We start from the raw sequence: 540,318 nt of genomic DNA on the forward strand, positions 1-540,318 counted from the left end.
GTGGTGTGGAGAGCCCTGTGTCTGTGGAGAGCTCTGTGGCAAGTAGAGTTCTGTAGTTTGAAGAGCTTTGTGTATGTTGAGAGCTGTGTGGTGTGAAGAGCTCTGTTGTGTGGAGAGCGAGTTCTGTGTCTATGGAGAACTCTGGTGTGGAGAGCTCTGTGTATGTGAAGAGCAGTGTGTATGTGAAGAGCTCTGTGGTACGAAGAGCTCTGTGTCTGTGGAGATTTCTGTGGTGTGGAGGGTTCTGTGTCAGTAAAGAGCTCTGTGGTGTGGAGCCCTCTGTGTATGTGGAGAGCTCTGTGGTGTGAAGAGATCTGTGGTGTGGACACCCCTGTGTCTGTGGAGAGCCCTGTGGTGAGGAGAGTGCTGTGGTGTGCAGAGCTCTCTGGTGTGGAGAGTTCTGTGATGTGGGAAGCTCTATGTATTTGGAGAATTCTGTGGTCTGCAGAACTCTGTATTGTAGAGAGCTCTGTGTCTGTGGAGAGCTAAGTGGTGTGCAGAGCTCTGTGATGTAGAGAGTTCTGTGTATGTGGAGAATTCCGTGATGTGGGGAGTTCTGTGGTCTGGAGAGCTCTGTGTATGTTGAGAGTTCTGTGCTGTGAAGAGCTCTGAGGCATGAAGAACTTCCTATGTGGAGAGCTCTGTGGTGTGGAGAACTCTGTGATGTGGGGAGCTCTCTTTATGTGGAGAACTCTGTGGTGTGGAGAGCTCTGTGGTGTGAAAAGCTCTGTGGTGTTCAGAGTTCTGGGGTGTGAAGAGCTCTGTGTATGTGGAGAGTTCTGTGGTGTGGAGAGCTCCGTGTATGTGAAGAGGTTTGTGTCTGTAGAGAGATGTGTGTCTGTAGAGAGTTCTGCGTCTGTGGAGAGCTCTGTGGTGTGCAGAACTGTGTGTCTTTGGAGAGCTTTGTGGTGTGGAGAGCTGTGTGGTGTGGAGATCTGTGTCTGTAAATAGATCCGCGTCAGTGAAGAGCTCTGTGTTGAGGAGATCTCAGTGTCTGTGTAGAGCCCTGTGGTATGAAGAGCTCTGTGTCTGTGGAGAGCTCTCTGTCTGTGGAGAGCTCTGTGGTGTGAAGAACTCTGTGGTGTGAAGAGCTTTGTGGTGTGGAGAGGTCTATGATGCAGAAACCTCTGTGTCTGTGGAGAGTCCCATGTCTGTGGAGAGTTCTGTGTCTGTGAAGAGTTCAGTGTTGTGGAGACCTCTGTGTCTGTGAAGAGTTCTGTGTCTGTGGAGAGCCCAGTGGTACGTAGAGCCCTGTGTCTGTGAAGAGCTGTGTATCTGAAGAGCTCTGCGGTGGGGAGAGCTCCGTAGTGTGGATAACTATGTGGTGTGGGGATCTCTGTGCCTGTGGAGAGCTCTGTGGTGAGGAGAGCTCTGTGTCTGTGGAGTGTTTTGTGGTGTGAAGAGTTCTGTGTTGTAGAGAGCTCTATGATGTGAAGAGCTCCGTGGTGTGAAGAACTCTGTATGTGAAGAATTCTATGTATGTGGAGGGCTCTCTGTATGTGGAGAACTATGTGGTGTGGAGATCTCTGTGGTGTGAAGAACTCTCTATGTGGAGAGCTCTGTGGTGTGAAGAGCTCCATGGTTTGAAGAGCTCAGTGGTGTGGAGACCTCTGTGTCTATAGACAGTCCTGTGTCTGTGGAGAGCTCTTTGTCTGTGAAGAGCTCTGTGGTGTGGAGAGCTCTGTAGTGTGGATAACTATGGGGTGTTGGGATCTCTGTGCCTGTGAATAATTCTGAGTCTGTGGAAAGTTCTGTGTCTGTGGAGAGGTGTGTGGTATGAAGAGCTCTGTGGTGGGGAGAGCTCTGTATCTGTGGAGAGCCCAGAGGTGTGGATATCCCTGTGTCTGTGAAGAGCTCTGTGTCTGTGGAGAGTCCTGTGTCTGTGGGGAGTTTTGTGTCTGTGGGGAGCTCTATGTCTGTGGAGAGCCCAGTGGTGTGGAGAGCCCTGTGTCTGTGGAGAGCTCTGTGCTGTGGGGATCTCTGTTTCTGTGGAGAGTTCTGTGGTGTGGCAAGCTCTGTGTCTGTGGAGATCTCTGTTGTATGAAGAGTTCTGTGTCTGGAGAGCTCTGTGTCGGTGGAGAGGTGAGTGAATGTGGCAAGCTCTGTAGTGTAGAGAGTTATGTGGTGTGGGTAGCTCTGTGACTGAGGAGAGTTCTGTGGGGTGGATATTTCTGCGTCTGTTGAGAGTTATGTGGTGTGGAGAGCTCTGTGTCTGTGGAGAACTCTGTAGTGTGGAGAGTTCTGTGTCTGTGGAGAACTCTGTAGTGTGGAGAGCTCTGTGTCTGTGGAGAACTCTGGTCTGGTGAGCTCTGTAGTATAGAGAGCTCTGCGGTGTGGAGAGTCTTGTGTGGAGATCTCTGTCTATAAATACATCTGTGTCAGTAGAGAGCTCTGTGTTGAGGAGAGCTCAGTGTCTGTGGAGGGATCTGTGGTGTGGAGACCTCTGTGTATGTGGAGAGCTCTTTGGTTTGGAAAGCTCTGTGGTGAGGAGATTTCTCTGTCTGTAGAGAGCTCTGCGGTTTGTGGAGCTCTGTGGCTTGTCGAGCTCTGTTGTGTGTAGCGGTCTGTGTCCGTTCAGAGCTCAATGTCTGTGGAGATGTTTGTGGAGGCACTGACCCTTTCACAGCACCAGGGCTTACTCCTGAATATGTGGGTATTGGGTCCAGCTCATGGCCTTCTCTCGCTGTCTTGCGTTCTTCCATATCTTGTGGCTCAGCAGCCCACAAATGGACTTCTTGGAGAGAAGAATGCAGCCTCCACCAGGCCTCTCTCGCCTTCAAATCACGTGTGGCCTAAAGTTGCCTCCTTGTGTATTTTAATTTCGACCTAAAGGTTTCTGTGTACATCATGAACAATAACCTAAATGGAACTGTAAACAGACTGTAGCCTACTCTTGTGCCAATCACTGAGTTTTGGCCAGTCTAAGGTCGCCAGCTCTCTGACCATGTTCAAATACTGCAAACCCCAAGCTTAGCTAATCTGGCTGTTTCTGTACCTCATTTCCATTTTCTGTACATCTCTTTCTTTTTGCAATCTTACATTTTCTTCCACCACATGGCTGCGCTGGAGTCTCTGAGTCCGTTCTCTGTTGGGAGGCTGCCTGATTTGTGAATCATTCTTTGCTCAGTTAAACTCCTTTAAATTAGCTAATTGGTTTTACTTTTTTTTTTTAGGTGGAGTTTCACTCTTGTTGCCCAAGATGGAGTGCAATGGCCTGATATTGGTTCACCACAACCTCCACCTCCTGGGTTCAAGCGATTCTCCTGTCTCAGCCTCCGAGTAGCTGGGATTACAGGCATGCGCCACCACACTCAGCTAATTTTTTGTATTTTTAGTAGAGATGGGGTTTCTCCGTGTTGGTCAGGCTAGTCTTGAACTCCCAACCTCAGATGATCCACCCGCCTCAGCCTCCCAAAGTGCTGGGATTACAGGCATGAGCCACTGCGCCCGACCCCGTTTTACTTTTAACAAGCGTGAATGCATCTGTTTCTGAGCTATGTGGGCAACATGCTTGTGAGGTGCGGACCTGCCCTCCAGGACGTGCAGCTTGGTGAGTCGAGAAGAAATTTTACCCAAGGGCAAGTAGCGAGAACACAGCAAACCGACGCACGCAGAGGGAGATCCAGCAGTCAGACCGGGCGGGTGGAAACAGCTGAGCGTCTTCAGTGGCTCGTGATGGGACAGACGGCCTAGTCTGAGAAACTGAGGCAGGAGGGACTGCCCAGCTTCAGGAGGGAGAGTAGGAGCCTATCCCAGGCCCAGCCACTTTGGCGACAGCAAATTACAGAGCTACCAGAAGGAGGAGAGGCCCAGGCTGTCAGGGAGCACTACCGGCTGCCGAGAGGGTAGGGGGCCCTGGGCCCGCCCTGCAGAGGTTCCTGCTCAGGTTCTCCGGAGCCTGGGTGGAGCAGAGTAGAGTCATGACCTGTGTGGACCCTGCAGTGCCCAGATTTAGAATTCTGCCAACCTCCAAGCTCACCATCAGCCTCCTGCGGCCCCACTTGTTGCTGGGGCAGCTACTGTACCCCGACCCCATCGTCCCCACGCAGAGGGTCCCAGCCGCAGGTCCGTGGGGGCTAGTGTCTGGCCTCCCTCCTTCTGACTGGCTGAGCAAAGTATCCGCAGGGCACAGAGCAGGTCACAGGGATGCCAATTAGAAAGGATAAAGCTTTTGCGGCCTAAGGCAGTTGTGGGGTTCACTTCCAGTCTTTGAGAACACAGGAGACTATCTGTTTTGAAATTAACATAGAGGTTCCCCAAATCAGTACAGTTTCCCCTCCTTTGGGGCTATGACAGTGACTTTTCCATCTGAAGACAGCAAAGCAAGTGAGTCGGTGGCCGGGTCTGCTCTCCGCCCGCGTGCAAGTGTGGGAGCAAAGAGGCACCCAGAGAAGCCCCCGTGGCCTGGGGCTCTTTGTAAAAAAGACAAGGCCCTGAGCAACATACTGGCTCCTGCTGCTCAGGACGACAACCATGCTTGGCTGCTCAGCGGGTCCGCACCGCCTGCCGCTCCGGTGTCCTGTCCACTCCACAGCAACCCCAAGCTCTACCTCCTGTCCACGCGTGTGTCTGTGCACACAGCGTGTTGCGGTCAGTGAATGGCCTCCTGCTTCTCGAGCGCCATGAGGCTGGCTTTTGTTTGTGTTTTTCTTACCTAGGACTGGGACAAAAGATGGCCTGATGCCAGGAGGTGCCGCCCACTAGTGGGGCTAGGCTGGGAGAGCTACTTTCTCCCCACCAGAGCCACCTCTGCTGTCAGTCCTAGGCTGCAACCTCCTGGCCTTTCTGGGCCACACTGGGACCATTCTCTTGGCAAAATCTGAGTGAAGTGAGGAAACCGGGGGCTCTTATGAAATGGACAGAGCACAGGGTGGGCATCGGCTGGGCTACGTCCCTGGCCGGAGCTGTCCGCCAAGTTGGAGGACAGAAGAGCGTGCTGGGAGGGAAACATGGATTCACCGCAGTGCTCAGGCCACCAAGCACACCACCCCCCAGACACCAGGGAAACCCAAGCATCTGCACAGGAGTGAGATTGTGCTAGATTTTGCTAGAATCAGGCCCTGCCAGTTGAGGAGCAGCTGGTGGGAGGTGGGAGATGTGCAGGCTGAGCACAAGCTCATGGTGTGTGATGACTCAGGCCCCTCACTGGAGACACCAGGTGAGAGGAGAGACTGCAGGGCCTGGCACACACAGGCCCACTCTTCCTGCTGCCGGCCAGAAGGAGCTGTGTACACAGCAAGGCGGAGAGAGAAACATTAACCAAATTGCAAGTTTCGGATCATTTGTCTTATTGTGGCTTCAGGAAAAGTTTATCTTTCAAGCAGGCCCACCTGTTCTTGTAAAACCTTATCTGGGCTATTAGGGGGCGAGTCATCAGTGCTTGTTCAAACATTCCACTGAAGAGGGGAGCGGAAAGGAGAGGAGGTGCGAAGGTCACTTTCAAATTTGGAAACCTCTCTTCCCTTGCTTAAAGAAAGAGAGATCTGCACTGAACGCGTTTGCCCCTCACATTTCCCTCTGATCTTTCAGGGAGCCCAGGCCGGTTCGGGGTGCAGCTGCACCCATTTGTGGGCACACGCCAGTCAGAAAAGTTGTGTTAATTTGCAGTGAATGTTTTCAAACTCCTTTCTCAAAGATGAAAGTGTTGCCACCTTGTCTTGGCTCCTGCCAGGTTGTGTGGCAAGCGTGTGTGTGAGTGCAGTGTCCTGATTCCCGGAGATGCTGAATGAAAGCCCAACTCTGCATGATTCCCTGGCCCACACCTCCGAGCCTTCCCTGCTGGGAGGAGCACCTGGTGTGCACAGGCCCTTGGATCAGGGATGTGTGCGCCTATCTAAGATTATGCTACAGGAATTCAGGCCAAAGACAATGACTTAGATTTTTGGCAGACTTAGATTTTTGGCTAAAATTTCACATCACAGTGCTCTAATTGTAATTAATTATGGTGCTGCGTTTCTTTACAAGGTTGTAAAACGCAAAAGCTGAAGTTGCAGGATGGTCTTGAATGATTGACTAAAATTGTCTGCTTCTCTAATGCTAGGCAGAACATATAAAAAGATAAATCCTATTAAAACCCCTCCTTCCAGAGAGCAGAAAATAAAGGGACTCAAAGTCCATCACTCTCGTGTGCTGCCCAGGGCAGCACTGGGGCCACAGACACTCTTGCCGATGGCTATTTTGTGTGTGCTGCAGGCTTCCTAACAGAAAGGAGGCTTTGTAAGAGCACAGAAACATGCCCATGCTTCTTGGATGTGCCCTGGGACAGAGCTGAGCAAACCACGTGAAAGCAATATGTGGTATTGATTACTCAGCAAATATAAACAATCCCATACTCTTCACAGCTATGCCTTTATTCTTTATTCAGCATATTTCAACCTTTAAAAGACTTGAAGTCATTCTACTTTGCTGCCTCTCTCCTTTGCTCAACTACCTTCTGCCTAGAGCAGGCCACATCCTACTGGGGCAGGGAGCTTTGTACTCAGCTCACTGGCCTCCAAGGCCTCACATCCTACTGGGGCAGGGAGCTTTGTACTCAGCTCACTGGCCTTTGTACTCACTTCACTGGAAGGAGGTCCACTCTCCTGCTGTTGCCACCTCCTGGTTGAGCAGCACCTTGTCTACGACTGCCTCGTCTTCATTCTCATTGTATTTATTTCTGGTTTTCTGCTGTGCTGCTTTTATCTCATGCATATATGAAAGCCTTTAAGAAACATCAGAGAGTAATGGAGACGGAGGTGCCGAGAATCAGCAACTGCAGAAGCCCTGGGCTCTCTTCCCCAGTGCTGTTGTATTAAAGGATTTTGTTATTGTCCGTGGTGGTTTGCCCTTTTTGAAAAATGGAAGCATCAAAGTTTTAAACTCATGTCATCATTAAAATAACAACATTCATTGTTTGAAACAAAAATTAACTGTGAAGTGAGAGTTTGAGAAGTCTTAGTCAGAACGCAGTGCTGACCTTCATCTGCATTTTGGAGCCACCACATCCAATCCATCACCCGCTGGTTGTAGCAGCAGAGAGAAGGACGCAACCCCTGACCTGCTGTTGTTTTATGGCTGATGATTCAGAAAGACAGAAAAAATGCCCTCATTTTAGCAGCTTTCATTTGATCATTCTCTCCCACCTTCCCCAGCCTCTAGGAGATGCGTTTATTGCCAGCTTCACTGCAGAGGAGACAAATAAGTAACCCAGATGTTGGCATTTGTGGCACATTTGCAGACGCCTCCATGACACATGTCATATCATACACCACGTATTGGATGTAATGTGAGCAATTTATGAGTCCAGATGCATCAACTGCTCTCCTTGTGCCCCTGCTGACATTCCCTGGAGATCAATATCCTGTAAAAAGCCTGAAGATTACTTCCTTTCAATGGTGAGTGCCTGCTCCATGCCTTGGAGATAAGACATTTCTACTCCTGGTCCTTAGTCACCATAAAATCATAATGTGATTCTGTAGAATTGAAAGGTGATAAATAAGCTTAGGAAATGATGGTGTTTCGGGGAAAAAAGTGGACTCACTGCCGCGTCTCCTCAGTCCTTCCTTCCGACACTCCTCTGTTTCCATGGAGACAGTGCTCCAGCAGGACCACCTGAACAGGCTGACACCAGTGGGCTCGGATTTCTTACTTCTCATTATTTTATTTCAGAGAGAGTTTTAAAGTGTGCATCATGTCCATTTAATTTTATTGACAATGTTTATCTAATCTATCTGCCTGCCAATCTACTCATCTATCCACACACACCTACTATATTCAAGAAAGAATTTAAGGTGCTTTCTTCACTAGAAAAGGTATCTATTATTTTTCAAGCTCAGAGAAAAATGTTAGCTTTTAAATAATGACACAACTGTATTAAGTTGTTTCTTCTATAACATTTTGTTAAATGAATTCAAGATGCTGTGGAACTCTAAATGCTTAGGAAAACATGGCATCCTTATGGGAAATTGTGTTTTGAATGACACATGCTGTAAAGGACAACCAAACACATTTGTATGTAAAAATAAAATTCAAAAACTTTAAAAAATGTTTGCAAACAGATCCAAGATTTAAAAAAATAAGATAATCTATACAGAAGCTGCATTTCGTATTTGATGAAATTTAGTGTTAAAAAACTTAATAAAATAGGATTTGATAAGTATTTTCATAACATGGTAAGATACACCTATCTCAAACCAAAAGACAATATCAAGTTAATTTCTTCAACAAATAATAAGAAAATTAGTAAGATGTAGGGATAAAATTGATGTACAGAAACCAATAGCTTTGGATGATATAGCACAAGAAATTACTCCCATTTAATTAGCAAGAAAAAGTTCCTAGGAATAAACTTAACAAGAAAGTTAAGATCTATATGAGATATGTTTTTATCCACTCTCAAAAGTTTATAAAAGAAAACTTGAACAAATAGAAAGACTTATGATGTTCCCGACTAGGAAGACTCAACATCATAAAATACCAACTTTCCCAAACTTACTATGCAAATTAATGCACCTAAATAAAAATAGACTGAAGTTTTTCTGGATCTTTGTATTTCATTTATTTATTTATGTATTTTACTGTGAGGTGAGAACTAGACAATCTGATTCTAGCAATAAAATAGAAAAAGAAGCAAATAAAAATAGGAAAATCCAGAAAAAAAAAAAAAAAGAGTAAAGAGAAAGAATTAGCCTTACCAGTTCTTAGATCATATAATAATTTTAATAACTAAAACACTGTTGTACTGGGTCATGACCAAACACACAGAACAACAGAAAAGCACAGGAAATGCAGATAGACACAAAAATAGGAGGGAAATTAGTAAGTCATAAAAGTGACATCTAAAATTGTTAGTGAAAAAAAACTATGTGATAAATGGCATTAGGACAACTGAGTAGCATTCAGCAAAATAAATAATAAAAGATGAAACTTGCACCCATGTCTCACAATGTATATAAAAATAAATTTCAAAAAGATAAAATATTTAAATGTTATAAGTAAAGCCATAAAAGTACTAACAGAAATCATGGACAAATTCCATGATTTTTTAAACTAAAACTGAAAAATACAAATGCAGTAAAAGAATTTATAAGTTAAACTATATAAAAATAGGAATTTCTGCATGAAAAACTACCATCAACGAATTAAGAAATCAAGACAGACACTGAGGGAAAGAATGTATTTTCACCTCTTGTCACAACTTACATCCTTAATATATTAAAAGTTCCAAAAAATCAATAAGAAAGAAAAAGATAAAAAACTCAATAGATCCATAGACAAAAAACTTTGATGGAATGGTCCAGTGAAAATAAGCTAAATAGATGGTCAGCCTTACTAATAATAGAATAGGAAACCTATTCAATCAGCAAATGTCAGAAGACATCCAGATGTGCAGGTAAGGAGCCGTGGAGAGACAGTGGTCTTCATGCCTGGGAAGAGCGAATCGCATGACCACAGGCAGGATAATTTGGCAACACCTAGAGAATTACAAAGATGTGTGTCCTCTGACCCAGCAATTTCACGACAGATTCTAAAGACAAATGCAAAATGGTATATTAGCAAGAGAACAGCATTATCTGTTATAACAAAAGATTTGAAAGAATCTGTGTCTATCAACACCAACCATCCATCCAGTGTGGTATTGAAATACTTCACAGCTGTAAGAAAATGGAATGCTACTTGTACTCATACGGGGGATTATTCAATTTATAAGAGCAAGGTGTAGTAAAGTGCATGCAATCTGCCACCATTTGTGTAAAACACAGAGAAGATGAAGATGAAGGTGAGCACTCACATTCCTGTGTGTTTGCATCTGCATCAGGAAGCTCTAAGGATGCACAAGAAGTTAATCATAACTCATGCCCTTAGTGCCACATATAAAGAGTTCCTAGAAATCAATAAGAAAGACTTTGTTACACAGAAGACTGTAATGAAACCAGGCAGAGGAGGATGTGGATGGAGAACAAACTATACTGAATGCTTTTCATGTTTTTTGTTTCTGAGCCATGGGAGTTATCTCCCAATCAATAATTTAAAATTTAAATTTTAGAAAGTGAAATTATTTTTCAAGCATGATATCTTCAAGATATAGGCTGTTTTGTTCAGTTTATGATGCATCTTTTTTATTTCTATAAATGTGGGGGGTACAGGTGTAATTCTGTTACATGGATATGTTGCACAGTGCTGAAGTCTGAGCTGTTAGTGTTCACCCAAAAGATGAGTATTGTACCCATTAAGTAATTTCCCATTGTCCACTCACCTCCATGCTCACACCCCATCTTTTTATTTAAACAACACTTTCTTTGATGTTTGGGGCCTCAAAGAATAAATACTACTATTTTTCAACTAGACAGACTCTCACTGGCTTCACAGGCCAATTATTTTGGCACTATAGACAACAATTAAAAAGCAAATGTTAAGTGGTTTGTATTTATTAATGGGTTAATTTAACAAGAACAGCCTTTTCAAACACTGCAAAGCGTATTTTCTACAATAAGATTTTCTATTTTTTCTTTTGCCTTTGTTTCCAGCTTACTAAGTACAGATTCTGCAAAACTTTTTCATAAGCCAGTTCTGTGGAACCCCTTTCTGGCCATTTCCTGAAGCAACTTTCTTTCCTAATCATCCCCACAACACGAAGGCCAGGTTCTGCAAGTAAAACGGTGGTGAGGCAATTCTGGACTCATTTAAGTGGCAAGCCCAGGAGGGTGGGTCTCAGAGAACACGTAGAGGGGAGTGGAGGCTCGCGCAGTGTGGAAATACTGACCAGATGGAATTAACCACCTTCCCGGAAGCAGGACTGGAGAGCGCTGTGGAGCTTGCCACAGGTTCTGCTGGATAGGAAAGTGTGTCTCCTCCACCTGCTGTCTGCTTCTGTCCTGTCTTAGCCCAGCAGAGCTGTTTTAATGCAGACATTTGCAGCCTGCCCAGAACTCTCCTGGAACCAGTAAGTCGCCAGTTAGGAAAAAGATCAGCACCGACCAAACAGAGATGTTGGAAACCTGCATTAATCCCCAGTGGAGGCAGAGGCTCTGAATGCTGAAGCCACAGCTGTGACATGGCCACACTCTGCACATGGCCCCAGGCACTCAGATTTCTGCACCCTCAGGGTGACTCACAGGCTCCAGAGCCAGGGTTCAGGCCCTGCTGACCACAGTCAAGTGTCCCCTGCTGCCTCAGACCAGGGCCGAATTCCTGGTGTGCTTCCCTCCTGCACCCACTCAATGGCTCTGTGGCCTTTGCAAGCACCTGCCTGGCAGGGCTATGACAATGTGTGGAGTCAGACGATGGTGCCAAGTTCGGAGAGGACTTACAGTGAGACAGTGTAGATAAAGCCTGGGGCCCAGCTCCCCAGCAGCACCTGCTCCTGCACTGTGGCCACTGTGGCAATGTGGCTGCTTCTATTTCCTTGAGCACCATTGCCATTTTATCCCAGGCAGGGCCCCTTCGCCCCCTGCACCTGCCACCATCTGTCCTCGCCCCTGACTCCCAAGCCTCCTATCAGTCCTGGTCTTGGGAGGGAAAGAACCCCTGGCTTGGGGAACCTGCCAGTCCTGAGGTGGCCACCTGCCAAGGCCCTGGCATTCCCCCATCCTGGGGCTCCTGCCCCACCGCTGAGCTCTCCCTCTCACTCCCATCCCCTTAGCCTCTCCTGGCTGGGGCCTTGCTGTCTGTCACCTCTGAACAGAGCTGACGCTGACACCGCGGAACGGCAGGGACCTGGAACTGTTCCACTCACCTGCTTCAGCCAGCACCTTGAGGACAGATCTTCACCTGCACTTGGAGCGTTTAGTTGAAATACAGTGTTGATAATAATGTAACTGTGTGCAAATACTAGAGCAGGTGACTCTGGTGTGAAAGGGTGAATACTTGGGAAGTGTGTAATTTTTGTCTGATAAGTTTAGTCAGCAAGCAGCTAATTCATGGCAACATAAAGAAAGTTGATATGAAAACTGCCTTTCCCCTACATCCCTAAGGAGACTGCCAAGAAGACCAGGACATGCTACTACGTATGTTCAAGAAATGATGAAGGGGAGCACTGAGGAGCTAAGATACACGGGTTTAATCTCAGATTCACTTCCGATGCACCGCCCGAGTGTCTGGAGAGGAGAATCTGGACTCCTTCCTGCATCCGCTTTGAGAGGCGTTTTGGGAAGCCTTTGCGGTGGCAAAAGTCATGGAATTAGGTGGCAACACCTTAGGACCGTCAAAAGGGAGAGGGTTGTCTTGGGAATGAAGGCTTGGTGTGAACAGATTTGGCTTGTTGGGTCTAAAGAACAACAAAGTATTTCTCCCTGGCTCTTGGAATTCAAGGTCCTGAGCTCTTCAGTCCTGGGCAATTTCACATTTGCTCATTTCGCACAAGCAGGAGGCAGGGAGAGTTGTTGGGATTCGTGCCAGGCAGAGCCAATCACATCAGGGGCCCTGGGTAAAAGGGGGTGGGGATAGCGCAGGCACCAAAGGTCTCCGCATAGGGTTGCCAGCCACCAGTGGACACCAGATGGGAAGGGAAACTGCATGCCCACCATTTGCCTCTGCCTGTGGGGTGCTGCCCCCACAGTGCCTCTCAGGCGTCTGCAGCCTCACATCTTGTTTCTCACCCTCAATGTGGATCACAGCCACTGCAAGTCTCCGTAAGCACCACAAGGCCAGCGGCCTCCCCTCGGGCTCACAGGATGAACTCCCCTCCATGGATGTGAGCCCCATTAGTTTTTCCCCCATTTAGAGGCAATGGAAGGCCAAACCCCCTTAGAGAAAGAACAAGAAACTGGGGTGAGCCGCCTCATGTGTTGAGATGTAGAAAAGTGAGATTTATTTGCAGAGTAAAGAACCAGGCTCCACTGTCCTGAGGGTGCCTCTGGTCTCTCACAGCTGGATCCCCTCATGTTTCCCAAACCCATGTCCAGATCTCCCCCTCCCCACCCTATCTCTTCACTCCTCGAAAACCAGCTCCCCTAGCTTTGCCCAGACCATGCAGCGACACACGTCAGGTAAATCTTTCTTCTTTACAGTAGACTCTGAAATTCGCCCTATGTTCCCCACTCCCCTCTTCATCAATGAAAAGGAGCAGCTTGTGGTTTCCAGCACCAGGTGCTTCCTGTCTGCGGCCCCTCCAGGACATGGGCTATAAAGTTTCTCTTCCTTCAGACGCCTTCGTGCACCAGCCTGCACCGACCGTCCGGACCTCAGCCCACCTTTTCTCCATCCTGAGCCACAGCACATGTCCCCTAGGAATCTGTGGCTCTGACCACCTCTGATGATTTACTCCCCCGTCAGTCCCCTGGGACAGTTCACCCTGAGCCCCTGGCCTTCTGGGCCTCCCCAGCTGTGTTTCTGGTCATTCCTTTCCTTGAGTCCCTCCACCCTGGATACCCAGGGCACAACCCTGGCCTCCCCTACACGCTGGCTTGGTTCTTCTCAACCATTGCCATTGGCTTGGTTTCTGTTGTATTTGGTTTTTAGGGGTCAGACTGCCGAGTGCTGTTCTTCTCCCGGGCTCTGTCCTCCTCTCTCTCCTTGGGTTGCAGCATCCAGGTCTGATCCAACAACTCCACAGCACACAATGTGGCCCAGGCCATGCACGGAGGAAGACAGCAGAGCAGCCGCGAGGCTCCCAAACGGAGCCAGGGCCCAGGCCCAGCACACCCTGCCCTCAGTCCCCTGCATCCACTGCCCCTCCTGCACCCGGCACTGGGCAGCGTGGGCTGTGTCAGCGGTGTCCGTCCTCCCTTCTCAATATGTTGTGAGCTCCACTAGGCCAGGACTGGTCCTTGGAAGCTGTGGGATCCTCAGCTTCCCTAGTAAAATGTCTCCCACATAGCGGTGGCTCCACAAAATATTTATTTCCTATTATGTCCATTTATTTTATAAATTTCATGCAGGCCAGAGAGATTGGAATTATCAATTACTTTAAAAAATAAAAGGATAAAGCAAGACCTGGAAATACGAACCCAGCAGCACTGGAATGCACCAACTAAGGCAGAGAGACCCCTTGAGATTCCGCGACTGCTGGACCGTTTAAGGCAACATCATATCTCAAGCGGACAGGGAGAGAATCCGCCCGTCTCGGGGGGTGGGGTTTTTAAGTGGATTTAAGTGGATTTAGTGGATTTAATCATGGTCTGGACTTGCCCAATTTTCTGTGCTATGCTGTGGGAAGGGACAAGGTCCTAAACTACGCTCACAGGACTTAAATCAAACAAACAACACACACAGGTGGGTGGGAAGGCAGGCAGATGACTCAATTCTGTGCCCACCACCCACGGCCCCTGATGGGCCATGCCTTCTGCTTAGACAACAGCCTCCTGGAGCCCACAGATGGGGGCAATGGCATAAACTCAGACCTGCAGCTGAGGCCTGACTCGCCGCAATGGCCCTGTCCCCCATCGCCAGTGGCAGACCTGTCACTTTCTCACTGATCCTTCATTTTCCTATGCAATGGGGCTAATATTGTCTCTTTCTAAGGTTGCTATGAGGATTAATTTTTGAGATAATAGACATTGAGATAACAAACCTGCCAAGTGCTACATTGATGTGATTATCCTGAGATTGAGAGGAAATGTCAATGCGGCACTAGATGGTGGCATGACCGTGAGTGGGAGAGAGAGTGTGGATGTTCCGGATGTCCCTGGATCTCTACCAAACAGAAGATGCAGCGAAAGGACAGCCAGTGTTGCCAGTGTCTCCTTTTCCCCTCAGGGCAATGAATTACGGGTTTTCGGTGCCTTAGTTTTCTTCCTTTCAAATGGAGTTAATAATACTGTCTATTCACAGACGTGAACAATTAATGATTGCAAAGGCTCATCTGAAAATAAATGAGCTTACTCATAATGGTGGTGCTTGATATTTATAATAATAAGCCTGTGCTGCTGGCTTCACAAACTATATTCATTGGTACAGGGCTTAGTTTTATGACTGGCTTTTTCAAACTTAACATAAAATACTCTTATTTTAAAGTAATCAAATGACCTTCCTGCATTTATCCAGGGTCTTATTTGGAAAAACTTAAAATTTGATCACAGATCTATTTTAAACAGTGCCAAGTTAACTGACATTGATGCCATCGTATCTGGGGTCCCTAGAAATCCAGAAGGGGACAGTGAATGGTAGGAAGACTCGGACTCAGGTCTGCCTGTAACACTCGGAGCCTGCAAGGCAACACAGTTAACTGAGTTGTATTAAAATGACTTGGTGTGGCTATAAACCAAACCACACCCCTCTAGCCGACGCGAAGAGCTTCCCGTACAAGCAGTGCGGTGGGAGGGCCTCTCCTGTCTCCTCTGCCAGCAGGCAGACATGGATGACACCGAGGTGTGAATTCAGCCTGCACCTCCTACAGATGAGCTGTTGAAGGCGATGGCCACAGCAAGTCCGCACCAAGTGCTCTTTAAACTCAGCAAACTACCCAAAGAACAGAAAACCAAACAGCGCATATTCTCATTCATAGGTGGGAGCTGAACCATGAGATCACTTGGACCCAGGAAGGGGAACATCACACACGGGGGCCTGTTGTGGGGTGGGGGATGGGAGAGGGAGAGCATTAGGAGATATACCTATTGTAAATGACGAGTTAACAGGTGCAGCACACCAACATGGCACATGTGTACATATGTAACAAACCTGCACGTTGTGCACATGTACCCTAGAACTTAAATAAAAAATAAAAAATAAAAAATAAATGAATATTTCTTTAAACAAAGAACCTTCCCGGCATTGCCTCCCGAGGTATGATTAATGAGGCCCGGCACCTCCTTCCTCACTCAGCGATCACTTCTCTGCAGCGCCTTCCCAGACGCAGGTTCCCTCACGGAGGCGGGAAGATTTCAGGCGATGTCTGTTCTTGTCTTTTGTCAACACAGAGAAGGATGGAGACCCCACTGGTCAGGCGAGCCCCGCGGTCCCTGTTCCTCATTTCACCGCCTGGGGAAGCCTGGTCCCCATCGATTCGCCAAGGAACAAGGAAACAGCACGTCTTACCTGGATGGTGGGTCCCCCTCACGGTGGCCTTAGATCTGGCTTCAGCCGGAGAGGCAGCGCCTCGCTCACGGCTCCGCCGGCCGCTGCCTTACCCGGGAGCGCCACCCCGTGCCCCGCCAGAGGAAGTGCAAGTACCCCCGCAACACGGGCCGAAAGCCACACTGTGGACCCGCAGCGCAGCTCCAAGAAATCCCAAGTCCATTCACCAGAGGAGCTTCTCCACCAAATCATCGAAAACTGAAACGACAAATGAGTCTCCACGGGTATCCCCTTGAGTAGGCTGTACGGAAAATGCAACCTGGTCAGCTGCATTTCTGCTGCCAGCCCTCCTCCAGGCAAGCACTGGCCTCGAGAAGGGCAAAGGGCAGGTAGCAGCTTCGACGCAGGCGGCCACGGCGTGGGGTCACAGTTCAGAGGCCTTCTCAGCTGAACCTGATGTTAGTCTAAGCTCGGGCCCCAGAGTGAGGACACGCGGTGAGGCATCCGATTCCCCATCAGCTCCTTTACCTAAAGCTGTGCAGAGAATCCGAAGCTATGAGTGGGGGTGGGGGAAAGATGTACAGGGGATGCTTTGGTTTCACTCCTGAGATACCAGAACGTCCTCTGAACACACATGCAGATAGCTGGACTTCTAGACAGACGAAATCCAAATCGTTTCTTTCCTCCCAGCATAAGGGAACGATCCGGTAAAAGCTGGTGTTCATCGATGCTACTTGTCCAGAATGGGCTCAGCACCCACCTCACTGTATCCTAACATCTGTCTAATAAGGCAGGGAATGTCACTGTCACACTCAGCAGACGAGGAAGCCAAGCTGTCAGCAGGTCCACATCTTGCCACAAAACCAGTAACCTGTGGTGCTGAGATCGCACACCAGTCGTCCACTGCCACCTCCGTGGCCTCCTTCTCTGGGGTTTGCCTGCCTCCTGATGGCCGCCATGCCTCTGTCCCATCGCAGGGGCTGGCTCTTCCAGTGGTCAGTACTTTTTGGCTGCAAGCAGCAGAGATTCCCTCGAGGGCTTGTTGAAAGCACTCACGTCAACGGGGCCTCAGAAAGGGAGCTGAGACCATGCATGGGGCTGCAGTTTCTCCTCACGCTTTGCATCCCTGGCCTAACTCTCCCTCGACAGGTCCTGCTATCTCCACAAGGCGGCCAGCCCAGCCCTGTCCTCCTCACCTTCCAGCTCCAGCCGAGCAGCCCTCCCCGCATCACCTCCAGCTGCTGCCCAGGCTGTGTGGAGCAGGTGTCCAGCGCCCATCCAGCCACTTTCTAGAGGGCAGAGCAACTGGCTGGGACCATGACAACACCTGGCCCCGCCCACACGCCCTGCAGTAATGCACTGAGGAGTGCATGGCAGCACATATGTGCCTCATGTGTCCTGCTGTGATGCACTGAGTGGCACACAGCATTATTGTGTCAATCATGTGTCTTGATGTGATGCACTGGTTCAGACAATATCATGGAGGCAGTGTTTCTCTAAAACTGTCAAATTTGAGGAAACAATCTAACAAAAGCCACTTGATCAACATTCTGTAAAGGTGACATAAATACTTCAAAAATGTCTCTGATATAGAAAGAAAAAAACAAAAAGTGAGCTAGTCCAGATTTTAAAAATAAAAGATATAGTAACTAAAAGCAGTTGTGGTGCTTGGATAAAAACAAACAACAGAAGGTATAAATGACATTAGTAGACACACTGGGAAAAACTTTATATGGACTATATATTCAATAATGGTGCTGTGTTATTGTTAAATTTCCTTCGTGTGGTAACTGAAGGGGAATGATTTTGTTCTCAATGGATAATGCTCAAGTATTTGGGGGCAAAATATCACAATGACTAACTTTCAAAATGGTTTAGTCAGAAGAATGACAAATGTACACTTAAAAGGGGAAAATAAGTGTGGCAAAATGCCAACGACAGTTGAATTGTCATGTGGGAACCCACTGGACTATTCTAGAAACATTTCTGTAGCTTTAAGATTATTTAAAACAAATGTTGTGGGGGAAAGAGCACACATTTAAGGTAGTAAAAATATTCAGGACACACAAAGAGGGGATGCAAACAGGTAAAACGGCAGGGTTTCTCACCTCAGAGAGCTTCCTGAAGCTGTGCACATGCCTGTCAGGAAGGCGGTGGAATGAGCAGAGCTTCGAGGGGCAGGTCATGTCTCTACTGAGTGAAGCAGATGATGGGGTGTCTGCAAACAGTGAATTTTAAGCCATTTGTTTAGTCCACATTACAGTGAATCCAAATAAGAGTTTGGAAAGCCAGTCACACCAGACTATCTTCACTTTGTTTAATGATAGACACAGGCAGGGACAGGGAATGGATGTCCCAAATGGATTCTCAGCCACATGCTTGGAGACCCAGAGGAACGAGCATAGGAGACAGCAGCAAGTATTTGGAACAGGCCAGGCTATTCCATCATTTAATTTAAAAGGGGAGGTGGCTCCTGTTCACTCAGGAAAAAGTCAGGGGCAGGGCAGGTGCCAAATATACTAAGGTGATGCATTCTTCTAATATTGTTCAGAACACGTCTTCACATCTCATCAAAACAGCTTACGAAAGCAGAATATTCATCCTGTAGCTAAATTCCATATCCGTGCACTCAGGACCATGCACAACTACCTTAACTCTCCAATATGGCCTGTCGGATGAACACTTGTGAATTTGGACCAATATTTGCTGTTGCTCTTTGAAAAGAAGCATTTTCATCATTGCTTTTGATGGAAAACAAATTTAGCTAATCTTCCATTTTTTCCTTGCCTCCAGTAATTCTGGTCTGCTCAAGGTATTCAGCCAACCAGCAGAGGTAGAAAATAAAGGCCAGGCACAGTGGTTCATGCATGTAATCCCAGCACTTTGGGAAGCTAAAGTGGGTAGATCACTTGAGGTAGAAGTTCAAGACCGGCCTGACCAACATGGTGAAACGCCATCTCTACTAAAAATACAAAATTAGCTGGGTGTGATGGCACATGCCTGTAATCCCAGCTACTCAGGAGACTGAGGCAGGAGAATTGCTTGAACCCGGGAGGCAGAGGTTGCAGTGAGCCAAGATCGCACCACTGCACTCTAACCTGGGCAACAAGAGCAAAACTCTGTCTCAAAAAAAAAAAAAAAAAAAAAAAAAAAAAAGGAAAGAGAGAGAGAAAGGAAGAAAAAGCATGGGAGCCCACCAGTTGGAGACTGGAGTGAGGTATGATTGTGTCACTGCGCACCAGCCTAGGTGATGAAGGGAAGGGGAGGGGGAGAGAAAGGAAAAAAGAGAGAGAGAGAAAGAGGAAGAGGAAGAAAGGAAGGAAGGAGAGGAAAAAGGAGAGGAAGGAAGGGAAAGAAAGAAGAAAAAAGGGCAGAAAGAAAAGAACAAGCATGCAGGAGAATTTGAAGCAGCTTTGCCACAGAGTTCCTGGGTTCCCCGAGTCACGCTACACCGTGGACCATCAGCCAGCAGAAATCCGTTCTTGTTACACCTGTGACCCCTGCTAGCAAGATGGTCAATGTGGCGGGATCCCTCAGGAAGGTGAAAACAGAGGACATTTGCCTCTTAAGGGTTAAACTCTAAGTTACTTCAATTGTGAGCAGAGACATGTAACACTGTTTAAGGAAAAACAACAAATTGCAGCTATATACGTTGTGACTGTAACCTGAATGGACATATATTGCAACTGACCAAGGAAGTGTCCCTCAGAAGCAGGATGGGCAACTGGGGAAAGAATACCAAAGGAAGGTGAGGTAGCCCAGCAGCATGGCTGCCCACGCACCTGCAGGGAACAGAGCCACCGCTCAAGACAGCAGAGCCTCCCAGGGACACAAGACCCCGGCCCAGGAGCCTGAGCATCTGCTACTTCAGATGTGGTCTCTTTATTGGAACAAATCAAGATAGTCCCAGATCTCTGGTCTGCAGCCACTGATCTGGCAGATGATTTTTCACTATACCTACTGATATAGGTTGAGGTTTTGTCTCCTGCAATCTCATGTCCAGAAGCTGTCTTGTTCTCATCTGGCAGGGACAGCAGCAGCCTTGGTGGGAGTGCATCAGGGCTGTGCTACCTCTCCACTTCCTCCATGCAACCTAGAGCTCAGGGCTGCTGGCTGTCTTGCCATTCCACAGGACGCCACCATGGCCCATCACATTAGTGATGTGGACAGGAAACAAGACACCCCACTGTTTTGGTGAAATTATGACCACCTGGGCTGGGATGTAACTCTCGTAAGAATGCACAGGGCTGCTGCTTTGAAGCTTCTGGGGCCCGTGATCTAGGAAGGTATGGATGCACTCTGTGAGGGGGAGGACAGGGTGCTGTGCCCACGTCCACCGGCACTAGAGACGGGCAGGCACTCTGAGTCTCTCTGAAGCTCTGCAAGCAACATCTACCAGGCCACACATGCTACTCTGCTCACTTTCCAATTAACCTACAAACTGCCAGTTCCACATGAGGCCTAGAAAGAGCAAAGCCTCCAGAGCAGGTAGATGTAAAAGCTGGTCTCCCCGTTGGGCCACGGTGGCAATTAGATCCCATGATGCATGGCAGAGTCACAGACAGGCCCAGAGCACAGACCCCTAGGGTTCTGGGACAAAACCACACCCTCCTCTGCAGATAATTGCTCTTCTGAGAACCAGCTCTCAGCTTGTCCTCTAGGCCCTGATGGATACTGAACATCTATACTTCACCATGGCACAGCTAGTGACAGCTAGCTGGAACTTGAGCGGACCACCAAAGACTGCGTTTTCTGACCTGTCACATCACCAGGTGAGTCAACTGCGGGAGCATGTCATCATTACATTCAGGCAAGATGTGTATATGTATATATATATATATATATATATATTTTTTTTTTTTTTTTTTTTTTTTTTTTTTGAGTCTCGCTGTGTCACCCAGGCTGGAGTGCAGTGGCGCGATCTCGGCTCACTGCAAGCTCCGCCTCCCGGGTTTACGCCATTCTCCTGCCTCAGCCTCCGAGTAGCTGGGACTACAGGCGCCCGCCACCACGCCCGGCTAGTTTTTTTTTTGTATTTTTAGTAGAGACGGGGTTTCACCATGTTAGCCAGGATGGTCTCGATCTCCTGACCTCGTGATCCACCCGCCTCGGCCTCCCAAAGTGCTGGGATTACAGGGAGGCAAGATGTATATATTTAATAGGTATATAGGTGTACACACACACACAAGCATGCATGCACACGCACACACACACAGGTTAGGCTTTGGCATGTTCTGGAGCACAAGATACACAAGCAAGTGGTTCCGACGCTCTTCGAGCCCACAGCTGCATGGACGGCACCCCTCACCATGCACCTATTGGCCCCACGGGGACTTCCCTAGGACCACTCACCCGAATTAAAAGTTGGATTTGATTTCTGCAAAAGATGCTGACAGCTGACACCACTTGAAGGTGAAAGTTGGCAACGTTCTAACCCATTTGAGTGGCCCTAAAGAACAGCAGGGGAGGGGGCCCATGCTCTCAGTAGGCAGGTGGCACGATGGCTGCCTCATGCATGTTAGCCTTTCTCTCCAGCCACCCAGCCTTGCTCGATGTTCTCATCAACAAAGTGGCCATGGAGGCAGTGAAGGATGTTGTCAATGGCTTCAACCACATGGGTGTCCTCACTCCAAGGCTAGTCTGGCTAAGGTCCACTGCTAAATGTATAAATCTGCTAATGGGAGACACCAACACAATTCCTAGTATGAAAAACTCAACTGGAAAGAAGAGCCAGCCCCCAAGTACATCGGGCCATGTGTTCTGGGAGGGACAGAGACGCCTCTTGGCCACTGCACCTGGCTCACAGAAGCCTCATCTGCTGCACGAGTTGCTTCCAGTACTGCTTCCAGGAGACCTGTCTGACAGCAGAGCTCAGCAGTGAGGCCTGTGACAATCGTGATCCCGGCGCACACCCCACTACCTCGGGGAGCCTCCCAAGCACCAGGCAGTGCTGGCTGTGATAAGGCCCCCCTTGAGGGCTGCTGGGTTGCCCAAGACGTGCCCTGCACTCCGAGCCATCAGTCAACAAGTGGTATGGATTCTCCCATGGCCAGAAAACATGGGTAGAGGCACACGTGGAACGGGAATGGCTCCTCTCATTACGCCCCCACACAACTAGCAAGGTTTTGGATTCTCCACTCACAATTCTGGACTCTGCTGGTTTGGGTGTCTTCATTCCTCAGATGCTTCCACAGATGGACACGAGGTGCCCACTGCCCTGCAGGTGGAGGCTGCCACCCAGCCGCACTGGATGCCTTGTGCCAATGAGTCAGAAGAGTTTACTGCTATGGCGAGGGGACTGTTCTCAATTGTCTTGGGGAAATACAGCTCCCACCACAGATTGGGGGGCTGGGAGGAGGGTCTAGAATTTAGGAGATTATCTAGGGAACCTCTTAGTATTCCTAAGTCCAGGGACAAGTCAATGGAAACCTACAGCTACCCAAAACAAGAAAGATTTCTAATGGGAAAGACCTTTCAGGAATGAGGGCTGGGTTAACTCCGCAGGTGAAAAACCACCACCTAGAGAGGCAAAGGAAAGGAACATGGAACAGTGGCGGAAAGGAATTTTCAAACACAAACTTCTGCCAGATCATCAGGTTGCAAAAACAGGGCATGCAGCAGCTCTGTGTGGTCTCCTCACTGCTTTGGTAAGATACACTGGTATCTACGAGCTAACTCTACCAGTCAGTTCTTTCTTTCCCTTTTCCCATCCCAGCACCACCATTAGCTGGATAGTCAACCCTATAGTCACCCTACATGCAAGTGTATCAGAGAAAGGTGTGACGGCTCTATAAAAGAACAGTCCCAGAGTGGGAATACTGACACATGGGATTTATGCTTTGTGTCTCCACTTTTGGGAAGAGGAGGAACCGTCTTCAATTGCACAAGAGAGAGTTGTATCACATTAGCCAGAAGCATCACGCTTCCCCAGAGGTGTTGTTTACAAGGGGCCGGAGCTGAGCCGGCAGAGGACAAACAGCATGTGTTCAGCTCTGCTGCCACCCATGGCCCCCAGGTCTCCTCAGCTGAAGCAGCCTCAGAATGCCAGTCCTTCGATGGCTGCCAGCTGCACCCTGTCAAGGTCTGGAAGGTGGAAAAAGAGAAGCAGTGATTCACGGAGGGTGGGGCAGGGTGGCCCATGCCCAAGCAGACATGAGGTCAGGGTGGCCGCCCAGAGGCTTCCGCAGAGCCCCAGCTTTGCAGCTGCCAACTCAGACAGTGGGGGCTCTCAGGCACCCTCGAGAGCTGCAGCGGCTGCAGGAACCCTCGAGCCAGAGACTTGGGTTCGTCAAGCAGGGCCTGTGAAGAGCAGCTTCCCTAATCTCCTTTCCCCCAGCTCTCCCAGACCCTGGGATGTGAAACCCCCACATCTAAAAACAGGGAAGGGCTTCTGCTAGTTTTGCCAAACGCTGGCCAGGAGGCCTGCTGTCCAGCACCCATGCCTGCCCACCTCCCCTTTCAGGAGCTGGTCTCCAGCACTGACCTGGGAAGCTTAAATTTATCGGTTCTCTCCTCAGTCCCAGGGCCTCACCCTCCCTGCCCTGATGGCTGGTCCGGGAGTCAACGTCTCCCAAGGCCTGGCTGGTGAATGCAGGGGAAGGTCTCAGCCACAGCAATCGTTCTCAAGAGTAGGCATGTGGCCAGTAACAATGGAACTACACATTTCTGAGTAACAGTTGGGTGAAAGCAGCTCTCCCTTCTTCCTCTGGACAGTGTGTTATGGAGAGATGGATCCAAAAACTACAGCAGCCATTTGGTTACCACAAAGGAAGCCAGACTGAGACTCACATTGACCACTTGGAAAGGGTAAATCAGAACACTGCAGAGAAACAGAACCTGGACCCTGGTCAAGCAGACCCCCAACTCCACCCTACCTCTTTGGGTTTTCAATTTGCACACTGTTAAAATCTGTTAAAATTAAAGGCATCCTGACTTATAGGTTTTCATGAGTACTTTACTTGTGGATTTCTTGGCTAAATGTATTAGCATTTGTTTCTTCTCACTAAAAGTCCAAATTTTCAATAAAACTGTATGTGTAAGATTGATAGTTTCATTCCACTTGTTCTTTTCGTAACTGGTGTAAGCCACCAGGTTCTCAGTGTACTGCAAGATCGACTTTACAAACCTGTAAAAAAAAAAAATTAATTTCTTTATCCATTCCACTATAAAATCAAACAATGAATTAAATGTCTTCTCTTCATTCTTAGAATTATTCCTAAATTGCACTTAATTTATGTCTGAGGATTCAAGAAAAATAAATCCAATAAAACAAAAATAAGAGAATACAAATGAGAGGAAAGAGAAAAATACTGAAACGTAAATGCTACTGGACACTTGGACAGGCTCCAACACAAGCATCTTTTCAGACATTCTTCTCCAGCCCGGACATGACGGCCGTCATTCCAGGAAGGAACTTAAGGGTCATCTGCACCAAACTGACACTTAACACATAATAAACACACAACACAAAATAAACACACAACACACAGTCATCCATTGGATACCAAAATCCAAGCATACTCAAGTCCAGCGTGAAAAATCAGCTCCCTGAACATGCGGGTTTCACCATGAGATTTTTGTGTTCTGTTTTTTTCCCACATTGATGTTTGCAACCAAGACCACAGCAATTTCAATCTGTGCTTGCATGGAACGCAGAGCCTGCTGATACAGAGGACCAACTGTATTTACTGAAAAAGCTTCCTGGACAAGTGGACCTGGGCAGTGCACCCCTGCATTGTTCAGGGGTCGGCTGCAATGACAAGCAGACCTTTTAACCTGCGTTGTTCAGGGGTCGGCTGCAATGATAAGCAGGCCTTTTAACCTGCGTTGTTCAGGGGTCGGCTGCAATGACAAGCAGGCCTTTTAGCCCTGTCAGGAGCCTCTTGGGCAGCGTGCCCTCCCCCTCCTCACACATCCAGCTTCCATCCCCCATGATGGAGGGGCTGGCTCAGAGGAGATGCGTGCCACTGAGACAGCTGTTGCTGTTAAAGAGATTTTACTTAAGATATTTGTCAAAATGTTAACAGTGGGGTCACTCTGACTGATGACAATAAATGTCATCTTTACTTTTTCCATGATTGCCAGGTAGTTTCACCAACATTTTATCTTGAAAATATTCAAACTTAAAGAGAAGTTAAAAGGATAATATAATGAAAAGCCACAGAACACTTTGTCTAGAGGAGGGTTCTCTACTGGGGTGATTTTGTCCCCCAGGGGATATCTGGCAATGTCTAGGGCACTTTTGACTGTCATGCGGAGGGTAGGGGTGCCATTGGTATTTTGTGGGTAGAGGCAGGGCTGCTACTGAACGTCCTACAATGAGCAGGGCAGTCCTGCACCAGCCCCACAATACCAGCAGTGCCAAGCATGGGGCACACTGAGCTGGAGTCCTCAGCTGCTAACAGTCTGCATGTTTGCTCCCCTCACTCTCAGCAGGAGTCTATGCTTCTTTCCACAAGACACCCCAGTTGTATTTTCACGTTCACTGAAATGTGTACTGAGGTGCCTGGCACCTGCAAAACTCTGGCTTAAAACCAACAAGATACCCAGAACTTCCTGGCAGCCAAGGGAGGCTGGAGCCGGAGCTGCACTCAAGCCCAGATGACAGCTTGTGTCACCGCTGCCCAGAAGCCTCCTTGGTTTGGAATCTCTGGATGTAAAGTGGGTCACACAAGTGTCACACTACTTCAGACTCCCAGATCGGGATGGTCTTAACAGTGGACTTCCCGAATTTGAAACTATTAGTTACATACGCGGATTTGGTTTTCGGCTGGGCACAGTGGCTTTTACACCTCTAATCCCAGCACTTTGGGAGGCCAAGGTGGGATGATCCCTGAAGGGCAACACAGTGAGACTTCATCTCTACAAAATCATTCAAAAATTAGCCAGGTACAGTGGCATGGCTGTGTTCCCAGCTACTCAGGGGCTGGGGTGGGGGGATCACCTGAGCCTGGGAGGTCGATGCTGCAGTGAGCCGTGATTATGCCACTGCACTCCAGCCTGGGCAACAGAACAAGACTCTGTCTCCGAAAAACAAACAAACAAACAAAACGTGGTTTTGAGACATTTGGATGTGGGAGTTCTTGCAGGCCAGATGTCAGACCCTTGCCTGAGACGGCGGTGGGGCCACCAAGGAGATGGTGGCCTTCATGCTGCCCCAGTCTCACTCCTATAGGCTCACCCCCAATCTGGCCCACGATGCAATGTGACTACAGAGAAGTGGGACATACTCACTTTAGGTACTGCTGATACTCATGCGCATTCTTCCCACAAACAGCATGAACATTGACCAACTCCAGCGTAATGAGGAACAGGATAAGGCTGAGCACAGGGGACAGTAGTCTGATACTAAAAACAGATGAAAGTAAATTCAAACGTGAGGAACGTTGGTACTTTCCACCTTCATCAGGAAAAAGATGTTTCACCTAATCAATATCCTTAAGTCCCAACTTCTCAAAAAATAATTTTCCTAATCCTCAGAGCCCAATGCCTGCTTCTAGCCCCCAGGCCCGTGGCTGGCGGGAGTGCCCAGTGTAGCCCTTGCTCCCGGCCCATCCTGCACGTCCGCATTCCTTGCTCTCAGTCATCATCTGAGACTCTCAGACATCTGACGGTCAGAGCTGCCAGGGGCTCTGCACGCCCACAGGGCACCAGGCAGGCCCAGTCGGCACCAAGCAGCTCCCCGGCTCCCTGCCCTCTGACATCTAGGGAGGAACTCTCACCAGAGGAAAACAAATGGCCTCAATACGAAAGCAGGCTCAATGCCACTAGATTAAAGAAATCCCGGCCGGGCACGGTGGCTCAAGCCTGTAATCCCAGCACTTTGGGAGGCCGAGATGGGCGGATCACGAGGTCAGGAGATCGAGACCATCCTGGCTAACACGGTGAAACCCCGTCTCTACTAAAAAATACAAAAAACTAGCCAGGCGAGGTGGCGGGCACCTGTAGTCCCAGCTACTCGGGAGGCTGAGGCAGGAGAATGGCGTAAACCCGGGAGGCGGAGCTTGCAGTGAGCTGAGATCTGGCCACTGCACTCCAGCCTGGGCGACAGAACGAGACTCCGTCTCAAAAAAAAAAAAAAAAAAAAAAAAAAGAAATCCCAACTAAAGTAAGATCTTATTTTTCCCATGAAACTAGTTGAGACATTTAAAAATATTCTGGTTTTGGAGAGTGTTAATAAGAGAATGACCTTGTCTTATAAACTGCTGGTAAGAGTGTAAATTGAGTAGCACCTTTCTAGAGGGGAATCCAGCCATATCTATTTAAAGCTTTAAAAACACAGATACCACTCAACCCAAAAGTTCTAGAAATGTATCCCAAATGGTCATTTCTTAAGGATGTAGCACATTCTAAAATATACACTGTAAGTGAAGAAACCATAATGCTGTTAATCTGCTATTAAGTTAATCTGCTGTTATATTTTAAATCCAAATCCAGTTAATCTGCTGTTATACTTTAAATCCAAATATTCATTTAGGTAGATAGAACCCACATTTCCACAGGCCCAAATTACAAACACTATTTAAAATAGTATGTACTATAACTTTCTATGAAAATCAGCATGGGAAGTCCTCACAGTCCTCAGGTAACATCATTTCATTCAACACCGTTTCATCACAACATCAGTGAGAAAAGAAATCGATACACCGTGAGGGCCATGGTCTGTGTGGAGAAGCACGTTCTGCATGGGTTTTCTCCCATCCCCCAGTTTCCTCCCACATCCCAGAGCCGTGCACATTAGGTGAACTGGCGCATCTCCATGGTCCCAGAGTGAGTGTGGGTGTGTGACTGGCCCTGCGAAGGAACCACGTCCTGTCCAGGGTGGGTCCTGCCTTGTACCCGGAGCTGCTGGGATAGGCTCCAGTCACCCACAACTCTGAACAACTCTGAACTGGAATAAGCAGGTTGGAAAATGAATGAATGAATGAATACAAATTATAAGAACTTGTAAAGTCTACCATCATCATACAAGTGCTCGACAGTGCGTGCCGGTACAAAAGTGCTCAGTGACCCACGTTTGTTCCTGTTGGTGCTGGAGCTGTGGGTGGGGGGAAGGGGGCGGGCCTGGGGAGGTCTCGCTCTGCAAACATTTACTGCCTCATTTAACCACCACAGGACTGCCGTCACTCACTGCCTCGCCAAACAGTGAGTAGTTCTCACTTGTTTTTATTCATCTTTCTTAAATGTCCATAGAGCTCATATGTGCCTCAATGTTTAACACTGTAAGTGTTTTGGGTCTTTCTTTAGAAGTTTGGTAATATTTTTATGACCAGAAACATGCTGTGGGAACTTAACTTTTGTTTCCATCGTGCAAGGAAAATAAATCTCAGGACCCCAAACTCACTAAGCCAAAGGGAAAAGTCAAGCTGGGAACTGCCTCAGGCAAACCTGCCTCCCATTTTATTCCTAAATAAGGTGGCTAGGAAGAGAAAAAAGCTCCGTACATACCTCCCTCACAGTTTGTCCACAAGGAAATGCCTCGTGGGCCTCAAGATCTCTACACGGAAAGACTTCTGCTGAATTTCACCCTGGCAATGCAGTTGCCAGCTGATCTTCCCAGGTGTGGGACAGGGTGTCATCCCTCAGCTCACCTGAGACAAATACCTATATGATTGCTTCCTCTGCCCTGTGTAAAATGCAGCTTCACTGAGCCACACTAAGGTGTAAGTCACTATTCCTCTACCCCCACTCACAAGTCAATTGTGTATTCACCAAAAGCCTCATCAAAGACTCAAAACAATGGAATCCTTTGTCTCTTGTCCACCTATAACCTGGAAGGCCCCCACCTGCCTTTCCAGATGGAACCAATGTACACCTCACACCTACTGACTGACGTCTTATGTCTAATTAAAATGTATAAAAATGTATAAAAGCAAGCTGCATCCCAAGTACCTGGGGCAGATGCCATCAGGACCTCCTGAGGCTATCACAGCACGTCCTTAACCCTGGGAAAGTAAACTTTCTAAAAGGATTGAGACCTGTCTCAGATATGTTGGGTTCACACTATCAATTGTGAACTAAAAGTATATCAACACCTGTCAATGGGGTTCAGTGAGGGGCCTACTGTGTCTTCAGTAGGGACTGGAACTGCATCTGTGACAACTTCCTGCCCCACAGTGCCCCTCCAAAACAGGAAAGTGAGCGCGCACCTACTCCACATACGCAGGTAGTTCTGCCGCTGGCGAGACCGCAGCGTCCTCTCCACCCACTGCCTGTGTCTCAGCTCCGAGGCAATGGTGACCTGGCCAGACACGCGGTGGCACTGCTTGCCGATGCTTCGGAGCACAACCAGCACTTCCAGCACGATCCTGGGGCAGAACAGGGTACGAACAGGTGTGCTGCAGAGCTCACGGAGCAGCTGGGGCCACCTGCAAATAGAGCCAGACTTGGAGCAGGCATTGTGATCCTCACCTGTACCTCACTCTCCTTCTGTACCTGCAAGGCTGCGGCTTTCTGGGAGCCAGGGCTAGCTGCGTATCACTGGTGGGTCTGCAGGGACAACCGTGACATGCGGCAAGTGTTAATTAAATACACTGAATTGTGGCAAACAGAATGTGACATTCACAGCCTCATCAGATGTGCCACGCTTGCACAGAGATTGTCAAAACTGATCTTATAATTCCTCTTGAAGTAGTAACAGTGGGATTCTAAGACTACTTTATAAAATCTAAAACAGAAAATGTCTAAGTTTGCTATGCTAATCTGCAAAATCAATGTTTCAACAGTTGTCAGGATGTCCTGGAACTTACGTCTCAGTAGGAAGATGATCCAAGTCCTTTAAAACACAATGATCCTCAGGCATATGGTGATACAGCTCATCCGTCATTTTTGTAATTAAAGAGTGGCAGGCATTTGTTTCAGAATTATCTTCTAATCTGAAAAATAGAAAATATTTAAAGATACATGACAATTAAAATGCCCACATTAGTGCCCATGCGCAATAATGTTTAATGGTTCACTGAGCAGCAACCTGACTGTGAATCTTAGTTTCCCCAAATATAAAATGTAAAAAGCCACCATCACGGGACAGTGGAGAAAGAAACGATGCCCTAAGCCAAAAGCAAAGTCCAATGATGACTGATGACGAGACGACGAACCACCTGCATATTCCTCCTGCTGAACAAGTATGTCTGCTGTTGTCTACGATTCCAGAGTGCATGCCTCCATCCCCACTTCTCTCCTGAGCTTCAGACCCATCTTTCTTTCTGCCTACTCAGTAGTTCTCATGGACGCCATTGTCTACCCACAAAACCTGCCTCTCGTTCCATGTTCAGTCTCCACCAGGGCCCCAGGCCAGCTGGAAGATCGCGTTCAGCATCACTTGTAGCTCCTCACAGCCACCAAGGCCCAGAAATTCCTCCTTCCCCTTTTATCTTCCAACAGCCTCGCTAAAGAAGAAATGCTGCTGAAACTAACAGTACCAGACAAGCTTGAGGTCAGCCAGGCCCCAGGATGCCACGTACCTGACTGCTTCCCAAGTGAGTTCTTTGGGGAAAGGCAGCAGAGCCCAAACCCTGATACTCTCCTCACAGCTCAGCACCTGCGATGAAATGTTTTATTGACTTTGTAGATTTCACGGTAACTTCCTAGAAAATCTGTTTTTAGATTGTTATGGATGTTACATCACTCTCTAGAAAATACGTATCTATAAAATTATTACAAATTCTAAACATTTTAAAACCAGAGGGCGGGTGTCAGTTCTTCAGTACATTCAGATGGGGGAAGGCTGGGGAAACTACCAGGGGATTGGTAGGGAGTGAACGTCTGGGGTGGCTATGACCATATCCACAGGTTCTTTCGACACCTGCCATTGAGAGGGAGGACCCCACCAAATCTGCATGAACTCTGGTGACTGGCCTGGAACCAACAGAACACAGCAGGTGTGAAGATGCTGCGTGTTATCCAAAGCCATGTCAGAGGTGCAGGTGCCTCTTCGGTTCAGGCTGCACTCGGGGTGCAGCCGCTGTCACCTTGGGACTGTCCCTGCAGGACCCCCATGAGGCCTCTGGCCAACTTCCAGTCTTCTCAGATGCGACACCCACGAAGCCCTGGGGCACCACCGCCGTCCACACTGAGGCCAGGCCACAGGACAAATCCCTCAGCAGATGCTCCCCATTTCTCACCCACTAGCATATGAGCAAGTCAAACGGTGGCTGCTGACACCACGGAGTGTGAGTGGTCTCAACAGCAGGAATAACCAAAGCCCAGGATGCAAAGCTGCCTGAATACCTGTGAGATGCCAGGAGGGGGACAGGAAGCGGTAAGGACCCAAAATAGCCACCGTGGGGCACGGGAGAGGATGGTCTGGAGCCTCAGCAGCTGTGGTTGGAAGACAAAGGCTGCCTTCTTGAAGCTCCTCTTCCTTCCTAAATCTTCCCTTCTCCCTACCTGCCCACCTCTACCTTCCTAAGGGCTTGCACTTGGAAAGCACAGCAATCCCCACTGGTAAAGCTGATCTGCAGTGCCAACGGGGAATGGCATCCGACCAGTGCAGCCCGATGCTCTGCCTCCAAGCCACACCTCCAGGAGGCTGTTTTCCCAACTTCACTGCTGACAGCCCCCTTCTGACAGTATTTTCCTGAAGGCATTCTCAAGGAGGCCTCCGACTTCTCAAGGCACCATTTCTTTAAAGCACCTTTGCAAATCTCTCCTGACCCGCTGTATGTTGATTTTACAGCTTCCTTTTAGAGGTAGTCTCATTTATGCATTTTCACCTGCACAGCTGTCACGATGCTTATATTCTTGGGGACTGTCTCTTTCATCCCCTTGCACTACCCTTGTATCCTCCCGTATGCAGAATAAAGCACCTTCGCTGATTGCCAAATTGGAACTTCCTGGCAGAAATGCTTAAAAAATTGTTTGTTTCAGTAAGTTAACAAAAGCTAGTCCGTGTAGGAGAAGAAAAACTGACATTACTCACCACTGACAAATAAAAACTGCTCCCAGCTCTGCGTTACTGCCTACAGCAATAAAAGCCTGCCAGGGGATTCAGCAAAAACACTTCCCAGTGCTCATCCATTTAACACTAAAAACCTCAGTGCCATCAGCAGCACTGCATTACTTTCAACTGCTAGACACGGAACTTGAGGCTCAGAAGACTGAGCAACCAGGCCAGGGCCACAGCAAGCACCACGCCGGATAGAAAGCTGGATCTGCCCAACTCAAATTCTGCCTTAGCAGACAAACTGCACCCTTCCAGCATCTCTGCAAAAGACAGGTGGTTTCAGAGACGTACACACCCCTCCCAGCACCCTGCATTCGGCATACCTGTTTCTTAAGCTGAAAAACTGGATGGCAGCGAGAACTATAGCCTTCCGCAAGACTAATCAACAATTCTACTGATGCTTTTTCCTAGTTTAGAGAAAATAGTGGTTACAATTGTATTTGGGTAGGCTCTTAGCTTTCTTCTATTGAACTGTAGGCCACTTAGAGTCCCCATTTCTCATTGTCTTTCTTCAAATAATTCCATGCAGCTTGAAAAGCAAAGGCTTCATTAAAATAGGATTGACATGGCAGGCAAATCACAGCCAATAAAATGATTTTAAATGGAGGCCATTAACAATAACAGATCACAAATGCCACACCCACCCTCTATGCACAAAACTGGAGATGAATAAGAAAAAAAGATTCCAAACAATTGGAAATTTAACTAAGAAATAGTTACTTAAACACTAAAAATCAATATAACTATAAAAAGATCACATAATCATTTAATTGCTAAGCATACACATATTTCTAAAAGCATAAAAATTACATTATTTGAAGTTGATATAACCATATAACTTAAAAATCCAAGTCAGTCAACTAAAACCTACGAGAAAGAAAGTCAGTGAATTGACAGTTGACAAATTAAAAAATCTGTAACTACCTACAATTCTTTTTTCTTTCCTTTTTTTTTTTTTTGAGACAGAGTCTTACTCTTTTTACCCAGGTTGGAGTGCACTGGTGTGATCTCGGCTTACTGCACCCTCTGCCTCCCAGGTTCAAGCGATTCTCCAGCCTCAGCTTCCTGAGTAGCTGGGATTACAGGCACCCACCACCACGTCCGGCTAATTTTTTTGTATTTTTATTAGAGACAGGGTTTCATCATATTTGGCCACACTGGTCTCAAACTCCAGACCTCAGGTAACCCACCTGCCTTGGCCTCCCAAAGTGCTGGGATTACAGGTGTGAGCCACTGCACCCGGCCCACTACCTACAATTCTTAAAAGCACAAAACAAGCAACTCAAGTAGCTAGATGTTAACTACAGAAGAAATGTGCTGGCCTTCCCTTCACTCAGATGTGTGAGAGCCTGGAGTGCACCAGGGAGTGTGCTGGGCGGAACATGGGAGGCACACACATGTGCCTGCACGGGTGACGTCCCCACAGGGCAGACCCACACGCAGCATATGTGTGCCACTACAGAGCAGCATATGTATCCCACTACAGAGCAGCATATGTGTGCCACTGCAGAGCAGCATATGTATCCCACTACAGAGCGGTGTATCTGTGCCACTGCAGAGCACCTGGCTTCTGTTCCAAGATGTGAACCCACCCAACGGCTTCTGAGGAGACGATGACATGTTGGGAAAAGGATCAGTCTGGCTGCTGTGTTATGACAAAGTGAAGGGTTCGCAGAAGTCGGTGGGCAGACCAGTCAGTGCCTGCGACATTCCAGGGAGGGGCCAAGGTGGTGTGGCCAGGTGGTGGCACAGGAGGGACAGGGAGTAGCAGATGTGGAACATATTTCTTTTTTGTTTTTTCCCTTTTTTTATTTTTCTGAGACAGAGTCTTACTATGTCATTCAGGCTGGAGTGCAGTGGCACAATCTCGGCTCACTACAACATCTACTTTCCATGTTCAAGCTATTCTCAGGACTACAGGCGCCTGCCACCACGTCCAGCTAATTTTTGAATTTTTAGTATAGACAGGGTTTCACCATGTTGGCCAGGCTGGTCTCGAACTTCTGATCTCAGGTGATCTGCCCGCCTCAGCCTCCCAAAGTGCTGGGATTACAGGCGTAAGCCACTGCGCCCAGACTGTGGAACATATTTGTAAGACCTGTTCCAAGGACTGAGTATGAAGAGAGGAGAGGAATCTGAGGCTTCCAGCCTGAGCAGCCACCTGGGAGGCTGGAGGTGCCGCATAGGTGGGAGGACTTGAGGAATGAAGATGGGGAGACACTGTGTCCCTGAATAAGCTTCAATATTGTGAAAAATGTCAATTATCCCTAACTCAATCCATGAGGTGCTCATTCTTATTTGTTTTTGGGGTTTTATGTTTGTCCAAGTTTACACAGAATAATAACTATTAATTCTTTTTAAAGTAAAGCTAGACTCTGTACCTTACTCTCAAGATGAAATAAATTCCAATTGGATCAAAAGATGTAAATGGAAAATAAAGAAAAAATAGGTAGGGCGCGGTGGTTCATGCCTGTAATCCCAGCACTTTGGGAGGCCGAGGCAGGTGGATCACAAGGTCAGGAGTTCAAGACTAGTCTGGCCAACATGATAAAACCCCGCCTCTAATAAAAATACAAAAAATTTAGCCGGGAGTGGTGGTGGGCACCTGTCATCCCAGCTACTCGGGAGGCTGAGGCAGAGAACTGCTTGAACCCGGGAGGCAGAGGTTGCAGTGAGCTGAGATCGCGCTACTGCACTCCAGCCTGGGTGACAGAGCAAGACTTCGTCTCGAAAAAAAAAGAAAGAAAAGAAAAAAGAAAAAATAGAAGTACCAGAGAAAATGTATACATATATTTTTAATTTTGAAAAGCAAAGATTCTTTTCAGAATGACTCCAAATGTGAAGCCAAAGAGAAAAAAAAATCAAAACCTATGAACAAATAACAAAGCAATATGTACACAAAGAAGGTTAATGGACCAATGGGAAAAATAAAACTGAAATAAATGGAGAAAATACATTAATAAGCAATTAATGAGAGAATTATAAACATCTAGTAAACACAAAAAAAGAAATGAAAATAAAAACATAATCTTGGCTGGATATGATGGCTTGTGCCTGTGGTCCCAGCTACTCAGGAGGCTGAGGTAAGAGGATGGCTTGAGCCCAGGAGGTCGAGACTGCCATGGGCCATGAGTCATGATTGCACCACTGCCACTCCAGCCTGGGCGACAGAGTGAGACCCTGTCTCATAAAAAATAAATAAATAAATAAAATAAAAGAATTTTTAAAAAAAATCCTTACTGGTATCTTTTGTCTTAGAACTTTACTTTCTAAGATATTTACATAAGTGCCCAAATGAACAAAGATGTTCATTTCAGCATAATAATTAGGAATTTTCTACATCAGGGAATATTACAACTCATCCATCAATGAAGGACTGCTTAGGTAAATAATAACATATTGATAAAATGGAATATCAAACAGCTGACAAAAAGAATAAGGCAGAACAAAGATGCCAAAAACACATTGTTAATGAAAAATGCTAGCTATAAAACATAATGTACCTTCCTACGAACTCACTTTGGTACAGTCATAGCAAAAATGTGGTAGCAACACTACCTAATTATTAATAGTAGTTATTTCTGGGAGATGGAATTCCTGAGGGCTATTACTTTTCACATTAATTTTTCTATTTCCAGTAATTTTTCGAACATTTAAAAAATTTTTAAAATAACTGTCACATGTATAATCTGAAAAAAAGATTAAAATATCAATAACAAATGTTCTAACCTAAATTACTTTGAAATAATAAAAGAATTAGTTTATTGATGCAAATATCCTACCCTATCGATTTAGCAAGCATCTGTAAAAATTTCCTAATATTTGGTTAATCCTGTTTTATAATTTGTTCTTTCATTTTCAATACTTAGCTACTGTTACATACAAAAGCAAATGTGTTTTTAAGAAACAAGTTAAATTATTTTAGCTGAGATTAATATTGATTGATCTGTGATACAGAATATAAACATACATGTAATCCAATCACTTTTTTCTCTGATGGAGGATACGGTAACTCAGATATATTAAAAGATGATTAATAGTTAATTACATTTGAAAAATAAACTATATTCTTTCATAGCTGAATGAGTTAATCTAATTAATGATTTTCTTCCCTATAAATTACCTTAAAAACTGATAGCAGACCTTCATCAACGAATCTGAGTAACAGCACAACAGAAAATGCAAGCAACTGATTAGTTGTTTCTTTTGAAAATTCATGTAAGTTGATCTCCCCGTGGCTTAAATGATCTCTTATGCGGGGACCCTCCTGATGGTTCAGGAAATCCCAGAGAAATTCCTTTCAGAAATTAAACAGAGAAAATATTTTGTTAGTATCCGCAGCAGAGAGCCATGCCTGGTGTTGCTAACAGAAAGAAAGAGTGAATCCATCAAGTCCTCTGAAGCCCTGGGTGGGACCCTGCTGGGGAAAGCTGTTCTCCTACACCCACGGGACAGAGCAGGGAGCTGGAGAGGCTGTGGGGAAAGGCAGAGCTGCCCAGGTGGTACTGGAGTCTCATCAAATTCTAGTCTTTCTTGTTTTCACCTTCCTCCAAGGAAGGGAACTGAGTGTGAACATCTGCAAATGAGCTTTTCCAAGGCAATAAAAGAAATCATGGCTCTTGCTTGTGTGAGTACAGCCCCCGCACTTTCTCATCTGCTCTTTCACCTTCGAAAGCCTATTGCTTCTTACGACACAAGTCCAGGGCCTCTCCCACAGGTTATAGGGAAAAGAGGTCAGAAAACTGCTGCCCTTGGCAAACTGCCACTGGTCAGAAGAGTCACAGAGACTCAAGGTGGAAAGAACATTAAACTAGTTCAATCGTCTCACTTTTTGATGGCAGAAATGGACGTCCACAGAGCACAGAGTCTAAAGTCACAGACCACGAGCATGATCCTAGGTGGCCTGACTGTTAGAAGGAATGGATGTCAAACACCTATTGTAATCCAAATTAGTCACTGAAATATCTTCATAAAATATATAAAAAAAAGGATAGATGGCCTTAAACAATTAATCATTCTCTTTTCATCCAATACTCAATCTTATTACTCACATTTGACTGTTGCTTTTTTTTGATATGGAGTCTTGCTCTGTTACCCAGGCTAGAGTGCAGTGGCGCAATCTCAGCTCACTGCAACCTCCGCCTCCTGGGTTCAAGCCATTCTCCTTGCCTCAGTCTTCTGAGTAGCTGGGACTATAGGTGCCCGCCACCGCACCCAGCTAATTTTTGTATTTTTAGTAGAGACAGGGTTTCAACATATTGGCCAGACTGGTCTCAAACTCCTGATCTTGTGATCTGCCCGCCTTGGCCTCCAAAAGTGCTGGGATTACAAGCGTGAGCCTGTACTCCCGGCCTAACGGTTGCATTTAACAAGGCACAAATACATGTCCGTTCTACAGCACAAATACATGTAAAAAACAAATTCAAATTTTGCTTAGGGACAGGGCACCTAAATTATCAGGCCTTTAAAAAAGACATTTAAGGAGTGACAGCTTGGCAAACATCAGCTGATTGGTGGCTGAAGCTGAGAGCACAGGAATGGTTCAGAAGTGTTTTTCTTGAGCAAACCACAAGCCAAAATTAATTTCATTTTAGAGAAGTGCTGATGACATCCATAAATACAAGAATATTAGCCTGGAAAATACCTAATACTTACCATAGCAGGCTCTCCAAGGAAAAGAGGAAGCTGATTGATTTTACCATCATTCAAGTGTTTTGCCAATATCTAAAACATCAAAAATAACTACATTGATTAACTGGTCTCCATACATAAACATATAGCACTTTCAGAGTTGATGGATATAGTACTTTTAGTGTAACTTGTTATCTAAGGTCTAAGCAAAATCAAATGGCATGAGGACAGTCTTTAAAACTCAGCAAACAGGTGTTCAGGAAATATTTTCTTAACCAACATAATGACTTTAAGAATATACTATTAATTGTATACACGTGTGTTTGTGTATGTGACTGTGAATATGTGTGGTGTATATATGTGTATGTGCATATGTGGTGTGAGGGTGTGTACATTTGTGTGTTTATATGCAACTGTGCCTGTGTGTGTGTGTGTGTGTGTGTGTGTGTAGTATATATGCCTGCATATGTGGTGTGGGGGTGTGTGTGCCTGTGTGTGTGTATGTGGCATGGAGGTATGTGCTCATGTGTGTATGTATGTGTGGTGTGTGCATGTGTGTTGTGTACATATTACAGTGTGTATAGGCCTGTGTGTGTATATGCAGCATGGATGTATGTGTTCATGTGTGTGTGTGCATGTATGTGTGGTGTGTGCATGTGTGTTGTTTGTGTACACATTAGAGTCACTTCCAAAGTCACTTCTTAACTTACCATGGACTTTGCCCAACCACCCCAACCAATCCCACAGACCTGATCCTCTAGAGACTGGACTGCACTATCTAATAGATTCCTCACATTACCAAAGGTCTTATACATTAAAATAACAGCAGATTATTCACCTAATGGAAGAAGCTCTGCAAGTAAGCAGGCACATTTTTAACTCACCCACCACACACTCACTTAGGAATCTTACAGTTGTCTTAAAGGCAAAACCGAATGTCCAGACCTCTACAGGTGGCCCTTCCCTTAGTTTCCTATAGACTGTCACACTTCAGGTGCACACGAATGCTATCCGCGATTACACATACAAGTGCCTACACTCTATGGATAATAAAAGGCATTTTCAACTGTGGTTTTTTCACTATTCACACCCCCAATATGCAGATTAAATGAATCAATATATACTACACACTCATAACAGGAGTTGGGGAATATTTCTTGTACAAAAAATGTTACCCCTAAATCTAAAATGCAAGCCTCTAAATAATTATAGCTAATCATGTTAGATCCCTTGATATTTTCCAACTTTGAGCTTTGTATAGCTTTGGGAGCTATATTGGTAATATTGGGCCTCAAAATTAACCAGAAATATCAATTATAAGCTTTTTTTGGTTTATATTACTATGGACATTTTCCTGTAAGCATATGATTTATGGCTGATCTTTAATTTTGCGTTTTAATTTGTATTTTAAAAGAAGACAGTGTTCTGTTTGTTTCAAATTACCTTACAAGTGTACTTACTTCATCAAAGGTAGTATAAAGAGCTGTTGACTTCAGAAAAGGAAAGAAATGAAAATAAACAATTAAAGCAAAATACAAATACAGTAACACTATACAAAATAAGAAAAAATTCTGCTACATGGCCACACATCCCAGTTTTTTGTTAAAACAAACATTCATCTAGAAACACTATGAGAGAAATGTCACTGACCAAATGAACACATTACAAATATGCAAAAACACAGCGCAGCTGGCCATGAAGCCGCATTAGGACACTGCCCTCAACAGAGCTTTAGCCCAGTCATCTCTAAAATGTACGATCCCAGGTCCTCACAAATCGCTGCTCATACAACAGAATACTTCTCCTGACAACTGGTATTCATGCACAAGTGAGCACAGCTGCCTATTTTCTCCAGTGAACAGCCTTGTCTGTTTTTATTTTATTTCATGCACGCTGCTTCTCAGCATCACCAGCACGGCCTACAGACATGGGCTGTCCTGAGTTCTGATCCCAAATTCAACATTTTCTAGACATGAAACCTACAGGCAACTGATTGAACGCCACAGATGCAGGTTTTCTCGGCAAAAGAAGAAGTGAAGAATGCCTATCTTGAAAGGCTTCTGGGGACTTCAGTGAGATCTGACAGACAGCGTGACGAAATCACTTCAATGAGATTTGACAGACAGCATGATGAAATCACTTCAGTGAGATTTGACAGTGTGATGAAATCGCTTCACTGAGATTTGACAGACAGCGTGACGAAATCACTTCAGTGAGATCTGACACGCAGTGTGACGAAATCACTTCAGTGAGATTTGACAGACAGCGTGATGAAATCACTTCACTGAGATTTGACAGACAGCGTGACGAAATCACTTCAGTGAGATCTGACACGCAGTGTGACGAAATCACTTCAATGAGATTTGACAGACAGCGTGATGAAATCACTTCAGTGAGATTTGACAGACAGTATGATGAAATCAGGATTTTGTGTAAGCTAGCTCTCAAGAAATGTTTTTTGATCTATTAATGTTTTATAACCTATTTTAAACTTCATATTGCCAATATTCTTCAACATTACTACACAGATGACTCTAAAATCTGTATCTTTAGCTCTCAAATCTGTATTGCTAGCCCTAAAATTCCCTCTGAGTTCTAAATATCCAATTGTCTACCACACATTCCCACTTTCTCCAAAAAGCGGAATTTTTCATTTACCTCCATCAACTACATGCATTAGCTTCTATTTTGTTTTACAGAGTTAGTATAAATGCCTTCTCACTCTCCCGTGATAAATAAGCTTCTGAAGTCAGAAAATCTCACTCATATTCATATCTTCCACTGGCCCTGAAGAGACCTCATGACACAAAAGTAATCAGTAAATAATAATAGTATCTGCAGAGTCTTATTAAGTTTTATAAAATATCTTCATATATATATATTGCCTTAAAAACTGATCCTGTTTATTCTGGATAAAAGCCTGGGCTAAAACTTAATATAGTCTTTGATAGATTATATCCTCTGTGGAAACAGTCATGTTATTTATTTATGAAGTCAAATGACAAGTAAATATCCAAATATCCAAATTTATTTGCACTACATGGCCCTAGAGTGATGGAGCGTGACACCATGCAGCCAGTCCCCATGCAGGTATCATGAAGCAAGGGCTCTAATGGGTGGGGACCATCTCTTTCCTGAAGCTACGCTCCACATAGCACTGAGTGGCCTACATGGAAGGCACTGGGTGTGGGCACCAGGCGACGGCAACGTGAAGGCCTGCCTCAGAGAACCTGCAGAGAGACCTCTGCAGAAACGCACGAGTAGGGCAAAGCAGGACTGCCTCCAAGATGAGACAGAAACAGAACACAGAGAAAAAAGCAGCCTCAACCTTTGAGTAGATGAGCCTCCAGGAGGTCGCTCTTGTGGTCAGAGCCCCTGATCTGGAGCGGTAAGTCTGGGGGTGAGGAACAAAGTAAGAAGAAAGACAAGCAAGTTCTGGAGCTGACAAGAAGCCTAAATTTCACTGAGGGACCCAAACAGGGAACACACCAAAGAGGAGGGCAGGGTTAGCACCCGAGGCCTTGCTGCCATGTGAAGAGGATGAACTCCATCTGGCCAGGCAGCAGGACATCATCAAGGAGGTTAAACGAATGAAGAAAACCATAAATAACTTAACAATATCAGTTTAGAAAATAATCAGTGGGGCCAGGTACAGTGGCTCACACCTGTAATCCCAAAACTTTGGAGGGCCGAGGCAGAAGGATGACTTATGCCCAGGAGTTCCAGATCAGCCCGGTCAACATGGCAAGACTCTGTCTCTACAAGAAAAAAAAAAAAATGTAACAAGGAGCCAGGTGTAGTAGCACACACCTGTGGTCCCAGCTACTTAGTGGGGCTGAGGTGGGAGAATCGCTTGAGCCTGGGGATTGAGGCTGCAGTGAGCTATGATCGCACCACTGCACTCCAGCCTGGGCAACAGAGAGAGACCCTGTCTCAAAAAAAAAAAAAAAAAAACTAAAAAAAAGAATCTGCAGGACTGTGAGAGTGAAATTTGAGAAGGAGGAAGAATCGTGAGATGAGCTCGGGTGGGCCGAGGAGCCAGGCGGGGCTTCTCAGTTTGGACAGGAAGAGCACGAGGTCAGCTGGCTGGAAACCACCAGCCGTGCTGGCCACTGAGTGGACATGGGAGGTGTGGGGGAAACACGAGATGCTGTTGGAGTCTGCAGTTGGTGAGGCTGAGATGACAGAGGGAGCGTCAGAGGACAAATCTGTGGGAAACAATGCCTTTCTGAAATAAGATAAACGTGAGGTGCTGAGGAAAACTCACATGAAGATATTCAGCGAACACGAGCAGATCTAACTGCAGAGATCAGATGGGGGTCAGTGAGAAGCAACGCTGGGGAGCCCAGCTCCTGGGCCGTGAGCTCTCGCAGCACTGCTTTCGCTGGGTTCAAAACTTCTCATAGGTTGGGTTTTGTTTTCATTGAGTTCAAAGTATTTTCTAATTGTTGTTCCCCCAGAGATGAAAATGTAAGGCACAGAATTGCATAAGATGTCCCAGGGAGAGGAAACATAGGATAGGGTTGAGAGCAGAGCACTGATGAATGCCTACGAAGAGGGGCAAAAAGCAAAAGCCAAGCTAGAGAAGGAGATGAGAATCCGAGGTGTGGAGCGGCTGTGCCTGTCCTCCCTCCACAACAGATCGTCCCGTGGGAAGCTGGGCACTTGGCCACCCAGGAACGCTTCCATGCCTCCCTGGTAGCAAGTGCGACTGAGCTCTGGCCCACAGCCTGTGCTACCTCCAGGAAGTGTCCTTAGAGAGGGGCGTGCACCAATCTTTGCTTTTCCTGCTGGCTGGAAAGCAGATGTGATGGCTGACGCAGCCGGCTGGAGCCAGGAAGAAGTAGTCTCCATGAGGAAGGCCTGGCCCTCATCAGTGGAAGACGACACAGAAGGTCTGAGTGATGATGGGGGTGCTGCCATCTCCGCGGGAGCTACTCACATTTGGGAAAGGCAGAAATGCACTTCTAGCCTATTTCAGTCACTGCAGCCATATTATTTCGAGATCTCTGTCACTAAGCAGCAGGATCTTATCATAACTACCAAAAGGAGCAGAAATGAGAAATTCTAGGAGCCAGAGGAGGTAGGCTGGAAACTCAGAGACGCTTGCCTCAGACAGGGCAACCGGGGGTCAGTGTTGTGCCTCAGCCTCCCAAGTATGAGGGACTGCAGGCATGCATGCACCACCACACCGGGCTGATTTTTGTATTTTTAGTAGAGACTGGGTTTGTTGGTGTGGTCAGTTCCCACACACAGTGGGAACTCTGAGGCCACTGTGTGTGCATGTGTGTGTACACACATGGAGGGGCTCAAGAAACTGTGAGACAAAGGCTTCCACGATCTGCTACAGGGTTGGCACTAACCAAGTCACCTCCAAATCCCACATCTTCCATTTGGAAGATGGAGAAAGTCAAGCTCAGGTTTCAATTAGTTTCCCAAGGTCAGGATCAACCACTGGTCGCCTCAGTCTCCTGGCTAGACCCCAGCCATCTCACGCGGTTACAGTGACACACCATCAACACGGCTAGAGAGAGAATCAGTGCCTACTACATTCGTGGCATCGTTAAGTTTAAAAGACTGTTTGGAAATATTTCAGAAATATCAAAAACAATCATAAACAACAAATATAAATCCTAAAAAATGACAGTGAAGACTTCCACAGTTCTTAGCTAAAAAATGCATTTTAATGTTAAACAGAATAAAATTTTTAAAAACTTTTCATTGGTAACAGAAAACTGTTAATACAGCAACAGTCATCACAATCAGTAATAAAAACAAGTTTACCTCAGCAGTCAGGAGTCTTTGTGGACACCTGTTAAGTGTCGCAAAAACATTCCTAAGTCCAGTTTCTAGTTGTGTCAGCAACAATATGGCACAGTCAGCAAACCTATGAAATTGAAGGGAAAATAGGTAAAATTCCATGTTTTGAAAGTAAGTATTAGGCCAGGTGCAGTGGCTCACGCCTGCAATCCCAGCATTTTGGGAAGCCAAGGTGGGAGGATCGCTTGAGGCCAAGAGTTCAAGACCAGCCTGGGAAACCCCATCTCTACAAAAAATTTAGAAATTAGCAGAGTGCAGTGGCACTGTCTGTAGTCCTAGCTACTCAGGAGGCTGAGGCGGGAGGACTGCTTGAACCCACGAGTTCAAGGTTGCAATGAGCTATGATTGTGCTACTCTAGCTTGAGTGACAGAGTAAGACCGTCTCTAAGTAAAAAACAAACAAGCAAAAAACAACAATAATATTGACACCAACATCACAATAACTGCTGCAGTCTACATATCAAAGGCAAAGAGAAATTATAATACCTGATAATATGAGAAGCAAAACAGAACCAGCTGGGCGCAGTGGCTCAAGCCTGCAATTCCAGCATTTTGGGAGGCTCAGGTGGGCGGATTACGTGAGGCTAAGACTTTGAGACCAACCTGACCAACGTGACGAAACCCAGTCTCTACTAAAAATACAAAAATTAGCCCAGTGTGGTGGTGCATGCATGCCTGCAGTCCCTCATACTTGGGAGGCTGAGGCACAAGAACAGCTTGAAACTAGGAGGCAGAGGATACAGTGAGCTGAGATTACACCACTGCACTCCAGCCTGGGTGACACAGTGAGACTCTGTCTCAAAAAAAAAAAAAAAAAAAAAAAAAACCACACACACATAGAACCAAAGTTTCATTAAGTAGTGATTTTAAAAAAACCTTCCAGTGTTTTAATTTTTGATGAACCATTTTTTGTAGGTTCTATAGAACAAAATGTCATCAAAGAACTGTCTAACTCATTTCATTGCTTCTAGAAAATACTGAGGCTGGGCGCAGTGGCTCACTCCTGTAATCCTAGCACTTTGGGAGGCTGAGTCAGGAGGATCACTGAGCCCAGGAGTTCAAGACCAGCCTGGGCAATGGACTGAGACCTCATCTCTAGAGAAAGTACAAAAATTAGCCAGGCATGGTAGTACACACTTACAGTCCTAGCTACTCAGGAGGCTGAGGTGGGAGGACTGCTTGAGCCCAGGAGTTCAAGGCTGCAGTAAGCCAAGATGGTTCCAATGCACTTCAGCCTGGGTGACAGGGTGAGACCCAGTCTCAAAAAGAAAAAACAAAAAAGCACATACCAGGATTTCAGTGGGTTCTCAAGGCATAAAAATGAATGAATTAGGGTAATATCCTTTAAGGAACTAAAGACCAGCTCACCAGACCTTCTGGTGGCGACCATACACGTGTTTGCTCCTGAGGAAACAGAAACAGAATGTAAGGACAAAGCTGGCTTATCTCTGTTTCATGGTTCTGAACATGTTTTGCTCATTCTAAGAATTCCAGAAAATATTAAAAAGTGGATCCTAAAAAACAATTCTATCAACTGCACCAAAAGGCCAGCACAAAATGTTTAAGATACAATCACAGTCTGTCCTTGAAGCAACTCTATGAAGGTGTTTTATTTTCAGGTCTGCTCAAGTCAGTCCAGCTTCTCTTCACTCCTACTCCAACAGCAAAAAGCATCGAAAGTGAAGGGCATCAAGAAAGACTGGCCTCCAACCACTGCAAACCACTCTGCCATGCACCCTTCAGTTACCTGTGTGACTTGAACTTGACCAGTGCAACTTCCCAATATGGTAACATGATTTTTAATATAAAAGCAGATTTCGTCATCGCTTCTTCTAATACTGAGAGCACCTCATAAGTAACATCTGTAAAATAACATACAGTTTTAAACACAATCATAATGATCAACTGGAAAAAGACAGAAACACGCTGGAGGAGTGACGCCAATGAGCCAACCGCTTTAGGTGGCTGAACCGTGACCCCTGCAGCAGGGGACTTGTTAGAGAGTAGGATTGCCCTGACCAAGGGCCTGAGGTGCAGGTGACCCTTGGAAAGTGGGGCATGGACAGCTCTTCAGTGATTTAGGCAACAGTTCAGGGTGGACCAACTGAGCACAATGACCAAGAGAAGTAAAATACATTTTCAGAAGGTGTAAAAGACCCTTGATACTACTATAAGTATTTCTGGTATAACAATCATGAGTACAAAAATACAAGAGATAAAAGGAGGAGAAAATGTACATCATCCAACAGCCTGAGACCACTGCTGCGCATAGTGCATCTGAGGAAGAAAGAGCTTGACTCACACAGCTGCACTTCCTGTGACCCCCACAACCACCCCAGGGCATGGTAGGAGGAGGCAGGGGTTTGGGTGGCAAAATGTAGGAGGTTCTTCAAGCAACTCTGAAAGCCATCCGACTACTGAAGAATAACTACTTCACCCCACCTCAAGAGTGCACCTCTTAATGCTGTTTACTGACTTTGCAAATATCTACGCAGAGCTACATTAAGGAAGAAATGTGAAACGTAGTACTTACCAGGAAAAACAATCAAATCCTCAAGGTTTGTAGGAGTTATGAAAGAGCGATGTGCCAATGTAAGTTTAGTTTTTTGAAGGTAACTCTTCAGTAACTGACCCAATCCTGCTGTCAACAGCATCATCATTGAACAGTATCTAGGGGAAATACCATAGAGATCTGTTACAAAAATGTACTCAATCATGCCTATAAAAAGCTTCACTGTGAAAAATATAAATTTAAAATTAAGAAAGCAAAGCACCATTAAATTGCATGAAACTGGCTGAGCACGGTGGCTCATGCCTGTAATCCCAGTACTTTGGGAGGCCGAGGCAGACAGATCACTTGAGTTCAGGAGTCTGAGACCAGTCTGGGCAAAAAGGTGAAATCCTATCTCTACAAAACATACAAAAAAGTTATGTGGGCATAGTGGCGTGTGCCCATAGTCCCAGCTACTGAGGAGGCTGAGGCAGGGGGATCACTTAAGCCTGGGAGAGGAGGTGGCAGTAAGCTGAGAATGCACCATGGCACTCCAGTCTGGGTGACAGAGTGACACTCTATCTCAAAAAAAAAAAAATTGCCCAAAATTCTCTAGATGTAGGAATTAGGCTGTGCAAGAGTTGGGAGGCACAGTAACACCACAGAAACTCTGATGAAGACCCTAATGAAACCTCAGGGTCTTCCACCCACCCAGGACGTGAATGGCATAACATCCTTCTGGTGTCGCCCCTGAACTGCCTTTGGGGTGTAAGTCACTGAAACCATAACCCGGTCATCACTCTGGTGACTACACTAGTAATACTCAATTCATCTTCAAAATCCTATCTCAAAACTCACTCATGTTTCACAAAATCTATTTCTTTCTCATGAAATTCAGAATTTAAAAAACTCTTTGGTAGATCCAGAAAAGGAAGAAAATTCCTTCACTTGAAACTTACTTTGGAGGAACTTCTTCAGGGGACGCAAACCCATGCCATAAGACGTTACGCAGGTTGAGACCACACGGAGAGCCAATGAAGACTTTTAGCACATTCATCTAATCCGGTTAAGGACAGCAAATCATTACATAGTTAATTATTATTGAATTATTGAATAAACCAATATAATATGAAGATAATATTTCTGCTCTTTTTAACTGACAGAGCCAACAGTTTTGGCTAGTATATAGCAGTAATAATAATAAAACCAACATTGAGTGTTTAATATGTGCTAGACACATTTTATATGTATTCATCAGCTCACTCATCCTAAGAACAACCTACGAGGAAGGTACTACTATTATCCCCAGCATCTAGGTGAAATAAATACAAGCATGGAAAGGTGAAACCAAGGTCTCAAAGGCTACAAAATCAATATGGGGGATAAGATCCAACCCAGGTTATCCTGCTTTAATAAAGTGCTTCAAATGTGCCTAACATCTAAATAAAATTTAAAAAGACAATGATATGACAAGCAGAAACATATCACTGTATTAAGCAGCATGCGACTGTATGGTTAAGCAGAGGCGGCAGGGGATGCCCGAGCAGCATGACTCCAGGCTTGAGCCTCCACTTCCTAGCTGTCTGACGTGAAGCCCATCACTGATCCACCCCACCATCTATTTACAGAGTGAAGAAAACACCCAACCAGGGGTCCTACTTAATGGACTACAATCATGCCACGCCCAGAGAACTGCTTTGGGTTTGAGGCACCATACTTAGAAGAAACTCAGAAAATAACAGAAGATGTTCAAAGACGAAAAGAACTTAAAACCCTGTCATAGGAGAAAGAATAGTTGAGCCTCCAGAAGACTCGAGAAGGAAGTGAACACTGTATTCATGCATGTGAAAGATGGCTGCTGAGAAGGGAATGTGGATGCATTCTGAACTTCCCTCAGAGGGGAGACCCAAAACCAGGAGGTGGAAATGATCAAGAGCAGTTCTACTGAACGTAGGAACGTTTAACAAGCAGTTCTTCTATGCAGCTTCAGGAGACCTTTTTGCTCTACCAATAATTTATGAAATATTCATGGTTCACACTATCTGGTCAATCAGATGTATAAATGGCAGTGACCAAGTAAAAGTACCTGGCAGCTGAAGGGGCCACAAGTGGGCAGAAGGCCAATCACATATAAGCAAGTACCAAAGAACAGATCAAAGAAACAAAATGTATTTAAGAATTCAGTGTAACAGCCGGGCGCAGTGGCTCAAGCCTGTAATCCCAGCACTCTGGGAGGCCGAGGCGGGCGGATCACGAGGTCAGGAGATTGAGACCATCCTGGCTAACATGGTGAAACCCCGTCTCCACTAAAAAATACGAAAAACAAACAAACAAACAACTAGCCGGGCGAGGTGGCGGGCCCAGATACTTGGGAGGCTGAGGCAGGAGAACGGCGTAAACCCGGGAGGCGGAGCCTGCAGTGAGCCGAGATCCGGCCACCGCACTCCAGCCTGGGCGACAGAGCGAGACTCTGTCTCAAAAAAAAAAAAAAAAAAAAGAAAAAGAAAAAAAAAAAAGAATTCAGTGTAACAACAAAAGGTTTGCACTTTTTATCTTCATTCCAAGCTCTCCACAAAAGAAAATGATCTTTAAGCCGACAAGCAGTAAAGACCCACGGAAATGAATGGAAAAGCTCCACTGAAGACAGATTTCTTTACTCCAAAAATCATCTGGCAGCTTCCTGGCTTGGCAAGCGCAGCTTCCACATAAGGCTCTCCTGGGTTTCTTCATCTTGACCCTGCCTCACTCAGTTGCATAAGGATATTCATTAGTCTTAAGTCTCTTGATCATGTGCCCTTTAGGAAATTTTAATATAGTATGTAACTGCATGATTTTTTTAACATCTGAATTTTTTTTCCACTGTAAGTTTAAATGGTTGCAAAAGGCATAATTTCACGTTAAAATTTTCAAATAAAACCACATTATCACTCATTTAAAGGGTTAAAGTTGTATTCTGGATTATTATAGTTAATAATATGTAATTGATCGAGGCAACATGCTTCACACTGGCCCTGTGGTGCTCCGGAGTTATTCACACTTGGGATAGGAAAGCTTTCTACGAGCTGGAGGAGGGGCAATTTTGAAAGGGAAGGTGGGAAGGAAGAATATGCTTGAATCACTGATACAATTTTTTTCTAAAGCATCATCAATTTGGGAAGAACAAAAGCATAGCATATGTGAATTGTTGTTTTGCACTTATTCCATGATATGGTTTGGCTGTGTCCCCACCCAAATATCAACTTGAATTGTATCTTCCAGAATTGGAAGATACAAGTTGTGGGAGGGACGCAGGCGGAGGTAGCTGAGTCATGGGGACCAGTCTTTCCTGTGCTATTCTCGTGATAGTGAGTAAGTCTCATGAGATCTGATGGAGTTTATCAGGGGTTTCCACTTTTGCTTCTTCCTCATTTTTCTCTTGCTGCTGCCATATACGAAGTGCCTTTATCTTCCTACCATGATTCTGAGGCCTCCTCAGCCATGTGAACCTGTAAGTCCAATTAAACCTGTTTCTCTTCCCAGTCTCGGGTACGTCTTAATCAGCAGCATGAAAACGGACTAATACACTCCCCATGAGTTTAGATGAACAAGCTTACCACAGACTGCCCGAAGACTTGAGCAAGTTCCTCAGATGCAAGCAGATCTCTTAAAAGAAAGGGGCATTCTTTCCCAATCAGTAAAAATACCTAAAATTCAAACAAAAATTGTGCAACAGTTGCATTATGAGTCAATAAACATTAAAAACATTATCCATGAAACAACTGTTTGTACAAATGAAGGGTGAAAAGTACTTAGACACCAATCCTTTGATTTCATCATCATTCAAAAGGGAAATATTAAAAATGTATACCAAATGATTTTATGTTATAGGAAAATAAAAAATCTGAGGACAACTGTAAAATAGCTTAATGTTCATTCAGACAATTTAATGGGCCAATAATGGAAGAGTTCTCGCACTTACATCACCCAAGGCTCGTTCCAGACATGATGTCAGTTTCATTAAGCTAAGAGAAATAGCGGGAGATTGTAGACTTTCCAAGGCATCAAATATTTCAGGAAATAACTATTTAGAATAAAACATATATTAGGATGTACACTCCAAAACTACTTCTCAAAGTAACATTATTTATTGAAATTCAAACCTCGAGAGATTTCAACTGCTATATTTTGTTATTTTCAGCGAATAAGTAAACATTTTCTGTATAATTATATTGCTTAAAGAATCAATAAAAATATTTTAATAGCTAAAGAATTCCTTGAAAGTTCTTTATTTAAACATTTATTGAAAGCAACAAATCTGGCATAATTTAAGTGGAAAAGTCAAGCATTTCGACCTCCATCGTGTTTCTCCTTTTGATTTGGCTGAGTCCTCAAACAGATACACACAAGGCAGCTCATCCTGCCACTTAAAAGCGCTAGTACAAGGGGGACATGATGATTCCTTCACTCCAAATTCAAAGCAGAATTAGACTTGTTACAGTTACTGCTTTACTGTGGTCATTTAGTGTGCCAAACAAAATGAAGAAAAACTGACCAAAAAAACAAACCAAAACAAGATTTTGGGTTGGGGCCCAAATTACCCATATTCCCTTCAGTTCCCCATTAACAAACCAAGTATCCCAGCTCTGGTCTCCAGGCCCGGCTGTCTTAGAACACCTCAATACCTCTCCACAGGGCCTCTTATTCTGGAGTGGTCAATTTTTCTTCTATCCCTGGACGAGCACTATGTGCCAAATGTTAGCTCTCCAACCCCTAATCCTGTGATAATGAATTCAAAACCTTTCTGTGTTCCAAAGGGCATGTGTCTCAGCTCAGGGTTTGGAGACCTGGCATAACAGCCCAGGGTTTTCTTGCAACCCTCGACACTTCTTCACAGCTGGAGGGCCTGGAGATGAAGGAAGCCCCTTTAAAATTGGCAAATAATAAGTCCTCTAAGTAGTATTTGCACAGTCTTTTATTTCTAAAGGTTGTTCAAAAGCCAAACCTCTGGAAAACTTGTCCACTGGAACCACGGTGCATATCGAATTTCAAATTGCCCCTTGGTCAAAGATAAGAAATGTGAATGGACAGCCTCACACACAGGGCCAAGCAGCCTCACGCTTCCCCAGTAATCCAGACCCTGATCTTAAAGGATAAGAAAACAAATTTCAGCACCATAGCTCCATATCATGTGATATAAAATATCTATATCATCACAGAAAAAATGCTTTAATTACAAAATTTCCAGAAAATCAACAATTAGCTTATCATTGAACATATGATATACTTTTACATTGCTGGAAATAAATCACATAATGCTTAGGTTATGAAAGAAAACTATACTATCAGCAGAGAATTTGGAAAATACAAAAAGTTTCAAACAAGAGAAAACTATTTTTGTCAATGTCTTTACCTGTACTTAAGAATACAGAAAACCAGGCTCACATTGTATATACAATTTTGTAACCTGGTTTTTTTTTTTAAGTTAAACCAGGCTCACACTGTATACACAACTTTGTAACCTGATTTTTTTAAGTTAATGTTATTAGACTGAGATTTCTAATGGCAATGAATTGTTTTAAATGTATTTATCATATGAAGTTTTTAATTTTTTTTTTGATAAGTTTGGCATTAACCATCCGCTTGGTTCATCATCAATAAATACCAAAGGGTAATTACAAATACAAGCCCGTCCTATTTTTTTTCCAACTTAGCTCAGAGACTTTTGTATCAGATGAGCCTCCTCACTCTTTTGTACCACTGCATAATATTCCATTATATAAATTTATCATAATTTACTGAACCAATCCCCTACTGCTTGATGTTTGGCTGTTTATTTATTTAGCTGTTACAAACAATGCTGCAAGGAATAACCTTGCACAATCACACTTTCATATCTGTATCTGTCTTAAAGATTCCTGAAAATGGACTGCTAGGCCAGAGTATGTTCATTTGTAATTTTTATAACTATTATTAAATTTCCGCATCTATATCTCTGCTCCAAAGTGTGCAAGAATGCCTAGAAGACATTTAAAATAACTGTATAATCTATTACTGGTCATTTTCTACCTTTAATTTATATGACTCCTATGGAGAATCATCTCAAGGCCCTGAGATCTACATCATCAACAGTCCACCAGCCCCTCTCTGCCTCCTGACACCTCCTCTGTAGAGGAGGTTTTCTTAGCCCAGCTTTCCATTAATTTCTCCATGCTTCTCTGTACTCATCCCTTCTCTTTTCACATTAATTTCTGTTCTCCTTTGGAGTGAGGCCTGTATTATAACATTATCTAACAAAAGGAACCAGTGGTCAGAAAGGGGAATTTTACAGGTCAAGACCTTTTCAATGGAACAGTTATGAAAGTTTGGAGTACAAACACAGCACAAACCTGACTCTGTGTAGCTCACACAGTCTGTGATTGTTTTCCAGCATACTTCACCATTCTGAGTAACAATGCTATTGATATCACAATTTTCTCTGAGTTGAAACCCAAGATTACAAATTATATCATACACCGAGGGAGAAAGACATGTGGTAATAGGGTCCCCTATTAATACCTAAAAAAAATAAAATAAAAGGCACTGCTTAACTGAAAGAAAAACAGAGTATTATATATTTAAGTCACAAGAAAATTCTCTAAGAACTGAGTGCACTCAGGTATAGTTGCTGTTAACATGCTTTCTGGATATCATGAAAGTTGTATGATTAAAACATTGTGATTAAATATTAAGGATAATTTGGCCGGGCGCAGTGGCTCAAGCCTGTAATCCCAGCACTTTGGAAGGTCGAGGCGGGTGGATCACGAGGTCAGGAGATCTAGACCATCCTGGTTAACACCGTGAAACCGTGTCTCTACTAAAAATACAAAAAAATTAGCCAGGCGAGGTGGCGAGCACCTGTAGTCCCGGCTGCTTGGAAGGTTGACGCAGGAGAATGGCATGAACCCGGGGGGCGGAGCTTGCAGTGAGCCAAGATCGCGCCACTGCACTCCAGCCTGGGCGACAGAGCCAGACTCCGTCTCAAATAAATAAATAAATAAATAAAATTTACATAAATGTTCTCAAATATGATAAAGGTTTAAAGACTTAAAATGATCAATCATAATATTTGCAAACTGCTCTGCCTATGGGGTAGCCATTCTTTACTCCTTTACTTTCTTAATAAACTTGCTTTCACTAAAAAAAAAAAGAAAAAAAGACATGAGTTCATGGAAGCTGAATGTATTTTACCAACAGAGCATTATTCCTCTCAGCATTCCTTCACTATCCTAGAGTTATCAAAATAAGCAGTTTTTTAAAATGGGGAATGGGAGAGCAGAAACCAAGTATAATGAACAAGAAGGAAAAAGAACCCCGCGTACCTCTGACTCCCTAAACGGTGTTGGAGAAAACCACAATGTCATCCCAAAACATGCCTCTTTGATATAAAAACAACAACAAATTGGAGCTGAAGAGAAGAGGCAGCAAATGAAGGAAAAGCTCTCTCTCCTCCCCCCCTTCCACCCAAACACAGGATATATATTCTTTACTGGGGATAACTTTAGACTCTTACCAGACCAGAGAAGGTACCAGAGGAATGTGCAAACAATTTTTACTCCATCAGTTTTCAAATATGTATCGACTTTCCCAGTTTCTTGCCCTTTGAAGCCTGAAACTGCTCTCCTGTGTCATTTCTCTGCAAATCTATAGTTCTTTGTTGAAGATGGTATACAAATGTAGTTCTAAGCCACCATTTCAAGTTACTTTTCATTGAGGTTTATCCCTTGTGATGTGTACTCTGTACATTAATAAACCTTTTTCTTATTAACCTTTCATTTGTTAAAGGGGTCACTCTGAACTAACATGGGCAGAGGTAAAGTTTAGCCTTCCCTGCCATGTAAAAAGTAGCAAACCGTACTGGTTTTCCATGGAGAATCAAATAAAATCAAAATCCTTACGACTATCCCACATGACACTAAGACCATCTATAATCCTGCAAAGAAGTCAAATTCAGGATCCAAAGCTGAACCGAGGCTCTTTATTTTGGTGTGTCGAGTTAAGGAGTGGCTGTGTTGTGAAAGTCACAATTAACTCTGGGCAGCTTTGTAAAGTGGAAACTGATCAGTCTGAGTTCCCTGGTCCTGCTCAGTATCAGTTGCCCTGTTTGCTCCTCCTGTCCCCAGAAGTTGCACTTTCCACTCTCAGCCCTACTTTTTGAACAATCCCAGTAGGCGCTAACAATTAAGTCATCACTAAAGAAATCGGCATGAACTATTTTTGAATGGCGATTGTCACTCGCATCCTCCATTGGGCTCTATGGGGCTGGAACTCTGCAGACTACACTAGGCCGGTGCTTTGGGGCTGGACTTAAATTTGAATCATTCCTCAGTCTCTGACTACCTCTTGCCTTGGAAAACTTACTTTATCCGAATCTCAGTTCTAAGTGAAATAAAACGGTGCCAGGCTGCACCTTGTAGGGCTGCAGTCATCAGATTATACATGAAAAGCATCTAGCACATAGTACTCAAAAATGGTAGTTATCGTTATCATTATTTTGGGAATGGGGTCTCGCTGTCGCCCAGACAGGGGTGCAGTGGCGCGATATCGGCTCACCGCAGCCTCCACCTCCTCGGCTAAAGCGATCCTTCCACCTCAGCCTACGGAGTAGCTGGGACCACAGGCGCCACCACGCCCGGCTCCGCTGTCGTTACTGCTGATGATAGGTGTTTGATATTTAATTGCCTCAGGGAGGAAAAATAAATAAATGTTTATTACGAGGCAACCAGATCTCCTGACACGAGGTCGGTGAGGCCGTCGTGATGAGTTTCATAGTGACTCAAACGGTCTAAAAGCGATGAAAACAAATTTACTGTCCGAGTGTGGACCCTACAGGCAACGACTACGAAACTGCGCTTCTAGGAACGAGGCCACGGTCAGGTGAGAGTCCGACCTGCGGCTTTCCGCCCCCGCGCCACCGTGCACAGCCCTCCCTGACCGTCCGCCGCGTTCCAGTTGAGGGTCAAGAGGCGACGGAGAAACCAAGCCCGGCCCCGGGACGCCGGCAGGGCCCGCCAGGCGTCTTGCAAGGCCGAGCGTCCGATACCGCCACAGAGGCCAGGGCCGCGACGGCGCCAGCGCCCTCCAGCGCGGGACCGCCGGTCACCGCAGGCGCGTGCTCGCCCACCCACTCCGCGTAGCCGAACACCACCCAGCCTGGCGCTGACTCCCTGCCTAGCTCGGGATCGAACCGGCCCCTGCGCCCGCCCTACCTCCATAACTTCCGGTGCCCCGCTGCGGCGCGCATGAATGACGCAGGCACCTGCGCGCCCCGCCTCCAGGCGCCTTGGAGCCCTAGCGGGCACTTCCGACCGTTCCAGGCGCAGGCGGGAGACTTCCGCCCTTGCGGGAGCTGCTGAGGCGTTTGACGGTCGGCGGAGGAGAGGCAGTGGGAGTCTTGGGGAGCAGAGCGAGATGGAGAAGAGAGGCCGAGGCGTGAAGTCGAGCCTCATCCAGACCCCGAACCAGAGCTCTCAGCAGGCGCCGGTGACGCCTAGGAAAGAGAGGAGGCCTAGCATGTTCGAGAAGGAGGCAGTGAGTGCGGAGACTGCTAGGGACCCGAGACGGCTTTGTCCGACCCTTTAATTGAAATCGCTCCTCAGTGGGCCCCGCTCCCGTCACCACCCCCAGAGCCAAGAAGGCAGCATTTCCCTTTTGTGTTTCTTTTTTCCCAGGTGCAAAATTGAAGCCTGAGACTGAGTTGGGCAGTCCCCTTTGGACTTGAGTGCTAAAGTTTTCTCGCTTTTTAATTAGGGCCGTAGAACCCTACTAAGTCGATTGGAAGGGTGGTTACAAGATCTTCTTTTCAGATTTACTCAGCTTGCGGATTTCCTGAGAGTACTCTGAGTATTAATTATTGCTTCGTACTAAAACACAGTATGTTAGTGTATTTAGTGCCATTATAAGCAGTTTGGCTAGCGAAAAATGAGTGTATGCTGTATTAAAAATATTTTGATAAACCAGGCAGAATAGTGCCGTGGTTTGGGTTTTTAAAACATCAGCAGTCTGGATCTTTGAAGAATGTACAGGAGAAAAAAACTTAAGTTGAAAATATTCTGTCCAAAACTTGTTGTCTGATATTGATGGAAAGGGTCGTTATTCAGTTGTATTGGTGGTATAACACAGGTCTTTCTATATGATTAGGCTTTGAAAACCGTTAATGTATTAAAGACTCTATCTTTTATTGATACTAGTTTGCCCAAGGATACAAAGCTGTAATGATAGAGCTGGGACCAGAACCTGTGTGCTGGTACTCGGTCCACTTGGCCTGTATTGGTTTCTCTTCATACTTACTTCATGGACCTATAATAGGATGAAGTCAGAGATGACAGGCAAAACAGTTTTTTGAAGACCCTAAAACATTTTAAGATTACTCTCAAAAAGAGAATTCTCAAAATAAGTAATGGCGAAATTTCAGGTTCTAATAATGTTTCCTTGGTAACTACATTTTACAGAGGAGAGAACGAACTAAAGGAGGAAAAGTAAACAGGCCAAGTTTACACAGCTAAGAAAAAGAGCAGAGCAAGGCTAGAAACCTAAATCGATTGGACTTAAAACTTCACACTCCCAAACACTATGCTGTTCGCTTGGCAATGAGTCTGAATAACAGATAGGTCACCAACAGTAAAGAAAAATTTCTATATATTGAGGCAGACAAGGGTTTCTTTTATAAACTTACTGCCTATTTGAGGTCTGAAGTGGTCTTTAAAATTCAATGAGCCTGAACTCCATGAGGGGACACATAAGTGCACCTGGTATATAGGTTAAAATCTGGGAGTGAGGGGACATGGACCAAAGTAATTATTGCTTATTTGATATGGATGTCATCAATTATAGCTATCTTTAAAGTTGAGTCTTTTAGAGGTGAGAAATTTGAATAGAACAATAATTGGGAAGACATTGAGGACTCTACAAATGCTTACTAAATGTACGTGAGGAAACTGTGCACTTAGTCATTTCCAATTTAAGGTAGCTGTTAATTTCCCTATTTTGGAGCACAGGAAAATTTAAGACATACTGTTTAATCAATATGACCATCTCTTGATTTTATCTGTCTTGCCTCCATTTCCTTTTTTCTAGTGGTAGCATCTCAGTTAACTTTTAGAGAATTAACTCATCTGCAATTGCATAGAGCTTTGGTGAGATTGTCAGCTACTTTCCTTAACTTTTTAGTGAGGATGAGACCCAAACTAAGCTAATTAGATGAATTATTTGAAATAATGCAAATACAATGATTGAGGTTTATTCACATTGAAGATGAGAAGCTAAAGTGCTCCATGTGTCTTTATGAATCTGGTTCATCAGCCTTCTTTGCTGTTATGTAAACTGTATCTTTCCAATAAATTATACTTCGGCTTAACAAGAATGAGTTCCTGTTGTTGAGATCAAAGGTTAACAAAATGCGAAGTAGATTACTAAAAATGGAAAGCTTAACTGTTCTCACCTGTGCACATGCATTTGAAAATCTTAAATACAACCGGGCACAGTGGCCCATGCCTGTAATCCCACCACTTTGGGAGGCCAAGGCAGGTGGATCACCTGAGGTCAGGAGTTCGAAACCAGCCTGGCCAAGAGGCCAAAACCCCATCTCTACTAAAAATACAAAAATTAGCCAGTGTGGTGGTGGGTGCCTGTAATCCCAGCTACTCAGGGAGGCTGAGGCACAAGAATTGCTTGAACCCGGGAGGAGGAAGTTGCAGTGAGCTGAGATCATGCCACTGCACTCCAGCCTGGGCGAGACTCCATCTCAGAAAAAAAAAAAAAAAATCTTAAACACTAGCATGTGGCATTTAGAAATAAAAGTAATATCTCATGCCCAAGCTCATTTTATTTTAGGGCTATATATAGGCTCAATATAAGGAAATGCTACATCAGTAGAAACTCAGGTATTATTAGATGCCAAAAAGTTGATCATATTTAAAGCCTATTCCCAATTTAAAAAAGATTGTAAAGATTCTTAATAAAAGGAATAAAATATTCTTAATAAGTATAGCTTAATAAGTATATTATTATACTTAATAAGTATAGTCAGACAGCCAATACAATATTATACACAAAGGAGAAATTGTACAGATGTAAATTTTCAGCTTATTAGAAGCATTAATGGCTATTTTCAGGCCACACATGAATGCCCCATTTCCTTAAGAATCATTGCAGTTGAAAGCTGCTGTTAATGATACTATGTAGTTGCATCCCTTGAGTATACTGTAGAGGAAAGGAAGGTCCCAATCACTGCCCTAGAGAAGCATTCTCTTAATAAACCAAAACAAAATAATTTTGTTTTTGAGAGGTTTATGGAGTTAATAATGCTGCTTCTGCAATTAAGAGACAGAAGCCTGACAGATGATCACAACAGGAGATTTATTTCTGGTGAGGGACTTTTACTCTCAGCCAATATGGAGTAATTCTTACCAGAAACTACTTAAAGTAACACACAAAAATGTATGGAGCGGTTGTTTCCATTGATTTGGGTGTCAAACAGGACAAGAGTGATCTCCAAGAGATGAGAAACAGGTAAGGTAAGCCCCAATATTGCCCCTACCTTAATTGCCTGGTGAGACTTTCCAGGCCACAACACAAGGAAAGGCCTCCTTTAGTTCAAAAGGAGTTGGGAGCCTGGGAAGCCAAGATAGCATGAGACTGAAGAGCAGAGTATTAGGACAGGGCTGCCCTAAAGACCTACAGAGCGTTTCTCAGGGTATTCAGCTTAGTGCAGCAGTGCATCTGGTGAGGAAAGTTCTCACCAAAGGTGGAGAGTGGAGGTGGAGAAAGAATCACCCAAAAGGAATAAAAATATCCTTGGGCGTGTTCCCACCAGAAAAAGTGGAAAACCATGACAAATATAGGGCTTTGGTTAGCGTGCTAAGAAGTGCATTGCCTTAGTAGTGGGAAAAATAGAGAATGAGTTCTTTGATCTGGCTTATCAAGGTTAAGAAGCAAGGCTCAAGAGGATTAAACCGTTTCCAAATGTCTTTGTTCTAGAAGAAAGCTCAGGAGTCTTAGGAATACAAAAATATCCAACCTGTAAGAAGGTAAAATTCACACTGTCTGGTCTCTAAATATTAATAGACCTACATAGAAGCAGGAAAATAAAGTTCAAAATTGAAGAAACAGTAATATCAGCCCAGAAATTACACAAAATAGAATTAATATAAACAGACATTAAAGTAGTTAAGAGAGTTATTAGTTTTCATCAAAGTAAATCATATGAAGTTATTATAATTACATTCCATATATTTAAGAGTGTAGAGAAAGACTGAGCATGTTAAATTCAACTCAGACTTCTGTAGATGAAAAATACTATGTCAGGAATGAAAATACACTAAATGACAGCAGCAGATTCAGTGCAGAAGAAAGGACATTTAGAGACACAAATTGGGGAAGGATGCTGAAAAAATATTACAAGATGTCAATGAGCTTTGGCAGAACTTAAAGTAGCCTAATGTTCTTGTAATTTGAGTCCCCAAATGAGGTGAGAGAGGACAGACAAAAAGTATTTGAAGAAATAAGGAATGAGAAATTTCCAAATTTGTTGAAAACTGTAAACCCACAAATCTGAGGCTCAGTGAACTCCAAGCACAAGACACGCGAAAAAAATTACGCCAAGACATGCAAAATAAAATTGCTTGAAACCAGTGATTTAAAATTTAAAGGCAACTAGAACAAAGGAATGTTACATACATAGAAACAGACAAAATGACAGCGTACTTCTCAGAAACAATGCAAGACAGAAGACATTGAAGCATCATCTTTAAGGACTCAAAATAACTATCAACCTAGAATTCTATACTCAGCTAAAATATCATTCAAAAAACAAAGGTAAGACTTCCAGCTTCTTGTTCTACATGTGAGGGGCTTAAAGTCCCTACTATGTCCTAACAAGTAAAAAGCTGAACAAACCGAAAAAATTAACTCTTCTTAGATCCATAAGAGAAGTGAGGTCACAGGATAAACAGCTGCCCCCAAAAGTAGAGTGACAAGCAGCAGTTTGCTCTGTGACCTCACTCCAGCCCTCCTTAGCCATCCTGTGTGACTTAAGCAAGTAGGGGAAAAAACAGAAAACTCAGAAACATTTGTGAAGTTCACAATCCAGAAGCACAGGTTCACTAAAATACCTAGTCCTACAACTATGGAATGCTTCCTCTCCACAAATACATTACAAGCACAATACTAGAGGCCTCGTTACAGCAGTGTTTTTTTTTTTAAATTTTTTATTATACTTTAAGTTCTAGGGTATATGTGCACAATGTGCAGGTTTGTTACATATGTATACATGTGCCATGTTGGTGTGCTGCACCTATTAACTCGTCATTTACATTAGGTATATCTCCTAATGCTATCCCTCCCCCTCCCCCCACCCCACAACAAACCCCAGTGTGTGATGTTCCCCTTGCTGTGTCCAGGTGTTCTCATTGTTCAGTTCCAACCTATGAGTGAGAACATGAGGTGTTCAGTTTTCTGTTCTTGTGATAGTTTGCTGACAATGATGGTTTCCAGCTGCATCCATGTCCCAACAAAGAACATGAACTCATCCTTTTTTATGACTGCATAGTATTCCATGGTGTATATGTGCCACATTTTCTTAATCCAGTCTGTCATTGATGGACATTTGGGTTGGTTCCAAGTCTTTGCTATTGTGAATAGTGCCATAATAAACATACATGTGCATGTGTCTTTATAGCAGCATGATTTATAATCTTTTGGGTATATAACCAGTAATGGGATGGCTGGGTCAAATGGTATTTCTAGTTCTAGATCCTTGAGGAATCGCCACACTGTCTTCCACAATGGTTGAACTAGTTTACAGTCCCACCAACTGTAAAAATGTTCCTATTTCTCCACATCCTCTCCAGAACCTGTTGTTTCCTGACTTTTTAATGATCGCCATTCTAACTGGTGTGAGATGGTATCTCATTGTGGTTTTGATTTGCGTTTCTCTGATGGCAAGTGATGATGAGCATTTTTTCATGTGTCTGTTGGCTGCATTAAATGTCTTCTTTTGAGAAATGTCTGTTCATATCCTTTGCCCACTTTTTGATGGGGTTGTTTTTTTCTTATAAATTTATTTGAGTTCTTTGTAGGTTCTGGATATTAGCCCTTTGCCAGATGAGTAGATTGCAAAAATTTTCTCCTATTCTGTAGGTTGCCCGTTCACTCTGTTGGTAGTTTCTTTTGCTTACATCAGTTTCTTTACCTGGCGAATCATGTCTGTCTTTCAAGAAAAAAATTAGGCATACTAAAAACAACAACAAACACAGAGTGAGCAGCAGAACCAGACATGGCAGGGATTTTGGAATTATCAGAATTTAAGTAACTATGATTAATATGTTAAAGGGCTGTAGTTGATAAAATAGCATACAAGAACAGATGAGCAATGTAAGCATAGAAATGGAAATCCTAAGAAAGAACTAGAAAGAAATGCTAGACATCAAAAAACACTAACAAAAGAAGAAACCTCAAAAGAAATTTAAAAAATACTTTGAGCTAAATAAAAATGAAAACATATCAAAATTTGTAGAATGCAGCAAAAACAGGGCTTGGAAGGAAATGTATAGTATTGAATGTGTGCATATATTAGAAAAGAAGAAAGAGCTAAAATAAGCCTCAAATAAACTATAAAAGAAGAACAAATTAAATCCAAGAAGAAAAGAAATAATAAAAATTATAGCAGAAATTGATGAAATTGAAATCAGGTACCAACAAAACTGAAAGCTTTTTCTTTGAAAAGATCAATAAAACCTATAAGCCTCTATCCAGGCTAACTAAGAAAGAGAGGACACAAATTACTAATAGCAGAAATGCAAGTCAGGATATTGCTAGAAATTTCATGAACACCATAAATATAATAAAAGAATATTATGAACAATTCTGTGCTCAGAAATTTGATAACCTAGAAGAAATTGACCAATTCCTTGAAAGATGCAATTTCCCAAAACTCATACAAAAAGAAATAGATAATCTGAATAAGCATATATCTGTTTTTAAAAATTGAATCAATAACAACCTTCCAAAGCAGAAATCACCAGGTTCAGGTGATTTCGTTGGTGAATTCTACCAAGCATTTAAGGAAAAAGTTATATCAATTATTACAATCTCTTTGAGAAGATAAAAGCAGAGAGAATACTGTCTAACTCATTCTAAGAAGTCAGCATTACCCTAATACCAAAGGCAGACAAAGACGCTACAAGAAAAGCAAACTACAGACATGTATCATATATTAACACTGATGCAAAAATTCTCAACAAAATACTAGCAAACTGAATTCAGCATTTTATTTAAAGGATTTGACACCACGACCAAGTGAAATTTGTTCCTGGAATGCAAGGATGATCCAGCATATGAAAATCGATCAAGGTAATACACCACATTAACTAAATGAAATAAACCACATGATAAATCTCAATTGATGAAGAAAAAGCATATGTCAAATTCAACACTCTTTTATTATAAAAACACCCCAAAAACTAGAAATAGGAGGAAACTACTTCAACCTAATTAAAGCTCTGTATGAAAACTGCACAGCAAATGCCAGGCGTGGTGGCTCACACCTGTAATACTAGCATTTTGGGAGGCTGAGGTGGGCAGATCACGAGGTCAGGAGATCAAGACCATCCTGGCTAACAGTGAAACCCCATCTCTACTAAAAATACAAAAAAAAAAAAAAAAAAAAAATTAGTTGGGCATGGTGGCATGCGCCTGTAGTCCCAGCTACTCAGGAGGCTGAGGCAGGAGAATCGCTTGAACTTGGGAGGCAGAGGTTGCAGTGAGCCAAGATCATGCCACTGTACTCCAGCCTGGGTGACAGAGCAATACTCTGTTTCAAAACAACAACAACAACAAAGTGCACAGCAAACATCATACTCGATGGGGAAAGACTGAAAGCTTTTCCTGTAATATTAGTAACAAAGCAAGGATGTCCACTTTTGCCACTTCTTTTCAACATAGAATTGGAAGTTCTAGCCAAGCAATTAGGCAAGAAAAAGAAATTCCTGGCTATTAATAAAATGAAGCTCACTGCTTTAATTTAAGAGGCTAGAGCATTTATCTGGGACATATTGGATACTATGCAAATATTTCATTAATGCATATTGGATGTCACAGAATGAATGTTTCATGTCAAAAGCATGAACTGATAAATATCAAATCAATGCTCTTTTGGTATCTTTTCAGCTTAAGACTTATGAATGTGCTACCTAAATAATTATATTATTTAAAAATGAGTAAATGAAGTAAAATAAAATTTTAAGATAATGAAGGATAATATTTTCATAATCTCAGGGTAGGGAGGAAGAAAGGTTTTCCCTGTATCTCCATCCCATAGCCACTCAGTTGCTCTCCCTGGAGGCCACTCTTGTTTCTAGTCCCTGTGGATCATCCATGGATATTCTAAATAAATGCATGCAATTTGTGTGTATATGTTTGTGAGTATAGATAAAAGGATAAATAGTATTCCTTTTTTTTTTTTTTTTTTTTTTTGCCAAATTGATAGCCAGGAGCAAATCTAGGATTTAGCAACCACATTATTGTAGAAGTCTGTTTAACAAATTTCCAAGCTTTGTGTGAGCCCTGTCCCATTGTACAGGGTTTTTTAATCTGAAAAATCATTTTACAATTTAAAAAGTAATCTTTCTCCCTTTCTCTCTTCCCCTCTCTCTTTCTCCTCCAGTATGCACAGATTTTAAGAGAAAGACTGAGAGAGTCAGTTCACGATGTTCAGTATGTAGAGCCTCCTTTTGATGACTCAATTGCTGATATAGGTAAAGAATGGAAGAGTGCCCTGGCAAAATTAAAGTTTGCTAATTCATATAGAATGGAGCCACTGAAGAAATTTCAAGCTCATTCAGTACAAACTAAAATCCAGCAGATACTAACAGTAGGTCGATAAATATATATGATAGCAGTATTGTATGAGGGTTCTACAGAGAAACAGAGAATATATATACAAAGAATTTCATTCCAGGAATTGGCTCATGCAGTTGTCACTAGAACCAGAAGGCATTGTGTGTCATTGGTGCAGGCACAACAAGTCAGTTAATCAGAGATGTGTAGTCTGTCTGCTAGGTGTCCAGTTCTGCTCCTGGTTTGTAAAAAAGAGTAATGCTTTATAGCCCACAAGCCATGTCCATTTCCTTCAAGTTATACATTAATTTATTAATAAACATGGTTAGAAATCTTTGAGTTCACTTTCCTGGAGGCCAGAGAAAAATCAGTGGAGTGAGAGGCTACAGAGGAGGGTTGGAAAGAAGTAGTTTTAATGTGAGCCCACTGAGCAGGGCAGTGACATGGTACAGGTTCTGAGTCCAAGTAATCTTCACTATAAGAAAACCAAAATCTGAATTTTAATACATGTATAAATTTTAAAAGGTTTCTTTCCTTTACCTAAGAATTTCTAGAAGTCTTCTTTGGAAAATCTCCTGTGTCGGAAAATCTCCTGTGTCTTTCTATTAACTGTTTGGCAGAGTAGTCTAGTAAATTACAACTTATAGCTTGTGTCGATAATGAAAAGTAATTGAATATAATTTGAAAACCCCAATAAATATTCCTCAAAATTGTTACAGAAATAGGTAAGCATAAAATGTATTTAATATTATTTAGTTAGGAATATATTTATTTTTAAACAGTTATATATATTATTTAGATATGTTTTCTACTTGAATTTTTATATAGAAAATATTTGGTTTGAAAATAAAAGTATTTTTCTTAAATTTTCTTAAAGGAAAGTCTTAAAGATGTCAAATACGATGATAAAGTATTCTCTCACTTGTCACTTGAATTGGCAGACCGCATACTGTTAGCAGTCAAAGAATTTGGGTACCACCGTTATAAGTTCATTATAAAAGTATTATTTATTCAAAAGACTGGCCAAGCAATAAATGTAAGTACCCCATTGATACAGGATCTAGCAATTAGAACTATAAATCATCTCCTCTCTAGTGATTTGATTTTTAATTGTGATGACTCAAGGGCACTCCATAGATTCTGAGGTACCTTTCAAAAGAAAGTATCATGTTGTTAAATGTATTTATTTCACTGTCAATTATTTGAGAAGTACAAACCAGCCGGGTGCATTGGCTCATGCCTGTAATCCCAGCACTTTGGGAGGCTGAGGTGGGTGGATCACCTGAGGTCAGGAGTTTCAGACCAGCCTGGCCAACATGGTGAAACCCCATCTCTACTAAAAATACAAAAATTAGCTGGGCATGATGGTGGGCCCCTGTATTCCCAGCTACTCGGGAAGATAAGGCAGGAGACTCTCTTGAAACTGGGAGGCGGAGGTTGTAGTGGCCCGAGATGGCTCTACTGCACTCCAGCCTGGGCAATAGAGCAAGACTCCATCTAGAAAGAAAGAAAGAAAGAGAGAAAGAGAGAAAGAGAGAGAGAGAGAGGAAAGAAAGAAAGAAGAAGGAAAGAAGGAAGGAAGGAAGGAAGGAAGGAAGGAAAGGAAGGAAGGAAGGAAGGAGAAAGAAAGAACCTAGAAGTAGCAATTTGATACTAATAATTTATTAAAGTGCATTGCTATTCTCTTCCTTAAGCATATCAATTTTGACAGTTAATGTAATTTAAGTTAATTAATTAACCAGTAAATTTATTTTGGGCACTAGTGGGTGTTAGGTACTAAGGAAAAGACAAGGAATGATAAAACGTGGACCATGATTCTCAAGGAGATTTTACTGTAGTTAAGGAGATAATGCAGCACAATTTAGAATTTAAGGAAATAAAACGATAGGAATAACGTAAACAGCCTGGGTTTTGGAGTCAGATCACCTCTGCAACATTTGCTGGCTGTGGCCTTGGCACAGTTTCTTCATCTATAAAATGGTGATGATAAAACTGGCTTCCTAGAGCTGTTGTGAAGATGAAATGAAATTATCTATATTAAAATCCTTAACATAATCACCAGCACAGAGCCCTCAATAAACAGCAAGGTAATTATTAAATTATTTATTAACAAAGAGATAATATCACTAGGATGTGTAATTATCTAAGGAGTTGATACGGAATATGTGGGAGTTGGAGAGAAAAGAGAGAAAAAATTGCATTTGGAAGAATCTGTAGAGGTTCCATTTAGGAGTGGACTGCATGATGAAGCATGGGGAGGGGGACCTGGACTGGCAGAGGGGTACTTGAGAGAACAATCAGCAAGAAAGAACCGTCCTGGCTCCCATGGAGAAGAGAAGCTGCACCACATATGACATACAGATTTAAGAAATAGGGATGTTCTAGATGGTCAGTGCTACAAAGAGAACATTAAGGTAGGGATATGATAGAGTAGCAGAGTGGCTACTTGGGATTGTTTAGAGAAGGGAGAACCCTCTGACATCCAGATAAGAAGGAACCAGCCGTACCAAAGAGGAGGGAGGATGTTCCAAGCAGAGAAAACTTCAAGTGCGAAGATCCTGAGGCAGGGATGACTTCGTGTGCTTGATATGTAACAAGTAGGTAGTAGAGAGTGGCATGATGCGCAGTGGGGGAATGTTTCAGCTTATATGATTGCACAACAAACCACCCCAGAACTTAGTATCTTATAACAACAGCCATGTATTTGCTTACTTTCTGTGAGTCAGCTACTTGGCTTTTCTGCTGGTCTCACCGATGCACTTGTAGCCATGTAATGACTTACCTGGGCCTGCAGGTCCAAGATGGCTTCTGTCACTTGTCTGACTGTTGGGCTAGCTGTGGCCTGGGCCCCTGGGTTCTCCTGCATGTGAGCCAGCATCCTCCAGTAGGTTGAGTGGGCTTTCATAACATGGGGGTCTCAGCATAGTGTTCCACGAGCATGAGAGCGGCAGCCACAAGACCTCTGAAGGACTTGCTTGGAAGTTTCACAGTGTCATGTTTTACAACTCATAGCAAGTCACAAGGCCAAGTCTTATTCACAGGGTGGGGACATAAAGTCAACTTCCTAATAGGAGAAGCCATAAAGAATTTTTCGGCCGGACGTGGTAGCTCATGCCTGTAATTCCAGCACTTTGGGAGGCCAAGGTGGGTGGATCACCTGAGGTCAGGAGTTCAAGACCAGCTTGGTCAACATGGTAAAACCCCATCTCTACTAAAAATAGAAAAATTAGCTGGATGTGGTAGCAGGCACCTGTAATCCCATCTACTCTGGAGGCTGAAGCAGGAGACTCACTTGAACTCAGGAGGTGGAGGTTGCAATGAGCTGAGATCACGCCATTGCACTACAGCCTGGGAAACAAGAGTGAAACTATGCCTCAAAAAAAAAAAAAAAAAAGAATTTGGGCCATTTTAGATCCTCCACGAAGAAGTGGTCTGAAATCAGATCACATATGGATTTGTACACAGAGAAAAGGAGTTAGAATTGTCCATATCAGCCTACTTGTATAGTCAATGCCATTTCTTCATTTCAAGGCAAGGCCCAGACAAACTTTTTGGCTGAAAATCTTTAAAGGGTGGGAAGACTTCCTTGTCAGGGATTACATGGCAGAGTCATACTGTATGCAGAGCCACTACATCCCCATTCCCAGGGGCCTTCTGCTCCTGGCCCTGGAAACACAGCTAAGGGAGCCTCTCTCTGTTTTAGAGAAAGGCCAGCCTCCATTAAAGAAGAAGGATGGGCTGGGGCAGTGTCATTCTCCAGGCTTTTTATGAAAGGGAAAACCAGACAAATTATGTCTTAAAAATAATTTCTGAGATACTGATGCATTCATTTTTTAAAAACTAGTGTAGATTTGAAAATTACTTCTTAATATGTTCAATCTAAAGTTGGTCTTTACAAAATTTCTCTCACAGATTGCCAGCAGATGGATCTGGGACGTTGCATGGGACAGCTGGGTCGCAGCTAAACACGAAGCAGAATCCTACGTGGCACTGGCCTTGGTGTTTGCCCTTTATTATGAATAGCTCATTACAGGTACTAAGGACTGTTTACTGCTGAGCTTTTCAAAAATAAATGAAATTTACGTATTTGTGAACCTCATAATATTTCTGATTTGCTATATTCTTATTCTCATTTGAGGACTTTCAGTTGTATTATTTTAACAACAAAGTAGAAGCCAGATTTTTACATTTATACTTACTATTATATTAACTAACAATATTATGCCAAAGTAGTATAAAAGGTGTATGCATGTGTGTCTGGGTGTGTATGTATGTATGTGTATACAAATTCTTATAGTAGAATATAGGTAAAAGATCATTTTTGTAAGATTTAAGAAAATTATAATTTGCTACAGGAAATTAAAATGCAACTGTGTAAAGTATCAAATTCAGTAGATGTTAAGATAGATTTTGGATATTTCCAATGATATTTTAATACTTTGTATTCATTGTTTTGAAAGGAATTACCAAGTTCGAAAGAAAGATGTTATTATATTTCATAATTCCCTAATGTCCTCTCGCTCCAGCCAAACTGCTTACAAGTGTGTAGTCAATTTACTAATATATTAGGCTCTATTAGGCTCTGTGAGCCTTCTAGGATCTTTTTTTCCGATATGGGAACTGAAAACTCAATTGTTTAAAGAAATGAGGAAAATTTTATTTCCCAGGGATTTGATCAAGGATCCAGGTTCTTTCCAACTTCCCACTCTCCCCACAGACTTCCACGTACATTCATTTTGCTTGACAGAATTTAATCATGTTCCTATGACTAGACCAGTTGTAATTTCCTCCTTAAAGTTGGGGCTGGAGCCTACCTTTTCCAAGCACGAGATCATGTGAAAAGTGTGGATATTGGCCAGGCACAGTGGCTCGCTCCTGTAATCCCAGCACATGGGAAGGCCAAGGTGGGAGGATTGCTCTAGCCCAGGAATTTGAGACCAGCCTGAGCAACATGGCAAGACTCCATCACCTAAAAAAAAAAAAAAAAAATGGAGAAAATTGTGCATCCAGTGTACAAACTGGGATTTTTCTAGCAGAGAGGCAGGGTGTGCACTTGTGGGAGGCAAGCAATACCTGTGATAATCAGTATGATTTTCGTCATTACAACCAAAACTGAAAACAACCATGTCAACATTGACCAGTAAAAATGCCTCTTAGTTGAATTATCTATAATCAACAAGATAAAAATGATAGAGGAGGGTTTTTGTTTTTTTTTTTCACTTAGGTTTTATAATGAGTTAGTGTCAGTTTCCACTTATGAGAGTTAAGGAGCTGAACTAAGATTCCTGCCTGAATAGATCCAAATGGAGTTTGGGTGAGGGAGTGCATGAAAGTTTGGCCAGAATTACTCTTAGAAAATCACCTCAGGCCGGGCGTGGTGGCTCACGCCTGTAATCCCAGCACTTTGGGAGACCGAGGCAGGCGGATCACCAGGTCAGGAAATCGAGACCATCCTGGCTAACACAGTGAAACCCCGTCTCTACCAAAAATACAAAAAATTAGCCGGGTGGTGGCAGGGGCCTGTGGTCCCAGCTACTCGGGAGGCTGAGGCAGGAGAATGGCGTGAACCCGGGAGGCGGAGCTTGCAGTGAGCCGAGATCGCGCCAGTGCACTCCAGGCTGGGCGACAGAGTGAGACTGCGTTTCCAAAAAAAAAAAGAAAAAAGAAAGAAAATCACTCCAGCTCCCTCCTGCTGCCTGGTGAAGAAGGTGCGTTGCTTTCCCTTTGCCTTGCGCCATGATTGTAAGTTTCCTGAGGCCTCCCACCTACGCGAAACTAGGGGTGGAGCCAAGACTGCCAACCAGAAGCAGCACCGTATGGGAGGCTCCTATGGGAAAAAAACATAAGCATGTGGATCCTTCACCAGCAACCAAGGTATCCAGGTTCTCTCATCAAAATTGACTAGAAGGCTGGCATGACCCATGGAGAGAAGGAAGAGCAGTGTGGTGCGGCAGCGCACCTGAGAGCCACATGGGGAAGAGGAACCCCCTTCCCCCAAGCCAAGGGAGGTGGTGAGTAAGCTGCTACCCAGACAGGGAAACTGTGCTTTTTCCACAGAACTGTGCAACCCACAGATCGGAAGATTCCACTTGCAAACCCACGCCACTGGGGCTTAGCATCACAACCCTGGAACGTGCAGATTCTTACAGCCTCTCAATTGGAGTCTGCTTAAGCTTACCAAACTCCCATGGGGAAGGGTGGCCAGCACTGGCTGCGGCTGCCTGATGTCTAAGCAATTTGAGCTCCTTGTGAGAGGGGCAGCAGCCAGCACTGGGACTTGCAACTGCCTAACATGCTAAGCCCCCAGGGTAGGGGAAGGGTGGCACCCATTTCTATAGTTCCAGGCTGCGCTTTTCCCCTGCTGGAGCCAGGCAGGCTAGACAGCTTGGTCCCAAGACTTGTCCCCACAGCCCAACACACCAGTTGTGGCAGTCTGTAGCCAGAGTGCCTCTTCAGGTCTAACTCTGACCCATCCTTCCTCAGTGGGCGGGGCTTTCCTGCAGGATCTCCAATAACTTCAGCCAGAGGCTCAGGGACAGAATTTGGATCTCCCTGGGCCTGAGCCCCTAGTGGGAGGGGTGGCTGTAGTCTCTGTGGACCAGCAGGCTTAGCCTCTCCTCCTGGTAGTTCTGAGTAATCCAGGCAGCCCAGACAAGTGGGTTCCCCCCAGTAAAACACACCCTTCTACCAAGGGACAAATTGCTTCATTAAATGGGTCCTGCTCCCCATGCCACCCAACTGGGTGAGACCCTCCAACAGGGGTTGTCAGATACCCTATACAGGAGTGATCCTACTGGCATCAGGTTGGGCCCCTCAAGGTCAGAGGTCCCAGAAAAAGGAGCAGGCAGGCATCTTTGCTGCTCTCCAGCTTCCTTGAGAGACATCTCCAGGCATAAGAGCAAATCAGATGAGTAGGTCCTGAAGTTCACCCCAACAAACTGCAGCAGCCCTACAGAAGAGGGGTCTGACTATTTAAAGAGAAACAAGCAGAAAACGACAACAACAGCATCAACAACAACAACAAAAGCCCCCCACAAAAACCCCATCTAAGGGTCAGCAGCCTCAAAGACCAAAATTATACAAACTCATGAAGATGAGAAAGAATCAGTGAAAAAATGCTGAAAACCCGAAAGGCCAGAGTGCCTCTTTTCCTCCAAATGATCACGGTGTCTCTCCATCAAGGGCACAGAACTGGACGGAGGATCAGATGGACGAATTGATAGAAGTAGACTTCAGAAGATGTGTAATAAAAAATGATGATGAGCTAAAGGAGCATATTCTAACACAATGGAAAGAAGCTAAGAACCTTGATAAAAAGTTAGAGGAATTGCCGACTAGAGTAACCAGCTTAGAGAAGAACATAAACAACCTGATAGAACTGAAAAAAACAGCATGAGAACTTCCTGAAGCATATACAAGTAGCAACAGCTGAATCGACCAAGCGGAAGAAAGGATATCAGAGTTTGAAGACCACCTTACTGAAATAAGATATACAGACAAGAATAGAGAAAAAAGAATGAAAAGGAATGAGCAAAGCCTCCAAGAAATATGGGACTTCATAAAGAGACCAAACCTACAATTGATTGGAGTACCAGAAGGAGATGGAGAGAATGGAAACAAGCTGGAAAACACACTTCAGAATATTATCCAGGAGAACTTCCCCAACCTAGCAAGACAGGCCAATATGTAAATTCGGGAAATACAGACAACACCATTAAGATACTCCATGAGAAGATCAACCTCAAGACACATAATCGTTAGATTCTCCAAGGTCAAAATGAAGGAAGACCTGTTAAGGGCAGCCAGAGAGAAAGGCCAGGTCACATACAAAGGGTAGCCCATCAGACTAACAGCAGACATCTCAGCAGAAACTCTATAAGCCAGAAGAGATTGGGGGTCAATATTCAACATTCTTAAAGAAGATAATTTTCAACCAGAATTTCATATCCAGCCAAACTAAGCTTCATAAGCGAAGGAGAAATAAAATCCTTTCCAGACAAGCAAATGCCGAGGGATTTTGTTACCACCAGGCCTGCTCTGCAAGAGCTCCTGAAAGAAGCACTAAATATGGAAAGGAAAAGCTGGTAGCAGCCACCTCAAAAACATGCCAAAATATAAAGACCAATGACACTATGAAGAAACTGGATCAACTAGTGTGCAAAATAATCAAATAGCATCATGATGACAGGATCAAATTCACACGTAACAATACTAACCTTAAATGTAAATGGGCTAAATGCCACCAATTAAAAGACACAGACTGGCAAATTGGATAAGGAGTCAACACCTGTCAGTGTGCTGTATTCAGGAGACCCATCTTACATGCAAAGATACACAGGCTCAAAATAAAGGGATGGAGGAAAATTTACCAAGCAAATGGAAAGCCGCCCCCCGCCAAAAAAAAAAGCAAAACAAACAAACAAAAAAACCAGGGGTTGCAATCTTAGTCTATGTCAAAACAGACTTTAAACCAACAAAGATCAAAAAAGGGCACTACGTAATGGTAAAGGGAACAATTCAACGACAAGAGCTAACTATTCTGAATATATATGCACCCAATATAGGAGCATTCAAATTCATAAAACAAATTCTTAGAGACCTACAAAGAGGCTTAGACTCCCACACAGTAATAGTGGGAGACCTTCACACCCCACTGTCAGTATTAGACAGATCAATGAGACAGAAAATTAACAAGGATATTCAGGACTTGAACTCAGCTCTGGATCAAGTGGACCTACTAGACGTCTACAGATCTTTCTACTCCAAATCAACAGAATATACATTCTTTCCAGTGCCATATGGCACTTATTCTAAAATCAACCATATAATTGGAAGTAAAGCACTCCTCAGCAAACGCAAAAGAACTGAAATCATAACAAACAGTCTTTCAGACCACATTGCAATCAAATTAGAACTCAGGATTAAGAAATTCACTCAGAACCACACAATTTCATGGAAGTTGAACAACCTGCTCCTGAATGACTCCTGGGTAAATAATGAAATTAAGGCAGAAATCAAGAAGTTATTTGAAACCAATGAGAACAAAGAGATAATGTACCTGAATCTCTGGGACACAGCTAAAGAGGGAAATTTATAGCACTAAATGCCCACATGAGAAAGCTAGAAAGATCTCAAATAAACACCCTAACATCACAATGAAAAGAGCTACAGAGGCAAGAGCAAACTAATCCAAAAGCTAGCAGAAGACCAGAAATAACTAAGATCAGAGAAGAATTGAAGGAGATAGAGACACAATAAACCCTCCAAAAAATCAATGAATCCAGGAGCTGGTTTTTTGGAAAAAAAAAAAAAAATTTAACAAAATAGAAAGACCGCTAGCTAGACTAAGAAGAAGAGAGAAGAATCACGTAGACACAATAAAAAGTGACAAAGGGATATCACCACCGATCCCACAGAAATACAAACTATCATTAGAGAATGTTATAAACACCTCTACACAAATAAACTAGAAAATCTAGAAGAAATGGATAAATTCCTGAATGCATACACCCTACCAGGACTAAACCAGGAAGAAGTTGAATCCCTGAATAGACCAATAACAAGCTCTGAAACTGAGGCAGTAATTAATAGCCTACCGACCAAAAAAAGCCCAGGACCAGAAGGATTCACAGCTGAATTCTACCAGAAATATAAAGAGGAGCTAGTACCATTCCTTCTGCAACTATTCCAAACAATTGAAAAGGAGGGAATCCTCCCTAACTCATTTTATGAAGCCAGCATCGTCCTGATACCAAAATCGGGAAGAGACACAACAAAAAAAGGAAAACTTCAGGCCAATATCCCTGATGAACATCAATGTGAAAATTCTCAATAAAATACTGGCAAACTGAATCCGGCATCACATCAAAAAACTTATCTACCATGATTAAGTCGGCTTCATCCCTGGGATGCAAGGCTGGTTCAACATATGCAAATCAATAAACATAATCCATCTCATAAACAGAACCAAAGACAAAAATCACATGATTATCTCAATAGATGCAGATTGATAGGGTTGATAAACTTCAACATCCCTTCATGTTAAAAACTCTCAATAAACTAGGTATTGATGGAACATATCTCAAAATAATAAGAGCTATTTATGACAAACCCACAGCCAGTATCTTATTGAATGGGCAAAAACTGGAAGCATTCCCTTGGAAAACAAGGATGCCCTCTCTCACCATTTCAACATAATATTGGAAGTTCTGGCCAGAGCAATCAGACAAGAGAAAGAAATAAAAGGTATTCAAATAGGAGGAGCAGAAGTCAAGTTGTCTCTGTTTGCAGATGACATTATTTTATATTTAGAAAACCATATCATCTCAGCCCCAAAACTTCTGGAACTGATAAGCAACTTCAGCAAAATCTGAGGATACAAAATCAATGTGCAAAAATCACAAGCTTTCCTTTACACCAACAATAGGTAAGCAGAGAGCCAAATCATGAATAAACTCCCATTCACACTCACTACAAAGAGAATAAAATACCTAGGAATAGAGATAACAAGGGATGTGAAGGACCTCTTCAAAAACTACAAACCACTGCTCAAGGAAATAAGAGAGGACACAAATGAATGGAAAAACATTCCATCCTCATGGATAGGAAGAATTAATATCATGAAAATGGCCACACTGCCCAAAGTAATTTATAGATTCAATGTTATTCCCATCAAACTACCATTGATATTTTTCACAGAATTAGAAAAAACTATTTTAAATTTCATATGGAATCAAAGAAGACCGCATATAGCCAAGACAATCCTAAGCAAAAAGAACAAAGCTGGAGGCATCATGCTACATAACTTCAGACTATGCTACAAGGCTACAGTAACCAAAGCAGCATGGTACTGGTACCAAAACAGACATATAGACCAATGGAGCAGAACAGAGGCCTCAGAAATAACACCACACATCTACAACCATCTGACCTTCGACAAACCTGATAAAATTAAGCAATGAGAAAAGGATCTCCTATTCAGTAAATGGTGTTGGGAAAACTGGCTAGCCATATGCAGAAAACTGAAACTGGACCCCTTCCTTATACCTTGTACAAAAAGTAACTTAAGATGGATTAAAGACTTAAATGTAAAACCCAAAACCATAAAAACTCTAGAAGAAAATCTAGGCAATACCATTCAGGACACAGGCATGGGCAAAGACTTCATGACAAAAATGCCAAAAGCAATTGTGACAAAAGCCAAAATTGACAAATGGAATGTAGTTAAACTAAAGCGCTTCTGCGCAGCAAAAGAAACTATCATCAGAGTGAACAGGCAACCTATAGAATGGGAGAAAATTTTTGCAATCTACCCATCTGACATAAGTCTAATCTCCATAATTTGCAAGGTACTTAAACGTATTTACAAAGAAAAAATACCCATCAAAAAGTGGGCAAAGGATATGAACAGACGCTTCTCAAAAGAAGACATTTACGTGGACAACAAACATCTGAAAAAAAGCTCAACATCACTGATCATCAGAGAAATGCAAATCAAAACCACAATGAGATACTATCTCATGCCAGTCAGAATGGTGATTATTAAAAAGTCCGGAAACAATGGATGCTGGCGAGACTGTAGAGAAATAGAAACACTTTTACACTGTTGGTAAGAATGTAAGTTAGTTCAACCACTGTGAAAGACAGTATGGGAATTCCTCCAGGATCTAGAACCAGAAATACTATTTGACCCAGCAATTCCATTACTGGGTATATACCCGAAGGAATATAAATCATTCTACTATGAAGACACACACACATGTATGTTTATTTCAGCACTATTTACAGTAGCAAAGACATGGAACTAACCTAAATGCCCATCAATGATAGACTGGATTAAAAAAATGTGGTACATATACACCATGGTATACTATGCAGCCATGAAAAGGAATGAGATCATGTCCTTTGCAGGGACATGGATGAAGCTGGAAGCCATCATCCTCAGCAAACTGACACAGGAGTTAAAACCAAACCCCACATGTTCTCACTCATAAGTTGGAGTTGAACATTGAGAACACATGGACACAGAGAGGGGAACAACACACACCAGGGCCTGTTAGGGGTGAGAGTGGAGGGGAGGGAACTTAGAGGATGGGTCAACAGATGCAACAAACCACCATGGCACATGTTTACCTATGTAACAAACCTGGACGTTCTGCACATGTATCCCATTTTTTTAAAGAAGAAATAAAGAAAAAAATTTTGATCATTTTCTTACAATTTTTTTTTTTTTTTTTTTTTTTTTGAGACAGAGTCTCGCTCTGTCGCCCAGGCTGGAGTGCAGTGGCCGGATCTCAGCTCACTGCAAGCTCCGCTTCCCGGGTTCACGCCATTCTCCTGCCTCAGCCTCCCGAGTAGCTGGGACTACAGGCGCCCGCCACCTGGCTCGGCTAGTTTTTTGTATTTTTTAATAGAGATGGGGTTTCACCTGGTTAGCCAGGATGGTCTCGATCTCCTGACCTTGTGATCCGCCCGTCTCGGCCTCCCAAAGTGCTGGGATTACAGGCTTGAGCCACCGCGCCCGGCCTTTTCTTACAATTTCTACTGATTCTATTAGTAAACTAAAATTATCTGAGAGTTTCCTTCTGGCAACTATATATCACAACAACTGTTCTTTCATAATAAAATAAAAATATGCTTGGTGAAAAAAATCACTCCACCATCATACAGAGCATACACATGATAGTTGTAGCCAAAAATATCTCGTAAAAAGGAGCTATTGATGCTAATCTTGACCACAGAAAAAATTAGTAATAACAAACGTATGAAATATGTCATATCACGCAATGTGCCTTCCTGATGAACTTGTCAGGATGAATTAATTGCAAAATATACTACCTGGTAATTGAATTGACTGCCTCATAGATAGACTTGTTTGTAAAATGAGAATTACACCTTTTTCCTAAGGTTTACATGTGAATTAAATAATATACAATCAAGTACTTATGCACACTTATTTTTATTAGGTTTGACACCTCCAAATTACCTTTAGCTCTGTTTTCTTTCCCTTCTCTAAACCCCCATATATAATTAGTTGTTAAATTCTATAGATTTTAACTTTTTGAAGTGGCTCAAAATAGCTTCAATTTTCCATTTCTGTTGTATCTCTAGCCTAGGTACTCACTTCCCTCAAATCCGTTTCAATAGCTCCTTTCTTTCATTGATTCATTTATTATTTTTTTGTTCAACAGAATCATGCATCTACTATGTTCTAGGCACTGTGTGAGATGCAGATTGTATTGTGGTGAAAAAAACAGACAAGGCCCTTGACCTCACTGAACTTCTTTTGTATTGGGGTGCTGGTATTCAGCAACTACACCTCTAGTAAATGCTTCCAAGAATGAGGCAGGGAGAAAACCCAATGGGCCTATTTTCTTTGCCTTAAGTCTCATCTCCATACCTTACACATCAAACCGATGGAGTTTTCATCTTGGAAGCATAACTTTATATCACTCCTTGCCTCAAAACCCCTCAGTGGCTCTTGATTGCCTTGTGAGTGAATACCAACTCTTCTGCCTACTCTTAAGGTTCTCGATTGTCCATAATATAATACTCGGCTATTTTCTGAAGTTAAGTGGATTCCAGGTGCCTCATAAAGATCTCAGATCCTAGCAACACTTCTCACTGCCAATCCAACGTCTCTCTCACTGCTTCTCCAGATTGGGTGAGATACCCTCCTTTGTCCTCTCATAATATCTTGTATTATTGCCTTTCCTCTAACATAAAACTCCTTTCCTCCTCTTCTTCCCCAATAAGCTGTGTTGAGACCTGTACCAAGAAAACCTCTGCCCTGCTATCATCAGCCTCTTTCCCCACTCCACCTAGACTGTACTTCACCATGATCCTATAAAAGAGTGGAATCACCTGACCCCACCAGACTACCGTGCTAAATATTCAGGTACATATACATAACTTTTGAACCACTTGCCCACTGTGAAGATCACTCACATAAAATAACACATAAACAATTCCATCAGTCAAATCTGAACATCCACTCATCTGACTCCTTGCTTCTCTAAGCTTTTCAGGTGGGTTACAGAACTTTCTTTTTTTTTTCTTTGAGATGGAGTCTCGCTCTGTCGCCCAGGTTGGAGTGCAGTGGTGTGATCTCCGCTGGCTGCAAGCTCCGCCTCCTGGATTCACGCCATTCTCCTGCCTCAGCCTCCCGAGTAGCTGGGACTACAGGCGCCTGCCACCACGCCCAGCTAATTTTTTGTATTTTTAGTACAGACAGGGTTTCACCATGTTAACCAGGATGGTCTCGATCTCCTGACCTCATGATCTGCCTGCCTCGGCTTCCCAAAGTGCTGGAATTGCAGGCCTGAGCCACCGCAGCCTGTGGGAACTTTCTTTGTAGGGTTCATCAGGTTCCTCTGTATTCCCAACCGCTCCTCCACATGCATTTTGAGTTCCTTTCCTTAAAAGCAATCTGACTTTTCCCTGAAGAGGAATGCCACTACAGCCCTCTCAAATGAAGGCTGTTTTTTGCCTCTCAACCCTTGATGACTTACAGCCAGGAGTTAGGGTAGGTAAGCCCTTTGACCTTAAAAAAAATTCTGTCTCCTGAAAATTTATGCTATCTGGATATATAATATTTTACCTGTTGATTTCTGCTGCCTGTAGTCCCTGGCTTATTCCTCCCCATCACTTGAAGACTTGAGCTACATCCCCACCCAACTCCTGTCATCTTTCCTTGGGACTTCAACATCCACATAGATGAGCCATCCAACAACGTAGTCCTCACTTTGCATGGTTCTAGTATGCACTGTGCAATTTTCACCGTGAGAATATTCAAGCCAAATTTCATTTACTGTGGTTTAGTTAAATAATACCAGTTCCCCAACAACGTGGTCCACATTTCAATTATGATGGCATATTAACTTTATGTGAGGAATTGCATAAAGAACAAAAATCACAGCTAGCTCTTCAGTTCACAGATCACTATGTAAATAACAGATGGGCATTGTCTTAGCTTGGGCTGATATAATGAAATGCTTTAGACTGGGTTGCTTAAACAACAAATATTTTTTATTAAGGTTCTAGAGGCTGAAAGTCTGAGATCAGGGTGCCAGCGTGGTGGGGTTCTTGGTGAGGGCCCTCTTCCTGGTTATGTCCTTACATGGTCTTTCCTTGGTGGGGGTGGGGGCAGGGGAGAGAGAGAGAAGGAATATGAATCTTGGGTCTCTTCTTTTTGAAAGGATATTAATCCCCATCGTGGGAACTCTACTCTCATGAACGCATCTAAATCTAATCACCTCCCAAAGTTCTCACTTCCAAATACCATCACACTGGGAATTAGGGCTTCAATTTATGAATTTGCGGGTGAGGCACAAACATTCAGTCCATAGCAGATATCACAATCCTTCTTTCAGAGTCTGTCAGTTATTGGTCACTGCACGACCGTTACTCAGTTTTTCAGTTTATAAACAGCAAAGCATGTAGTTGTATAGCTTCCTTGTTTCCCAGTGATAAACTAACATGATATTTTACAAAAATGGATAATTAAAAGGGAATTGGACAAGAAAGATGAAAGTACAGCAAATAAAAAAAATGCTGAAATGAAATTAGACGTGATTAGGGAATTTGAAAATGACAAAAGCAAAGCAAAGATAGGATGAGACCTCAGCCTACGCAAAACGCACCATAGACACCACGGAGAAAATGTTCAGTGAGTAGAAAAAAGAAGGTAAAGTTGCTTCAGGATCTTTTAGTTTAAATTGCACTAGAAAGAGAATGCAAATTATGGCTGATATAAAGACTTGTTCCTGCTTTTGATTGAAGACTGTAATACATTTAAATTTATTCCCAATCAGTCTGGCTAGCATTCGGGCGAAGTGTTGAAGTTGGTTGTCTTGCTGAAAGAAAATGATAATTACAAAGAGACTAAATAAAAACCTTTTTCAGCCAGTAAATTCTGGTTTCATCATTTTATGAATTGATTAATGTTAAGAGAGTAAAGTGGCTGTGACAAAAGGGTGAAGAGGCCCACAGGAAGTGTTGCTGATACACTTTGTATTTAAGAATTCCTGAGAATAGTTCACAAGATTGAAAATGCAAAGACAAAATGTTGGAAGCTAATCTAAACTTAGAATGCAGAATGACAATTTATGAAGACAGAAGATTAATCATATGAGAAGAGGCAAACACAGTTCACACCACTATTGGTAAGTTTTTTTGTTTTCTTTTGTTTTTTACAAAGAATAAAGACTGATTCTCCATGTTTCTCATGTTTTAAATTATGGCATACTAAATAAATTAGTTTTACAATTTAAAAAAATTCCTGATATATGTCTACCTAGCAGTAAGAGAGTTTTTGATGTTTCAACAAAAGTTCTTAAGTGTCACAGAACAATTTAATTTTTCTCTTTGATTATTAAGATCACTTTGCACAATTTCAACTTCCATGGTCATTTTTATAGTCATATTCTACTATGCCACGCTAGGACTGTCTGTATGCTACTTTCTAATTCCTTAACCAACTCACATTCAGTTGCCTTTTACTCCTCTAGACCTTGCTCTTGCCAATATTAGTATGACTTCTGAAATCTTTATTTCAAGCAAGTTATTCTCATTCAATCATTTCCTGTCCTTCCAGCTCACCACCTCTAGTACCCTGAAGACAGCCACTCTCCAATCTCCAGTTCATTGACTTTTTTCACCACTTACAGCCCTCAAATTTCCTGCCTTGTCCAGCTTAGATTTCATGGCTCATCATTATAATAACTCCTTTACAAACACACTTCTCCTTTAGGAGAGGTGACCAGTCCCTCTTTTTAAAACACTCTCTTCTTTCAGTTTACAGCACTTTACACTTAGTTTTCTTCTTTTTCCTTCTCTATCTTACTTCCACAAGTTGAGTACCTTTGGACTTCTTGGTCTTGGGCCTTATTTTCACCTATATCTGCATAATCTAAGTGGTCTCATACAGTTTCATGCTTTTTTTCCCCCTTATTACCGTATTTCCAGGGCCTAACTCAGTAAACGGTAAGGCAGTATTTGATGAATGAATGAATAAATGGTTTTTTATATCTTCATCATTGAACATAGTTCTTAGTTAATACTTGGCTTTCCATAAAATATTTGTGGAATAATTGGACATTATTGTTATACAAATGAGGAAATGGAGGGTCAGAGAGATTAACTAATTTACCTTTGATCACATAGCTAATAAGTGGCACTGCTGGGATTCAAACCAAAGTCTTAACTCTAAATCTTTGTTCTCTCCATTACCTCATAGTACCTCCCTACATATTTCATCCTTAACTCTTAGAATCCATCTTCATTTACCTTATTCTTATGCCAAACTGGAATGATTAATGTACCTGAGTATGTCTATTTTACCACCCCTGGGCCAGTTTGGGGCTTGAAACCCAATGCCTACTTCCATTGCACATCTACCTGTATCTTTCCTACCTGTCTTTAAAGCAGTTTTCAAATTCTATGTCAACCTTGAAACCTCCACTTTTTTAGTTGGTAGTAAACTCCATTTTTTTTTTTTTTAGTTGCTAGTTGTTTTCCCACCTACGCTGCCTTAAAGTACAATTGTATATTCGTACCATATTGTATTAGTGTTGAAGCTGCCTATAGGCAGGGATCTAATCTATACAGTGCCTCCTTAATATTCTTCCTTGCCTTGCACATTGGAAGACTGAATCAGTATTTGTTGACTCCGGAATAAATTTGCATTTGAATTTGTCAACCTAAATAAGAGGCAGGTTTGCCAAACATGACAAATTTATTTGAGAGTGGGCATTGCAATGTAGAATATGGTGTTAAACTATAGGTGTATTCAGGGAGGTAAAGGAAGACAAAGGGTTTAAAAAGGAAAAACGAGGAGGATCACGTAAGTTGTTTTGAAACAATTATCCTTGGCTACAAAGATAAGTAACAAAGGGGATGGCCAGTCCAAGGTTGGACAGGCAGTTGCAGTGCAAATGTCCTTGAAGCATTTTTTTGTGTAGTTTTGTGGCCTTTGTGCAAGGTTGTGGTTTTGGCAGTCTTTTGTGCCAATTATTTATATCAGGCAGTTATTAGTGAGAACCTTCCCATCATGGCTTTCCCTGACTCCATCTTCTGCCAGCTTTCACAATCCAGAGACAGAATCCCGGAGGGAAAGGAGTACCAAATAGCTGAAGATTTAAAACAAAAAAACAAAAAAAAAACCAAAACGCTAAACTCTATCTAGAGAATCTGACTGGAGGGCCCTTATCAGTGAAAAGTATTTAGTTGAAAGATGCAGTTTCTTCTGGGCAGATTGAGACAAGGAGTGCAGCGGAAGCTTACACCTGCGCGTGTTGAGGCGAGGGCAGTAGGGCTGGTCTGGCTGCGGCGGAGAGAACGAAGCTGGATTAGGGGTGGCTTGAAGTCCGGGCGTTGTCAGTGGTGACCTCTCCGACCTGAGGCAAGTGGGCCAGGCTGGACCGGGCGTGTTAACGTCGGTGTTTGTCAATGTGATGCGCTAGAAATAATCCCCTCATCTTTCCCAACTTTTGTTTGCTGAGTGTAGGCAACACCAATGAATGGAAAGGAGACAGGATTGTACTTTAAATCCGAGAGCATTTTTTACTCTCCAGAACAAGTCATCTGGAGACGCAGGCCAGCTGTATGGCGGGCCGCCCCGGACCCAGGCTCGGCTCCTCACTTCCCGCTGTTTTCAGTGCGGTCCTAGAAGTGCCCTGATGCAGCCCGACATCAGTAATAAATGCATCTGAAACCCACCGGCTCCCACGTTCTCGCGGGGGTACCTGCCAGGCCGGCGTCCAGGCTCCTCCCCGGCTCCCGGCCGACCGCGTTCTCGGCGGAGGCATCAACCACGCGGGAACGCAAAGCCGCGAGGGCCAAATCTCAGCGACTTCTTCCCGCCGTGCCTCCCGCACGCTCCGGCGCGGGCGTCGACAGCCCGCGGGGACAGCTTTGGATGCTCGGGGAAGCGCGGCCCTGGCAGGTGGCTCCGCGGCTCTCTCGGAGCGTCGCCAGCGAGAGGGGCGGTCCGAGAACAAAGGCGGGCGAGGAGCGACGACTGCGAGCGCACGGAGGCGGAGGCCGCGCAGTCTCCGCGCGGCTGCTCCGAGCAGGGCGACCCCCGGCAGGGAGGGGGTGGGGCGGGGACCCCCGGAGGGGCGGGGCAGGGCAGGGCAGGGAGGGCGCCACCGGGAGAGAGGAAGGGAGCGAGGGTGACGCGTGGAGGGGCCGGGCCGGGGGCCGCGGGGAGGGGGCGGCTGCGAGCGCGCCAAGTGGCGACGAGCCGGGCCGGGGCGGGCCGGAGGGCGGGCGGGAGGTGGGGCGCGCCGCGAGCTGGGGGGAGCCGCGGTCGAGTACAGCGCCGGGCCGTGGGGAGTCAGGCGGCGGCGGGGCTGAGGCGGCCGCGGGGCTGAGGGGAGCAGGGGGGCTGAGGCGGCTGTGGGGTTGAGGGGAGCGGCGGGGCTGAGGCGGCGGTGGCGCTGAGGCGAGCGAGCGGCGGGGCTGAAGGGAGCCGCGGCGGCGCTGTGGGGGGGGCGGCGGCGCTTAGGCCATCGGCGGAGCTGTGGGGGGCGGCGGTGCTGAGGCGGCGGCCGCGGCCGGGCGGGTTGGGCTGACGAGAGAAGCGCCGCCGCCGCCTGGCCTCCTCCATTCCGGCCCGCAGCCCCGCGCCCTTCCAGCCTCTGGCGCCCTCCCGCGCGGGCAGCGCGCTGGCGGCGGCCATGGCGGTGGCGGCGGCGCTGGCGGGCCGCGGGGCGCGCGGCGGCAGGGGCCGGCCCCCGGGCGGGCGGGCGGAGGGGGCGGGGCCGGGGCGGCGGGGGGCCCGCGCGGCGGCGGCGGCGGCGGCGGCAGCGGCGGCGGCGGCGGCCGGGACGAGGCGGAGGCGACGGCGTCGGCGGCGGCGCGGGGCGCTCGGGCTGATGGCGGCGGCGGCCGGGCCCGGGGCTGCGCTGTCCCCGCGGCCGTGCGACAGCGACCCAGCTACCCCCGGAGCGCAGTCCCCGAAGGTGAGGAAGCGGCCGGTGCGACCCGACCCTGACCCCGTCCGGGGCCCGTGTGCCGGGGCCTCGGCCCAGTCCCACCGGCGGCCGCCTAGCGTCTCGGGGGCGTGGGCCCCAGGCCGGGCTCCGCGCCTGAAACTGGGGGTGGTCGGCCAGGCGGGGCCCCGAGGGGAGCCCGCGGCCTCTAGCGAGCAACAAGTGCGGGCGGGCGGGGGACGCGGCGCGGCTTCCCCGAAGTTGGCGGCCGGCCCCGCTTGACAAGCTTGTCCCCAAAACGCCTCTTCCGGGGCTAGCCGCGGAACGGAACGCGTCCGGGGCCGAAAGAGTTGGCCTCGGAGGGGCCTGCAGAAGCGCGCTAGTTCGCTCAGTCTTCATTCCGCGCATAGTTTGCTGAAGTGTTTGAAAGCTTACTGCAAAAAACCGAGTGGCCAACGATATGGAAAATCAGCACACTCAGTTGGTGAACTTAGTGTAATAACTAAGTAAATACGCAAGCGTCCGGATGTTTTCAGCGGAAGTCTTTTTTTTTTTAAACTTGTTACTGCGTGAGGAGGTGAAAAATTGGTGTTTGTGGAGAAAATGGAGATGAGCAGTAGTCACGCATCAAAACGTTTTGGTTCCAAAGTTAGGCTAGCAGTTTGTGACAGAAGGTTGGAAGGGAGGAATGATGTTTTAAAAGCCTCGAAACTTGAAATTGGGTTGAAATTAGAAGGCGGCGGGAACTGAAATGCTTCAGAGCCAGCCAGCCTTCGTACGGTGTGCGGTGTGCGGTGTGCGGTGTGCGCGTTGGCAGGGGAAGCCATCCTGTGGCAGCCTAGCGGGGCTGCGCCTGCCCGGGAGCTTTTCCCGTTGCGCACGTCTGTCGTGCCGTAAGAGAAAGACTTGTTTTGAAGGTTCCTCAAAGGCCCTCGCCAATGGAAGTAACTAGATTGTAAGACTCTGAATGCACATCCTTGCACTTCCAGTGTTTGACGTCTGGCCCGGCACCTGGAGGGCACTGAGCTAGTGCCCACTGAGTGCATTCTTGACCCCAGAGCCTTAAGAAGGACGTGATGCATAGAAATTCATCTGATCCGTAGGTGGAAACCACCTATAACTCTGGAAGGCACATCTCTGATTTAGTACATTTGGGAGTCTTTGAAAACATGGGCCTGGATTACACGGAAATTCTTACCTTATTCCGTCGTGTATTGGGAACAATATTGCTGTTACTACCTCTCTCTAGAAAAAGGCTCTCTGCCCAGATGCTCACTTTGTATAATAATGCCCTTGCCTAGAATTTGTACTAGTAATTTAAAACACTTTTTGAAATTGTAGTCTCAGCTTTTTTGAGCACTTTGCGTTTTTAACTATTTTTGTATATTTTTGAGTGTCTCAATTTTTTAGCTAAAGGGAAATATACTTAAGTTTAAGGACATAAAAATCCTTAAAATGCTCACAAATAAAATAGAAAAAAAATACTGGAATGTTTAAAATGAGTTATGTTAAAAGTATTGAATATGAAATGTTGCAGTTGTGATACTTATGCAAATTTTCAGAGAGTAGATTTAGACTCTGCAGAGCTCTTTAATGAAATGCTAATTTTATAAGGACTGAAAAAGATTATATATTTTACTATTTGGAAAGGAACCAGTAAATTCCTAGGAGCTAGGGACATTTGAAACTTTATTATCATAATCATCATTTTAACTAGTATTTGTCGGATAATTCGCTAGTCCTTGTTCTAAGTACTTTTAATATAGTAGCTCATTTAATCATTGAATTAGCCATGTAATAGGGGCTCTGTTATAATCTCAAATTTTCAGATAAGGAGATGCTTACAGAGAGTAACTTACTCAGCTAGTAAGGGACGGTGCCCAGTGAGAACCTAGGCCGTCCAGCTCTGGCATGCCTGGCCACTATACCATATTGCCACTTTATATTCTTTTGTAGGATTCCTTTCATTTTAATATGTAGCAAGAAGACCATGATATTTAGCAAAATTGGATTAGCGTTAAAAGCTATATTACATTTTAAAAATTATGATTTTTTTAGACCTTAAACTTTGGCTGATAAGTAAATAAATCAATTTCCTAACATCTGATACATTTTCTGAGTGCAGTGTTTGAATTTATAACCTTGATGTTCTTGCCACATAATGTATTACATTAAAAATATATAAGCCTCTTCCTTAAAAAAAAAAATTCCCCTCCCCCTCTCAAGGTTCTTTTTTTGAAGTGTGTGTTGCTATATTATAGATTGATGACCCTTACTAGGGTATATTTTTGCTAACCTTTAGCAATGTAAGAGGAAGAGTGAATAGTTAGAATTGTTTTCAGTCTTGTATGTCCCCTTTTCATGGGGACATAAATGCCTAGTCAATTAAAATAGTCCTATGAACCGACTCCAAGTTGAACTGGGAACTGTAAATGATCCATACATTTTTTCCCCCCTGGGCTTGGGTAAGAGAGTTTGCTTTAATCCTAGAGTGATGCAGCAGTTTTATGTGTTTATGAAGAGCAGAAAGCATTTTAACCTCAGTTGGCAAGAAAGCAAAAGCAGATTTACATTTACGGGTTAATTGAAAATACTCTTATTTTGATTGGATTGAAGATCAGTTTTAAATTTTATTCCAGGTCTTGCTCATGCCAAACTCTTGGTCCCTTTTAATTATAATATGAAGTTAATGCTTGTATGACTATGTGTCCTTAGACAGTCCTTCACTTATTGAGACTTACTGTTCTTTTATTCTTTCTCTAATTATTATTTTTGAATCTTTTAAATGTATAGGATGATAATGAAGATAATTCAAATGATGGGACCCAGCCATCCAAAAGGAGGCGAATGGGCTCAGGAGATAGTTCTAGGAGTTGTGAAACTTCAAGTCAAGATCTTGGGTACTGTCATTTTACCGGTTATTAATATTTTTTGTGATGTTTCTCTTTGCCTTAACATCCTCTCCCCTTTCCCCCAGCTCTGGCAAAGGCAATTATTAAAAATTGTAGAATATTTTTTCCTATTCTATAATGTGCCACCAAAGTTGGTCTTGTTACTAAGTGTAATTAAAAAACAATTTTATGATAGTAAAATACATACATACATAAAATTGGTCATTTGAACAATTTTTAAGTGTGAAATTCATTGGCATCAGTTACATTCACAGTGTTGTACAGCCATTACCACCATAAATTTACAAAACTTTTTCACTACCCCAAACTTTATAACCATTAAGCAATAACTTCCCTTTCTCCCTCTACCTAGCCCCTTGCAACCATCATTCTACTTTCTATTTTCATGAATACGACTACTTAGTTACTTCATATAAGTGGAACCATAAAATATTTGTCCTTTTGTGGCTGGCTTATTTCTCTTAGAACTTTGAGTATCTTCAAGGTTCATCCTTGTAGCATATGTCAGACTTTTGTTCTGTTTTTAAGGCTGAATACTCCGTTTTATGTATATACTGCATTTTGTTGATCCATTCAGATGTTGTTGGGCATTTGGGTTTCCACCTTCTGGCCAAGGTAAATAATGCTGCTGTGAGCATTGGTGTTCAGAGTTTGTGTTTTCAGTTTTTTTTGATGCTTATCTAGGAATAGAGTAGATGGATTGTATGGTAATCCTATGTTTAATTTTTTGAGAAGCTGCCAAACTGTTTTCCATAGGGGCTGCACCAATTTACATTCCTACCAGCAATTCACAGTTTCCAGTTTCTTCATATTTCTCACCAATTTGTTATTTTTCATTTTTTTAAAATAATAGTTATCCTAAAGGGTGTGGAGTGATATTTTATTGTGATTTTTGATTTGCATTTTCATAATAGCTAGTGATATTGAACGTCTTTTCATCTGCTTCTTGGCCATTGTATAGCTTCTTTGGAGACGTGTCTATTCAAGTTCTTTGTCCATTTTGTGTTTGTTTTTTTTGTTGTTGTTGTAGGAGTTTTTAAAATATATTTTATGTATTAATACCTTATCAAAAACATGATTTACACATATTTTCTCCTATGGGTTGTCTTTTGACTGCCTTGATAGTGTCTGTGCGCAAAATTTTTAATTGTAATGAAGCCCAAATTTTTCATCTATTTTTTCTTTTGTTGCTTGTGCTTTTGGTGTCATATGTAATGCCAAATCCAAGGTTGTGAAAGATTTCTATGTTTTCTTCTAAGAGTTTTCTAGTTAGCTCTTATATTTAGGTTGTTGATCCATTTTGAGATAAAGGTCCAATTTTATGCTTTTGCATGTGGATACCCAGTTTCCCAGCACCATTTTTGAGAACACCGTTCTTTTTGCAGGTTACTTTTAAAATAGATGGATGCATAACATAGTGTCACTTTCCTGTGTCTGATTTAGAGGTTGAATTGGCCCAGATCCTGAAATCTGTGCTCTGTTACTCAGGATGGAGATTGACTGTGATACCCTGGCACCTTCAAACTAGGTCTATTCTTTGCTTCTGGGTTTGTGGAGTATCTGAGAACAAACAGTTATGGTTTATGATATGATGCACTGAGATACAGGTTTTTAAGAGTTCTGTTTTCTCAGCTATTTATGACTCACTGAACAGTAGACAAGAGACAGAAGTTGATTATTCCTTGGGTGGATGAAATACTGGCTATGCATTTTAAGCCCAAGAGAAAGAATTCAGAGCTGGTATCATCATCACCTTGCTTTGCCCTCATAGGTCCCTTAAACTAAAAATGCCTTCATTCTTAGCAATTGTGATTCTAGATTTTTTCTAGTGTATAAAAGATGTTATTTTCAATGTACCTTTTTGACTTGGTAGACCACATAATTATTTCTATTCCTTGTACCTGTTTTGTAATTTTCTTTGATACACAGGAAGTCAAGTCATAGGAGGCAAATAATTTAAATACTTAAAATAGTTTTCAAAATATCCTCAATAAAAGTGATTAAAAATTAATGAAAGCCACATTTAATGCATAATATATATTTCTGTACTTAGCTTTAGTTACTATCCAGCAGAAAATTTGATAGAGTACAAATGGCCACCGGATGAAACAGGAGAATACTATATGCTTCAAGAACAAGTCAGTGAATATTTGGGTGTGACCTCCTTTAAAAGGAAATATCCAGGTACTAGTTTATATAATAGATTAATTTATAATTGATAGTAATTCTTTATGATACACTGTCAGCTTCTGAATTTTTCTGTAGATTATAATGTATTTTATATTCTTGTGCTTGCTGTTTTTCTTTTCTTTTTTTTTTTTTTTTTTTTTTAAGACTAAGGGTCTCATTCTGTCACCCAGACTAGAGTGCAGTGGTGCAATTATAGCTGACTGCAGCCTTGCACTCCTGGGCTAGCTGTCCCCCTGCCTCAGCCTTCCAAGTGTCTGGGACTACAGGTGTGCACCACTACGTGTGGCAAATTTTTTTAATTTTTATTTTTTTAGAGATGCGAAGTCTTGCTATGTTGCCCTGTGTGGTCTCAAACTTGTGACTTCAAGCTGTCCTGCCTCAGCCTCCTGAATTGCTAGGATTACAGGTGTCAGCCACCACGCCTGGCTGTTTTTCATTTACTACTATCATTCAGCATCTCTCTTTGTTATTGATAGTTTCTGTGGCTCATAAACTGATTTAAAAGCAAAACGGGAAAGGTGAATTTCCTGGGGAAAATTTTAGAACAAATCATTTTATAGTCAAGTTTGGGATTTTTACCATTGTCCCTTGATCTAAGGAATAGAGTTAGCTATATGAGCCATATCTGAATTTGAGAAAGGCTATTCCTCATGAACTAGTTTAGTATAGTTATGTATATGATCTTCTTACTTTGGATTATTCTATTTTCTATTTTATTCTAACTTTTGTATCTTGCTGAGTTTTAGTTCTTGAATTTGTAATATTTTTTGTTGCCCCTTTAATAATATTTGGAATATGTAATATGAATATTTTAAAAAATCAAGCTTTTTAAGCTTTTAAAAGGTTTACAAATGCATAAGGTTTTGCTGTTTTTAATAGTCTTTTGATCTTTTTTTTGGAGATTTAGAGCGACGAGATTTGTCTCACAAGGAGAAACTCTACCTGAGAGAACTAAATGTCATTACTGAAACTCAGTGCACTCTAGGTAAGAATAGCTTTTAATGTGAATTTTTCAAGCTGAACATTTATGAGATGATATTGGATAAGTATGTTCTTTCCTAAAATATTTTACAAAATTAATAAAATAAATTGAACTATTTAAATGCTACATTATTTACTTCATTTTTTATTATTGTTAAAATGCACAGGAGATTAAAGCTTGAACGTTCACACATGTGATTCCTGACTTATGGTTCAGCTTCATGATGGTGTGAAAGTAATGCATATTCAGTAGAAACCATACTTCAAGTGTCTATACAACCATTCTTCTTTTCATTTCAGTATAATATGTAACAAATCACATGACATATTCAACACTTTATAGTAAAATTTGTGTTAGATGATTTTGCCCAGCTGTAGGCTAATGTAAGTCTTCTGAGCAGGTTTAAGGTAGGCTAGGGTAAGCAAAGATGTGTGGTAGGTTAGGTGTATTAAATGCTTTTTCTTTTTAGGATAGTTTCAACTTAGGATGGGTTTATCATATGTAACCCCATTGCAAGTCAAGGATCAACCTCTATTCTATAACAGAGTATAATTGTCTAATTTTTTTGACACAGAGTCTTGCTCTGTTCCCCAGGTTGGAGTGCAGTGGCGCGATCTCAGCTCACCGCAATGCTCCATCTCCCGGGTTCAAGGAATTCTCCTCCCTCAGCCTACCTAGTAGCTGGGACTACAGGCGCACGCCATCACACCCGGCTAATTTTTGTATTTTTATTAGAGACAAGGTTTCACCATATTGGCCAGGCTGGTCTTGAACTCCTGACCTTGCGATCCACCCGCCTTGGTCTCCCAAAGTGCTGGGATTACAGGCATGAGCCACCACGCCCAGCCCTTGTCAAATAATTTTTACAGAGTTTTCAGAGTGTTTGTATTTTGTGTGCAAAGCTTGTACAATTTTCTTTTTTAAGTCGTAGGTTCTTTGCTGAGTGCATGGTGTGTGTCTGTAGTCCCAGCTACTTGGGAGGCAGAGGGAGGAGGATCACTGCAACACAGGAGTTTGGGGTTGTAGTGTGCTGTGATCATGTCTGTGAATAGCCACTGCACTCCAGCTGGGCAAGATGACGAGATCACATCTCTAAAATGCAAAAAGGCAAATTTTGTTCAGTTGTTAGTTCTGTATAATTATGTCCGTGCTTTATTTGTAATCTTTCTTTCACAAACATTTTAATGCAACGAATTTTTTTCTTTTATTCATCCAGTATTCTGTAGTACTTGTTAATAGTGCATTTCATTATTTAACAGTTGTTTCTAACTAAAGGGATATATGTTCAAAGCACAAAAAATCTTAAAAATAAAATTGTTTGATTGAAAAATTGATATATTTGCCTTTTGCAAGATAATCTTTTAATTGCTTGAGTTTATATTATTAATATTAAGTTTAATTATTTTCCAATGTACTAAGATATTTTGCTTTGGCTATTTGAAAACCATTAAAATGTGGAGCGGTTTGAAGAAGTAAGTTTTGAAGAGTGCTTTTGTTCACTTATCCTTAAAAGAGCTTCTTTATTTTTTTATTTTTTGGTCTAAAATAGGTTTAACAGCATTGCGCAGTGATGAAGTGATTGATTTAATGATAAAAGAATATCCAGCCAAACATGCTGAGTATTCTGTTATTCTACAAGAAAAAGAACGTCAACGAATTACAGACCATTATAAAGAGTATTCTGTAAGTAATTGAGGTGACTGGCATTTTTTATTTGGGTTGGGGAGAATGACATTTTATAAAGTTGTATGTGACTTCCAACTGTATATTTTTTTTTCCAGCAAATGCAACAACAGAATACTCAGAAAGTTGAAGCCAGTAAAGTGCCTGAGTATATTAAGAAAGCTGCCAAAAAGGCAGCTGAATTTAATAGCAACTTAAACCGGGAACGCATGGAAGAAAGAAGAGCTTATTTTGACTTGCAGACACATGTAGGATAACTTAAATTTAGTACCCCTGAACTTAGTTTATTACTTGTTATTGCAGAGTGCCGATTACCCCCTTTATCATTATTTTTTGTACCACCTTTTTTTTTTTTTTTTTTTTGGCGGAGTCTCACTCTGTAGCCCAGGCTGGAGTTCAGTGGCGTGATCTTGACTTGCTGCAACCTCCACCTCCCGGGTTCAGGCGATGTTCCTGCCTCAGCCTCCCCAGTAGCTGGGATTACAGGCGCCTGCCACCACACCCAGCTAATTTTTTGTATTTTTAGTAGAGATGGGGTTTTACCATGTTGGCCATGTGTTTTTTTCCTCCTCGGAAGTTGAGATACTAGTTTTAATGCTGTGCTTAATAATACTCAATTTACATTTTTTTGTGAGATGTCTTTTGCTTTATGGTTGATAGTTCTACTAAATGAGACTAATAATTGCTACATATCATACTTGCTATGTGTCCCAAGAGTTTTTAAAAGAGATTTGCATGTTAATTCTCACAGTAACCATGTGAGGTTGGAACTAGGATTACTTCCATTTCATAAAGAAATTGAGCTACAGAGAGGTCGTATAAGCTACCTAGATCACTCTGCTGTTAAGTAGCGAGCAAGAGATCCATTGCCATTCCTCAGGAGAATAGGCCTCTGAAACGATAATATATAGAATTGAAAGCACCAACTGTCCTCTTAGGTTATAGCTCCCAATATCTCTTAAAATTCTAGCTTTTCTAGGGAGAAGTGGGCGTGCAGTGGAGAGCATGTGGGGACTCTTCCTAAAACCTTGATTCTTAGCATGGAATCAGTTTTGTGTTTCTCTTTATGTTAACATAGGTTATCCAGGTGCCTCAAGGGAAGTACAAAGTTTTGCCAACAGAGCGAACGAAGGTCAGTTCTTACCCAGTGGCTCTCATCCCCGGACAGTTCCAGGAATATTATAAAAGGTATTTAGTAGTTTTAGTTACACTTGGTATTGGCTATTGGTAAGGGGTTTCAGAGCCTTTTGTACTTGCCTCCTAACAATTATGGGGTCTATAGATATCACCATAAGATACTATATAGGATTTGTGTTGCTGTTCTTCTCTGGTTCTGTGGTAAACAACACCCTGTAGTCAGAATTTGAATATATGCTGATGAAATCTGGATGCCTCTGTCTCTGCCTATTTTGTTTGGGTTTGTCAGAGACAGATGCTGGGAGTTCTATAGCACCTCACTGCTCAGGGTATGTTCTGTGGTCCAGAGCACTATTATTGCTCAGAAGCTTGTTGGAAATGCAGAATCTCAGGCCCAATTCTAGACCTGTGACTCAAAGTCTGCATTTTAACAGATGTCTGTATAATTCACGTGCAGGTTAGAGTTTGAGAAACACTGACTTTTACTGCAGAGAAGATGAGAGAAGGAGCAGAGGGGCAGGCACGGGCACCTAGGTGCCTCAGCCACATTGCTGACCTGGCCTGGCTGCTGCTCCAATCTGGCCCCTAAATGCTACTTATCTCCTATTCCCAAACTGAATGTAACTGAAAAAAAACAGGGCTAACAGATTTTTTTTTTTTGAGACAGAGTCTCACTCTGTTGCCAGGCTGGAGTGCAGTAGCGCGATCTTGGCTCACTGCAACCTCTGCCTCTTGTGTTCAAGCGATTCTCCTGCCTCAGCCCCCCGAATAGCTCGGACTACAGGCACATGCCACCACGCCCAGCTAATTATTTGTATTTTTGGTAGAGGTGGAGTTTCACCATGTTGGCCAGGATGGTCTCGATCTCTTGACTTTGTGATCCGCCTACCTCGGCCTCCCAAAGTACTGGGATTAAAGGCCTGAGCCACTGCACCCAGCCCATTTTGTTTTAAAGTCTCAGCTTTTACTTCAACCTTAAGCCTTACTCTGGAACCGTATGTTTTTCATAATAGACTATTTTTTTAGAGAATAGAATTTAAAGTATAGTATCATAACTCACACCATTTGAAAGTCACATCTTGGGCAGAAATTTTTTAAATTAAAAAGGTTTTTTAATTCAAATTTAAATCATGGGCAGCAGTTTTTTTAAAAGTTTTTCTTCAATTTTTTTTTTTTTGAGATGGAGTCTCATGCTGTCGCCCAGGCTGGAGTTCAGTGGCACGATCTCGGCTCACTGCAACCTCCACCTCCCGGGTTCAAGTGATTCTCCTGCTTCAACCGCCCAAGTAGCTGGGATTACAGGTGCTCACCACCTCGCCCGGCTAATTTTTTGTATTTTTAGTAGAGACAGATTTTCACTCTGTTGGCCAGCTGGTCTCGAACTCCTGACCTCTGGTGATCTGCCCACCTTGACCTCCCGCAGTGCTGGGATTACAGGCGTGAGCCACTGCACTCGGCCTTAAATTTTTAAAAATTTTATTCTGGTGTCAGCAAATTATTAAAAGTCATATGCAAGTATACCAACTCCTTTGCTTTTTGGTGTGTTGTCTTAGTTGGAGAAGTCCTGATCCAGGGTCGCTTCCTGAATGAGGACTACTGAGGGTGAGAATGGAGGTGGCACAAAGCATTGCTGTCTGACCTAGGGGAAGAGATTGCCAATCTAGTTTCAGAAAAAATAGTTGATTAGATTTTTTAGAATACATGCTTCCCAAATTTGTTTACAATAATTTGTTACTAAAAATTTTGCTTTCTATATTAATATTAAGTAATATCATGTACCATGCACTGGTGTATGAGGTAGATGCTATTATTAGGCCTGTTTTACAAGTGGAGTGATAGCACAGAGAAGTAGCAAAGACCTGGAACAGTGGTGGACGTGGATGTGAGCTGGCAGTCAGACTTGGGGCTACTGACATTTTATTTACTGTTTTGTTTTTTTGGGTTGAGGGCAAAGAGGAGAGGCGCATTATCTCTTAGTGAGAATCAAATGCATATTTTACATAAGTCTAGTGAAAAGATGTTCAGGCTTTTTATTAACCCTACTTGATGACAAAAATTAAAAATTAATACTCTATTTTTCGGAAGTCTTTGGAGTTACTCAAGAAGTTTAAGGCTCTCTTCATAGGTCAACGATGAGTCTATTTATATTTAATAATAAAGGGAAACCAAAAATAAACGCTCTGAACTTCAGGTACTCACCAGATGAGCTGCGGTATCTGCCATTAAACACAGCCCTATATGAGCCCCCTCTGGATCCTGAGCTCCCTGCTCTAGACAGTGACGGTGATTCAGATGATGGCGAAGATGGTCGAGGTGACGAGAAACGGAAAAATAAAGGCACTTCGGTGAGAACATTTCTCTCTAGTGGGAAGCGTTTCCTTTCTCTTTGAATTTTTGCTAATTGCTTTCCTGGAATGTTACATTGAACTTCTGTCATCACCCTCTCTTTGAAAAAGGATGGTTGCATGTAATTTCCAGAAGGTATTCATCAAGAAAAGTTATTTATAGTATGTTTTGATAAAAAACAAGCCGTGTGTGGCCTTTGGTAAGATTTATACTTAAAATCGCCCCTTTGTAGTTACCATGAGCAATTTAGGCAAGGATATTGGAAAATTAGCTTACAGTCATTTATTCAACTTGTTGTCTCTTTAGCTTAAAATATTGAACAAAACAGAATTTGATCTCTTGACACAGAAATGTAGTTTTCTTAGTTTAGGGGAGTGCATTAACTTAGGTTTCTTTTGCTTAATCTTAGGCTTCCTATAGGAAAATATTGTGTTTAGTAATATGTTGTGCAATTTGTTGGGTTTTCCTGTATGACTCTTTTTTTGTAGCAAAATGCGCTTGCAAGACAATGGGCAGCTGGTGAATTCTGTGGATCTGAAGGAGAACAGAATCCCCTTGATGGTTTAGGGCTTTGATCACAGTGATGACATTGGGCTTTGAATTTCTTTAGCATTGTGTTTTAAGTAACTGGCTATTTCAGACTTTTCATTGAAGCCAATCTAAATGTGAGGTTGTGCTACCATTGAATGGACATTATTTCCTTGTCCCCAGCAGCTTCTAAAACATCTTTAATAATACATATTATGCAAAATAAGATGCTGTTCAAGTATTAAAGTGGTGATACAACTTTTCTCCTGTTATGTTGCTAAAAGGGGAGCTATGGCTTGCAAAGGGGGATGAAGCTGACTTCCTTTCATACTGCTAGGAAAAGTGGAAACTAATCCAACATTATGGGAAAGCGTTTTGACAGTCTTACCAATTTAAGTTCCACAGAATTTGACCTCGCAAATCCACTAGTAGAATTTATCCTAAGGATTTAATCAGATGCTGAAAAAAATTTAATTAGAATAAAAAGGTCTGTTTGAGTGTTTACAGTATTTTTTATCCTGGAAGTTACAAATTTTAATGCCCACAGTGGGTAATATTATATTACATTTATAGGATAGAAGTGCAGTTCAAAGAATATTTAATGATTGTGAGAACATGCACATAATGCTTTTAAAAAAATACCAAAACACACACATGCATACACACGCAGTGTAATCCGGTTTTGTGTTTTAAAAAATGAGGGCACAATGAGGTTAGGGGGTATGTGTGAGTCTCGGTATCTTTATGTATATAAGTGGACACCCAGAAAAAAGATGAAGTGGATATATTCATGTTTCTAGTCAGTGTGTGTTTATCAGGGAGGCTCTAGATAATCTAATTTTTTCATTTATAATTTTCATAATTTATATGAAAGTTCTAATTAGAAAATTTTAAATTATAAAATGAAGAATTAAATCATTAGATATTGAGGTCTTAAACCTTGAATATATGCAATCTTTCACATCCTGTTGTAGATAGTTGAGGGATTGGCTCTGCATGGTTTAACATTATGAAAACACAAATGTGTACTCGAAGGAATTTTTTTTTTTTTTTTTTTTTAACTGCAGCACTTCATTTTTCCTGAAGGACCTTCTTAATGACTTTTAGTACTCAATGAAAATACCCACACTTATTTGTAACAATATATTTTTGTGTGAAACAAATATGTTCCCTTGTGACATGGAAAATGATGTTGAAGCTGTGTGCCGTATAATAGTAGCTGAAGCGGATAATTGCATTTTTGTGACTTAGGTCAGAAAACAAAGTTGATGAAGGCACTGATATGAATGCAATCAGTTTTATACCATATCATACTTAGAAGAAAGATGAATGATTTTTAACATAAGTTACTTTAGTCTCCACTGGAAAAAACTTTCTTACATTTAGAATGATCTTTTATTTTTAAATTGATAAGGCTTTAAAACTTTTTTTGAGTATTTTCCATAGTTTTCAAAATCCAGACTCAATTCCAAAGAATCTTTGTTTTTGCCTTTTAAACTCCAGGACAGCTCCTCTGGCAATGTATCTGAAGGAGAAAGCGCTCCTGACAGCCAGGAGGACTCTTTCCAGGGAAGACAGAAATCAAAAGACAAAGCTGCCACTCCAAGAAAAGATGGTCCCAAACGTTCTGTACTGTCCAAGTCAGTTCCTGGGTACAAGGTAGAAGAAAAAAGCCCCTGACTCAGCTTCTTTACTGACCAGCCTCTCTCCCTGAAATGTTTTCACTTGACTTTCACGATTGTGGAGCTTCTGCCTGCTGTACTTCACTAGCTGTTCTTCTATGGTGTGCCCTCTGTCTGCTGCTTTCTTTTGTGCTTTATTTCCTTGGTGGCTTTTCTGTCACTTTTGGCTATGGTTTAGCTTCTGTTTTCTGTATATGTACAATTTATAAGTCTTTTTTTTTCTTTGAAATAATAACCAGGCAAGTATGGGTTTTTAAAACATTATTTCATAGGCAGAAGTTTATATTTTCTTTCCTTGGAGTAAAGATCATAATTATTTGGCATTTTAAATGCCCCAGCATTTAGTGTAGCTAAAGCTGCTGAGCTGAAGTATGAGTGGGTATACTGTTAGACTAAGTTGCATTTTTTAGTGCCTTTCATTAAGAAAGATCTGGTTTTAATCTAAGGATTACTTGATCCATATGCTAAATTTAGCTAACTCTGGGATAGAAAATAATAAAACCTGTTATTTACATTGTGTGATTTTTAGCATAACCTTGGTAAAGAGCCTATATGATTCTATGACAAGAATTAAAACATACTTGTTAACTTGTTGATGTGATTATCCTCAGAGTAAAGTTGTAGGTTGTCAGCAACTATTATTATATTTTGAACGTTTCCTCCCTCTGTCTGCCCCTCCCTTTTCTTTTGAAGAAAAGGTGAGGTGAGAGGTGTGTAGCCTTATTTGCATATAGGGATTTAAGAATATCATAAAAGGAAGAATTAGCTGTACAGTTTCATATTTGGGATGGTGGTAGTAAAATATACTACCTTTTGATTCTTTGGTCTGAAATGTATTAGAACATGCTTTTATTGCACTTATGAAGGTGTATTGAAGGAAAATTTTAGAGTAAGCTGATGAGGAAGTTTTTCCAAGTGAAATTGTTAAACACCTTGTATGTCAGAACTGTGATTGTGATAAATAATTCACAAGAACAGGCTGAAGTTAGTCACCTTTCCGTCAAACTAACTAGAACACGTTCTAACATGTTCATTTACCTTTCTTCAGGTAAAAAAAGTGACCTATTAGTGTATTTCATGTTTTATTAGAAAATGCTTTTATGTAAATAACTTAAATTTTTTTTTTTTTTTTGTAGCCTGTAGCAAGCAAATTTTAAGCTTAATTGAGCAAAGGTTGGCTTCCAAGGGTGGCTGCAATAGGCTGCAGCTATGTGATTTTTGTACTTGTTTTTACATATAAAGCTTATCTAATTTCTTTAAATATATAAATTAATGCTTAATAACTGAAAGCAAGTGAGCTCCAAAGATGAAATTTCAGAAACAGTGTACATGAATGAGTGTGTTCTACTGGTCTGCTAAGAGCTTTAAATGGAAGTGGCCGCTCAAAGCACAGTGTCCTGTTAACTCTTGAGTGCTAAGTAGATCTTTCCAACAGTAAGCTTGATTGATCATGGGTTAAAAAGAGAGAATATTGAAATAGATGTTTTAATACAGGCTGGAAATGAACTATTTAACACTATCATTGATTTACTATACAAGAAATCATATAGATTAACTGAACCTAATAGTACTCAAGTAGGATATGCAAAATTTATATTTTACATAATCTGTGAACATTTTTAGTACCTAAAAATGTTTCAGGTATTTCAAAGATGGGAACAACCAGTATCTAGTCATACATTAATGTGAACAGGTTTATTAAAAGTTAACCTCTTTATAAAAAGTATTAATAAACCAAGATGTGCCTAAATATTAGGGTACTTCAAGCTAAAGGTCATGTTTTATATATATATTTATATATATATATATAAAATATGAGATTCAAGAAAGTAATGTATCTGTCGGGTTGCTTAATAAGATTCACTAGTGCTTGCCCTTAATTCGTAGGACCGTATTGTTTAGGTTACATTAACCTGAAATTTAAAGCATAATTATTAGGATTCCAGCCTATAAATATATAATTAAAATCTATACTATATTATTGCTACCATGAAAGTCTTATCTTTGGCTGTTTTTCAAGTAGAAAAGTAAGTGTACTGTGAGCCTTTTATTTGAGATGCTGAGAGCTATTAGGATGAGTATTTCAATTTTCTTGTCAGTAGTGAAACTGATGATGTTGCAGTTATTTGAAGTAGAACTGATTGTCTCAACCAGACACACATGGGAGTGTGTTCCATTGGCCTTGGGGAGAGTGCTGCACATTAACCCCTCCCTCAACTGTGCAATCCACTGAGACTGGCTTCTCTAAGCCATGGTTGTTATCTGCTGTGTGAAGTCCTGGATGCCAGCACTGTGGCTTCTTAGAGAGGGCAGATGCTTTGTATATTGAGCTGCAGCATTCATCACAGAAAATGCTACAAAGCTGTCTCTCTTCCCCTTCTCTCATGTTGCCCTGTTTTCCTCAAGATGAAGACTGTTGGGTAAGAAAAACTAAGTGATTTAACAAAGCATTATGATTTAAACTTAGAAATAAACCTAGAATTTTTTGGTGTCCCTTTATCATAGGTGTTTAATGTATATTTTAATGATTGTAGAACTTGAATTGCTCTAGAATGTGAATGACTACCCTTGTGTTTTATTCCTTTTGGCTTTTGTTTTGTAAAGAATCTCCTATGTGGAGTTCTGTTTTTAGAATTTAATATTGTTTGGTTACTTCCCTGACTTTAGTGAAAGATATTAGAGTATTTACTATGCCAGTATCTAACTTAAACTATGAGTATTAAATAAGTATATCTTTTACATTTAGTACAGGTACCATAACCAAAAGAGATTTCTTAGTTTTGATGGATTAAGAGATAGCATTCTGCTGTATATTATGGCAGGTACAGATATGATTACAAAACTGAACCAGAATTTGGATTATAGAAGTGCACTTCCTAGCTGTTTTTTATTTAGGTATAGGAACACACAATGAGAACCTTATGATTAGAATGTAGCAGTAACAACAGAGGGTAACTACACTGCAAGACTTAAATGGTTTGAGCATGTGACACTATCCTATTGTTGGGGGGAGCAGGGTATAAAAATATACATACAGGAAATTAGTTTAATAGTAAAGTTTTATATGTATGTTTAACTTCCATGATATTTATTATTTTGTAGAGACATTTGTGATTGTTTAGAGTTCTTGTTTTTATTATATTTATGTATAAGGTTGACTTTTTTTAAATAAATAAGCCAAAAATTCTTTTTGAATGCCTCTGTCATCTTTTGCAAAGAAAGATAATTTAAAAAGTACAAAACTTAAAATAATTAAGAACAAATTGTTTAGGTCTAACAGGTTACGAAGGTGGCAGTGAGACATTTCAAAGCTGGAATATGTACAAAGTTTGAGTTTTGTTTAGGTTCCTTTTTGGTTCAGTAAATTAGGAAAGGGATGCATTTGGCAGGGTGGGAATGAAGCAGAAATGAAACAATTCTAATTAAAATAATTATTTTTCCAGTTCATCTATGTGTGTGTGCGTGTGTGTGTGTACGTGTGTGTGTATGTATGTCCCCTTACCCCATTTCATTCTTGGCCCATGCTTGCTTTTACTTTTTTACCACTGTTATTTACTTATTCCTATAGCATGAGTGAACGTCATTTCATAACAGTCAAGGCCGTGACGTTCGGATGCCTTCCCTCCCCTGGTAATTTTAAGTGCAGTGAACCCTTTTTCCTTTGTCATTTCCATGGGTTACCAAATATGTCTAAAATTCAAACACTTTCACTGGACCATGCATGTTTTTAATCTGAAAGATGAGTAGTACTCAGAGGGTCTGTGTATTTTTTAAGTGACTACAGTTTTTTTTTGCTTGTCTGAAAACTTACTTTTCCCTTTTATAATTTTACGTTATTTTATAGTAAATGCTTCTAAGTATAGCTTCTTTTATTAGACATGCAAAGAGAATAATCACACAACTAAGTTTTCAACAAACATTTATGTACATGCCAATGTATGCATGAGACATCTTTCAATTAAAAATGTTTAAACTGATTTTTTAAAAAGTACCACTATACCAATGAAGATAAACTGATTTTTTAACTTATATTTTATAGATCTAGTTTTACAGTTTTGGAAAAGAGCAGTTTTTAAAATTAATACATAAGCTGTTTAAAATGGTCTTCTCTTTAGAGTAAGTCTCACATTTAATGGTCATTTGCTACTTGGATTTTCTTGTCCAATTAATAGTGACATTTGGCATTGTATTTCGTCTTTCCTTCCATTCATTAAACAGATCTTACTGTGCATGTAGGGAGTATAGAATTCTACATTTAATCTTATGAGATCATGCTGTTTACAAAATTTTATGATGAAATTAATGCTTTCTTCAGTAAGCAATCTTACATTGCAGGCAGATTCCTGTCAAGTTTTTTCTTTCAAAATGGTCATTAGCAAGTTATCAAAAGTAATAATAGGGCAATAAAGTAACAGAATTCCTTTTAAACCCATAGTAAGCTCTTCTGGCATGAATTTATAGCCCTCTTCTACCCTTCCAGCCAAAGGTCATTCCAAATGCTATATGTGGAATTTGTCTGAAGGGTAAGGAGTCCAACAAGAAAGGAAAGGCTGAATCACTTATACACTGCTCCCAATGTGAGAATAGTGGTAAGTATTGAAATGTCTTTTTAAAATTTTAACCACTGTATTTGTTGGTTCAAAAACTAGAATTTATAGTTTCAGGTAGATTTCAACCAGAGTCATCAAATAAATACACAGGGTAGATTGTGAGGCAGACACAGTCCATGTGTTTTCTTCTACATTGTATTTTCATTTCTCTTTGGTGATTTGACATTATAGCTATTCTCTGAAAGTCCTAAAGCAAACTAGCATTTTATGTGCCATATTAAGTTAAAAATTCTTATGTGAGATACTACTAATACTGGTTTTGATTTAGGCCATCCTTCTTGCCTGGATATGACAGTGGAGCTTGTTTCTATGATTAAGACCTACCCATGGCAGTGTATGGAATGTAAAACATGCATTATATGTGGACAACCCCACCATGAAGAAGAAATGATGTTCTGTGATGTGTGTGACAGAGGTTATCATACTTTTTGTGTGGGCCTTGGTGCTATTCCATCAGGTAAAGATTAAAAAAAGAACAAACTATCTTTGGGTGATAAGACTCTCCCAGCACTGCACTCCAAAAGGCTGCATAAACGTTATCATGACATGCAGAGCTTGTGGACTCCTATGTGCAAATATGACCAAAGCTATGATTATATGGGTCATGTCCACCAGCTTTTCATTCCCAGACAATTCCAACTAAAGGATAAATGAGAGGCCAGAATGCCCAGACTAAGTTTTGGAAGTACAGTTCTATATAATGAGCTGGTGTTTTTCTACTGAAATACTTAAGTAACAGCATCATCTTGTTTCAAAGCCTTTATTTTTATGTTATCTATTTAGAAACTTAACAAAATGACTACGTCTTTATACATTTCTATAGAAATCGATTACAGATTTCTGTAAATTGAGGCAGCATGACAATTCCAGGTAACTTTAGAACAGAGTTGAATAAATCACAGTAATTGGACTAAAACATTACACAGATAATTGTGTAATTTTAGAACTTACTTGCATAGTTAACACTGTATAATACTCTTATATATGCCTACAACGAAGTTTCCTGGGAATCATTAAGCAAGCAACATAATTATTTTTCTGTAGTAATTCAGATCAAGTATGTAGTACAATTTATCATTATGCTGTTAGAAACTTAGAAGTTTTAAAGTGCTGTCAGCAGAGTACACCAGCACTTGAAAGAATGCTGTTAAGACACACAGCTGCCAGTGAGCAGGAGAGAAAAAGGCTTAAAAAAGCCAAATTCCAGAATGGGTTTTGAACTTTTGAAGTATGTATTGAACTTTAGAAGTATGATAGTGTTTGAATTTCAGGAAATACTGTACTTTTTTAAAGGACCGTATCACTGTATGGCATTGCATCTCTCCCATCCCCCTTGACTTGCAATGAATTTTGCATGGCATTGATTACAAGTTTATATTTTTCTCCTTAAATTCAGGAACTCATAGTGCCCTTCTCACCACAAAATCCACAGAGGAATATCATTAGTGATAGCTAAGGAAGAAGAGTTTAGATGGGCTTAAAATTCAGTCCTGTAAAGATAATTTTTCATTCCATATTAACAATTTTTTTCCTAGGTCGCTGGATTTGTGACTGTTGTCAGCGGGCCCCCCCAACACCCAGGAAAGTGGGCAGAAGGGGGAAAAACAGCAAAGAGGGATAAAATAGTTTTTGACTCTAATACTGTGTATGCATTTAAGTGGAATATTTGGTGCCAATTTATTTACAACATTTTCATTTTTATGCCAATAAAAGATTTTTTTTTTTTGCAAATTATGAGCTTAAAATCTGCAGTTGATTTATTTCTGTTAAAAGCTACTCTTACCCTCCAAACTAATTCCAGGTAGAGAAATCATCTTCCGAAGTATTTTATAGTAACCCTGGCTCACTCCAAAAATTCAGTGGAAATGTTTAGCAACTTAAGATACTTAACTATTTCTCCATAGCCCCAAAAGTTAATTTTCATGAAACTTCCTAATCTACATTGTTTCTGGCCTACCATAGGTAGCATTAACAAAGTTATTTAATAACTAAAGAATTTTCATAGGTATGACAAATGGCCTAATAAGATTTGGTGCAGCTGGATTTAGAGTTGTCATTATTGGACTGGTACAGGAACACAGTTTGTAAATACCTGCCTGCCAGGAAATCACTTTTGTATAGAAAAGTACCATCCCTACTTGGGGTACAGGCATGAGGCTTTAGTCCAGGCTCAGGGAATTGTACATAAATCATTTCCAACTTGATTTTAGTAACTCTTGAAAACGTACACCTTGAACTTCGCTTAGAATCTCCAGAGTAAAATTACAAAGTATCAACCTTTGATCTGTGTCACAGCATGAAAGGTTGCTCTAATTTTTTTTATATATATAAACCTAAGTTACTGCAATCATTTTTAGTCAACCTGCCTAATGAAAATGGAGTCTAAACACTTTATTGTGCACAGTCCTTTTACAGGAATTTTGATATTTAAAAGAAAATACTGTGCTTGCTGCTTTTCCTATTTTTGGGGGTAACTGAGGTAACAAAACTGTGTATGGCTTTATTTTTCCATCCCTTGACTAGAAAAAGGTAACTAGAACTTCAACCAAGTACAAGTACCAAGGTTCACAGCAAACTGCAATCAGCTTCACAGACGGAGGGTTTTATACCCCAGAGCGTGGTCAATGACTCAAAAGAGAATTTCAAGTACCAGTTTCAAAATGCTAATTAATATCGTCCAGAGAACAGATTCCTCCTCTTGCGAGGCGTCTTCCGGGGCACGAGCGTGCTTCTGGCCGGCATCTGCACCGTCGGCGGGGTAGGCGGCCTCGCCGAACGGGTGCTGCTCGACTGTGCCGTCGTAGTACACCTTCATCTCGAACTCGCTCTCCAGGTGGGATGGGTGTCCGTAGACGCCGATGCCCACTGGGCGCCGGAAGTGCGCGGGGATGGACACAGCGTCCGGGCCGCAGGTGGCCGACTGCAGCTCGTAGTCGTCGAAGCTGGGGTGCAGGCTGCTGGCCGAGACGTACAGGTCCGCATCGCCCTTGAGGCTGCGCATCCTGAGGACTATCTTGCCCTCGTGGTTCAGCCGCAAGTAGCTGTAATTCCCGGCGCCTATCTGGCCTTGGACGACGTGCAGGAGCACCCACTCCTCGGGGACCTCCTCCTCGTCCGCGCAGCTCCCCGGGGACAGGATCTGCGAGGTCAGGAGCAGCAGCAGGGCCGTCGTCCAGGGCGCGGCCCTCCCGCGGGGAGCGGCCATGGCTGGCGGCTCAGCTCCGAGGTCTGCAAGTGGGTCAGTGCTGCTGGGGACACGGGAGGCGCTCAGTACCGGAGCCCGTCCCCGTCGTCCGCCCGCGGGGCCACGGCACGTCCAGGCGCCGGGTCTGTCGCTGGGACTGTCCCTTCCCACCCGCGTGAGGCCCCGGGGAGGAGGGGGTGGGCTAACCCCTCCCCCTAGCGCGGCGCCCACCAGGGGCAGGGGCAGGGCCGCTATGGCACTCTCGGACTCACCACCGCTCCCCACAAGGGGCCGAACCTTAAGCATCCGGACCCGAGGCCGGAGCCTCGCCAGGGAGGCGGAAGTGACGCTAGGCCCGGAAGTGAGCAGGCCGGAAGCGAGGACTCGCCTGCTGCCGCGAGATAGTGAAAGGGGCGTGGGCGCTGGGGGCTGCAGGCTAGTAACCATAGCGGCGCGCGTGAGTCGGCGGGCTAGTAACCATAGCGGCGGGCGTGGGGCGGAGCGTCGCTCGCTAGTTCCCTGCGTGCCCTCTTGGGAGCTGGGTGCAGTGAGTCCTCTCCAGCGGGCTGCTCTCGGCGCGGAACCCGAGCTGCTGCTCTGGGACGTGTGCCTAGGGCGCGGGGCTGGAGCGCGGGGGCTGCGCGGGTGCTCGCGGCTCCGCTGAGGTCTCTATGAAAGGGGGCGATTTGAGGGTCCCGCCGTGACCGCTCCCAGCGGCGGAGACGCGCGCTCTGGACCAGAGCCGTTGCCCGCTGTCTCGTCACCCCAAGCCTCCTCCTGACGCCGTGCTGGTGCGAGGGTCTCCAGGGGAATTCGGGGCACAAATCGGGCCCGAGCGTCCAGGCTGTCGTGGCACGAAGGCGCAGGATCGGCGCTTTGAGAACTGAGCGCCTGTGGAGTTCGGAGGAAAAGGGCGCAGGTGGTTATTTTAATTAAAGCAGCTATGTATAAAGCGAACTCAGACCTCTTTAAAAGATTCAGTAGTTTAGGAACGAACCAGGGCTGTGGAAATGCCCGTCATCCCGCACCACCCATCGGTTCTGTGCTCCGAGGGTGGGAGCGTGGACTCTGAGGGCTCCCGAATTATGCCCCACTGGCCTTTCACCCTGCGTGGTAACTACCAGGCTAGGTTTTCCTAACTCGAGCCAAACAGCAAGTTTCTGGCTTGCTTAGTCACTAAAAGAAAAAAATTTCGATCTTTTCTAATCAGAAGGGAGTAATTTTCTCTTTCTAAAAATCCTGGGCAGAAGGAAATGCCCAGGATTTTATCAGTGGTACTCCTTGAGTAGTAGAGAGTTCATCTTTTTATGTATTTCTAAATTTTCTACAATTTACACACACTGTACCAGTAAAGGGGTATTAAGTCTACAGCTTCCAGTTTATCTGGAATTACTGCGTTGTGTTTACTGACTTAACTTTAAGACAATGGTTTCTTTAACAGTCACTTGCCACTGCTTTTTCCTGAAGTGCTTACCTAGTCTTAGGTGCACTAGAATCTCACTAAAATAATAAATTTAGTTTATTTTCCCTGACTTGTTCTGTGCACATGCGTACACGGATATCGCTGGGGATATCCTATAACATTGATTATCCCCTAGGGTTGGCACAGCAGGGAGAGGAGGTGGGGATAGTCCAATTCCGTGTGTTGGCTGCTAATGCTTATTCTTTGCAATAATTTACTGTAGGGCTGCAGGATGAGTAAGCCTGTGGTCAGTTTTCCACATTATTACAGGTTATTGCAGTTGAACTGTTTGTCACTGCCTAAGGTGAGTCTTGAGCTTTTACCCTCCTGAGTTTGTTTCTGTGTTCCATCAGTCACTCAGCAACATCCTACAGTGTCACTGAAGCATCCTGCTTCAAGGTACCCACATCAGTCAAGGTAGGCTGACAGAAGGGACCTCAGCTTCATGGAATAAATGTTTCTCTCTTGCTTACACAGCAGTCCAGCCTGGTGTCCTGGTCACCCTTTAGTGGGAGCAGCACAGGCCGCCAGGTGCCACCACCGTGGCCCCTCTTCTTAGCCTTTGGAGCCCTCCACCGCCAGCATGAAGGGCTGTGCACGGGCTATGACAGGACCTAGCCTGTGCATGCGTGGTGTGTTTTCCAGAACAGAAATTTTGGTGCACAGCTACTCTCGACTCCAGAGAGGCTGGAAATGTGGTCCTGCCATGTTCTTAGTGGCTCCAGGGAGGAAGCAGAAAGAGCTTGCAAAAACTGCCAGACCACAGAAATAGAAAAATGAATATTTTAACAGAAAAATAACTTTCTATGGAAATGATATTAGGGGCCATCTGACCTCTGTTCAGTGAGAGGATAGGTTGGGGTTCATTTAGCTGCCCTGGATTCATGTCCTGGACACAGATATGTATGTGTATGTGTGTGTGTGTGTCAGTGTGTCCCTGACTATGATTCTGCCTGCACCAGACACTCCTTCATCCCCGTCTGCACCACCCTGCCATGGAGCAGGAGAGGCAGGAGAGGTAGGCATTGAAGCCGAGTACACTGAGGCAGAGGTAGGCATTGAAGCCGAGAACACTGAGGAACGAGGAGAGGTAGGCATTGAAACCGAGAACACAGGAATGGGCAGAGGTAGACATTGAAGCTGAGAACACTGAGGCAGAAGTAGGCATTGAAACGGAGAACACTGAGGAGCGGAGGTGTTGGGCAGCTGGAGAGGTGGGACGTCAGCTCGTGCACACTGGGGCCAGACTGACCCAGAGGTTCTGAGCGCAGGCTAGTGCTTCCTCCTGAAGGTGGCTTATGTTTCCTGACGAGGCTTCTTCCCTCTTTGGCTTCACACCATTGTTTTCTGTGAACTCTTCACACTAGTGAGTCATGGTGTTATTTCTTTACTATGCACACATCAGGAAATGCAAGCACATTCATATTCTGTCTTTATTTTGGAAATAATTCCAGCGATGTCAGACGGGTGTCAGGAGATCGTTTTTTGTTGTTTCTGCTTTTGTTTGTTTGTTTGTTTTTGAGACAGGGTCTCACTCTGTTGCCCAGGCTGGAGTGCAGTGGCACAATCTTGGCTCACCACAACCTCTGCCTCCTGGGTTCAAATGATTCTCCCGCCTCAGCCTTCCAGGTAGCTGGGACTACAGACACGCGCCACCACGCCCGGCTAATTTTTGTATTTTTAGTAGAGACGGGGCTTCACTACTTTGGCCAGGCTGGTCTTGAACTCCTGACCTTGTGATCCACCCGCTTCAGCCTCCCAAAGTGCTGGGAATACAGGCATAAGCCACTGTGCCTGGTGTCTGCTTTTGTTTTTAAGACATGAAGGGGTCCTGTGCTTCAGGCATGGAAGAGGTCTTCAGGTCTTCAGATTGCCTTTCTCCTATGACCCTGGGCTCTCTGACCCCACACCTTTCACCAAACCCGTTTAGATCAGACAGCTTTTTATATGTGTGCATGTTTGGGTGCATGCGTGGGATTCTGTGTGTGCATATGTGTATACAGGTGTGAGATTTTGTGTGTGTGTATGCATGTGTGTATGTGATCTCTTGATCTCTTGCTTCACAGCTGCCCATACCTTAACTTCTTCCTTGTAAGCTTCATTGCACCATTCTTCCCAAGATCTCCTAGCACCATCTCAACCGTTGGGTCACCCTAGACTCTTGCTGTCGATTGCTTGTTCTAGTCTTACTTCAGGGTTCAGTCCCGATAGGACACACACAGATCAGTGTGTAGACGTATGCTGGGTATTGTCATTTCATTTGTACAGTTTTCATTTTGTAGGCAGTTTTATTCGTTTGTTAATACTGCAATGACAAACTAATGCAGCTTTGGTGGTTTAAAACAGCACAAATGGATTATCTTACAGTTCTGGAGGTCACAAATCCAAAATGGGTTTCAAACTGTGCTAAAATCAGGGTGGCATTGGGGCTGGCTCCTTCCAGAGTCTTCGGGTGAAAACTCTTCTCCGTGCCTTTTCCGGCTTCTAGAGGCCACCACAGGCCTCAGCTCCTGGCTCCTTTTTCTGTCTTAAGAACGGTAACCACAGCAGGTTGAGTCCTTCTCATGGTGCATCATCATCCCAGCTTTTCTCTCTCTAGCTTAGTTAAAGAAAGTATTTAAATTGAACATACCCAGATAATCCAGGATAATCTCTCTTCTGAAGCCCATCTGATTAGTAACCTTGAGTCCCTTGGCTGTGTAACCTAATGTTTGCAGAGGTTCTAGGGATGAGCCTGTGGACATCTTAGGGAGAGTGTTACTCTGCCCCCAGTGTGCCCTGGGGTATTTAGACTCCTCACCATTCAGCTAACAGGTACTATTTTATGTAATTGGTGCAAAAGGACAATGCTAGGCGCTCTGTAATCATTTAGAAATGAGAGAAACAAGATGACTTTTTGAGTGTTATCCTCTAAAATGGACACACTGGATTAGAGAAGAGATGTCTGTTTCTTCCACAGTTACTCGAAAGAAATTTTGGTGCAATGCCTAGAGGAAGTTACAACTGATGTTTCAGCATTTGACATAATGTATCCAAAGCAGTATCTATGCTTCTCCCCTGCGGGAACCTGTTCTCTCCCAGCTCAGAAAGTGACGTATCTTGTCGTTCAGGCCAGAAAGCTAGGAGCCTCTCCTGATTCCTCAAATTCCTCTTCAGCAACCAACCCGTACTGGCTTCCATCAGTCCTAGCTCAGAAATAACGTGTGGTGTCCATTTGCTTAAACCCTGCTCTTAGGCTCCAGCACCAATGATCTTTTGAAAAATAGAAGTTTTAAATTTGTAAATATTTCGTTAAAGTTTTTGTTCATCCTTCTTGATATTTTTATATATCTAAGCATTACTATTTTTGTTGTCTCAGCATCCACCTCCTCTTGGCAAAAAAATCCTCTAGTCCCTGGATTTCCTCTGGACTACCACCCTTCTCCCTCTGCTGACCAGGACTCAATAGAGAGGTCTGTGTCCCAGGCCTGACTTCTTGGCATCATTTTATCCTTCTGATTACATGATTAATTCAAACATGGAAAGTGTCTCAGACAGGCCCAAACTCATGAGAAATGTTCAAGGATCAATGGAAAGAGATGCTTTCTTCCCCAGCACTCTGCAATGTGAGAGGCCGCGCTCGGGCGCTGTTGGCCGTCTTTTTGCCACCGCATAGGAACAGACAATGAGCAGCAACTAGACAGGTGGAGCTGAGGGTTGGGGAGACAAGGGGGCTGTCCTGACGGTGTTGATGAAGCTGCTGTAACCTTTTAATTACACATTAAACTCTTTCTTTCCATCAGATTAGGTCGAGCTTGCTTTCTGAGACACGAAGTAGACATTTTTCAATGTCATTTTTAAAAACATGTGCATTGTATTCCACTCAACGTAAGAACCGTTGCTATATTTCATATTATAATCAATGTTACGATGGACAGCCTTGAAGAAATAAATTTTGGAAAAGGTAGAATGATTTACTTGTTATAAATTTATAAAAGTAGAATTTTTGATTGCCAGATAAGTTTATGTCAATTCTCTTACCAGCAGTGTATGTGGAAATGTTTCTGTGTGTGTGCGTTCATGATTTATTTATTTGTTTATTTTTTTGGGACGGAGTTTCGCTCTTGTCGCCCAGGCTGGAGTGCAATGGCGCAATTTCGACTCACTGCATCCTCAGCCTCCCAAGTTCAAGCGATGATTCTCCTGCCTCAGCCTCCCGAGTAGCTGGGATTACAGGTGCATGGCACTATGCCCGGCTAATTTTTGTATTTTTAGTAGAGAAGGGGTTTCACCATGTTGGTCAGGATGGTCTCAAAGTCCTGACCTTGTGATCCGCCCACCTCAGCCTCCCAAAGTGCTGGGATTACAGGTGTGAGCCACTGCGCCTGGCCTGACTGTTGCATTTAACAAGGCACAAATTCATGTTAATTTTATTCTGTGGTGTAGTTTAAGTCCATTCTTTCTTTGTTGACTTTCTGTCTTGATGACCTTTCTAGTGCTGTCAGTGGAATATTGAAATTCCCCAGTATTACTGTGTTGCTATGTCATTTCTTAGGTCTAGTCATAATTGTTTTATGAATTTGGGAGCTTCTGTGTTAAGTGTGTATGTATTTAGGATTGTGATATTTTTCTATTGACTAATCCTTTTATCATTATATAATGTCCCTCTTTGTCCTTTTTTTTTTTTTTTAACTGTTGTTACTTTCAAGTCTATTTATGTTGTTTTATGTAAGAATAGCTTCTCCTGCTTGCTTTTTGTTTCCATTTGTGTGGAATATCTTTTTCCTCTCCTTTACCTTAAGTTTATGTGAGTTCCTATGTGTTACATGAGTCTCTTGAAGACACCAGATACTTGATTGGTGTATTTTTATCCATTCTGCCATTTTGTATCTTTCGAGTGGAGCACTGAGACCATTTACATTCAACGTTAGTATTGAGATGTGGGGTAGTGCTCTATTTATTATGCTAGTTCTTGCCTAAATATCCTTTTTTCGTTGTGTTATTGTTTATAGGGCCTGTGAGATTTGTGTTTTAAGGAGGTTCTTTTGGTGTATTTCAAGGTTTTGTTTCAAGATTTAGAACTTCTTTTACCACTTCTTGTAGTCCTAGCTTGGTAGTGGCAGATTCTCTCAGCATTTGTTTGTCTAAAAAAGACTATCTTTCCTTTGTTTGTGAAGCATAGTTTTGCCGGATACAGAATTCTTAGCTGACAATCATTTTGTTTAAGGGGGCTAAAGATATGACCCCAATCCCTTCTGGCTTGTAAATTTTCTGCTGAGAAGTCAGCTGTTAATCTGATAGGTTTTCCTTTATAGGTTACCTGATGCTTTTCTCTCACAGCTCTAAAGATTCTTTCATTTTTCCCGACTTTAAATAACCAGATGACTGTACCTGGGTCATGATCCTTTGTGATGAATTTCTCAGGAGTTCTTTAAGAGAGTATCAGTTGCTATGTTAGAAGGGGTATATACAGTTTCCCTAAGTTGGTCCAGGGGAGGCATCCTGGTTTCTCAGGTGATGGGCAGGGCCATAGTGTTCCCAAGAGTTTATGTCTTTTGTGTTTGGCTACCAGGGTGGGTAGAGAAAAACCATCAGGTGGGGACAGGGTTAAGGGGATCTGGGCTCAGACTCTCCCTGGGCAGGGCTTGCTGCAGCTGCTGTGGGAGATGTGGGAGTGGTTCTTGAGCCAATGGAGATATGTTCCAGAAGGGATTATGGCTGTGTCTGCTGCATCACATAGGTTGCCAGGGAAGTGGGGGAAAGCTGGCAGTGGAAGACCTCACCCAGCTCCCACGCAGTTTGTGAGGCTGGTCTTGCTCCCACAGTGCCCAGCTAACAGCGCCAGGTTTAGATGCAGACAGCCTGTATGTGGGACTCAGTCCCAGCCCAGGCCATAAGCTTCCGCGCTGAGAAAGCAAGCATGGCTGGCTTTCAGGTCTTGCCCTCCCCATCTGCCCACAATGTTGGCAGCTCCTGTGCTCATATCTGTAGCAGTTCCCTTTTACCCACTCCTGATTCTGCTCAAGGAAGTTCGTGCCCAGTCTAAATTATCACAGAATTCAGTTGGAAGCTTCTTTCACCCTTTGACCTCTCCCTAATTCCGCTGGCTGTCTTTTCTGAGGGAGGACCTCTGTGAGAAACAGTCAGGGATGGCTTCCCTGGACTAGAGCTGGAGACTGGGAATGCCTACAAGGCTCTTCTCACTGCTGCTTCTACTTTATATTTCGCTTGGCTGCCTAAATATGCTTCAGCTCTAGGTAAGGTTACGTCCTTCTCCTGTGATACGGATTTTTAGATTCCCCAGTGGGGATGTGTGTTTGGAGGCAGTTTTTTTCCTCTCACATTTTGGGAACTCACAGTTTTTTGCCTGTCTCATGGAATTTGCAGTGGCCTGCTGCTTCTTTCAAAGGATCTGTGAATTCTTTCAGTTTTTTTGGTACATTCCTGCAGTGGTTCTTGGAACAGAACTTCACAGTATGAGTCTCCACATGCCTTCAGTCCATCCTGGTGGGAGACGCACATTATCCTTGCCTCCTGTCTGCCATCTTCTTGCCTAACTGCTTTAAAGGGTTATTGTAAGAATGATATAATCTATGTACTCATATATACAAACCTGCTTATTAATGTCTACAAAAGTGGTCTGTAAATTGCAAATTGGCATGCAAATACTATTATTTGTAAAATGTGCTGCTGAATTCTATGGGAATTACAGAAGAGAATTAAGATAATGATACTGCAACAAAAGTTTACGTTGAAGAAAAAGGTGAAACTCAGTCACAATTTGAAGAGTGTATTATTAACATTTTTGAAACAACTATAATGTTTTGTGTATTCTTTGTCTGTCTCCCAAGATGTTTTATGCTTTGGGAAGCAGTGGATCTGGTGACAGCAGCTTCATATTGTCCCCTCAGGACACATCTGCCCAGCACCTACTGCCATGCTCAAGTTACAGAGTCTACAGAGTAACCATGGTAGCTTTGGAAGGTGTAGCTATTTTCATATGATGCTCAAAGTATCTTTGCAAATATTAAAAAAAAGTGAGATAAAAATTGTGAATTGGAGACAAATGTGCCTTAAAATAACGTACACATGCTTTTATTTTGTTTTTCTCCAAATATTGAGACTTTTCAAGCCTTTAAAAATCACCTTTTATTTATTTTATTTTATTTTATTTTATTTTATTTATTATTTTTTTGAGACGGAGTCTCACTCTGTCGCCCAGGCTGGAGTGCAGTGGCGTGATCTCAGCTCATTGCAAGCTCTGCCTCCCGGGTTCACGCTATTGTCCTGCCTCAGCCTCCTGAGAAGCTGGGACCACAGGTGCCTGTCACCACACCCGGCTAATTTTTTGTATTTTTAGTAGAGACGGGGTTTCACCGTGTTAGCCGGGATAGTCTTGATCTCCTGACCTCGTGATCCGCCTGCCTTGGCCTCCCAAAGTGCTAGGATTACAGGCGTGAACCACTGCACCCGGCCAAAAATCCCCTTTTATTTATTATAACACAGAGCATTTGTTGTAAGGGCAATCATAGAGTATAAGGCCTCTAATTGTATTTTGAGAACATTTGTCAATTACATTATCACCTTCCTGGTACCTTGGCCTTATGAATATTAAAACAAGGGTTTCTAATCGAGACCTGTATTGAAAATGTTTGCTGGCTTCTTTTGAAGTGTTTTCCAAAGATGATCTGAAGTCCATTTTCCTTTGCCTCTTTTCTCTTGTGAAATTCTGCTCCCCACCTGCACACAGGAAATTGTTATTGCTGCCCCGCCCACAGCACAGAAGTGGTGCTGAGGGTTCACAGTCTGTACTGGAATGTCCGATTTCTCAAATCACGGGGCCAGGAGGCAGGCAGGGAAAGGTCCTGCTGATGAGTGGCACCCCACAGTTCTCTTTCTTTCTTTGCAATTCCTGTCTGACCAAGGGTCCTTCAGACAGAGGATTCCATCCTAGCAGTCTGGCCATGGATCCATGTCCCGCTGCCTCCTGAGGTCAAAATAGTTTAGATGGTGTGAAGTGCTGGGAAGGAGGTGGATGGGGTGGGGGGCAGGGATGGGAGCCAGCTCTCAGAGGCCTCTGCTGAGACCTGGGAAATGGGAAGAGCCCCCAAGTTGCAGAGAGGAGGAGGAATGGAGCATGAAGATAAAGTTTGCGTCCTGAGGCAATCAAAGCCCTGCTGTGTTGTAAGAGCTGGAAGAAAGGGTAAATAGAAAGAGGAGCAGTGGAGGGAGGAGGCAGTGAAGAGGAAGAGAGGCAGAGGTTGGGTTAGCAGAATCCCTCAGGGCCAGCATGAGGAGCACAGGGGTGGATTTTTCGAATCCACATGGCCAGCATGAGGACTGCACGGGTGGGGCTTTGAATACCCACAGCCTGCATGACCCCGCTGGATGTTTGGGTGCTTGCCCATCACTTTCTAAGCAGGTCTGTTGTCTCTGCCTTTAAGTGCATTGATTGCTGGCCTGCAGTGGGTTGTGGGATACAACAGAATCAAGGATGACCCCAGAGCCATTCCCGCATGTTTCCGAAGTGATTATGCTGTGAAGTTAAGTGTAAAGTTGGATGAAGATCTGAAATGTTTTATTGTCAGTGTTTCATTAGTTTATGCTCTATGAAACATAGCCAGTGAATCACTGATTATAGAACCTGTGGTAGCTTAACTGTAATTACATAGGGTGTTGTGAAATTGTTCAGTAAAGCCCAGGTTAGCTATGGGAGATGTGGGTTCCAATTGCAGTTCCCTAACAACTGATTTGCTGTGGTCAATTCAGAAAATAACTTTGTGTCTTAGTCATTTCAGTAATCAACGTTTAGAATGCTAAGTGCCAGCGCTGCCCCGATGCCATATGGATCATTGTTTAGTCTTTGCCTCTCAGTAACTGTTCTCGTTTTACAGTTGTGGAAGCTGATTGAGAAAGCCTAAGCAAGGTCTGTTAAGTGGGAATAGTGGAATTTGAGTCAAGGTTTGCTTAATTGGAAAGCCCATGAGAGGAATGGAGCAGTTGTGAATGTGGAACCTCCAGAGTTTTCAGCGATTTCTCTTGTTTTTTCTTGGGGTGAGGAGAGGTGAATAAATACGTATGATGTGGTATGTGTGTGTGGTCAAACTAGTAACTATCAATAGGTAATAGACTTTTTTCCTATATTAAGTATAATACCTATAGTCATCTTATATGTACTTTTTGTTTTCAGATTGAAGATGGAAAATCCCCAGGACATTTTCTCAAGTAATGGTGGCTGTCTAAGTGATATAGTTATAGAAAAATATCTGGTTGAATCCAAGGAGTCTGTGTCTCATGTTCAGCTTGCTTGTAGCATGCAGGACTGTGCTTTCCCTTTGGATGGGACTGAACTTTGTATATGGAACACGAAGAGTCCTTCTCATCAGGTATTGAACAAGTTCTAAGTCCAGTGTCATGAAGGCCTTGCCCTTGTCTCTCCATGTCTTTGATGCTCTTTGGACAGCATTACCCTCTGTGGATGCAGCTACCAACTATGGGAGAAAAATATCGATAAAAACATTATATTATTTTATTTTAAAATTTATTTTTATTTTACAATATTTTTATGTTTAGAACCCAAGTGATCTGGAATTTAAAAGTTTCTTCAGTTAGAAGCTGATCAAGAAAAGATTCATCTTAACATAATCAAGTCTCCTACATTTGAATATTTAGATTGACCTCACTCTTTCAGTGAAGTATAAACTACTTAGGAAAAAAAAAAGTTCCACGTAATAAGTGCATGTTGTGATGACTATAACTCAATGAATATGCCCAGGTAACCACCCCTAGGTCATACCTTGTCTCCATCAATGCCCACTTCTCTCCTGCCCAAAAGGCAACACTAATTTGACTTCTAATACCATAGGTTAGTTTTGCTTATGATGAACTTTACATAAATGTGATTATACGTTACGTACTTTTTTGTGCTGGTTTCTTTAATAGCATTATTTTATGAGATTCATTCATGTTGTTCGTTTTCATTGCTACAGAATATTAGGATTTATTAGGTACCACTATGCCCTTTTTGAAAGGCTAAACTAAAAATACATTTTTATTATAGAGTAATAAGTAGAATTACATTCTACTTATGTAAAGACTATACTTTATCCATTTTTGTTGTAGAATAGTAAGTAGAATTACATTCTACTTATGTAAATAGACCCCACTTTATCCATGCTTGTGTTGGTAGACATTTGTTGTATTTCAGTTTTTTTGGCTGCTGGATTCTTTCATATGTCTTTTGGTGCAGACACATATAATTACTGAATTATAAAGGATACATAAGCAGTTGACTCTTGAACAACGTGGGTTTGAACTGTGCTAGTTTACTTATACACGGATTTTCTTCATCCCAATGTGGGTCAAAACTATAGAATTTTCAGGATATGAGAACTGTATATTTGGAGGGGCACATTTCCATATATGTGGAGTCCACACAGCCAACTGTGGGATGTGGGTATACACAGATTTTGGTTTATGTGGGATTCCTGGAATGAATCCTTCATAATAGTGAGGGATGTCTGTATTCAGTAGATAATGCCAAGCAGATTTCCAAATTGGTTGTACCAATCTGTAGTTCTTCTAATGGTGTTTGACTTTCAGTTGAACCATATCTTCACCTAAACTTGTTTATTTTTATTTTAGCCTTTCAAAAAGGGCCTAGTGGTACCTAATTATGATTAGTAATTCCGTGATTATTAATGATGTTTAGCACATTTTTGCACATTTATTGGCCATTTAGATATTCTTTTTTGTGATATATGTTTTCAAATCTCCTGCCATTTTTTTCTATTGGATTATCTTTTTTCTATTGATTTGAAGGAGTTCTTTATATTATAAATATAAGCTTTCTGTTGTCCATTTAGATTAGTTTGCATTTTCTAGAGTTTTATGTAAATTGAATCATATGGCAATTTAATTTTGTGTTGACATGTAATACTTGTACATATTTTGGGGCTATATGTAATATTTTGATACAAGTATACAATGTGTTATGATCAAATCAGGGTAATTGGGATGGCCATCACCTCAAACATTTATCTTTTTATTGTGTTGGTAACATTATAGTTTTTTTCTTCTGGCTGTTTTGAATTATATAATAAGTTAATATGAACTCTGATTTTCCTCCTGTGCTATTGAGTACCAGAACTTATTATCTAACTGTATTTTTTTTATTCCTTCTCCCACTTCTTTTCATTCTCTCCACTTCCCTTCCCAGCCTCTTTTAACCACCGTTCTACACCCCTCTTCCACGAGATCCACTTTTTAAGTTTCCATATATGAGTGAGAACATGTGATATTTGTCTTTATGTGCCTGGCTTATTTAATTTAACATAATGACCTCCAGTTCCATCCATGTTGCTGCAAATGACAGGATTTCAGTCTTTTTTATGGCAGAATAGTATTCCATTGTGTGTATGTACCGTATTCATTTATCCATTTATCTGTGGCTGGACACTTAGGTTGATTCCATATCTTGGCTGTTGTGATAGTGCTGCAATAAATATGGGAGTGCATTATCATATAATGTAATTATTTGTCTCTTTGTACAACTTTTAACTTGATGTCTGCTTTATCTGATGTAAGTATAGCTACTCTTGCTTGCTTTTGGTTTCCATTTGCATGAAATATATTTTTCCATCCCTTCACTTTAATACTATGTATGTCTTTATTGGTGAGATGAGTTTCTTGTAGTCCACATATAGTTGGGTCATCTTTTTCTTTTTATTCAGCCAGTCTATATCTTTTTAGTAGGGAATGTTATTTATTTACATTCAGGGTTATTGATAGGTAAGGACTAATTCCTGTCATTTTATTGATTGTTTTCTAGTTGTATATCTTTTGTTCCTTACTTCTTACTGTTTATTTTTTCACTTGGGTGGTTTTCTGTAGATTTGATTCCTTTGTTTTTCTCCTTTGTGTGTTGGTTCTACCAGGGAGTTTTACAGTTTTCCAGGTTTTCATGATGGTGGATATCATCATACTATTTCCAGATATAAGACTCCCGTGAGCATTTCTTGTAAGACTAGTTTAGTGGTGATGAATTCTTTGAGTTTTGTCTCTGAAGATTTATATTTGTCCTTCATTTCTGAAAAATAGCTTTGCTGGGTATAATATTCTTGGCTGGAAGTTTATCTATTTTCAGTACTTTGAATGTAGCATCCAATTCTCTCCTGAAATGTAAGGTTTCTGCTGAAAAATACACTGTTAGTAAAATAGAGATTCCCTTATATGTGACTTGATGCTTTACTCTTGCTGCTTTGATTTTTTCTTTGTCTATGGATTTTGACAGTTTGACTATAATGTACCTCTGAGAGGACCTATTTGGATTGAAACTATTTGGTTATTCGACCTTCCTGGACCTGGATTTCCATCTCTTTCCCAAGACTTGAGGCATTCTCTGCTATGATTTATTAAATAGTTTTCCTCACCTTCTCCCTTATCTTCTTCTGCTAGAATGCCCGTATTATGAATATTTATTTGCTTAATGATATCTCATAACTCACATAGGCTTTATTCTTTTTTATTCTTTATTCTTTTTTTGTCTGCTGGTATTATTTCAAAAGTCCTGTCTTCAAGTTCAGAAATTCTTTCTTCAGCTTGATCAAGCCTAGTTGCTTAATCTAGTTGTTAAACCTCTCAATTATGTTTTTAAATTTTATTCATTGAATTCTTTAACTCTAGGATTTATCTTTGGTCCTTTGAGCTGCTCAGCTCACCTGGTGGTATGCCCCCAAAGGCAACCCGTGGGTCTTTTTCTTGAGTCTGAGACATGGGCACATAGCTGCTTGTTGGGCCTGGGAGCATGCTTACCATGGTCAGCCTGCGAGACTGTTTCTCAGGCGTTTTTGGAGACTTGGGGACATTGGGCAGCCTAGAAGTATTTCTTCTTGTGGCAGGGGTGCCATAGGGGTGTTTCCCAGGTCCTGAGCACAGGTGTTTAGCAACTCTGCTGGCCCGGGGTGAATCAGCTGTTAGGAGGCTCAGGAGCCTCTCCTGCTTTGGGGAGGGTGTGTAATGGTTTGGCTAAATCAAGGGCAGGTTTGTCCTGGGCAGGACTGCTGGGCTGTTTCTCTGGCTGGAAGTGCAGTGGCGAAGGTTGGTTTCTCTGTTGTGCAGGGCCAGACTCACAGCGGATCCTGGTCCCAGGCTTCATGCAACTGGGGTTGTGACATTCAGCCACCCATGTAGGCTTGGTGTAGTAAAGATGGAGCCCCAGGGCTGGAGAATGGCAGTGACTTCTGGCCCCCAGAGCAGGGCATGCTCCAGAGGCAGCTCTGATCTCAAGATGGTGCTGTGCTACAGCAGCTTTGGCTCACAGGGTGGGTGGGGAGTGAGGAGTGCACACTTCGTGCTCCTAATCTGGGGTAATGCAGCAGCCTGAATTTCCAGCAGCTCCCAAACTGGGCTCAGGGCTTGCAGGGACTGTGGGATTCTCCTGTTGTAAAGACTTCAGGTGTTTGTGGTGGTGATGTGGGTGATTGGGAATCTCTTGCTTACCTTTTCCTTGCAAGGGGAAGTCCCTTCTGACTCTGGGCAGATTTGACCCAGGCGGGGGAGGTGGGACCACAGAGGCCAGGCACCTCCATGCTGCTCTCCTGGACTTCCAGTCACCACAGGTGCATCTTCAGTTCCTCTGCTGTGTTGCAGTGCTCTTCCTTCCACACTCTAGTGAGATCTTAGCTGTTTATTTATTGCCTTTTTTTTTTTTTTCTTTTGGAGGGGGACAAGTGCCAGGTGTCTCTAGTCAGCTATCTTGCTAATATCTCTCAGTCTAGTTGTCAGTTTCTCCAGGTACAGTATGCTTGATTGGCATTTTTTCTTTCTTTCCCTGAATATATCACGACCTCACCTCACTTCTATCGTATAAGGTTTTTGCTGAATGGTCTGCTGCCAGGCATATTGGGTCTCCCTTATGTGTTATTTACTTATTTTATCTCAGTGCTTTCAAGATCCTCTCTTTGTCTTTGACCTTTGAAAGTTTGATTATAGTATGTCTTTGGGTATTCTTATTTGGGTTGAATCTTATTGGTAACTTTTGACCTTCCGGTATGTATTTATATCTCCAGGTTTGGAAAGTTTTCTATTATTTCTTTGAATAACCTTCTACCACTTTGTCTTCCTCAGTTCCTTCTTGAACTCTACTAACCTGAATATTTGCTCTTTTGTTGTCTCATAGCTCCCGTAAGCTTCTTCATTCCTTTTCATTTTCTTTTTTCTCCTCTGACTGTGTATTTTCAAGTACTGTGTCTTTGAGCTCACTGGTTATTTCTTCTGTTTGCTGAATTCTGTGGTTGATGCTATCTATTGCATTTTTCATTTCACTAATTGTATTTTTTAGCTCCAAAATTTTTGATGTTTTTTTAAATTAACAATCTCTGTTAAGTTTCTTTGGTGATTTCAGAGTTGATTCTCTGGTTTTCTAAATTTTCTTGAGATTCCTTAAAACAGCTATTTTGAATGATTTGTCTAGGGATCACCTATATTCATTATTTTAGGGTCAGTCTGTTGCACCTTATTTTGTCTGTTTGATGGGGTCGTATTTTCCTGAGCATTGCTGATGCTTGTGGACATGTGGTTACGTCTGTGCACTGAGGGATTAGGTATTTATTTAAGTCTTCGTAAGTCTGGCTTTGTTTGTGCCTGTCCTTCTTCAGCAGGCCTTCCAGGGATTCTACATAGGCTGACTGTTGAGTTCCCTGAGCCCATGACCGCTGTAGCCATCTCAGCATTAGAGGATGCTCTAAGCACAGGATTGCTGGGAGTCTTGCAAGAACTCTGAGATTGATACAGCTTTCTGGCCCAGATGGACCTGGGTAGGACTCAGCGTGGGTACTGGGGCTCTGTGGGAATGCTGACCAGGCATCTGAGTCCAGAATGCTGTCCTAGTGGCCCAGACAGGTGTGTCACCCAGCAGGTCTCTGCACAGGTGAGGAATGGGAGTTGAGATTGGGAGTCCATGGATAGTTTTCTAACAGCAGTGAGAGGGGCCAGAACTGAGACTGGGTCCCCTCAAGATCTGCTGTGGGATGGAGGTTGGAGAGCTGATTTTGTTGGCTCAGAGGATCATGTGTCTACCAGGGGGACCCTGCACCAATAAGATAGTTTCCCAACTACAGCAGGATGGGCTTGGAGCTGAGACTAGGCCCCTCTGGGATCTGCTGTGGGACAGAGGCTGGAGAGCCTGGTCACATTGATTCAGAGGGTTGCGTGTCTCTGAGGAAGTTCCTGCAGAGATGAGATAGTTCCCTAATTTCAACAGGAGGAGTTGGACCTGGAACTGGGCCCCCTTATGGTCTGCTATGGGTGGGAGACTGGAGAGGTCAGTCTAGTTGGCACAGAGGAGCATGCATCTCCCAGCAGGTCTCAGCACAGCTGGGATAGTTCCCTGATAGCAGCAGAAGAGCCCAGAGCTGAGACTGGGTACCCTCAGGATTGGTCATGGGAGGAAGTGTGGCAGGCCTGTCAGGGAGGCTGAGACTCCCAGGTTGCAAGATATGGGCGAGTCTCCCTGTGAGTCTTTGTGTAAGCAGCTCTTACCTGGGACCTCAGATGAGGGAATTAGAGCCAAGCCACAGGGCAGCTTTCAGGTTCATTGCCTAGACCAATGTCAACAGGCAGATGAGCCCTTCTGTCAGTTAGTAGAGTGTGTGATTCCTGCCAGACTCTTTGGCTGGTGGTTTTGTTTGCAGGCTCAAGGCCATATGAGGTGGTAGCCAAGCCCCTTGGAGGACTGAGCCATTTCTGGGCTTGAAGCTAAGAGCATGCTTAGTGAATCAGCCACCTAGGTGTGGGTCTGAACTCTCGAAATGACCTTCTAAGATCTTGACTCCACTGGGGTTTCACAACTTCAACGTGAATTCTGAGGCTCCTGTAGAGAGACTTTTGACCATGGATGGGTATAGAATTTTTCTTATTGTCGGAGGATATGAGTGGGTTAGCTTCTATTTCACCAGCTTGGTGATATCTGATATTTACTCATTTTGTCTGGCTTTCTTCACTCAGGATAATTGAGATCCATGTTGTTGCATTCAGTAGTTCATTCTTCTTTATTATTGAGTAATATTCATTGTATGGATATACTGTACTTTATGCATTCTCCTATTGGTCGGAATTTAGGTTATTTTTAGTTTTTGACTATTGCAAGTAACACTATTAGGAACATTTTGTTTGTGTCTTTTGTTTTATAAATGTCAGGTCAAAGTGGCTAATAGTCTTCAAGTCTTCTATATTCTGTTGATTTCATGTCCAGTTGTTCAGTCAGTTATTGAAAGAGACATATTAAAATCTGTGACTCTAATTGCAAACTTATCTGTCTTCCATTAGTTTTTACTTTGTGTATTTTGAAACTCTGTTATTAAGCACATTTGTGTTTTATATTTTTTATGTCTTCTTGAAATCACTTCATTTATTATAAAGTGACATTGTTTTTTGATCCCTGGTAATATTTCTTGCTCAGAAATCTTTGGCTACTTTCTATTTTCATTAATGTTAGTATTGTATATCTTTCATTTCCTCTCCACAACCTTTATGTTTTTGTTGTCATGCATTTTACTTTTACGTATGCTACAAACCTGACAATCCATTATTACTTTTGTTAAACATTCAGGGATCTTTTAAAGATATTTAAACAATAAGAAAAATACCTTCATTTTTCTTTTTTAATTTTTTTTTTTTTTTGAGATGGAGTCTCGCCTTGTCACCCAGGCTGGAGTGCAGTGGCACAATCTCGGCTCACTGCAACCTCCTCCTCCCAGATTCAAGTGATTCTCCTGCCTCAGCCTCCCGAGTAGCTGGGACTACAGGTGCGCACCACCATGCCTGGTAATTTTTTTTGTTTTGTTTTGTTTTGTAGTTTTAGTAGATACAGGGTTTCACCATGTTTGCCAGGATGGTCTTGATCTCGTGACCTTGTTATCCGCCTGCCTCAGCCTCCCAACGTACTTGGATTACAGGCGTGATCCACTGCGCTCGGCCTTTTCTTTTTTAATTTTAAGGCTCTTAAATTTAAGAAAGAAAAATATCTTACACATCTACCCACGTAATTATATTTTTGGTGCTCTTCATTCCTTTGTGTATATGCATGTTTCCGTCTGGTAGCATTTTCCTTCTGCCTGAAGTATTTTATTTAACATATGTTTCAGTGCAAGTATGGTGATAAATTATTTCAGCCTTTGTGTGTTTAAAAGTGTTTTTATTTTGCCTTGTTTTTGAAAGGCATTTATATTGAGTAGAGAATTCTAGTTTGACAGATTTTTCTTCAGGTTTTTAATATGTTGCTCTTCTATCATTTCAGTGAGGATTCTATTATTATCTTTATGTTTGTTCCCATGTATACAGTGGGTTATTTTTGTCTGGCTGCCTTTAAAACTTTCTATATTACCAATTTTGAACAATTTGTTCATCCTATGTTTTGGTGTATTTTTCTTCATATTTCTTATTTTTGTATGTATTAGGCCATTTTTGCATTGCTATAAAGAAATAACTGAGACTGGGTAATTTATAAAGAAAAGAGATTTAATTGGCTCATGGTTCTGCAGACTGTACAAGCGTGGCACCAACATCTGCTTTGCTTTTAATTAGGACCGCAGGAACCTAACAGTCATGGCAGTAGGCGAAGGGGGAGCAGGTACTTCACAGGGTGAAAACAGGAACAAGTGGTCAGGAGGAGGTGCCATACGCTTTTAAATGACCAGATTTCATGAGAACTCACTCACTGTGGTGAGGACAGCGTTAAGCCATGAGGGATGAGCCGGCATGACCCAAAAACCTCCCATCAGGCCCCACCTCCAACACCGGGGATTACATCTCCACATGGGATTTGTAGGGGACATGCAAACTATATAATTCCACCCCTGTTCCCCTAAATCTCATGTCCTTCTCACATTGCAAAATACAATCATGTCTTTCCAACAGTCCCCCAAAGTCTTGTCGATAAAAGAGTCAAACTCTGTAAAATATTTTAAGAGATTTATTTTGAGCCAAATATGAGTGACCATGGCCCCTGACACAGCCCTCAGGAGGTCCTGAGAACATGTGCCCAAGGTGGTCGGGGCACAGCTTCATTTTATATATTTCAGGGAGACATGAGACATCAATCAAATAGACTTAAGAAATACATTGGTTTCATTCAGAAAGGCAGGACAACTCAAAGCGGGGGCTTCCAGGCTATAGGTAAATTTAAACATTTTCTGGTTGAAAATTGGTTGAGTTTGTCTAAAGATCTGAGATCGATAGAAAGGAATGTTCAGGTTAAGGTAAAGGATTGTGGAGACCAAGTTTTACTGTGCAGAGTCAGCTCTCAGACAGCAGACTTCAGAGACAGCAGGTTGTAAATCATTTCTTCTTGGTCTTAAAAGGGTGCCTGGCTCTTAGTTGATTATCTCTTGGATCTGGAAAGGAAAGAAGGAAAACAAAGGGGGAAGGGGTTTCTCTATAGGATATGGATTTTTCTCACAAGAGACTTTGCGGGGCAATTTCAAGGTATGGCAAGGAAATATATTTTGAGGTAAAACATTTTGATTTTCTTCCTTGTTATGCCAGAGTCAGATTGGAAAGTAAGCCACAATATAAAGGGTCAAATAAAACTGATCTTATGAGAATTTATGGTTTGTAGGGCCTGACTCCCTAGACCCCTTAGAAAAGAATTTGGGCAAGATAAAAAAAAAAAATCAGAGCTTAGTCCTCAGCCTTAACTTGTTCCAGCATCAACTCAAAAGTCCCAGGTCCTAAGTCCAAAGTTTCATCTGAGACAAGGCAAGTTCCTTCCACCTATGAGCCTGTAAAATAAAAAACAAGTTATTTACTCCCAAGATACAAAGGGATTGTAGGCATTGGGTAAACATTCCCATTTCCAAAGGAAGAAATTGGCCAAAAGAGAGGGGCTGTGTAGGCCCCGTGCAAGTCTGAAACCAAGCAGGACAGTCATTAAATTATAAAGCTCCAAAATGATCTCCATTGACTCTGTGTCCCACATCCAGGGCACACTGGTGCAAGGGGTAGCTTCCAAGGCCTGGGGCAGCTCTGTCCCTGTGACTTTGCAAGGTTCAGCCCTTGTGGCTGCTTTCACTGGTTATTGAGTGCCTGCAGCTTTGCTAGGAGCAGGTGCAAGCTGCTGGAATATCTGCCATTATGGGATCTGGATGATGGTGCCCTTCTTCTCATAGCTCTAGTAGGCAGTGCCTCAGTGGGAACTCTGGCGGGTGCTCCAACTCCACATTTCCCCTTGGCACTGCCCTAGTAGAAGCTCGCTGTGAAGGCTCCACTCCTGCAGCAGGCTTCTGCCTTGGCACCCAGGCATTCTCACAAATCCTCTGAAACCTAGCTGGAGGCTGCTGAGCCTCCTTTACTCTTGTACACTGTGTACCCGCAGGCTTAATACCACATAGAAACCACCAAGGCCTGTGGCTTGCACCCTCTGAAACAGCAGCCCAAGCTGTATCTGGGGTCCTCTGAGCTGAGGCCAGAGCTGGAGAGGGGAGCAGTGTCCTGAGGCTGTGTGGGGCAGCAGGCCCTGACCTCCAAAACCATTCTTTCCTCCTAGGCTTCAGGGCCTATAATGGGAGGGACTGCCTTCGAGATATCTGGAATGTTTTGGAGACCTTTTTCCCGTTGCCTTGGCTATCAGCCTTTGGTTCTCTTTTTAGTTAGGCAAATATCTTAAGTAAATGGTTGTTCCACAGCCTGCTTGAATTCCTCTCACCAAAAACACTGTTTATTTTTGCCACATGGCTGGGCTGCAAATTTTCTGAACTTTTATGCTCTGCTTTCCTTTTAAATATGAATTCCAGCTTTATGACATTTCTTTGCTCCCATATATGGTTGTAGGTTGTTAGAAGCAGCCAGGAGACATCTTAAATGCTTTGCTGATTAGAAATGTCTTCCTTCAGGTACCCTAGGCCATCACTCTCAAGTTTAAGCTTCCACAGAGCCTTAGGGCATGAACAGAATGCAGCCACGCTCTTTGCTGTGGCATAACAAGAGTGAGCTTTGCTCCAGTTCCCAGTAAGTTCATTTCCATCTGAGACTTCCTCAGCCTAGACTTCACTGTCCTTATCACTATCACTGTTTTTGGTCACAGCCATTTAACCAGTCTCTAAGAAGTTCCAAACTTTCCCTCATCTTCTTGTCTTCTTCTGAGCCCTCCAAACTCTTCCAACTTCTGCTGGTTACTCAGGTCCAAAGCCACTTCCACATTTTTAGGTATCTTTATAGCAATGCCTCACTTCTTGGTACCAATTTTCTGTATTAGGCCGTTCATGAATTGCTATGTCAATGAAAGAGTCAAAGTCTGTAAAATATTTGAAGAGATTTATTCTGAGTCAAATACGAGTGATCAGTGGCCCGAGGCACAGTCTTGAGGTCCTGAGAACATGTGCCTAATGGTCAGGCTGCAGCTTGCATTTTTACAATTTAGGGAGACATAAGACATCAATCAATACATGTAATATATACATTGCTTAGGTCCCAAAAGGTGGGACAATTCAAAGTGGGGGCTTCCAGGGCATAGGTGGATTCAATAATTTTCTAAATTGCAATTGGTTGAAAGTGTTAAGTTATTGTCTGAAGACCTAGACTCAATAGAAGGAATGTCTGGGTTAAGATAAGGGATCGTGGAGACCAAGGTCCCCACTATACATAAGAAGCCTCCAGGTGGCAGGCTTCCGAGAGAATAGATTGTAAATATCTATTAGACTTTTAAAAAATGCCAGAGTCTTAGTGGCCTACAGAGGGAAGGGAATCTTCTGCAGAATGTAGATTTTCCCCGTAAGAGACAGCTTCGCAGGCCTATGTCAAGATATAGTAAAGAAACATAATTGGAGTTAACATATTTTAATTCCCTTCTTTATCTATCATGTGATGTTATACCAGAGTTAGGTTGGAAAGTAAGCCACGTTATATAGGGTTAAACAAAACCTCTCAGAGGAGACTTTATGGTTTTTAGGATGTGAATCCTTAAGCCCCTTGGATAGGAATTTGGGCAGGAGAAGAAAAAAGTCAGAGTTTAGTTATAACAAAATACCTGAGACTGGGTAATTTATAAAGAAAAGAGATTTAATTGACTCATGGCTCTGCGGGCTGTACAAGTGAGGACTAAACTCTGATTTTTCATCTTGCCCAAATTCCTACCTAAGGGGCCTAGGGAGTCATGCCCTACAAGCCACAAATTATCATTAGATGGGTTTTATTTGACCCTATATATCATGACTGACTTTTCTGTCTGACTCTGGCATAACATTATGAGATAAGGAAAAAATATTCAACCCCAAAATGTATTTCCTTGCCATACCTTGAAATTGCCCTGCAAAGTCTCTTGTGGGAAAAATCCATATTCTCTAGAGAATCCCCTTTCCCCTTTGTTTTCCTTCATTCCTTCCCAGATCCAGGAGATAATCAAGTAAGAGCCGGGTACCCTTTTAAGTCCGATAAGAAAAATTTTACAGCCTGCTCTCTCTGAAGTCTGCAGTGAGCTTCCTCTGCACAATAAAACATGGTCTCCACAATCCTTTATCTTAACCTGAACATTCCTTTCTATTGATCTCAGATCTTTAGATAAACTCAACCAATCGTCAACTAGAAAATGTTTAAATTTACCTATAGCCTGGAAGCCCCAGCTTTTGAGTTGTCCCGCCTTTCTGAATGAAACCAATGTATTTCTTAAGTGTATTTAATGAAACCAATGTATTTCTTAAGTGTATTTGATTGCTGTCTCATGCCTCCCTAAAATACATAAAACCAAGCTGTACCCCAACCACGCTGGGCACATATTCTCAGGACCTCCTGAGGGTTGTGTCATGTGCCATAGTCACTCATATTTGGCTCAAAATAAATCTCTTAAATATTTTACAGAGTTTGATTCTTTTGTTGACACAAGCATGGCACCAACAAATGCTTGGCTTCTGGTGAGGGCCTCGGGAACCTTACAATCATGGCGGAAGGCCAAGGAAACAGGCATGGCATATGGCAAAAACAGGAGCAAGGGGTGGGGGGAGGTACCACACACTTTGAAATGACCAGATCTTGTGAGAACTCACCACGATGAGGATGGCACCATGCCATGAGGGATCTGCCCCCATGACCCATACACCTCCCTGTAGGCCCTACCTCCAACACTGGGTATTACATCTCAACATGGGATTTGGAGGGGACATCCAAACTTTATCATTGAGGTTCTATAGGTGTATAGTTTTCATCAAATTTGGAAAATTTTCAGCCATTATTTCTTCAAATATTCCCCTCATCCCAAACGTTGTGGACTCTGTTTACTTGTATGTCAGATCATGTGAAGTTTCCCACAGCTCACTGATTCTCTTTCATGTTTATTAATGTATTTTTTCTCTCTTTCATTTGTATATATTTTCTATTGCTTTATCTTTAAATTTACCAGTCTTTTCCTCAGCAACGTCTAATATGTGGTTAATCCTACTAAATGTTTTTTGAAATGGTATCTAATTCTAGTTTTCATCTCCAGAAATTAGGTTTGGGACTTTTAAATATCTTCTATGCCTCAACTTTTGAATGTATGGAAAAACTTTTAATAATGGTTTGAATGTTCTTGTCTAGTAATTCTAACATTTGGATCAGTTTTAGTTTGGTTTCAAGTCTATCTGGATGACTTGTAGGCATTGCATTTCTCTATTCCTTATTTTTCTTTGTTTTTGACTAAATGGTCTTGTCTCCTTGAATCCCTGGTTATTTTTTAGGTTGCTGGACTTTATATATGAAAAAAAAGTATAGCTGATTTGATACTCTGGATTATCTTACATTTTTCCAGATCAAATTTATGTTAGCTTCTGGTCACTGGTCATGTTTAGGGCACTGGCAGTCCTGGATTACCCTGAACTAGTCAGGTATTAAGACAATTCATAGCTGGGTGTCAGTTCTTATGAAGGTTGTTTTATTGACAGTTATCTTTACTCCTTGGATTTTGTCTTTTTTGGGGTTCCCATTCTAAGCCGAGGGGGTTTAGCAGCATGCCCATCCCTCTCACCTTAGTAGATTGTATTCTAGGCAGACATTTACTAAAATCCATTCATATTTCTTTACAGGAAGAAATATAGAGTTCTCAACATTAAGGCAGTCAGCTGTCTCTCAAAATTACTTTGTAAGGTGACAGAAATCTTTGCCCATCTCCCAATATGATAGTTCTGTTTGTGTCCCTGAAGATGACTCATTTGATTATACCGTTTTTGTGCCCTTAGCCCCTTGAATCTCAGCTCCTCAACTGCCTTGGGGGAATTGTCAGAAGACTCTCTTTATAGTAGATATCTTTATGGGACAAGTGACCCCAGATGCTGGGGTCACTTCCCTCATTTTTTTTCTTCCCTGTAATCTTGTTATCATAATTCTTCATGACTTGGTTGCTTTCTGATGCCTTCAAAATGTGTGTCTCTGTGTGTGTATATGTGTGTGTGTGTGTGTATATATATATATTTAATTTTGTCCAGTTTTTCTTGTAATTCTCATCAGTAGGGTTGGTACTGATGAGGTGATGTATCCTGCCTTTACTAGAAGTGGAATTCTCCAGTGATATCTCTCATATCAAGCTGCCCGTTGTCTATTTAACATCACCTTATAAGCATCTCAACTTACTATGGACCAAATGGACCATGATTTACCCTAGTCCCATCCCATTTTCCCTTTGTATTTTGTTCTTGAGGCATCATTCACCCAGGATTTTAACCGCAAACCCTATCCCTTTGCTTTTGTTTTTCCCTCCATCCCTCCATATCCATTGGTCACGGAATCTTCAGTCATCATCTTCTCTCCATCTCCATTGTCACTATCTTAGTCCAGGTCTCTACTGGATTTCCCTTGAGTGTTTTCATGCATTCCCATCTGTCTCTCCGGCCCAGTGCACCCCCAACACTCGTCTGCTCCATACTTTTAGGAATGTTTTGTTCCTGGAAAACAAATCTAGTCACTTTATTATTCTGATTGTGCATTTTTTTGCTGGATTTTAATTTCCTAGAGTGCTATCAACACTCCTTGTGTAGCTGCCAAGGTCCCCACACCTGGGCCTCACCTTTCTCCAGCCTCTTCTCACTCCTTTCCTTGTCTCAGCAGTTTCTTACCCCATGCCTTGTTTTCCCTGGGACCTCATTGCTCCCCTCCTTTTGTCAACCCCTCATTCCTCTCCTTATTCTTCAGTTTTCAGCTCAGCTGTTACCTCTTCTGGCATGTAGTGGAGACATATTCTATATTTGGTTAACTAACAAGTTATAAAGAAATGGAAGAACGAGGTAACCGGTATCTTTTTATTAGTGTGCGTCACAGTGAATAGCAGTGAAATGGTTGAAAGAATAATTTAGTAGTACATAGCAGAGATTTTAACAAATGAATTAACAATGAATATGTAAAATGAATGTATTTGAAAAACTCAATCTTTTAATTTCTTAGGTTTGAGGTTATGTTGTTATACTCTTATTTTTAAATATTGTCTGTAATCTGTGTTTTATTTTTGTTAATTTTCTCAGCTTCTAATCTTACAAGGACACCATCAGCCAATTACTGCTATAGCTTTTGGAAATAAAGTGAACCCACTTCTAATCTGCTCAGCATCGCTGGATTACGTTATAATGTGGAACCTGGATGAATGTAGAGAGAAAGTACTTCAAGGTAAATGAAAATCTAAAACTTGTTTTTAAAAACCTACAAAAGGAATAACTCATCCTTCAGTATACTTGGTACCACCCAAGGGTGTTTCTCTTGGGTAGCACCAATCCCTCGGGGATTTGGGATAATTTTGTATTCCCTTTACCTTGAAACCAGGCATGCAAGCAGGGTGCTTTATATGGGAAGGGCACCAGGCCATTCAGACTCACTGACCTTTGCTGCGTGTTATGCTGATCTTACAGGCTCATTGGTTTTGATCTTATGTCCCTTTTTATTTTAAGAACTGTCAATTTTGTATCAACCTGAAAACATGTAGGAAAGTTGAAATATTCTTTTCTTGCACAGCAAGGTTTCTTGAGCACCTGTAATATTTCAGGCTGGAGACCAGTAGTGAATAGGAAGGGCTTGATCCCAAATCCTGTGGAAGTCACAGCTCAGAGTTTGAGAGAGACCCTGTGTAAGCCAGCGACCGAGTGGTTATGAATTGTGAGTGTGCAGTGGAGAAGGCAGATGAGGCCAGGGCAGCACGCACATACATGGGGGTACTTTGAGATACAGGATCTCAGGGAGGGGCATGTGGGCTGAGGGTGAGAAGGGATGGGATAGGCGACTGTGCTTTTGGCAGATGGACCCAAATGTGCCAAGGCCCTGGGAAGAGTGAGAACCTGCCTCTGTGCTTGGAGCGTGCTGATGTTAGGAGAGTCTCATCTGAGAAAGTTGAAAAGTTAGGTAGGGACCACATTAAGGAATTTGAGTTTTACGGAATTATATAGAGAAGTTAGAGGATTACGTTAAAACATAAATGCAAAGAGACTATAAACCTATGTATTCTATGTAGGGACATGAGCACGTATCTCTTTCTAGACTGGGTGGCTGTGTGACATGAACATATGTGTCTCTCTAGGCTCTGGGTGGCTGTGGGACATGAGCACATGTTTCTCTGTAGACTTGGTGGCTGTGGGACATGTGCACATGTGTCTCTGCCAGGCTCTGGGTGGAGTATATCTGCATTTTGCTGGTGATAGGTCCGTGGTGCACACTAGGACCAGATGACCTTGCCCGCCATTTTTTCCTTCACCTTTGTGGATTTGCATGACGGACTATGCATCAGGCTGCAGCTGCTGCACTTGTTGTCCGGGTCGTGGGAACCTCCTGGCTGCTTGTGGGTGTCCTGCCATTGCTTAGTCCCTGGAGGCCTCGGTTGGATAGGCTTCTACTCCCTTCCTTCCAACTGATGTTAGCTGAACCTGGACATGAGGGTGGACGTGGGGTTGGATGTGGGTGAGAAGCATCGAAACACGCAGTTTGATGTGTGTGACCCTCACTGCGCGGGTACCGCAGCCTCCAGGGGAAGGGCGTCTTCCTGTTTTGATGTTGAGGGATTCTCTGCAGGGAAGTGCTGCATTCCCCAGGTTTTCAGAAGACTTCTCTATATCCGGTATTTTTTATGTTCTTAGAGAATCAAAATCACATCAAAGGCTCATTGGCATTCTCTCAGTAATTTTAGAATAGGGGGTTACATTCTCAGTATTTTTCTCGGATTAATGTAATGCTGAATGCATTTGGTGAACTGGCACTAACGGTGAAACTCACTCTAGGGCTGGTCCCTCGAGGGACTGTCGTGGGCTCGCTTTTGGGAAAGGTGCTGTGTTTACAGTTGAGCCCGGATGATCATGTTGTTGCCGTATGTGCTGGAAACAAAGTATTCACACTGGATATTGAGGTAAGATTGAAATTCACACGTGAATTTCATTTCACGGAAGGGTTTAGCTGATGGGGCCTCCCAGGTTCTAGGACCTTGCCCAGCTGTCTTTTCTTTTTTTCTGTACTCCTTTTTTTTTAAAACCTGTATCTTAAATTTAGTTTACTTTTATAAAATCATATCTTTATGTTGCAGTTGGAAAACCACTGGTGTCAGATAGTAATATTTATATAAATATTAAAACTCCCTATGGAATATGGGTATCAGGCATGACTTTAGAGAAACATGTTCTACAAAACTTTTATTTCTCAGATATTCCCTGATTGTAGGCATCCTTCCTAGCATAGCGCTTTTGTTTATATCTTTTATCAAAATGTTCTTTTCATCAAGAATCAGACTTTCGCAGCCATTTCATCACCAGGGTTAGTTTAAGGAAACGTGTCACCTCTTCCTGCCTGTGTGATTTCAACCTCGGGTGTGACTGGAACAGTCAGCTGCCCCATTGCAATGTTGAAAGCAGTGTTAGCAATCAGGAAGTGGGAATCTAAGGGAACACGAAGGAAGACTCGGTTCCTCTGAATTGTTGCTCTGCCCAAGCCTGATTTTGGAGATGACCACAGGCCTGGGGTCGTTTTTGTGGCTTTGATTTGCCAAGTCAACATGGCCAACAAAGCTGTTTGCCTGCGTAGCTTTTCCTGTGATAGCCACTTAATAAACGTAGGCGAGGGAGGATGATAGCCATGGAATAGTAATTGGTTCTTATGGGCCTCATGTGTAATAGGCATTTTGGGAGAGAAGACATTTATGTCTTCGGACTATTTTTGGACTAATTATGAAATTAAGGCTCATAAATTTTAAAAGTTTACATCATGAGTTAAGCCACAGAGAGATAGATGATGGGAAGTATCTAGGAGTTAGGTAAAGGGCTTTACCTAGTCTGTCTGTGAAAGCTTTCTGGATATGTTGGTTTTTCAGTTGTAAGTATGTCTTTTTTTTTTTTTGAGACGGAGTCTCGCTCTGTCGCCCAGGCTGGAGTGCAGTGGCCGGATCTCGGCTCACTGCAAGCTCCGCCTCCTGGGTTCACGCCATCCTCCTGCCTCAGCCTCCCGAGTAGCTGGGACTACAGGTGCCCGCCACCTCGCCTGGCGAGTTTTTTGTATTTTTTTAGTAGAGATGGGGTTTCACCGTGTTAGCCAGGATGGTCTCGATCTCCTGACCTTGTGATCCACCCGTCTCGGCCTCCCAAAGTGCTGGGATTGCAGGCTTGAGCCACCGCGCCCGGCCAAGTTGTAAGTATTTCATGTTTTGTTGTAAACATCCTGTGATAGATAGATTAACATTAGGCCACCCCACCATTTATGACAAAACTACCATTAACGTGCAAAGATTTAACATTGTTGTGTCAGGAAAAGGAAAACCAAAGTGGATTAGGAAGAAGCGTAAAACTGTTAGTGTTTGAAGGAAGATACTGGGTCCCAGATGGAGAGAACAGTGAGCCTGGGGTCAGGTTGGAGCCACACCCCTGAATCGGGCACATAGCAGGTGAGTAAGCAGGTGCCTGCTACAGATGCGTGTGCAGCCCATGGGATGCTCCCCAGGCTTCCTTAGCAGCAGGCGTGTCAATTGAAAGACGCTTCACTTGGGGAGAATGACTTTCAGACGTGGGGAATGGCTGTCACATGAGTCCATGAAGAGCTCACATTCTTTTAACAGCATACTCAGCAAGTCAACAGTTTATGCTATTTGATTTGAAAGACTTCAAATGAGTACTGAGCACTTTCTGGTAAAAGGCACTTTTTAATCAACATAAAATGTCAAGAAGAAATAACTTAAATATTTTTCAGGCTATAATGTTATTCATATCATAGACAGTGGACTAGCTTTATTTTATAGAAATTGGAGAAAATGGAAATGTGTATTTCATAACACTCAGTCTCATAACTCCCTATTCCTACACAGGTTATAGTCTTGCCTTTTATTTTTAACAATCTGATGGTAACTGGCATAATATACTCAGTATTCTAAGTTGTATTTGCTGATGACCATATGTTATATTACTAAAGAAGGTCTTCCAGAGTTAAATGTCTATTTGTAAGTTAAGTCACCATATATACATGTTTATTTTTTCTGCATGTATGCTAAGGGATATTTGTCTTATTTAAATGGAGTGCTGTAAAATTCAAGAACAGTACCCCAGCACTTGTGCCTGGAATCCCCTGGGGATACTCTCAGGGCGATGACTGTGACCCTTAGGAATCCCCGAGGCTCTGACTACTCCATTCCTCAGTCATGCTGTTCAAGCCTGATTTCCATATAAACACGAAGCCCTGTGCGTCTCCAGCTTGAGACGCTGACTTCTGGGGTGCTCTCTTGGCTGTGGGAGGTTTTAGGGACTTCAGGAGGAAAGGATAACTCATGAGCACCTACTGCTGTGCCATCTTGTCTTGTTGTAGGAAGTCCCGGGTGGAGAACAGATGCTGAGGGATTGGGAACACAGAGCAGTGGGTTCTGAGTCACAGGCAGGGAGCCTCAGGGCGGATGCATGGGGCAGCCAGTGGGGAGACAGGATTCCTGAGGGGACGCCAGCTTCCTAATTCGCTCAGGGTCAGCTCTGGTTAGTGTCATCTTTTAACACTGCTGAGACTGTGCCTGTGGCCTGAGCTTTCCTCTTAGCTCAGACATCTGACTTTTCACCCTTGGTTTATATACAGAGAGTTCCAACTTGAAAAGAGGAATAATACGGGCTTTATTTTGTAACAGCTATTTTCTGTGACATACATAGAACATCCTGATGTTAATAACCACCACAAAGTTCCATCACTGACCTTCCTGCACACATTTCTCTCAGACGCAGGCTGTCCAGGCCGAGCTGCAGGGCCACCTGGGCCCAGTGACTGCGGTGGAGTTCTGTCCCTGGCAAGCAGGCACCCTCATCTCGGTGTCCGAGGACAGAGGCTTTAAGGTGAGGGATAGACGATGGACTGCGTGCCCACGTGGCATGCGCTATGGAAAGACCTGTGGTGAGAGCGGAGCTGTGCGGTGGCTTCGCGGCCACTGCCGCCTGAGTGATGTTTCTACCCCACTTCCGCAAGGCTACCGCTGTCCTGATATCCATGGAAACACCAAGCCGGACGTTTTGCCAGGGTCGCTGACTGGGCTTGGATTCCTGACAGGACGGCTCTGCGGCCCTGGATTTCCCACAACTGCATCCAGGGCCTGGGAGAGCCCAAGCACAAATTCTTCTCCACGGCATTTCCCAGGCCCAGAGCAGAAGAGCCAGTTCCAGGGTGGAGGGCTCAGTAGGCATGAAATGAGGATCTGGAAGAAAATGAAATGCGAATTCAGTTTTTATCCAGCTGACACCAGTGTGCACCTGATAGTGTAGCCCTGACCCGCGAGTGTGCACCTGACAGGGTGTAGACCTGACCCGCGAGTGTGCACCTGACAGGGTGTAGACCTGACCCGCGAGTGTGCACCTGACAGGGTGTAGACCTCACCCGCGAGTGTGCACCTGACAGGGTGTAGACCGGTACAGTTTCCCGCTTGGTTCTCCTATTTTGGCAGCGTTGACTAATACCTGGGAACTGTTTTTAACCTTGTTTCGTGTTTGTTTCCAATTCTTCAAATCCACCAGGGGTTTATTTATGGAAGTGACGTTAATTTTTTCTTTTTGATTCTGACATCTTTTATTGTGTTTCTACATTGTTATTATTTTTGTGCTCGTTTTATTGTTTTCTGTTTTAGATAATCATTTATGTTGACTAATCTGATACTGGATAGTACTGTTAGCTTAACCTGTTGCAAAAATGGCAACATTGTTACCTCTTCTAAAGAACCCTCTGTTTGCCCAAAGGTCTGGGACCATTGTACGGGATCATTAATATACAGTTCATCTGTGTTATCAGGTAAATTTAAAACTCTCATGTTTCCTGTAAATAGGCTGTGTGTAACCCACTGTTTCTAGAGCACGTCTCAGGGCATAAGATGGAGCCATGACATTCAAGTGGATCTGAATGAGGCAATCTCAGACTTACAGCCCTTCACTCTCGTCCACACAGGGAGAGGATTCACTTAACAGTGAATGTCCTTGACGTTTTTCACTTAAAATTAAATGTATGCGTGGAGTCTGGGCCTTTTTGTTTTGGAAGAGTGAAGCACGTTTGCTGTCAGATAAAATGCCTGAGCCCCCATGGAAGGCGAGCCCTCTGCTCTCTGTAGAAACAAGTCCCAGAACCAGCGGTGTTTAGGGCCAGGACTGCCCCGCCCATCCAGCATGTGCGTGGGCGTGCACCACACCCCGGCCTCGGCCTCGTGGTCAGGTACTGAGCACGTGTGCAGCTCGTGAATGCCGGGGTCCTTGCGTTCTTCCCTCAGATGGCTTTTTGTTGGCAAATGAAGCTGGCACACGGCCACACAGACGCAGCATTGATGGTGCAGGTGTCCGTGGAGCATGGCACAAGGAGCGGCCTGTGACGCCCCCGCACCTCTCCCGTGCAGCCCCTGTGCTTGTCCTCCTGGCGCCTCAGGGCACTGGTTTCCTGCATTCGCTTTGCTCCTCTTTTGCATGTTCTGTCTTTCCGGAAGAAGAGAGTTAGGGAATTAAAAGGAGAGCATTCTTTCGTGGGATAAGTGACATGAAAATGCCACTTAAAGCATATACGTATACTTTGGTGACCTGGTAGAGTTATCGTTATATCTTCTCAAAGATTTAACATTCTTTCTGAGGTTAGTGTATCCACGTGTAGACTGTGGTGCTGTAATGACTTGAAAACATTGCTTTCTTTCAGGGTGAAGTGCATTTCTTGGAAGTACGTTGGAATCTTTTTTCTGAAATTAATTATACAGAATTACTATTTGGTTGCCAAGAACAGTGATACACTTGATCTTTGATTTCGTTCATAGTTTGATTAGGATGTGTAGCATTTTTCAATATTCATTTATCTAATTCTCCTAAAGTATTGACAGTTTAGAGTAAATTTTCGATGAAACGACATCCTAGGCAACAATTTTTTTTTTTCCAAGAAAACAAGGCATCCATTTGATTGCTATTTTCATCACTAAGTCTGTAATTTTATTATTTCCGGGTAACTCAGGAATCGTTCTGCCCCAGGTGCAATGTTGATTGAACACCAGTGCTGCCCTCCCTCTAGGCTATAAAGCAGCCAGAGCTGGGCCGTGGTTTAAGCCCACCAGGCCTTCTGTCGGGCAGGCGGGATGGGATTCCTTGGGACCCATCTGAGGCGGACTCCCCAGGCGTCCTTTTGGGGTGACATCCCCAGCCTTCCTTGTGCTCATGGGGTTTTCAACATTTGTATTCACGTGCAATTTTTGCTTTTTGATGAAGAAATTATTTTGGAATAGTTCAAACTTGACTAACAGAAATACTGTAAGTAAATATTATGTGTAGAGAGATAACTAAAACTGATCGTTCTCGGCTTACCTGGTACCAGGCACTTATAAAGCTAAATTTTCCAATGTTGCTTTCACCAGCATATCCTCTTCTCAGCTTGTTCATTGATGCAGAAAGCAGGCAGCTGGTCACTGGGTGTGCTGACGGCCAGGTGAGACAGCCAGAGTGAAGTTCCAGTTCCCACACATTCCTGTACGTGAGCATGTACACAGGGCTCTTTGTCTTCATGCTGCTTTGTATTTTCCTGTGATTTGAAAAAAACCTGTCCACCTCAGTGCTGAGAATGTGACCTTCTGTGGGTCTCAGCATCACTGCGGGTTCAGTATGGCCCTGGGCCCCCTGGTCTGTGGAGGAGCTGGCTCTGCACGTCCCAGAGCTCCATACATGGTTCTGGAGTGCCGCTAAAGTGAGGGCCACTCACGGGACCTTTAAAACCTGATGAGAAGAGGGCTGTGAGCAGACATCCCACGCACACTGCCTGCGCCCTGGAGAGGCTCCCTGGATGGCTCCTCTGGTGGCATCCCCAGTGCTCCTTGTGCTCCTCTTTCCTGTCAGCTTTACACACTGTTGAAAAACCTGAAGATATTGGTCTTTTTCAAAACATTTTTTTAGGTGAGCATTTTAAGTTCATTTCATATGAAGACTTAAATTTTTTTTTTTTCCTTTTGACAAAGTTAACCACTGTTGCCCTTGTCTTCTCACCCAGGGCATGTGGGACGTGCTCTTGGCTGTGAAGCTGTGGGGTATGTGCAGAGAGCCTGGCGCCCGGGGGTCCCGGAGGAGCTGTAGGGTGTGTGCAGAGAGCCTGGCGCCCGGGGGTCCCGGAGGAGCTGTAGGGTGTGTGCAGAGAGCCTGGCGCCCGGGGGTCCCGGAGGAGCATCTTGGGGAGGCCTGCACAATAGGATCCTGCCTGTGTACTCTGAGCTGATGTGCCAGCCGTGCGAAAGTGCTCTGACACCGTGGGCGTGGGCTATAAGGAGGGCCTCCAGGGTGGATGTTGAGGGCAGGAGAGAGCTGTGCTGGGAGCCTCTGCAGGCTGTGGAGGGAATTTCCTGTGACGTGTCTGTCCTCTCTGCTCCTCCTCTGGTGTTGCTGCTTCTGCGTAAGGACCTTTGCTGCAGCGCTGTGTCTGCATGTTCTTTGCTTTTGTAGCTTTGGATCTTCAGTTTGATGGATGGACACCACTATCGTCGTGTGGCACGGGTTGACCTAAGGAAGAAGACAGAGACTTTCTCCACGAGAAGGCTTAAGTCTGGGCTGTGCAGTCAGCCAGGTGGGTTGCTCAGACCTTCCCTCAGGCCTCCCACTTGGCCCAGTCTTTTCACCAGGCGCCGTGTCGAGGGCCCTAGGTCACACAGAGGGGAGAGAGAGGTGCCAGTGTAGGAGAAGCCGACGGCCGCAACTTCAGAAAACCACCGAGGCCCTGCAGGTCATGTGAGGGGTGGGCCATCAGCAGACGGAGGCACCTGGTGTGTGTGGGGACAAGGGTGAGGGGCTTTGGTGAACAGAAGAGCAGAGGCCCCGTGGCAGCAGCTGCGCGGCTGTGGGTTGCTTTCCTGCAGTGGGCGACCAAGGAGGGAAGGTCATGCTGATCAGAAAAGTACACTGCATGACCCAGATGCCACCTGCACCTGCCCAGCACCCTCCACGTCCCCACCTGGCCTGTGAATCTCAGATGCCACCTGCACCCACCCCGCACCCTCGTCCTCACCTCATCTCCTGCTGTCCAGAGTTGCTTCCTGTTGACCACAGCTCACTTCTGTGTGCTTTTTATCTCCTGTACTGTCACAAAGGAGCTGACCCTCTCCTGGAAGAAAACGTTGATTTTCCTTTTCAGTCCAGGGGCCACCTCTTTCATTGGTGTGTGCAGCCGACATTTCGTATTGCAGTAGTCATCCCTGTGCTCACAGCCTACACACTCTTCCTCACTCTGGTTACTCATTCTTTCTTTTAGGTTGTGTTTTTTTGTAGATGACTTTAAGCTATTTTTTTCATATTAGGTCTGAAATTACCTTTATCCAGTACATCAATTTTTTCCTAACGTTTTAAACCTTCATTTTTGTTATTTATTTGATAAATAATTATCTACTACTGAAGCAAATCTTAAGCTTAGTTTTAGCAAATATGAAGTTAAATTCTTTCAGTTAATCATCTCCTCTTTCCCACTCCCTTACTCTGGTTCTGTACTTGAAGTCGCATCGCTCCCAGGCAGCATGCTGCTGGGTGTTACCCTCGTGCTTTCCTCGACACGTGATCCCCACACGTCGTGCTGGGTGTTACCCTAGTGCTTTCCTCGACACGTGATCCGAGTGACTCCGCGGTGTACACACCTCGTGCTGGGTGTTACCCTAGTGCTTTCCTCGACACGTGATCCGAGTGACTCCACGGTGCACACGCGTCGTGCTGGGTGTTACCTTAGTGCTTTCCTCGACGCGTGATCCGAGTGACTCCGCGGTGCACACACGTCATGCTGGGTGTTACCTTAGTGCTTTCCTCGACGCGTGATCCGAGTGACTCTGCGGTGCACACGTGCCGTGCCGGGTGTTACCCTAGTGCTTTCCTCGACACGTGATCCGAGTGACTCCGCGGTGCACACGCCTCGTGCTGGGTGTTACCTTAGTGCTTTTCTTGACACGTGATCCGAGTGTCTCCGTGGTTCACACGCGTCGTGCTGGGTGTTACCCTAGTGCTTTCCTCGACATGTGATCCGAGTGACTCCGTGGTGCACACGTGTCGTGCTGGGTGTTACCTTAGTGCTTTCCTCGACGTGTGATCCGAGTGACTCCACGGCGCACACACGTCGTGCTGGGTGTTACCTTAGTGCTTTCCTCGACACGTGATCCGAGTGACTCCGCGGTGCACATGTGTCGTGCTGGGTGTTACCTTAGTGCTTTCCTCGACGTGTGATCCGAGTGACTCCGCGGTGCACATGTGTCGTGCTGGGTGTTACCCTAGTGCTTTCCTCGACACGTGATCCGAGTGACTCCGCGGTGCACACGCGTCGTGCTGGGTGTTACCTTAGTGCTTTCCTCGACGTGTGATCCGAGTGTCTCCGTGGTGCACATGTGTCGTGCTGGGTGTTACCCTCGTGCTTTCCTCGACACGTGATCCCCACGCGTCATGCTGGGTGTTATGCTGGGTGTTACCCTGGTGCTTTCCTCGATGCGTGATCTGAGTGACTCCGCGGTGCACATTCACTGCAGCGTCTCTGTGTGGCAGTCCTCAGCCTTTAAACCTGACGAATGCGTTGAAGTTCACTTCTCAGATTGTCAATGATTCTGTTCCCTAGAAGAAAGCCAGCTTCCATCTACAAGTGTTCTGGGAAAAGGAGAGCAGGTTGAAGTAACATTTCCTATACTGAGACTTGCACCCTGCGATCTCTCACTCATCCCAAATTCTGCATGTGGATGGTAAGCATCAAAAACTTGGCCTATGCCATATAAAGGAAACTCTTAAATTCCTTAGAGGAATGTTAAGTTCATTTTCTAAGAATGACTGAAATAAAACCGAATTATTTTTGTCTCTGACTATTACTAACCTCATTCTTGGGATTGCATGTTTTAAATCTTAAAGTTGGTAAATTTGGGCAATGATATGTAAGTATCTTTAATAAAAGGAATTGGAGAGGATTTTTAAGCTTATTACCAAAGTCTAGGCAGATCTTTGCCTCTGTGATACAACTTTTTCTTTAGAAAGGGGAAGTGGTGATCGGAATGGCCTAGACTTTCCCATCTACCACTGTGCTGTACTTTACACATTTAAAGTTAACCTCAGACAGATTTTATTTATTTCTGTGCTCAGTAGAAATATTATACATATTTGGCAACGTAGGGAAGTACTGTTTAACTGTGATTAAAGAATGTATTACAATTACGTTTACCTCTCCTCTCCAAAATGCTTGAGATTAGGGGGCAACCTTGCTTTGAATGGCCTTGGCCATTGCTTGTCTGTGTCTCTGTGCAGAGCAGCCCCTGGAGCAGAATATTCCCTGCTTGGTCCAAACCACAGAGAGGAAGCAGGGTGGGCGTGGAGGCTGGATGCTGTGCTCCCGGCAGGTGCATGGACCTGAGGCACTTTGAGGCTTCCCTGTCTTACCTAGAGCAGAGGGATCCCTCAGAGCTAACCCGGAGCCACACGACGCATTCTGTTGATGATAGTCATTGGGTGAACCGTGGACTGGTGCTGGTGGATGCCCAGGAGGTGTCCAGGGCGCTGCCTGGGGCAGAGCTGGAGAGGGGGAGGTCTGGAAAACAGGTTCCAGCTGGGTGCCTCTACCAAGTCCACGTCCAGCCTCTCTGGAGGTGGCTTCTCAGTGCATTAACAGACCCCGTTGGCAGTGGTATTAACTCTGCCGCCTCGGGCCAGCTACTTTCCTCCTGGAGTTGGTTCCTCATTCCCAGGGGTGGGCAGCTTGCGTGGCCTTCAAGTCTAGTCACTCAGAGGCTACCTGAGCAGTGGCCTTGGCCCAGGCACTGGCGCCAACATTTTCTGAAACCTTAGAAGAAAATAGAAACCACAGAGGTCAGAGTGAGCATCTTCACAGACATTAGCAGGTGCCCAGGGGACCCACCACAGGCTGAAATGCCAGCCTGGCACAGATGTGGTTCTCACTGGCAAGAACCGGCCCCGGCCCACGCTCCCCACTCCTGCGGAGAGCTCACAGCCAGGCGAGGGGGCGGGTGTGGGGCCCAGCCTTCAGGAATAAGATTAGTGTGTATTCTTTTCTTTTTTTCCTTAAATCAATCTTTCTTCTGAGAACACCTAATTATTCTTTTCTTTTTTTCCTTAAATCAGTCTTTCTTCTGAGAACACGCAATGCATGTGGATTGGAAGTTCGGTGGGCTTATTCATATTTAACCTGGCAAACCTGGAAGTGGAAGCTGCTTTATATTACAGGGGTAAGATCTTTGGTGTAAATGCCACGTAACTGTAATGTTTTCCTTTGACTGGTATGTGGGGTGGTGAAAATGTTTGTGGAGAAGGCATCGCCGTGTGAATCTGAGGATGAGATGCTTCAGTCACAACTCAGCATTGGGGATGTGAGGACCTCTGTGCTGCTGTAACTGAAGGACGAGGGCCCTTCCTGGACCCTTGGGCACTCAGCCCTGGAGCCACTCCTTCCCTCCATCCACCAGGCCCTCGCTTGGCACTCCCGGCTGCCCGGGCTTCAGCAGCGTGGTACACCCACAGGAACACCCTTGGGAAACCCCTGGATTCTCCACCATTCCTAGAGAACCTCCCGGAGCCCCAGGCTCGTACAGCATAAACCTGGCCGAGGCACTCCCCTCTCCAACCCTGGTTCCCTTCTCCAGTTTCCGCCACCCCCAGAAATGTAGGAATAGTCACCTCTACCCCCATCCCCCACCAGAAATGTAGGAACAGTCACCTCCACCCCCACCTCCATCCCTCACCTTATCCCCCTCCCCCAAGACCCCCATCTCATCCCCTGACCCCAGTGGTTCCCACCTGTCCTCTCCTGGTTCTGTGGCTGCCACCAGCTGCACCCTTTCTGCTCAGGAGCCCAGGCGACTTCTGAAAAGCAGGCTGGATTCTGTCCCTCTCCTCCGCTGCAGCAGGGCCTCCTCAGTGGCCTCCCAGGCACTGCTCCTCTCAGTGCCTCCTTTCCAGCCCTGAATGCTCAGACCTCTGTGGGGCTGCGGGATCCATCTGTCTTCATGCGCCCCCTTCCGTTCAGACGCCCATCCTTGCCCCTTCTCAGCTCAGCCAGGCATGGCTTCTCCTTGAAAACTCAGCCTTTCCTTCCCCCAAATGGTCACAGCTCTCATGACACATTTCCTTTCTGATCTGGTGCTGGACGTGTGGCTTCTCCAGGAGGCTGAGCTGCAGGTCCCAGTCCGAGTCACGGCCCGGCCTCAGAGTGGGGCCTGGCATGTGTGAGGCTCAGGGCCTGGTGTGTGTGTGGTCTGTGCTCTGGTGTGTGTGTGGCCTGGGGCCTTGTATGTGTGAATATGTGGTGCCCAGCCTGCAATGTGTGTGGCGGGGCCTGGACAGTGACTCCGTGTGTGTGTGCTCCCTCCCTCCCTCCCCATCATGTTCTTCCTGGTCTTTGCTGAACTGAAGATTTCCAGAGCCTCAGCATCCCACTGGCCGGATCGTGTGCCCTGAGGAACCGCACCGCAGATCGCAAGGTCAGTCCTGAGATGCGGCCTTCCCTGTCTGTGAGACGTGCTGATCTGTGCCTCCAATTTCTCCTTTCTTTGGAGTGATCCTGTAACGACTGGCTGAGTAAATGGGGTTTTGTGTGTGAAAACGTTTTAGGAGTGGCGGGGCGATGTTGCTGCTGTGAGAATGAAGCAGAAGTTAGGATATGTGTGCAGATGCTCTTTTAGTCTTCTTTTACTGGACAGTGTCGCTGACGATGTTGAAACTATGTCCCTGCAGACGCTGTGCTTGCTGGCCTCCCTCTTTGGCGGGAAGATTGCCGTGTTGGAGATCGACCCGGCCATGCTGGTCAGGGCTCAGCAGTGCCCCGGCCTGAGGCAGAGCCTCTCGGTGCCAGCCAGGTAGAGTGTCTTCAAGTGTGGAGTGTGTGTGCGTGTTCACCAAGTAAGCGGCATTTGGATTTCTTTCTATGTTCAGAAATAAAGTTTAGGAAACTCTGAGGTCTACCAACACTGTTTGGAAGAAACATTTTTTCATGCTGTTGCTTCTGTCTTGTTGAAAGAGTTGATAGTTTATTTTAATTGAAACACTATTTTACTTCAGAACAGGATGTACATTATAAAGCAGCACTTTTATTAAGAATATATTAATTTTTTCCTACAAGGATAAGAATACGCTTGACAGTTTTCATTTTCAAATACTGTTATGTCCGTAGCTGCGTGAATTAGTCATTTGTAACTGTCTTTAAAGTGTGTATGTCACTGAAACATTTCTATCATATTGTTGTTTGCGCTCCTAGTTTCATGTGGCTTGTATCTGTTTCAGCTCCTGTGTCCTACCGACCTCTCCACTGTATCTGGGAATTGCCAAGGAGAAGAGCACCAAGGCTGCTAGTGGACGGCGATGTGGTCAGTATGGGGTGCTATGAAATCTAAGAATACAAGGCTGATGCGTTCTCATTGTGGTTAGGGCTGCTGCATTGTTTTGCGAATTCCTGTTTGTTAAAATACGCATTCCGTACTTCCTTCCATCCTTCCCTCCTTCGTGGCTCTGCCTCTTACGTGTTTGTTCCGTGTCAGCTGTGGTGGGGAACATGCTGGGTGCTTCCCCTCCTGAACTGGCCGTCACTCATGGGATTCGGCAACATGCCCAAGACTGACCGCTGTTCCTCTGGTGCCTGGTGCAGTGGGGGTGCAGAGTGGACCCTTCAACAATGACTGACCGTGAGAACATTTGTTCCCCTTTTTTCTCTGCTGAGGAATTTGAAAGCAAATCCTGAGCGTGTGATTGTACGCCTGCGCACTTCAGTGTGCCTTTCTGGAACACGTATGTTTTTACGTAGCCACCAGGACATTATATCGAAACAGGTAATTTTTTGGAATCTTGTATTAGCAAGGCCATAATAAATTATTCTTGATTGCCTTGACAATATTTTCTGTTGGTTTGTTCTGAGCAGCAGCCAAACAAATCCACATGTTGCATCTCTCAAACTTTTAGATGGTAAACTTCATTATGTTCCATTTATTTCAAGGCTCACTGATAATTACTTCTTTTTTCCCTTCAGTGACCAGTCTAACCCTTTAATCTATCTTGTGAAACCTCCTACTGGACCTCATTCGAAAAACGAAGGCATTCCCGCAACCCCCTTTCACCTTCTGCCTTGTAGCTCCCTGACTGCTGGGCCTCACCTCCCAGAAGGGCGCTCTCCCCAGCCAGCGACCTGGCAGCCCCACCCTCGGGCCTCTCCCCAGGCTGGGCTGGGCTAGGCTGGGCTAGGGTTCCTCTCCCCGGCCTGTGCTGGGCTGTGACCCCACCCTCGGCTCTCTCCCAGGCTGTGCTAGGCTAGGCTGGGCTGGGCTGGGCTGGGCTGGGCTAGGCTAGGCTAGGGTTCCTCTCCCCGGGCTGGGCCGGGCTGGGCCGGGCTTCCTGCATCAGACATGTCTGGACCTCCCGTGGAGACCGTCCTCAGACACGGGCTGTGTCCTTCATACTCCCACGTGGCCCCTGAGCTTGACTTCTGGGAATTCTGGCCTCTCTGTCCCTTCCCTACCAGACTTTCTGAAGTCAGGCCTTGAACACCTTCTGTGCCATTCCTAGGTCTCACTGACTGTGTGGTTCTGACCCGCCTTGCGGATCAGAGAGGGCCATTTTCAGGTGGAAGTCTGGGACTCAGAACTGAGCCTGGGGCTGGAGCTGTTTGCTTGTTCCGTCCTGTCATGGGGGTCCCTGCTGCTGGGGGTTTCCGACGGGTCCCCCATTCCTCGGCCCTATTTCCACAAAAGACCCACTGTCAGGGTTAAGTGTCCATCTCTTGCAGGTTTATGCTTTATGCTCTGCTGCCGTCCCATCACCATGGGGACAGTTCTGAGAAATTGTGAGAATGAAGGCCTGGGGAAGGCGACCAGGCATTGCAGCCTCTGGGCCAAGCTGACTCCTCGCCTGGGAGTGGCCTCTGACCTCCTTCCTCCTCATTAAGTCATGGCACTTCTGCCTTGTAAGGAGGTGCTAATTATTCACCATTGAAAAGGCATCTTAACTTGCAAAAAAACACTACAGCAGAGAAGACAGCAGCAGGTGGGTGTGAAGATGGCTGAGAAGAGAATGCCCCTGGGCTGCTGTGGGCCTAAGGTTTGCCCGAGCTGTCTCCTCCTCCTGGGCCCTCCTGGCCTCCTTGTTGCCCTTCTTAGCCTTCCTGTCCTCCTTCATCCTGGGCCCTCCTGACCTCCTCCTTGCCCTCCTGGGCCCTCCAGGCCTCCTCACACAGTCCCTTCCGGCCTCCTCGTTCTCAGCCCTCCCCGAACCTCCTCGTCTTCCTGGACCCCGCAAGCCTCCTCACATGCTTTCCCCCCACCCCTCCTGGTCTATCTTGGCCCTGTCAGTCTTGCCTCCTGCCATTCATCCTTAACAATTGACAGCAGCAGGAGTCAGATAAATCCCCAAGCAGACACAGTCCCCAGGGAAACCCGACCTCCAAACCAAAGACAGGTTCACGTCTGAAAGCCGAACTACATGTCTCAGGTAAATCCACAGACCGGATTGAGAACCTCTTTTCCTGTTTGGCGCGCTTTCCTCTGATTGGCCCTATTTTACATATACCCACTCTTCCCTAATTGGTTTTTGACACTGCTGTGCCCATCTTTGAGTCATGCCTTTTTTTTTTTAGCCTTTTTTGCATAGTCACAAACCAATCAACATGCACTCCCCCATTCTGAATCCACAAAAGCCCCAAACTCAGCCACACTGGGGGACCACCTGACTGAGGGTGGGGGCCATGACTGAGGGTAGGGGCTGCCCTCTCCAGGTCCCCTCTCTGCTGAGAGTTGTCACTCAATAAAACTCACCAGCCGGGCACGGTGGCTCACGCCTGTAATCCCAGCACTTTGGGAGGCTGAGGTGGGTGGTCCACAAGGTCAAGAGATGGAGACTAGCCTGGCCAACATAGTGAAACCCCATCTCTACTAAAGATATAAAAATTAGCTGAGCATGGTGCCACGCACCTATAGTCCCAGCTACTCAGGAGGCTGAGGCCGAGAATTGCTTGAACCCCGGAGGTGGAGATTGCAGTGAGCTGAGATTGTGCCATTGCACTCCAGCCTGGGCGACAGAGCAAGACTCTGTCTCAAACAAAACAAAACAAAACTCTGCCCTGCTCACCCTTCAGTTGTCAGGGTAACCTATTTTTCTTGGATGCAGGACAGGGACTCAGGAGTCACCAAATGCGGGTATGAAAAATGCTGTAATGCGGTAGCCCTCCACCTTCCTCCCTTAGCCAGCGCTAGGCAGCCGCCACACGTGACAGGAAACAGCAGTGGGGCCGGGCCAGCCCCAGAGGTGCAGGGCAGGGCAATGGGACCGAGAGCCTCACACAAGCGGGCCAAGTAGGCAGGTACCTCCTGCAGAGAGCCGGGGTCAAGGGAGGCCCCGGCAGGGGCATCGCCAGCCTTGGGGGTCTCCAGCTGGCAAAGAGGCACCGAGAAATCCATCATCACAATGAATCCTCTCACATGTCTCATCTGGGGCTGTTGATATGTAGAGTAATATTCTTTCTTAAGTGCATTCTTTTGTGATTTGTTTTTTTCACTTCGTGTCTGTGAGATTTGTTTCCATTGCTGTACAGCATTTTGTTGCCTGGATATACTGCGGTTTATGTACCCACAATTTATTCAGTATTAACAGCCGTTTGGCTTATCCCAGGCTGTTGCTGTTGTGAGCAATCTTTGCAGCACCTGCTGCACCTGCTGTACCTGCTGCACCTTCTGCACCTGCTGTACCCTGCTGTACCTTACTGCACCCTGCCGTACCCTGCTGCACCTGCCGCACCGTGCCGCACCTGCCGTACCCTGCCGCACCTGCCGTACCCTGCCGCACCTGCCGTACCCTGCCGCACCCTGCTGCACCTGCCGTACCCTGCCGCACCTGCCGTACCCTGCCGCACCTGCCGTACCCTGCCGCACCCTGCTGCACCTGCCGTACCCTGCCGCACCTGCCGTACCCTGCCGTACCCTGCTGCACCTGCTGCACCCTGCTGCACCCTGCCGTACCCTGCTGCACCTGCCGTACCCTGCCGCACCTGCCGTACCCTGCCGTACCCTGCTGCACCTGCTGTACCCTGGAGCCGGGAGGGCTGCCCTGATGTCTGTGGGGGCAGCTGCTGGGCTCGGGGTGAAGGTTCCCCACATGGCAGGTCGACGGCAGACGATGGTGAAGGCCTTCCCAGGTGGCTGGCCAGCGGCTACTCCAGCTACTCTCTCGCCCCGAGTTCTTGCCATGGCTGCATGTTACTGGACGCTGGAATTTCTGCTCACCCAGTGTGCGACAAGAATAGCACTGGGTGGTCGCAGGAGGACGGAAAACCCAGGCAACAGCGAAGACAGGAATGTGGCAAAGTAACCACAGGATGGCAGAAAACCCAAAGCAAGGGAGGGAGAGAGAAGAGAAGGCAAACCCACCAGCGTGATGTGTCCTCTGTTCTCCCGGGAAAACGCGAGTAAGGGAGAACGAGGCTGTGGTGGGGGATTACTTAAAATCCCCTCCTTTCCCAGAATACCTGATGATGATCCTGCCCTCTCATGAAAGAAACCCGCAAAATGAGGAACACAAACTCCTCTGCACACCTCCCTCTGAGTGTGCCTCCTGAGCTTGCCTCCTTCTCCTGAGCGGGCCTCCTCCTGAGTGTGCCTCCTTCTCTTGAGCTCACCTGGCTTCTCACTTAGGCACGTGCTTTCACTTTGCAGCAAAAGCTGCTGCTTTTCCCATCTAAATTTTTGCTCTGAAGTGCCAAGATCCTGGAAACTGGCTGGGGGTGGTGTCTCACCAGCATTTGGAGACCCTCCTGAGTCGTCTGGCAACCAGTGACAATACAGAGGTGTCTTTTGATTTTGTTTGCGTTTTCCTGGTTAAACATGAGGTGGTTATTGCGTGTGTTTAATCAGCTACGTTTTGCTGTCATAAACCTAATTAGCATTTATTATCTCTTCGCTATTATTTTGTACAGGATCCTTTGGATTCATGTTCTCACGTGATTGATTTCTCAGGAACTTCCTGAGTTTGGTTTTGGTGTGCCAGCTCCACAGATGAGCTGGGAGGAGCTTTCTCTGTGTCTGTACCTGAATGGTTGGTGTAGAATTTTAAATTAGATGTATGATTGATTTTGAGTATAAAACCAGCCTGGTGTGTCAGGGATAAATCCCAGGATGTGTAGTCTTCTTGTTGTGTTGTTGAATGCGGTTTGCTAATATTTTGTTGAGGATTTTGGCATCAATTTTCACTAGAGAAATGGGCCTTTAGTTTTCTGTGTGTTTTTTTCTGTTTTGTTTGCTTTTGTATTTGTTTTTCGGAACTGAATGAAGTGCAGTGTGTTCCCCCAAAGGAGATTTGCGTTGCTTTCTAGGGGTTTGGGTTGCACAAATCCACAGCTTCCGGCCTTTCAAGCCACTTGTCAAGGTCACTCTGACTGCAGGGTCATCAACCTGGGACTAGTACAGCCCATCACGGCACAGGGTTCCTGGGCCAGTTGGAGAAGGTGAAGCTCGCATAGTGGCCGAGGGCTTGGCCTTTCTGCCCTCACCTCCCTGAGGCCATACAAATCCTCAGCCTGTGTGGCTGGAGTTGAAGCCATCCACAGCTCACCTCAGTTTCGATATCTTGTCCCCATTTTCTTTCCCCTTTTAACAAAATGAAGCACATATTTCTTCTGGCATTTGTGGTTTTTCTCTGTGGGAGAGGCCATCTGAATACCTAACCAGTGTGCTATACAGATAACGAAAGTCGGCATTCACCTTTTAAATAGCAGCACCCTCAAAAATTGGAAAAGGCCTGTAGTAATGATGCTAATGAGGAATTGAAAGTGTTTATTAGGTAAATAGTACAGTTTTATACATTATTTATGTGGTAAAGAGTCTGTTTTTCGTAGTCTTTTAAAAGACTTTCTGTTCATTTCCTTTTTTTCATTTAAGATATATATAAAATAAAACATCATTTTAACCATTTTTAGGTGTATGGTTCAGTGGCATTCCTTACCTTTTCATTGTTGTGCAATGTAAAAAAACCTTTTTGAACCATTTGCTTAATTAATAACAGGAATTTTATACGTATATGTATATTTCTAGTAAAAAATGTTTGGAAAAACTTGACTAACCAATATTAATTAAAATGGCTAATAGTTGGAATCATACTAGACCGTTCAGGTGGTTTCCCAAAGCTCTGACTGTTTCCATGGAAAGAAACTCCCCTATGAGAGTGGGCTCCACACTGAGTGGCGAGCAGTGCCTCCTGCGTGTCCATCACACGGGGTCCGTCACACGGGGTCCGTCACATGGGTCCGTCACACAGGGTCCGTCACATGGGTCCATCACACAGGGTCCGTCACACGGGATCTGCTTGTCAAGTCTGCCGCCCTGGACGGCTGTGCGTTTGGGAAGTGAGATCTGTGCACACAGTCTGTTGTGAAGGAGACACGAGTCTCGTGATTTCACCTTTAAACTTACCGTGTTTGTTTCCTTAGCTTTTCTTCTTACCTACGCTTCATTTAGATCACTCCTTAAAAGTGGAATTTTTAGACTTTTTGTCAACATGGGTCATCTTGTTTCAGACGAGCATATGTGATGTACTATGGTTCGCAACTAACGACAGCATTTACAGTTTAGAACAAAACCTTCAGTAAGAACAATTATATAAATAGTTTTAATACAGAGATAACTTTTCTGTAGCAAGAAAGTGATGAAATTTTAACATGCTGACGTTTTGTGTGTAATTTAGAAAATATTCCCATGGAAAATTAATGGATATGTTTCATTTACAGTAATGCTGTAATCCCAAAATTTGCCTTCCTCTACTTACAACACTATAACAGAGATAATATAAACAGAACATATGTGGTAGATGAGGAACTATTATATTTTAATGCTTAGAGCATTTGTAAAACTAATATGCAGTTACGTATTTATAAACCTTATTCTAGGACTTTTAAGACTTTCGCATAATGAAGTGTACTACTAATGTGCCCGTAACTTTATCATTTTATCCTGAAATGGTTTTCCTTCCGGTGATATTTGATTATTTTCTGGAGAAGGTTTTTTCTCCTCTCCTGACTGTGGATTGGACAGTGCAGTTTCCTGGCTTCTCCTGGGAGCAGTTACTTTTCTAGCGCCCTTGCCCTCTGAGGGTTCCTTTGGGGTCCCAGCTGTGTGTGGTGTCTTCCTTTCCCTTGGAAACCTCTTCCCCTCCAGGTCTGGCTTCGCTCTGCAAGCCTGTGAGGTCGGTGGAGCCCAGGCCCAGGGAGGAGACCTGGCTTACAGATTCCTGGTCACCTCCTGGACTCTGATTTGCACAGTGAGACGTCCACAATATTAAGTTAATATTCTCTTAGGGCCACTTGATTCTTAATGGGAATGTGATTAGGTTTTCCTGTATGAAATAGTGCCAGAAACAGAACTGAATTTCTTTGTTTTTTAAAAAATAACTATTTTTAGAATTTTTCAGTATCATGCAAATATCCATTTTTCTAAAGCTATTTTATAATATTGTACAGACTATTCATATTGAACACCAACTATTAAATTTATGCAAAAATAAATAGTTCTGGCAAAACTATATTTTGTCTGAAAACATTTTTTTGATTTGTAAATATTTGTGGTAAGTTCACGTGATGTCAGAGTTTTTGTCAACTGGTAGTGCTATGCAAAATGTAAAATAGGCTAGGCCGCGCGCAGTGGCTCACGCCTGTAGCCCCAGCACTTTGGGAGGCCGAGGCGGGCGGATCATGAGGCCAGGAGATCAAGACCATCCTTACCAACATGGTGAAACCCCCTCTCTACTACAAATGCAAAAATTAGCCGGGTGTGGTGGCGGACACCTCTAATCCCAGCTACTCGGGAGACTGAGGCAGGAGAATCGCTTGAACATGGGAGGTGGAGGTTTCGGTGAGCCGAGCTCGCACCACTGCACTCCAGCCTGAGCGATAAAGCAAGACTCCATCTCCAAAAAAAAACAAAAAACAAAAAACAAAAACAAAAACAAAATGCAACAACAAAAAAACAACCAACTTGGGCTGTTTTCTTATCCTTGATTTAATCTTTTGCTGATGATGGTTGGTGTGACTTCAGATATGACACCTCTTACATTTATGGTCAGAAATTCATTCTGTTTTGAAGAAACTCTGTTCTTCTCATGTCCATCCTGAGATGCTAATTTTAAGTGTTTGTTTCTTCTTTAAAATTGCCTTTCCACAGCTGCACGGAACGTCACGAAGGACCAGCGCCTGGTTTTCCACAGTAAAGTCAGATCATCTGGTTATGCGTCAGCACCACAGTAAGTAAACTCATGTCGGTGAGAGACAGAAATGCACCTGCGTCACAGATGCAGGACTTTAACACAGTAGGGACACACATATGTCCCTGAGGTTCACAGCATGGAGAGAGGACACAGCAATAGAAACAGAAGTTAAAATGTGGTGGGTTGGACCCCAGCATGCCAGTTAGCAGCAGCTGCAGCAGCAAATGTTTCCTGGGCACTAACTGTGTGCTGGGCCTCAGAGCAGCCCTCCGCATCCTTTTCTGATAACGTGGTGGTCCCAGGAGATGAGAGGAAGCTGGTGGGCTCTGGGGCTGGGAGAGCGGGACGATGCTGTAAATAAACACGGCCCATCAAGGCCAGACACAATGTTCTTCTTAGAACATAACTTTGCTGTAACATCAGAGCACGATAACAGAGTGCATTTAGGCCCTGAGTTAGCAAGACTGCTGCAAGGCAAGGAGATACAAAGCAGCCAAGAAACCACAGGGTGGCCTTGAGATTTCCTAAACCTTCACAAGCCCACTCCTGAAAGGCAAATGTGACTTTTCTAAAGGAAATGCAGACATATACCCTGCCTCCTACCTCACCTCTTGACCTTTTATGTCTCTTAACATGGTGGCCAAAATGACTCTGTTACCTGGAGTCCCTGTCCTCAGTGCACACACTCATCTCCCTGGTTGGCGCTCACCTCTACCAAGCTCCCCGCTTCATGTTCCCCTGGCCACTCCCCGACTCCCACCCTGCCCCCTGGGACTGCTGTGCTCCAGGCAGAAATCCCAGGCCACTGTGTAAACACAGCCTCCAACCTTCCAAGCCCTTCCCCGCTCTGCTTGTTCTCTTTGGCTTGAACAATGGTGACTGTGTCTTCTTAGCTGTTCTTTAAATCCCTGTGTCTGGGACAGCACTCAGCACCCTGGACCCTCATAAGGCACTTCTGGAGGGATGGATGGATGGAGAGATGGACAGAAGGGGATGGAGGGATGAGAGATGGATGCATATGTGCATGGGTGGTGGGGATTTGGGATGGAGAGATGAGAGGTGGATAAGGGGGGGGGATGGATGGAGGGGATGGAGGGATAGAGAGACAGATGGATGAGTGGGTGGATGGATGGAGGGGATGGAGGGATGAGAGATGGATAAGTGGGGATGGATGGAGGGATAAGAAATGGATGGAGGGGATGGAGGAATGGAGAGATGAGGGATGGATGAGTGGGTGGGTGGATGGAGGGATGGAGGGGTACAGAGATGAAAGATGGATGAGTGGGTAGATGGATGATGAAGATGGAGGGATAAGAGATGGATGAGTAGGTGCACGGATGGAGGGGATGGAGGGATGGGGAGATGAGCGATGGATGAATGGGTACATGGATGGAGGGGATGAAGGAATAGAGGGGTGAGATGGATGAGTGGGTAGATGTAGGGGAATGGAGAGATGGAGAGATGAGGGATGGATGAGTGAGTGGATAGATGAAGGGACGGAAGGATGACAGATGGATGAGTGGGTAGACAGATGGAGGGGATGGAGGGATGCAGAGATGAGAGATGGATGAGTGGGTGGGTGGATGGAGGGGATGGAAGGTTGGAGAGATGAGGGATGAGTGGGTGGATAGATGAGGTGATGGAAGGATGGAGAGATGAGGGATGGATGAGTGGGTGGGTAGATGGAGGGGATGGAAGGATGGAGAGATGAGGGATGGATGAGTAGGTGCATGGATGGTGGGAGATGGAGGGATGGAGAGATGAGAGACGAATAAGTGGAGGGATGGATGGAGGGGATGGAGAGGATGAGTGAGTGGATGGATGGAGGGGAAGGAGGGATGCAGAGATGAGAGATGGATGAGTAGATGGAGGTGATGGAGGGATGGGGAGATGAGGAATTGATGTGTGGGTGGATGGATGGAGGGGGGATGGAGGGATGAGAGATGGGGGTGTGGGTGCATGGATGGTGGGGGATGGAGGGATGGAGAGATGAGGGATGGCTGCATGGGTGGCTGAATGGAGGGGATGAAGGAATGGAGAGATGAGGGATGGATGTATGGGTGGATGGATGGCGGGGGATGGAGGGATGCAGAGATGAGGGATGGATGTGTGGGTGGATGGATGGAGGGATGAGAGATGGATGAGTGGGTGGATGGATGGCAGGGATGGAGGGATGCAGAGATGAGATATGGATAAGTGGCTCAATTGATGGAGGGGGGATGGATGGAGAGAGATGAGAGATGGATGTGTGGGTGAATGGATGGAGGGGATGGAGGGATGAGTGAATGGATGGATGATGATTGGATGGATAAATTCTGCTCCAGTGGCATCTGCAGCTTTGTATGGATTCCCCAGTTCTGCCATATTAAGGCATGTTGTGAGTGTCAGGCTTTGTGTGGGAGCCCCAGGGAATGAGGGGTTAACGGACATTGGTGGCCTTGAGTGCCAGTCTGAGGCTTTGGACTTAAAGGAAAAGCCCAGCATCAGGATCCCATTATAGGATTTTAAAGGAGTCACAGGACGATGTGTAGCAGGACAACATCTCTGAGGCAGCGTGAGAGACACAGGAGGGGACGAGGTGACTTGAGGGCTGGAGCACAGGTGGGAGGGGCCCAAAAGCATTTATGCAGACGTCTGTATCTACGTATATAATTTTTTTCACTGTAAAATATGAATCTCTTAAGAACCTTCGAGCTCTTAATATTTGAGAGAGATATAAGAGTTTTCTTTCCACAGTGTGACTATGTTTTCACCAAAGACCAACATCAAGAGTGAGGGGAAAGGATCTTCAAGACGCAGGAGCAGCTGTGGATGGTGTGTGGTGTCGCGCACATTCCAAGTACATTTGAAATAACCTAGACCTTTCCAATGCTTTAACGGGTTCTTTTCCAAAAAGGTATAAGACCTTATATGTGTACATGTGTTTACGTACATATGTACACAGATATGTATATGAATATTATTTATATATTTTTTTAGCCAAATTTAATTCTTTCCTGTTAATTTTTCAGACATGGTCTGTTCTTACCACCCTAACAATTTTGAAATATTAAATTTTTGTTAAAATTTGGTTTAGAAAATGCCATAGCCAGTGCTCCTCCCTGTCATGCACGTGGATTGGGTGAAAACACTGGGGCCGTTATAGTGCCAGGTGCTCATTCTGAGTGGCCGTGGCCCGCGCCACTGGGGAGAACGCCTGTCCACGGGACTGGCTTCACACTGGCTGCGGCTCTGACTGTGGGCATGTCCTACAGACACCTGGGCCCCTTGTGACTGGACAGGGAAGAGCTTGGGGGACGTCTAGGGTCCCTCCCAGTCCTGGATTTAAGATTACATTGAGGAGAGATACGGGCGCGTTCACTGCGTTTTTCTGCAGCCTTGCTGCTGTTCCTGCCACGCTCTGCTTGATATTACACTTATGCTTGCAGCAAAATGCATCCAGGCCTTATGCAGATGAAGTGTGGCATCAGAGTTCCATTCAGCTCTGATTCTGTTGGTAATTTTTTCTGTGAGGGCCCCGCTTTCCAGACAGAGCGCGCTGCCTCTTCTGCATTTGGCTCTCGTGGGCCATCTGCTGAGAGCTGCTGGGCAGCAGTGGTGGCGAGGCCTCCAAATGCCACGCAGGGCCCAGGCGTGTTTATGGAAGGCATTGACATGTACCCAGAAGGCATCTGTGGATGTTGCCACCCACAGCGGCGTGAGACTGGAAAGCGAAATTTGTTTTCTGTTAGTGAGAACCCTCACCCCCAAATCGTCACAGTACTCACATCAGTTTATGTGAAACGCAAGAAATCCTTGCTGTTTTATATGTAAAATACATGTCTTTTTTGGCAATATGGAATGTAAGTCTATTTAAAAGATTTATTTCATGATTTTGAATGTAAGAGTCCAAATATAGACATATATAGATAAATTTTCAAGTTTACTGGAATACAATTATACATGTCGATGGGGGGAAGCCCACTTCATTTCCTGCTATGTTTTACTTCTGATCTCACTTTGAATGTCTCCCAATCGCTGTTACCTCTGGCCTTCCCTCAGGGAGCCGTACCCCGTGGAGTGCGCTGTGCCCACCAAGCCCGGCCCCCAGGTTGCCGCCGCCCCCACCTGCACACGCGTGTGCTGCCTCCAGTACTCAGGTGCGCCACGTCCCGCGGGAGCTGGGTAGCATTTCATTTGTAAGTCTTTTATTCTGTCCACTGTAAACGTTTTTCTATTGTATCATAATTGTAAATATATTTTTTAAAACGTTGGTTACTTGAAGTTGCATGGCATGGTTTGTGTCTGGATAAAAACTGAGACTCCGTTTCACTCGACTGTAGTGAGGGTGATCACTGGGCATCTTGCCCCTGCGTTGGCACAGAGACTGGCACTCACTCACTAGCAGCGAACTTGCTGTTCTGTGTCCAGCTCCTCCGGATTTTGCTCTCTGTGTGTCTGATCCCTCCTACAGAAGTGTTAAGGTGGGCCTGGTGGGAGGGCTTTGGCAGGCCGAGATGCTAACAGAGCAGTCGCTGCTTCCCTCTGGAGATGCGGTCTCTGCTCATGGGTAGGCTGGAGACGCCAGGCTGGGGATGACACTGCGCAGGCTGTGCACAGGATTCCTTCCTTACCAGACCCTCAGCCGGGCCCTTTTCCTGCAGGGCTGAGTGTGTCTCGGCTTCCGTGACAGTCGCCCTGTATCTCATGTATGTCCTGATAATGCCTTCATCAGGCTTCTCTTGGATCTCAGCAATTTTTTCTAAATAATGTTTGACAGAAGAGAGGAGCAGCTTGTGAGAGTGCCCTTGGCCTCTGCTAGGTAGTTCCAGCACTTGAACGCTTCTCAGAAGTGAGGTTTCCTTGCAGGTGAGCTGTGCCCTTGCCTGGGGCTGGACAGAAAGTCCTGTCTGGGCTGGTATCTTGTCCCACCCTCATGCCATCTGTCCAGAGGGTTGAGTCGCATAAGGGTTACCATTTACTACTCTGCTGAATTCCCTTTATTTTATTATATAATTGTAGCCAAAGAAGTTTTAAAATCATTTTCGGAAATTAGATAGGTAGTATTATCAGTAAATGTCCTTTTGATCTTTGATAGACTAGAACATTCCTTCAGTGTTATCGGCCTTCAAGTTTGAATATTGTGAGTGACATCTATAATTCCTTCCTTCCTTCCTTCCTTCCTTCCTTCCTTCCTTCCTTCCTTTCTTCCTTCCTTTCTTCCTTCCTTTCCTTCCTTCCTTCCTTCCTTTCCTTCCTTCCCTTCCCTCCCTCCCTCCCTCCCTCCCTCCCTTCCTTCCCTTCCCTCCCTCCCTCCCTCCCTCCCTTCCTTCCTTCCTTCCTTCCTCCCTCCCTCCCTCCCTCCCTCCCTCCCTCCCTCCCTCCCTCCCTCGGAGTCCCACTCTGTTGCCCAGGCTGGAGTGCAGTGGCACAATCTTGGCTCACTGCAATCTCCACCTCCTGGGTTCAAGCGATTCTCCTGCCTCAGCCTCCCGAGTAGCTGGGATTACAGGCATGCAGCACCATGCCCCGCTAATTTTTGTATTTTTCGTAGAGACGGGGTTTCGCCATGTTGGCCAGGCTGGTCTCAAACTCCTGACCTCAGGTGATCTTCCTGCCTCAGCCCCCCAAAGTGCTGGGATTACAGGCGTGAGCCACTGCACCCAGCTCTATCATTTATTTCTACCCTGTTTTCGGAAAATGTTTCAATGTAACTGCTTAGCTGAGTATGCCTCTGGACACTCTGCTGATTTGAGGCAGGCCCCGGGCCGTGTTTCAGGGGGTGTCCTGTCCTGAGTGAAGGGGCCTTTTGGGTACAGCTTTTCCTGTTCACAACCTCGTACAGCAGCCACACTCTCTCATCCTGCTGCTCATCCTGCTGTTCCTCTTCTGTTAAGAAAGGACGGCAAGGATAACAAAGGCAGCACCTTACAAAGTTGTTGGGTAGAGGATATGAGAAAGGATTAACACAGGGGCTGGCGCTGCAGACCCCCATGTCGATGTTAGTGTTTGTGTTTTAGAACCAGGTCAACTAGAAGTTCTCCTCTTGCCTGTGGTCAGTGTGACTCCTATGAATTAGGCTTTTCTACAGTGTGACTCCTGTGAACTAGGCTTTTGTGCAGTGTGACCCTGTGAACTAGGGTTTTCTACAGTGTGACCCTGTGAACTAGGCTTTTCTACAGTGTGACCCTGTGAACTCGGCTTTTCTACAGTGTCACCCTGTGAACTAGGCTTTTCTACAGTGTGACCCTATGAACTAGGGTTTTCTACAGTGTGACCCTATGAACTAGGGTTTTCTACAGCGTGACCCTGTGAACTCGGCTTTTCTACAGTGTGACCCTGTGAACTAGGGTTTTCTACAGTGTGACCCTGTGAACTAGGGTTTTCTACAGTGTGACCCTGTGAACTAGGCTTTTCTACAGTGTGACTCCTGTGAACTAGGCTTTTCTACAGTGTGACCCTGTGAACTAGGCTTTTCTACAGTGTGACCCTGTGAACTAGGCTTTTCTACAGTGTGACCCTGTGAACTCGCCTTTTCTACAGTGTGACCCTGTGAACTCGCCTTTTCTACAGTGTGACCCTATGAACTAGGCTTTTCTACAGTGTGACCCTGTGAACTAGGGTTTTCTACAGTGTGACCCTGTGAACTCGGCTTTTCTCCAGTGTGACCCTATGAACTAGGGTTTTCTGCAGTGTGACCCTGTGAACTAGGGTTTTCTGCAGTGTGACCCTGTGAACTAGGCTTTTCTACAGTGTGACCCTGTGAACTAGGCTTTTCTACAGTGTGACCCTGTGAACTAGGGTTTTCTACAGTGTGACCCTGTGAACTAGGGTTTTCTACAGTGTGACCCTGTGAACTAGGCTTTTCTACAGTGTGACCCTGTGAACTAGGCTTTTCTACAGTGTGACCCTGTGAACTAGGCTTTTCTACAGTGTGACCCTGTGAACTCGGCTTTTCTCCAGTGTGACCCTGTGAACTAGGCTTTTCTACAGTGTGACCCTATGAACTAGGCTTTTCTACAGTGTGACCCTGTGAACTAGGCTTTTCTACAGTGTGACCCTATGAACTAGGGTTTTCTACAGTGTGACCCTGTGAACTCACCTTTTCTACAGTGTGACCCTATGAACTAGGGTTTTCTACAGTGTGACCCTGTGAACTAGGGTTTTCTACAGTGTGACCCTGTGAACTAGGCTTTTCTACAGTGTGACCCTGTGAACTAGGCTTTTCTACAGTGTGACCCTGTGAACTAGGCTTTTCTACAGTGTGACCCTGTGAACTAGGCTTTTCTACAGTGTGACCCTGTGAACTCGCCTTTTCCACAGTGTGACCCTGTGAAGTAGCCTTTTCTACAGTGTGACCCTGTGAACTAGGCTTTTCTACAGTGTGACCCTGTGAACTAGGGTTTTCTACAGTGTGACCCTGTGAACTAGGCTTTTCTACAGTGTGACCCTATGAACTAGGGTTTTCTACAGTGTGACCCTATGAACTCGCCTTTTCTACAGTGTGACCCTGTGAACTCGCCTTTTCTACAGTGTGACCCTGTGAACTCGGCTTTTCTACAGTGTGACCCTGTGAACTAGGGTTTTCTACAGTGTGACCCTGTGAACTAGGGTTTTCTACAGTGTGACCCTGTGAACTAGGGTTTTCTACAGTGTGACCCTGTGAACTAGGCTTTTCTACAGTGTGACCCTGTGAACTAGGCTTTTCTACAGTGTGACCCTGTGAACTAGGCTTTTCTACAGTGTGACCCTGTGAACTAGGCTTTTCTACAGTGTGACCCTGTGAACTAGGGTTTTCTACAGTGTGACCCTGTGAACTAGGCTTTTCTACAGTGTGACCCTATGAACTAGGGTTTTCTACAGTGTGACCCTATGAACTCGCCTTTTCTACAGTGTGACCCTGTGAACTCGCCTTTTCTACAGTGTGACCCTGTGAACTAGGGTTTTCTACAGTGTGACCCTGTGAACTAGGGTTTTCTACAGTGTGACCCTGTGAACTCGCCTTTTCTACAGTGTGACCCTGTGAACTCGCCTTTTCTACAGTGTGACCCTATGAACTAGGGTTTTCTACAGTGTGACCCTGTGAACTAGGGTTTTCTACAGTGTGACCCTGTGAACTCGGCTTTTCTCCAGTGTGACCCTATGAACTAGGGTTTTCTGCAGTGTGACCCTGTGAACTAGGGTTTTCTACAGTGTGACCCTGTGAACTAGGCTTTCTACAGTATGACCCTGTGAACTAGGCTTTTCTACAGTGTGACCCTGTGAACTAGGCTTTTCTACCTGTGACTCCTGTGAACTCGGCTTTTCTACAGTGTGACCCTGTGAACTAGGCTTTTCTACAGTGTGACCCTGTGAACTAGGCTTTTCTACAGTGTGACCCTGTGAACTAGGGTTTTCTACAGTGTGACTCTGTGAACTAGGCTTTTCTACAGTGTGACCCTGTGAATTCGCCTTTTCTACAGTGTGACCCTGTGAACTCGCCTTTTCTACAGTGTGACCCTGTGAACTAGGCTTTTCTACAGTGTGACCCTGTGAATTCGCCTTTTCTACAGTGTGACCCTGTGAACTCGCCTTTTCTACAGTGTGACCCTGTGAACTAGGCTTTTCTACAGTGTGACCCTGTGAACTAGGCTTTTCTACATTGTGACCCTGTGAACTTGGCTTTTCTACAGTGTGACTCCTACGTATTAGGCTTTTCTAAGAGGTCTTTTTTTTTTATTCTTTTAACAGGAGATGGGCAGTGGCTGGCCTGTGGGTTGTCCAACCATCTGTCACTCGTTTTTGGTGCCAGCCTGACTGGGACACCTGCTGTGTTTTCAGGTAAAACATGTCTTAATTTCCGTCGGTATGAACTTAAGGATGGGTCTCACTTGGATCCTGGTTGTCAGTTGCTAAAGGACACTTGTTTCCTTCAGGACATCAGCAGAACAAAACCACAGCTTGAATTGGGGTCTAAACTGGATTCACTGAGATCTTAAACCAAACAGGGTAAACATTACTCATGAGAACAGCGTGGCAGCACTTCCGTGGCTGGTGCCCTGGAGGGCAAGAGCCAATCATCTGTAGAGTTTTAGGGGAGTGAGTGAAGTTGAATCTTAAATAATTTAAATATATTTAATTAATGTAATCAAAAGGCATACAGTTGAAATACATTTTGAAATTTAATAGGGTTTGTACATAGGGATTTTTATAAATGTAACAAAGCAAACTATTTTCCTTTAAAAGTAGATCTGAGAGAAACAGTATTAAAATTATGACCGTTTCAACTCATAACTGGGACATATATTTGATTCCTAATTCTAATTCCATAAAACCTGATAGCTGTTCGTTAGGGTCCTGATACTGCTTGCCTCAGAACTTACACTTGGTAGATATTTTAACCAAAGCACAGAAACAACAAAAAATATCTCACTAGTCCTTCTGTTTTATACAGGTTTAGCATCCCTAATCCAAAATTCTGAAATCCAAATACCCCGAAATCCAGAACGCTCTGAGTGCCGACATAATACCGAGGAGATGCCCGTTGAAGCATCTCAGATTTCGGATTTTCGGGTTAGGGTTGCTTACCTGCCCTAATGCAAATATTCCACAATCGGAAAGAATGGGAAATCCAAAACACCTCTAATCCCACGCATTGTGAATATGGGACACTCAGCCCGTCGTGTGACCACCCCAAGGGCAGTCGTTAGGAAACACGGAGGTGGGGCCGAGTGGGGCTGAGATGGGGACAGAGGCAGCAGGAGCCAGGCCGAGGTAAGGCCACATCTGGGAGCAGATGAGCGCCCCCAGTGACTCCGGCCTCACGCCCTCTGCTTGCTAATGCCTGGGGCCAGGTCTCGGAGGCCCCCAAGGGCAGGCAGAGCTGGACTCGGCTCCTGCATGAGCAAAGCTGCCGCCCCTGCATGGTCTAGGCAGAGCACAGTTCTCCGGTCTTGGCCTGGATGCCACCCTTGCCCTTCAAGCCCCTTGCTCCTGGTCCCACCCCGCATCTATCCGGCAGCCTCAGAATCTTCACCATGCGCCCGGGAGCCCTGAGCCGCCTGTTTCGTTGATTGATAGGAGTGGTTGTTCTGTTGACCGTGGATGTTTCCCTGTGTATTTTATTGTTGGAAAAAGGGCTTCTCACTGAACTAAGAAAATGCAGTGGTTTTTCAAATTCATCTTTACAAAAACTTGCTCTGTTTCTGTGTGGGGGAAAAGTGCCACATTTACCCATCTCAACTGCACAGGCCACATCGTTTCACTGTGGGTGTGTAAGGTTTAATAGTGACATCGCTCAGTGTTGAAAATGTGACTGGTCTCTCAGCACCTGCTCAGAACACAGAAAAATGAGTGTCTTCATTTCCATTATGATCTGGGACAAATAAGTATAAATTCAAATTTCCTCCTGGAGAGTTCAGGGGCCTCTGAGCACAGAGTCAGGTAGCACATCCTATCCTGAAAACCATTGAGAGCAACCGTATTTAATTTAATAAAGGAGTTATGTGTTTCTGCTTTAGATTATAGAATTTTTCCTATCAAAAATTGTGTCTAGTCCAAAGACAGGTACTTGAGTCCCAGGCCTTCCGCCAAGCATGTGCCTGGCACAGAGTAGATTCTCAGCGATACGGGATGGCGGGTTCTGAGCGCGCCGCGCAGGAGAGCTGCATCGTCTGTACGCGCCCTGGAGCCAGTGGTGATCGTTGTGAAGTTCTGGGGTCAGGCATTTCGGAAGATTAAATCTAAAACTGCATTACAGATAGTGGAGTTGTATAAAAACGAAATCTTTGTCAAAGTATGAAGTGAAGATCTGTGTCTCTCCTGTTCCTGAGCTTTTGGTTTGGCTCGAGCTGTGCCGAGTGGTTTCTGCTCTTCTCTGAGCGGAGACTGCACACGCTGGCCTCCGTGCTGCTTATGTCCCTGAGCGGAGACTGCACACGCTGGCCTCCATGCTGCTTATGTCCCCACACTCTTGACTGCTTCCCCAACACAGGGCTGCATCCAAAGGAAGTCTAGGTCCAGAGGTCTCAAGCTCTGACATAGGCCATGCATGGTGGCTCACGCCTGTAATCCCAGCACTTTGGGAGGCTGAGGTGGATGAATCACTTGAGGTCAGGAGTTCGAGACCAGCCTGGCCAACATGGCAAAACTCTTTCTCTGCTAAAAAATACAAAAATTAGCTGGGCATGGTGGAGGGCGCCTGTAATCCCAGCTACTCAGGGGGCTGACGCACGAGAATCGCTTGAACCCAGGAAAATCGCTTGAACCGCAGAGGTTGCAGTGAGCCGAGATGGCACCACTGCACTATAGCCTGGGTGACAGAGCAAAACTCTGTCTCAAACAAACAAACAAACAAAATCCTGACCTAGACAGGGTTTTAGAATCCTTTTCACTGTGTTTCTGAAGCTCCTCATCTCATCACACACACCACAGGGGAAACTGGTCAATTGAAAAGAGGAGGGAGGCCTTCCGTACAGTGAGGAGGTGGTGGGGAGAGAGAGGAAGAGGCACCCGTGTGGTCCCCCAGGGGCACGTTGCTTCGTGGGGATGGGCCTTGCCTGCGGTGATTCGTCTTCGATGCACCCTGTGGCCACAGCACTTCACGCATGTGTCTGGGGCTGGAGCGTGGGAGAGAAGGGGGATCCCACCTTTGGCAAGTTCTAAGGAATTGCCGTTGTTTTCATCCTGGGAGTGGAAGTCCGTCCCTGACACTTGAGATGAAGGACCAGGCCAATTTGTCAGGACTGAGCAGAAGGTGGCACTTTGCAATCCCTGTATTGCCGGTGCCTCTGCTGGCCTTGGTGGCTTAGTGGACCACTGGGCCCCCAGCAGATGCTGTGCTCATAGGAGGAGGTGGGAAGGACGAGAAAAACATTCTCTGTCTCACGAAGAAGGAAGAGCGTGGGTCGCGGTAACTTCACCCTCCCTCCTGTGTGACCTCCTGCGGCCTCTTGCAGCCTGTGGGTCAGGCAGTGGAGGCTGTTCTGAGCTTGATATTGGAAGAGAGTGGGCCACACGGCTGGTAATGGAGTGACTTCTGAGGTCAGTCACTGGGCAGAAGCGTCAGGCCCTTCTCACTGGGAGGACGCCCTTATGGCCCAGGCTGCCTGGACCAGGCCCTGCAGCAGGTGTCTGAACCTGTGATATTCTCGGATGGTGCGGAGCTGTGGACGCCACTGGTGTTCAGTACGAGCAGCATGGGTGGCATCTGTTAATGGCAGTCATGAACTGGACTTTCCTTTGAGTCTTGTGGCTGCTGTTAGCTGAGCAGCAGTGAGGAGTGTTTGGAGCTTTCCTTAACCAGCCTCTGTACTTTTGCTAAAACTGCCAGAACTCTACACGTGAGGGCAGCAAAGCTATTTCACGTTTTTCTGCGCTGTAAATTTCTGCTCTGCGTTTCCTGGCGTCCTGTTGCAGAACTGAGTTATGTTCTTAAAATTACATCTTTCCTGGTGTTCCCGTCTTTTTACGCTGGTTCCCTGACAGATGTGATGTAGTGAGATAGCAGTTCCTTGTCCGGTCTACAAATTGTGATGCGTGATTCACGTGCTGAGGCCCGCAGGAAGGGGCCTTCTGCTCCATGGGAAGATCCCGGCTACAGCAGGAATTTTCTCGGGAGTTGTAGTTACCCATCCCCTGTGATTTTAATCACAAAGTGCTTAGCTATGGAGGTGAAATGGGGTCGCTGAGCAGGTCTGGGGTCATTTGTTGTCAGGAAGCAGGAGTGAGGCTGCCCTCAGTTTTCTCCTTGCCGTCCCAGCCCGGGTCCTCCGGGGTGGGGGGAGTCAGAGGCTGCAGGGCTGGGCGTGGCCTCTCCTTGTCCTCACCTCCCCACCTCCTCCCCTCTCGCCCTCCTCACCGTGACGCCTGGCTTTCGCTCCAGGGTCGACCTCTGAGGAGAAGCACATCCCTGGTCATCTTCGCTTTCTCCTTTCCTCTGCGTCCGCCGCTTGTTAGAACCGTCAGGTGGTGGCAGCTGAGAGACTGTTTGAAGACGCCTCCCGGCCTGACAGCCGTTCTAGGGGTTATGAGGCAAGACAGGTCCAGAAACCAGCACGGGCTCAGGGCCTGGGCCCCAGGGTTAGGCTGGGGGTAGGATGAGGTGGGGTGTAGGATGAGGTGGGGAGTAGGATGAGGTGGGGGGTAGGATGAGGTGGGGAGTAGGATGAGGTAGGGGGACAGAAAAGCTCTTACAGGTGTATGAAATAAAGGCTGTTTGCCTCGTCGCCTACCTTAGTTTCATATCAGAGCAGCACACACTGCCGACATTCAGACGCCTGAAGACCAGCATCGGCGCTCTCAGAAATCAGCATCCAAGCAGCCATTGTGAGTTTAGACAAAACTTTTCAAATCTGTCAGAACAAATGATCGACTTATATGTGTGTGCTCAGGGATTTTTTTTTCACTTTTTTCTTCAGTGTTGATGGCAGTTCTTTAAAATCCGGATGCATTATCATGGAGTCCACAGATTTCTATACTGTAGTTTATAATACTAACTGTTATCATGTTCTTCTCTGATAACATACACTCACAGATGCACACATGATGTTGAACTTCTTAGTTTAAGAAATGCGAGGTTTTACACTGCCTGGCCGAGGCATTCAATCACACTCCAAACCTCAGCACCACACAATACACGCTCCTAACAAACCCACACCTGCACCTCCTGAATCTAAAATAAAAGTTGAACAAAATGGAACATGAGTCTTTAGAGCAGCTGCCTTCAGAAGCCACATTGAGTCTCTACTGAAGGGAGATGGTGTACCTGGCCTCAGGCTCTGCGGCCTCACTGTGGCCAGGAGAAGCCTCCTGGCGCGCCCCTTATTACTTGACAAATGCTGTTCCGGTTGTGTTGTATGAAAGTACCAGATAAGCAGCACTCAGTCAAAACTGATACTAACAGTAGAAATAGTCACCCTCTCTGGTCATTCCTGTTAGGTCACGACGGGGCGGTGAACACCGTGTGCTGGAGCCAGGACCGGAGGTGGCTGCTCTCTGCGGCCCAGGATGGGACCCTGCGGGTGTGGTCAGCTCGTGGGGCAGAGCTGGCACTGCTTCTGGTAATGGACGGTCACCTCTGCCATGGGCAGTCATTTCCGAAGGAGCTGAGAGCTTCTCAAAAGTCTCATTTTACCTTAACAGGAGATGAGGAAAGGGACATAAGCCAAGAGTTTGCTTTAGAAAAGTTATTGATTAAAAGTTATTGCTTCAATGCAATAAACATTATTGATTAGTTTTTTAAATGTGTGTCTACATGTATATATTCACACGCACTCAATAGGCACATGCATATAGATGCATACACATATGCACACTTACTTGCCACATATTCACATGCATGCAGTAGGCACACGCATATAGATGCATATGCATGTGCACACTTACATGTTTGCCACATATTCACACACGTGCAATAAGCACATATGATATAGATGCATACACATGCATGCACTTACATACTTACCACATATTCAGATGCACACAATAGGCACACGCATGTAGATGCATACTCATGCGCACACTTACATACTTGCCACATATCCACATGCACACAGTAGGCACACACGCATATAGATGCATGCACACGCGCACACTTACATACTTGTCACGTGCGCGCATACATTCATATGCTTAAATCTATCCTTATGTTTGTGATGGTCTGCGAATGCCACATGATTAATACTGAAACATTTGAAGAATTTAAAATATTGATTCAATGTGATTTCGTAGACCAGAAGCAAAATGGCCAAGGGGCTATTATGTGGGGGAAGTATATTTTAGGAAGAAGAGTGACTTGTTTTGATGAACTTACATGAGATCATTTGGGAGCGGAACAGGAAAGGAGACACAGGAAGATGATAACCTTATGACTAGGACAGGGAAAGAAAAGGAAATGGTAGGAAACTCACCTTCAAATCATGAAATTATGAGCAGGTGACTTGCGAAGAAGGTAACATAAAAAGCAGTCGCATTTTCAAAGATGTTGGCATTTATTTTCTATGGGTGTTTTATAGAAAGGGGATTGAAGATGAGAAAGACAAGAAAGGCAGTGTCAGTTAAGGAACACCCAGGGCCTCTCTGAAGGTGAAGCATTTGGCAGCAGCTTCAGGAAGTAGTTTGCTGAGAGCTGTGGATGCCGTCCGCTTGCTCTGTGTCATAACATGTTTGCTTGTGAGGTCTAAATTTGAGAGCAGACACCTCAGAACTACATTTTAAAACAGTTTAAATTTCAGCTTTAATAAAATCCTTGCTACTTAGTATGTTTACTGCTGAGTTTCAATTCTAAAGTTGTTAAATGGCTGGAATTCAAAGCATTCATTACAGTGAAATTTTAATCATATAATACCTTTCAGAAGTAGTAGGCAGAAACAAAAATTGTAGATCGGGTCTAACAAAGTATATGTACGCATTTAGAATAAATAGATGTTGGGTTTTAAGAAGAAATAATTTTATGTTTAGAGCAGTAGTGTTTTTGTTAACATTTATCGTATTGACAGTAATTACTGGTTTGCATTACAGGGCAGAGACATGTCTTCTAAACCGATACAGTCTGCACAGTTTTATTATATAGATGCCTTTATATTGTTATCGTCTGGCCCTGAATTTCAGCTACTGAAGTATCATATTGACACTTGCAAAGATGAGATGAAGAGGTAGGCACCCCTCCACCCTGTGCATTAGTTTTAGATCAGAGGAAGCCGTTTCAATAATGTGATGTTGAAAAGGTATTTACATTTTAAAAAGTTGCCCCAAATTTAATAATGACCTCATATCACTAAACTGCTGATGAGAGGGAATTACCCAGATCCTACGCATTTTAAACCTTCCTTTGTATTACTACGTGGGGGGCCTTTGGCATGACAGAATGCGAGAATCTGGGGGATTTGAGAAACCTCAGTTATCATCTCGGCTCTGCAGCTATTGAAGTGATGTTATGTGGAACAAATACTATTGATAATACAAAGTTAAATTATGAACTATTTCAAATATATACATATATATGGGGAATAATAAATATCTCCTTAGCTACACTTAGCTTGGACAAGTATTAACATTTCACTGTCTTTGTTTTCCAGAATTTTTAAAGAAATAAAATATTACAGAGGGAATTAGGAACCCGTCTGCCAGTCCTGTCTGCTTCCCTTTTCTTTCCTTTTGAGATTGGCGTATTTGCTTCTTGGTCGTAGTTTTATATTTTTGCTGTATCTCTATGTATTCATGTCATTTTTTTTTTTTTTTTTGAGTGTAACATAAGCGCACCTTTCTTAATCAAAGTTATGTTTCTGAGATGTGTGACTTCAGTTTGTTAATTGGGGCGAGTGCCCTGCGGGCAGAATGGGCACCGCGTCTGCCTGCTTCTCCCATGGAGGGACGTCGGGTTGGGACCTGCAAAGGGTTGGGTCTCCCAGCCAATAGACGGGCTTGCAGGGAATCCCTGGTCTCAATGAGAGCGTCCCCACTCTCATCTGTCCCGTGTCACAGCTTCCCAGGAGTGACTTCTGGCCTGTGCTGGGGCAGGTTGTACACAGAGGAAGGGCTCCAGGACCCAGCAGCTCCCTCCTGTGGCCCCTCCCTCAGCCTTGTCTTCAGAGATGCCTGGGACTTTCAGTCCTAAAGTTTGTTCGTTTGTTTGTTTGTTTGTTTTTGAGATGGAGTCTCGCTCTGTCGCCAGGCTGAAATGCAGTGGTGAGATCTTGGCTCACCACAACCTCCGCCTCCCAGGTTCAAGTGATTGTCCTGCCTCAGCCTCCCGAGTAGCTGGGATTACAGGCGCCCCCCACCACACCTGGCTAATTTTTGTACTTTTAGTAGAGACAAGGTTTCACTATGTTGGTCAGGCTGGTCTCGAACTTCTGACCTCATGATCTGTGTGCCTCGGCCTCTCAAAGTGCTGGGATTACAGGTGTGAGCCACCACACCTGGCCTGAAGTTTATTTTTACTTACCGGGAGGGAGCTTCATAGGTCAGCTCATGTCACAGGCTTCCTGTCTCAGCTGGCACAGCCCTTTACCCCTGAGAGTTGGCAGCTTCTCTTCTTGTTCTCGCCTCCTCTTTCTGATCTTGTGGAACTTTCTCTTAGAGATCACTTTGCAGCCACTTCAGCTGGGTTTCGGGAGGTAGCGAAGCTGAAGCATGTGTTCAGTTACATGTAGCGGGAGATGGGTAGGTTTTTCTAAGGCATACACGGAAACACCCTATACTAAAAGGCTGGTGCATTTGACCACAGGCTGAAGAAGGAGGAGGAGGTGGGGGATCTTTCATATGTCAGAAATCACCACAAATAATTAGATGTTAATAGAAAAACAGGTTTTTCCCCTAAAGAAAAATCAAGGTAGCTAATTCACTTTTTCCCTCAGTATCATAAAATGTGACTTTTAAAGTGATATGAAAACTTTCTTTTCATGTTTAATGTTTTTAAACATAAGATATTTAGTGTAGTGGAAGGAAAGCAAGAAGATTGATCATCTTGATTTTCTCTTCCAGATATAAACAGAAGAGCAAGTCCAAGCTGATTTGCAGGCTCTCCACGACGGGTGCAGTAGACGTGACCAGTCTATCGGCAGTCAACGACTTTTATTCCCGTATCCTTTCTCCCAGATCCCGGTAGGGTTTTACGCCCTGAGTGTCATTCCTCTGGCAGAGGTGTGTGCTGAGCATCTCATGAGTGTCAGGCATTGTGTGAGGCTCCGGGAATACACGGACCCTTCTCATGGAGCTCGCTGTCCTTGTGTTAATTGTACGTGTTAATAATGCATCTCAATATTCAGAAAGGGCCTCAAGGGAAGAAGAAACCTGAGTGCCGCATAGCTCATGCCGTCCAGCAGGTGGGCTGACCTGGTACTTCTGCTCTGGACTTTGTTGACTAATGTCTAGTAATTTAGTTATTCTATCTCATCTGCAGAGCTGGCAAAAATCATAGCAGTTGCTGTTCAAAATAATATGAAATGGAATCCAGAACTTTAATTTTTGAGATTTTTATGGCTAACACCATTGCTTTTAATTTTCAAAGTTGATTTTAATTTATTTAGGGGAAAAGCTCCAGATCTTTAGGAATTCATTGTATAAAGTTTTAATTTACTCAAAGTTCAGTCTAAGTTGAACTCTATTGGAGGGTTTTATAGTTGAACTAAAAGTGGTAGGAGGTTGTAGTATGTTTTAGTTAGAAATGTGGTAATTTCATGCTAGAATTGGTGCTAAAATACCTAGCAGAAATAAGAAAGATGTCATTAGGATTACTTTAGCTTAAATGATGGTTTCTGGAATACAAGGATACTAGAGTCAAGAGTAATCCAGCGCTAACACCAGCATTACGGGTCTCTTGACTCCAGTGCACCTGTGTTCCCACCACATATGCTCATTACTGCAGCATTCGGGGCTGAGCACTGAGGCCTGGGGGGTGCTGGTGGTCACACGAGCCCTAAATGTATACATTGCTCCTCATAGGTCAAGTTTATGAAGCATGTCACGGTCACCTGCCAACATGGCACTGTCTGGGCTGTGTCTCCCCTCGTGAGACCTGCCCCAGGTGCTGTCACCCACTCTGTGGGTCTGTCTAATCTTAGTTCAGTCCTTTCTTCTGAGTGCAGTGTCTACATATTCAATTATTTGACATCTGATTTGGGTGTTTCATGGGCATCTCAAATACCACGTATCTAAAGCTGGAACTCCCACTTCAAAACAGGCACTGTGGTGGTCTCCCTTTCCCTAAGCAGCCCCCCACCTCCGCCCACCTGCTCTTGCCAATGCCTGGGGCCAGATGGGGTGGCGCTGGAGTGGGCTCAGGACGTTTCAGGCGGAACTTCAGAAATTCTTAACTAGTCATCCATTCTTGAGTCTTCTAATATTCCGAAGTTTTTATTAGTAAAAGAGATGGACTGTCCCTTCCCCATGGGTATGAGTGTGGAGAGGAGCTCCCTAACTGGATTATCGCAGACATCGTTCTCGCAGCTGGCCGGAACAGGACCGTGGAAGTATTCGACCTCAACGCCGGCTGCAGTGCAGCGGTGATAGCAGAAGCCCACTCACGGCCTGTCCATCAAATCTGCCAAAATAAAGTGAGTCAGTTTTTGGATAATATACGTCATCTGTACAACTGTGTGTTTAAAGCATTTCACAGATACAAATGTATGATGCCATTTTAGCAGTGTTTGCTACCAAATTCAATGTTAATGTTTATTGATCATTAGATTATTCGAAGCCTTGATGTTTGGCCCTAGGACATACTTTAGTATCATGTTGAATGTTAAGTTTTGTACTTTTGTGTTTGACTATTTTATGGGCTCATACTAAGATTTTACTAGGAAAACATTCTCACATAAAACTTGATAGGGTTGCATATTTTCAGCAATAGTGGATTGCATAGTAGACACATTGGTTCTATGGCCTGTGGGGCAGCCTTGCTAAATCAATAGCTTTTTTTGAAGGTGGAGGCTGTTGGATACAGCCAGTCCATTTTGACAGAGACAAAGTTTACAAATATCCACAGCGATGGGTTCAAGGGTTGGCATTACAGGGCAGCCATTTGATGAGTTCATTGTCTGATAGCTGCATGGTTCAAAAGACACTTGGTTACTCAAGAGGGGGTCTAAGTCTTGGGAACAAAACTACATTTCTTAGGACTAAAACTGTTATTTTGGTTGTTGATATGCCCAGAAAGGTTTTCCAAGTCAGGGATTTAACTTACAATGCATCTGGCATTTATATTACGATTGAGGGTATCATTTTGCTAAGTGAAGTATTGCAATGTTGGTTAAACAGACTTTGTTGTCCACAGGTTAACATATTTTGCATCTTTTTTTTTTTTTTTTTTTTTGAGACAAAGTCTCTGTCACCCAGGCAGAAGTGCAGTGGCACTATGTTGGCTCACTGCAACCTCTGCTTCCTGGGTTCAAGCGATTCTCCTGCCTCAGCCTCCTGAGTAGCTGGGATTACAGGCATGAACCACCATGCCCGGCTAATTTTTTTTTTGTATTTTTAGTAGAGACGGGATTTCATCATGTTGGCCAGGCTGGTCTCAAACTCCTGACCTCGTGATCAGCCTGCCCCAGCCTCCCAAAGTGCAGGGATTACAGGCGTGAACCACCATGCCTGGCCCACATTTTGAGTCTTTAAATTTCTGTTTAACAGGACAGGTATGGTCTGATTATCTATAAAGTTTGGTAATCAGTTCAAATTAGAAAGAGCAAAGATTCTAGGCTGTTAAGTTAAATTACATTGAAGCAGATTTGTTCCTGCATCTCTTCTGGATAAAGGGGAGATGGAGGTGTCAGGGCCACAGGAAGACTTTGTTAATGGGTGCGGCATGAGAGACCCCGGGATTCAGAGGCTCCGTGTCCAGGAAGATGGTCTCCCTACCTGTCGGTCTGGATGGCTCTTCAGAGAGGCAGATCCAGGGACTTGGCAGTGTGGGGTAGTCAGAGCTTTGGAGGTCAGGAAGACGCCTGGAGAGGCTGCCTGCGGAGGCGAAGCCGACCTTCGTGCCCTCCCTGTGGGGCAGCCTTGGTTTAAAGGCTCCGATAGGCATTTTTATCTTGCCTTCATTTTAATCTTCCACCCCTCCACCACCCAGTTCATCAACAGGACATTTCAAATTTCTTTTTTTTTTTTTTTTTGAGACGGAGTCTCACGCTGTTGCCCAGGCTGGAGTGCAGTGGCGCGATCTCGGCTCACTGCAAGCTCCGCCTCCCGGGTTCACGCCATTCTCCTGCCTCAGCCTCCTGAGTAGCTGGGACTACAGGCGCCCGCCACCGCGCCCGGCTAATTTTTTGTATTTTTAGTAGAGACGGGGTTTCACTGTGGTCTCGATCTCCTGACCTTGTGATCCGCCCGCCTCGGCCTCCCAAAGTGCTGGGATTACAGGCGTGAGCCACCGCGCCCGGCCTGACATTTCAAATTTCAATAGGAGAAGGCTTTTCTGGTTGAATAACACCATGGAAATACCAGCTTGCGGAGAGTTGTTGGAGAAAAGATTATTCTGCATTTTCTCTTTTTGTTTAGACGCTTCCTGCATATAAACCAGAGCAAACATGTTTTTAAACACTGTGCAGTGGGTCTGTCAGATGAATGAAGGAATCCCTTTGAAGAATTCTGTAACTTCTTTATGAGGCTATTAAAATGGCACACTCCTCAAACCAAGTGCGAATTAGTTGAATCAGTGCTGTGTGTAATACTCCAGGTTTCTATGTTTTCTGGGAAAGCTGTGAAGGAAAAAGAAGTCAGTTTGGTAATTTACAATGAGAATAGGCAGCACTGTTGGTATTTGAGAGCCGTGATCTGATGCTACTAATTTCACAGTAAGATCTGTCAAGATTAGGCAAAGGTTTGATTATTAGATTTTATATATTTCTGGGCTTTTAAATGAATTTAATAATTGAGTTATTAACTTTTAAAATGATTGTTAGCCTAATACCCATCTTATTTATTTTTTCTTCTTTCTTCTTCTTCTTTTTTTTTTTTTTTTTTTTTTGAGATGGAGTCTTGCTCTGTCACCCTGGCTGGAGTGCAGTGCCTGATTTCAGCTCACTGCAACCTCCACCTCCCGGGTTCCAACGATTCTCCTGCCTCAGGCTCCCAAGTAGCTAGGTTTACAGGCGCGTGCCGCCACGCCTGGCTAATTTTTGTACTTTTAGTAGAGATGGAGTTTCACCATGTTGGCCTTGATCCGCCCTTGAACTCCTGACCTCGTGATCCGCCCGCCTCGGCCTCCCAGAGTGCTGGGATTACAGGCGTGAGCCACTGTGCCCAGCCAACCCGTCTCATTTTTTAGGTATTATGATTCCTTTTAAATTCAAGTGCAGCTTCATGTGATATCAATAGCTAATATTTGGATGTAGAATGTTAAAGTATAAGTCTGACCTACTAAATTTATTTAGTGAAACTTCTACGCAAAGACATTTGACTTTAAGATACCCGAGTGCAGACGAGGGTTTGCACCGTCTTTGTGTCTGATCTTGGTAGTACCTAGACCCTGGAATCTGCTCACTTGACATGCGCCGAATTGAACTGTGACTTGCTGTTACCAACAGAAAGCAAAGGATTCGATTCTTTGTACAAGAAAGTAGATGTAAATCTAGAGAAGAAATGGTTTCATAAAAAGACTCGGCCAGGCGCGGTGGCTCACGCCTGTAATCCCAGCACTTTGGGAGGCCGAGGCGGGCGGATCACAAGGTCAGGAGATCGAGACCACAGTGAAACCCCGTCTCTACTAAAAATACAAAAAATTAGCTGGGCGCGGTGGCGGGCGCCTGTAGTCCCAGCTACTCAGGAAGCTGAGGAAGGAGAATGGCAGGAACCCGGGAGGCAGAGCTTGCAGTGAGCCGAGATCGCGCCACTGCACTCCAGCCTGGGCAACAGCGTGAGACTCCGTCTCAAAACAAAACAAAAAAAAGACTCGTCAGCATGTAGATTGCAGAGGTTAAAGTTTGACAAATAGTATTTAAAATTTGTTGATGCATTATTCTCAAAATGCAGTGTATAAAAATGTATCTAAAGATACAGATTGCTGACAAGAAAAGTCTCTCCAGAGATGTTATGTACTTGTCTGTCTGGTCAGTTTTTCTAAAGTCTGTGAGTCTTTACAGTTAAGTGAGAATTGGCTAAATTTCCCAAATGTCGTCATTCTTGAGTTTAAAAATTTCAGTTGTGAAGATAAATGAATCTTATACGTGAAATTTCTTTCATGTTGTAAATTTTACATTTTTTTTTTTTTGAGGTGCGGTCTCGCTCTCGTCGCCCAGGCTGGAGTGCACTTGCGTGATCTTGGCTCACTGCAACCTTCGCCTCCTGGGTTCAAGCGATTCTCCTTCCTCAGCCTCCCAAGTAGCTGGGATTACAGGCACGTGCCCCCATGCCTGGCTAAATTTTGTAGTTTTAATAGAGAGGGGATTTCACCATGTTGGCCAGGCTGGTCTCAAACTCCTCACCTCAGGTGATCTGCCTGCCTTGGCCTCCCAAAGTGCTGGGATTACAAGCATGAGCCACTGCTCCTAGCCAATTTTACATTTAAAACGTATTTCTTACCATGCTTTTTGACACTTGCTGCTTCTTGTCTCAAACATTGTCAATTATTAGAAAAAGTATTTCCTAGTTCATTTAATTTTTGTATTGGTTGTGCATGACTCTTATTAAAGGTGGTCATTGCAAAGCCAATTATAATTTATTTTTGGTGTTTGGAAAATGGTCTGTCAGCATTTCCATTGTAAATCCCTATTTTCTTTCTCTTTTTGTTCTTTTCTTTATGGGGTTTATGACAGAGCCATGAAACTTGGTCTAGATTAAAACTTGGCCTATTAGAGCTCAGTCTGAGATTTTTTTCAATTTAGTTCCCAAATTTGTTTTAAATTGTTTCAGATGTTTAGGTTGCAAATGCAAAATATAATTTCAAAGTTTTCAATGCTTTCTAATTTATAACAAAAAATAACATACGAGGTTTAAGATAATGGTAAAGATAATTCTTTTAACTTTAGCTAACCAATTTTCTAATATTTTCAAGAGAATTATTTTGGAAAATGATATGATGCTATTTGGTGTGATCTTGCAATTTTGTTTCCTTTCCTGTCTGTTCCCATTTCATAATAGAAGAGTTTCTAACCTTTTGCATATATAAAGCTTTTCTCTGTTAAAGGGTTAAATGTATGTAAATCTCTTAGCATGTGCTAAGTGCACCTGCCTGGTCACTGTGGAGGCTCCCCGTGCACACCGCCAAGGGAGGAGGACGGAGGCGCTGGGCCTGGCTCACCTCGGGAGCCTCTGGACAGCAGGCATAGTGAATTCCACAGTCTGATACCTGTTTTTCCTCTCTTCCTCTAGTGCTAATTTCATTTTGGCTTCTTTTGGGTATTATCTTTTATTTCAATAATTGAGGAGACTTGAGGAGCCAGATGAGACTGTGTTTATATTTAACTTTTTTCTGACTTTTAAAATATGTTGTATTGGAAGCAGCATATTAGATTTTTTAGAATACTTCAAGCCCTAAAATAGTATTGACTTGGAGAATGAAGATACAGGAAGTGAATTGGTAGCATAATTAAGATTTGTTTTTAGAAAGGTCTTTATATTTTGTTGGCTTGATTGTAATACATTTATTTTCAAGACTTAAAGCGTCAAATTTCATTATTGTCCCATTTAATTTACTGTAATGAACATTGTTGGTTCTAAATATATGTTAGAAATCAGCAATGATGATGGTGAGGAGTTAACGAGGAAATTGTGGAGGACTGTTACGAATTACAGCCACGTTGGAGGACCGGTCATGAATGACAGCAGCTGTGGCCTTTCAAATCAGAACTCTGCTCTTATGAGGAAATGAGAAATGTGCCGTCAGGAGAAGGGCAGCTGCTGATGTGTTACAGTGAGGACTCTTTAGAGTCCAGGTTTGCAACTCCTCGGAGGCACAGGCACTGCCCAGGGGTGCCGTTGGCGTCCACAGCAGAGCATCCTTATGCCCAGTCCACCGGGAGACTCTTCTGCCTTTATCTGTGTGACACATTGGACGACCGCACGGCTTCTTGAAGGGCTGGTTCTGTGTGTCTAAAACCACCGCAGTAAAGGGCGACCGTTTCGGCACGCAAGCGCCCTATTGTGGGGCAACGGCCTCATCTGCTCACTCACGGATGTGGAGTGAGTGCGTTCTGAGCTTCACGGTGCGGACTCGTGCGGAAAGCATCGCGATGTCGTCCTCAGGATCACCTTCTGGGTCAGAGGCAGGAGGTGTATTCAGTTTACCAAGTGGTCTGTGGGGCCTCTGAACAAGCGGGGGGCAGGGAAGATGTTCCCCAGGAGGTGGTCCTGGGCTGAGCCTTGAAGGAGGAGGGGACAGCTGTACCAGCTGGAGGGGCCTGGGCCTGACCCCCCACTGCCCACTCTGTGGCCCAGAGAAGGCAGCAGGAGCCCGGCACAGCCTGCTGTGTTTTGCACCCAGTCCCACAGGCAATGCAGCACCCCTCGGCTGGTGCCTCTGCACCCACCCTGCTTAACACAGCACAGCCCCTCTGTCACTCTCTGTGGGTGTGCAGACCTCAGGAAGGTGACACTGCACCCGCATAGGTGCAGGTGTGGGAGGCCTAGCGCTGCCATCTTCTGTCCCACCTGCAGCCTGCAGTTGCTCCCCAGCAACTGTCCCCACAGCTTGTCTCCGCCCATCACCACCCACTGTTGACCTGTGCCTTCAGAACCCCATCCGGGTCATTTTTATCTTCACTGTCAGTTCTTCAGAGGCCCCAGCAGTTTTTAGGATAAAAGCCCGAGGCTGCATGCAGACCCTGTGCCGCCTTCTCGTGCCTTGATCCCGTCAGTGTCCTTGGTGATGCCTCAGACCCAGTCTCAAGCTGTGGGCCCACATGAAGCCCAGGTTGCTGGGCTGGGCGATTCTCTCAGGCCCCAGTCGGCTTCTGTGGTGGCCTGGACAGTCACAGGAGGGCATCGGGGCCTGCTCCTGTGTGACACACGTGCTCTACCTGCCAAGAAGAGGCCTGCTCTGTCCTCAGAGTCGCAGCATCATGAACGTGGAGCGTGGGGCATCCTCATCCCCCCAGAGCCCCAGACGGAGTGGCGGTGCTGGCGTGAGATCTGAGCAGGCACCACTGGCACCTAAGCTCTGACCCCACAGAGCAGCTGAGGCTCCACACTGGCTTCGCGACTACACCTGCCTGACAATGAGCCCAGTGAACGGGGCTGACTCTGAGACACAGGATTGACCCCTTCAGGCCTGGTCCCCGGCACTTCAGCCCAGGGCTCTCAGAAGGTGGAGCTGAGCGTCCGCCAGCTGCACTCTGTGCTTCTGCTCTGTGGCCTGCGTCACAGGCAGACCCAACTGTCCAGGCTCAGCCTCCACCACCTCCCCAGGAGGCCTCCCTGGCCTCTCAGTAGTCGGACTCGGCCCCTTACTTGGTCTTGTGCCTACACTGCTGTTCCAGGGCTCATCAGTGCATTTAGAATGACGTATGGTTAATCCTCTCTCCTGTGAGATTCTCACCTTGAGGTCAGAGCCATCCCTTACTAGCATACAGTCGGTGCTCAAAAATTGCTTGCTTAGTCCAAGCCCAATCCTGGCAGTTTTAACGGGCCTGTTTGAGTTACAACCATTGGATCTGCCTTCCTTTTTCAGTTGGGCCATCATTTACCCACAAGAGCTCCATGACCTGCTGCTGGCGTGAGCACTCCAGGGCTCAACCTTTGGCTTTCCCTGGTGGTGACGTGAGAGAAGCAGCTACATATGTGTTTATTCCAGATGCCAAGTGAAGCCTCGAACAAGAGTTTCATCTTGCACCAGAAATCAGCAGATGTTGGCGAGGATGTGGAAAAAAGGGAACACTTAGACACTGTGGGTGGGAGTCTAACTTAGTACAAATTAGAACTAATTTTTTTTATGGAAACCAGTATGGAGATTTCTCAAAGAACTAAAAATAGAACTACCATTGGATCCAGAAATCCCACGACAGGGCACCGACCCATAGGAAAAGAAATCGTTACATAAAAAAGGCGCCTGCAGTGTGGTATGTTTATTGCAGCACGATTCACATCCCAAAGTTGTGGAATCAAACTAAGTGTCTGTCAACAGAGGAATGCATAAAGAGCATGTGATACAGACACATGGTGGAACACTACTCAGCCATAACAAGAATGAAATCCGGTCTTATGCAGCTCTAGTGGTTGGAACTGGAGGCCACTGTCTTAAACCACTCAGAAACAGAAAGTTAAATCCCATGTTCTCACTTACAGGTGGGGTAAATATTGTGCACACGTGGACTCGGTGGGATAAAAGACACTGGAGACTCGGAGGGTGAGAGGGTGGGAGGGAGGTGAGGGATGAGAAATTAAGGGGTACAGTGTACAATATTCGGGTGATGGCTACACTGAAGCCCAGGCTTCTCCACTACACAATGTATCTGTTGACAAAAAGAGCCAAACTCTGTAAAATATTCGAAGACATTTATTCTGAGCCAAATATGAGTGAGCATGGCCCGTGACACAGCCCCCAGGAGGTCCTGAGAACGTGTGCCAAGGTGGTCGGGGCGCAGCTTGGTTTTATACATTTTAGAGAGGCAGGAGACATCAATCAAATACATTTCAGAAATACACGAGTTTGGTCCAGAAAGGGGGAACAACTCAAAGCTGGTGGGTGTGTCGGGGGGCCTCCAGGCTCTAGGTAAATGCAAACATTTTCTGGTTGACAATTGGTTGAGTTTCTCTGAAGACCTGGGATCAGTAGAAAGGAAATGTTCAGGTTAAGATACAAGATTGTGGAGACCAATATTCTTTTGAAGTCTCACAGTGGCTGCTCTTAGAGACAATAGGTGACAAATGTTTCCTAGTCAGACCTTTAAAAGGTGCTAGAGTCTTAATCTCTTTAGGATTGGGGGAGCTTGGAAGAAAGAAATCTAGCTACGTGAACAGAGATTCTTCCCAGATGCACATTTTCCCCCACAAAGGACAGCTTTGCAGAGCCGTTTCAAGATACGGCAAAGAAACATATTTTAGGGTAAAATATTTGGATTTTCTTCCTTGTCTCATAGTATTATGCCAGAGTCAGGTTGGAAAGTCAGTCATCATGATATATAGGGTTAAGTAAAACCCATCTGGTGAGAATTGATGGTTTGTAGAGCATGACTCCCCAGATTTGGGCAAGATAAAAAAAAATCAGAGTGGACCGGGCACGATGGCTCACGCCTGCAATCCCAGCACTTTGGGAGGCCGAGGCGGATGGATCATGAGGTCAGGAGTTTGAGATCAGCCTGACCAACATAGTGAACCCTGTCTCTACTAAAAATACAGAAATTAGCCAGGCGTGGTGGTGTGCACCTGTAATCCCAGCTACTTGGGAAGCTGAGGCAAGAGAATCGCTTGAACCTGGGAGACAGAGGTTGCAGTGAGCTGAGATCACGCCATTGCACTCCAGCCTGGGTGACAGACCCTGACTCTGTCTCAAAAATAAAAAAATAAAAAAATAAAAAACTGAGAGGAAAACTTTAACCAGCATTTGAAGGAGGAGGATGTGCTTTCTGTAAATAGTAGGAGATAATTCATAGAAAGCATCTGTAGGTACTGTCACACACTTACTCATTGGAGCATCAGATGGCTTTTTATTTTCCTACATTCTTGACTCAAAAAACCCTTTAAAACTATTATTACTAAATAAACTTTAGACTGGTAAGTGCTGTTTCGGTATTTCCGGTAAACCACTAGACACGGCAGCGGGAAAGTCATCCCGGCCTGACGGCCTCGTTGTTCTGGAGCCACTGAAAGGGCGTGAACCCCACACTTCACCCTGCTCTTGGGCAAGTGTTTCCAAACCCGCTGCTCCACTGTGTCAGGGACAAGAAAACTTCAGTGAGCTAACCGAGACCATCCTTATTTATGTATTAATATTCCATTGGTCTCATTAGATGTTAAAAGTCAGAATGAGTTTCGTTTTTGTGGAAATTCTTTTTTTTTTTTTTTTTTTTTTTTTTGAGACGGAGTCTGGCTCTGTCGCCCAGGCTGGAGTGCAGTGGCGCGATCTCGGCTCACTGCAAGCTCCACCTCCCGGGTTCACGCCATTCTCCTGCCTCAGCCTCCCGAGTAGCTGGGACTACAGGCGCCCACAACCGCGCCCGGCTAATTTTTTGTATTTTTAGTAGAGACGGGGTTTCACCGTGGTCTCGATCTCCTGACCTTGTGATCCGCCCGCCTCGGCCTCCCAAAGTGCTGGGATTACAGGCGTGAGCCACCGCGCCCGGCCGTTTTTGTGGAAATTCTATGAATTGGCTCTACAGCCTGTGTGTTCAGCCTTCAGTTGTCGACAGGCTCTGGGCCCCCTGCTTGTAGGGTCTCCTGCTAACTCTAGGCTGAACCATCAGGGCCTCTAAAGTCAGTCCCCCCGGGAAGGAAGGACAAGGAAGCAGGCGTGGACTTGTGGCGGTCTCTGCTCAGGCAGATCTCCTCCCCGAGGCCCGCGGCAGTCAGGAGTTGCGTCTGAATGAGAACCCCATGCTCACCCTCCGTAAGGACGGTCCCTGCCCCGTTACCTGGTGACAGGTCCCCTCGGTGGATGGGCCGGGCCCTGAGGGTGAAGGCTGCTACCGTTGGCCGCCCAGCCAGGATGTGGGACGGCTGCTCTTGTACTCCCCGTGCTCTGACTTGGTGGAACTCGTGTTCCTGGCCTCATGCCATCTACCTGGGGCTGCATGGACACACGTCTCGAGTTTTTCATCCCATGAGGTTCCATGGCCGTGGCTCACATGTGTAGTGGGTCAGGCATCCGTCACAGGCCACAGCCAGGGCTCTGTAGTTGACGGTCGGCTGAGCTCTCTTCTTGGTGGTTGTCAGACTCTCATGGGAAAGTTAGTTAATTAAATTGGTTACTTTATCCTTTTTATTTCTAATCAAATTAGTGAAATTTTCTTTAGTTATTAGAGAACTTGGCAGGTCACCTGGCTCCCTGGAAATGGTCGGTGGCCGTTTTCGATTTAGGTCCTGTATGTCCCTGGCTGGGCTGAGGGGGATGGGGGATGGCGCCAGGGCACAGCCCAGCCTCCCTCCGGCTGCCTAAGGAGTTCTGAGTGGACCCGAGCGTTTCATTCGCTAAGTCCCTCGAGCTTGAGAGAGGCGCGTGAGGGGCTGCACTGTGGTGAGCTTCAAATCTCCTTTTGCACATCTGGAAGGTTCTTGTGGGTGTTCTTTGTCCTCAGATCCAGAGCGCACCTGACGCCACACACCACACACCTGACGCCGCACACCTGACGCCACACACCTGACGCCACACACCTGACACTGCACACGTGACGCCACACACCACACACCTGATGCCGCACACCTGACGCCACACGCCGCACACCTGACGCCGCACACCTGACGCCACACACCTGACACTGCACACCTGACGCCACACGCCGCACACCTGACGCCGTGCACCTGACTCTGCACACCTGATGCAGCAGACCTGACGCCGCACACCTGACGCCGCACACCTGACGCCACACACCTGACGCCGCACACCTGACGCCACACACCTGACGCCACACACCTGACACTGCACACGTGACGCCACACATCTGATGCCACATACCTGACACTGCACACCTGACGCCACACACCTGACACTGCGCACCTGACGCCACACGCCGCACACCTGACGCCACACACCTGACACTGCACACCTGATGCAGCAGACCTGACGCCACACGCCTGACGCCGCACACCTGACGCCACACGCCTGACACTGCACACGTGATGCCACACATCTGATGCCACATACCTGACACTGCACACCTGACGCCACACGCCTGATGCCGCACACCTGATGCCACATGCCTGACGCTGCACACTTGATGCCACACGCCTGATGCTGCACACCTGATGCCACACACCTGATGCCTCACACCTGAGGCCACATGCTGCACGTGGTGTCTCCAGGGCCCCTTGTCCGCGATCCTCTGTGTCTGGTGCTCACCACACCTTGTGGGTGGGTGCCTGTTTGCTGTTTTTGCTGTTTGTGTTTACTTTCTTTTTGCTCAGGCTGTGGCACTCATAGGCTCATTTACGATGACCTAGAGAAGCATGCCCTCAGCCAGTGTGAGGAAACCCAGGCCGAGGTTGGCACTGAGTAGCCATTGGGAGGAGTTTTCAATGTGCTGAATCCCACGATTGGGGCCTCACACGTGTGTGTGTATCAAAACACCACGCTGTACCCCCAAAATATGTGCAGTTATTATGGGTCAATTAAAATAAGTAAATGACCAGTTTTTCTTCGAAGTGGTTCAGAATAATTCATCCCAGATGTGGGTTGTTGATCCTCCCCCAGCATGGTTCTCTCTGGCGCCCCGGCTGGACCCTCACTGTCTCTGCATGTGAGTGGGTGTGCAGGCTGTGACTTCTGCATGGAGCCTGCGGGCCCTGTGAGTGATGCCGTCACCGGCTGAGTGCCACAGCCGAGCCACTGGGGTAACTGCCCAACGGTTCACCTTGTCTGCTGCCTAGATAGAGCCAGTTGATCAAGACAGGGGAATTGAAATAGAGAAAGGGTACTTCACACAGAGCCGGCTGTGTGGGACATGGAGTTTTATTAGTACTCCAATCAGTCTCCCCAAGAATCTGGGGATGGGAGTTTTTTAGGATAATTTGGTGGGCGGGTGGGGTCAGTGAATCACGAGTTCTGATTGGTAAGGTCAGAGGTGAGATCATCAGGAGTCGAAGCTGTCCTCTTGTGCTGAGTCAGTTCCTGGGTGGGGGCCGCAGGACCAGCTGAACCAGTTTATTGATGGGGTGGGGTACCAGCTGATCCCTTCAGTGCAGGGTCTGCAAAATATCGGAAGCACTGATCTTAGCTTTTACAATAGTGATGTTATCCCCAGGAACAATTTTGGGTGGTGGGGAGGGGAGTGGTCAGAATCTTGTAGCCTCCAGCTACATTACTCCTAAACCATAATTTCTAGTCTTTGAGCTAATTTGTAGGTCTTACAAAGGCAGTCTAGTCCCCAGGCAAGAAGGGGCTTTGTTTTGGGAAAGGGTTGTTACCATCTTTGTTTCAAAGTTGAACTATAAACTTAAGTTTCTCCCAAAGTTAGTTTGTCCTCAGCCCAGGAATGAAAAGGACAGCTTGGAGGTTAGAAGCAAGATAGAGTTGGTTAGGCTAGGTTTCTTTCACTGTCTCAGTTATAATTTTGCAACGGCTGTTTCATCGGGATATTTCTCCCGTGTCAAAACCCTACAGTGCTCTCTTGAGGAGGGACATGGTAAAAATGTTACTTCTTTAAAAAATTTCCTGTTTTTATAGCTCTGGTAAAAATAATGAATAATAGATTTTATGTTAAACTTTGTTTTCAGTCATTTCTTCCTCTCTTTGTGGAGATTGTTTTATTCATATTGTTTTCCAAGTGGTTCTCTTTTTTCTATAAACATTCAGTGAAATGGCCACAAAGAGTAAAGTGTTAACAGTCTGGCTTTGGGCTGAACTCTTAATTCAATACCTGTTCCTAATAACAGTTAAATGTATCACGGCTCATTTCCTCCCACCTTGAATTTGGTTTGTATGTGCGTGTGTGTGAACCCCAAACATCTGAGGCAGGTCTCAGTTAATTTAGAAAGTTTATTTTGCGCAGGTTGAGAACGGGCGCCGTGATGACATGTGCCTGAGGTGGTCGGAGCCCAGTTTGGTTTTATACATTCTAGGGAGACATGAGACATCAATCGACATACATGAGATGAACATCGCTTCGTCTGGAAAGGTGGGACAACTCGAAGCAAAGGCGGGAAGACACAAATCAGGGAGGGGACCTCCAGGTCCTGGGCAGATAAGGGACAAATGGTTACATTCTTTTGAGTTTCTGATGAGCCTCTGCAAAGGAGACAATCAGATATGCATTTCTCTCAGTGAGCAGAGGGGTGACTTTGAATAGGATGGGAGGCAGGTTGGCCCTAAGCAGTTACCAGCTTGACTTTTCCCTTTAGTTTATGATGTGGGGGCCTGGAGATTTATTTTCCTTTCATGATGTGTATGTATGTTCATGTGTATGTTCCTGTGTGTGAATGCCTGTGTGTGTGCATATGTATGTATGTGAATACCTGTGTGTGTATATGCATGAATGCATGTGTGGGAATGTATATGCATGCATGCATGTGTGTGTATGTATATATATGTGCATGTGTGTGTATGTATATGTGTGAATATGTGTGTATGTATATACATGAATGCATGTGTGGGTATGTATATGCATATGTGCATGTGTGTGCGTATGTATATATGTGTGTGTGTATGTATATGTGTGAATATGTGTATGTATATGCGTGAATGCATGTGTGTGCATATGTATATGCATGAATGTGTGTGGGTATATGCGTGCATGCATGTGTATGTATATGTGTGAATGCGTGTGTGGGTATGTGTGTGTGTGTGCATGTGTATGTGTATGCGTGAATGTGTGTGGGTATGTATATGCGTGCGTGCATGTGTGCGTGTGTATATGCATGAATGCATGTGTGCGGATGTATATCCGTGCATGCATGTGTGCGGATGTATATGCGTGAATGCGTGTGAGTATATGCGGGCGTGCATGTGTGCATATGTATATGTGTTAATGCGTGTGTGGTATGTATATGCACGCATGCATGTGTGCGTATGTATATGCGTCTGTGGGTATTTATATGCGTGCGTACGTGTGTGTATGCGTGAATGCACGTGTGTGCATATGTATATGCATACGTGCATTTGTATGCGTATGTATAATGGTGAGTGCACGTGTGTGCAAATGTATATGCGTGCATACATTGTGTATATGCATGAATGCATATATGGGTATGTATGTGCGTGCATGTGTGTATATGTATATGCGAGCATGCATGGGTGTACATATGTATATGTGTGCATGAATGTGTATGCATATGTATATGTGCTTTTAATTATAGTATTCATTAAAGTGCTATTAATTAGTACATTTAAAATATCTATTAGCTGCTACTGTGCGCTCGGCAGTGTCCCGTGAATGAAGAGTTAGATGAATGAAGAGAGGGCAAGTCCTTGTGCTGGAGGAATGTATTTTCTTACAAAGGAACAAGTGTATTACACAAGGTCGGGTGCTCTGTGCTGACTGGGTAACTGGAGCAATAGGTTCATGACACAGGGAAGGGCACCAGGTCTATGTCTGGAGGAGCAGAGTGCAGGAGGTGGGCTGTGTAGTGAAACCAGTGGAGCAGTGGACCTCGAGGCTCTTGTTAACTCAAAATATATAAGGTTTCAGTCAGTTCAGAAAGTTTATTTCACCAAGGATAAGGATGCACCCAGGACATAGCATCAGGAGGTCCTGACGATGCTGGTCGGGGCACTGCTTGGTTTTATACATTTTAGGGAGACATGAGACATCAATCAATATGTGTAACATGTACCTTGGTTCAGTCAGGTAAAGTGGGATTTGAGGCCAGGGCTTCCAGTTCGTGAGTAGATAAGAGGCAAAAGGTTACATTATTTTGAGTCCCTGATCAGTCTTCCACTGAATACACAATTTAGTCTGGCTCAGTGAATCATCATTTTTACATAAACAATAGGGGAGGGGAAGCAATCAGATCTGCATTTGTCTCAGGGAAGCCTCAGAGGGATGTCTGAGTTCTGTCTGTCCTTTACCCACAAGGAATTTCCTGGTGGGCAAATTGTGAGGGAGGTCTGTAGCTTCTTATCTTTGTAGCTATCTTATTTAGGAATAGAATGGGAGGCAGGTTTCCCTGAGGCAGTTCTCAGCTTGACTTTTCCCTTGGCTTAGTGATTTCGGGGTCCCAAGATTCATTTTCTTGTCCCATTCCTGATGGACATCTGGACAAACTGGCTGCCTGAGACAGCATCCCTGCAGGTAAGCTGTGTCCTAAAAGGGTGAGGACTAAGCTCTGATTAAGGGGTCTGGGGAGTCGTGCTCTACAAACCATCAATTCTCATCAGATGGATTTTATTTAACCCTATATATCATGACTGACTTTCCAACCTGACTCTGGCATAACAAGACAAGGAAGAAAATCAAAATATCTTACTCCAAAACGTGTCTTTGCCATATCTTGAAATGGCCCTGCAAATCTGTGCTTTGTGGGGGAAAATGTGCATCTGGGAAGAATCTCTGTTCACATAGCTAGACTGCTTTCTTCCAGGCCCTCCCAATCCTAAAGAGATTAAGAGTCTAGCACCTTTTAAAGGTCTGAATAGGAAACATTTGTCACTTATTGTCTCTAAGGGCAGCCACTATAAGATTCAAAAGAACCTTGGTCTCCACAATCTTGTATCTTAACCCAAACATTTCCTTTCTGTTGAACCCAGGTCTTAAGACAAAGTCAACCAATTGTCAACCAGAAAATGTTTACTTTTACCTAGAGCCTGGAAGCCCCCACTTTGAGTTTTCCTGCCTTTCCCAGTTGGGAAACCAACGTATTTCTGAAATGTGTTTGATTAATGTCTCATGGCTCCCTAAAATGTATGAAACCAAGCTGCGTCCAACCACCTTGGCCACATGTTCTGAGGATCTCCTGGGGGCTGTGTCATGGGCCATGGTCACTCGTACTTGGCCCAGAATAAATTTCTTTCAATATTTTACACAGTTTTACTCTTTCTGTCAAGGCACATGGGATATTTCATTCCAAGTGCTGTGGTGAAAACTGTTTTTACAAATTGGCCTTGTGAAGAACCATAGTTGTGTAGATGCGCCTTGCTTTGTTCCTGAATGACATAGTGTCCGTCTAATTTCCCAATTCAAAGAGAGTCCCTCTCTTTTAAAATCTTAGCTTTTTGTTAAGAGGTTTAGTGTCTTTGCTTTAGGAAACTGCTTAAAATGTCTACATTTTGTCACAGCTTGAGCAGTGACTATACAGTAGCCTGAATCTTCTCAAATCTATGTGGTCTTTCAGTAAGGATTGTAATATTTTGTGAATCATTGTGGTGTACTCTTGGATGAGAGGTGTTATATTAAGAAAAATAGTTCTGAGGTTTTTTATGGGAAAATTAGAGGTTTTACTTCCTGAAAATAACTATCTGAATGGTATCTGATGGAATGAAAGGGAAAGAGTATAAGGTTACAGAGGTTTACACTATGTTTTAATAGCTTTTTTTAAGAAACTTGTCTTACATTTTTGTTCAGTTGCACAATGTACATCAAACTAACCACAGCCATGTGGGGCCTGCCACTCACGAACTGTCATCCTGCAAGTCCAAATACAGGAGAAGCAGAAATTATCATTGGCCCAAATGCTGTATTTCCAGTAAAATATAAAATAGGGCATTTCTAATTTCTTCTAAGCTTAGTAACCAGCTCAGCCATATTAGTCATACATCAATAATGGGTTTTTTATTTTTTTTGCAGTCATCCTAGTGCACTACCATTAAAATGGTCTGAGAAATTACTCCTATAGTTATCTTAATCCTGTTGGACAAATGGAATTTTAAATTCATTATAGTATTGTATTAAGAGTGCCAAATACATCAAAAAGTGATGATCATATTTTCCTATTTTATGTGTTATATTATTAAATGGCTCATTTAAAAAATGAAAATACATAAGTGTTTTATGATTTATTGATATCCTTAAAGTCATAGCAGGTGTAGATACTTTATATATATTTTAAAACTTGACAGGATACTTACTCTTTGCCTGCCTCTGAATAAAATATGTACTATTTTGTGATGTAAATACATAATACTAGACAGCTAATTTGAATTTAAAAACAATGTGTTCAAGTTTGAACAGCTTTTTTAATGAAATAATTTTATTATACATGATTCCAGATTTCAGGAATAGTCACTTACATTATTTTACTTTATTAGTTTTAGATCTTGCTGTATTTTTTCAAAAGACATGAAATGATTATTGATACAGAGAAAACCCTACCCACATCCCTCCCTTTTCTTCTTCTCTGATGACCACTACTGAATTTCGTGTGGGTCTTTCCCTAGTACCCATTCCAAAGCAATGATACAGGAGTTAAGAAGAAATTACTTAGGCAGATAATGAGGTTACGGGAATCCTCCCTAAGGGTTTCCTGTCAATGAAAGCAGCCCCAAATCATTTTCTTTTCTAACAGAGAACAGGCTGTAAAACCGAGCTGCAGACATAGACAAACAAGCCAGAAGCTTGTACAGGCGAATGCCCGCAGTTGTGCCAATAGGAAAAGGCTACGTGGGAATAGACATGTTCAAAATGGTGGCTCCATCTTCTCTTTTCTGCCAGCCACGTGTACAGTAAGGCGCAGGCAAAATGGTGCTGGCCAAGCAGAAAGTCCATTTGCCTAATAAGATTAGGGTGGGGCGGCTGGGCTCAGTGGCTCATGCCTGTAATCCCAGCACTTTGGGACGCCGAGGTGGGCGGATCTCCTGAGGTCAGGAGTTTGAGACCAGCCTGGCCAACATGGTGAAACCCAGTTTTTACCAAAAATACAAAAATTAGCCTGGTGTGGTGGCATGCCCCTGTAATCCCAGCTACTTGGGAGGCTGAGGCAGGAGAGTTGCTTGAACTGGGGAGGAGAAGGTTGCAGTGAGCTTAGATCATGCCATTGCGCTCCAGCCATGAACAACAAGAGTTTCACTCCGTCTCAAAAAAAGGATTAGGGTGGGACAACCAGCCTTCCCTGCCTACCGTGTAAAAGTCACACTTGATCGAACCAATCTGTGGGCCCTCCATATATCAGCCACCGCCTCCTCAAGCCTGCCTGTAAAATCTGGCACAGTCCACCACAGGCTGGCTTTTCCCTTTGGGACACCTCTCTCTCTTCCTTTTTATTTGGCCTATGAAACCTTTACTCCTAAACTTGCTACTGGTTTGTGTCTGTGTCTTTAATCTTGGTGCTAGGCAACAAACCCTGGGTATTGATCCCAGACAAGGACGCTGCTTCAGCAATGTTGTGCATTGTTAAGCTTAGCGCTAGCCTCTACTAGCTTCTTACACGTGGTCTCCCTGTTGCTTGATTTTTCATGCTGACATTGCACTTTACCAGCTTGGGCATGCACTATTTTTATTATCTTGGCACTAAATATTTTCTTCATGTTTATTATGATGTTTTCCAACCCAAGCTTTTGATGGATGCTTTTAGATTTCCACGAGTTAATTTTTGGTCATCCTTTTTGTTATTGGTTTCTAATTTTACAGCATTGTGTTCAGAGCATGAACTCTCCATATATAGTATGGATTTTCTTGGTATCTTTGAGATTTTTTATCTATCGAGAAGCTGGACTCTATGGTTTGTTTTTAATATTACATAGGTGTGTGAGAAAAATGTGGTTTTGCTGACGATTTGGTACGTTTGCCCGGATATTCATTGACTCACCCTTGTTAATTGTGTTTAAATTGTTCAGGTCTTCCTATTTTCTTGTTGCTTGATTTTTTTAATTACTGAGAGATGTGTTAAAATCTATAATTATGGTTGTAATCTTGTCAGTTTCTTCTTTTTTTTTGAGACGGAGTCTTGCTCTGTCACCAGGCTGGAGTACAGTGGCATGGTCTTGGCTCATTGCAACCTCCGCCTCCTGGGTTCAAGCGATTCTCCTGCCTCAGCCTCCTGAGTAGCTGGGATTACAGGCGCACACCACCACACCCGGCTAATTTTTGTACTTTTAGTAGAGACAGACAGAGTTTCACCACATTGGCCAGGATGGTCTCCATCTCTTGACCTCGTGATCTGCCCACCTTGGCCTCCCAAAGTGTTGAGATTACACCATGCCACCATGCCCAGCTAGTTTCTTCTTGTGATTCTGTTGACTTTTGCTTTGTGTATTTGAAGGGCATGTTATTAGGGATATTTAAGTTCATCCTTCTTATATTTTCATGTGCAGTTATTTCTTTTATCATTTTCTTGGAGAAACTGTTTCTAATGAGGCTTTCTTTACCTTTTATCTGTTTTTTTTTTGTTGTTGTTGTTGTTTGTTTTTTTTCTAGTGCTTATATCATCTTGCCTCCTTAGAGTTCTCATGTGCTGGTTGAGCCCCACCTTTCACTTTCAACTTTTTTTTTAAAATTAGGTTTTCAGAATTTTTCTTAAAATGCAGCCTAAGTTCCTTATAGATGCTGGATATTAGATCTTTATTAGATGCATAGTTTGCACATATTTTCTCCCATTCTGTAGGTTGTATGTTTACTCTGTTGATACTTTATTTTGCTGTGCAGAAGCTCTAAAGTTTATATAGATCCCACTTGTCAATTTTTGCTTTTGTTGCAATTGCTTTTCGTGTCTTTGTCATGAAATCTTTGCCAGTTACTGTGTCTAGAATGGTATTGCCTAGGTTGTCTTCCAGGGTTTTTATAGTTTTGGGTTTTACATTTAAGTCTGTAATCCATCTTGAGTTGATTTTTGTATATGGTGTGAGGAAGGGGTCCAGTTTCAACCTTCTGCACGTATAGCCAGTTATCCCAGCACCATTTATTGAACAGGGAGCCCTTTCCCCATTGCTTGTTTTTGTCGGCTTTGTTGAATATCAGATGGTCATAGGTATGTGGCTTTATCATCAATACTGTGCTATTTTGAGCTAAATGATGAGAACTCATGAACACAAAGAAGGGAACAACAGACACTGGGGTCTACTTGAGGGTGGAGGATGGGAGGAGGGAGAGGAGCAGAAAACATAGCTGTTGGTACCAGGCTAAGTATCTGGGTGATGACATCATCTGTACAACAAACCCCTGTGCCACAACTTTACCTAATAACAAACTTGCACATGTACCCCTGAACCTGAAATAAAAGTGAAATAATAACAATAATGATAATAATGAAATCCAGCCTAATATTATCTCTCTTTTCCTTGTTGAGTTTAGTCTGTTTGCAATTATGATTATTCATATATTTGGTATCATTTTGTGCTTCCTCTTCCACATTTTTTATTTCTTTGCTTTCTACTAATCCTGAATTTTCTTTGGTTCTTTATTTCTTCTTCCTCACCCTCTATTGGATTGAACACATTTTTTAAAAGTTTACCTTTTCTCTTGAAAGGTTTGGTCATTACATATTGTTTCTATTCTGTTCACGCCATTCTCTTGCCTCAGCCTCCCAAGTCGCTGGGACTACAGGCACCTGCCACCATGCCCGGCTAATTTTTTTTGTATTTTCAGTAGAGACGGGGTTTCACTGTGTTAGCCAGGATGGTCTCGATCTCCTGACCTCGTGATCAGCCCGCCTCGGCCTCCCAATGTACTGGGATTACAGGTGTGAGCCACAGAGCCTGGCCCAGTTTTTTACTCTTTAGCCTATGTATATTAGCAACTGCTGTCAGGTGTTGTCAGTGCCATTATCTTCTCTGTCTTTTCGTTAAACTAAGCCTACATTTTCTTCTTTTTATGCTGAAAGTACCACATGTAACACCAGCATTCAGTAGATGATCTGTAAATATCTGTTGAATGCCTCCTCAATTATTAGTGTGAATTATTATTTTAAAATACGTATTACAGCTTTGTTTCTTTTCTTTTTTTTTTTTTTTTTTCTTGAGATGGAGTCTCACTCTCTCTCCCAGGCTGGAGTGCAGTGATGCAATCTTGGCTCACTGTAACTTTCACCTCCCAAGTTGATTTCCCCGCCTCAGTCTCCCAAGTAGCTGGGATTACAGGCACACACCACCATGCCTGGCTAAATTTTTGTATTTTTATAGAGACAGATTTCACCATGTTGGCCAGGCTAGTCTCAAATTTTCCTGACCTCAGATGATCTGCCTGCCTTGGCCTCCCAAAGTGCTGGGATTACAGGTGTGAGCCACTGCACCTGGCCTTGAATTATTATTAGTTTGTTATTACTGAACTTAGTAAGCCTTTATTTTCTGTTTGCAAATGAAGGATGACTTGTAGGCACATCTATCCTTCATGAAATTTGTCTTAATATTTTTAATATTCTTGACCTAGAAGGAGGATGGAAATCATTGTTTATCACAATGTGTTTAGGTGATGTTTTGTGCCAAATGGTTCTGTAGATGGAGTTGAGTTCAGTTCCACTTAGTGAGAATTGCTTCTGATAGCAGCACAGGGAAAGAGGAGCGAGTCAGAGTCAGGGCCGGGACTCGAGTCCCTGTGGGAGCTCACCCACATCGTCATCACAGGAGCCTGCTCAGTGTAGTTTAGCGGTTGATAATTGGCAGATAAAGAACTCGCCTTAACTTTAAGTGCTTTGTTGAGGGGCATCTTTCAGATGATTTATTGAATATGGCTTATGGTCTATACTCTGAACATGAATTTTGGTGTGTTACTATCTTGGTCTTTTGATCTTTGACCATTTTGTACTTCTGTAACTCTCAGTGGCATTACACATAAAGAGAACACACATCAATAATTCTCTAGGTCAAAATATACCCTCATTAACTACTTTATTTAGAAGTTTTTGGAGTCCAATTCTGAAATTGTTACAAATAAGAAAAAAACTGTGTTAATATCTTACTTGAGAATCAGCTATTATGAGATATCATTAGCATAACGCTTATTAACTCAACCTTTGAAAGTACATCTTGATTTTCCCCTTACAATTATAGGGTTCATCATTTACAACCCAACAGCCTCAGGCTTATAACCTCTTCCTGACCACGGCCATTGGCGATGGGATGAGACTGTGGGACCTGAGAACCCTGAGGTAAGGCTCTCCTGCGCCCTGCACTGCTGGGGTGGGGAGCTCAAGAGATGTAAGCTCAATCTGATTTCTTTTCCAAATGTGATGAGGTTGTGGTTAATCTATGTACACTGATTATTCTAAGATTGATTTATGCACAGAAAAGGTAGCTCTGACTTTGGAAGGGTGAAGCACTAGGTGCTGGTCTCTCTGCTATATGTGGCTTAGGAGAGTAATCCCAGGCCCTTCCTGTGGGTCAGCGATGTTGAGGGAGACATTGGAATCTCCTAAACCACAGTTACCATATGGTGTGATTACTGCTCTCTCTCCCAAGTGTGTTCCCATCTCCTTTGGGTGCCACCCACGAGGCGTCGAGCACCCCCATAACGCAGGGCCAGCGGTGCCTGACTCTCCTTTTCCTACCTCCTCAGGTCACAGGTGGGAGGGCATTTCCTTAGATATACTATCGTTAAGTAAATTACTTCTCATTTCACGTCATGTATGTTTTAGATGCTTTGGTAGACTTTGAAAATGCATTTTATGAAAGTTAGAAAGCACCTTCGTTTTATCAGCAAAATATTTACAAAATTTTTTGGATAGGAATTCTTGATATAACTATATTTGTTGTTTATTTTTGAATGCAGTAGTAAAACTTATAGGCAGGTTTGTTGACTATTATTATTTCAAATTCGTGATGAGAATTTGTATGAGCAATCGTGTTGCATGTGAGGACGTCTTAACCAATGACTGACTGTATCACATTGCTGGTGGCATAAGATTATGATGGAGCTGAAAAATTCTTTTTGTTTAGTATTTGCTTTATTACTTTTTGTCATGATTTTAGAGTGCATTCCTTCTACTTATAAAAAAAAAATTAACTATAAAGCAGTCTCAGGCAGGTCCTGTGCAGGAGGTGTCCTGAAGAAGACATTGCTTTTTTTTTTTAAATTTTAGACAGAGTCTCACTCCTGTCACCCAGGCTGGAGTGCAGTGTTACATGATCTCAGCTCACTGCAACCTCCCCGCCCCGGCACCCCACCCCCGAGCTCAAGGGATTGTCTTGCCGAAGCCTCCTAAGCTGCTGGGTTTACACGCCGAAACGCCACCATGCCCAGCTAATTTTTTGTTTGTTTGATTTTTTTGAGATGGAGTCTTGCTCTGTCACCCAGGTTGGAGTGCAGTGGCATAATCTCAGCTCACTGCAACCTCTGCCTCCCGGGTTCAAGCCATTCTCGTGCCTCAGCCTCCCAAGTAGCTGGGACCATAGGCATGCACCATCATACCCAGCTAATTTTTGTATTTTTAGTAGAGATGGGTTTTCACCATGTTGGCTAGGTTGGTCTTGAACTCCTGACCTCAAGTGATCCACCCGCCTCCCAAATTGCTGGGATTACAGGTGTGAGCCACTGCACCCGGCCAAAACATTGTTATCACAGGGAGATGACAGCTCCATGCATGTCACTGCCCCTGGAGACCTTCCAGTGGGACAAGATGTGGAGGGGAAGACAGTGATGTTGATGATCCCAACTCCATGCAGGCCTAGGCTAATGTGTGTGTTTATGTCTTAGTTTTTAACAAAAACGTTTAAAAAGTAAAAAAAGTTCAAAATAGAAAAAAGCATGTAGAATAAGAATATAAAGAAATAAAATATTTTTGTACAGCTGTACAATGCATATGTGTTTTAAGCTAAGTGATATTAGCTTTGGGAGGCAGAGGTAGGCGGATCACCTGAGGTCAGGAGTTCGAGACCAGCCTGGGCAACATGGTGAAACCCCTCTCTACTAAAAATACAATAATTATCCAGGTGTGGTGGTGTGCACCTGTAATCCCATCTACCCAGGAGGATGAGTCAGTAGAATCACTTGAACCTGGGAGGCAGAGGTTGCAGTGAGCCAAAATTGCACCACTGCACTCCAGCCTGGCTGACAGAGTGAGACTCTGTCTCAAAAAAAAAAAAAAAAAAAAACAGTTTATAAAGTAAAAAAGTTACAGTAAACTAATGTTAATTTATTACTGAGGAAATAAAAATATTTTAAAATAAATTTGGTGTAGCCTAAGTGTCCAGTGTTTATAACGTCTATAGCAGTTATGGTCATGCCCTTGACCTTCATATTCACTCACCTCTTGCTCAGTGACATGCTCGGAGCAACTTCCAGTCCTGCAAGCTCCATTCATGGCAAGGACCCTATACAGGTGCACCCTTTCTAATCTTTTATGTTATTTAAATTTTTTTTTATCTCAATAGCTTTTGGGGTACAAGTGGCTTTTGGTTACATGAATGAATTGTATAGTAGTGAAGTCTAAGGTTTTAGTGCACCTGCCACCTGAGTCTATACATTGTACCTAATATGTCGTTTTTTTATTCCTCACCCACCTCCCACCCTCCCCCTTGTGAGTCTCCAAAGTCAATCATACCACTCTGTATGCCTTTGTGTACTCACGCTTAGCTCTCACGTATAAGTAAGAACATAAGGTATTAGGTTTTTCATTTCTGAGTTACTTCACTTAAAATAATGACCTCCAGCTCCACCCAAGCTGCTGTAAAAGACATTCTTTTGTTCTTTTTTATGGCTGAGTAGTAGTATTTCATGGTGTCTATATACCACTTTTTCTTTTTTCACTCATTGGTTGATATGGTTTGGCTGTGTCCCCACCCAGATCTCATCTAGAATTGTGCTCCCGTAATTCCCACGTGTTGTGGGAGGGACCCAGTGGGAGATAATTAAATCATGGGGGCAGTTTCCCCCATACTGTTCTGGTGGTAGTGAATAAGTCTCATGAGATCTGATGGTTTTGTCAGGGGTTTCTGCTTTTGTGTCTTCCTCATTCTCTCTTTGCCTGCTGCCATCCATGTAAGACGGGATTTGCCCCTCCTTGCCTTCCACCATGATTGTGAGGCTTCCCCAGCCACATGGAACTGTAGTCCAATTAAACCTCTTTCTTTTGTAAATTGCCCAGTCTCGGGTATGTCTTTATCAGCAGCACAAAAACAGACTAATACAGTAAATCGGTACCAGTAGAGGGTGGTACTGCTGAGAAGATACCCAAAAATGTGGAAGCGACTTTGGAACTGGGTAACAGGCAGAAGCTGGAACAGTTTGGAGGGCTCAGAGGACAGGAAAATGTGGGAAAGTTTGGAATTTCTTAGAGACTTGTTGAATGGCTTTGCCCAAAATGCTGATAGCGATATGGACAATAAGGTCCAGGCTGAGGTGGACTCAGATAGAGATGAGGGACTTGTTAGGAACTGGAGCAAAGATGACTTTTGTTATGTTTTAGGAAAGAGACTGATGGCATTTTGCCGCTGCCCTAGAGATTTATGGAACTTTGAACTTGAGAGAGATGTTTTAGGTTATCTAGTGGAAGAAATTTCTAAGCAGCAAAATGTTTAAGAGGTGACTCGGGTGCTGTTAAAGGCATTCAGTTTTAAAAGGGAAACGGCATAAAAGTTTGAAAAATTTGCAGCCTGACAATGCAATAGAAAACAGAAATCCCATTTTCTGAGGAGAAATTCAAGCTGGCTACAGAAATTTGCATACGTAATGAGGAGCCAAATGTTAATCCCCAAGACAATGGGAAAATGTCTCCAGGACGAGTCAGAGGTCCTCATGGCAGCCCCTCCCATCACAGACCCAGAGGTCTGAGAGGAAAAAGTGGTTTCATGGGTCTGGCCCAGGATCCCTGAGCTGTGTGCAGCCTAGGGACTTGGTGCCCTGTGTCCCAGCTGCTCCAGCCATGGCTGAAAGGGGCCAACGTAGAGCTCATGCCATGCATCAGGGGGTGCAAGCCCCAATCCTTGACAACTTCCATGTGGTGTTGAGCCTGCGGATACACAGAAGTCAAGAATTGGGGTTTGGGAACCTCTGCCTAGATTTCAGAAGATGTATGGAAACGCCTGGACGCCCAGGCAGATGTTTTCTGCAGGGGTGGGGCTCCCTTGGAGAACCTCTGCTAGGCCAGTGCAAAGGGGCAATGTGGGGTCAGAGCCGCCACACAGAGTCCCTACTGGGGCACTGCCGAGTGGAGCTGTGAGAAGAGGGCTGCCATCCTCCAAACCCCAGAATGATAGATCCACCGACAGCTCGCACCATGAGTATGGAAAAGCTGCAGACACTCAACACCAGCCTGTGAAAGCAGCTTGGATGGAGGTTATACTCCACAAAGCCACAGGGACAAAGCCGCCCACAATCATGGAACCCAACTCTTACATCAGTGTGGCCTGGATGTGAGACTTGGTGTCAAAGGAGATAATTTTGGAGCTTTAATATTTGACTGCCCCACTGGATTTCAGACTTACATGGGGCCTCTAGCCCCTTCGTTTTGGCCAATTTCTCCTTTTTGGAACAGCTGTATTTACCCAATACCTGTACCCCCATTGTATCTAGAAAGTAACTAGCTTTTGGTTTTACAGGCTCATAGACAGAAGGGACTTGGCTTGTCTCAGATGAGACTTTGGACTGTGCACTTTTGGGTTAATGCTGACATGAGTTAAGACTTTGGGGGACTGTTTGGAAGGCATGGTTGGTTTTGAAATGTGAGGACATGAGATTTGGAGGGCCATGGGTGGAATGATATGGTTTGGCTCTGTGTCCCCACCCAAATCTCATCTTGAATTGAACTCCCATAATTACCATGTGTTGTGGGAGGGACCTGGTTGGAAATAACTGAATCATGTGGGTAGTTTTCCCCATACTGTTCTTGTGGTAGTGAATAAGTCTCATGAGATCTGATGGTTTTATCAGGGGTTTCTTCCTCATTCTGTCTTTGCTTGCTGCCATTCATGTAAGATGGGACTTGCCCCTCCTTGCCTTCCGCCATGATGGTGAGGCTTTCCCAGGCACATGGAACTGTAAGTCCAATTAAACCTCTTTTTTTTTTTTTTTTTTTTTTTTGTAAATTGCCCAGTCTAGGGTATGTCTTTATCAGCAGTGTGAAAATGGACTAATACATTGGTCGACGGGCACTTAGGTTGGTTCCATATCTTTGCAATTGTGAATTGTACTGCAATAAACATACACACACAGTGTCTTTGGGATATAATGACTTATTTTCCTTTGGGTAGATACCCAGTAGTGAGATTGCTGGATTGTATGCCAGATCTGCTTTTAGTGCTTTAAGAAATCTATTTTTAGTTCCATGGAAAACAGTATGGAGATTTCATTTTTCTTTTTTACCGTATTTTTACTGTGCCTTTTCTTTGTTTAGATACACACAGAATTACCATTGTGTTACAGTTGCTTAGTACAGTTGCATGCTATACATGTTTGTAGCCTAGCAGCAATAGGCTACATCACACAGCTTAGGTGCGTAGTAGGCTACATCATCTAGGTATGTGTAAGTATACTCTGTGACATTCACACAGGGACAAAATTGCCTAACTGCGTATTTCCCAGAATGTATCCCTGGCATTAAGTGATGCATGACTGTGTAGTTAACTCCTGGCATCTTCTTAGTACTCAGCAAACAGCTAGCAATATCCGTTTTCTAGTTATTATTGCTCATTTATATGTTTTTTTATTTGTATATATTTAGGAGGTGCAAGTGTAATTTTGTTACATGGTCAGATTTGTAGTAGTGAAGTCAGGGCTTTTAAGGTATCCATCACCCAAATAATGTGCATTCTCCCCATTAAACAATTTTTCTTCCTCCATCCCCTTCCCACCCTCTACCCTTCTGAGTCTCCAGTGTCTATGGTTTCATACTGTATGTCCATGTATACACATTATTTTTCTCCCACACATAAGTAGGAACATGTGGTATTTGTCCTTCTGTTTCTGAGTTGTTTCACTTAAGATCATGCCCTCTGCTTCCATCCATGTGCTGCAAAAGACATGATTTCATTTTTTCATGGCTGAATAATATTACATTATATGTGTGTGTGTGTATACACATGCAAATATACTACATTTTCTTTATTCAGTCATCTGTTAATGGGCACTTAGATTTATTCCTTATCTTTGGTATTGTAAATAGTGTTGCAATAAACATATGAGTGCATGTGTCTTTTTGAAATAATGATTTCTTTTTCTTTGGGTAGATACCCAGTAGTGGAGTTTCTGAAATGAATGGTAGTTATATTTTTAGTTCTTTGAGAGATCTTCACATTGTTTTGCATAGAGGTTGTACTAATTTACATTGCCATCAGCAGTGTATAAACTTTCCCTTTTCTCTGCATCCTTGCCAGCATCTGTTACTTTTTGTCTTTTTAGTAATAACCATTCTGTCTGGTGTGAGATGAAATCTCATTGTGGTTTTAATTTGAATTTCTCTGATGACTAGTGATGTTGAGCATTTTTCATGTGCTTGCTGGCCATTTGTATATCCTCTTTTAAAACGCTTTTATACTGTTGGTGGGAATGTACATTAGTTCAACCATTGTGGAAGAAAATGTGGCATTTCCTCAAAGACCTAGAACCAGAAATATCATGTGACCCAGCATTCCCATTGCTGGGTATATACCCAAAGGAATAGAAATCATTCTATTGTAAAGATACATGCATGCATATGTTCATTGCAGCACTATTCACAATAGCAAACACATGTAATCAACCCAGATGCCCATCAATGATAGACAGGATAAAGAAAATGTGGTACATATACACAATGGAATCTAGGCAGCCATGAAAAGGAATAAGATCATGTTTTTTTGCAGGGACATGGACGGAGCTGGAAGCCATTATTCTCAGTAACTAACACAGGAACATAAAACCAAACACTGCATGTTCTCACTTATAAGTAGGAGCTGAACAGTGAGAACACATGGACACAGGGAGGAGAACAGCACACACTGGGGCCTGTCAGGGGGGTGTGGAGAGGAAGAGCATCAGGATAAACACCTAATGCTTGTGAGGCTTAATACGTAGGTGATGGGTTGATCTGTGCAGCAAACCACCATAGCACATGTTTACCTGTGTAACAAACCTGCACATCCTGCACATGTATCCCGGAACTTTAAATAAAGTAAAAATATCTATTCATGTCCTTTGCCCACTTTTTAATGGAATTATTTGTGGTATTTTTTGTTGAGTCGTTTGAGTTCCTTGTAAATTTTGGATATTAGTCCCCTGTAAAATGCAGTTTTCAAGTTTTCCCCCATTCTGCAGGTTTTCCATTAACTCTGTTGGTTATTTATTTTTCTGTGCAGACTATTTTTGTTTAATTAAGTCATATTTGTCTATTTTTGTTTTTGTTGCCTCTGGTTTTGAGTTCTTAGTCATGAATTCTTTGCCTAGACCGACGTCTGGAAGGGTTTTTTTCTAGATTTTCTTTTAGTATTTTTATAGTTTCAGGTTTTACACTTAAGTCTTTAATCCACCTTGAGTTTATTTTTATATATGGGGTCCAATTTCATTCTTTTGCCTATAGCTATCCAGTTTTTCAGTGCTATTTATTAAAAAGGGTGTCCTTTCCCCATTGTTGATTTTGTCAATTTTCAAAGATCAGTTGACTATAAATATGTAGTTTTATTTCTGAGTTCTGGATTCTGTTCCATTGGTTTATATGTCTATTTTTATACCAGTACCATGTTGTTTTGGTTACTATAACCTTGTAGTATAATTTGAAGTCAGGGAATGTGGTGCCTTCAGCTTTGTTCTTTTTATTTAGGATTAATTTGGCCATTTGGGCTCTTTTTTGGTTCCTTATGAAGTTTAGGGTTTTTTTTTTGTTTGTTTGTTTGTTTTTTAATATATATAACGTTGCGAAAAACAACATTGGTATTTTGAAAGGCATTGCATTGTATCTATAGATTGCTTTGGGCAGTATGGTAATTTTAATCATATTAATTCTTCTGATCCATGAGCATAGGACATTTTTCTCTTTGTTTGTGTTATCTGTAGTTTCTTTCATTGATGGTTTATCGTTTTCCCTATAGAGATCTTTTACCTCCTTGGTTAATTATATTCCTAGGTATTTCATTGTTTTTGTAGCTATTGTAAATAGGACTGATGTCTGGTTCTCAGCTAAATCATTATTGATGTATAGAAATGCTACTGATTTTTACACATTGATTCTGTATCCTGAAATTTTACTGAATTTATTTATCAAATCTAAGAGTGTTTTGGTGGAGTCTTTAGGTTTTTCTAGATATAAGATTATACTGTCAGTCAACAGGGATAATTTGATGTCCTCTGCCAATTTGGATGCTTCTTTTAAAAAAAAAAAGCAACTTTTTTTTTTTTTTTTTTTTTTTTTGCCTAATGGCTCTGGCTAGGACTTCTAGGACTATATTGAATAGAAATGGTGACAGTGGGCATCCTTGTCTTGTTCCATTTCTTAGAGGACAGACTTTCAACTTTCCCCTATTCAGTATGACCTTGGCTATTGGATTGTTATATATGGCCCTTATTATTTTTATGTATATTCCTTCAATGCTTAGTTTTCATTGAGGATTTTTATCATGAAGAGATGCTGAATTTTATCAAGTGCTTTTTTTTGCATTTATTGAAATGATCCTATGTTTTTTGTCCATGATTCCGTTTATGTGATGTATCACATTTATTTATTTTTGTATGTTGAACCATCCTTGCATCCTGGTATAAAACCCACTTGGTCATGGTGTATTATCTTCTTGATGTGCTATTGGATTCTGTTTGGTGATATTTTGTTGAAAATTGTTTTTATGTTCGTCGGGGATCTTGGACTATAGTTTTATTTCTTTGTTTTGTCCTTGTCTGGTTTTGGTATCAGAGTGATATTGGCCTCATAGAATGAATTAGGGAGAATTCCCTTCTTCTTGACATTTTGGAACAGTTTCAGGATTGATATTGGTTCTTCTTTATATGTTTGGTGGAATTTGCCTATGAATTCATCTGGTCCTGGGCTTTTCTTTGTTGGGAAACTTTTTTTTTTTTTTTTTTTTTTTTCCCTGATTCAGTCTTTCTACTCATTATTGGTCTGGTCAGGTGTTCTATTTCTTCCTGCTTCAACTTTGGGAAGTTGTGTATTTCCAGGAACTTATCCATTTTCTCTAGGTTTTCTATTTTGTGAGTGTGTAGTTTTTCATAATAGTCTCTGATGATATTTTGCATTCCTGTGGTATTGGTTGTAATGTCTGTTTTTCATTTCTAATTTTGTTTATTTAGATTTCATCTTTTCTTGGTTAGTCTACAAGTGGTTTATCAATTTTGTTTATCTTCTCAAATAACTGACTTTTCATTTTGTTGATCTTTTAAATTGTTTTGATGGTCTCTATTTCATTGAGTTCTGCTCTGATCTTTTAAATTTCTTGCTAACTTTGGATTTGGTTTGGTCATGCTTTTCTTGTTCCTTGAGGTGCAACATTAGGTCGTTAATTTGTGATCTTTCTAGTTTTTTGGTATAGGCATTCAATGGTATAAATGTTCCTCTTAACACTACTTTTACTGTATCATACAGGCTTTACTATGTTGTATTACCACTTTCATTCATTTCAAAAATTTTTAAATTTCTCCTGAACCCAGTTCAATGACACTTCTAGAGCACTTATTAATGTGCCATGTGCTGTAAGAAGAAATTTACTTTATGAACTCGTTTAGGCCCATTTCGTGAATGGGGAAAATGCAGCACAGAGGTGAGCAACTCACCAAAGTTGCTCATTTGGTGAGAAGGGGCTTAGCTGGCGTCAGGGTTGAACTTGGCCCTGGGTCACCTGCTCTTGGCCAGTGCTCTCTATGGCCTCTTCGCTGAGCTCATTAGACAAGAAACACATGTTCATGAGGGAAATGTTCATGGTGTATTCTGGGGTAGACACAGCAGGATATAAAGCTGCATAGTATGCATCTCTACTTTGTTAAAGGAAAACAAAGCCCTTTGCACATGCAGAGAAAATGTGCAGTACATGTGCCACAGCACTTTCTGGGGTTGTTATTGAATGGAAGGATTATGAGTACTTTGATTATTTTTCTCTCTTTTTTTTTTTAATAGTAAAAGAAGAATGTGAAAATTAAAAAATTAATGTAAAAGAAAAAAGGAATTAAATGTATGACAAATATTGTGACAGATGTTTATGACATTTTTACAAAGATTTAGTCTTTTCTCAGTAGCACAATACAGTTCAGGTTATTTTCTACAGCCTATATTACCATCTACAGAATTTTTCTAGACAATTATCTTGGCCATTGCGGCAATGCACTCCAGCCTGGGTGACAGAGCAAGACTCTGTCTCAAAACAAAAAAAAAAAAGGAATTATCTTTGCTAGGTGTGGTAGGCTCAAACCTGTAATCCCAGCACAGAAGTTCAAGACCAGCTTGGTCAACATGGTGAAACCACGTCTCTACTAAAAATAAAAAAATTAGCCAGGCGTGGTGGTGAATGCCTGTAATCCCAGCTACTCAGGAGGCCGAGGCAGGAGAATTGCTTGAACCTGGGAGGCAGAGGTCACATGAGCCTAGATCATGCCACTGCACTCCAGCCTGGGTGACAGAGTGAGACTCCATAATAAATAAATAAATAAATAAATAAATAAATAAAATAATTCTCTTTGTAGAATTTATACTACATAGGACATGATAGGTAGTCAATAAATAAAATACTGAACTTGACACACAAAATCAACAAATTAAGATATTACATAGTTAGGCATGGCATTTTTATCACAATTGTGTACAACTATTTCACGCTTAAATAGCTTTGTTCTTCAGGTGAGTGTTTTAAGGCAGTAACTGCATCCAGCGTGATTCTAGATGATAGATATGATTGGGCGGATGTGTTTTCAGCTGAACTGCTGCCCGCGGACGAGCCCGGTTAGCCCTGCCCAGAGACGGCTCTGTGGTTGTTCAGCTCCATTGCTATGTCTTACAATGAAGTGGACACTGCTTTACTGCACAGGGCTTCTTTTCATTGACATTTGGATAATTAATATTTAAATATTTGTAATCGTCAGAGAATTTGGACAGAAGCCTTTTAAGATCCAGGAGACTTAGGTTAAGCCTCTACTGTGACATACAGAACTGCAGGCATTGTATGGAAAACAAGTTAATAAAAAAATATTTAGCTAAGCTATCTTAATTTATTTTCCTAAGATTGTTTTGAAAATATAAATCATTCCTGTAAATATAAAGTGTCCAATATGTATATTCCTAGTAGATAGTCAACAGAAATTACTTTTTTAAGGGAATAAAAAGATATATATTTATTGTAAAAAGTGAAATTGTTATGAAATTGCTTCTATAGAACTAATTGATTACTATTTCTGCCAGTCCTATTTTATTTTACAGCAAATTTTATATCAGTAAAAGCCATAACTAGATATGTAAAGGTAGCTTTATCTGAGCAGGCTTCCAGCATTCCAAAGCGAGATAGTTTAGGCAGTTACATTGTTATCAACAGCTGTAAGCTTAATTTACAGATTGTTTGTCACATATATGCTATTAATTTTATATATTTATATGAAATGTAATTTATATACAAATAAAACCCTGTTTAAGCAAAAAGTATATATGTCCTGATAATTATGATCACTGCATATATAATGTACTCAACAATATAACAAGCTGATACGGATTTTTATGTGTATGTGCATGCACTTACACTGTGCACAAGGATACAGTTAGCAGAGTGTCTTTGCTCTGCTCTTTCATCACTTTAATCACTAGAACAAATACAAAAGCACATCTTTTGTATTTATATTTTGTGTTTGTATTTTGTATTTGTATTTTTATTCGCATTTGTATTGTATTTGTACTTCGTTAGTACTGTATTGTATTTGTATTTTGTATTTGTATTGTGTTTGTATTTTGTATTTGCATTTGTGTTTGTGTTGTATTTGTGTTGTATTGTATCGTATAGTACCGTATTTGTATTTTGTATTGGTATTGTTACCTGTGTGCTGTATGACTTTGCCACCACTCAGGGCACCTGGAGCAGGAACCTTGTCAGGCATCTTTGTGGTCCCCAGCCCAGTGCTGCTCAGTGCTCGCGGAGTCTTCTTAAGAAGGCGCTGGTAATCTCCAAAAGGTGTTGGAGATTCTCTCCATAAAATTAACAAGAATTCCTTGGCATTTTTCACAATAAACAAATTTTATATGGTACTTTTTAAATAGTTGTGAAACTTAACCACCCTTCATAGAATGTTTTGCCTCCAAAACGTCTCTGAATAATTTAACTAAATAATTTATTATTTTAGAAGATTTGTTAGGTTTGTTTTGATATTTTAAAAATTTCCAGAATATGTTTACATTTAATATTTATCATATATAAAAGCTTATTTACTATTAGTTTTGTCATCTTTGGGAATTTAAGATTTTGAATAGTGTTTGAGTTATTTTAAAATATCTCGAGAGAGACCCATTAACCATTTAATAATTCTTACATATAAAATATTCTTCCATTATTCATTTGTTCTTTTTGTGAAGAAAAGCAACAAGTTGTTTTCTTTCCTCTAATTTGCATTCAAATTTAAAAATGATTTTTCTCCTGGTGTTTCTTTCCTCCCCGTAGGTGTGAGCGCCACTTTGAAGGGCATCCATCCCGCGGCTATCCATGTGGAATTGCTTTCAGTCCTTGTGGGCGATTCGCGGCTTGTGGGGCCGAGGACAGACACGTATGTATTTGTATTTTGACAGTCTATAAATGTTTAGCAGTCTATAAATGTAGAGATTCTAGACTTTGGTAATGTGTAGACTGTTTAATATTGTTGCATATTAGAATAGAAACCTACTTGCAGCTTGACTGTTGGTCAATATTTCAAGACGCTTACACAGTAATAGCATTTTAATAATGTGTGAGGTATGAAAGATGTTTTTACTGAAGCATGATAAACAGTAATCACTCATGAATTATTAATAATTTCATAGATACTTGTTGAGTGCCTACTATTTGAAAGACACTGTGCTACACGTTGTATTTTCTTTTTTATTACAAGATTATAATATTAATTAGTGAAACACCAGATCCTGTCTATTTAATGGTGTGATCTTTTCCTAAGTTACATCCTTAGGAAACAATGTGCTTTTATTAATGGAAATGCCCCCCCTCCCCTCCACATTACACATTATGTGCACGTGCACCATGCCTGGCTAATTTTTCTATTTTTAGTAGAGACGGGGTTTCACCATGTTGGACAGATTGGTCTCAAACTCCAGACCTCAAGCCGTCCGCCTGCCTGGGCCTCCCAAGGTGCTGGGATTATAGGCGTGAGCTACCACACCTGGCCTAATTTATCTATTTGTGAACCGAATCTCTTTGTACAGTGGTGTGTACATGTATGTGTGGTGGTTCTGGAGATTACAGCATATATGCCTATTATCTTGTTAGTCTTCTTAGAGATGGTTCTTCATTTCCAGTGAAATGTGAAGACTTTATGACCAAATTGGTCGCCATATCCTTCCCATTCTATGTTGTAGCTGTCTTAGGTATCACATCTTCATGTGTTCAGAACTCTATCACAAAATGTTATACTTTTTTATTTCAATAATTATACATAATGGTGTAATATATTTATCTAGACACTTAGCAATTTCTGCTTTCTTCTTCATTCCTTAAGTTTCAAGTTTACATTTAGCATTTAGAGTAGTTTTTCTCTTTTTTTGACCTGGAGAATTTTTTTTAGCATTTTTTTAGTGCAGTTCTACTGGCTATGAATTCCCTTACTTTTCTTTCATCATAGATTATCTTTATTTTGCTTTCTTTCCTAAAGCATATTTTCACTGTGTCTGGAATTCTGACTTGACAGTTCTTTTCTTTTTTTTTTTTTTTTGGTTTTTGTTTTTGTTTTTTTTTTGAGACGAAGTCTCGCTCTGCCACCCAGGCTGGAGTGCAGTGGGGCGATCTCAGCTCACTGCAAGCTCCGCCTCCTGGGTTCACGCCATTCTCCTGCCTCAGCCTCCCAAGTAGCTGGGACTACAGGCGCCCACCACCTCGCCTGGCTAGTTTTTTTGTATTTTTTTTTTAGTAGAGACGGGGTTTCACCGTGTTATCCAGGTCTCGATCTCCTGACCTCATGATCCGCCTGTCTTGGCCTCCCAAAGTGCTGGGATTACAGGCTTGAGCCACCGCGCCCGGCGACAGTTCTTTTCTTATAGCACTTTAAATATGTTGTTACACTGTTTTTTGGCTGTATTTGTTTTTAATGAGATATCTGAAGTCTTTCCAATCACTGTTGAAATAGGCAGGTGTAAAGTTGGGAATATAAATCAAAACTCTGGAGATAAAGACTAATAATCAGGATAGAGATGATAACTGAAGTGTTAGTAATAAATAAGGTGCCTATGAAGAATGGATACAATGAGTAAACCAAAAGGTAGTGAGTAGAATTCCGGAGAACCTTGACAGTTGAAGCCAGTGGGGAGAAACAGAAGGAAAGGATTTGAGTTACAAGAGGAAAACAGAAGTGAGAGGGTTCCCATGAGGGCCAAGGGAAGCTACAGCTCAGTGAAGGGGAAAGATTCAACAGGCCATGGCAGCGGCAAAGAGTGGAATAATCAGTGATGACCAGAGGCCGCAGAAGATGAACAGGTAGCTGAGGAATGAACGGGAGAAGATGAAATGAGGATGGCACTGAGTGTTCCTTACAAACGGTACATTTAAAGTAGAATAATTAATCTATTTATTTTTCAATAATAAAAATACTATTTTTATTACTAATAGTATTATACACATCTATTTTTATGTATCTTCTTACATTGACTCAGCAGATATAAATACTTGCTTTCCCTCTTATCCACAAGTCAGGCAAAGGTAAAATTAATGTACCTATACATTTAAAGCAGGCTTCTTAAATATTATCACACACCTTCTAGATTCCCCTGGGCATTTTATTTGAGACCTTTAGTGTTGATCAATTAGAGCAAAAAAATAAATCACAGAAATGTGTGTTTGCCTAATTAATACTGAATATATTTGCTTCCTAAAGGCTATGAAGGATAAGATAAAAACCAGTGGAAGAAACCAGTATATTTCAAATGAAGACAGCATTTTTGGGGATGAGTGCTGCACTGTGATTGAAATCCAGAATGATTTATCTGTTTATTATATGTCATCTGCATAGACAATACACATCTTTGTGACCTTAAATACAGCAGAAAAAAAAGGTTGAAAAAACAATGACAGAAAAATTCTCAAATAAAAGACACACAATTTCAGATTCACAGCTTTCAGTGAATTTCAGATTCAAATTGAATTTGAATCTGAATTTCAAATTCAAAGCACTCGGTGAATCCCAAACATGATAAATTAAAAGAACACTGTTCATTATAGTTTCTCCTACCCTTAAAATGGACTCTGCCTTTGAAATTCTCCAAGTCTATATTCCAGTGCATTGAAACTTCTCTTCTCCTCTTATTTCTCATTATTTAGTTAGTCCAGACCTGCATGATCTCTTACCTGATAAATATCAACTGGTCTCCATTATTAATGACTTCTTTTTTTCTTCACTGTTGCCAGAATATCTTCTTCATATTCAGGCTCAGCACTGGCTATGATGGAGTAGCTTGGAACTGACTAGAGTGCCTATCAGAACTACTACACAAAACCTGGTTAAACTAGGTTTAACATTCTGCAGCTACTTTTTCTCTGAAGGAGTTTGCCATTTCTGAACAAAAAAACAGACCTATGTTACAGGCAAAGCCATACAGAGGGATGCAGCTGTCTGTGTGTGTGTGTGTGTGTATGAATGGTAAGAGGTGAAGTTGTACATAAAAATTTTTCTTGATATTGCAGGGATGTAGAGATAAAAACTTGAAAACTGTAGGGCCATGAAGGGTCAAGTGCCGTGCCTGACACTACCAGTATTCCTGTCAACATATTTTATTCAATTCTGGAGCTAAGGAGGGCAAGAAATTGATAGGCTCAGCAGAAAACCTTTAGAAGCAGAGTGGGGTTTTTAACAATATTTCAGGGCTGAGGATATAAATATCAGAGGTCAGTCCCTGCTAGTGGGGTGGGAGTTCCCAATGGACACCTTAGCTTACCCCTGGATAAACCAGGAGTTGATGGAATCTCACCCAAGCTGCAATCCAGCCTTGAGTCTGCTCAACTCGGTTTATAGTAAGGAAGTCTTCTCCTGCTCCGTCTGCCCACCTTTCTGGAGTACAATAATATAATTTTGAGCCTTGGGAGGTTTTTTTTTTTTTTTGTAATATGCATAGCATTCAATTTTGAGTCAAAAAGTACAAGTATGTCAAGACATAGAGAAAAAAAAAAGGAAAAAAAATCATAATAGAAACAATACTATGGGTGACTCAGGTATTGGACTTAGCAGACAAGGTTAATATATTCAAGGAAATAGAGTGCAAGTCAGAGGCCACAAATATAAGGATGGAGAATTTTACCACATTGTTGGAATTTCCTAGAACTGAAAGATACATCATTTGAAATTAAGAGTGTAGAGACAGAAATGTTGAAAATAGCAGGATGGGAAATGAAGCTGATATGACAATACTTTAGTGTAAAGTAGACTTTGGGTCTTAATGCATTACTAGAAATGATGAATGACATTTAATATGACAAAGATGCCAATCTATGTAGAAAATGTCATAAACCTGTATGCACCCAATAATGTAGTTTCAAAATATATAAATCAAAAGTGATATAACTCTGAGAAGAAAAAGATGTGTCTTCAATCATAATGGAATACTTTAACAAACTTCTCTTAATGACTAGAAATGACTAGAAAACAAACAGATTATTGATGATCATGACACTTTTTAATGTCAATACAATTACACTTTTCTTTGTAAATACTATGTGTTTAAAATATTCTGCTGGGTCTCTATGTAGAACCAGGATCTTACGTGTGGCTTAAAAGGACTTTCACAACATGCCTCCAAATTACCTATCTATGTTCTCTCTCGATTTTTTTCTATACATCCTACTTTCTGTGTCATACAACTTCTGGATATCACAGTTCTTTTTATAATAATAATTTTAAAAAGATGAACCAAAAAATATTCTCACAGAACACAAGACTACATCAGAAAAATGTGTCTGCTAAACAGGTGAAAACTGATGATATATTTGCAAATTAGCTTAAGAAAGTTAAGAAAACACATACAACATCAGAAATTGCTAGACAACAGGAATATATGAAATGAGAACTGATGAAAGTTAGGAAGGCATTAGAAAAAAAATTCAGAAGTAAAGGTCAAATGCAAAGGAATATTATAGAAAGCAAATATAGCGAGCACAATAGGGAAAAAGGATACAAATGAGAGAAGTAAATAAAGAAAATGATAAAAGAAATTCAAGGTGAAAAGGTAAATATAGAAGTTTAGCAAAGGAGATTCAACCTACATATAAATGGAGTCCCTGGACATTTTTTTTTTTAAAGTTAGTTAAACTAAAGAACAAATAATTAATATAATTCAAAAATATATTTTCTAAAATTAAAAAAGTTTAGTTAAATCTAGATATTGCAAGAATACCTGGGAAAATTGACCCAGACTAGTTTGCATAGAAATACTGCTTAATAAGTCCATTTGACTACAAAACACCTTTGTGGATCCATGTAAAATGTTCGAATGCTTATAAGGGAAACAGTATCAGCTTGGATTGGACTTTTGTAAATCATCATTTTTTTTGTTGTTGTTAAAAAAACATTGGGAAGAACATATTTAACATACTCAGAAAGATAATCTGAATCAAGAATTTTAATATCCAGCTACATTTTTTTGAGTATAAAACCAGACACACAGTTATGAATATGCTAGAACTGAATGGTGTTCCCTCGAGTTATATTGAAAAATAAAGCTTTATAAAACCAAGCTAGGATTGAAGAAGTTTCAGCAAAAGCTTCAAGGTGAGCAGTGAATGTGTTTAACTATGGAAGATCAAAAGGTGGGAATGAGGTACGACAGAATACTTTGTAAATGTTCTATCTGTTACAGTTTAATAGTACAAAACTGGGAGATGTGAGAATATAACTAGAAAGTAGAATACATCTCTTGATTCTCTTGTAGATGTTAATTGAGTAAGAAGAGATCAGTTGAAGCTGACAATAGAATTGTAAGCTCTTAAATGTAATTTAAGAGTATAAAATTAAGATAATTATGACTAAAATTGAATGTAGAGGAAGAGAGATGGAAAAATGGTTGCTAGACAGCCTCACTGTTGGGCATAGTAGTGAACTAACATGCATTGTCTTAGAGAGGAGTGGACCAAGAGTTTTGTATAAAGCTTTTAATAAAATATAACTGCTGGAACAAGAATTCTGCCGTTTTTAAGTGCCCAAAGAAATATCTAGATAGGACAAATAAAATAGACCATAAAGTGCCATACATTATATAGAATTAAAAGTAAAATACTAGGATGAAACTGAGATGGAAATGTCAGTCATACTGATGTCTTGGTTGTTGTTGTTTTCATTTATTTTTGAGTCTTGCTCTGTTAGCCCAGGCTGAAGTGCAGTGGCATGATCATGGCCCACTATGAGCTTGAACTTCTGGGCTCAATCCATCCTCTTGCCCCAGCCTCCCACATAGCTGGAACTACAGGCACATGCCACCTGGCCTGGCTCATTAGTTTTTTAGAGATGAGGTTTCACTGTGTGGTCCAGGCTGCTGTCAAACAATTGGCTTCAGGCCTCCAGCCTCAGCCTCCCAAAGTGCTGGGATTACAGGCCTGATCCACCATGCCTGACTCATATCAATGTTTAAGGAAAAAAAGAAAAAAATTTCAGATTGGATTTTACAGATGAGGAAAAAAGTCTGAGTCCATGCTGAATATAGGAGATGCCTTAAGCCAAAGTGATCCAGGAAGGATAAAGAAAAGAGATGTTTAATGTATACCAGACAAGTGAAAATAAAAATAAAGCAGATTATGTGATTTTAATATCACACAAAACACAATTCAACCAAAAAATTATGAGGCAAAGATACTTATAATGCCAAAGGCCAAAATTCACAATGAAAATACATGTTAGTATCTAATTTTGAAGAAAATAAACAAATTTCACAAGGTGGAAATGATAAGAACCAGTTAATAAGTAGCCACACATTAATAATGGAGACTAATGCATCTGTCTCGGTCCTTGGCAGGTCAAGTGCACAGAAATTATAAGGTTGTAGGAAACTTCTATATCATAATTGATAATGCATTATTTTATAGATATTCATAGTAATGTTTGTCTGCCAACAAGGAAGGTGTCTTATTTTCAAGTGCACATCAAATATCTATGAACAATGACCATAAATGAATACAGAAAAAAGCTCAATAAATTAAAAAAAAACACAAAATCAACATTTTCTCACTATAATGCAATCAAAGTACAAATTTAAAAACCAAAAAGTTTCTTCCATCTAAATATTAAAATTCCGTCTGTTAAGCAACTCTTGGTTTAAAGGTATGAAACAAAATATGAAATTGTAGAATTTCTTGAAAATAATGCTGTTTCTAACATGACATATCAGTGTCTCTGGAATACCCATAAACCAGTTTTTGAAGGGAAATTTATAGCACCAAATACCCATATCATACATTTTTAAAGGGAAAAAGTAAATGAATATCTAACGAAAAAGCCAGACAAGGAACAGCAAAGTAAATCAGAAGAAATAAATTGATAGAAAAGCAGGTGAGAAGTTAGAAAACAGAAAATCAGTAGAACTAATAAATAAATTAAAACACTAGTTGTGTTTTTTTTTGTTGTTGGTTTGTTTGCTTTTTGAGACAGTGTCGCTCTGTCACCCAGGTTGGAGTTCAGTGGCACGATCTCAGCTCACTGCAGCCTCCGCCTCCTGGGTTCAAGAGATTCTCTTGCCTCAGCCTCCCCAGTAGCTGGGATTACAGGTGCCTGCCACCACGCCCAGCTAAGTTTTTGTGTTTTTAGTAGAGATGGGGTTTCACCACGTTGGCCAGGCTGGTCTCAAACTCCTGACCTCAAGTGATCCACCTGCCTCGGCCTCCTAAAATGCAGGGATTACAGGCATGAGCCACCATGCCTGGCCAAAACACTAGTTTTTTAAAAACGCAAGCAACAAAATAACTTAATCAGTGCAATTTTTTTTTTTTAAATAGAGAAAGCTTAGTCTATAATTAATAAGCAATGAGTAGGCAAAAGCATGGAGCAGAAGGATTTTGAAAATCATGAGACTGCTTCTCATAATTTGTGCAAATTAATATGAAAGCCTCTATACAGATGGTTGAGTCACAGAAATTTAGTTTATCAAACTGGCCCCCAAAGTAGAAACAAATTTAACAGGCCACTTTTCTTAGAAGAAATTGAGAACATTTTCTAAGAGCTCCTTGTGAAATAGTACCAGGCCCATATGCTTTCTCAGGGGATTTTACCAACCTCTTAAACATCAAATAGTCCCAAAGATACTTAACTGTTTTAAAGCATAGAGAAAGAAGGAAGACATCAGACTGCTTTTTGAAGTAACCATAACTGATAGAAAACTGGATGAAATTTCAGAAAGGAGTTATATTTCGTTTATGAATATCAATTGAAAAGCTTAAATAGGAACACAGAATTAGTGCATTAACAATAATTTATCATGTCCAAGCGGGTTATGCATAGAAGGCAAGGATGATTTACTGTCAATAAATCCACTAATAATTCCCTCATAATATTAACTAGTATAAAAAGAGGACTCTTACAACCATGTTCCTGGATGCAGAAAGCTGCTTCAATAAACTTCTAGATTCATTTCTGCTAAAACACCCAGTAAGAGAGGAATCCATGAATGCCTCTTTCAAATGATAAAATGCTTATCTCAGCCCAAAAGCTGACATCTTACTGAGAAAACTTTAGTTTTCTATGGTTGGGAACAGAGCCAGAACGTTCATTAATTCCACAACTATTTTACAGGGTATTGGAGATATTTCCCTATGAAATTGGACAGGACAACTTAACAGATATTAGCACTGAAAAGAACGGTGAAAATTATGTTTATTCATAGGTAACAAGATTACATATCTGGAAAACCCAAGAGAATTAGTGGCCCATATGAACAATAAAATAATTCAGTGAAAGATTAGTAGTATTTAAATTAATATATGGAATGCAGTAGTCTTTATAGGTGCAAAAAAAATAACCTCTGAAAAGTTATAGTGGAAGAGGAGAACTCATGAGAATAGCCTCAAAAAGGATAAACCATTCAGGTATTAACAAGATTTCTGCGAAACCTGCACTAAGAACATTTTGTTTTTCCCCCAGAAGTACAGACTTAGACAAATGCAAAATCGTAACTTGTTCTTGGATAGGAAGATTTAGTTTCATAAAGAAGGCAGTTCTCTGTAGGTAATTTGTAAATTTAACACTGCCCCAACAACAACAAAATTCCAGTAGGTTTTTCTGTAGCTGTACCGTTTGATTGTAAAGTTACTTAGGAGAATAAACAAGTAACAACGGTCAGAATACCCTGAAAAAAAAGAACAATATGATGGGGAGAACTTACCCTGTCAGCCATTAACTTATGTTGGAAAGCCTTTCAAATTAAAACCATGTGGAACTGGTGCACGAATACCAGTATTTCTTAGCTCCCGCCACGGAAGGTGCTTGGAAGCAGTGACATTCCAGCCATCACCCTTAGTACCCTCTTTGCAGCCTCTAAATGCCGTTCCCCAGTAATAGAAGCCAGAACTCCCTGGGTGGAGAGCTGGTTCCAGGTCTGTGGCAGAAGACTTACAAGATGAGCCAGGGACATCTTATGCCAAAGAGAAAAGAAGAAATCAAAGGGTAATGGAGTCATATAACAAGGCCACAGGCAACAGCCAATTCCCAAGGCCTTAAGGCTACTGCTGCCTTAGGCATGTACCACTGTCTGCTGGTTAGACCCATGGGCAGCACCACATCAGTGCCGTATTCTGTTGGCCAACGGAGGGCTAGCTGAGCATCCAAAGAGTAATGACTGCGATTGACTTCAAACATTGTGTATCCAAACCCTTATCATTTTTTATAATACTCCCCCCAGAAAGTTATAGCTAAAAACAAAAACATAAAATATCATTGGTCCCCATTTGGAGGTAACTAGGGCACCTGTCCCTTACTCAGAAGTGTGCCTTATGAAGGAAAATACTTAAACATTTGTCTGCCTTTCCTGTTCGGACTGTATTTTAAGTAAACCAAATAGCCTACTTGGTAAAGGAAAGTTATTTCTTAGTGGATTGCAGACAAGTGGAATGGATGAATGGCAGGATTAGAAAATCACCCTCTTCAATCTTAGATGCAGTAATTGACTGAGGCAAATGTCATCAGTAGGTGAAATTATCAGATGAAGATCATGGCCCAAAGGAAACTTGAATAATAGACATTTCGCTTAAGAACACATACAGATGGTCAATGCGTACGGGAAAAACGGGCTCACATCACCAATCATCAGGGAAATGCAAGTCAAAACCATAATAAGATACCATCTCACACCTGTTAGAATATCAGAAAGACAAGTGACGATGAGGATGTGGAGAAAGGGGAGCTCCTGCATAGTCGGTGGGAATGCAAAATGAGGCAGCCACTGCGGAAAACGTGTGTTGTTTCCTCAAAAAGCGAAAAGTAGAAATCACATGATCCAGCAATCTCGGGTATTTGTCCAAAAGAATTGAAATCAGTATATGGAAGAGATACCTGCGCTTCCATGGCCATTGCAGCACTCTGCACGATATCCACAGTGTGGAGGCGCCCTAAGTGTCCGTCACAGAGGAGTGGATAAGGAAAATGGAGCGTGGACGTGGAATCACATATTATCCCAAGGCCTTAAAAAGTGACTGCTGCCTTAGGTATTTACCAGTGTCCACTGGTTAGACCAGTGGGCGATATCACACCCGTGCCCTGTTCTGCTATGTCTCTGGAAGAGGACGTGCCAGAGAAAAGGGTGGGGTTTATTACTGTGTGTGCCATATTTATTTTGCCAGACCTTGATGGAGGTTGACAAGAGTTGGAGATTGTGCGTCAGCCTTGCAGCCTGATGAGATGATACCATTTGCCTCCCGTGGCTTGTGTGGCGGGCGGCCAGGTGGTCCTGCATGCCACCATCAGGAATTCTCCAACAGAGCCTTTGCTTCTTGCTGTAAGGAGGCAAGGCTTCTGTCTTGGGGTGACTTTGTTTTAAATCTTGACCATTTTAGGTCTTCTGAGAATAGTTTACTTTTTTGTAAACTAAAAATTCAGTATCTGAAGAAATGTGCAGAATACTCGGAAAATGTCATTTCTGGAATTATTTTCAAAAGCAAAATAAGTGAGCATAATATGACAGTTGATTCCCCTCTGGAAAATGTCGCTACCATTGTCAAGTTTCAAGAGTGCAGAACTCACTTCTGTTTGTAATTCTTCGTCCCCTTTCTTGTGTGGGGTTAATTTGGGTAAAGGGAAACGAAGGTCACATGTTAGGAACTCTGTGAAAGGAAGAATGAAAGAAACTTCATCCTCGCAGACGTGGCTCAGCAGAATTGCAAAATAGTTGTAATGAATCGGTGTAGTCCTGCTTCCAAAACACTTCGCTTCTAAAGTAGTACATTCAGTCCCTTACCAATTTTTGTAAAAACATTTTTGAGCAGTCAAGCATTATTCCAGCACCCACAGATTTATGCCACATCCTCATCTTTTGCCTGAAAAATATTGCTTCCTTTTTTCTTGCTCCTTCTCTCAGGACTTCTTGATTTGGTTCTGGCATGAGATCTACCTACACAGGTTTTATTTCCAGCTCTGTTTGTTTTCTGAATATGTCTTAGCCTCAGCTCGTTTCTCTGTGGTGGCTGAAGTGCTTCATGACTCCAGTGAGTACCTCTAATTAAAATGTTTCTTTCACACATGGATTGTGGTTACATTGAATCATTTGCAGAGCTGTTCATTACCATCACTATGGCTTATTGTCCTTCTGTATGTATTGACACTGTGTAGGATCACAGCATAAGAAACCTGTGTATCTACTAAAATATTTCTGATATTTGGGCTTCCAGTTGCTGTGTCACATGTAAAATTGTCATGATCAGAAAATTCATGTACCCCAAGATTCTCTGGACCAAAAGATGTTTCATTTAATTCCATTCTCACTGAGGAAACAAAAGACCTTTCCTTGATAAATTTTACCTCGCCTCTTGCCACTATATTATGTCATTCTATGTGTGTTTTGAGGTTTCATGCAAATGGAAGCCAGCTGATCTCAGGAAGCGCTTTTCAAGAGGTGAGTGGCCTTGGAAGGCTGCCTGCCCTCAGCCTGGCTTCCTTGTCTATGGAACTGGGACAATAAGAGTGTTTTCTTCATAGTGCTGCCGAGAGGGTTACACGAGAAAATTTATATAAAATTCTTATCAGAGTGCCTGACAAAAAGTCAGTGTCCAGTAAGTTCTTGCTGCTGTTAACCTCTGTATTTTATCGTTGGAAATAATGGATGGAAAAGAGATTCAGTCATTATAATTTCCCTTATTTGTTTAATCTAAACAGCAGACAGGAGTTCTGAAGAAATTCAGAAACCCTTTGATATTAAATCAGTCCTGAATGAAAAATAGCAAAATAAGCAAAGGATGATTTTGGAAACACCTGTGAGATTAGAGGGAATTTGAGGATGCCCTGACCATGTGTGAATGGGAGTTGTCTTTGGCAGCCCAGTGAAATAAACAGCAAAAGCTTAGAAAAATCCGTTTGGAATCTCAGCACTGAGGCTCCGTGGCTGTCCTGGTAAAGTGCTCTCTACCTGTCATGGTTTCCTCCATAAAAAATGGAGATTGCGATAAAACAGGGATGCACCTTGGTCCATTTTTGTAAATGGTTTATGTAACAGTTGGGTTTTGTAAATAGTGACACACTGTGTAAATGTTAGGGTTACCCTCACCCAGTGGTTCCCAAAGTGGGGTGCCCTGGACCAGCAGCATCAGCCTGACCTGGGAACCTGTTAGGAGTGCACATTCCCAGGCCCCATGCCACCCCTTACAGCAGCAACTGCACAGGAATACTTTTCAAATAAAGATGTGCTTGTGGCAGAAGAAAATAAAATGTAGACATTTTATTTCTCCACTTTCCTTCAAAATTCAGCTGACTCTTGAACAACATGGGTTTGAAATGCATGGGTCCACTTATACATGATTTTTTTTTTCAACAAATATATTAACATTTTTGGAGATTTTCAACACTTTGAAAAAACTCATAGATGAACCACATAGCCTAAAAGTCTAAAAAAATTAAAAAGATATGTCATGAATGCATAAAATGTATGTAGATATTAGTCTATTTTATCCTTGACTATCATAACATTTACACACGTTTTTAAAAAGTTAAAATTTATTAGAATGTATGCACATTCTCAGTCAAGAGAAATATAAACAAGTGCAGAAATGCAGTACGAAATCATCACTTCATAAACTCGACTGTCGTCCATCCAGCACTACTGTCCTCATTTCATCGCCTTGCTGTTGCTGTTGCGGTGAGCTCAGGAGTTACAAGTATCCCTTAAAACTCTGTGTGATGCTCATCGCCTCTGTGTGAGCTGTTTGTCTCTCCAGTAAATTGTGTGTTGCAGTGAAAGGTGGTCTCTTACGGCTCTTGTGTATTTTTCATTGTGTTTAATGCAATACTGTAAACCTTGAATCACACCATGGGGCCCATAGGAAGTGCCCCTAGAGATGCTGAACTTTCTCCCAAGAAAAGCCACGACTTTACAGAAAAAGCTGAATTGCTTGGTATGTACGTAGACTGGCAGGCGGCTGCCCTTTCAAGATAAATGAATCCAGTATAAGAAATAATGTAAAAAAAGAAAAGGAAACTCGTGGAGACATGGCTGCAGCTGTGCCAGCAGGCATGAAAACCTTGCACGTTTTGTTAAATCCTTTTAAATCTCATATTGCAAATGCAGCTTTTATGTAGGTGCAGGATTGCTATGAGAAAGGCATACCTATAGACTCTAATATGATTCAAGAAAAAGTGAAGTCATTATCGGACAAAGCAAAGGGAAGGTGAAGGATGACTTGATAATTTTAGAAAGAGGTTTGGCTTAAAAAGTTCAAGATAGGTCTGGACATGGTGGCTCACGCCTGTAATCGCAGCACTTTGGGAGGTCGAGGTGGGCGGATCACCTGATGTTGGGAGTTTGAGACCAGCCTGACCCACATGGAGAAACCCCATCTCTACTAAAAATACCAAATTAGCCGGGTTTGGTGGTTCATGCCTCTAATCCCAGCTACTTGGGAAGACTGAGGCAGGAGAATCGCTTGAACCTGGGAGTTGGAGGTTGTGGTGAGCCGAGATCGCGCCATCGCACTCCAGCCTGGACAACAAGAGCAAAACTCTGTCTCAAAAAAAAAAAAAAAAAATCAAGATAACAGGAGAAGCAGCTTCTGACCAAGAGGCAGCAGCTGAGTTCCCAGACGCCATTAAGGAAATCATTGAGGGCCGGGCACAGTGGCTCACGCCTGTAATCCCAGCACTTTGGGAGGCCAAGGTGGGCGGGTCATCTGAGGTCAGGAGTTCGAGACCAGCCTGGCTAAGATGGTGAAACCCTGTCTCTACTAAAAATACAAAAATTAGCCGGGTGTGGTGCTGGGCACCTGTAATCCCAACTACTTGAGAGACTGAGGCGGGAGAATCGTTTGAGCCCAGGAGGTGGAGGTTGTAGTGAGCTGAGATTGTGCCACTGCACTCCAGCCTGGGCAACAGAGCAAGACGCCGTCTTAAAAAAAAAAACAAAAAGAAAAGAAAAGAAAATCCTTGAGGAGAAAGGATGTCTGCCTGAACAGGTTTTTAGTGCAGATGTAAGTGGCCTATTCTTAGGGAAAAACATGCTACAAAGGACATTTATTGGTAAGGAAGAGAAGAAACACCAGACTTAAAGCAGGAAGGGATAGGTCAACTCTACTGGTTTCTGCAAATGCAGCTGAGCTTGTGATTGAGACTACCCTTATCCATAAAACTGAGCCTTGAAGGGAAAAAAACACCACCTGCCGGGTGTTTCATTGTTCACCAAGAAAGCAGGACAGTGAGAACCTTTTCCCGCATTGGTTCCATTGTTACTTTGTCCCTGAAGTCAGGAAGCAACTGCCTTTTTTTTTTTTTTTTCCTGAAACAGAGTCTAGCTGTGTTGCCAGGCTGGAGTGTAATGGTGCAGTCTTGGCTCACTGCAACCACTGCCTCCTGGGTCAAGCAATTCTCCCGCCCCAGCCTCCCGAGTAGCTGTGATTATAGGCATGTGCCACCACACCCAGCTGACTTTTGTATTTTTAGCAGAGATGGGGTTTCACCATGTTGGCAAGGATGGCCTTGATCTCCTGACCTCATGATCCGCCCACCTTGGTCTCCCAAAGTGCTGGGATTGCAGGCGTGAGCCACCACGCTTGGCCACGACTGCCTTTTAAAGTTCTTTTGATATTGGACAATGCCCCTGGCCACCCAGAACCCAATGAGTTTAACACTAGAGGCATCAAAGTGGTCTTGCCCCCAAACAACTTCTCTAATCCGGACTCCAGATCAGAGGGTCATTACACATGGAACCCTATGGAAAGGGTTGTGAATGCTGTGGAAGAGAACTTTGATGGAGAGAACATCATGAAAATCTGGAAAGATTACACAATTGAAGAGGCCATTACTGTTATAGGAAAAGCCATGCAGGCCATCAACCCTGAAACAATTTCCACTGGAGAGAACTGTCCAGAGTTGTGCATGACCTCACAGGATTTATGACAGGGCCAATCAAGGAAATCATGAAAGAGATCGTGGATATGGCAAAAAAGGTTTCAAGCTATGGATCTTGGAGAAATTCAAGAGCTAACAGATACCACACCAGAGGAATTAAGAGAAGACCACTTGATGGAGATGAGTGCTTCAAACCAATGCTGGACAATGAGTAAGAAGACTGACTCGGAAGAAGCAGTGCCAAGAAACAAATTGACGTTAGACATAATCTGGAAGAAGGGTTCTGATGACTCAGTGCTTTTGATGTCTTTCACGACATGGATCCTTCTATGATACAGGCAGTGAAATGAAAGCAAATGGTAGTAGGATTGGTACCATATAGAAAATGTGAGAAAGCAAAAATGTCAGGCAGAAATTACGACATATTTCTGTAAAGTTACACCAAGTGAGCCTGCCTCTGCTGCCTCCCCTTCCACCTCCTCCACCTCTTCTGCTTCGGCCATGCTGAGACAGCAAAACCAACCCCTGCTACTTCTCCTTCCCACTCAACAGGAAGACAATGAGGATGAAGACCTCTATGATGCCACTCAGTGAATAGTGAGTATATTTTTTCTTCCTTATACTTTTTAAAATATCATTTTCTTTTCTTTCGCTTACTGTATTGTAAGAATAAAGTATTAATACATATAGCATATAAATATATGGTAATTGATTGTTTATGTTATTGGTAAGACTTCTGGTCAACAGTAGGTTATCAGTAAAGCTTTTGGAGAGTCAAAAGCTTCATGTGGATTTTTGATTGTGTGGAGGGCCAGCACCCCTAGCCACCATGTTGCTCAAGGGTCAACTGTATATCAGACATTTATTTGTAGACTTTACTTCAAAACCTGCTTAGTCATTGACAGAATCATTGGTAAGGCCTAAATCTGAAGGACTCATTCTTACATTAAAATAGTTCTTTTTCAGTGATTATTTTATTTGCTGAGCAGAAGCTCTTTAGTTTGATGCAGTCCCATTTATTTACTTTTGTTTTGTAGCCTGAGCTTTTTTTCTGACGTTCAAAATATTATTGCCAAGGTCAATATTGAGGTGCTTTTCCACTATGTTCTCTTCTAGCAGTTTTATGATTTTAGGTCTTTCATCCATTTTGAGTTGATTTTTGTGTATGGTAAAATAAAGGTCCAATTTCATTCTTTTGTGTGCAGAAATCTGTTTTCCTAACACCATTTATTAAAGAGGTTACCATTTATTAAAGCGATTATCCTTTCCTCATTGTGTCCTCTTGATGGCCTTATTGAAAATTAGTTGTCCATATACATTTAGATTTATTTCTGAGCTCTATACTCTAATTGGTCTGTGGTTTTGTTTTTCTGGCAGTACCATATTGTTTTAGTTACTGTAGCTTTGTAATATAGTCTTAAATCAAGTGTGATGCCTCCAACTTTATTTTTCTTAAATGAAAAAGCAACCTATGGACTGGGAAACATTATTTGCAAACCACATATCTGATAAGGGTTTAATATCCAAAATTTATAAAGAACTCTTGCAACTCAATAGCAGAAAAACAAATGACCTGATTGAAAAATGAGTAAAGGACCTGGATAGACATTTCTCCAAAGACAACATAAAAATGGCCAAAAATCTATATGAAAAGGTGCTCCACATTGCTAATCATAAGAGAAATGCAAATTAAAACCACTGAGCTAGCACCTCATACCTGTAAGGATGGCTATTATCAAAAAGACAAGAGATAGCAAATGTTGGTGAGGGTGTGAAAAAAGGGAACCTTGTGCACTGTTGGTGGGAATGTAGGTTGGTGCAGCCATCTGGAAAACAGTATAGAAAACAGTAACAATAGAACTACAATATGACCCAGCAGTCCTCCTTCTGGTATATGCTCAAAGGAGAGGCAGTCAACACCATGTAAAGTCATCTGCCCTCCCATGTTCATTGAGCATTAGTCACAACAGCCAAGCTATAGAAACTACCTAAAAGCTCATCAATGAACACAAATTAATAAAAAATATGATACAGGAGTGTGTGCATATGTCTGTACACACATACACACAATGGTATAGCCTGCCATTTGCCACAGTGTGGATGGACATGGAGGACATTATGCTAAGTGAAATAAACCAGACACAAAAAGAAAAAGACTGCAGGATCTCACTTCTGTGTGAAATCTGTATCTTAACAAGAGCTCAAAGACACCAAGATAGATGATGGAAGTGTGGCTAACAGGGTAGACATAGGCAGGGACGGGGAGGAAATGGGGAGATGTGGGTCAAAGGATACGAAACAGCAGCTGCTAGGATGAAGTCCAGGTATCTAATGTGCAACACGAGTGCTCAAGTTAATAAAAGCATGGAGTATTAGGGATTTTCCTGAACTACATAGATTTTAGCTGTTCTTGTTACAAATACAAGTAGCGATGTGAGATGATAGATATGAGAGTCTGCCTCTCTACAGTTACCAGTACTATTATGTTCTTATCTGTAGGTATGGATCCCATAAAATCATGTTGCGAACTTCAAATATACACAATATGCTTAATTTTTTAAAAAACAGTAGGGTTTTGCGGGAAAAGGAATCACCTTTGACACCTTCCTTCTGCTGCAATGTGACGTTGCTGTTTATTACTAGTAGGCTTTCAGAAAATATTTGTTGATACACCTTGTTACTTAATGATTATCTCATCTCTCAATTCCATCAGAATGGTATCTGATAACAGATTTTGTCTCTAAAATAAACTATTGATGGCAGTTCTGGATACATAAATCCAGAATTGTGTCACACACAGTTGGAGAGGAACTTATTTATCAACAGCTATAAAAAAATCTGAGTATTTGAATTGCTCAAATTCTAAGCTGATGAGTAGGAAACACAGTATAGCATATGTACCTATTTGAAGTTTATAGGGGAGGATACAATAGAGTATCTTTTTTTTTTTTTCATTCAGTTTGGAACTTCAAGGTAAGGTTGCATTACAGAATCTATACTCCTTCCTTAAAATTAGTCATCAAACATGAGCATATATTTAAAACTGTTCACAGGGTACTATGGAGGCTTTTGATAGTAAATAGAAGGTATGACATAAGTTCACTAAGATGTAAAAAATCTACAAGAGAGAAGGGGAAAAGATGCCTGTTTTATAAAGTTAGTTCCCCAGCTTGGATGATGTTTTGTCAGGCATCTCGGTTGTTGCTGTTGTATTTGATCAACTGCACTAATCTATAGACAGTCCCTCTGCTCTGCATAGCACATAGCTGATTCCTCACTCTGAGTTAACATGGCTCACCTGCTCATCTTGTCTTGTAGGCTTACGTGTATGAAATGGGCTCGAGCACGTTTTCTCACCGGCTGGCTGGGCACACAGACACCATCACTGGAGTGGCCTTTAACCCATCCACGCCCCAGGTACAGTCTTGCTGAGTGGGTGGGGCACCTCTGCTGCATACAGGTCTTACGTTATATTTTTGTATCTTTATGACTTTATTTTGGTGAAATCTTATAATAATTAAGGTTACATGCCAGTGTTCACTGAGTTCAGGGAGAACTTAGGAAATACACTTTTATTGGAGAGAGAGAGAAATAAACCTTTATTGTGGGGAAATGCATCTGGAAAAGTTTCTTTTATAATGAAGGTGTTTGCCACTCAGCACTCGTGCATGTTTAATTGAATGAAACGGGAATGTATGGGAAGACCCGTGGACAAATACGGTTACGTGGGGCACTAACATGAACACCAGTGCCAGCAAGAAAGCAAGCAGCAGAGCAAGTAAAGAACAGGATTTTGAAAGTTCTTACGGAAAAAAGTCCACAGCATTTCCAGAAACTTTTTAAATTAGAATAAAACATGAAAATAACCATTGCAAATCAATTGTATATAAAAATGAATGGTCTTCTATTAAAATGTAGAGGGAGATTTTTTGCAAAGGATTAAAAATATTAGGTATTGGCCAGGCGCAGTGGCTCACAACTGTAATCCCAGCACTTTAGGAGGCCAAGGCGGCCAGTGGATCACCTAAGGTCAGGAGTTCAAGACCAGCCTGGCCAACATGGCGAAACCCCGTCTCTACTAAAAAATACAAAAATGAGCCGGCCATGGTGGTGGGCGCCTATAATCCCAGCTACTCAGGAGGCTGAGGCAGGAGAACTGCTTGAACCTGGGAGGCGGAGGTTGCAGTGAGTTAAGATCACGGCACTGCACACCAGCCTGGGCAACAAAACAAGACTCTGTCTCAAAAAAATAAAATAAAATAAATATCACGTATTAAACTCCAGTGTTTGGGAATAATTTCATTTTGTCTCTTTAAGATTGAGGCTTTGATTCAGAGAATAGCGTCATTGTGTGACTGTGTACTCTGGCCTAGCGCGTGTGATCAGGCGGAACGGCACTCCACACGTGTCTTGTGACCCTGCTCTTCTCCACTAAACAACGTATCGCTGTGGTTCAGGGCATGTTGCTGTGCCTGGCACTCGCGCTACTGCTGCTGTATATTGAATAATACTGAATATTGAAAATGAGTAAGTGCATCTTGTGCTGTCATGGACCAGAGCTTCCATCAGCATCACCGCTGAATTCCATCTTTGGCCCTAATTTATCTTTTCAGTCTGCTCCAGATGGGAATTTGAATTTATGCTTTCGTTCCCTATTACAAACAATACTGAGCCGTACATCTTCATGATGCTTCATTCTTCCCATGAGACTGTGCCATGTGCACTGTAAAGGACCTGCTTTTCTTGATAATATTTGTGGCATCACCTATTCTGCACTTTTAAAACATATTGCTTTGAGTTGTCGTGTTCTTTTATAATCCTTTGAACGGCATTTGGGCAGCGAGATGGAGGGGTGGTCAGGAAAGAAAGAAAGATGAAAAGTGCCAAAGCTCGACCCAGCAGGGTGGCAGCAGGGAGAGGGGGAGTGATTTATGGGGGAGTCAGATGTTAGCTGTCTTGACACTTGAGTATTTGGCATCAAAATGTCTTTCAGCCTCACTGAATTTTTTTGAATACTTGAAAATTTTCAGTGAAAAAAAGGTTGGGTAGGTCTCTATTGCCCTTGAGATTAATGAATAAAAGAAACAAATAGGGGCTGGGCGCAGTGGCTCATGCCTGTAATCCCAGCACTTTGGGAGGCCGAGGCAGGCAGATTATGAGGTCAGGAGATCAAGACCATCCTGGCTAACACGGTGAAACCACATCTCTACTAAAAAATAGAAAAACTTAGCCGAGCGTGGTGGTGGGTGCCTGTAGTCCCAGCTACTCGGGAGGCTGAGGCAGGAGAATGGTGTGAACCCGGGAGGTGGAGCTTGCAGTGAGCCAAGATCGTGCCACTGCACTGCACTGCAGCCTGGGCAACAGAGCAAGACTCTGTCTCAAAAAAAAAAAAAAAAAAAAAAAAAAAGAAACAAATATGGTGTAAATATAGTTATAAAAAATAAAGAGGAAAAAGCAACAAGTTGTAGTTGTCATGAACCTTCGTGATGAAGGGCCACTAAATAACAGGCACAAGAAGCCAGTTATGCATAGGTATACATCATACTGATTCATTAAGTGTAATGATATCATATACTGAATTATAATATATAATTCACTAAGTTGTTTCCTTATTTTTAAAAATTTCCTTTCTTTACTGATATTAGTCTACTTTCTTCCATATATATCACCTCACTACCATTCCTCTGTTTCCCAGCATTGTAAATCAAACAACTGGAAGTCATTTTTATTTTCATACATTGTATTACAATAATTACTTACCATGACTACAGTAACTTTTAAAATATGTTTTCTGATCACTTAAATTTTCTCAGGATTGGACAATATTGGTAATTATTGAAGAGACAGTTAACCACATAAAATTAAGTAAAATTAAGATTTGGAAATAACCACAGGCAGGAAAAGGTTTTGTTAAAAGTAAACATGATAAAGAAGCACTAGGGATGCTGGAACAGGACATCAAAAATCTTCTCCTTCACAAAGGCAATGAAAACAGTCACAGAAATTGTCAAAACCAGCTTTCTTAGAACTCTGAAATTAACCAGAGGCTCGCAACAATCCAAAGAGCGTGTATGCAAGAAAAATCCAAGTCTCAGTAAGACAGTAACCTTTGAAGCCTATCCTGCATAATTTAATAAGAAAGGAGAGCTTCACTTTAAATTGAATACCATCGGTTGGCAAATGAAGTTCTTGTGTGAAGCACAGGTAAAGTTGGAGGTCGTATTTATTTAATACATGATTCCATTTAGCAGTATATGAGGGCACTGCTGTTTTGAAGGAAAGATTGATAGTACTCTCCTAAGCATGGTTTATTTTGTTTATGATATAAAAACATACACACAAGGAAAACATGGGAACAAGTGTGGTGAAATATTAGAAGTCTGTGCCACAAACACCAACAGCATTTCCCCTGTCTAACGTTGGATCTGGTAATGAGAGAATGCTGGAGCTGTGAAAATCGGGGAGTAAAATTGGTGACAGCACAGCTCACACTTAGGGGATTGCTACTTTCTTTTTCTTTTTTTTTTGAGACGGAGTCTTGCTCTGTTGCCCAGACTAGAGTGCAGTGGCGCAGTCTCAGCTCACTGCAAGCTCTGCCTTCCAGGTTCACGCCATTCTCCCGCCTCAGCCTCCTGAGTAGCTGGGACTACAGGCGCCTGCCACCTCGCGGCTAATTTTTTGTATTTTTAGTAGAGACGGGGTTTCACTGTGTTAGCCAGGATGGTCTTGATCTCTTGACCTTGTGATCCGTCTACCTCGGCCTCCCAAAGTGCTGGGATTACAGGCGTGAGCCACCGCGCATGACCTACTTTCTTTATTAACTATGATCAGCTGGTCAGAATTTTACAGGCTAGGTCCAGACCTGATGCAGGAAATCCCCAAACTGGGGCTTAGCCCAGCAGGGTTCTTGGCTTTGCTCAGGAAAGAATTCGAGGGTGAGGTGGTGGTGACAGAGCAAAGTGTGCAGCAAAACGGTAGCTGCACCGACAGCAGGGCCACTGCACAGGCAGAGTGGCCCAGAGCAGCACGCGTTGGTCGCTGGCGAGCATAGTTACACCCACTCTTAATTATATGCTAAATAAGGGGCAGGTTATTCATGAGCTTTCTGGAAAACGGGTGGGAGTTCCGGAACCATATAAGGTCACCTCTGGGTTGTTTCCACGCATTTGTAAACTGTCATGGTGCCAGTGGGAGTGTCTTATGCAGATGAATTATAATCAGTACATAATGAGTAACGAGAGCAACCAGAGACTCTGATTCAAATGCTTCAGCACCATCTTGGCCCTAGCTGGTTTGGGCCAGTTCCTGTGCTACATCCTGTTTTGATCAGAAGGGTCATGACCCAGGCTCTGGAAACAAGGCCTGCTGACCCCTGCCTCAGACCCCCTGATTTCTAATTTCTGATGGGTACTTGGTAATGTTCTGTCACACTCTCTATAAATTTAACTTAAAACATGTATCTTACGATAAATACATTTTTAGCTCCACAGTCATTACTGCTACTTTGAAGCGGGCTGTTTTGACAAACAGGTTTAAGGCTCTCTATTCTACCTCCCCATTACAGCCTCATCAAATGATCAGACCTTTCATCTATGACTTAAGCACGTTTTTCTTGATACAATGCAAAGCTGGTCATTGCAGGATGACATCTGACACCAGGAGTAAGCAGGTTTTGGGAATGGCCAGTTCACTATTGACTGTTGTTACCTGGTGGAAAAATGTCATAGAAGCATGTCTGGTGCCACTGACACCCAGGCTGCGATGGTCTTTGCAATCAGGAGGAGAAACTCATGGAAATCAGCTCACCCAGGTGGCAGACTCTGGCTGCTGCCACGTACCTAGGGTGCTGGTGAGAGACCTTATATTAGGAACCTGGAGCATGATGATGTCTACGGCAGCTCCCGCACTTAGTCCTTCATAACACAGGTGTCTATCAGGCTGGAGACGTCTTGTTCTCCCTGAGTCTCTCAGATACGGAATGGTCATTCATAGCATTTGTCCTGTGTATTTTACAAGGTTGCTTGGGAACAAATGATGCTGTGTAAAATAATAACCAAAGCTGCTGCTGAGTGTCCCCCAAGAGCGAGGAGCTGTGTGCGGGTCTTTCCTCATGTTATCCAGTTCTTGCCGGCAGCTTTGTTTGCAGATGTTAGCGCAGCTGTGTCTCAGAGAAGAGTGTGGGGATCCAGACAGATCAGTTTATGTGCAGTTGAGAGTTTGCACCAGCATCCCGACGGCTTCCAAGCCCACGCACTTATGCCCCACTGTGAGCTTCTATGTAGGAAATCTGTTAAGTGCTGCACACATTTGTAATAAGATAAAATACATTGCTTCTGCCATTTGTATTTACATATTTATTTTAAAGTTCTTTTTGAAATTGGAAAACAAACCCCAATCTAGATAGACTTGTCATTCATCCAGAACCTAGGCCGTGTTTGCAAGTCCTTCCGCGCTGAGACAACTTCCTAGCCTCTCACATTCATAAGAGGACTTTCGGGAAGGTAAGCCCGTGCCACTGTTTTTATATCCCAAATGGCAGCCCACATCGTCGCTATGGATAAGAACGTAAACTCTGTGCTGACCTCTCACCGCGTGGGCGCCGTTATTCCGGGACCATGTCACAGTTTCACAGTTGGAGAGCACCTTCCAGCTTGAAATCTCAGGACCCGTGTTTCCCCACTAAGCATGCTCCAGGGTCAGCATTGCGGAGCCTCCCAGTAGGAGGATAAAACACACGTTAGAGAAACGCGTTTCCAGAGAAGGGGAATCAATAGGTGAGACATGGATGGGGAGAGAGAGAGAGACAGAGAGAGATGGTTGGAATTTTTTATGTGAATTGGCTCACGCAGTTGTGGAGGCTGGGAAGTGCCACGAGCTGCTGTCTGCAAGCTGGAGTCCAGGAAAGCTGGTGGTTTGTTCCAGTCTGAGTCCAAAGGCTTGAGAATGGGGGAAGAGTTGGGGGGTACTGATGTTAAGTCCCAGCCCAAGGGCAGGAGCCAGTGTCCCAGCGCAAACAGGCAGAAATGCAAATAATTTAAAAGTTGCTGCGGCAAATGCCTTTGAGCTAGGCTTGGACGCTTCCCGTCGCCGCAGTAACGAATCACTGCTGTGGGCCGCGGAGGAAAAGGCCGATTTCCCGACTGCAGCTCCGTGGTCGGGAGGCTGCGGGGCTCACGGGTTTAGCTCCCCCGGTAGGGCGGCTCCGGGAGAATCCGGTGCTCGGCCTTTTCCGGCTTCCGGAGGCGCCGCCGTCCTGGCTCGGGGCGTGCTCCGTCTTCCGGGCCGAGATCCCGTTGCTCACTCCGACCGTCTCCCCGCTCGTCCTCCCCGTGTGGACACTTGGTCCTTGTCCTGCCCCTGTAATTACACCCGGGACCTCCACAACCATCCCCCGTCTGGAGGCCGCCGACGCAGCCACACCCGCCAAGTCCTCTTTCCCTGTGGGCGACTCTAGCCGCCCGTTCGCAGATGCCGGACCGTGGTGTGGACGTCGGGGGGCGCCATTCCTGGCTCGGCGCGGACGCCCCCGCCTCAGCGCGGCCCTGCCCGGACCCCCGCTCCCAGCTCCCAGCCGCCACCTCTGCGTCCCATTCCCACTTTCTCAGGTCACCCCTGGTGTCCTCCCAGCAACCACCGGCAGGAAATCACCTGTGGGCGCAGGGGTCTCCTCGTCACCACTGGCATCCCTCTTGTCGCCCATGTAGCTTTTTTGCTTTTTTTCTTTTTTTCTTTTTTTTTGAGCATATTTGAGAGGATCCTTCTTCCTTATTACCAATTAAGCCAGTTTACAGTCACATAAAATACATAACTGTATGATTCACGAGTTTATAGTTACTTAACTGTGTGATTTTCATAATTCTCTCTGTGCTAATTATAAACACACCCTTGAGGAGAGCTGCCATCTTTCTTTGTTTCCTCTACTAGAAAGTACCCTGTAAAGTACTTGGTACATTTTGAAAGATCCTTGAGTTCTAGTCTTGCTTGAAAAATAATTTCTTTCCTTTTCCTTTTTTTTCTTTTTCTTTCTTTTTTTTTTTTTTGTGAGACACGGTCTCACTCTTGCCCAGGCTACAGTGCAATCACAGTTCACTGCAGCCTCGAACTCCTGGGTTCAAGCAGTCCTCCCGCCTCAACCTCCTAAGTAGCTGATACTACAGGCATGCACCACCCCACCCGGCTCATGTTTTAATTTTCATTTTTAGTAGAGATGGAGGTCTCACTATTTTGCCCAGGCTGGTCTCAAACTCCTGCCCTCAAGCAATCCTCCCACCTTAGCCTCCCAAAGTGCTGGGGACTATAGGTGTATGCCACCGTGCCTGGCCTGAAAAAATAATTTGTTTTATGGTAATCTTCATCTTTTGAGTTTTGTTACATGACAGATTTCCCCAAATACCAAAGGCTTTCCCTAACACTCATGGAAGGTCATCCAGTTCTGTCCAGCATCCCCTTCATCTCGGAGCATGGCCGACGGGTGAAGTCCCACCAGACCTGCTGGCCCCTACGGGGCAAGGTGGAGGCTGGCCAACATCCCATACCCCTTGGTCACACCCACCATGAGGCCCAGCCCAGCCCAGCAGAGTGGAGAGTGAGTCCCCTGAGGGTAGGTGGACACAGAGAATAAATATTTCCAAACATGAACACACTTTACCACGTTTCATTTTGTAATGTTGAATTTTAGGAGTGGTGTTAATCTGGTGCTAATTGTCTCTGTCTATAGAAGTATCTAAAGCAGGCCCATTGCTCCAAAAGCTTTGCAGCACGCAGTTTTTCCAGTCATGGTTATCAGATAGGTCTCTGAAACAGCAATGGTTCCTCAGGAACACATGGCAGATAGGCTTAGAAGCCTTCATTTTGCAGTAAAACATTTATTTGATTTTAAGATACATGTTATCCCTTCACTAACATTTGTGAAATTGTTGAACCTGGAAATATTCATCCTTCCTTTTTAAAGTAGCATGTTCTTTCTCTGTTTTATTAAATCCCTGGTGCAACCTACACATAATGTTGTTTAAAATCATGCCCACAAAATGAAGCATGTGACTCAAGCTTTCGTTTTAAGAAAATCTATTAGATGGTGCATCGAAATAATGATTTGAAATTTTTATTGTAGGAAAAGACCCCTCTAAGTTCCAGCCCCGGCATATTAACATGTAAAGTGCATGTGTTGGCTTAGAGAGCGGGCTGCGTATTGATTAGAGTAGGATGTTAGGTCACACAGGGCAGCCCCTCCCACTAGACAGGAAATACAGGCCACCTGCCTTCAACAGGTCAGGGTCAGTGTTGGGGAGTGATAACACCAACCTCCCAGTAGGAGGATAAAACACATGTTACAGAAACACGTTTCCAGAGAAACGGAATCAATAGGTGATGGTGGATGGAGAGAAAGAGATGGATGGATGGATGGATGGATGGATAGGGAGAGGGATGGATGGATGGATGGAGAGGGATGGATGGATGGATAGAGACAGGGAAGGGTGGATGGATGGATAGAGAGGGAGAGAGATGGATGGATGGATGGATGGATGGATGGATGGATGGATGGAATTTTTTATGTGAATTGGCTCATGCAATTGTGGAGACTGAGAAGTCCCAAGATTTGCTGTCTGCAAGCTGGAGCCCCAGGATAGCTGGTGGTGGTGTTCCCGCCTGAGTCCAAAGGCCTGAGAATGGGGGAAGAGTTGGGGGGTACTGGTGTAAGTCCCAGCCCAAGGGCAAGAGAAGACTAGTGTCCCAGCTCAAACAGGCAGGTAGAAGGACAAATACCAGGGTGAAGCCACTCTCCTCCACCTTTCTGTCCCATTCAGGCCCTCGATGGATTGCACGATGCCCACCCATGCTCCCTGCTTCCTCCCTCTCATCTCATGCTTTTGGGTGACTTCCCTGATGTGAATACGCACTTGCAGAGATAAGCCATCGTCCTTCTAGCTCTCCTTTCCTGGATGTGTGGCTGACCTGGCCCCTCCGCAGTGGCGTCTGTGGTGTCAGGACTGAGGATGAGCACTGGGCTGTGAGAAAGGGTTGGGGACAGCGCGCCGGCCCCCACCACGCACTCGCCGAGTGCTGGAAGCTGGCCCACCCTCTCCATGATTTCAGGCTCATGAATGCACGTCGTGAAGATCTGGCACAGTAGGATGAACTTCCCACCTCTCGCTGGGACAGAGGCCGCACGTTCTGGGAACCCGGCTTTCAAGTGTGTGATCTGGGGCGGGTGTGGCACTCACCCATCTTGTTTCAGGGAACTCACGTCACTTTTGAAAAGCAGGAGACAGATTCCATGACTTGTTTTTGTTTTGTTTTGTTTTAATATGTTTTAATGTGAAAACAGTTATCCCCTTTCCAAAACTAAAGTTTTGAGCCTCTCAGGGTAAATTTCTAGATATGCTTAAAAAGAAAAAAAGTAATGTTTTTCATCACTGTTATTGCTCAGTTGTCAAAATAAGACTTGTGAGTCTTTTGGAGGAAGAGGATTATACTCGTACTTACAAAATTATCTAACAATGCCTGTGGCTAAGAGGACTCTCAAAATGAGTAAGGAACCATAACAGCTCACAAGGGACCACAGGCTCTGCAGAGTGGCTTCGGAATCCAAGACTCTGAAGCACACCTGGGTGTCCTGCCAGGAACTGCAGCTGCGTGCCACATGCACCCGGTCAGATGTGACTTAGGGATGTATTGTCAGCTTTGGTTTATTGGACATCTGAGGACAGTGGTATATTTGTCATATCAGTGTAGCTGTTGAACTGCTTAGGATGGGAACACAAATTCAAGAAGCTTCGTAGTTAAATTATCCTGGCTGAGATGGTAGCCAAGCGAGACTTATTTCCAGCAAAAAACTAGCAAGGCAGAAGTATCTCAAAGCAGAGATGCAGAAGATGAAAGAAAGTTGTGACATGAACTGATGGGTTCCTGAGTTTGAAAGTGTGGGCTGCAGAGGGACCCTACCGTTCACACAGGGAGTTCAGGGAGAACAGGAAGCGTGCAGGTTAGGTATGGAGAAAGCTGCTTCACACGCAGATACAAAGAGATACAATTTATTGGAATGGATAACTGAGTCACAAATATCACCTTACCTTATATTATCAAATTGATTTTATATTACTATCACAATAATCAATTTTATCTTTTGTCAGTGGTAAAATAGTTACAGTCATCCCTCGGTCTACGTGGGGGATTGGTTCCAGGTCCCCTGTGTTCTCCCAAATCCTCACACACTCAAGTCCTACAGAACCCACATAGTCAAAAAGTCTGCCCTCCAGATGCCTGGGTTTCACATCCTGGGAGGCTGTATTTTTGATCCGAGTTTGGTTGAAAAATAATCCATCTCTAAGTGGACTTGCAAGTTCAAACCCTTGTTGTCCAGGGGTCAACTGTAATGAAATTAAAGAGGATTAATGTAAGATGATATAAAAACTCTTTTCGCATTGTATTGGGTAGTTTGGCTTTATTTTCAATTTTTCAGTTTCTCAGTTGTGCAGGATTTATTATAAGGAGACTTGCTTTGGTTTTTCTAGCTATACTGAGTTACATCTAGACCATGTCAGTACTGTTACCCTAGAACACAAGGTAGAAACTTGGGGGGTTCTCGGAGAGTTTCAGTGAAAGACAAGACGCAGACTGGCAGAGGGCTGCATGCAGAGCCCAGGTGCACCCCGGGGGGCTCAGGCCACAACACAACCTCCTGGGAAGGGAAGAATGGCGGAGTGTGGAGGGAAGGCCTGCAGGGCGGCGAGGGGACAGCTGTTTCCGGGGCCGGCATGTGGCGCATTGACACATGCAGGAAAGGCAGAAATGGACATCTGCAAACTGATTTATCTGTAAGATAGTTATGTCATTTAGAGTGGACGTTGACATGGTTTTTAATATTTTGGTACTATAAGTAGTGTTTTGATGTATGTCTTTGGGCATACAATGTTTTTTTGTATGTGGGTTTATTTTCTCCAGATAGATTACTTTCTCAAGAAGTAGTATTACTGAGAAAAATAAACTTTTAAAGGGTTCTGCTATAGACAAATGCTTCTCAAAGTGTTTCCTCTTGTTTGCTTCCTCACCAGTTTTGGTTGTTAACACTTGCATTACTTTTGTTAATTATCAAGAAACAGTACCTCCCAATTTTAATTTACCTCTGTTTGAATACTAATAAGATTGCACATTGTCCCACAGGCTACTAGGTTTTGGAATTCTTTTAATTTTCTTTTTTTTTTTTGAGATGGAGTCGTGCTCTGTCACCCATGCTGGAGTGCAGTGGCATAATCTTGGCTCACTGCAACCTCCACCTCCCGGGTTCAAGTGAGTCTTCTGCCTCAGCCTCCCGAGTAGCTGAGACTACAGGTTCCCACCACCACACCCAGCTAATTTTTGTATTTTTAGTAGAGACGGGGTTTCACCATGTTGGCCAGGATGGGATGGTCTTGATCTCTTGACCTCGTGATCTGCCCGCCTCGGCCTCCCAAAATGCTGGGATTACAGGTGTGAGCAACCGTGCCTGGCCCAGAATTCTTTTAATTTTTAAATTGCATGTTTATATCCTTCATCTCTTTATATTTCGGACTCAATGTTTTATCTAATGATTGCTATAGCTTTAATTTAAAACTAAAATTTTCATCTTTGTATTTACAGTATGTTTCCTCTAGATTGGGTTTGGCTTTTTGTGTTTTGTTTTGTTCTCTTTTTCCAGTTTGATTTATCCTGATTATCGTAGGCCTAGAAAATTTTTCCTCCAGAGATTTGTATCTCTGCTGAAATTACAGTAGAACTTTTAACATATTATAATAATTTTTAATTCCTGACTGACAGTGCCAATATCTGGGTTATTTCTGAACCTAGTTCTGTTAATTGCGCTGAGAAACAGTTGGTCTCCCTCCAAACCTCCCCTGCTCTTTGGTGTGTGTTGTAGTTTTTTGTTTGTTTGTTTGTTTGTTTGTTTTAGACAGGGTCTTGCTCTGTCACCCAGGCTGGAGTCCAGTGGTGTGATCACGACTGACTACAACCTCAAACTCCCTGGCTCCAGTGATGGTCCCGCCTCAGCTTCCCGAGTTGCTCAGACCTCAGGCTCAAACCACCACCCCCAACTAATTTTTTTTTTTTTTTTTTGCATTGAGATGCAGTCTCACCAGTTTGCCTAGGCTGGCCTTGAACTCCTGGGCTCAAGCAATCCTCCTGCCTCGGCTTCCAAAGTGCTGAGATTGCAGGTGCGAGCTGCTGCACCTGGCCTGTTGCAGTTTTTGAGTGCTTGCTGGATGTTGAATGTGGAACATAAGTGTTTATGCCAGGATAGCATGGCTCTTTTCCTGCTGATTGCTGGTTTGAGACCGAAAAGTTGGGAATTGAGCCGCATGCTTTAATTATTAAGACTTTGATGAGAGTGGGGTTATCAGAAGTAATCTATATGAGTCATTGTACAAATAGAAATGCAAAGACAGCATGGTTAACTTCTGGGAAACTAAATCTCCAGTGTTCTTCCTTGAGTCATCTTTTTTTTTTTTTGACTAAGGCATGTGGGGTGAAATTTAAATCTGTTTTATTTAGGCCTTACTACTTTGAGGTTTGTGGTTTAGCTTTGCCAAGGAAAAATGACATAAGTATACACCTGGAGGAAAGGTTACTTTCCTTGGTTTTTACATAGGATAAAAACCTGTGATATCTGTGATCACTCTATCAGCTAATTTATAAATTCAGGAGCAAGATTGCACTATTTCCTTCTAAGTACTCATAATTGAAACAGTCTGCTCTGTTTATATATAGAGCAGGGAGTGGGCCTGGCCGAGAGGTGATACTTGTATATAGAGAATACCAGGCAGGGAGTGGGCCTGGCCGAGAGGGTGAGGCTGAGGTGCAGCCTCCTGCTATCCCCTCCTTCCTGGCCGCCACAGGAGGCTCCTGGCCTGCATCCTGTCTTATGAGGAGAGATTTCCTAAATGGAGCTTTTATCTTTTTTTTTTTGAAACGGAATTTCGCTCCTGTCACCCAGGCTGGAGTGCAATGGCACAATCGCAGCTCACTGTAACCTCCGCCTCCCGGGTTTAAGCAATTCTCCTGCCTCAGCCTCCCGAGTAGTTGGATTACAGGTGCCCGCCACCACGCCTGGCTAATTTTTGTATTTTTAGTAGAGACAGAGTTTCACTATGTTGGCCAGGATGGTCTCCAACTCCTGACCTCAGGTGATCCGCCCGCCTCGGCCCCCCACAGTGCTAGGAATACAGGCGAGAACCACGGCCCCTGGCCAATTGAGCTTTTTAAAGATAACGGAAAGGACTGCTGAGAATGAGTAAACCTACATCCGTAAAGAGAATTGCATGATTTACTGCAAGTATTCCTGGGCGTGAAGCATCACGTACACACTGCGGGTCTCGCATCCTCCTGAAGACAGCACTTCACGCTTCACAGTGGTCGGAGAAGGTTCTGTGTCTCTCCTGTCTTCCCCGTGGGTCCCACCTGGTCTAGTGTCTTCATCTGTGTTGCAATTTGTTTTTCATTTCTGTTTTAGTCCTTGTGTTTGTCCTTGTTCGAAGTTAAGTTGTTAGCTACCCAGGTCTTTTTCGTTGACTAAACTACCCCCCAGCCCCATGCTCCATGAAGGGCACCTGTGGTGTCCTTGTGGCCGTGAGTGGGGTGGTGGGACCAGCATCAACCACAAGAGATCTGCTGAGTTCACGTGGGTATGCTATGACCCCGCAGACCATGAATGTAGATGAGGAGGAAATGGCATTCCGTGGTGCCGGATGGGATGGCATCAGGGTTCTTCCCAGCAGCATGGAAGACACTCCTGCCCTCAAGAGGGCTGAGTACAGCAAAGCCCAACCAACAGGAGACAGAAATAGCTGCCTGCAGCAGGGCCAGAGAATCAGGAAAAGGCACCACCTGAGCCTGAGAGCTCCAGCCCTGCTATCCAAGGGTGGGGTTTGGAGACTTCCACTGTGACAGCAGTTACAAAAAGGGTTCCGCTTGCATGTCAGTTGGGCAGGAAGACTCATTGTGAGTGTAGATGGCTCTGGGTTTTGTGAGAGGGCAAAATCTTTGGTCGTTGAACGTTCTAGTTCCCCTAGAATGGTAACCCCAAGTCACTTCAGATTGGAAAAGGTTTCTTTAGTGGCTTGAATTAAATCTAGAGATGGCAAAATACACCAAAGCCATAGCATTAATAGACTTGCGGAATAACCTAGAATAATTAATATTTAAGTCATTTGCAGTGCTTTAGAGATGTTTATATTTTAAAAGATCTGATTCTAATTTGACATCTATGTTGACCGTGGACTCGTGACTTTTTAGTTGAGAAAAAAAGGAAAATTTTACAAAATTTACATTTTTAAGAGAACTTAAAATTCACCATATTTATACGTTTGCTTTGTTAGATTTTTAATAATCGATTAAGAACTCAGGACCATCTTACGTTTTATTTTTGTCACTTAAGTATTCAAGAAAATCTAACATAGTAAATTTAAAATGAAACTGAACAATCTTAAAATACTTTAACAAAGTTGTAACTGTAACTCATTCCTTAAGGGATTTAATCTGTTCATTGTGAGTTAACTGAACATGAATCAAAGGCTACTTTGCACATGATTGTTAAAATTTACTAGATTTCTAAATATAAAAGCTATTAAATAGGATTAAAAGCTTAAAGACTAGGGTTTTAAAATGTTAAGTGTTTAACGAATTGAATTATAATTTTATAAGCATAAAAATAAACCACAAATAATTTTCCTGTGTACAAAACCACCTTGGTGCATCAGAAACTCAGGCTGCAGCAGCATCACGGCCCCAGTGGTGTGTGTTGGCCGTTTGCCTGCCACTCCAACCTCTGTGCATTCCTGCTGTCTTTGGGGAATTGTTCGCTGTGTTCTCTGTTAACGAAAGGGGCTCCGAAGCCTTTGGGTGGGCGGTGTCTCTTCCTCTTGGGAGCGAGCAGGGACAGCAAACCACGGGCAGGCGGCTTCCTTCTAAAACCATATTGTGCCACAGCCCTATGATTGATACTCAGACACGGTTCCACATCCCACAGAAAAGTTCACAGGGATGAGGGGCATGAAATGAAAGAACAACCCATTTCCTCTCAGTTGTGTTTTCTTCTAAGATATGAAATCTTGAAATAAAACAGCTAAGCATAATTACTGGAAAACAGTCCATCCATTTCCATCTGTCCTTCAGGAATATGTAGTATTGGGAAGTTGGGTCTTCCCTGTTTGTCAACCAATTAGCTTAATTTTATTTTCTTTGAAAAGAGAAAGTGAGCATTTTAGGGTTTCTGTTCTCTTCTTCAGCATTTTGAGAATTTGTTTTCAATTAGGTCTTCTACATCATCCACTTTATTTCCCACATCTGCAAGTCTCTACTGAGCTTAGTGACTTGAGTACTGAGCTCAGTGACTTGAAGTACTGAGCTTAGTGACTTGAAGTACCGAGCTTAGTGACTTGAAGTGTGAGCCTGTGTCCTTACTCCCTGGGCATGGCTGTCTCATTTCAGCTGTGCCTTTCCTGTCGTCTCCTACAGATGGTTGCTTATTTTTCATGGAAGACATGTACAAGATGTGGAGCAAGTATGTTATAAGAAATGTTTTGTTTCCTTCAGAAGTGGCTTTCAATATTTTTTTACTTTTAAACTCTTTGTCCAGATGGAACCTTGCACAATCATGGGGGCTTTCTGACTGGGTGGTGGCAGAGCCTGGGACTCACCTCCCACCTCTTTCTCCTGCAGCCTCTGGTTCCTGAGTGGTTGCCGTCAGACTTGGGCTTCCATGGACCTGTTTGAGAACCCCTGGTCTCCCCAAGCCCTCTTGAGGAGAAACTCTTCCTGGTGGAGCTGATGCTCCCTCTCCTGTTTGCAGTGCGGTTTCGGCAGCTCCCTCGGGTCTCTGTTTACTCATCCCGGAGCACAGATGCTGCTTTTCTGCGCTGTGTTCTCAGCACTGGAGCTGGCGGCCCTTCCTCCCAGCTTTATGTCTGGTCTGCAGAGTGGCTGGGGTGCAAAGGCCGGCCTCTCCAGGAACACAGTGGACCGCTGCTCTGACTCCTCTTCTGTGGGATTCCTACTTTATTCTCAGAGTTGCAGCCTCCAAGTTGGTGTGGAAAGAGAAGTGCAGGTCCTGGGGCCATCCTAAAAAGCAGGACTCGCAGCCCTGGGTTTTGCTTCTTCTAAGACGGGAATCAGCTGTGGGGCGAGGGGACTGGAAGAGCTTCCAACGTTTCTTCCTGGCCAGTGCAGTTTTACTGTTTCAGAGCGTGGCACAGGTGTGGGCCACACCGTGTTTCTCAGCACGCCGCCTCGGTCTTGCTTGCGGTTACTGGAAGCACCTCCTAGGCTCGCGCTAGAGCGTCTGCGCCTGGTGCTCTGTGTGAAGTTCTCATCTTCTGCTGTTGGGGAGTGTCAGGGAGGCCCCCCAGGAGTTCCTGCCCTGGCTCCATTTAGCCGGGGAGTCTCTATAAGAAGCCAAGCTACTTAGAGCTTGAGGACGTCTTACTGGGAATCTCGCACTGGCCAGAAAGCGATACTCCTAAACTAGTCAGTGTACTTGATGGTTCCACCACAGGCACATGCACTGTTGTGCCACGCGGACCATCTATGAGGGTGCCCTTCTCAGTGGCTGCCCCAACCTGAACTCCTCACACCTGTAGGGAAGGGCCCCATTCAAATGGTGTTTCTCACGGACAAAACCCAAGTGTGCGTGACTGACCTGCATGATGCCAGATGTGTGGCATCCCTGGTCCTCCCCAACAGCACCAGTCACCCCAGGTGTCACTGTCACAGTCCAGAATGCCTGACTCATCTCCAGAGGTCCCTCAGACAGCCCCACCTGGCTCGAGCTGCTGCCCATCAGACTCTGGGCCCTGCAGACATTTTTGTTGGCTTGCTTGGTGCCTGAGGCTCCCGGGCATTGCCCAGCACTTGCGGTATCTCTATGTGGGATGCCTCGCCTCTGCCCTGGCCTATTTTTTAAAAATAAAGCCAAGTGTAGAGTAAATATTAATTTTGTTTTTGGAGTTGAGTTCCCAGTTTCAATGTCCACACCTGTTATCCACTGTCTCAAATGCACAGCTGTGCCATTGATCTTAGTCAAGCACAGACTATGGCCGATTTGGTTACCAAATTCAGTTCTGATACTGTCTGAATCCCCCACACTGGAATCTGACTATCCTTTTCAGAAAGCATTTCTACATGATGTATGCGTGGCCGTCTCGCAACACCCAGGGTGAGAGTGAGTGCTCCAGTAGTCTCTAACGTTGCCTCAATTCCAACAGGCCCCGGAATTCAGGTTCCTTGGCTATTTGATTTAAACAATACAAAGATACTCAGTACATGCCCATCTTAATAAATGACGGAACAATGAAAACCAATTAATGGTCATCATCAAAATATTTACGTCGTTTCTCATCACGTGACATGGTTTGAGAGTCTCTTTGAGGCCCCCGGGATAGTGGCCGCTCTCAGGGTCTGTGGCAGGTGCTGGAGGGCTGGCCCCTCTGTGGGGTGGGGACTCCCTTCCAGGAGCCAGGGCTGTCAGACCACCTTGCCCTCACCACTGTCCAGATGAGGAGGGCTGCTGTCTAGCCACAAGCTTTCTTCCCTGGTGTCACTCTCAGAATTGACTTGCGAAATTTTAGAAATCAGAATCAGAGCTTTGTCTAGTGGTGCTATTGTTTACATTACAAAATGTTTTATTTCTTACATAATTGATCTGGTTTCTTCTAATGAATAACAACAGACAAAACTGAGCTATTGAAGACACATTGATCCTAAAAGTAAAAGCTGAGCTCATAATTATCAGTTAATTAGGTGCAGTGGCTCATGCTTTTAATCCCAACACTTTGGGAAGCCGAGGCAGGAGGATCGTTTGAGCCCAGGAGAGCAGTCTGGGCAACATCGTGAGACCTCATTTCTACAAAAATGAAAAATCAGCTGGGTGTGGTGACTCATGCCTGTAATCCCAGCTACTCGGGAGCCTGGGAGGTCGAGGCTGCAGTGAGCCAGGATTGGACACTGCACTCCAGCCTGGGCAACAGAGCGAGACCCTATCTCTAAAAACAGAATGGTTTACAAAACTTGTTCTTTAACATTCATTCTTTAGGAACAGATTAAGTAAAGGAAGTAAAGTGGCTTGGTGCACATGCTCGAACCCTTCCAGCATCTGTGTGATTACGAACACACATTGTGAAGGGAACCCTCAGTTTGAACACACATTGTGAACATGCTTGAACACACATTGTGAAGGGAACCCTCAGTTTGAACACACATTGTGAAGGGAACCCTCAGTTTCTCCACTGCGCAAGGCAAGGCGGGGATACAGATTTCCAGTACCTGGTGGAGGGGTTTTTAGGAGATGAGACTTCAGGGTCGCTTTGAAATATTTAATGGATCACAGATGTGGGGCAGTCTTCTGCCTTATCTGAAATAGAGTCTTAGTTTCCTTAGATGTTTCTACTTTAGAATATTATATAGAACGGCATATTAAAATGCAGTCTTCTGGTGAGTGACTAAAGTTTAATCTTGGTATAAAATTTTACCCCCAAAAAGTTAGGCTTTGCATTTAGAAACTGGCCTTAAGTCTCGGCAGAAGCACACACAGCCACGTTATCAGTTTGTTCACCGGGAAGGGAGTATTGGGTATCTCTTGATTCGCAGTTTCTTTCCCACGCTTGTCAGAGCACATTTCCTGCCACGTAAGCAAGGTGGCGGGACCGCACTTCCAGGCCGGGAGGCTTCTGAGGCTCGGCTGGGCTTGGCTCAGCACGGCTTTCGGTAGGCGTGCAGGTGGAAGGGAGTGCTCGCTGGCAGTGTACCTGGTGGGGGTCTCCCTGGCTCCCGTGTGCTGGTCCCTGGCATGGTCACTTACCTCCTCGACCCATTCTGCACCTGTGGTTGCGTGTGGGGTCCACATGGGTGTTGGCATGAGGACACGGGCGTTCGTTATGGCGTTGGCATGAGGACGCGGGCGTTCGTTACAGTGTTGGCATGAGGACATGGGTGTTCGTTACTTTACTCACTCACACATTTGGTTACCTGAGGCACATCAAGGGCTAGCTGATGGAATGGGTGGCAGGGCCAGAAAACTGAGCTGGGAGACAGGAGCCATGGAGTGTTCCAGTGCTACAAGAGAGGTCAGGGCCACTCCCAGGGCAGATGGGTGAGCCCGAGAGTCGTGGGAGCCAGTGTAAGCACCGGGCTCTGTCCAGGTGCTGAGTGGTAGAGCCGCCTCCAGCTGATGCTGTCCTCCAGGGAGCCTCGCACCTCACTCGCAGCCCAGCACACTCTCCCCAAATGTGGAGGGTGGTCAGCCATGGAGAGGTCAGGAGGTGGCGAGGGAGGGACATGGATCCAGGAGCCACAAAGCAGTGCAGCCTCTCACAGCCTCGTGTTGCCTGCCGTTGTCCTGGGCCACTGTGATGGTGAATACTGAGCACCAACTTGACGGGATTGAAGGACGCAAAGTATTGTCCTGGCTGTGTCCGTGAGGGTGTTGCCAAAGGAGATTCCCATTTGAGTCGGTGGGCTGGCAAAGGCAGACCCCCCCTCAGTGTGGGTGGCCACCATCCAATCAGCTGCTGGCTTAGCTAGCATAAAAGCAGGCAGAGGAAGGTGGAAGGACTGGACTTGCTGAGTCTCCTGGTCTCCATCTTTCTCCTGTGCTGGATGCTTCCTCCCCTCGAACATCAGACTCCAAGTTCTTCAGCTTTTGGACTCTTGGACCTCAGACTGACACTGGTGGTTTGCCAGGGGCTCTCGGGCCTTCGGCCACAGGCTGAAGGCTGCATCTGGACTTCCCTACTTTTGAGGTTTTGGGACTTGGTTTGGCTTCCTTGCTCCTCAGCTTGGAGACAGCCTATTGTGGGACTTCACCTTGTGATGGTGTGAGTCAATTCTCCTAATAAACTCCCCTCCATATACTCCTCTGTCCTGTGAGTCCTGTCCCTTTAGGGATCCCTGAATAATACAACCACTGTCTTGTGAAGGCTGGATCATGTCATGGATGTGACGTTTGTAACGCCTCTGAGCCGCTCAAGAAATGCAGACTCTTCCTTTTAAACCTCCACCCACCCGTGTCCCCCTTCAGGTGTGGGCTCAGAAATCACACAATGAAGGCAGACTCTGAATTTGGAAAGTAAACTTTCTTATCCTCACGGGCTAGATTTTTACATTGTAAAATAAGAAAGAAAATCTGTTTTGATTAAACTGATGTCTTAATGATGTTGAAGCGAAAGAGATGCTGTGGCCGCGTCCCTGTGGCCAGTGCCGCCTTCTTGTCTCTCCTGAGCACAGTTCCCTGCGCCTTCTTCACAGACATCCCCTCTGCCCTCGGATACAGCTTTTCTTTTAAGGTATGCTTGAATTTTAAACGGAAAATAACCTTTGGTTTGTTAGAGACACACGGATGTTAGTTCAGGCACATGTTTGGAGTTGAAGCCAAGTTGGGTCTGACTGGTGTGAGCTGAATGCTTCAGCGTTCGGGGTCCGGCTTTGTGGAGACCCCGTCGGGGTGGTGGGCTCCCGTCGGGACTCACGCGTGGTTCAGCTGTTACTTTTTTGGCTTTGTTTTGTCTTTTTCACCAAGTCCATTTCTTCCGTCCCTGACCCTGGCTGCAGTGGAGTTGCAGGAAAGAGGTGAAGGAGCCTGGGCTCGACTGCGGCTGGTGGGGCAGCCTCGGGGGCCACGGCGCAGGGAGGCGTCCAGGGCGGACCGAGCAGGAAACATTTCTCCATGTGCAGGTTTCTCTGGGGTCCGCTGTCAGCTTTATTGTCTCCTCACTTGATGCTGCCTCTGAATTTATCCTACTTTTCTTCATCTTAAACTGTGATCTGTGATTATTTTCCAAAAGCCCCAGCATGTCTCCTTTAGACCCATTTGCTCTGGGCATTCCTCCGCAGTGCTGCCGCACTCACACTCCGGACTCGGAGCCAGCCCAAGCGTTTCCTTCCCCGGCTGTGGCCTCCTCTCCCTGACTTGTGACCTGCAACTCCCAGAGCCTGAGCGGGAGCCGTAGAGCTCTCCTGCAAGCTCATCCTCCACCTCCTCAGCCTCCCCACCCCTCTCTGTTCCTTATTTCACTTCTGCAAATTGTACAATTTTTTTTTTTTTTTTTTTTTTTTTACCAGTTTCTATGTCTCAAATGCCCCTGAGTCTAACCTTCCATCCAGGTCCCGCTGGTCTCACTGTGATGCCCATGCGCCCTCCCCGCGTCCCCTGCAATCTCCCCTGTCCTGTGCCCGGGCACTCGTGCAGCCTGGCACAGAGGCGAAGAGGCCGGAGCCTGTCGTCCTGCAGAGTTGGAGTCACATCTGTGCCTGCTGAGGCCCCCTTCTGTTCTTAGAAGCCCTTGACACAGCTGTGGGTGCCCCATGCTCCCCCATTTGCTGCCTTAGGGGATTCCCCCAAATTGCGAAAATGTTTACGTACCCATTTAGTTCAAAATACTTTTGAAATTCTCTTTTGATTTTTGTCATTGATTCATGGGTTGTCGAAAGTTAGTGTGCTGTTTGGTTTTCAAATATTTGAGGTCTTTCTTGAAATCTTTCTTTTATTGATTTCCAGTTTAATACTGCACGGACAGAGGAAATGCTTCGCATGGCTTGAATGGATTGCTTTTGCTTTGTGTTCTGTGTCCACCTGAAAAGAATGCAGACTCTGCTGTTGGCAGCGCAGGATCTGAGAAACGTGTCGTGTTGTTTGGGAGTGTCCTCGAGTCTTCCGCATCTTTATGTGGTGTATGTTTGTCCTTTCCAGGATTGAGGGCGGCATTGAAATCTCTGATCATACCTCTAGGTTTTCTCTTTTCCTTGTAATTCTATCAGTTTTTTCTTTTATTTTGAAGCTGCTTTATTAGGTTATGATTGTTACGTCCTCTTAATGAGTAGACTTACCTTTATTGTAATGACATAGTGGTCTTTATTCCTGGGAATATTTTTTGCTTTGAAATATACTTTGTTCGAAATTAATGTAGCCACTCTAGCTTTCTTTTGTTAGTGTTAGGATGGTATATCTTTTAAAATTATTTTTTTAAACCTATCTAAGTCTCCTTGTTTGAAGTGCATTTCTTATAGGCTGTATTTAGTTGCATCTTGATCTTTTATCCAATTTGACTATTTCTGCATTTTACTGTGTAGGTTTAGACCATTCATATTTAATGTGATTATTAATGTGATTATGTTTAAAACTCTGTCTTGCTTATTCATTTTCTATTTGCTCCTTCTGATCTTTCTTTTCTTTTTATTTTTCTGCTTTCTTTTGACTCCATTAGATATTTTCTGTATTTCCATTTATCATCTTTTTTTTTTTTTTTTTTTTTGGCTTCTTAGGTGTAACTCTTTGTTTAGTTAATCTGAGGTTTCTTTAATTTAAAGTATAAATCCTTAACTGTGGTATTCTACCGTTGAGTGATAGGATGCCACTTCATCTTACAATAGCAAACTTCCATTTCTCCTCTCCAGGCTGGGTGCTATTACTGTCATGCATTTTACTTTTACGGTGTTACGATCTAATTGTTTGTTTTCTGCCCCCCAAATTCATATGTTGAAAGCCTCTCTCCTAAGATGATGGTGTTCGGAGGTGGGACCATCAGGAGATGATGAGGTCATGGGGGAAGAGCCTCATGACAGGAGTTACTGCCCCCATAAAAGAGACCTCAGGGCACTTATTGGCGCTTTCCACCATGTGAGGGGCAGTGAGAATGCACTGTCTATGAGGAGGCCCTCACCAGACACTGCCAGCGCCTTCATCCTGGACCTCCAGCCTCCAGGACGGTGAGAGATAAATGTCTGTTATTTATAAACCACCCAGTTTATGGCATTTTTGTGACAGCAGCCTGAATGGACTAAGACAACATTTGTTGTAAATTCCACACTAGGTCATTATCAATTTTGTTTAAACAGTTATCTCTTAGAGATATTTAAATAATAAGAAAAAAATGCTATATATTTGCCCATGTAGTTCCTCAGCAAACCTTTTGAACTTTGATTTTCTTATCTCTAAAATTAGGTGTTGGATTATATGATCTTTCTGGCCCTTGAGTAGGTCTCCCCTCCACAGAGCAGATTGATATGGTGTGAAACTCTGTGAGGGGTGTGTGTGTGTCTGCCTGGGGTAGTATAAAATGTATACTTTACATTTTTACAGTAGTCTATGTTTTATAAATATGTAATATATAAAAACAGTAATAATAAAGCAATCTGATAATTATTGTGTGTACTGGATATGTAGTTGAGGATGATGGGGTAAAGTGACCAAAGTTAGTGTCCCATCAACAACAGGGCCAGCATCAAGCCTATCTTCGAATTCAGAGCTACAGGGACCTGGCCCTTGGACCTGGCTCTGCCGGACACCTTGGTGCTGTCCTGTCAGGCATGGGCAGCCTCCCTGCACACTGGGCTTGCCTGGCTCCCACTTGGAGTTTCTTGTCTGGGCCGTGTGCACACACCTTACTTCTTATTTGTAGCCAAAGACAAAATGGTTTGAGATTGTATTAGTCCATTTTATGCTGCTGTTAAGACATACCTGAGACTGGGAAGAAAAGTAGGTTTAATTTGACTTGCAGTTCCACATGGCTGGGGAGGCCTCCCAATCACGGCGGAAGGTAAAAGGCACTTTTTACATGGTGGCAGGAAGAGAGAATGAGAGAGAAGCAAAAGCAGAAACCCCTGATAAAACCGTCAGATCTCATGAGACTTAGTCACTATCACGAGAACAGCACGGGAAAGACAGGCCCCCGTGATTCAATTACCTCCCCCTGGGTCCCTCCCACAACATGTGGGAATTCTGGGAGATACAATTCAAGTGGAGGTTTGGGTGGGGACACAGCCAGACCATATCAGAGGTCAATTTCAACATTTACTTGCACTGATTAGGTGCTTACTGCGTCACAGTCACTATCCTTAAGTGCTTTATGTAACTGTAATCATCACCGCCTCAACAAGTGGATACCTCATTACCTTCCTATCGCAGATAAGGAAACTGAGGCACAAAGACGTTAAAATGCCGAACAAAAGCACGCAGTGGGTAAGTGGACCTGCAAGGCCTTCGCACCTCATCGATCTGACTTCAGATTCCGTCTTCGTCAGCACAGTGTCCACCTACACACCACAAAGCTATATAAGGACAGAAGAGAGAAGTGGGTTCTGCTACCACCAGCGAGCACTGGGAAGCATCTTGAAGAAAAGCAGGGTGACCTCTATGGAGCCTTTCGGGGCCGATTCAAGAGCAGAAGCCGTATCTTTCTTACTATGGACACTCGGGAACTGGAGAAAGGTTTCCTTCTCAAATTTATTGACTAGAACTCAGTTCCAAATCAACATTTCAAAAAAGTTTCTTATTTCTATGAGAGGTAATATATATTATATTTCTATTAATGTGGCATTAATGCTTGTTTTTTTTTCTTTTTTAGTCCCTGAGTGGTTTCAAATGTGTGTTTTCATGTACAATTTATAGTTCTGAAGAGTGTGTCATTTCCAGATATTTCCTGACTGTCTCATCAATGCCCACACCATAAAAGTTAATTTCATGCCTAAGGAATCTACGCTACCTTCCTTTTGGAAAATGTTCTGCAGATTCTAGCAAAGTCAACAGCCAAACCGTGAATGTAAAGGCCGCCGTACAGACTACAGAAGTAGGCAGCTTGCCATTGCCACGCTGCCTTCTTTACATTCAAATGATTTGTATAAAAGCCAAAAAAATGTACTTCACATAGTATTGGTCTTTCACTGCCATGCAGGGATGAGCTGTCCAGATGATAAATTAAGACAATGAGAAAATAAGGGATTGGCTTCAAGATTTGTGGTTGCCGACGGAATTTCTTCAACAGAAAGGGAAGGAAACTGAAGTACGGAACTGGTGGGATATTATTATTTTTACTGTAAACCATCCGAGCCTGTCAGGCCTGTAACTTCCAAGTGCGATGTATTATGATCTACCGTGTAAAACAAAAAGATTCTGAACTTGAGTCAGTAATAGCTGGTTTATTCCAGGATTCAAATGTGAGTAACGTACCTCTCACCAACAGTAGTCAAAATGAGCAGCCTGCTGTGCTGTGGATTTATGGCTCACGGACTCTGGATGAGTACTGCATTTAAGTTAGTGGAGTGACAAATAATCGAATTGGAAAATCACGGCATCCAGAATGGAACTGCATAAAAATCTACTGGAGTGTTTCTGAAAAGATGAAGATTTCTGGGCCCTTATCCCAGACTTTCTATTTCAGGGGTCCCTGGAAGAGCCTGCAGGTTTGGCTTTTCCATCTCAGGACTCTGTTGCAGGGTCTCTGCGTCTGTCGCCTGGAGGTGCGCACTGACTATGTGCAGATGAGCCGTCATCCTGTTGACTGCCCAACCCTCGGCTGCCTGTGCTCTGGGTCGCCACTCATTCGACCAGCAAGACTCACATCCAGCAGTAAGGACTCTACCGGGATGGGAACCCGGTGCTTATTCTCGAACTCAGCAATCCAGCGGTGCACCTGGCTGTGTTTCCAGCCTGGCCAGTGATATTCTAAGCACGAATTATTACATATTACTAATTATTAAATATCAAATGTAATATCTAGAGCATGCGCTGTTCACTTCCTGAGGCCAGAATATCAACTGATCTGTAGAATAGCAATCAGAAGAGGCTGAATTCAAATATGATCAAAATCACTAATTAACATACTTGGACACAAGATCACTTCAGTGAGGAGTTTTTATGTGCAGAAGCCATTGCTGTTTGTGGGAAACAGAAATGCCAAAGGGAGTATTGAACTTAGACCAATTTCTGATGAAATGCAGCACACACCTTTTTGTTTGCACCCAGAAATTTTTGGATAGTGTTGGGAAATATAGTGGCCTGATTTATGCTCTCATAGTTCTTTCCAATCATAGAAACACTATAAAGTTAAGAGGGCTTTATAGACACACAGGCTGCTATAAAAAAATTCTCCCATTTTTATATTCAGTCAATATGTTTTTTCAAGTCTAAAACAGTATACAATATAGAAAAGGGTAATGAAGACAGTCTCTTACTTTAGGGATAATCTTCTGTCCTGATAACTTACTGAGTATGTGGAGGGGAATGCAAGTTTTTAAAAAATACTTTGATATTTTTATTTTTATTTATTTATTTTATTTTATTTTTTTGAGACAGAGTCTCGCTCTGTCGCCCAGGCGGGAGTGCAGTGGCGCGATCTCGGCTCACTGCAAGCTCCGCCTCCTGGGTTCACGCCATTCTCCTGCCTCAGCCTCCCGAGTAGCTGGGACGACAGGCGCCGATATTTTTATTTTTAATGAAAAAAATGTTAGAGACAGCATCTCTCTCTGTTGCCCAGGCTGAACTCTTGGGCTCCTGCAATCTTCCCACCCCAGCCTCCTGAGTGTCTGGGACCACAGGTGTGGGCCACCATGCCCAGCTTATACTTTGATGTTTTTAATCAAAATAAAAGAATTTTGGAATAAGAATTGAAAAGGAAAGATTGAAGATAAAGAAATAAAAGTATTAGCAGTTTATCTGCAGAGGCACTGAATAAGCACATGTTCTAAATCATGTAGGGCTCCTTTCTTTTTCTGGGGTTACAGTGAACAAATGAACAGCCAGAGGCCCCAGTCCCGTGGCACAGGTGCACCTGCACCCCACCCCCCACCTCAGGGTCTTCCCTACGTCCCCCAGTCAGTCCTCATTTCCACACTCCAACATGGAAACTGCTCTTGTGTCCTTCACAGACTGGCTTTGTCTGTTCCGGATTGTCACATGAATGCCATTTGGCAAGGTTTCTTCTCTGGCCTCTGTGTAATGATTTTGAAATTCCTCGGCAATGTTGCACGCATTCTGGTTCTTCCTTTATATCACCGAGGCGTTTTCCCCTGTGTGGGAGAAACACAGTTTACCCAGCCCTCAGTTGAGGATCTTTTGATGTGTCCAGTTTTTGGTGATTACAAATAAAGCTGCCATAAAAATTCTTGTGCAGCTGTTTGTGTGCACACATGTTCTCGTTTCTCTTGCGAGAGACTGGAGTGCAGTTGCTGAGGGTGGTGTGTGCTTAACCGCAACGTAACTGCCCCTCAGTTTTGCATGGGATTGTACCGCTTGACGCTTCCAGTAAGGTATGAGAGTCTCAGTGCCATAATCTCAGGTACATGCGGTTTCTTTAGTCTTTAATTTTAGCCTTGAGGTGGTATTTTAATTGTGGTTTTAATTTGCATTTCTTTTGTAATGAATGATGTTGAGCACTTTACCATATACTTATATGCCCATTTTTAATTGGGTTCTTTTCTAAATTATTGAGTTGTAGAACTTTTTAAAAAATGTATTCTTAACTCTAGGCAGGTATTGCAGTGTATTGCAGTGTTTCCCCTCATCTGTGGGTTGCTTATTGGTATCATCATGGCATCCTTTAATGAACAGAAGTTTTACATTTTTATGAAATCTAGTTTTCAATTAAAATTAGATTTGGTTAATCCTTTCTGTGGCCTAAGAAACCTTTGCTAACCCAGAGACTGAGAAGATACTCTTCTGTGTTTCCTTCTAGGACATTTGTGGTTTTTTATTCCATTTAGATCTATAACCCATTCATACATAACAGTATTAGCAAAACTGCCGTGGCTTGAAACCACACCCTCTTTATCTCTCAGCTCCTGTGGGTCAAGAATCAGGGTGCGGGGGGGCTGGGTCCTCTGCCCAGGGTCTCACAGGCTGAGACCAAGCTGTTGGCAGGGCCTTGGGTCCCTTCTGAGGCTCCCCTGGGGACAGATCTGCTGGCAAGCTCACCAAGGTCTTGGCAGATTTTAGTTCCTTGTGGCTGCAGGACTGAGGGCCTCAGTTTCTTGATGGCTACAGGGTGGAAGCCACTATCAGCTCCCTGAGGCCCCCAAGGCTCCTGCCTCACAGGGTCCCCAGCACAACCACATGCGTCCTCACAGCCAGCGAGCGAGAGAGACTCCAGCAAGATGCAGCCGTGTGCACAGGCACGCCTTGATTCATCCCTCATTCTGTGTGATATGCCGCAGACACCTCCCGTGCTCACAGACAGGTCACGTGAGGGCGTGGGTCCCTCCTTCACCTCCATCACAAACTGATTTTGGGTGGGGAGAAGGGTAAGTAAAGAGTCATTTTTCCCTGTATGAATATCTGTTGGCTCCAGCAACACGTGTTAAAAACAATTTCCTTTTCGGCCGGGCGCGGTGGCTCAAGCCTGTAATCCCAGCCCTTTGGGAGGCCGAGACGGGTGGATCACGAGGTCAGGAGATCGAGACCATCCTGGCTAACACGGTGAAACCCCATCTCTACTAAAAAATACAAAAAACTAGCCAGGCGAGGTGGCGGGCGCCTGTAGTCCCAGCTACTCGGGAGGCTGAGGCAGGAGAATGGCGTAAACCCAGGAGGCGGAGCTTGCAGTGAGCTGAGATCTGGCCACTGCACTCCAGCCTGGGCGACAGAGCGAGACTCCGTCTCAAAAAAAAACAAAAAACAAAAAACAAAAACAATTTCCTTTTCACTGGTGTCCTTGGTGGAACTTCATTATCTCTGTAAGTTAAATCTCTTGCTTAATAATCTTATTATAATTTCAAAAGAAGTGAATTTGGCTTATTCTTCCAGTGGTATGATTGTTATTGTAGTTGCCTAGTGAAGAAAATTATTGTCTCTCCTGATGATACCTCTAAAATGTTTGGTGATCTTATGGGCTCCATTACAAAAGTGGAGGCTCACTAATATTATTCTGGAAAATTACTCAGTAAGATTGGTTAATTATATTGTAATTGACCTCATGTGTCGTATGCCCATAGTTTTGCTGTGTTACTTGACAATTTTTATTTTTTCCCCTAAGAATTTTAGTGAGAAATATAAATGATCATTGTTTTTTCATCCTCTTCACTGCCTGTAGGATTTAGTCCTAGCAAGGTTGACCTTGTGCTGCCGAGTCTACCTTTCTGCCTGGTCTCTCTTCCATCCTTCTCTGTGCACTGGTCCCCAGAGCCCTCTCCTGCTCTGGTGATGAGTTTGGCCTGGAGCAGTCTGCTGTTTGCTTGGAATGTGTTTTTCACACTCGCTCTTTCCAGACTGCTTGTTAGCCCTCTGTCCTCCTTCAAATGTTGTCCTCTCTGAGACATCTCCTAAAATGAAGTTGGCGTCAGACCTTGGTGTCTCCATTACAGGGTTTAGATGCTGATGTGAAGAGGACCCGGGCCTCACATTGTAAACTGTCAGCTTACATATCCTGTGTGCCACTGGAATTTTAGTTATTCAAGGGAAGAATAGTTCTTCATTTTTTTCTTCTTAGTCACCCTAATCATCAGTATAGATCAGATCCTCAGTGAATGCTGGTGAAATAAATCAATCCATATTCTTATGTGTTATAACCAGTTATTTCTAACAACTTATTTTAATATTGCCTAGAAAGTGCAGTATTTTTCAACCAAGAGTATTTATATCATCGTGGAGGCTGAAATGTACATCTACCACACAGAATTCTAGAAAACAAAATCTATGTAGTCAATTTACTTTGAAAACATTTAAAATGATAAATCACCAGAAGCTAAGCACGTTTTATGCATAAAAGTAGCCTGTCACATAACCTAGGAGGTTAGTAATGCACTTGCGGGGAATGTACAGCTAATCCCCTTTTACAATCGTGCATAGCGGTGGTTGACCAGCACGGAGGGTGGTGGTGCAGTCATTGCTTGGGTTGAAACACAGAAGAACTGGGTGGCACAGAAGCCACATGGGAACACTGTGTGCTTCGCGGCTCCAAAAGTTTGGGATCTGGAATGCAGAAATGCTTATATTTTTAAGGATGCATCCTACTTCAATATTTTCATTTGGTTATACTTTAGGCGATTTTAATATTTAAAATTGTATTTCGCCAGCAATGATTTATATAAAAAGTACTGGAGTTGACAGTCAGGGCCATGAATCGTAGCACATCTGTGATTTGCTGGCAAAGCACCGCCAGGGGCAGCTTTGCTCATATTTTTTGGTCAGAGGACTTGCCTCTGCTGATGGCTCCCCGTCTTCTTGCATTAACCATCAGGCTTTCCTTTAGAGCGTGGTAGGCACTTGTGCCCGACTACAGCCCCTTCCCGCCCAGCCACTGAGTCCTTCCAGCCCCTGAGGCTGAAGGGAGCATGGGCTGGGCATGAACTGGACATGAACTAGAAGCTGAGGCTCCTAGCCTCAGATCTGCCCTTTGCTGTTGGGTTTCTTGAGTTCCCTTGACAGGGAGCAGCATTCCACTCGGTTATTACTTCATTTCCTGAGATAATCATGACTTCTTTGTCAGCCTGTTTTTTTATGCGAAATTTTAGCAGAACTAGAACAATAGCACACTTTTAAAAAGTGACTTAAAAGATTACAAAGAATAATTTCATTTTACAGATCAAAAATCCGCCATTTAGAGAATTTAGGAATTGTCAAATGTCATAGACCGAATTTGTGGCAAACTGTAGAGTAAAATCAGGTCTTCCACACTCAGCCAGGATTCTTCTCTCACACCCTTTCGCCTCTTCGGAACATCTGGATGGTTCCGGGGCTTCGGAACACAATATAGTTTGAACATGTGAGCGGTAACGTCCCCCACATTTGTGGAAATATTTTCCCTGTGACATTTGTGGAAATATTTTCAGTTTGTTCTGGGAGAAGAGAACCTTGAGTATCCCCTTAAGCATGTTATGCTCTTCTAGCAGGTTGTAATGTTCACATAACAATATCAATTTAGCCTTCAAAGCAGGCCTTAAAAGACAAAGTTACCATTCCCTTATGTAGAAAGGCGACTGAGACTCAAAGCGCTTGAGGGTGACCCCTGGCCACTCAGTTACTGAATGGCAGAGAAGGTTCTGAAGCAGAAGTCCTGGGTCCAAGACCAGAAATCCTCCTACTACAGAACAGCTGATCTGTGTGTTTTGGTCTTTCCATTTTATGACAATATTTACTCATCTTTTTGTGGCACTTTATTTCTAATTTATATTCTAAAATGTGTCATAAAGATTCAGTGAAAATTTGGCAGAGAATATTTTATATTGCTCTTCTTTTCTAAAGATAAAAATGGTACCATGTCTTCCTCCTGGCCTGTGTATTAAACAGGAAAGAACAGCTCGCGGATGGGCAGGCAGATGGCGCACGGCCCGGCTGGGAGTGAGGGGTTGGCGGCCCCCTAGAGCAGGGGCCACATGGGGACGGCCAGGACTCCGCTGCTGCCTGAAAACGTTCCATGAGCACCCACAGTCCCTGTGGATGCTGCTGTCCCACAGTGCTCAGGTCTCTCTGATGGTGTTCCCGCCCGGGCCCTCCCCACCTCCCTGCATTCACACACACACACACACACACACACACACACACACACACACACACACACACACACACACCCTCCCCAAACAGCATACAGAGCACCTGTGAGCAGCGCTTAGCTGCCTTTTAGAACAGCATCTGCCACTGCAGAACTCTCAAGTTCATGGAATGAGGACATCATGAGGGGTGATTATTTTAGCCTCAACTGAGAGAGAGTCTTTTAAAACAGTTAAAAATCCTCAATTACAGATGACATACATGAAAATACAATTCATTTTTACATATATGGTAACACAGTTCCACTAGCAATGTTTAAACGTTAGATGGTAGAAGATAGTTTGGGATAATGTCATCACAATAAATTAGGATCCAGGGAGGCAGGTGAATTGTTCAGAGCAAGCCTTTCTTCCGTGGAACCTGGCATGAATCTTGCCTTTACCTCTTACTGGCTATATGACCTTGAACAAGTTATTTCACCTCTTTTATTGCTAGTTTCATCAGTGAAATATTATCAAGTAACCTAATTCAAGAAAGGTTTATGAAGGAGCTACTGCAGGGTGTATGGCTGTTAAATAGATATCATTTGTCCAACACAGCTGTATCCCACGCCCTCCGCATTCAGCCGTTGCTCTGGGAGTGAGGGCTGCAGTGGACACGGGCTGAAAGTCCTCATGGAGCTGGCGTTTCAGTGCATTTATGTTTGTGCAGGAGAGACAAACAGTAATAAAATGAGTGGTCATTTACATGCTTATTAAAAGGCCACGGGTTCTATTGCTAAATGGAAAGAAGGGGTGGGGCAGCTTGGGCAGGTGGGGACAATGACTCTGCATGTGTGGTCAGGGTGGGCTGCGTGACTGCCAGGTGGCGGGACAATGAGAACCCAGGCCCGAGCAGGACGGAGCCTGGATGCTTGTGTCAGCAGGATGGACACTGCAGCAGCAAGTGAGCGAGAGACCTCCTGAGTGGCCGGGGGCAGTGGGGCCCAGATCCCCGAGGCCTGCCTTTGTCTGCGGCTTCTCTTCGTGGGACGGAAGCCATGGGAGGGTATGGAGTAGATCACTAAGAAATATCTGACTTCTAAGACAGGGGTTTGCAGATGACACTGTTTTTGTAAACTAAGTTTTATCAGCACCCAGGCATGCATGTTAAGTATCGACTGTGACAGTTCAGAATAGCAACAGCGGAGTTGAGTGGTTATGACACAAGCCACCTGGCCTTCGCAGCCCGAATCGTCTTTACTCTCTGGCCGCTAATACGACACGGTTTTTCTTTTTTCTTTCTTTTTTTTTTTTTTTTCGAGACGGAGTCTCGCTCTTATTGCCCAGGTTAGAGTACAGTGGCACAATCTTGGCTCACTCCAGCCTCCACCTCCTGGGTTCAGGTGATTCTCCTGCCTCAGCCTCCTGAGTAGCTGGGATTACAGGCGCCCACCACCACGCCCAGCTAATTTTTTTGTATTTTTAGTAGAGACGGGGTTTCACCATGTTGGCCAGGCTGGTCTCGAACTCCTGACTTCAGGTGATCCGTCCACTTCAGCCTCCCAAAGTGCTGGGTCTTCCTCTTGTTTTAAGAGAGTCACTCAGGTTGTTGTGTTGAGAAAAAGCTTTAGAGGAAGAGGTTGGACACAGGAGACCAACTAGGAGGTGCCTGCAGTAAATCAGGAGAGATAGCGGTAAGTTCTGTGAAAAACATAACCCAGAGAAGGGGGCCTAGTGAGGGTGGGCATGGGGTCTCTGTGTGTCTGAATTACTTAATGAAGTGATTGGAGCCTTGTGAGTTCCAGTTCATTAGCTGTAGGGGTGGTAGAAATCAGTGTGTTTACTGTAGTAGCTTCGTCCGACTGAAATATGATTTCTATTTATAAGGTGGGGACTCATTCACCTTTCCAAAATAGCATGAATGGACATGCCAGCCCAAACGCCTTTGGAATTTTATAATATTTTTCTTCATTTATTTTTCCTTAGAGGAGTTTATGTTCCTTATTTATTTTAATCTATACCCACATAAAAATAACTCAAAATGGCCAGGTGTGGTGGCTCACACCTGTAAACCCTCCACTTTGGGAAGCTGAGGCAGGCAGATTGCTTGAGTCCAGGAGTTCAAGACCAGCTTGGGCAACATAATGAGACCCCATCTCTATAAAACATACAAAAATTAGCCAGGTGTGGTGGCACATGCCTGTGGTCCCAGGTACTTGGGATGCTGAGGTGGGAGGATTGCTTGAGCCCAGGAGGTCAAGGCTGCAGTGAGCTGTGATTGAGCCACAGCACTCCAGCCTGGGCAACAGAGCAAGACCCTGTCTGAAAAATAAAATAAGGCCAGCTGTGGTGGCTCACACCTGTAATCCCAGCACTTTGGGAGGCTGAGGCGGGTGCATCACTTGAGGCTAGCAGTTCAAGAACAGCCTGGAAATCATGGTGAAACCCCATCTCTACTAAAAATATAAAAATTAGCCGAGTATGATGGCACATGCCTGTAATCCTAGCTACTCAGGTGGCTGAGGCAGGAGAATTGCTTGAACCCAGGAGGCGGAGGTTTCAATGAGCCGAGATTGTGCCACTGCACTCCAGCCTGGGTGACAGAGTGATACCCTATCTCAAAATAAATAAATAAAAAATAAATAAAATACAATAAAAATAAAAATAACTCAGAATGACACACAAGCATTAAGTGGATCGGTGGACCCAGTACCCTAGACTACCATTTCATCTCCTCAGTGGATGGCAGTTCTTAGCCTCATTAATTTTCTTGTTGATGCTAGATGTGTTCTTTTAGAAATATACAATGTAACTGAACATTCTTATAATGATATATGAGGGTTTTCTGAAAGTTTACTTAAACACATTCTTTTTTAAAGAGCAGTTTTAGGTTCACAGCAAAATTGTGAGGAAAGTGTGGAGATTTCCCGTGTGCCTCCTGGCCCCCTGTCCACATCTTCCACCCGAGTGTTACGTTTGTTACCTTTACCATTGTTGATTAACCTACATTGACACATCATCATCGCCAAAGTCCACAGTTTATCAGCATTCACTCTTGGTGGTGTGCCTTCCATGGGTTCTGACAAGTCTCTAATGGCATCATCCACCATGACAGCATCATAGCGTGTGTTCTCTACATACTGTAGTTCTACTGCCTTGAGAATCTGCCTATTCATCCCTCTCTCCTTCCTAACTCCTGGCAGCCACTGGTTTCTTTACTGTCTCCGTAGTGTTGCCTTTTCCGGGAGATCATAGAGTTGGAATCACACAGCATGCAGCCTATTCAGATTGGCATCTTTCTCTGCATAGTGTGTGTTTAAGCTTCCTCTGTGTCTTTTCGTGGCTTGCTTGCTCACTTCTTTTTAGTGCTGGATCACAGTCCATCATCTGGATGCACCACAGTTTTATCAGTTCACCTACTGAAGCACGTCTTTGTATTTTTTATATTTTGCGATTATGAATAAAGCTGCTGTAAACATCCGTGGCAATTTTTGTGTGATCAACGATTTTCAGCTTCTTTTGGTAAATACCAAGGAATACAGTTGCAGAATCATATGGTAAGTGTATATTTAGTTCTGTGAGAAACTGCCAAATTATATTCCAAAAAGGCTGCACCATTTTGCATTCCCACCAGCAATGAATGGGAGTTCCTGTTGCTCCACATCCTCACTAGCATTTGGTATTGTCCATGTTCTGGACTTCAGCCATTCTCATAGGTGTGCACATAATCTCATTGTTGTTTAAATGTGCATTTTCCTGATGACATGATGTGGAGCATTTTTATATGCTTATTTGCTGTTGGTATGTCCCTCTTTGGTGAGACATCTGTTGACATCTCTGGCCCAATTTTTAATTGGGTTATTTTCTTTTATATATATATATATATATATATATATATATATATATATATATATATATATGTATATATTAGATAGCAGTTCTTTATCAGATTTGTCTTTTGCATTTATTTTCTCCCAGTTTGTGGCTTGTCTTCTCATTCACTTGACATTATCCTTTTCAGAGAAGACGTTTTTAACTTCAGTGAAATCCTGATTTTCAATTATTCTTTCATAGATCATGCTTTTTTTGTTGTATCTAAAAAGTCATTGCCATACCCAAGGTCATCTAGGTTTTCTTCTATGTTATCTTCTAGGAATTATACAGCTTTGCATTTTGCAGTTAGGTTTGTGATCAGTTGTGAGTTAACTTTCGTGTGAAGGGTGTAAGGTCAATGTCTAGATTCATTTGTTTTTTTGCATGTGAATGTCCAGGTGTTCTATAGCACCATTTGTTGAAAGACTTTTTTCTTCATTGTATTGTCTTTGCTCCTCTGTCAAAGATCTGTTGGCTGTATTTATGTGGGTCTATTTCTGGGCTCTTTATTCTGTTCCATTGCTGTTTGTCTCTTCTTTTTCCAACACAGCACAGTCTTGATTACTATTGATTCATAGTAAGTCTTAAAGTACGGAACTGTTACCTCTTCAGCTTTGTTCTTCTCTTTCAATACTGAGTTGGCTATTCTCAGTATATGAAATATGAAATATTTCTATGTATATATGAAAGATCTTTTTCTTTTTATACATACAGTGTGGTGTTTCAATACAGGCATACACTGTATAATGATCAAATCAGGGTAATTAACATATCAATCACTTCAAGCTTTTATTATTTCTTGGTAAAATTCAGAATCCTCTCTTCTAGCTGTCTAAAAAATACAATAAGTTATTGTTTATTATAGTTTTTTGCCTTTCTGTATAAATTTCAGAATAATTTTGTTGATAAACACAAAATAATTGGCTGCAATTTTGATTGAGATTGCATTGAATCTATAGATTGAATTGGGAAGAACTGACACCTTAACAATATTGTCTTCCTATCCATGGACATGGAATAGCTCTCCATTTATTTAGTTCTCCTTTGATATCCTTCATTAGAGTTTTGTCATCTTACTCATATAGACCTTGTACTTATTTCGATAGATTTATACCTGTTTCATTTTTGGGTGCTAATGTAAATGATACTGTGTTTTTAATTTCAAATTCCCCTTGTTCATTGTTGGTATATAGGAAAGTGATTAACTTTTGTAAATTAACCTTGAATTCTGCAACCCTGCTAAAATCACTATTTGTTCCAGAAGGTTTGTTTTTTTTTTTTTTTTTTTTTTGGTAAATTCTTTCAAATGTTCTATGTAGACAATCATGTCATCTACAAACACAGTCAGTTTTGTTTCTTCTGTACCAATCTGTGTACCTTTTATTTCCTTTTCTTGTCTTATTGCATTAGCTAGGAATTCCAGTACAATGTTGAAAAGCAGTAGTGAAAGGGGATATCCTTGCTTTGTTCCTAATCTCAGTGGCAAAGCTTTAAATTTCTCACCATTAAGTGTGATGTTAGATGTAGGTTTGTGGTAGATATTCTTTATGAAGTTGAAGAAGTTCTCCTCTGTTCTTAGTTTACTGAGAATTTTTATTGTGAATGGGTGTGGTATTTTGTCAAATGATTTTTGGTATCGATATTTTTTAGCTTATTGATGGGATAGATTACATTAATTGAGTTTTAAATGTTGAATCAGCCTTGTGTACCTGAAATAAATCCCACCTGGTCAAGGTGTATAATTTCGTTCTTACATTGTTGGATTCAACTTACTAATATTTTATTGAGGGTTTTTGCATCTGTGTACATGAGAAATATTAGTCTCTAGTTGTTCTTTTTTCTTTTTACTGTCCTTGGCTTTTTTGTTAGAGAAATGCTGGCCTCATAGAATGAGTTTGGAAGCATTCTTTCTGTTTCTATCCTTTAAAGGATATTATAGAGAATTGGAGTCATTTATTATTTAAATATCTGGTATAATTCACCAGTGAACCCATCTGGGCCTAGTGATTTCTGTTTTGAAAAGTTATTAATTATTTATTCAATTTTGGATATAGTGTTACTTAGACTGTTTCTTCTTGTGTGAGTTTTGGCATATTGTGTATTTCAAGGAATTGGTCCATTTTGTGTAGGTTATCACATTTATGGGCATAAAGTTGTTTATAGAATTCTTTTTTATCTTTTTTATGAGATCTGTATATGTGGTGTCCCCTCTTTCATTTCTGATATTAGTAATTTGTGTCCTGTCCCTTTTTTCTTGGCTGTCTCCTCACTTTCAATTGTGAGAACATACCCAAGAGCTAGACTGTAAGTAAAAACTGTCTCTAACAAACTAAGCAGGCACGTGAGGTGTCTCCAGTAGTTTGAGTTTTACATAAGCCAGCACCCCTAGTATAGTTATTGTTGATAAGAAACATGGCCAGACAGCTGGAGATTTTACATAGAAAGTTTCTTTCATAAAAGTATTCTCATTTTGTGGTAGCTTCTTGACCATTTCATCCGTGCTAAGCTTTGCTTGAGCTGTGGAACCCTTCCATGATGGGTTTGAGGGTCTGGGGGTAGAAGGGATTTGTGTCCTATTTCTCATCTGGAAACTGGAGAAGAGATGACCTCAGGTGTGCTCAGTGGCACGAAGAGGGTGGTGTCAGTGGTTTAGAATCTGCAGCCAGGCAAGTCTGAGGAGACTGTGGATACACATCTGCCCTATCCTCAGTGTCCCCACCGCTCTCTCTGAGCTCCTGAGGGCCCAGGAAGACTCAAAAGGGAAGCAGAAGGGAGTGCGTGGAGGCTGGCTGTGAGCCAGCTTCATATGGGAGCTGGAGCCCAGGTCCCCGCAGCACAGCAGAGTGACTGTCTCAGATAGGGCTGCTGTGAACGCTCCTATACACAGGTTTTGTGTGAACAGAAGTTGTCTCTCCTCTGGGGCAAATGTCTAAGTACACAGTTGCTGGACTGTTGGGCAGTTGCTTGTTTCGTTTTCTTGGAAACACTGAACTGTTTTCAGAGTGACCATACCCTCTTACATTCCCACCAGCAGTGTGTGTGAGTGATTCATTTCTTCATGTCCTTGTCAGCATTTGATGTTGTCACTGTTTTCTATTTGAGCCACAGAGATAGGTGTGTCTGATAGATACCACACTGTGGCTTTGATCTGTGTTTCCTTAATGGCTGGTGAGGCTGAGCATCTTTAATGTGCTTACTTGTCATCTGTGTAAGCCTCTTGGTGGCTTACAGAATATCTGTTCGTATCTCTTACCCTTTTTCTTTTTTTCTTCCCTTTTTCTAATTGAACTGTTTGTTGTTTTCCTGTTGAGTTTTGAGAGTCATGTTTTATATATATATATATATATATATATATATATATATATATATATATATATATATTTATGTGTGTATATATATGTATATATATATTTACTATGTATCATAAAATTTATATATATATGTGTGTGTGTGTGTATATATATATATAGTATGTAGTCTAAATACTAGTGTTTTGTCAGATGTCTAGCTTGAAAATGTTTTCTCCAATTCTGTAACTTACCTTTTCACCTTTTTATCCTCTTAACAGGTCTTTCACAGAGCAGAAGTTTTTTATTTTTATTTTTTTGGAGACAGGGTCTCACTCTGTCACCAAGGCTGGAGCACGGTGGCGCAATCTCAGCTCACTGCAGTCTCTGCCTCCCGGCTCAAGTGATCCTCTGACCTTAGCCTCCTGAGTAGCTGGGACTATAGGCACCACCACGCTGTACTAATTTTTGTATTTTTACGTAGAGATGGGGTCTCATCACCTCAAACTCCTGGGCTCAAGTGATCCACCTGCTTCAGCCTCCCAAAGTGCTAGGATTACAGGGGTGAGCCACCAGGCCCGGCTGGATGAGGTATAATTGGTCAACTTTTCCTTGTATAGATTCTTCTTTGGTGCAAAATATAAGAACTCTGCCTAACCCTAGATCCCATGGATGTTTTATTATGTGTTTTTCTAAAAGTTTTATAATTTATTTTGTACCTTTATCAAATATCGGTTGGGCATATTTGTGTGGGTCTGTTTCTTCATTCTCTATCCTGTTTCATTGCTCTGTGTCTTTGTCTCTTCACCAGTACCATACTGTCTTGATTAGTGTGGCCGTAAAGTAAGCTATACTGTGAGGTAGAGTAATTCCTCTCATTTTATTCTTGTTTGTCAAGTTTTAGCTATTTTAGTACTGTGCCATTCCAGATAAATATTAGAATAAGCTTGTCTGTGTCTACAAAAATTCTTTTTGGGATTTTGGTTAAAATTTCATTAACCCTATAGATAAATCTGGGGGAGAATTTACATTTTTACTATGTTGAGTCTTCCAGTACATGGAACATGGTTTGTATTTCCATTTATTTTGATATTTGATTTCTTTTGTCAACATTTTGTAATTGTCAGCAGGCATATATTACAGACTTTTTAAAAAAGTTATAACTAGGTATATAATTTTCTTTAGAATGATTGTAAATAATACTGTGTTTTAAAAGTTGGTTTCCACATGATCATTTTTAGGATATAGAAATGAGACTGATTTGGGCTGGGTGCAGTGGCTCACACCTGTAATCCCAGCACTTTGGGAGGCCAAAGCAGTTGGATCACTTGAGGCCAGGTATTTGAGACCAGCTTGGCCAACATGGCGAAACCCCATCTCTACTAAAAATACAAAAATTAGCTGGGCGTGGTGGTGCCTGTGGCCCCAGCTACTCGGAAGACTGAGGTAAGAGGATCGCTTGAACCTGGGAGGCGGAGGTTGCAGTGAGCTGAGATCGCGCCACCACACTCCAGCCTGGGTGACAGAGCGAGACTCCATCTCAAACAAAAAAAAAAAAAAAGGAAAAGAAGTGAGACTGATTTTATGTGATGATATTATATCCTGCAACTTTGATGAATTTACTCATTAGTTCTAAGAGTTTTTTTTTTTTAAATAAATGTCTTGGGATTTTCTCTGTAAATAAGCATGTCCTCTGCAAATAAGGACAGTTTATTTCCTCCCCCAAATCTGCCCTGCTCTTGCCTATCTCAGTCGCTATACCCTAGAGCACTATGTGGACTGAGAGTGTGAGAGCAGACATCTTTTCATCATCCCCAAACTCAGGGGAAAGCATCCAGTCATCACCATTATGTGATGTTAGTTGTGTTTTCTTGATGCTGTTTATCAAGGCAATGTTCCTCTCTTCCTGAATTGCTGAGCTTATATTAAATATATGTTGCCTTTTCCAAATACTTTTCTGCAACAATTGTTACCATATAATTTTTCTTCTTTAGCTTGCTGATGTGATCAACTGTGATATTTTGATATTGTGTAACGTAATATGTCAATATTTGAAATCTGCACGACTCAGTGAACTGATGTTTTCTAGGTGATTAATGCATGTTGTTACAAAATCATACATTGGTGAAAATCTATTCAAACTGGAAGATAGACCAATAGATTTTAATGCTTCAAAATGCAAACAATTTATTGACAAGATTTCAAGTTTCACAACTCACATAACCTTTAGGAAATATACACTCATCACGTTTTGAAGTAGTATTAAAAAAGAATTATTCACAATTATCTGAAATGAGTATTAAAAATACTTCTTCCTTTCCCAACCCCATGTCTTCAACCCAAACAACAGATTGCAACAGACTGAATGCTGAAAAAATATAAAACCACATGGCATTCATCTCACCAATTTGTTTTTGTTTAGGAAAATATAATTACCATATAAAATAAGTTCTGTTAAAAGGCAATGGATTTGTTATTATGAATTTAAATAAATTAATAAATACATATTTTTAAAACTTTTCATTTTTAATTTCTAATTTGCTAAATATTGGTAGAAATTACCCACATGAGTAAAAGCCCTTTGAAATCTCAATAATTTTTAAGAGTATGAAGGGGATATTAAGACCAAAATGTTTAAGAACTGTTGTCCTATGATGGGATTATTCTGGCTTTAAATAGTTCCTTGTACTCAGTTTGGTAAGACATTTCTCTAGAACTTTGCCTATTTGCTGAGTATTCAAATTTATTGGTGTCAGGTTGTTCATTGCCTTTTCTTATCATTTTTTGCTTAACTTTTAAAAAAATTTTGATATTATTTGAAACTGATAGAAAAGATATAAAAATAATATGTAAAATACTATATATATTTTACCCAGATTAAATAATTATTTTATTTACACATGTCCCATTTTCTTATTGATTTATTATTTGTTCATATTCCTTCCTTCTCATTCTTCTTACATGTAGCTGATTAGCACCTTCACTCTGGTTAGTCCATGCTGAGATGCTCTGTAAGTCTAAAATACACATGAGATTTTGAAGCCGGAGTACAAAAGATATGTTTGCTCAATAATAATTTTTATCTTGATTATGTATTGAAATATTTTCATTTAATGCATTAACTCAAATATCAAAATTAAATTATTTAAAATATGGCTACTGGAAAATTTAAGATCATACATATGGCTTGCATAAGATTTTTATTAGATTGTGTATATTATAAATTTAGTTTCCAAACTGCTTGAGAGTTGGTTGAAATATGATTCCCTTTATGCCTAAACACTTTAGTATGCATTCCCTAAGACCTAGAACATCCCCTTACGTAATAGAGGACAGTTACCAAAGTCAGGAAATGTAACATTAATACAAGACTATTACCTGTTTATCTACTCTACAGTTCACTTACAATTTTAACATTTAAAAATGCTTTGTCACTCTTTTTCCTCTTCAGGATGATGCGTTTCATTTAGTTATTTTGTCTTGGTCTCTTGGAATATATTCTAAGCCTTTCTGTCTTTCTTGACCTTGACATTTTTAAAAAGTACAGGTCAATTCCTTTGTAAAATTTTCCTCATTTGACATTTTTGATATTGTCTTATAATTAGATTTTTTGGGGGGCAGGAATGCCACAGAAACAAAACTGTACTTTTCTTTCATCAGTCGTTAAATGATGTTGGCTTGTTCCAATGAGTTTCATCAGTAAATGATGTTGGCTTGTTCCAATTAGTATGTTTAATTTAATAACTGGCTCAGATACTGCTGATCAGATTTCCCTATTATAAAGTCAATTATTTTTCTCTATAAAATTAATAAGTGGTTTTTGGCTAGATACTTCAAAATGACATAAATATCCTATTTATTGTTAAACTTTTAACTACCCATTTGATGATTCATTGATAAAATTTGGCATTTTTGCATATACATTTTTACCTCCTTAAACTCACCTTTAAAAATAAATTATGAGCTGTATGAGACAGTACGGTTTGCAAGTGTCATCCTCAGGATTTATGCAAATATCTAAAATCTACACCCCTTTCCTATGAAAAGTTTTGAAGGAGGAACAGTGGACCTATGTAACAACAGTTTGTCTTCAGAAATCCTGAAGTTGTTCCCTTAATATAAAATTGTGTTCCCTATTTGTCTGGAGGAGGAAAAAACCTAGAAATAGTCATTCATTCAGAAAATAATTAATCTTTATTAACTGACATGTTAAGATTTATCATCATTATGTATTATATTAGAATTTTTTTTTTTTGAGAGGGAGTCTTGCTCTGTCGTCCAGGCGGGAGTGCAGTGGCGTGATCTCGGCTCACTGCAAGCTCCGCCTCCCGGGTTCACACCATTCTCCTGCCTCAGCCTCCCGAGTAGCTGGGACTACAGGCGCCCGCCACCACGCCTGGCTAGTTTTTTGTATTTTTTAGTAGAGACGGGGTTTCACCATGTTAGCCAGAATGGTCTCGATCTCCTGACCTCGTGATCTGGCCTCCCAAAGTGCTGGGATTACAGGCTTGAGCCACCGTGCCCAGCAACATTAGAATTTTTAGGTCTCAAGATATTTTGCTTAACTTATGCCTACTTCTTGGATAGAGTATAAAATTCATTAAGTACTTTTTTCTTTTCTTTTTGTCAGATTTGCTTGTGGTTGCAACTCATAGGGGTTACCGGGACCATCAGTCCTTTTGCTGAAAGTTTTCTAGTCGTCTCTCCGTTAGACCCAGCTTTTCTTCTATTAGATCCCTCAGAAAGAGTTGGTGGTTAGAGACCACCCAAGTTCCTGCGTGTTAAAGCTGTTTCTCTATGGCCTCATGCCTGAAGGCCAGCTGGCTGGTTCTGCAATCTCAGCACACGGTTTCTTACTGACGTGTCTGACAGTGGTGCTGCCCTGTGCCGTGTGCTGTGCTTGACGCATTCACATTCCTCTGCAGCTCGTCCATCCCCGTAGAGAATTCTCAGTGAAGTCTTATTGTTTCACTGATACCCAGCTCAGAGTAGGTCGCTGTGGGTCCGGATATAGATCTGTATCCTTTTTTATGAATCCGGAAATTTTTCTTATAGTTTTAAATATTGGTTTGTTCTACTGTTTATTTTTACTTTCTTCAGGGACTCTGGTTTTATGTATGTTATTTCTTCTTTGCCTGTCATTCATTTTATTGTTTGCCTTGCCCTGTTTATGTCTTTTTAACCTCTTTTCTATTTTAGGGTTTTTTGGTTTTTTTTTTTTTCTTGCCTTTCCTTAATGGTCCTTATTACATTTTTATTTGAGTCTGCTTTTCCTTGTTCGCCTTGTACTTTATTGTAAATTCTGAGGGAGGCTTATTTTAGATAGCAAAGAATCAATGAAAGTGAAGGCTAGAATAAAGTTTTCTTCAGTGATGCAGAGAAATGGTATTCATGTCCAAAGCACTTCCCCTGGAGAGATTACTTGAGCAGACACACCAATAAAATGAGGGTTCTGAGAAGAGAGAAGGCACGGAATCCAGGAAATAACTAATCTAACCCAGGAGAGCGATGGAGGGAAATCTCAGGCCTCAGCTATGTCTCAGGGTTAGAAAATACCAGGCGCAGGATCATGCAGGTGGACAGAAAATTTTGGGATGATCTCAGGGTAAAAGATTCTATTCAGGCTGGGCGCGATGGCTCATGCCTGTAATACCAGCACTTTGGGAGGCCCAGGTGGGAGGATCATGAGGTCAGGAGTTCGAGACAAGACTGACCAAAAAACGGTGAAACCTTGTCTCTACTAAAAATGCAAAATTTAGCTGGGCATGTTGACGCGCACCTGTAATCCCAGCTGCTCAGGAGGCTGAGGCAGGAGAATTGCTTGAACCCAGGAGGCAGAGGTTGCAGTGAGCCAAGATCCTGCCACTGCACTCCAGCCTGGGCGACACAGCCAGACTCCCTCTCAAAAAAAAAAAAAAAAAAGAGAGATTCTATTCAATAAGAACAATACTGAGAAGACAGAAAATCTTCAAGATATGACAGAAATAAATTAGTTTAAGTAAACAAAGAATATATGATCTAAATGTGAAAGAAATCAATGTAATTTTAAGCATCGTGATAGTAAGCAAGTTATATGGCATGGGGCAAGAGTGCATTTCAGTTGGGTGTGAGGAATATTTTGCTTATGTTACCTAAATAGTCATTCTAGGGGCCATAGGGAAAGAAGAGTCACCCTAGCATGTTCTTGACTGCATGATGAATAATTTTACATAAGCAAAAGAAATACAATGCTGATTATTGATTTTGAATTTCTTTATACCATCCATAGGAAAGGATAGAAAACCTGGTTGTAGCTGTAGAAAACCACCTATGTGTTAACAGCTATGGCCATTTAAAATTTGGTTAAAAGATGTGAGAAGAGAGGTGGGTAGGCTTGCTGTTGGGAGGTAGCATTGCTGATGGACTCATTTTTCAGAGAGAGAGGAGTCTATGTAGGTTAACAGAAGAAAATAGTAAGTATCATAATATCATTGTATAGCCCTGGGAATGCGAAGTCCAAAGGGGTTATTGTGGCTGAGGTAACCTCTCTTCTTTCACAGGAGGGAGCCAACAGACACAAGCTGGGTTTTTAAAATTTTTTCACCCCCACCTACGGACAGGACACAAACTGGTTTTGATCAGGAACCGCACCCATCACGGTCAGTCTTAGCGCTGACATTGCCTCTTTGGAACGGGCTTGTGAGTGGGGAGGGCTGGGAAGAAAGACTGTTGATTTGGAGTATAAGTTCTCTGAACTGCTTAGATGAAGGGGTGGCCAACCCTTCCACACCTGTGGGTATTTCTAATCGGGTGGGATGAGAAACTGAGAAAAGAAAGAAGACACAGAGTCAAAGCATAGAGAAAGAAAAGTGGGCCCAGGAGACCGGCGCTTAGCATACCAAGGACCTGCACCAGCACCGGTCTCTGAGTTCCCTCAGTTTTTATTGATTATTGTTTTCATTATCTCAGCAAGAGGAATGCGGTAGGAGAGCAGGGTGATAATAAGGAGAAGGTCAGCGAGAAAACATGTGAGCAAAAGAATCTATGTCATAAGTAAGCTCAAGGGGAGGTACTATGCCTGGATGTGTACATAGGCCAGATTTATGTTTCTCTCCGCCCAAACATCTCAGTGGAGTAAAGAATAACAAGGCAGCATTGCTGCCAACATGTCTCGCCTCCCGCCATAGGGCAGTTTTTCTCCTGTCTCAGAACTGAACAAATGTACAATCGGGTTTTATACCGAGACATTCAGTTCCCAGGGGCAGGCAGGAGACAGTGGCCTTCCTGTATCTCAGCTGCAAGAGGCTTTCCTCTTTACTAATCCACCTCAGCACAGACCCTTCCTGGGTATCGGACTGGGGAATGATCACGTCTTTCTTGTCCCACGAGGCCATATTTCAGACTGTCACATGGGGAGAAACCTTGGACAATACCCGGCTTTCCAGGACAGAGGTCCCTGCGGCTTTTCGCAGTGCATTGTGCCCCTGGTTGACTGAGACTAGAGAATGGCGATGACTTTTACCAAGCATACTGCTTGTAAACATTTTGTTAACAAGGCACATCCTGCACAGCCCGAGATCCCTTAAACCTTGATTCCATACAACATATGTTTTTGTGAGCTCAAAGTTGGGGCAAACTTACAAATTAACAGCATCTCAGCAAAGCAGTTGTTCAAGGTACAGATCAAAATGGAATTTCTTATGTCTTTCCTTTCTACGTAGACACAGTAACAGTCTGATCTCTCTTTCTTTTCCCTACACTTAGATTCAGATGTGAATTGTGGTATTTGAAACTTTTTTTTTTTTAAGTAAGGAATGGTGGTGGATGTCTAACATGATTCGCAGAGCAAGAAGGAAGCGAAGTATTTGGGGCAGCAGGCAAAATGAAACACTGACAGAGATGGCTAACTGCCAGAGCTTTATCTGGAATATCCTGTCAACATGAAATGGAATATTATGGCTGGGTCAGTTGCCTATCCTTCGTCCGATTAACTGTGGACAAGTGACGGCCAAGTTGCTACCCAGTGGGCTGGTGTGATGGGGGAGATCCCTCGATGAAGGATGTTGGAGGTCCAGTTCTTATAGGCAGTGGACAGAAGGAACTGGGACACTCTGATGAGGCTGTCAGAAGACCAGGGGGCTGTGCCATGGAAACAACTCCAAAGCTTTGTACACCATTAGTACAAAATGGAGGGCATGTAAACCACGAAAGGACAGTGTGTGTCCCATCCAGTTGTGAATTACACCCTAAGCTATTGCTTATTAATGATAAGGGACTAGAATGTCAACTCATTCTAATAAATTAGAGGAGATTCAAATTTGTCTTCAAAATAAAGTCTTTCTTATGCTGAGCTATGTTTCCTTCATTAAGATAGAACAGGGTGAGTGCAAGGAACTATGGCCTACACATTTATTTGGTAGTCTGTGATGTGTGTATTTGGTAGGATTGTATCATGGGAGTATGTCATTTACTATGTGTACTGAAGAACAAAAACTCTTGATATTACTGCATATGGTTAGTGTATACATATACACACATATATATGTGTGTGTAGAGTGTGTGTGTGTGTGTATTCCAGTATGTGGAGGCTTGGCTATGTTGCAGGCCTCTGTGAATAAACCCGTGAAAAGAGAGACCTTAACTGACATTGCGAGGTCCTAGAGGGAGATGAGTTTTCCTGGAATGAAGAAAAGGAGAGGAAGAGTAGGAAAATAACTATTTCTAAGGAAAATATCTACTTTTGGTTTCAAGAGTGACTTAAAGAATCAGCATTTTAGCTTGTGAAAGGTGGAATATCCATTCTTAAGAGTGATCTTGTGGGAGGAGTCCACCCATTTGCTTTGCTTCCATGTTATTGAACCATGTCCCATGGTTGGAAGTTTCAGAGAGATTGATTTTCACTCAGAGTGACAAAGCACTTTCTACAGATTAAATGACATAAGAGTACAGGCTGTTGAAAAGAAGTTTCATGCTACCCTAAGCAGACTAAAGGATCACTTGGAGTTGTTACAGAGAATGCGTGTAAGGTTAGTGATTGACTAAACTACACACAATGTGTTTCACCACCCTGTGACCATCAGGATTCTGCCAGACTTAATGTTCAATTTTAAACATTTTACTATGGAAATTTTAAACATATATTCAATGTTAATGAATTTCCACACACCCAACTGTGGCTAGCCTAGCTGCCCCAGTTGTCAGCTCATGGCTTATCTTGCTCCATCTCTCCCCACCCCCACCACACGTACACACCCAATTTGTTTTGAAGAAAATCTTTGGCATCCCATCATTTTGTCTGTAAATGCTTCAATATATAGTGATATCTACAAAAATCAGGGACTCTTGGCCATATGTTTTTAAACAACTTTATTGAGATATGATTTTCACACTCCTGGTCATTACTTTAATATATAACCCAAACCCTTCTGTTTCTTGCCATTTCCCCTGGTTTTTGTCCAGACTGCCGTCTCTTAACAGCTGGGCTGCTTCAGAATACTCCAGCTTCCCCATATGTCCACTACTGCCTCTTCTACACCCACAGCCAGATAGCCTAAGACACAGGTCAGATCAAGTGATTCTTCTGGCACTACCCCCATGGTGGTTCATTCTACCCAGAATAAGATTGAAGCCCACGCCCATCACATCAGTGACCTCCCGTCATCTGATCCTTGCTCACATTCCACCCTCTATCCACTCTCCCCCATCCAATACTCTCCAACATTACAGGCAAGTTTTCTGCTTCTCGATCGTTTCTGTTTTACACCAAGCTCTTCCACTTTGGGAGTTCGGCATGTGCTAGTCTTCCTGACTAGGATGGTTTTGCAGAGATTTTCTCACGAATGACTTCTTGTCTTTCAGATCTCAGGTCCCAAATCACATCTTCAGAGAGACCTTCTTTGATCACCCAATTTAAAGCAGCTGTCTTACTCATTCCCTATCACATCACCCTATCCTGTGTTCATTGCAGCACACAAATCTCAACCATTGTCTTGTCTATTCGTACATTTCCTTATTGGATGCTCCTCCCTCAAGAGCACAAGCTACATAAGAAGAGAGATCTTACCTGTATTGTTTACTGTCTGGGAGGCAGCTGACCTGCGATTCCTCCCTCTCAACCACTAGGAATACTAGGGGGCACTTGAAGAAAAAGAAAGAAGACAGGTGACCTACATGCGTCTCTTATGTGAGGATAATGGGCCCCCTGGTAAAGAGAGCCATGATGTTTGCTGTGAAAAGGGCCCTTATCTATGTGCTGGTTTTAGCAGGATGTCTCTGGGTTAGGATTGCATGGTAAATAAATCTGTGATCTATGGATCCATGAGTTGTGGCTCTCTAGAGAACCAGACAGCTATTTGAAGTATTAAATGGAGATGTTTCATAACCTATATCCCTAGATCCTTCAGTCTGCTTAGAGTAGCATGAAACTTCTTTTCAACAGCCTGTACTCTTATGTCATTTAATCTGTAGAAAGTGCTTTGTCACACTGAGCGAAAATCGATCTCTCTGAAACTTCCAAACATGGGATATAGTTCAATAACATGGAAGCAAAGCAAATGGGTGGACTCCTCCCATAAGATCACTCTCAAGAATGGATATCCCACCTTTCACAAGCTAAACAATAATTGCTCTTGTTTATCATTTACAGTGTGTACAAATCTGGTGAGAAACCTGCACTCTCTAACCTGAACTAAACCATGTACCTTACCCAGAGACTAAGAGGGAAGGGAAGACGTGGAGACCCACACAGGATGTCTTAACTTCTTCCTGCTTTTCTTGTGCCTCTTGGTGGCTGTATCCCTCTAATGATTGGAAAAGCTGGGTCCTAGGTGAGATTTCTGGTTTGTGTCTGACTTGACATCTGATCACTTTTGTGAGCCCAGCGGCCTAATCCCAAAGCCTCGAGCACTGCTTGGTTTCAAGAGCATTTGGTGAATATTGGTTGTGTGAGTGAGCATGATCACACATTTGTTCCAGGGTTGGCAGAGCCAGGTTTTCTTTTGTAGTTTTTTTTTTTAAGCAATCTGTGTCAGAATAAGACTAGTTTCATTAGTTCTGCACTTTAAATGGGAGATCCAGATATCTACAAATAAACCTAGGATTATCATGGCATTTGTTAGAATTGAGGTTCATAAAAATAATAGATCTAATTTGGAGAATGCTCCCTTGCAAATATTTAATGACTCTGCTGTAGCTGGTGGAGTGAAAGTGTAGCTCTGGTGATGCACATGGACTGAACTTGAGAAAAGTGGGGTGTCCTTGCTGTTATGCAAGGCTCATGTCAGGTGTGGTCTTGATATAAGGCTTATGATTTTTTTTTAAAAGTTCTACCTGAAGGGAATCTTAAAAGGAAAAAGTCCTCAAGTTATAAACCACAGAAAGCCTCATGCTTTTTTGAACTATTAGCCCAGTACTTCATTTTTATTCCTTTTGAGCCTGTTTTTGCTGTTGGCACAGAGGATAATTTAATGCTTTCCAGAGATGAAATCTTACAGGCATGCTGGCAACTTCTGGATTTGCTTCTGTAAAGTGATCTCTCAGCCTTGTGTGTAGTTATTGGTTTTAATTCCTTTAAATTAAAGTATGTGGGAACAGTATTGGATTTAATGGAGACAAAGTCTGGAACTATGGATTAGCCCTGGTATTTTCTGCTGGAAACATTACTCTGAAGTGAATACACTGGGTGTCAGAGCTACACAATAATTGCTCTTGTTTGTCATTTACAGTGTGTACAAATCTGGTGAGAAACCTGCACTCTCTAACCTTCATCTTGAACCTCCTTTGTTGCTCTTGTCTGACTTACCAAGTTCTGTGGTCCACATACTTTATGAAAGCAGAGCTTTCCTGAGCCGGGTGGTCTTGGACAGGCAGATGCACATGGTTAAGTTAAATGACATGGTCGTTTTAAGCTGCATTAAGTACATCTGGGCAAGTTAGTAAGCCTCATTTCCCAGGATAAGGTGAACTACTGGAACTTATTTTATTGCCTTTTAATTTTGCCTTTGGATTTTCATGATTTATGTTAGATTATTAAAAAAAGAAAGAAAAAAGGACTTCTGATAGATTAACCTATTTTTTTCCTTGTTGCTGAATTTGAGTTTGAAATCCTTCATGGTATTCCTGTGTGACTCCAATACCTTTTAACTGTCAGATCCAAGAAAAGCTAATACAGTTTTGAATCTTAAAGAAAACCATGGAAAGGGAAAATCGGCCCTGGCATGTCAGGCGAGCTGTATTTATTATTTGGATCCAAATAGATTTTTATCTGATGTTCCTTAGGTGCTCTGACACTGATGTGAATGTAGTTGTTTACTCTACTGTTAGGTATCGAACAACGATAGCATCTTCATACCAGATGGAACCTAAAGACCACCTGATTCCATTTTTAGCCAAAAGAAAATAGGTGACTAATTGGAAATTACGTGCTTGTTCATAGCAGAGCTAGTATCATAGAGGTCTTCTTGAGTCCTGGATTGGTGCTGTTTTCACACTATGCCATGGTAGCATTGTAGTATTAGAATTTTGCCTTTGAATGATTTGGCATTTTATTTTCTAGACAAGTTTTTTTTTGTAAAATTATACCTTAAATAATTCACAGAAGAATTTAATATTCATAGGTATTTTTCATACTAATATGTTCTTTAGTATAAATAAGTTCATGTTTTACCTAGCTAACAAATTATTATATCCAGATATTGAATATATGAAATTCCTAAAGCAGGGAAGCAAAGAATAAGAGCTAGAGCTGACCAAGAAAAAAGAGACAAGACTCAAATTACTAAAATCAGGAATGAAAGAGAGACCATTACCACCAACTTTATAGAGATTTTAAAAATTATAAATGAATATTTTAACTACTATATTACAATAAATTAGATAACTTAGATTAAATGGACAAATTCCTAGAAAGACATGAGTTATTGAAATTGACTCAAGAATAAGTAGAACATTGAACTAGATCTATAACAAGTAAAGAGATTAACTTAGTAATAAAAAAAGAACTTCCCACAAAGAAAAGCCAAGGATAAGATGGCTTCACTGTTATGCCTACCAGACACTTAAAGGGGAATTAATACTAATTCTTCACAAACTCTTACAATATATAGAAGAGGAGGGAATACATCACTCTGTGAGATGAGTATTACCCTGATTCCAAAACCAGATTAAAAACATCAAAAAATTAGAAAACTAAGATCAATATTTTCTGTGAATAGAAATACAAAAATCTCCAACAAATTACTAGCAAATAAAATCTAGCAATCTATGAAAAGGATTACACACCATCAGCAAGTGGGATTCATCCCCAGAATGCAAGGTTGGTTTAACAAATGCAAATTAGCTCATGCAATGCATCACATCAGCAAAACAAAACCACACAATCATATCAACATGCACAGGAAAATGATTTGACAAAATTTAACACCCAGCCATGGTACAAACACTCAACAACAGCAACAGCAGCAAATGGAAGGGGGCTTCCTCAACTAATAAAGCCACCTGTGAACCCTGTGACTACCGTCAGTCTTAATGGTGAAAGGCTGGGTGCTTTCCCCAAGATGAGGAAAAACAAGGATGTTCATTCTCACCACTTCTGTTCATCATTGTACTGGATGTTCTAGTCAGGGCAATTAGGCAGAACACACATGCACACAGGCACATGTGTGCATACACGTGCACACATACACACACACACACACAGGCTTACCTTCTTGAGAACCATTACCAGCTGGTGATGCATGGTTGCTTGTGGGATTGTCACCTTCCTTGAGAGTTTTGGGGTGAAGCACATGCTCATCACTGCAGAGCACAGGGAATGGATGACCTATTAAAGGAGGGTGCCTAAAACCTTACTCCTGCCGTCTTTAGGGAACTTCTGAGATTCCAACTAGGCATTCCTTTCCGATGGATCTTTCTCAAGAAATACATTCTCCACTATTTCCTATTTAGTTGCTTTTGTTATTTCCATACAAAAAAGTTTCAGGAGTCCCCAGTCACTCCTGGACATGGGATATAAGACTCATTTCTGTCTAGCACACAGCACACAATCCTTCTCACCTCACCCCCCCATTTTCCTGCAAAGCCATTTGCTCCAACCATGTGGGCTGTCTCCCTCCTTCCGTGCCATGCTCTCTCACACAGCTGTGCCTGTGTCCTGTGCTTTCTTCTTTGGAAACCCTGAGCTCCGCTACCTCCTTTGCCAATCCTCATCTGCCCTTGAAGCTCTGTCTAACACATGTGTTCTCTGGGAGCCTGTCTTCCTCTGAGCAGGTGTCAGGCTTTTCTGTTCAGCTCTTTCATAGACCTGTAATTCACTTTCCTGTTTCCCCTCTAGACTTTGGTCTCTTGAGACCTCTACATCTCCAGAGTCTGACACACACACATATGTATGTTTTTATTTTTGCCCTAAACTGTAGGTGCTCAAAAATAGGTGCTGGATTGCTATCAATAGTCAGGAGACCTCCCAGTGATACAGGCCCAGGGATAATTCCCTTTCTAGGTGTAACTTCATCTGAAGCATCTTTTTTTTTTTTTTTTTTTTTTTAATTTTATATTTTCCTGTCTTTGGGGTCTAGATTAAGGGACTGCCAGAAGCCAGAGGTTACAATTGTTATTTCGGTTAACCAACTATGAAAAGAACATGTTTTACCCAACAACAAATATACGCATCTACCCATTTACAAATACACCTATGTCACATAAAAATTGAAAAATACGCAAAGTTTATTTGCATATTTTTGACTAAAGTGAACAAAATTTCATTTTTATGGCTAAAGTAAACAGAACTTCAAAGACAATTGAATGTAATTTTCATTGTGCATTTGTGGGTGTTCTGCTAAAAGATTGGCAATGTGTTTCTCATTTTTTAATAATAATAAATAGGAAGTTGAGGCAATTCCCTCTGCTCTGTTCACGTTATGGATTTGATGAAAGGAATTTTTCTACTCAATATTAGATCTTTATTCAATAATTTGTTATGGACTTTGGTAAAATTCATGTCTGCTTTCTTTTATGCAATTAAAAATAAATGAAGTAAACTTCTTTGAGATTTTCTATTTTGATTTTTTTTCTGATTCCCATTTTTAGTATTTTCTATTTCTGTTAACGTCTCATCTTGTACTCATTCTCAGTGACTCCAAGTATTAAAAAATAAGGGAATTATGTGAAGTATAAAAATGTGAAATGTTTTTCCGTGATAAAATATAAGTTTTAAAAAGGTAAGAAATAAAAAAATTGAAGGTTATATGTCTTCAAATAATTATTCAAAACTTTTCACTTTTATTAAAATTTAAAATGTACAATGATAAGTATACAATTTGTTGTATCCAAACTTTAAATAAAGTGGAAATGTTTTAGTTTATTTAAGACTTTAAAGATATTTTTATTGGGAAAGAAAGAAAATTAAAATAGAATCTTCAAGGTCTGTCTTTGCCACAGTAAAGAGTAGTAATTAACACATCACACTGGTTACATCCAGAGACAGAGCTATATGGAGAATAAAGGCCGAGACGGGCAGATCACAAGGTCAGGAGTTTGAGACCAACCTCGCCAACATGCTGAAACCCCATCTCTACTAAAAATACAAAAATTAGCCGGGCATGGTGGTGGGCGCCTGTAATCCCAGCTACTTGGGAGGCTGAGGCAGGAAAATCGCTTGAAACCAGAAGGTGGAAGTTGCAGTGAGCTGAGATCGCGCTGCTGCACTCCAGCCTGGGCAAATGAGTGAAACTCCATCTCAAAAACAAAACAAAACAAAACAAAAAAACTGTTTAATGTTACAGAATTCTCCTCACCTGCCCTGTGCACCTGCTGTGATTTCATGTCATTTGCAGACCATAGGTAGAGCAGAGAACACTCAGCGAGCTGGATGCTTGGGTGCTTCTGGGAAACAAACTGTGTTCTGCAGGAGTCTGTTGCACATCTGCTGTCTGCCAGGAAGTATTTGACAAGTTACTGAATTGTCTTTCTCTTATCCAAATGTTTCCGTTCCTCAGATGGATTGGAAGCAGTGTTTGCTCCCCAATGTCCATGGGATTAAGATATAATTGTCTTTAGTTTCGAAAGGCAGTAATCTTCACTGGTTTAAGGAAATAATCAACATGAATGAAGTCCAGTAAAAAAAAAAAAAAAAAATGAAGATTCAATGTCATTCTTAATTCTAGAAAAGCTCCTTGCTTCCTAACTCTGGACCTAAGAAAACAAGAAAACCAGCATCAATTCACTTATTGAAATGCTAACATCAAGAGGGTGTATTTTTATGTACAAAATGTAATCCATATGTCCATTCATTCAACAAATATTTAATGAGTGCCATGAAAACAGGTGAACAGGGCTGACCAAGATTCTGTTTTCATAGACCTTAATCTAGTGAAAAACACAGGCAACATGTCAGGCAGCGCTAGGTGCTGTGGCAGAAACGGTAGAATTTGATACAAAGTCACTGCTGTGTTTGGGAGGCTGAGATCTGACCAGACATCAGCTTTTTAACATGAGGAAGGACATGGATGCATCTCAGACATGAGATGTGCATGCATGAATGTTAGGAAAGTTTACGATGATTCTTAGAAATGTAATCTCTAATCACAGAATTTAGACCTATGCCTCTTGTTAAATTTAGAATTTAGCCTTTGGTAATGGATGCATTATTTTCATTGAGTTTACAGAAGGGAGAGGTTCGATGCTCTGTGAGTGAGGGAGGGTAGAGAGGCACCGGCCTCAAGAAGGCTGAGCTGCTGCTGGGCAGTGCTGCATTATACCAGCCATAAACATTGGTCGCCTCCATGCACTGTAGCCTCCCACATAACGTGGGTGAGCCAGTGAAACCACAGAATCATCCCAAAGGCTGTGTTATGCTTTCATACAGTTGAGGCCATTTATGTCTCCTCCTAAAACGTACACAGTCACGCATACTGAGGAGCAGAGGTCGGGAGGCCCTCGTGTGTGCAGCTTGCGGAAAACAGAGCAGCATTTGTAAATGTTGATACATAGAACAAGAAACTTACCAAAGGAGGGATAAGAAAAAAGGCAGGTCTCTAAAATTAGTCACTGAGGACTTGTTTTCATCTCTTTTTTGAAAGGTCATGGGGGTTTCTCTTGAGCTAGAATGGAGGCAATTTGTGCAGTGCATGGACCAATCAGTGTGAGGGTACCTGAGTTTCCAATGACATATTTGCAACTGTTTGTGTTCATAGCTTTTGAGCTATGGCCATGGAAGATGGTTCATATTATATTTAATGGTTGTTGATCCAGTATCTGGCCAGTGGAAGATATTTGTTCCTGATGGTCTGGCAGAGCTTTCGGCTCTGCAAACACTCATTGCCGTGGCTTCCAGCCCGAGCACATTGTGGTCACATCGCAGGAATGTGACAGTTGGACTGTAATTTTAGTTCTGCTCAATTTCTTTGTAAATGATTTATAAACCCAACTTGAAAAATTAGTCTTTAAATAGGTTGCAGCATTTTAGTTATACTCAACACATAGGATTCCTATTACACATCTAATTCTATTATTTCTAGTTATGGCACGGTGCTAATGAAGTTTGTGAATTACAAAAATATGGCAACTATTTTTTTTTTCATTCAAAGATAAATGACCTTAAAGTAAACAATTAAATAATACCAAGGGAAAAGATACAATGTAATATATAAAACCCCACAATGTAAAAGCTTATGCAAATTTTGAAGTATTTGTGCTTATAGTATTCTAACAGATATTTTAAATGGTGGTCCATTTGAATGAGCCTGTCCAAAACATGTTTATTTCAGTTATTTACTGAAAGACAAGCTAGAGTTGATTAAAAAGTGAAGCATAACTCTGATTTAATGAGTGCAGTTTGGCCATTTAAAAAACCCTCTATTCTTAGTAGAGTCTTTGTAGAATATGCATTTATTTTATTGGAAATGTAAGATGCAGATACAGAAAAATAATATGTTGGTGTAATTATTTTTTAACTTCAGAAATATTATTTCTAAATGTTTTCTTACTTTTTAAAGGGACAACATATTTTGGAAAATAGAAACTATAAATAGACAAAACAAAGGGAACAAATGAAGAGAAAAAACACAATAGCTTATTAGCATTAGCTGCCCCACCCCACAGAGGTAACTTACCACTGTTAACATGGTAGCATGTAAACTTCATTCTCTCCCTGAATGTGTGGGTGTGTATGTGTCTCTTTACACATATATGCACACACACACAGTAAAATGAGATTCTAGTGCAAATACTATTAACCTGATTTTTCACCTATTTAGTTTTGATGGTTGCATATAATTCTTTTATGTGGGTGCACCATAATTTATCTGATTCATGTTCTAGTGTACGTTCAGGTAGCTTCCAATTTATGTTACAAATATATACCACACTATGATAAGCATCTCTGTAAACACATTTTTATATTAGGGTGAGTATTTTCTCTTAATACTCTTTAGCAGTGTAACTGCTGAGTCAGTGTCTTCACTGTTTAATAGCTTTTGATACATATTGCCAATTTTTCTCCAAAAAGTTTGGGCCAACATGTGTATCTTCTAATAGAGTGTGAGCAAACTATCTGTCTACATCAAACAATAAAAATTATTTTAGGCCAGGTGCAATGGCTCACACCTGTAATCCCAACACTTTGGGAGGCTGAAGCGGGCAGGTCACTTGAGGCCAGGAGTTCAAGACCCACCTGGCCAACATGGTGAAACCCCGTCTCTACTGAAAATACAAAAATTAGCCAGGCCTGTTGGCCCATGCCTGTAATCCCAGCTATTTGGGAGGTCGAGGCACAAGAATCTCTTCAACATGACAGGCAGAGGTTGCAGTGAGCCAAGATTGTGCCACTACACTCCAGCCTGGGTGACAAAGCAAAACTCTGTCTCAAAAAATATACATATTATTTTAAAGATGTTTGTTAACACAAGTCACAGTTGTTTGCCCAGGCTGGATGGGCCTAGGAGAGAAAGTGACCTATATTTCCCCTTCTTATGGATGGAGCCACTCACTTCCTGCCTGAAAAACCCAGAGTAGGGACTTCTCTGGATCAGAAAGGGTTTCAGTTGTTAGGCAGCAAAAAATGGAATCATATTTAGTATACTGGGCATTTGTATTTCATTTTTTGTTTATTCTCTGTTTAAGTGAATTTTTTCATTGAAATACTCTTTTTTTCAGTAATGCCTTTCCATATGTTATGAAAATAATTTTTCAGTTGGTCATATTGTAAAAAGTCCTCAGATCTATTTTTATTATTAGATGTAGAAGAACTTTTCCCTATATAACATATTTATTAATATGTTTCTAACTTTACATTGCACATTTATGTAATTTGTTCTTACTTACATATATATGTGTGTGTGTGTGTGTGTGTGTGTGTGTGTGTTTGAGACAGAGTCTTGCTCTGTCGCCCAGGCTAGAGTGCAGTGGCACAATCTCGACTCACTGCAAGCTCCACCTCCCAGGTTCACGCCATTCTCCTACCTTAGCCTCCCAAGTAGCTGGGACTACAGGCACCCATCACCACACCCAGCTAATTTTTTGTATTTTTAGTAGAGACGGGGTTTTACCATGGTCTCGATCTCCTGACCTCGTGATCCACCCGCCTCGGCCTCCCAAAGTGTTGGGATTACAGGCGTGAGCCACCACGCCTGGCCTATTCTTACATATTTTAAATTTTATTTGGAACTTAATCCTTGTGGATTATATTTGCGTGTATGGTATTGTGTAAGGCTATTACCCATTTTTCTCTCTAAAGATTAGTGAGGTACCCAGTTAGGAATCATTTCTTCCTTACTAATTTGAAATGCCAAATTTGTCATATGACAAATTTTAGGTATTATTTGGTCTATTTCTTAACATTGTTTTTCATTTCAAAAACAGTCTATCAATTTTGGTTATGTAGCTTTACCATAAATATTTCTCAATGTCCTTTTAAAAATCTTTTACTTAGCTGACGTTTTACAAAATTTATTGTACACATTTTAATATATGCTCCTATCACCAGCTTAAACCAGTAACACCCAGCCAATCCCTTTTCATCTGCCCCAGCCCCATTACAAAATTATTTTGAAGTAAATCTCAAATAGCATTTCATCTGTAAATATTTTATTATGTATTTCTATTAGATATTTTTATTAGGATATAATTTACATGACTTAAAATTCATCATTTTTAACTGTGCCGTTTCCTTGGTTTGAATGTATTCATATGTTGTGCAGCCATTACCACTGTCTAATTCTGGGACACTTCCGTCACCCTGAAAAGAAACCCTGTACCTATTAGCAGGCAGTCCCAATTCCCCACTTCTGAATCGTCTAGAAACCACTGGTCTAATTTCTGTTTCTATGGATTTCTAAGTATTTCATTTAAGTGACATCTTACAATATGTGGCCTTTTGTGTCTGACTTCTTTTACGCAGCCTAATGTTCTCAAGGTTTGTGTTATATCGTGTATTAGTACTTCATTTTTATGGCTGAAAAAATTCCATCATATGGATATACCACAGTTTATCCATTTATCTGTTGTAGTATTTTGGAGTTGTTTCCACTTTCTGGCTATAGTGAATAATGCTGTTGTGAAGATTTATTTACAAGTTTTTGTGTAAAAATATCTTTTCGATTATTTGTCTATATCTAGCAGTGGAATTTCCGGGTCGTATGGCAATTCTATGTTTAACTGTTCGAAGAATTGCTAAACTTTTATACCAGTGGCTACATTATTTTACATTCCCACTAGCCATGTATAAGGGTTCCAGTTTCTCTACATCTTTGCCAACACTTACTTTCCATTTAAAGTATAACTATTCATGCAGAGTGGCACCTCAAGGTTTGATTTGCATTTCCATAATAATTAATGATGTTGAATATCTTTTCATATGTTTCTTGGCTATCCGCATATCTTCTTTGGAGAAATGTCTATTCAAATTATTTGCCCATTTTAAAATTGGGTTATTTGACATTTAATTTTTAGCTTTAATAGTTCTTTATTTATTCTGAAGAATATATATTCAACTCATATCAAATATATAACTGGCAACTATTTTCTTTCATTCTGTGGATTTTTTCATTTTCCTTATATCTTTTAGTAAGCAAAATTTTAATTTCATTTATTTTTTTGGATACTTATTTTATCCTATTTTATTTTTATTTATTGTTTTGAGACAGAGTCTTGCTCTGTCACCCAGGCTGGAGTACAGTGGCGCAATCTCAGCTCACTGCAACCTCTGCCTCCCGGGTTCAAGCAATTCTCCTGCCTCAGCCTCCCGAGTAGCTGGGACTATGGGCGCCCACCACCAGGCGTGGCTAATTTTTGTATTTTTAGTAGGGGTGGGGTTTCACCATGTTGGCCAGGCTAGTCTTGAACTCCTGACCTCAAATGATTCACCTACCTCTGCCTCCCAAAGTGCTGGGATTAGAGGTGTGAGCCACCGTGCCTGGCCTCGGATGCTTATTTTAGATGTCACATCAAAGAATCATTTGCTAAAGCCAAGATCATGAAAATTTACTCCTATGTTCCAAGAGTTTTATAGCTTTAGCTCTGATATTTAGGCCTCTGATCCATTTGCACATAATGGATTATTGTAAATGATAGCCACCTTACTGCCCTGTCCAGCACTAGGTCTTATTTCTTCCATGCAGTGGTACACTTGTGCCCGTTAATTGATTTCTCATCATTCTCCTGCCCTTCTCAGCCTCTAGTAACCACCACTCTATTCTCTGTCTGTCTTCATGAGATCCACTTCTTTTTAGCCTCCACATATGAGGGGGAATATGTAGTATTTATGTTTTTGTGTCTGGCTTGTTTCACTGAATGGCTTCCATTCCATCTATGTTGCTGCAAGTGGCAGGATTGCATTCTTTGTTTATGGCTGAACAATATTCCATTGTGTATCTATACCACATTTGCTTTAAATAGTCCATTGTGTATATATACCACATTTTCTTTACCTATTCATCCACTGATGGACATTTATATCGATTCTATATTTTGGCTATTGTGAACAGTTCTGTAATAAACATGAGAGTGCACATATCTCTTTGACATACTGATTTAGATATATACCCAGTAGTGGATGGCTGCATCATCTATATGGTAGTTCTGTTTATAATTTTTTTTTGAGGAACCTCCATACAATTTTCCATAGTGGCTGTGCCAATTTATATTCTCAACAACAGTGTATTAGGGTTCCTCTTTTTCTACATCCTTGCCAACATATGTTATTCCTTGTCTTTTTGATAAAAGCATTGTAACTGGGGTGAAATGATATCTCATTGTGGTTTTAATGTACATTTATCTGTTGATTAGTGATATTGAGCATGTTTTCATATACCTATTAGCTACTTGTATGTCTTCTTTTGAGAAACATCTATTCAGATTTTTAAAAATTGGATTTAATTTTTTTTACTATTGTGCTGCTTCAGCTTCTTATATATTCTGGTTATTAATCCCTTGTCAGATAGATAATTTGCAAGTATTTTCTCCCATCCTCTGGGTTGTCTCTTCACTTAATGTTTCACTTACTGTACAAAAGCTTTCTACCTTGATGTCATTCCATTTGTCTATTTTTGCTTTGGTTGCCTGTGCTTTTGCGATTTTACACAAAAAAATCTTTGCCCAGACCAAAATCCTTGAGCAGTTGCCCAATGTATTCTTCTAGTAGTTTCATAGATTCAGGTCTTGGATTTAAGTCTTTAATCCATTTTTATTTGATTTTTATATATGAGGAGGGATAGAGGTCCAGTTTCATTCTTCTGAATATGGTTATTCAGTTCTCCCAGCATCATTTATTGAAGAGACTCTCCTTTCTTCATTGTAACTTTTTGCTGCCTTTGTCAAAAATGAGTTGGCTATAAATATTTGGATTTATATCCGCGTCTCTATTCTGTTTCATTGCTCTATGTGCCTATTTTTATGCCAGTTCAATGCTGATTTGGTTACTATAAATTTGGAGGATATTTTGAAGTCAGGTGAGTGTGACACCTTACCTTCAGCTTTGTTCTTTTTGCTCAGGATGACATTGGCTATTTGGAGTCTTTTGTGAGTCTATATAAATATTAGAAAATGTTTTCTTATTTCTGTGAAGAATTTCACTGGAATTTTAATAGGAATTGCATTGAATCTGTAAGTTACTTTGGGTAGAATTATTTTAACAATATTAATTCTCCCAATCCATGAGCGTGGAATATCTTTCCATTTTAAAATGTCCTCTTCAGTTTCTTTCATCATTGTTTTATATTTTTCCTTATTAGATCTTTCACTACATTGGATAAATTGATTCCTAGGCATTTAATATTCTTTGTAGCTATTGTAATGGGATTGCTTTCTTGATTTCTTGTTAAGATTGTTTGCTGTTGGTGTATATAAATACTACTGATTTTTTAAAGTTGATTTTGTATCCTGCAACTTTACTGAATTTATCAGTTCTAAGAGTTTTTTGGTGGAGTTTTTAGGTTTTTCTAAGTATAAGATCATGTCATTTGTGAATGAAGCTAATTAGACTTCTTCCCTGCCTATTATGTCTATTAATTCCTTCTCTTACCTAATTGCTCCGGCCAGGACTTCCAGGCCTATGTGGAAAAAAACATGGTAAAAGTGGAGATTCTTGTTTTGTTCCAGATCTTAGAGGAAAAGGTTTCAATTTTTACTTATTCAGTACAATGTTAGCTGTGGTTTTGTCATATATAGCCTTTATTATTTTGATGTATGTTCCTTCTATACCTAGTTTGTTGAGGGTTTTTTAAATCATAAAAGGATGTTTAATATTATCAAATGATTATCCAACATCTATTGAAATGATGATATAGTTTTTGTCCTTAATTCTGTTGATGTGATGTATCCTGTTTATTAATTTGTATATGTTGGCCCACTCTTGCATCCCCAGGATGAATCCCACCTGACCACAGTGAATGATCTTTTTAATGGGTTGTTGAATTTGGTTTGCTAGTGTGTTGTTGAGGATTTTCACATCTATATTCATTAGGGATATTGGCCTATAGTTTTCTTTTTTTGTTGTGTCCTTGTCTGGTTTTGGTATCAGAGTAATGCTGGCCTCATAGGATGAGTTTAGAAGTATTCTCTCCTCTTCAATTTTATTTAAAAGTTTGAGTGAAATTGGTATAAGTTCTTAATTAAGTGTTTGATAGAATTCAGCAGTGAAGTCAACAGATCGTGGGCTTTTCTTTAATGGAATACTTTTTATTACAGCTGTGATCTCATTACTCATTGCTGGTTTGTTGAAGTTTTCTATTTTTCATAGTTCAGTCTTGATAAATTGCATGTGTCCAGAAATTTATCCATTTCTTCTCTATTTTCCAATTTGTTGGCATATCATTGTTCATAATAGTCCCTAATGATTCTTTGTATTTCTCTGGTCCCAGTTGTTATGTTTTCTTTTGTGTTTCTGATACTGTTTATTTGGATTCTCTCTCTATTTTTCTTAGTCTAGCCAAATGTTTGTCAGTAAAACCAACTTTTCATTTTCTTGATTTTCTTTATTGCTTTTTAAATCTCATTCATTTATTTTTCCTATGATGTTTATTATTTCTTTCCTTCTACTAATTTTGGGTTTGGTTTATCCTTCCTTTCCTCTTTCTTTGAGGAACATTGTTAGGTTGTTTATTTGAAGCCTTTCTACTTTTTTGATTTATGAAGAAAGTTTATTCCTATAAACTTCCCTCTTAGTACTGTTTTTGCTATATCCATAGCTTTTGGTATATTCCATTTTTTAAAGATATTTTTAAATTTTCTTCTTAATTTATTCATTGATCTATTGGTCATTCAGAGGCATGTGTTTAATTTTCATGTTTGTGTATTTTCCAAAGTTTCTCATGTTACTGATGTCTACTTTCATTGTGGTCAGAAAAGATACTTGATATTATTTCTAATTTTTGAATTTGTTGATACTTGTTTTGTCATCTATGATATGATCTATTCTGTAGAAAGTTCCATGTGCTGATGAAAAGAATATGTATTCTGCAGCAGCTGCATGAAATGTTCTGTAAATGACATTTAGGCCTATTTGGTCAAGGGTGTAGCTTAACTCCAGTATTTGTTGATTTTCTGTATGGATGATCTGTTCATTACTAAAAATGGGGTATTGAAGTTCCCTATTATTATTACATTACAATCTATTTCTACCTTTAGATTTATTAATTTTTATATACTTGGGAGCTATGGTGTTGGGTGCATAGATATTTATGATTTTATATCTTCTTGCTGAATTGACCCCTTTATCATTATATAGTGATTTTGTCTCTTTTTACAGTCTTTGATTTGTAGTCTATTATCTGATATAAGTATAGCTACTTTTAATCTTTTTTGGTTTCTGGTTATACAGAATATCTTTTTCCACCACTTCACTTTCAGTCTGTGTGTCTTTATAGAGGAAGTGAATTTCTTGTAGACAGCATGTAGTTGGGTCATGTTTCTTTATTCAGTCAGCCACTCTATGCCTTTTAATTGGAGAATTTAGTCCATTTACATTCATTGTTAGTGTTGATAAGTGAAGACTTACAATTGCCATTTTTTGCTTGTTTTCTGGTTGTTTTGTAACCACTCTCTTCTTTTTTTCTTTCTGTTTTCCTTTGTATTTAAGTGATTTCCTCTGGTAGTATGTTTTAATTTGTTGCTTGTAATTTTTTGTGACTCTATTATAGGTTTTTGCATTGTGGTTACTATAAGGCTTACAAAACACATAGATATAATAAGTTATCTTAAATAAATGACAACTTAGATCACAAAGAAAAAATAGAAACAGAAAAAATACACTCTACATTTTAAACTCCATCTATTTTGACTTTTAGTAGTCTCATTTACATATTTTTTATGTTACCTGTTTCTTAAAAAGTTGCTGTAGCTATTATTGTTTTTGAAATATTTGTCTTTTGGGCTTCATACTATTGTTATGAGTGGATTGAACACCACAATTATAGTAGTAGGACATTTTGGGTTTGTCTCTGCACTTAATTGTATCAGTGGGTTTAATACCTTGAAATGCGTTCTCCTTGCATGTTAGTGTTTTTAGTTTTTTCTTTAGATTGAAGAACTTTCTTTAGCATTTCTTATAGACAGGTAAATTATCTCAGCTTTTGTTTATCTGGGAAAGACCTTGTCTCTTCTTCATATTTGAAAGATAGCTTTATGGAGACAATATTCTTGGATATAAGTTATTTTTTTTTTCTTTCAGCACTTTGAAAATGTCATCCTACTAACTCCTGGCATGTACAATTTCCACTGAGAAGTCTCTTGCCAGATGAGTCGGATCTCCTTTACATTTTATGTACTTTTCTCTTGCTGCTCTTAGGATTATCTCTCTTTCCTTGACGTTTAAGAGTTTGCTTATTATATGCCTTTTGGTAGCTTTATTTGAATGAAATCTGTTTGATGTTCTCTGACCTTCCCTTACCTGGATATTTATCTCTTTCTCAAAGTTTGGCAAGTTTTCTGTTAATATGTCTTTGAATAAGCTTTCTACCTCCTTGTTCTTGTTCAACTTGTTCAATTTGAACACTAATAATTCTTAGATTTTATCTTTTGAGGTAATTTTCTATATCTCATAGGCATTCTTCATTGATTTTCATTTTTTTCTCCTTTGTGTATTTCAGATACCCTATCTTTGAACTCACTGATTCTTTCCTCTGCTTGATCCATGCTGCTGTTGAGAGCCTGTAATGATTTTTTTCAGTTCAGCAAATGTATTTCTCCATTCCAAGATTTTCTTTCTAATCTCTTTGTTAATTTTTTCTGCTAAACTTCTGAATTGCTTTTCTGTATTACCTTGAAGATCACCAAGTTTCCTTAAAACTGCTACTTTGAATTATTCATCAGAGAGTTCACATTATCATCATCTTGTGAGAGTCAGTCACTGGTTCCCTGCTTTGTATGTTTGAGGTAGTCATGGTGCCCTGTTTGCTGTTGTTTCCTGTGGTTGTACATCTGTGTCTTTGTATTGAAGTATTATTTATTCCAGTATTCTCTATCTGGCTTGTTTTGTTTTTTATCAGATATGTTTACTAAAAAATTCTTCGTAATTTACCTTTTAATTTTCTTTTTGTTAAAAACAGTCTGCTATGTTGCTGCTTCCTTTTTGGCACTAGATGGTCCCTTAAGCTCAGGTTTGCTTCAGTTCTAGTAAATAATCAGAGTACCACCTATCCTGAACAACAGAAGTGCCAAAGGGATATCCCAGCAGTGTGGGAAGCTAGCTGGCTATGGTTTCATGCCCTGGGAAGTAGTGGAATAAACCTCCTACAGTATGGTGGTGCTGAACAGCCACTCCAACTTGGTATCTCTTTTTGTCAAGCTACAGAGAAAAATTTCTAGGGTGGGATGGTAGTCCCACTTCCCCCTTTTGTCTCTGGCTGTTCTTAGGGATATTTTTCTTTTTGGGCAATCCTGATGCTTCCCAGGTGTTTAGGCCGGGAGAGGTCGCCCATGAAGTAGTTCAAGATGGTGGGGAAGCTGGTTGTCCACCTCAATCTCACTTTTTTTGTGTGGAGAAACCATGAGTTGGGGGGAAATTTTCCATATACTTCATGCCCAGAAGATGGGGGAAAGCCATCACAGATAAGGAGTCCAGTTTTCTCACTGTTGGCTCAGAATTTTTTCACTTCTCTGTGGCCCCAAGAACTATCTCATCTTCATATTTGAGTTCTGAGATGTTGATGGTGATAATATTGCTGTGTATATTTATATTTGTTTTTGTTGGTTGGGGGGTGATATAGTTTGCATATTCCCACCACCCAAATCTCATGTTGAAATATAATCCCCTACATTGGAGGTAGGGCCTGGTGGGAGGTGTTTGGGTCATGGGGGCAGATCTCTCATGGCTTGGTGCTCTCCTTACAATAGTGGATGAGTTCTCATGAGATCTGGTTGTTTAAGTATATGGCACCTTCTCACTCCCCACTCTCTCTTGCTCCCGCTCTGCCACATAATGTGCCTGCTCCCTGCTTTGCCTTCTGCCATGAATGAAAGCTCCCTGAGTCCTCCTCAGGAGTCAAGAAAATGCTAGTGCCATGCTTCCTGTGTAGCCTGCAGAACTGAGCCAATTAAACCTCTTTTCTTCATAAATTGCCAAGTCTCATGTATTTCTTTTTAGCAATGCAAGAATTAACTAACACAGAAAATTGGTACTGAAGAATGGGGTATTGCTTTGAAGATACCTGAAAATGTGGAAGGGACTTTGGAACTAGGGAACAGGCAGAGCTTGGAAGAGTTTGGAGAGCTCAGAAGAAGATAGAAAGATGAGGGAAAGTTTGGAACTTCTTAGAGACTGGTTAAATGGTTATGACCAAAATGCTGATAGTACTATGGGCAATGAAGGCTGATGAAGTCTCAGATGGAAATGAGGAACTTATTGAGAACTGGAGCAAAGGTCACCCTTGTTATGCCCTAGCAATGCAGAAGTTGGCTGCATTCTGTTTATGCCCTAGGGACTTGTGGAAATTGGAACTTCAGAATGATAATCTAGGGTATCTGGTAAAGGAAATTTCTAAGCAACAAAGTGTTCAAGATGTGGCCTGGCTGCTTCTAACAGCCTTCGGTCAGATGTGGGAGCAGAGAAATGAGTTGAAGTTGGAATTTGTATTGGGATAAGAAACAGAGCATATAAGTTTGGAAAATTTGCAGGCTGGCCATGTGGCAGAGAAAGAAAAAGCATTTTCAGGGGAGGAATTCAAGCAGGCTGCTGAGCAACCACTTGCTAGAGAAATTTGCATAACTAAAAGACAGCCAAGACAATGGGAAAAAGGCTTCAAAGTCATTATAGAGATCTAAGAGGCAGCCCTTCCTTTCATAGCCCCAGAAGCCTAGGAGAGAAGAATGATTTCATGGGCCAGGCCCAGAGCCCCACTGCCCTGTGCAGTCTTGGAACAGTGCTGCCTGCATCTAGGCCTCTCTAGCTCCAGCCACAGCTCAAAGAACCCCAGGTACAGCTTGTGCTGTCACTTAAAAGGGCACAAGCCATAAGCCTTGGTGGCTTCCATGTGGCATGAAGCCTGTAGGAATGCAGAATGCAAGAGTGAAGGAGGCTTGGCCTAGATTTCAGAAGATGTATGAAAAAGGCTGGATGCTAGGCAGAAGCCTGCTGCAGGGGCAGAGCTCCCATATAGAACCTCTACTAGGGCAGTTCAGAGGGGAAATGCAGGGTTGCTAAACCCACAGAGTCCCCAAGAGGGCTCTGCTTAGTGGAGCTGTGGGAATGGGGTACTGCCTTCTAGACACCAGAATGGTAGATCACTGGCAGTTTGCACCCTGTGCCTGGAAAAGCTGCAGGTGCTCAGTTCTAACCTGTGAAAGCAGCCATTTGATCTGAAGCCTGCAAACCCATAGGGGTGGAGCTTCCCAAGGCGTTGGTCATTCACTTCTTGCAGTAGTGTCCCCAGCATGTGGGACATAAAGTAAAAGGAGATTATTTTGGAACTTTAAGATTTAATGACTGCCCTGCTGGGTTTCAAAGTTGCAACAAACTCCAAGTAGGATAAACTCAGTTATCTGTACCTAGAAACATCATAAGCAATGTGCCAAAAGACAAAGATACGATTTTTGAAAGCAGCAAGACATAAGTGCTTTATCACATGCAAGGGATCTTGAATAAGATAATCAATTGATTTCTCATTAGAAACCATAGTGTCTAAAAGGCAATGAGGTCCAATACTGAAAAATAAAAAGTTCAACCAATCATTCTATATCCAGCAAATTGATCCTTCAAAAATATAGAAGAAATTAAGGCATTCCAATATAAACAAAAATTAAGAGGGTCCATTGTTGCCAGAACTTCCTTATAACCAATGCCATAGGGAGTCTTTTGATTTGAATAGAAAATAACTCAAACCCACATAAAGAAATAAAAAATACAAATAAAGGTAACTAAATAAGTAAATATAAAAGATAGTACAAATGTATTTTTGTTGTAACTTTTACTTTTTAAATCTTCTTTAATGCAGGTGCAAAAAGCAATAATTATAAACAATAGTTATAGATTGTCAGTTCCAAAATGATGATGTGGAAGCATTCTGGCTTCACTCCATTCCCCCAGTGGTAGGCTGTTCTTGTGTTGCTATAAAGGAATACCCGAGGCTGGGTAATTTAGAAAGAAAACAGGTTTAATTGGCTCATGGTTCTACAGGCTTTACAGGAAGCATGGTGCTGGTATCTGCTCAGCTTCTGGGGAGGCCTCAGGGAGCTTTAACTCTGGGATGAAGGTGAAGTAGGAGCAGATGTGTCACATGGCAGAGGTGGAGCAAGAGAAAGAGAGTTGGTGGTGGGGAGGTGCCACACAATTAACCAGATCTCTAGAATACTCACTCACCATTGCAAAGACAGCACCAAGCCATGAAGGATCTGCCCCCATGACCCAAACACCTCCCACCAGGCCCCATCTCCAACATTGGAGATTACATTTCAACAGGAAATTTTGGTGGGGACAAAATCCGAACTACATCATTCTACCCCTCCTCCTGCCCAGCCTCAAATCTCGGGTCCTTCTTACATTGCAAAATACAGTCATGACTTCACAGTAGTCCCCCAAAGTCCTAACTCATTCCAGCATTCACTCAGGACAGATGTTTTCCTAAATGCCTGGAACCAACACGTCTTTCAGTCTTTGCTAAGGAGGGGTGTGTGTGTGTGTGTGTGTGTGTGTGTGTGTGCGCACGCGCGCGCGTGTGCTAGGGCAGTTTGCCGCTCTGTCTTACCCTTCATTTATTCACAGAGCCTTCAGAGCCTTCTCAGGTTCTTTGTTAGCATGCCCAGCTCTTGGGGACACACATGGCCTTCTAGATTTCCAGGATGTAATAGAACTTTTAAGCCCTATGGACATGTCCCTTCAGCAGTCTTTCCTCTCAAGGTTTTTGGTTTGTTCATTGTTTTTCCCGAATGTTATCTACCAACAGGAAGCAGCAACTAAAACATTCTTATGTAAATATTTTAGACAAATGTACCCCCACCCCCCCCCCCCCCACCCCAGCAAAATTAGCCCTGGAGGAGTTCTGAGCCAGGGGAGACAAAGACAAGCCTTTTAAGCCAGTCTTCAGGGAGGCATCAGCTAGGTCACAGTAAATTATTGAAGTCTTTGTGAATGAGATCTGTTCTGCTCCATCCAGTACAGGGAATGCAGGTACTTATTTTCATGGCTCCTTTTTGTTGAGCTAGGGAGTTGAAAATGGAGCTGGAGAAAGTCAAAATGCAACAAATCTCATGATCCTTATTTCTTACTATAGCAGATTCAGGATTCAACTGTTATATTAAGGGCTCTTCCAGTTGTTGCAGCCATTTGGTGAATTTTCAGAGTTCTGAAGAAAGTTGATTTTGACAGTTTTTGACAGTTTTCTTATTGCTTTTATGGAAGGGTGAAAGTTGGAATTTCTTATTTTTCCACCATTCTCCTCTTAGCTATTTTTGTATTTATATTTCCAGATGAGTGCTGGAGTTACTTATTCACATTGAAGTTATTGAATGATTAAGATTACATTCAACTCATAGATCAATTTGCAGTGAATTAAGATCTTTATAATTTGAATATGTCAACTGGGAGCATAATATGCTTTTCTGCTTATTTGTGTTTTCTTATGTATCTTTAAAATTATTAAATATATATAATATATATCCTTCACAAATTTTAAATTTATCCCTTTTATTTTACTGTTACTTTACTTATGTTTTAAATGTTTACAATAGTTAAGTATATAAAAAAATACTTATTTATATTTATTATATTTGGCTGAAGTTATCCATAAAGTCTATTTTATTCATTACCTTTATCCATTACCTTTTCTAAGAATATTTTGTTGGTACAAAGAAAGGCTTTCAATTACCAAATTATGATTTTACTGAACACTTTTATTCATATACCACTCTTAGGTTTCTAAAGTACTCGTGTAAATAATGGTAACTTCGACATCTAATTCTGACATTTAAGGAATTCAAACAAAACAAACATGCATAACCCAATAACTTACAATTGAGCTTTGTCCCAATAAGACCTGTATCCATTTCCCTAAAAGCTATTCGGTATTCATTATTCTAGCTTTTATGATCATTATTACTGCTTTCGTTTTATTTTTAATTTTAAAGGCACACATTCCTAAAGCCTATGTATTCCTGTTTTGAACTTGCTATAAATAGCACACAGTAGAGTTTTATGCTTTGGTCGCTGTGAGTAAGGCTACTCTGGGTCTCCTTCTTCATTTCTTTTGCTGCGCACATGCACACATTTCTGTTGATACACAGTTAGGACAGGACTCGATGGGTCATAGCTATGTGTATTTTCAGCTTTAGTAAATTAAGGGAGTTTTCCAAAGAAGTTGTACTAATTAAAAGACCCACGACCCATGAATGAGAGTTTGTTTCTCCACATACTTATCAACACTTAGTATTATCAGCCTTTTAAATTTAATTTTACTCTTACTTATGTGCATGTATTAGTATTAAATGCAAGTGGTGAGATCTTGTTTCCAATCTCATAGGGAAAGCTCTCAACATTTCACCATTTAGTTTGATGTTTGCTGTAGATTTTTAAAATAAAATAAAAATAATTACCATTATTTTTGTAATTACTATTTGTCAAATTAAAAATTTCCTTTTATTCCTTGTTTGCTAAGAATGTATGCTAAATTTTAACACATGCTATTTCTGAAGCTACTGAAATGATCATATATATATATATATATATATATATTCTCTTTTTCTCTGTTATAGTAAATTAGAATGATTAGAATGATGTCTTTAACAGTATTAAACCAACCTTTCATTCCTAGAATAAATCCAACTTGGTCTTAGTATATTAACCTTTTAAAATATTGAGGGATTTGTTTGATTATTTTTTATTAAAAAATGTTTATGATTGACCTAGATATGTATTTTAATATATATAGTATATATTTCCCAAATATATATATATATACATATACATATATATATATTCTTAGAATAGTCTTGTTAGTTTTTTATTGTGAAGGTGTGGTTTTTATTGTTTCCTCTCTTTATTCATCCTGAAATAACGTGAACCTTATCCAGACATGGAATCAGTCAGCAATCAATGTAGATTGACAGCTGCTGTTCTCTTTTGCTCTAATTGTATGTCCCACGGTTCTGAGATAAGAGCTAAAGTCCACTGTGCAATGCCATATCTTTCAGTGGCTCTGCTCTACAGAAGTGCTACTCTTTCCTCCTGTACTGTCTAGAGCTTTAATGCTCTGAGTAATGACAGCAGAGACATTTTCAACCTCTTTAGGGCTGTGCCCATATCAGTTGGCACAGGGATTGGCAAAGGTAGACAGTCTATGTTAAACAAGTGAATGACTGACCACAGTTTCCAGCACATATTGCTGTTTATAAGTAATTACTTATAAATAAACACGTTGTTTATAAGTAATTACTGCATAGAATGTTCTGTTCCTAGACTCTCCTACTTAGTGCCTGGTTGTTTTCTAGAAGTTACTGCCTTTGAATCCATGTGAATGTGTCAACATGGATAAATGAGACCTACTTCAGTTTATACAACTCCCCAAAAATTTGAATTAGGGAATGAACACTGGGGCTCTGAATCTAGAATTTTGAAACATGGCTGCAAATCCTTCGACACTTCTTTCCTCAAGAGGTGGGCATCTGTGTTCCCTCCCCTCAAACCTGGGTGTCCCGGGACCACTCTGACCAATTGTGCATGGCAGGAGGGAGGCTATACAATTTCTAGGGCCAAGCTATAGAAACAGATACAGCTTCTAGTAATACTTTGTTTGCCAGAACATTCTCTTTTGGAAACAGCTGCACCGTGAGGGGCCCACCTCACTGAGGCCACTATGCTGGAGACTGTCTAGATGTCCCCAGAAATTCCCGCTGAGCCCACCCCCAATCAAGCACCACAGGGTGACTGCTGTCAGCACAACATGAAACAGAATACTCACCCACAAAACAGTGGTTTTTATTTTAAACCGCTAAGTTTGAGAGTAGCTTGTGGTGCAACAATAAATAACTAGAACATTAAAAAAAAAATTAAATGTATTCCTTGTTTCATGAAAGTATATTTTCTTAACAAGTGTCCATATGCTTTAGAGCTGGTGGTGATTTCATACATGTTTTGGCATCACTGTTCTATTAGCCTTGGTTTTCTGTGTTTTCTGTCTTCACAGATGTTCTTTTAACATGAAAAGACAGATTCAGAACTACTAGCCATGAACTATTTTTCCACCTTCTTTCTTGAAACATCAAACATGACTTTCTTTTAATACAAAATCAAAGGTGATTCAAGCCATTACCTCTACTATCTAAAGAGGTAAAAATAAATGGTTCTACTGCATTCTAATGTTAAAATGTTCATGTTTGCAACATTTAAACAACCTTTAAATAACATCATTAAAATCTAGCTTATGTGTGGTTGAGAAAGCCAGTGAGATTGACTTATGATCTCTCACTAGCTCTTATTAAACATTTTCTTGCTTTGCTAATCTTAGCCTCCTCTAGAGTAAAGTAGCTAAATGGATTAACATTGTAAATTAAAGTTCCCATTGGGCTCTATCGTTGTACTTCTATTTTGTAGGCTTGATTTAAAATTTAATTTAATTTTTGGTCATTCTAGGATAAGGAACCCTTTAAAAATTTTAAGTTAAATTTTATTTAGGAATCAAAGTACACTTAGACATAAAGTTGAAATAACATTTCATTATTTCAAATCAAAGCATTGGATTTTTGAAAAGATAAAAAAGCTCTTTTTTGGTGTATTAACAATAGTTTATTACATTTTCAAGACATCTGGGTATAAAATTTCTAGACTTGATAAGAAAACACTATAATTTTGCAGATTACAAGCTATTATAATTTGTAGGGCAATTTAAAAAATATATTTTGTCAGTTTGACTTCTCTTTTCTATTTGAAAGAAAATAATTTATAATAATTTATGTATACTGGTTATAGCTATTTGTTCTATTATTTGAACTAAAATCCTTTGTTTGAAAAAAGATGTAAACTGCCGTCTGCAGACACATGAGTGTGACAGCCTATATTTGGATGAAAGTCTTTACTGAGACCCTTGCTTCCCCAGTCATCACATTTTATAAAGACTCCACTTTCCTTTTAGGAAAGCAGTAAACCAATGACCATGGATTATATTGTTTAAAGATTATAAAACAGTAAATTATCCATTCACCCATCCATCCGTCAATTTTTTATGAATGATAAAACCATGTAAAATGATGGCAGATATGAACAGTAGCTGAAGATATTAAGTATAATTTGGGGCCAGGCGCGGTGGCTCAAGCCTGTAATCCCAGCACTTTGGGAGGCCGAGACGGGCGGATCACAAGGTCAGGAGATCGAGACCATCCTGGCTAACATGGTGAAACCCCGTCTCTACTAAAAATACAAAAAAAAAACTAGCCGGGCGAGGTGGCGGGCGCCTGTAGTCCCAGCTACTCCGGAGGCTGAGGCAGGAGAATGGCGTGAACCCGGGAGGCGGAGCTTGCAGTGAGCTGAGACCCGGCCACTGCACTCCAGCCTGGGCGACAGAGTGAGACTCCGTCTCAAAAAAAAAAAAAAAAAAAAAAGTATAATTTGGGTACTCAGATAATATCTAGAGCAAGAGTTGGCAAATATTTTTTTGTAAAGGGCCAAATAGTAAATAATTTAGGCTTTATGGATCAGGAAGCAAAACTGAGGATATTATGTATGTACTTAGAGAATAAGAAAGAAAACAAGTTTACACAGTCTTTTCATAGGCAACATTGAAAATACACTAATAAAAACTGAGTGTAATTTTCTTCTTATAATACAGATCTATGATTAAGAAAATAAAATTATATTTTGGGGGGAAGGCAATGCTTTATTTGGGTTTCAAAGTTAGCATTCCCTAGCATCAAAATTGATTGCAAATATTAATCTGTTAGTGCTAATCTGTAATGAAAGTTCACAGCCAGGCATGGTGGCTCACGCCTGTAATCCCAGCACTTTGGGAGGCTGAGGTGGGTGGATCACGAGGTCAGGAGATCGAGACCATCCTGGCTAACACGGTGAAACCCCGTCTCCACTAAAAATACAAAAAATTAGCCAGGCGTGGTGGCGGGCACCTGTAGTCCCAGCTACTCGGGAGGCTGAGGCAGGAGAATGGCATGAACCCAGGAGGTGGAGCTTGCAGTGAGCCGAGATTGCGCCACTGCACTCCAGTCTCGGAGACACAGCGAGACTCCATCTCAAAAAAAATAAAAAATAAAAAATAAATTTCACATATTTCATCTTTGAAAATGTCTCTTCACACAAATCGGTACTGCCAAACATACAAATCCATAAATATTTTATTTTAATGGAACATAGTTATTGTTTGATAAACATTCAGAGAATGCATAGATTTTACATTTGATATTTGCCTGTTAAGATCTCATTACATTGCAGAATAATCACTTTCAATGGAAGGTGATATAAAAGCTCCTCAAAGGCAGCTAAATGAATTTTGAAATGTGGAAATTGCCTTTGTTTTTGCATCAAAGTCTGAAACACAGTTGTGGAACTGGAACTGTGGCTTGAGATTGAGAAATGTTTCTGCTTCAGTTGTGTGTAGGAATGGCTACCTTGCATCTTGTTGTAACTTTTGACAGGATGGGCAGTGTATAAAGCTGCTGATGTTGCTTGTGATTCAAACGTTAGTTGTCACCAAAATGAGTTTACCTCAGGAATAGTTTTGCAAATAAATTTTTTTTTTGCCATGTAATCTTAGGTTGAATTCACTAAGAAATAGTATCAAGCAATTCCATAGTCATTTAGTGTTTGATAAAAATGGAGGAAGAAATTGTTCTCATTCAGAAAACTTTGTCTTCATTCTGAGCTCAACAACAACAATAAAACCTGACCTTTATGGAGCCATGTGGCTGCTGTGTGGAGGGCAGGTCAGGACATACAGCTTCTATTTCTGACAAAACTTTAAGGATGAAAGTTAAATATATGAGAGTGAATAAAGTCCATCATTGATGCTACTGGTTTAGTAACATGATAGATTCAAATATTTTCTACAAAGTATCTACTGATAAATAATACAATATATAATTATAAGTTTTAAACACTTTACATTTCCACAAATGTTGTAAAGTTGTTTAAGCCTTTTTCTCCTCATATTTTCTTGATATGTTTTACCACCTGCAGTTGTGACACATCTTAGCAGGTTCTACTTCAGATTGTACTGAATCTTTGTCTTCCCAAATCTCTTCAGAATATTCTTGTGTGCAATTGTTCCATGCAGACAATTCATAGAGACTAATTTTCAGTCACTTTAGACTATTCACTCTTAAACAACAACTAAGTAATATCAGTAACATTTGTTGAGTCATTGATTCAAAAAAAAGAAAGAAATTAAAAATAATTTGCCCTCAACTCTTGAACATCTCTTCTAGCCAAAAACCTAACAGTCTCAGATGAGCTTATTTGCTCAGATGCATTTCTCTGGCTGCTGCAATCAACCATGATTTAATCAACTCACAATTGGTGTATGGCTTTCCTCATTTGGCTAACAAGCCATTCAGAAGGTTAATTCACTTGTAGCTTGATTTTAATGTATTTTTATTTTTTGAATAAATTCTGTGTATTGAGATGTTCTGTTTTAAGTTTTTTGTTTTTCTGATCACTGCTGTCCTGTGAGTTGGGCCTATTTTATGTGAGCCTGGTCTGGTCATGTAGATGCTTCTGGCGTCCTTTCAGCTCTGTTGGAGTGCACAGCATATTAAACACAACTGTATAAAAATAATCCATACTCTGCTGTGGCCTAAAAGCATGGCAGTTGAGGTCCACTTTTCTCTTCCTGTTTTGACATGATGAGTATGCTATGAAGATTTAAATAAACCATTCATAGTACAGAAGTACATGCAGCAGCTGGAAGGTAAGGGCATTGCCGTGACCTGTAGAGTGGCTAGCACAGTTGTGAAGCTGTGAGAGTGCCACCTGTGGTCTCCATCACAGCCACGCCACTTCACCATGTGTCAAGAAAGCCACAGACAATATGTACGCTAGAGGATATGTCTAGGTGCCAATGAAACTTTATTTATGAACATTGAAAAATATTCTTTAGTGTTTTCAACCATTTCAAAATATAAACATTATTCTTATCTACTGGATATGCAAAAACAGGCAATGAGCAGGTCTGTTTCATGAGCCATAGTTTGCTGAAAACTTTTCTGAAAGTTACAGGGAAGGCTGGTGGGGTTCGCTATTAGCAAAAGCAGCGTAGAATTTCTGTCCTGGGTGAGGAATCTAGGAGCTCCAACCTGTCAACCATGCTTCTGGCTGATATGCTCCAGGTTATAATATGTCTTCACTCAATTGAAAGGATGAAAGCTCTCAGGGAGCCCTGTCAAGATGGAGTAGTGTCATGGGTGGTCACACTGAGAACATCCCTGAAGCACAGCATGCCCAGCTGTGTGCCCAGAACCACTATGGGTGTGTACCTGCAAGTGAATTGATGTTCCTTCCCCAGTCAAAACAATCTTACACACATGCTGCTTCTTCCTTTCTTCACCTCTAACTCCTTTCAATAAGTCAGGTCAAAAATGACAGGAAAGGGGGAAAAAAGGCAGCTTATAGATGCCGCATGTCCACATTTGTGCTTACCTTATTCTCAACCAAACTTGTTAGGAAACAAAGTTGGAGACACAAAGTAGAATTTGGAAAATCAAATCTGAAATGGAAAGAATAGTGTTTTTTAGGACTCAAAATATTTTATTTCTAAAACATTACACAATTGAAAGTAATGTTTAATCAGATTTTATTTTATGCCATTAGAATGTCAAGCGTTGGATTAAATTCTAATCCTTATATAGATGCATCTAAATGCAGTTAATATGCTACATAATAAGGTAAAGTCCATATCATTTAGCATGTAATAAAGGTACACATTCAGATATACCAAATTAATGAATGGATTCCTAATCACAGCAGAGGAACACATATGGAAGTTGTCCAATAACCAAGCCACATGTGGTAATATCTGTTTCTCTGTTGATGTATCCCAAGTTATAACTAACACATCTCTGGTCCATGTTATTCTTGTTCACCTTCAATTTCAGTACAATCTATTTTTGCAAAGTACTATATATTTACTGCAAAGGACACATAGATTTTTAGTATATAAATGTAGGTATACAGCTAATCTGTAATGACCATGTTTTTACACTACTAATGTGCTTCTGTAAATTTGTTGCCATCTATGGCTTTCTTTCATTCTTGGAATTACCATATTTCTCTCTTAATCAAACTTGCTCTTAATTGGGCACAGTGTTTTTGTTTCACTGGACTTCCAGACAGTCATTACTAGAGGAGGCAAAATTAAAAATTATAAATCCAGACATTTGAGAAAGTTACTCCATTAAGATTAGCACCAACAACACCCGTGATTTTTTTTAATCACTTACTTCAAGTTCTGTCAACATGTAACCGATTAAAATTTAAAGTTGCTCAATATTTGTTATGTAAGACAGAATATCTTAATGGCATACAGATTATAATGTATCCTGACTAGTGTCTCCCTGGAAATCTCAAATGAATGTGATGTTTATGCCAATTTTCTCCCATCAAAAGGAAAAGAAAAGTAAAATGAAAAATAGGGAAAATTAGTGCTTGGAAATTCTTCAGAGCTTCTTAAGTTGCAGTATGTTTAATTTTTAGCTCAGATGAAATACTGCACAATTGTAAAGAAATTACAATTCCATTGAAAACAAAGGAAAATGTACAAAAGCAAATGTTTGCTGTAGAGTTAATTTCTGGGAGCTTTGTTTATGAGTTTAAAAGCTTAGAGGGTTTAGGAGGTATATGTGTTTTTGATGGTGACAGTGACTTAAGTGGTTCATGTGGGCAGCGTGCAGTGTGTGTGAGATGCGGCCCCCTGGCTAGCAGCTTCAGCATCACCTGCGATGTGTTAGACATGCAGATTCTCAGGGCCCCTGCCCAGTCCTACTGAATCAAAAATCTGGGAGTGTCCAGCACTCAGCATTTTAATAAGGCTTCTAGATGACTGTGATCACACAAAATTTGAGAGACACTGGCATGGCATAATGGTGAAGGGAACTGGATCTGCCAGCACTTCTTAAACTTCAGTGTGCCTTCTACCCAGTTGAGGATTGTTTGCTGCTGCAGATTCTAATCCGATAGGTCTGGGGTGATTGTTTCTGCTCTGAGGACTATTCTTGGAGTATAGGAATGCTGTCAGTCCGCTTGGGCTTGGTTCTCCATTCTACCAATAAGTTAGATAACCTAGGACAAATTTCTCAAGTTATGACTCCCTGTTTCCCTAAGTATAGAGAAGGAATAACAAATGTATCTACCTTATGGTGGTGCTTCGAGGCTTAAAGGAAATGGTGCATGTGCCTATCTGTGATAAGAGATAAATGAATATGAGCTTTTATTATTACTGCCCTCATAAGTTAAGATTGATGGCTTAATATAAGTGTTAACTGGCACATTAGAAAAATCACTCGTAACATTTACTCCCCCTGCTGCCCCATGAATAGAATTAGATCTTGATAATTAGCAAGTGATTTCTAACTGATTGGAGCTTACTAAGTTCTTAAGAACAGTTACAATAACTTAATGAGTAATATTCAAGTTGATATGATTTTATATGATCTACATTCATCTCCAAAGGAAAATTTACTTAGGTGTAGCATTTTTCATATAGAATACTGCATATCACTTATTAATTCACAGATATAATTGTAGCCAAGTAATATTGTCTTTCTTGCTAGATTTCATGTAAGGATCTGTGGCAAAGTATGCAAGATGAAGTAAAACATACAGTTCTCACTTGTTTTTTAGAAGCCCTATTGTCTACAATAGATTTTCCACAAAAGTCTTGAAAGAATATAAAGTAGGTAACAGGCCAGGTGTGGTAGATCATACCTGTAATCATAGCGCCTTGGGAGGCTGAGGTGGGAGAATTGCTTGAGGCCAGGAGTTCATGACCAGCCTGGGCAACATAGCGAGACCTAAAAATTAGCCACATGTGGTGGTGCAGGCCTGTTGTCCCAGCTACTCAGGAGGCTTTTTCCCAAGTGAGGCAGGATTGCTTGAGCCTGGGAGATTGAAGCTGCAGTGAGCCAAGCTCATGCCACTGCATTCCAGCCTGGGCAACAGAGTGAGACCCTGTCTCGAAAAAAAAAAAAAAACTTTTTTTAAAGTGAGTGTATTAGTCTGTTCTCATGCTGCTAATAAAGACATACCTGAGACTGGGTAATTTATAAAGGAAAGAGGTTTAATTGACTCACAGTTCCACATGGCTGGGGAGCCTCATAATCATGGTGGAAGGTGAATGAAGGGCAAAGTCACATCTTACATGGTGGCAGCCATTTATAAAACCATCAGATCTTGAGACACTTAATCACTATCACAAGAACAGTATGAAGGAAACCACCCCCATGATTCAGTTATCTCCACCTGGCCCTGCCCTTGACACATGGACTATTACAATTCAAGGTGAGATTTGGGTGGGGACACAGATCCAAACCATATCAGTGAGTAACATGATATATTCATCTAACACAGAAGTCTACTATGTATCTTAACATTTTATTATGAAAATATTCTAATATACAGCGAAATTGAAAGAGTTTGCAGTGAACAGTTGAATTCCTACTAGTATATTCTGGTAATATTTTACCACATTTGTTTTATCACATAACAACACCCTGTTCATCTATCTTTTCATCTATCAACTCATTAATTTTGATTTTTGATGAATTTTAAAGTAAATTTTACACATCAGTACACTCCTCCCATACTTTGATATGTAGCATACTTTTAGCTTGGCCTTTTGCTCCTATTTTAAACCAGAATGTTGTCTCACTTATTAGCATGCCTTCCTTTTCAAGGATGAAAGTTCAGCACACCACACCAGGGACATAATGAAGAATGGACTGCTTAGCTTTTACTCGTGTGTTTTTTGGCTGAAATCTTATGGAAGTGGCAAGTTAGATTGATATAGGTTCAAAATAATGAGAAAGGGATGTATTAATGACTAGAAATTGAAAATGGTTTCTTCTACTTTCTGTGGCTGTGGGAATACCAGGCAGGCCCAGGAAATTACAGCAGAAATCAAAAATGCCAGGAAGCCACATGTACTGAAAAGTTCCCAAAACATGTAGCTAACACATTTAAGTTTTTATATTTTTTGTCAAACTCATCTTCTTTCCAAAAAAAGGAGCATCTAATGAACCAGTAGATGACAGGCTGTAGTGTCTGGGGACGGCTCTTGGAAGCCTAGAAAGAGAATCCTGTTCCCTGAACTCCTTCACTCTTATTTCTTCCCAGAAATGTTTACACATCGTACGGGTGAGGGGTAGGTCATCTGTTGTTAAATTAGCAAAGGCCATCTCACTGACTGGAGTATCAATACATTCATAATTGTCTTCAGCTTTGGACCTGTGATTACATACCCTTGATGTAACATTCTCTTATGTTGTATGAAGTTCCATCATGGCTGCACAGTCTCCGAAGTTTTCCTCCCAGTTGTCTGTGACCCTGTCATGTTAATTAGCATCAGAAGCTGTTACAGGTTGCTTGAACTCAGGCTGTCCTCTGAAGGCCTGAGCATTCTCAGCTGGGCCTCCCGATGTTTTCACCCCAACCCCTGCCTCTTTCTAGTCACTCTGCTCACAGCATGCAGAGGGTGTCTTGCTTGAGGACACAGCCAGAGACAAACCTCCCAGATGTCTTGTGATCCATGTACTCCGCTGAGTCTCATGAAATGTGATGGTCACCTCATCTTCCTCTACTTTGACTAGGTAGAAATTTCATGGGATTAGCTGCCAGTACTTCCCAGGACCTGTCTAAAATTTTTGGGGAAGCCTGTAGAAGAAGTGGTTCAAGACCCTCCTCAGCTCCTCCATCTCCTGGAATCTTGGCTTCCTCTCAAGAATGGGTCAGTGTCAGTGGTGAGCAGACATGTCCTGGAAATATCCAAGTCCTAACCCCTGGAACGTGGGAAATGCAAGGTTGAAGATGGCACTGAGGCTGTGATCGATCGACCTGGAGATGAGGAGAGCACTCCGGGTCACCTGGGGGCCCAGTGCGATCACGAGGGAGCTTAAGAGGGAGGCAGAGAGAACGCGGGGGAGTGAGACGAGACGCTGCCGGCTCCGAAGGACGAGAAGGGGCCACAGCCCCGGATCGGGGTCGGCCGGTAAGCTGGGAGAGACACGGAAATGGATTTTCTCCTGAAGCCTCCAGAGGGAACCAGCCCTTCGCTCCTTGATCTTAGCCCAGTGAGGCCCATTCGGGACTTATGACCTACAGACCCGGAAGAATAAACTGGTGTTGTTTTAAGCCACTAACTTTAAGGAAATTTTTATGGCAGCAACAAAAAGCTACAGTGTAAGCCCTGGACCCTCAAGTAGGAGGCTTCAGACAGGGACCATCCGTGTACCGGAACGCCGCATCGCCCTTCAGCTTCCGGGGGAATCTTTCAGAGGGACGCACATCCCTGGCATGTGAGTCCGGCCTGTCCGGGTGTCTGGGCGTCTCCCGCGGCCGCGCTCCTCAGAGGCCGCGCTCCTCAGAGGCCGCGCTCCTCAGAGGCCGCGCTCCTCAGAGGCCGCGCTCCTCAGAGGCCGCGCTCCTCAGAGGCCGCGCTCCTCAGAGGCCGCGCTCCTCAGAGGCCGCGCTCCTGCGCTCCTCCCGCGAGAGCGTCAGGCGCGCGGTTTCCTCTCTCTGCAGAGGGGCCTCCTGCTCTCCCGCCCTCCCTCATCTCCTCACCAGATCTACTCCCTCATTAATGGCTTCCAGCGTCCCGCAACCCCGGGGCGGCTGCCCTAGCCTGGGGGGAGGTGGGGCGTGCGGCTCCGTCGGGCATTGGATGCCCCAGGCAAGGCTACCGGCTCGGCATCACACTGGAGCGATCCAGCCCAGTCCTTGGCTGTGGTCTTAGGGGAGAGTCTGAAGCTGTTCAGCCTACTTAGTGTGAGTGGAAAGATCTGGAATAGCTGGATTCAGACCTAAGCATGTAGGGAGGTCTTGCTTCATTGACGAAGTCCTGTGTTAGCACCTCCTCGACCAGCTTGAGGGAGGGGCGCGCCCGTCTCCAACAGGCAGGGCAGTCCGTGGGCTTCGCTAGGTTACTGAGCAGCGAACTCCTGCTTTAACCAGAACATGTGCATCCTCGGTAATTAAAGAAGAGGGTCCGGAAGTTAAGGAGTCAACCAAGACCCCACTCACTCCAGATTCACCGAATGAGAACATCCAGGCAAGTCCTACAGTTCTTGGGAAAGTGCTGCTTCCTCACACATCTTTATGCATTTTAGCTACTGCTGGTTCAAAAGTTCACTGCATCTTCTCCTGCTGGCTAGATTCATTTTTGTTAACTATCTTTTGTTTCTGGCTTTGTGGCATAAATTATTTTATTCATCTTCGTACAACACCAGGCACATAAAAGGAGCCTAGTTCTCTCTGTGGGGCTGAGAGCAGGCACATCTGCGGGCTACTGCCTTAAAGCCGCGTGACCCCCTCGGTGGCTTAGAACAGCCACCACCTGTCCTCACAGACATATGGGTGGCTGTAGCTGGCTCTGGCCCAGATGCCTGGGGAGCTGCTTCTCCTGCTGGACCTGCAGGCCATTTGGACACTGGCTGGTCTGGGCTGCCTGCCGGGCCGCTCTGCTTCAGTACGCAGGTGGATCAGGTTAGTCTCGTCTCTAGCCCACTTGGGAAACTTGCAGTGATTTCAGTTCCTGCAGGATCAAAGTGGGTGAAAAGAATGCCCAGCCGCCAAATCCCACACACCTGCTTGCAAAATGGCGGGAGCGACAGTGTCTTTTCCCTCTCTTCTGCCTTCAGATCTCACATGGAGGCTCCTCCTGGTGGTTCCTGAACTGGAGCGTTGGTGGCAAGGAGTTCTAAAATGTAGAGAATCCCGGCCTCTGACCTGTGACGGGGGAGAGCAGAGAGGGCAACGGGGCATTTCTGGTGTCCACATCTAGGGAGCATAAGCATGCCTGGTCGTGCAAGTGTCCTGCTGTGCACGGGGCCCTGGGCTAGCGCTGCTCGCGTGGCTGTTTGGAGCTGTGCAGAGGCTACTTAGGTTTCCAGTCAGAGCCAGCAGATTTCTGAGCCCCTGAGTGAGTAGAAGAGTAGCACTAACTGTGTCACTGCCGTCTCCACCATGTCGTGCGCCTTCTCCTTGAGGTGAGAACAGTGATGTGCAGCGACTGCTTCCACTCTGAAGGAGAGATCCCCAGCACTGGGCAGCCAGAGCTCCCAGCGGGCAGGTCCTGGATGCTCATTGCCCCTCCTCCACCCTGCAGCACGCACGCGCACTACTTCTGCTCTGCAGGCCCTCTCTGCGTGATGCCCTCCCGATCGTAGACCAGCGGGAGGTTTCTTAGATCCCAGCTTAGAAGTTAGTGTGGCCCTGAGGTGGGAAGATGAAGGCGGGTGACTCTCCTTGATGAGAGAAAACAGATAGCTCCTGGATTTTCTTCTTAAGGTAGAAAACCACAACAGCAGCAACTAAGCATTTGCGAGACAGTAATGGATAACCTGAGGCCAGGGGCTGCCCTGGCTTGTTAGTTAATACAGACCTCATCTGGAATAGCAAGCTCAATTTTAGTCACCATGTTGCTATAAAACGCACCATCATTTTCCAAGCGGCATGTATTCCACATAGGCCAAACTGGTGAGCTAAATCAGGATAAAAGGAAATAAAAACTCATCATTTTCCAAGTCTTTGATTGTGGTGCTAATCTCTGCAATTCCCTCATGGATATGATATTGCTTTTGGCTTAAAATTTTATACTGAGTAGTGCTCCACATTTCCTTTCAGGACAATAGCCCACATTTCGCAGAGCAGGGAGCCAGTGTGGGAGCCTGCCAGTTACTGAGTACAGCCATCTAAGTATGCACCCAGGAACTGGGAGGAGGAACCATGGGCATTCACAGAGCCCTCAGGTCCCCCGGACAGACTTTAGCCCTTTACCAGTCTCCTATGGCTGTGCACAGGGACTGCACGATTGAACATACATGGGTTCTGCAGCTTCCATGGTCAATGGGCTGCTCCCAGCCACTGCAGGTAAACCCTTCGGGCCAGGACCCTCCTGCTGCCTGTGACAGGGGCCTGGCCCTCTAATCTAGAGGAGGAGCTCAGGTGGCCCACTTGGCAGAGTCCCAGCATCAGCAGTGAAAACAGGAGCCTGTCTGTAGCAGTGCCTTCTCCTGTGCTCTGGCCTATGCAGGCTTACTGCTCCAGGGCTTTCTCAGAAATGTTAGTTCTGTGCTCACAAATGTATTTCCTTCTCAACACTGTGGGAAGCGACTGTCTTCTGGCTGTCTTAGGTGGGGAGGGGTGATTATTTGATGGTGCAGGTGATAGTGATTTCACACTCTAATTTAATCACAAAGTTTTGGATTTCTTTTCTGATCATACTCCAGGATGTTCCTGGCATCTCCCCACCTTTAGCGCAGGTTCCAGTCAGATGAATACCTGAAACTGTGTGAGGCTGCTGGGGCAAGCACATGGAGTGCTGAAGCAGCCATCCAGATGCTGTCGTCACACTGTCTTGTCCCAGCTCCTCAGAGCCCTGCCTCACACATCCCTGCAGTGTGCATTGAGAACCGTGCAGCTCCGTGTGTGTAGCCTTCTGCTATGCACTCTCCATGCCGACGCTGGGCTCCAGGAGAACAGACTTCACCTTGCAAAGGAGGCTTGGCTGGATTTGAAGTTTAAAGTATTGCGTCCCCATCAAGTTCTTGCTTTTGAGACGTGCAACCTGCTGAGCTGTAAATACAGCGTCTGTTTCCATTTAGCAACATGAGGACGTTTCCATGTCAGTGCTGTAGCTTAAGACACTGCTCATATTTCTGAGTAATGGGGTATTACTGTTGACGTAATCTGATGCTCTTGTTCACATTTTCCTTTTGACCTGTACTCATGTGTGGGTGCATGTTTGCAGTTCTGCACAGGTATGCAGTTCCATGCAGTATTATACATGTGTCTAGATTTGTGTGTCTGCCACCAGTCAAGATACAGACAATCCTCATACAGGTCCCTCCTGTTGTTCTTTTAAACCACGCATGCTGCCCCACCCGCATCCATAATCCCTCGCAACTGCTATTTGTTCTCTATTTCTATAATTTTGTCAAGAATGTCATGTAAATGGAATCATACACTGTGTAACCTTTTAAGATGGGCTATTTTCACTTCACGTCTTCTCTGAAGATTCATTTAGACAGTCGTATCCATCACAATGTGCTCCTGGTTCTGCTGATGAGTAATCAAAGCAAAGCTTTTTGATTTTGATGGAGACCAATATATTTATTTATTTTCCCGTTTATGCAATGTACTTTTGGTGTCAGCCCTAGATCCTGAAGATTTTCTCCTATTTTGCTTTCTAAAATTCCTATAGTTTTACATTTAAGTCCCCGATCTATTTTTTCTCCAATTTTTTTTATTATGATAGAATACACATAACATAAAATTTGCCATCCTAACCATTTTAAGTGCATAGTTTAGCAATATTAAGTGCATTCATGATGTTACTGTATCACCACCACCTATCTTCATAACTTTTTATCTTGTAAAATTGAAACTCTGTACCCATTAACACTAACTCCCCATTTCCTGCTCCCCACAACCCCTGTAAACCACCACTCCAGAATAGAATACAGATCTGTTTCTGAATAGATGAGAGATATGAATCTGTCTCTATGATTTTCACTCTAGATACCTTATGTAAACAGAATCATATAGCATTTGCCCTTTTGTAACTGACTTATTTCACTTAACATAATGTCTTCAAGGTTTGTCCATATTGTAGCACATATCAGAATTTCCCTTTTTAAGGCTGAATAGTATTCTTGTGTATGGATATACCATGTTTTGCTTATGTACTCATCCACTCATGGACAATTGTGTTGCTTCCATGTTTTAGTTATTCTGAATGGTGCTGTTATGAACATGCTTGAACAAATATCTCTTTGAGACCCTGCTTTCAGTTTTTTGCATATATATCCAGAAGTAGAATTGCTGAATAATATGATAATTCTATTTTTAATTTTTTGAAAAAAATGCCATACTGTTTTCCACAGCAGCTGTACCATTTTACAGTCCCACCAACACAGTGTACACGGTTCTAATTTCTCCGCCTCCTCATCAATATTTGTTATTTTTAGTTTTTTGATAGCTGCATTCTAATGGGTGTGAGGTGGCATCTCATTGTAGTTTTGTTTTGCATTTCCCAAATGATTAGTGATGTTGAACATCTTTTCATGCACTTCTTGGGCATTTGTGTATTTTCTTTGGAGAAATGTCTATTCAAGTTCTTTATCCATGTTTTAACTGGATTGTTGTTGTTGTTTAGTTTTAGGAGTTCCCTAGATATTCTGGATATCACTTATTATATACATAATTTGGAAATATTTTCTCTGATCCTATGGATTGCCTTTTTATTGTGTTGACAGTGTCTTCTTATGCACAAATTTTTAAATTTTTCATGAAGTCCAACTTGCCCTATTTTTTTCTTTTGTTGCTTTTGCCTTTGGGTGTTATACCCAAGAAACTCAATGCTGGAAAGCTTTTTTCCTGTGTTTTCTTCTAAGAGTTTTATTGTTTTTAGTCTTACATTCAGGCCTTTGGTGCACTTTGAGTTAGTTTTTGTATATGATTTTAGGTAAAGTTCCAATTTCATTCATTTGCACATTAATACACAGCTTTGCCAGCACCATTTGATGAAAAGACTTTTTCCCCATTTAATGGTCTTGGCACCCTTGACCATATATGTAAGGGTTTATTTCTGGGCTTTCTATTTAATTCTATTGGTCTATATGTCTGTTTTTATGCCAGTGTTATTCTGTTTTGATTACTGTAGCTCTGTATTAATGTGTGAAATTAGAAAGTGTGGGTCCTCCAGTTTTGTTCTTTTTCAAGATTGCTCTGGCTATTCACAGTCTCTTGAGACTCCATTTGAATTTTAGGATGGATTTTTCCATATCTTCAGAAAACATCACTGAGATCAGTACACAGATTGCATTGAATCTGTAGAGCACTTTGGATAATATAGATATTTTAACAATATTATCTTCCAATCCATGAACATGGGATATGTTTCCATTAATTTATGTCTTCTTTAATTTTGTTGCAGCAATGTTTTGTAGTTTTCGTTGTACAAGACTTTCACTTCTTTGGTTAAGTTAGTTGCCAAGTATTTTGTTCTTTTTGATGCTATTATGAGTGGAATTGTTTCTGTAACTTCCTTGTCATAGTGGTCATTGTTGGTATATTCAAATGCAGTTGAATTTTGTCTGCTGATTTTTTATCCTGCTACTTTGCTGTATTCATTTGTTCTAACACACTTTTGTGGAATCTGTAGGACTTTCTATATATAAAACATATCTGCAAACAAAGATAATTGTATTTTTCCCTCTCCTATTTAGATGACTGTTATTTATTTTTCTTGCTTAATTAACTTCTGGCTAGAACTTTTATACGGTGTGGAATAGAAGTGGGAAAATTGAACATTCTTGACTTGTTCTTGATTTTAGAGGAAAAGCTTTCAGTCTTTCATCATTGAATAAGATGTTTGCTCTGTGTTTTTCATATATGGCTTTTCTTGTGTTGAGGTAGTTTCCTTCTATTTCTACTTTGTTGAGTGTTTTTACCATAAAAGGGTGTTGAATTTTGTGAAATGCTTTTTTCTGCACCAATTGAGATAATCATGTGTTTTTTCCTGCACCAACTGAGATAATCATGCATTTTTTTTTCATTCATTCTGTTAATGTGGTATACTACGTTAATTGATTTTTGTATGTTGAACCATCCTTGCATTTTAGGAGTAAATTCCAATTGATCATGGTTTGTAATCCTTTTAATATGCTGTTAAGTTCTGTTTGCTAGTATTTTGTTGAGAATTTTTGCATTAATGTTCATAAGGGATATCGGTCTGTAGTTTTCCTTTCTTTCGGAATCTTTGGTTTTGATATCAGCGTAATGCTGTCCTCACAGAATGAGGTAAGAAGTGGGTTTTTTTTTTCCATTTTTTGGAAAAGTTGGAGCAGAATTTAAATAATTCTGTTTTAAATTTTTGGCAGAACTCACCAATGAAGTCATCAGATTCAGGGCTTTTCTTTGTTGGAAATTTTTTATTACTGATTCATTATTCTTACTACTGATAAGTGTATTCAGATATGCTATTTTATTGTGATTTAGTCTTGGTAGGTTTTATGTTTATAGGAATTTGTTCATCTAGGTTATCAAATTGTTTGATATATAATTGTTCATAGTGCTCTCTTATAATACTTTTTATTTTTGTAGCATCAGTGGTTATTTCTGATTTTAGTAATTTGAATCTTCTTTCCTTAATCCACCTGGCTAAAGCTTTGTCAGGTTTTTTTTTTTTTTTTTTTTTTTTTTTTTTTAATCTTTTCAAAGAATCAGCTTTTGGCTTCATTTATTTTTCCAATGGTTTGTATCTTCTTTATTTTATATTTCCTCTCATATTTCTTATTTCATTCCTCTGCTAGCCCTGGATTTATTCTTATTTTTTTAGCTCCTTAAGTTGTAAAGTTAGGTTGTTGATATAAGAATCTTCTTGTTTATAAATATAAGTATATATAGCTCTAAATTTCCCCCTTAGCACTGCTTTTACTGTGTCCCATATATTAGGAAACTGTACAAGAAATGCTAACCTTATAGCTTTATCTATCTATTTATCTATCCATGCATCCATCAATTTATATATCCATCTATCATGTATTATGTTTCTATCTTTCTATGTATCGTCTGTCTTTATCATCTGTCTACCATCTATCACCTACCATCTATTTCTCTTTTAATATATGTATGTTTATATTTATTTTCTAATGTTTTCATGAACTTATAATTTACAAGATTCACTTATTAAATTACATTATGTATTTTAAACATTGACTTACAGTAATATGTGTGTGGTTTTTAATGTTTGTGCAATTTCTCTTTCAGCATTATATCACAGCATGTAAGTAGTTAAAGGAGTAAATAATTGCCTGAAAAACAATGTTGACTGGAGCACTTTAGTAAATGCTTTCACATGTGTTTGAGCAAGCATATTGATTACTGGAGCTTGAGACAAAATATTCCACAGGAAAATTGACCTCTGGCTAATAGGTAGATAGTAATAAAAATTCATTAGCAGCTGGTTTTCCAATCTGATGCTGAGCTTACTTTGGGTCTGACTTGGTGGTGCTCAAAATAGAAGAGTTTTGTAGTGACCAGCAGGCTGCAATCTTTGTGGGCAAACCTTTCTGCTTAGAGAGGAAATGCTGTGAATGCAGTTTTGCACCCCATAACAACATTTCAGTCAATGCTGGACTGGATATACAATGGTGACCTCTTAAGATTATAATGGAACTGGAAAATTTCTATTGTCTAGTAATGTCACAGCCATTTTAACATCATAGTGCAATGCATTACTCAAGCGATTGTGGTGATGCTGGTGTAAACAAATCCATTGCACTGCCAGTCTTATAGTGGTGTGGATTATAGTCTAAGGCAATAGGTTCAAGACCCAAGAAGAACTAATGTTTCAGTTTAAGTACAAAGAAAGGAAAACACCAATGTCCTAGCTCAAGGCAGTCAAGCAGGAGGTGGTTCCTTTTACCTAAGGGAGGGTCAGCCTTTTTGTTCTGTTCAGGCCTTCAGCTGATTGGATGAGGCCCACCCACATTAGGGAGGGCATCTGTTTTACTCAATTCACAGTTCCAAATAGTCTCATCGAAAACACCCTCACAGCCATATCCAAAATAGTGTTTGAGAAAATATCTGGGCACCCCATTGCCCAGTCAAGTTGACACAGAATATTAACCATTATAATGCCACTACTCATTATGCCATATATATAAACACAACAATTAAATAAATCTATATTGAATCTAACTGTAACTGACAGTTGAAAGTATCAGAATCAGAAAAGAGAAACTCACACTTGCATTTGGCCCTTATCTTGCTGGAATTATATTTTTATCTCATAGGAAAAATGCTTTCTTATTATCAATTGAGGTAAGAGATTGAGTTATTTTTCTTTAACAACGTTGCTAGATATGGTATTATTTCTCAAAAGCCTATGCAAAAGTTACATATGTATGTCATATATATTACATATACTACTTTAAAACTATACAAAAATATGACTTATTTAATAGCATAATATATGTAAAATATTGCTCTTATGAAATGTATTCTTGATGTGCAGGAAAATATGGGTTGAGTATAGCCAAATATGTAGTATATTTAAGATATTTTAAGTATTGTTTTCCTTTGTATTCAATTACTTACTATTGCATAACAAAACAAAGACAAAAAAGCAATTGGTGACTGGTGGTTACACTGGTGGGAATGGAAAAAAATAGGTTTGGAGAAAAGTAGTTCTGGGGTCAAAGAAGAAATAAAAAAAATTTGAACATCTTAAGTTTGAGATTTCTGTTAGACAGTTGATTGAGCTGTCAGTGAGACAGTAGTATATATGCTTCTGAAGTTGATTTTTTAAACTTTCTTGGTTGTCAAATATCCTTCCAGCCTAGCTTTAGGTATTTTGATGCTATATTTTTAGGTGCATAAAGATTATGATTATTTATCTTCCTGGAGATTTTAATTGTTGTTATTATTTTGCATTTATCTTCTTCCCTACTTATGTTTTTGGACTTAATTTATTTTATATTAACAGTGTTATTGCTAACTTTGTGTTGGTTAATGTTTATGTGGCAGACTTTTTCCAACCCTTTACTTTCAATCTTTCTGGCTGAATTTCTTAATCCAATTTTATAATCTTTTTAATAGTCTTTTAACTGGAAAAGTTAGCACATTCACATTTTTTTTTGACTAAGGAATTTTAGACTTATTTCTACATATGAATTCTGCTATTTCCCTTGTTCTTTGAGTCTTTTATCTCCTTTTATGCCTCTGCATGTTAATTTAATTTTTGCCTTTAATATTTTAATTTATATACTTAATGACAAATTTTAATGAAAAATGTTTAAATTATTCTGGATATCAGTTTTCTCCTGGACAAGGAAAAGTTCTTAAGTGGCTTATGTAGTAGATATTACTGTTATTGTTGTCTAGAGGTTAGTTATTGCTGTTGTCAATTAGACTTTTGTTACTAGCACATTTTTATCAGTTTCTTTGGTTTTTTTCTTGTATCTCATTTCTTCCATCTAGATTCCATTCTTTTACTGAAATTCATCCTTTCATAATTTTTTTTTCAGTGAGGTATGGAAAGTAAGTGGTAATTTCTCTTAGTTGTGGTATATCTAAAAATGTCTTCATTTTGCCCTCACAGCTAAATGATAATTTAGCTTGGTGTAAACTTGAAGATTGATATATATTAATAGTTATTATAAACACTTTAAAAACATTTTTCCTCTGCCTTCTGGTGTTTAATGTTGCTGATAAGCAATTTGCTGTCCTTTACTTCTTCAAATATTGTTTCTTCAAAATTGCCTTTGTTTTTCTGGATTTGATGAGACACATTTTTGAAACTCTCAAAGCATTATCTGTGGCTCTTAACTGATTTTTTTTTTATTTTTAAGTGAATTTGTCTCTCTAAGCTGAATTTGAGGTCATTCTTTAATATTATATTTCAGTGAGTTACTTCTTCAAATGTGTTTTCTCTAAGCAAACAAAGATCTGCTGCCTTTTTTTTCAAAATTCTTATTTCTAATGTGTTCTCTAACATACCCACCTTCCTATATTTTACTACAATTTGTAAAGTAATTTCTTATTTTTATTTGATCTTTGCCCATTCATCTCTTTGCAGACTATAAGCATATTTATTTTAAAGTATTATTCAGACTATTTTCTTATTTCAAATTCATCTGGAATGCAATTGTCTTCTAATTGTTATTTGGTTGTCTTTCCTCTTACATGTTTTACAATTTTAATTTATAGATTTATTTTTAGTTGAAGAACATTCTCATTTTTTTTCTCTTTCTCTTTCTTTTTTCTCTTTCTCTACATTTGATTTTGCAGTTGCTTCTTTCAAAAGTCTTTGGGACCTCGTGTGAGGAACTTGCAGTAGTATTTCTCATCTCAGGATGTTAGGATACCCGGTTCTAGACATCTAGCCATGTAACTACCTCAGTGTCTCTTTAGACCTGCTGTTGAGCTTAAACTGTGATTCCAGGTCCCAGCACATACCATTAGCCTCTTTTAGAAGCAGTGAAGCCCTGCCAGCTCTGGGTTCTGGTGTTTTGTGGAATGTGAGCTCCCTTCCCTTCCTGCTTAATTCTGCACCCAAAGCCAGGATGTCCAAGACTTAAGTTTGTGTTTCTGCTTCTTTTCAGTTTATGGAGAATTTTGTTTTGTTTTTAAGCCTGGCTATGTCAATTTATTTTTTCTCATTATATTTTAAATATAATTTATATATATTTGAAGTAAAGAGATGCTTCAAAGCATGAATTAAAAACTTCATCTTGACTAGTTTCATTTAGATATTGAATAATGTAACTGTAAAAGAGGTTAAAATTTTGGAATTTTACATTTCAGATATAGTTAACAAACAAAAAATAATTACTAAGTAACCCCACCCTACACCCTACTCCCTGCAATAACCTCCAGAGTTATTGCTCTAAAGTTTATTTCACTTAGTCTAATAAAACCTAGAGAGAAATGTGATGCATTATCTTTAAGGAAATAGCCATATTTTCTTTTTGGTCAGCTCCTTCTTGGGTAATGGCTAGAGCTGATCTCATTCATTTTCCAGGAAGCTCTTAAATGCTCGTGGTATTTAGTGACTAACACTAACTCTGTAGTATATTTTCTCTCCTTTTAAGAAAATGATTGGGTTCTGTTTCAGTGAATGGATTTTCTAGTTGGAAAGTACATAAGTCCACATTTTTCTGTGCAGCATTGCCTCTGTTTTTTGTGGATGATGAGTGGTGTACAGATGACTGAAAGTAGGGTGTTGGAAGTTCAGGAGTCCAGCTTTGGGCCTGTTATCCTGCAGGGGACGTTTTGGGCAGTTCAAAGTTACAGTGCTTCAATCTGGAGATTTCTAGGCCATGAAAGCACTCCATGACTTTTCAGAGATGTAGGCTGAGACAGAGACCACGGATATTTATAATTATGTGAAGTACACTGTCCTTCATTCTCTGCCTGTTTGAACTGGAGGCTGAGATACAAAGGAAACCCCAACCAGTAGCTTGTCTTGTTTTCAGCCCCACATCTTTAAAGAATGTGAATTGTTCATTTCTCTTGTGCTGATAGAACAGATATTGAGAGAGTAGTTGAGTCCAGCAACCTTGCTTCACTGGCAGAGCATTTAGCCCCCACCCCCAACCGATATCAGACCTTGGCAGGTTTGTGGGTCCTTCCCTTTCAGACAGATAAGCACATGCAGGCTCTGCAGCCAGCTGCAGTGGAAAGTCCACAGAAGCAACGTGCACACTCCTCTAGCCCGTTCTGCGCGCACATCCGGCTCCCTGAGGATTCGATGTTGTACACATTGTTACAAGAATAGTTTGTCATGTACAATCCCAAACCTTCTTAGAAACACACTGGCATGGTGTTCAAATTCCACATGGGGTCTGTCTCCACACGTGAGGAGCAGCCAAGTCCTGCTGGCTGACTGCAGTCATGGCTTTGCTGTCTGCACAGGCTCAGCACAGAGGTCACACCTATTGTAGTACAAAGTGCAGGGGGCAGAACATGATTACTTGAATCTGGTTCTTGCCAGGACACCTGGCTTAAACCTTTGTGCTGAAGAAACACGCCGTGGACCCTTTAGTGGTGACAAGTTTTTTCTGACCTGTTTAGGGCATCCTGAAAGCCTATGGGTCCATGTCCTGTTCAGGAGCGACCCCTGTGGGAGGGCCTTTCCCCAGGCCAGCTTCTTTGTCTCCAACCAAGTGTGAATGCCCTGCACACCCAGGACAGAGAAGTTGCTTAGAATGTAGTTTGTGAAGTTGAGTTACTGGAACAGCTTAGGGAGAGGAAGCCAGAAAGACTACCACAAAGCACTTCCACATGTTGGAACTCAGGAACTTTAAACGAAGTGGAAATATTTATCCTGGATTAGAGACATTTGAGAAATAATGAAATTATAGAATTGAAGTCTTTGGAGAGCTGAGCCTTGGCCACACATTGCAACCATCTGGAGGAATTTCAGAAATACGGTGCCCAGGCCCATCCTGGAAACGCTGAGTGAATTGATCTGGAGCGGGATCTGACCAATAGCCAGTCATTCCTCACGAAGTCTGAGTAAATCAAGACAACTCCTTAAACTGAGGCATGCAATGTCCTGATCAGGTGGTAGAAGTACCTTTTCACAGAGAGGTGTGATGTGAGTACGTCATGGGACTTTCTTTCTCCGAAATCTGTAGATCACAGCGGGCGACGGCCTTGGCTGTCCAGTGCAGAAGTGGGACTTTCTTTCTCCGCAGTTTGTAGATCACAGCGGGCAATGGGCGTGGCTTCCCAGTGCGGAAGTAGGAGACGGTCGTGTGTCCTTCCACCACTGTCTACCATAGAGTCTCACAGAGATGGCATTTTCCAATACAAACTGTCTTAGGCTTTTAATCACACTAAATCTTGGCAATCACTGCCTCTGTCAAAGAACAGTACTTGCTTGAGACACTGTTAAGAGTTTTCACACCGTGGAAGGTCTCGTCTTACAGCCTGTGTGCACGCTGAGGCATCTGTGCGGGTGCCATGCACAGGAGGTGCTGAGCGGGAAGTTGGAGCACCTGGGTTCTCATCTGCCTCTGCTCCTGGCAGCTCCTTGACTTTGCACGAATGAACCGAACATCTCTGCATCTGCACCAGGGTCAGGAAGTAAAAGCACCAAACTAGATTATCTCTGAGATCACCCTCATCTCTGAAATCATGTGGCCTAACTAAATGGTTATGTATCAACAGAAGTCAACATTGGAATTTGCAAAGGATTTGATTAAGAGAAATGCAGAAAAAAAGAAACACACTGCGGAGTGAGTTTACATTAATGTGACCTATACATGGTGTGCATCAGTTCACACTCCAAAAGACAATTAAGCTGCCATCCCCACCGAGGTACAGAGGGCGCAGGCAGTTCACTCGAGCTCCGTGATTGGGATCAGAGCTCTGGCTTGCCAGTCTGTGTTGCTTCCACCTCAGTCACAGCAGTGTCTGCGTCCCCTTGTTAAATTTGCTCCCAGCTAGCCTCTAAGTTTGTTTGTGTTTCATAAAGTTAGGAAAAGGGAAAACGGTTGAAGTGTTCTCCTTTATCTGCAAAACAGACAGAATGCAGAAGTATAACAGGACAAGGGGGTTTCAGTAATGGATTGCAAAGGTCAAAACCAGCGTCCACTGTGTATATGAAGACAGGTAACTGGAGTTGGCTGTAGCCAGGTGCTTCTGACACTGCTCGTTTTCTCCTTTCTTTGCTGCTCATTATCATGCTAGAAGAACTTGGATAAGACATGATCTTAAAATTCTACTTGAAGCAACATTTGAAAGTCTTCTCATTTCTAGATTTCTGCTTTTGATGGATGAGGCTGAACAGTAATTTCCTTTATGAGACAATTTCAGACCTTTTGCCTCATCCATCGTGGAGATCTGCAAAGCACACAAACAGGCAGACCCTGGCTGCCTCTCCAGCAACAGCAGCAACCACGCCAGAGACGCTGCTCTGAGCTGGTGGTGCGTGCAGCCTCAACGCATGAATGTTTTAATTAGGCGGGCATCCAGGCCCATCAAGTAACACAGTGCTGTGGATTTCTCTCTTAGTTGCAACTACATGTTGGTTTCTGTGCCTTTATGCAGTGTTAATAAGTGGGGGAATCTCCAAGGAATGATGGAAAGTACACTTCCCCATGGTCCATCATTTCATATGCCAGGTTTCTGTGATTTTCTCATGACCCCCAGCTGGGGGAGTCAGAGACTGGAATTTTCAGAGGGGAAAAGAGAGAGTGCTGTGTCTGTGGGAGTAAAAGGGCTCAGCTGTTAGGATAAGTTTCAATCAGAGTTTCAAGCAAATTAGACTAAACATGCTTCTTCTATGGCATTTTTCATCAACTGTCCTTAAAACTCTGAACTGTTAACCATGACTGAAGTAAGTAGAGATTTGCTCATGCTCATTGATCAGAGTAAATGTGATGATTTTCCTAATTTTCTGCAAGGATGTTCTGAGTTTGATGATTCATTTACATTTAAAAAATACAAGTGAAAGGATGGCTTGTAGATGACTACAGTGCCAGATTTTTAAAAAGTCTTATCGTGGTCATATTCGTGCAGGCAAAATAGTACATTGGAAAGTTTTGGATTTTTATTAGAGGGAGGCTCATGGCTCACTTTTGGTTATTTTATGCTAACATCTTCCCCACTGTCCTCTTGTAACCTCAAGCATGAGGTTTGCCACCCTTTTCAAGCACCTTGACTCTGTAATCCAGGGAGCAGCAAGGCCCGCAGTGTCTCAGTAGCCCTCGTGTGAAGCCAGGGTGAGCACGCACATTCTGTTTCCTGACCTCCTCCTCTTTGCAAATGGCCTTCTCCCCAGCTTCCTTGAGGCGGCACATGGAGCTAGCAGGTAAATTCTGGTGCTATTAATGACATTGTTCCACATTCAGATCAAAGTGGAGGAGACATATTTCTGGCATGTTCCTAGTTGTCACAGAAGAAGTCGATGTTCACATTATAAAAATAATGGTATTCGCTGTATGTCAAGTATTGCTCCAAGACTTTATTTATATTAACTAATTCAGTCCTCACATGAACCCTCCGAAGTGGATGCTGTGATTGGCCCCATTTCATAGATAAAGGAGCTGAGGCCGTAACTTTCCTTAGATGACATGGCTGGTCAATGGTGGTGCCAGGATTCAAATCTAGGCTGCTGGACCCAGTCTGCTCGGAATTGCTGTGCTGCCCTCCAGTACCCATGGGCACCAGGACTTGCATAGGGAATAATGAAAGCATGAAGGTTCTCAAGAATTTGGATTGTGGAGAAAAGTCACTATTTTTAGAGTTAGATGTGATTTACTCCTCCTTTTGCAAACTTGTAAGATGACTGTCAATGAATAAAGACACCAGTCTCAGTGCCTATGAAAACATTGAGGAAAAGGACAGCTTTAAAAACTTGCCTCCTGGCCAGGAGCGGTGGCTCATGCCTGTAATCCCAGCACTTTGGGAGGCCAAGGCAAGTGGATCATGAGGTCAGGAGTTCGAGACCAGCTTGACTAATGTGGTGAAACCCTGTCTCTACTAAAAATACAAAAACTAGCTGGGCGTGGTGGCTTGTGCCTGTAATCCCAGCTACTCAGGAGGCTGAGGCAGGAGAATTGCTTGGACCCGAGAGGTGGAGGTTGCAGTGAGCCGAGATCACACCTCTGCACTCCAGCCTGGGTGACAGAGTGAGACTCTGTCTCAAAAAATAAAATAAATAAAATAAAATAAAATAAAATAAAAAACCTTGCCTCCTGGTTGAGGAAACAAACGCTGCTGGAGCCTGCAAGGCTGGGTGACCACAGGAGGATGGTGGACAGGGACATTCACAGCCTGTGCTGCAGTTAGGGTGGGACCCACATGGTGGGACACTGGGGATATACCCAATAATGGCTTTGCTGGGTCAAATGGTAGCTCTCTTTTAAGTCCTTTGAGAAATCTCCAGACTGCTTTCCATAGTGGCTGAACTAATTTCCATTCCCACCAAGAGTGTTCCCTTTCTCCACAGCCTCACTAGCATCTGTTGTTTTTTGATATTTTTCTTAAAAAAAAACCCTTTTAAGTTCAGGGGTACATGTGCAGATTTGTTTTATAGGTATATCACATCAAGGGCATTTGTTGTGCAGATTATTTTGTCATCCAGGTACTAAGCCTATTATCCAATAGTTATTTTTTTTCTGATCCTTTCCTAGCTCCCCACCTCCACCCTCAATACACCCCAGTGTCTGTTGTTTGCCTCCATGTGTCCATGTGTTCTCTTCGTTGAGCTCCCTCTTGTGAAAACATGCAGTATTTGGTTTTCTATTCCTGAGTTAGTTTGCTAAGGATAATGGCCTCTAGCTTCCCTTGCATCCCTGCAAAGGACATGATCTCATTCTTTTTTATGGCTGCATAGTGTTCTATGGTATATATGTCCCACATTTTCTTTGTCCAGTCTACCATTGATGGGCATTTAAGTTGATTCTATATCTTTGCTATTGTGAATAGTGCTGCAGTGAACATACGCGTGCATGTGTCTTTATGATAGAATAATTTATATTCCTTTGGGTATATATGCAACAATGGGATTACTGAGTTGAATGGTAGTTCTGCCTTTAGGTCTTTGAGGAATCACGACACTGATTTCCACAATGGTCGAACTAACTTACACTCCCACCAACAGTGTATAAGTGTTCCCTTTTCTCTACAGTCTCACCAGCATCTGTTATTTTTTGACTTTTTAATAATAACCATTTTGACTGGCATGAGACGGTAATCTCATTGTGATCTTGATTTGCATTTCTCTAATGATAAGTGATGCTAAGCTTTTTCTCATTTGCTCACTGGCCATATGTATGTCTTTTTGAAAAGTGTCTGTTCATGTCCTTTGCCCACTTTTTAATGGGGTTGTTTTTTCTGTAAAGTTGTTTAAGTTCCTTACAGATGCTGGATATTAGACCTTTGTCAGATGCATAGTTTGCAAATAATTTATCTTATTCTGTAGGTTGTCTATTTACTCTGTTGATTGTTTTGCTGTGCAGAAGCTGTTTAGTTTAATTAGATTTCATTTGGCAACTTTTCCTTTTTCGCAATTGCTTTTGGTGTCTTTGTCATGAAATCTTTGCCCATTCTTATGTCCAGAATAGTGATGCCTAGGTCATATTCCAGGGTTTTTATAGTTTTGGGTTTTACATTTAAGTTTTTTATCCATCTTGAGTTGATTTTTGTATTCGGCTAAAGGAAGGGGTTCAGTTTCAATCTTCTGCATATAGCTAGCCAGTTATCCCAGCACCATTTATTGAATAGGGAGTCCTTTCCCCCATTACTTGTTTTTGTCAGGTTTGTCAAAGATCAGATGGTCATAGGTGTGTGACCTTATTTCTGGCCTCTCCATTCTGTTCAGTTGGTCTCTAAGCATCTTTTTGTACCAGTACCATGTTGTTTTGGTTACTGTAGCCCTGTAGTATAGTTTGAAGTTAGGTAATGAGATGCCTCCAACTCTGTTCATTTCGCTTAGGATTGCCTTGGCTATTCAGGCTCTTTTTTGGTTCCATATGAATTTTAAAATAGTTTTTTTTTCCAGTTGTGTGAAGAATGTCATTGATAGTTTGATAGGAATATCATTGAATCTGTACATTGCTTTAGGCAGTATGGCCATTTTAATGATATTGATTCTTCCTATCCATGAGCATGGAATGTTTTTTCTTTCATTTGTTTCTCTCTGGTTTCTTTTAACAGTAGTTGTAATTCTCATTGTAGATGTCTTTCACCTCCCTGGTTTGCTGTATTTCTAGGTATTTTATTCTTTTTAAGGCCATTTTGAATGGGAGTTCACTCATGATTTGGCTCTTGGTTTGGCTGTTGGTGGTGTGTAAGAATGCTAGTGATATTTGTATGTTGATTTTATTTTCTGAAACTTTGCTGAAGCTGTTTATCAGATCAAGGAGCTTCTGGGGTGAGACTGTAGGATTTTCTAGATATAGAATCATGTTATCTGCAAACAAAGATAGTTTTACTTCCTCTCTTCCTATTTGGATGACTTGTATTTCTTTCTCTTGCCTGATTGCTCTGGCCAGGACTTCCAATATTATGTTGAATAGGAATAGTGAGAGAGGGCATCCTTGTCTTGTGCCAGTTTTCAAGGGGAATGATTCCAGCTTTTGTCAATTCAGTACAATGTTGGCTGTGGGTTTGTCATAGATGGCTCTCATTATTTTGAGGTATGTTCCTTCAGTACCTAGTTTACTGAGATTTTTAAATATAAAAAGATGTTGAATTTTATTTAAAGCCTGTTCGGCATCTATTGAGATAATCATGCATTTTTATCTTTAGTTCTGTTAATGTGATGAATCACATTTATTGATTTGTGTATGGTGAACCAACTTTGCATCTGGGGATGCAGCCTACTAGATTGTGGTGGATTAGCTTTTGGATGTGCTGTTGGATTTGGTTTGCTAGTATTTTGTTCAGGATTGTTGCATCAATGCTCATCAATGATACTGGCCTGAAGTTTTCTGTGTGTGTGTGTGTGTGTGTGTGTGTGTGTGTGTGTGTGTGTGCCATGTTTTGGTATCTGGATGATGCTGGCATCATATAATGAGTTGGGGAGGAGTCCCTTCTCCTAAATTGTTTGGAGAAGTTTTAGTAGGAATGGTACTGGCTCTTCTTTATACGTCTGGTACAACTTAGCTTTGAAAACATTTGGTCCTGAGCTTTGTTTGGTTGGCTGGCTATTTATTACCAGTTGAATTTCAGAGCTTGTTATTGGTTCAGATTCTTTCTGATTTAGTCTTGGGAGGATGTATGTGCCCAGGGATTTATCCATTTCTTCTAGATTTTCTAGTTCATATGCTTAGAGGTATTCATAGTAGTCTCTGATGGTTGTTTGTATGTCTGTGGTGTTAGTGGCAATATCTCTCTTATCATTTCTGATTGTGTTTATTTGGATCTTCTCTGTTCTTATCAGTCTAGCTAGCAGTCTAATTAATTTTTTCAAAACACCAACTTCTGGATTTGTTAATCTTTTGAATTTTTTTTGTGTCTCAATCTCCTTCAGTTCAGCTCTGATTTTGGTTATTTCTTGTCTTCTGCTAGATTTAGGGTTGGTTTGCCCTTGCTTCTTTAGTTCCTTTAGTTGTGATGTTCATTGGTTAATTTGAGATATTTCTACCTTTTTGATGTGGGTGTTTAGTGCTATAAATTTCCCTCTTAATACTGCCTTAGCTTGTGCCAGAGATTCTAGTGTGTTGTATCTTTCTTCTCATTAGTTTTGAAGAACTCCTTGACATCTGCCTTCATTCTATTCTTTACCCAAAAGTCATTCAAGAGCAGGTTGTTTAATTTCCGTCTAATTGTATGGTTTTGAGCAATTTTCTTAGTCTTGATTCCTATTTTTATTGAGCTGTGGTCAGAGAGAGTGGTTGGTATGATTTCAATATTTTGCATTCATTGAGAATTATTTTATGTATGATTGTGTGATTGATTTCTGAGTATGTGACATGTGGTGATGAGAAGAATGTATATTCTGTCTTTTCAGGGTGATGCGTTCTGTAGCTATCTATCAGGTCCCTTTGGTCTAGTGTTGAGTTCAAGTCCTGAGTATCTTTGTTAATTTTCTGCCTTGATGACCTGTCTAATACTGTCAGTGGGGTGTTGAAGTCTCCCACTGTTATTGTGCGAGAGACTAAATCTCTTTGAAGGTCTCTAAGAACTTGCTTTGTGCTCAACATCACTGATTCTAAGAGACATGCAAATCAAAACCATAATGGGATACCATCTCATACCAGTCAGAATGGCAATCATTAAAAATTCAACAAAAACAGATGTTGTCGAGGTTGTGGAGCATAAAATTAGTTCAACCATTGTGAAAGACAGTGTGGTGATTCCTCACAAACCTAAAGAGAAAATTCCTATTCAACCTAGCAATCCCATTACTTGGTATATACCCAAAGAAATATAAATCATTCTATTATAAAGACGCATGCACATGTATGTTCACTACAGCACTATTTGCAATAGCAAAGACATGGAATCAACATAAATGCATACCAGTAATAAACTGGGTAAAGAAAATGTGGTACATATATACCATGGAATACTATGCAACCATAAAAAAGGATGAGATGATGTCCTTTGCAGGAACATGGGTGGAGCTGGAGGCCACTATCCTTAGTGAACTGATACAGGAACAGAAAACCAAACACTGAATATTCTTACATGTTAGTGGGAGCTAAATGATGAGAACTTGACGGCACATAGAGGGGAACAACAGACACTGGGATGTACTCAACAGTAGGGGGGGGAAGGAGGGAGACAGTCAGGAAAAACAACTAATGGGTACTAGACTTAATACCTGGGTGATGAAATAATCTCTACAGCAAACTCCCATGACACAAGTTGTCCTATGTAACAAACCTGCACTTGTAACCCTGAAGTTAAAATAAAAGTTAAAAGAAATGACTTCATGATTGACAGAATGCTGATAAGTAGTTATAAAGCAGCTAATAAGCATATATCATTTTAGATACATGGTTCAAAATGAGAAATAATAACTTATTAAATTGGATTTTATTTCATTCATTTTTATATCATAAACACATTTTGTTTAATTGTCACCATATAAAATCTAGATGCCTAAATCATTAGAATCTGGATGCTCCTGTCTTGAGTGCATGTATATTTCAGACAGTTAAGTTTTTCTTGTTAAATTGAATCCTTTACCATAATTTAATGTCCTTCTTTGTCTTGTTTGATCTTTGTTGGTTTAAAGTCAGTTTTCTGTTTTTTGGCTTTTTAATAATAGCCATTCTGATTGGTATGAGATGGTATATCATTGTAGTTTTGATTTACATTTCCCTGATGATTTCTGATAATGAACATTTCTTTCATTTGTTTATTGGCCACTTGTATGTCTTCTTTTGAGATGTGTCTATTCGTGCCCTTTGCCCATTTTTTAATGAGGTTATTTGTTTTTGCTTCTTGAAATTCCCTATAGATTCTGGGTATTAGGCTCTGTCCAATATGCATAATTTTCATCTGTCAAAAGATTGTCTTTTTGCTCTGTTGAGAGTTTCTTTTGCTGTACAGAAGCTCTTTCATTTAATTAGGTCCCATTTGTCAATTTTTGCTTTTGTTGCAGTTGCTTTAAGGGACTGAGCCAAAAATTATTTGCCAAGGACAAAGTTAAGAAGAGTATTTCCTAGGTTGTCTTTCAGGATTTTAATAGTTTGCAGTCTTACATTTAAATATGTAGTCCATTTTGAATTAATTTACATATATGGTGAAAGGAGTCCAGCTTCAGTCTTCTGCAAATGGCTAGCCAGTTATTCCAACACCATTTATTGAATAGGGAGTCTTTTCCTCATTGCTTGTTTTGTCAGCCTTGCCAAAGATCAGATGGTTTTAGATGTGTGGCTTTCTTTCTGAATTTTCCATTGTGTTGTATTGGTCTATGTGTCTGGTTTTTTTGCTGCTGTTATTGTTGTTGTTTTTTTACCAGTACCATGTTGTTTTAGTTACTGTAGCTCCATATGGTTTTTAATCATTGTTTTTTAAGATTGCTTTATTGGGGGCACATAAGGTGTGTGATATGGTAAAGAAAAGCCATCTTTTTTTTTTCTTTGGGCATTTAAATATCTAGAGTTTTAAGAATTAGTTTGTGATATAGGCTTATAATTCTTCATAATAAAGTATTACTGTACATATATGCCCCACTTCACCTGAGATACAAGCAACATTATTTTGTTAGTGCCATCTTTTACATGGCTTAAAATGCAAAATCATATTTTATTACTCAACAAGAATTTTTGACATAATTTCTTTTGAATAATCTTTTGCCAGCTTCCATTATCTGCATTACTTTGTCCAACATGTGGTAGTATTTTTTTAAATGAAGGCTTATTGATATATAATTTATATGCAGCAAGATTCATTCTTGTGTTGCATAAGTAAATGAGAATTTATAGCTGAGTCATCATGTGACCTCCACCACAGTCAGGATGAAGAACACCCCCACCCAGAAAGATCTCATGGCCCCGCTTGTAGTCACCTCCAACCCCCAGTCACTGGCTAACCCTGGCTTCACTTCTGTGCCTCCAATCTTGTTATTTCAGGCAGTCATGTAAGTTGGAAAGTGCGGTGTGCACTTAGTGTGTGTGTTCCTTCATGAGCATAGTACGTTTGAGATTTGTTTATGTATCAGTAGTTTTTTTTATTGCCAAGTCATGTTCCATTGCATAGATATGTCACACTTTGTGTATTCATTTGCCGGTGTGTGGATGTTTTGACTGGCTCTAATTTTTATCTATTATGATTGCAGCTGCTAGAAACATTCATGAACAGTTCTTTGAATGAATGCATATTTTTATTGAATAAATACATACAGGATTTCTAGGTCGTGTATTATTTGTATGTTTTACTTTATAAGAAACTGCCAAACAGGCCAGGCACAGTGGCTCACGTCTGTAATCTCATAGGGAGGCCAAGGTGGGTGGATCACTTGAGGCTTGGGGTTCAAGACCAGCCTAGCTAACATGGAGAAACCGTGTCTGTACTAAAAATACAGAAATTAGCTGGTCATGGTAGTGCATGCCTGTTGTCCCATCTGCTTGGGAGGCTGGGGCACAAGAATTGCTTGATCCCAGGAAGCGGAGGTTTCAGTGAGCTGAGATCACACCACTGCACTCCAGCCTGGTCAACAGAGCCAGACTCTGTCTCAAATTAAAAACAAATTTAAAAAAATTAAGAAACTGCTAAACTGTTTTCCAAGCACCTGTGCAATTATACCTTCCCACCAGAGGGATATATAAGAATTACATTTGTTTTCACAGTGGGAATGGGGTAGGTTTTATTTGAACACCAGCTAATAAAATGCAAAAAGGCAATTATGGGCCCACTTCAGTTATGAACAAAATTGTATAAATCCTAATAAAACAAGAGCCAACTGAATTCAGCTGTGCTCTTAAAATGCATCTTGACTAAGTGGGGTTTACTCCAAACTCAAGGTCAGCTAAGCATCAGAAAATCTAATGACTTGATTCACTACTTTGATATAGTAAGGAGAAGATACTTTCTTATCTCAGTAGATGCTGAAGAAGCATTTGCTTTTGTTCCTGTTTAGGATTTAAAATGAAATCTAGCAAAGTAGGAATAAAAAGGAGATTCTTCATCTGAATCTGTTTAGTTGCTATGACAAAGCTTACAGTAAATCTTGTATTTAATGAAATTTTATTTTCATTAAATGTATTTCATTAAATGTATTTTCTTATTAAAGAGCATGACAAAGATACAGGTTTTTTTAAAAGACACAAATATCATTTTTACAACTCCTTTTGACACAATACTGGAGATCCTATCCAATATAACAAAGAAAGACAAACAAGAGTGATGACTGATAGAGACAAAACTTTCATTGTTTGCGAGATGATTTGATTAATTTAGCTTGAAAGACCAACAGAATTATTATGCTATTATAACTAACCTAATTCAACAAGGTCACTGCATGCGATATCTAGTTACAACAATAATTACACTAACAATAACTAAGTAAACTTAAAAATAAGATTTCCTTTATAATGGCAACTCATACTTGAAAGTATCTAGGAACTTAACTAAAAAAAATAGCCATGGGGAAAAATTTAAATCTCTAATAAACTGCTTTTGGGGTGATCAAACCCAACACCAGGTCATGGGGGTGACAAAGTCTGGCGGAGCCAAAGGAATGAGAAAAGACAGTTTAAAAGAGAAAGTGGGTCCAGGGGGCCAATGCGAGTATGGAGGCTATGAAGGCCCTGAGCTCTGGAAGCCCAGACTATTTATTGGTGATCAAACAAAGAAGTGGTGACAATGTGGAGTTGAAAGGGAGCATTGCATTAAGCACATGATTTACAGCTATGATGGTTTAGCATATGCTCTGCTACTTGAGATAATGGAGAGCAGGTTCTTTTAACTCAAGACACAATCGACCCTGGGAGAGCAAGGAGCAAGGAGCCAGCAAGTCTAGACACATTCCAGAGCCAGGAGCCCTGGATTCTATCAAAGCCACGAAGGGTTTTATGCCCTGGGCTTAGATTATGGTGCATCAGGATAGCCTCCCACCCTTTAGCACAGAGCTTGGTGTTCCAAAGGCCATGAGGGGTTTTAGACCCTGAACCCCGGACATGTTCCAAGACTCTTTTACATTATGTCAGACATGCAAGCCCTGCCTCAGCTTCTCTCCCAACACTCAGCTTTTCTCCCAACAACTGCATAGAAGATCTGAGTAGCATTCCATATAATTCCATAGCTTAAGTTACAGCTTAATGTTATAAAAATGTCAATTCTCCATTAATGCATAATTCACTGCAGTTTCCATCAAAATGCCAGTAGAACTCAGTAAACTTATTCCAAAAAATATGTAGGAGAAGAAAGGTCCATAAAAGGTAAAGTCAACTTTATATTTTCCCTATTAGAGAATAAAAAATGCTTTTGAAGACACAGAAATAAAAACATGGAGCAGTGGCTCAAGAACTGCAATTAAGCCAGAGAATTCAGAGGGAGACCCATGTATATTTTCAGGCTTGATACATTTTAAATATGGAAGCACAAAATAATGGGGAAAAGATGGGTTATTTGGTACAATGTTTAGAGAAAAACTGGCTCTCTCCATTGTGAAAGATAAAACTATTTCTATTTAAATATGTGATTTAAATATCTCAATTGAAAGGTAAAACTATAAGTAAGTAGAAGAGGCCAGCTGCAATGGCTCACACCTCTAATCCTAGAACGTTGGGAGGCTGAGGCGGGTGGATCACCTGAGGTCAGGAGTTTGAGATCAGCCTGGCTAACATGGCAAAAACCTGTCTCTACTAAAAATACAAAAATTAGCCAGATATAGTGGGAGGTGCCTATAATCCCAGCTACTTGGGAGGCTGAGGCAGGAGAATTGCCTGAATCCAGGGAGGGTGGAGGTTGCAGTGAGCTGAGACTGTGCCACTGCACTCCAGCCTGGGTGAAAGAGCAAAACTGCATTTCAAAATGAATTAATCAATCAATAAGTAGAAGAAAATGTAGGATAATATTTTTGTAAACACTGTGCTTGTGAAAAAATTTTTGAAATAAAACTTGAAAAGTATAAAACATGAGACAAAAAAATGTAATGTAGTTACAGAATTATTTTCAATGAAGGACACCATGACAAAGTTGATGGCCAACAACTGACAGTAATGTTTAAAGTGGAGAAAAGAGTAATATATTAAAAAGTGTGTCTTGATTCTTGCTAGACCTCAGAGTCACTCAGGGCCCTCCTCTACACTTGTTGTACCTCACTGAACACTATCTGAAACTGAATTTCTGTGAATGGGGTGGGCACTTTATTTATCAAGAGCAGACTGCCATGTCATATAGATTCAGAATGAAGCCCATTGATTTAGAAAGATTATTGCATGTCCTATATGAGAGATTTGCTAGTAATTTACATCTAGGTTTATTTTTATCTTTCCTGGAACTCACTTTGTTTCCTTAATAATGATTTTTTTCTTAATTATTTCTTAATTTATTTCTTAATAATTCTGCTCATTATTATTCCTTTTTATCTTTTCTCACTGTTTTTTTAAATTGTAGAATTCCTGCTAAATGAATATTGGGATTAGTCTGTTATCTGAACTCTCTTGCACATTTTCCATCCTCTCAACTCTGAGTTACATTCTCAATGATTTCTTTATATCAGTTTTCCAATTCCCTAATTCTCTCTTCAGCTATTTCTTAGCAGGTCTTCACCCATGAATTAAATGTTTACCATCAATGACTTCACTTGCATTTCTATTATAACTAATGTCTTTTTCTTTTACTGTGTTTCTAATAATAAAACAAAATTTATTTAAAGACTACATATTACAGTTATATTGTCTGAAGTTCTTAGTACCTTGTTTCTGCTGTTTATTGTCAACTAACTCTAATTCATGGAGAGATGATCTTTAGCAGAGTTTATCCTTAAGGATTGCCTGTGACTTTACCTGAGAATGTGACCTCCAGGAAGCTCTAGGTTTGCTTCTGTAGGTGCTCCAGGAATATTACTAGGCAACACCATATTTCTTTGTTTTTGTTAGTTTCTTGAGTTGGTTATATTTGAATCACATAGACAGCATAAATTAAAACTGAAAACTTGCATAAGGGAAGCCCTGTGATTACAGATTTACTCTATGGGGATATCCTAATTTCTTTTAGAAAAGATTTGTTCCTTTCCTTCATAGCTTGCCTTTCAGCTTATTGCTTTTCTGGGAAACTTCCATTCGCCACACACAGTTACCATGGGGGCAGCTATGACTGACACCTGGCCCCAGTTGGGCTAAATTTTGAAGCTGAAACAGACAAGCAGAGGCCAAAGTTGAAACCTGATAGCTGAGGAGATCCCGGCTTTTTGTTGCTGTTTGTTTTGCTTGCTCATTTTGTTTTCTCTTGCCATGTGGATTACAGAACTGGAGACACATGGTTTCCAAAGAGAAAGAAGTGTAAGGAGAACACCTATCAGTGAATAGACCCAGGTGATGAAACTGAAATGAAGTATTGGTGATTCTTACATCTACAGCTCTGGTTTTCCCCAAACCCCCAAATCTGTTTTTTTCTTTAGCTCCTTTAGACATTCCAATAACCATACAATAAAATATCTTTCTGCTAAACTAGTGCAAGGTGGGTTTCTGTCTCTTGCCACTGAGTTACTCATTCCCTCTAAATTATTACAGCACCTTTTCTTTCTCACTGAAGAGACATTTGGAGAGTTTTCCTTTTTTCTCATTCTTGGTTGTCACCTTGCCAAGAGACTCTCCTAATGTCTCTATGTCTCTTAAAAAGTCTCTTTAAAAATAACTCATTGCCCATTTTCTGCAGCCCCATTTTCCATAAAATAAAGCTCACAACTAGTCAATTGAGTCCTGCAGGCAACCAACCCTGAGCCTCCTTACCTTTTGTCAGTCTTCAGTCTCCAAGTGCACTTGCCTCTGGGGATGAGCTGATGTGGACAGAGAGCTGGGTCAAGTGGCACGTCTTCTGTTTACGTGGACAGGGACTGGACATTAAGAGATCTGGTTCCTAGCCAAATTCGACGTGTATTCACGTGAATAAGTCCTAATATGTTTATCTGCTGGACTTTGTTGCTTTTTCTTCATTGCCATTTTCTTTTTCTTAATGGTTCAAGCATTTGGAAATAGAAGTGCCACAGCTATCTGAAAAGTATTTTTATGTTGTTTCAAGAGCTGTCCTAGGCAAGTTATTAATGTTCCAATATGTCATTAGGATGAGCTGATGTGGACAGAGAGCTGGGTCAAGTGGCACGTCTTCTGTTTACGTGGACAGGGACTGGACATTAAGAGATCTGGTTCCTAGCCAAATTCGACGTGTATTCACGTGAATAAGTCCTAATATGTTTATCTGCTGGACTTTGTTGCTTTTTCTTCATTGCCATTTTCTTTTTCTTAATGGTTCAAGCATTTGGAAATAGAAGTGCCACAGCTATCTGAAAAGTATTTTTATGTTGTTTCAAGAGCTGTCCTAGGCAAGTTATTAATGTTCCAATATGTCATTAGTATGAAATTTGTAGCAGTGTTTTGCAGACTGAGTTATTTAAAACAGATAAGCCTCACTTAAAAAGAAGTCTAGAATGTGTGTGGCTTAACATTGTTGTCTCTGATATAATCCAGTTAAGGAGAAATTTTAAATTTGACATGTCTATGAGGGTAAATTTATTTTGGGACTTTTAAATAAATGCAGTTTCACTCCAACATGAAATCAGATATGTTTTTTAGCCTTGAAATAATTAATTTCTCCCTCCAGAATAATGTGCTCATTCAGGCCAAACTCTGCTCTATAAATACTAGTTTATTACTCATAGGAATAGGAGTAAGTTGTATACTCAGTCTGAAAATTTCACATTTTTTTCTTTCTTATCTATATCTATCATTTAAATCATAACATTTACGTAGTGCTTTCTGTGTGTCTGGTATTGTGATAAATGCTTTATATAAACTAATTCAATCCTTACAACTTTTAGATGGGTAATATTATTACCCCAATAATTGTCCTAAACTGAGGTAAAGAGAATTTAAGTAACTTCCCTCAAATCATGTAGCAAATGTATGGGAGAACCAAAGTTTGACTCTAGGACCTGTGTTGGTAATCACTGCAAAAAAACTAGAGAAAATATTTTAAAATTTTAACCAAGTAATAAAAGGTCTAGATGCTACTCTGTGCTTGTTCTAATGGCTCTGCAAGTCTTCTCTAACATAGGAGATTTTATGTGTATATGTGTCTAGCAGACTCAGGCCTTTGCCAGTGTGAAATAAGCCCAAAAAAGTCCTGTTATTGTTATTTCTGTTTTTTTTAATGTTTGATTCACTTAATCAATTATGAAAGCAAAGCTCTATCAATGTCAATCTAAAAATGATCAGTCTAGGAAGCTACTGATAGATTGATCATCTAAAAATCTTCAGCCTAGGAAGCTACTGATAGATTGGTAATCTAAAAATGATCAGCCTGGGAAGCAACTGATAGATTGATCATCCAAAAATGATCAACTTAGGAAGCTACTGATGGATTAATAATACATGATCTGCTATGGGCTGAATGATGGTGTCCCCTCAAATTTCATGTGTTAGAACCTAATACCCAATGTGATAGTATTAAAAGATGATTAAGTCGTGAGGTCTCCACCCTCATGAGTGGGAATAACACCTTCTAAGTGAGGTTGGAGGGCATGCTCCTGCCCCTCCTGCCATGTGAGGAAGCAGCAAGATGCACCATCTTGGAAGCAAAGAGCAGCCCTCACCAGACACCAAATCTGCTGGTGCCGTGATCTTGGACTTCCCAACCTCCAGAACTGAGCAATACATTTCTGTTTTTATAGATTACTCAGTCTAAGGTATTTTTTATAGCAGCCCAGATGGACTAAGACATCACCTAAGATATTATTGGGACACCTTAAAACTAGCAATGTCTTACAAAAGAAAAAATGTGACAGTTTTGGAGAGGCCAAGGTAGTCAGGGAATACTTACTCTAGTAAGTTAAGAGGCTAGAACATTTGTCATACAACTGTGGTTCTTTTCTATGGACACCTGTTTTCAGATGACATAGTATTCAAGCCATGGACATTTTAAAACTTGCCTCATTAGCCTTTAGAACGGAAATAATTTTATTCCCTTTTCCTTTTTCTTAATGGTTTTAAAATCAAACTCATGAAAATGACTCCTACCTCATTTTAATTTTAAAAAATAAAATCTACTACTCTTTGAGGACCAAAAAAAAAAAAAAAAAAAAAAAAAAAAAAAAACCCTGGCATCTCTGAAATGAAGTATTCCCAATTCTTGTGTAATTAAGAAGTTTGGAACCAACCTGAGGCCTTGTGGGAGATGACTATTGGCTGTGAACAAGCGTGCAGACTCATGGGTCAGGATAAAGACTGAGATTTGCAGCTATGGCTCTAGCTCTGTATTCTTAGACCTGATGCTGATTTATTACTTTGGTGCAAAAGTAATTGCAGGTTTTGCCACTGCAGTGACAAAAACCACAGTTACTTTTGTACCAACTTAATATGACTAGAACTGCACCAAGAAGACTCTGTAGTCAGCCTCGGACTCAACTAGCTAGCTTCTAAATTTAGATGTTGCTGAGAGACATAGTAAATGGAAAAGCCACTATCAACCACCTGCAAGAGCGAAAGCCCCATGTGGCTGCACTTAGTGGGTCTGAGGTGCTGGCAGAGGTATAAAGAGAACTCATTTCCCCTGTCTGAGTTCAGAGGCTGATTAGGGTTAAATACAGGAGTCAGACAGAATGAGAGCAGAATGCCACCTTTATTATTTAAAAAGCCCATAAAGCCACATCTTGTGCTATGGATCACATTGCATGCTCCTTTCCCCCAAAATATTTATGTTGATGTTCTAGCCCCTGACATCACTATATTTGGAGATAGGGCTTTTGGGAGGTGATTAAGGTTAAAAGAGTTCATAGAGGTGAGGTCCTAATCTGACAGAATTGTTGGCTTTGTAAGAAAAGGAAGAAAGATCTCTCTTCTGTCTGTCTCTCTCTCTCCCCACTCACGTGTAAACTGATAGAAGGTCACATGAGGACACAGTGAGAAGGCAACCATGCAAGCCCTCACCAGAATGTGGCCATCCTGGCAGCTAGGTCTCAGACTTCTAGCTCCAGAACTGAAAATGATAATTTATATTTTTCGAGTCTGCTAGTATATGGTATTTTGTTACAGCAGCTTGAACTAAGATTTTAGTAACAGGAAGTAGAGTGCTGCTGCTGTAACAAATACTTACAAATGTGGAAGTGGCATTGAAAGAGTGATGGATAGAGTCTGGGGGAGTTGTGATGTGCATGCTGGAGATGCAAACAATAATAGTGACTCTGTTGAGGGTTCTGAAAGGAAACAGGAGAGCTGGAGAGAAAGCTTCTATCATCTGAGAGGGAACGTAAATAATTATGAACAGAATGTGGGTAAAAACAGGAATGTTAGAGGCCATCTGGTGGGGTCTCAAATGGAAGTGAAAATAATGTTACTGAAAATTGGAGGAAAGATGGTCTGTGTTATAAAGGAACAAAGAAATTGGCTGAATTGTATTCTAGTATTTTGTGCAAAGTAGGACTTGTGAGCAGTGGAATTGGATATTTAGCTGAGGAGATTTCTGAGCAAACAATTGAAGGAATGACATGGTTCCTCCTGATTGCTTATAGTAAAATGAAGATTTAGAAAATTATTAGTCTATCAATATGGCAAAAAAAAAAAAGGAAAGCTTGTTCTAAAAAGACCACTAAGGGTGTGGCTAAAAAAAATTTGTTAAAGAGGTTATGGGTGCAACTCATGGACTTAATCAACTATCTTGGCAGATACTGGGAATAGAGATGGGATTATACCAGTGGAGACATTGCCAGTGTAAACTAATGGGAACAGAGAAAGAGGAGGAACAGAATGAAGGAAACCTGTCAGGTGCCTTGGAGTCTATAAAATAGGACTATAGGGCTCTTTGGCTGTAAATGTGCACTATTTCTCAAGAAAAGGGAATGATCCTGAAGATGATTCAGCAGTGAGCAGGGCTGCCACTCCCACCACAGGCCCATCAGGGAGCGCAAGTTCCCATTTGGTTTCACAGGGTACAGCTTGTCTGGCTTTGGTGGGTCAGAAATGCCCCTGCTCAGTGCCTTGGGAGGGACCACTCTCCAAGTCATGGAGATGCTGCTGCCACCCCAGTGGGCCTGAAGGCAGGGCATGAAGCTGAGAGGGTTGTTCTCCAACCTTAAAATTAAATGGAGTTTGCCTTGCTAGGTTTTGGGCTTGCTTGGGACCTGTCACCCCTTCCTTCTTTCCCATTTCTCCCTTTTGGGATGGGAATGTCTATGCTATGCTTGTCCTACCATTGTAATTTGGAAAAATATAACTTTCGTTTTCAAAGGTTAACAGATAGAGCTTTAGATGAGACTTTGGACTTTTAGACTTTAGAGTTGATGCTGGAAGGAGTTAAGACTTTTGTGTCTGTTTGGATGGAATGAATATATTTTACATGTAAGAAGAATATGAGTGTACAGGGGCCAAGGGCAGAATATTATGAAGCACTTGTATTTCCCCAAAATTTATATGTGGAAGGCCCAACCCCCAATACGACTGGGTTTGGATATAGGCCTTTTAGGAGGAAATTAGGTTACATGAGGTCATAAGGGTGGAGTCCTAATTCTCTAAGATTGGAGACATATAAAAGAAGAAGAAAGAGAGAGCTTTCTGTCTACATGTGCCAAGGGAAGTCCATATGAGCACAAAGTCAGAAGGTAGCCTTCCACAAGCCAGCAAGAGAGCCCTCACCAGAACTCAACCAAATTGACAAGTTGATCTTGGATTTCCAAGCCTACAGAACTGTGAGAATTACAAATCTGTGTTTAGGCCCCTCATCTATGTTATTTTGTTATAGCAGCCTGAGCAGACTGAGATATCTGGCAAAAGAGCTTGTTAACATTCTCCTGAATTTACCCTCAAAATGCAGATCCTGCCCCACCAAAGTTAATATTTAGTTGACAGCTGATATGGTTTTGCTGTGTCCCCGCCCAAATCTCATCTTGAACTGTAGTTCCCATAATCCCTATGTGTCATGGGAGGGACCTGGTGGCAGGTAATTGGATCATGGTGGTGGTTACCTCCATGCTGTTCTCATGCTAGCAAGTAGGTTTTCACAAAATCTGATGGTTTTATAAGGGAATTTCCCCCTTTTTCTCAGCAATTCTCCTCCTGCCATCATGTGAAGAAGGACATGTTTGCTTTCCCTTCTGCCATGATCATAAGTTTCCTGAGGCGTCCCCAGTACTGCAGAACTGTGAGTCAGGTAAACCCCTTTGGGTATCTTTACAGCAACTTTGAAACTGGGTAACAGGCAGAGGTTGGAAGAGTTTGGAGGGCTCAGAAGGAGACAGGAAGATGTGGGAAAGTTTGGAACTTCCTAGAAACTTGTTGAATGGCTTTGACCAAAACGCTGATAGTGAAATGGATAATGAAGTTCAGGGTGACGTGGTCTCAGATGGAGATAAGAAACTTTTTGTGAACTGGAATAAAGGTCCCTCTTGTTATGCTTTAGCAAAGAGACTGGCAGCATTTTGCCTATACCCTAGAGATCTATGGAATTTTGAACTTGAGAGAGATGATTTAGGGTATCTGGCGGAAGAAGTTTCTAAGCAGCAAAGTGTTCAAGATTTGACTTGGGTGCTCTTAAAAGCATTAAGTTTTATGTATTCATGAAGATATGGTTTGGAATTGGAACTTATGTTTAAAAGGGAAGCAGAGCATAAGAGTTCAGAAAATTCACAGCCTGACAATGTGATAGAAAACATAAACTGAGGAGAAATTCAAACTGGCTGCAGAAATTTACATAAGTAATGAGGAGCTAAATGTTAATCATCAAGACAATGGGGAAAGTGTCTTCAGGGCATGTCGGAGGTCTTCATGGCAGTGCCTCCCATCACAGGCCCAGAGGCCTAGGAGGAAAAAGCGGTTTTATGGGTTGGTCCCAGGGCTTTGCTGCTTTGTGCAGTCTCAGGATTTGGTGCCCTGCATCCCAGCTGTGGCTAAAAGGGGCCAAGATATAGCTCAGGCCATTGCTTAAGTGGGTGCAAACCCCAAGCCTTGGCAGTTTACACATAGTGTTGGGTCTGCAGATGCACAGAAGTCAAGAACTGAGATTTGGGAACCTCCACCTTGATTTCAGAGGTGGTATGGAAACAGCTGAATGTCCAGGCAGAAGTTTGCTGCAGGATTGGAGCCCTCATGGAGAAACCCTGCTATGGAAGTACAGAAGGGAAATGTGGGTTTGGAGCCCCCACACAGAGTCCCCACTGGAGCACTGCCTAGTGGAGCTGTGAGAAGAGGGCCACCCTCTTCCAGACCCCAGAATGGTAGATCCACCAACAACTTGCACTGCAGACACTCAGTGCCAGCCCATGAAAGCAGCTGGGAGGGAGGCTGTACCTTGCAAAGCCACAGGGGTGGAGCTATGCAAGTTCATGGGAGCGCACCTCTTAATCAGCATGACTGGGATGTGAGACATGGAGTCAAATGAGATGATTCTGGAGCTTTAAGATTTGGCTGCCCCACTGGATTTTGGACTTATCTGGGGCCTGTAGCCCCTTTGTTTTGGCCAATTTCTCCCATTTGGAATGGGTATTTACCCAATGTCTTTACTCCCATTGTGTCTGGGAAGTAACTAACTTGCTTTTGATTTTACAGTCTCATAGGTCAAAGGGACTTGCTTTGTCTCAGATGAGACTTTGGACTTGGATTTTTGGGTTAATGCTGGAATGAGTTAAGATTTTGGGGGACTGTTGGAAAAGAATGATTGTGTTTCGAAATGTGAAGACATGAGATTTCAGAGGCGCTGGGCCGAATAATTTGGTTTGGTTATGTCTCCACTTAAATCTCATCTTGAATTGTAATCCTCATAATCCCCATGTGTCTAGGGAAAGACCTGGTGGGAGGTGATTGGATCATGGGGGTGGTTGCCCCCATGCTGTTTGATATGGTTTGGCTGTGTCCCCACCCAAATCTCATCTCTAATATTAGTTCCCATAATCCCCACAGGTTGTGGGAGAGACCCAGTGGGAGGTAATTGAATCATGGGGGCAGTTACCCTCATTGTGTTCTCATCATAATGAGTGAATTCTCATGAGATCTGATGGTTTTATGATGGGTTTTTCCCCCTTTGCTCAGTACTTCTCCTTTTCACTGACATGTGAAGAAGGACATGTTTGCTTACCCTTCCACCATGATTGTAAGTTTCCTGTGGTCTCCCCAGCCCTGTGGAAATCTGAGTCAATTAAACTTCTTTCCTTTATAAATTACCCAGTCTTGGGCAGTTCTTTACAGCAGCGTGAAAACAGACTAATACCACAACATATAAAAGAGCTGACCTTATTAAGCTGACTCCCTCCAAAAAAAAGTGGGAGGATGGGCATGCCTCATTTTTTATCCTAGTCAATATATTGGGTGAGCCATCTCTGCTTTCCTGGACAGGACTGGGGCAAGAGACCCATGTTCTGGGCCCCTCTCCACCTGAAACCCCATTACAAATAATAGTAAGAAGCTAAAGAAATGTATTTTTCCCAATTTTTTATTGTGGTAAAATACACATGAAATTCATCATCTTAACTATTCTTATGTCTGTAGTGAGTGTTAAATATATTCATCACATTCTACAGCCACCACCACTATCCCTCTCCACAATTCTGTCTTGTAAGCCTGAAACTTCATGCCCATTAAGTAATAATTCCCCATCCCCCTCCTCAGTCCCTGGCAACAACCATTCTACTTTCTGTCTCCCTGATTTTGACTACTTAGGTACCTCACATTCATCTTTTTGTGACTGCTTTATTTCACTTTGCATATTGTCCTCAAGGTTCATCTATATTGTAGCCTGTGCCAGACTTTCCTTCATTTTTACGACTGAATAATATGCCATTGTATGGTCCGCACTTTGCTGATCTATTTATCCATTGATGGATGCTTGGATTGCCTCCACGTTTTAGCTGCTATAAACATAGGTGTAAAAATATCTCTTAGAGGCCCTACTTTCAGTTCTTCTGCATATATCTCCAGAGATTAAATTGCTGGATAATATGATAATTTTGTTTTTAATTTTTTGAAAAAAATTCATACTGTTTTTCATAGCAGCTGCACCATTTTATATTCCCACTGACAATGAACAAAGGTTTAACTTTCTCCACATCTTCACCAACACTTGTTAGTTTGTTTTTTTAATAGTCATATCCTAATGATTGTGAGATGGCATTGCCTTGTAGTTTTGATTTGCATTTTCCAAATGATTAGTAATGTTGAGCATCTTTACTTTCTTTCTTTTTTTTTGAGATAGAGTTTTGCTCTTGTTTTCCAGGCTGGAGCGCAATGGTGCAATCTCAGCTCAACCTCCACCTCCCAGGTTCAAGTGATTCTCCTGCCTCAGCCTCTCAAGTAGCTGGGATTACAGGCATGCACCACCACGCCCAGCTAATTTTGTATTTTTAGTAGATACAGGGTTTCACCATGTTGGTCAGGCTGGTCTTGAACTCCTGACCTCAGGTGATCTGCCTGCGTTGGCCTCCCAAAGTGCTGGGATTACAGGCATGGGCCACCACACCTAGCCGAGCATCTTTTCATGTGCTTCTTGGACATTTGTATATCTTCTTTGGAGAAATGTCTATTCAAGTCTCTTGCCCATTGTTTAAATTAGGCTGTTTGATTTTGTTGTTTAGTTTTAGGGCTCCTCTATCTATCCTGGATGTTAATCCTTTGTCAGACATCTCTTGTTAGAAGTGGAGACTGGGCTCTTACCAGACACCAAATTTACTTCTTGTCAGGTAGATGATTTGCAAATACTTTCTTTAATTCTGTGGATGCTATTTCACTCTTTTGATAGTACATTTTTATGCACAAATTTAAAAAATTTTATACTTGTCTATTTTTTCTCTGATTGCCTGTGCCTGTGGTGTCATATCCAGTAAATCATTGCCAGCCATAATTCTAGAAGCTTTTTGTCTATTTTATTCTAAAGTTTTATTATTTTGGACCTCACATTTACATTTTTGATGCATTTTGAGGTAGTTTTCTCTGTGCTGTAAGGAAAGGATCCAGCTTCATTGTTTTTGCATATGGATGTCTATTTTTCCCAGAACCATTTGTTGTAAAGGTTGTCTTTTCTCCATTGAATGGTCTTGGCGCCCTTCTCAAAAATCATTTGACCCATATATGTGAAAGTTTACCTTTGGACTTTCTATTCTCTCCCATTTGTCTACAGGTCAATCTTTATGCCAGTGACATCTTGTTTTGATTATTGAAGATATGTATTAATAATAAGTTTTGAAATCAGAAAGTGTGAATCCTCCAGTTTTGTTCTTCCTTTTTAAGATAGTTTTTACTATTCAGAGTTTCATGTGAATTTTAAAGTGAGTTGTTCTACTTCTTTAAAAAAATGTCATTGGGATTTTGATAGGGATCATATTGAATCTGTAGATCACACTGTAGGTAATATAGACTTTTTAGTAATATTAAGTATTCCAATTTATGAACATGGGAAATGTTTTAATTAATTTATGTCTTCTTTAGTTTCTTTCAACAATGTTTTGTAGTTTTCATTGTACAATTTAATTTCATCGCCTTGGTTAATTTCTAAGTATTTTATTATTTTGATGCTATTTTTAAATGGAATTGTTTTAATAATTTCCTTTTTAGAGTTTCAGATTGCTCATTGTTAGTTTATAGAAATGCAACTGAATTTTGCATGTTGACTTTATATCTTGCTATTTTGCTGATTTTATTAATTCTAACAGGTTTTTGTGAGTGGAATGTGTAGGGTTTTCTATCAGATCGTATAATCTGTGAACGTAAATCATTTTATTTCCTTTTCAATTTGGGTGCTTTTAATTTATTTTGCATGCCCAAATTCTCTGGCTTGAACTTTGATACCATTGTAAATATAAATGATGAAAGCAAGCATCCTTGCCTTGTTCCTGATCTTAGAGGAAAAGCTTTTAGTCTTTCACCATTGAGTATAATGACTTTCATATGTGATGCTATGGTTTGAATGTCTGTCTCCTCCAAAACTTACATTAAAATATAATTGTGATTTTTAACAGTATTAAGAGGGGACCTTTAAGAAGTGCCTAGCTTATGAGAGCTTCATTCTTATGGGTGAGAAGGGTGACTGATATCAAAGGGCACGTTTGACATCCCCCTCTGCCCTTTTGGCTATTCCACTCTTCTTCCATGTAAGGAATAGTGTTCCTCCTCTTTGGAAGGTTGTAGTTTTCAAGATGCCATCTTAGAAATGGAAACTGGGCTCTTAGTGGATACCAACTTGCTGGCACCTTGATCTTGGAATTCCTGGCCTCCAGAATGATGAGACATACGTTGGTTTTTTTGTTTGTTTGTTTGTACATTATCCTGTCTGGTAGTCTTTTATAGCAGCACAAAATGAAGTAATGTATACAGCTTTTATTGTGTTGATGTAGCTTCCTTCTATTCTTAGTTTGTTAGGGGTTTTTTAAATTATGAAAATGTGTTAAATTTGTCAAATGCCTTTTCTGCATAAATTGAGATGATCATGTGGGTTTTGTATCATTAATTTTATTAATGACACTTATTCCATTGATCAATATTTGTTGAACCATCTTTGGATTCCAGAAATAAATTCCAATTTGTCTTGACACATAATCATTTTAATATGCTGCTGAATTCCATTTGCTAGTATTTTGTTGAGGATTTGTACATCAGTGTTCATAAGGAATATGGGTCTCTTTTCTTGTGGAATCTTATTTGGCCTTGGTATTGGGGGAATGAGATAGGAAGTGTTTCTTTTTCCTCAGTTTTTTTGTAAAAGTTTCAGAAAATTTGATATTAATTCTTCCTCAGATATTTGTTAGAATTCACTGGCAAAGTCATCGAGTCTAGGATCTTTCTTTCTCTTTCTTTCTTTCTTTCTTTCTTTCTTTCTTTCTTTCTTTCTTTCTTTCTTTCTTTCTCTTTCTTTCTTTCTCTCGTTTTTTCTCTCGTTCTCTCTCTCTCTCTGTTTCTTTCTTTCTCTCTTTATTTCATTCTTTCTTTTTTGAGACTCTCTCTCTGTTGCCCAGGCTGGAGTGCAGTGGCACAATCTCAGCTTACTGCAGCCTCCACCTCCCAGGTTCAAGTGATTCTCTTGCCTCAGCCTCTCGAGTAGCTGGGATTACAGGCACCCGCCACCACACCAGCTAATTTTTATATTTTTAGTAGAGATGGGGTTTCGCCATGTTGGCCAGGTTGGTCTCCAACTCCTGACCTCAGGTGATCTGACTGCCTTGGCCTCCCAAAGTGCTGGGCTTACAGGTGTGAGCCACCGTGACCAGCCTAAGATTTTTCCTTATCAGGAGATATTTTTGGTTACTGATTCAATCTCCTTACAAGTTATAGGTGTATTCAAATTTTAGATAATTTTTTGTGATTCAGTCTTGGTAAGTTTTGTGATTCTGGGAATTTGTACATTTTATCTAGGATATCCAATATGTTGGCATACAATTGTTAATAGTACTTTCTTATAATCATTTTATTTCTGAAGAATTAGTAGTAAGGTCCACAACTTTCATTTCTGATTTGAGTAATTAATTACTCACTTATAAATAAGACTCACTTATTTATTTTTCTTAGTCCATATAGTTAGAGGTTTCTCAATTTCATTTTTCTTTTCAATGAATCATGTTTTTTTTTGTTTCCTTGTTTTTCTCTGTTTTTCTTTTCTCCATTTTGTTGATTTTTGCTCTAATCTTTCTTATTTACTTCCTCTGCTAGCTTTGTGATATGCTTGTTGTTCTTTCTCTAGTTTACAAAGTTGTAAAGTTAGGTTGCTGATTTGAGCTCTTTTTTTTTTTTTTAAATGTAAGCATTTATAGCTATAAATTTCCCTCTTAGCATTACTCTTGCTGTGTCACAGATTTTTTGCATGGTATGTTATTTTTATTCATCTCTAAGTATTTTCTGATTTTTCTTATTATTTCTTCTTTGATCCCTTGGTTGTTTGAGTGTGTCATTTAATTTCCACAATTTTTGACTTTTCAAGTTTAACTTATATTATCAATTTCTAAATTCATCCTGTATAGTCAGAGAAGATACCGTGTATGATGTTTATCTTTTTAAATCTATTGAGATTTAATTTGTGGCTGAACATATGGTCTATTTTGGGAAAATGTCCCATGTGCACTTGAGAAGAATATGTATGCTGTTCTTGTTTGGTAAAGTGTTTATCAGATCTAGTTGGTTTATCGTGCTGTGTAAATTCTCTATATCCTTACCTCTCTTCTGTCTGGTTGTCCTATCCATTATTAAAAGAGGAGTATTGAGACCTCCAGCTATTATTGTAAAACTGTTTATTTCTTCCTTAAATTCTACTAGTTTCTGCTTCATATATTTTGATGGTCTGCTATTAGGTCTGTAAATGTTTATAATATTTATATTTCTTTGTATTATACCTTTTATTAATATATAATGTCCTTTTTTGTTTCTTTTAGCCTTTTTGACTTAAAGCTTTTTTTTTTTCTGTTATTACTGTATCTACCCCTGCTTTCTTTTGATCACCATTCCATTCAAAAGGAATGCATATGACAGCATATGCAATTGACACTTGAACAACATGGGTTCAAACTGTGCAGGTCTGCTTGTATGTGGATTTCTTTAACCAATGCAAATAAAAATTTCGGTATTTATAGGATGTAAAACTCACATATATGGAAGGCCAAGTTTTGTATATGCAGACTTTACAGGGCCAACTATGGGACTTGAGTATGTGCAAATTTTATTTTATATGGGAGTTCCTGGAACTAATACCCCAAGTATACTGAGGGGCAGTGTAGTTGAATTATGTGTTTTTAATACATTCTGTCAATCTGCCTTCTCGTTGGAGAATTTAATCCATTTACATTTAAACTAATTACTGACAATGGGGGACTTACTACTGTCATCTTTCTGTTTGTTTTTGATATACCTTATAGTTTTTTGTCCCTTATTTTCTGCATTACGGCCCTCTCTTCTGTTAAGCAAATTTTTTAGGTAAATGCTTCAGTTTCTTTCTCAATTTCTTTTGTGTATATTGTATAGCTGTTTTCTCTGTGGCTACCATGGGAATTACATGTAGCATTCTAAAGTTATAACACTCTAATTTGAATTTATACCAGTGAATTTCAATAACACAAAAAATTCTGTTTCTTTACATCTCTGTCCCCACCCCTGTCAGTTGTTGATATTACAAAATACATTTTTACATATTTTGTTCTCCAAAACATAAAGTGGTGATTATTTTAAATGCATCAATGTCTTAAATTATTTAGAAAATAAAATGTGAGGTTATAAACCAAAGTTATGATAATATTAGCTTTTAGACTAATAGTTTTTTAAAAATGTATTAGTCTTTTAAATCATGTGGAAAACAAAAAGTGGAGTTATACAGTGTTGCTATAATAATACTAGCTTTTATAACTGCCCATGTACTTACCTTTATTAAGATCTTTATTTTTTCATACAACTTCAAATTCCTGTCTAGGTTCCTTTTATTTCACCTTGTGGGCCTCCTGTACACATTTCTGGCAGGGCAGGTCTAGTGATAACAAACTTCCTCAGCTTCATTTATCTGGGAATGTCTTAATTTTTCCCTTACTTTTGAAGGGCACCGTTGCTGGTATAGGATTCTTGGTTGAGAATTTTTTGGGGCTTTGTTTGAGTTTTATTTTAGCCCAGGGAATAAGGCCATTGCCTTGTGGTCTGCAAAGTTTATTATGAGAAATCTGCTGATAATCTCAGAGAATCCTTTGTGTGTAATAAGATTTTTCTCTTGCTCCTTCCAGAATTCTCTCTTTGCCTTTGGCCTTTGAAAGTTTGATGATGATGTGTCTCAGCGTGGGACTTTTTCAGTTCTTCTTAGTTGGAATTTATTGAACTTCTTGGATATACATTTATAGCCATTTTATAAAATCAAATTAGGGAGTTTTCAACTATTATTTCTTCTCCTGCAATGCATAAGTTGGTCCCCTTGAGGGTGTCCCACAGGCCCTTTAGGCTCTGTTCACTTTTTTCAGTTCTTTTTTTTCTTTCTGTGCCTCAGACTTGATAGTTTTCTATTTTTTCTTCACCTGCTCAAACTTGCCTTTGAATTCCTCTAGTAAATACTTTATTTCAATTATTTTATATTTTAGCTCCTAAGTTTTTTGTTTCATTTTAGGTTCTCTGTCTCTTTATTGATATTTCCATTTTGTTCATACATAATTTTCCTCACTTTATCCACATCTCTAATTATTTGAGTAATTAAAAACAATTGTTTTACAGTCTTTGTGCTGTAGATATGCCATCAGAGTCCTTTCTGAGACAATTTCTATTACTTTGTTTATCTTTTTCTTTTGAATAGGCCATACTTTCCTATTTCTTTGAATGCCTTGCTATCTTTCATTGAAAACTTGACAATTGAATCTAGTATTGTGGTAATTCTGAAGTAAAGTTCTCCCCCTTTCCCTGGGTTTCATTTTTTGGTCATTGTTCTGTTTATTGTTTCTGTTTATTTTGATTTTTGCAGCTTGACTCTGTGCCAAGGACCAGCCTCAGCTGTAAACTTCACATCTTCTTAGTTCTTTTTTTGAGCCTTTCCTGTGGCATGCACAGTCACTTTCTTTTGTTTTCTTTTCTTTTGTTTCTTTCTTTTTTTTTTTCTTTTTCTTTTTGAGACAGGGTCTCACTCTGTCACCCAGGCTAAAATGCAGTGGCATGATCTTGGCTCACTGCAACCTCCACCTCCTGAGTTCACATGAGTCTCATGCCTTAGCCTCCTAAGCAGCTGGGATTACAGGTGCCTGCCACAAGACACAGCTAATTTTTGTGTTTTTAGTAGAGATGGGGTTTCACCACATTAGTCAGGCTGGTCTCGAACTCCTGACCTCAAGTGATCCACCCACCTTGGCCTCTACAGTTACTTTCTAATTTTTCCCAAGTACATAGTTGTTTCTGAATGTCTCATTTTTTACTGTCTGGCTCCTATAAGGGGAAGAGAGAAAATTGGAGGAAGGATCAGGGGCGCCGACTCCTTCAAAGCCCTGGAAGTTGCTTCTCCTGGAGGAAAGAGGCTTGTAGCCATGTGGGAAGGGTAACAATGGCTGCCCTCCTATTTGCACCCTCTATAAGAAGAAGCATCCATCGCTGATCAGAGCAGAGATCCCTGATATTTGGAGGATGGGTGCTTTCTGCCCATCCTGGGTTCTGCAGGCCCTGTGCAGATCGCTTTTGAAAGGTGTGCCTGGGGGTAGGGGTCAGGGAGGAGGAGCTGCTAATGTGCCAGAATCTGAAGTTGACAAAAATTAACCAAGTTTATAGTTCAAGTCTTCCTCTGGAAGTTGTGAGCCTTCAACAGACTCCATAAATTAAAAGTACTGGAAGTGCGTACATCCAAGTTTGCCAGTACGGTTGCTATCTGGGTGGGGTGGATTCCTGGCACGTCCTCCTCCTCCTCCTCCATCAGGAGTGCTCTCCTGCAGCCTGCGTCTCAGCTCTGCCTGGAGGGAGGCATGTGGGCGCCAACCAGGATGTTCCATGCCCTTTTGTGCACAATAGACGGATCGGCTCTGACAAGGGCACCTAAAATTATTAAAACAGCAGTGAAATGTAGTTTGAATTAATTAAGTGTCAGCATAATATCTGTTGTATATATAGATTCTACTATGTTAATGTATTTTACTTGATGTTCCAGAACATTACAAATAAGGAAAATAACACACTTTTGGCTTATTTTCTTATAGAGTTATCAATTAATAAAAGGCGACTGGAATTACACGGTATTTTATTTTCAATTACAGCTCGCCACAGCTACCTTGGATGGTAAACTCCAGCTCTTTCTAGCTGAGTAATCACTGACCTGTGAGCTGGGCCCAGGAATGCTACTAGGAACAACTTAAAAACAAGAAGTAGTGGTTCATCCATCACCAGGCCAGAAGCAGCAACTGTTTTTCATACTTTGAGACTTGCTTCAGATTTCCCCTTTATGCAAGCTCCTTCCCCCTGTGTGTGCCATGTCATAGTTTTACGTCTTTCTGCTCCTTAAAAGGGATCCTCCTCATTGGGAAAATGGAAGTGGCGTCCAGTACTCCTGCATAGAATTTGATAAAGTTGAAACAGAATATCCTTCAATAAAACATAATATAGTATTTGTTTGATAATTAGAGTTAGAAGAAAAAAGAGAGAATTTCTTTTGGGCAGTGAAAATAAAGGAGTAAACAGTCCTAACTGGCTGTGGTCTTCTGATTAGTCAGCCCATGGCTCCACATGGTGAGTGTGGCCTCTGCCCATGGGTTCTGTGTGGTGAACGTGGCCTCTGCCCGTGGCTCTGCGTAGTGAGCATGGCCTCTTCCTGTGGGTTCTGTGTGGTGAACGTGGCCTCTGCTCATGGGTTCTGCGTGGTAAGTGTGGCCTCTTCCCATGGGTTCTGCATGGTGAGCGTGGCCTCTTCCTGTGGGTTCTGCTTGGTGAGTGTGGCCTCTGCCTGTGGATTCCGCATGGTGAGCATGCCCTCTGACTGTGGATTCTGCTTGGTGAGTGTGGCCTCTGCCTGTGGATTCCGCATGGTGAGCATGGCCTCTGACTGTGGATTCTGCTTGGTGAGTGTGGCCTCTGCCTGTGGATTCCGCATGGTGAGCATGGCCTCTGACTGTGGATTCTGCTTGGTGAGTGTGGCCTCTGTCTGTGGGTTCTGCATGATGAGCGTGGCGTCTGACCGTGAGTTCTGTGTGGTAAGCGTGGCCTCTGCCTGTGGGTTCTGCATGGTGAGCATGGGCTCTGTCTGTGGGTTCTGTGTAGTGAGTGTGGGCTCTGTCCATGGGTTCTGTGTGGTGAGTGTGGGCTCTGCCCGTGGGTTCTGTGTGGTGAGTGTGGCCTCCGCCCATGGGTTCTGTGTGGTGAGCATGGTCTCTGTCCCAGGACCTTTGTCTCTGTGCACAACATGGCTTCTGGGCCCTCCTCCCACAGTTGATGATTGAACAACCGAGGCAGGGCTCCACAGGCTGCCTGGACACGTTCATCAGCGATAAATAGCTGTCCTGGGAATTAAATCTGCATATATTGGACTCCTAAGATCCCAGGACCCCATGGTTATAGGATCCTAGAAGAGTGAGGATGCTTCCAAGTCAATTCAAGATTCCAGAAAACCTCAGCAGCCTGTGATGCCCCATGTGAGGACCCCTGGGACCAGCCAGGAATGCCCTGATCTAGAGTGGTCTCTTTTATCTGTGAAGCCAGGGAGCTGGGGGCTTTCATCCCCCACAGAGCTTCACCGGCCACCACTTGTCTCTATTTTCACAAGAGATGCAGTGTGCTGTGTTGACTTCCTGGGATCCTTATTGGAACTTTCACACATTGACCATAAATGTGCATGCATTTTTCTTTTCTTGTAACATTTTTGAGAAGCAAAATTTTAAAATAACTCATTTTTATTTTTCCAATACTTAGAGTTACCCAAACATTTAAAAATATAGTTTCCCCTTTGTTAAAATGAAATTTATTTAAAACTAGTTAAAAATAGATAAATAAAGCAGATGTAGGGCAAGAAAGCCAGTCTTATTTAATATTCTTAATTTCAGTAAATCATTTAAAATTTTGACATATATTGTTTCTGACACATATTGCTATGGTTTTTATATAAATTTTTCCAAAGTAAATCATACTCCAGTTATGTCAAATGTGACTCTAAGAAAAAGAAATTTAAATTATTTAATGTAAATAATAATTGCTGAATAAATGTCAAAGAAGAAAACTCTAATATGTAAAATACTAAATCTATTAGAGACCTCTATCAGGGGAAGACTCAGGACAAAACAAACTTGGCAAAGCCACTGCTAGGAAGAGAGTTGTGTCAGGTTGCAGTACAAGAATAGCAGTATAAGTCCTCTGCCCATGAAGACTTTCTAGGAAGACAGCAGCCAGGAAAGCAGAGAACAAAGCCAGTGGGGCATGGACGGCAGGATTCTGGTGTAACCTCTGGCCTGGGGTCAAGGACTTGGCCGCTGTGGACTCAAGAGGCTTCCCCTGCCTGGTTCCAATGAGCAGTACTCTCCATACCACTCAGAGGAGGAGTAGGTGGTGCTGTGAGTGGATGCCTCAGAGATCTGCCTTTCTAATGGTGAGATGTATCATGTTTATTTTTTATCTGTACTTTTCTATCCATAATGAAATGTTCTGAAGTAGTGAACAACGTGTTGTAACATAAAACTGGTTGGTTGCTCTGCCTTCATCAAAAGGTAGTAATAAAAATAACATATTTATGTAGAGCTTTTTAGTTTTCACTTGATTCCACTTCATCATCTCATTTTTCTAATAGACCTGTGTGTTTGACAGGCATTGTTGTTATTCTTAGCCTCACTTTCCAAATACTTGCCAAGAGCTGTGCCACAGAGGGAAGCCATGACATTCTGTGTTGGAAAATCCATTTAAAGGCTTGCTTTTCCCATGTAAAATCTGTCGACTTGATCAGGCTGAGAGGCCCTGGCCTTTTCCAAGGTCTGTGTGACGAGGACTGAGCCAGGCTTTCCAGCTGCACCTCACACAGGACAGTGCAACCATGGTGGCCAGGAGGGCTCAGCTGCAGGCCAGGGAGCTCACGTCTTGAGGAAAGTGCAGGTTGAGACACTAGGCCGGGTCACCTGCTACCAGAACCCGCAGTCTTCGCTCACCCATGCCCCAGGACAGCTTTCTGTGGTCTGTGGTGGTCCTACTTCACCGAGTGGATGCAGGCTGGTGAGAAGCCCACAGCTGCGCACACACCTGTGGACAGGCGCTGTCTACCTGCGGCCCCGGCAGCCCCATAAGGAATGTGCGGGGGAGGAAGGATGAGCCCTGGCTCTGTCTAGCCTGCTGTCTCCGTAACTACAGGCTGTGAAGACTCCTTCTGGTGCTTGCGTGATAAGATGATTCATATCATGTGGCACATGTCATGGGGCTTGCACAACTTTGGCAAGTCCATGTTCTTTAGACAACAAAGCAAGAATGTGATCGTGGTCCCAAGTCTGGCCACCGAGGGGGTGGTCTGAACATGCTGGAATAAACAATTTCTGTTCGTTTTTGACATTCTGTTTAAAGGCATTCTTTGCAGATGTGGGAGCTCATTCTTTTTCCTTAGCTTAAAGAAAATTGTGTGTATTTCAGACTTATTGGAGGAGGACGCCTGGGTGTTTTCAGAGTAAAGGTGCTGTTATCACTGTTTAGCAAATGCTTGACTGCTTAATGGAGAAAAAGATAACCTGTGTGAGTCATGTACCCACCTACAGGTCAAGCAGCCTGGAGGAACCAGGTGGCAGCACCAACTCACCGTTTGACAGGACCACCAAGAAATCTTTCTCAGATATCTAGCAGATATCTCCGTGGTGATAAGACTAGACTGAGCCACACACAATGACCAACATGCAAATGGTTTTGAATGGCAATTTCATATGGCTCACACAAATATGTTTTTCCAAAAAGGTATTCTGCCCGCTCTTTTATATTTTTTTCTCTCATTTCTTTTCTCCTTTCTGACAAAAATGTATTCATGCCAACTTTGATTCAAGTCGTCATTAGGAATAATGTAATCAATTTCTTTTTTTCTGTATGTTCCCAACTTAATTTTATTCTTACTGTTATTGTAGCATTAACATACTCTCAGAACACACTGCAGCTGCCAACCCAAAAGAGATGGTTCATAAAAGTATCATGCACCATGGAGAGCTAATCCAAATTTTATTTTTTGTCTGAGATAGTTCTTCAGTGGACAGCTGACAGTTAATCTTGGTTATCTGCTTTGTGTTTAGGTTATAAGTCCCTTGGGGTGTGAAATTACCTTAAGCTATGAAATTTATCTTACATTCAATGAGCCCAAATTCTTATTAATCTGTATCATATTCAGTAATTTATTTGGAGTTTTCAACAGAGAATTTAAGAAATGATATAATTTAATGCCTATTTTTGTCACATAAGAGGCCAAAGATTCCAGAAGGTTAAAAATTTAATATAAATGAAGTTAACATGGAAGATAAATGAAACAAGCTTGACTAAGCAGTAGAAATTAGGTTGTCTGCAATTTTGAAGTTGAAGAGAAAACTGAACTGTCACTAACATGAGGACTTCAAAAGGAATAGTGGGGCAACCCAGGAGAGAAAGCGTGGGACTCCCAGAGATGGAGGCCGAGGCAATGTGTCCCAGCATGTGAGCAGCAGGCTTGGACGTGGATCCCCTCCATATAGCAACAGCACGAACCAGCCCTAGACTTACTCTTTTTTTTTTTTTCTAACAGATGCCCTGGACATTTTGAAGTTGCATTAATAGCAAGTTTATATTCCTAATATAAATACATCTTCTCTGAGTCTTGGAAAATTGGATCAACTTAACTGTCTCCACATGTATGCTCTGGGGAGCCCAGTACTCACTGAACCCCAGTTACAAAATCTACAGGAAATTTTTGTCCAGATCACTATCCATCCAACTTGCCCTGTTCTGGAGGAAGATGTTTTGTTTCATCGTTTGTGCTATAGTCATGAGAACAAGTAGCTTGTGTCCTATTTCTTCTTACTTTCTGAAGCAAGTGTGCTGGGTACTGTTCACGCTGATCAGCCCTAGGCCTTGGGGGCCGTACCCTTGCAGCCACTCTGAAGCCAGCACCAAGTGTTGTGACTGGGAGACCAGGGAGGCTGGGGAAGGAGGCCGGGAGGGCTGACTGCACTGCAGCTGAGGTCACAGCTGCTTGTGGAGAGAAGCTTCAAGTTGACATCACTGTGAGCTAAAACCGTAGCTACCCTCTGGATAACAAAGCAAGCTATTGGCAGGAAGAATGGGAAAATTATAAAAATTAAACAAGGCAAGCATTAATGCCATATTGCCTTTTCTCTCTGAAATGCAAGATTTGGCAAAGCCAATTTCCACATTTGACCGTGGCCTCTCAGGCTTCTGTGCCATCCCTGTGGGACGTGGCACTGATCCTGGCTCTCCCCTCTCCAGCCCTGGCTTTGCCCACTTTGCCCCTCCTGGGCTCCGCCATGCCCTCCTCCTGCGGCCGCCATGCCTGTCCTGAACTCAGCTCCTCTCTGACCCCACGCACAGCTCCTCTTTGACCCCACGCACAGCTCCTCTTCGACCCCACGTCCAGGGCTGCGTCACGCCTCAGCTGCCCTCACTGCTGCCGTTTCTTCACAGGGTGATCTTCACAGAAACACTCAAAGCCTTCTGTTACATACAAAGGACCGCGTGTCTGTAATCTACAGCCGTTTACCAGTCACCAAGAAAACACGAACGTTTCCACTTAAACACCGCAAACGTTGCTTTCAAGCGTGGAGCGCCCCGCGCCAGAGGCTGTGGGAGGAGTGAGGAGGCTGGGCTGGTTCCAGCCGCAATGAGTAAGGCGTGGGTGACTCCGAGCATTGCAGAGGCATGACGAAACGAAAACAAAACCTGCCTAAGTGGAGTCTTACTGACTTATCTTCCACTGAGAAATAAATAAAATAATGTTTTTCTTTCAAAGATGTGGAACAAATCCATGCAGTTTGCTGTTGTTGTTTTAAAAGAAACTAGAATTTTAAAAATATTTTGGAATAGCTAAGTTAACCATCTTGTCTCCATAAAGGGAAAAAAATATTTTGCTCTTCAAAAGACAGCATTAGGAAACAATAAGTAGACCACAGAATGGGGGAAAATATTTACAATATTAGCCAAAAGACGTGTCAAGATAATATTTAAAAAACTACAATTTATAATAAAAAGCAATAAAAAAATGAGCAAAATATTTGACTAGGCACTTTAAGAAAGAAGACACATATATGACAATATGAAAGAAAAAATTTGTCAGTATTATTTATCATTAGGAAAATGCAAATTAAAACCAAAACGAGATGTCTCTACACATTCACTAGATAACTTAAACATATTGACAATACCAAACGTTGACAAGGATGTGGTTCTGTGGAAACTTTTAAATTCTGCTGACAGAGTGTAAAATGGTATAGTTTGGAAATATGTTTGGGAGTTTCTCAAAAAGTTAAACATGCATCTCATATGTCTAAGCAATTCAACTTCTAGGTACTTATCTATGAGAAATGCATATACATGTCCACAAACACCTTTGTAAACCAAAAAGTATCTGAGACAGTCTTAATAAATTTAGAAAGTTTATTTTACTAAGGTTGAGGACATGCCGTGACACAACCTCCGCAGGTCCTGATGATGGTGATCAGGGAACAGCTTGGTTTTATACATTGTAGGGAGACATGAGACATCAGTCATTATACGTATGATGTACATTGGTTCTATCCAGAAAGACGGGACAAGTGAATGCAGGGAGGGGGCTTCCAGAGGATAGGTAGATAAGAGACAAATGGCTGCATTCTTTTAAGTTTCTGATTCGCCTTTCACTGACTGCACAATTTACCGGAATAGTCACGTATGCCTTAGTCTGGCTGAGTGAAACAGAAGGGTGGAGGAAGCAATCAGATGCCCGTTTGTCTCATGTGAGCAGAGGGATGACTTGAGTTCTGCCTGTCCTTGTTCCACAAGGAATTTCCTTGTGAGCAAATTGTGAGGGAGGAACAGCATTTTTATCTTTATAGCTATCTTATTTAGGAATAGAATGGGAGGCAGCTCCCAGCTTGACTTTTCCGTTTGGTTTAGTGTTTGATTTATATTCCTTTCATACCTAGTATGAGACTGTTCATAGAAGCTTCATTCACAACAGGCAGAAGCACTCATCTGGTGTCTATCCAATGTGGATAGACGGTGGTATTCCGTGCAGTCGAATTTTCCTCAGCAACACCAAGGAGCAAACCGCTGATCCTAGCAGAGACATGCTGGATCTTGGGACCGCTATGCTGAGTGGAAGACACCAGATGGAAAAGGGTGCGTGCTCTGTGACCCAGATTCTGTGAAGTCTCTAGACTCAAACCACCTCTCACCAGAGAAGCCAGACCCGAGTGTACTCCAGGGCCTGCCTGGATAGGGCAGAGATGCTCTGTGGGGTGATGGTGAGCTCTATCATCCCGGGGGGCTCCCTGAGCACGTGCCACTGTATGTGAATGATATCTCAATACATTTCCCTTAAACAGGGAGAGGCACAGCTTGTCTGCACATTTCCAGCAATGGTGGTTGGGTGACGACCGTGACAGGCAGCTAAACTGCAAACTGTGGCCTCACTCCTGTGCAATTCCATTCATTTACTCATTCAATAATATCTTTTGAGCAGCCACTGAGTTCCAGGCTCCGTCTGGCACCTGGGAAGCAGCAGTGAACAAAGGAAGGAAACCCGGAGCTGGCATTCCTGTGAGCCTGCAGAGGCGGCTTCCTGCAGGGCTCCCTGCTGCCTGGGGCTGCAGCTTTCTCTCTCCACGGGATCTGGCAGCTTTATGCTGTCAGGCTCCTTCATGTAGAGCAGAGCGGTGCCCATGACGCTGTTCCTTCCCAGTCTTCATAATGATGTTGTAGTTTCCTTAAAGGCCTAGACTCAAAAGCGGGAAAGGGTCAGAGGCCATAGCTCCTATTTCATTGGTATAATTGCAGAAGAATAGATTTTGGTGAGTGTGACTTCTGGAAGAAAGGTAATAAAATATATTTATACAAAGAAAACTTTAAAATATTGAGTAATTATTCACCCCAAATATTCAAGCACCATATTAAGCTTCTTAGATTATGGCGTTGGCTTCTTTCTCGCTCTGTTGCTCAAATATCGTGGTATTTTAGTTGCATGGGCCTTCCCTTGTATATTTCTCGTCAGAAGGCCTAGTTACTTTCCATGATGGTTATGGACATAGGCTTTGGTGTGACTGTGTTCCCTGCATTTGGCAATGCCTTCCTAGGTCGGGATGCTCACCTTCCACCACATATTCCCTGGGACCTTGCTCCTCCTGCCGGATTTGAAAACTGGCCTGCATCCCTTTCCCTATCCTTCTTTCTCATAGCTTCTGCCTTTGATGCTAAGGGGGCGACCAAATGACCTCTAGGCAAGAGATGGTGGGGCTGGGGCGGGCAGGTGAAAGGACTGCAGTCCCAGTGCCCACACAGCTGCTCTAGCCTCAGGATGAGCCCGCAGAGTCAGCATGCTAAGGCCCTCTGCTTGCCTAGGGCCGACGTGTTCACCTTCCCACATTGGGATCCTGTCTGCTGCACTGTATGAAAGGAAAGCACCACTCATTACACAATTTTCCTTTGTCTCCATAGATTCAGACTTTGTGGTATTTCTCGGGAATTCCCTGGAGTTTGTACAAAATCTTTGCATATATCATCCTTTACCTTAGGTGAAAACATTTGAAGTCAACTATTTCAAGGACTGGGAATAGAGAAGAGAGGTGAGTGAGTGACTCTTACTCATTGGAAAGTTCATGCCATTCAGAATGTAGTAATCTATGTAGGAGGTATAAATCTGAATATGTGCTCTGTAGGCTACATTCTATATGGCAGAGTTTTCATCCCAGACATCCGTTGCTCGTATTGCCAAAAAACCAAGACTGGAGAGAAACTGTCAGCCTTTGAAACAATACACATCATAGGCAAGTTTTTTGACTAAACATAGAAAATATGATCTATGTTTTAGTTCTCATATGCAAGCTAATGGTAATTTTTGGTATGGACTGTGATATGATAAGGAAACAGAAAGGGTGGAAGATATTTTGGAGGGGGAGTTAGAGCCTGCATGAACTCTTGCTGTGATAATGCTGATGACTTTGCACAGGGGCGGGCCAGGCTCTGCTCTGGACGTGGGTTAGAGTCCTGCAGGTGTCTCGTCGCTGCGGGACAAGTGCCCACCTGGATCGGTTCTGCTTATGGCAGAGGACGAAAGTGCAGGACGCCAGCAAACTGCAAGCCTGTCTGTAGGCGCTCCCAGTGTCTGTTGTAGTCCAGAGTAAGCCACACGGCCACACCCAGATCGGTGAATGGGGTGAAGAGGAGTGTTCACCTCTTCTCACCATGGGCACAGCCAAGTCACTTGGTGAAGGGTTCAGAACACAGGTGCAAGGAAGCGTAGATTAGAGCAGCAGTCCAGCCGCCACGGGCTTCTGACAGCTGTTGCAGGCTTCTGTGTATTGCGGCACTCAGCTGAGTACAGGAGTGTGTGCCTTGCACATCACAGTCCTTCTCTTTATGCACCTCAACTGTATCTCCACACCAGTAAAATATATATATATATATGTGTGTGTGTGTGTGTGTGTATATATATATATATGAAGAAAAAATTAACAACAGCAGCAACAGCAGAGAACCCCCGTCCCAAATGGTGATAATAAGAAAAAAGGAAAAAAATGTCCTAAACACTTCTATGAATGATAAAAGAAATGATCCCACCAATTGCCCGGTAGAAACACATGTAAAATATGGCCAGGCATGGTGGCTCACGCCTGTAATCCCAGCCTTTTGGGAGGCTGAGGCAGGTGGATCACCTGAGGTCAGGAGTTTGAGAAAATACATGTAAAATATTAGTATATTATAAAATCTTATGCACTTCAACATTATTAATAGTATAAAAAATAGCATTCTTGTATTGAGAGATGTTTGACCTAGGGAAATATTCAAGAGTAGATTTAGTATAAATTCTAAAGTACTAATAGAGTTTTAGTTAGGAACCCCTTACTGTTGTATCATTTTTGGTGAGGGAAATAAGTATAAAATCCAACTCACTGACTTCCCAACTCTGACCCAGAAATTGATTTAAAAAGTTTTTATTTGCCTGTAATCCCAGCACTCTGGGAGGCCAAGGCGGGTGGATCACGAGGTCAGGAGATGGAGACCATCCTGGCTAATGCAGTGAAACCCCATCTCTACTAAAAATACAAAAAAATTAGCTGGGCATGGTGGTGGGCGCCTGTAGTCCCAGCTACTTGGGGAGGCTGAGGCAGGAGAATGGCGTGAACCCAGGAGGTGGAGCTTGCAGTGAGCCGAGATCGTGCCACCGCACTCCAGCCTGGGCGACAGAGTGAGACTCCATTTCAAAAAAAAAAAAAAATAGTTTTTCTTGCAGATGAATTATTCTGTATATAGACATTAGTGATTGTTAATAGCCCCAGTTAGAATCCCTGAAGAGACATTCTTGGAAGAACATAATTTGTCCTGAAGAAAGTATCAAAACAAAGAGCTCGAATAAATATCCAAAGTAGTACTTGAATACTTGAGACAAATGAGATTGATGGAAACCCCGCCCATATCGGTCCACCCAGCCTGTGGATGAAGTCAGAGGAGGTGTGATGGCCTCCACTTGAGAGTTTGTTCTGAAAATCGCTAGACTCCAATATTGCACAGTAGTAATCACAGAGTCTCCTTATGTAAAAACAAAACAACACAGAATTACTTGTAAATCAGACTTCCATGCTCAACAATGGGTTGTTGAAATCCAAGTCATTATTGCTCTGTCCAGTTTTAGCTTCAAGAGAAGAAATAGAATCTGAAGACCACTCAGAGATTTCCCACTAAAATGCCTGATGACCCCAGGAAATTTTATCAAACATTTAAAAAAAAATTGAAGAAAAACTTTTTATAAAAGATTTGTTTAGGATAGTATTTTCTTCAAAAATCTGCTTTCTTCACTGACATATTTAAATTGCATATAATTGAAATATACTAACATAAAAACACAGCTCATAAGTGTGAAGCAAAAATTCAACTTTGGAAAAGTGTTGTTAAATTTGGTTTTCCAGTCATGTGCAGTTAGTGCTATAATTTGAATCCTAAAGAAAAAAAATAGTACAGAAACATCTGTATCTTCTTAAGGAAATATTTTATTGTGACTTTGAAATACTTGATTTTTAAGAGTGTCATTAGATTGGAAATCCTTTTGCATTATCATAAGAAATTTCAACTACATTTTTCAATGAGAGAAAATTTTAAAAAAAGATTTATAGAATGATCACATGCTTCTCAGCCCATTTTAAAAAGACCAACTTTTCCACTTTTTGTTTAATGGCCAGACAGGACATTCAGTCAACCAGGAGAAGTGGCTGCTGGTAAATCACTTAAGTGTGAGAGCAGGACTGTTGTGTAACCTAGTGGTTATCACAGTGACTCCTTAAATTCTGAGTCAGGAAATTCTCATAGCCAATTTACTCATAAAGCTTGGTGTAAAAGAGTTGTTTGCAAAAACAACCTAAAATTTTCGTTTAAAGTTTGAGTAGAACTTTGCTGGAAACATTGTTCAAACTCAACCTTTTAAGACCTTTCCTCGTGCTTTGTGTTTTACTTTTCTTTCACAATTACATAATATAAGAAAAAAGGAGGCATTTTCTCCCTCCTGCCCCCTGCAGATGCTCCTAAATCCTGTGGTTTGCCCCGGTGTGCCACAGACTTTTCTGTTTCTATGTGTGCCATGGTGAGGAAATGTTGAGAAGTCCTGGACCATACCACAGAAGCCAGACCTCACCTTGTGCCCAGGCCCTGCCCACTTTCCCAGCACCCTGATCCCACCCTGGGCTTCCAGACTCCTTTAACTCAGGACTGGCTTCCCAGAAGTCCCCCTACCCTGTCATGTGAAATCTGTCCCCCCACCCTGCCTCTGACCTGGGTGCTCAGGTGCCTGTCACATGCCACAGACAAACCTGTGGGTCATGATCTCCCACTCCCCCAGCTCCTGCTGCAGGCAGCTCAGCACCAGGTCAGCTACTCTGTGCCCAACTGAAGGGAGCTGAGCGCTGGCCCCCTCCATCTGGGCCGGAACTCAGGTCGTCCTGCCTCAGGTACAAGAAGTAACCAGTTCTTTGGTCTTCAGACTCCACTTCACTGGGTAAGTGAGATTCCTTCTGGGACGGAGCTCAGGTCGTCCTACCTCACGTATAAGAAGTAACCAGTTCTTTGGCCTTCAGACTCCCTGTTTCACTGGGTAAGTGACAGAGCCCTTTCTTTAAGTGTCGCACCTCATTGCGGAGCCCATGTGAACACGAATCATGGGCTGGGGCAGCCAGTTCTGTTGCAGAGGGAGGGGGGCCTCCAGGGTCCTGCCTCTCCCCACCCCACCCAGCCCAACCTGCAAAGACTCGGTCAGGGCTCAGGCGTCCAGGCGTCACCAGCTATTGCCGGATTCCATGAGAAGCCCCGGGAGCCGGGAGCACCGTCTCAGTCTGCAGCTGCAGGCAGGGATGTCACCGCCAGACCTCCGCTGTGATGAGACGGACTGCAGAGCGCAGGTGCAGTGCTGGCGGCTGAAGCAGGGCGGGCCCAGAGGAGCTCTCAGGTGCATTTCATGGTTCCCTTCACCCCTGAACTTTCAGAAGGGACTGACTGGAACACTCCACGGCAATGACTAATCTTGTTTTTAAATTTTCATTTGTAATAATAGCTAATGTTCAGAGTGCTTGCTGGGTAACGGCCACTGTCTACACATTAACTCATGCCGTTCTCCTACCACCACCACAATGTAGGACCTACAATTAATCCCGTTTTACAGCTGGGAAAACAGGGGCAGAGGGTGGCATTTATGGCCTGGTTGCTAGTGGTGGAAGTGGGAATTACACCGGAGACCCTACACCTCCACGGTCCAGGCTCACGATCACCACCTGCGGTGGAGACCCCAGGAGGTCTCCTCTGGGCATTTATTAGGGATTTTCCAGCAGCACAGAGGACTCCCCGTAGTCTCAGTGAAAGTAGGCAGGGCTTTAAATTTATTCAGGATCAACACAAAACCAGCAAATTAGAAGACTCAGGAACTAGAACCCAAGCCATCATCTGCACATGTGGCAGTTCTTATGCTAGCATCACGCTTTTCCTACAGTGAGTTTGGTGTTTTTACTCACCTCAGCTCAGTGGGCTGGGACCGTGGCAGGCCAGCCATCGTTATTGTCTGTATTTGGAGGTGATAAGGACTGGACACGCGAATCCCATCCTGCATGCCAGACACTCTTCTAAACTCTTTACCTGTTTGAACAGACTTGATCCTCACCTTGAACTTACCAGGTAAGGGATGCTATTGTCCTCATTCTGCAGAGGAGGACACAAGAGAACATGCCTGATTCCTGCGTGCACAGAGGGCTGTGCAGCCTCTGGCCGAAGGGCAGACCAGGATGGGGCTACTTGACCTAAGAACACTGATACCATTTGCCTCAGACCCTGGGAATGACAGAGGCCCCTGTCCAGGGCTGTCTCCACCTGTATATACACTTCCTTCACTTGGATTTACTTGGATTTTGCCTCTAGCAGGATCTGGTTGTTTCTGAAGCTGTAAAATCTAAACCGTTGCAAAACAAACAAACAAACAAACAAAAACAAAAACAAAAAAAACCCTGTCCACCATCTCTTGAGGATTGGCTTATAAGTCAACCTCTAAAGTGAAGGCGCCAATCACTGGCTTGTGTCTCTGGAGCTGTTGCTTGAAAAGGAGGCAGCTGTGGTTGGCCTCGGACGTGTGGCCCCGCCGGCTCTGGCCAGCCATGATGAAGCTGGGGCAGCAGGGACTCTTGGAAATGCTTGTTGAGTTGCATCAAAGGATCCCAAAGAGGTCAGTCTCACACTTGAGTGCTGCTGAAGTCATCCGACACGGGGCCCTATGATGAATGCCCTTGGCAGCAGACACGGGCTAATGAGAGACAAACACGCTACACAGTCTAGAGCCAAACACATTCTTTTTAGAGGAGACCATCATTTGATGATGCATGAATAGGGCAGTTATTTGGCTCCTGGGAAGTAGAGGGTGGGCAGGTGATGGAGTGGGTGGCAGACTCACCACCAAGCCAGGAGCATGTGAAGTTTGTGAGGGAGTTAGATAAAGGATATGGGCAACTAGGGATCTGTCGGAGCACCTGTGCTTTTGGGGATGGAATCACGACCATTTGCAAATCCATCTGGACACGTGACTGGGAGTCTCAAGCACTTCAGCCCCAGACCTGGGAATAGAACCAGTGTTGGCATCCAGCATCTGATCACATTGACTGCAACCCACTCAGCTGAAGGAGGGGCTATGGCAAGGAGCTCTTGTCTATGCTGCCATCTTCCTTTTATAAATGATGAAATCGACATCCTTACATGCCTTGCTTGAGGTGGCAATGCCAGGTTGGAAGCTCAGGCCTGAATGACACTGAGGCCACCTCTTTTTTGGACCTCTTGGGAGGCTTTGTGGACTCAAAGAAGGAAAGGTTCTTAGCATACATGAAGTCTTCTATTGGAGGTAGGTGCCTCTCTGTGCTATGAGGACCCAAGAGCTGCTAGGAACTACCTTCATATGCATGTCCTTGGTGGCTGAGCGATGACATCAGGCCTGAGCTCCCTGCCTCTGGAGCATCTGTCCTGAGTTCTGTGGCTCCTCCTCAGCCTATGTGTGTCGTCCAGGTCCCTTGCAGGATTGCTGGCTTAGCTCTAGTATTTCCATTTTTACTGCTATGGACAGGACCTCTGGCATGGACTTTCTGTTGGTCAGCAGGGCCAGAGCACCCAGCCTTCCAGACGTCTCTAAATCTTTCCATCTTACAGATATCCAAAAGTAAAATGTACACACAGCACCACTGATGTGTACCCCACATGCAAATTTCCATATGTTACTATAAAATAGCATTTTAAAATAGATTAGAAAAGATGCCTATCAAAGCTAATGGAACCATGCTCTTAAATATTAAGGTGAATCATTGCTATCAAAATTTGTGTTTCAAATGAATAACAGGAAAGTTAAACAATCTCCTAGTTCCAAGTACCAAGCCAGGGAGGCGAGGGTCCTGCTGAGCTTGGGTGATGGCACATGTTGCTGTCCACGCATCCATTCTGTGGCTGACGTGGCAGGGGAGACTGGAGGATATGGAGGCCAGGTCTGGCTTCAATCTTCATGAACCATTTAAACCTCATGAAAATATTTCCTGTGTTCTCAACTTCAACCCACTTTCCTTGCATGTTTTGTGTCATAGGTCTTCACTCAGACATAGGTAATTCTTTCTTTAAATGCTCATCACATTTTCTTTTGGAATCTGGTCTCCTCTCATTGCCACTGGTAGTCTGTGACTGTTGGCTCTGCAGAGTTGTATAAGTTGTTAGAGTTTTTTGGTTGCAAGCCACAGAAAATAACTGTGACATGTTTAAGAGCATTGGGAATGTGTGGGGGTGGTGATGGCCTGCAGAATCCCCAGGCAGCGGGAGCAGGTGCAGGCTCAGATACAGGCTCAGTCGTCCTGCATCCATCAGAACAGGACAACTCCAAGGCCAGGTGGCTGGATAGGCTCTCCACTGAGCTTCCCACCTATTCTCACTCCAGACTCCAAGCTGTGGTCCCACTGGATTATGTGCCCACTCCTGGGCCAGGGAAAGGCAGGAGACCACAGGAGACAGAGCCAGAGCCACCACTACCACCTCATGAGACAGGGAATTCTTGAAGGGGAGTCAAGGTATTTCTAGAAAAAAGAATGATTGTTTGTGGAGGGTGAAAACATGATGCAATATTTTCCTAAAATTAGAAGATCTTAAGGAAATAAGGAGATAAAAATATAAAGTTTTACCTTTTACCTGTAAAACAAAATAAAAAACAAACATGAAAAGGAAGGTTCCATATCTCTCATGATTCTAGATACTGGGTGTCTATTTTATAAGAATTCTTTCAGACATAAAACATTAACAGGCATGTGTAAATATGGTTTATTGTTTCCAGTAATCTTGGCAGTTACTTGAGTCTAAATTATTTGCCTCAGGAGAGCATATTGTGAGGGCAATAAAGGGAGCCTTTTGAATTCTATTGGTAAAGATGTGATTAACACCATTAAGAAGGGAGGAAAAGACTTTCAGTTCCAAACACAACACTGAGAAAACAGAGATGGGGATCCATTTAATTCTTGCTGCCTGAGTGTTTCTAGCAGATGAACCTGGCCCATGGGGCAGGGCAGGGCTGAACTTTTCAATTCTAGGATGACTTTACTTATCACTGCCAATGGCCATCGCAAGTCAGCGGAAATATTTTACTTTTTTGACTGCATGTTACAGTTATGTATATAGATAAAGATAAAAATAGAACCTATGTGATGGTTTTCCCGAAGCCATCTTCTCTTTTTCAAAAATATTTTGCTTCTGAGGTGGCATATGAGTATTGTCAAAGTCAAATAAAAATATACACATGAATCTCCAAATAAAATGTTTTATTTTGGAGAACAGACTTCGGCTTGAGGTGTACACACAGACTAGGTGGTCTTCATATGTCCACAGAAGAAAGAAGATTAAGGGTCTTATTGGAAAGAGAAATGTTATGTATTGTTGTGAAAGAAAACTCATTGGCACTGGTGGAGTTTTGGGGAGCTGGCCAACTCTGATTGGTGAGTGACGAGCGTGGGTAACACTGGTCTTGGAGTCACAGGAGTTTGTTTCAGCAGCTCCCACGTAAAAGTGGCCTTAAGGTTGCAGCAAGTGACCTGGTAGCTGGCTGGTGAGATTGTCCCTGGGTAACTGACATGGCGGCTTGTTGATAGTGTCCCTGGACAAGTGAGCTGGCAGCTGGTGGGTGGTGTCGTCCCTGGGCAGGTGACCTGGTACCTGGCTGGTGAGATTGTCCCTGGGCAGGTGACCTGTGCCTCAGTGCTTCCCACCTGCCACTGGTCTCCTGACTCTAATCTACTTGGGTGGACAAGTTAACTTCAGTTCACATAATTAATTCTCACGTTTCCCCTTTTTGATCAAGATCTGTTTCTGAAAATCTCACCGGTCAACTGTCTTGAAATTAGGTTTAATTGCCTTTTGGTGCTTAGTTGGACCTGTCTTGGTGGTCTCTAGTCCCCTATCAGGGGGAAGTAAGGTAATCAACATCAGGGACCCAGGCCACATTTAAGCAACAAAGGTGCCAGAAAGAAAAACAGAATGAAACAACCAAAACCTTTCTTAGGGCAGGTTTGCCTGGAGTTTAGCATCAAGTTCTATCTTATTAGTCTCTTAGGTATTGGCAATAATCTCAAAGTATTTGGCTAACATTATCCCATTGAGATAACTGATTTTACAAAGATTAGACAAAACGCAAGAACAGAGCTTAAATATCAAGAGCAAAATACAAAAAAACAAAAAAACCCAGCAACCTTTGTTAATTGTACAAATAATTTTAATTTGTACAAAGGTTTTTAACGAAGAGCTCATGCCTAATGGTAACCAACTCAGCAGTTGAAAAGGCCATAGAGGAAGGGGGAAGACCTGTTGTAGCCATGGACTAGCATTTCATGATTAAGATGAATTAAAGCAAAATGCCAGCTCTGTAGAAAGGACCATTAGTACAATTAGAACAAAAAGTTGTCTTAGGGACATTGCCAAAGTTACCCAACAGGCGGACTTAAGAATTGCTTAGGTCAGGTTTTGTTATGTTATTCATATCAGTTATGATTCTTAACTTTTAGTTACAAGCTTATTGTAATTATCATTATAATAATAAATAGATTTTATATTATTATAAATAATAGATTATTTAATAATAGATTAATAATCGATTATTAAATAATTGCTTATTTAAGTGAAAAAGATAGGCATTAAGAGGGGCAAGGATCTTATTAGAACATGGAGTTTTGGTTTACCGCTCTTGGGAAAAGTTGCCTATAGCATGAAGTTGGCAGTTTCACAGTTTGAATGTCTCCGGTTATGTCACTGGGTGGTTTGGTGAACTCTGTGTAGCCCACACACTAGGCATGAGGCTTGTCTCCTGAAATTTATTTAAACTAAAACTAAAAACTAAATTTAAACTGTAATTTGTTTATAGGGCTTTAGGAAATAAATATTTCTCTTCTTAGTAATTCTACAGAGAAAAAATGAATTAGAGGAACTTAGGAGAGTTTAGTATCCTATCCAGCCTACAGGTAGATAATAAAAACTCAAAAACAATGCATAGGGTTACAGTCTAATAACAGATATGTTATAGACAGCCTAATTTTTACAAAAGATCATTAGAGTAACACTAATTTGTTTGTAACATAAATTCAGATTTATTAGATTTGGCCTGATTGTTTATATTAGTATAACAAGTATAATGATTGACTCTCAGATTGGACCTTTGTAAAAAATATTTTGAAGCTAGGAAGCCAAATCAAGGTAGGCTTCAGATTTTGTCTTCAGTTTGTATAAGTATAAACAATGTAAAATATGATATATTAATTTTAAATGTGATATCATATTAAATAATTATATTACCAATATAATAATATTGGTACTATAACTACCAATATAATAATATTGGTAATATAATTAACAATTATAATTGCATCCTATTAAAAACCATATTTTCATAACATAAAAAAACTCATGAATAGTTTTCAAGTTTTGAAGGGATCAAGTGGAAAAGAAAAGTAAATGTTTTCCCCTTCATTTATTAAAGTGCCCTTTACCAAATTGCTGTAAGCTACAGGTAGCTCAAGAGAGAAAGTTTTCTTAAATATGGAAAACAAAATATTTAAATGAAGAACCAATAATGTTTCAAATAAAAGTCATAAAAATCATATTTTTTATCAGTTATTCAATCTCAGGTAATTAAATTTTGTTCTTCATTATCTTGGTTGGCAGTTTTATGAACCTGTTAGTATTTTAGAAATTTTTATTTAGTCCATTGATCTTAAAGTTACTAGAAACCTGTACTGAGGAATACTTGCTAGAGCCTTTTTTATGAATCTTGTTGCAGATGCCTCTAGATAAGAATCAGCACTGTACATGACCAAAAAATTAGAACAGTCACAGTATAATGTGATAAAAGTTCAGCAGTTGATTAAGAAATTTAGTTATGTCTATTGTATATGGCATTTTAAGATAAAAACCAAAATCGTTACTGATAGCATCACAGTAAGAACCATCAGACCTTTATACATTTTATAAATGTTAAAGCATTCACATCAATAATACATCCATCTAAATATAATTTTAGTAAGATCTAGTGTCACTTTATTACTTGACAGTGCTTCTTATACAACCCATGGAATAAGCATCATGGGAGATGCATCCTTTGATGCTTTTTTGGGGCCCAACTGAAAAATCTCAAGTCAATTTAAGCTTTAAAATACTTAAATTAGAATTTGATTTTGGGGAAGTTTGTTAAAGATGATAAAAAAAACTTAAAATATTTAATTAAAATATAATCAGATGTCATTGTTAGATAATATTTATTTAATCAGTGATTACTAAAAGACTTTGAAAGCAAATATAAAAAGTTACATAGTTCAGAGGGAAAAACTTAGACCTGTACTAGAGATGACGTAGTTTTTCTAAGTAGTAAAAAACTAATAAAGACAGCACCAAGCACAAGAAATTATCTTTAAATACAAAATATCTGTTTCTTAGGCTGATTAGTGAAAAGGTAAGTGAAAAGCCTCCTACAGTATGACTGCCTTTCCTATGGGAAGCCCATTTGGATAACCTAGAATTTGAACCTCATGGAAAGGTACTTGAACCCAATTAGACACTGCAGGAGTATGTGTCCAAGATTATGAGTGTACACTTTCTTAAAAAGGAATAAAGTAAACAAGAAAACCAGAACCTTGATCAGGGGAATGCATGGCTTTTAGAAAAAGTAAAAGCATGTGAAATTGCCTGGTTGCACAGAACAACTTAGACACATCAAGAAAAGCCATGTTCTCATTTATAAGTGGGAGCTAAACACTGAGTACACATAGATATAAAGATGAGAACAATGGAAAAGAAGATGGAAACAATGGACACTGCAGACTGCTTGGGGGTGAAGAAGGAGGGCGTGGGTTGAAAAAATACCTATTGGGTACTACACTGACTACCCAGGTGATGGGATCCGAACCCCAAACCTCATCATCACACAGTATACCCAAATAACAAACCTGAACATGCACCCGCTGAATCTAACATAAAAGTTTAAGTTATATTAAAAAAGAAGAGCCAAGAGTACAGTCTCATGTTACCAGGGAAAACTTTAAGACAAACATTGCCAGCATCGGGGCCACAATAGTAGTTATAGCTTAAAAAAAAAAAATTACAAAAACTAACACAAAAGTTGGAGGAGAGTTGAAGTTTTTCTATAAAAATTGTTTTTAGAGACTATAAAACACATATTCATGAGATAAAAATACATTACAATTCAAAATTTCTATATAATTATAGTTAGCTATAGTTGAGTAACTCTAGTTAAGCAACAATATGTACCTTTTTAAGGAAAGAAGAAAGAACAGAAGATAAATCACATGGAGTGGGTTGCATATAAAGTCCAGCCACTGAGATACGTGTCTGAAAAGCTTCAAAAGGAAAACTCTACCTTGAGAAATGAATTTTTTTCCTACATGAAGAAGATAACACTTCTAACTTGAAAATAGGTAGAAACTGTAAAATAAGAAAAAGCTCTACTTCAGAAAATGGTTGAAAATGTAAAAAAAAAAAAAAAAAACAGATTTCAGAATTAAGATAAAAACCTCTTGCAACTTTTTTTTAAACCCACAGCAGATCAACATTCTGAGAAAACCTTGCCATTTCAAACATAGAGTACCAGACTTTGGTCCTTAATCAGTGCACCCCTGACACCGATACTTAATTATTAGAAAAGCAAACAATTTCCTTCCCATCCTAACCAATTCAATCACATACAAAACTCCCTTTATAAGATCCATCCTTCATAAACTCTCCATGATTTGCTTTGACCTGCCAGTTTTTGTTCTTTATTTTCCCTTTTTAAAATATTGGAACAATCACTCATTGTACCTTAGGACAAAATTTTACTTTTTCTTCCCCCTATCTTTGAGACCACACAAAATTCTTACTCATACACATTACTTTTGCATATACATTTTCTTTGTATATGGAGCTACATATGTTAATTAGAAATCTTAATGTTTAGTAACTTTAATTTTTAGTAAATACCCAGGAAGAAATTTTGAATTGTAATGTATTTTTATCTCATGAATATGTATTTTATAATCTCTAAAAATGATTTTTATGGAACAACTTTTAATGTGGAACAGGACATGATATTAATTGATCCACAAGTCTTTTGTCTTATAAAATTTAAGAAGGCAAAAATAAAGAAACATTAATCTATGTTTAACAATTGAGGTTTCTGTATTTTAGCTTATTTAGAAACAACTCATATATTTTATCAATATCTATGATTTAATTCAATATAATGGTAAGATTTCAAATTACATGAAAAGTTTATAAATATCTCATTTACATTTATCTAATTTATTTATTTTTAACAATTATACATACTTTATGAAAACTGAGACATTAGGCAGAGCTAATAATTATTTCACGTTACCTTCTCCTAATCTTTTTTTTTAACAGCATGTGAATATCAGATGTTCATCTAAGTAAGACTCTTAAAGTTAAATATGTGGATACTTAGCTGATAACTCAGAAGATACAGTTGTTTTCAGTAAACCAGTAATATTAAACTAGTCTTATTTGTCAATAAGTTACATCAACAAAGATTAGTTTGCTTTTAATCTGGATTTATAGTTTTATGACCTTAAAACATCCAGTAGAGAAAAGTATAATCCTGTCTGACCAATAAATTCGGGCAAGCATGGATGCTGACAATTCTGAAAACAGCTCTATTTTTGCTTTATGAACAAATTTAAAATTAGCTTATTTACCAAGATTTACTTAAGTCATGAGAACTAAGAGGTATTTGGGTTAATTACTGTATTTGTGATGAATTAATTAAATGGTTATTTTCTCTTTAACCCAATAGAGCTCTTTTATATATTCTGGTTTAAAAAATGTATACATATAACATACAGACATTGAAAAAGCATAAAAACATACAGATGACCAAAAAACAAGAACCTTTCAGCTTTTATTTAAAAATTAATTATGAGTAAAACATAGTAATATAAATTCACTGGTGTATGAGATGGCAGTTGGATTCAAATTATATTTCTGACAACATGAGATAGACACAGCCAAACCATATCATTCTGCCCCTGGCCCCTCCCAAATCTCATGTCCTCACATTTCAAAACCAATCATGCCTTCCCAACAGTCCCTCAAAGTCTTAACTCATTTCAGTGTTAACTCAAAAGACCACAGTCCAAAGGCTCATCTGAGACAAGGCAATACCATTCAGGACATAGGCATGGGCAAATACTTCATGACTAAAATACCAAAAGCAATGGCAACAAAACCCAAAATTGACAAATGGGATCCAATTGAAGTGAAGAGCTTCTGCACAGCAAAAGAAACTATCATCATAGTGAATAGGCAACTTACAGGATAGGAGAAAATTTTTGCAATCTATCCATCTGACAAAGGGCTAATATTCACGATCTACAAGGAACTTAAGCAAATTTACAAGAGAAAAACAACCCCATCAAAAAGTGGGCAAAGGATATGAACAGACACTTCTCAAAAGAAGACATTTATGTGGCCAACAAACATATAAATAAAAGCTCATCATCACTGGTCATTAGAGAAATGCAAATCAAAACCATGATGAGATACCATCTCATACCAGTTAGAATGGCGATCATTAAAAAGTCAGGGAACAACAGATGCTGGCGAGGATGTGGAGAAATAGGAACACTTTTACACTGTTGGTGGGAGTATAAATTAGTTCAACTATTGTGGAAGACAGTGTGGCAATTCCTCAGGGATCTAAAACCAGAAATACCATTTGACCCAGCAATCCCATTACTGGGTATATACCTAAAGGATTATAAATCATTCTACTATAAAGACACATGCACATGTATGTTTATTGCATCACTATTCACAGTAGCAAAGACATGGAACTAACCCAAATGCCCATCAATGATAGACTGGATAAAGAAAATGTGGCACATATACACCATGGAATACTCTGCAGCCATAAAAAAGAATGAGTTCTGGTCCTTTGCAGGGACGTGGATGAAGCTGGAAACCATCATTCTCAGCAAACTAGCACAGGAACAGAAAATCAAACACCGCATGTTCTCACTCATAAGTGGGAGTTGGACAATGAGAACACATGGACACAGAGAGGAGAACATCACAAACTGGGGTCTGTTTTGGGGTGGGAGGCAAGGCGAGGGAGACCCCTGCTAATGCATGCAGGGTTTACCACTATCTGGTACCAGTTTACTGTATTAGTCCGTTTTCACACTGCCGATAAAGGCATACCCGAGACTGGGTAATTTATAAAGAAAAACAGGTTTAATTAACTTACAGTTTCAGGTGACTGGGGAGGCCTCACACTCATGGTGAAAGGTGAAAAGCACGTCTTACATGGTGGTAGGCATGAAAGAATGAAAGTCAAGCAAAAGGGGAACCCCCTTATAAAACCGTTAGCTCTCGTAGGACTTATTCACTACCACAAGAACAGTATGGGGAAAACCGCCCCCATGATTTAATTATCTCCCACCAGGTCCCACCTACAACATGTGGGGATTATGGGAGCTACAAGTCAAGATGAGATTTGGGTGGGGACACAGCCAAACCGTATCAACTGTGAACAAAATTTTTGGTAAAGCTGTTTGAGTCAGTTACCAGTATACTGGATTGGACATAGCATAGTTAACTGTGAAAATGTGTCTGAATTATGTGCGGAGGTTTAAAAGATAAGAGTTATTCTAATAAAGTTTTACAGTATGTTTTTGGTCTCAATTCCTCATCCTTGAAAATAAAAGTATTGTCTTTCTAGTGTAGGGAAGGTTACTTTTATATGGGAATTTTCTCTTTTGCTTTTGAGAAACACTGCGATGTTAAAAATGTGTGTGTGTGTGTGTGTGTGTGTGTGTGTGTGTGTGTGTGTGACTGCCATTTTTCAAGTGTCTTCACTTAAATAGTCAATATACTAGAATAACTCAGGAGTTTTGAAAAAAGAAAGTTTAGATTACAGGAGGATAAAAAAGAGGAAGTGTAGGAAGTCGGGAGAAGGCGCCGAAGAGAAAAGACTCTGAGCTTACTTGGAGACCGTAGTTTGCAGTGAGTCAATCTTTGGGTTCTGAAAGCATTTTGGAACCAGAAGATACCAGTTGAGAAATGTGTTCTATTTAGATTGTATATTTCATATAAAACCACAATCTTTTAGTTTAGTTCTAAGAAAAATAAATTGTTTGAGTGATCTGGAGTCTCAGGACCAAGGAGGTACCATTTCAGCAAGTATTTAAACTTTAACAGTCCATATTGTAAGTAAATTTATATAGGTGATTTGGTTTAATATCAAATGCACAAAAACTGAAATAAAATCCAAGTGGACAAATGAACCTAAAGATAAAGTACATACTCATCAGGAAGGGTAGCAAGCCACATTTAACAGGGAAGAAATCCCTCATAAACAGGAGGCTTATAATCAGGAGGAGAAAAGACACATCTTAAATCCCAAAGAAAACCAAATAATCAAAATAAAAATGGGAGCTCCATCCAAGAAAGACTCACTCAGGAGAAGGGCGACCTGGGAAAGCAGAGGGCTAAAGAACCCTAAGTGTGGGGGCTGCGTGTTGTAGTTCCAGCAGTTGTTGATGTCTCAACAACTTTGGATCCCACTTCTGACACCAAATATATCAAAGTCAAATGAAAATTTAGAGGGAAACCTCTAAATAAAATGTTTTATTTGGAAAATCAGAATTGCAATTTAGGGCATACGTACAGACTGGGGTGGTCTTTGATATATCCAATGCACAAAGAGAAGTTTGAGGATTTTATTAGAAGGATAAATATATTATCTTGAAAAACAAATTACTGGCACTAGTGAGGCTCTGGGAACTGGCAAGCCCTGACTAGTGAGTGACAGTTGTAGGTAACACTGGCCTTAGAGCCATGGCAGTTCACTTCAGCAGCTACCGGGTAAAACTGATCTTAGGTGACAGCCAGTCATTCGGCAGGAAGTCATTCAACAGATAGAATCCCTAGGCAGGCAGTGTGTGCTCTGTCTGAGTGCTCCCATCCCTGGTCTCTCAACTATAGTGTATATGGGCAGGACAAGATAACTCTGATTCATATCATCCATTTTGTCATAGTAGGCACTTGAGAGGGGCCGCCTATGTATGATGCCATGGTTAAAGAAACTCCAGTCAACTTCCTCCCCACCAGGAAAAACTGTTCCAGCTAATCATGGGGTTCACGATTCTAACAAGAAAAGATTCATTTACGTTTCTTTGAATGACTTTCAGCTTACAAGGTTCTTTGTAATTACTCTTACAGATGAGGACAGGTCTGTGCCAGAGAATGAACTGGGATCTGCCCTGACAAGTGGAGCCTCATTTGAAAGTGTCGGTAATATTTCTTCCAGATTGTGATGTTCCTGTTTTTCTTTTTCATCCTTGTGGAAGCTACAGCTTTCCATTTGAACTTCCCTCGTCCTCATTCAGGACATATAATGAGGCCTACTAGGTTTCTGGCACTTGGGGTTGGAGATATAGGAGGGACAAAACGGCCACAGAAGCCACTTGTGCAGAGCTCGCATCTTTCCTGTTGTTCAGCCTAACATGCTGGATTCCTTTCTGACTCCCTCCTTACTTTCACACTACACATCTGATTCTCCACCAGACCATCTGGTCCTGTGCCAAAGCATATCCCCAGCCTAGCTGCAAGCTCCTACTACACTGTGGGGCCTGTCCAAAGGCTACCTGGCCTTCCCTTGCCCTGTAGCAGGTAGGCAGGTGCTCACCAAGCTCTCCCCTCTTTCTTCAGGTAACAGGCTCTGTTTCTGAACCAAAGATTCCCTTGCAACCTGGTGTGGAGTTTGGGCCGTGATATATGGTGGATGTGACGTGTACTACTCTTAGGGCCAACTTCAAAGCCCCCAAGACACAGCCCCATGCCCTGTACCCTTCTGCAGCTCAGATCAGATGAGCCCAGTGGCCTTGGGGCCCTTGAAGATGGTGGAACCAGGAGACGTGAGGGGCCTTGGCCTTGAAACACAACTCAAAGGGAAATCACTCATCTGGAAAACAGATTTGGACCCATACCACACACTGGCAAATATCTGGTAAAACTGTCATCTGAAATTGCTTGGAAATAGGACTCTACCACCTAAACCCACAGCTCAAAGGCCAGGGCACCTCAACTATAGTCCCCAGACCAGCAGCGTCGGTGTTACCTGGAAAATTAAAAATGCAAAGTTTTGGGCCCACCCCAGACCCCCAGGTCAGAAACTGTGGTTGCATAAATCTGTGTTCTAATAACCCTTCAGATGACTGTGGTGCCCGTCAAAGTTGAAACGCCTGCTCCCATGTGTGCTGGGTTTTGTGCTTTAGCAAAGCGGGATAAAAAAGAAAGGAGGCCAGGATGGAATTTGCTGGTTTCCAAATAGAAGTGACAGAAAATAGAAAGAGTCCAAGTAATGTGAGGTCTTGAAGTGCTGGAAGAATTAATCACTTCTAGATTCCAGACAATCAGAAATAAAATTTTAAAGTCTTTCAATGACAAAGCAAGACTTCTCAGTTGGCAAGAAAAAAAAAAAGGACTCAGTCTTGTTGCAGAGATGAGATGGAAAGTGTGGTCTTTTCACAAATGACTGTGCAAGCGAGGCAAAGACACAGCAGCCATCCTGTGGGCTCCTTGGGATAGGGGCAGCGGAAGCAAACCAACCAGGAGCCCACGCGGCTGTCAGGGGCTTGTGTCGTCAGGTAAAGCCTGGACTGCTTGTGGCTGTGAAGTGTAAAAGTGCCCCTGGGTCCTCAGGCCTGTGGACAGGACACAGCCAAAGCTGCCCAGTGCCCTGTGATGCGGCCGCAGAGAACATGAGCCTCAGGAGAGAGGAGCCTGGGGCTGGAGAACAACGGGGAGGGACGCTCCCCTCTGGCTGCAGGAGCGGGGCTGCTGAGGGCAAGATCCATCATTTCTCGGGGCCAATGATGCTGCTTCCTACTCTCTGCTTTCCGCCTAGGAGTTTTGTTGTGGGAAGCCTGTGTCTGCCCCACTCACGGTGTGGTGCAAGCTCCATATACCAGCGAGGACAACCGTGGCTGCCGAGAGCACCTCACAAGCCACGCATCCTCCTCTGAGCTCATGGCAGCCCTGAGAAGTGGGACGAAGACTTCCTTCAGGGGAAGAGGAGCAGCTGAGAGAAAGGAAGAGGCTCGTCCAGAACCACCATGTGGACATCTTCTGTGAAGGCAAGGGCTCACCCTCACCCTGACGCCAGCCATCTGCCCCTCCCCGCACAGCAGGCACCTCACTGCAGGCTCTGCTGCCTTTGGGAAATGTGCCTCCCTATTAGAGCTTTGTGGTGCAGATTCGGCTATCAAAGGAGTAGAAGGCCCCGCCAGCACCCTACTGCCACAGCACAGCTAAGAAAGCTGTTTTATTTTGTTTAACCCATGGTTTCCCAAATACTTTAGACCACGAATTAATTTTGTTCTCTGAAACATCCATGAATATGTTCACAGAAAATTGTGGCATTCACTTTGGAAAATACATCTGTTTAAGAACAGATCATTTAGAATACACAGCAAATTTAGAACTGTGTTCAGATTCCATAACTAAAACCACTCTAAACTTTCTGAAATGGCTGAAAACGTTTCCCTAACCTTTCTGAAAGTAATTGCTGGGCTTCTTGGAGATTGAATCATCCCTTTTGAGCCCACTCAGGGGAAAGATCAAAAGACCTCAGAGAAGATGAAAAGCAGGGCAAGAGAGACGGCCCAGTCTGCCAGCTCTCCACTGGAGAAAATGCATGTTGGAAAGGCTGGGGGTTTCCATCCTCAATATTTAGTAAAAGATAAAATAAAAATTAAAACTGCCTTCTGAATGGCTCCCCCCTCCCCTGACTTGATGGGAGTGATGACTCAGCCCTCTGTTTTGTAACTGCAGAGGTTTAAAGTGGAGACCAGACCTTTGGCATTTCAGAAAATGTCGACTCCGCTTTCTTCTGCTTTCTCCCGGACCCCTCTGGGGCCTCCTGTCCTCCCCTCCCACTGAAAGCCTGCTGTGAAAGGAGAGCCGAAGTGAAAAAGATGTACTGCTCTTTGCTTCCTTATGCTCAGCCCAAGTTTATCAAAAGCTGTGGAGTTTGCTAAAATAATCCAGGGCATTCGCCTGGAAAGGGTTTTTTTGTTTTGTTTTGTTTTGTTTTGTTTTGTTTTTGTTGTTGTTGTTGTTTCTCTTCACTTGTCCCAAAGAAGCAAAACAAGACAGGGGCTGCTCCTTGTCCTGTCTCATTCATTTTTGACACCCCTGTTTCTCCACACAGGCCCTGGGGCAGAGGGCGCAGGTGGGAATCAGAACAGAAATAACTCGCCAGGCGGCAAGAGGTTGGGATCAGGAGAAGCAGCAGAAACTCCTGCCCTGTGGACACAGCGGACATTACTGGGAAAGACACCGGAGACCCAGGAGTTCACCCAAGTCCTCTGCACTCCTCCAGCCCTCTCTCCTGGATCTGAGATGATTTCACTTAAAAACACAAGCCTTTGCTTAAAGGTAGATGAATATTCCTTTCAGTTTCTAAGACAGGGAGCCCACAGTCCTTGGCTCTAAGTCGGAGACTTTTTAGATGTCCCGAGTGCACAGGTTTAGGGACAGAGGGAGATTCTCACTTAATCTCTCTGGGTCCTTCCTGTCTCTCAGCCCAGTCCCATCACACTCTAAATCCCAGGGACCTGACTCTGCCTTCCAATAGTTATCAGATCCACCTGCTTTGCTCCCTTCTCTCCCAGCGCAGGTACTTGCTCTCCCAGAAAGTGCTGCAGGGGTGATGACCTGTTCCCCCCTCCCCACCTGCTCAGTCCTGCAAAGCCTAGACTCTGCTCCCAGGCCCTTGGGACCCAGGACCTGCCTCAGGCCCCTGCCCTCGTGAGGAGGCCCAGCAGGCAGCAGGCAGGTGCTGAGTGGGTGTGGAAGGTGTGGCCACTCGCACCTCTGTGTCCTGTGCTCAGCCCTGTGCTTGGGCATGGCGAGGCCTCAGCAGGTACTGTGCTGCACAGTGACACCAGACGAATCCAGTGAAGGGACAGTGCCCAATGTTCCTGGCTGCTGGGGCCCACCCAGATCCTGGAGCAGAGCACGACCTGCAGGAAGCACAGGCTGGAGGACTGTGGCTGTTTCACCGGGAGCTTCCAGTGGCTCTCGCAGAACTCAATCAGCACAGTAAAGGGACAAATGAAGTTTCTAGTTTTTTTCTTTTAATAGCTCAGATATCAATTTTATAGCTCTGATGGACAAACACTTCCAGACACCTCCCGACACACTCCACACACCTCCCCACACACTCCCAGACGCCTCCCCACACGCTCCCAGATGCCTTCCACAGACTCCCAGGCGCCTGGCCAGGGTCCCCGCTGCCTCCCCACGCTCCCAGACGCCCCTAGACGCCTCCCAGACAGATTGGGAGGTCCTTGGACTTCCATTTGCTGAGCTGGACTCAAGCCGGCTCCCCTGGAGGATATTCGCAGGGCACAGCCGCTGCCCGCGCCTGAGCAGTGCTGAGGAGATGCCAAGGTCAGGCGTCAGCTTTCAGAGAATGTAGCTGCGTCGGAGATGGAGACATGCAGAGCCACGTGCTGTGGAGAATCTAAGGAAGGCCGCTGGCGCGAGCAGAGGAGAAAGGCCCTGCGAGTTTTGAGGGGAACTTGCAGCCTCGCATCGCGGGCGGGAGTCCCGGGTGGAACCGCAGAGGGTGGAACCGCAGAGGCATCCCCGGCCGTGGGTTTTCTCCTCCAGCTGGAGATGTGGAGGGAGTGGGGCAGAGAGGAGCTGTGAGCCCAGCAGTTCATGCGGGACGGGACGGGGGAGGAGAACCCGGGGAGGGGAGAGGATGGAGAACAAGAGGCTGCTGGGTCTCAGCCTCGTGTAGACGCCAGGGCCCGTGGGGATGGCCACGCATGAATCTGGTCCTCACGGGGAGTGTCCGGCGCGATGGCAGGGACCTACAGCCGGTGATCCTCCCGTGGCATCGCTTCTAGAGTGGGGAGGAGGCGGCCAGTAGCTCCTGGTTTCTGGTGGGTCTCACCGATGCTGGAGCAGGTGTGGGAGGAAGCGCCTCCAGCAGGAGTGACACCCCATGCTGCCCAGGAAGGCGTCGCGCCTGTCGGGAGGGAAAGGACCCAGGATGTGGGTTGCATGGGGATGTGAGTGAGTCAGTGGCAGCCCCCCACCCACTCCTTCTTCTGCTTTGACCAGATTCAGGATGGACTCAGCACCCCGCCGAAGGCGCTCCCACACCCCTCTGCCTATGGTTTTCATCATGTTGACCTTCAATTGCTATTTTTGATTGATAGGTATTCAGTGGGATTCAACATTAGTAAACGTTCTGACCCAAGTCCTGTTGTTCAATGGCGTCACCCCACGGCCTTTTTGACCCAGGTCTGCATCATTCTGTCTTTCCTGGAGTCACTCTTGGAGTGCTCTGTGTGACCTTGGCCTTCTGCAGAGTCTGCCCTTGGCTCATGGCTGGACAGACATTGGCTCTTTGCGTCTCTTGTGTTGTTCACCCCTCCAGCTGCTCTGCAGCAACAATGCCCCTTTTCATTCTAGAAGGTCATCATTGTGCTTGCACTCGGGATGGAGTTCACATTCCCTTCTACCTGCCAGAGAAGCTCTGAGCTCCTGGAGAAATGTTCCTTTTCTTCTGATGAAAAATGACCGGGTGAACCCCTCCTGCCTCAGCATAATGTGGTCATCATCAGAGGTCGTGAGAAGAGCATAGAAATGCGTGTTTCTCATAATCTCCTGGATGCTAATCACTGCGTCAAAACCTCCTGTGAGCTGGTTTCTCCGCAGAATGGAGGAAATGCCCCTTCCTCTAACTACAGCTGTGCGCATCCCCCTGGGGACAGACCCAAGGCGCCTTGAGACGCTGAAAGGCATTCTCTGTCTTCTGAGTGGAAGGACAGCCTGGGAAGTCCACGGAGACTCTGCTCTGAGTGAGCCAAGCTGGACATTTTCAGGCCCACCTAGGTGAACAGAGGGGATTCTGAGTCAAAGTTTTCTCCTCCTCGCATTTTGCCAGAAAATCTCAATTGCTAGTGAGGAATTCTTTTCCTTTCTTGCCCTAATGAAGTGAGTGACGAGACTGGCTATTTTGCATATTTGCAGGGAGTAAGCATTGTCTGGATTTTCACTGAGTTTACCTCAGCAACTTTTTAAAAACTGTACTCCAAAGAGAGCCAATGTGCCCTTCCTTTGATGTAGAAAACTGCTGTTTTAAAATTCTGCCATTCTGCATCACTCTGATTTTTCTGAATAATTAGACTCAAAACACTCTGGTTTATTCCCATCTCAAAGGTCCTAGAGCAGTGGATGCCGCCTTTGCTTCTGTTTGGTGCAGCCTGTTTGAGTGGCAGGCTCTTTCGCCCTCATTGTTGGCCAGTCCCCGCATTCTGGTGATGCTTTTCCCCTGCCTGTCAGCCCCCAGTCACATTTCCCATGGTGACTCTTTGAACCTCAGCCTTCATGTTTCAAGTCATGAATCCACTTTCTGTTTTCCTGTTTCAGTAGACCCCCCTCTGAGTTTACTGAGCACTTTGAGACCACTCCGTACCAGGGCACAGCCTCCTCATCTCCAAACGCATGGGTTCCATCACATGTGGGCCTGATCGCACGTGGCAGCTGTCTCCCAGTTATTGCACACACATGTGTGTTTGGTCGGGTTGGCTTTAGGTTCATTAAAGGCAGTGCCCTTTCTTCATGTTTTATTTCTCTCCATCTGCAATGTGTTGTAGAGTGGGGGCACCTGCCGACTCAGGCCTTCAGAATGTAGCTCCTGAGTGCTTGCTGTGGGCCCCATTCCACCTGCTGGGTGAGTGGTGAACAAAGCTCACGGAGCTGCCTCCTCCGAGTGAAGGGAGGACACCAGGCACAACAGTGTAGAGTGTGGAGTCAGGAGCGTTTGGAGAAAAGCAAACAGGAAAGGGTATGGAACACCCACTGGGGGCGTCTATGTAGAATTATTGGGCATGGCATCAAGGACAGGATGACATTTAGGGGACATATGAGGATATGAGGGGCAGGCAGTTTGGATGATGAGGGGAAGGGCATCCATGCAGAGGAATGGGTATGAAGGCCCTGTGGGAGGCACACACTCAGCATGGCCAGGGATTGGCAGGGGGACCCTGGGGCCGAGTCAGGGAATGGGGCAACCGGAGATGAGCTCAGATGTGAACTGTCAGGTGGGGCATGGCACAGGCTTGTAATGAGGCCATGGTAGGATGCTGGAAGGACTTGGATGATGGAAGGACTTTGACAATGGAAGCCACTGGAGGGTTTTGAGCAGAAAAATGATTAGATTTGATCTTTCCTAAACATAACCCTGGTGCAAGGAGTTTAAACAATGAAGCTGGGGGACATGTTGCCAACAGGATGCTCATGTCTACCCAAATGCAGGTTCCAGGCTTCCAAAACAACCCTCAGCTTCAATGATTTACTGGATGGACTTGTGGAATTCCCTGAGAGCTGCTGTACACATTGTGACACCTTATCACAGGGCAAGGGTACAGATAAAATTAGCCAGGGCCGGAGCACACAGGGCGGCATCCAGGAGAAGCCCTGAGGCAGCACTTCCATCACGCTTGACCGGAGATGAGCTACTTCCTTGGCTTCCGTGTGTGTCAACCTGCGGGGCCTCTGCTGCTGCCTGGCCTGGAGCCCCCACTCAGTCATACCGTCACCATCCAGCAAGCCCAAAGCGCCCAGAAGGAGGCGCTGGAGCGCCCAGGAGCTGAGGACAAAAGTCAGACATTTTGGGGGCACGGGAAGATTTTTACTACACACCTGGCTACTGTGTGGATGAGAAACCATTGAGACTCAGAAATGCTGTCATCTTTGACCTGAATGTATTTTCTTATCCAGGGAAGGAACTGCAAACACAACTAATATTTCAGCTTCTCTTGGAGGAGGATGAATTCCTGTGAATTGATGATGTGTCTGATCTGCCTGTTCTAGTTAGAGAAACACTAAGGGAGACATTCGCGGGTCAAGCATGTCCTGGAGAATTGAGTTTAGCTCAGACCTTGGCAATATCATCTTGAGAAAAGAAAAGCTTTCTCTAATGCTGGCTCGCTTCTTTGTTCCTGGGGAAATATAAGTGACAGCCACCTGGTGGTCAGGAGGATGAACTGCCGCCGTGTCTCCACACCCTGTGTGTCGTAACACTGCTGGGAAGCCCACAGCAGATGCTCTGCAGGCCACTGGGGTGATGGGGGCACTAAACGCCCAGCAGGCTTCACATGCTGCCAAAGTCCAGGTGACCAGAGAGTACGTCCAGACACAAAGGCGGGACAAGCCGTTTCTCATTGTTACTGAGAAGCAGCTGTGAGTGAACGAAGCTTACAGAGAGATCTGAGAGCAGACGGGTACCCATGGCAGGCGGGGAGGCATTTATGAGAGTCCCCAGTGGGCACATATAAAGAAAAGTTAAGTAGAAAAATCACTGAGAACTCATAACTGGTCAATGGGTCCAGGTAGACAATGAGGGAGGGTTTGGAGGATGGTGAAAGGTCAAAGGGGCCCTGATGGAGTGGAGGGTTCAGAAGGAGGAGATGCTGCCATGTTCAGCCTCCAGGAGCCACCACAGGTCATGCGTAGACGCTGGGTTGACTTCTGCTGAGGAAGTTCACAAAATCTGCTTCCCCCAGAGAAGCAGGGATATGGAGCAGGCGTTAAAAAGCAGCCTGCACTCACCTTCGGAGGCCCTCAGAGGGACATCCTCTTCCCAGCCCCTTCCTTTCTCTCCCTCAGGTGCCTTTTCCTGCCTGGTATTGTGTTTGGAATGGAACTTCCACTAGTTGTTGAATGGTGAAGTTGCAAATGGTAGGTGGGTTCTGGCTCGCCGCACCCATCCCACTGGTGGAGATCTTGTGAGAAGGACTCCAGCAGCTTCCAGACACATGACTCTGTTGACTAAAGCAAAATGTTATGCACGCAAAATGCAAGAGATAACTAGACACACACTGGGTGGAATTACACAGCAGGTGGGAGACTTGGGAAAGATCCTTGTTTTCCCAAGAAGGAAACACTATCTCAACTGGGTGTGGTGACTCACGCCTGTAGTCCTAGCACTTTGGGAGGCCTAGGTGGGCAGATCACCTGAGGCCAAGAGTTTGAGACCAGCCTGGCTAACATGGTGAAACCCCCTCTCTACTAAAAATATGAAAATTAGCTGGGCCTGGTGGTCCCACTTACTCGGGAATTTGAGGCAGGAGAATCGCTTGAGCTGGGGAGGCAGAGGTTGCAGTGAGCCACGGTTGCGCCTGTGCACTTTAACCTGGGCGACAGTGTGAGATCCTGCCTCAAAATAAAAATAAAAAAGAGAAAAGAAAAGAGAGAGAGAGAAAGAAAGAAAAAGAAAACACAGTCTTCAAATCCCATAACCTGAGCACAAAAGACTCTTGGCTCACTGATTCGTCTGGCACCTCCTCCTCCCTGCACAGGGACAGACACTGACCGGGTGTGAGAGCAAGGCCCTGTGAAGACGAACCTTGGGGACCTCACTGGTATCCCTACTTGGAATTTTAAAGCAAAACCATGTTGCTGGAAGTGAAATCCTCTTCACATTTACGAGTTGTGAAGCTCCATTGGAGGAAACAATCCCTATGGGCCAGTGACCTCGTTTCATCCCAAGTTATCCTCTGATTTTACAACTGGTTCGTTTCTTGTATTTCCAGGATTTATAAATTGCAAGTTTGCTTATGAAGTGGTGGAATCCATTTTTGAATTTGTTTCTTAACTATTGATAGGGCTAGTAAAATTCAAGTGATTGCATAAACCTTAGAAACTAAGGTTAGTTCAGTGAACATTCTTGGTGATATTTCAACAATCCTTGAAGGTTTAACGCGTCTGTGATATTACTCTGTGATTTCGTGTTATCACTGTCTTATGTGCATTCTATGCATGAAACTGTCCAGTAGCTGTTTTTGAGGACCTTGCTAATTATACAGCTGATGGTAGCATCAGTCATTTGTTCAATGTTAAATTATTTTGTACTTGCTAAACGGCTGACATATTATTTTCTCCCAGCAAACTACTTATAGGAAATTGTATGTGCCATGTTTTCTTCCAGCAGCCTTGAATGTGCCACTGCATACTTGCTTGGGTAACAGAGTGAGACCCTCTCTCAAAACAATAAAATGAAAAGGCTCAGGATGAAATAAAATGTTTCAAAACCCACAGCTACTCCCTATGCTTTTTCTATCCCAAGAGCTGTGCTTCAGGGATGTAATAAAATAAACATCAAAACTTTCTAAAGGCTGATTTTAAAATTTTTAATTAAATACTACTCAGAACCTTTTCATGGAGTATAACTCAAGTTGTTTTTCAGTGTTTGAAGAAGATCAGGTTCACATTGAAGTCAGCTAATTATTAATTATCAGCAAAGGCATAAAATACACCAGGTGGTAATTTACTTATTCTCTTAGCTTTACTTACATCTTTCACTTCACAAAGCCTTTCTGTATAAATTGGGCAAGTTTGTCCTCTTGGATTTTATCTTATAAACTATATTCGGAAATTAAACGTTAGGGACTTGGGGCATCAGTACTGGGTTTGTCCCCACCACTATGGAAATTTCCTGTGTGAAGCATCTTGGCTCGTTTTGTTCATGATGGGATACTCTGAGGACTCAAGGCTTTCTCAAGAAACCCTTCCACTCCACGCCATGTTCCCACGGTGTTTGGTGAAGCAGCCAAGCTGCAGTCAGGCCTCCCCACTTCTGCCTGCCTCTGAACCTCACGCTGCTACAGGGCAGGCCCTGTGGCTTGGACCTTTGCATGTTCTTAGCATTTATTGTAGCACAAAGAGGCAGCTATAAGTCTCAAGTTTAGGGAAAAAACTCAGATTAATATAGTCTTGGTTAAAACATTTAATTTTTACTTTCTTACCATAGCTGCCAAATTATTTACTCATGCATTCATTCTTTCATTCAAAATATTTATTCAGCAGAATGTGTGCATTGCTCTCCCTACCGAGACACAGAAACTGAGAAAACAAGCACAATTCCTGCACCAACAGAGCCTTCATCCCAGAGGGAGAAGAGAGACGAGAGTCTCTGTTACAGACAAAGAGAGGTCATTGAAAATTGGACTAAAGGACATATGAGAGTGAATCGGAATGGTTCATGCCTTCAACAAATATTCACGTGTTCCTTCCATGTGGCAGGCACTACCAGATGCTGGGCACCCAACAATGAAGATGCCAGAGGCCCTGCTGCCCTGGGGCCCTGACCAGTGAGGAGCACAGCAGCAGACCACTTAGACATGGTGGCCAGGGAAGGTGTCTGTGATGAGATACCACTTGAGCTGAGACCCAAAGAGTAGAGTTGGACATGTGAGAGAAGTTGTGAGAAGAACATTTCAGAAAAAAAGGAAGAGTGGGAATCCAGGGTTTGTGGTGGAGCAGACCTCAGGCTGAGGTGTGGTAAGGTAAGAGGGAGTGTGGTGTGAGATGAGCTTGGAGAATAACTGTAAATTTTTAAAATGGAAGCTGTTAAGTAGTTTTAAACAGGGAGGGTGAAATGATCTGATACTTGTTTGTTTCATTTTGCTTTTTTAAACAGTAAAATATACTAATATTTGGTGCACATTCTGTAGCTTGATAAAGTTTTGCAAATGTAGTTACCATAGATACAGCGGTTCAAGGTACAAAGTATTACCAATTCCCGAGAAGCCTGCTTCCTGGCCTGTCTTAGTAATAGTCTACCTACTTCCCATGAGAGAAACCATTATTCTGATTCTTACGGTAATATATTTGTTTTGCCTACTTTTACTTATTATAAATGTAACAATACCATAGTTAGTATCTTGTGACTTATTTTATTCACCATTATGTCTGTGAGAGTCTTCTATGTTGTTACATGAAGCAGGTCTTTCTTCTTTTTTATTATTGTGCAATACATTCTATTTACACATCGAACTGATTTGTCTAAGGATGTTGGATATTTGAGTAGTTTCCAGTCATAGGCTGTCATGAATAGTTTCTGTGAACATGCTTGCATGTGTGTTGATGAATATGTATTTATATTATTTGGGGTGCATATCTAGAAGTGAAATTGCCAAGGCATGGGTTATGATCTGTATAGTTTTCGTAAATACTGCAAAACATTTTCCTAGGATCAACTTACATTCCCAGGAGTAGAGTATGCAAGTTTCAGCTGCATCCCATCCTTATGAACAACTGATATTGTTAGTTTTCAGGTATTTTAAAAGAAATTTTAGCCATCTGGAATTGGTTTGCTGCAGCATCACATTATGGGGCCTAACTGGTTGTTGCTACTATGTGGAAACATATACTTTTGTGCCCTAGAATATAGAAATACATGATTTGTATACTTTGGTGTTGTTAATTCATCTCTATTACCTACACATATATTGATGATGATTTTATTGCTTATATTTTATTTTAGTTTAATTTTGTATTGGTTTAATTTCTTAAGATATAAGCTTAGATCCTTGATTTTGCAGCCTTCCATTTTTTTAATGCATTCATTTAAGGTTAGAAATTTTCCTCTACGTGCAGTTCTAACTGTGCACCACCTGTGTTGAGATGTCGTGTTTTCCTTAGTTATTCTAATTTTGATTTGCGTTATAAGATTCTACTATTGTTACTTTATTATAAAATATCTGATAATTTTTCAGTTTTCTTTCTGTTTTCAATTTTGAGTTTAATTCCACTGCGGTCCGAGAACATTCTGTACTCCATGTGCATGTGAAAGGAATGTGTGCTCTGAAGTTTTTAGGGATAGGTTTCTACACATGCCAATTAGGTCAAGTTTGTTATGCAAATTGTTCAAATGATTACTGACAGAGGTATCTTAAAATATCCTACTGTGGTTTAAGGATTCTTTTTTACTTTGTTTATTTCTGATAATTCTTGCTTCAGGTATTTTGAGTTATTTTATTGGGTGTATAAAAATTTAGGATTGGTATATCTTTGTACTGAATTGAACCTTTTTAGTATTTATGAAACATCTTTATATCTAATGATATGTTTGCCTTAAAGTTTATCAAATATTAATATAGGTGCATAAGCTTTCTTTTAGCTAGTATCTGCATGGGATATCTTTTATCCATCTCTTAATTTTCAAATATTCTTTGTTCTGATTTTAAGCTGCATCTTTTGTAAACAGCATATATTAAGTTTTTCTTTCTTATTAATCTGAAAATTTTCACCTTGTAATCAGATGACTCATTCTAATTGAATATAAAACAATTTGTTTTAATTATTCCTCCTTTCTCTCTTTCTTTCAAATTAATCAATCATTCTAATTGTGTATAAAACAATTTGTTTTAATTATTCCTCCTTTCTCTCTTTCAAATTAATCAAGTGTCTTTAATTATTCAACTTACCCTGTATTAGCTGGATGATTATATATATTTTTAGTTATTCTTTAGGTAGTTACTCTAGACATCGCAATATGCATCCTTAAGTACTGTTACCATACCTAGGACTATGCAAAATCTTAGCACATTAACTTCATCCACTACTCCCAGCATCTTTTGTGCAATTGTTTACATATATTTTAATGCTACATATATTTCAAACTCTGAATAATAATATTATTTTTGTTTGAATATTAATTTAGAATTACCAACATGTTTAACCCTTCTAGTGCTTTTTATTTCTCTATAATTTTTTTCCTCCTTTTCAGATGATTTTCTTTCATGCTAGGAAATCCCTTTGTGTTTTTCTCTTAATGTATATCTGTTGGTGATAAATTCTATCAGCTTTTATTTTTCATAAAGCCTTTTTTAAGGACATTTTTATGGGATGTGGAATTCTAGATTGGCAGTTGTTTTCATTTAGCTCTTTCAACATTCTTTCCATTTTCTTCTGTCTGCCATGGTTTCCCTCAGAAACATCAGCTGTCAGTCTTATTATAGTTGCCTTGAAGATAATATGTCTTTTTTTCTGGCTGCCTGCTTTTAAGATTTTCTCTTCATCTTTGGGTTTCAGTGGCTTTCTTATGATGTAACTTGGTGAGGCTTTCTTCCTACCTGCCCTGCTTGAGATCTTTTGAGCCTTAATCTGTGGTTTCATGCCTTTTGTTGTTGTTGTTTTAGGGGAAATCTCAGCCAGTGTCTCTTGTCTAATTCTGCTTCTAATGCTTTCATATTCATATTTTCTCTCTCTTTTCCCACTCCCCCATTTCACCCTCCCTCCCTTCCTCCTCTGTTTCTGGAATCAACTTATACAAATGTTTAATTTTTCATATTGCTGCAAATGTCCTTTTGCCTTTTAAAAATTTTGTATTTTTTTCTCTTGATGCTAGACAGAATCTTTTCCAATGATTGATCTTCCAGTACTCCACTTTTTTTTGCTGTGTCTGACTGCTATTAAACCCACCCACTGATGTTAAATTTTAGCTACTCGATTTTTAAATTAGAATAATTATCTATTGCAGTTCTTTAATCAAATTCTCTATATTTTCTTGGATATACTAATTAAACTTTTATTAAAGTCCCCAGCTAAGGTTACTTGTAGGTCTATTTGTATTATCAGGCTTTTCTTCTTGGTTTTCAGTTGTTTCAGTCCTGCTTTTTGGCATGGCTGGTAGTTTTTAATTGAATGGTTGACATTAGTGTGACTAGTATGGACATCCTGGCATTTTTCATCTTTATCTATGAAAGATGTAATTTTCTTCTTGCAAATAGATAGCATATTGGCAAGTCATTTTGATCCAGTTTTATCCAGTTTTAGATTTTGCAAGCACTGGGCTATTTGCAAGCACTGGGCTATTATTTCTGGGGCATAGTTCTTTTGGAAACTCAACTGAAACCCCAAGGTGTTTGGCAAGTCCTCTCCTCTTTGTCAAACTTTGAACTCTAACTTTTGTTTCTCTAGCACCGCACAACAGCTTCTGCTTTATCCTTCCAGTTCCTGTTCCATGCTGGTTTCTAGAAGTCTCTCATGACAGCTTAGAACCCAACAAATGCCCCAGGGAAAAAGTAGACCCAGAATTTTGGGCATAAACCTCTGCATTTCTCTCTTCCCACTCAAGTCCTGACCTCCTTTTTATCCTTAAACTTTAACTTGGATCCTCCCAAACCAGCCAGAGTACCAAAGCCTCTGGCCACTACTTTCTGTTTGGACTCTTTTCTCTAGGTTTCAATTTATAAATGTCTTGAGGGGAAAAGCAAAAGCAAAAAGTGATGCTCACCTGAGTCCACTTCTCTTCTTTTGTGGCTTTTGGTCCTTCAGTTCCTACCTACCTTGACGGCCCTTGAGTGCCCTCAAAAACTAGCCTTATATTGTCATTATTTCTGTGTATGCATCCTCTTTGGCTTTTAGAGTTGTTCATGGCTGAAGGTTGGAGAATTAAGCTGATGTTTTGATAAAAGCTATTACTTTGTGGCCAAAAGTAGAAGTGTCCTAATTGACATTTGTTAACATGCTCTAACTATGCTGTAGAAAATACAGGGTCTTGCTCTGTTACCCAGGCTGGAATGCATTGGTGCAATCAGGGCTCACTGCAGCATCTACCTCCCAGGCTCAAGTGACCCTCCCATCTCAGCCACCATGAGTAGATGGGACCACAGATACACACCACCACGTTTGGCTAATTAAAAAAAATTCTTTTATAGAAGCAGGGTGTTACTATGTTGCTCAGGCTGGTCCTGAACCCCTGATCTCAAGCCATCCTCCCACTTTGCCCTCTGAAAGTTCTGGAATTAGAGGCATGAGCCAAGCCTTCTTTGGCACAATGGTCTCCTATAGGACTCTGGAATACTTATTTCCTTTCTTTGCATGGTTGTTGTGAAGCTCTAAATAGATAATCATAGGAAAGTGCTTTGTAAACCACAATATGCCATATGTTTAATACATAACCTGGGGCTGGAAATCACCTTGGATCATGAAAAGTCAAAGCCCATCTTAAAACATAGAATTCAAGTGCATAATGCCATGTGGTCTAGTTTTGACTTCATGATTTAACCTTGTCCAGTACCATTTATGTTTGGTTAGCAGCCTGGCCCACATTTGGAGAATTCAAAATTCCTAAAAGGAAGAAGATTCTTACAATTGTTAGTGGGGTGGAGCTTTACCGCTTTCTCCCTTGTCTAAAATGCGATTGCAGTGCTTCTCTCCATGGTCGGCTGGTGCACCTGCTCAGCTGCTCAGTGTGAGAAATGCAGTCCCAGGAGACCATATGAGCCAGGAGAGACCCTGTGAAAATTCGTCCCCAGGCTGCATTCCACACCGGGGTGATGGCTCATCCTGCTTGCATCACTCACCTTTGCATCTGGCTCTTTGCCCCATTTGACTCCATCTCACAGCTTCTGCTCCCCAAGACCCAGTGGACCATGCAGCCTGTGCTGTTTGCCTGGTCCCAGCTTTACTCTCCTTAGGAACATTGACGTTTGACATTTGCCAAAAGACTTTGTGCCTACCTTTCTGAATCGGCTGGTGGGTGCTGCATGTGTTGGCCCTCACCTTTGAGAGGTTCTCCCTGGTCATCTGTGTAACAGAGATGAGCTCTGAAATGGCGTGTGCTTTGCATTTTAGGCCAATGTGTTCCTAGAGACATCTTCGTGGGAGTCTCATAAAATCAGTCCCAGGTTACGGTCTGGTTGGAGGTGAGATCCACGTCTGACAGCAAGTGAGAAGGAATCTCATCATCAGGGGTTCTGCATTGTGGACACCCCTCTCCCACAGAACAGCCTCCGTGCACGTGATGGAGAGTAACCCGGCAACCACAAAGGGACAAGACTGGACCATTGCAGAGAAGCCCTCTCGCCCGAAGTAGGGGGAGGAGTAGACCGAATGTGTGGGCAACTGGGGTTCTGTGTGCCCCAGAACACTGGTCTCTTAGGAGGTGCCAATAGAATGAGCATTGTTCAGTGCAGATTATCATGATCAAATGCTGAGAAATCTCAGAGCAAACAGACTCATGCATTTTTATGGTGGTTACTGAACCAGCATCTTCTGCACATATTGGTCATGGGTCAGTTGTTTTCATGGAATGTCTTAATAACACTCAGAACCAGCTTACATGAAACATACTGGACAATCACTGCCCCGACCTAAGCACTGGTTCTGATCCAAATGTCAAGCCTTTGACAACGTGGTCTGTGCCCATTTATCCTAAGACTGGCTGTGGTTTCAGACTCTGTCATACAAAAAAAGTTCTATTTTCCCCACTTGTGTAGAAAGCCTGTCTTATATAATGATGTAAGGGTCCCCCTGTCCTTTTAAGTTGTGAGACTCCCCATTTGACTACACAACAGTCCTCGTGGAATGCTGCATGGCAACTGGTCAGGAGTACACACTGAGGACTCCAGGTGGTTCCTCATCTACGGGAAGAGCTCACACCGGGGACTCCAGGCGGCTCCTCATCTATAGGAAGAGCTCACACCGGGGACTCCAGGTGGTTCCTCGTCTGTGGGAAGAGCTCACACCGGGGACTCCAGGGGGTTCCTCATCTATGGGAAGAGCTCACACCGGGGACTCCAGGCGGCTCCTCGTCTGTGGGAAGAGCTCACACCGGGGACTCCAGGGGGTTCCTCATCTATGGGAAGAGCTCACACCGGGGACTCCAGGGGGTTCCTCATCTATGGGAAGAGCTCACACCGGGGACTCCAGGCGGCTCCTCGTCTGTGGGAAGAGCTCACACCGGGAACTCCAGGCAGCTCCTCGTCTATGGGAAGAGCTCACACCGGGGACTCCAGGGGGTTCCTCATCTATGGGAAGAGCTCACACCGGGGGCTCCAGGCAGCTCCCATCTGTGGGAAGAGCTCACACTGGGGACTCCAGGGGGTTCCTCATCTATGGGAAGAGCTCACACCGGGGACTCCAGGCGGCTCCTCATCTATGGGAAGAGCTCACACTGGGGACTGCAAGTGGTTCCTCCTCTGTGGGAAGGACACATGCTAGAGACTCCAGGGGGTTCCTTCTCTATGGAAGGGCACACAGCAGGGAACTCAAGCAGCTCTTCATCTGTGGGAAGAGCTCACACCAGAACAACCTTCCAGCATGAGACTAACTTCCCTGTTGTATCTAACAATGTGGAGGCTCTTGGGGAGTGGGATCACCACACAAGGCAGGGACTAGGGCAGAGAGGCTCAGCAAAGCTCCCCTCGGCTTTGCCGTGGCTGGCAGGGCAGCACCGCTGGTGTGGATGGCCAGACGAGGTGGGGTCCTCAAGCCCCTGGAGAATGCGTTTCTGCATTCCGTGAGGGTCACCTCCCCACTCTGATGAACCCGCCACAGCCTTCAGGGGCTTCCATGCACAGGAACCTTGCTGGCACCAGCTTTCCTGCTCCTGAGCCCAACCAGTACTCTCAAAGCTGAGTCTTCACTGGGACCAGGAATCAGAGCCAGAGTCACGAGGAAGCTGAGTCAGATATCTGCTTCCAGGTTCCCAGCAGCTTAGAAAGGCACTTTTCAGGCTTCTCTTATCTGGGTCTGTTGGGTCCAAGGATCATAATAACAAGTCTCATTCCTGGAAATCCACGTCTGAAGCTTGGTCATGTATCCAGCAACTTTGTCATTTATTATGTTTTCTGTAACTGGGCATTCATCCTTTGATTTATTTGACCACAGAGTATTTTTCCAGCACACTTTCTACTGCTTGCCCCTCTTAAGCCCAGGAATTCAGGTGTTTTCACAAACTGCTTTGAATTAGAGGTAATCATTTGTTTCCCTCCAGTCATTTGGGGCTTCTACGAGATAATGCCTTCATCAGTATCTCCAGACCTCTTTGAATATCTCCCCCAACCCTAGTTGAAAAAAAAGTAAACAACAACAGAAGAACTTCCATGATCATCTTGCCTTCTCTTGCACAAAATTTAGAATCAGTTCCTTTTCAAGGGGCCCTTTTTGATAATTTGAGAATAACTGGGGAGACTGAATCCTGGGCACTGGGGAGGCACAGAATGTAATGAAGATGAACAGAGGGATGGAGACATTTACAGACACATCCAGAAAAAGCAGAAAACCTCCCCATTTTAAAGAGTCAGGCTTTTCGGTCAACATTTGTGATTTTACTTAAGATACATTTACCCTGTTCTAAAGACAGGGTTTATTCATCCAGTCTTTCCTCTTCTTGATTTCGAGCTACCACATTCTGTTTACTGACTTTGATGTACCATGACTTAGCCGGTCCTTAAAACATTTGATTTAATTATAAGTTTGCCCAGTCTCTAGAATCCTGCATTTATTTTCTTTATTGAACTTTAGCTTAAACATCCGGAAATTAGTGACTAAGTCTGTGAGTCCAGATAATTTTCCTTGCTGGGGTCGTATAAGCATCGTCAGTCTGAAAGAAGCAGCGCCAGCCTCCATCCATGGGACACACAAGCCCAGGAGGCCTCTCAGGTCAGACAGCGCCTCACGTAGTTAATAGACAGCAGGCCAGTGCAGACACTAAATACCTTTCATAGTGCATTTGCTAGAGAGGGTGGACAGGCAGAGAGGGAAGGACAGGACAGGGCCCCAGGGAACGTCTAGCCAGGCAGCTGTCATGCAATTGTCAGGCAGCCTCTTTAGGAATGGTAGGTGGTCACGACTGGTGCCAGGGAGTGAAATATTTCCCAACAAACAGGGAACGTCTTGAGCTTGTGGGCAACAACTTCCCAATGAGAACTTAAAATGTGTCCAAGCATGTGCAGAAAGGGGTGAAATGGTGAAGTCTGACCAGTATATGACCTTCCTCTGCGGGAGCTAGACCAGTAAGGGAAAATTTCCCTAAGAAAACATACACATAACTTCAGCTACCAAATGATGCATGTGACCCCTCCCAGATACTGGCAAGTAACTGAGCATGTGGGGATCAGCCAACAGCCCACCCAAGGGAAAAGACAAGGGGAAGAGACCAGGAAAAAAACAGGAAATAGCAAATCTATAAGAGCCCCAAGCCAAAGATTGTGGGACCCTTTCGAGTGCCCGCTTGGTCCTGCCAAGTGTACTTTCTTTTACTTCTGTAAACTTTCACTTCTGCCTTAAATCTACCGTCTCTTGGCTGAATTCTTTCTTCCAAGAAGATAAGAATAGAGGACCATGGACCCCACCTGGGCTCGCTGCTGATAACATATTGACTTCTGTTCTTTATTTTATGATTGTCTCTTTTTTTCCAGTTTAATTTGTTATTTCTTTTTTAGCTTCTTGATGTGGAAGGCTAGATAATTATTTTTCAACTTTTTCTACCTCCTGTGTGTGTGTGTATACATCTATAGGTATTATAAAATATGTATAAATTTCTCTCTTGCACTGTTTAGCTACAACCCACAAGTTTTGATTATTTTTTCAACAACTTTATTTACATAAAAGTGATATACAGTAAACTGCAATCATTCTGATACAAACACTTAGCAAATTAAGAATAGAAGACAACAACTATTAAAGTTTTAGCCCATTCTTTTACCAGGTTATTAGTTTATATTAAAGGACAAATAGTATATAATTCTACTTGTATGAGGTTGTTAGAGTAGTTAAAATCATAGAGACAGAGAGTGTAATGGTGGGTGCCAGGGGCTGGGTCTGGAGGTTAGGGAGTTAGTGTTTAATGGGGACAAGGTATCGGTTTTATAGGATGAAAAGAGGTCTGGATATAAATGGTGGTGATGGCTGCACAGCAATATGAATGTACTTAATGCCACTGAACTGTGCACTCAAAAATGGTTAAGATGGCAGATTTTACTTTATGTGTATTTTACCATAATAAATAATTGGAAAACAATAGAGAGGTGAAGTACTGATACATGACACAACATGGATGCACCTCAAAAGCGATGTGGGAAGTGAAACAAGCCAGACACACAGAAACACATCTGATCTGACCACATTTCTATGAAATATCCCACATAGGCAAATCCGTAGAGACAGGAAGCAGATTTGTGTCTGCCAGGGGCGAGGAATTAGGAGTTAGTACTTAAGTTTCCTTCAGGGTGACAAAAATGCTTGAGAACGAGTGAGAGCTGAGGCCGCACCACACTGTGAGTGTCCTAAACGCACTTAGTTGTATACTTTAAATGATTATCATGGTGAACTTTAAGTTGTGTATATTTAACCTCAATTTTCAAAATCTAAAAAAAAAAAATTTAAAAGAATAGAATAAAAACAAACTACATTGTTATGCTTAGAGGTGAATTATTAAAAGCCCATTTCTCCATCTGGGAGAAGAAAGACAAGCCCTGCCCAGAGTCCCTGAATAAAATCCCAGCTCCTTGCAAAAGCCAGAGTCACTTGGAGCTTAAACAGTCTGGGGTGTGAGCAGCAAGAGGCTCTAGACTTGTTACTTCAGGTCAGAACTCTCACGTTAGGGCCCAAGTTATCACCCATGTTGTCTGCCTGATTTTCTTAGCAAATTGCTCATGCACCTTGGATGTATAGACCTGGACCTAATGTACCTACCAGAGAGTATTTGGGGTTATAAAAATAAATAATCCTTGAGCAAAATGTCATAAAATTAGTTGGATGGAAATATAAATTTTTAAGTTCTTTACTACTCATTATTTCAACCTAGTTCAAAAATTTCTTAGAAAATATATTCTGGTTTTGAAACTTGTCTCTTGCAAAATTACATTTAGCAGAATTTTCCTTCTTGCCCACCTTAATCCATCCCAGCCCTATGTCAGTTTGCTGTCATCTGGCAAAGCAATTGCAAAGAACCATTTATCAAATCAAACCTCTTGAAAAATTAATGTACTCCTCAAAGTAAAATAATATTAGTTAAAAAAAAAAATTGAAACCTGAATTACTGTGCCTGGCCTTTATTCTCTTTCATTTCCAGTTTTATCAGTGCAAACGTTCATATTGGATGGGCTCAGCCAATATGGGAGTAGCCCCTGAAAAAACAAAATGATTCTTTTAATGGCCAAAGGGAAAATCAAAGAAAACAAAACCTAACATGCTGCAATAAAGGCTTTCAGGACAGTTTTAGTAGTTCTACCAAGTTTTATTTTGTTTGGAAAGCAATGAAAAATTATGAAAATCTCATTTCAAGTCCGCGTTTCAATAGGCCATTAGTCAGAATCATCTAATCCAACATCTTATTAACAATTTTTGGACATGTTGTGGAACTACTTGAGATAGCAATTAAAAGCATCAATGTTCAGACAGTCCTGGCTGTAAGAGGTTTTTATTTTTCCGTGTGCTGTAAGGGAGTGTGCAGAAGTGAGCCCCGGCTGCAACTGAAAACCTGGAAGTGGCAGCTATGCCTTGTTTTAGTTCCTTAGCTACTTCAGTTCTTCTTTCTCAGGAAGGAGGAAAAATTAACTTAATTTTTTTCCACTTCTTATTTGAAACTTAAAACGTGTAACATTTTGGGAAAGATAATGAAATGCAGAGAAACGTGTATGATTATAATAAAGTTGAACAGATGCTTTACTCAAAATATTGATTAAAAAACACACATTTTTATTATGACATTGTTAAATTGAGAATCTGAAACTCTTTAAATTCACACTGATTTAAGAGATTACCATCTGCAGAAAAATAAATGTACTGCACCCAAATGTAAGAGCAACATCTTTCACTCTCTATAGCTTGCACAGTCCAAGGAAGCAAAATATTTTCCACTTTATAAAAGCTTTAAAGCCGCCAAGGGAGATGTGCTGGCCTTTTCGATGCTGGAGCAGAGAGGCCTTCAGCCCACCACATGGCAAAAACTTGAGGAGAGTGGATTTTTCCAGCCGTAATTCAGCAGGAGCTCTGGCCTTGCTTCCAGCACCAGAAGTCTTAGGAGGTGACTGGGAACGCTACACACAGCTGAGGTTTTGGACTTGGATAAAGGATGAGGGTGAGGAGAAATACTCTGCACACGTCAAAGTCGTTTTCAGTAGTGATCATGCCTTTTCTCAACTTTTACCCTTAAAATGGCACTACCATGATTTTGTGTGTGTGAAAAATAACACAAGGAAGGTTTTTGTTTCTGCAGGCAACATTTATTTGAATAAGAATCTTCCAAAGAAAAGATAGTATCTCTAAGTTGATTTAGCTTTTGTTTAAAACAGTATCTGGTTTATCCACTCATTCAAACATTCGTGATCTGTTAATGAAGTCAGCAAATTCTCGTCGTGCCCCTCTCCCCAGCTTTGGATGGAGGTGGCACGTCTGAGCGGATCAGGAGTGCGAGTCCAGGGTCAGGAGCACGAGTCCGGGGTCAGAGCGGACCAGGAGTCCAAGTCCGGGGTCAGAGCGGATCAGGGGCGCGAGTCCGGGGTCCGAGCAGATTAAGAGCGAGCGGGAGTCCAGGGCCAGGCTTCCGGGTTTAAACCTGAGCTCCAGCATTCCCTCTCTTCATTTTTACGGAAAGAATGTTACTGCTGATCATGTTGTGAATCTGTTGTTTCCTGCACTGTTAGGCAGGAAACACAGGGATAAATGTTTCTGCCTGTCAATAACCACACTTGTTGCTGCATTTTGTGCCTTTGTCAACACAGGTACACACTAACTACACGCTAATGGGTCCGATCCGTGGAGTCACCACTGTGTCAAACAATTTTCTTCTCTCTGTTTCATAATATTACTGTAATTTTATGATATTCATAACAACTGTAGTATATATTCTGGCTAAATAAGACTCTAAACATATGTGCCTTATGTTTTTAATTTAGCAAAACATCTGGGGGCACTTAAGTTGCCACATTTGCCCTCATACTTAAGTCAAATACGACTTTATCCTATTTGGGATTTGGGATCACATTATGTGATTACATACAAACAAGTAAACGTCAAACTCACCCCTAAAATTATGTACATACTTTTTAGCATTGCTTTGAGTCCTTCCTAGACCATACACATATACAGATTTATATTTCTAATCCTAATTCTAGTTTTTCCTTAGGAAGCACATTTAGTTCAAAAGTGAACTAGAGAAAAAAATAAGAATGCAAGACGTTTAAAGTCATGTCTGGCTAGCAAGATCCATGCAATGTTTTACATCCAACATTACAGCAAATATAATTAAAGACAGAAATTCTTGACGTCAAAAATTCAGACCAACAGACCGTCTAACACCAAAACCTTGCAGTTATAAATACCAGTGGTGATGAAGATAAATTAAGAAGAGACAACCAAGGCTTTAGTCTTCTTCATAGAAGGCCCTAGTTTTAGTTCTTGGCAGTTGTACCTGAAAAAAGCAGTGGGAAGCTGCTTCATGGCTTCATAGATCTTCTCCGATGCATTCCTGACCAGACCACAGAAGTAACCAGAAAGAGGTGCAGCCTTGAAGACAGCCCCCTCCATCTCAGGGGTGCCCAATATAGGCAATATTCACCCCAGACTGATGGTCTCACCCACTCACTTCTAATGAAGAGAGTATGGCCACAGTAAAGAAAAACAGGGATGTGACTTTGCACATTAGATTTTAAAACGCATGCGACTACCATCTGAGGCCTTCCCTTGCTAGTGCTCTCTTTTGTGCTCTCAGATCTTATGCTGGGGAAACACATGTACCTGTTGTGAGCAGCACTGTGAAGACCTCCTTGCAGCGTGGGCAAGGACTGAAGGCCTCCTTCCAGTAGCCACGAAGGAGCTGAGCCTCATCCCGTCAGCCATCTTTGTGAACTCCACACGAGGCCTCTTCTCTGCTCAATCCTCAAAAGAGAACAGGGCCCTTGCTGGCAGCCGCTGCAATCTGAGGAGGGGCCTAACCAGAGTTCCCGCAGAGAAGCCCGGTGGAGAAGCGCTGTGGTTTCTTGGCCTACATGAACTATGAGATGACACGTGTTGGTTGCTCTAAGCCACAGAGTTTTAGGGTAATCCGTCATGCAGCAATCCATAATAACGCACGCTCGAAACTTCTTTGAAACTGTGCGAGGTAGAATTCTGAAGGACGGATGACTTTCCAACTTCTCTCTCTCCTGTGATTTTCTGAAGGTGACACAGTACTGCCAACATTAGAAAATGCATTGACGCAAATTACAGGAAAACCATTTGTGAGCCAGGATAGTCTAAGTGGTGAAGTTACAGGAGTGAATTTTTGGAAGACATCTAAGTGTTTAACCCGGGTAATGTCGTTTTCTATGTACAAGGTAAGCTGAAAATTATAATCAACCATTAAACCTGCCTGCCTCACTTTCTGTCCTGTTATGTTTGAGAAAGGATTTTAACCATTTTGCGAATGGACAGAGAGTGAGACTAAGGAAAATGCACTTATTCTTGTTATAACCACATGAAGTGTACCCAAAATGACCTTGTTTATGAATAAATAAAAAGGGGAAAACAGTATTATTTGAGCCTGTTACAAAGATATCTAAATAAAAATGTAGAAATGTAAAAATTTTTACAGCTAAAATATTTAGGTGCAAAGGGAAAGAATGTGTTAGATATTCTCTAAAATGCAGAAAATTATTTCCAGAAACCATTGGCCGGGCATGATGGCTCATGCATGTAATCCTAGCACTTTGGGAGGCCGAGGCAGGTGGCTCACCTGAGGTCAGGAATTAGAGACCAGCCTGGCCAACATGGCAAATCCCTGTCTCTACTAAAAATACAAAAATATAGCCAGGTGTGGTGATGCATGCCTGTAATTCCAGCTACTTGGTAGGTTGAGGCAGAAGAATTGCCTGAACCCAGGAGGCTGAGGTTGCAGTGAGCTGAGATCATGCCATTGCACCCCAGCCTGGAAGACAGATCAAGACTCTGCCTCAGGAAAAAAAAAATTGTTAATAAAATATAAGAAGACATGTCAGCTAAAAATAGAGAAACCTACTGAGATGGAAATGTTGTGAAATGATAAAAGGAAGTTTTGGACAGGGCTACCGTTCCACTCAACAATCTCATCATTTGGTATTATACCCAAAGGAAGATAAATTGTTTTACCAAGAAGACATATGCACCCATATGTTCACTGCTGCACTATTCACAAGAGCAAATACATGGAATCAACTGAGGTGTCTGTGAGCAATGAACTGGATAAAGAAACATTAGTACAGAGACACCATGGAACACTAACTAACTCTGCAGCCATAACGAAGAAGGAGATCATGGCTTTGCAACAACGTGGACGCAGCTGGAGGCCATGACCCCAAGCGAGTTCAGGCAGGAACAGAAAACTGAATACCACATGTCCTCACCCTCAAGTGGGAGCTGAACACGGAGTACATGTGGACATGAGGATGGGAACAGCAGACACTGGGGACCGCTGGCAGGAGGGAGGGAGGCCAGGGTTGAAGGAACCTCTGCTGGGTTCTGTGCTCATTACTCGGATGATGAGATCATTCACACCTTGAACCTCAGCGTCTTTCAGTATACCTGTGAACAAACCTGCCCATGCACTCCCTGAATTTAAAATAAAAGTGGAAGTTATTAAAGAAAGGAAGCTCTAGAATAAAACTGACATTGGCCATCTGAAAGATATTATCTATTGGATGCAGTGTGAGCATGATTAACAATGCTGCAAGCCCAGCCCGTCAGTGACTGCGACAGACTAAGAGAAGGATACGGCAGTGAGGGTTGTGCCTGAGCATTAGGAAACTCAAGAGGAAAATGTGTGAGGCCAAGACGCACAGAGCCAGGCATGGCGGGAGGTGTCATGGAGGAGATATGTTCTGTGTGTGTGTGTGTGTGTGTGTACACGTGTGCACATTTCTGGACAGCGAAAGAACTTCATGGGCCAAATTAATAGAAAAATAGTTACAGAAAAACACATTCCAGCAGAAGTTGTATTCAACATTCTGATAAAAAACAAAGTAATTAAAAACAGATAATAACAGATTACCTAGCAGGCATCTCTGCAACAATAAATTCCAGGAGATAAGGTGAAACACGATCAGATAATAAGAGAAAAATACTCTGTAGAACTGCCTACTAGCCAAGATGTTCAGGTGCAAAGATGAGAGGAAGTTCTCATGAGTCATGTTGACTCAGAAAACAAATTGATAAAATACTCTCCTTGAATAAGAGTTGCTTGTAGAGATAATTTGACATTGTCAGTGATATAACTGAAAATGAAGGTATTTGAACCAGTAATAATTTTAGAAAATTATTTGAGAGAATCTACGGAGGATGAACACATGCATATCTTCTAAAAGGTGCACTCCCGACATTCACCCAGTGGCAACCCATCCATTTGGTCGCCTAAAAATATGTATAAGAGACTTTTGTTCATAGCCATGATGGGGTAACTAGCAGTTTTACCCTCCTGTTTTAAACAATGATAAAACTAGATCAATATGTGAGTTAACATGAGTTAACCAAGAACCTTGAAGAATTTGAAAGAGCTGGCAAAACCAAAACAATAACAGCAAGAAAACAACCCCACAGTTATCATCATAAAGTTCTCCACAAAACAATCTTAGTCTTTTAGGTGGCTTGTGGTAGAGCCTGTAATGCTTTTAGAAGTTAGTAAACATTCTGTTTGAAAACACCTATAGCCTTAGGGGTATCAAAAACAATAAGTGCTTGAGGTGATGAATTACCTTGATTTGGTCTTTACACATTGTATACATCTATCAAAATATCACTCTCTACCACATAAATATGTATAATTTTTATGTCAGTTAAAAATAATAATAATTTTAAAATACAACAACTGATTACCCTGGCAATAGCAACTGCATTTAAGACTACAAAGACAACATATTTGCAATGGAATATTAGTAAATCAGCTCATTAAAAAATATGCATATATTATGACAAAGCTGCTTTTATTCCAGGAACAAAAGGTGTCCAGTATTAGGAAGTATATTAATACAATTCACAACTTATGATCATCTTGACAGTTTCCAAGAAAGCGTTTAGAAAGATTCACAATCTTACTTCATGAATATTATAGAGTACTTTTCCATCTTAATAGGCAATATTTATCTGAATCTATCAGACAATATCATAGTCACCATTGAGACTCTAGAGGCACTGGCACTAAACTTAGAGCAAAGGCCAGAGCAGCCTGACATGTTTTAGAGAATTTGATAAGTAAGAGAAGAGAAGCAAGTCGCATATAACACAAGAACTAAGAAAACAGGCTTTTGGCATTTGAAAATGGTACAGCAAGCTACGTGGAAAGCTGAAGAGATCTAAATGAAAAATTATTAGCGCAAATAAGTGAGCTAAATAAAAATCTTTACATACTTGTAATAAGCATAAACTCTAATAAAACTATTCATGATAACAATTTAAAAGTATTAGGAGTAACCATAACAAGAAAGTTAAAAATATTTTATCAGGAACATATAAAAATTGAGTGAAAAATGTTAAAATAAATGTAGAAGACATATCATAAGGATTTTCATTTTCTTTAAATTGACATGTAAGCATTTTTATGATTCAAATAAATTTTTAGGAGATAATGACAAAAATAATCTGCAGTTCCTCTGGAAAAATAAAATACTGTAATATTCATACTATCAAATAAGTTTTAAAGTGTCTAATTAATGCATTAAAGAATGCCACAGAGGGCTGGGTGAGATGACTCATGTCTATAGTCCCAGCTACTCAGGAGGATGAGGTGGGAGGATCACTTGAGCACAGTAGTTTGAGGCTGCAGTGAGCTATGATGGCTCCACTATACTGCAGCCTGGGTGACAGAGAGAGATCCCATCTCTAAAAGTCAAGTAAAATAAAAATTAAAAAGTCTTAAAAAGCTACAGAAATGGAAAAAAAAAGTAGAAATACTTTCAAGAATAAACAGAAATTTAGTGTGAAATTAAGATGATATCTCACATCAATGTGAAAAGGAGGGCTTATTTTATAAACAGTATTGCATAAAATGACTAAGTAGTTAATAATAATAATTAATAAAATGAAATTAGAATCTGATACATACCTTATATCCAAACTAAATTCCATGGGGACTAAAAATGTAAATGTTAGAAAATAAAATATAAAAGTGGTAGAAGAAAATATGGATTAATCTTTGTATAATCTTAAGTGGGAAAGACTTTTTCTATGTCTGACTCAACCAATTATGTGATAAAGGGAAAGATTTAGGCTTGAATAGGTACAATTCTAAAGTTTTCATGTGAAAAACAGTGAAAAATCAAGAGCAGCCTGGTAAAAAGTATTTATAAGAGAAACTAACAAGGAAGAAAAAAATGGACATCACGTTAAAAACTTAAACGTGGCACAGGATGAGGTAATTTACTATAGAATAGATGCATATGAAACAACATATGAAAACACGTTTAACTTTACCAGTAAAAACAATGCATAGCCCAAATGTGGTACTGATTGTAATCCTGAAAGACCAATAAACACCATAATCCCAAATGTTGAAATCCTGAAAGATCAAAAATTCCTAAAGTCTAGAGTCCCAAAAATAAATCCTGAAAGATCAAAATCCCAAATGCTGAAATCCTGAAAGCTGAATTCCGGGGAAGGGGTTAGTGTGCTTTGGTTGTAGTCAGGACAGTTGCGTCCCGTTAGTTGCATCATGCTAGGTAGAGCTATTACCTTGTTATTGAATTAATTTGTGTTTGGTGAAAAATTCAGCTGAGTAGATTGGCCACTTGATATGGCAATGATGAAACTTCACTTTAAAAATGTGTCATTTGCTTGCATTGACATTCCTTCCAGCCAGTCGTCATTTGCCTGCATTGGTGTTCCTTCCAGTCAGTCGTCATTTGCCTGCATTGGTGTTCCTTCCATCCAGTCATCATTTGCCTGCATTGGCGTTCCTTCCAGCCAGTCGTCATTTGCCTGCGTTGGCGTTCCTTCCAGCCAGTCGTCATTTACCTGCGATGGCGTTCCTTCCAGCCAATGACACTCCAGGAGCTCTTCATGAATTAAAGCCACGTTTGCCTGCAGAAGCCAGTGAAGTTACCAACCGGCTCAAAAAGAATCATGTTCAGGGTAGGATAAGAAGATGCTTACACAGCAGTGCTGCTGTTCTATCACCAGTATTGTTTCTGCCAAATCTGTGGCCTGTTGATGAGTGCAGGCATCATGGATGTCCAGGTATCCAAAGCAACATAAAAGCATGGGACAGAAGGTGGGAAAATTTAATAGGAAATGTTTATGTCAGCACACATCAAATCATAGGATTTCAAAAAGAGCAGCACCACATAGAAAGTGAATGTGAACGTATTCTCCAAGGAGAGCCATGCCCTAAAAGCAAAAAGCCACCACTCATCGCAATGCAAGATTCAAAATACAGTTCATGACCGTGAAAGTCAGCTAGATCTAATGCGCTATCTCCATGCAATTGCCCATTGCCCATTCCTGTCATATGCTTCTTCTTATGTCAATTTACTTTTAGTTTATCTGTTTTTTATCTATTTCCCCCACTATCTTAAGTTGTCAGCATAATTTATTAGAATTCACTATATATTTCATCTTCACATCATTTCCAGTCCTGGATGTATACATTGTGTAAAGATTTTGAGAGAGTTCTAATTTGTTTTATGCATTTTTTTTTTTTTTTTTTTGCAGATTTCATTTCATGAAAGTATATTATCATAATGCTGACTTGGTGTGTAAGCATTGTGCAGGTACGTAAAAACATTGAAACTTCCTCTGTAAATGAGGAGACGCCCTTTTTGTACATCTGCATTTGTGAGAGAGAAACTTTCTGGAGATCTCAGCTCTTTGGGCAGCTGCATGTGAGCTGGTGGTGACCCGTTGCAGTTCTGATCTCCTCAGCACACTCGGGTTGTCCCTCATGGTGTTTCAGACGCCCACAGGTGTACAGCTGGGTGCCCACAATCACCAGCCTCAGCGTTATGCATTTACACAGTTCCTTTTTGACCTATTTCTTTATGAGTATAGTTCATTGGTTCATAGCTTATACCTGTGTGACTGTCGTTGGTTCATAGCTTATACCTGTGTGTACCTGAATGTTTATGCTTGCAAAAATATGTTATTTTTGCCTATTTTATTATGTAAAGTGGCTTGTGAAATGTTCCATCATGTTTTCATACCATGTCTCAAATCCCCTTTTAAAAGTGTAAATAAATGTCTTTTAAACCATTAAAAAAATTATTTTTCCAGAACTATATTTTTGGAATTTTGGTCTTTTGGGATTAACTTTCAGGATTATGGTGTTTGGGAGTGTGTCTTTCGGGACTATAGCCCAAACCCACATAAATGAAACGCCTTCTTCCTGTATCCTGCTGCCTGAGTTAGAAATGTGGGGGACAAGTACACCCTCCCAATGGGGTGTGAATCCCATGGGGTGTGAATCCCAGTGGGGTATGAATCCCATGGGGTGTGAATCCCAATAGAGTGTGAATCCCAGTGGAGTGTGAATCCCATGGGGTGTGATTCCCAATAGGGTGTGAATCCCAATGGGGTATGAATCCCAATAGAGTGTGAATCCCAATGGGGTGTGAATCCCAATAGGGTGTGAATCCCAGTGGAGTGTGAATCCCATGGGGTGTGATTCCCAATAGGGTGTGAATCCCAATGGGGTGTGAATCCCAATAGAGTGTGAATCCTAGTGGAGTGTGAATCCCAATGGGGTGTGAATCCCAAAGGGGTGTCAATTAGAGAACTTGTTTTAGAGCCATCTGCAGAGGTGAAACACGAGCCTCAACCCTCATGTTCCTCTCTAGGTCAGATTCTTGTCTTCAGGGCATAGATGAATCTGCTGAGACTCAGGGCTGATCTTAAAACATGCTTCACTAAGAAACTCAATTTGTAACCAAGGGAAAGGAGGCATCATCAGAGGGTAAGTGTATTCCATGCTGCCTTCCTAATGCCAAGGATGGGGAGATGGCCAGGAACAGGGGAAGGGCTGGGGACCAACTGTAGACTTTAGAAGACGTTCACAATCTGTTGTTGGTGGAAAAACTTCAGGAGACAAAGCACTCTTGTACTATTCTTGTAATCAGGAAATAGACAATTACGCTGGGACAAAAATAGCCCATTGAAGGAGGGTCCCGGAGCTATGGATGGTGACTCTGCCCACCTGTCTTGGCCCCAGCGCTGCATGCCTGTGCTCACTGCTCATGCATCTGCTCCTGCGGCTGCACAGCCCCTAGAGGCTCGGAGCACAGCAGGGAGCAAGGGGAGCTTCCTGAAGGCAAGGGGCTTAGAGTCACTCTGCAGACACGAGGGGTCCAAGGGTGTTTAAGACCGTGCACAGTGTAGCTCCACTCAGCGGAGACAGGCAGGGTTCTCTCCCTTTAAAGCAAGCTTATCCAACTTGCACACAGCCCAGGATGGCTTTGAATGCGGCCGAACACAAACGCGTAAACTTTCTTAAAATATTATGAGTTTTTTGGTGATTTTTTCTTTTAGCTCATCAGCAGTCATTAGTGTTAGTAGATTGTATGTGTGGCCCAAGATAATTCTTTTTCCAGTGTGGCCCAGGGAAGCCCAAAGATTGGACAGCCCTGCTTTAAAGAATCTTGGGGGAAGTTGGTTACTGGAGGGAGACTTTGCCTGGGATATGGGAGGCAGAAGGGTCAAGCCCATCTCCTCTTCTCTTCCTCCCCTTCCTCTCCTTCCCTCCCCCTCCTTTCCCTCTTTCCTGGCTCCCTCCTCTCCCCTCCTCCCCTTCCTCTCTCTGTTGTCCTCTGACACTCGCCTTAGGGGCAGCATCTGAGAGCTGAGCCCCCACCTCCTGTCTCTTTGCTTTTTCTGAGCCTGGGCCAGGCCTTCAAGCTCCAGGCAGAAGATGTAAGCTCCTGCTGTAGGCTCCAGCTCATAGGTCATGGAAGCTGGATGGGGCCAGACTACCGTGGGCTTCAGTCTCCCTCTCTGCTTCCTGCTCTCACCCACTTCCCTTGAGGCTCATCATGGAGTGAGAGGGGCAGCCCTCAGGCCCTCATGCATCTGTTGTCAAGGTGCATGCTGCCTTGATAACAGATGTTCATTTGGTGTTGCCAGCTCTGCCTCTCTAACAGAACCCTGGCCGGCTCAGCCGCCAACTTCCAGGAGCCAGCGGGTGTAAGGTTTGGCAACAGAGGGCAGGGAGGAGAGCAGGGACACCAGCTGAGGGCAGAACTGCAGGTCCCTTCCCTGCCCGCCTCCACCAGCACCAGGCTCCCAGCCACGTTGCAGATGAGCTCACTCTCCGCACCCCGGGAAAAATTGCCCTCCACACCCCGAGATGTCACCCAGTCTCACCTGAGAACAGGTGTAACACTGCCCCACCCGGCTTCTTTCTGGCCACACTCAGAGCTGTGCTGAGCGGTCCCTGGAGCCCTCAGCGCATCTGGTTTTCCTTCCCACCGCTGCTTTGAGCTTCCAGGGCTGTGAAAGACCCCTCTGCTGCCCCCATCAATGCCTTGAATGGATTCAGATTCCAGAGGCTTTGTTTGGCTTTTGCGGGATGTGGAGGAGGCAGGGTGGTGAGGTGTGGAGAAGACAGTGTGTGCCCGTGGGAAGAGGATGCTCCCTCCCCCAACCACATTCCTGTGTGCCTTCTCTTTCTGTGGCTTTCTTAGGAAAGGTCTTTCTATCTCAACTTTATAAACATATTAGCCCACACTTCTAGTACTTTTAGGGTTTTAATTTTTACACTAGATTTTAAAAATTATTTAGCAACTCTTAAGTGCTGTATTAGTTTCCTCTTGCTGCTGTAACAGATTGCCTCATACGTCGGGGCTCAGATAACACTCAGATTACCTTGCAGTACTGGAGGCCAGTGTCCTGTATAGGTCTGCCTGGACTAAGGTCAGGCCAGCAGCCAACTGTGCTGCTTCCTGGAGGCCCCAGGCAGAAGTCTTTTCCTCATTCACATTTTTGTGAAAGGCAGCTCCTTGCAGATGTAGAACTGGGGCTGTGATGTCTCTTGCTGGCTCTAAGCGAAGATTCACTCCCAGCTTCCAGAGGCTGCTGACCCTCGGCCCCCAGCACCTTCCTCCAGGTGCTCAGTGGGCATGGGGTCGGGGGCAAGCCTCATGACACATCCCTCTCACTCAATCTTCTGTCCCTTCTTCTTCTACTGCCAAGAACTCACGTGATGACTTTGGGTCCACCTGGAAGGTCCAGGATGCTCTGCCATATCGAAGTTAGCTGATTAGCATCCGTAATGTCCATTTTCCATGTAACATGATGTGTTCACAAGTTTCAGGAATTAGGATGTGGACATCCAAGAGGGCCATTATTGTGTCCATCACAGCTGTGCCAGGCACAATTTCCGGCACTGGAAGTGTAGACATGACAAAGGTGGACCGAATCCAATCACCTGCACTCACAGAGTTTGAGTGCAGTGGAGACTGGACAAGGGTGAAAACTTGCTACTGCTGGCCTTGGGAGGTGGGATCAAAGCTCCTTTCCCTGGGTCTGGTGTCCCACAGAATATGACAGAAGTGTCATAGGGACAGGCAGCTTTTCTGTTTCCCACCAACCATATGAGAAAATGGCCATGATCTGAGGAAGCCCAATCAGCATTGCAGAGGCCACAGAGAGGGACCAAGGGCTCTGGCCAAGGACCTGGCTGAGCTTCTGACCAAGACGTCACCAACTTTCCACCATGTTTTGAAATGACTTTTGTGTCTTTTCTCTTTTTTAGGTGAACTCCCCAGGAGCAATAATTTCTTCTTGTTCTTTTCAGCATCTTTATTACCTTAGACAAAGGTCAGCTGCTGTTTATGTCATTGCTGAGCTTAACCACAGAGAGAAGTTCTAGGCCAGTGGATCTCAGACGTCTTTAAAGTGAACTCCATATCCTTGAGTCAACATATCCATGGGGAAGGGACTAGACATCCAGCTAAGCTCGTCTCAGATTCCTGATTAAAGTGGTGGTTTTAAACAATTGAGTTTTGGAGTGCTAGTTTGTTGTGCAGCACTAGGTAATTGAAAAAACTAGTATTTATCTGCATTTTGGTATGTAGTAGTGAGCTAAAGATGAAAATTTATCTTTTTTTGTGTGTGTAAAAAGTTAATTTTCCTAGCCCAATTCAGTAGGTAGACAATTCTTTCCCTTCTGCTTTAAAGATCATATAAAAATTTCTTATATGTTCATGGGCCTGTTTTCTGACACATTCATGTTCATTTATTATATATATTTTTGGAGCTCCTCTTGTCTAGCAAACTGCCCTTATCTTCTCTGTACAGATGTGGCTACTTCCTTGTGTGTGCGCCCACACCCTTGTTATGCTTCTGCTAATACGATTCTAGCACTTCTCTCGCTGAATTGCAATGATCCTTTTATGTCTTTTCTTCTAGGACCTCTCAAGGCCAGCAATTATGTCTCATTTGTTTTGACCTCTCCAGGGCCCAGCAGAAAGATTTACTCATAGCAGCTGTTCAACTGTTTGTTGAGTCGAACCAAAATGGATGTTGTTTAGTCCAAGGGATCTCACACTACTGGATATTTTTGAGCAAATAAAACAGAAAATGTGGAGAAATGAAAAATGTTGCCATTTATTTTTCAAAGCAAGGCTGAGAAAAACAACCACTGCAAAAAGAAAGAAACTTTAGAAATCTCCCATAGTCTATTAACATGACATCACCTAACAGCATTTATTTTGACACTAACATTTAAGAGAGCTCTAATCTGAGAACAAAGGTCATTCACAGTGAATCTCTTTTGACTTGTGGAAAGCCTTCCCTGACTGCCTCAAGGCTGATACTTTGCAGTGACTGACCGGTCTGGGCAGTGTCTTAGTCGAGCAAATAAAGTCCAGGAAATGGGTTATTTCTAGATTGAAAGTTTCAAAGCAGGCGAAGCCAGAGAGAAGTTGTTGCAGGAATCAGAGTAAGGTGAGGGTCAAGGGCTCAAAAGACAGGAATGAAGACGTGAGGCCAGGAAGCAGTGAGGCTCTGGGAGAGGAAAGAGAGATTCCAAGAGAGCGTGAAGACGAGACCTGGCATGGGATGTGAGTGGGAACGTGGACTGTTATAACCAGAGAGAAGCTGAGGTTCTGAGTTCAGGATTTGGAAGCAAAGCGGCATGGATGGCGTCCCTGCCTCGAGTCAGAGCTGCAGCCAGTGGCTGGTCCAGCCTCGTGGGGTCCTGAGTCTGGCGCTCTGTGGATCAGGAAACAAATGACCCTGACTTCTTACTGGAGTGTTTTCTTCAGGAGCCCAACTTTGCTTGCCTGCAGGCTGTGGTCATTTTCTCCTTGACCTCATGATAAGTCTGTTTCTCATCCAGTTTCCTTGTGCTTTGCTTAGACTCCAGGCCAAGGCAAGGTTTGCCTCTGACCCTGGATGCAGAAGCAGGCGTGCTATCTGACCCCACGTGCACTGTCCGTGTGGCCGTCGTGAGCCTCTTCCCGCAGGGTCCCTGGGCTGCGAGTCTCCCCGCATTCCATCTTGCAGAATGATTCCTCCTGTCTGGATGGCATGCTTTAATCAGTGCCTTTCACTCCAAATCGAGTGATTCTCTCATCTCTTTTCATGTACTGCCTGTTATTCACCATTTAACTGCCGAAACAGACACACAGAGCCCTCCCCAAGTGGGGGATGGTGTTTCCACATAAAATAGGATTCTTTCTCCTCCCATACACACAACCCTCCCCAAGCAGTGGACAGTGTCTCCACATAAAATGGGATTCTTTCTCCTCCCATACGCACAACCCTCCCCAAGCAGGGGACGGTGTCTCCACATAAAATGGGATTCTTTCTCCTCTCATACTCATCTGGAAGTTGTTGTTAATCTGTAGTGTTTAGCATGGAGAGGAAATTCACAAGACATCCAGCCAAGGTAAAATAAAATACACTGAAAAGTAACTTCAACCAGGCTCTAACACAGCCATGGTTCACAACGGTGTGTCCTTTACGGGATTGTTTCAAGGGGCTGTTTCATGGAATTCCCGGTAACAACCTTGTACAGGAAGGAGACTCAGGTTCCAGGGTACGCGTGATGTGCTCGGGGTCACAGGCTGAGGGAGAATACACGCCCACCCAGCCCATGGCCGGTCTGCCTGAGTGCAGGCTCTGTTTTCTGCATTGCAGGTTGTGGGTTCTGCTGATCACCGGCCTCAGGCATGGCTCAGCAGATGTGGTCCAGCGGCCATGCAGTCAGTGAGCAGCTGATGCTGTTGTCATCCGGCCGCCCCTTTATGTGCTCATCAGATACTAAAGGAAGGGAACCCACCTGAACTGCAATGGCATTATTTAAATGCTGGCACTACATCTTTGCTTATATAAATTATCATGATGATATTTTCTATGTCTAGGAATCAGGCAAAAGTCGAACTGGAATCTGTCACAATTTTCCATTAAATATGAGTCGTCCTTATCAAAAGGAAAGATGAGGGCTTTCCCCATTCCTCCTCCCACCACCCCCACAGAAAGAAAAAGATAACGTGACTTAGAAAATCATCATCAAAGAGAAAAACACCCTTGCTGTCAAGATTTTGGCAGCCTTTTGGAATGGCGTTGGAAAAAAGGACAGGGAAAAATGAGAATATGGAGGCATCTCAGAATGTCTGGGGCAGTTTGGTGTCGATCTTCAGGACTACGTGAGGGATGTAATCACAGAGCCAAGGTAGGGTTTATCACTGTAGGATACGATAATCTAAACAAAATTTATTTGTCACATAGAAAGGCAGCACGTAACACACCCACAATACCCGGCACCCTGACCGAGTGTCTGCTGTAGACTTTCAGGAACTTCACTGGGTTGTAGGGAAATTAGGAAAGGGTTTTAGGATGAACATGTCTCTCCCATCAGAAGGCAGAGCCCGATGGGGAGGAGAACAGTGGACAGAGCATTGGCTGTCTCTGGCCTATTGCATGGGTTTCCTATGGTGCTGGACATGAGTCCCTCGGATTAGTACCCATCTGTTACGCTCGGGCAAGTGTCCGACATCTTCCGAGCCTTAGCGTCCTCCTGTGAGTGCTGATTTTGCACTCTCGGAACTCATATAATTGCATGCATAAGAAGGGGCTGTCCTGTGGTGGAGCAGTGTTATTTCTTCTTTTTTTTGAGACAGAGTCTCGCTCTGTCACCCAGGCTGGAGTGCAGTGGCCGGATCTCAGCTCACTGTAAGCTCCGCCTCCTGGGTTCACGCCATTCTCCTGCCTCAGCCTCCCGAGTAGCTGGGACTACAGGTGCCCGCCACCTCGCCCGGCTAGCTTTTTGTATTTTTTAGTAGAGACGGGGTTTCACCGTGTTAGCCAGGATGGTCTCGATCTCCTGACCTTGTGATCCGCCCGTCTCGGCCTCCCAAAGTGCCGGGATTACAGGCTTGAGCCACCGCGCCCGGCCGAGCAGTGTTATTTCATGAGAGCTCCCTGAGGGCAGGGATGACGTCTTTCTTCCAGCACAGGAGTGAGCCTGGTTCTCTGTAGGTGCTCAGTGCACACCTGCACCAGGATGGCACCCAAACCGTGGGCTCGCTGGAGGAAAGCAGGGCTGCTCACGTGGCTAATTCGGGGTTCTCTCTTGGCCGAGGGGTCCAGCTCAGTCTGAACCAGAAGGAGGATACAGCCATGTAAATGTGGCCGGAGGAAAGCAGGGCTGCACGTGCGGCTAATTCTGGGTTCTGCGGAGCATAGCATAGCAGCTGGCCTGCTGGGCAGCTGAAAGCGGAAGCTGAGGGGGTGTGGGCAGAGGAGGATGAGCCAGCGGGCCCAGAAGAAGAAAACTGGGGAGAGGTTCGATGTATGAAGTGCACGTTCATTAGCCTCGCTGGGTGGCAAGAGCTGTGGCTCGGCTCCTCCAGTCTCCCGTGGAGTCTTCACTCCCCGTCACTTTGGTTGTCTGCCGAGTGAGGTCATTTTCGGTCCCTGTGACTTTGGCACCTGCAGGGCGTGGTTACGTTCACTCCCTGTCACCCATGCCTCTCAGTCTCTCACAAAACTGGACTTTTGTGAGGAAATAGCGAAGCCCTCAGGGCAGCCCTGTCAGAGAACATGGGAGAATCAAATCTTTGCCCGTCATGTTTGTTGAATAAATTGTTTACTCCGTAGCACATGTGACTACAGTAAAATGTCATGTTTTAAAAATTTTCTTTCATCAGCTGAGCTTACGAAAGGTGGACCTTCTGCTGGAATTAAATGCAGCGGGCAGATCCCTTGTGCGGCCCTTGTGCAGAGAAAGCTGGGTCTCCGCACCAGAGATGTGTTTAGATGAGGCTGGTTTCACCTGAACTGCAGGACAGTGCATCATTAGTTTCGTTTGTCCCTTCAAATGTCTACCCAGCTGTTTATGAAGTAGCCACTGTGTGTTAGGAAACAGGAGCAAATCATGACAACATCTAGGCCCTGCTACCAAGAAGCCCATGGGCTGGTGGAAAGGGTGGTGCAGTGGCTGAGACACAGGCTGGTGAAGGCTGACAGCAGAAGCGAGAGACTGAGGCAGGTGTCTCAATCACCGAGGGGTGTGATGCCAGCTTTTGGACATATCCTTGAAAAGCCTGACCCTTCACCACACATCTACAACTGCTGTTCCAAAGAGGTTTTCAGGAGGGTTAGTACGAATGTTTCCTTATGATGGAGGGGCCTGTAGCGAGAAGGGCAGGGAGGTGGCAGGGGCTTGACTGCATTTCCCTGAGATCTTAGAGCCCAGCAAATCTATGTTTTGAGAGCAGCAGGAGACAGCCAAATGTCCAGGCAGATGGGGCGAGACCCTGGTAAAATCCCACATTCAAACCAAAGACATTTTAAAGCCTTAAAACCAAGTTACGAGTTAAATCCTTGGACCAGATTAAGAACTTGTCTTGCAGTTCAGCTTTCCCCCAATTGGTCCCCACCCTTCACCTGTTTTATACATACCCACCCTCTCCTAATTGGTTTTTCTACACTGTCGTGCCCACCTTTGAGTGGTGTCTTCACTTTAAACCTTTCTGCATACTCACAAACCAGTCGGCACATGCTCCCCATTCTGAGTCCACAAAAGGCTCCAGACCCAGCCACACATGGGGACTTTCCTGTCTTCCGTAGGGGGACCAAGCCCATGTTCCCTTTCGGCTGATGACCATTTTCAATGCTCAGTACAATTCTTCTCTGCCCTCATCATCCTTCAGTGTTCAGCGTCTTCTCATTCTTCCCAGGCACAATGCAAGAGCCCGGGAACTGCCAGTGTGGGTACAAGCTATAACACAGGTGAGCCGGGGTACACCTGCGTGGCTGAGCGAGGCCTCTGTGCGGAGTTGCTGCCTGGGGGTACCAGGCTTGCAAAGTGACTGAGAACAAAAATCCTGCATCATTTTGGAGGCTCTCCCTGAAGGATGAGTAAATGAAGACTTAACCTCTTCACCTTTTTCTGAGACCTCTTGTCGTCAAACTTTTTTCTGAAGGCAGAGGAGGCACCGAAACTGGTGAGCCAATTAGGAAGGAATGGCACCTTAAAGAGGACAGGATGGGACCCTGCCACCTCTCTCTCTCTTTTGGGTGAAAGGAGTGTTGGTTTTGTTTTCCTTCACAGAGGTCTAGCTGTCACCTGGGATTGGAATAAGGTCCTGGGGCAACTGAAGGCATCTGGCCAAGGCCACTCCTGGTGTTGCCGGGAGGCCCCTAGAGTGGCTCTGTCCCCGGCTGCCCATCAGGGTGTTGGCCAAGACCCCCACACTTTTCTATGGTATTTTTCCTTCCTTCTTTCATGGTTTGAAATGGCTCCCATCTCTTTGTTTAAAATGTTAAGGGTATTGCTACAAACTGCAGAGTTATTACTAGATAGAATGAGCATTTGGCCCAGCCATCAGATCCGCAATTCAGAACAATGCGATTTCTCTTTCTTCTTAGCGGCACATTCTCCACCCGCGTCCTAATGGCCGCAGGCACGCATGATGGATGGACAGGTACACAGTGGCTCCCTGCCTGCCTCCCCTCCCGGCTGGGGTGGGTGCCCGTGTCCACCGCGTGCACGTGCTGCGTCCAATGGCCACACAGGGTGGGAGTGAGCCGCAGCTGCCGCCCAGGCCCAGGGTGATCTTAGGGGCCGGGAGCCCTGTGGGGCCAACTAGCCAGTGTTTCCACCCTCTGCCCCTCCCACCATGGCCCACAGAGGCTTTCCTCCCCTGGCTGAGGGTCCGGCTCAGTCTGAACTGGAGGGAGGATACAACTGAACGTTTTTCCCGTGTTGAAGGAGCCCATTTGCACAGAGCAAGGGTTGTTTTTTTTTCCTCCAGGCACCTTCCAGCTGTTGTTTTTCTTTTCTCCACCGTGTCAGGAGTTAACACAACCCTGCAAATACAGGGAGCTTTCCTATGTGAGAGGTGTTTTTCCTTTGGAAAGGTGTCCTACTAGGCCAGGACCCCAATTCACGGGGCCCCCTTTTCTCTCCCTTGTTTGAGGAGGACCCAGCTCCACAGCTTCCCCTTAGCCTTTAACTCATGGTGAGGCAGCAGCGGAGGACCAACCCCACCGGCTACAGGCTGCAGTCCGGCCGGGGCCGCCTGGGTCTTAACGAGTCCATGAGCCCTCCCAAGATACAGTTTTGCCCCAAACTCAATTCCATGCTTCTGGTTGAAGCCCAGGTAAGGAAAACTGGATCTAAGGGATCCAGAGGCAGATGACAGTGGAAGTCAAGGGGCACAGCACAGGTGAGCATGACTAATTCCTGCTAATTAGCACCCCCCACCCTATTTCATGGATAGAGGTCACACTAGTATCCATGACATATATGAAGTCTGAGGAACTCAAAAGTTACCTACAGCAGCAGGGACAGGCAGTGTGTGGGTGAGTGCAGCTAATGCTCACTCCCCAGGCCACCTGTTAACATGAGTGAAACATGCATTGGCACCCATGGGCAGCACCCTGCCAAGGTCGCTGGGACTCAGGGATATAAGGATGGAAGAAGGAAGGGGAATGCCTCTTTTTTCTCTCTCTCATGTGCCTCGGGCATTCACTGGGAAGTGAAAAGATATAGGGACACCTTGTTCCCCTCTTTCTGGATGGATCACTAATCACCTTCAGTCTTTACTTCTCTCGAATGCCTCCCGAATCACTGGGATTCCTTTGAAAAAACACCTTATTTTTCTTTTTTCCTCCTCTGTCCTCCCTTTCTGGGTGGGTGATTGTGTTCCCATACCATAGGACACTCGCCTTGGATGCATCCCCAAACCTTAAACTGCTTAGCTTAAAATTGAGGTTGGGGGAAAGGAACCCAGAAGCCTGACATGCCAGCAAAAGGGTAAACTTTTTTTTTCACTAGTCAGACTTCTGACCTCTCTCCCCCTGTGCAAACCAGTAAAATGAATGATAAAATCACTGTTTATATTCTCTGTAAATGGAAACAAGGATTTGTGAGGCTAGTATTAAGCTGTAGCCAATCTGGTGTGCTTTGTGTATCTTTCTGTGTGGTTCTGTCATAAAGAAGGGCACTTTAGGATAGAATGGGGTGCTACCACTGTATAATCCTGCTGTTCAGGCCAGCCCAGCAAACTGGTCAGTAACAAACTTTGCTGTAGTTCTCCATCTTGTTTTACATCCTTGGGAGCTTGACCACATAACCATGTGGCAGTACTTTCTTTTGGTCTCCGCCGTTTTACAATGGTGGCCCAGGTTCAATCCTGGCTTAGGGAATGAGTACTTTCTGGTTAATATACGTGTGATTTTACCATTTGCGGATTCTCTTCCCCTCCATGAACAACTTCTAGCTTCCTCTCTTAAATCTTCCTTTCTCTGAGCTACCTTTAAAGATGCTAGATTTTGTGAAAAGTGCTTACCACCTCTTTGAAAATACCTCATACACTTGTGGTTAACTCATGACTTTAGTTGAGGCTTGTTGGTTTCACCTGTGAGGTTACTTCAAAAGCCAGAAATATTGGCCACTTGGCAAGACTAAAGTTGGGTAACAAGAGATTTAAAGAATTTTCTTAAAGAGTGCTGAGCTTAATTAGAAGTGGACATCCAAGCTATAGGTACTTTTAAAGGCCTTTATGTTTTTTTTTCTCTTCTTGGAACTTATTTTTCTGGAAAAGGTTTTTTTCTCAGTCAACTGAATTATTTTTCTGCATTTTGTCTTGCCACTCTTGGTGCACACAAGAGAGGCCCTAAGACAATTTCAGACAACATGGGACTCCTTGGAGAAAACAGAGAAGGCACCAAGGACCTTATTTTAGGAAATACCTTCTGTTTTCCTCATGGAACCCCAGGAATAAAAGCAGATAGATCACTCTCAAAATCTGTTTTTGTCGTCCAGGTTTGCCTGTTTATTTGGTCCCAGAAACTGCATGCTTTCCTAGCCCTGCTTCTTGAAGGAGTCCACTCTGAGGCCAGTAATCCAATCAGGAGATTGGCAAATGAAAAAATCTCACAACTTCTAGATCTTCTTCTGTCTGTCTGTGTAATCATATATGTGTTGTTTGTGATGGTTATATAAACAGGAGCTTTAATTAACTGGCTTAAAAATGAGCACTTAGATCAAATATTTTTTGAAGGAAAAATAAAAGCTGTAATGCCTTTTAGTTCACATGACTTTAATCTTTGAGAAATAAAAAGAATTTTAAAGATAATTGGTAAAATACAAGTGTCTTCAAAATGTAAATATGTGGTCTAAATTATGCGGGTCAGATACTAGATTTGCTAAATGTTTCAAGTTTATAAACTGCTTCTTTGACTTTTGAGAGCTGTTCAACTTGCCTGCTTTACAATTTGGTAAAGCCTGGGACATATGGAGTTAATCACACCCCTAATTATGCTGGAAAGAGTCAGACCTTATCTGTGCCTACCACATGATTAAAATAACTTATCAGGTTTTACATTAAAATTAAAAATTTCTAAGAGTTGCCATTATAACATGTAATTGACACTACTGAAAATAGATTTACATGCAAAGTGTGTAAGAAAAGCAAAAAGTATTTTTAGTAAAAGATAATAAGAAGGCATGGGAATGTAAAGTTTTGCCTTGTTTAGAGGGTTAAATGATTGTTTAGATAAGATAAAGCTAAAGACTTAAATAAGTGGTGGAAGGTTTTTAAAAATCTTGTAAAAGAAACTCTGTGTGTGAACATATTTAACAAAAATTGGTAAAGAGTATGAAAGGTTTACAAGAATCTCACCTCATAGTCAAACTTGTTAAGATTGGATAAAATTATCTACAATGTTTCATTAAAAATTTGGGGTTGACATTATTAGTAAACTAATGCAAGAGTAGAATTTGGCTTTCTCTCCTGTGAACAGGATTTTCATATAATAGTAAAGGATAATACAAGATTTTTGTTTGCCTTGTGAATAAACTACTGACGAAAAGAAGGAGAGGACAAGAGACAGATTTTTTTTTTTTTTTTGAAAACTGAGTCTTCCCTGCTAACGAGTAAAAGCTCTTGCCTTGTTTTAAAATTTTTGAGGCATCACTTTAGCTAATACATAAATAAGTAAGTGTTTTAAACCTTTAAAGTATTTGACAGCCTTCGCAAAATCAAACTTCAGTTTCAAGGTTGTCTTTTCTGACCCCTAACTACTGGATGCTACAGAGGGCCCCTGGAGTATCCAAAATAAAGGTAATTAGGATTATTTGACATGTTTAGTTACATGGAATTGCCAAAATAATGTTTAATCTTCTTTAGGTTATATTTTAGTGAATAATATTAATATGTGTTCCAAAATTGTATGGGATTTCTAAAATTCTAATTTCTGAGTATATGCTATCAATCATAATCAAAGTTATTAAGTTATTATAAACCACAGAAATAGCCAAATTTATTTGTCAATCATGTTTTTGACTATAACTACCCTGAAGACATTTTGTCACTCACAGACAATTGTTGCCTTGCTTTGATTCTTTTCAAAAGATGGTTTATAATCAGTTATAGGACTTTGACAGGTGCTCCCAAATGCAGGTTTCTGATAACTTTGGTGATTGTGACACTGGAATAGAAGAAAACATACAGAACTCATAAAGAGCTGAAATGTTCATGAATATCAAGTAGAACAAGAATTAATGGAATGGACTGAACTGATAGAAAACTGAAGTAATCTTTCTAACTTTTTGCTTAAAATGTTGGTGTTCCTTGTTTTGTTTTTCGGAGTCAAGGAAACTTTTATTTTGAGCTATTTACAGCCTTTAATAGTTGAGTAAGTTATACTCCTATGAACAAAATTTGGAGCATGTTTGTTTCTCTTTGCCTGGTCTCTCTAGAATTTGGAAACTATTTGTGAGTAATCTTAACTTATGGCAATATAGTTGTTTTGCATCAGTGCAATAACAATCCATTTTCTTTTGCAACAGGATGCAATTGTAGAAAGTGGCTGGCTGTTTTGCCAAGGCTTTGACTGGAAAGTTGTGCTTCTCTTTGAAGAATCAAGCTTGATTTGCAGACCCAGTAAAAGTCCCTTGAGAAAACTGGCTTTCATACCTTGTCAACACAATCCTGTACAGGGTTCTTAACCTGAGGTGAGTAAAGAATGTCACTTTCTAATAGGCCCAGGAACCCCATGTTATCTTGAAACCTCTATAAGAGGAAGTTATCCAACTCATAGGTAGTTGAGGGTAAAAACCCATGGCTGGGCTCGGCTTTAAAAAGTCCTATCTGAGATTCCTTGTGGAATACAGCTCTATCAAAGCCAATTTTAAAAGCTCATGTGAAAAATAATTATTCTTGCTGCACTTTATGCAAATAATCTGGCCAAGTGTGAGACTAAAGTTTATTTTGCAAACAACTCAGTCATATCATGATTTGTTTTTGACAAATATGAGGACAAAAGAGAGAAAAAATATGTTTCAAAACTCACCATGCAGTAGTCATTAAATTCTCATGTCATCCGTTGTTTTTAAGTTTTTGCTTACATTTTAGACTAACCCTGCTTATTCTTGTGAAGCAACCAGTGATCTCTGGCTGCAGCTCAGAAGAAAGAGAAGGGATGGGTAATGAAAAATCTGGACCAATATCCTAGTTCTAATTATTGTGCAAATTCTGCCAGGTGATGGGAGTAAATAGGGTGCTTATAACCCAGAGGTTTCCTTTTTTGGGAAAATAAGACCAAGGGAGCCAACCAAAGCCAAGTCCCATGCACTTACTCTTAGCAGGCTTAACTATAACCACTAGTTATCATGCATGCCGGCAGCCTTGGGATTTTTGAGCTGTCCTTTTCCCTTTGTTTCATTTTGATTCATGTCCTCTAATAACTCAGTTTGTCTCTTTTCACCTTGAGGCCATCAAACTCCAAATGCTCATATAACCAGAATCTCGGGCAATGGTCCCTCCTGCTGGATACCTTTAGATAGGCCTCTGAGGAAGCTCCGACTACCATTTCCCAAAACAGTGCCCTCCTGTCAGCAGGAAGCAGTTAAGACCAGTCTTTGTCCTTGTCCTTATCCTTATCCTAACGGCACTTAGATGTACTTCTTTAGAAAGTGGGCATGACAGCAGCAGGAGGCAGTCAACGCCCAGGCAGATGGGGCAGGTCCCCAGTGAAACCCTACCTCCAAGCCAAGGACAGTTTAAAGCCTGAAAGCCAAGCTACAGGTTAAATCTTTGGACCAGGTTGAGGACTTGTCTTCCCGTTTGGCACACTTTCCTCTGATTGGTCCCCACCCTTTACCTATTTTGCATTTACCTACCCTTTCCTAATTGGTTTTTCTACACTGTTGTGCCTAACATTGAGTGGTGTCTTCCTTTAACCTTTATTGGATACTCACAAACCAATCAGCACTCACTCTGCATTCTGAGTCCATAAAAGGCCCTGGACCCAGCCATATGGAGGAACTTACCCACCTTGGGTAGGAAGACCAACCCCACATTCCCCCTTACTGAGCGTTATTTTCAACACTCAATAAAATTCTTTTCTGCCCTCCTCATCCTTCAATGTGCAGCATATCCTCATTCTTCTTGGGCATGGTACAAGAACTCAGGAACCACCGAACATGGAACAAGCTATAACACAGGCCAGTTGGGGCCTGCCAGCATGGCCGAGTGGGGCCCAGGCAGAGCATTGCCCGCTGGGGGTCCCTGATCTGCAACGTGACTGAGAATAAAAATCCTACATTGGTTTTACGTAACAGAAGATGAACATCTGACGAGAAAGGGTGATGAAAGGAAGAGTCACCCATGCAGATGTCTCTGGGTATGTGGGGGAGTGACTGGTCTCACCTTGACTTTATTCTGCATCTGGGCAGGTGGGTTTGTAATTGACACGACCAGTGTGCAACTGAACAGACTTTAGTTTTAGGAGCTGGACTTAGATTGCAGTCCTAAAGTTTCAATTGGCCTGTACTCATTCATGGGAGGCCAGCAGAGGATTCACTCAGGGATGACCTGTGGCGGCAGCTCTTCCAGATGTCCGAGACCTTTCCCATTCTCTTTGGGTCTGGCTGATACATGAGGTTAGTGACAGTTATTCATTTGGAAGAGGGGGTGCAATGACTTTCCCTTTTGCATAAGAGGTATTGGGGGTCCTGAGATTTTTAGTTTCCTTTACAATGCCTTCCCGCAAATAAGCACAAGAGGACCCAGAGTGTGGGGTCTCTGGCTGTCTGAGCAGTTCAGCTGCTGACGCTGAGGACAATGTGAGAAAGCCTGTCCTGGTGGAAGGGAGAGCAAAGGTGGAGAGAAAGGAAGCTCCATATTGGTTTTTGAAACATGCCACAGCTGAAGGTCAGTCCCCAAAGCTGGTTACGATTGAAAGGGAGGAAAAGCTGCTCCCACACGGCTCTGGCTGAGGCTTCCGAGACTCTGCAGTTGGGGCCGTCTGTCCTTCCCAGGTGGGAGCTACTTTTTAGGAGCAGGCTCACAGCGGTTTTCCGGTGCAGCCTTGCCCAGCGCCCTGACGTGTTGCTTCCTGCCTGGCCTCGGCACTCTGTGATGACCTCCTCTCGCCACACACTGTGGTCTCCGTAGGCTGCCCGCGGCTGACCCGAGGATGGTGGCCCCCAGCACACCTGGGTTTCTGAGGAACCCGCTGAGACTCTTGGGCCATGCCGTGAAACAGGGGGACAGCGTCTGCTCTCTTTCCATTTTTGTTCATTTTCAGTGTTCTGACCCCCCGGAAGCCTCACTTATACATCGCAGAATCCAGACGGCCGTGAACAAAGCTGCTGTGGTTTGGGGCTGCAAATCTGGCCCACAGCCCACCTGGGAAACTGAATCGAACCTGCCTCAGCTGCCCTCACCACAGGCACCATCCTCCTCACAGAAGTTTGATGTCTGATCATTCGGTACAGGCTGAGCCTCAAAGCTAAAATGGAAAACGCATTTTACGAGCAGATAACACATTTTTGGAATGACTGCTTTAAACATTTTGGATACAGATTCACAGCGAGGACTATTTTTAGATGAATTATTTCTTCTATTTACCATACTGATTTGTTGGAAGAAAGAAAAGCAGTATTTTAAAAAGGGAAAACATTCTTTAAAAGGAGTGACTCTAAATTTCCCCTCAAGAGTAAAAGGCTGTCTGTCTCTCACTCAATGTGGTGGCTGCTACAGGAGGATCTTCCCAGGCCTTCTCTGGGAATTCCCATCAGATCACAGGAATGGTCCCTGGCAGACACAACCCAGTCTGCACCTTCCCTGGGCCACAGCTGACGGCACGAGGAGAGGTGTGACATCTGCCTGACCTAAGCGGTCAGGTTATTCCCCCTGAGAACTTAGAGCTGAGACCAAGGACTGAGAAGCTGTCGTGGGAGTGGGGAATCGGCTGCAGGTTGCCACAGGGACAAGAGTAGGGAACAGCAGCAGCAAAGCATGCAGTGCGGAGAGGCAAAGACAACATAGAGATGGAAGATCGCAGGTGTGCTCCTCATTTGGGTGGCACCAGTTGCCCTCACATCCTTAGAATAAATGCCCCATTTTTCAATTCCAGTGTAAGTGGGTTGCTGACATCAAAAACTGAAATGAGTGACTGAGGCAGGTCTCACTGAGGTTTGTTATGCCAGCTTTAGGGCGTGTCCAGGACAGGAGCCACACATATCTGTGTGTTTTTGGAGAGGTCTTCGGGGGGTTAGTGCCGATCCATTTCCTAATGACAGGGGGCCTGCAGGGAGAGAGGCAGGTAGGTGGTGAGGGGGAGGGTTGCATTCCTGTGAGACCTTAGTTCATGCCCAGCAAATCCATGTTTTACATAAGAGAAGGTGAACGTCTGATGAGGAAGGAGGACTACAGGAAGATGACTCCGGATCTCACCTTGACTTTGTTCTGCACTGGGGTAGGTGGGCTTAAAATCAACATGGCTGGTGTGGAATTGAACAAACTTTAGTTTCAGGAGCTGGACTGAGATTACAGTCCTGAAGTCCCAATTGGCCTGTCTATGTTTATGGGGGGCCAGCAGAGTATTTGCTCAGGGATTACCTGTGAGGGCAGAAGATGACTGAGGCCCTTCCCCCACCCATGAGCCTGGTGACAGCTCTTCCTTTGGAGGCCCGAGTTGTGTGCCTCAGCCGCCAGGCTTAACTTCCCCTTTCTCATAAGGAGTTCAGGGGTCCTGTGATTTTTTTTTTATTTTTCTTTACTCTATTTCTTACAACCAAATAAACTTACCTTATATGCCTACATCATAAATATTAGATGTTAGAAATTCACAGGTAATTTCCCCTGGACTGGAATTTGGGCTCATGGTTGGAAAACCCAGAGTCCTCTTTCCAGGTCTGTTCTCAGCCCCTGGCTCCTTCCTGTGCCTGTCTCTGTTCTGTGTTGGGGCTAAACGGGTTCCTAGTCTAGCAGGCTGACACTGGGGGCTCAAACTGCTTGACCCCCCATTCTGAGGTGTTGAGGTTCCTGTTATCTCTCCTTGTCTAACTTTCTGTCTCTCAGAGTTTAAAAAGCTGGGATCTTCTCTCTCTGCACTTCAGAATGCCACAGGATTTGGGCGGAGAGGCCGCTCAGGGAGTTTCTGGAAGGGAGCAGGGTTCAGTTTGCCCAACACCCTCTGCACCGGCTCTCACTGTGACTCTCAACCCAGGATGAGCCGCGTGTCTTTGCTATGGGGGTTTAGAGCTGGGAGAGGCCCTAGGATTCTATGGCTTCTGCATTTTTGATGAGCAAACCAAAGCTTTGAGAGGATACGTTAATTCCCTGAGTTACAGAACTAATTAAGAGCAGACTCTGGGACTAAAACTCAGTTTGCCTGACTCCTAGCCCCACGGCCCTTCACGGTCTTCACTATCTTCAGCCACTTTTGGAATGTACATCCTGTCCTGGGCTCAGCGGGTGCTGCTTCTCACTCACCCTGAGCCGTTGCCTGGAGTCTGACCCGAGCTTCTCGGCATCGTTAGGATGGCAGGGGATCCATGCCTTTTCTGGCGATGGAAGTCAGTCAGCAGTTTCTGCAAGTTTTTCTCTAACTCAGCCATAGGCCATTTCTTTCTTCTGGACTGTAGAAAATAATTAAAGTTGCCCTATTGTTTGTGTTCTTTCTTTCTCCTCTCTGACTTAAAGAAACACACAAGAGATTTTACATCTAACCATGACTCAAAGCCAGTACACGGCTGTGTTAGCAACCTGAGTCCCCAAATTTGTTCAATCAGAAGAAATTGCTTAATCTTTATTGCTTACTTATTATTCACTTGCTTGTTTTGGTTTGGCAAAGCTTGTGTTTGTTATGACAATTGAGAAAGTACTAAATTTCGGCTTGAGGTATTCATTCAAATATGCCATGCTGTTTCAAATGCTTCCGACATCCAAAATACTGAGAGAATTTCCACAAATGATGGAGCCAAATGAGTAGGCTGAAGTGAGAATAACCGCTCAGTGGTCCAATCAGACTTTGCTTCCTAAAAATGCAGCAACTTACCAACCTGAAAGAAGCAACCTGCTCTCAGGGCCGTGGAGGAGCCTCCGGAGGATGGACTGGAAGCCGTGCGCACGTCGGTGCTGCTTTTGCGCATGTCGGTGCTGCTTTTGAGAGTCTTCTGTCATCCACTCCGAGACTGCTATGCCAGGAAGGTGAAACCAGGAGGTGTGTATGAGAGTGTGTGTGTGTACGCACACCGTGTGTGTGAGTGTATGTGTGCGTGTGAGAGTGTGTGCATGGGCAGACGATGTGTGTGCATGTGTGAATGTTAGTGTGTGTACATGTGCATGTTATGTGTAAACGCATGTGTACATGTGCATGTTTTGTGTGAGAGTATGTGTGTATGAGTGTGTGTGCATGTCGTGTGTGAGTGTATGTGTGCATGTGCATGCTGTGCGTGTGTATGCGAGAGTGCATGTGCATGCCATGTGTGTGACTGCATATGTGCATGTATATGTCTTTTATGTGCATGTTGTGTGAGAGCATGTGCGTGTGCATACCATGTGTGAGTGCATTTGTGCATGTGTATGCCGTGTGTGTGTGTATATGAGAGTGAGTGTGTGTGCATACAGTGTGTGGGTTCATGTATGCATGTGCAAGATGTGTGTGTGAGAGCATGTGCATGTGCATGCCATGTGTGAGTGCATGTGGGCATGTGCATGGTGTGTGTGTGTATGCAAGAGTGAGTGCGTGTGCATGCCATGTTTGTAAGTGCGTGTGTGTATGTGTATGCTGTGTGTGTATGTGTATGCGAGTGAGTGTGCATGCATGCCATGTGTGAGTGCCTGTGTGCATGTGTATGCTCTGTGTGTGTGTATGTATGTAGAGTGAGTGCATGTGCATGTCACGTAAGTACATGTGTGCATGTGTGTGCTGTGTGTGAGTATGTGTATGTGATAGCATGTGCATGCCATGTGTGAGTGCATGTGTGCATGTGTATGCCATGTATGTGTCCATGTTGTATATGTGAGAGCATGTGCGTGTGAGTGCTGTGCATGCCATGTGTGTGAGAGTGCATGTGTGTGAGAAAGTGTGTGAAAATGAGAGCATCTGTGAGGGTGAGGTGCACTGGACAATACTGGGATGGAAACTGACTTACAGATCAATGGAATGACATGGATGATCTTAAAACACAGGTGAACAGATTTAAGGACTTAATTTATAATAACAGCAGCATCATGTTCTAGTGTATCAAAGGATTAATTATTCAAAAAATAGTATTTAAAAGAGCTTTGTTTGAATAAAGTTAGACTATTTTCTCTACCATATGCCAAAGTAATTTCAAATATATTGAGTTATATGTAAAATTGAATTGGAAAGACAATTATAAATCAAAGATGATAAGCTGAACACAGACATCTCACATATCTTTATATTTTGAAGATGCACCTAATCTAACATAAAGGCATTTTGTTTGAAAAAAGCCACAGGGATGGTATGCACTGGAGGGTATGTGTGGTAATGAAATTCTGGGAGAGGGTGAGCAGTTGGACTAGTGGTAACCAATTTAGTGGATGCAGCAGAGTCCCGAGGTGGCAGCAGGAAAAGCTGAGGCCAGCGGGAACAGAGCCCCGAAGGCTTCAAAAACCTCAAGCACTGCCAGCGTCCATCTCTAGAACTGGGGATGAAGGGTGGAACTAAGAGATAAATTTGGGGAAGGCTGTTTGAAAAGACGTTCAAAAAGATCTCTAGGCCCCTTTCTATAGCCCAGGCCTCTGGCACACACCTGTCCTCTTCTTGGAAGAAGCCTGGGGCATTTGAGGAACACTTGGTTTTATGAAGGTGCAGCAGCTGCTCCCACACTGTCCCTTGTGTGCTCATGTGCACGTTGCGTCTTGCACCACAGATTCTTCCTCCCCCCCGAGGTGCTGCCGGGGTCAGCAGGAGGGATCAGGCTTTCTGCTGAAGAGCCTCTAGAGAGGTGAAGACACAGGCACCCACGTCCCAGCACGTGCCCTGACCAGACCCCTGCAGTCACATTCGGATAGTACAAGTACTGCTCATCTGCTTGGAGTCTTCAACCAGCTTTTTGGTCCCTGGGTGTTAATCATGACCAGGCAGCCAGGACAGAATGAGCACCTAGGAGAACTGAGAGAAAACTGAAAACACAAGTAGAGAAAAACAGCTTGGAAGGAGCAGAAGCTGTGCTGGCAGAACAGAAGGAGACCTGCCATGAACATCCCTGGAGAGATGAGAAGATGCCACACTCATGAGCTGAGAACAGGGCACCACAGCAAAGGAGCATTCAGAAGAAATAATCGATCAGAGAAAATAACGTGTATATACACAGTAGATATTTTTTATTGCTAGCATGATACAAAAACTCACTGGAAGTTGTGAAAGACTAAAAAAAAATCACAAAAAGATGGAATGTGGGAAATAAAATATTAAAATATTGCAAGATCAATCCAGAGGTTTTAATATCCACAATAAAAGGATTTGTAGAAGAAGAAAATTAAGAAAATTGAAAAATTAACAACAAATGCATTAGTCTGTTTTCACACTGCTATAAAGACTGCCTGAGATTGGGAAATTTATAAGGGAAAGAGGTTTAATTCACTCACAGTTCTGCATGCCTGGAGAGGCCTCAGGAAACTTACCATCATGGCAGAAGGGGAGGCAAACACGTCCTTCTTCACATGGCAGCAGGAGAGAGAAGTGAGAGTAAAGGAAAAACTGCCATTTACAAAACCATCAGATCTTTTGAGAACTCACTATGATGAGAACAGCGTGGGGAAAACACCCCCCAAGATCCAATCACTTCCCTCCCTTGACATATAGGGACTACAAATGGACATAAGATTTGGGTCGGGACACAGAGGAAAACCATATCAACAAAGTACAGTCATTCAAGAATATTCCCCAGGCTGGTGAGACATGAGTTGCCAGATCGAAAGATCTCGCACATGAATGGAAATACTAGCATGAAGGCGTACACTGTGGCATTCAGAACTCTTGGGAGCAACAGGAAGAGGCCTGGAGCTGTCAAAGCAAAAGAATGGCACACAGGAAGGCTTTGTGCTTCTCAAAGAAACACTTGGATATACGACGATATGGAGAAACACCTTTGTGTTTCTGAAGGAAATTAATTTCTAACACTAACATGAAATTCAACACCTGGTAAAATTGTCAATCAAGTATCAGGAGAGAATAAAGATGTCTGCCGATATACAAGGTCTTACAGGCTTTACTGCCCGGGCACCGTTTCTCAGGAAGCCAGTGGAAAAATGCACCCCAACAAAATGGAAGCTGAAACAGAAAACACAGAGACCAGGCAGCTGAAGTTGGGTGTGCTGGGCAGGGAGGGCGAGGAGAATTCTCTCGCATGCAGATCCTGCTCTGGCATCAGGCCTGCAGGTCTCCCTGCCCAAGGATGAGGAGGTTGTTACCATCACCGACTGGTGTGGTGCTCCCTGGATTGTCAGAGGAGAGCAGTGCATCCGGAAAGGACTCAGCCTTGACCTCTGGCTAGAGGAAGGACCTTGACCTTGAGTGGGGGAAGACTCAGCCCATTCTTTCTGCCCGCTCCCTGAGATCAGCCTCCACGTGCTGCACAGCTGTGAGGCCTTGGGCACCCTCTTCCTCCAGAAGGCCCTGGTCTGTCACAGGAAGCCAAGGCCATCACAGCCCAGAGACCCTTGTCTTTCCTGGAGCCTTGCTGGGAGAGGGGTTCTGTGGCCCCAGCGGCATACAACTACTGTGTGCCTGAGTACGTGTATGTAATTTAGGTGTGCATGTACACTTTAGGATATGTATGTATATTTTAGGTTACTTACACACCTGTTTCATATTGCATACTAATATATAGATGCATACATGCATACATACACACTGGTCAATTCGTAAAGAGGAGTAATGATTAAGATAGATGAGTAGATAGCAATGATTTCTGGGAATGAGGTAGAAAGTTTGATTTCAGAAAGACTTTTTTTCCTATCAATTTGAGTAATTTTACATTTATGACTAATTATAAAATAATATTTGAAAATCCTCCTTAAAAAATTAGAACCCTGCCAATAAATCCCAATGACAGAGTCCTACTCTACCCACTCCCACTCCCACCACATCTGGTCTGTTTTTCTCAAGTCCGTTTCTAAAGCACATTGATACGGGGTGAATGTTCGCCTCCCTCCCTGCCCCATTCTGATGCTGAGGCCCTGAAGCCCACGGTGTTGATGTTGGGAGGTGGGGCCTTGGGAACTTATGATGGGATCAGTGGCTGCATAAAAAGACACACTGGAGCCTCCTCTTTCCACCAAGTGAGGACACAGGGAGGAGGCGCCGTCTGCAGACAAGAAAGCGCGGCCATTGCCAGGATCCAAATTGGCTGGTGCCTTAACTAACCTTGGACTTCCAGCCTCCAGAACTGTGAGAAGTAACTGTCTGCTATTAAAGTCAGTGAGTCTGGGGTATTTTGTTACAACGGTCTGAGCTGAATAAGACGTGCACACACACACATACACACACACAACACACATACACACATGCACACACACATATACACATATAGACACATATACACACATACACACATATACACACATGCACACACACACATACACACATACACACACATACACACATATACACATACGCACACATACACATACGCACACATATGCACACACTACACACATCCACACATATACCATACACACATGCACATACACACATACACACACATACACACATATACACACATTCACACATATACACACATATACACACATACACACATATACACATACACACATATACACATATACACACATATACACATATACACACATGCACACACACATACACACATACACACATACACACATATACACATACACACATATACACATGCACACACACATACACACATATACACATACGCACACACACGCACACACTACACACATCCACACATATACCATACACACATGCACATACACACATACACACACATACACACATATACACACACACACATACACACACACACGCACACACGCACACACACATATACACATACATATTTGGGCAATGTGGGCATTATTCTTTTTGGTCAAAAATAAAATGACTGTGAAGTAAGGCTGATTTCTTTGTTATAAGTTGACTGTCCTCAAAATTTAAAATACAAGTTTATTTCCCAGAAAGGAGTAGCCTCTGACGTGAATGTATTGGCAGCCAACACTCACTGAGATCTTCTGAACAGGGGTTAAAATTCTGTATTATGGTTAATTAATGCTGTTGGTATTGATTTAATAGTTGTATCTACCATATAACTATTCATCATCATTCTGACCATAAGTATATAATTAACTAGATGGAAAAATTAGAAAGCTAGTTTTGACTCTTTAAAAAAAAAAACTTACTTTAAGTTCTGGGATACGTGTGCAGAACGTGCAGGTTTGTTCCATATACATGTGCCATGGTGGTTTGCTGCACCTATTAACCCGTCATCTAGGTTTTAAGCCCCACATGCATTAGGTATTTATCCTAATGCTCTTCTTCCCCTTGCCCCCTACACCCTGACAGGTGTTGTCTCTGGAGTTAATTGCAAAAGAAAATGTGACAGAAAGGGAAAAAGATCGACAAAGGCACATGTGAAATTCTTAAACTCCGTCGAATTCTGGTCACTGCGGGGCTTGCTCCAGCACTCACGTTTGCATGTGGCTAACTCCCATTTCTCTTTTATTGAGACGGGTGAGCAGCAATGTTTTTTGGATTCAGTCAACATTTCTAATTAAACACAAATCATTTGAAAAAAAATAATTTTAGTAGTATTGCCAGGCATTTTTCTGCTTCGTTTTCAAAGCGTGGAAATTTTAAGGAAAATTTCATCCATGTGCGTGATTAATGTTAATTTGAGGCACTGATGATGATTTTAAACGTGATTTAATGAGTAAGTGGCTTGAGTGCCTAAAAACAAGCAGTCGCACTGCTGCCGTCTGCACACTTGCCATGTGAATCTACATACCTGAAATTCTCATCTCTCTTGTCGTACAAGGCTATGGCGGTGGCCTAGCCGGAGATCCCATTTCCAGCCCGGAGCTCCCCTCATCGAGTGCCATTTCTCCACATGGGCAGGAGGCCTCGGGTGGGCCATGTGACTGTGGTCCCGGGACGTCCCCACCAGCTAGGGTCCATCATGACCCGGCCGTGGTGTTTCCGTGCTGCCCAGCCTTGGCTCCTGGGGCCTCCCTTCTCAGCATCCCCCGTGTCATCTCAAGAAGGTCCCGAGCTTTGTGGCCACTTTTGGTTGTTAAAACAGTCCTGATGAAGGCTCCAGGTTCCTCTTGCTCTTCTCAGGCCAGGCTGGCCTGGGGCCCCACTGCTGGGCTACAGCCTGACTCTTCTATTCCTTCAGAGAACGTCTCTGGCAGACAGTTTTCCGTGTGAATATCTGCTCAGTTACAAAGTGATTTAGGGACATCCCTTCCCTTGGTGATGAAATGTTTATAATGAAGTGTTCCTGGCTTTTTGCAGTGAGGATGCTGCACAGACCCCAGCCTTTTAGACCAGGCAGGTTCACGGTCATAAACCACACTGCTTCAGGGTCCTCATTAGATCTGACCTGGCAGCTACGTGTCACCGTTAGGTGTACAAGGCTCTGGAATCACATGCTGGGAAAAAATCTATATGTACACACACACGTACACATACACATACACATACATACATGTACACATATACATACACATACGTAAGCATACATACACTCACACACCCCCAATAAAATGCACCAAGTCATGATGGGGACATGAGTCAGGATGTGTGCGTTGCCTCGCGCTTCCACAGGCTGTAGGTGCAGCTTTGTGGCCGGTGCCGGCTGTACACAGCTCCGCATGCATGAGAACGTTTCTGAGCCATGTGGGCAAATGTTCCTGCACCTGCAGTGCAAACGCAGCCTCCTCTTTCCGAGGTAACTGCAGCTTAAAACCGCACAGTGCCGGGGCTTTGAGGGCTGGGCAGCCCCACCATTCTGACCTCCAAGTTCTCTTCCTGGTCATCTGCAATCGTAGGAAGTACAGAAAGACCCGGGAATTTCCTCCAGACAGGGCACTCCGATGGCTTTGGCCGTGTGTGAGATCCCAGGACCTACGGTGATGGAGAGAGGCAGCTGGGCTCAGGAGCACATGGGCTGTTGCCTGTGGGATGAGGCCATGTGGGCTTCCTGAGGTCCTGTCCCCAGGATGCTGCTGGATTTCCTGGCAGCTCCATGCCCCATCCCCTGGCATGGCTCCTTTCTGAAGCATTGAGGGCGCTGCTTGCTGCTTTGCACCAAAAGGGAGCTTCTCCCTGAAAACATCACTGTGTCATACTGAGTCTTTTTTCCATGACAGCCCAGAGACGGATCTCTTCAGTGGAGCTCTTGCCAATGCTTCCTCCTAACTTAGAGGAAAATCCAGGCAGTTCTGGTGCTCGGGGAAGATTTGGGAGGGAATATATTCACTCATTAGTACGTGGATGGGAGTTGGACTCATAGCACCAAATGAGGTCACCTGCAGGGATGCAGAGAGACGGGGGCGGAGACTCATGGTCTGGCTCCAGGAATGGAGACCCTTAAAGGTCTTGGAAAAGCCAAAGAAGAAGGAGAAGGGAAGCCATGATGGCGCGGTAAAGCCAAAGAGACGGCCAGCTCTGGACACCAGCAGAGGCCATGCATGGAAGCCTGCAGGGACCTGGGCCTGCCGTGCATGTGAAAATATGGAACACGGTTGGTATTAACCAAAGTTATTTCATCAGGTTGCTGTGAAGAGAAGGCAGACTGGGGACTGGTGAGTATGTAGGAGGCAGAGATAGGGACAGCAGTGCAAATTACATTTTTGAGAGTGCCTGTGTGTGGAAGAGAGAATCAGGCTGGCCATCAGAGAGCAATTCAGGGTTTGGAGGGACGTAGTTGGCAGGAGAGGCTGGAACATGCACACACGTCAATAAGACAGATTCCAGGTCGGGACACTTTCTGGTACAGATGGATTCTGAGACAGAACATTTACTTGTACAGTTCCGGGGAGGCCAGAAGGGATGGGGCCCCGGCAGACACGAGAGAGGAGCGTGATGCCCCCACCTCCTTCCTACACCATCAGGAGAGGAGAGGAGGCCGTTATGGTTTCTCGGCATGTCTGGGAGGAGTGTATGGGGTCCTGGGAGTGTGACAGCTTGTCAGGAAGATTCCGGAGCTCATTGGAGTTAGTGGTCACCATCTGTAGAGGGCCTGGTCTCAGTGTGGGGACTTTTCTCTAAAGTGGCGAGTTGCTGTGGGCAGGCGGAGAGAGGCCGAGTAGTTCCCTTCATTTGGAGTTCATGTGGAGTTGAGTTTTCTCCAAATGGATGAGGTGAAAATTTAGGAAAAACCTAATGAGGGCACTGGAAAATTAAATTAAAATTTTAATTTTAAGCTGGATGGTGGTTGGTTAGACCATAACCAGGGCTGAGTGATGGCGCCAAGGGTGGCTTTTCTAAGTGCACATGGCTGGGCCATGGCGCCCTTTGTTTGCTCAAACACTAACTGGTTAATGCTGTGAAGATGTTTTGTAAATGTGATTAACATCTAAACCAGCAGACTTTGAATAAAGTGAGTTACCCTTTATAACTTGGGTGAACCTCATCCAATCAGTTGAAGGGATAAAGAGAAAAAACGGAGGTCCCTTCAGGAAGAAGGAATTCTGGCTCCAGACTGCAGCATAGAAATTCTGCCTGAGTCTCCAAACTCAAGGCTACACCATCCGCTCTCCCCTGGGTCTCTGGTGTGCCAGCCTGCCCTGTGGATGTCACTCTTGCCAGCCCCACAGTTGCATGAGCCACTTCCTTACAATGAATCTGTGTATGTGTGTCTGGTCGGTGCTGCTTCCCTGGAGAATGCTGGCTGATGCCCTGATGGTGATTATGTCGGGGATTTGATGGTGGAGGAGCTGTTGGACGGGTTGGCAGGAAGGAGAGGAGGCTGTGGCCAGGTGCCAGATTCCTTAGCTCACTGCCGTGCTCGTGTGTTCCTGTCGATCAAGGTGTTCCCAGGAGAGGGGAAGGCTGTGGGTGGCTAGGGGGTGGCTGGGGGTCAGGAGAGCAGCATCAGCCCTCAGGTCAGGGCTGCGGTGCAGTCCATGCAGACACTGAAGTTACCTAGAAGGTCAGGGTTGGGGTGCTGTCTGTGTGGACACTGAAGTCACATAGGAGGGTGGCAGGAGCCATGGTGGAGAGGAAGGTGGAGCTAGAAACCAGGGAATCAGATGCAACGTGAGTAAAACCAGGAGGCTGACAGAAGGCAGCGGTGAGGAGGCAGTAGCCACGGGGCTTCATTTCTATCGCCATGCAGTAAGGGCATCCGTGGGGAAAAGAGGAGACTATTTTGGAAGAAGAGTAACGCAAGGGCTCACAACAAGGCCAGTGACTTGGTGCATGGGTGTTGTAGTCAAGGGCATTGAATTTTGTGCAGACAGCGACCCAGAGAGCAAATGTTTGGGATGTGCTGCACCATGGATCTCCAGTCCATGCTACAAGAACAAATGTTTTTGAAAAAAATACAGGCAATATTGACAGAACTGTTAAAATTAAAACCATTTTCATTCAATGGAAGAAAAGGAGAAGAAAATTAGAATCCTCAGAAATGGTGACATCTGTAAGAAGTGATAGAAGGGGAGAGATAGATTTAACACATATTTTGTTGTAATTTTAACAGGTTATGAGAAAATAATCCACACGAAATAAAAAGATGGGAATAAATTGATCATTTATGTTTTGAATATTTTAAAAGATGTTTTAATGTCATTGTGAGAATTCATTTTCCAAAGCATGTGTTTTCTTGATAAAAGCTATTAGTGAAAAACGAGAAAAATGATAAGACGCGAATTTGATGGAAAGTGCCTTCATAATTCCCAAAAACTTGATATTGGAATGCTTTAAGATCTCATCACATATTTATCTGTAGTTTTCATGTGCAGGAGGATCTGACAGCTGGGACAGTTTGACTTCAGATTTTACAAAAAAAGACGATCCCTTTGCTCTATTTGCTCTGGAATGTGGGCTGTGATCAGAATCAAAACTTTTTAGTAAAATTAACTGTCTGTTCAAATTTTCCTCACCAGAAATCCAAATCATTCCTTTTGCAACAAAACAATAACAGTGAAGTGCGTTCCCTGAGTTTTTGGAGAGAAAAGAAAAATAAAGTTCAGAGGCAAAACTTGGTAGAAATTCTGAAGCCTGGATGACAGCGATGACTGCGCGCAGCAGGAACGTCGCAGGCCTTGCCTGGCCACGTCCTCTTGGCCGGAGGCATGAGTGTTTATGCCAGGCTGAAGAAGTCACTTGAACTCATGTCCTTTGACTGAACATTTTTTAATGAGACCTGCATAAATCATTTCTTTAAAAATGGCATCCTGGGCATGGAGATAGTCTGCTTTTCGCAAGAATTGTTACGGGCAAAGTCTCTCTTCAGATGAGAATGATTCTGCTTTGATTCCCTCTGCCTTCTGCCCTTGAGTAAGCTCACTGTGTCTCCTTAAACACTCTGGCTTTAACCAGTTTCTGTGTATCTTTCAGACCAACATTCCTTTCGGTTATCAGTCAATTGAGAGACTGAGAAATGAAGTCAATAGAATGAAAAGAAAATAGTCATACACAGTAAGCTCGATTTTCTTCCTACCCCTTCCTCATATCTTTGCCAAGTCAAACCGAACTACCTCCTTCTAGAAATTCGTCTTATAAATTATCTTCATGACCTTCAGGAAGCTAACATATTTAAAAATGTAAAAAGCACTAAAAATACTGCTTAAAAGATCAATTGGACTTCAGCAGAATTTAGAACTTCTGTCCATCAAACAACAACCTTAAGAAAGTGAAAAGATAGGTGCTTTCATTAGTCCCCACAACACAGGAAGAAGCCCTGGAAAATCACTCAGAAAAACACAACCAGCCCAACTTAAAAGCTGAGCAACAGCCTGCATGGCCACTTCACAAAACGGGATATCCCAATGGCTGTGGAGCTATGAGGAGGTGATCAAGATCATTTGTTTTCAAGAAAATTAAAATTAAATCCACAGTGAGGGAGAATTGCACACTCACCAGGATGCATAAGGCTGGAGAGACTGAAAATGCCAACTTCTGGGGAGCTCTTGGTGATGAGAACTCACCCATCACTCTGGAAATATAAAGTGGTTCCACCATTCTGGAAAAATTATTCGGCAATATTTACTAAATTTAAAGATATGCCTATCCTATGACCGGAAATTCTGCTCCTAGCTCTGACTACAGGAATTGAGTGGCGAGGTCCACAAAAGGACACACTCGAGAACATTCTTAGCAGCTTTATGCACAGTAGACCCAAACTGGACACAGCCCAAATGCTCAGAACAAGAGAAGAAATAAATACATTTTTATAGCCTTGTGATGGAAAACTATAGCGTGATCAAACATAATGAACCACGAGTGTACCAAGAATATTGATGCTTGTTTCACAACAAACATGTGCATGAAAGAAGCCAGACACAGAAGAGTTCCCACTGTCTGGTTCCATTTCCACAAAGTCCAAAACAGACACAACTAACTGATAATGACAAAAATCAGAAGACTGGTGATCTCCAGATGGAAGTATAGACTTAAAAGGGACCAAGGGAAAATATGGGGAATATGAACCCTACTCAAAGGTTTCACACACAAGGAGGCAGGGTTGATGCTCAATAAATATTAGTTGAGTGAATAGATACCTTATTTTCACGTGCGTACAATAGATCAAGTACTAAAATTCTGAGAGCCGTACATGTGTTATTTAACTCATACAAAAACTCTGGGTTTGTTCTAAACCCACCTGCGAGATCACATGGAGAGACTGACTCCGCCTGCGAGATCACATGGAGAGACTGACTCCGCCTGCGAGATCACATGGAGAGACTGGCTCCGCCTGCGAGATCACATGGAGAGACTGGCTCCGCCTGCGAGATCACATGGAGAGACTGGTTCCTGAAACACAAGGGTATTCTGCATTTCTGGACACAATCGCAAACCTTTGCAAGCAGTGCCATGAAACAAGAAAGGAGCATTAGGATAAATGGCATGTGATTTAATTAAATTTGCATTGGCTTTTCTACGTTGACTTTCGCTTTGCAACCAAAGAACACGGTTCTCCCCGGCATTGCGGTAATTTAAACGTGTGGGGATGTGTGGCTCACTAAGCTAAACCCAACCTCATCACATAAAATAGTTAGTTTTGAACCAGATTGTGGATTTATTTATTTTTTACCTCGCATGCATGTTTTATTATTTTATTTTATTTTTATTTTACTAGTTTTGAGGGAACAGGTGGTATTGGGTTGCATGGAAAAGTTCTTTAGTGGTGATCTCTGAGATTTTGGTGCACCCATCACTCAAGCAGTGTTCACTGTATCCAAAGTGTAACCTTTTATCCCTCGCCCCACTCCCACTCTCCCCAAGTCCCCAAAGTCCATTGTGTCATTCTTACGCCTTCGCATCCTCATAGCTTAGCTCCCTCTTATCAGTGAGAACATATGAGGTTTGGTTTTCCATTCCTGAGTTACTTCACTTAGAATAATGGCCTCCAGCTCCATCCTGGTTGCTGCAAATGCCATTATTAGGTTGAACCAGATTGTTTAACTTTGGGGTTGTGAGTCCTGAATCCTGTTTTCACAAAGACTTCCTGTATGATCTCGGGCAGTTCCCAAAAGCAGGCCTTCCTGCTTTGAGATGCTCAGTTCTCAGAGCTGGTGTGGACTGCGTGGCGCTCTTCAGTCAGAGATGCCTGGCAGGTGTCCAGCTCCAAGAACCGGACCAATCACCTTCGAGGTGTGCACCAAATACATCCTTGGGTGAGAGAACCCTTTCAACACAAAAGCATAGAATGAAACAGAACCTGGGGCATTCACGCTCATTTAGAGCTCCTTGAATTCAGTTGAATTAAGATCTTAATCCTGGGGCGTGGCGTATGTAGCAGAAGAGTCTGGATTCAAGTTGTGCATGGTAACGCCAGTGTGTGTGTGTGCTGTGTGTGGAGTGTGTGTGGTGTGTGTGGTGTGTGTGGTATGTGTGTGGTGTGTGGTGTGTGTGTGGTGTGTGTGGTGTGTGTGTGGTATATGTGTGGTATATGGTGTATGTGGTGTGTGTGGTGTGTATCGTGTGTGGTGTGTGGAGTGTGTGGTATCTGTGGTGTGTGATTGGTGCGTGTGTTGTGGGCATTTGGTGTATGTATGGTGTGTGTGTGGTGTGTGTGTTTGTGTGCTGTTCGGTGTGTGTTTTGTATAGTGTGTGGTGTCTGTGGTGTGTGTTGTGTGTTTTGTGTGGTGTATGGTGTGTGGTGTGTGGTGTGTGTGGTGTGTATTGTGTGTGTGGTATGTGGTATGTGGTGTGTGTGGTGTATGGGGGTATGTGGTGTGTGTGGTGTAGTGTGTAGTTTGTTGTGTTTGTGGTGTGTGGTGTGTGTGTGGTGTGGTGTGTGGTGTGTTTGGTGTGTGTGTGGTGTGGTGTGTGTGGTGTGTGTGTGGTGTGTGTGGTGTGGTGTGTGTGGCGTGTGGTGTGTGGTGTGTGTGTGGTGTGTGCGGTGTGTGGTGTGTAGTATGTGTGTGGTGTGTGTGTGGTATGGTGTGTGGTGTGTGGTGTGTTGTATTTGTGGTGAGTGGTGTGTGGTGTGTGCAGTGTGTGGTGTGTGGTGTGTGTGTAGTATGTGTGTGGTGTTTGGTGTGTGTGCTTTTTGTGTGTTATGTGGTGTGTGGTGTGTGCATGTGGTGTGTGTGGTGTGTTTGTGGTGTGTGGTTTGTGTGTGCAGTGTGTGTGGTGTATGGTGTGTGTGGTGTGTGTTTTGTGTGGTGTGTGTGGTGTGTGGTATATGTGGTGTGTGTGTTGGTGTGGTGTCTGTGATGTGTGTATGGTGTGTGTTTTGGGTGGTGTGTGTGGTGTGTGTGGTGTTTGGTGTGTGTGTGGTGTGTGTTTTGTGTGGTGTGTGTAGTGTGGTGTGTGTGGTGTGTGTGGTGTGTGGTGTGTGTGATGTGGTATGTGTGTGGTGTGTGTTTTGGGTGGTGTGTGTGGTGTGTGGTGTGTGTTTTCTGTGGTGTGTGTAGTGTGTGGTGTGTGTGTGTGGTGTGAGTGTTGTGTGCTGTGTGTGGTGTGTTATGTTTGTGGTGTGTGGTGTGTGATGTGTGTGTCTGAGAGAGAGGAAGAGCCTTGCCCACCTCTTCAGCCTGCTCCTTTTCCTACCAGGCTGTCATTGGAACGCGCTGCTGGAGCACCTGGCGCATCCCCAGGAACCAGATGTGTGACACGGATTCCAGCAAGGGCGCTCTATTTGAGTGGAAACAACGTTGTCAATAAAAATGTCAGCAGGTGGCCTAGACTCAGTGTCCTGGAGAAGGACGGCGCGGGTCAGCCCAGCAGGGCGCCTGCCCAGAGTGGCCACGGGGTTCCGGGAGAGTCCTTGGGGCAGGATGTGCGGTGAACTGAGTGGTTACATCAGACCCTGTGACCTTCACCTGCCAGCCACTCGTCCTGCCACCACCCGCGGCAAGACGTTGTTCAAATCCTGCCAGCCTCTCTCTCCCAGGACTTCAAGTCTTCTTGAGTGACAGGAGCTTTTTCACTCGCCTTGTGGGGCGGGTACCCAAGGCAGCACCCTGGAGGGCCGGAGGGATGGTCACTGCTTCCCAGGGCCTCCCCCACGTCTGTCCTCGGGAGGCCTGATGGTTTTGCTTTTTTTTTTTTTTCTTTCTGTATTGGATTTTTTCTTTTTTTTCCTGTATAAATGTTAAAAAATTGTATATCATTATATATTTATGGGGTTCAATATATAAATTGTATATTTATATATTTTATGGGGTTCAGGACGTTTTGGTATATGTATACATTGTGGAATGGTTGAGTCAAGCTAATGAGTCCATCCATCCCCTCACACGCTTATCTTTTCTTTGTGGTGAAAACATTTAAAGCGACTCTTTTAAGAAGTTGGAAATACACAGTGCATGATGTCTAGGGGAGGCCACGGAGGGGCAGGAGGAGAGGTTGGTGAAAAGGCGTGACGTTTAGCTGGACAGGAGGAAAAAGCTGCCGTGTCCATTGCAGGGAGCCATGGCTTTCGTTTTAATTCTGTGGACCATCTCGTGGCTTTCCAAAACATCCTCTGTTGTTTATATTTGGTGAAGTCTCTGGGTCACTTTCTTTGCCACGAAAAACAGCAGTGAAGGAAAGGATCGTGAATCAAGGCGGTGGTGGGGGTGGGGTGCGGGGTGGGACGCAGAGGCTGGGGCTGCCCGCTGTCGGAGCCCATGGGGAAGAGCGAGCTCCAGTGGACGGGCCTGAAATACCACCCCATGTGCCCTCCGTGAGCCACTGTGCTTTCCTGTGAGCTCATGACTGCCGTCAGGATGGTTCTGCACTGAAAAAAATAATATACAGCACATCAGTCAGTGTGAAAAAGCTCTGGGGGTTCTCTTCCTCCTCACAGCTCTGGGGGTTCCCGTGGGTGGACAGAAGGAGCCCTGGAGGCCGGGCCAGGATGCGTCATCTGTGGCTACCGCGTGAATTCTCTGCTGTGCTGAGTCAAGGCAGCGATCATCCAAGTGTGGTCCCTGTACCTGCATCAGCACGTCCTGGGACTTGCCAGGACACTGACCTGCTGACCCGGGCCCCAGCCAAGCCCTGCTGCTGCCTCAGGGGGACAGAGGCGGAGTCTCATCGTCTGATGATTGAGCCCTGCAGAGGACCTGCTGCACCTGCAGGTGTAAGAGCCGGCCGCTGAATTAAGGTGACTTTGGAATGTTTCAGGGCATGAGAGGAAGGGTCCAGGGCCTGGGAGGAAGGAAGATAATTTGGGGCTGAGAAGCACTTTTGCATCTCTTTCCTGCCGAGAAGTGACCAGAGAGGCCAGGCACTGTCACCTGGAGACTTTGGAAATGAAGCCCTGAGCTGATTTGATAATTTCTGGCAAATTCTATATGGTTGCTTCATGAATTAGGGAAAACCATAGAAACTCAAGTGCAAATCATGCGTTATATCCCAGGACCACGTGTTTAATGTGGACTGTGGAGTTTCTACGCAGCCCATCACACCCTGCCAGCTTCAGTACGGCTCACCTTATCCCATGCCTCTGCACGCACATATTAAAGGCTACCTCACCTCTGCAGCTTGCATAGTTCAGCGATTCATAGTGTCTTAGTATTCCTAATCTATTTCTAAGTAACGTAATTTTCTCGAAAATAGTAGTAATTTAAAATGTTGTCCATATAGATGAGTAATAACCAGAAAACTCCTTAGGGATGCTAAAACATCATTAATTAGCAATAAAACAAATTTGTTAAATGTTTTATGAGCCGTCGTGGCATTTGTCATTCTGTAAGATTGCAAACATCGTTTTCCATAGATGTCATAATTCATTAAGAGAAGTGGTAACATTTGGAAATGTTTTTCAAAGAACAAGGAACTAGATTAAACATCCTCTGCTGCACAGCAGGGGCTGACTAGGGAAGACACAGGTGGTGTCTGAAACGTTCTGTGTCTACAGAGTCATCTTTCATATCCTTCCTTCAGGGAGAGACTCAGAAGGGAGGTATCTTCCGGCAGTAGCAGAGCATAGGAACCTCCTGATAGACCACTGAGAAGAGTCAGCATCGACAGTGTGCGCAGGGTCATAGGGTGGGCTGGGGCCTCAGTGAGTGGGGTGCAGACAGGGGCTTCTCTCCAATTGCCAAGGTTCCACTCAAATGCTGCATCTCCCTGAAGCCCCTCCCATCTTCACGGACCTTCATTTAACACTTACTGAAGGGTGGATGGTTATATAGCCCACTGAGAAGGTGTCTGACTCCCTGACCAGACTGTGGGACTCTTCAGAATGAAACAGACTTTTCCTTCTTTATTTTCCCCGGTTTCTAACTTAGTCATGCACAGAATAAATGCTTTGTAAGACTCTACTAAACGATGATACTTCTCCAGGACAAAGGTGCCTGTGAGGAATAGGAAGGCCTGGTGCCGTAGTGTCTTAGATTCTGAGATGCCACATCTCCTGCTTATCACCCTGAAGTCTCAAAAGATAATCAGCTGGTTAAACACTGTGCTTTGTACATACTTTGTTTTTAAAGAGCTTTTATTCTGATTGTTGGACATCACAGTTGTTCTTCCTGAACTCAGCCTGGGTTGAGCAGTGCCCCAACACAAATCCCTGGCACACTGACCTGGAGTTTAAGGCTCTGCATACCCCATCCAGGCATCCTGCTTCCTCGGCACAGCCCCCTTGCTGGATCAGTGCTAGCCGGGTCTGTCTCTCCAGCCCTTAGAAGCCACCCTCCTGCTGTGTCTTCACTCATTCTGTTACCTTCTCCCGGTCCCCACTGTGTTTGCTGCTTTGCTTTTTATTTCTCAAGGCTCAGTTCAAAAGCCACCATTTCCACCAAGACGTGGTGACCTCAACTGGATTGGAGACAATGCCTCCCCCCAGCTCCTCTGGAATGTGGTTCTGTGCTCTGAGCCTGGTATCAGCGCCGATGCTGTCCACATGCGCTGCTGGCTGGTCGCCCACTGGATGTGTCTGCCCCCTGGGGGACGGAACCAGGCCCTGGAATGGGATCCTGAGTAGGAGCACAATCTGGATATTCCTGCAGGAGTGAACAGACACTCTCAGGGCGGATGTTGCCAGGACAAAGAAACACAAGCAACAACACCAACAAAACTGGAGGTATGAGCCGTGATGGTGTTGAGAGTGGCTCCTCACGCTTCCATGCAACTTTAGCTTTCTGGAGTGTTCCACAGGGGTGCAGACTGTGTCTTCAAATGTGAACACAGGTGTGCAGGGGCCTCCTTTTGATGCATGAGGAATAAGGAGACATGGGGTGCCGAGGTGTCCTCTCAGGCCCAGCAGTTAGGTATCCTAACACCGTGGACCAGGTTTAACCGCACATGTGTATTCCTCACAGTGCTGGAGGCTGGAGGTTCAAGCTCAAGATGTGCGCAGGTCGGCTTTTCTGGGGCCTCTCTCCTCAGCTTGAAGACAGTACCTCCTCGTGGTGTCCATGTGGGCGCCCCTCTGTGCTTGTGAATACGGGGTGTCTCTGTGCATCCTAATCTCCTCTTCTTCTAAGGATGCCCCCGATATGGATTCGGCACCCTCATGAACTTGTTTTAACTTAATCAACTCTGTAAAAACCCTGTCTCCAATTTTTCAATGAGCTAAAATTGGAAATACCATTTCACTCAGGAATCCCATGACTCAAAGGAAAATAAATACTTCTATCAAAAAGACACATGCACTCACATGTTTATCACAGCGCCATTCACAACAGCAAAGACATGGAATCAACCTAGGTGACCATCGACAGTGGACTGGATAAAGAAAATGTGGTACATAGACACCATGGAATACTATGCAGCCATAAAAAAGAATGAGTTCATATTCTTTGCAGCCACGTGGATGCAGCTGCAGGCCATTATTCTAAGAGAGTTAAGGCAGTAATAGAAAACCAAATACAGCATGTCCTCATGCACCAGAGGGAGCTAATCGCTGGGCACACACAGACACAAAGGTGGGAGCAGCAGACACTGGGGACCACTTGAGAGGAGAGGGAGGGAGGCAGCAATGGCTGAAGAACTGCCTGCTGGGTGCTGTGCTCAGTGCCTGGGTGATGGGACCCATAGAAGCTGAAACCTCAGCGTGATGCAGTTTGTTACCCATGTAACAAACCTGCACCTGCATCCCCTGAATCTAAAATTAAAAAGAGAGAATGAATAAAGACCCCGTCTCCAAACTCAGTCACACTGAGGGACGGGGGTTCAGGACTTGAGTATGAAAATTACAGGGACACAGTTCAGCCCTTCACAGCTCCTGACACCCAGGCTGGGATTGCTGCTCTTCCCTGCACTGTGAGACCCCCAGCTGTGTCTTCCCTCAGGGACGTTTCCCAGCTCGCCAGCAAGACTTTACTGAGCACCTACTGCCTGCCAGGAACTGGCCTCCACACTGAAAACACCAGGGAGGTCCCTGCCTGAGTTGACAGAAGAGCGGATCCCAACAGTCAGAGGCTGCCACATTCTCCCTGCTGTGCAGTTTGTAGGCTGATGTGTTTATCCTAAGACAACAGGAGACAGCAAAGGGATTGGGCTTCACCCAGGGGCCTGGACCACCTTGTGCTTTGTGCATACTTGTTGAAGGAAGGGGCCTCCTTCTCCATCTCTCTCTATTTCTGTCTCCTCTCTCTCTTTCTCTCTCTCTCACACACAAACACACACGCACACACTTTTCAAGCTCTGTGTGGTCTTGCCCAGTTGTAATTTGTTTAATTGGCTCAGACTGGCGACATGTCAGAGATCCAGGACCGCACAGGGCAGTGCAGACGTCACCAGTGATGGCTGAGGCTCCTGAGCGACCCTCCTGTGCCTGGACTCCTGGGGATATTCCCGTTGGTGTTGGTCCCGCTGAGCCGCCTCTGCCTCCCTGTGCCATGGCCATCCACGTTACCTCCATTGCATCTCAGGAAACGGAGGCTCATGCAGGTTTAGTGACATGTCTAGGTTTCCAAACTGGAAAGTGCCTGCTGGAGTGGGGACCTGGGAAACCTCCTGTCCCCATCACTGTACAACCACGGGCTGGTCAGCAGGCAGCCTCCCTGCACAGGAGGCTGGGTGTGCCTGACCCCCTGCAGGGGGCGATACCCACACCTGTGGGATTGATTGAGACCCACGGCTGTGATGACTGTGGGCATGTGTGTTACTTCCCAAAAGATTTCCCCATTTGTTGTATTTCCTCAAAGGCAAAACAACTTGCGATTTTACTGAGGAAAATCCATCTTGCTAAGGACTGAAGCCTGCTAGAAGTGGAATAGGGTGGTGGCGTTTTTCTGCTGTGAAGGGCTTGGCAGGGCGTGGCTGTTTATGCACCTGTGTTTCCAGACAGCGTTCATTTCTGTCCGCTGGGATGTTGGGCCTCCAGGCTGTGTTCGTAGCTACGCGTTGACATCCTTGCAGCTGCCTGATGGATAGAGACTGTTCGGCATGAACATGAAAAGACTTTTGTTCTGGGGAAAATTCTCCCACAGCACTTCCACTCCCCCACCCCCCTTCCCCAGAAATTCCTTCCCTGCCCCTCTTCTTCCTGATTATTGGATTCATTTTCCTGGGAGGTAAAATCGTGAAAAGAACTCAACATTTTCAAATCACGGTAAAGAAATCAACCAAGAGGCGAGAGGACAAGATGCTTGGGCTAAATAAAACGTGGCCTTTCCAGCGCCTCTGAGTTTGACTTCAGGTCAGAACTCTGCTCATGCACCAATGAAAGTTTAATGATTTGGAATCCACCAAAGACAATTTTCCTACAGCAAATGTAATTTTATTTTGAAAGGATCCATTTATACTCTTGCTGGCGTTTCCTGATGTTTTTGTTCTTGCTCCATCGAGCTTCTGAAACCTGCAGTGCCGTTGGCCAAGCCGCTGGAAATGCACGCACTTTGCAGAGATGTCCTGAAGGAAAATGCTCACAGGTGATCTTGAATATAGGTGTGGCTCCATGGTGCTGAGTCTGACTTCCACAACCACTCTATTGATTCCGTCCTTTGTGTTGTCAAACTTCTTAGTATTTGCCAATCACATGTACCCTTGAGCGTGTTTACGCTTGTGAAACACTGTATTGCTAGCATCATCCATCATCCAACCAGGCCTTTTGTAGCCAATCCTGGAGAAATTGCCTCCAATTTTCTTGTCCCTACTCAGCCCTCTTATTTCATTCCAGTTGGTGCATAAAGCTTCCTATTTGTCCAAAATTTTATTTTTTACAGACCATAATGACTTGAGAATTAACATTTGCTCACCCAAGTACAGCCATTGTTATTTCATCACTGGGGATGTAATTTCAGCCCCCAGGTTTCTCCTCAGAGAGCTGAATAATCGTGTCCATGGTTTGCTTTTAATAAACCCAGTCCCTGACCTCATCACACTCTTGGTTTGAGGGATGGACACTTGTCGGCATAACACATGGCAGGTACGTAATTAGCCAAGTTGTATTTTTATTTTTTGCTGTGGAAATAATAACCAACAAGGAAAAAATTATCTTATTATAACCTTAGAACCAATTTTTGAGATTTCATTTTATGTTTTCTAATGTATCATGCCATGTAATCATGGTATTTTAAATTTTCAAGTGTTATTCCTCTGGTTCACAATACTTTTTAAACAATTATCCCTGATATCATTCTAATAAGTCCTCAGAATTGTCTCTTTTTGCTATGATATTCCCTAGTTGTATTTGATTGAAAAGAAATACTTTGAAATCCAAGTACTTTACCAGAGAAAGGTCCTGATCTATTTATTTCTTCTCCTGACTCTAGTTACAATGAAATTGTAGAGAGGTAGGGAAATTGTTCTTAAGTAACATGAAATAAACGACCATTTAACACCAGTACCAGCAGCAGTAATAGTTTATTCTTCAGAGGTCTCAGAGATGCTGTGTCTTCTTAATGCCTTATATTGAATAGGTGATCTAGTACATTAGTGAAGCAGAACATTAGTAGAGGAATTCCTTCTGGAAATCTCTGGAGAGATGAGAGATAAAAACAGGTTTGAAGGTGGGTCAGGGTCGGGGCTCCAGCTTTTCCAGGCGTTTAGCCTGACCATGACCAAGGGCACAGGTCTCAGGTCTCCAACTTCTCACAGGTAGTGCAATTTCCTATCCTTGCTGTGAATTAAGTATTCCAAACTCCATGCTGATAACCAAAATATCAAATTCTAACTGATACAATATTTGTGAAATAGGTTTATTCTCTGCAAATGCGAAGAGAGAAAGAAGAGATACAAAGAGTCTGTTCATGAATACCAAAGCCATTACTGAGTACTCTGCACAAGACAGTGACACGTGTGGTTCCTCTGGCCCTGCCATCAACTTCCACGGTTCCACCCACAAATGATATTTGGAGGCCTGCCCCAGGCCAAGCCCCATGTGAGACAGAGATCCAAAGGCGACTGGGTCACGATCGCCGTTGCTTAAAGGGTTTTGTAGTTGAGTGTCTAAGTTAACTTAGTGACTTTTGGAGATGTTACACAGAAACAGTGATTGAGAGAGTGGGTTGTGACTCCCGTTGGCAAAATTCGACATCTTTTGCTTGCCTCTTATGAATTGGGCAACTTTCAAGTTCATTAACCTTTCTTAGCCTCACTCTCCTCATCTGTAGAATAAATGTAATAGGAATACACTCCTAAGGTGGTTGTGAAGCCCACAGGCACACTCACACATGAGCTCAGTATAGTAGAATCAGCACATAGCACTGCTGTTGTTTTTGCATAAAGAATAAATTAGCAGGAATCATTATCATGACAGTCAATCAGATTGAGAATACTATATAAAAAGACTCAGGAAATTTATGATAGAAATAAGAAAGTAAGAAGTAAGCTAAAAATGTAGAATAATAACTTATATTTGATAAAACCAACTACTATTTTCTTTTTATATATTCCATCCTTTATGTATTACACACACACACACACACACACAATTGCAATCTGGGGGATACATCCATGTTAACTGTTCACTTAAACTTTTATAACTGGTTTCCTCCAATTCATGATGTGTAATGTAGACATAATTGTCCTTAGAATTTATCTGAGTGTTTACAAAAAAATCTCCAAACTGACAAGGTTGCATAATGAAGCAAATAAAGTAATAACTCAAAAGCATTCAATAATAAACTCATCACTCCCAACTCAGGCCTCTCCTAAATGTTCTTTCTCATTTAACATCACCTTTGCCCCACTTACTGATCCAATTCGAATAAAACATAAATAATGAGGAAGGGAAATCCCAAGTCTTCATGAGTTGGAGAGATTTGTAAAACCTAGGAAAGTTACACTAGGGGACTGTTAAAATCAAAGGCAAATGCAGACAGGTAAGAAAAAGTTACTTGGATAGTTAACTGAAAAAGGAGCAATATCAGAGCAAAGTAACTAAGGGTGACAACACCCCAAGACCTTCAAAACACAGTTTTTTGAGTCATGGATTATTTAGAAATTGTTGTGAAATTTACAAGGACATTTTTGGATAATTTACTATTAACAATTACTAGTTAAATTCCATCGTGGTCAGAGATCATACTGGGTAGTACAAAATTTATTGAGACCTATTTTTAAATTTATTGAGACATATTTTATGGCCTAGCATATGGGATATCTTGGCCAATATTTCACGTGTACTTGAAAAGAATGTGTGTTCCATATTTGTTGAGTAACGTCTTCTATAATGTGAATTAGGTAAAGTTTATTTATACTGCTGTTCAAATTCTTCATATTCTTACTATTTTTTTTTCTATTTGCTTTACTATTAAGATCTTAAATTATTCTTGTGAAACTGTCTAATTCTTCCTTTAAGTCAATAATTATTTTGCTTCATGCATTTTGAAGCTCTATATGTTCCTAATAAATTGATCATTTTATTATTTTGAAGTTCTGCTTCTTATCCCTGATCATCTTTATTGTCTTGGAGCAGCACTGCTTAACATCCTGCTTGTCTGATATTACTGGGTATGCCATATCTTTTCCTACCATTTATCTTTTGTTGGCTTGTGATTTAAAAAGTCTGAGAATCTCTGTCTTATTGGAGTGTTTATTATATTTATATTTAACTGCGGATGTGGTTGAGTTTGAGTCTACCATCATATTATTTATGTTTTATGTGTCCCAGCTATTTTTAATATGGTTATTTTTTTCTGCCATCTTTTAGTTAATTGTATGTTCTAGGTATACAATTTGATTTCCCCATTAGATTTTTTGGATCTACCTGATTGCATTTAATTATTTTAGCAGTCACCGTACAGATTGCAAAGTGGATCTTTAGTTGATCACATTCTGATTAAAGCTGGTATTGGAATACTTTTTGTAATGTGTAATAACCTCAAAATTTTTAATTCCATTTACTCACTGTCCTGCATATGACTATATTTATAGTTTACTTCTGTATAAGCAGTAGAGACATAGCAAACCAGGATTAAAATCTAAGACTCAGCATTAGTCAGAAATGAATGCCGAGGTGCTTCACTCCAAACTACATGCTCTCTAACACTCTCCTACAGTTTCTCCAAATTATTTCATGGGTTGCCTTGTAGATATCTTAGTTGTGTTTCATATCTCTTGAGGTAAATTTTTAAGAAGGCTTTGTGAGTTGAATTAATCTCGTCTGCATAATAAGGAATGTCTTTCTATGACTTAGATTTGAATAATCATCTCTTGTCTGCCTCACCCCAAAACATCTTAAACTCTATCAAGGAAATAATTCCAGCTATTGTATTCACAGTTGTATCTCTCACAACTCAAGTGGAGCCTGAGGAATAACAAGAGCTCATTAAATACCTGTTGCATGAATGAGTGAATAAATGAAGGGAGGACTTTTATGAAAACACTTCTTTACATCTGGAAATGTTGCCACCATGTTTTCTGGCATCTGATGTTGCTGCAAATGTGAAGCTGAGGAGACCCTCCAGGATGCCCAACCCAGGGTGAAACCCTGATGACTGGGGATTGGAAAAGAAGCAGAAGACATGTAAGAAACATTAGTTCTTTATTCTTATCATTGATTATCAGATTAGATTAACCATAAAACTAACAATGCTGAAACTTGAGGGCCTTCCCCAAAACTGCTGGGCCTCCAGCAGCATGATACATAGGTGTTTGTGAAATTTTCAAAAGACTTTTAACTGCAATCAGCAAAAATGATTGTCTCTCTCAGTCCAACTTCCCAGCAATCAAATTTCCCACAGTGGCAAATGGCATCAGAATTACTACAGCATCTTTTGATTCTGTTTAAGGGGAAGTAGAGCCAGGGGTGCATTTGGTTCAGAGTTAGTGGAGTACATGTATACGGTCATAGTCCCTTCTGTGTTCTGATAGTGTAATGGCTTTGAAAACTACTCCAATAACTCACTCTACTGACTTACCCAGCATCATGGTGTTGCAGGAAGTCAGGGACCCCAAACGGAGGGACCAGCTGGAGCCACGGCAGAGGAACATAAATTGTGAAGATTTCATTTTAATATGTACCTTTATCAGTTCCCAAATAATACTTTTATAATTTCTTATGCATGTCTTTAATCTCTTAATCCTGTTATCTTCATAAGCTGAGGATGTACATCACCTCAGGACCACTGTGATAATTGTGTTAACTGTACAAATTGATTGTAAAACATGTCTGTTTGAACCATATGAAATCAGTGCACCTTGAAAAAGAACAGAATAACAGCGATTTTTAGGAAACAAGGGAAGACAACCATAAGGTCTCACTGCCTGCGGGGTCAGGCAAAAAGAGCCATATTTTTCTTCTTGCAGAGAGTCTATAAATGGACGTGCAAGTAGGAGAGATATTGTTAAATTATTTTCCTAGCAAGGAATATTAATATTAACACCCTGGGAAAGGAATGCATTCCTGGAGGGAGGTCTGTAAACAGCTGCCCTGGGAGTGTCTGTCTTATGTGGTTGAGATAAGGACTGAGATATGCCCTGGTCTCCTGCAGAGCCCTCAGGCTTACTAGGGTGGGGAAAAACTCCACCCTGGTAAATTTGTGGTCAGACCGGTTCTCTGCTCTCAAATCCTATTTTTTGTTGTTTAAGATGTTTATCAAGACAATACGTGCACTGCTGAATAAAGACCCTTATTGGTGGTTCTGCTTTTGCCCTTTGCCTTGTGATCTATGTTGGACCCTTATCAGTAGTTCTGCTTTTGCCCTTTGTTCTGTTCCCTCAGAAGCATGTGATCCTTGTTAGACCCTTATTAGTAGTTCTGCTTTCTGCCCTTTGATGCATGTGATCTTTGTACCTACTCCCTGTTCTTACACTCTCTCCCCATTTGAAACCCTTAATAAAAACTTACCGGTTTGAGGCTCAGGTGGGCATTATGGTCCTACTGATATGTGATGTCACTCCCTGCGGCCCAGTTGTAAAATTCCTCCCTTTGTACTGTCTCTCTTTATTTCTCAGCCAGCTGACACGGAAAATAGAAAAAACCTACATTGAAATATTGGGGGGGTTCCCCCAATATCATGGTACAAAGTTGCATGGCCTTATGGCCATTTATGAAGAAATGAGAAAACAATATGTAGCCAAAAATGACGTTAAAGTATTATAAAGGTGTGTTGTGCACTTTAACAACTTTTTAAAAATGCTATTTTCTTGAATTTTGTGATACCTGTGGTAACTATCATATTTAAAATATTTAATTTATCATAAATTATTTTATTGCTCTAAATAAATATTCTCAACTCTTTATAATTTTATGCATACAGTTTTCATAGAGTTCTCCAAGTTGTACAACATTGAAGCCCACAAAATCCAAGATCTCACTCCTATTAAAAATTATACAAATTGAGGTGGCTGGCAAGATGGCTGAATCAGAAAAGCTCCAGTAACATCAGTGCAGAAGGCGGGCGATTTCTGCATTTCCAACTGAGGTACCAGCTCATCTCACTGGGGCTAGTTAGACAGTGGGTGCAGCCCACAGAGGGTGAGCTGAAGAAGGGTGGGTCATTGCTTCACCTGGGAAATGCAAGGAGTCAGGGAACTCCCTCCCCTAGCCAAGGGAAGCTGTGAGGGACTGTGCTGTGAGGAATGGTGTATTCCAGTCCAGATACTATGCTTTTCCCATGGTCTCCACAATGCGCAGACCAGGAGACTCCCTCGTGTGTCTACACCACCAGGGTCCTGGGTTTCAAGCACAAAACTGGGCGACCGTTTAGGGAGACACTGAGCTAACTGCAGGAAGCTAGCTGTAGGAGTTTTTTTTAATACCCCAGTGACTCCCGAAAAGCCAGCGAGACAGAACCATTCACTCCCCTGGAATGGGGGCTGAAGCCAGGGAATCAAGTGGTCTAGCTCAGCAGATCCCACCCCCACAGAGCCCAGCAAGCTAAGATCCACTGGCTTGAAATTCTCTCTGCCAACATAGCTGTATGAAGTCAACCCAGGACTCTTGAGCTTGGTGGGGGGAGGGGCGTCTGCCATTATTGAGGCTTGAGTAGGCAGTTTTCCTCTCACAGTGTAAACAACACTGCTAAGAAGTTTGAAGTGGGCAGAGCCCACTGCAGCTCAGGAAAGCCACTGTAGCCAGACTGCCTCTTTAGATTCCTCCTCTCTGGGCAGGGCACCTCTGAAAGAAAGGCAGCAGCCCCGGTTAGGGGCTTATAGATAAAACTCCCATCTCCCTGACACAGAGCACCTGGGGGAAGGGGCGCCTGTGGGCACAGCTTTAGCAGACTTAACCATTTCTGCCTGCTGGCTCTGAAGACAGCAGCGGATCTCCCAGCACAGTGCTCGAGCTCTGCTAAGGGACAGGCTGCCTCCTTAAGTGAGTCCCTGACTCCTTTGCCTCCTGACCAGGAGACACCTCCAAGCAGGGCTCAACAGACACCTCATACAGGAGAGTTCCAGCTGGCATTTGGTGGGTGTCCCTCTGGGACAAAACTTCCAGAGGAAGGAACAGGAAGCAATCTTTGCTCCTCTGCAGTCTCTACTGGTGAAACCCAGGCAAAAGCAGAGTCTGGGGTGGAACTCCATCACACTCCAGCAGACCTGCAGTAGAGGGGCCTGACTGTGAGAAGGAAAACTAGCAAACAGAAAAGAATTGCATCAACATCAACAAAGAGCATGTCCACACAAAAACCCCATCTGAAGGTAACCTACATCGAAGACCAAAGGTAGATAAATACACGAAAATGAGGAAAAGCCAACATAAAAAGGCTGAAAATTCCAAAAACCAAGACACTTCTTCTCCTCCAAAGGATTACACCTTCTTGCTAGCAAAGGAATCAAACGGGACAGAGAATGAGTTTGATGAATTGACAGAAGTAGGCTTCAGAAGGTGGGTAATAACAAACTCCTCTGAGCTAAAGGAGCATGTTCTAACCCCATGAAAGGAAGCCAAGAACCTTGAAGAAAGAGGAATTGCTAACCAGAATAACCAGTTTAGAGAAGAACATAAATGACCTGATGGAGCTGCAAAACACAGCACAAGAACTTCATGAAGCATACACAAGTATCAATAGCTGAATCGATCTAGCAAAAGAAAAGATATCAGAGATTGAAGATCAACTTAACAAAATAAAGCATGAAGACAAGATTAGAGAAAAAAGAATAAAAAAGAATGAACAAAACCTCCAAGAAATATGGGACTTTGTGAAAAGACCAAACCTATGTTTGATTGGTGTACCAGAGATGAGGAGAATGGAACCAAGTTGGAAAACACTCTTCAGGATATTATCCAGGAGAACTTCCCCAACCTACCAAAACAGGCCAACATTCAAGTTCAGGAAATACAGAGAACACCACAAAGATACTCCTCGAAAAGAGCAACCCCAACACACATAATCATCAGATTCACCAAGGTTGAAATGGAGGAAAAAATGCTAAGGGTAGCCAGAGAGAAAGATCAGGTTACCCATAAAGGGAAGCCCATCAGACTAACAGCAGATCTCTCCGCAGAAACCCTACAATCCAGAAGAGAGTGGGGGCCAATATACAACATTCTTAAAGAAAATAATTTTCAACTCAGAATTTCATATCCAGCCAAACTAAACTTCATAAGTGAAGGAGAAATAAAGTCCTTTACAGACAAGCAAATCCTGAGAGGTTTTGTCACCACCAGGCCTGCCTTACAAGAGCTCCTGAAGGAAGCACTAAATATGGAAAGGAAAAAACAGTACCAGGCACTGCAAAAATATACCAAATTGGAAACACCATTGACACTATGAAGAAACTGGATCAACTAATGGGCAAAGCAACCAACTAGCATCATAATGACAGGATCAAATTCACACATAACAATATTAACCTTAAATGTAAATGGGCTAAATGCCCCAATTAAAAGACACAGACTGGCAAATTGGATAAAGAGTCGAGACCCATCAGTGTGCTGTATTCAGGAGACCCATCTCACATGCAAAGACACACATAGGCTTAAAATAAAGGTATGGAGGAAGATTTACCAAGCAAATGGAAAGCAAAAAAAGCAGGAGTTATAATCCTAGTCTCTGATAAAACAGGCTTTAAACCAACACAGATCAAAAAAGACAAGGGCATTATATATTGGTAAAGGTATCAATGCAACATGAAGAGCTAACTACCATAAATATATATGCATCCAATACAGGAGCACCCAGATTCATAAAGCAAGTTCTTATAGACCTACAAAGAGACTTAGACTCCCACACAACAATACTGGGAGACTTTAACACCCTACTGTCAATACTAGACAGATCAACAAGACAGAAAATTAACAAAGATATTTAGGACATGAACTCGGCTCTGGATCAAGTGGACCTAATAGACATCTACAGAACTCTCCACCCCAAATCAACAGAATATACATTCTTCTCAGCACCACATTTCCCTTATTCTAAAATTGACCACATATTGGAAGTAAAACACTCCTCAGCAAATGCAGAATAATGGAAATCATAACAAACATTCCCTCAGACCACAGTGCAATCAAATTAGAACTCAGAATTAAGAAACACTGAAAACCACACAGCTACATGGAAACTAAACAATTTGCTCATGAATGACTACTGGGTAAATAATGAAATAAAGGCACAAATAAATAAGATCTTTGAAACAGAGACACAACATACCAGAATCTGTGGTACACAGCTAAAGCAGTGTTTAGAGGGAAATTTGTAGCACTAAATGCCCACAAGGGAAAGCAGGAAAGAGATAAAATCAACACCCTAAGGTCACAATTAAAACAACTAGAGAAGTTACAGCAAACAAATTCAAAAGCTAGCAGAAGACAAGGAATAACTAAGATCAGAGCAGAACTGAAGGAGATAGAGATATGAAAAACCCTTCAAAAAAATCAGTGAATCGAGCAGCTGGTATTTTGAAAAGATTAACAAAATAGATAGACTGCTAGCCAGACTAGTAAGGAATAAAAGAGAGAAGAATCAAATAGAAAAAATAAAAAAATGATAAAGGGGAGATCACCACCGATCCCACAGAAATGCAAATTACCATCAGATAATACTATAAACACCTCTACACAAATAAACTGGAAAATCTAGAAGAAATAGATAAATTCCTGGACACATAAACCCTCCAAAGACTAAACCAGAAAGAAGTCGAATCCCTGAATAGATGAATAACAAGTTCTGAAATTGAGGCAGTAATTAATAGCCTACCAACCAAGAAAAGCCCAGGACCAGATGGATTCACAGCCGAATTCTACCAGAGGTACAAACAGGAGCTGGTACCATTCGTTCTGAAACTATTCCAAACAACAGAAAAAGAGAGACTCCTCCCTAACTCATTTTATGAGGCCAGCATCATCCTGATACCAAAACCTGAGAAAGACACAACAAAAAAAGAAAATTTCAGGCCAATATCCCTGATGAACAGTGATGTGAAAATCCCTGATAAAATACTAGCAAACCGAATCCAGCAGCACATCAAAAAGCTTATCCACCATGATCACCAGCTTCATCCCTGGGATGGAAGGCTGGTTCAATATACGCAAATCAATAAACATAATCCATCACATAAACAGAACCAATGACAAAAACCACATGATTATCTCAACAGATGCAGAAAAGGCCTTCAATAAAATTCAACACCTCTTCATGCCAAAAACTCTCAATAAACTAGGTATTGATGGAATGTATCTCAAAATAATAAGAGCTATTTATGACAAACCCACAGCCAGTATCATACTGAATGGGCAAAAGCTGGAAGCTTTCCCTTTGAAAACTGGCACAAGTCAAGGATGCCCTCTCTCACCACTCTTGTTCAGCATAGTATTGGAAGTTCTGGCTATGGCAATCAGGCAAGAGAAAGAAATAAAGCATACTCAAATAGGAGGAGAGGAAGTCAAATTGTCTCTGTTTGCAGATGACATGATTGTCTATTTAGAAAACCCCATCGTCTCAGCCCAAAATCTCCTTAAGCTGATAAGCAACTTCAGTAAAGTCTCAGGATACAAAATCAATGTGGAAAAATCACAAGCATTCCTATGCACCAATAATAGACTAACAGAAAGCCAGATCATGAGTGAACTCCCATTCACAGTTGCTCCAAAGAGAATAAAATACCTACAAATACAACTTACAAGGGATGTGAAGGACCTCTTCAAGGAGAACTACAAACCACTGCTCAAGGAAATAAGAGAGGACACAAACAAATGAAAAACATTCCATGCTCATGGACAAGAAGAATCAATATCGTGAAAATGGCCATACTTCCCAAAGTAATTTATAGATTTAATGCTACCCCCATCAAGCTACCATTTACTTTCTTCACAGAATTAGAAAAAACTACTTTAAATTTCATACGGAACCAAAAAAGAGCCTGTATAGCCAAGACAATCCTATGCCAAAAGAATAAAGCTGAAGGCATCATGCTACCTGACTTCAAACTATACTGCAAGTCTACAGTAACCAAAACAGCATGGTACTGATACTAAAACAAATACGTAGACTAATGGATGCAGCCATAAGAAAGGATGAGTTCTTATCCTTTGCAGGGACATGGATGAAGCTGGAAACCATCATTCTCAGCAAATTAACACAGGAACAGAAAACCAAACACTGCATGTTCTCACTCATAAGTGGTAGTTGAACAATGAGAACACATGGACACAGGGAGGGCAACATCACACACAACATCATGCCTGTCATGGCGGTGAGGGGCTAGGGGAGGGACAGCATTAGGAGAAATACCTAATGTAGATGACAGGTTGATGGGTGCAGTAAACACCATGGCATGTGTATACCTATGTAACAAACCTGCATGTTCTGTACATGTATCCCAGATGTGGATGAGCTGGCTGATGATTATAGATTCTTTGTGGTGGACGATTTTTTCTTCTCCATTCAGCACCCAGCAAGTCAGGCCATTGATGAACACCCCCTACAGGGGTCTGAGGCTCACTTTGAGGAGATTGTGGTCCTCGAGGCTCCTGCCTTATGCAGTGGTCTCTTATACTCAGAGGCCCCCTTACCTGAGCAGTCATTACAAGAGGTTGAGGCTTATCAGGTTCCCCAGGCCAAGCCCAGTCTCAGATTTCTTTTGCCTCACTAGATTCTTGTGTACCCCCTATTTCTTTGCCACCGAGGACTTCTTACTTACTTGCTAGCTCAGCAATGTATTTAAAGAAAATTTTATAATTGCACTCATGATTTTAGCTATTTTCAGTGAGAGGGTGGTTCATGAAACAGTCAGCTACCAAGGTAGGAATGGAAGCTATGTTTGAGATATATGGTAAAGTTGGCAAATATTTGTACAGTATGGATCATTACAGAGTTGCTTATGACAACAGAAAGTGGCATAGCCTACAGTGGCTAAGAAAATGGAACAGTTAAATATGATGTGGTGCATTCATGTTACTGAGTGTTATAGATGCACAGAGCATGCAGACGGAAGGGGCATAAACATTGATATAACCAGCAGCTTCTGAGAAGGAGCCCTGCACCTCCCTGTGTGTTTCCAGCAGTTACTTAAGTGTTCAACATTTGCAGAAGTCATTCCAGTTTCCAGGAACCACAACCCAACATTCCTTTGGAAAACTGCCAAGCTTTCCTGACTTGCAGTAGGTACAAAAGTGCAGTTTTTCTTTTTCACTGCCTCAGATACTTTCAACCTGAAGTATGAAGTGACCCGGTCATGACTCCTGCACTGGACCTGAGACTGGCTTTATTTAACACAGCTGTCTGAGACAACCTCCAGTTATTTTCACCGTGGGGGCTCTACTTTCTGTAATTCTTCCTTAACTTGCTAAGCACCAACTTTCTTTCATTTCTTTTACACCATGAAAATGGACGGGAAAAGCAAGTCACCTGTAAGATTCACTGACATTCCTTTAATTAAGCACACATTGCCCTGTGGACTTTCAAAAAGTGCTGCCTATCCCAAAATGATAGGATAAAGTCACAAAATTAGGAGCAAGATGGAAATCGCGTCTTCTCCTTCCATTCTTCTCACCTCCTTATAAACGTGGAAGATTGAATTTGGGTTGAATCTGTGTCAAAATTCAGAGACTTGGCTGTGGTTAATCTCGCGCTGCTACTGCAAAGGCCGTAATAACAACCAGCTGAGCGAAGAACGAAGTCCAGACTGGAAAACAAACAGATCCTCCCTTGGTAAGGTCATGCTGCCGTGGCCACAGCCCGGTGCCACTACCCGGGTGTCAGGAATGGGATCAGGGTCAGGGAGTGGGTTGTCTCTGAGGGGCCTCCCTGCCCTGCCACCTGGGGACACCCCACATCATACAGGCTGAGTAAGCCTGACATGCTGACAATAAGGGAATCCAAAAAAGTAGAGTACAGTTTGCTCTGTGGCTGTCTCAAAGGACCAAAGTAGCAAAAGAATAAAGTCACTCAAAGTTTAATATTTTAAAGCCAATATATTTCTTAATAAGAATATGAGTGGAAAACAGAGTGACACAGCCAATACTTCCCCTAAACTGCCACCATTTCTCAACCCAGGAAAAATTTCATCTCAAAAATAACAAATAGATTAGAAATGAATATGAACCACAGTGAACCTTCACCCGCAGGTGAACATTTTAATAGATTTCCTGATGGATGAAGTCGAAGTCGGCCCAGGGTGTGCTCAGCCTCTGCAGTCACTGGATTCAGGCGAAGGCGGGTGGGACTTCCCTCGAGCAGCTCCTGCCTCTTGCCCTGCCCAGAGGCCCCGACTGAGGATGTGGCACCTTGTTCCTTAGGCAGGTGTGACTTGGCTTTTATTGCAATAACAAAAACACAATAAGAACTGTATATTCCTTTACCGAGAGAAAGAGAGAGTGAGAGAAAATCATGGGGTTGACTCTAAGGGAACATCTTATAATGCCCTGCAAACTTTTTAAAATTTATTGAGTTTCTCATCTAAAAAATGTTTTCTGTGTTAGCTTTTGTCAATCAAGAAAAAAGATGAGACAAGTCTCAATCATTTTAGGAGGCTTATTTGCTGAAGTTAAGAATGTGCGCCCGGGGGACAGATCTATGCCTTTCTCCAAAGATGATTCTGAGGGCTCCAAATTTAAAGGGGAAAGGGTGAGATATTGAGAAGTTCACAATTTTCATGTAAGATGTGGGATAGGGAAAAATAATCATGCCTTTGTCTGGCTCAGTGAGTCTGCAATTTTTTTTTTTTTTTTTTTTTGCATAAGACAACATAGACTGATGGGACAGAGGAAAAACGTAGGGAATCTGCATTTTACAGAAGGTAACAGACGAAATGGGGCAGGGGAACAACCAGATACGCGTTTATGTCTGGTGGGCTGGGGGTGAGAGCAGCTGTCAAGAGAAACTATCAGTTTACATTGCCATGGTGAAATCGTCACAGGAACACCTTCAACTAAAGATCTTGGAGCATCCTAGGAATTTCCTTGTGGGCAAAATATGGGGGAGGCATGTAGCTTTTCATCAATTAGGAACCAAAAAGAGGAGGCAGGTTTGCACCACCCAGTTCCCAGCTTAACTTTGCCCTTTGGCTTAATGAGTTTGGGGTCCCAAGATTTAATTTCCTTTTACACTTTCTAGACCATTGCCCAGACAATCTTTTTTGACCTGTGGTATCCAGCACACCGAACCCACCTAATCCAAGAATGAAATGTGAATGAGAGCTGTGGAGTTATGCAAGTTGGCTGATCCTGAGATTGTAGATAACAACGATCTTTTCTAATAATGACCTTATGAGGCCAGTGCAGAGATTTATGTCTATAATCCCAGCACTTTGAGAGGCTGAGGTGGGCGAGTGCTTGAGCTCAGGAGTTCGAGACCAGCCTGGACAACATAGCTAGACCTTGTCTCTACAAAAAATTAGCTGGGCATGGTGGTGTGTGCCTGTGGTCCCACCTACTCAGAAGGCTGAGGCAGGAGGATTTCTTGAGCCCAGAAAGTTGAGACTGCAGTGAGCTGAGATTGCACCACTCCACTGGAGTCTGGGCAACAGGGCAAGACCCTGTCTTAAAAAAAAAAAAAAAAAACCATATGCATATAACCACCTGCCCCACCCTTACAGCCACACCATGTGAGTGAGACATGGAAGCTGTTTTATGCCTCTGGGAGTCTTCAGTCTTTTGTTCCCTGAACAATGAGGGCAGGATCTGGTTCACCCTCTCTGCCCAGCTCCTTAGTCCTGGCTCCTTTCCCTAGGAACAGGCTGGCACAGAGTTCCAACACTCGTCCCAAAATCATATGAGTCAGAACCAGGAACCCAGAACCGAGTTTTAATAGAAGCTGATGTAAGCTTCTATAGAAATGGTGCAACCTGATACCTAAGTCAATAATAAAATATATGTGTTTGCAAGCACCTTCCGTCTTTCTGCATTATCGAAAGGCTTCCAGTGTCCACCACGGGCTCTTCCTTTGTGGGAGTGTAACCCTTCCAGTGTCCGCAAGGCTGAGTGAGTCCAGTTCATGTCAATATTGACAGCCCTGGGAAAATAGATGAGTTTGCAGTGTGTGTAAATCGTGGTGTTTGAGTTGGGTGACTGTATAGTTTATCATTTGGAGTGGGCACTGGGGTCCTCCTGAGCGTGGCCTAGTGGCCGTTCATAATTCCACAGCATCACAGGCGTGAACCAGGACAGGCCCTGGGAAGGGAGGTGGTGTGGCCGTGCTAAGAGTAAGCCTACATGTGAACAAAAGCTTGATCTTCAGGTTTCTTCCTTAAACACTGCTCAGATTCCTCTGCTACCAGGGTGCCTCTGACTAAATATCCCACCCAGTCCAGCCCTCCCAGCTGGGGCCCGCAGGATCTGTGTAGGAACTGCAGTCACAGAGGCAGTTACAAGGAAGGTTCACTGAGTAGACAGACAATGGGCTGGACTGAGAAAGGCCTGAAGTGGTTGGAGACTAAGGCAAACTCCAGCCTAGAATGTATCGACCAGATAGTGTGATTTCCTCTTGGACAAGAGCAGTGGGGTTAAGGACGGGAGTCTTGCCATTGTTAGGGGCTCACCTGCACGGGAAGTGGAGAAGAGGATGAGGCGTAGAAGGAGGCAGAGACCTGAGGCTGAAGGAGCTTCGCAGCAGGTGAAGGCATCTGGGCAGGACACACGTCAGAATTTGGTGTGGGTGTGACAGGTGGCAGGCTCAGAAGGACATCTCAGCGGGGTGAGTGTGGCTGGGAAGAGGGCGCACAGATGCAGCTGGGCTGTACAGCCAGTCCGGAGGCTGCTCAGGGCCCTGGTCATGCAGCTCCTGGCTTTATGGGGCCTAAAATGTGCACAGCTGACCCATGAACAATGCAAGAGTTGGGGCGCTGACTCCCCACACATTTGAAAATCTGCATGTAACTTTCCACTCCCCAGAAACTTAACTATTCATATCCTACTATTGACCAGAAGCCTTAGGAGGATATAAACGATGGATATGTGTTGCTGTTATGTGTATTATATACTGCATTCCAAAATAAAACGTAAGCTACAGTAAAGAACAGGTTATTTAAAAAGTCGTAGAGAGGAGAAAACGTATTCGCTATTCACTAGACGGAGGTGGGACATCATAAAGGTTTCAACCTCGTGGATTGAGGAGTGGGAGGAGGAGGAGGAGGGGGAGGGGAGGACAGAGAGGAGAGGGAGTAGCAGAAGGAGAGGGAGCAGGAGGGGGAGGAGGAGGAAAAGGAGAGGAGGGGGAGGATAGGACAGGGGGAGGGGGAGGAGGGGGAGGAGAGGGAGTAGGAGAAGGAGAGGGAGGGGGAGGAGGAAGAGGAGGAGGAGAAGGGGAGGACGAAGAGGATGGAGGAGGGGGATGGGGAGGAAGGAGAGGCGAGGAGGGGGAGGGAGAGGAAGGGGAGGGGAAGGAGAAGGAGGAGAGGGAGGAAGAAGAGAGGTCTTGCTGTCTCAGGGGTGATGAAGGCTGAAGAAAATCCACCTCAAGTTTTACATTTTTTGTTTGTTTGTTTTAGAAAGCTGTGAGGTTGGAGCTAAAGAATGGAACACATTGCAAATTGATACTATTGATGACCAAAAGTTACACTTTTGTAGTCAGCAATTTTAAAAGTTGAACAGTGTTATGCATTTTTCAAACTTCCTCATGTTTTTAACTAAAAGGGTTTGTGGCCGAAGGTTCCAGTGGTCGCCCAGAGGAACCTCCTAGGTGATGGACATATCTTCCTAAAATGGCATTTGGATAATTGGATCTTGAAGGAAAACCATGCCTCTGGCAGACACTCGCTCCCTGGCCTGGTGGCCTCCCCTCCTCACTAGGCTCCAGCTGCCTCCTTCTGGTGTGGGCCAACCTGGGTGGGGGGGTTCCGTCCTGCACAAAGGCTGCCTTTGGGATCCGAGGCTTTCTCTTCTTGTTAGGAGAACCAGCCCTAGCAAAGCCTGGATGTAGGAGGATCCTGGCACCTCTGGAGCGGGTGTGGCTCTGCTTTCCTGGGGTCTTTCTCTGACACCAGCTCTTCCTGGGCTCCTGGGAAGACCCTGCAGTGGAGAGAAAGCTGGTTCACCAGGAATCGGGGGAGCCCTGCAGACCCAAGCAGCGGGCTCAGCTCTGACTCCACGTGAGCAATTCTCCCCTCCGCACGAAGCTCGCTGTTGACTCGGCCCATGGACAGAAGCAAGCAGCCTGGAGCCAGCCCCTGTGCCAGCGAGCTCTGTGCCTGGGCGAGGCATGCCTGCCAGGGAAGGTGAGTCATTGCCTGTCGCCCAAGCCAGTGGCTGCACAAGGCAGAGGCAGGAAGCGGCAGAAGCCACTTGGGAGCTGACAACAGAACACATTTACGGGCCTGGGGACGGCTCCTGGGGGTTCCAGAAGCTTTCCTAGGAGGGATGCTCTGCCTGGGCTGGAGGCCTCGAAGCAGCAGGGAGGACAGAAACAGCCAACCTGGGCACACCCGACCGGAGGGGCTGCCTCCACCGGCCCCAGGCACTTTCCTCTCACCCAATGGCAAGAATTTCCATTCCAATATCAGTATTCAATACTCAGCGCTGACTAAATAATTACTAAAACTGAGTACTGGGGTCTTGACATGAGGAAAGAAAGTCAGGCCAGTGCCTGGGAACAAGGATGGAGAGTTTTGTGACAGTATCTTAGGGACGTGAAGGGTCACTCTGCTTCCTGCTCAGACAAGCCTGGGGACCCTCGGGTGTGTCATGGTCCCCGCAGAGCCGACTTGCCGTTGTCCTGTGTGTTAGGAAGAGAGTCGCCTGGCCGTCCTGCCTACTCTGTCTCTAGCACCAGGTGTGACCCCTGTGTGTGGTCTCAGAAGGGCACAGGTACTGACGATGCAAAAACAGCTGGTTGTGAAAGTGCCACGGAGCTCACAGTTATCTCCTGAAACTCTTGGAGGGGAAACTATGAGAACCGTAAATGGTAATTATTGTCAGATACCCGTTACCAGTAAGTTAGATGTTATCAGTATTCCATTTGTTATCAGTAGGTTAAATGTTATCGGTATTCCATTTATTTCCGTGTGTGTGTTATCTTTATATTCTGTTTGAATGGGTGTAACGTGGCCAGAGGGAGCTTTTTGAACGGCAGGGGCAGGAACAGGCAGACGCCATTTGGTAGCTGACAACAGGGCTTGTCCTTACAAACTCTCACCTCCTCACCGAATTACCGACATCGGACAAGGCAAAGTACACATTTATTTTCCATAAGGCAGCTGGTTCTGAAAACATTTAAATATTTCTCTGGTTACCTAGAAAAGAAACGCATGTTAAATTTAAAAAAGAAGGTTCATAGTGCTGATTCTTGAGTTTATTGAATCTCCAAGAGTAAGGCTAACGTTAACTGGCCAATGGGTTACTATCCATTTGAATTTTAGCCATTTAAAAGAGAATAGATACATTTTAGGTTTTCTTCACTACAAACTTTAATCGACTAATTTCCTCATTAACCTTTTCCATGGAGGTTAAGACAATTTTAAGGCACTGTGGTTTTTGAATTTCAGATGTGATTTCCTTTCTCACTCAAGAAGGAACCCCTGAAATTTATGCTCCCTGAGCCCCCATATCACTAAGATGGGACCTGGGAGGCACCGGGCGTCCTGCACGGCTCCGCGGCTTCAGAACCAGAGTCCGAGGTCACACAGCCTGGAGTTGCTGTCGGATCAATGGGCAGGTTGTTTTCATCGCAGTGAACGTTTGCGTGGCACCCACAGAACTTCGTTTCTGTGTGTTCTGGAGTCTCGGGGTTCACTGCAGGGGACTGCAGTGCTGAGCTCCCCCAGTTTCACCTGGAGCCCCCCCTTTCTCAGTTTACAATGCATGCTCTTTTGATTTAAAAAAATGGATTTTTACATGTGCTCTATATTCTAGTCTAAAACATCTCTTTTGCCCGTCCCCTCTCGCTGTGGCAGGCCAGGTCTCATGAATACACGCCCCCATCACCATTGTTTCATTACAGACTGAGTGGTTACGTTGAATATTAAAAGCTGAAAAAGCCAGTGCCCGTATACAAAGGCTGGGATGCAACAGAAGCCGATAAACAGGTTTGGCCTTTCCTGGGCCTTAAAACATGACAAGATAATGAAGAATTCTTAACAGGACAGATTTGGGATTAAACAACTTTTATTAGGGATCCGAAGAAACTCCCCAGGCCTCCACAAACAAGTGTATTGGGGGCCTGGATCCCAAACCTCCGTGATTTAGCAGTTCTCACCCCAGCATTTAGATGAAGTGAATTTAGTGGTTCCAGAGGAAGGTCTTCAGGACTCAGACGTTAGTTATAGATTAAAAGAAGTTAATCACTTATGTCGTTAGATGAATGCACATTTATACGTAGACATACAGCTGAGAAGGTATATAAGCGCTGGAAAGCTTTGTAATTTTGAGTTTGTCTGGCGATAATTTCTCGGCCTTCTCCCTCTAACTGGTTACCGAACTAAAACTCTCTTCCTCCCCAGTTCATCTGCAGCTGGTTATTGGGCCGCAACAAATAGCAGCCCGACCCTCCATTTGGTCCAGGAACAAAGTTTGGCCAGCCAGCCAGGAGAGACCAGGATGGTGCTGTGGTCGGCGACTTGCAACGAGACACTCTTCAGGAGGATCTCAGTAGCTGCTGGTGAGATTTCCCCGGAGACCCTCCGGAGGGCGGTCTGGGCAACATGGCACGTGCCTCTCACTACTGGGGAAGAACGGAGATCAGGAGCGGATGCTCTCCAAGGGTGAGTTAACTGGATCATATGCCAGGAGCCTATTGTTTTCCCATCTGGGCTTGTTAAACCATCTCTCCGGCACTGCCAAGGGAAGCAATAGGGCTTGCTCATACACCAGCTTTGCATTTTGGTTGAGATTAGGTTTTGAGTTGGTTTTGAGTCTGTTTTGCCGGCTACATGCCCTCTTGTGTTGTCCAAAATTTGTCTCCACTGGTTTGCATACCTGCCTTATTCCTTTTCATATCATGTATACTTAAAAATGGGAGGTATGGGGTCCATTCCTGCTGAAAGTCCTCTGAGAAGAGAAACATATTTTTTTGTTTTAGGAGTTCAATGGTTAAAAGTCAGCTTAAAGGAAGGTTAACATCCAAGATGTGTGTATGTATATGTGCATGTATGCATGTTTGTATTTAAAAGGTCTTCATATTTTTGTTTTTGTTTATTTATCTCCTAGGACCTTGTCATTTAGAGCAGAAGTTTTTCTTCTCAGTTTACCAAATAGCTATAACAACAGAAGCTACTCTGCAGTTTTTAAGAAAAAGTGTAATTTAAACACTTAGAAATGTCTTTGGGGCTGGGAGTGGTGGCTCATGCTTGTAATCTCAACACTTTGGGAGGCTGAGGTGGGTGGATTGAAAGGAGCTGGGCACATTCCTCAGCCCCGGGCTCAAAACTCCCTGAGCCTAGCACAAACACATCCCATCCTCCCATCCCACCACCATATATCTCTCAAACTCCCTGAGCTCAGTACAAACACCACCTGGAAAGTCTCCGATAAGGAGACAGCCGTTCAAGGTTACGGAAAGCGCAGGAATTTCTTTGTTCCCCTACAACTTTCGGGCTATAAAAAGCAAACGCTCGCATTGTTCGGGGCCCTCTTGTATACTGTGTAAAGGAGGGACCAGGTTCGAACTTGTAGTAAAGATCCTTGCCGCTTGGCTTTGACTCTGGACTCTGGTGGTCTTCTTTGGGGAACAAACAGTCTGGGCATAACATCTGGGGGCTCGTCCGGGATTCCCCAAGCCCACCAGACCCCTGGTCAACGGATCTGCTAGGATCGATCTACTGATAGGTGAGCTGGCTCGTCTCTGTTTGTCTGTCTGTGTCTGTGTGTCTGTTCTGAATCTGAATCTCTGACTCGCGAGGTCTGAAACTGAGGCTGGCACAGTCCTGGTGGACGCGCTATAGGACGGCCAGTGGAGACCGGTGGGAGACGTCCCCTGGCTCTCTTCTGATTTAAATTGCGATCTGGGTTGCCGGAGCGGGTTCGCGATCCGGGCAACAGTCTGAATCTGACCCCGGTCCCCGGGTGCGCGCTCGCTGTCTGAATTGCCCCGGCCCCCGGGTGCGCGCTCGCTGTCTGAATCTGACCCCGGCCCCCGGGTGCGCGCTCGCTGTCTGAATCTGACCCCGGCCCCCGGGTGCGCGCTCGCTGTCTGAATTGCCCCGGCCCCCGGGTGCGCGCTCGCTGTCTGAATCTGACCCCGGCCCCTGGGTGCGCGCTCGCTGTCTGAATCTGACCCCGGCCCCGGGTGCGCGCTCGCTGTCTGAATTGCCCCGGCCCCCGGGTGCGCGCTCGCTGTCTGAATCTGACCCTGGTCCCCGGGTGCGTGCTCGCTGTCTGAATTGCCCCGGCCCCTGGGTGCGCGCTCGCTGTCTGAATCTGACCCCGGCCCCCGGGTGCGCGCTCGCTGTCTGAATCTGACCCCGGCCCCCGGGTGCGCGCTCGCTGTCTGAATTGCCCCGGCCCCCGGGTGCGCGCTCGCTGTCTGAATCTGACCCCGGGCCCCGGGTGCGCGCTCGCTGTCTGAATCTGACCCCGGCCCCTGGGTGCGCGCTCGCTGTCTGAATTGCCCCGGCCCCCGGGTGCGCGCTCGCTGTCTGAATCTGACCCCGGTCTCCGGGTGCGTGCTCGCTGTCTGAATTGCCCCGGCCCCCGGGTGCGCGCTCACTGTCTGAATTGCCCCGGCCCCCGGGTGCGCGCTCGCTGTCTGAATTGTCCCGGCTTCCGGCACGCTCCCGGCCTGGTCCCCGGGCTCCCGGCTTCCGGCGCCACACTTCCGGCCCCGGTCCCCGGGCTCCCGGCGCCACACTTCCGGCCCCGGTCCCGGGCTCCCGGCTTCCGGCGCCACACTTCCGGCCCCGGTCCCCGGGCTCCCGGCTTCCGGCGCCACACTTCCGGCCCCGGTCCCCGGGCTCCCGGCTTCCGGCGCCACACTTCCGGCCCCGGTCCCCGGGCTCCCGGCTTCCGGCGCCACACTTCCGGCCCCGGTCCCCGGGCTCCCGGCTTCCGGCGCCGCGCTCCCGGCTAGCTATCAGTAATAAGTCAGATCAGATTTCCTCTATTGGGATTCTAACCCACATTCCTTTACAGGAAAGGACTACAAATCGTTACAGGATGGGCAATACCCAGAGTACTCCTCTATCTCTCCTTACAAATAATTTCAAAGAAGTTAGAGCAAGGGGCCATGATCTTGGTATGGAAATCAGGAAAGGAAAGCTAATTACTCTGTGTCGCTCCGAGTGGCCTGCCTTTGATGTGGGGTGGCCACCCGAAGGGACCTTCCGACTTGCTGTCATCACTAGGGTAAAATCCAAGATTTTCCTACCTGGACATGCGGGCCACTTAGACCAAATCCCATACATCCTCATATGGCAGGACCTTGTTGAAAACCCGCCTCCTTGGCTGTCCCCTTTCCAATTAGCCTCTGAACCCTCTAAGGCACTGGTTGCTCGACCACTAAAAACCAAGCAACCAACTGCCCCCTCCCATCCTGTTCTACCTGATAGCGGGGACCCACTGTTCACAGAACCCCCTCCGTACCCCTCCGGGCCCCAGGTTCCGGCCCCTCGGGCTGAGTCGCGGGAGAGAGCAGGCGGAGAGGAGGCGGCCGCCACTCACGGGCCTGCTGAAAGAGAAAGTAACTTTGAGGGGCCGGCGGGGCGGACGCGAGGGCGCACTTTGCGGACTAGCCCCCCCCAGCCGCCTGACTCCACGGTGGCTTTACCCCTCCGGGAAATAGGACCCCCAGATGACACAGGAATCCCCAGGCTCCAGTACTGGCCATTCTCCACCAGTGATCTGTATAACTGGAAGACTCAGAGTGCTCGGTTTTCAGACAACCCCAAAGATTTACTGTCTTTACTGGATAGTGTCATGTTCACCCACCAGCCCACTTGGGACGATTGTCAGCAGCTCCTCCGAATCTTGTTTACCACGGAAGAGCGAGAGAGAATACAGGTAGAAGCTAGAAAGCTGGTCCCGGGGGACGACGGTCAACCGACTGCCAACCCCGACCTCATAAACGCGACCTTTCCTCTGACCAGGCCGGCATGGGACTACAATACGGCAGAAGGTAGGGGACGGCTACGCCTTTATCGCCAGACTCTAATGGCAGGTCTCCGGGCAGCTGCTCGCAAGCCCACTAATTTGGCTAAAGTATATTCTATTCTGCAAGAAAAGACAGAGAGCCCAGCCACCTACTTAGAAAGATTAATGGAAGCTTTTAGACAGTACACCCCCATAGATCCAGAGGCTCCAGGAAGTCAGGCAGCTATTGTAATGTCATTCGTAAATCAGGCAGCCCCAGATATTAAAAGAAAACTCCAGAAATTAGAAGACTTGGAAGGAAAGCGGATTCAGGACCTCCTTCAGATAGCCCAGCGGGTTTACAATAACAGAGATACTCCAGAAGAAAGGCAATTTAAGGCCACTGAAAAAATGACCAAGGTCCTGGCAGCAGTAGTACAGAAAGAGCATCTACAGCCAGAGTACACCCAACCCAGGCGGCCCCCCAGGCATGATAATCTGAAAAAAGACCAATGTGCCTACTGCAAGGAGGCTGGCCACTGGGTAAGAGACTGCCCCAAAAAGAAACAACGAGGACAGGGACCCCCTAGGTCTACACCCGTACTAGTCACTCAAGATGAAGACTAGGGAAGACGGGGTTCGGATCCCCTCCCCGAACCTAGGGTAACTTTGCAAGTGGAGGGGTCCCCAGTCCAGTTCTTGGTCGATACGGGAGCACAGCACTCAGTCTTAGTTAAAACTAATGGAAAATTATCCTCCAAGTCCTCGTGGGTACAAGGGGCCACAGGAGTTAAGAAATACCCATGGACAACACAAAGAACAGTAAACCTCGGAGCCAAGAATGTAACCCATTCTTTCCTGGTTATCCCTGAGAGCCCCTGTCCCCTATTAGGGAGAGACCTGCTAACTAAAATGGGAGCACAGATCCATTTCCTCCCTGAGGGGCCCATCGTGACCAACTCCCACAATCAACCCGTGTCCGTCCTAACTATAACCCTAGAAGATGAGTACCGGCTCCACCAGGAGCAACCGGCCCCTGACCAGGACATAGCAACCTGGCTCCAGCAATATCCAGAAGCTTGGGCGGAAACGGGGGGCTTAGGACTAGCAAAACACCGTCCTGCTTTATTTGTTGAACTTAAACCTGGGGCAGACCCCGTGCGGGTACGCCAATACCCGATGCCCCTAGAGGCCAAGAAAGGAATTGCCCCGCATATCCGCCGGCTCCTTGACCAAGGAATCCTCTGCTCATGTCACTCACCCTGGAATACTCCATTGTTGCCGGTACGAAAACCTAATAGTGGAGAATACAGACCTGTACAAGACTTAAGAGAAATCAATAAGAGGGTTGTGGACATACATCCAACTGTGCCTAACCCATATACCCTCCTAAGCACCCTAAACCCTAAACATCAATGGTACACTGTTTTAGATTTAAAAGATGCTTTCTTCAGTTTGCCTTTAGCCCCTCAGAGCCAAAAGCTCTTCGCCTTCGAGTGGAATGACCCTGATAGAGGCATAAGTGGCCAACTGACATGGACCAGACTGCCGCAAGGATTCAAAAACTCTCCTACCCTGTTCGATGAGGCCCTCCATGAAGACCTGGGTGAGTACCGATGCAAACACCCTGAAATAACCTTACTACAGTATGTTGATGACCTCCTGATTGCTGCTGAGACCCAAGAAGCTTGCATCCAAGGGACCAAAGGTCTCTTACAAGCTCTGGGAAATCTAGGATACCGAGCCTCAGCAAAGAAAGCTCAAATCTGTAAATCAGAGGTAACATACCTAGGATACCTGCTTAAAGAAGGGCAGCGCTGGTTAACAGACGCCCGAAAACAAACTGTTCTGCAGATCCCCAGGCCGCAATCCACCCGACAAGTGAGGGAATTCCTGGGGTCAGCGGGGTTTTGCAGACTATGGATACTTGGGTTCGCAGAACTGGCTAAACCCTTATATCAGGCAACACGGGGGCAGCAGCCATTTAAGTGGACAGACGAAGCCGAGTCGGCTTTCCAACAGATTAAAACTGCCCTACTCTCCGCGCCTGCACTGGGACTACCTGATGTTACCAAGCCCTTCCACTTATACATAGATGAAAATAAAGGTATCGCTAAGGCAGTAATAACTCAAAACTTAGGCCCCTGGCGGAGGCCAGTTGCCTACCTGTCAAAGAAGTTAGACCCAGTGGCTGCCGGGTGGCCCCCTTGTCTCCGAATGATTGCAGCCATGGCTCTGATGGTGCAGGATGCTGATAAGCTTGTCATGGGGCAAGAATTGCAGGTCGTTACCCCACATGCCATCGAAGGTGTACTCAAACAGCCACCCAATCGATGGATGAGTAACGCCCGACTCACCCACTACCAAGGATTACTACTAAATCCTCTCAGGATAACTTTCCTGCCCCCAACGACCTTAAACCCTGCCTCGCTGCTGCCCAACCCGGACCTGGACGCCCCACTCCATGACTGCACCGAGATACTAGCTCAGGTGCACGGAGTTCGAGAAGACCTGCAGGATCGCCCACTTCCTGACGCCGACCTCGTCTGGTTCACTGATGGGAGCAGCTTCATGCATCAGGGCCAGAGGTACGCTGGAGCGGCAGTGACTTCAGAGACTAAGGTAATCTGGGCGGAACCCCTGCCCCCGGGGACATCGGCCCAGAAGGCCGAATTAATAGCGCTCACCCAAGCTCTTACCTTAGGGGCGGGGAAAAAGCTGACGGTATATACAGACAGCCGATATGCTTTTGCAACAGCGCATATACATGGGGCCATTTACAGGGAGCGGGGGTTACTAACGGCTGAAGGAAAAGAAATAAAAAACAAGCAAGAAATCCTAGCCCTGCTAACAGCCCTATGGAGGCCAGAAAAGTTAGCCATTGTGCATTGCCCAGGGCATCAGAAACTAACTACTCCAACTGCTCAAGGCAACTTTCTAGCGGACCAAACTGCAAGAAAGGTGGCGAAGGCTCCCAGCCAACTCCTTGCACTCCAGCTCCCTGACCCGGGCCCCCGGGACTTGCCATATTTCCCTGATTATTCAGAACAAGATCTCCAGTGGATTGACAAGCTTCCCCTGAAACAGATCCAGAATGGGTGGTGGACTGATACTGATGACCAAACCATCCTACCAGAAAAATTAGGACAACAAGTGTTAGAACACATCCACCGAACCACCCACCTGGGTGCTCGGCGGATGATAGACCTGATCAGACGCTCTAAGCTCAAATTCAGACATACAGCCGAGATGGCCAGCAACATCGTGACAAGTTGCAAAGTCTGCCAGCTTAACAACGCCTACCCCCAATCCCAGGCTGCAACGGGAACAAGGCTCAGGGGAACCAGGCCCGGTATCTACTGGGAAGTAGATTTTACTGAGATAAAGCCAGGAAAATACGGGTATCGGTACTTACTTGTCTTTGTAGATACTTTTTCAGGGTGGACTGAAGCATTCCCCACCAAGAAAGAGACTGCTCAGGTTGTAGCAAAGAAAATCCTGGAAGATATCCTCCCCAGGTATGGCTTCCCCATCCAGATAGGGTCAGATAATGGGCCGGCCTTCGTCGCTAAGGTAAGTCAGGATTTGGCTTCCATCCTTGGGGCAAATTGGAAACTACATTGCGCTTACAGGCCCCAGAGTTCAGGACAGGTAGAGAGAATGAATCGGACCTTAAAAGAGACCTTAACTAAATTGACTATGGAGACTGGTACTAATTGGGTGGTCCTTCTCCCCTACGCTCTGTTCCGGGCCCGTAACACCCCTTACAGACTGGGCCTTACTCCTTATGAAATTATGTATGGCAGACCCCCACCCTTAGTTCCCGGCCTAAAAGATGATCTGCTCAAGTCCGAAACAGAAAATGTCTCTGAACTCTTGTTTTCCCTACAAGCCTTGCAGAAAATTCATCAAGAAATCTGGCCCAAGCTGAAGGAACTATATGAGACCGGTCCCCCGCCGACACCCCATCCGTACCAGCCGGGAGACTGGGTCCTGGTCAAGCGACACCGACAAGAGACCCTAGAACCCAGGTGGAAAGGACCACTCCAGGTACTCCTAACCACACCCACCGCCCTGAAGGTAGAAGGCATCGCATCGTGGATCCACTACACACACGTCAAGCCAGTGGACCCAACCTCTGATCTTCTGGGACCAATCACGGCGGCGGCTGAAGCACCGGACACGTGGACTGTGGACAGAGCTAGGAACAACCCCTTAAAACTCACCCTGCGCCGACAGCATAGCTCACTGCAAACATGCAGTTAGGTAGTCTAACCCTAATGTTAGTCGCCCTAGTGGCCGCTGGAGAAATCACAAAACCAGCTCATAATCCCTTTGTCTGGAGATTCTGGCTTTATGAAAACCGAACCCACCCTGGGCAACCTCATAAGCCCGGAAAATTATTGGCCAGTGCTGATTGCCCTTCCTCAGGGTGCAACAGCCCAATTCTACTAAATTTTACTGGTTTTCAAATAGCCAAACCTATGACACCAATAATATGCTTTGAGTTTGATCAGACTAAATACAATTGTAAACACTATTGGTGGCACCAAAATGCTGGCTGTCCTTATAACTATTGTAACATCCACAGACCCCGTTATTGGGGAGAGAGAAAACAGTTAGACCCTAAATGGCCCTTCTATCGTAGACGGGATAGAGACTTTCCATATACATGGATAGTTAGAGACCCCTGGAACTCCCGCTGGACCACACCTCAACATGGGGCTGTATACTACTCCCCCTCCTCCACATGGCCTAGCAGTCACCTCTATCTGTGGCGAGGCCTAGTGCAAGTACTGCCCCTGGTCCACGGGAATATCCAACGACAGGAAAGCAGACTAACACAAGACTTACGTCCTTTCTCCTGGTTAAAGTTATTACAAGAAGGACTAGAACTTGCTAACCTTACAGGACTTCATAGCCTGTCTGGCTGCTTCCTGTGCGCCACTCTAGGGCGTCCACCGCTAACAGCTGTCCCTCTGCCATGGGGACCCTCTACCTTTGCCCAAGCTAACAACCTCCGAAACCACTCGTATGCTCCTATCCTGAACGTGCCCCTATACCTAAACCCCAGTCAGGAGAAGTTTCCCTACTGTTTCTCAGGAACCAATTCCAGCCTCTGCAGCATCACTGCAACGCCCCCTAATATCACCTTAAGGGCTCCATCAGGCATATTCTTCTGGTGTAATGGAACCTTATCTAAGAACCTACCTAGTCCTTCCGTTAATAACCTACTATGTCTCCCTGTCACATTAGTTCCCCGGTTGACTCTACTAACTGCTGGCGAGTTCCTAGGGTATACTGGTAACTGGACTAGTGCTGTTATTCACCCAGACCCTAGACCAAGACCTGCACGAGCCATATTTCTCCCCCTCATTGCAGGAATCTCCCTCACCGCATCCTTCATTGCGGCCGGACTGGCGGGGGGAGCCCTAGGTCACACCCTCATAGAAAGTAACAAGTTATACCAACAATTTGCCGTTGCTATGGAGGAGTCGGCTGAGTCCCTTGCCTCCCTTCAGCGGCAGCTCACGTCCCTAGCTCAGGTAACCTTGCAAAACCGGAGGGCCCTAGACCTACTCACTGCAGAAAAAGGTGGTACATGTATATTTCTAAAAGAAGACTGTTGTTTCTACATAAATGAATCAGGACTTGTAGAGGACCGGGTCCAACAGTTACGCAAGTTAAGCACTGAAGTAAAAACACGGCAGTTTGCTTCAGCTGCAGACCAATGGTGGAATTCCTCTATGTTTTCTCTGTTAGCCCCCTTCCTTGGACCCCTGCTAAGTCTACTATTTCTGCTTACCGTAGGACCTTGTGTTGTTAACAGAATTTTACAATTTGTTAGGGAGAGATTTGACACCGTACAGCTCATGGTCCTCAGAGCCCAATACCAACCTGTAAATGCTGAAACAGAATCAGACTTATAAGACCCAAGATTGGCTCTAAAGATACCTGAAAAGAAGGGGGGAATGAAAGGAGCTGGGCACATTCCTCAGCCCCGGGCTCAAAACTCCCTGAGCCTAGCACAAACACATCCCATCCTCCCATCCCACCACCATATATCTCTCAAACTCCCTGAGCTCAGTACAAACACCACCTGGAAAGTCTCCGATAAGGAGACAGCCGTTCAAGGTTACGGAAAGCGCAGGAATTTCTTTGTTCCCCTACAACTTTCGGGCTATAAAAAGCAAACGCTCGCATTGTTCGGGGCCCTCTTGTATACTGTGTAAAGGAGGGACCAGGTTCGAACTTGTAGTAAAGATCCTTGCCGCTTGGCTTTGACTCTGGACTCTGGTGGTCTTCTTTGGGGAACAAACAGTCTGGGCATAACAGGATCACCAGGGGCCAGGAGTTTGAGTCCAGCCTGGCCAACCTGGTGAAACCCCATCTCTACTAAAAATACAAAAATTAGCTGGGTGTGGTGGTGGGCCCCTGTAATCCCAGCTACCTGGGAGTCTGAGGCAGGAGAATTGCATGAACCTGGGAGGCAGAGGTTGCAGTGAGCCAAGATCATGCCATTGCACTCCAGCCTGGGTGACAGAGCAAGACTCTGTCTCAAAGAAAAAAAAATTAAGTGCCCTGTAAAAGCATCACATGGTCTAGCCTCATAATCATTCTCCCTTTTCAAAACCCAGGATTCATTATAGGTTCTGCCCAGAGTTCAAAGATCCAGTTAAAAGATAGTCATTACCTAAGTAAAGTTAGTCTCCTTATGCAGTCCTGTGATAAAATTTCTATACTTTTATGTTTGAGCTGGCCTTCCTCTTTAATCTCCCTCTAGCACCACCCAGACTTTTTCTCTGTGTACCTTGAGATGTAAAATTTTGCCATTTGATTTTTCACCTCAGAATTGTTTCCTTTAATATGCAGATTTCGGGCTATTTAGTTGACAACTGCCAGAGAAACAAACCAGGTTATCAAGAGTTTGCAAGTCTAAGATAAGAAAAAGGAGGTCTTATGAATCTATAAAATGTCTTTCTATTGTCATGCCTAATACGTCTATGCATTTGTGTCTTGTGTACACCATGTTTCACTACTGAAAATACATAAAGAGTTCTTATTAATTGGCTCAAAGAAAAATAAAAGTGCTTACATACTTTAACAGAAAAAGGAAAGACTAGTCAAATGCTTTTTAAAGTTTATGTGACTTGAGTAAAAGTAAAACCTTTAATAAATGAGCTAGCTTTAAAAATTATTGGTAAAGTAATATTAGAAGTATCTTAAGAGTTGCCAGCATACTTGTTTGCATTTATTGATCAAGTGATTTCATACTTACCTCTGCCAAATACTATAAGGTGTCAAAATTTGGCATACAGGTTACAAAACTATAAGCAGCCCAAAATAGAATGATCTTTGCTTGTGTAATTTTTAGTAAGTAAAACATTAATATTGGTTTAATTGAAATAGCTATGTCTTGAATTATTTAGTAAAATGCTTTAACTTCTAATCTTGAGGCCTTAGGCAATCTAGTCCCTAAGCATGAAGGAAGCTTGCTCTGGGAAAGGACTGTTACCATCTTTGTTTCAAAGCCAGACTGTAAACTAAGTTAATACACTTTAGTTAATAAAATAGCTTGGAGTTTAGAAGCAAGAAGGAGTCAGTTAGGTCACATCATTTTCACTGTCTCAGTTATAATTTTGCAATGGCGGTTTCATAACTTTAAATGATAACTATCGCAGTTTTCATAAATTAGGTAAATGATTAAAATACATAGTTAGATGAATGTAATGGGATACTCATAAACAAATCTGTCATAATTTAGAATCTAAAGCTATATTAAATTTAATAACAACTATTTCATTATTTAGATATTTTCCAATAAAATATATTGTAGCAAAACATTCTTTCTAAATATTGTATCCTTTTTAAAGGGTAACTAATTTTTGTCTAATTCAAAGCTTATTTAAAGGTTACATATAAAACAAGGTAAAAGAAACCAGAAAATAAGAGAGATATAAAGAAAGTTATAGAGTTTTAAAGATTATTGGTAAAATAAAAATATCGTCAAAAATGTAAACATTTGGTCTAAATTATGCAGGTCAAATATTAGGTTTGCTAAATGTTTTAGGTCAAAAACTGCTTCTTTGACTTACAAATTGTTCAATTTATTTTGGAGTGCTAAATTCTAGATAAGGCCTGGGGACATATGAAATTAACCATGCCCCTAGCTATGCAAAAAGTTACTAAAGAAAACAGGTTTTATATAAGAAAGGACCTTGTATGGTGAATTTTTGTGCTAAAAGTAAAATGACAGGTTGTATAAAAAGAGGGATGCTTAGGACAAGTCAGAAAGCCAAGGCGTGTTGTAGCTTGTCTGTGTAGTCGTGACAGAATTTATGAAAGGGAATTTATGCAAGAAATGTACAATTTAAAGGTGATTGAGCCTCCTAAACACTGTATAAAATGCCACTCTGACTCTTAGCTGTACGACTGCTTGCTTTACAGCTAGATAAGTCCTGGGACACATGGAGTTAGATGCTGAAATAAGTCAGACGTTATCTGCACTTCTGTCTATGTCCCAGGCTTCACACCTAGTACTTCATTCAAATCCCAACCTTACCAAGGTTTTCACCAAGAGAGAAGGTTGCTAAGAGTTAACAGAGCAACATGTATTTAAGACTATTGAAGAAATAGCAACTTTCTTTATATCAGTGTACATGCAAGGTGTGTGAGGAAAGTAAAATATGCTTTTGGTAAAAGGATTATAAGGAGGCATGAGAATGTGGATTTTTTTGCCTAGATTTAAAGTTTAAAGTGTTGTTTTAAGTTAGATAAAATAAAGTTCAAGGTTTAAGAAAGTTGTGGAAGGTTGATTGTAAGGGAAATTCTGTGTGTAAACACATTGGCTAAAGTTAAAGGAGTATCATCCGGTTTTTCTGTAAATTGAGCAGTAAAGTAAAAACACAATGGATTTCTCTTAGAGCACTAACCTTTAGCACTAACCTCTAGTGTTAAAGCACTAACCTTTAGCTCTTTAACAAAAACTGTAAAGGGTTAGAAAAGGTCTATAAAAATCTTATCTTATGGTCAAACATTAAAACTGGGTAAATATGTTTATAAGGTTTTATTAAGAATTGGGTATAACATTAATAGTACACTAATGTAAAGGGGAAATTTGACCTATTTGGTATAAAAATTGTACAGAAAGTATTGTCAGAAATGAAATGGTGTTTGGCTGTCTTTGGGCTATATTTGTATAAATATGTTATTGGTATTTGTTTCAGAGTTACGGGAGACTCCTATATTTCTGATACATCTTAGTGGACATTATCAGTAATAATTATAATTGTTATGTTAAATTATTGTGTGCTACAGAGGTAAAAGATTTCCTTGTCAATTGTGTCTTTAACTCTGGCGACCCTAAAACTTTTCGTCATCCATAAACAATTGTTTTGTTTTGGTGGTCTTTAGAAGGTGGTTTTATAACTACCTGGAAAGCTCTAACAGGCACCCTTAAATGCAGGTTTCTGATCACTTTGGAGATTGTGACATTAGCATAGAAGAAAAATGTTCAGGACTCTTGAAGAGCTAAAACGTTTACTAATATCAAGTAGGACAGGAATTAACTGCATGAACTGAACTTATAGGAGACTGATGCGATCTTTTTGACTTTTTGCTTAAAATATTAAACTATGTTGCTAATCCTTTGTTTTGCTTTTTCAGAGTCAGGGAAACTTTTGAGCTATTAATGGCTTTTAACAAGTATACTCTTATGAACAAAATTTGGAGCATATTTGTTTCTCTCTACCTGATTTCTCCAGAATTTGGAAACTACTTGTATATAGTTATTTGCATAAGTACAATAAGAATCTGTTTTCATGTGTAACAGGACACAATTGGAAAAACTGGTTATTTTGCCAAGGCATTGACTGGAATGTTGTGCTCTCCCTTTAGGAATCAAACTTGACTTATCAAGCCAATAAAGCCTTCGGAAACTGTCCTTGTATTCTGTGTACACAGTTCCTGTACAGGGGTTCTGATCTGTGGTAAGTAAAGAGTGTCACTTTCTGACAGGCCTGGAACCCCAAGTTATCTTGGAACCTCAAGAGGAAAGGAATTCATCCAACTCACAGGTATTTGATGGTACAAATTCATGGCTGGGCTCGACTTCAAAAAGTCATATCTCAGATTCCTTCTATGGAACAAAGTTCCATCAAAGACAATGTAAAAGTCCTATGTGAAAAACAATTATTCTTGCTTCACCGTATACAAATAATTAGGCCAAGTATAGTAAAGCAAACCAGTCCTATGATAATTTGCCTTTTAATAAAAATGGGAAACGAGAGAGAGAAAATTTATGTTTCACAAACTATAGTATACCTGTTGTTCTTGCCTGATGTTTTTAAAATTTTTATTATTTTCTACAGTTTGGATTAAATTCTCATTTTTCTGGCTATAGTCTCGGAAATTATATTTCTAATTTTTTCCTTTTTCCCCATGTTTCCTAACTGGAAATCACTAAAACCTAAGCTGTGCTTTCTTAAAGCCCTGTGAACTGAAGATGAGACAACTTAAACTTTGGAAGAAAACGGTAGCAACCTGTTTATCTGTGTTGCGGTTGCGTACTCTTCTAAGCCCCTGAAACAGAGAGTACTACTAGGAACAAATTGACCTCCTCCACTCCAGGGCTGCGTTTGGTGCCCTATAACGACAACCCTTTCTCAGCAGGAAGGAGCCAGACAGATGACGACACCCCATCTCCCTATGATTCTCATGACACATAAATACACAAGCATGGTAGAAATTATGTGCAAATTGACAGTGGGGACTGTGGCAGGCCAGGCCTCACTAACACAGGCCTCCATCACAACTGTTTCAGTACTGAGTGGTTAAATAGTAAAAGCTAAAAAAGCCAGTGCCCTTTTACAAAGCCTGGAATGTAAGTAAAGCCCATCAAGAGTTTTGCTTAGGCCTTTCCTGGGCCTTAAAGCATGACAAGATAATGAAAGAATTCTTAACAGGACAGATTTGGGATTAAACAACTTTTATTGGGGGTTTGAAGAAACTCCCCAGGCCTCCACAAACAAGTGTATTAGAGGCCTGAAGGAACTCCCCAAACCTCTGTGATTTAGCAGCAGACAAGACAAGGGTAATCACCCCAGCACCTGGACCCACTTAGATGAAGTAAATTTACTGAGGCTGCAGAGGAAGGTCCTCAGGACTCAGACACTAGTTATAGATTAAAAGAAGTTAATCACTTGTGTCTTTAGATGAATGCACACTTACAGATAGACATAGAGCTTGGTATATAAGCTCTGGAAAACTTCATAATTTTGAGTTGGTCTGGCGATAATTTCCACACCTTCTCCCTGTAACTGGTTACCGAAATAAAAACTCTCTTCCTCCCCAGTTCATCTGCATCTGGTTATTGGGCCATGAGAAGTAGCAACCTGACCCTCCGTTGGGTCCAGGAACGTAGCTGATGTTAATTGGTTTAGCAGAATTATTTTTAAGTTGGTTTTATTAGAAAGCTATCACTAAACTAATGATCAACTATGAAAATATTTTTAAATGTCTATTCAAAATCTACGTTAAAAATTTTAAATGTTCTCCTTCATATTACACAGCTGCTCCTTCTTGGCCCCTCAACACGTGATTCTGAGTTTCAAGCATGGGGTCTCACTTCTTGGAGACAGTCTGCTACAGGTGTCAAATCTTTCAGTGATTTTGACTGATATCTTTGAAGTAATAAATAACTATTGAATGAAAAGTATTGCTCCTTGTTACTTTTTTTTTTTGGTCCCAGGGGTGGAAATCTTTAGGTGCATGCACACACACACACGCACACACAAACACGCACACACACATGCATGCACACACATACACACATGCAGACACATGCATACACACACATGCACACACACAAATGCACACATATACACACCCACACGGATACCGCATCCTCTTACTTGGGCTTTTTGAAGCCCATCCAGAAGGAAGTCCACTGAACTCCGAGGCGTTCGGGCAGGAGGGCCCCCGTGCCCACCCTGTGGCCGTCGCTTGCAGGCACTGGAGTAGCTGCATGGCCCCAGGGCCCTGACGCTTCTTCCAGGTCTGCTTCAACTCCACGTGCCCGCTCCCTATGGTGGGGGCGTTGCCGGGGGAAGTGCTGCCCTGAGCACAGCAGGGCTCTGGAAGGTGGACCCATTTGTGTGGGGAGGGGATGTTAGAATTCAAATGTAGCATGGCGGACTCGTTCCTTTAGTGATACTGACAGTTCCAGAGGAGAGGTCCCCAGTTTTAATTTTAATGTTGTAAATAATGTAGATCCCAAAACCGAAGTGTCTTCTGACCTTGGCAGCCTCTCCTGTCAGGAAGGTGCTGTTTCTTTTATTGTTGGCTGGGAGTGAGTGACCACAGACCTTCCTGGGGACGCTGCCCCGAGGTAGGACCTGACCTACCTGGCCATGGTCTGCAGCAGCCCCGAGGTAGGACCTGACCTACCTGGCCATGGTCTGCAGCAGCCCCGAGGTAGGACCTGAGCTACCTGGCCATGGTCTGCAGCAGCACATGGGCCTTACTTTCAACAACTACTTCCAGGACCCCATGGAGACCTCATGGGCTTCTGTCTGTTCCCAGACCCCATCGGCGCCAACAACCAGTGGCCTTACAGTGATACAATGATGTGCTCTTGCTTTCCTGGGAGTTCTGCCTTCGCAGGGAGGCCTCTGTGGTCTTGGGTAGTCGCAGTCAGTGGCACCTGGAGACAGACAGAATCCCACGAGGCCTCCACAGTGTCCTGGTAGCCATTGTTACAAGTGAAAGCCACATGTTGCTGCAGACCCCGGCCAGAGCATGGCTTCCTGCTTGGGCACCTGAGCCTTTGATGGTGATGGGAGGGGAAAGGAGAGAAGGATTTGTGAAGAACAAATGTCCACCTCTGTTGGAAAGGACTTTGGTCCACTAGGGGCCTGAAAGACCAGGGCCATATCGCAAAGCTGCCTGAAGTCCCTGAATTCACCTGAGTTTGTCTGGGAGATGGGATCCAGCTCCCTTCACTTCAGTGGTTCTACACAGCTACGCTCGCCTCTCCTGGGCACCCAGGATGGACACGACTGATCCTTCCCACGCCTGTTGACACCATGGTCCCTGACAATGGAGCTGAAGCTGCTGAGTTCCGGGTCCTGCACAGGGAACTCGTGCAGAGGGACAGCTGTCCTGCTTCGGGCTGCTCCCCTGCTGTCCATGAGCATAGCCAACGGTGGCTCTTTTGCCTTCTCTCACCCATGCAGAGTAACTGGCAGAGGTGAGGGGAAGTGGGTCTGCACTCATCAGCCTCTGGAAAGCTCTCTGGCATCCTGATCTCCTTCCTGACAGAGCTGGTTTGCGCTAGCTGGGAGCTGTGGATGTGCTTGAGGAGCCGGACCGCTGCAGAGCTCTTCTCTGAAGAACATGCTGCAGCTGGACCCACCACGGCATTTCCCCCTGACAGTGGAGTGCCACCTGGAGACCCTGCGGAATGCCAGCACTGAACACCCAACCATTGCCGCTCTGTTGCAACTTCGAAGCATCTCTGGTACCTCGGATTTCTCGGGAGCAAACGAGGCCTGAACATAGAGCTGATGATGGGCACGCTTTGCATTGCCTGCAAGAAGCTCGGGGCAAGTAATCTGGCCTTCACCTCTGAAACGTGATCATAAAAATGAGAAACGCACGTGCTGCCAGTCTCCCATGGCTTCATCTTCCCATTCTAGGCAAAGGGGATGATGAAAACTTTTCCAGTTTGGAGCATGGGGTAGGGGATGAGATGGGGAGGGGAGATTCCAGGGACCGACTGCAGATTCTGGTGAAATACAGAAATCCTGCCCTGCCCATCATGGTAACCGGACCTCACATGGGCAGGACACAAGTGGGTGGTGATGGACATGGTTTCCACAGGAGCAGAGCTTGGCTTCTCTGCGAGGTCATGAAGAGCTCTGGGAGCAAGAGCAGGGAACCACACCAGAAAGCAAGTTCCAGCATCAAGGAAACACACACACACACACACACACACACACACACACACACACGGCCAAAAGCGTACTCAGAGCTCTCCCTAAACCAACTCAACAGAGATGGATACTGACAGCACTGGGGGCAGGCTTGGTTGAGCAAAAGCAAGCAGAGATCTCAGGAGGCTCCTTTAGCTGGCGGCGCCTCCTGTGTGAGCTGCTGGTGGCGTAGAAAACAGCAGCATGAAGTTGGCTCTGAAGGCCGGGGGCTGGGTGGCACACTGTGGAAACAGCCTTTCTACCCAAATAACTGGCTCATCTTCAAGGGATTTCAAGATGACTTCCTTTTAATGAAATATTCTTGTATTTCATAGTATTCTACTCACTTTTCTTCACATTAAACTATTCAATGATTGTGATATTCCATTTGAGAGAAGATTCCAAGTGAATTATGAGATTGATTCCACATGATGTGTATCTTCTAAACCAACACTATGTGCTCCAGTTGAAGAAATATTCAAATAAGATTGAGAGCACATGCTAGTTTTTCTTTTATCATGATTTATGCAGCAAATGTTTTTAAAAAATCATCTTTGGGGATTTAGAAAGCATTCGGTAGAATTCTATTTTTCCAGTAAAATTTGGAGTAATTCTTTTGTGTCATTGAAGAATTTTGGGTGAATACAATTTCATGTGTTTCTAGGATGTATAAACCCCTTCCTTATACTCAAAGGAATTATATAATGCTAGAATTCCTTGATTAAAGCAACATTTTATTTCTCATTCTTTTTTAGTTTCATGAGGTAGGTTTATGTCTAAAAGATCATGCTACGAATGGTGACTGAGTCCAGTCACACCCGTCTCTCTCCAGTGTCATCGAGCATGCCTTTCATCTCCCTCCTTCTCACCAGAACCTTGCAAGGACTATGAGATAACCTTGGGGGTTGGGGCCCACGTTTTTGCCTTGGTGTGGTCTGGAGCTGGGAGATCCACTAACCCCTGCGGAAATCCAACCATGGCCAGTGGCTCATTGATGGCCTGCTCTCAAACGTCACCAGTCCACAGACACATGGAATATTCATCTACCCTCATGAAGAAGGCAGAGTGGCCCTTTCCCGTCTCCGTCTATATGTGTAGTATTCAGAACACAGTTTAAATGTCTTTCAGCTTTCTAATACCCAGTCCTCCTGCATCATCTTATTTCTGCAGGTGGTCTGGAGGCAGCTGCTGAAAGGAGCCCAGGTGCCCCCAGACCATGCACACAGCTGTGTGCTGAGGTCAGATCACTGCTGGGGCCGTGTTCTGACTTCCCCGAGAGCTCTGCCCTGCCACTCTGCAGTGTGCCGTGAAAAGAGGGAAGAGGGAATGTGATACCATCTACTCTTCTTTTCCGTGCACATGATTTCTATTTGAAATCATGACACTGTAGGATTCAGGTGCCATCTATACACACTATTTGTCTCTTGTAAGAAATTATACTCTGGTTTGGCCTCATGTACTTTGATTTTTGTCAAACTAGATGATGAAAGTTACATATAAAACCAGACATAAAGACAAGAGTCCAAGATATTCGCAGATAGCCTAAACAGACACCAATAAATGCAGTATTTATATGTATTCAGAAAAACAAACTATAGTAACCATATGCATAAAGAATTCAGTCAAATATGTTGTTGATATTTTCACTTCCTGCCTATATGGCTCTGTGTGTGATGTCTATGTTTCTTCCAGGACATGACTTAAGGAGACCACCCAAATTTGGCATCTTTTCCCTCTTTTTCAAAGTAGATTTGGGATTAATTATAGTCACAGTCATCATTCGTAGACATTTTAATTTTAAAGTGCATTTTATGTGTCTATACAATATTATACGTATAATAGGACAGACTCAGAACCTAGCTGCTTGGGTTCAAATCTGAGCCTGACTTCTTACTTGCTGCGTGACTGTGGTCAACTCTGTTTACTTCGCTTCTTCAATTTGCTCACCCGTAAAGTAAGGAGAATAAGAGCAGCAGCCTATCGGGTGGTTAAGGGGTTGAAATGAGTTACTATGTGTAAAGAATTTAGAATGATGCCACAGATGTCTCTGTGAAATTACACACACTGTCTCATTTAATTGTCTTTCCAGCATGTTAAGTAATGTTATTTCTCTCCTTTTTGAGAGGTGAAAGGACTCGTCCAAAATGATGCAGTGACTTTACTCTCCCAGCCCTAAACTCTCTCTGGTGTTTTTAACCTGAGGAGACTTGTGGAAGAGCCTGTTCTCAGAGAGTGTTTCTGTGTACCTAGACGGAGTGTTTTAAGCGGTCGTGATCACATTCACTATAGTCACCACCATCCTCATCATCAACAGACCTGCGCTCATTGCTTTACTATTCATATCAGTGGTACAGTAGCTTTAAAATGAGCCCGGTACGTAATTCCCTCAGTCTCTCACTGTGTTTGTTAAATGCAGGCACCTCTGGGGATAACGGCAGGGGCAGTGTCTTCCTCACCTCCGGGGCTTCATGCTTCCTGTGTCTGCAGTCTACTTCTTCAAACAAACAGTTTTATCGAATCCATTTCACCCATGCCCTAGTGTGTTCCAAGGACTCCAGAACAACACCTTGCCCCACCTATTCTCCTAAGAGGACTGCTTTGCTGGGAATCAACACTGTGAAAATGGCCACATTTGCCCAAAGCAGTCCACAGATTCGACGCAATCCCTATCAAAACAACAACATCGTTTTTCACAGAATTAAGAAAAACAATCTTAAAATTCGCATGTAACTAAAAAAAAGAGCCTGAATAACTAAGGCAACCCTCAGAAAAATGCTGAAAAGCATCTCATTACCTGATCTCAAGTCATACTACAAAGCTATGGTAACCCAAACAGCATGGCATTGGTATGAAAACAGACACATAGATCAGTGGAACAGAATAGAGAACCAGCCTTCCATGGCTTCATCTTCCCATTCTAGGCAAAGGGGATAATGCAGCATATCTACAGCCAACTAATCTTTGACAAAGGCAACAAAAATATGCACTGAGGAAAGGACTCCCTTTTTGATAAATAGTGCTGGGAAAATCGGATTGTCATGAGCAGAAGAATTTAACTGCATCCCCATCTCTCTCCATATCAAAAATCAACTCAAGATGTATTAAATATTTAAATCTCAAGACCTGAAACTATTAAAATACTAGAAGAAACCCTAGAGGAAACTTTTCTGGACATTGGTCTAGGCAAACAATTCATGACAAAAACCTCAAAAGTAAATGCAACAAAAACAAAAACAGACAAATGACACTTAATTAAACTAAAACTCTTCTGCACATCAAAATAAACAATTTAACAGAGTGTACAGACAACCTGCAGAATGGGAGAAAATATTTGCAAACTATGCATCCAACAGGGGACGAATATCTAGAATTTACTAGGAACTGAAACAACTCAACAACAACAACAACAAAAACTAACCCCAGAAAAAACTGGGCAAAGGACGTGACAATATATTTTTCAAAAGAAGACATACAAAAGGCCAGCAAACATATGAAAAAATGTTCAAATCTGTATTCACCAGAGAAATGCAAATTAAAACCTCAATAAGATACCATCTTACATCAGTCAGAATGGCTATTATTATAAAGACAAAAAACAACAGAAGCTGGCAAGGATGTGGAGAAAAGGGAACTCACGCATTATTGGTGAAAATGTAAATGAGTATAACCTCTATGGAAAACAGTATGGAGATTTCTCAAAGAACTAATGATAGACCAAGCACTGAGGCCAGCAGTTCCACCACTGGGTATCTATTTACCCAAAGGAAAATAAATTATTATATCAAAAAGATACCTGCACTTGTAAATTTTTTGCAGCACTATTCACGATAGCAAAGATACGGAATCAATCTAAGTGTCTATCAACAGACGACTGGATAAAGAAAATGTGATCTATATATACATACACAATTGTATCACATTACAATGTGATAAAATTCCATACATACAATGGAATACTATTTGGCCATAAAAAAGAATAACATTGTGTCTTATGCAGCAACATGGATGGAACTGGAGGCCATTATCTTAAGTGAAATAACACAGAATTTTAAATAACTATTTTTCACCTTTTCAATTCAAGGCCTCTACCTTTTTTTCCTGCTATTTTGAGAGGGAATTCACATCACATACAATCAACAATGTTAAGGTGAACAGTTCGGTGGCTTTTAGTACATTGACAGTGTTGTGCAACCATTGCCACTGTCTAGTTCCAAAACATTTTCATCACCCCAAAGGGAAATCCCATACCTGTTAAGCAGTCACTCCAAAACCACTGATCTACTTTCCGTCTGTGGATTTGCCTATTCTGGACATTTCACACACATGGAATCAGGTAACAGACGTCCTTTCGTGTCTGGATGCATAGTGCTTTCCGGTTTTATCCATGCTCTAGCACGTGTCAGAATGTCACTCCTTTTCATGGCTGAATAATATTCCATTGTGGGGATATGCCACAGTGTGTCTGCCCATTCATCTGCTGGGGGGCATTTGAGCTGTTTCTACCTCCTGATTGTGAAAGGTGCTGCTGTGAACATGCATGTCCATTGTTTGACCTGCAACATTTTTGAAAACTTACCAAAAGGAAACTGTATCTCTGCAATCAACATTTAGTAAACAAGACATTATTAGGCATGTCATGTGAGAAACAGGGTAGTTGGTTATATAAATGATGTTTTGGGCTCTGATGTTCATTATTAAACATCAATGGTTAGTTATAATTCCCCCGGGATCATTAAACTGCTCTTGCTTTTCTAAATCTTATGGTTACTGTGGAGAACGATATCTATGGTTGAACATTTTACAAGTATTAAACATGTAAACATTCCACTGTGAATATTTCATCTAATGCCAGAAAAGTTATTATTGGTCCTCAATGTCTGCAGAGACTTAGGACATACGTAATAATGCTCAACTTTTATGGATATAACCTGAGGTTGACAACCTAGAAAATCAGATTTATCAGCTATTTAAACAAACTTATCTAACCAATGGAGGCTTCTAAAAGTAACAGGCTGGATAAACATACTGAAAAGGCACAAGAATAGCCTTTATGCTATATATAAAAATCATGGGGAGATGATATTCTTCTCTTACTTTCTACTCCTAAAAAGAGACTACGCACACTAGCAGAATGCTGTTCTACAATGCTTATAATATAGACTTTTACTCTGTATTTGTTTTGTGTTTGTGGTTTATTTCTCTGAGTAGGAACTTGAAATTACTAGATTATTTTCTTTTGATCCATGGGTTCAGAATTATGGCTATTAATTTAAATTGTTAATATGGCTATTAACGTTGAATGAATTAGTAGGGGGTGATTGGTAAACATAATTTATTCATTTAAGTCATTGATTGTCTATTTAATACTTAATCTCCAATTATGGACTAGATCCTTTGGTAGAGAGAAAGGGTATGGATTATCTCATCCCTTGCTTGGATGTCGAAGGAGTCATTATTTTTATTTCTTTCTTATAGATATGTACAGATGGATTTTCCACGTTACAACATTCCAGAGGGTGAAATGTTTATTCAGTACCAAACTTTATGCCATCCTGTGGGGGCGGGAAAAGAGGAAAATACCTGTAATAAGATAAAAGCCATTGTCTTGGTTTAAGTTTAGAGAGGCTGTGTTTACAGGACCGAGCCCACTGCCCTGACAAGAGAAAAGTTAACTGGGAAGACGCCTGGAAGAAGCTAACTATTCAAAATATGCAGAGTCGTATTTTAGTCATTAGTCATGTCTTCTGCCATGAAAATACTTACAAGAAGGTGGCTCATATATTGTCTTCAAAAACCACATGTTCATTGATGTTTTTTAGAGAACAGATACAGCTGGTGGTATTGGTGCCCTTCAGTCCTTTCATTTCTGATGACACGTCCCTCACCCAGAGATGGCGCCGGTGCGTCCGGGGAGCCCAGGGCTCCAAGAGCTGCAACCACGGATTCGGGATTGCACGGAAGGAGACCCAGGTTAACTCATGTGGCTGGAGTTAGAGTGGATACTTTTTGTGTCATCTGACATTTACTGTCTTTGAAATCATACCTGACCTCAAACCAAAGAGCAGCTAAGTAGGCAAATACAAAATTCTCCATAGATGCAGGGCTAGGGGTAGGAAAATGCTGCATAAACGCGCTGCGGCCCATGTGCTGAAATACGGCACCGGATGCACCTGCAGCGGAGACCCAGCTGGGGGTCTGTGGTGGGATTCAGAGAGGCGCCAGCTGCGAACGAGGAATCGCTGCTCCTTCTGGAGGAGAGGTCCACTGCATCCACCCGCGACCAGGGACACTGCCACGTTGGGTCCGGCGTGGATTCCTGCACCTGACAGATGAAACATTCGGCCATGGCGGATCGCTCGTCAGGCAACGCCCGGGTGAGTAGGGACCCGCCCTGCTGGGCCAGGAACTTCCACGCATCCACTGAGCCAGACTGTGGGGCCGAAAGCACCGGGGAGCAAGGCATGGTGTGTACTTGGTTAGATTTTTGCCTCACCTGTAGGGGAGATTCCCAGAGGAGCAATAACATGTCATAAAAGAATTTCATTTTCACTGTCATGACTCCCACTTCACAAACCACGGTGCCCACTCCACAGTCCATGGTGCCCACTCCACAGTCCGTGGTGCCTACTCCATACTCCATGGTGACCACTCCACAGTGAGTCCAATGTGTCCACTTCACGACCGATGGTGTCCACACCACAGTCCATGGTGCTCACTACAGAGTCGGCGATGCCCACTAGAGTTCATGGGGTCCACTCCACAATCCACGGTGTCCACCCCACTGTCCACGGTGTCCACCCCACTGTCCACGGTGTCCACCCCACAGTCCATGGTGTCCACCCCACTGTCCATGGTGCCTACCCCACAGTCCATGGTGTCCACCCCACTGTCCATGGTGCCCACTCCACAATCCAGGGTGTCCACCCCACTGTCCATGGTGCTCACTCCCATAACTGAGGTACCCACTCCTCCTGGTCCTCTCAGAAGACGTTCTCACCTCTCCAAACAATTCCTGTCATCGCTCTCTTTACTGATTCTTCACCACACTGCCAGGCCATTAATTGCCATCCATGCATTTATGTTTTCTCACTTTAAGTCAACTCCAGTTTCACACAGGGATCAGATAACCAGGGACAGGGCTTGAAGCTCTTCCCATTTCTTCTTTAGGGCCAGTCCCGAGTGAGCTGTCCTGCAGCTGCCATCTATGTCCAGGGCCAGTCCTGAGTGGGCTGTCCTGCAGCCACTGTCTGTATCCAGGGCCAGTCCTGAGTGGGAATGTCCTGCAGCCACTGTCTGTATCCAGGGCCAGTCCTGAGTGGGAATGTCCTGCAACCCCCATCTATGTCTGGGGCTGGTCCTGAGTAGGCTGTCCCGCAGACACCATCTATTTCCAGCTGCACGTTGCAGTGAGATGTCCCAACTCTGACCCAGGTTGGCCCTATCTCCCTACTCATAGAGATCCAAATAGGGCCCCAAGTGTGGCCACAGGGGTGAAGGGAGGCAGAGGTGCTGCAGAGACTGTGGTGGGCAGCCTGGCCTCCTATGTATGCACCTTACACTTTGGAGCTCTGTACTCAGTCCACATGAACTGGTTCCAACCCATGGCTCACTTCACCATCTCACAAGCTTCTGCACGCAGGACTAAATGAATCCCAGGGTTAAATCAGTAACACATGTATCTAATAGACATCTGGCAAACCGGACACTTCTCATTCATTCCAATAAGTATAATGCCATCAACATAATGGACGAATGTGATACTTCTGGGAATTTTCATAGTGTCCAGGACCCTTTACACCATATTAGGACAAAGAGCAGAAGTATTAACATAGACCTTTGACATCTACATTTTGCATTAAGCTAGTGGGTAATCATTGCTATCATCTGAATGTTTGTGTCCCTCCAAAATCTATATATTGAAATACTAATTCCCAAGGTGATAGAATCAGGACATGGGGCCTTTGGGAGGTGATTAGGTCACGAGGTTGCATCACTCGTGAATGGGATTAGTGCCCTTATAAAAAAGACCCCGGAGAGTTCCCTCATCCCTTCCACCAGTAAGAGCACAGCACGAAGGCATCATCTATGAGTTAGGAATCCATGACTCTCATCAGATACCAAATCTGCTGGCACCTTAATCTTAGACTTCCAGCCTCCAGAACTGTGAGAAGTAAATATTGGTTGTTTAGAAGTCACCATTGTTTGTGGTATTTTGTTATAGCAGCCCAAAGAGACTAAGACTGAAAATTAGTAACAGGAGCAGGGTGCTGATGTAAGAAATAGCCAAAATATGGAAATGGCTTTGGAACTGCGTAATGAGTAGAGACTGCAGAGTTTTGAGGTGGCAGGCTGGAAAAAGCTTTCATTGCTGTGCACGGTGGTTCTGGTGATGGCTCAGAGGAAGCCTTGATCTTCTTAGAGAACACCTAAGTGGTTGTGAACAGAATGCAGGTAGACACATGCATGAGAAAGATCATTCTGATGAGATCTGAGGTATAAATGAGAAACATGTTATTGGACAACGAAAAAAAAAGGCCATCCTTGTTGCAAAGCAGCAAAGAACTTAGTGAACTGTGGGTATGGCCTTGTGATTTGTGAAAGGTAGAACTTGTGAGCGATGAAATAGGATATTTAGCTGAGGAAATCTCTGGGCGAAGTGTTGACAGAGAGTGGTCTGGCTCTTCCTGACTGCTTATAGTACAATTTAAGAAGAGAGAAATGATTTAAAGATAGACTGTTAATCAAAAGGGGAGCAGAACTTAAAAAGTTGAAAGATTTTCAGTCTATTCATACTAGAAAAAAATGAGAAATCTGGTTGCCAGTTTGGAAGTAAACAAAGGTGGGGCCAAGCCACCCTTTGATAAGGAAATGAGTGTGAAATAGCCCTCTCATTGAAAGCCAGGTGACATCGGGGGATCCCTGGCCATCCAGGCAGGACCTGCAGTCCATTACATGATGAAGGGGTAAGGACTAAGGCCTGGTTGGGGGTGGGGTGGTTCAGAATGATTTCAAAGGCAGGGTCCCCCCACCCAGTGCTGCCCCACCTGGAGGGTCTGCACCTTGCTCTTCACCTACCCCAGGCGGTCTCCCGCTGCCCACTACTGCCCCACCTGGAGGGGTCTGTGCCCTGCTCTTCTCTGACCCCAGGAGTGGTTCCTGTATGCCCCAGGCAGCATGCACTGCCCCCAGCAAAGAATTGTGGGAAATAAACACTGGCTGTTGATAAGCCACCCAGCTTCTGGTATTTCATGATAGCAACCCAAAGAGAATAAGACAGCCACCCCTAGCCTTGCATTGTTTTTTCCACACCTATAGCATCTAACTCTCTGATCCATGTTCCTTATAAGTGATTATAACGACTGACTTCAAACTTTCCAGACACCCCTTGTCCCATCATTGCCTTCCCTCCCACCTGAACTGCATTTCTGTTGGGCATTGCAATGTTTTGCTTATGGACGTGGCTTTCGTAGGACAGGGGCTATGGACACATCTCCTACTAACTTTTTTGGGGTCTTTATAGACAGTCAACTAGTAAATAATTCAGTTCACAGAATCTCATTTTAGGGTCAGCTGTTTTGGACCATACCCGGTATCAGCCGTTTTGGTTTTGTCACCACAAAGCAGGCTCTGAGACGTAGATGTGCACATAGAAGTTGTACTGGGGATCCCCTTGGGAGCACCATCTGTGAGAAGGCAGGGGGACTGGGATTAAGCAGAGGCAGAGTTGAATGGAGATGAAGTCACGGCAAACATTGTAAACCAACGGCAAGGGCATTCCAAAGTAAACTTGAGAAAGGACTTCAGGCCATGATGGGAAACAGGGTTAAACATGCCTCATTAAACTCTCCTCTCGTTGGAAATCAGGCTCAGCAGACCAGCATTAACATAAAAATAGAGACCTTCAGACTGACCAAAGACTCTTAGTAGCAACAAGATACCAACATGACACAGCAGGCCCTGAAATAAATAAAAGTCTTTTATCCCAAAATAATTTCTTTGACATGCTTTGAAATGGCCTGAAATCTGTCTCTTGTGGGGAAAGCCTACATTCTGCAGAGGTCCCTTCCCTTTCGAGGTCTTTTCCTGATCCAGAGGAGATTTAGCTAAGAGTCTGCCTCCTTCTAGGGTCTCATGAGAGTACTTTTTGTGTTATCTCTGAAGCTTGTATCTGAAGGCTTCATCTACTTAACAAGAACCCTGGCTTCCACAGTCTGCCTTATCTGAACTATAAACATTTCTTTCTGCTAACTTCAACTCTTCAGGCAGAGCTTAGCCCTTTTAACCGACAGACAATTAGGAAATCTTTGAATCCACCTAGGACCTGGAAGCCCCTGCTCTGGGTTGTCTCCCTTTCCGGGCCAAACCAGTGCACACCTTACATGGATCAACTGACATCCCTGCCTGTAGCTTCTGCTCCCCTAAGATGTGTAGAATCCAGCCCTTACCCAACCACCTCGAGCACAGGTTTTCAGGACCTCCTGGGGCTGTGTCATGCATCCTGGTCCTCACATTTGACTCGGAATAAATCTCTTCTAGTGTTGTATGGAGTTTGACTCTTTTTTATTAACAAGATAATAGCTGATCCCATGGAGGTGCCTGAGCGGTGTCTTTCAGTAAGGGAGGGGGCACTAAGGGAGGCCTTTGCACCCCTGCAGGGCCCAGCCACTGAAAAAGGAAGTGCTGGGGGGGCAGAATCTTGGGTGAGGATGTTCCCTTTGCCAAGGGCAGCTTCTGGGCGGGATTCAGCTGAGCCGACTGCAGCGAGACTCCCATAGCTGGAGGGCCACGCATGCCCGTGCTGAGGAAGCCAGACGCCCATAGCTGGAGGGCGACACGGTGCTGAGGAAACGAGATCCCATAGCTGGAGGGTCACGCGTGCCCGTGCTGAGGACAGCCTCTGCCCCTGCTGCACAGCTGTGCCAACAGCCTGGATCCGAGGGAACCTGAAAAATCCAAAACTGTGAAACCCTAGTTTGCAGGCTTTTTGGGTTGTAAAACCGAGGCAATGTTTAGAATGGAAAAGAAGCTAGAAAGAAGAAAAGGCTAACTACAGCAAACAGAGGAGAGAGAGGCCTGGGGAGAGAAGGAAGAGGCTTTGTATCCCTGGCAAACCTGTGTGTTCCTCAAAAACAGCGGCAGGAGGAAAGGGGCCCCTCAGTGTCAGGGGAGAAAAATTTTAAACAAAATCATTAAGGTTGCTTTTTAATACTTTTTGTTGTTAGACTGGCCATCAAAAACTGCAATTCCATGCAGAAAATGGGCTTGGCCCTGGGGCTTATTTGGGTTAACACATCTTACGAATTGGTATTTTTTCTTAAGCTAGTTTAGAGTGGATTTTTATTACTTGAAACCAAGAATGTGCCAATGAAAAGAGTTGAACTCTGTAAAATATTTAAAGAGATTTATTCTGAGCCAAATGTGGGTACCATGACCCATGACACAGCCCCAGGAAGTCCTGGGAACCTGTGCCCAAGGTGGTCAGGCTGCAGCTTGGTTTTACACATTTCAAGGAGACAGAAGATGTCAACCAGTACGTGTAAGGTGTGCATGGGCTGGGTCTGGAAAAAACATCAACCAGTACGTGTAAGGTGTGCATGGGCTGGGTCTGGAAAAAACATCAACCAGTACGTGTAAGGTGTGCATGGGCTGGGTCTGGAAAGGCGGGACAGCTCCAAGTGGAGCCTTTCGGGTCACAGATGGATTCAAAGATTTTCTGATTGGCAGTTTGACTGGGGCTGGGCATGGTGGCTCATGTTTGTAATCCCAGCACTTAGGGAGGCAGAGTCTGGAGGAGGATTGCTGGAGCCCAGGAGTTCAAGGCCTGCCTGGGCAACATAGCAAAACTTCATTCACCAACAAAGAGAGAAAAAAAGGCAACTGGTTGAAAGAGTTAAGTTATTATTTAAAGAAGTAGAGTCAATAGGAAGGAATGTGTTGGTCAAGATAAGGGTTTTGGAGACCAAGATTTTATCGTGCAGATGAGGCCTCCAGGTAACAGGCTGCAGAGCTCTTATCAGACCTAGGAAGGTGCTTCTCAGACTCTTATTTAGTTCTCTCCTAGATCAGGAAAAACATCTAGAAAGGGAAGGGGACTCTACAGAATGTGGACTTTCCCCACAACTTAAGACAGCTTCGCAGGGCCATTTCAAAACACGTCAGAGAAATATAGTTTGGGGTAAAATACTTCAGTTTCTCTCAGGGTCAGCTACTTACCACATGATGTTATCCCACAGTCAGGGAGGAATTGGCATCTTATTGCTGCTAAGAATCTGTACGGCCGGTCTTAAGGCCTCTGTTTTAATGTGAATGGTGCTCGGTTGTGCCGGAACTCCAAAGGGAGGAGGGTATTTCACCCTCATTTTGAGGCATGTCCTACACCGCTTCCCATCCGGGCCTGGACTAGCGTTTCGGGTCTCTTTGGAAGGAATGCCAGTGGCCAAGAGAACAGTCCATTCTGTTGACTGGGGAGCTTAGAATTTTATTTTTGGTTTACAAGTGTTAACTATGGCAGAGAGAGTTCCGTGGCTTGGTGCAAAAAGATGAAATAAGATGAAAGAATAATTATGTTACTTACCTACTATTTATCGAATAAAAAGTACCCTAAAGCATTGTGGAGAAATTAGTTTAACTTTTTACCCAGTTGAAAGGATCAAAAACTGTTAAACCTCTGGAAAAAGGCTGAATCTAGATTTGAGTGCTACCCTCGGTGGGGCAGACTCTAACACCGGGCAGTTTTCATTCTTTCCTTCCTAACATGGAAACGTGCAGATAGGAGACACGTTAGGAGTGTTGGGGTGTGATTGGTTTGGGTTAGCTATGTTCTTGGCTAGCTATTTCTTTCCTAGACAAAGTACACCACATACAGCCAGCCCCGCAGAAGTGTGGACTCAGCAGCCTGAGGTCTGTCTGGGTCCATTGACGTCCTCATCAAGAAAGCAGCCGAGCCCTAACCTCCAACCACACATTACGATATAGAAGAAGCAACTGCGGGTTTAGCAGTATGTTTTCTAAAAATCACTCCAAACAGGGGTTCCATTGAGGAAATAGGTCTGTGCAGCCTGAAATCAAAGGGTGTCTCCTTTGCCAGGCTTTGATCTGGTGCTTCCAGTCTCAAACCTGGGGTTGAGCAGGTGCGGGGGCTTAGCCTCAGGAAGACGCTGACCTCCAGGCTGGTGTTCAAAATCACACAGTTTCTGCTGTGGACCTATGATTCTGGCCCTTTTCATTAAAGCGAGGAAGACAGTGTGTTCTTGGAGACCCTGGGGAATAATAAATCCCTAAATCACTGGTGATAAGACCAGTAAAAGAAGATAGTATAAACCAGATTATGCATGCCTTAAGCACACACAGTTTTCATCTACTGCCAACCCCAAAAGCTTCTTGAGCTAAATAGGCAACATTTTTTTGTTTGTTTGTTTTGCGTGAAGGAGAATATTCAAAGTGCAGAGCCGGCAAGACACTTCCTCTCTGGCATATTTGGTCTCTGCCAAAGCACTGAGCCATATTCATAAAGGCAGCTTGAAATCTAGCCACCTCTAACAATATAGCCTGGAGGGAAAAATTAGAAAGTGCTTTTTAAGTACTTAATAGTAATATAGTATGTCATTACCAAGTGCTTCTGTGCAGGACCTGAGTGCTGCACCTGCAACCCTGTCAGCCTGGCCTCTGAGATATTTTCTTTCTTTCTTAATCAAATGGATTTGCAGATCTGGGAAATCAAATTTTGATTGGCTCTTTTGTTTTGATTTCCCTCAATTGTAATTTGTGTGCATGACCAGAAAATCACTTCCATAAACCCATTCTGATTCTCCTTGGACACCTATTGTGGGCCAGCCCCTCTCTGGACAAGGGGCAGTCACATTCCCAGCCTTGCCTCTAGGAGTTTGCTCTCTGCTGGGAAGAACAATTACCTTTGTTAGTGCCGTTGTTATCAGAACACATGACCTTCTGAGAGGAAGGGACCCGGTTTCCAGAAAACAGAGATTTGATCCTGGCAACGAGGACCCTTGGATGGAAGGCCACTGCAGAGTGTGAGCTGGCAGACGCGTTTTTGTTTTCGGTTCTTTGCTTCTTAATGGAACTGACTTTTAGTAATCTGATATCCACATTGTTCTGAGTTTATAAAAATGGGGGAAGGGGCAAGAAAGAACATTTCATAACATGTGTGTGCTTGGAGGGAAAATCACTTTTTGGAAAGGTCATAAGGTGTTTTTACAGCTTGCTGAACTCAGAAGCTGAAACACAAATGTGATAAGAGGTCTCAGTTGTTGGTGCCACTGTGGGCGTGCCTCGACTTCCCCAGCTGCGCCATTGGCTCTCCAGGTGGAAGATCGGGATGTGGGAGGGAATTCTTGGAATGGTCAGCTGCCGCCTGCGTGCCCTGCCACTTACCCTCCCCTGATCTTGCTCTTGCCTCTTTCCACATAAATAAATAAAAGGTGTGGACTTTTTCCTCAGCTGAGGATGCCGGCAGAACAGCACCCTCTTCAGCTCGCAAACCGTGTCTAGCCGCCGACGTCATGACCAGCACAGCAAGGCTGTCTTAGAGAAAGAGACTGGGTTCAATTTAAAACTACTGAAGGAAAATACCGATTTCGCATGAAGAACACGCCTGGCTGTGGATACACTGTCTCCTCAGGACTGGCCCTGGGTTTTGCAGATTCCAAAGCCCAACTTTACCCAGAGTTGGTCAGGCTCAGGGAGAACCCACACTGACAGTCTCACCAGAGACGTACCAATGAAGCTGAGCATCCATTGCCAGTCTCCTACGAATATCACGCGTGGTAGGAAGACTGTTCTGGTCACATGGGACTGCTTTGTCCCATGCAGGGCCCTACGGAAGCATCGTCATCATCGCGAGGCTGGACAGTGCGTTATTGGACAGAATACTGCAGGCAGTTGTGACATGGTGGTAGGCATTTGTGAACCTAAACAAATCTCAAGGTAGAAAAGGTGCCGTAGAAATGCTGCATTGGAGTCTCATGGGGCCATCATTGTATATGCAGTCTGTCACTGACCGAAAAGTTGTTAGGCAACCCATGGCTGTATTTTGTCATTCAGCTGCTTTTAGCTGTATAATAGACTCAAGCAGCTCAGATGATTTTTTCTTCCAGAATTTAGGCTTTTGGACTGGGTTAGATTAGCCGAATTTCTGGTATTGGCTTTCTGTTCCGAGCCCCTGTTTTTCTGAAGTGTCCGTTGTATTTCTACCATCCCTCCTTTCTTTCTTCGGTCAGAAATTATATGGTCTTGACTCCTCCACCCTGATCTGGCAAAGGTGTGCAAAGCCAGATGGAATTTGGAGAAGGGGTAAACACCTAAAACGTAAGCAGGCCATTCACCAAAGCCAATGGAACCCAAAGAACTTCCACAAGGATTCAATTTCAAACTTTGACCAAGACTTGGAATACTTTATTTCTGAGTCACTCTTGGGTAAAAGTAAAAATGAGTAAAATGCAATGTGGGAATGGAAAAGGCCGGTTGTCTTCCTGTCTTGTAACACTTCCAGTCACCGAAGTCCTGTCCACAAATGATTCTTGTGCACACCCTCTTAGCAAGCTCAGTGCTACGTGGGTCCAAATTATGAGACTGGATTTTTGACCTCAAGGAATTTTACCATCTACTTGGGGATGTAACATATAAACAAATAAAATATTAAATAAATAGGCAATTCATCCAAAGTACTATATATTTTTCCTCCCAAATAAATTGAGTCACTGTCACAGGCATTTAAAAGAGAGAATAATTTCTATCTCAGCTGCTTTAGGGAAACTACCACTTCCCTGTAAAGAATTAGACCCATACTTACCCATGTTGGCAATGGAGGAGGAACACCAAATGGGGGAGGATGGCGAAACCTGGCCCATCGTGAGTCCCCTTCTCCTGGACATCCTCACGCATAACCAGTGAGTGACCACTGTGCGGACAGAGGGAGGCACTGGGGTATGTGTGTGTGTGTGTGAATCAGTGTGCAGACAGAGGCAGGCATTGGTGTGTGTGTGTGAACGAGTATCTGTGTGGACAGAAGGAGGCATTGGTGTGTGTATGCATGAATGAGTGTGTGGACAGAGGCAGGCGTTGGGGTGTGTGTGTGTGTGAATGAATGTGTGGACAGAGGCAGGTGGTGTGTGTGTGTGAATGAGTGTGCGTGTGGACAGAGGAGGACATTGGTGAGTGTGAGTGAATGTGTGTGGACAGAGGCGGACATTGATGTGTGTGTATGGATAAGTATCTGTGTGGACAGAGGTGTGCATTGGTGTGTGTGTGAGAACGAGTATCTGTGCAGACAGAGGGAGGCGTTGGTGTGTGTGTGTGAATGAGTATCTGTGTGGACAGAAGGAGGCATTGGTGTGTGTGTGTGAATGCGTGGACAGAGGTGGGCGTTGGTGTGTGTGTGTGTGAATGAGTGTGTGGACAGAGGTGGACGTTGGTGTGTGTGTGTGAATGAATGTGTGTGTGGACAGAGGTGGGTGTTGGTGTGTGTGTATGGATAAGTATCTGTGTGGACAGAGGAGGACATTGGTATGTGTGAGTGAATGAGTGTGTGGACAGAGGAGGGCGTTGGTGTGTGTGTGTGAATGAGTGTCTGCATGGACAGAGGTGGGCATTGATCTGTGTGTATGGATAATTATCTGTGTGAATAAAGTGGGCGTTGGTGTGTGTGTGTGAATGTGTGGACAGAGGCAGACATTGGTGTGTGTTTGTGTGAATGAGTGTGTGGACAGAGGTGGGTGTTGGTGTGTGTGTGGAGAGGTGAGCATTGGTGTGTGTGTAAATGAGTGTGTGTGGACAGAGGTGGGTGTTGGTGTATGCGTGTGTGAATGAGTGTGTGGACAGAAGCAGGTGTTGGTGTACGTGTGTGAATGAGTGTGTGTGTGGACAGAGGGAGGCATTGGTGTGTGTGTGTGAATGAGTGTGTGTGTGGACAGGGGGGCGTTGGTGTGTGTGTGTGAATGAGGGTCTGTGTGGACAGAGGCGGGCATTTGTGTCTGTATATGAGTGTGTGGACAGAGGTGGGCATTGGTGTGTGTGTGTGAATGAGTGTGTGTTGTCAGAGGGTGGCTTTGATGTGTGTGTGAATGAGCATCTGTGCAGACAGTGGCCAGCGTTGGCATGTGTGTGTGAATGAGTGTGTGGACAGAGGTGGGCATTGGTGTGTGTATGTGTGTGAATGTGTGTGCAGAGGCAGGCATTGGTGTGTGTGTGTGAATGAGTGTGTGGACAGAGGTGGGCATTAGTGTGTGCGTGTGAATGAGTATCTGGACAGAGGTGGGCATTGGTGTGTGTGTGTGTATGTGTGTGAATGAGTGTGTGGACAGAGGCGGGCATTGGTGTGTGTGTGAATGAGTGTCTGGACAGGCAGGCGTTGGTGTGTGTGTGAGTGAGTGTGTGTGTGGACAGAGGTAGGCATTGGCGTGTGTGTGAATGAGTGTATGTGTGGAGAGAGAGGGGCGTTGGCATGTGTGTGTGAATGAGTGTGTGTGTGGAGAGAGGGGGCGTTGTGTGTGTGAATGAGTGCATGTGGACAGAGGTAGGCATTGGTGTGTGTGTGTGAATGAGTGTGTGGAGCGAGGTGGGTGTTGGCATGTGTGTGTGAATGAGTGTGTGGAGAGAGGGGGTGTTGGTGTGTGTGAGAATGAGTGTGTGTGTGGAGAGGGGGGTGTTGGTGTGTGTGAATGAGTGTGTGGAGCGAGGTGGGTGTTGGCATGTGTGTGTGAATGAGTGTGTGGAGAGAGGGGGTGTTGGCATGTGTGTGAGAATGAGTGTGTGTGTGGAGAGGGGGGTGTTGGTGTGTGTGAATGAGTGTGTGTGTGGACAGAGGTGGGTGTTGGTGTGTGTGTGTGAATAAGTGTGTGTGTGGACAGAGGTGGGCATTGTGTGTGTGTGTGTGTGAATGCATGTGTGTGTCGACAGAGGTGGGTGTTGGTGTGTGTGTCAATGAACATCTGTGTTGAGAGGCAGGTGTTGGTGTTTGTGCATAAATGAGTGTGCACACAGAGGTGGGCATTGTGTGTGTGAATGAGTGTGTGTGTGGACAGAGGTGGGCATTGGTGTGTGTGAATGAGTGTATGTGTGGACAGAGGTGGGCGTTGGTTTGTGTGCATGAGTGTGTGGACAGAGGTGGGCGTTGTGTGTGTGTGAATGAGTGTGTGTGTGGACAGAGGTGGGCGTTGGTGTGTGTGTGAATGAATGCGCAGAGGTGGACGTTGTGTGTGTGAGTGAATGTATGTGGACAGAGGTGTGCATTAGTGTGTGTGTGTGAATGTGTGGACAGAGGCAGGTGTTGGTGTGTGTGAATGAGTGTGCAGAGGGGGGTGTTGGTGTGTGTGAGTCAGTGTGTGTGGACAGAGGGAGGTGTTGGTGTGTGCGTGAATGAGTGTGTGGACAGAGGTGGGTGTTGGTGTGTGTTTGTGAATCAGTGTGTGTGTGGACAGAGGGAGGGCGTTGGTGTGTGTGTGTGAATGAGTGTGTGGACAGAGGCGGACATTTGTGTGTCTGTGGGAATGACTATGTGAACAGAGGTGGGTGTTGGTGTGTGTGTGTAAATGAGTGTGTGGACAGAGGGAGGCGTTGGTGTGTGTGTGTGAATGAGTGTGGGAACAGAGGCGGGTGTTGGTGTGTGTTTGTGAATCAGCGTGTGTGTGAACAGAGGTGGGCATTGGTGTGTGTGTGTGAATGAGTGTGTGGCAGAGGCAGAGAGAGGGGTACATTGGTGTGTGTGTGAGACTGAGTGTGTGTTGTGTAAATGTATTCATGCAGATGTGTGAGTGTACGTGAGTGCCCCAAGCGTGGTAACAGAACCCTTCTATCAAACTCAGCATTACAGTGGAACCGCAGGGTGGTGATTTAAATACAATTTCAGGAAAGGCCAATGAGTAGCAGAGGACAGTGCCCTTGTCACGGTGCACTACCTGACCTGCTGCCCCGTAACTTTAGAATCCCGGAAGGAACCAGCCCCAAAGTCTCTAAGGAAATAAAGCCTGGGGACTTGGGATCCCTGTGAGCCCAGAAGGACGGGGACAAGGTCCTGAGATACTGTCGTTGGGCAGTCCCTGTCCCGACTTCACAGGCTGGACACAGGCGAGTGGCCACCTAGGCCCAGAAACAGAGCTGGGACAGAGTCCCGTTAAGAGCAAGCATTGGGTGGGGGGGTGTCAAGGGGCATTCCAAAAATTAATTTTATAAACGAATTCCTTAAATTGAGCCTCATGTTGGAAAGCACAGTCTCCCACACAAAGGTTCAGAGTGTGGGCTTGGGAGAGGGTCAGACATAGATTCCTTTCTGTGCCCCAGCAAATTACAGCCCTCGAAACTTCAGTTTCTTGGTTCATGCCACATTTTTACAGGACCATTTAGAGCCATGCTGCCAATAGGAATATAATGGGAACCACACGGGCTAATTGATGTTTTCTAGTAGCCACGCTAAAGATAGCAAAAAGACACGGGGATGTTAATTTAATAATGTGTATCATTTAACAGAAGAGACCCAAAAGCTTATCACACCATGTGTAAGGGACGTGAAGATTATCCCGTATGTCTTCTCGTGTTCCCAGTCTTTGAAACCTCATGTGCATTTCACACTTAATGCACGTTGCCAGGGTTTTCAAGGGCTCGGTGACCTCATGTGGCTGGTGACCTCATGTGGCTGGTGGGATCCTCGCTGGAAGGAAGAGCTGCCGGGGTTAAATGAGGTAATCACCACAAGCACCTCTCGTGCCTCAGGGTTGGTGAACATCCAGTGCATGCAAGATTGCTTTTCTTGTCTTTTTTTTTTTTTTTTTTTTTCAGCCTGTATTTTGTCCTATCCTGCTGTATTTATCATTTACTTTTTATAAGGAATTTTGCCACATTTTCTTCTTCCTACCGTTGGGATCAGTGTGTTTTTGAGAATGACCCCTGTATTTTATTTCCAGGTAGAACAGTCATGCTGAGGCTCAGAGCCACACAACAGCTCCAAACCCAAGCAAGCTGTTGGAAGAACGTATGGAGAAGCAGTCAGTGAGGCTGCTCAGGATGGCAAGACCCACCAGGGCTTGTGGAAAAGAAGCTGGAGGCCGGGGGAGCTGTGACCTGAAGTTTCTCTGTTTCCAGACACAGGAGCAAGTAGATATGGTGTGAGTGATCAACAAGCCCCTGATGAACGCATGGATGGATGAATGAAATAACTGAAACATGGTAATTTTAAGATACACACGTTTCAGATGTGTCAGCCCATGTGGATTGGCTCTGGGCCCCTACAGGACCAACTGTGAGAGCTGCCTGGGTTCATCAGAATTAGTTTATGTTTTGGGAAACACTCGTAATGAAAGGCTGAAGCTCAGAGGGCTTTCCTCCTCCTGTTGTGAGACTTCGCCAAAGAAACCTCTTCCCAGGAAAACTAACACAGTTGTGTCTTCATTGGGATTGTTTGTGATTCACTGTGATATGGTTTGGCTGTGTCCCCACCCAAAGCTCAACTTGAATTGTATCTCCCAGAATTCCCACGTGTTGTGGGAGGGACCCAAGGGGAGGTAATTGAATCATAGGGGCTTGTCTTTCTCACACTATTCTCATGATAGTGAATAAGTCTCATCAGATCTGATGGGTCTATCAGGGGTTTCTGCTTTTGCTTCTTCCTCATTTTCTCTTGCTGCAGCCATATAAAAAGTGTCTTTCACCCTTCACCATGATTCTGAGGCCTCCCCAGCCATGTGGAACTGTAAGTCCAATTAAACCTCTTTTTCTTCCTAGTCTTGGGTATTTCTTTATTAGCAGCATGAGATGGACTAATACATACTGGCACATTCTTGCACAAAATATACTTAAGGAATAGCAGTGGAGATTTTGTGTACATCAGATCCACTTTTGGATCCATCACGCGTGTAGAGACAGCACTTCATACCCACCAGACAAGCATGTGGAGGTCCACAGTTAGGGCAATGCACCCATCTAAAAATAATATTTGGGTATGACAATTACAGTTCCTCACAGCTATAACTTTTGTTATTTTCAACCTGTCTTCTTTTCTGTTAGAGAAAAAGACAAAAACAAAAACTCAGCTTATAAAACCAGATGCATCTTTACAAAAATATTCCCCACATTATTACCTAAAACATTTTTCACTTTATGTCATTTCCTGTTCAAGTAAATGTGTTTTTCAAAGCATAACATATGCGGAGCATACAGAGAAGTGTGCAATATCTCTACTGCACAGCTCGAGAGATGCTCGGTAAAATGAACACAGCTGAGGAAGCAAAACTCAGACAAGTATGTGAGTGTCCTGCCCCACAGACAGAAGATCATGGCCTGATGCCTGCCCCACACGAAACCCCAGCATGGCCCCTGCCCCATTAAAGACCACGGCCTGCCCCCTGCCCCATGGAAGACCACGGCCTGCCCCCTGCCCCATGGAAGACCACGGCCTACCCCCACCCCATGGAAGACCACAGCCTGCCCCCTGCCCCATGGAAGACCACGGCCTGGTCCCCGCCCCATGGAAGACTACGGCCTGCCCCCCACCCCATGGAAGACCACGGCCTGCCCCCCACCCCATGGAAGACCACGGCCTGCCCCCCACCCCATGGAAGACCACAGCCTGGTCCCCACCCCATGGAAGACCACGGCCTGGTCCCCGCCCCATGGAAGACCACGGCCTGCCTCCTGCCCCATGGAGGACCATGGCCTGCCCCCTGCCCCATTAAAGACCACGGCCTGCCCCCCACCCCATGGAAGACCACGGCCTGGTCCCCACCCCATGGAAGACCACAGCCTGCCCCCTGCCCCATGGAAGACCATGGCCTGCCCCCCACCCCATTAAAGACCATGGCCTGGCCCCTGCCCCACGGAAAACCACAGCTTGGTGCCTGCCCCACAGAAGGCCATGGCCTGGCCCCTGCCCCACAGAAGATGACCAACTGGCCCCTGCCCCATGGAAGGCCACGGCCTGGACCCTGCCCCATGAAGACCATGGCCTTGCCTCTGCCCAGTGGAAGACCACGGCCTGGCCCCCGATCCACGGAAGACCACGGCCTGGCCCCCGATCCACGGAAGACCACGGCCTGGCCCCCGATCCACGGAAGACCACGGCCTGGCCCCTGATCCATGGAAGACCACTGCCTGGTTTCTTGCTGCTTTTGCTGTAAGACTCTTATTGGCTGTTCATGTTTATCATTTTTGGTGCAATATTTTTGTTTAAATATTTTGCCCACTTTTATTGGGTGCCTGGCCTGACTGTACTTTTGTATGCATTAATCATCCTCTTTATCTGCCTCTCTTCCCATCACCCCAACCAGCCTCTAGTAAAAGCCTTCTACTTTCAATTTCCATAAGTTCAATTTGTTTCTTTTTTTTTTTTTTAGCTCCCATGTACTATTGAGAACATATGATCTTTGTCTTTTCATGCCTGGCTTATTTGACTTAACATGAACTACTTCATTTGCATTACATGTTGTTGCAAACAATGAGATTTCATTCTTTATGGCTAATAATCCATTGTGTACATGTGCCATATTTTAAAAATCTGTTCAGCTGGGCGTGGTGGCTCACGCCTGTAATCCCAGCACTTTGGGAGGCCAAGGCAGGCAGATCATGAGGTCAGGAGATTGAGACCATCCTGTCTAACATGGTGAAACCCCTTCTCTACGAAAAATACAAAAAAAAAAAAAGAAATCGCTGGGCGTGGTGACGGGCACCTATAGTCCCAGCTACTCGGGAGGCTGAGGCAGGAGAATGGCATGAACCCAGGAGGTGGAGCTTGTAGTGAGCCGAAATCGTGCCACTGTACTCCAGTCTGGGTGACAGAGCGAGACTCCATCTCAAAACAAAACAAAAAAACTCTGTTCATCCATTGATGGACACTTAGGTTGATCTCATACCTTGGCTATTGCGAGTAGTGCTTCAATAAACATGGGAGTGCAGATATCTCTTGGATATACGGATTTCCTTTTCTCGGGTATACACCCAGGCAGTGATATTGCTGGATCATATGGTAGTTTTATTTGTAGATTCATTAGGAACCCTCATATTGTTCTCCATAGTGACTGTACTAATCCGCACTCTCACCAACCATGTATGAGTGTTCCCCTTCACATTCTCACCAGCATTCGTTATCGCCTGTCTTTGGGATAAAAGTCACTTTAACTAGGGTGAGATGATGATATCTCATTGTGGTTTTGAGTTACATTTTCTCTCATGATTGGTGATGTTGAGCATTTTTTCATATACCTATTTGTAATTTGTATGTCTCTTTTGAGAAATGTCTATTCAGATCTTTTGCCCAGTCTTTTTTATTTTTTAGAGATAGGGTCTTACTCTGCTGCCCAGGCTGGAGTGCAGTGGTACAATCTTGGTCCACTGCAGCCTGCCTCTCCTGGACTCAAGAAATCTTCCCATCTCAGCCTCCTGAATAGCAAGGCATGTGCTCCCTACATCCAGCTAATTTTTCTATTTTTTTGTAGAGACAAGGTTTCATCATGTTGCCCAGTCTGGTCTCAAACACCTGAGCTCAAGCAGTCTGCCCACCTCTGCTTCCCAAAGTGCTGGGATTACCTGCATAAGCTACCATGCTTGGCCTTTATTTTCTTATTTGTATAAATGTAAAGGGTACAAGTGCAGTTTTATTACATGGATATGTTGTGTAGTGATGATGTCTGGGCTTTTACTTTATCCATCACCCAAATAATATGTATGTGCACATTAAGTCATTTCTCATCCCCCAGGTGCCCCCATCCTCCCAGTGTCTATCATCCCACATTCTATGCCCATGTGTACACATGATTTAGTTCACACTTATAGATGAGAACAAGTGGTATTTGACTTTCTGTGTGTGAGTTGTTTCACTTATATCATGGCCCCTAGTTCCATCCATGTTGCTGTAAAAGACATGATTTCATTTTTTTATGACTGAATAGAATTCCGTTGTGTATATATACCACATTTTCTTTGTCCAATTATCTGTTGATGCACATTTTAGTTGATTATATATCTTTGCTATTATTAATAATGTTGCAATAAACATATAAGTGCAGGTATTTTTTGATATAATGATTTCTTTTCATTTGAGTAGATGCCCTGTGGTGGGACTGCTGGATCCAATGGTAGTTCTATGAGGAATCTCCATACTATTTTCCCTAGAGATTGTACTAATTTACATTCACACCAACAGTGTATAAACATTCTCTTTTATTTGCATCCTAGCCAACATCTGTTGTTGTTGTTGTTGTTGTCTTTTTATTAATAGTCATTCTGACTGGTGTAAGATGATATTTCACTGTGCTTCTAATTTGCATTTCTCTGATGATTAGTGATGTTGAGTATTTTTTCATATGCTTGTTGGCCATTTTTATATCTTCCTTTGAAAAAATGTCTACTCATATTCTTTGTTCACTTTTTAATAGTTTGTTGTTGTTGTTGAGTTGTTTGAGTTCCTTGTAAATTCTGTCAGTTGCACAGTTTCTAAATATTTTCTTCCATTATGCATGTATTCTGTTTACTCTATTGATTGTTTCTTCTGCTGTGAAGAAAGTTCTTTTAGTTTAATTAAGTCCCATTTTTCTATTTTTGTTTTTGTGGCTTGTGTTTTTGAGGTCTTTGTCATGAGCTCTTTATGTAGAACAATGTCCGGGAGAGTTTTACCTAGGTATTCTTCTACTATTTTTATAGTTTCAGGTCATATATTTAAGTTTAATCCATCTTGAGTTAATTTTGGTATATGGTGAGAGATAAATTCTTCTGCATATGCCAATCCAACTTTTCCAGCACTATTTAGTGAAAAGGACGTCCTTTCCCCTGTGCATGTTCCTTTCCACTTTGCTAAAGATCAACTGGCTAGAAATATGTGTCTTTATTTCTGGGTTCTCTATTGTGTTCCACTGGTCTATGCATATATTTTTATACTTTTAAAGAGTGGGCAAAGGACATGAATATATCATGCTGCTTTGGTTCCTATATCCTTGTAATAGAATTTGAAGTCAGGTAATGTGATGCCTCCAGCTTTGTTCTTTTTACTTGAGATTGCTTTGGCTTTTTGGGCTCTTCTTTGGCCCCATGTAAATTTTAGGATTGTTTTTTCTAATTCTGTGAAAAAATGACATTGATATTTTGATAGGAATTGCATTGAATCTGTAGATTGCTTTGGATGGTATGGTCATTTTATTAATTAATAAAGTTCCTCTGGTCCATGAGCATGGAATGTTTTTCTATTTGTTTGTGTCAGCTATACTTTCTCTCCTTAGTGTTTTGTGGTTTGCTTTGTAGCAACATTTCACCTCCTTGGTTGAATACATTCTTGATTAGATTAATTTTTTCCTATGGCGTTGTTTCAGCTCCTTGTGTATTCTGGTTATTAATTTATTGGCAGATGGGTAGTTTGCAAATATTTTCTTTCATTCTGTGGGTTGTCTCATCACTTTCTGGTTGTTTCCTTTGCTGTGCAGAAACTTTCTAGCATGATATGATCCGATTTGCCCATTTTTGCTTTGATTGCCTGTGCTTTTGAGGTATTACTCAAAAAAATATTTGCTCAGAGCAATGTCTTGGAGTGTTTCCCCAATGTTTTCTTCTAATGTCATAGATTAAGGCCTGAGATTTAAATCTTTATTCCATTTTATTTTAGATTTTGTATAGGGTGAAAGATAGGCATCTAGTTTCATTCTCTTGCATATGAATATTCAGTTTTCCATCACCATTCATTAAAGATTTTTTCCCCAATGTATGTTCCTGGCACTTTTGTTGAAAATGAGTTTATTACAAATGTATGGATATTTTTGTTTTCTATTCTGTTCCATTGGTCTATGTTTCTGTTTTTATGCCAGTACCATGCTGTTTTGGTTAATATAGCTTTGTAATATTATTTGAAGTTCAGTTTTGTTCTTTTTGCTCAGGATAGCTGTGGCTGTTCTGGGTTTTTTTGTGGTTCCATATAAATTTTAAGATTATTTTTTCTATTTCTGTGAAAGATGTTATTGATATTTTAATAAGTATTACATTTAATCTATAGATTGGGTAATATGAGCAGTTTGTCAATATTAATCTTTCTGATCCATGAACATGGAATATCTTTCCACTTTTATGTGTCCTCTTCAATTTCTTTCACCAATGTATTATAGTTTTTATTGTAGAGATCTTTCACTTCTTTGGTTAAGTTTATTCCTAGGTATTCTGTTTTATTTGTATTGATTGTAAATGAGATCACATTCTTGGTATCTTTTTTAGGTTGTTCACAATTGGCATATAGAAAGGCTACTGATTTTCATATGTTGACTTTGTATCCTGAAACTTTATTGAATTTATTAGTTCTATGAGTTTTTTGATGTAGTCTTTAGGTTTTTCCATATATATATATGTATATACTATGATATAATACCATATTATCTGCAAAAAAGGATAATTTGACTTCATTCTTTCCAATTTGGAAACCATCTGGGCATCCTTTTATGTTCCAGATCTTAGAGGAAAGGCTTTTAGTTTTACCCCATTCAGTATGACACTAGCTCTGGGTTTGTCATATATGGCTTTTATTGAGTTTTTTGAGTTTATATTTTGAAGAAATGTTAATTTTATTGAATTATTTTCAGCATTTGTTGAAATGATCACACAGTTTTTGACCTACATTTGATACAATGTATTGCATTTATGGATTTACATATGTTGAACCATCCTTGTATCCTTGGAATCTCATCCTTAAATCCCACTTGATCATGATGAATGATCTTTTTAATGTGTTGTCAAATTTGATTTACTAGTATTTTGTTGAGGATTTTTGAGTATATGTATTGGTCTGTAGTTTTTCTTTTCTTTTTATTTTGTTTTATTTTTGATGTGTCTTTGTCTGGTTTTAGTTTCAAGGTATTACTGGTCTCATAAAATGACTTTGGAAGTATTCCCTCCTCCTCATTTTTTTAAGAACAGTTTGGATAGAATTGGTATTCATTCCTTAAATGTGTGGTAGAGCTCATCAGTGAAGCCTTCAGGTCATGGACTTTTTTTTTATTAGTAGGAAACATTTTATTACTGCTTCTATCTTGTTACTTGTTATTGGTCTGTTTAAGTTTTTGATTTCTTCATGATTCAATCTTGGTAGGTTGTATGTGTCTACAAATTTATCTATTTTTCTACATTTTTCCAATTTATTGGCATACAATTTTTACAATAGTCTCTAATGGTCCTTTGAATTTCTTGGTATCAGTTGTAATGTTTCCTTTTTATCTCTGATTTTATTTATTTGGGTCTCTTTTTTGTTAGTTATCCTGGCTAAAAATTTATAGATTTTGTTTATCTTTTCAATAAACCAACTTTTAGTTTTGTTGATCTTTTGTATTTTTGTCTCAATTTTATTTATTTCTGCTCTGATCTTTATTTTCCTTTTCTTATACTAATTTTGGTTAGTAGAATTTTGTTTGGTTTACTCTTAGTTTTCTAGTTCTTTAAGTTGCATCACTGGGTTGTTTATTTGAAAATATTTTACTTTTCTGACATAAGCATTTAATGCTATAAACTTCCCCTTTTGTAGTGCTTTTGCTATATATCCTATATGTTTTGGTATGGTGCGTTTCCAGCATTTGTTTCAATTTTTTAAAAAGTTCCTTCTTAATTTCTTCATTGGCCCGATGGTCATTTAGAAACATATTGTTTAATTTCTGGGTGTTGACATCTCCAACTATTACTGTATTGGGGTCTATCTTTCTCCTTAGATCTATTAATATCTGCTTTTATATCTGGGTGCTCTTGTGTTGGGTGTATATTTACATTTGTTATATGATCTTCTGAATTGACCCCTTTATCATTATAAAATTATAAAGTTACCTTCTTTCTCTCTTTTTAATGATTTTCTCTTGAAATCTGTTTTATCTGATACAAATATAACAACTCCTTCTATTCTTTGGTTTCCATTGGCATTGAATATCTTTTTTCATTCCTTTATTTCAGTCTATGTGCGTCTTTTTTGGTGAAGTAAGTTTCTTGTAGGCACCATATAGTAGGGTCTTGCTTCTCAAATTTTTTTTTTGAGACATGGTCTTGCTCTGTTACCCAGGCTGGAGTGTAGTGGCATGTTCACAACTCACTGAAGCCTTGACAACCTGGGCTTAAGCAATCTTTCCACCTCAGCCTCTCGTAGTAGTGGCTGGAACTACACCATGTACATCTAATCTTTGTATTTTTTTTTGTAGAAATGGGGTTTTGCCATGTTGTCCAGACTGGTCTAAAGCCCCTGGGCTCAAGTGATCCACCTTCCTTGGCCTCCCAAAGTGTTGAGTTTACAGGCATGAGTCAACACACCCAGCCCTGGCTCTTTATTTTTGAAAATCCATTCAGCATTCTGTCTTTTGATTGGAGAATTTAGTCCATACACTTTCAGTGTTATTATTGATAGATAAGAACTTACTGTTGTCATTTTGTTATTTGTTTTATGGTTGTTTTAGTGATCTTCTTTTTCTTTTTTCCTTCCTTTCTGTCTTCCTCTGTGTAAAAGTAACTTTCTCTGGTAGTATGTTTAAATTTATTACTTTTTTTGTTTGTGTATCTGTTAAAGGTTTTTGTTCTGTGATTGCCATGAGTCTTGCAAATAACATCTTATAGTCAATTATGTTAAACTGATGACAAGTTATTCTGATTATTAAAAAAACCTAGACAAACAAGCACAAAAAAACCCCAGAAAAGTCTACACTTGAATTTCACCCTCTTCTCCTGGTTTTTGAGTTTTTGTTGACTCTATTTATATCCTTTTATACTATTTATCTCTTAGGAAGTTGTTGTGGTTATTATTTTTGACAGGTTTATCTTTCAATCTTCTTACTCAAAATATGGCTGGTTTACACACTACAATGACAATGTTAGGGTATTCTGTATTTATATTTGTATTTACTATTATTAGTGTGTTTTATACCTTCAGACAACTTCTTGTTGCTTGTTAATGTCTTTTTTTTCAGATTGAATAATTTCATTTAGCATTTTTTTTGTGGGACAGGCCTGGTATTGATGAAATCTCTCAGCTTTTGTTTGTCTCAGAAAGTTTTTATTTCTACTTCATGTTTGAGGATTAATTTTTCTGGATATAATATTCTAGAAAGGAAGTTTATTTTCTTTAGGACTTTGAATATGTCATCTCACTCTGTTCTGTCATGTAGGTTTTTGCTGCAAAGTCTGCTGCCAGATATATTGAAGCTCCTTTATATGTTAATTGTTTATTTTTTCTTGCAGCCTTTAGAATTCTTTCTTTATGTTTGACTTTCAACAGTTTGTTAATTAAGTCCCTTGGGGTAGTTATTTTTGGGTTGACTCTGCTTTGTGTTTTATAGCCTTCTTTTATCTGGATATTCATGTCTTTCTCTAGGTTTGAAAAGTTCTGTTATTATTTCTTGAATAAAATTTCTATTCTGATTTCTCTCTATCTTCTTTTACGTAAATAACTTACTATATTTGGCCTTTTGAGTCTATCTTCTAGATCTTGTACATACGCTTCATTCTTTATATTCTTCTTTCTTTCTTCTTCTTTGTGTGTTTTCATATAGCCTGTCTTCCACCTCACTAATTCTTTCTTATACTTGATCAACTGTGCTGTTGAGAGACTCGAACACATTTTTCAGTTTGCCAATTGATTTTTTCAGCTCTAGAGTACCTGCTGGATTTTTGAAAATTTCAATCTCTTTGTTAAATTTCTCTGATAGAACTCCGAATTTGTACTGTTGTTTAAGTTCATTGACATTCCTCAAGACAATTATTGAATTCTCTGTCTAAAAGGTCACATATCTCTGTCACTCTGAGACTGGTCACTGATTCTTTAGCTTATTTGGTGAGGTCATGTTTTCCTGTATTTTCTTAATGCTTGTGTATTGTATGTTTGTTGATGTCTGGGCATTGAAGAGTTATGCATTTATTTCAATTTTAGCAGTCTGGGTTTGTTGTACCATCCTTCTTGAGGAGGTTTTCCATGTATTCAATGGAAATTGAGTGTTGTGATCTAAGCCTGTGGTCACTGCCACCATATATCAGTACTTAGGGACACCCTAAGTCCAGTAACACTGTAGCTTTTACTGACTTCTAGAGGCACCACCTTACTAGGCTTAGGTAACAAAAGAAACATTTCCTGGGTTACTAGACAATGTCTTTAGGTCACCTCCCTCTCTTTCTCCAATCAGAATGGGTCTTACTCCACACTGTGCTGCCTGGAGTTATGGCAGGAGTGATGCATGTACCGCTGTGGCCACCACACTGGCTCTGCACTGGGTCCTACCTTAATCCAATGCGGTACTGGGTCTCACCTAAGGCCTGTGAGGACTACTGCCTGTATACCACTGATGTTTACTCAAGGCCCAAGGGCTCTTCAGTCAGCAGGTGATGAATCTTGTCAGGACTGGGTCCTTCCCTTCAGAACAGTGAGTCCCCTTATGGCACAGGGCAGGTGTAAAATGCCATCTAGAAGCTAAGGCCTGGAATTGGGGGTTTCAGGAATCTGCTTCGTGCTTTATTTTACTGTAACTAAGCTGGTACCCAAGTAACAAGACAAAGTGCTCCTTACTCTTCCCTCTCCTTTCTGTAGGCAAGATGAGTCTCTTCCCTGAGTTGCACTGCCTGGAATTGGGGTGGGGGGGGTGATGCCAGCACTCTCTCGGCTGCCAAAGCTGATGTCTCAATGGGTCACATCCCAAGTCCACTGCCTCTGAGCTCAGCACAGCACCAGGGGTTTGCAGTCTTTGTGGCATTATTGCCTCTCAAATTTATTTTGGGCCTCAGACCACTTTAGTCAGCTGCTGTTCGATCCAGCCAGGACTCAGATTCTCCCACTGGGGCTAAGAATTCTCTGTTTGGTGCTGCTCTAAATGCTCCCTCAATGGTCACCAAGAGAATTCTGCTCCCTCAATGGTCACCAAGTGTTGTGTTCGGCTGTGACGGGGCAGCACTGAGTTTCAGCGGAACGTCCACATTCATTTCACTCTTTCTTCCCCAAGCACACAGATTCTCTCTCCATGCAGCTTTGATGGGGCGTGGGAAAGGGGGGTGCAGGCAATGCAATACTGCGCTTTCTGTCCTCTTCAATGCTTCTTTCCTTGATACTATGTTAAAACCAGGTACCATAATTACTCATCTGATTTTTGGTTCTTATAAAGGTGCTTTTTTGCATGGATAGTTTTTCGGTTTGGTGTTCCTGCCAAGGGACAGTTGTTGGAGGGTTCAATACTTGGTTGCCTTGCTCCACTGCCTCCAAAACTTCTATATCTTTAATAATTTCCTATGTAACTGTTGTATCAATTACTGAAACATTGTAGTTGAATCTTGCTTTTTTATCAAATAGAGAAATGTCTTCTTTTATGCTGGAGTATGAAATCTGGTGCTATTAAATAAATCACCATAAGCTATATGTGACTATTTAAATTTAAGTTTAATTAAACTTACATATCATAGAAAGTTTATTTCCTCACTCATATTAGTCATTTCAAGTACTCAGTAACCACATGGGACTAGTAGCTTCTGTATTGGACACTTAGAAAAAAAGCCATTTTTATAATGATAATATGTACTATTAAACAGTGCTAACCATTGATATATAACATAATCATCAATATGGTGAGTATTCTCTTATGCATAAGTAGCTTAATCCTCAGCTAAAATCTCAAAGAAAACTCTTGTAGATCTCCAGAGCATTTGACTGAAAAACAATGCTGTTGAATGTTTCTTATATAATTATAAATAAGAAAAATATCTTATAATATCATTATAAAACGATCTCAGAATATGCTGTTAATAGCTCAAAGTTATAAAGTACCCAAATTTATTTTTATTTCCACTTCAAGTACTGATTTCTTTTAGTTTTATTACTGGCAGTGTTTTTCCAGTAGTAAGTACCCACAAGTCTGCGTACTGATATGTCCCCATCATTATTGTTAAGGATGTCAATAAAATAGATGTTGTGGTATAACTATGTCAAATTTAAGATCTATTAATGTAATAGAGCTTCTTCATCTGCCAACGAAAAGTGTTTCTTGTCATATTTCCTGGCACTATACTTTAGGAATTATACTTGGTTTAATTTTATGTAAGTAAGTTCTGCATCAAAATAAGAAATGTTGAGAAACTCTTCATTTAGTGAAGTCTTAGAGATGTGGAAACTGAATTTAATGTGGTATCCTGGATGGCATCCAGCAACAGAAAAATGTGATTGAATAAGAACTAAGAAAATATGAATAAAGTGTAAGCTTCGGTCAACAATAGCATATCATATTGGTCCATTAATTTTAAGAAATATGCAATACTGACATAGATATTAATAATAGAGAAAACTAGATGCAGGAAATATGGGACCTCCCTGCACTACTTTTCCATTTTACAGAAAAACTAAAACTGCTCAAAAATAGCTAAACTAAAAATAAAATTCTAAACCTTCCAACTGATTGAGTGGACCATCTCTTGGCCAAGGAGACCCCAGAGAAACCTTGAACATTGAGTTCTTGGCCATGACAGGATGAGGGTCAGATACACCTCATCGCACGCCTTCACATGCCAATCATGATTGGGCTTTCTTCTCTAAGGGCTAAATGGAAATTTACTAACTGTCCTACACTGCCCCTCCCTTCTTGTCTGATAAGAGATGTCTGACCATGAATTGCCTCTGGCCAGTCTATAAGCAATGTGCAGTAAGGGTTTTTGTGTCCTCTGCTTCACCTTTTGATATCAGAGGGTTGAAAACACCTTTGGATCATGCTACCACCACCACTTTTTGAACATGGGCTCATTGCAAGAGACATGAAGCTCAATTGCAGATGTGTATGCTTCCCCTTCCATAAATATTTATGACTCTCCCCATAGCTTATTATATATGTACATTTGGCTACCTCTTACATTTCCCTCCTTGTCCTCCTTCCACACTTCATAGTGTCTGTTTTTGGCCTTCTGGCTGGAGGCTACGCTTCCCAGCCTGTCAGAATGGCAACCTGCAGGCTGCATCCCTTCATGAGAAATAAAGCTCTTCTTTCCAAATTACGAACTTCATCATCCTTGAGTTGACAAACCAAAACTTTATTGTTTTAAAAGTAAGTTCAGAGTTTTTTTTTTTTTTTTTTTTTGAGACGGAGTCTCACTGTGTCTCCCAGGCTGGAGTGCAGTGGCGTGATCTCAGCTCACTGCAAGCTCCGCATCCCGGGTTCATGCCATTCTCCCGCCTCAGCCTCCCGAGTAGCTGAGACTACAGGCGCCCGCCACCACGCCCGGCTAGTTTTTTGTATTTTTAGTAGAGACGGGGTTTCACCGTGTTAGCCAGGATAGTCTCGATCTCCTGACTTCGTGATCCACCCGCCTCGGCCTCCCAAAGTGCTGGGATTACAGGCTTGAGCCACCGCGCCCGGCCAAGTTCAGAGTTTTTTATCTACATCATTAAAAACTGTTTGAAATGCATACAATTTAAAACCACCACTTAATAAACAGATAAGCAGAATGAAAATATAATCTAATACAATGTTTGAACAATGATTTGCTATTCTAAGAATTTATTCATTTCACTTAAATATTTATCTAAATTTTCATCTAAAATTAAAATTAATTTTATCTAAATATGCAAATTCATTGTCATAAGTCTAATATTTATAATCATTTAAAATTGCTGTTTTTCCTTGCTGTTATTGGTTATTTTGACCTTTCTTTTTCTTTTTCTTATGATCTGTGTTGCCAGAGGTCTTTTTGTTGTCATTTAGTTTTCTCTGGAAAAACAGCTTCTGATTTTGTAGCTCCTGTGATGAGAATATTTTCTTTTGCATTTTTTATTGTTTATTTTAATCTTTCAAGTCTCCTTCTGTTCATGCTTTTTGGAGTTTAATTTTTTAATAAATCTTGAGTTGGGTTTGATTTTTTTCATTAAAAGAATATGTTTAGATGACAAATTTAGACTAATAGACAATGAATTTGCTTTTAAACACAACATTAGCTACATCCCATGAGTTTTGGTATACCATTTTATATTGTCACTTAGCTCAAAATGCTATTTTGAAATTTTCATTGTGTTTTTCTTATAAGCTGTAGTGTCATCATTTTATGTATCAATGACTGAATCACCAGATGCCTAGATATTTGGTTAAACATTATTTCTGGATGTGCCTATTAGAGTATTTCAGGAAGAGATTAAACTTAGAATCTGTAGACTAAATAAAGCACATTTTCTGCCCCAACCTGGGGTGGGCATCTTTCTATCTCTGATGGCCTGATAGAACAAAGAACAGAGGAAGGGAAGATTCACTCCTTCCACTTTGTTGAACTGGGACATCAATTTTCTGCCCTCAGCACTCCTGGTTTTAAGGCCTTTAAACATATGCTCTAATCTATACCATCAGCTCACTGGCTCTCAGGTTTCACACCGCACCACTGGCTTTCTTGGGTCTCAGCTCACACAAAGCAGATTGTGGAACATGTCAGCCTTCATAATCACATGGGCAATACCTCGTAATTAATATATACATCATTGTTGTGGTTTGGCTTTGTGTCCCCACCCAAACCTCATTTTGAATTGTAATCCCATAATCCCTATGTGTTGTGGGAGGAATCCAGTGGGAGTTAATTGAATAATGGGGGTGTTTTCCCCCATGCTGTTCTCATGATAGTGAGTGGGTTCTCACAAGATCTGATGGTTTTATAAGGGGCTTTTGCCTCTTTGCTCAGCACTTCTTCTTCCTGCTGCCATGTGAAGAAGGACATGTTTGCTTCCCCTTCTGCTGGGATTGTAATTTTCCTGAGGCCTCCTAGGCCTATGGAACTCTGAGTCATTTAAACCTCTTTTCTTTATAAATTATCCAGTCTTGGGTAGTTCTTTATAGCAGAGTGAGAATGAACTCATACAATTATGTTGGTTCTATTTATCTGGAAAACTCTGATTAATACATGAGAGTTGTTTGGAAACTCTGATGCTTAATATGGAAACACTTAGGAGTTCCAAGTTACCTGTTTGCTATTGATTTTGTAATTCATTTCACTTTGGTTAAAAATTACACTGTGCACCACTTCCATATTTTAAAATGTATTAAGACATCAAATTTTGTCCTGTGTATGATAAAATTGTATAAGTGTCCCTGTGCTTTTGAAACGTATATTCTGCAGCTCCTGAAAGAAATGCTCTATGTATATCAGCATAACTTCAGTTTCCAACTCCATCCTCACGGGACTGTCTTCCCTCTGTGTGCCTGTGTCCAAATTTCTCGCTTTTGACAAGGACAACAATAATTAGATTAGGTTTTACTATGACCTAATTTTAACTAGACTACATCTGCAAGACCCTATTTCCAAATACATTCACCTTCATAGGTTTCAGGTGGACATGAATTTTGGGGTGCACTGTTCTACCCAGTATGTTCTTTAAATATTTGTGTATTTTAAAGCTATTTTTGTTATTAATTTCTTGTTTAATTCCACTGTGGTCTCACAGCATACTCTGTATGGTTTCTATTCATTTACAGTTGTTCAGTTGTGAAATAGGAGTGTTGGTTCCTAGAGTTGGCCATATTTATCCCATTATTGCCCCCACTCCTTCCATAATCTACGAATACAGCATCATCTGAGAATAGCCCAGAAGTATGACAAGCAAGACCGTGTTGTGGACTATTACTGTTTTTTGTATGTGATAAAACTGGAATGAAGACTAAGAGTAAAACTCTCAAAGGTTATTAAGTTTCATCAAAGCTAATGAACCTATTATCCAAGAAATAGTTGGTTTCTTTGCCCACTTTTTTTTTTTTTTTTTGAATCGGAGTCTCGCTCTGTCACCCAGGCTGGAGTGCAATGGTGCCAACCTGCAACCTCCGACTCCTGAGTTCAAGTGATTCTCCTGTCTCAGCCCACTGAGTAGCTAGGATTACAGGCATGCACCACGATTCCTGACTAATTTTTGTATTTTTAGTAGAGATGGGGTTTCACCATGTTGGCCAGGCTGGTCTTCAACTCCTGACCTCAGGGGATCCACCTGCCTTAGCCTCCCAAAGTGCTGGGATTACAGGTGTGAGCCACTGCACCTGACCAATTTTGACCATTTGGATAATTACTTTTTTTTTTTTTTTTTTTTGAGATGGAATCTCTCCCTGTCACCCAGACTGGAGTGTAGTGGTGCAATCTTGGCTTACTGCAAGCTCTGCCTCCTGTGTTCACACCATTCTCCTGCCTCAGCCTCCCAAGTAGCTGGGACTACAGGCACCTGCCACCATGCCTGGCTAATTTTTGTATTTTTAGTAGAGATGGGGTTTCATCGTGTTAACCAGGATGAGACGTCTCCACTTCTTGACCTTGTGATCCGCCTCCCATAGTGCTGGGATTACCGGCGTGAACCACCGCGCCCGGCCCAATAATTAAGTTTTGAAAGTGTTTTTGCATGCCAGCAATAAAGATAGTGCTGGACACATTCTCAAAAACGTGATCAATGTCTTCTATATTGCAAGTCACAACAGTATTTAGCAAACTTGCTGATGAAAATGTGAAACACAGAGAGCCTTCAAGGTGGAAGGCAGCAGACACAACTGTTTCAAGAATGAGGACACCTCTGAGGCAAAACCTGTTGAAACTGAAGAAGAGAATAAAGTTGAAGAAAAGGACGATGCTGGAGAAACCCCTACCCCAGCCACTGTGGCCATGATTGTTAATTTATGATCCATGCAACACAACATCAAGCCACTAGACCAGAATACAGGTTCCAGTGAACATACTCCAGCAAATACACCAACAAGAATGCCTCAAGGCACAGAGGTAGCAAGAAACAACAACTGCCCTCCAAACTGTTCTGGCCATTGACCTCATACTTTTCAGGAGCTTCCCAGGACAGCACCTGCCTAACACCAGAGGACTTTGTTAGTACATAGACATAGTTCAAATATGCTAAAAGTGGTTTGCAATACGAAAAAGTAAGCATTGATGTGGAGAACCTACAGAAGGCCCGTAAGTGCTGACTACAGGCAGAGAAGGAAGTCTTTGAACAACAGACCTGTGCAACTTTGGCCTAAACAACTAACAGTCCATTTAGCCTTTCAGAAGCACAGTTCTAAGAAGACCTTAATTCCACTGAATACGCTGATGAAATCTGTTTGTGTACTGGATTCCTGTCGAAGCATGCATGGGCAGCCTCAATCTGTTTTACTGTGGATTTAGTAGACCCAACAATTTCTGTTTATATGGGACTGATGTAAGCATGATTCTAAAAATGCTCATTAAGCCCTGCTTCAAAAAATTAAAGCAAACTGCTATACATGTATATTGTGAAAAAGCTTCGTATCTCAATTTACAGACATTAAGGAAATATTTAAACATCTATAATGTTTGGGTAAACAGGCCATTATTACTTTAATATAAAAATTTAAATTTAGCTTTAGTGAAGATTTCCAGACATAGAACTAAATTTTTTCATCATATTACCTCTCTTTAGTACATTAATTATGCTTCTTTTAAAAATATTAGTTGTTGTCTTGGAGTTTGCAATGTGTATTTCTGACTAACATAAGTCCACCTTCAAATACCACTGTATGACTTTACAGATAGTGTAGTTAACTTACCATAAAGTATTCCCAATACCTTCCTTCTGCCCTTTATAACATTCTTGTTCACTTCATTTATCCATATGCTATTGATACCCTATATATTGCTACTATTATTTTTTAAAAGAAATTGTTATATTTTTGATTAGTTAAAACTAAGAAAAATAAAGCATTTTATTTTACCTTCATTTATTCCTTATCTATTGCTCTTCCTTTCTTTAGGTAGATTCAATTTCAGATCTGTATCAATTTTCTTCTTCTTTAAAAACTTCTTACATTTCTTGCACGGATCTGCTGGTGATGGATCCTTCAGATTTTGTTTGTCTAGGAAATTAATTATTTCCCCTTTACTTTTGTAGTATACTTTTTACTGTATATTTTTTACGTCAATGCTTTAAATATTTCATTCCACCATCTTGCTGCATAGTTTCAAAGAGAATTCTGTTGTAAGTCTTATTCTTGATCCCACGCAGATCAACTGTTTCTCGATTCTGTGTCTTTCAAGACATTTTTTTGTCTTTGACTTCCTGTAGCTTAGGTATGATGTGCTTTTGTATTCACCTTATTATATTTGATTGTTATTATTATAATATTTATCCTTGGTGTCCCCTGAACTTTCTGGATTTGTGGTTTAATATTTGTCATTAAATTAGAAAAATCCTTGGTAATTATTATTTCAAATATTTCTTCTCCAGTTTCTCCTTTTCCTTCTTGTAGCTAATTACATGTGTATAAAATCTTTTAAATTTATTCCCAAGTCCTTTGATATTCTGTTCCAGTTTTCATTTGTTTTCCTATTTTCATTTTAGTTTGGAAGTTTTTGTTGTCATATATTCAAGCTCACGGCATTTAAAAGTGCATTAAGAAGTGCTCTACGTTATTAAAGATCAGGGATATGCAAATTAAAACTACGCGGAAAGAGCACCACACACCTGCGAGAATGGTTAGAACTCAAGAGACTGGCTGAAGTGTTGGTGAGAATGTGTAGGCACTGGAACTCCACACACTGCTATCGGAAATGTGAAATGATACAATCGGTTTGGAAAAGAGTTTGGCAGTTCTGTCAAAAGCTAAACAGGCACTCCCCAGATTGTCTGGCTTTTCTGACCCTTAGTGCTTACCCAGGAGAAATGTAAGTTTTGCCTTAATAAAGGTTTGGGCATAAATGTTCATAGCAACTATATTTGTGAGAGTCAAAAACTGGAAACAGCTAAAAATGTTATCAAAAGGTGAATGGGTAAACAGATTGTGGAATATCCGTAGAATGAAATACTGTTTGGCAATAAAATAATACAGACAACTGAAACCTTCAACAGCATGACTGAATCTCAAAATAGTTGCATGCTGGAGGAAAGAAGCCAGGCAGGAAAGAGTGTACACAATATGATTCCACTCACATAAAACTGCAGCGAATTCAAGCAAGTGACAGAAAGTGGACTAGTGATTTCCAAAGGCTTAAGGGAGGCAGGGAGGTGCCAGGGAGAAGGGCCACAGACACAAAGGCAGGAGGAATCTTTTTGGGGATGATGGCTACATTCATTATTTTGGTTGTGTTTATGGTTTCACAGATACACATATGCCAACATTTATCAATTGTACAATTTAAATATGTGCAGGTTATTTTATTTTCATCATACACCAATAAAAGTTTTAAAGTTAAAACCAAAAAAAAAGGTTAAATATTGTATAATTCAATTGATAAGAAATTCTAGCAAAGGAAAAACGAATGTGTAGTGATCAACGGTAAATCAGTATTTTCTTGGGGCCAAGTCTGTCAGGCAGTTTGGCAGTGGGGCACCTGAGCACGTCTGGGTGATGAAATGCTCCATATCTTGATGGTGGTGGTGATAATTCTGCATATTATTTGTCAAAACTCATTGACTACATGCATAAAGTGTATGTATTACACAGTAGGTCAATTATACCTCAACATATTCCATTAAAACTTTCAAGTCCAGAGCAGGGTGCAGGGGCTTACGCCTGTAATCCCAGCACTTTGGTAGGCTGAGGTGGGCAGATCACTTGAAGTCAGGAGTTCAAAACCAGCCTGGCCAACATGGTGAAACCCTGTCTCTATTAAAAACACAAAAAAATTAGCCATGCATGGTGGTGGCACCTGTAATCCTAGCTACTTGGGAGGCTGAGGCAGGAGAATCGCTTGAACCCAAGAGGCAGAGGCTGCAGTGAGCTGAGATCATGCCACTGCACTCCAGCTGGGTGACAAGAGTGAGATTCCATCTCAAATATATACATATACTGCCACACACTGCTGTCGGAAATATATATATACATACACACACAAAGTCCAGTTCCTACATGTGGATTCTTTGGGTTGTTTTTAGGAAAGAGATTCAAACAGCCACCATGGAGAGGAGCACTGAGAGTTCAAAAGATGAGAAAAGGGAATTAGAGCTTGAGCTGATGCTATTTCTTTGACTTAAGAATCATTCACACATTGGAGTATATCTGGGTGATTATGAAATATATCTGTACTGAGAAAATTTGTGTAGAATGTTTGAAATTGTGGAACTCTTCTGTTTTGTTTTCAAGTAAGGAAACTCCACCTTAGAAACGGTGTTGACATCAGTGCAGAAATTATTTAAACTGTAAGAAATTCATGAGAGCAAAGAATATGTTTTGTTCTGGGACTTTGACTTCAATCCACCTAATTCTAATTATTATCCTGCAATAAAAGAATTAAAATCATCTGATTTAGTCGTATTTATAAAATGTTATTATCGGTAACTCCTTCGAATGTTTTAATCATTTTTAATAGTTGTTTGGTAATAAAGCCCCCCTTTTAAAGTTTAAATGTCAAACTTAGATGTCAGATGAGTAATGTAAAATGTTTGAGCACATACAATGGCTGTATGTAATATCCAGAAGCATCTTATTAGACTTTTCTCAATGGACTCCTACCCTGAGAGGTTAAGGATGGTTTTAATTACTTGTTGAAGAACACAAGTCTATAAAATATTAAACTATGATGAAATGGAAAGAATATTTTGAGGCAGCCACAGACAAAACCCTGCCTGTCAAGAAGATGAAAGCCTGGAGATGAGTCACCTAGCAGAGGGAGATTGGATCATGTTTCCGGAGTGAGGAGATCGCTTCTCCAAGGCCGATTGCACAACCGGGATGGCCTCTTGCTGGAAGGGGCGCCGGGGGCTGGGGGTGAGCTCTGGGTCAACACCACTGAGGCAGAGTGGGCCCGTGAGATGTCCTGGTACAAAGGCCTCCACTCTCCATGCCTCTGCAGGGCCCGCACTCCCAGATGCAATCTCTGGGGCAACTACCTTGCTCCCGAGGACGGCATCTAATCTAAAAATGTTGTGTAAATAGGAATGAGCTCATGGGGTGCAATCCCTTCTGATACACAGTATTTTCACAGCACAGGGTAATCACTGAAGCTGGAGTATACTGAGAAGAGTGTTACTGAATTTCAGCTTTGTAGGGGGTAAACGGTTTAAATGAGGAAGCAAAAGGCTATGAAAAGGAAAAAAGACTTTTCACCACCATCATGCAATGAATTCCTGCATTAAATGCCTGGTCCCCACTCCAAGCACAGCAATGAGACCGACCACACGGGATAACATGAGTGTCGTAGGATAAAATGACACAAAGGTAAGCAGTCAGACCTGGCTTTGCAGTCCACAATAAAACCTAAACATGGGGAAGGCACCCCTGACAGTGACAGGGGTGTCGGAGACCCTGGGAGCCATGGCTTCTGCTGTCCCGGCCTCACACAAGGTCAATGGTAAATCCAGAAGACAAAGTGTGAGCTCAGAAGACAAGAGGATGAAGGCGAGTCACTACTGAAGGGACAGTGGTCATGTTCTCATGTTGATTAAACATTTTCAGCCTTTTTTTTTTTTTTTTTTTTTTTTTTGAGACGGAATCTCGCTCTGTCATCCAGGCTGGAGTGCAGTGGCTGGATCTGAGCTCACTGCAAGCTCCGCCTCCCAGGTTCACGCCATTCTCCTGCCTCAGCCTCCCGAGTAGCTGGGACTACAGGCGCCCGCCACTACGCCTGGCTAGTTTTTTGTGTTTTTTAGTAGAGACGGGGTTTCACTGTGTTAGCCAGGATGGTCTCGATCTCCTGACCTCGTGATCTGCCAGTCTCGGCCTCCCAAAGTGCTGGGATTACAGGCTTGAGCCACCGTGCCTGGCCGCCTTTTTTTTTTTAATCATATTCTTGGATGGTCTCAGCTAAACCTTTGCCCCCCACAGTCTGAATGAACTATTCCACATGATTCTCACTGGGCACCACCTTCAGGGAGTGCCCTAGCACAGGGCAGGGTTAATAATTCCTGGGACACAATTCCTGCCAGGGTCAGAAGTCACCAGCTCCGGTTTCATGAAAATGCATGGTGGCCACAGTCGGAGAGGAAAGCGGGCCCATAGCTGAGCCATGACACTGGACCGGTGCAGAGCCTGGCCGGGAGAGACATGCACGTCAGCAGAGAACTAGAAGATCCTCCCGAAGTGGGAGCAAGAGGGTATCATGATGTGATCATCTTCATAATAGAAAGGCAGCACGCAGGCTTGGAAAGAAGAGTGGATGTTTGTTAGATAATGAGGAGGTAAGTTTAGAAAATTAAACATAGACAAGACATTGAAGATGAACGGGTAAGCAGGGCAGCAATTAGGAAATGAATAGACTGATGGCCCAGTCCCTACATCGGACAAGGAAGGAAGCAGCTTGGTGTATCGTAGCAGGTGCCACGGTTTGGAGAACATAGGGTATTGTGAAGTGCAGAGAAGGGGCACTCAGTGGCTTGAATGTCTGTATTCCCATGAGATCCAGGTGTTGGAAGCCCCTCTCCCCAGGGGGATAGCATTAGGAGGTGGGGCGTTCAGGAGGTGATGACGTTATGAGGATGGAACCCTATGAACGGGATCAGTGCATTTATAAGAGTCCCAGAGAGCTCCTCTGCCCTTTCTGTCATGCGAGGATGCACACAGAGGTCACCGTCTACGAACGAGGAAGCTGCCCAGACACCGAGTCTACTGTCACCTTCATCTTGAATTTCTCAACCAGCCTCCAGAACTGTGAGGAACACATTTTTGTTGTTTAGGAGCCAGCCGATCTACGGTATTTTGTGATAGCAGCTGGAGGGATGAAGACAGGCCCTTGTACCCATCTTTCAGAACAAGGAGGCACTTCCTAAAGGAATTCACAGTAAGCTGAGTCTTGAAGGCCAAGACAGTGGAAATCAGATGAGTGGGCCTGGGGATGGGGAAGAGGCTCAAGGGAGAGGCAGCTACACAGCACAGAAGAAAGACCACAGAGGCTGCAGCTCAGTAAGTCAATTCAGGCACCGAGGATACAGGCACACACATTGGTGGTGGCAGGTTGTAAAGATTCTTAAGCGTTCTTCTAAGAAAACTCTTGTTCATCTGTGGGCCAATGAACAGCCACTCGAGGTTTAAAGAACCGAATAGACCAGATCTATGCTGAATGAGACCTGTTTTTGAATGACACGTGTATTCTGGTAGTTGTGTGGTAGGGAAGAGAAACAGATGATTTATATAAATTCACTGAAACGGATTTGAAAGCAACCCAGATCATGGAGGGCTGGGATGAAAATCCCATGGGTAGCTGTGTGGCCTTCGGCACATTCCTCCAGTTCCCATCCTTCCTGGTCTTCCCTGTGACATGCCAATAGACAATATGCCATAGAAACAACTCCCGGCCCTCGCAAGACTTTTTTTAAATTTAATTTTTGTTGTTTTAAATTCAGGGGCACATGTGCGGGTTTGTTCTATCGGTACACTTGTGCCATGGGGGTTTGTTGTGCAGGGTATTTTGTCATCCAGGTGTTAACCCAAGTACCCATTAGTCTCCTGGGCATCAGAGAATGTGGGGGGTTGTTTTCAATCCTATCAGGATGATGTGGCAGAACCCAGTAATGGTGCAAGCTCTGCTTGGTTTAGGGAAGGAAATAACTCATACAGAAATCTGTGGCTTGGAAAACGCAAGCACAGGGGCCTGTATTCCTGACCAGAAGGAATGAGGAGAGCTGCTTGGTGGCGGCGGTTTGGACAGGAGGTGGGCTAGCCAGGAATATGATACTTTGTGCAGCAGTGCCTGGGATGCCGGAGGGAATTCAACCACAGGCTACTTATGCCGTCCAAGATTTTCTTCCTTTGGAAGATAAACATGTTGGAACTGTGTTAAAGAGTCTTTTAAATCAAATTTGGAATGAATAACAGCTCTGTTCTTGCGTTATCTCTGCAGAGCCTTGAGTCATGGGTATGTCAGAACACCTGTGGATCAGAATGAAACGACATGTGCTGTTGTAACTGGTTTTAAGCATTCTGGATTCATGTCCCTTCGCACCTGCTTACCCCCAGCGTTTACTCCAGGTGTAATCGCTTGCTCAACGGCTTAGCCCTAAACAGCGGAAGAAAACGGCTGTGTCCGTCTCAGTCCAGGGTCTGCTCAGTCCCTAGAACCGCGGGAGGCACACACTTGGGCTGCGCCCTATGTGTAAGGTGGAGCAATCACAGGCGAACCAATGCCTAGAGTCCTGGATCATGTACATACTGATGACGCCAAAGGCACTTTCAATAACATTGGGTTTCAGGGATAATCTGGAATTAGAGTTTCTGTTTTATATCTAAGATTAATTATTCATTGTGTCAAATTTTCCATCAGATTCCCCTCCTGGGGCTGAGGACTCCAGACATTCAGCAGGTAATAACTTTTCGTTTTTTCTGGAAAGATGGAATTGCAAATGGTTATAACATGACCTCACTCTCCTTTCCTCAGAACGTAGACCACACAGAGCAATGAGAAAATGAGACACTGTAGACGAGTCTCATCCTCAAAGTCTATTCAACTGGAGAGTGCGCTGACTTGCTTTCTGTGCTCTTTTGTGAGGGAAGAGAGGAGATTTGCCTCTTTGCCTCGCGTGAGGTTAAACATAGAAGCTGAGGGCCACCTTTGCACCTGCCCCAAATGCGATAGTGCAGTGTGGTTGTGTGACGCCCCACGAGAGGAAAGTGATAGAAAACGTTCTGTCTTTGAAGCACTCCAGCCATTTGTCCCCACTGAGCTTGGCTCTGGCTTGTGGATAAATTCCACGGTACTCACACCCCTGTACTCGAACTGGTGACAAGCTCCGGGTCCCCAGTTGCTTGGAAGCAGAGGCTCACCCAGCAGTGGCCGGGAACAGGAGGGCCGAGGGGGTTGTTGAGGTGGCGGGGGGGGAGCTGCTGTCCCCGTCCTGGATGGAGATGAAAGGGAGAGCAAGACCTCCAGGCCGCTGCCTCCAGGGGGTCTGGGACTCGGCTCCGCTGCACTTTGAAGAGTCAGGAGAAGGTCTAGGCGGGCAGGGGCGCCGTGTGGAATTCTGGCTGCTTCAAAGGCCTCGTGAAATATTAATCTTTATCACTTGACTTTTTGGAAAAGACGTGGCAAGTGGGTAGGACCGGCCCTGCCCCGAGGAGAGCAGTGACTCAGGGGAGGTTTCTCTTGGCACATCCCGTTCCTCACTCATCAGAGGCTTCTCCACGCAGCCTCTTGCTCCAGAGGGACGCAAGCTCTCCCTGCACAGGAGGGAGGGCGATTGAGGACAGCGTCAGGGCCAGGGGTCTTTCCTGTCCCCACCCCTCTCTCCCGTTCTGCCCGGCCTTCGTCCTCAGACTCCAGCTTCCTCTCCGCAGCAAAAGCCCCTGGAGCTCTAGCGTTCCCGGCTTCTTCTTCCTCAGTCCTCAAATAATTCTGGTGGACTTGGTAGGCTGAATAACAGTCCCCAAGATACCTAGGTCCTAATCCCTGGAGCCTGTGTCTGTTACTCTACATATCAAAAGGGACTTCGCAGATGTGATTAAGGATCTTGAGATGGGGGATCCTCCTGGGTTACCCACGCTGGGGCTAAATGCAGCCACACATGTCTTTATGAGAGGCAGGCGGAAGGATATTGACAGCACACGGTGTTGGGGGGGTGCACACAGTGTGGGGGAGTCCCCATTGAGACTCAGTGCTACCCTGCTGGACTGGGGACGGAGGAAGGGGCTGTAGGCCAAGAAGCCTGAGAAGTGGGAAGGAGTGAGGAAGTAGACGCCCCCATGGAGCCCCTGGAGGGAGCATTTACTTCCATGGAGTCTCTGGAGGGAGCATTTGTCCTCAGGGAGCCTCTGAAGGGAGCACTTGCCCCCCAAGGGAGACTCTAGAGGGAGCACTTGCCCCCACAGAGCCTCAGGAGGGAGCACTGCCCCATGGAGACTCTGGAGGGAGCACTTGCCCCATGGAGACTCTGGAGGGAGCACTTGCCCCATGGAGACTCTGGAGGGAGCACTTGCCCCATGGAGACTCTGGAGGGAGCACTTGCCCCATGGAGACTCTGGAGGGAGCACTTGCCCCATGGAGACTCTGGAGGGAGCATTTACCACCATGGAGACTCTGGAGGGAGCATTTACCCCCATGGAGACTCTGGAGGGAGCACTTGCCCCATGGAGACTCTGGAGGGAGCACTTGCCCCATGGAGACTCTGGAGGGAGCACTTGCCCCATGGAGACTCTGGAGGGAGCACTTACCCCATGGAGACTCTGGAGGGAGCACCTAATCCCACAGAGCCTCTGGAGGGAGCAGTTGCTTTCATGGAGTCTCTGCAGGGAGCATTTGTTCTCAGGGAGCCTCTGAAGGGAGCACTTACCCCACAGAGCCTCAGGAGGGAGCACTTGGCCCATGGAGACTCTGGAGGGAGCAGTTGCCCCACGGAGCCTCAGGAGGAAGCACTTACCCCCATGGAGCCTCTGTAGGGAGCACTTACTGCTATAGAGACTCTGGAGGGAGTACTTGCCCCCATGGAGCCTCTGGAGGGAGCACTTATCCCACGGAGACTCTAGAGGGAGCATTTGCCCCCACGGAACCTCTGGAGGGAGCAGTTGCCCCCACGGAGCCTCAGGAGGGAGCACCTACCCCATGGAGACTCTGGAGGGAGCAGTTGGCCCCATGTAGCCTCTGAAGGGAGCACTTGCCCCCATGGAGACTCTGGAGGGAGCACTTACTCCCATGGAGACTATGGAGGGAGCACTTGCCCCCATGGAGACTCTGGAGGGAGCACTTGCCCCCATGGAGACTCTGGAGGGAGCACTTACCCCTATGAAGACTCTGGAGGGAGCACTTGTCCCATGGAGACTCTGGAGGGAGCACTTACCCCCATGGAACCTCTGGAGGGAACACTTACTTTCATGGAGTCTCTGGAGGGAGCATTTGTCCCCAGAGAGCCTCTGAAGGGAGTACTTACCCCCATGGAGACTCTGGAGGGAACACTTGCCCCCATGGAGCCTCAGGAGGGAGCACTTACCCCATGGAGACTCTGGAGGGAGCACTTAGCCCATGGAGACTCTGGAGGGAGTACTTACCCCATGGAGACTCTGGAGGGAGCACTTGCTTCTGGAGTTGAGAAACAGATCTTAGACTTTTGACTTCCAGAACTATAAGATGTAAGTGTGTTAAGGCCAACACATTTGGATCATTTGTCACAGCAGCCACGGAAAATTAACACCATGGACAAATGTCTAACGGGGATGCAGTTCTCAGCCTCCTTTGCATGGACTTAGGGCTTTGTATATGTTGTGTCTTTTTCCCAAAATGCTTGGGACCAGAAATGTCTCAGGTTTGGGATTTGTTTGGATTTTGGAATATTTACATTATACTACCAGTTGAGCATCCCAAATCAGAAAGTCCAAAATCTGAAATGCTCCAATGAGCATTGCCTTTGAGAGTCCTGTTGGTGCTCAGGTTTTAGATTTTGGAGCATGTTGAATGTGAAATTTTCTGATTAGGGAAACTCACCCTGTACTACATCTGATCAAAGAGATGTACGTGGAAATACGATATCAACTTCTAGAATGCATTCTTAAAGAAAGTGGTCTACCCTCTCCCTTCTGCTCTCCCTCTTGCAGGGTGGAATGCCAGCACGTTCTTGGAGCATGAGGTGGACTTGGGAACTGAGTCAACACACGGCATATCACTGAGACAGAACAGCCCCAGAACACACACTGGGGAGCACAGGAGCCTAGGCCACTTACCCAACATCTTAGGCAGAGAAAAAAGAAACTGTATTCCATGTAAGCAATGGTTATTTGGACCTTTCTCTCTGTCTGACCTAATCATGGCTCACAGAAAGTAATCATACTCCTAATAATACATCAACTTATCATCTGATTTGTCCACATGATCACATAGATTAATGTATGCTTCTGTTTCCTGGTCTCTTTAGCATAATATTGATCATAAATTGATAAATAGGAATAAAACAATATAATTAATTTACAATAAGTTATAGTTGACTAATAACATTCTCATGATTTACATGCTAAGAATAAAAACATTTTTAATCAAATGTCTCCCCTAGGTGGTGCATTCCAGGTCTTGGAATAAAATTAAAAGGGAAATCAATGAAGACATATTCACTGTTCACACTCTCATCTTCATTGTTTGACCAGTGGTTGAACTGTTTGGAGTTGCAGATCGATATTTCTCTTTTATAGTTTTAGGTGTTTGTAAGTGCTCTTTAATTCTCATGTTTACTATTATCTGTGTGTCTTTAACTCATAAAGACAGTTTTCCATGAGAAATATGTCTGGGCCTCCTCACCTTCTCTGTGCCTCATTTTATGGGAACATCTTGAAGGGACAGCCCTCACCTGTCAGATGGAACGCTCTGACGTGATCTTCAGAGCTGCTTTTCCTCTTAATGGAACTCCAGGCGGGCACCTTAAAATATAATAGCAGTGAGGTTTTTAAAGTGTAAGCATCATTCACTCCTGTGTTCCCTCTGTTTATGAAACAAAGCTTTCAATAACTTTTGTAAGTTGGTTTCCAAATACTTTTTCTCTGAGGCTGATAGAGGCAACTCTATTTTTTTATTTTTGGTTTTGTTGCATTTGCTTTTGAGATCTTAGTCATAAATCCTTTGGCAAGCCAATGATTAAAAGAGTTTTTTTCTAAGTTTCCTTATAGAATTTTTGTGGTTTCAGATCTTAGATTTAAGTCTTTAATTCATCTGGAGTTAATTTTTGTATATGGTTTGAGATAGGGATCCATTTTTAGTTTTCTACATGGGGCTACTCAGTTTTCCAAGTACCTTTTATTGAATAGGGTGTCCTTTTCCCAATTTATGTTTTTCTATTCATTGTCAAAGATCAGTTGGTTGTATTTGGCTTTATTTCTGGACTCTTTATTCTGCTCCATTGGTCTATGCATTTACTTTTATACCAATACCATGCTGCTTTAGTTATTATAGCCTTGTAGTATAATTTGAAGTTGGGTAATGTGATGCTTCCAGATTTCTTCCAATTATCTAGTGGATACATTGTACACTATTTGAGTGATGGGTACACTACAAGCCCAGACTTCACCACCACATGATCCACCCATGGAACCAGAGATCACTTGTACTCCTAAAGCTATTGAAATTTTTAAAAAAATTCTCATACTCTTTGGTCCAGTATCCTATGACAAAACTGTCATATGTGTGAAATGACACAAAAAAAGGGATAATCATCACAGTATGGTGTATGCCACCAAAAGCCTAGAAACATCCAAAAGCCCATCAAGGGAGTCACTGGTTGAACAAAGAAGTTTGCAATCACTGCAAATAATGCACGATGCTTTCTGTACAGACATGGGGAGTGCTCCAGGATACACAGCTGTGACAGACACTGCCCTTGTCCTGCTCAGACCCTGAGCTCCTCAGACTTGTCCTCCATGTCTGGTGCACTGCTGGTCAGCTTGCTCTGCTTCTGCCCTCACAGCCAGCACTTGCTGCTCTCGAAGAGACTCCTATTGGGACTCTGGAGCTGGCAGTGCAGGAGAGCACTGGTCCTGCAGAGGCCCTGAGCTGGCACCGATCAATCAGTGTGAGCTGTGAAAACCCTGCCCCTTGCCTCAAGTGAGGGACACCCTCAGAGGTGCCACTCATGTCCAGGATTCCTCTGCAGAATCAGAGCCAGGCATGGTCAGCTCAGGGGCGTCAGTGTGTGTGGTCACAGTCAGCACCAGAAAAGCCCTTTTCGGTTTTAGGCCCTGCCTTCATTGCCTCAATGATTCTTTAGCAGGGTAAACTTCCATTTTGCATCGAGCTTTGCAAATTATGTAGCCCATCTTGCCGCTGTGGGACTTCACAGTGGTGTCTCAATTATTTACATCGTGGTTGCAGTAGAAAACTTGGAAAATAGAAGAAAGAATTAAAACGTTAATAAATAATTGACGGCCCTCCCATCCAGAGATCACCTGTGTTCGCATTTTCAAATATTCCTTCTGTTTGCTTTGCTGTGCATATTGCTATGCATAATTCTCACCATATTTCAAAAATAATTTCAATAGTCAACATTCGCCAAAAACTGTTTACATTAAGTTTATTATGAACTCATTTTTCCCAAATAAAAGTTAACTTATTGACATAGTTCCTTGGGAAGAGAATTACAGCATTGCATGGCTTTGCTGCTTTCCTGTCCTGTCTCTCCCATTCCTCGCTGTATTTTGGAGGGAGTACAATTTTTCTTTCTTTTTTTTTTTTTTTTGAGGCGGAGTCTCGCTCTGTTGCCCAGGCTGGAGTGCAGTGGCGCGATCTCGGCTCACTGCAAGCTCCACCTCCCGGGTTCCCGCCATTCTCCTGCCTCAGCCTCCCGAGTAGCTGGGACTACAGGCGCCCGCCACCACGCGCGGCTAATTTTTTTTATTTTTAGTAGAGACGGGGTTTCATTGTGTTAGCCAGGATGGTCTCGATCTCCTGACCTTGTGATCCGCCTGTCTCGGCCTCCCAAAGTGCTGGGATTACAGGCTTGAGCCACCGCGCCCGGCCTTTCTTTTTTTTTTTTTGAGACAGAGTCTCACTGTGTCATCCAGGCTGGAGGGCAGTGGTGAGATCATAGCTCCCTGCAGCCTTGACCTCCTGGGCTCAAGCGATTCTTCCACCTCAGCCTCCCAAGTAGCTAGGAACACAGGCACGCGACACCATGCCCTGCTAATTGTGTGTGTATGTGTGTGTAGACAGTGTCTCGCTATGTTGCCCAGGCTGGTCTTGAACTCCTGGGCTCAAGCAATCCTCCTTCCTCGGCATCACCAAGTGCTGGGATTACAGGTGCGACCTCTTAGGCCTGGTCCAAGTGCCGTCATAATACATCAATTGTGCATTAGCACTTTGTGAGTTCAGGTCAGGGAAACCTAACCCGACATGATGGTTAAGTGAAAAGGTCCACTGCAAAAAATTGTCTACAGTGTGCTACTATTTATGGGAATGTGTGTGTGTATGCATTCTATGTTTATGTGTATATGTGTATACGTATTTGTGTGTCCATGTGTTTGTTTGCATGAGTTTGTGTTGTGTATTTGTGCATTTATGTGTGTGTATGTGCATGTTTACATGTGCATCCGTGTATATGTGTGGTTTTTTTGGGTTATATGTGTGCTTGTGTATGTGTGTGTGAATGTTTGCATGTATGTATGTGTATGTGTGTCTGTGTTGGTGTATGTGTGTATGTTTGTGTGTTTTGTGTGGTTATGTGTGTTTGTGTGTGTGTGTATGTTTGTGTATATATATGTTTGTGTGTGTTTATGTATGTGTGTGTTTGTGTGTTGTATATGTGTGTGCATTTGTGGGTTCATGTGTTGTGCATGTGTGTGTGTATGCACTTGTGTTGTTTGTGTATGTTTGTGTTTGCATATGTATGTGTGTGTCTGTGAGTGTGTGTGTTTGTGTGTGTGTATGTATGTGCTTGTGTTGTTTGTGTATGTTTGTGTTTGCATATGTATGTGTGTGTCTGTGAGTGTATGTGTGTGTTTATGTGTGTGTGTGTATGTGCTTGTGTTGTTTGTGTATGTTTGTGTTTGCGTATGTATGTGTGTGTCTGTGTGTGTGTGTTTGTGTGTGTGTTTGTGTGTGTGTTTGTATGTGTGTATGTGCATCACCTCTGAGAGGACGCATACCAGACACTGGCAGTAGTGGTTGCTTCCTGGAGGAGGAAAGTTTGACAATGAGGAACTCACATTCAAGAGTGCTTATTGGGAGAGAGGCTTACCTTCCTCCCTTCTTATATTTCGCAAACATATCTTTCGGATTTGCTTTTAATTTTTTTACCATGAGCATGGATTACACATCTAAAAAGACCAAAGATGTTAAAACACAGAAGCAAACACCAGAACCCATGGGTGACGTGGTTAAGGCTCAGCTCCTCTGAGTACAAAGTCCTTCGATGCCTGTCTCGCTGCCACAGCCTCATCTCCTCACGCCCTCCCATTCACCTGTGTTCTGGGGACACCTGAGCATCCTGTTGCCTAGATGTGCCGTGCGCACCTGTCTCTCTGCCCCTGGCTCATGCGTTTTTCTCCTCCCATCGTGTCGCCTGGGGAGGACATCACCACCTTTACGGGTTGTTTCCAGTTGTGAAGTCTTTGAAGCCAGACTGGCCTCCTGCCACAAAGACTTTGTTTCTCTACTTTTTCTAATTCTTAGTAATGTTCTTACACTCCTCTAGTACAACGTGTTTTCAGTATTATATTTAAAATGTAAATTAAAATATTCATATTTTTAACTTCTAAGAGCATATTATGCACACAGTAGACAGTAATTACTTAATGAATTTCATAGGTGTTTATCTTCACGGAGCTGCAGATGTAAATAAGAGATAGAGAACCTCTAGGCTTAAGTGGTAGATGTGGAAATTATCTCCCACGAGGCTGGCGGTAGGAATGTTCTGTCCCCGGTGTATCGAATGCTGCAGGCAGGGCCACTGTCTCCTGCCCATTCCCAGTGACGGCGGCTGCCATGGGACTTACCTTTACAGAGGAAGCTGGGACCATCACACAAAGATGTCAACGACTAAGATATCATAGTTGTACTAAATTACACTGAACTATTTTCTGTATTTTCTTAGCAATTGTATTATTTTTAGTACAAAAACCACATTCTCTTCCCAAGGAACTATGTCAATAAGTTAACTTTTATTTGGGAAAAATGAGTTCCTAATAAACTTAATGTAAACAGTTTTTGGCCAGTGTTGACTATTGAAATTATTTTTGAAATATGGTGAGAATTATGCATAACAATATGCACAGCAAAGCAAACAGAAGGAATATTTGAAAATGCGAACAGAGGTGATCTCTGGATGGAGGGGTTGTCAATTATTCATTAATGTTTTCATTCCTTCTTCTATTTTCCAAGTTTTCTACTGCAACCACGATGTAAATAATTGAGAAGCTGTTCAAACGTTTGCGTGCAGTAGCCGTAGTCTTTTTCAGAAGAGTGGCTGGGTAGCTCAGGAGGTTTTAAATATCACGGTGTCTTTTACCATTTAGTCAGTTATCCTAGGAATGCTGCTGAAGCTTCAATGGTCAACACGTCTGCTGGTCTCCATCATTTGATACAGGATGCAGATCAACATGCTTCTGTTTTTTGCCGAGCATCTCTATAGAGAAGCTAGGTGTGGCGTGGAGACAGAGTGGGAGCCCTCCCAGCTCATGTGCCAGGTGGTCAAGCACGCTGTTCTTCCCACTGCACCAACTGCCACGTGACTTTGGACATGCCCATGAAGATGGAGGAATGTGGTTCCCTGCACGGGGGATGCTGGGCTTGGCCCAGAGACTTGCTTGGTCTCAGAATGTGAGCAGAAATGACAGTGGTTAATTTGGGGCAAGGCCTTGGGGGTATGGCTGGTTCTCACTCATTCCCTCGTGCTTTGGTGACAAGCCTGGTAGGTGCGGGTCCAAGGGGGAAGAGGAAGTAAGAGACAGACCTGAACACACCCTGCTTCCTGGAGCCCATCCCAACCAGTCCCCAGTGAGCTGGCCCGCAGACCCCGAGAGAGGGTGGGTGTCCATGGCCATAGGCCATACAATTCTGAAGTTGAACAGTAATCTCATCCTAAGTACCCCACTCAGCCAAAAACAGTGACTATTTAAACAATCTTGTTCTTTTCAAAAGACCATTTTGGTACCAACCTTGTCATTTGAAGAGTTCCCCTGGGTTTTATGGCAAACTCCAAGAAGTTTATCAAAGAAATCTTTTCAAACATCCAGCATTCTGCTTTCTATGTTGCTGCGCATTTCTGGGAATATTTTGACACTTTCCATGAATCCAGGCAAGCATCTGGCCAGCTCCCCTGCACTCATCTCTGGAAAATGGATGGTTTGTAGATTCTACTCTTGGTCATGCATTCATGCACAGGAGTCATCTTGCAGAGAGAACACCATGCAGTGACAAGAACAGCTACAAATGCATCCACCATGTCTCACGGTACATCTTAGAAGGAAAGAAATCACTAGCACCACTTTTCCCAAAGAATGTCTATTAATATCTCGTAAACATAGTTTTGTGATACTGACCTACATCCCATTTATCACAGGATTATGAGTAACAATGCTACCCTGTTGTAATCCTTTTTTAGCAGACTTGAATGGGAATTTTATGAGACATTGCCATTTATTTGACAGGATTTATAAAATTCATGTTTTCCAAGGAAATCATAAATCATAGCTGTGTCAGTGTCCCATTTCTTTAGACAGCAAGCTGACGCATGAAGTAGCAGGAGCCAGGCAGGGTGCTAACTGAGTGGCAGTGTTGGTTCAAACCTCACAAGTCATCAGTAACACAATTACATTGAGTGCTCTTTTAATGAAGAAATAAAGATTACAGTCTATATTAGTTCCACACATTTTTCTGATGTTACTTACTTCTTACATTTTTGTTTAAGTGGTATAGAGTCAATATCATCTAGATTATCTCCTGGCCAACACAAAAATGTCATGCGTACATGCTTCTATTCGGAGAAAAGCCAACTGAACACTGATCAATAGCTGCTTCTAACCTTCCAAAGACACCAAGGAAGGAGATGTTGATGTTGCTGCGTGGGGTGGAAGGAAGCACGGGGGTTCGTTCTTCTCGTTCCTCCCCAGTCGATGTTATTGTAAGATGCTGAATAAAGACATGGACTTGAGCATCAAAGCTGTGACATATAATCGTGCAGCTCCATACCACAGAGGAGTCTAGCACGAGCAGGAAAATGGATCATCTGCTGTTGGTTTTTTCTTAGTGCTGAGAAAATGGTGGCCCCTGAGTTTGAGGTTTGTGTAACTAGGCAGTGATGTGCCTGGGACTCCTAATCTAATGGACTTCTCCCCATCTCTGGACCTGCATCTACAGGCCTAAATGTCTGACATTTGGTGGCATTGTGGCCTAACCAAGTGCACCCTTAGCAGGTGTATCCCCAAGGGAATGAACTATGCTCTATGTCTGTAGGAGTGGGCGAGGGGTGCTTTGCTAAGGTCACAAGGAAATATTATACTACTGTTAGAAAGCTTCATTCAGCCAATAAACAAAATTCATGCAACCAATATAAAACTAATGTTTGCCCCAGAGGATTGAAACTAAGCTCTAATCTGGGTGATGAATCCTGATTAGCCAGTGAGGATACAAATGTCTACAAATCCAGTCCTTGTTATTCGTTCAGTTACCCACACAACACTGGGTTCCCCTTTCCTTGCAAGATTTGAAGAACAACACTGGGTAAAGCCTTTAAACATTAGAGGGGGCTTTAAAAGGAATGTGTATTTCTGGCCCTGTGCATCAGGTAATAATGGTGGTAATGGTCACGAATGTTTATCAGGGATTACTGAATGCAACATTTAGAACTTACACTGTCGGCTGGGCACGGTGGCTCACGCCTGTCATCCCAGCACTTTGGGAGGCCAAGCGGGTGGATCACGAGGTCAGGAGATCAAGACCATCCGGGCTAACATGGTGAAACCCCGTCTCTACTAAAAATAAAAAAAAATTAGTTGGGCGTGCTTGTTGGTGCCTGTAGGCCCAGCTACTCCGGAGGCGTGAACCCAGGAGGCGGAGCTTGCAGTGAGCCAAGATCACGCCACTGCACTCCAGCCTGGGCGACAGAGTGAGACTCTGTCTCCAAAAAAAAAAAAAAAAAGAACTTACACTGTCTCCTTGATCTTCAGAAAGATCTAAAAAGATAAATGCTATAATTATGTCTATTTTGCAGAAGGGGAAGGAAAAACATTGAGAGGTTAAAATTTTACCCAAGATAGTCAAGGTGAGCCTGAATCCAGGTCTTCCACCTTTGTGCCTCATCACCAGGTAAACTTTTAACAGCTGGCCATGGAGAAGAGACGGTGCATATTTAAGACGGTAAATGTTCTCAAATCCCCACACTTCTATTTTCTCCGTTTATTGAATGCTTAGCGTTATGCATGCTTAACTTTATGTGGATTGGGTTGCTGTAATTTGAGGGATACTCGTGCTCTGTTTAAAGCTAAGAAAATATGTGTAGACATCTAAAATTCTCTCACAACCGAGGCTCACAGCTTACTCTTCCCCAATAGACCAATTTTGTTTTCCTGTTGGAAACTGAGTGTCTTGGACAGGTTTGCCATTGTATGCAAACGATCACAAGCCTTCTGACAATTATGTTAAACTAAATCTTTTAGTGTACTATATAATAATTTTAAGTTGGAAATATTAATGATTTTCAAGTGAGAATTGAGAATAATAAAAGGAAACCAGCATAAGCTACAACATTAAAAAACGTATGTACAGAAAATGATCAGAAACTCTAGGGAAATAGTGTATCCTATAAAATTCTCATGTTACAGATTTATGTCTACTTTATCCTGTAGTTGCATAGAAAAGGACTTGTTTAAGAGCATAGAAAGTGTGCTGGGTACATTCGATAATCAATCTGCCATCAACTCTAGGAAACAGAGAACAAATCACTTTTCTTTTACTTATTAACACCAATGTTAACAAAAAGAAATTTAAACATCAAAAATTAAAAATACTGTTCCACACTCATCTCAAATTTTGTACATAGTAATTTATTTACTGGTTTCCTACTTATTTATTTTGCTCATATAAAACAATAACAGGTGTGGTGGCTCTCGCCTGTAATTCCAGCACTTTGGGAGGCCGAGGCAGGCGGATCACCTGAGGTCAGGAGTTCGAGACTAGCCTGGTCAACATGGTGAAAACCTGTCTATACTAAAAATAAAAAAAACCTAGCTGGGTGTGGTGGTGCACACCTATAATCCCAGCTACTCGGGAGACTGAGGCAGGACAATCGCTTGAACCCAGGAGGCAGAGGTTGTTTTGAGTCGAGATTATGCCACTGCACTCCAGCCTGGGTGACAGAGTGAGACTCCCGTCTCAAAAACAAAACAAAACAAAACAATAACAGAACCTGTACTGTGTTAACAGGAAAACTTAAGACAAACTAAGTCTGACAGTTTAATTGAGCAAAGGACAACTCATGAATCTGGTAGCCCTTAGAACCAGAATCGATTCAGAGTGACTCTGGGGCTGCCACATGATTGGATATGTATGGACAGAAAAAGGAAAGTAATGTACACAAAACAGAAGTGAGGTACAGAAATACTGGATTCAATATAGCTTGGCTTTGCCTTGTTTGAACATGGTTTGAACAGTTCGCCTTTGGTGATTGGCGCAAGAGTAGGTTAAAGTCTGTTTACACATCCAGTTATGATACAGTTCACTATGCACAGAGAAGCCATTAGGCTGAAATTAAATATGTAAAGAGGCAGCTTTGGGCTAAACTTAATAATTTCTCCACTTTTAATCTACCTCTCAATTTTGAGAGATAGATCAAAACTTTAGTCATTGACATCACCCTGTCACCATGGTAAATAGACGTAGTTGGTCTGAAATCCCTTTGGGAAATAGCAGAACAGTGAGTTTTGTAAGAAGGGAACAAGAAAACAATAAAGGAGGAAAAAACTAGTTACCTCAGGCGGCTTCTCTGTAAAGGTTAGAGCAGAGGGATCTCCTTGGTGTGCTGGAATCTCCTGTTTTCTGGAGAAAAATTAAACTGGTCTGTTTTGGGATCTATCTACTTCTTTAAAGTTTCAGCTTAATTATTTTGCATTTCACATGCATGACTTCATTTTGGTTTGGTCTGGTCTACTGGGACCTAGTGCATGAGCTCCGTCCAGAACAATGGCCTCCCATAGTTTTGTTTAAAAATCCTCCCGTTTTGGTCAGGTTTTCACTGAAGTGAGAGTGTGACCAAAACTTAGGGCCTTAGCACCACTCTCCTACCATCATTTTGGGTTTCCATCCAGCACTGTCACTCATAGGTTATGGTGCCCTCATGGTCACACATTTCTTTGACCTATGATGCACCTTAACAGGAGTGGATAGATGCTCTGCTTCTGACATTACAGAGCAGCAAAGCTACCATTACAATTCCTTACCCGCATTGGCCCTTCATATTTCATCAGTCAAGGCATAAAGTTTCCCATGTATGTGGTTGGCTGTGAAATCCTCCACAAATACAAGTATAAGCATGAGTGTGCACTAGACCCATTTTTCACTTTTATTATTCAGAGAGACACAAGCCAGGAAAAAATTAAGAGAGGTAGCATCTCATCATGGCAGAGGAATCTTGATACAAGATCCTGGGAAGGCTGTCCTCATCTAGGATGCCATTTACTTCTGGGGAGAAACTTCCTGGTTAGTTTTAGTTTAAGGACTCCAATAAGTATATAGTTCCCAGAGTCTGGAGTGGCCCTTCTGAGCTGTGAGATAATGAACCCAAAATTTGAGGTTCCCAAGGTCTTGCGGCAGTGTGCGTGGCAAGGTCAGCCTTTCTCTGATGTCATTTCCAGAAGATCAAGTCTGCAGGTTCTAGATTTTGAATTGTTTGTCCTCAGTCAGGGAGCCACAAACGACTTTCTATATCTGGTGAAAATACACTTTAGCGTAATGCATTAAAGCCTCATATCCTTTAGCCATATGAGAGTTTTTAAGCAGAAGGTACGTGAGGTTCCATTAGTGGGGGCAGAATCCTTTCAGTGACTGTTTCATAAGGGGTCAGCGTATGTCTTCCACTGGGAGAGACTTGATTGTCATCAACCTGCACTCCCTTCGATCAAGGCAATCCAGCCTATTCATTTAGCTTTGCCTAATGCTATTTTATCAGTGATATCTTAATTGTTTTACAACTTGTCCAGTGAAATTAGTACCTCCATCACTGGAGATTTCTCCTGGAATGCCCCATGAAGGAAACATATTTCCTAATAACCTTTCAGCCACTGTGATAGCAGCAGCCTTCTGACATGGGAAAGCTTTAAAACACCAGAAAACATACATTTAAAATAAATTTT

The 540,318-nt window shown here is 42.9% G+C and overlaps 6 protein-coding genes, 4 long non-coding RNA genes and 2 pseudogenes across 34 annotated transcripts; 8 read left to right on the forward strand and 4 right to left on the reverse strand.

Annotated features, from left to right (window-relative positions):
* The first annotated feature begins 555 nt into the window (after nucleotides 1-555).
* On the forward strand, nucleotides 556-11,723 carry LOC105487608 (uncharacterized). Its single transcript, XR_011623213.1, has 5 exons — nucleotides 556-3,550; nucleotides 7,217-7,373; nucleotides 10,506-10,637; nucleotides 10,773-10,921; nucleotides 11,621-11,723. It is a non-coding gene; the product is annotated as an uncharacterized lncRNA (long non-coding RNA).
* Nucleotides 11,724-15,701: 3,978 nt separating this feature from the next.
* LOC105464157 (putative uncharacterized protein encoded by LINC00242) lies at nucleotides 15,702-16,469 on the forward strand (annotated as a pseudogene).
* Nucleotides 16,470-20,913: 4,444 nt separating this feature from the next.
* On the reverse strand, nucleotides 20,914-55,112 carry LOC105487606 (ER membrane associated RNA degradation). 5 transcript variants are annotated; one of them, XM_011751091.3, is made up of 18 exons: nucleotides 55,040-55,112; nucleotides 52,181-52,349; nucleotides 50,797-50,936; nucleotides 49,774-49,875; nucleotides 49,409-49,498; nucleotides 46,775-46,872; nucleotides 45,858-45,994; nucleotides 45,072-45,186; nucleotides 43,289-43,391; nucleotides 38,965-38,994; nucleotides 37,529-37,597; nucleotides 35,997-36,170; nucleotides 32,197-32,280; nucleotides 30,393-30,469; nucleotides 29,679-29,804; nucleotides 29,079-29,297; nucleotides 26,164-26,277; nucleotides 21,003-24,055 (listed from the first exon to the last, which is right to left on the reverse strand). In XM_011751091.3, the coding sequence occupies exons 1-18, from the start codon at nucleotides 55,043-55,045 to the stop codon at nucleotides 23,848-23,850; spliced, it is 2,061 nt and encodes a 686-aa protein (XP_011749393.3). In that variant the 5' UTR covers nucleotides 55,046-55,112; the 3' UTR covers nucleotides 21,003-23,847. The 5 variants fall into 5 exon arrangements, with proteins under 5 accessions (XP_070952253.1, XP_070952252.1, XP_070952250.1 ...); XM_071096152.1 differs by lacking the exons at nucleotides 29,079-29,297; nucleotides 55,040-55,112 and adding an exon at nucleotides 29,341-29,418 and having other exon boundaries at nucleotides 20,914-24,055; XM_071096150.1 differs by lacking the exon at nucleotides 52,181-52,349 and having other exon boundaries at nucleotides 55,040-55,082.
* Nucleotides 55,113-55,114: 2 nt separating this feature from the next.
* On the forward strand, nucleotides 55,115-67,751 carry DYNLT2 (dynein light chain Tctex-type 2). Its single transcript, XM_011751101.3, has 4 exons — nucleotides 55,115-55,361; nucleotides 63,493-63,699; nucleotides 64,543-64,701; nucleotides 67,578-67,751. The coding sequence occupies exons 1-4, from the start codon at nucleotides 55,242-55,244 to the stop codon at nucleotides 67,686-67,688; spliced, it is 597 nt and encodes a 198-aa protein (XP_011749403.2). The 5' UTR covers nucleotides 55,115-55,241; the 3' UTR covers nucleotides 67,689-67,751.
* Nucleotides 67,752-82,976: 15,225 nt separating this feature from the next.
* Nucleotides 82,977-103,400, forward strand: LOC105487600 (PHD finger protein 10). 2 transcript variants are annotated; one of them, XM_011751087.3, is made up of 12 exons: nucleotides 82,977-83,629; nucleotides 86,393-86,499; nucleotides 88,565-88,695; nucleotides 89,603-89,686; nucleotides 91,233-91,366; nucleotides 91,465-91,614; nucleotides 92,445-92,554; nucleotides 94,695-94,848; nucleotides 96,881-97,036; nucleotides 101,540-101,648; nucleotides 101,938-102,126; nucleotides 103,205-103,400. In XM_011751087.3, the coding sequence occupies exons 1-12, from the start codon at nucleotides 83,345-83,347 to the stop codon at nucleotides 103,288-103,290; spliced, it is 1,695 nt and encodes a 564-aa protein (XP_011749389.2). In that variant the 5' UTR covers nucleotides 82,977-83,344; the 3' UTR covers nucleotides 103,291-103,400. The 2 variants fall into 2 exon arrangements, with proteins under 2 accessions (XP_011749389.2, XP_011749390.2); XM_011751088.3 differs by having other exon boundaries at nucleotides 89,609-89,686.
* On the reverse strand, nucleotides 99,650-105,227 carry C5H6orf120 (chromosome 5 C6orf120 homolog). 2 transcript variants are annotated; one of them, XM_024794671.2, is made up of 2 exons: nucleotides 105,126-105,227; nucleotides 99,650-104,914 (listed from the first exon to the last, which is right to left on the reverse strand). In XM_024794671.2, exon 2 carries the CDS (start codon nucleotides 104,872-104,874, stop codon nucleotides 104,299-104,301), a length of 576 nt encoding a protein of 191 aa, XP_024650439.1. In that variant the 5' UTR covers nucleotides 104,875-104,914; nucleotides 105,126-105,227; the 3' UTR covers nucleotides 99,650-104,298. The 2 variants fall into 2 exon arrangements, with proteins under 2 accessions (XP_024650439.1, XP_011749391.3); XM_011751089.3 differs by having other exon boundaries at nucleotides 99,650-105,197.
* Nucleotides 105,228-105,259: 32 nt separating this feature from the next.
* On the forward strand, nucleotides 105,260-409,480 carry LOC105487638 (WD repeat domain 27). 19 transcript variants are annotated; one of them, XR_011623216.1, is made up of 32 exons: nucleotides 105,272-105,772; nucleotides 115,485-115,680; nucleotides 130,771-130,912; nucleotides 132,508-132,632; nucleotides 135,460-135,573; nucleotides 136,465-136,516; nucleotides 138,102-138,172; nucleotides 139,174-139,294; nucleotides 141,311-141,431; nucleotides 142,816-142,919; nucleotides 144,103-144,170; nucleotides 144,424-144,545; nucleotides 144,970-145,052; nucleotides 152,874-152,952; nucleotides 155,653-155,730; nucleotides 156,958-157,055; nucleotides 161,626-161,715; nucleotides 166,813-166,934; nucleotides 168,394-168,527; nucleotides 170,359-170,456; nucleotides 171,808-171,929; nucleotides 193,811-193,908; nucleotides 206,303-206,405; nucleotides 224,670-224,768; nucleotides 374,282-374,353; nucleotides 374,771-375,068; nucleotides 375,969-376,197; nucleotides 377,274-377,500; nucleotides 385,169-385,431; nucleotides 403,460-403,840; nucleotides 404,315-404,373; nucleotides 405,436-409,479. XR_011623216.1 is itself a non-coding variant. In XM_071096153.1 (26 exons), the coding sequence occupies exons 2-26, from the start codon at nucleotides 115,492-115,494 to the stop codon at nucleotides 349,150-349,152; spliced, it is 2,589 nt and encodes an 862-aa protein (XP_070952254.1). In that variant the 5' UTR covers nucleotides 105,271-105,772; nucleotides 115,485-115,491; the 3' UTR covers nucleotides 349,153-349,524. The 19 variants fall into 19 exon arrangements, 9 of the variants coding, with proteins under 9 accessions (XP_070952261.1, XP_070952256.1, XP_070952262.1 ...); XR_011623217.1 differs by having other exon boundaries at nucleotides 374,282-374,349; XR_011623215.1 differs by having other exon boundaries at nucleotides 374,282-375,068; nucleotides 405,436-409,480.
* On the reverse strand, nucleotides 269,622-270,231 carry LOC139363525 (uncharacterized; annotated as a pseudogene).
* On the reverse strand, nucleotides 278,798-333,378 carry LOC139363255 (uncharacterized). Its single transcript, XR_011623224.1, has 3 exons — nucleotides 333,182-333,378; nucleotides 301,239-301,305; nucleotides 278,798-278,872 (listed from the first exon to the last, which is right to left on the reverse strand). It is a non-coding gene; the product is annotated as an uncharacterized lncRNA (long non-coding RNA).
* A 55,751-nt stretch (nucleotides 409,481-465,231) lies between the features above and the next one.
* On the forward strand, nucleotides 465,232-472,275 carry LOC139363257 (uncharacterized). Its single transcript, XR_011623225.1, has 2 exons — nucleotides 465,232-465,497; nucleotides 471,628-472,275. It is a non-coding gene; the product is annotated as an uncharacterized lncRNA (long non-coding RNA).
* On the forward strand, nucleotides 466,741-470,246 carry LOC139363256 (uncharacterized). The gene is made up of 2 exons (XM_071096162.1): nucleotides 466,741-469,341; nucleotides 470,126-470,246. Exon 1 carries the CDS (start codon nucleotides 466,824-466,826, stop codon nucleotides 468,360-468,362), a length of 1,539 nt encoding a protein of 512 aa, XP_070952263.1. The 5' UTR covers nucleotides 466,741-466,823; the 3' UTR covers nucleotides 468,363-469,341; nucleotides 470,126-470,246.
* A 52,068-nt stretch (nucleotides 472,276-524,343) lies between the features above and the next one.
* LOC105487599 (uncharacterized) lies at nucleotides 524,344-529,910 on the forward strand. Its single transcript, XR_011623007.1, has 3 exons — nucleotides 524,344-524,356; nucleotides 525,836-525,874; nucleotides 529,093-529,910. It is a non-coding gene; the product is annotated as an uncharacterized lncRNA (long non-coding RNA).
* Nucleotides 529,911-540,318: the final 10,408 nt, after the last annotated feature.

This window comes from Macaca nemestrina, chromosome 5, assembly GCF_043159975.1.
Source record: "Macaca nemestrina isolate mMacNem1 chromosome 5, mMacNem.hap1, whole genome shotgun sequence".
In the NCBI taxonomy this organism is placed as follows: Eukaryota; Metazoa; Chordata; class Mammalia; order Primates; family Cercopithecidae; genus Macaca; species Macaca nemestrina.

Bases quoted from the DNA above. Each gene is read 5' to 3' on its own strand.
- LOC105487606 (XM_011751091.3), bottom strand. The intron at 49,499-49,773 runs GTAAGTGCGAGA...TTTGAATTTTAG, and splicing joins TGGAACGAGCCTTGGGTGAT to GTATTTTTACTGATTGGGAA. The intron at 29,298-29,678 runs GTAAGTTCCAGG...CTCTATTTGCAG, and splicing joins GATCATCTTCCTACTGAGAC to GTGGCCCCAGCTGCTCCGTG.
- C5H6orf120 (XM_011751089.3), bottom strand. From the start codon at position 105,159: ATGCTTAAGGTTCGGCCCCTTGTGGGGAGCGGTGGTGAGTCCGAGAGT.
- LOC105487638 (XM_071096153.1), top strand. From the start codon at position 115,492: ATGGAAAATCCCCAGGACATTTTCTCAAGTAATGGTGGCTGTCTAAGT. The intron at 115,681-130,770 runs GTATTGAACAAG...TAATTTTCTCAG, and splicing joins CGAAGAGTCCTTCTCATCAG to CTTCTAATCTTACAAGGACA. The intron at 144,171-144,423 runs GTCAGTCCTGAG...ATGTCCCTGCAG, and splicing joins ACCGCACCGCAGATCGCAAG to ACGCTGTGCTTGCTGGCCTC.
- LOC105487600 (XM_011751087.3), top strand. From the start codon at position 83,345: ATGGCGGTGGCGGCGGCGCTGGCGGGCCGCGGGGCGCGCGGCGGCAGG. The intron at 94,849-96,880 runs GTGAGAACATTT...TTTAAACTCCAG, and splicing joins GGAAAAATAAAGGCACTTCG to GACAGCTCCTCTGGCAATGT. The intron at 102,127-103,204 runs GTAAAGATTAAA...TTTTTTTCCTAG, and splicing joins CCTTGGTGCTATTCCATCAG to GTCGCTGGATTTGTGACTGT.
- LOC139363256 (XM_071096162.1), top strand. From the start codon at position 466,824: ATGGGCAATACCCAGAGTACTCCTCTATCTCTCCTTACAAATAATTTC.
- DYNLT2 (XM_011751101.3), top strand. From the start codon at position 55,242: ATGGAGAAGAGAGGCCGAGGCGTGAAGTCGAGCCTCATCCAGACCCCG. The intron at 63,700-64,542 runs GTAGGTCGATAA...ATTTTCTTAAAG, and splicing joins AAATCCAGCAGATACTAACA to GAAAGTCTTAAAGATGTCAA. The intron at 64,702-67,577 runs GTAAGTACCCCA...TTTCTCTCACAG, and splicing joins AGACTGGCCAAGCAATAAAT to ATTGCCAGCAGATGGATCTG.